Raw genomic sequence first — 481,488 nt, forward strand, 5'->3', positions numbered from 1 at the left:
TTTGCACCGTGGGTACTGCTTCCTTCTTATTAAGAGCTCAAAATGTCCTGGAGCTTGCGTTTGCATGAGAGTGCTGGTTGATAGCCTTACTTATACAGAACTTAACAAGGCAATGACTGCAGCATGGAACCTCTAAGACAGTGGTGGCCAAACTTGGCCATCCAGCTGTTTTGGGACTACAACTCCCATCATCCCTAGCTAACAGGACCTGTGGTCAGGGATGATGGGAATTGTAGTCCCAAAACAGCTGGAGGGCCAAGTTTGGCCACCACTGCTGTAAGACAACTTGGAGTGGTTGTGCTGCTGGAAGAGTGTCCAGCTTCTGGAAGGAGCCAGTTTCTGAAGTCACCCTTGTTTTTGTATAATCAGTGATTGCCAGCTTGACTTACATTTTCAATTTAAGAGAAAGCCCCTTAGTTTTGCTATTTATTATTTAGACATGATTCTATAAATATATTCATTAGCAGCATTAGAAAGATGCAGTTGACTAACAACCATGAACATCTAATCTTTACCCCAATCTACCTCCCATGAACCTTGGGCAGCATACATGATTCCCTTCCCTGCTTTATTCTCACAACAGCCATGTGGATTGGTGATGAGATAATAACTGACCCAAGGTGACCCAGTGAGCGTCATAACATAAACCTCTGCTGGAGTGAGGGTTGCAAGGGCTGAAAATTGTCCACATTGTTCTCAAAGTCTGCCACCAGGTGATGCCAATTGCTTTAGATTGGCGTGCAGTCCATATCAATGCACTATATCTGTTCTCCGTTGCTCAACACACACAGCTTTGGGCATTAAATGTTTGTAAATGAGACATACAGATCAACTAGTCTAATCCCCTCTGCATACAGATGCCATTGGGCCGCCACAGAGTTTGCAAGGGATCTGCTCATTTTATAGGGATTTCAGTTTTGCAGGTCCTATTCATATAATTCTGGCTTAATTCCAAGCCCTTTAACTATAATGCAGCTCAACCTGTGTGGCTGCAGTCCTAACACCAGTTGTGACTGGTGCCCATTGGGACTGGCAGGACAGAAGACAGGGGGATCAAAGTAGGACTGAAAGAGTGATCAATATTTTTATAAGAAATAATATTGGGAAGCACTATTTCTCTGACATTTCCCATCATGGTCTGAAAGCTGAATCTCATGTGTGGTGAAGGATGTATAAAACTCACAATGGATTAAGGGCTATCATGGGTTTGGTTTTAAGTGCTTTTGTATGGACACAGCTTTCTCCTGAGGTAACATGAAGTGTCTCTAAGAATCAGTTACTCTGTTCACTGGTGTGAGCTAGAATGTGACCTGTAGGCCAGTCAGGCTAGGGATTTCACTGAAATGATTCATCTGGGTTGCTGTTTTGCTTGCAGGAAGATGAAGGAGGGAACAGAGAGCTTCTGCATCATAAACACAGCTTGTAAGGCAGCATGCTATCAGTCAACCCACTTTTTGAAGGTTGATGTACTGACTCACAATATGGGCTTGTAGTGAAATACTTAAGCTACTGCTTCATCATGAACAAAATGAGCTTCAACCTACTTCCCAGAATGCAGAATTGTGGCAGATCCAACTTATCACATTCTACTGTTGAAGCAGTAAAAGAAGCTGAAATGTGCATCAGTTATATATTGTTGCTGGTTTGGGTCAGTCTGCATCATGCCCTGAGCCCCTTCTAATTATTGGGTTCCTGTATCTCTGGGGATGGGACACGGGTGGCTCTGTGGGGGGACACGGGTGGCGCTGTGGGTTAAACCACAGAGCCTAGGACTTGCCGATCAGAAGGTCGGCAGTTCGACTCCCTGCAACAGGATGAGCTCCCGTTGCTCGGTCCCTGCTCCTGCCAACCTAGCAATTCGAAAGCACGTCAAAGTGCAAGTAGATAAACAGGTACCGCTCCGGTGGGAAGGTAAACGGCATTTCCATGCACTGCCATGATTCGCCAGAAGCGGCTTAGTCATGCTGGCCACATGACCCGGAAGCTGTACGCTGGCTCCCTCGGCCAATAAAGCGAGATGAGCGCCACAACCCCAGAGTCGTCCGTGACTGGACCTAACGTTCAGGGGCCCTTTTACCTTTACTATCTCTGGGGATAGAGGTATGAGAGCAAGCTGTTGCAACTAGTCCCTTTAGACAGTTGCAATACAGTGGTCTTAGCTGGCCACTTAAACACCATGATTAGCATAACCAACAAAGTTGCTGTGTACCATAGGGCAAATGTGTGGGATTTTCCTTTTGCCTGGCTGGTGGCTAGAAAGACAGTGGTCAGAGTTGTGTGAGAGAGCTGAGCAGTAATAAAGCAGGCTGAGCAGCTGAATACAGACCCGTGCTTGATTTGCTCTGGAACCCAAGGCTGTGGCTAGTGGAGAAGCAAGATCTGTTGGGGTGTTAATGTGAGATGGGTTTTAATGAACAGGAGAGGATATAGTAATTCAGTTTATCTCTCCAGGCCCCCATGTGTGTAGGTAGAACAGAGTTTCAAAATCCCATCAGCAGCAGCCAATTTAAAAGCATAGGAATGAGGCTGTAAACCCCTGTTTTTGAGGAAGTCCAGCTGCAAAGTAAGCTGGCTTCCTCCTTCTTCCTCCACTTAACAAAGAATCAGGCAACAACTTTAAGATATACTTACTTTATTATCCAAAATGATTTATTTACAGTATAACCAGCTTCAGGCATGTGTCTAAAGTTTGAGCAAGCAGAGGCATGTCTGCACCCAACTCTGATCAACAGAAGAGAGAATAACAGGAGGTACTATGTGCTTCTTCCTCTCCAGGAGAGGAGGGGAATATGACATCACACAGAGCCCTCTCTACCAATTGTATTTCTATGGTATGAGTATTTGATTATCAGCAATACAGCTCCATGGCATTAGCTGCTTCTCATGTAAACTAGCAAGAATATGCATTTGTTAGGTTTGGCTGCTAATCTCCCACTATGAACCCCTCTGCCTTAGACTCAGGTTGTATATATGTATAAATAAACCATACATCCTAAAGAGACCACAGTCTCCACTGGCCCTCATTCCAAGGAAACTGAACCCTGGGTAAGTGCCTGGAATCTTTCACCTTTCAAAGACTGGGGTGGCATACTACCAAGAACTATCCAGCAGTCACAGAAGCTCTGTCATTTATTTGCTGAGGGGACACGGGTGGCGCTGTGGTCTAAATCACTGAGCCTCTTGGGTTTGCCAGTCATAAAGTCAGCAGTTTGAATCTAGGGTTGAATCAATGGTTGAATCCCATTGATTTGTCCCAGCTCCCGCCAACCTAGCAGTTTGAAAGCATACCAGTGCAAGTAGATAAATAGGTACCACTGTGGCAGGAAGGTAAATGATGTTTCTGTGCGCTCTAGCACTCATCGTGGTGTTCTGTGTGTCAGAAGCTGTTTAGTCATGCTAGCCACATGACCAGGAAAAGCTGCAAACACCTGCTCCCTTGGCCTGAAAGCGGAAATGAGCGCTGCACCCCATAGTCAGGGGTCCTTTACCTTTTAATAAGGACTGTGAGAGTTGTCTTGGGTGCCTGCGGTTTACAAATAAATAACCATACAGTAGCTTTCCCCCAGCTGGTAACCTCAGATGTTTTGGACTAATACACTCATCCCCCCTAACCACTGGCCATGCTGGGGCTGATGAAATTGTAGCCCATAACAGCTTGGAGAAGTTGGCCTACAACAGAGAGATAAACAAGGTCATTCTAAATGGATATTAGCTGACAATCCTCATTGGCTTGTATGCAAAACTCTCTTGGAATCATTATTCTTTCTGACATAATATTTGCTTTTATGGCTTTATTTCTGTAACAACAAAAAGAAATATTGCATAAGGTCAGTGTGTTCTCATATTTATATCTGGTCTTTATCTCCTCCCCACATGCTTTAAAAAAAAACAGTTCCTCATGTCCATTTATATTCTAGGGTTGCCTTCCACTGTAATTCTTTTCATCTGTCAAATGAACCGTTTTTTCCTGTTCTCATTGCTTGAAGAAATGTTACTTCGGGCTGTTCTGCCTTGTTGAATGTTATCACTATCTGTTTAGGATATTATACTGGTTCAGCTCCCTGGCATCTAGAAAATTTCTTTGGATGAGCTAAGAATCATTCTACAGATTCTTGCATTGCCTACTTTGGAGAATTTCACAACAGCATCATATGAGCATATGATGAGCATACGAGGTAAAGTTTGCTAACCAGAACACTAATTCTGGTTTTGCGGAGATCTTATACCGAATAGTTCGTAAACAGGCCTGTTTTTAAACCGAGGTACCATTGTATATGGTTTGATTGGTCCCAAAGAGTAAGTAGGCAATTATATTTATTATTGTTGTTGGAGTTTGGTACATACAGCAGTGGAGTGCAGAAATAAATAGTCTGGTGAGACTGCTAGTTGAAAGAACAAAGAAACTGAAGTTTTTTTTAAAAAAAAAACCAAACAAACCCCAAAACTAACACTGTAACACAAGACATTTCATGATGGTCACGATTCCACCCACCCCCCTTTTTAAAAAGAAACATGAATTTGGAGCATAATATTCACCTGTGAGTACCATACAGGTTGTGACTTCAAAATATTTAAGGGATAGAAGAGAACATGCAATTATACATACACACACAATGAGAAGACTGTAAACTGCCTCTTATGGTTAGCAGAGGTGACAACATGCATGGCTTCATCTCTTTCATTTCTTCTTTTACACTAAGCCATAATAAGCCAAAGGTGTGTGCTGCCGGATATCCTTTGGCTTTAGGCATGATGTGACTCACAGGCTGAAGTGTGAATTTCTGCAGTGTGTCCATTTAATGAAGTGTAGCCAGCGTGACAGCATTCACAGGAATACTTCAGGGGGTAGGTGCTGGTTTAGCTTTTAAAAAATAAAAAAATTAAATTACAGCTTTTAGTCACAAGAAGGTGCCATTTGTTTTGCTGTGTGCGTGTACAAAAGAGTCCCTGAATTTATAAGGGGTCTAGCAAAATACACTAGGGAGTGTTTTAAGGGATAGTTGCATATATAGGAATTTTGGCTCAAGGGGTTCAACCAGACGGTCTACATAATAGACAGTATGAGATGTTTTCCAAGTGCCTGGCTTTGGCTTATCTGTAGGTGTGGCTCACCCATATCTCACCCATTCCACAATTTTCATGCAGCTGCATGTCATAGCAAAGTGTTCTTCAAACTTGAGTGCCCAGATGTTGGATTACAACTCCTATAACCCCTGACCATTGCCTAAAATGGGGGTGATGGGAGTTGGAGCCCCAAGAGGTTTAAACTGTTTTTAAAAAGAAGTTTAAATTGTATGAGTATTGTTATGTTTGCCACCTTTGAAATAAGGTGTGGGGCAGAAATCGAATAAATAAAACAATAAATACTATACTACGCTAAAAAGTATCACATTGAATTTGGCTCGGCAATGAAATTTGCAGCCAAATCTTTGGGCAGAGGTGTAATATTTCATTCCTGTCAGCAACTGTGCTGCAACATTGTGTAGTGACAAAAAGCCTGGTGGATCAGGGCAATGGTCCATCCCGTCCGGCATCCCATTCCCACAGAAGCCAGTCAGATGCCTCTGGAAAACCCGCAAGCAGAATTCAAGCACAGGAACACTCTCCCCTCCTGTAGTTTCCAGCTACTGGTATTCAGTTGCTGCCTCCAACCGTGCCTCCTCCATGAATTTCTTTATTAATCCTCTTGCAAAGCCAGAATAAATTGGCAGCCATGACTACCTCAGGAGCAAGTTCCATAGTTTAAGTCGGCACTGTGCAAAGAAGTACCTGGAGGTCCTGCTTTCTGAACGCTGTGGGTTCCCGTGAAATTGTTTGGTAGCTGAGAGTTTGTATCACGAGCTGACAATTTCAATTATTTCCCATGGGAACATTTTAAATCTGTGAGTGGTCCAATCTCTCCCCTCTCTAGTGCTTCCTGACATGGCTACAGCCAACCAACGAAAGAGAGAAAGGAAAAACTGATTTGTCCAATCTCCTTCGCTCCCTGGTTTCTACCCCCAAATGGCTGCCACCTACCAGGAAAGCACAAGCAAATAAGGAAGCAGGCAAATTCCGGCTATTCGGATATCTGAATTTGTGGTGTGTATAGTAAGATTTGGGTACTAATTCCTTGTATTCAGAAAAATGTAGAGCAAGCATTTGAAAAGTGGGACGTGTGTACTTTCTCTTCATTTACCTTTTTTTATTTAGTTTCTGGACCAACCATAAGGAAAGGCCAAAATAGAGTACATTGCAGCAATCCAATATTAAACTTACCAAAGCCTGGACTCCTGTAGTTAAGCCATCCCAGTCTAAGGGAAAGCAACAGCTGTAATAGCAGCCAAAGTCGGTAAAAGGCATTCCTAGCTACTGTGGACACCTGGGCCTCTGGTGCCAAAGCACACAGGGGCAGCCATTTTCTTCTTCTATGAGGTGTTGGTGCATCATAACATACTGCACTCCCAGGGGCTTTTTAGTGATAACCTTTCAGGGAGTGTGGTAAGCACTGCAGTTTCTGACTGCTCTCCCTCTCTCTCCCACACCCACCATGTTTACTCAGAAGGAAGCCTCGCCAAGTTCAGTGGAACCTTCTTCCAAAAAAAGCCAGCGCTGGGATTAGAACCTTTGTCAGGCCTTGGCCTAAAGCATTAAAACGAACAAGCCAACCTGCACCCCTATCACAAACAAACTAACAGGTTCTGTTGATTACAAAGGTGTGGATCAGTATGTTCCCATCCTTTGTGAAGCTTTTCAGCCCCAGGCCTCACTTGGGAATTACCACTGTTTCTCCCCTGGGCTTCCAGGTGCATGTTCCCTTATCCAAGGACCCAACCCAGCTAGTTAGAAATAGGGGGATGAGTCATTGCCCTCTCTTCCCACCCATCCTTTGGGAGTAGCAATTAAAAGATAAAAGAGGCAGCCTGATCCTGGACAAAATTCAGAAGCCAAACTAACAGGCCCGGTCTATACAGCAATAGGTTTAAACAGTAAAGGGTGTCTATTCAGAAATATGTATTGCAGATTTCAGTGCATCTTGTTTGCAGGTAAAGGTAAAGGTACCCCTGACCGTTAGGTCCAGTTGCGGACAACTCTGGGGTTGTGGTGCTCATCTTGCTTTACTGGCTGAGGGAGCTGGCGTATAGCTTCCGGGTCATGTGGCCAGCATGACTAAGCCGCTTCTGGCAAACCAAAATAAGGTTGCAACCTGAGTCTGGTGGGTTATGGATATAATCAAAGTTCAGAGCCAAAACAAAACATCTGCTGTCTGACATAGAGCAGCAAATAATGCTCCAAGTCAAGGTGTGCATCACCTAAGGTTGGTCAAGGTTTTTTGGCACCTGAAGCAGAAAATTACAACATGTGCCTCTCTCATTCCTGGACACTAAAAATACAACTTATAATATAAGCAGTTTGCTGTTCTATGCCTAATGACAGGGCTGACCCTTTCAAGTTGACTAATGGGCAATTAGCTACAGAAGAGTCACATTAACCAGTCTGAATGGCCATCTGCCTGGAATGTATATGGTAATATTTACCTGGAAGTCATTGCTACCCAGAAACAGGAGTATAGAGGTGATGAATCAATGTCTGTATTTTGAAAATGTGAAATTGCCTTGAACCTAGGTCTTGTTTGAAGGGATGCTACAAAAAATGGTGTAATTAGATAAAAATGGAAATGCCTGCATTCTGTCCTGCATTTTTATCTTGTGAACAGCCCTGAGATCTTCAAAAGTAGGGCAGTATATAAATTTAATAAATAATAAAATAACAATACCACTGGAAAATCCAGCCAGGAGCCAGGCAAGCTTGGAAAAAAGGCCCCTGAGAGTTTAGAGCAGGCTTCCTCAACCTCGGCCCTCCAGATGTTTTTGGCCTACAGCTCCCATGATCCCTAGCTAGCAAGACCAGTGGTCAGAGATGCTGGGAATTGTAGTCTCAAAAAACATCTGGAGGGCCGAGGTTGAGAAAGCCTGGTTTAGACTAGCTAATGGCAATGCTATAGGTGTAGCAGTTCGGCCTGGGCAGGAGATGACCCCATAGTTCAGACCCCTTCTTCCCTGGGGTAACGGAAACGGTTCTCCTTCTGCATTCCAAGCAGCTGTTAAAGGCACAGGGGTCCTGCCGCGCGGGGGGGGGGGGGGCGTGCAAAAGATATGCCACCCGATTTAACGGTGTGCTCTTTAATAACCCACTAAGCAGAGCCTCCGGCTTAGCCCCCGGGGGCAAGTTAAAACGTGCCCGCTTGCGAAGGAAGCTGGCAGAGGAGCCAGGGCTGGGTCGGGCTTGGCCAAACCGGCTCCTTTTTTGCCTGCGAAGAGGTGACTTGGATGGGAGGGTGAAGCAAGGTCGGCCTGCCTCTGTTGGAAAGGAAGGTAACCGCCGCCTCTCCCTCCTCCTCCCTCTCCCTACAGGGGCGCTGAGGTCGAATCCTTAATCCCTCCTTCACCCGGTCTCGAGGTTCTCCTCTCCTCCGTCCTCCTTTTTCGTTTCGCGGTTTGGCCTGCTTAGGCCACCGTCGCCGCCGCCGCCGCGGAATCTGGCTGGCTGGGATCTGTCAGCGTGAGTCCTGCGCCAGAAGGGATACAACAAGCGCAGCGGGCGGAGGGGCTGGAGCGTGGAAGCGAGAAGAGCGGTCGCCAGCCCGGAACCTGGCGAGGGGGAAACAGCTGAGCGAGGAGGAGGAGGAGGAGGAGGAGAGCCGTGACACGGCAGGCAGCCCTCTGGGAGGGTCCGGCTGAGGGAGAGCCTGGCAGCCTCCCCTGCACGGGCGCCCCGGCCACTTCCAGCCTCTCGGCTGTCAACTAGCAGGCGGTGGGGAAGCTGAGCAGGGCAGAGCCCGGCCCCCTTTCCCAGTCTCTCCTCCCCGCTAGCAATTTTTTTCCTCCCTCCCCCCCCCCCTTTAAAATAAAAATCTGCAAGAGGAACTCCCGACCTTCCTCGTAGTTTTTGAATCCGCTGGCTGCCTCCCGCTCCCCCGCCTGCGTGCGGTCTGGATCCCTGCGAAGCGAGAGGCGAGAGAAGGAGTTCAGGGGAGGAGGAGGAGGAGGAGGAGGGCGCTTCGCGTGCGTTTTAAATCCCACCGTGGCTTTTTCTAAAAAGGAAAAATCGGCTGCATGGACGGGCAGCGGGCAGAGAAATCCCATTTAATCTCCTCTCGTTGCTCCGCAAAGCGCCGCTGCCTCTTCGCCAAGGTAACAAAGGTTGAGCCATGTAGTGGTTTTCTTAAAAAACAACAACCAAAAAACCAACAAAACGGTTTGTGTCGTTGGCTTATTGTTAAGAAGGAAAAAAAATTGTCCTGAAGGTTTGAATTTGCCCCCTGAATAACGGTGGTTCAGAATGCGCTGGGAAAGGCTTTATGCGATGGTCGGGTATTTTTCGTCTTCGCGCATTTGCGGGCAGGAAGGTGGGGAGGAACAAAATTACCGCAAACTTCTGCCGAAAAATCTGGGTAGATTTGCCTCCCCGTCCCGAGGCTGTCATCAACCTGAGGTGCGGAAGGTTTTTTGGGCCTGACAATCTTGGCTGGTCGAGATTTTCTTCTTGATAAGTAAGGGGGCGGGGGGTGTACGAAACAGTCGGCTATTTTAGACTTGGAAGATATCCGTTATGTTTAAAATCTAGGCTAAAAATGTTTGATCTAATGGCAGCAAGTTTCTTATTTGCCCAATGCATATGCAGCATCTGATGCCCATTCCTCAACATTATTTCAAAATCGTGAATACTGCAACAACGGGCAGTGCAAGGGGGCGGGGAGAGAAGGAGCCTCGCTTGGAGATGTGGTCCTGATCCTGCTATGCTATTCCCTCGCATGGATCTCTTCAAGGACTGCTTCAATTGTGGGGGACTAACTATGAAGATTGCTTTGGGGGTGGGGCGGGGGGGGGGAGGACTGGGTCAATGCTCTAACTTTAAATCCTGACATCTGTAGTGAACTGGTTATTACAGTGGTCTCCCCCACCCCTTTAAAGCTGTCTGGATCTTTAAAGTGTGCTTCCTTACATATGGCGATGCTGGTGGGGAAAGGATTTTCCACAAATCCTGATGAAATTCAGTGACCTTTGATGCATGGCTTCTGCCATTCAGCCTCTATTAGAAAAAGCCGAGATGCACTTGAAGATGTGTTACTGGCTTATGTTAGCTTTGCTGTCTCTTCCCCTCTTTTCTTCCCCCAAAGGTCCATATTGATCCGAGTCTTTTGAACTGACAAAGGAAGTATCTGGAATAGTAGTAATACAAAAGCTGTCAGCAATTGTGCCCTGAAGCAGGAGCCTTATGATGAAGTGAAAAAGGGGAGTGCCCGCAATCCAGAGTCTCTGGACAGAAATGGCCCCCTTAACTCCTCTGGCGTGTTAACCCCGGACTGGGTGGTGGAGGAGGAAAGTGCTTGAGAAAGGGGGCAGGGCTACCTCCCCACGAAGGCTATGATGTCGGTTGAAGGCTCCACAATAACAAGCCGCATCAAGAACTTGCTTCGATCTCCTTCTATCAAGCTGCGAAGGAGCAAGCCAGGGAGTAAGCGGGAAGACATCAGTACAAAGGTGAGTGTTCAAACTGTTTTGCATCCTCCTGAAAGCCTCACCTTTGGCTAAATGCTCAGTTGTGTTGGGGGATGTATAAGGTGGCCCTTAAATATTATGGAATAGTGCTGGTGCTTTCACCTGTTTTCCTGACCTGTGCGTAGCACAGCCAGCAAGACAATGATGGTCTTTGTCTGGGTGTGCCTAAAGGTTGCTTTCCCAAGCTGTATGTGCAAGAAGGTACTTTATGATGTGCTGCACATGGATAGGTATTGTAAGGCCCCCAGGCAATTGGAAGGGAAGAGAGGATGTAACACCTTCTCACACAAGGAAGTGTGGAACAAGTGATTGTTTGGTTAAAACAACCATTTCTTATGCCTTTTGGGGGCACCTCTCAAAAGCAACAAGTGTGTATGCTACCCTAATGTTTTTCAAGTATAGAGATGTAGCCTTTGTTATTGAAGCTTATGGTGTTACTTGACACATGACTGATTAAGTTTAATGAACAGGATTAAAAGTGTCAAGGAACTAAGCCTGTGTTAAGGCAGTGCATCCTTGAGATACAGCTGCCATAGTGGTACGTGTGCTCTCGGTCTCTCTCTCTCTCTTTCCTACTTGCTCTTTCTAGCAAAGGTTTTATGGCACATTCTTCAGTTTGCTGTCCTGAGATTAATGTATGGCAGAAAGAGCCGTGGACTCTGTTCTCCTTCAGAGGATAAGCGTGTTTTAATTTGTGTGGACAGTAAAATAGGAACAACCAGCTTGGCCACATAGTGAATAATAATTAAAACTGGGGACTGGGATCCCAAATTCCTGGATGCTTTGTCATTGACTAATTGTATTGCATTAAGGAAAAATGTGCACACGAAACAGTGCCTCAGTTTTCCCATCTGTAAAATGAATGTAATTGCTCCTAATTATAACTAATTAGTGATGAATGCTTGCTTAAAGCACCTTGTACTTCTTGGACAGTTTTTGGCATGTCATGTAAGGTACTTTCTGTATTTAATAATTTTGCAGCTGACACTGCATGTTTTCTCAGAATAATAAATCCCAATAGGTGGATTTGTGCATGGGTTTGTTGCTGTATTATAAGAAGCTTTCCCAGTACCCATGGGAGAATATAAAATGAAAGCTGAAGTAAGCATACTCTTATTTCAGAGGTACAGCTTAAAATTGTTATGAAAGCTACGTTTCCTCTTCCAATGTCGTTACTTGAATACTGTAGTGATTTCATGATAAGGCTTGCTTTCCCACCCCCTGCTCCATATACATAAATGGGGTTTATTTCTCAACGTTTTGTGGAAGGGCCTCCTTTTGTAGCCAACTGACCTTTGGTCTACTTGGTGCAAAAAATCCATTCTTCAAGCCCTCCTCCCTACTCAAGAGGTGTAAGCTCCACAGTACAATCTTCTGCATGTCTGCTCAAAAGATAAGCATATAGGATTTCAACTGAAAGTAGCTTCCAGACAACCTGTTTTTTGAACAATCGTTCTGATTTGTTTGTGGGGAGGTTGATGTGATGTTACATAATCAACTGCTGTCCCACACTTTCCAGTGCATTATCTTGTCACTTTCCTTATCGCAAAAAGTATGGCTTGCTTTTATTTGTTTTGGAAGTGGGTATGTTGCATAGGTCCATTTTCATTGTGCCACCTGAATTTGCTGGAATGCGATTAAATTCCATCCTCAAAAAAACAGCCTGGAAACACCTACAGTCATCAAAATCCAGTTTTGCAAAATTTAAAAGTATCCAGACTCTGCTTACTGTGCCCATGTGCTTTCAAGACATGCAGGGTTTCGAGAACGCTCTTTAGTGAGACATACACCTTTCTAATATACTGTATTAGTGTTACTGTTTTTGCTAATGGGAGTTCCCTGGTCCTTAAGGGGAAACCATCTGTTTGTTCTCTTCTTCCTTTTTTTCCTGATTATGTGGAAGTGCGGTAACTTCTTGGCTCTTTCTTTCTTACCCTGCAGTTGTCTGTGAGATGTGGATGCATCTGAAGTTAGTTTACAGTTCTCCTCCCTGTGAAGGAAACCAAGAAATGCATGCAAATTGCCTATGCAAACTCATTTTGTTTGCTTGATTTATTGAATGCATGATTAGAAGTGGTATTTGCAATGCTATCAGTTTTGATTATTGTTCTGTGAACCTCCCTGAGACCTCTGGGTATAGGGCGGTATAGAAATTCAAATAATAATAATAATAATAAATAATGATGAGAACTTGAGATGGGCTAGCAACAAGATAATTGTATACAGAAGCACACAGCACATGAGGGCTATGAATTGATCCCCCCCTCCACATAGTCCCTTCTGAGCAACACATATACCACCTGTGATTATTGTAAAAGACAGGTATGATGGGATACCATAGGAATGGAGCTATCTTGTAGATGGGACAAAATGAGGAAAGCTATGAAATATAGCATCCCCCGGTTGCTAGAGTCCTGGCCACCTCTTATCTCTGTAACCATGATGGTAAAATATGTGCTCTTTCTAAAAAAAGAAGAGGTTAGGATACTCAGATTTTATGGGATGAATGCCTCCTGTTTTATCAAGACGTAATTTAACAAGAGGAGCGTGGGAAACTTCTTGAATGGCCGTGTCAAATGATGAGAAAGGCATTTAGAAATGTATATCCCGCCCTTTGCTGTTTCCGCTCCCATGACTTGTTGCAATAGTAAATTTTACCTGTCCCCTGCTTCCCAGATGTCTAAGTGCAAAAGTGTGGTAACATTCTCCTCACTAGCTGGCTGGACAGTGCAACCAAGTTGTGATAGGTGCACTATTAGGGATGGGGGTGGCGCTGTGGTCTAAACCACTGAGCCTCTTGGGCTTGCCGATCAGAAGGTTGGTGGTTCAAATCTGCACAATGGGGTGAGCTCCCATTGCTCTGTCCCAACGTCTGCCAGCCTAGCATTTCGAAAGCATACCAATGCAAGTAGATAAATAGGTATCACTGTGGCGGGAAGGTAAACGGTGTTTCTGTGCACTCTGGCTTCTGTCACAGTTTCCCATTGTGCCAGAATCTGTTTATTCATGGTGGCCACATGACCTGGAAGCTGTCTGTGGACAAATGCTGGCTCCCTCGACCTGAAGCGAGATGAGCGCTGCACCTCATAGTCCCCTTTGACTGGACTGAACCATCCAGGGATACCTTTTTACCTTTAGGTGCACTATTGTAAATTACTACTTGGTAACTGATTACTACAGAATTCCATTCCCACAGCTGAATCCTGTAGAATAATGGGCAAATGCTGGCAATCTGTAACCTCTACTTTGTGAAAATGATTTGCTCGAGGAAGGTGATGGGACAGGACCATCTTGTACAAATGTAACCTTGGAATTCCTTCCAGTTTTGCCTCTCTGAAGCGCAGTGTCATAATTCAGTGGGAGTAACAGGTATATTAATCATTGCTATTGGTTCCACCTGGAAAACTGCTGTTTGAAAAGCCTAATTCTCACTGAGGTGGAAAACTTGTGTCTTGGCTATACTTCAGACTACAGGAAACGGCTGAGGTATTGACTGCTCCTCCAAACAAAAATAGATAATAATTACATAAAAAATAATAAACACAACTGTGTACATGTAGTAAAACAGATGTAAGGACATTTCTCCCCAATATCCTAGTTTTTTAAAAATATGCGGCATTTTATGTTTTTTTACAGCCTGGTTTACTTCCTTGAAGAACAGTAATGTTAAGAGATTATCAGTTCATGAAACAGGATCCTCAGCATGCCTGATAATTCAAGTGATTTTCCTTAACACACTGCCTTTTCTTGCATATTGGTTAACGCTGCGGATGCTGTCAGCTGGGCAAACATGAAAACCATTTGAAAAGGAGAGTTGCAAGGTCCCAAGTTGGATATCTTAGCTTGAACAGAACTGATTTGACATAGTGAAGTTACCACTCCTGAACTGCTTCTTCCTGGGTCTTGCTGTTTGTCCTTCTCCATAGCCTGATGAGGGGAAAAGAGGCATCTCACTTGCTTCAGTCAGTGGTGGAGGCAATTAGACCCAGAGGAACATCTGCTCCTCCAGATGTTGCTGGACTCCAACTCCTGCCTGCTCCTGCTGGTGTTACCAATGTTGTAGTTGTAGTCCAGGAACATCTGGAGAGCCACAAGTTCCCCAACTCTTTTGTGGGAAATAAGAGCCAAAGGCCTATCTAAGCCAGCATCCTGTTTCGACAGTGGCTAAGGGCATTTATTTATTTATTTAGGGTTGTATTCAGCACTAGCCCTACTTGAATAGACCTAATGAAATTAATGAACCTAAGTTCGTCATGCCCATTAATGTCAGTGAGTCTACTTGGAGCAAAACTAGTATTTAATACCACTTCATTTAACAAAATGTATATCCTTCCTTATTGTCAGAAAAAAAACCCTACGTGGTAAGTAATATAAAGGTAATAGCCCTCTCCTGCTGCTGTTACCAATCTTCAGAGGCACATTGCCTCTGATCATGTAGGTAGTATACAGTCATCATGACTAGCAGCCATTGATAGGCTTATTCTCCACAAATTTATCTTAATCTTAATGCTAACAAAGGTCCAGACTGTGTCCTGGTCTGGCAAACCATTTGAAAAAGGTCTTCTCTTTAATCACAATAATTTCTCAGATTGTCTTAGTTCAGTAAAACGGGGCAGCTTTGAGCAGATTGTGACTGGGTGCCGGTGACTATCTGAATTAGTGTACTGGCTAAGTCAGCTTTCAAAGATCAAGAATGTGGCATGTTTCTTTCAGGCCTGAAGGATGCCCTTCAGGCTTGATTGATCTTGATTTACTCAGTTTTTGACCTGGTAACTGAGTTTGTGTGTGTTTCATCTCCCGGTGTCCAAGCGCTGCGGCTTGTTTAGAGAAGGATGCTTCCTAATTAATGACTGGGTCTGCGGTGGCGAACTTCCCAGTCAGTGTGGTACCTTCTTTGTCTTCAAGAGGTTTTTTGGAAGATGATTAGAGAAACCTGTTTGTGGGTCTGAGGGAGACAGGGAAGGAAGATGAAGAGCTGTATTTTGGCCAACTGGCTCCCTTCCACAGTATCTTTAGAAGAGAAGCGGATGGGTTAAGCTTAAGCAGGACTCTCATGATTTAGGTGAAAACAATAATTTTGCAGGCGGTGTATATAAATAACATATGTGTCTCCTACTCGGACAAATGTAAGAAACGGGTGTTGGTTGCATTGACCTCTAGGCATATGTACAAAAGCCTGCAAAAGTATTTCCCTCGCAAAGCCAGGTCTTGGACCTTAATGTTTCTTAAACTACCACAGAATTACTGGATGGACCCAGCAGAGACAAATTGTTTGAAGTCATAGCTTACACTGCTGTATGATTTCAAACTTTAGTGTGAGTTGGGTAGGAAGGTGCCAAGGCCTACTCTTGACTATGTCAAAATATCACAGCAAAAAAGTAGTGGGTATTGAGAACTTTTGTTAGGTTATTTTTCTTTATGCCCCAGGATAACTAATGTTGGCACCTGTCTGTCTCTAGAGACAATGGAGTGCACCTTTGGGGATGAATTCAGACCGCTGCATTAGCAGCACTGAAGTGATCTCCCCGGGCACAAGACTAGGCAGTGCGTGTGGAGGTCCTGGGCTGCCCAAATGACAAGACCACGCCCCCCTCACTGATGTGGTCCAAAGTGAAGCAGAGCAATATGTTTGACACCAGCTTGGCTGCAGGAGTTGCTGGAAGGAGGTGTACATGGCACCGTTTGGTCATTTAAGGGACTCTACTCCGGATTTGCATCAGCTTTACTCCTTATCCTTTTCTTCTCCCATAGATATCCTGCAAGGCAGTGGAGGTTTAGGATCAGAGTTTTCTTTCTCCTACATAGCAATGTTATCAATGCAGATCAAGCAGTTGCCATGCCCCTTTGACTTCTTTGAAGTTGTTAATGAATTTGTGCTGTTGGACATAGGCCCATTCTGTACACAATATATTTGGTGATGCTAGTTGCTAATGGAAGGCCCATGACTTCTCCCAGCAGTGAAGTCTGAATAGTTGAAAGAGAAAACGGAGTGCAATTCAGTGATTTAAGAATTAAGATTATAGGTGGCAGGCTGATTTGTGTTCAAGCAATTCCTTGAAGGTTCCAGTTAAGAAGCCCAACTCCTCAAAGTGCAGCTTCAGTAAGTTTTGACTTAATGTGATTAAAATGAAATCTCTTGGACAGAGCCAAATGTTATAATGTCAGCTAGAAAGCTTTGAGTTCAGCCTTCCTAAGCCCTACAGTGGAAATGATTAGGACAGTAGAATGTTCTTAAAAGTCCCAGCCTTGATTATTCTGATTCTCTTAACTCAGGTTGTTTGTGACCTGGTCTGTGCATGCAGCTGAATGAGGTGGGAGCAATATGAAGTGGGAGAATGGACCCTGACACTGAGGTGGCAAGTGGATTGTGCAATTTTTGAATGATTTGCTTTAAGTGAAAAAATAGTGAAACAGAGAGGGTCTAGCCTGTGCCATTCTTTTCCTGGATGCTACTGAGTAGACATGAATAGGATTGTGCTTACAGTTATCCCATGAGGGGATGTGGCATTTAGCAGAAGAAAGGATGCCCACCAGAGGCGGTTTTAGGGCAGTGCCACCAGTTCGCCAGCATTGGGCACTCAGCCTTCTCATAGCCAGATAATTGCTTACCCAACTGACAGGGTCCTAGAGCCCTCCTCACTCCTTCCCAAAGCCTGATGCCTCTTACTTGGCTTTGGGAAGGGAAGGCCAGGGCTGGAGAGGGCATCAAATTTTGGCTTCACACAGGGCATCACATCACCAAGATCCACCCCTGTGCCCATCCCAATGGCTCATTCATTGGCTGCATAGCCAGTAATCTTGTGTATGTAGATGAGGAGGACAAGTTCAGAATTCTCCAGGTGTGTAATGACTTATGGACTATGTGAAGATGTTGGGCTGAGGTGATGGTTCTTCCCAGACCAAGGAGTCAGAACAGAGGAGGGGCGGTTATAAGTGAGTGTAGTGCCGTGGCCTCTCCATATGAGGCACAGTGGTACCTCGGGTTAAGAACTTAATTTGTTCTGGAGGTCCATTCTTAACCTGAAACTGTTCTTAACCTGAGGTACCACTTTAGCTAATGGGGCCTCCTGCTGCTGCTGCACCGCTGCTGTGCAATTTCTGTTCTCGTCCTGAAGCAAAGTTCTTAACCCGAGGTACTATTTCTGGGTTAGCAGAGTCTGTAACCAAAAGCGTCTAACCTGAAGCATCTAACCTAAAGCGTCTAACCTAATTCGTCTGTAACCCGAGGTACCACTGTACAGTTTAGATCATGGACTGTTAGTGCAGGGATCTGTCACTAGGCTGTTTCAAAAAGTCATAGTAGGGTAAGGGATGGGGAGGAAATTCTGTTCACTTTGCATTTAAAGACAAGCCTACCAAATCCACACTTTCTGTAACAATACATGAACCAAACCAAAGACATCCTTTGTAATATGCCATTTTCTGAATTTTGCAATTTGGTTCTCCAGCCAAGTGATGTGTACTAACATGCATATACAAAGCTTAATAATAATAATATACTTGGGTAAAGTGTCCGTAGAATGCATACATTTATGAAAGCAGCATACAAAATGTGTTATGTTAGTGAAGGGCGCTTGGGAAAATGTATAGATTAGGCATATTTGCATATAGAAATGTGTGTGATGATGAATTATCTGTTGAATTTACATGAGAAATTCATAAAATAAATCATAAACTGTTGTGGAAATGTGGAGAACTGAATTTAAGATTGGAAAACTGAAAAACTGAAAGAAACCAAGGGATAGCTTAGTTGGTTAGAGCACAGGGCTGATGACGCCAAAGCTGCATATTTCTGCATAGCAGGGGGTTGGACTATATGATACTCAGGATTCCTTCCAACTCTATGATTCTATGATTCTATGATCTATGATCTGACAGATTCACCTTACTCTAAAATAGGCTGGGCTAAGCCAGCCACATATATATGTAAGTACCTTGAAAAGCTTTGCTATTCCATCCAGCATCCTTGTCAGAGATTAATGGGTTAATCTTTTAAAGAACAGAAAAGTGGGGTGAGATAAATTGGCTACCCTGTGGAGCAGACAACCTGTTAGTGGAAAGGAGGAAGAAACAGTCCTGGATTGAAGACAATTCTTGAATGAGGACCTGGAGGAAGTAAATTCACAAAAGATCTCTTGAATGTGCATATAATAGAGTGCTTTCCAAAACTAAATGACTGTAATAACAATGTGTCTGTACACCCCTTGTATCCAAAACCTGAATTTTGTTTATGCTTTTTGATATCAAAAGGCCTTCCTCATTGTCTTTGCTTTACTTGAGTCATCAGGAAATATTTATAGTAGAGGAATACTGCTTTTGTTCCTAAACCTGTATACCTGCGCTCTCTCAAAAGTTAGAGTCCTTCCTATGATCAAAAGTTCATTTGAATTCGCTGGGGGAAGGATCTAACATTCTCTCTGAGCTTTCTGTGCAGGATGAGTCGGGGGTGTCTCCAAGTAAATATCCACCCTGTGAAAACTGAGCTTGCATAGCCATGTGAGAGTAGTCAAAAACTTTAATCTGCCATAGGAAAGTTAAAAAGACATGCAGCCATCATCTCAAGACTCTACAATGATTACGGTTTATCTTCATGTATAGGAGGTATTGGGGTTTAGTGCCTTAAATCCATGTACAGAATGTTATTTGACTGATGCTTTCCACAAAGGTCTATCAGCTATTACGGGGAGGGGAAAATCAGTCAAACCCACAAAATCTTCATGCCAAGCAAGGAGGACGGTGATGTTCACTAACAGCTTGGATGCAGAGACCATGAATAATGCACCCAGACTGGGTCATCTGCCATGGGAGTTTTAGTGATTGTTATTGGCTAGGGGTGACTATGTGCTTGGATTGCATATTTGGGTATTCACTTTAGTCTTATACTTTAGTCACTTTAGTCTTATACGATATGGTGTTTACTTTTGTCCACACACATACTGTTCTCAGAAGTTCATGGCAGTAGAAGTAATGAACATGCCCCTGGTGCTTGTTGGTACGTTATGCTGCTTGTGCTTTGTTTATGGTTTCACTGCCCTCCCAGTGGTCTTCAATGTGTTGGGTTGTGGGGTTTGTAACAATAAACCTGGCACCCTGTCTTTACTAAGGCTTAGAAGTGATGCAATTGCAGTATTAAAATTAAAATTACTTTGCTTCCATTTTTTGTAGGCCTTGGTTGCATGCACACACCATACATTTGAAGCACGCCCTCCTTACACCTCAAAGAATCCCCTGAACTGTAGTTTGCCTCCTAAAGAGGTACAATTCCTAGCACACTTATCAAACTACAGTTCCCAGGTTTACTTTAGATGGGGAGTGTACTTTAAGTATATGGTATGTACCTCAGTGACCTAGACTGGCTTGATATAATTCTCCTTTTCTGGCTGCTATCATGTGCAATTTGGGCTGCCTGGTAGAAATGGCATAACTACTGTTTTTCCTTCCAAAGCCCAGTGATGGGTGTGAGAGAATAAAAAAGCATGATGGGTACAAGTTGTTTTCTTGATTTCCTTGATCCAGTAGAGAGGAGGCTGCAGCTCAGTAGTGGAGTTTGAGAAGCATGTCTCTAAAAACTTTTGAGACCAACAATAAAAAATCTTTGATGGCACCAGAAGCAAGAAACCAGCTAGGGAAGTGGCTAGACCATTAGATAAGAAAGGAATTAAAAGTGTGCTAAAGAGGATAAAGAAAATGCCAAAAAGCTGAAAGATGATGGGGATGCCCACCAATTTGAATAGCTTCCAAGGTGGACAGATGTATCAGTGGCTCCAAGTCATGATTATGACTACATTATTGACAGGATCAGAAATGCCATGTTGCTGATTACCACTTGTTGGGGATTGCAAATGGGAGAGTGCTATTGAGTTCATGGCCTGCTTATGGACTTCCCACACACACACCCCTTCCTGTTTCCATTGTGGGAAGCAGGATGTTCAACCAGATGATCCAGCAGGACTCTTATGAAGAGCACATGCCTGCAAGCATAAAGTACACTCCCTAGCATCATTATTTTAAAAAGAGATCTTGGGTAGCAGAGCTATGAGAGGCATCTACAGAAGACCTTGTGGATTCACTGCTGGTTTGGATAGACAGTTCTGGGTTTTATGAAATACAGGTAGTGGTCACCATCTCATGTTATAAGGCAGCTGTTTATGTAATGTAGCTGAATTCTAATAGAAGAGGTGTCCTAATGACTGAAACAGATAAAGTATGAAAATATTAATACTGGTTTAAGGTTCAAGGATTTGTGGGTGCAAAGGTACCCATAATTTATAGGATTAGAAAATGTTAGAGATTACTAAATGCTGTGAGTCTTCACCTGTGTTGCAGACCAAGCAGTGTGAAAATGCAGGCTGGACTGAAGAAGAGGGGTTGTAAAAGTAACAGTGTACTAACAAATAATTCCTGCACCACATTGCCATTAATATTATGAGCCAGACAGGAAGCTGAAAAAAGAGATCAAATATCTCGCCAACGGTAATGTTAAAACTATGTTTTTTAAGTTTACAAGACAGTTCCTCAAGTCACTAAGCCACAAATCATGTCCACTGTCACTGACTAAACTAGTGGTCACTTGGGGGGGGGGGGTTGGATTATTAGTGTTACCTCCTTGTCTTCAATGTTAGGGGGTGGGATTTATCTGTGAAAGGGAATCATAAAATCAGTACCTAGAGGTGCTGTGAAAGATGGAGTCGCTGCACTTTGATGGTGTTAGCGCTCAGGTGTGGAAAAAATTGGCATCTTATGAAGATGAATGGCACCCTGTGGGATTTCCTGCCTTTCAAACCTGATACAGTATATGGTTATGAATTTGTGGTGGAAGGCAGACTCCCCATAATCCTAAATTTAGTAAAGAGGTAGAATTTTGCCGATTTTCAGAATATGAAGGGAAGTTGTGCCAGGCCAGTGAAAAATACTGACTGAACCTGTTCTCCTGTTCAGGAGATTGCTAATAGTGATGCTGTTAAGAACCCAAGGAGAACTAAGTACAGGGCCATTAAGAACAATTGACCTTGAAGATGCTGTCCTTTACTCAGCTGAGAAGTGGAGAGAAACAGAAGAACTGAGAGAGGGGAGGTTGCCTGGGTAATAGGGGTGTGTGATGTCACCACAGGAAAGGAGGGTGTTCTTTTACAACCGAGGTTTTGGGAGCAGGGGGTTCTGGGAAGAAGGAGCAGGAAGTGGGCAGAAATCCATGCGCACTGGATGGAAGAGGCTGCACTGAGAGACCAGGGGCCATGACGTGCTACTGCTTTGAACCCAAGCTTGCTGAAGCTATGAAAGGAGCCATATGGAACACTTGTGGGACACTCGTCTACATTGTGCCTCCTTTCTAAGGAACATAAACCCTTGTTAACTGTCAAGATCCCTGGACACTTGCTACTGCTCAGCAGAGATGGGGGTTGCCTGTAACCCTATGTTCTCAATGTGTTTCTTTTTCTAAAAGCTTTATCTTTGTATATAGTTAGTCCAGTTCCCATTATCTGGAACACTGAGCAGGGGCATTCCACACTGCAAACTTTTGCTGCAGGTGCGAGTTGTGCACATAAAATACTAGGCCTTCCTTAACTGGCAACTAGTTTTGATGACCCCCAAATTACAATAGTTGTAGTGGTCACAGAGTTGCGCTGCAGCCCAAATATAAAATGATGACAACGACTAGGTTTTCTCACGTTTTGCGTCTTTGAGGGAATCTTGTGGGTTTTTTTGTGGTGTATAGGTCTGTTTGGCGCTAAGATTTTTTGCCTGTGGTATTAGGGAAATGGAAATACTGGTATATATTATTCCAGAGGTTTTCAACCTTTCTGAGTCCACAGCTCCCTTGACCAACTACATTCTTTTTGTGGCACCCCTGACGGCCTCAGGAGCCCAGTTAGGTCACCTCTTGGCTGCAAAGTTATCAGTTTCTCACCCTTTTTTGAACCCCCTCCCTTGTGGAGTGTTCCCTCGGTTTCCTCTCCTCTCCTCTCCCCTCTCCTTGGGAGTCCTCTGAGCAGCTCTCTGGGGTGAGAAAGACTCCTGCCTGAAACCCTGTAGTGCCTTCCAGTCAGTGTAGATGTTGCTGAGCTATATGGACCTTTCTTGGTATAACTGTCTGCTCCTATAAACTCTAATCAACGAAAGCCTACCAGGCCATCGTATTACAAAGTAATCCATTACAATTGCAAGTATTCTGCTGCTTTATAATTCTTATAAGCAACTCTAAATTGCCACAAGACAAGACATTTCCTAAAACCCTGAGCTGCTTCTCAGCCTGGATCTCAGCTTCCATCTTCTTCCAGCACTGGGAGGCGGGGATAATCTCTCACCGATAATCCCTTTACTGTGCTGTTTGTCCCTGTTGGCGGTAAGCCGTAGAGATGCACTTTGTAGACGGCCTTTGGGAGGGTGAAGGAAAGGGCTGGAGGCAGCTGGCAGGGGTGAAGCATAAAGGCAGGAGGAAGGCTTTCCACTTCGGAAAAGGGCCTTCTACTCTGGTTCTATTCCAGATCTCCGGCCCATTAAAAAACCCTCAAAGAATCCCATAAAAATTGAGGGTTCAGTGAGTGAAGTTTTGGCATCCTGTTGTGTTCTCTCCCTTCCTGACTGCTGTCTGCAAATGCAGCATTCAAACATTTTACTGAATTAACTGTCCATTCTAGGTAGGCAGCATTGCAAAGCATTAGGTGATTTTTTATTAATCTACTGCTGGAGACCGTTTTTTTCATGCTAGATACTTCAAAACTAATCTGAGCTATGCTTTGTTGGGAATACTTTGGGATCTTTATTAATTTAGTGAAGCAGAATATTAGTTGTTAAGTGTATTTTTTAAAAAAAGTATTGTTTGAATACTGTTCTCCCACCCCTCTCTCTCTGTGTGTACCAACTAATCTCAAAGGCACAGTCTTTGGCTGCAGTCACTTTTTTTATAAAAGCAAAATGTGTGATGATCTGCTTCAGTGTTCCATGCCCCCCCACCCCCCCACCCCAATATTGGTGTCTTGATGTGATGTATTCTGTGAAGCAAGAACTTATGCAAGAGCATGATCTTGTTGTATCCCTTCTGAAAACGTCCTGTTTGCCAGGGTGTGTCTTTTTTACTATTTGACATTTGCTCTGGGCTGCTTTCCACAAATGGCTTGCCAGTTGTTTGTTTTTTTCAAAGGGGAGGGAACTACCTAAAAATTCTAGTTTAGATTATGAAACACCTAACTTGCTCCAAGACATTGTCCCACAACTATTCTATTAATTGCTTTTTAAGTATTGTTTCTCTGATGTTTTATTTTTGTTGATTCATATTTGCAAAGTTTTAATAATTGTGATAACAACACACCTTTGAGACTCGTTGTTGTTGTTGTTGTTGTGGAAAGTGGGCTAGAAATAGTTCAACCACCTTCCAAGAAAATGAGGTTGAAATCTACCCTGGAGGTTACTACTGTTCATTGCAGAATTTACACAGAAGCGGACCTATTGTCACTTACACAGTATTAAGCAATATCCTCCTATTTCAGCCACTTACCATTTACAATTTGCCTATTGGGGTAAAAAAAATTAGTCCCATCCCATCCATGTAGTTTTCAAGCAAAAACCAACTCAAGGAAGCAGACTGACAGTAGGCACGTGGTGTTATTTTGGGATGTTTTGCCAGCCTGAGACACATTTAAATTGGTTTAGGGGTAGAAAAATGCCCCATAAAACTGGCCATATATTTCAGTTTCATATTTTATTGGTAGACACTTGGGGCAGAAAACTACCCTGCAAAACTATCTGCACCCAATCTTTTAGTTTTATTGGAATATATATTTAGGGTTAAACCACAGAGCCTAGGACTTGTTGATCTGAAGGTTGGCGGTTCGAATCCCCGTGACAGGGTGAGCCCCCGTTGCTCGGTCCCTGCTCCTGCCAACCGAGCAGTTTGAAAGCACATCAAAGTGCAAGTAGATAAATAGGTACCGCTCCGGCGGGAAGGTAAATGACATTACCGTGCGCTGCTCTGGTTCGCCAGAAGCGGCTTAGTCATGCTGGCCACATGACCCGGAAGCTGTACGCCGGCTCCCTTGGCCAATAAAGCGAGATGAGCGCTGCAACCCCAGAGTCAGCCATGACTGGAACTAATGGTCAGGGGTCCCTTTACCTAAATGCATTTATATTGTAGTCCAACACTCACCGTACTTAAATTATGCAAAAAGGAAAGAAAGAAAGAAAGAAAGAAAGAAAGAGAAAGAGAGAAAGAGAGAAAGAGAGAAAGAGAGAAAGAAAGAAAGAAAGAAAGAAAGAAAGAAAGAAAGGAAAGTTTCAGCTATCATTCCAGCCACTATATCTCTCAGAAGGGTCTAGTCAATGCTATGGGTTTGTTAGTCAGTTTCTGAACCCATAGCCTCTACAAGCATTGTGAGGCAATGGCTCCATACAGTGGTACCTTGGTTCTCAAACTTAATCCATTCCAGAGCTCCATTCCAAAACCAAGGTGTGCTTTCTTATAGAAAGTAAAGCAAAATGGAATAATCCGTTCCAGACTTTTAAAGACAACCCCTAAAACAGCAATTTAACATGAATTTTACTATCTAACGAGACCATTGATCCATAAAATGAAAGCAATAATGAATGTACTGTACTATAAAATAAATAAGACAGTATTGTAGATGATAAAAATTAAAATTAATTTTTTTATTACCTGCACTGATGATAGTCATTGTTTGGATTGAGAGTTTTTATCCATTTCCGCAGTCACACAATCAATCAATCAGTAGCTGAACTGGGTTTCACACAGTCACAAAAACGAATTAACCGAAAAAGCCTCAAAAACAAAAATGCAAAATAAATAGCAAAAACAAAAGTGCCAAACTTATTCTGTTCCGGAAGTCCATTTGACTTCCGAAATGTTCAGAAACCAAGGCGCAGCTTCCGATTGGTGCAGGTGCCCCGGAAACAATAGCCGACAACTGTTTCCGAAAAACGATTGAAAACCGGAACACTTACATCCGGGTTTTCGGAGTTTGGGAACCAAGGCGTTGGAATACCAAGGCGTTTGAGAACCAAGGTACCACTGTACTTTAAAGTGACATGAGTTCTCTGATTGGAATACTTGGGGTCTTTTTTCTTTTATTAGTGAGGTTGTGGACTGAGCCATGTGTGCTATTAAGTTTTACTCCTAGGAGAAAATATCAGCTGTGAGCAGGGCTGACTTATAGCATGGAGGGAAAGCTCCCAGTCAAGATCTGGTTTGACTGTCAGAATGAATGTAATTTATTATAATGTTTGTGGTAGTCCTGCATGCCTTTGGCTGTTCGAACAAGCGCTTGCTTTTAAGAGACGATGCAATCTACTAAAAAATAAACCCTGTTAAATCAATCAATGAGAATTACTCCCAGGTAAACATGTATTAGGTTGTTACCTGAATCATGTCACTTATTTCTGTTGTCCCAGTTACTTGATAAATTTTGTGATTCTCTGTTTGACGTTTTTTAATGTACTTTGCTTTGAGAATGTTTGTTGAAAGGTGGTTTATACAGTCTTCTTGTGCATCATAACTATTGAAGTGAGGCTGCCAGATGCAATACTATACAGTACTGATCCTTGTGCCTTAAATAGCTGTGAAGCAGGGAACATTTTGTTAAATGCAACACTACACACCATTGCAAAAAGGATGAGAGAAGTTGCCCCCAATAAAACTATCTCTTCTGAACGAGTAGTAAAATGACCGCAGTCCTCCCATGTAGAGTCTAATAGCTACTGAATATCATCAAATATGTAATTTTTAAGAAAAGTTGGGATAGGTTTCTTTCCTGTGTTTGCATGTGGGATCTAAAACAATAGACAAGTGTAGACTTGAAAGTGGCATGCCTCATAATCTCAGATTAGTTCAAACAGACAATCTTTAGGGATTGCTCTTCTAGTTAATTGCCTTTTTAATTAAAGATCTTATTTTTACTAAAAGTTCCTCTCTAAAACATATATAATTAGAATGTCCCCAGCCTGCTCGTAATGTTTTTGTAGATTGTTAGACACTTTGTGCACTTTCAGACTGTAACTATTTTCAGGTGGGATTCAAATGAAGGTTATGTAAGTATAGTTGATTGTGAAGGCTTTCGCAACAGACCCACTTTCACAAAAGCTCAGACTTTGGTAAGTGAAGGGGAAATGCACTTGAAAGTTTGGGATAGCACTTCCTTTGATGCAACATCATCTCTAACCACCACTCAAACAAATTGGACTGAATGTTCAGTAAATAGCCAACATTGTCTAATCTTCTTGCAAACAAATCAGGATGAATGCTCAATAAACAGTTGCCTGAAAGCACCCTTGGTGCTTCCAAAAGTAACTATTGTTTATTCATTTCATTTCTATACCGCTTTCTATTTTTAAGAAAAATATTATAACCTACATTAAAACATCAAATAACACAATCCAGAATAAAACATTGCTGAAGAAAGTCAAATATAAAGTATACATTCAGAGCAACATAATTAACAAGAAACCAAAATATTATCTTAAAGTTTTCAAAATAAAACGTTACAAAAGGAGGTCAACTACAAAATGCATATTTAATACAACAAAGTTAACAAAAGGTTCCTTATGCATTTCATAAGAAAACTTTAATAAAGGAAGTCAAATATAAAATGCACATTTAAAACAGCATAATTAGCAAGGGAATAAAATATTATCATAAGCATAGAAGGTATCTGCTGCCATTGCTGCCAGTCCTGTCAATGGTGGTTCATGCTGGAAGCTTAGGCTCAGTGAACGTGGCCTGACTAAGAAACAGCCAAGATCGTGATGTTTCTTATAATAAGGTTTGTTGCCAAATTACTTTAAACCTGGAATTAATTGTGATCCTTCTTGATTTGCCGTTGTTGAGTTCTGCTCCCAAATATTTTGCCGATGAGCCACTATTGTTGTGATAACTTGTCTGTATCACACTTCAAAAAAGAAATCACACTACCATGTACCTTGTAATATTTGCATTCTCATACTATTTTAACCTTGTTTGTTTGTAAAACTACCTTCAGAAATCCTGCTTCAAACACTTGTGAGAATAATGAGGCGTATACGGTATGTGTGCAGGAATGAAGATAAAAAACAACAACTCTGAATCTTGTGGTGTGCAAAAGTACATGCACTGAAATATCTGAGGCCTTGGATTCAGGTGAACAATTCAAAAGTAAATGAAGCTATGATTATTCATAAATTTTGTTCAGATCTTGTTTCAGAGCAGTGGGTTGTTTTTGCAAAAAATCATTGCAAGAAGTGCGTAGAGTAAGTTTCAACATGGAAAAGTAAGGCAGAGGAACAGGGTTGTCCCTCAGAGGTCTGTGCTTTGCACATAGAGGAGGTCCCAGGTTCAGACCCTGGCAGAACGTGGAGGTAGTCCTGGAAAAGACTCCTGTCTGGTCACTGTGGACCAGAGGGGCTAACCTCTGATGATGATGGACTACATCTCTGATCTTGCCCAAGTACTAGCTGGGCCTAATGGGAATTAAGACTTCAACAATATCCGGAAGACCTTCGGAGACTCTGAGGTAGACAGTTCTGAGCTTGTCTTACTTTATTTGAAGTAGTTTTATATGCTGTTCCCCCCCTGCCCCAACCTTCATGGCAAGGCTGACAAGTAACTTGTATATTACTGTGAAGTGTGGAAAGACACACAAGTGACTCTTGTCTTTGGCATCATCTCCAAAAGTAAGACTTGGGTGGTCACCGTCAGCCACAAAAGAGATATGTGAGCTCCACAGGTTTGGCTTCAAAATTTCTTCTGGGACAATAGTCCATTTGAGCTTAGTGAGGTTCTTCTATGAAGAAATACCACATGGAAAAATCCAGTACATATTCTTCCATGTGTTTCCTCTGGATGAAAAACACTTTGGAGCTGCAGGCCCAGAGGCTTCTGGGTTTGCTTGCTTTACTGGTTACTGTTTCTAGGAGGTTTAAAAGAACGAGGGAAACTCCCTGGTGTGTGCCATCACCTGTTGTTGCCTTAAGGTTTGTTGGCAACCGTTGGGTGTGCTTCTCTTTTGAGCTGGCTTTATTTTGGCTCCCAGGGCCTTGGTTTGTTGAGAGGAGCAACCTGATGCTCCTTGGTGCAGGCAAGTGAAGTGTAAACACTGTTGTAAATTTCCAGACTTCCTAGGACAGAGCTGCATGGGGTTTGGGGGCGGGGGGGGGGGAGGGAGAGCCCAGAGGGCTGGAGCATGTTATTTTTGAAGTGCTTAGCTCTGGGGGAGGGGGGATATTTTGCGCCTGGGCACTTTTGCCCTGGGAGAAGAGCAGATCCCATTACTCTGGTGTTCAGTGTTCAGAAGCAGTTAGGAGAGGAGGAAAGATTTATGAATGGAATCTGTTTATAAAATGTCAAGGAGGTGGATGGGTTTCTTTTGCCTAGGCAGTACCTATTCTCTGGAAATCAGAATATGCAAGGAGACCTTGCAGAATGAGTACTGGAAAATGCATGCACAACAAAATGCAGCCCTCTCCTTTCCCCTGTGCTGTGCTATGTATTTCCAGGCCTGGTTTGTGTATGTTCCCTCTTACTGCCACGCTCTCTTCTTTAACTTAAGATGGCTTTAGCAGCTTTCCCCCAAAGGAAAGAGCTGAAAAGTGCAAGCAGCGGCCCTAGATCAGATAAACTGTAAACAGAACCCTTGTGTTTTGAGTTGAAGGTGATCAAGTGAAACTTGAGCCTAATTTTTTATGTTAAGTCAGGGTAGCCAATGTGGCAGCCTCCAGATGTTACTGGACTGCAACTGTCACCATTCCTAACCATTAGCCATGCTGGCTGTGGCCAATGGAAACTGTAGGTGAACAGAATCTGGAGGGCACCATATTGGCTAGGCTGTGGTTGCTGGTCTCTTGGATCATGCACAGCTCTAGTAATGTTTGCGTAGCTGGATCACTTGGGTGAGGGGAGCATGATGTTAATGTGACTGACCACATGATGCCGAACATCCTGCAGAGTCCAGATAATTGGACTTTTTTAAAGTGGCAAGGGATCAAACCACGAGGACACAGACCTTTAATCTTATTTCGCAATTACTGATGATTGACACCTGGTTTGGGCAGGCTGTGTGTCATCTCTCTTTCAATAAAGTGTAGCAGAGCTGTTGACAAATAACCCAAAGCATGAAATACTTCAGACTGTAACCTCTATTTCCATTTCAAGCCTTCCTGTGCTTGAACAAATTTAGGTGAAATAGCCCAAGAAAGATGTATCAGCAGATTCAAGAACAACCCCAAGGTTGGCCATGATACTAATAACTTTAGGGGGAATTTACCAAAGAGGAGCTCCCCCAACCCAAACCAACATGGCCTTGGAATGTTGACTGACTTGGATAAAAAATTCTGACATCCAGATGGGAGGGAGGGAGAATGCAATGGGTGGCTGAAAAAAGGAGAAGGTGACTTCTTAGATTGTTGCCATTTTTGGGTAGGATTCAGTCACACTCTGGTGAATTCAGGTTGCATAACAAACCTGCTTCGCCCAAATATGTGTATTTTTACAGTAAAGAAAGTGATGGGACAATACAATGGAAAGTGTGGAATAATTTGCTTTGAGGCAACATCGTCCTATCTCGCCACAAACAAATCATGACAAATGCTCAAGAAACAGGTCATCTGGAAGCACCTGCATTGCTATAAAAAGGTTAGACTATGTATGGATTTTCACACTCAAAAGCTGTTTTGACATGTCCCCAAGGAGGAAGGTGAATTTTGTCTGGAGAAATCCATGGAGAAATCCAAGGTTCTCATACAGTGTGTCTACATCATCTCACCAGACCCCAAAATGGGATGCCTCCTCTTCCTAGATCAAGCAGTTCTCTGGCTGTAAGGGTTATATAATAGTTTTATTGCATTTTATGAGAACCCTATAAGCTGAGATTCATGACCTATATAAAGAATAGGCTGGTGGAGCTCATTTCCTCCTGTGTAACTTTTGATATCTTAGTAAAAGGAGGGTGTGCTTGTCTATAAGATCCAACTTCAAAATAATGAAACCAGCTCAAGCTCTGCCTTAGCTTTTGTTCTGTATGTGTGTTTTTCTTTTGGAAAGCCGTTGGCCTTTTGACATTCCATCTGGGGGCAATGGCAGCATGGGGTTCCTTCAGGAAACGGCTGCCACCGTTGTTTCATTCCATGCTGGTTTCCTTCCCATCTGCATAGCAGATGGAAGCAAAAGTGGAGCCAGAGTGCTCTTCTAGGAATGTAGGAAGCTGCTTTATACAGAGTCAGATCAACGGTCCCTCTTGCTCAGTATTATCAACACTGGCAGCGGCTCTCCAGGGGATCTCTCCCAGACCCAGGGCTGGGACCTGTGACCTTCTGCATTCAAGTCAGTTTCTCTATCACTGAGCTGCCCAATTCAAGGTTCCATATCAGTGTTAAGTTCCTCCCACATCAGGCATGTACTTTCTATTCACCCCAGCCAACAAACCTCAAGACTTCTTCTAGTCTTCTGGTTTGGGTGCAGCTTTGCAGTCATGCTCCAAAGCTTTGGACTGTGTGTGTGTGTGTGTGTGTGTGTGTGTTGGAGGAAGCAGTGGGGAATCCTTCCCATACAGTGGCAGATTTTTTCCTTCTGTGTGTCTGGATTGGCCATCTGCGGCACAGCATCAGGAGTCTGTGGGAGCCAGATTACAACATGATTTCTTTTTAGGAATGGCTGTGGGTTTTATTTGGGGGAGGTGCCAAATACCTGCACTTCCAAGCAAATAAAAGATCAACAGCTCTGTACACACTCCAGTTTACTCTGCATACAGTGTGTGCTCCCATCGCTAGTTTGGGATGCATGCACATAGCATTAGCCACAGTCCATATCTATCTTGTCAGTTCTTATGAAATACTAGGTTTTGATGTATTTCCCCCCAAGCTACCTTGATCCAAATTGAGAAAAGAATGACCTAGTTGTGTTGTAAGCCTGCAATGTGTATGCAGTCAATGACTAAGAGTCCTGATAGCTAGATGCTACCTCCAAGATCAGAGGCACCATACTGAATACCGAAAACAGTTACTGGAGAACAACAACAGAAAAGGTGGGCTTCCCACATGTATCTGGTTGGCTACTTTAGGAAATGGGATGCTAGACTAGATGGGCCTTTGGTCTGATCCAGCAGGGACACTCCTGTTCTTTTGAACTGGAATGAAGGAGGTCTGTTGGCTTTGTTTGAAAAAGAATCTGAAAAATGTCACCCTGATGCACAGTTTCTCTTTGGTGTGGAAATATGTATCTGTTGACCCAGATCACTTCCTATCTTCGTGGAGATTAGCGTGAGAACTGTCATTAAATCCAGCTGAACCACGGCTTCAGGAGCTAACTGGTTTCAGCTTGCATATGTTTTTTACATTTTCAGAAGTTAATTCAAAACTTACGATGGCCACATTCTCTCTCTCTCTCTCCCCCCCCCCATGTCTCATGGATTCTTCCAATGTTGTGTGTGTGTTTGATCAAAGCTTCCTCAGCGATATTTTGCAAATGGCAAAAAGCTGACTGTTAGGAAAATGAATGTGTGTAAAGCTGTTTTGGGATCAGAGCAGAGATCTGTCAGGGACGTGCAGCTGCCAAGCAACTTGTTTAGCTCCTTGGTGCCTTGCTCCTATGAAGGGAGGCAGTGAAGCCGTTTTCTAGCTGAGCCGCAGAAGTAAGGGCATTTACATGAAGCTATTTCCAACCACTGTGGTCTGAATGTATGTGCTCCAGTGTTGGATTACATCTGTCTGGAAATAAACTCTGGGGCCTCTTTGTTTCTTTAACCATTAACAATAGCTGTGTTTCAGCAGTGTATGTACCAATAATATGGGCCCCTTTGCTCTCTCTGAAGTGTAAAGGAGGCAGGGCTGTTCACTTCCCTAGTTGTCTTTTATGAAGTAACCTCTATTTTTTCAACAGGATATAATCAAACCCCAAGGAGGTGTCCTTTTTAAAAAGTAAACCTAGAAATGGTATGGTTCCCTGGAAAGAGCACCTCCATTTGAACTTTATAGGCAGCATTGCTCCATTACTGAGCTGGGAGGGTTTTATCTATACAGTCAGAATAAATTTCAGACACAAAAAAGTTGTATTGAAAAATACAACTGCAAGCTGTCTGGCTCCCAAATGGCAGCTAGGCATTCCATTTTGGTGACTGTAACCCTGGTTTAAGGAGCCATTTGGCGCCTAGCTTATATATCTTGAGTTTCTAACACTGACTGGAAAGCACTTTCGTACCATTTCCCACCATTATGGTTATGGTTCTTCTTCCTCAATAAGTACCATGCATTGTGGGCCTAATGAACTGCCCCACCATAACACCTTCTCATTCCTGTTCTTGAAATGACAAGCCACTCTCATGAATTCCTGGTTATCTTTGTGGCAGAAGAAATGTGAGGCCAGAGTGCTAGTGGCACATGCGTTGTGCATGCAGTATTGAAACCCCTTTCATTAAGAATAGTGTCACCAGACCATGTAGACAATGGGAGATGAGCAGCTTCTGGCTCTGCAGTTGGATTAGCAAAACCTCATTCCGCACAAGTATCTCTCATTTGTGTGTGCACACATGCGCCATTTGGTTCACCACAAAGCCAGAGGGCAGAAATGAAACAGCTGCCTCTCCATGTGTCCAGAGCTGTTATTGAGTGTGTGCTTTCTTACATTTTAAGCTGATGCTACTCTGCAACTTATGGGACACCAAATCAAAGCACAGACTTGCAGTAGAATATTGTGATCTGCTAGATACCTTGGTTGACAAACGCCTTGCGACTCGAATGTTTTGGCTCCTGAACACCTGGAAGTGAGTGTTCTGGTTTTCGAACATTCTTTGGAACCCGAACATCTGTCACGGTTTCTGTGGCTTCCGATTAGCTGCAGGAGCTTCCTGCAGCCAATTGGAAGCCGCACCTTGGTTTCCGAACGTTTTGGAAGTCGAACGGACTTCTGGAATGGATTCCGTTCGACTTCCGAGCTACAACTGTACTTTTCAGCCTCCTTCTTTGTTTTGTTTTGCAGTTGCATCAAGTTAAAAGAAACGAGAGGTTATCGCTCTCAGGGAAGGGGTATACCTTAGTGCTAAAGCCAGAGCTGGTTGAAGTGCCCTCCTCAGGCGGTGGAAGTGCAAGAGGCAGCACTCCGCTTGCCCCACCACTTCTGCTGATGAGAGGGAGGCCTTTCAATGTGCCGTGTTGCCAGTCATCTTCCCTCACCCCAGGTGGAGAAGCCGAAAGAGCAGCAACACTCTGAGATATGCCCTGGCTTCCTCCATGTTTGGCAAGAGCCAGGGGGTTCCTGTGCACTGCTTGCTGGAGGGTGGGGGGAGCCAATTTGCAACACTGTGGAGCACCCTGGCTCTTGCTGAGTGTGGTGAGAGCCTTGGCGTTCCTGCGTGCTGGTTGCTGCTCAGCTCCCTCCCAAGCCTTCTCTGGGTAGAGGTGCTGCTTTGTATGCAGAAATCTGCTCACCCCCTTGGTACAGCAGTGTTGCGTGACAGCAGAGGCTTCACTGGTGCCCCGACAAGGGAGCTTGAACTTCAGTGCCCTTCACTGCCTATCAAGAACTGGATCCTAGTGTAGCACCCTGCTTGTGGTTAACGCTTAGCTGGAATGAAATATTCAACGCAGCAATAGAGAAATTAAAATAGTAATTTATTTGTCAGACAAATAAATAAGAGGCTCAGTGGTACGTGGTTACCAAGCTCTGGCCTGGCCTCCTGCCATTCTGGCCAGCACTTATATTCCCTTAATCCAGCCCCCTTTGCTCCTCCTGTGGCTGCCTCTGTCCAATCAGCCTGGTTGAAATTCCTATTGGCTGTTTGCTAGAGCCAATCACAAAAGATACACCCACAAAAGATACACCCACTTCCTTGCCCTTATATGGGAGACAAAGAGCTATATATAAATGACAAATAAGTAATAATATATCTTACATGGAATCTTAATTACCAGCTCACCTCTTGCCCTTCTTGCCCTATTGCCTTCTAAAACAAATGGTTTAATCTTACATTTTTATGTTCAACAGATGTCAAGGATCTTGAGTTTCACATCAACATTGAAAGATTTCCTTCATTTAATGTTTCTAAACAAAATGCCTGACAACTATATATCAAGACTGCTTGGATGGCGTCTTCTGTCTGGCAGGGGGGGGGCTGGTGGCTGACTTAATTTCAGGATAAATACAACTCTTACAACCATATGAAATAAGAATCTAGCATTCCTTAAATCCTTTGCATAATTACATTTAAGCCAATATATTTAAGCTAATATATTTCATACATTTATCATAGGTAGCCTCTTAAAAGAATAAAGCTTCTCAAAGTGAAAAGGAAGGAACTCAATAAAACACAGCTTTTAAAAGAAGCCTCTTCAGTTTGCACCTCCCCCTTTCCCCCTCCTCTCCAGCCTCAAAATAAAATAGGAAGAAGCTGCTTCTTCTGCCAAGCCAGTTGCCTTTCCAACATTTAACACATTTTAACCTTTTTAACTCTCTCAGTTTAAGAAACAGCTTTAGAAGAGACTTCCCCAAAAATGCTCTCTTTCTTTCTAGCTAAATGTTTCTCCCCATTGCTCCTGGCCTTTTAACCTTAGAAAGAAGATCTGGCTCATTTTACTGGGAGGCACATTAGTATTATCTTTCCCCATTCCTAATGGTGTTTTCTCAGCCTTGGGGCAGCATATGTAATTCTCCCTTTTTATGACTTTGAGAATTGTTTTTCTACTATAAATCAATGGGGCCCTTCTTGTCTTAGGAGGAAAAACATCTTGCCAAGGTTCTTTTAGGCAGCTGGTCTTTTGCCTGGCATGAAACATTTGAAAATCCTTTTTTTAAGCTCATTTTTAAATACAAGCCTTGATTGAAATATATAGAAGCTTTGATAAAAATGCAGGCTTATGATTAGATGCCTCATTCCCCCCTTTCAAGCTCAAGGACCTTCATCCCAAGTGTCCTTGATAGCTTGACCTTCATCATATTCCTGAGGTAAAGCTCTGTATAGGGCCATGATATGAGGTAGAGTTTCATTTGAAACCATCTTGCTAATTGTACTTCTAAAACATGAAATGATACATGGCATCATACATAAAACCAATACTACTACTGTCAAGAAAAACAAACAAGACAATAGTATCCCTTTGAGTCCTGTGACATTAGGTAACCAATTGGTGAGCCATCCCATATCCCATCCTTCCCATGTTTGTACTGGGACATGTGCTATATTCTCCATCTTTGTGGCCAACACACGGATTGCCTCACCATTATCAGAAATGTTAAAGCAACAGGCATTCCCTGTCAAATTCAAGACTCCACATAGGCCTCCCTGCCTGGCAAGTACATAATCCATTCCCATTTTCAGCTGCAAAATGGCGGCCCTACTTTCATCCAACTGTTGTGCAATAAGTCTCAAACTCTGGGCCGTTGCATTGGTTACAAGTTCCACTACTGCTTGCAATCAAATTATTCTGTTTAGATTATAAATAGGATCCCGTGCCCCTTGTATGAGCTCACCAGGATTCCAGGAGGCAGGATCATAATAGGCTATAATGCGCTCTGGCGGCCAATCATCAGTACCGCTCCAACTTTGGGTACTTCCTCCTGCTATATGAGAAATATCAGCATTCCTTCGTGTTCGCCTGGCCGAACTAGTGGGCATAATCCACATTGGTGGTAATACCCAACCCAAGAAACAAGTCCCACTCCATTTGGAAGGGAGTTTCTTGTATGCCCATTCTCCACATATCCACCACAACCATCGGGTCTGAGGTTTTTGGTACGGGGAATACAGAAGGCGAAATACCAAAAGGGGTAGAGAGTTCACAGTGCAGTATGTTAGATTGCCTTCTTCTGTCACAGTTATGTTCCACACCACTTTCCATGCATGAATAAAAGGAGGTGCACAGGGCAAGGCATTCCGAGTTCGATAGGTAGTACCGTGTGCCCAGGTATGACTATTCTTCTTATAATCCCAAGTATAGTGACAATGAGAAGAGCCTATCATGGGAGAATCAGCTGCATCTGATGATTTATGTACACAGAATTCCCCTTGTACAGGTATAACTCGTAATGGTTTAGTTGAGTTCCATCCGGGGAAATTCTGTATTTCAGTTTGGTGTGGCATTTCGCTTACCATACCAATAGCATCTAATGGTATCGGTAATAACGGCATACCTCCCTCTGAATCATCTGGCCCAAGAGAGCAAACAAGGCAATTGGTCCTATTTGCAACATTAGCTACCATTTCAGCTAAACCTACCCACATATTGTGGTCATGGCTGAATCCATATTTAGCCAATTTGGTCAGATTCAAGGACCCTTCCCCTTCCCAAGGGATCAGGATTAATAAAATCATGTTGATGTCTAGTATATGCATTCCTTCCACAAAAGATTACCTTATTGTGATAGCAAATAATTATTAGCCCCAATATAATTCCCCCAGTGACAGAAATGGGGAACCACCAAGACCAAAACATATATCCCGAGGATCCCCAATGAGTAATATCTCTGATAATTGTTCCACAAGGGGGGCAGTCAATCAATTGTATTAGAGAATCTTTCCGTTCACAGTCGCTGGTTCAGACGCTCCTCAAGCTTCAGGCGTGCGCAGGTCAGCCAGCTTCCAGGTTGTGGCTGCAGCAGGCCGGTCGTCAAATGTTGCCCGTGACCTAGCCCGTTCCCGGTAGGGCTAGATACAGGGGTTTTTGGAGAGAGTTAGTTTTAAAGGATTAGAGGGGTCACCTTTGCACGTCCAACTGCCTTCAGACTTCTTCAAACGAGAGTGATGAATCCAGGGGGTCACCTCAGCTACCTTCACCGCTGTTGGAGTAGAGAGCAAGACGGTGTAAGGTCCACGCCACTTAGGTGCAAGTGGATCACATTTCCACTCTTTCACCCATACGCTATCGCCAGCCTGGAACTGATGAATCGGCTCGGCAATGCTGCACGGCGTGCGCTCGAGGGCCCACCTGTTAAGAGAAACAAAAACACGGGAGAGAGATTGCACTTGTTCCTGTGTCACATGATCTCCTATTTGTTTAAGGTCAGCTGGAATATCCTGAACAAAGGAGGGCGGTCTCCCATACAGGAGCTCAAAAGGTGACAACTTAAGTCTTTTTGTGGGTGCACACCGAACACGAAACAGTGTTATGGGTAACACATCTACCCATCCCAATCCCGTTTCCTGGGTTAATTTTGCCAATTGGGTTTTCAGAGTCCGATTCATTCTTTCAGTTTTCCCTGAACTCTGAGGCCTATATGCTGTATGCAGTCTCCATTTTACTTGTAGGACTCGACATACATCTTGTACTACTTGATCAATGAACGCTGGCCCATTATCACTTCCAATGCATCTAGGTAATCCAAACCTTGGGATCAATTCAGTGAGGAGTCTTTTAGTTACCTCTCGTGCCTTTTCAGTTCGGGTGGGAAAAGCTTCAACCCATCCGGTAAGAGTATCTACAAACACAAGGAGATACTTGAATCCCTTAGAAGGGACCAGCTCTGTGAAGTCCACAATTAGGCTTTCCATGGGGACGTATCCCACATGCTGAATTCCAGGAGGTTGTACCGGTCCCTGCCTGGGATTGTTTTTAGCACAAAGAACACATTTCTGTGAAATGCAAGTTGCTAATTGTGATAGATTAATAATATACAACTTCCGACTGAGACTCTCTCTAGTTGCAGTACCGCCAAGGTGAGTAGATTCATGATAATTTCTTACAATTGTGCCTGCTAGATGATGAGGTACATAAATCCTATTGTCCGGCAGGATCATCCAACCGTCCTTCACAACTGCTCCTTCCTGTTCAGCCCACTTCCTCTCTTCTGGGGTATAGTGAGGTTTAACTTCTTCTGGAACTACCTCTGGTATGAGGGCTGCTATAAATCCTCCCACAGGCTTTTGGGCTGCCTCTCGGGCTGCTTTGTCAGCAGCATGATTTCCTCTGGTTATTGGATCCCTCCCTCGTCCATGACCTTTGCAGTGCATTACAGCAATCTGTTCTGGAGCCCATACTGCTTCTAACAGGATTTCTACTTCAGGTCCATATTTCAAAGCCTTCCCGTGGGCTCCGATTAGACCTCTTTCTTTCCATAGAGCTCCATGTGCATGCAGGGTTAAGAAGGCATATTTTGAATCAGTATAGATGTTTGCCTTACATCCGGCTGCCAATTGCAGAGCTCTAGTTAAACCTATAAGTTCAGCCTTTTGTGCTGAGGTGCCAGCAGGCAAAGCTTCAGCTTCCACAACTTCCTCATTGGTGACCACAGCATATCCTGCCCGTCTGGCACCTTCATGCAGGTAACTGCTACCATCAGTATAATATACAACATCTGGATTTTTTAATGGTTCATCTTTCAGATCAGGTCTACTGGAATAAACTTCATCCATTATTTGGAGACAATCATGTGATTCCTCATCATCTACCTCTGGTAGGGGCAGCAAAGTCGCTGGATTGAGCATATTCACTACTCGTAGATGAATCCTGGGATTTTCACACAATAGGCCTTGGTATCTAGCCATCCTTGGGTTCGTTAGCCAATAACTACCCTTATATTCCATGAGTGTCAGAACAGCATGAGGTACATTCACATACATCGTCTGGCCAAAGGTAAATTTATCAGCTTCTTTGACAAGGCTCGCAGTGGCCGCTACTGCCCTTAGGCATGGAGGCCATCCTTTTGCTACTGAGTCCAATTGTTTAGACAAATAAGCTACTGGACGGTTCCAACTTCCTAATCTCTGGGTCAGGACTGCCGCTGCAATCCCATTCTGTTCATGTACATACAGCTGAAAGGGTTTTTCCGAATTAGGCAATCCAAGGGCTGGTGCCTCCATAAGTCGCTGTTTGATAACTAAAAAGGCTTGTTTCTGCTCAGGTCCCCATACGAATGGGTCCTTTTCTGCACCTCGAGTGCTTTCATGTAAGGGCTTGGCCAGACTGCTGAAATCAGGTATCCATAGTCTACAAAACCCTGCTGTTCCCAGGAATCCCCTAAGTTGTTTTCTTGTGGTAGGTTCCTTGATAAGGCAAATAGCTTCTTTCCTCTCTGGTCTCAATGCTCGTTGTTGGTGTGAGATGTCAAAGCCCAAATATTTGACCTTTTCTAAACATAACTGTGCCTTTTTCTGGGAAACTCGGTAGCCAGCTTCCCAGAGCAAGTGGAGCAGTTCCTCTGTCCCTTCTTTACAGGTATCAAAATCCTTTGCAGCTAGTATAAGATCATCCACATATTGCAGAACCACCTTTTCTCCCGGTATTGAGGGGTAACTTGTTAGATCCCTCGCCAAGGCAGTGCCAAATAAAGTTGGGGAATTTTTGAATCCTTGGGGCAATCTTGTCCAGGTTAGCTGGCCTTTTGTTCCTGTCAAAGGGTCTTCCCACTGGAAGGCAAATATAGGTTGGCTCTGTGGTGCCAGCCGGCAACAGAAGAATGCATCTTTCAAGTCCAATACAGTAAAAAATGTTGCTTCTGGTGGGATCAAACTCAGCAAGGTATATGGGTTTGGTACATTTGGGTGCAAGGTCTCGATAGCCTGGTTTACGAGCCTCAAGTCCTGCACTGGCCTGTATTCATCTGTCCCAGGTTTTCGAACAGGCAAAAGGGGTGTGTTCCATTCTGATTGGCAAGGCTTAAGCAGACCATATTTTAATAGGCGGTCCAAATGTTTCTGGATGCCCTCCGCTGCTCGCCGGGGTAAGGGATATTGCTTTACAGATACAGGGGTAGCCATAGGTTTTAGGGTTACTACAATTGGAGCTATATTCTTAGCCATTCCTGGTGGGCTATTTTCGGCCCATACTCCTGGTGGCACCTGTAGAGTTCGGAGGAGCTTGTTTAATTCTGTATCCAATGTGGGTTGGACTTGCAAGGCTGACATTAGGCGCCATGATTGTTCCTTAGGTACTGAGAGGGTAATTATTCCTGCTGCTTTTGATGGCAGTTTCATTTCTGGACCTCGAGGAGTGAAAGTGATTTGGGCCTGCAATTTGGACAGCATATCTCTGCCTAAGAGAGGTATTGGACACTCAGGTATATACAAAAACTGATGGGTTAAACGATGTCCCCCAATCTGGCATTCCAAAGGTTGGAGGAAAGACCTCTTAGCTGACTGTCCAGTGGCACTTTTAATGATTACACTTTTGGATGCCTTTTTCTGCAATAGTTCTGGGAGTACTGAGTATTCAGCCCCAGTATCAATCATAAAGTCTATTAAATGGCTCCCTAATTGAATCGTGACCGTGGGCTCCTGGAAGCCTAACTTTATGGAGTCCGGTCGTTCCTAGTCTTGGGTAAAATCCTCTTCTGCCAGTCCAATGAAATTGTCTCTACTCCGTCCCTGTCCTGGTCTCTGATATCTTCCATCTCGGATCATTCCCCGTCCCCGTCCCTGGTTTCTTGGGCCGGAGCCGGAGCCTGGGCCTGGGCCTGGGCGTACTTCTTCCAACCTCAGGGGTTCAGGACACTCCCGCTTCCAATGACCCTCCTTCTTGCAATTTGCACATTGATTCCTTCCCAGTGGTGGATTCCTTCCTCGCCCTCGCCCTCCATTTAAGGGGCGGTGGTCTTGCTTCACTGCTGTGGCTAGCATTACCATCTTTTCCTTCTGCCACTTCTTCTTCTCTTGCTTCTCAGCCTCATCCCTATTCCGATAAACTCGGCGTGCAATGGCCATAATTTGGCTCATCAGCATCCCTTCCCATCCTTCTGATTTCTGAATTTTCTTACGAATGTCAGAAGCGCACTGGGCCACAAATGTAGCAGTAATCATTCTACTGTTTTCAGGGGCTTCAGGGTCAAAAGGAGTCCATATACGATAGGCTTCTTGCAGCCTCTCTAAAAAGTCTCCCGGACTCTCATTTGGTTTTTGTTCTACTTCTGAGACTTTAGACATATTAGTGGGCTTCTGGCATGCCCTGCGGATACCTTGCACAAGTGTCTGGCGGTAGGTGGTGAGTCTGGCCAGGTGAATTGCATTGTTTGGATCCCAATTAGGATCTTCCAAGGGAAAGTTATCTTGGAGATGACGGTCAATATTATAAATATTTCCCGCTCTGGCCTGCTCACGCAAATATATCTGTGCCTTTTCAATTATGTCTCTCCTTTCCTCAGTGGTGAACAGAGTATTTAGGAGCTGGCGACAATCTGTCCAAGTAGGGCTATGAGTATTTACTATTGAAGTCACCAAGTCCATCATAGCCTGAGGTTTTTCTGCAAAAGATGGGGTGTGTGTTTTCCAATTCATCAGATCTGTAGTTGTGAATGGAATATATTGCAGGGTCGAAGTTCGAGGTGGCCGTGGTCCGGGTTGCCCATTAACCAGCGCAGGCTCCTCAAGTGCATCAAATACTCTTCTAAGAGGGGCTACTACGTGATCTTTCTCTTCACTTTGCTCTAGGGGCCTCAAATCATAGGGGATGGTATCTGTCGCAAGGCGTTCTTTTAGCAGCTTTATACGCCTGGCTGTATTGCTTGCTGACCGAGCAAGGTCTCCCTGTAACTTCTGTAACATTTCTCTGGGACTTGGATGTACAGGGGTTTGGGGTGGGCAATCAGTTGTTCCACTAAAGGAGACTGTAGATGGAGGTCTATTAGGAGTCACAGGTGGAATAACCACTTCTGCTTGGGCTTTATTATAGAACTCCAATGCCTCCTGAAGATATTTATCATAATCTATCAAGGAATCAAGCTCTGTGACTCCACTCCCATTATTCATTCCAGTTTCTTGCCTTGGGGTTACAACTGGTGGAGTGTTTGGATTAAGCTCCCTTCGATGTGGAGCATAGGGTGGAGGTGGAAGCACCTCTTCCTCTGGCCCCTCAAAAATGGGTTTGAGTTTATTTGGCAAGATTCCTTTCCTAGCTTCGGCTTTTACAGCCAATAATTTGCATCGTTTGACTTTGCATTCCCTTATCCATGGAGGATTTTTATTTAATGTGCTCAGCCAGGAATCTATATATGGAAATTGTTCTGGGCACCCTCCAGTTTCTTTGGCGATATCAGTCCAAAGTTTGCTTACTAAATTTATATCAAAGGTTCCCTGAGATGGCCATCCAGTAATTTGTTTTGGCCATTCTAGTTCACATAACGTTCTCAAGCGCTCTGGCGTCATTTTGACTCCATATGCCCCTGAGAAGGCTTTCTTAAAATTATTTAACATACACTCAAGAGGTGTATTTTCCCCCTTTGAACCCCCAACTCCCATTGTATGGCCCTGTGAAGTATCCACTCAGTCACTCACAGACGCGCTTCGTGGGTTTCCTTGCCTAGTGAAGTCGCCTTACTAGGAACCGAAGTACTGCCCACTCCACACTCGGGTCAGCTACAGATTGCTCTGTACTTTCTCACACATACAATGCGCTGGATACTTCACCACACTCTACCTCCCAATCCTTCCCTTTCCCTACACCAGATCACCATCTGATGTACCCAACCACCTAGCGTACTCAGTTTCCCCTTACTGAGACGCAGAAGTTTGATCAAGACTTCTCTTCCTCCCAATTAATTGGAGGGCCAAAAATCCCTTTGTGCACTTACCCTTGGTTGGTTCCCTGTTTCCCCCGGTCCGTCGCCGCCAGTGAGCAGGGTATCAGACAGACGAGTCTTCTGCGTTCCCCCTGGAAAAAATTACCAGTGCGCGCTTTGGGTAAGCAGTTGTCCTCTCTCTTGTACCCTGCCCAGTAGGGCGAAGGGGCTGCGTTCCAGCAGACCACTTATCCGAGTCACAGGGCACCATAAAATGTAGCACCCTGCTTGTGGTTAACGCTTAGCTGGAATGAAATATTCAACGCAGCAATAGAGAAATTAAAATAGTAATTTATTTGTCAGACAAATAAATAAGAGGCTCAGTGGTACGTGGTTACCAAGCTCTGGCCTGGCCTCCTGCCATTCTGGCCAGCACTTATATTCCCTTAATCCAGCCCCCTTTGCTCCTCCTGTGGCTGCCTCTGTCCAATCAGCCTGGTTGAAATTCCTATTGGCTGTTTGCTAGAGCCAATCACAAAAGATACACCCACAAAAGATACACCCACTTCCTTGCCCTTATATGGGAGACAAAGAGCTATATATAAATGACAAATAAGTAATAATATATCTTACATGGAATCTTAATTACCAGCTCACCTCTTGCCCTTCTTGCCCTATTGCCTTCTAAAACAAATGGTTTAATCTTACATTTTTATGTTCAACAGATGTCAAGGATCTTGAGTTTCACATCAACATTGAAAGATTTCCTTCATTTAATGTTTCTAAACAAAATGCCTGACAACTATATATCAAGACTGCTTGGATGGCGTCTTCTGTCTGGCAGGGGGGGGGCTGGTGGCTGACTTAATTTCAGGATAAATACAACTCTTACAACCATATGAAATAAGAATCTAGCATTCCTTAAATCCTTTGCATAATTACATTTAAGCCAATATATTTAAGCTAATATATTTCATACATTTATCATAGGTAGCCTCTTAAAAGAATAAAGCTTCTCAAAGTGAAAAGGAAGGAACTCAATAAAACACAGCTTTTAAAAGAAGCCTCTTCAGTTTGCACCTCCCCCTTTCCCCCTCCTCTCCAGCCTCAAAATAAAATAGGAAGAAGCTGCTTCTTCTGCCAAGCCAGTTGCCTTTCCAACATTTAACACATTTTAACCTTTTTAACTCTCTCAGTTTAAGAAACAGCTTTAGAAGAGACTTCCCCAAAAATGCTCTCTTTCTTTCTAGCTAAATGTTTCTCCCCATTGCTCCTGGCCTTTTAACCTTAGAAAGAAGATCTGGCTCATTTTACTGGGAGGCACATTAGTATTATCTTTCCCCATTCCTAATGGTGTTTTCTCAGCCTTGGGGCAGCATATGTAATTCTCCCTTTTTATGACTTTGAGAATTGTTTTTCTACTATAAATCAATGGGGCCCTTCTTGTCTTAGGAGGAAAAACATCTTGCCAAGGTTCTTTTAGGCAGCTGGTCTTTTGCCTGGCATGAAACATTTGAAAATCCTTTTTTTAAGCTCATTTTTAAATACAAGCCTTGATTGAAATATATAGAAGCTTTGATAAAAATGCAGGCTTATGATTAGATGCCTCACTAGCTTGCACTCTGCTTTGGCAAATGGGGATGCAGGCTGGGATTTGGGCTGTGCCAAGGGCCGCAGCTGATGGTGGGCTTCCCTTGGATCCGACCCTTGCCCATTTGAGCAGCCAGCACCTGGAGTACTGCCTGTTCATTCCAGGTAGGCCTGGAATAGAACCCTTCCTGAAACTCAGGACAGCCACTGTCAGTCAGTGTAGGTAATATTGGACTAGAGGGACTAACCACCCAATGATCTGACAATGTACCTATGTTCCTATGCTTGATGGATCCTCTCCCCTGATGGTTTTACTGTCCATTGCTGTTGGGCTGCATTGCAAAAAGTCCCCATCATCTCCAGGTGATAAACTGGGAGAGACTCCTGCCTGGAGAGCACTTGCAACCAGAAAAGGCTGAGGTACATAGTCCAGTGGTCTGGCTTGGTACATGCCAGCTTCAAATCTTACTGAAAGTAGTGGAAATAGTTGGATCTTGCTGCCTTTACCCCCACTCCAGGCCTCTGCTGCCCCTTCAAACATAAGTTACACCGAGCAGGCCTGTTTCCTATTCCCTTCACCTCCCATCTTTCCAATTGCAGCTGCAAAGGGTTTCGTCTTGGTGGCTGTCCCTCGCCTTCACTTGAACCAGATGTACAAATTCAGGGTGTGTAGCTTGTTATATTTGTTTGCTTAAATGTGCAAACAGAGTTTACTTCGCAGCTTATGTGGTGGTTCCTGCTGCTGTGCTCCAGATTGAACTAATGACCTTGAGAGCTAAATTAAGTAGGAGCCTTTTCAAGCTGACCTATAAAGCCTCTGGTGGCATGGCTGTGCTGTAACGGGCTCTATTATGTTCTGCTTGGAACTTGGGAAGAGGACCAGAAACCCCTGTGTTAAAAAAAAAGAGAGGGCGGGGGGCAAACATGAAGAGTAACCATTTTTACATACTGTGCTAAATTGGTACAAGCCAGTGCTGGTCTTGGATTTTTGAGGCCTATGCTCCGTTTTTATCTCGGTCTGTGGCCTTCAACTAGTCACTATTTTTCTCAGCCACTAGTCTCCATGTTAATGTGGAAATAACCATCATCTACTTCATAGGGCCCTTATGAAAAGGTGGAAACATAGGTCCAGTTGCATGCCACAAAGTTTGGCTTGACATGACATCTGAATCGGGGCTTGTGGTTTGTTCGTTTCCAACATTCATCCCTCACTGCAAGTCAGACTCTGGCTTGGTTCCATATAGTGCAGGACCAGGAGAGGAGTGCTGTGGCAACTCTTGAGCAGTGTCCGCTAGCTCGCTGCTTGTTCATTGTTCAATGAAACCATTGTTTGTTTTTAACTATGGTTTAATGCAACATACAAACTGGGCCATGCAAAATCATTCCACTGTTCTTGCAATCCTTAACAGGGTGAACCAGTTTTTTTGTTTAATGAATGGAAGTGATTGTGTCCACTTTAGATGCAAAACGTGTGTGGGCTTGATAGCGCAGAACAAGTAACTATTCAAGTAGTTAGGAATGGTTATTCAGGTTGCAAAGTTAACTTCCTCATTTCTACAGTGTGAGTCCATTGATTCAAAGTTGCTCATTGTTAAAGACACAGAGGGCGTGCTTTTGCTTAGTTAGGAGAAAGCAAACTGTATTCTTCTATGATCATGCAAATTCTTCCTTGCAGTACCTGAACTGCATAGGGCCAAGCAGGTTACAGTGCTCTCAGTGTACCTGTTCAGTACACATTCATCCTTTACATTTTTTTTAGTGTGTACCTTAAAACATAGGGTGTGAGATGACTGTAAACTTTCAAATTGAACCTGAAGTTGGTGCTCTGGGGGCTTCATATCCATTTGTATAAAGGGTGAGGAGGGTAAGCTGACATCCTTATTTTTAAAGCCAAAGCCTTTAACATTGCTGAATCTTTTGATACTAAGTTTCTGACGACTTCAAATTCTGAGCACTTGCATGGTACCATCCATCTACAGGAATTAAGTCATTCTTGATTCTTCTCTCTCATTGCCTTCTTCCCCTCTGCATGAAATGCATGCAAATTGCCTATGCAAACTCATTTTGTTTGCTTGATTTATTGAATGCATGATTCATAGTGGCACCAGCTTATTTGCAATGCTATCAGTTTTGATGATTGATCTGTGAACCTGAGACCTCTGGGTATAGGGCGGTATAGAAATTCTAATAAGAAGAAGAAGAAGAAGAAGAAGAAGAAGAAGAAGAAGGAAAGCTACTCCACACACTATAGTGGAATCTTTGCCTCCAATATCGCAAGCAAATGAACGTTTTTATTCACTAATGAGCATCCAGGTGGTCAGTGCTAATGCACTACTGAAAGATGATTCGTGCTGGTTGCTTAGCACAGGAACTCTCTGCGGGGAAGCCACCTGTTGCTGAGCATATCCCATGATGCTTTAGAATGATTTTGGCATGCATTTAGAGTTGAATTTTGTGCAAACTCTCCAAGGTGAGGACCCCCCCCGCCCTTTTCGTTTTCTTACAAGAGACAGAAAGCTCCTTGTAGACGTTGCTGAAATACCGACCAGGAGGAGATTTGTGTGGTGTATGTAAGTAAAACAATCTATCCATTGTTCAGTATTACTTGCCTGTGGGGCCTTCTGTTTAGCAGTGACATGACAAGTAAAATTGTGTACAATATTAAAATGGGTGCAGCCTGGAAATCAAAATGACAGATGCTAAGGTGGGGATGTGACACACATCTACGGGAAATTTTATTGTTTTGGACAGAACATCCAAACCCTGCCATACCCCAAAGTCAATTTTAGAGATCCATACCATACTTGCTTGCATTTAACTGTGGCACAACTTATGCTGACTGGAGTGAGAGAAGCAGCATGATAATAATACCTTAAGGCCCTGTGGGTCCTTTGTATATTAACTTCAGTTTTCGCATCAAAAATGGTTCTTAAATGTCAGAGATGATTTATCAAAGCATATTTTTTAACAAAACTGTGTCTGTTCTAAGTGAACTTCTTAATTCCAGCATGTAGATATTCCCAGATTCAGTTAGGAAGTGGAGTGATGGTGGTGGTGGTTTGGATTTAAGCCTGGGCTTGGGAATTTCTCATCCGATGATGGGTCAGTGGTAGAGCATCTGCTTTGCATGCAGAAGGTTTCAGGTTCAATCCCGGCTAGGAAGGACTAGGAGAGACCTGTCTGTGAAAACCTGGGCAGCACTTGCCAGTCAGAGATGACACTGAGTTAGATGGTGCAATGGACTGACTTGGTATAATATAGCTTCCATGTTAAGAGGAAAACCAGTAGTACGTAAGTACGTAATTTCTGTAACATGTGAAGCGGTGCTGAAATGGCAAGGAACCCATTTTATTTTCAAAGTGTGTGCTCTACTGCTGTGATTATATCCCCTTCCCTGTGTTACTGCATGGAGCTGGATGGCAGTAAATACAATGACTCTCTTAAGCATTTCACTGCTAAGCTGCTAAGCTGTACACTAAGCAAAAGCGAAGAGGCTGGTTGTGATGTGCCACTAGTCTTTGGCTCCCGTTTCCCCCCCTGTTTTAAAAGGGATTCGGTATCTTCGAGGATTGTGCATTCTCTCCTCGCCCCCCACCCCCTCCAACCAGCTGTACATGTAGCACGGTCAGCATTTATGCTGAACAACAGATGTGGGGAGGGGCTTAAGTCTCAGATGTTGGAAGGGCACTTGGCGATAATGTCCCCTCCTTTATAAGAAGCTTTATTCAACAGGGAGGAAAGACGGGAGGAAATTGCTTGCAGCTGAGAGGGAGATTGATGCAGGGCTTGTGCGAGGGTGATTAAAGGAAGTACATTGAAAGAGATCTAAAAGGATCAGTGTTAAAAAGGCAGGATTGGTTGAGCTAACAAGGTGAGCCGCAGCACCTTTTGAGATCAATATTAGCTGATTCTACCCATTCATCCACCTTTCTCAGATTCTTTAAAAAAAAAATTATATTATAGCATTGCAAACCCTCGGGAATCTGATGTATTCACCACCACACCCTTCTTCAGTCAACACACTGTGTCAAATGTCTTCTTTAAAGGCCACTTCAGGCAAGATATTTTCTCTCTGTGGATAAATAATTCCAGGTTGGAAGAAAGGGTGCACAGACTGTTGTATAAAAATTATTACCTAACTTAGTGCTGTTCTGAAATGGGGTGTGTTGTGTTCTCTCAGCAAAACAACTGTATCCCTGAGCATCACACAAGGGCAGGTCTGTATATATTTAAAGCCATAGAGACCATCTATGGTCCAATAAACTAAGGTATAAGCCCCCTACGCTCAACAGACAGTACCACACTTATGTGCACAAAGCATGGGCTCTACTAGTGTTGGTCATACAGCTGCCAAAGATAACTGTCTTTAATGTAGTGATGCTGAGTTCCAATGAACTGGAAACATCAGCTGAAAATAGCCATAGTTAAAGGGAAATACTGTAGCTTTCAAAAGTCCCTTTTAGGACTGAACAGGATAATGGTGCTATTACTCACTCTTTTATATAGTCTTTTCATTGAAGAGCTTCTACTTAAGGAATTACGGTAGAATCACACTATTATATTTGTTTTTGTGAAATGAGGGAGTTTGATACTACAGCTGTCCCCCCCCCCCCAACCACATAACACTTCAATTCGCAATGCTGTGATGTAAATTTGAGTTGCTGTTGTTGTGGGTTGAGTTTTCAGTATGTTTTGTTGTATTAAGTATTAGATATTTTTATGCTGTATCTTCCTCTGGAAGTTTTTACTAAAGAGAAGCTATAAATTTATCTAAATAAACAAACTGAAGACAGTGTTTATTTATTAATGTAACAAAGCAGCCAGCTGGACAATCTGCTTGGCAGGTGAAATTCCCTTCCATAGGAAAGCTGCATTAACCTAGCACAGTTCCCATTTTCTATTTAGATGTTCCTTGACTGTTCATTTCTAGTTATGAGCACTGATATTCTGGTATGAAACAGAAATAATCAGCAGAGGGAAAGGCAGCTTTCATAATCAAGGGGTGACTAACAGTCATAAATCGTAGCCTCTTCATTGCTCTTGCAGAAATGACTCCAACAGTCTTTTAAAACTACTGAACATTACTTATAGGAACTGTGCTTTAGACTTTTTTTCTAACTCCACCAGATGCTTCATTTTTCTTGATTTTTATTCCAAAGCTTTGATTTGTGGCTGCTTTGCTGCATGTAAATTTTCCTTTCTTGTTCATAGATTCATATTTTATTTTTGTCGTGGTGGATAAATAGAAATTTGGTTGATCTGCAGGAAGGCCAGGTACTTTTGACATAGAAACATACGTGCAGAGCGGGAATGGGGAGACTTTGGTCCTCTAGATCAGGGGTCAGCGAACTTTTTTAGCAGGAGGCCAGTCCACTGTCCCTCAGACCTTGTGGCGGGGGGCAGACTATATTTTGGAAAAAAGAACGAATTTCTATGTCCCACAAATAACCCAGAGATGCATTTTAAATAAAAGCACACATTCCACTCCTGAAAAACACCAGGCAGGCCCGACAAATAACCCAGAGATGCATTTTAAATAAAAGCACACATTCTACTCATGAAAAACACCAGGCAGGCCCCATAAATAACCCAGAGATGCATTTTAAATAAAAGGACACATTCTACTCATGTAAAAACACGCTAATTCCCAGACAGTCCGTGGGCTGGATTTAGAAGGCAATTGGGCCAGCTCCGGCTCCTGGGCCTTAGTTTGCCTACCCATGCTCTAGATGTTGTGGGATTAGATCTCCCATAGTCAATGGAAAATGATCATGGGAGTTGTAGTTCAGCAACATCTGGAAGTCCAGGGAACCCAGCCCAAGCTGTTTCTGTTTGCTCTGGATATTTTTAATTTGAAAACCTGGGTGTATTTCTGTTACTGCATCTAGAGCTGAGATTCAAGTGCTGCAGTGGGTCTTGAATATGTGGACTAAATATATGGAAAGTATGGGGAGAGGTGTGGCTTCTGGGCATATCTGGCTGGGGCTTGTCTATAGAGGGTTATATGAAACCCTCTCTATCTTAATCACTTTCCCTATGTCAGGCTTTTGCAGGCCAGGCTTATTTGCTAGTCTGATAATTGAGAACCTTCCCCAAACAAGTACCCTCTAACGTTCCCCAAACAAGCCTTCCCCAAACAAGTACCCCCTAACGTTCTTCCTGACCACTGGCTGTGGCAGATGGGAGCTTTAGTCCGAAGTGGAAAGCCCCTTCCATGAATGTGATGTTCCACCATCAAGTAGAAGTTGTCATTGGCACCATGAGTGGGCAGGGAATGTTTGGGTCAGATAACATGTGGACAATGATGTATAAGCTAATCAGGGGATGAGGAAACCGGGTGGGTTGATAGGTAATGAGGCCTTTTCCCTGATGTCACTTTGCTCCTAGCTGGTCTCTGATATCTAGAGGTGAACTTTTGGAGGAGAAGTGCTTTGTAGGTCAATGGGGCAGGGGAGGAGGATGCCACAGGGGGATAAGTTGTGAGTGTGGTCAGGCTTCAGTTGCTATCACCCATTTGCCTTTTTGTTCTTCAGCATCAGTGCTTTGCTTTCCCACCTCTGCTTTCATGGGCGTAGTAGCCAGGATTTGGGGGGGGGGCAGGACTTTTGTTGGATAAGAACGGAAGTGATTGGTCAGTAAGTTAAGTATTTCTATTGTTTTACTTGATCGGGGGGGGCAGCTGCCCCCCCACACCCATGTCTGCTTTTGTTTCTCTGTGGGTTTTATACCCCAGGTATACAGATTCAGCACACAGAATTTGTGCAATTGGAGGAGGAGCCTGTTCCCTTGACATTGCTGGATGTTGCCCACCATCTCTGACCCATTGGCCATGCCTGCATGGGCTGATGGGAGTGGGAGGCCCAGCAATGCCACAAGGACCACAGGCTCCCTCATCCCTTGGCTAATTGATCTGCAATGTAGTATAATGGGAATGAGAGGTGGAGAACAACCATGCTCTGTGAGACTGGAGTGATGAGAGTCGAGGTTAAACATTGTGAGGGCACAGCGGAAAAAGGTGGGCCAAGGAACAGATTTTCTCTCAGATGTGTCCTTCTCTGCTCTCCATTCTTTAGGCAAACTTTTGCAATGTTTTAGCTGCCTCAAATTGGTGATAAATTGGCAGGCACACCCACGCACACATTACAGTGTCAGCTGGCAGAGTGATTGGAATAGAAGCTGTCAGCATTTTGTATTAACCCCCCCCCCTTTCACTGCCACCCCTGCTTTTCGTGTGTGCAAGAGATTCATAATACATAAGGGCCTATTGGCTTTATGCAACATAAATGATTGATATCCTCCAGCAACTTCACAGCACACTCTACTGCAGTGGGTTGGTTGTGTGGACTTTTGATGTGGGAGAGCTGCGCCTTGAAATGTAAAAGGAAAGGAGCTGTTATAACTACTTGTGTCTGCGTGACAGAGAAAGAAAAGGCGGGGGGGGGGGAGAGAAAGAAAAACCCATTGTGATGCAAAGCATAATAGTCAGCTAAGAATTTGCACTTGAAATGCTTTGAACCTGGTCTGAGATATTGATTTAGTCCATGGTTGATTGGGTTCCATGCATGAAATAATGTAAAAAATCAAAAGCCTGGATTACTTTTTAGACAAGCTGGCTGCTAAATCCCATCTTCTTGAGGGTTGCTTGAGAAACATAGAATTTTCAGATATTATTATCTGAAGAAGGGTTATCCGCAGGCTTCGGTTGAGGAAATTTGCTTATTTGCATTGTAATCCTCTATATGTTTACTCCAAAGTCTTTCCTTCTGAGGATGCCTTCACAAGGCAGTTTATTGTGGAAACGATGTTCTCATGTATGCAGTGTTTGAGCAGTGTCTACAAGGCACCATCTTCTTCAAAATACCATATTCTTCAACCCACTCCCCAATTTAATCCAGTGTTAAGGTTTCCTTGTCTCCCTGCCCTAATTTATTGGATTTTCCATGAAAACGTTAAGCCCGTATTAAATGGGAAAATAATAATAATAATGCAGCACACAGAGAATGGGACTTCCTCTCCTCTCTCCATGCCGCCTTCAAATTCTGTTCCTGAGGGTCCCTCCTACATGGGGGGGGGCACTGAAGGGGAGCGAAGACAAGGAAGAAGTTCAATTGGACAAGCAGATGCTTGCTGCATAAGCGGGATGGCAGCATTGTATACGGCCCCATGTTTTTTCTCCTTCTTTTCTTTACCACAGGTGTTGTTGGGGGATGAGTATAAAAACCCTCTTTCTAATTAACACGTTTAACACTGGTTTCCGCACTAGCTTAGGCACCCTTTGCCTTGACATGCACGGGGGTTCCTACTTTGCCACCCTCCAAATTATAGCAGATTTATCTTAAGTAGCTGTGATCCAATCAAGTTCGATTGAAAAGAGCAGCAAGATGTGCATTGTGAAGGAAACACCACCTGTCTTCTGTTGGAGGAGAATGGTGTCGAAGTACCAGCCACAGTAGGCAGTACTGACCTAGACGAATCAATTGTGGAAAAAAAGGCAAATTGCATACCTAGGGTTCATTAGGAGAGGAATTGGAAATAAAACTGCCAATATCATGAGGACACTATACAAATCTGTTGTATGACTGCATTTGGAATACTGTGTGCAGATCTGGTCACCTTGGCTTAAAAAGGATATTGTCAAGTTGGCAAAGATTCAGAAAGGAGCAGCCAAAATGATCAAGGGGGTGGAGCAACTCATCTATGGGCAAAGGTTGCGGTAGCTGAGCCTTTTTAGTTTTGAGAAAATATAAGTAAGAGGAGACATCATAGAGGTTAAAACAATTATGCATGGCATGGTGAAAGTGGATAGAGAAGTTTTTATTCTGCTCTCATAACACTAGAACTTGTGGACACCCAATGAAGCAGAATGTTGGAAAATTCTGGAGAAATAAAGGACAGTACTTATTCACACAGTAGTGCATAGTGAAACTATGGAATGTGCTTCCACAGAAGGCAGTAATGGTCACCAACTTGGATGGCTTTGTTACAAAAGAGGATGAGACCATTCATGGAGGTAAGGCTATCAGTAGATACTAGCCATGATGGCTATACTCTGCCTCTATGCTTGGATGCAATAATGCTTTTGAATACTAGTTGTTTGCACCTCTGGGGCAGAGAGTGCTGTTGCACTCAGGTCCTGTTTGCAGGCTTCTCATGGGCATCTGGTTGGCCACTGAGAGAGCAGGTTGCTGGGCTAGATGGGTCATTGGCTCAGTCCAGCAGGGCTCTTCTTATGTTCAGTGGTCTAATAATGTATTATTTTATGTTTCCCCCTACAGAGGATTTCAATCACTGGTAGTCTAAAAGTTATTGGGTAGCAGGTGATGTGAGAGACCTCTGCCTGAGAGATGGTTCCTTTCAGACTAGACAATACTGGGCTAGAGGGGCAAATGTTCTGTCCTTAAGGCACCTTCTTAGGTGACAGAGGCAATTTTTGTCCGTGTTGTCTCTGTCTTTAGTTGTGCTTCAAAGGCCTGCAAAACTTGATCAGAAGTGATAGCAGCATCAAAAGAAATGTGTTCATGCCACGGGCAACAATGGCTTTGATAAGACTTCTGGCTTTTCCAGCCTGTCTCCAGCCTTGCTATAGGCTTGCTTTGTTCCTCTTTTAATTATAGTCTCGTCCAAGTCTTATAGAAGGGTGGTTGGAATATGTCTGCCCAACTCCTGAGAGAGCAAATGGGACTGCAGATGGGAAAGAGGAAAAATCAAAAGATCCTCTTACGATGTTGCAAAAACAGAACAAAACACCAAGCTATTTTGAATTGGAAAATATCAAACAGAAGGGTGTGCATGTTTGGATGTGCATTCAGGATGGAAGTTGAAGCTGCTTATTTTCTTCTTCTTCCCTAACTTGAGTAACGTATAACTTAGTCTCCACGTTTCATTTCCTTCTCAGATCTTTGTGATGAAAATGGAAAACACCAAACCCTATAAAACAAACACACACGCACACATCCTAAACAAGCAGAGAAACCTGGTTGAGTGCCAGCCCTTTTAGCATCCAGCTTTAGCTCCAAGTGAATACATTACAGATGTGTTATAAGATCCCAAAATGAAGGCTTTACAGTGGAAATGCTGACAGCCCCCCTAAGCGGAACAGCACACTGTAATTAGCGTTCTTCGGTGAATGTGCCAAATGAAGCCCAGCAGTGCTAAATGTAACAGCGCAAGCTTTTTGTTGTACAGCTGTATTAGGATGTGCATTCTGACAGTAAATCGCACTCTGTGGAACATTGCGTATGCTGCTGTTCTTCCACAGATCTAACTGTTACCACTTGCAATGGAGGAAGGGTGAGCAAGCGCACACCTTTTTCTGTCCAATTCATCTGTAAGGTAAAGGTAAAGGGACCCCTGACCATTAGGTCCAGTCGTGGCGGACTCTGGGGTTGTGGTGCTCATCTCGCTTTATTGGCCGAGGGAGCCAGCGTACAGCTTCCGGGTCATGTGGCCAGCATGACTAAGCTGCTTCTGGCGAACCAGAGCAGCACACGGAAACGCCGTTTACCTTCGCGCTGGAGTGGTACCTATTTATCTACTTGCACTTTGACGTGCTTTTGAACTGCTAGGTTGGCAGGAGCAGGGACCGAGCAACAGGAGCTCACCTCGTCGCGGGGATTCGAACTGCCAACCTTCTGATCAGCAAGTCCTAGGCTCTGTGGTTTAACTCACAGTGCCACCCACGTCCCTAATTCATCTGTAGCAGCTTGTAATTGAAACTATAGGGCAGCCTGACAGGTCTTGTTTCTAGAGCAGGGCAGTCCAGCATGCAGCCTGGGGGCCACATGTGCCCCTCAAGGCCCTTTTTGACAGCCCTCTGCAGCATTTGACACACATACCCCAGCCCTCAAGCTGCCTTCTCAAAGCTGGATAAGCAAAGTCTGTCCTTTGGGAGGGAGGTGTGCAGGCTCTGACAAGGTCTTCAAGTCCTCTGGCTTCCTCCCCAAAGTCTAGTTACGACTTGCTCTGAACCAGCTTTGGGAAGAAGGTAGGAGGGCTCTAGGACCTAGCTGGCTTTTGGAAGGCAGCACGAGGGCTTTAGGGCATGGGGCTTTCACATTTTGGTCTTGTGCTGCCTTGCACCCGTGCAACAAGGCAGTGTATTACCCGCAGGTTCCATGTCAAAGTATTCTTTCAGCCCACTTGGTATGAAAGGTTGGGCCGCCCTGGTCTAGAGTGTGTTTGAGGGACTGCTTGTACTGTGTCTGCAGCATGGCTGATTCCTATAAACTGCCAAGTGCCTGTGCTTCTTCTCTGCTCCCTTTTCACCCATCCTGCAGGGCATGGCAATTCCACAGGTATTTCAGGCTGTGCAGTCAGGGCCGTTAATTGACCAAACCACTACTTTGTGTAAGTCTGTGCACAGCTCATCAAAGATTGGAAGGGAATATGACAGAGTAGCCTGTGGGAGTACATGTTCATTTTTTGTATCCCAGTGTAGTCTCTGGTCAAATAGATTTTGTGGGGTTTTGAGGGTCCAGAGGTAGTTGAGTGACCTGTCATTTTGAGTGAAATGACAGAAATGCCTGACTGCTAGAAAGATGTCTCCTAATGTCTCACAGACCTTGTTAAAATCAAGCATTGAAAATGAAGTAATCACATTCCCTTCCAGGATGGCTAAGCACTTCATGAGTTGCACATGCAAAAAGTAATTTGCCCATATGTTACTGATGTATGCATAACTTATTTGGTGCATTTGAGAGGCATATCTGTTGATTACAGTGAACACGGTCTTTTCTTACTGAGTTAAGGAATGAAATTATTGATTGCATTAAATTCTTTGACCTGGAGGCATGTGTGTTACGGCTACAAATCTTGGTGTATGGTTGGGATTTGCAGGAATATTTGTGTGTTGTAAAGCCTGCTGGATATTGCCTGTCTCTGGAGTAGGTGGTGAAGGGAGGGGAGTGACTATGGGCTAGTTTAATGAAAATGCAAAAACAGTTCTGAAAATGGCAGCTGGTTCCCCCATGCGAGAACAGCCTGGTTCATCTAACATCTTTTTCATATGCCCATGTATCTCATTGCATGAAATAATTTGATGGTGCAGGGTGCCTGCGAGAGTTTGTGATTTTCTGCTTTTACCTAGTATGTGGGAGGCCAGCAGTATTACTAGCTTCGGATTTCTCAGGGAGAAGGCGGCCATTCATTTCAAGTGAGCTGTCTCTGTAGCATTATATAAAATAAGGAACTCTTGAGGTGATTTCTCAACCTTTTCCTATTTGAGAATATATATGTTGAGGTGAGTTGAGCAGAGCTATACACAGCATTCCAAATGCAGTGGTGCCATACATTTACATAATGACATTCTGACACTGGCAGTTTTATTTTCAGTTCCTTTCCTAATGATTGCTAGCATGGAATTTACCTTTTTCACAGCTGCCTCATACTGTGACAACATCTTCCCCAAGCTCCACTATGACTCCCAAGATCGCAGTCCTGCTCAGTTAGTAGAAGTTCAGACCCCATGAACGTATATGTGAAATTAAGATTATTATTTTTTTGTTCCAACATGCATCACTTTACACTTGCCTACATTAAAATTGCATTTGCCATTTTCCTGCCCATTCATAGTTTGCAGAGGTCCTTTTGGAACTCTTCACAATCTCTTTTTGTTTTAATAACTCTGAACAATTTAGTATCATTAGCAAACTTGGCCACCTCACTGTTCACCTGTGATTGTTTAATCAAGAATAAGTTTAATGAAGAAGTTTAACGAAGAAGTTAAAATGCACAGATCTCAATACTGATCCTTGGAGGATTCTCAATCAATCAAATCTTTATTACGGCCATAGATCAGCATAAGGGTACAATCATTTAAAATCTGAAAAAATGATTTGTAAAACTAAAAAGAATTAAAAGTCTACAAAAATTTAAAGGAAGCTAGGAAAGTCTAAAAGAAGGGTTAGGAACATTAGACGGGAGTGGCAAATCATAAGAGGTTAGTATATATAAGACTATAGCTATCAATCTACAGAGCACTCTGATATGAGTGCTCATTAAATCTAGTTTGTGGCACAGGTCATTGTCTGACGAATTTTGAGCGCAGCTGTGCAGAATCTGGCAACACTGTGTGTTGTGGCAGGGTTGGTATCTGAAAGCAACAAGAAGGTATAGAATTGTCCTGTGCACACCTTGCAGCAGTGTTGGAGGACTCTAATTTCTACACCCTTCCATTTGAAGAACTATCCCTTTATTCGTACCTAACCACAAGAGGATCCACAGTTACCTCTTAGCTCTTGCTTGCATGGCTGTATGAATACATCCTTCAGAAATACATACTGGCAGAAAGAAAAATGCTTGTGTTTAATTTTCTGAAAATCTCATTTCAAAAGATATGCTCATTTTGCAACAGGGTGGGATCTTTATCTTCTTCTTGGCTTTTTCTTTCTTGCTGCAAGGCATCCGGCACAAGAGAATATGAACCCTATGACACAGGGGTAGAGAGAAGGAAAAGATTGGCAGCAGGTTTTGACACCCTTTTCCCTTTAGGCCACTAGTTTGAATCCAAGCTATCTATGCTATTAACATATGAAGAATGGACTTAGGAAATTCTATTGGAATGGGAAATGATCTTGCGAAAAGAAATGCTGTTGTAACCAGGCACCTTCTTGGGTAAATCTGGGCAATCGGCTCCCATGGGCATCTTTAGGTGTTCCTTGAAGCTGGTTAGCAAGGCTAAGTGTGGGAGACTTTCCTTGTTTTGGAAGGCTGGAGTCCCTAGAGGACAGCTTTTAATAACCACGAAGATTAATAACTGTGTCACCCATCCCCTACAGACTTTTTGGAAATGTGACAAAAGATATAACCCAACTATTGTAACTAAAAACAGAAGAATCAACATTCAGTCTAGTAAAATCTTGCAAATAATGTTGTTGGAGGAATAATGTATGTGCACCATAAATAAAAGCCAAACACCACTTTGCTAAAGCACAGGGGAAAGGAGCATTGAATTTGCAGTGGAATTTGCTGCCAAGGAGTGTGGTGGAGTCTCCTTCTTTGGAGGTCTTTAAGCAGAGGCTTGACAACCATATGTCAGGAGTGCTCTGATGGTGTTTCCTGCTTGGCAGGGGGTTGGACTCGATGGCCCTTGTGGTCTCTTCCAACTCTATGATTCTATGATTCTAACATCGTGGCGCAACTCTATAGGAAGCCTTTTGCTAGCATTTATTAATATATTTTCTGCCATTCGCTGTTCTTCTGACCCAAGCCTACATGAATTGCTCCCTCATGTATTTGGCTACTTTGCCACTGTTTGGCAGGCAGGATTCAAGACCCAGATTGGCAGTACATGAATGTGTGTGATGCAATGGGCAGGTTATTAGGTCTGGGTGTACAAGTCTCGGGTTCATATTTTTGCTCTTCATGTATAAAGCTAATTGGCTGGGCTTGGTTAAGCTATTTTATCCAGTCTCTAATTGCAATTGTGTGATTGCAATGAAGTGATTTTTTAAAAATCTGCTGGTAATATGTTTAGAAATAACTCTTTACCTGGCTGGGAATATTGGATTCAGAGGCTTCAGGCAAAGGAAGTATGAGTCCTATAACCTTAAAGGAGGGATGCAGGTTGCGCTGTGGTCTAAACCACTGAGCCTCTTGGGCTTGCTGATCAGAAGGTTGGTGGTTCAAATCCCCACGATGAAGTGAGCTCCCGTTGCTCTGTCCCAGCTCCTGCCAACCTAGCAGTTCGAAAGCATGCCAGTGCAAGTAGATAAATAGGTACTCTTGTGGTGGGAAGGTAAACAGCATTTCCATATGTTCTGGTTTCCGTCACGGTGTTCCGTTGTGCCAGAAGCAGTTTAGTCATGCTGGCCACATGACCCGGAAAGCTGTCTGTGGACAAATGCTGGCTCCCTTGGCCTGAAAGCGAGATGACCCATAGTCGCCTTTGAATCTGAATGTTTTTACATATCTCTTGGGGAAGCTACATCAGACACGCAAAAGGGATTTGGGTGGGACCAACACGGTTCATTGCTTGGTAGTTTTCTTTTTTATCTAACCTCCCTCCCAGTATTTCCCATGCTTTTCTGTTGGTTCCAGTTACTGTGATAGTTCTATAAATCTCCTTCTCAAAACACTGGCTATGAACCAGCTTCTTCTTGTTGTTGTTGTTGTTGTTGTTGTTGTTGTTGTTGTTGTTGTTGTTTTGTTCTACACAGAACCTACTAAATATGTCTGTCATCTGCATCAAGAGAACAGCTCTTGACACTTGATGGCATCTTTGCTGATTATGTGCATCTTCCAGTCTCCACCGAAACAATATATATTCACACACATGCACACAAATTGAAGCTTGTGGTTACATGAAGTTGAATTCAATCTGCATGAATCTCATTTCTCTCTCTCTCTCTCTCTCTCTCTCTCTTTTTGACTAGGTGACCTTGGAGAAAGTGCTGGGAATCACCGTCTCTGGAGGCAGAGGATTGGCCTGTGATCCAAAGAGTGGTCTCGTTGCTTATCCAGCTGGGTGAGTCATTGAGGGTGTTACACAATGAATGCACGTTGTCAGCCTAAAGGTACAGCTTATGCCAAATCTGTCATGTAGCAGAGTGATGCATTTTATAAGAGCCTCATAAAACTCCCTCCAATTATGAGGAACATCAGCAGGGTAGGTTTAAATTGCTGCAAGGAAGACTCTTTACCTATCATAACTAATTAAATTATTCTCTAGGGTTCCTCCTCTAGCTCTTAGCTAAGTGTTAATTTTTTAAATATAATAATAATTGGATTTGGTACTATGCTGAACATGGACATGATGAAAATGTGAAAATTGGATGGATTCTGGCCTCCTGTTCAATCTGAAGATGCTCCATAAGGCTGCTGGGTAGTTTTGTGATATGTGAAGTTTCACAGGAAGTGGTTCCTTTGTTCATGCAGAGAGAGAGAACCTGGCCACTCTTTTGATTCTGGAGCTTCCACTGTTCTTTCCAGCTTTTATTTAAGTGGGTCCAAACGATTCTCATTATCTCAATAATAATGTAGAGATAAGCACTAGTATGTATCTTGGGTTGGCTTGTTCTCAGTAAGGGTTCGATGCAGTGGCAAAAGCTTCCAGTGGTGACTGTGCAGTGCTGCTTTTGTTTGCCCTTTCTGAGTGAATCTTCTGTTAAGATTTATGTACATGAGAGGGAACTGGAATAGCCCTGGGTCCCACAGGCCTCTGAAGCAGAGGCAAGGCTCTTCCCACCTGCCTTTTCCCTTCCAAGCTCCTAAAGACAACAAGCTCCCTCACCCCTTTGAGGGAATTCAAACTGGCTGTGCCCTTCTTATAAGGAACTGTATCTTTGCCTGCTCCCTGTTTTGGCAAATGGGGATGCAGGCCAGGGCTTGGGCTGTGCTGGTGGCGAAGCCGATGGAGCCGACGGTGGGCTTCCCTCGGATCCGCCCCTTGCCCATTTAAGCAGCCAGCACCTGGGGCTCAGCCTGTTTGTTCCTGCACCGGGGTTCCCTGCCCAGCCACCCTTGGTTTAAGCTTATAGCTGTGGCTATGGTGGTCGCCATCCTTTAAGGTGCTGGGTAGGAATTTGCCCATTGGGCTAATTGGCACCGACCTGGTGGTTCTGCCTACCACATAGTAATTGTCACAACTGGTTGGGCATTGGGGCAATCCTTTGCTTTGGATGGAGGGGGAGTTGTAGACTCTGCCTGCCCCTCCAAACGCTGGGGTATCCCCTTAAAGGGATCTGGTGGTAGTGGTCATGTCCGCACGCTCAGGTGGGGCCAGGGCTGAAGGCACTCCCCCAAGCAGTGGTCCCTGCGGGGGTCACCCTATTTGATATAAGTCTTAAGACTTATATCTGGATTGACCACGCGTCACTTCCATGGGCGAGCCAGAAGTATTTAGATTGCCCCATGCCCAAACCTCTTTCAACTATTCAATAAAGTTGGGGCCTGTTCTGACCGAAAACCAGTCTCCTTTATCTCTTATTATTTGGGTTGGGGTATGGGAAGTCTGATGCCTGGTCCTGCAGACATGCTGGGGTATAACCATGGAACTGAACAACTGTCTCTGGTGCTGTTGAACCTTGTCATGCTCGGCAGAGTGATGCTTTGGACAGTCAGACACAAATGAGGACAGGTGGCAAACTCCCTCTTCCCGTGAGAGACCTGATGCTTTTTGCTCCATAAGTGGGGAATCGAGAGTTTAAGAGGGGTGAAGTATGTAAGTCCATGTTGGAGGCAGATCTCTGGGATCTTCAGGAATGCCTGAATACAGCTTCCTTGTATTTTTATCATGTGCATAAGGGAACAGGAGCTGGAAAAGCTGACAAAGGTGATGCTGAGTGCCGAACAGTGATTCTAGAGCTTGATAGATATTTAGTTTGTTTTGGCATTTAGTTTTGCTAATGCATCTGGGTGCCTATAATTAGTTTGGAGTGGGAAGAGAAGAAATCGAGGCCAATCTTAGAAAGCTGCCGGTTTGGCAACAATATGTCTATTAATGCGGGTAGCACAGCAATCATTTTTGTCATAGCTAGGCTTGCCATGTGACTGCCGTTGAGAGGAGCTTTTGTCACCCTGTGTGGTTTTTAAGCTTACAGTCAGTGCTTAGCGATATTTAATTTGCATACATTTAAACGAGTTACTGTACATTTTGCTCACATGCTGCCCCCCCCCAAAAAAAACCTGGTTCCTAGGATGCGGCTGTGGAATCTGAGGTATGGGTGTAAGAAAAGGGCTTGGTACGAGTACTACTGTCGTCTACAAGTGCTTAAAAATTAAAAGCCACCAAGATATTGCAGGTCCAAGCCAAAACATCTACCCATGGCATTTCTCTCCTCTTCTTTTAAAGTTCTGTAAACCCTTTACACGAGAGTTGCCATCTAAATGCTGAAAACGTTAAATTTGAGGTGGAACTGGAGGTGTCCTCACTTTGGATGTTTGAGGGAAGCTAGAGGAATACTGATAAGATCACAAGATAAAAACAGCCCACTGTTAGAGCATGGAGGAGATGAAAGAGAGCCCTGTAGCAAATCTAAATGAGGCAAGGCCAAGCGTACTGGAATCTTCCATCTCCCCACCCCAAAGGAAGTGTGCAGGAATCAAATTTTTGTGCTTGCTTTGAAGCCATGTCTGATATCCCTTGTTCTTGCCTTTTGGAGAGATGATGGCTCTGGCATGTATTGCTTCTGCTGCAAACATGGGTTTTTTTATTTAGGTGGATTGTCCATAGCAATAAGGTGGAGTATTCCCTGCCATCATTATTGCAGTCATCCAGAATGCCTTGCTGTTTTCTCAATTATTTATGAATGGCTTTTGACTACGTGTTTTTGAAGGCATAGAAAGAGCACTGCTGGATCAGGCCAAAGGCTCATCTAGTCCAGCATTTTGTGCTTCTCACAATGGCCAACCAGATGCCTATGGAAAGCCTGCAAGTAGCATCTGAGCATAACAGCACTCTTTTCATTCCCAGAAACTGGTTTCGCTTAGAATATTATGCATTTGCTGTTATAAAAGTGTGATGATTCTTAGCCTTACTAACTGAGTATCTGCTCACAGTAGATTTTTGAAATATGGAAGTTTTAAATGCTGGAGAGGTGGTTGCTTTACTGCTTTGAGCTGTGGCGCAGTTTTGCTTCAAGTCAATGTTTCTTTTTGATTCTCTCTCAGTGCGCATGGATGCAGTTTCCTTCTCCTACACAGTAATATTTAGGTTGCAGTAGAATGGCAGGAATTCTTTGTTTTCCATTTGATAAGCAAGCATGTGTTGCAGGTGTGTGTCCTTCCTTTGTATTGTCTTAAAAATTCAAGCTAATGGCATTTTAACAAAGTGTGGGGATACTGCAAAATTCTGCTGCAGCTTTTGGCTTTTTCAGAAGTGTGAAACTGGTAAGAGGAATTTCCTGTGAAGTTTCTCTGAGGCATTTCCTGTGAAGTTGCACATCTATTAAACAAAAACTAATTTGCTGGCAATTTCCATCATCAAGAAGAACGTATGCCAAGTCTGAGCCTAATAAGTAGTGCCAAAACATTATTTTGACTTTGTTTGAAATGATTTGGGGAAGTTATGTGGTTAAATGATCCTGCTTAATGGAATCAAGGTGGTATCTTTCCCCCATGGCCCATTACATAGGATTCCTGTCTGAAGCCTAGCCCTTCTGTGCCTTGGCTGAACAGCCGGCTGCTTCCATGCTATGCCTAGCTGCTTTGTGATGCTGATAAAGCTTGCCACTGTCAAGACAACGCTTTGTGTTCAGTTTATCCTCTGCAGTTGTATTGGCCCAAAACACACAAGAGAAACAGTTTGCAGACCTAATTGGGTTGCAAGGTCAGTTTGTTTTATTATCTTGTTCTCAAAGGATTTATACCTTCTTGGCAGTATGCAGGGGGGAAAGAAAAGGGGGGGGATGGCATTGGCTTCTGTCACTGGCTTCTCTTGAGTGTTCATTCTGAGGCTTCCTTTAAACTCTCTCTCTCTCTCTCTCTCTCTCTCTCTCTCTCTCTCTCGCTCACTCTCTCTCTGGCAATGGGAAGCAGAACACTCATTCTTCTTGATGTGCATTTTGCTGTCCTGAGCCAGAGTACAGTGTCCTTGCCCTGCATGGGTGCCTGCATGGGTGCCTGCTCTTAGCATATGCTTCAGTTCTGATCTGTTCGTCTCCAGATGCCCTGCTAGTTGACTCAACATTAATTTAAATCACAGGGCAGTCTCCAGATTCAACTCCCTTGCTGCTCTAGCCAGAGGGCTAAATTATGTAACAGTGCTTTATTTTTTGCTGTGTTTGAAAGCACCAATTTTTATTTAACTGTTAACATGGATCGATCCTTCAAAAGTCTCAAATATCATGAAATTACCACCAAAATAACGCTATTTTGCTGTTAGATTTATTTCTGTTTTCTTGTTTTCTTTAAATGTATGTGAGCTGCATTACACTTGAATACTGTACTGGCTTCTGCTGAATAAAAGCGCAAATCCTAACAAAACTAGATTTGCAAGCTATATTTGTTTTACACACAGCTGTTAAATGTCAGGTGGGCAATATTGAGGTTTCTGGGTTCAGTAGCAGCATCTGCTGGGAAAACTGCAGCCTATTTGACTTGAACTTGAGCCACAGGGTGTTCATGTGCGTTACTTACAAAAGACAGTCCTCTATTTGAAGGATTGTCCCATTCAATCCCATATTAAAAATACAGACTCCTTAAGAAGGGAGATCATGATCCTTGAATTTGCCCATCAGCAGGACAGTGGACAGAGGAGGCACAGAGGTCACTTTATCACAGTCTTCCCCTCTATATTGATGTATTTCTATTCCAAATTACAGTAAATATTTCCAAATGTGCAACTATACATATAAATTAGCATATACAGACTTTTATGCAAATCTGCCCTCTCATCTCTCTCTCTCTCTCTCTCTCTCTCTCTCTCTCTCTCTCGTGTGTGTGTGTGTGTGTGTGTGTGTGTTGCATTTCTTCTCTTTTGGTGATGTGTGAGTTAGGGTTGCCAAATTTCAAACAGTGAAAATCCGGACAGAAAAGTTGCTGAGCTGGCATGTACCTGGATTTTCCCAGACATTTGCCTGATTACTGCCCAGGCACTGCTGCCGACTGCAGTGTTTTGGATACGTCTGGGAAAATCCGGTTGTATGGCAGCCCTAGTGAGTGGCCTCTTATTGAGCCCTACTTCAGAGTCTCCAGGTAAAGGACTAAATTCTGAGGGTGAGGAGGCGGCATCGAGAATCCTGGTGCCAGAAGCTGACCCACCATGCACCACACCTTTTGGTTCCCAGATTTTGCTGTGCAAGTGTTTGGTTCAGAGCCTCTGGGGAATTCTCTGCAGTCCTATAAGTGCTTTTCTCTCAGCCCCCGGAAAGCATTAAGTTATTTCTCAAGATCTGTAGGCAGGCTTAATTCTTCTGTGCCCAACACACAGTTTTCTCTTCTCTTTTCCTCTCCTCTTTTATGTGCCTGTTTTGAAAAATTAGAGAAGTGATTGGCTTCCCATGACTTCTGTTAGTTCCCTGTGCTTAAGCTCTTTGCATTCTTGTGGTTGGGTTTGTATTAATAATGAGGCACATCAGTATGGCATGTGTGTGTCTTAATTATACACAAGTGACAAATGCCTTTTAGACAGTTCCCCATCCCTGGAATATTGTGTCAGTTCTTCTGTGGACTCTGGAGGATGCCAAAGGCTGAACTCATTTACTCACATATGTTTTGGAGCCTGTAAATCCTTTCAGCACCTCTGGCACCTGCTGTCTCTGGGATCTTAATAGCCCAAATTATTACGATCCTAGGTCCCTCCTCCTCTGGTGCCAATGTGATGCCCACACCCTTCTGGCTCCACCTTCCTGTGCATAGGAAATGCCAGTGGGATCTCAGGAATGCTGAGACCAGTAGGTTTTAAGAGCAATCCCCTTTTAAAAACACAACTGTTAAAAAAATGTATCCAAGAACAGGCCTTTAAAACTTGTTGTGAATCTTATTCCTTCCCCCTCTATAACAGGCATAGGCAAACTCGGCCCTTGAGATGTTTTGGGACTATAACTCCCATCACCCCTAGCTAACAGGACCAGTGGTCATGGTTGATGGGAATTGTAGTCTCAGAACATCTGGAGGGCCGAGTTTGCCTATGCCTGCTCTATAAAATCTCTTAACCCTAAAATATCTTATTTATAGTACCTCCTAGCTATACGCTGCCAAAAATATTTTGAACTTCAAAATATTATTCCTAGTATCACTGAAGCTGCATTTGCTAATTTTTGTGCAGCAATTCAGGACACATATATTGCCATATACAAAATTTTACTTCCAAATGCTAATGTCTTCAGATTTTTTAAATCCAGAACAAGGTGCAAGCAAGCCTGCCTGATCTGGTGTGCTACCAAAAGTTGATACTGGTGAAAGGTTAGTACCAGTGCTGAGTGAAACTTGGAAAAGTAGGAACTGTCTTTGGTTGCCTATTTTATTAAACAGTGCAGTTGGTGCTCTCCATATGTTGGAATACTGCTTCCATGTGAGGGCTTCCAAAACGTGAGGGCTAGCCGGCGAAAAGAGGGCGAGCCCCCTCTGCGCCGGCCCTAAATAGGGCAGACCCGGCCGGGATTCCCCTGTTCTCGCGGGGGCTGAAACCAGCCCCCGCTCACGTGGGGGTGGGCATGAAGCCCGCAACCCCACCTCCTGGGCAGGCCGGAAGTGGCTTTATCCAATTATCCCATGGTGGCTGGGACTGCTGGGAGTTGGAGACCAAGGCCATCTTGAAGCCAGCATGCTGGCTCCCCCTGAGATGGAGGATGACCCAGCAGGGCTCTTGTTATGTTCCTAAGTTGCTTCTCTTTTTTAAAATAATAATTTTAGCTTGCTTGCAGTTCTCTAATTCTTCTCCCCCTGCACCCCTGTTCTGCCTCATGCATGCACTTGTGTTGTGTGTGTGTTTTGTTGACATCGCTGCTGAGATTCTGTATCCTAGAAACAAGAAGTAAAACAAAACTAAGAAACCCTCTGAGATTGCTGCAGAAAAATACAAAAAAGAAAAAGTGTAGCAGGAATGCCAAGCCAGATTGGGGGGGGGGTTTCATACACCATGGTTTTATTTGACTCTTTTCTTTTTATTATGGAAACAAATCCTCTCATTCCATTGACCCCAACCCTCTTTTCCTACACTGATCATTAGCCAGCATGGTGTAGTATTTAAGTGTGGCAGACTAGGGTCTGGGAAACTGGGGTTCAGATCCCCACTCAGCCATGATGCAGGACTAGTTAACCATCTCTCAGTCTGATCTATCGTATACGGAGGTTGGAAAAATAATTTTTGAGGGGGGAGCATGGAGGCAAAGGAGGATATATATGTAATAGGTCTCTTTTCCATTTATGTGATGTTTTACTTGCTTTATCTGGCAATTTGTAAGTTACCCACATAGGCCTGAGTTGTATTCCAACAGCTGGGACCTTTCCACACTTTTGCTTGTCCCATGCCCAGAAACCATGGGTCCGAGCTCTGCTCCTTTCCCATGGAAAACCTGCTCTTTAGTGCTAGATTGGAGCAAATGTCAATCCAAAGAAAACCTGAATTGCCATTTGCTCCAATTGAATGGAAAAGAGTTGTTTGCCCATGGGGGAAAGGAGCAGGGCAAGAGGAAGTGCGGATGAGCCCTAGGAGAACATAATGCTGCTTTGTATACTGTTTAAACAGGGCATTTGCAACATGTCTTCTGTGGGCAGACATGCAGCCACAGAAGATTCCCTTGGTCCCTGAAATTAGGCTTGGAAGAATCATTCTATTGTAGGCAATACAGTAGGCTGCTGTGTGTACTTGGTTGTGCTGTGTGTGTTGCGCCTGTGTTTCTCCAGCTTGCAAATGTACCCATGGATCCCAAATGATTGTGTCTCTTAAATACTACATGGAAGGTAACTTCCATGGCCTCTTCCTATAAGTGGGTGTTGCTAACACATTAACCCTACTCTGATGTTCTTTGATCCCATGTCACTCAACATGGGAGCAAGGTGTGGGGCCCCACAGAGAAGCCATGACCTTGAGGTTGCATGTTCCTCTGCTCCAAGTGTGCTGTGCGAGCTTTGTGCGAGCTGTGCCTTTGTGCATATAGCTGTACACACAAAGACTTCAATAATATCTGTAAGATGACAGCATAGGAGCAGGTGAGGGGAGACTGGAATGAAATGATCCAGGACAGACTTTCATTGAAGACTTTTGAGAAGATACTTCTTAAGAGATAGAGGTAGCTTGGTGGATAGTGGTGGAACAGCTGGTACAGAAGGCACGTTTTTAGGGTGCTTGCTCAGCTTTGGCCAAAAACAAAACAGAACTGTGTCATGAAGGATTATGTCATAGAGCAGGAGTCCCCAACCTTCTTGGGCGGAGGACATACCTGGAAATTTAAGAAACTGTCATGGGCACCACAAAAATAACCATTTGACATAAGAAAGAACTGGTGATGCTATCCCCACCGACTCACACCAAGTAGCAGGCAGCAATATCTACACCCCCTCCCCAAGAAAACCCCCCACAGACAATGAAAAGCAGGCAATGCACCCCCAAAGAAGCAGGCAACCAAAAATACCACCACAAATCATTCTTTACGTGTGTGACATCACCCCACTCAAACTAGACTTCACCTGTTTCCATGAGTAGGCAGGTCAGTATTGAAATTTTCTACCGTTGTTTCTAGCTTGGATCTTTAGACAGAGCTGCAGGAGAAATCTAGCCCTTGAAGATGGGTCATGTCAGGGCACAAATCATGTGCAATGCTGGAACAAATGTCTGCAGTGTGCACATTGGACTTGGAAGGGGCAAGATCTTCCTCTTCTTGATAAGTTCTGATACCAGCACGAGCTGCAGAATCACGGAGCAGAGTGCAAAGTGTCAAGTGATCTCTTCCTCCCACTTTTTTCTCTCTCTCCCCCATCCCTCACCCAACCTTCACTTCTATAATAACTTAGTTTTGTGCTGCTTAGCATAAACCTCCTGAACTTGGGCAGCTCTTTTCTCCTGAGTCATGGACTTCCAGGACCTGCAGCTTCTGAGCTTGGGAGGTGCATAGTAGGTCAGACATAACCCAAGTCAGCTGGAAAATGACAGCCATCTGTGTCACAGTCAAGGCAGGGGGTGGGGTGGAGAAGTGGATACCACTCACTGTTTCTCCAGCCAGAAATCTGCTTAGCACATGTAGAGATGAAGTCTTAGTAGACTGAGCAGTAAATCTCATTGTAAGCTGAATGGTGGAGAGTTGTGTGTTGTTTTTTTCTTCCTCCCAGCTGTGGCCATTGGTTTGTTTACAAATCCTTTTCAGTTGCATGTGTGTATATATATATATATATATTTCCATGGTCCTCCTTTTAAAAGAACCCCTCTGTTGTCAGCTTTCCTGGTATGTAGGTAATTGCATAATGGGCAAGACACGAAGGATTACATAAATGGAAAATCAACTTCTTGGACAAGTTGTAAGATGCACACATCACGTTCTTAGATAAGAATAGTCTGAAAAGGCTTGTGAGGATTTTGTGTCACTGCTAATACTGCAGGAAAGAAATACTTTGCTTGGCTGAAACACAAGTAGCCATAGCCTTTTTTGCCTGTGTGAGGGTCCCGTGTCACAAACTGGGAGATAACTGATTGCACTTAGTTTTATTTCAGCACACATCATTTCTAATGTTTAAAAACAAGGGTCTTCAAAACACTTGTTTTAAAATCTGGATGTGTTCTCATGAATAAAAAAGAACACAACTTGTGATCCCTCATGTTGAATGAATTCCTCACGTTGAATTGTGGTTACTGTGGGTTGATATGTGGTTACGTATCAACCCATGATGGGGTGGATGGCAAAAGTGGGGCAACTCTGGATTGGTCTGTCAGACAACAATCTTTATCATTGTCTAAAGTAATTGGAGGCTTAGGGTACACTCATATGTGGGGATTATTGCAGTAGTTTTCCTTATTATAATGCTAGCAATCCTATCTCAGATTCTACACTGCATTACTTGTTGCGTTATGCAACTGCAGCTTTTTGATCGATATACTGCCATGCCATGCTAAATTTTAAATGGTGGCAAAGAACTGTATGCCAAGATGCCACTCGAAATTTGGTCATGTGAAACTGCAGTGGAAAATTATTGGGATTTTCTGGGTTAATGGTGTTGCAATCAGATTTTTTTTCCCTGGGAGCAAATAACACAGAAATTAGCACCAAACTTCCACTGGATTTTGCTTTTACATCTTGTGAAAGACCATACATAATGTGGAAATTATCAGGTAAAGAAACATAATGAAAATGAAATGAAGTGCTGTCTGGATGCAGCCACAGTCGGATACAACCCAGTGTCTGATGAAGGCTGTCCCTTTGGCCATGCTCTCCCTATGGACTCCCTTCATTGCCATTTACTAATCAAGTTTTAATTTTCTTCTTGTGATGGCTATGTACTGCTTCTGAATTCTGAGGAGAGTGCTTTTGTGCTCAGATTCTGCTTACAGGCTTCCCATAGGCAATTGGTTGGCCAGGCCAGAATGTTGGACTGGGTAGGCCTTTGCCCTGAACCAGCAGATCTTGTTCCCAGTGGCATTCCAGTACTCCAGTATTTACACTGGACTACAGTGTTGATGATGTGGGAATATCCAAGTAGAGCCAGAGACAGGCAGGATTTCTCTTCTCTAAAAGGTGGCAATAGCAGCCCTTTCATTCATCACATGAATGCGGTGATTGGAATAACTTTTCCTGCAGCTGGGCTCGGTTTTGCCCTGTGCCAAAGAGAAGCCACACAAGCTACACAGTGTTCTAATTTGGACCACAGCAGGGAGAGACAGTAGCCACCAACTAACTGCAAATAAAAAGGGCCCATTGGCAGTGAGGTGGAGTCTTATTTCCTTCTGCCTCTGCTAAATTTGAATGTAGAAAGAAAACTTCCTATAAAGGTTGCGGGTGGCTTCATAAAAGAAAATACCCTTCATTTTCCTAAAGTAATTGGGTAAACATCATGATTATCAGGCAGACCTTCATGGAAAACTTCCTGTTACTATAACGCTAATTGATCCTTGCATGCCTTGATACAAATGAAATTGCATCTGATAAAGTGATACATCAGTGGCCATAAACTAGATCCTAAACTAATAATCCCAGGGCTTTAATAATAACTTCTAACCTCTCACTTGAAATAGTTGCTTAGAACTCTCTGCAGACACCAGTGTCTTGGTACTGCTTTTCTTTAAGCTTGCATTTCAAATATTGCTAAGTGACTTCATGGTGGTGGTTTGGGTGTTTTAATTTTATTTTAATATTAGAATAAAAATAAGATTTTATTTTAATCTGTCATGGATGCTTTAGCTGAGATTCCTGCATTACAGGGGGTCTAAGATTCTATGATTCTATTTATTATTCATGCCCCGCCCAGCTGACTGGGTTGCCCCAGTCACTCTGGGCGGCTTAAAGACGACTTATCAATCCAGGTATGATTTTTACCCTTTGAAGAATCATCTGGTTTACTATGCTTGATTCCAGACTATTGGAAATAGTAGCATAGTGGATCTCATAGGCGGCAACTATGCGGGCCCCTTTTTACAATTGTAAAAAAGGAGGGAGCTACCCCCCCCCCCCGATTCCACTTGGTGTCATGTCAGCAGGCCCTGTAGCATGTGTGTGTGGCGTCAGCATCCCCCCTGCCACGTGTTCAAGTGACGCCTGCACACCGCAGTGATGTCAGCACACTCCCGGGCACCCACTATTGTGTCTCAGGCTCTGAGGAAGGGGGCACCTGGTGTTGTGTGTTCCCGGGAGGTCCGGTAACATCCTGAAGTAGTTCTTGGAAAATGTTTACATTAAAAACAATGTATGAAGCTGTCATTGATCCACCTGACCCAGTATTGTGTTTTCTAACTGACAATGGCTTTCTAAGCCTGCTGGTTCAAGTTGGGGGTCTTTTTGCAGCACTAGCTACCTGAGATTCTTTTGACTGGAGATACCAGGGACCAAGCCTTGCCAGTAAGTAGGCTACTGCACTTTATGTAACAACAAAGACCTGAGTGGGTTGAGTACCCCTTGATTTACCCCTTACTTACGTCAACATGCTTTGGGCGGAAAGATGCTAAGAAAGAGCTAGTGCTTTGTTCTTATATTTTGTAAATCTTGGTGGTGAGGTGGGAGAGAGCTCTTGTTCAAATGCTGCTGTTGGGGTTAGTTCCTTGCACACAATTTTGCACACAAGCCGTGGTTCCCTGCACACAATACGGTACAGCACTGTGTGCTGCTGAAGAAACTCCGAAAGTCTTTCTGCAAAAGCCGCTAAGAGCAAAGCTTATACTGGGCCATCTATGAAAACAATGCCTTCACTCCATGACCTTATTGTTTGATGAGAGAGCTGGTCAAATTTTGTCAATAATAATAATAATAATAATAATAATAATAATAATAATAATTTATTTATACCCCACCCATCTGGCTGGGTTTCACAGGGCAGGTGCCACTACCAAGAAGGCCCTCTGCCTGGTTCCCTGTAACTTGGCTTCTCGCAGTGAGGGAACCACCAGAAGGCCCTTGGCGCTGGACCTCAGTGTCCAGGCAGAACGATGGGGGTGGAGAGGCTTCTTCAGGTATACTGGACTGAGGCCGTTTAGGGCTTTAAAGGTCAGCACCAACACTTTGAATTGTGTTTGGAAATGTACTGGGAGCCAGAATCCGAGACCAGAGGAAGGAGGCAGTGGAGGAGGATTGGAAAAAATTTAAAGTATATCTTAAGAACTGTTGTAAAATTTCGAACTGTTAATAATAATAATAATAATAATAAATTTTATTTATATCCCGCCCTCCCCAGCCGAAGCCGGGCTCAGGGCGGCTAACAACAATCAACAATCAAACCATCAGATATTCACACATTCTAAAAATATTACATTATAAAAATCAATTAAAATCAAATTAATGGCAACTAATTAAGCAAGATTCTAAGCAGGTTGCCAGAGGAGGGAGTCAGGCTGCGCCCTGACCAAAGGCCTGGTGGAACAACTCTGTCTTGCAGGCCCTGCGGAAGGATGTCAGGTCCCGCAGGGCCCTAGTCTCTTGTGACAGAGCGTTCCACCAGATTGGAGCCGCAGCCGAGAAGGCCCTGGCTCTAGTTGAGGCCAGCCTAACCTCTCTGAGGCCTGGGACCTTGAGGATGTTATTATTTGCAGACCGTAGGTTTCTCTGTGGGGCATACCAGGAGAGGCGGTCCCGTAGGTACGAGGGTCCTAGGCCGTGTAGGGCTTTAAAGGTTAAAACCAGCACCTTAAACCTGATCCTGTACTCCACCGGGAGCCAGTGCAGCTGGTATAGTACCGGTTGAATGTGATCTCGCAGCGAAGACCCCATAAGGAGTCTCGCCGCGGCATTCTGCACCCGCTGGAGTTTCTGGGTCAGTCTTAAGGGCAGCCCCACGTAGAGCGAGTTACAATAATCCAGTCTGGAGGTGACCGTCGCATGGATCACAGTGGCTAGGTCAGGGCGAGAGAGATAAGGGGCCAACTGCTTAGCTTGGCGGAGATGAAAAAATGCCGCCTTTGTTATAGCTGTAATCTGCGCCTCCATAGAGAGGGAGGTATCGAAGATTACACCCAAACTCTTAACGGACGGTGCTGGCACTAATTGCACCCCCGCAAGAGATGGGAGTTGCCCCCTCAATCCCATATCATCCCGCCCCAGCCAGAGGACCTCTGTCTTCGAAGGATTTAACTTCAACCGGCTCCCACGTAACCATCCAGCCACAGCTTCCAGGCATCTCGCCAGTGTATCGGGGGCCGAGTCAGGATGGCCATCCATCAACAGATAGAGTTGGGTGTCATCGGCATACTGATGGCAACCCAGCCCAAAACTCCGGACAAGCTGGGCAAGGGGGCGCATAAAGATGTTAAAAAGCATCGGGGAGAGAATCGCACCCTGAGGCACTCCACACACCAAGGAGTGGCGCGATGACAATTCCCCCCCGAGCGCCACCCTCTGTCCCCGACCAGAGAGAAACGAGCGCAGCCATTGAAGGACTGTGCCCTGGATTCCCACGTCATGTCAAGGGGTAAGAAACAGAGAATTACAGCTGTAATCGTTTAAGTTGAGAAAATCCAAAAAAGTTAAATGAAAAAATTGACTGAAGGGTTGCTAAAAAATTGCAAAACAAGGATGCAGTGAAGGGGAGGTATGGGGAAGTCACATTTTATTTATTTCTCTGTGTTTTTCTTTTCTTTTCTTGTTTTCTGTCTTCTGTTTTGGAAATTAATAAAAATTATCTTAAAAAAAAAAAAAGAAATGTACTGGGAGCCATTGTAGATCTTTCAACACCAGTGTTATGTGGTCTCGGTGGCCACTCCCAGTCACCAGTCTAGCTGCTACATTCTGGATTAGTTGTAGTTTCCGGGTCACCTTTAAAGGTAGCCCCACATAGAGCGCATTGCAATAATCCAAGTGAGAGATAACGAGAGCATATGGTTCTCAAATGTTTTGTTACATCTTCACACTTTTCTCTGAAGCAGGTGACAGTTGTCTGCCACAGACAGCTGGAAGTGAGCCCATCAAAGTACACTTTCTAGGTGGGGGGAAATAACCAGCCTGCTTCTTCTGTTTTGCAGAATTTTCTGAATCTGGAGTGCATTACAGCATGGTATGTTAGGACCGGTCATGTTTATGATGCTCTAGAATAAGGGGTAGTTTAAGGTTTCCCTGCTGCTTGTGAAACAAGGGGGGAACAGTCAGAATATCCTATGAAAGCTGGAAGCACTGTGCTTGTACAGGCAATAATAAAGACCTGTTCTCTCCTCTCCCCTTACCTGAGAAGAACTTGGCATCCTTAGGAACAGTTATGCCATGTAGCAATGTGATTTGTTTTTAGAGCCAAGTTTTGAGCTTGCATAAGACCAAGGAGAGGAAAAATACTGGCTGGAATTGGGAGAGAACCTGAATTCGCTGTTTCTAAGTCACTTTTCTTCTGGTTGACTTTGATGTGGTTGCTAATATTGAAAGGTTTACATGTTTGCAGTAGGTATGTGTGTTAAACAGGGTGTTTTCAGAAATTTAGGCGAAGCAGGAAAAAAGGGGAAGACTGATTTGCATCATTTCAGGGGCATGTTCAATGTGGAATTTCCCACATTTCAAATCCGATGCAGGCACACATACAGACGTCTTCCAAGGATTTTGTGTGAATATATCTGTATGTGAAGGAATCTGTCCTAATAGCTTAGAATGAAATTTAATTTGTACAGTGCTGATAGACCTGCATTTGTGATCTCTCTTTCCCATTCTGGCAGAGCAGGATTTTTGGTTCTTGGTTTTGTGGCCCTTTTCTTAGTCAGAAGGCAGCCTTCCCCACTTTATAGGAGCAGATTTCTGTGGTCTCTCTCTTTTTAATCTTAATTTAAAAAAATAATAATTGTCAAGAATTTCATAATATGTCTGAATGCACTGATTATTGATATGATTCTTGGTATTAGAAACACAGTTTGTTTGTTTAGAGCATATTTCTCTGTCAATATATTATAAAGTGAGACCATATTTCTACAAATATATTCTCCTCATACCCTGTTTCCCCATATTGTAAATAATATGTTAACTTGGCATTAGAGCTAATTCCCAGAGCTTATTAATTCAGTCACTGCACAAAGGTAGCTTCTGGGTTCTCCAGGTTTGACTATATATCATTCTTTCTGCCACAATCATATAGGGGGTTAATTCAATATGTGAAGTTTAGCAACAGAAATAATGGATCCAGCGCCATGTTCGTACTGTTATATTTAAGATATTCATTTTGTAATCTTTTCCCAATATTTTTATGCTGAGAGACATGACCACCACATATGAAAGTAACGGCTCTTGTTTTCTGCAATGGCAGCACATTTTTGAATAACCAGTTCCAGTGTTTAGACAGGGCAGGGGGTCAAAAGAAAGCAAAGCACCAAACCAATCATAGTGGGAGAATTAGAGTAACCCCACAAACCTGCATGGGGGTCTATGTTCCAGGGATCATGCCTAAAGCCAAAGTCACATATAGTCAAAACACTTTGGGTGCAATGGTGAGTGGGATTGCCAAAGTCTTTTTTCCCCAGATGCCTGCCCCCTTTCCACTCACCTTTTTAATTATATGTATATATATTTGCCAAGCCTGTAAAGCTGAATGCACACAAGTTAAATGCATGTAAGTTGTGGGCTTACTGTACTCATATATGCTACAGGTGATAGATAAACTTCTCAGAGTGACTGTGTATGTGTGCAAGTGCTTACTGTAGGCTGAAAGGGACGGAAAAGCGGGCAGGGCACACGCTCCGTACTGCACCGTTTACTTGCTCTGTACGATTTCCCATGTGGGTTAATTAATTGAATAAAAGCCTAGAGAGTTAAATCATTTAATGTATTGCCTGTCTCGATAGATATTCTGTGCTGCTTTCTTGTGATAAGCTATTATTGATGAGATGGCTGTTTCTTCTTAGCCTAAGCAGTTCATCAAGAAAGAAAGAAAGAAAGAAAGAAAGAAAGAAAGAAAGAAAGAAAACATGGAACCATTCCTGTTTATGCAATGACTTTGGGATGAGTTGTGGATCTGTCTATTTGATACTTGAAAAAAGAAGAGTTATGCTGGTTGTTTTTAGGCAGGTGTTGTTGTTCATGCTGAGGCTGTGCCAAATTCTCCCAAGTAAATTCAGGGTGTAAAATGCCCCCTTTTCTGGGAGAGGTTTTCTAAAAAATGCATTCCTTCATTTTTTTTTGCACCTGTTACCACCTGCCATTTCCCCAGACTAGTTCCATAACTGGATAGAGATTTTCTCTCTCTCTCTCTCTCTCTCTCTCTCTCTCTCTCTCTCTCTCTCTCCCTCCCTCCCTCCCTCCCTCCCTCCCTCCCTCCCTCCCTCCCTCTCCCCTCTATGACATGATCTCAGTCAATCAGAGATCATTGTGTGTTGTTGTTATTATTTATTAAATTTTATGCTACCCTTCATCCGAGGATCATAGGGTGGTTTACAGTATAAAAACACAAAGGTTTAAAAGGCCTTAGCTTGTTGAATTAGACAAAGGCACCAGTTACTCAAAGGAGAAGAGGAATGTTTCTGCCTGGCACCAAATGTAATGAAGGCGCCAGGTAAACCTCCCTGGGAAGAACATTCCCCAGGTGGGGAGCTACCACAGAATAAGCCCATTCTTGTACAGTATTGTCACCCTCCAGACTGCTTGCGGAGAAGGCACACGAAGAAGGGCCTCAGATTATGATTGCAGGGTCTGAGTTGGTTCATAAGGGGAAAGGTGGTCTTTAAAGTATTCCTGAGCCATTAAAGGTTTTATAAGTCAAAACCAGCACTTTGAGTTGGGCCCTCTTCTCGGCCTTTTGGCTAAGATGATGTGTAGTGTAGAAAGTATTTGGCAGCCAGTGCAGTTGGGCCAGGATTGGCATTTCAGTGGTACCTCGGGTTACATACGCTTCAGGTTACATACACTTCAGGTTACAGACTCCTCTAACCCAGAAATATTACCTCGGGTTAAGAACTTTGCTTCAGGATGAGAACAGAAATCGTGCGGTGGCGGCACAGCGGCAGCAGGAGGCCCCATTAGCTAAAGTGGTGCTTCAGGTTAAGAACAGTTTCAGGTTAAGAATGGACCTCCGGAACAAATTAAGTTCTTAACCCGAGGTACCACTGTATATGCTCAAACTGTCTTGCTCCAGTGAGCAACCTGGCTGCTGAATCCTCTGCTACTGGCTAATGTTATATAACACATTGCAGTAATCTAACCTAAAGGTTACCAAAGCATAGACAACAGAAGTTAGGCTATCCCTGTCCCAGATAGGGGTGCAGCCAAACCACCAACCAAAACTGATGGAAGGCACTCTACACCACTGAGGTCACCTGAGCCTCAAGCGACAGTAAAGGATTCAGGAGTACCTGCTCCTTAAGAGGGAGTATAATCCCATCAAGAGCAGCTAACCTCCCATCCATCTTGACTAGGGAACCACCCACTAACATCCTTATCTGGATTAAGCTTCAATTTATTGGCTCTCATCCAGTCCATTATTGAGGCAAGACTATAGTCTGGCACATCCACGGCCTCACCTGCAGATGTAAAGGAGAAACAGAGCTGTGAGTCATCAGCATATTGCACCGGATGACTCCACTCAGTTGTTTGATGTAGATGTTAAACAGCATGGTGGATAAAATTGTACCTGAGGAACCCCACACTGAAAGTTCCATGGGGCCAAAGAACACTCCCCAAGCATCACCCTCTGGAAACCTCCATCCAAGTAGGACCAGAACCACCATAAAGCGGTGCCACCCACCCTTAACTCGAACAGCCACTTCAGAAGAATTACCATGGTTTCTGTGTGAAAACTGGGCCTATAAATCCTGGCTGAAATGGATCTAGATAATTTTGCTCAACCCTTTTGCCCTCACTCTGCAGTGGGAGATGTTTCCATTTCCACAGCAACTGAACCATTGCCTTCTTTTTGTGGAGATGGCAACTGATTTTATTTCATGGAAGACTTTTGCAGGCATTCCAATAAAACACAGTCATTGTTTCACTAGTATTTATCACATTTTCAGTAACTCTTAAGTTGCAAGACAGAATTAGAGTAATATACTAAATATTACTAAATAAATGTTATTTACCCTTTCAACAACAGCATGAATCTGATGGGTTTGCGTGGACTGTAATTTTTCTCATACCTTGAGTGCAAGTGAGGGAGCATGCATTCTTATTGTCAGCCACAAACTGCCTCTATGCTGGAAATTTGAACAAGGACTTGTTGAGAGTCGTTGTTTGTTTCTCTCCCTCCTCCTCTTGCTTCTCCAGAGATCTGATAAAATATTTGGAGCCTTTTACCCATAGTGATAAGGAATCTCATAAGTAAGAAAAACATTTGAATATGAATAAGCAGGGTTTTTCTAAGGCGTTTTTTACAACCATGCTTTGTGTTTTTTATTGTTTTACTAATGGATTTTAATATAGTTGCCTCCTCCGAGACTCTGGAATGCAGGACAGATTAAAAAATAAATCCATAGTCATCAATCTCATATCTCTTGTAATATCATCAGTTACAATGTGGCATCATAATGTCCACAATAAGCGCCTTTAATTTCTTTCTAGCTTTCCAAACACACAATTTGTGCTGATTCTTGTATTTTGTTGCCTCAGCCTCTACTTCTGTTGGTCGATTGCTAGAGGTCCTGTGTGTGTATTTGGTACAGATGCTACCATAAGACCGTTTTAAAAACAAACAAGCCACTTGTGGGAAAATTGTTATTGCTAAAACATGTTTTCATAAGCTAGTGCGTGCTTTATCAGTGAAATCCCTGCCTCCTGCTCCAGAGATTAATGGGTGTGGGTTTATCTCATGATCTGGGTAATGTAATGAAGCTACAAAATTTATGTCCTCTTCTCAGGTATCACCTGTTTTTCTCTGTGCATGTTAATTCCACTATTTTGTTGGTACAGGTAGGTGGCTGTGTTGGTCTGCGGTAGTTGAAACAAAATAAAAAAACAGCACCTTGGAGACCAACTAAGTTTGTTATTGATATGAGCTTTTGTGTGCATGCACACGAAAGCTCATACCAATAACAAACTTAGTTGGTCTCTAAGGTGCTACTGGAAGGATTTTTATTTTTTTATTTTTTTGGTGTTGCTACTTCTCGTAAGTTCTCAAATGTTTTCCTGTGGACTGCTTGAAAAATGCTAGGGGTTTCTTGGTGGACCACTTGAGAAACTAAGTGTTTCCCCCCTACAAATCAAAGTGCATACATTTGTAGAAGGCATCAGGGTCATAATAAGGATAGTCAAAACAAAACAAATTCCTTCCAGTAGCACCTTAAAGACCAACTAAGTCAGTTCTTGGTATGAGCTTTCGTGTGCATGCACACTTCTTCAGATACCAGCGTCAAATCGTGTGCATGCACACTTCTTCAGATACGTATCTGAAGAAGTGTGCATGCACACGAAAGCTCATACCAAGAACTGACTTAGTTGGTCTTTAAGGTGCTACTGGAAGGAATTTGTTTTGTTTTGACTATGGCAGACCAACACGGCTACCTATCTGTAACTGGAACTATAATAAGGATAGGACATTATTAGTCTATTTGACAATCTAGCCATGGGCAAAAATGGCCTCTGTCTCAACTGTCAAAAAAGGAAAGCAAGTGCATAGCTAGGTACAGATAGTCTTGACTGTTCTGCAGCTTTTTCACAGACCCTGATGAATGGAGCTTATGCACTACAGTTCAATAACTTCTGATAGTGCATTAGATAGGGCCAGATGCCGGTTTTGCTGAGGTGGTTCAGCTGGAGCAGAAGATAGATTCTTTCAACAGTCTGGGAAATCTGCAGAAAATGAGTATTATGGAATTAAGAAAACTTTAGGGTTCGAAATGATTTGACAATCTGGTTCTCTGAAACAGCATATATTTTGATAGGTTCAGAAGCGTCTTCAGCATTATTACATACTCGCCAATATTTTTCTGGCTTTCCATATTGAGGTCATAGCAAATGTTGGAACATCACATCTGTTTTAGATATGCATCTTCAGCAGATGAAACCCCGAAGCTGTGCTTGACAGGTACCTCCTCACAAAGTCCTGTGGGGTTTCTTACAGATTTGACGCTGTAGTGATGAGCTGAAGTTTTTGTGCAAGCTGTCATTAAGGGAAAGCAAATAAAAGCTGTTGCGGAAAACGTTGGGGCTACACAGACGTGTTCTACAGCAGATGCACAATGTAGTGCATGTACTTGCATGCTTACAACACCCTATGCATGTGCTGTTTGGGAGTCCCTGACCAGTCAGGTTTTCCAGAGGCATGGATATGGATGCTTAACCATACGTATTTTAATTCCCACCTGATGTGATGGCTGCAGATAATGGCACAGTCCCAATGTTTGTTTCCTGCAACAGGAGTAATATGTAGTTCTGCCATAAGCAGAGATGCAGCAGCAGAGCTGCTATTGGAACATCAGAGGGGGGCTGGTGTAGAATGTTCACCACTTTGAGGGCTGCTTCGCATGTGTAAGGCTGTGTACCCACCTGCAAAGCACATGATGATTCATATGTGCCTGTTTGGTTGAGACACAGAAGCAGCAAAATGGATGCAATCCTAGTTGCACATGGTGACTTATCTGCATTTTGCATACTCATTATCCTACACAAAATATCTGAAGCGGTCCTGTGGATAAATGAGCTCCATGATGTAGTAGCTATCTCCTTTTCCCTGCAACTGCCCCTGGTTTCATTGCTGCTGCATTGTGTTGCTCTGAAGGGAAAGCCCTTTTCAACTGGGTAATTTTGGACAGGGCCAAGAAAGTAAATGAGAGGTGTATGGAGAGGGTGGTAAGTGAGATGACTAGCCACTTTTTGCAAGCTTGTTAAAGTAGCATCTTAAATCCCCTTAGTTGGGTAACTTGTCTCCTGCCTTTACAAGTTTTGATTATACCCTTTGGTCTTTGGGGGAAAAAATCTGCATGCTCTATCCTTGCTTGACTGTGGCTGAAAAACTGGTGAATATAGGTATGAAATGCACATCCACACACCACAAGGAGGCTGGTGATTAGGGATTTTAGCACAGCATTTTAACTGAGCAGAGTTTTGCTTTATTGTGGGGGGTGGCGGCGGGGCAGGAATCTCAATTCTTTACGAGGTTTTTCAGAAAATTGTGGCAGATGCTGTTTTTATTTGATAAATACATGTCCTTGTGTACATATGGGGGATTTTTAAGGTTAATGAAGCATGGGTCATCACACTTACAGTGGTGCCCCGCAAGACGAATGCCTCGCAAGACGAAAAACTCGCTAGACGAAAGGGTTTTCCGTTTTTCCGAGGTGCTTCGCAAGACGAATTTCCCTATGGGCTTGCTTCGCAAGACGAAAACGTCTTGCGAGTTTGCTTTCTTTTTCGTAAAACTGTTAATACCCGGGGAATCCGCGCTCCGCAAGACAAAAAAATCACAAGACGAAGCGACTCGCGGAACGAATTATTTTCGTCTTGTGAGGCACCACTGTATTTCTGTCTGTTTGCTTTATTGGCTGTAGGCAAGTGTCTTGAATGTCCTTCATATAGAATTGTCTCATACAAGTCAGGCTATTGGTTCATCTAGCACAGTACTGTCTGCTCCATGGCTGTGCCTCCTCAAAGTCTTAGACAAGAACTTTCTCAGCCCCTTCTGACATCCTTTTAACTGGAGACACCAGTCATAGCAGCTGAAAAATCCCCCCAGGCCATCTGGAAACCCATTGGATCCATCAGCCTCCAAGGGAGGACCATCCTAACACAGTGGTACCTCGGGTTAAGAACTTACAGTGGTGCCCCGCAAGACGAATGCCTCGCAAGACGGAAAACCCGCTAGACGAAAGGGTTTTCCGTTTTTTGAGGCGCTTCGCAAGACGAATTTCCCTATGGGTTTGCTTCGCAAGAAGAAAGCCCATAGGGAAATCTCCGGGGACCTCTTTTAAATGCTGGCGGTGGGGAGCAAAGCCTTTCGTCCCCCTCCGGCCTTCAGAAGAGGTCCAAGAAGGCTGGCGGGGGCCGAAAGGCTTTGCTCCCCACCGCCAGCATTTTAAAAGCGGTCCGGGATAGCAGGGAAGCGCTTCCCGCTATCCCCAACGGCTTTTGAAGGCAGGCGGGGGGGAGCAAAGACTTTCGCCCCCCGCCGGCCTTCAGAAGAGGTCCTGGACCTCTTCTGAAGGCTGGCGGGGGGGCGAAAGTCTTTGCTCCCCCCCGCCTGCCTTCCCGGGGGCTTTAAAATCACCCCGGGACAGCGGAGAAGTCCGCTGTCCGGGGCGATCTTAAAATGCTGGCGGGCGGCAGCGAAGCCTTCACTGCCGCCCGCCAGCATTTTAAAAAACCCCGGGACAGCGGAGAAGTCCTCTGCTGTCCCGGGGTTTTTTAAAATGCTGGGGGTGGGAAGAAAAGCCCTTGTCCCCCCCCCAGCCTTCAGAAGAGGTCGGGGGACAGACTGTCCCTGGACCTGTTCTGAAGGCGGTTTCCATAGGAATGGATTTATTGATTTTCAATGCATTCCTATGGGAAACCGTGCTTCGCAAGCCGAAAAACTCGCAAGACAAAAAAACTTGCGGAACGAATTAATTTCGTCTTGCGAGGCACCACTGTATTTCGTTCTGGAGGTCCATTCTTCACCTGAAACTGTTCTTAACCTGAAGCACCACTTTAGCTAATGGGGCCTCCTGCTGCCACTGCGCTGCCACTGCATAATTTCTGTTCTCATCCTGAAGCAAAGTTCTTAACCTGAGGTACTATTTCTGGGTTAGCAGAGTCTGTAACCTGAAGCGTATGCAACCCGAGGTACCACTGTAGGTGTATTTTTTTGTTCCCTCATTATATATCTTAAGGGGCCAGGCAAAAACTTTCCTCCCTAACCAGGACTTTGACCTTTAATTGTCTGTGGCCTTCAAGAAGTGGTGTTGGGATGTTTTTTATGTACTTCCCCTCTCTTGGTTTTAATGTATCTATGTGTGGTTTTTGTTTGTCTGTTTGGTGGTAAGTCACTTTGGGTTGCCCTGGACAAGATAAAGCGATCAACACATTCAACACTAATAATAATAATAATAATAATAATAATAATAATAATAATAATACAGAGCCTTATCCATAGTGCATGTGCTGATGTTGTATTATCTGTGATTAATTAATAGACACAGATGCTTTAAAAAATAACAGAAGACTGTATGATCCTTTGGTATTGTGCTATGCTTGTGTTGTGCTGGCCTCATTTGCACAGAATGCTAAGCTGCCCCTGGCTTAGGGTTACGAGAATGAGCTGCAGCCTTGGGTATTGGATATCAACCCATATCCCTTTTCAAGTGTTCCTAGGCTCCAGCTGCGGGTGATGTGTGACATGCTTGCAGTGAATGAAATGCTCAGTATCAGCATGGGCAATTTAATGCATTTTGAAAACTTTATGTATAGTTCAATATTTGCAGTGCCTTTCACATGTGATGTGATTGTTGTGAGATTTTGCAGCGCTTTCATGAGATCTTGACGGAAGCCGCTGACACTTGACTTCTCTGTCATGGGGGGAGGTGGGGCACACATGGAGACACCATGCCTCAGTCCACCTCATGGGTGAGCCAGCCATGTCCATGCTTCTAAGCATGTGAGACGGGCCCATTTCTCACCATGCCCAGTCGGAGACCGGGTGGGAAGTCCACAAGAAGGACTCTCTTCTACTGTCATTCCCCCTTGATGGCTAGTAGTCATTGATAGTCTTATCTCCCTTGGATTTGTCAAATCCTCTTTTAATGCAATCAAAGTTGATAGTCACCACTACCCCTGGTGGTAGTGGATTCCATCGTTCAGCTTTGTGCTGTGAGAAGAAGGGCTTCCTTTTGCCTGTCCTGCACCTTCCTTCAGTTTCATTGGGTGACCCCTGGGGTCTGGTATAAAAAGTTCTCCCTCTCAACATCATGCATGATGTTACGGGGCACCCCAGTCTCAGAGCGTGTGCAATTCAGGGGTCTTGGCACTTAACCAGGGTTTGCATTCCCTTTGGAATGAGACACACAGCGGAGGCCATGCTGTCTTTATGATATATGGTTTTATTGACATATAAATACAGCCTGAGTTGGGTGGAGCCGGGATTTCCAGCATTCACATCTCAAGAGGTGCTTGCTTCCTACGGAAGCGCAGCATTGGATTCAAAGGCAGCCAGGCAGCCATCTCTTGCCCCAGCCTGAATGGCTTCTGCCCCATTGCTGCTTCTTTTTCTCACAAACCCTTGCCAAATGTGACTTCCCTTTCCGCTTATATCATTGCCCACTATAATCCTGGCAACCTTCCCCTCTGTCCCCGGTATGGTGCCCCCCCATCAAGTAAATCAATAAAAATACTTAACTGACGTTCTGGCCCCTAACACGAAGCCTGCCCCCCAACATAAATCCTGGCTACACCATGGTCCCTGGCAGCGTCTTCTGCCTTGTGAATGGCTTCTTTTGGTGGGTTAATTACTGGCCATTTCAGTCTTTGTTTCTGCATGGCTTATCCCCAGCCAGCTATGTTGAACCCGGCTGGCTTGTTATTCCTAAACTTATCCCCGCAGTGTGGAGCACAGTTTTACTCAAACCTTGATTGATTCCAAATTTTACTAATTCCAGGAATTATGGGTGCCCCTGCACCCACAAACTCTGGGGCCCGAACACATATAGCAATAATTTTTTTAAAGCTGCCGAGCGATAAGTTCTACAGGTGAAGCATTTCCTAGGACAAAAATGCAATGGGGAAAACTTCACCAATAATATTTCTGCTTGCCCCACTTGGGAACATAGCAAGGAAAAAAGAGAGAGGTGTCAGCAGAGTGGGAGAGAAGAAACTTGGCCGCAGTAGTAAGCTGTTGAGGGAGAACTTGGGGGGAAGGAGGTTTATAGGGAGAGATGACTTGAACCAAGACAGAGAAGCAGGCCTAGCAAGGGAGAGAGCAAATCTGAAAGTAGGGCTAAAACCTAGAAAACCACATGATTTGCAGAAAGTGAGAGAAGGAGAAAGTGTGGTGGGGAGAGGTGCAAAGAGCTGCTATTATTGAATGAGTCACATCCCATGTAACTGTGATTCTGACGTCTGATTCCTTACCGTTCCGTTCCTATATTTAACTTTAATGAGAAAACACAACCTTCCCCTCCTTTCATTCTTTCCAGAGCTGATGTTTTGGCTTTGTGTTATTTGGGGGAGCTCCCATATCCCAACTTTATCTTCCTCCCCCTCCCCCTCCACCCCCCCCTCTCATATACAGTAGGTTGTGTACAGGCATACATTATTTCAGATGGGAACCCATGATGGAAGTACACTCACTTCCTTTCAAGCAAATATACCATAACTGTACTCACTGGGTGTAAAGGAAACGTGTCCCTCTACCCCCACCCCCACCCCAATTTTGTGACAGAAGCATAATTTGTGCAATTCTGGTTGGCTGGCCTTTGTGTCAGTCACAGAGCCAAGCCACTCCTGCCCTTCCTCAGAGCATGTTAAATGGATATTTAATTATTTTTCTTTATTTTTCTATCTAGCTGTTTTATTTTACCTGTAAGCAGCTTTGAGTCCCTGATGGGAAAACGGGTGGGGTACGGACCAACTAACCAACCAACCAACCATAATAAACTGGGGGGAAATGTATAAAATAATCAGGGGTTTCCACATTTTATTGGGGTCTTGGGGCTGCACATGCAGCCACACAGAGTTGTCCTCATAAAAAAGCCATCCCGTATTATTTCCCCATTTGATCCACACTTGCTAGGCAGTGTCCAATGTCCTTGTTCCATTAGCACAAGGATTAACATTTGCACAACAGAACTCTGTGTGCACCCCACACCCTTCCCAAATCTGCTCTGGAGGGTTGGTGAAATCCCCAGAACAGATTTGGCAGGTGGGTGTGGGGAGGTGGGGGAGCCCCATTGCACAAGAGTAAATCTTCACACTGACAGACTTAGTGCCTCTTTGGATACAAGCCACCTTTTCTGTGGAAAATTGGATAAGTAGAAACAACATGAGAATCAGAGGGTGTGTGTGTAACATTTTGATGTGGTGGATGCTTTGTGGGTGCTAAGAAAAATCTGCATCTATTGGAAAGCAACAAGCCCCCAATAAACTGCACCGTGGGGGCTCCCTTGAACAAATGCTTCAGCAGGGAACCATGTATGCCCTCCTTGGAAGAAAGGACCTAGAATGCATGCACCTGCTGCTGTTTCTGTTGGTGTCTTTGTACAGCCACAGTGGCTAATCTAGAACATTCCTTGGCAGAGAATTCTGAGGTGTCCCCATTTCTTTGCTTTCTGAGAGCTTCTGGGAATTGCTGTGCGACTGGTGATTGAAGAATATATTGGGGGATCTCACATCTGCTTTCTTTCCCTTAAAAAGTAATCCTATAGCTGGCTTTGCAATCATGGACGTACCCAGAATTTTTTTGGGGGGGGGGGCAGAACCTCAGTTTGCTATATCTTTTTATTGAATTTTATTGACTGGGGGGGGGCAGCTGCAGTCACAAAGCTACTGTGTACATTTTCTCAATTTTGAAAATTCTTATTTTCTAGGTGTGTTGTTGTGCTGTTCAACCCCAGGAAAAATAAGCAACATCATATTCTGAATAGTTCCAGGTGAGTGAAACCCAGAACTCTGAGTGGTGGTTTGTCCATTTTTTCGGAAGGAAAAGGCAAGAGCCCCTTGGACAATAAAAATAATAATCAATAATTTTAGTATTTATATGCTACCCATCTGACTGGGTTGCCCCAGACACTCAGGTAGACTTCCAACAAAGTAATAAAACACAAAAAACCTCAAACATTAAAAACTTCCCTGAGCTTCAGATGTCTTTTAAAAGTCAGGTAACTGTTTATTTCCTTGACATCTGATGGAAGGGCATTCTACAGGGCAGGCATGACTGCAGGGAAGGCCTTATGCCTGCTTCCCTGTAACTTCACTTCTCACAGTGAGGGAACCGCCAGAAGGCCCTCGGCGCTGGATCTCAGTATCTGGGCTGAATGCTGGGGGTGGAGAAACTTCTTAAGGTATACAGAGCCAAAGCCATTTAGGGCTTTAAAGGTCAGCACCAGCACTTCTGGATTAGTTGTAGTTTTTGAGCCCCCTTCAAAGGCAGCCCCATGCAGAGCACATTGCAGTAGTCCAAGAGGAAGATAACCAGCGCATGTGCCACTCTGGTGAGACAGTGCGCAGGCAGGTAAGGTCTTGGCCGGCGTAACAGATGGAGCTGGTAGACAGCTGCCCTGGATACAGAACTGACCTGTGCCTCCACAAACAGTTGTGAGTCCAAAATGACTGTGCACCTGGTCCTTCAGGTGCACAGTTACCCCATTCAGGACCAGGGAGTTCCCTACACCTACCTACTCCCTATCCCCCAAAACAGTACAGAGAAATTTAAATGACTTCTTACCTGATACCAATAGTTTTAAATTGTTCAAGGTTCCTCAGCAGGTATAGGTGTTAAGAACAGCACCAAAAAACCCGTTAACAGAATACCATATTTTTCGCTCTATAAGACGCACCAGACCACAAGACGCACCTAGTTTTTGGAGGAGGAAAACAAGAAAAAAATATTCTGAATCTCAGAAGCCAGAACAGCAAGAGGGATCGCTGCACAGTGAAAGCAGCAATCCCTCTTGCTGTTCTGGCTTCTGGGATAGCTGCACAGCCTGCATTCGCTCCATAAGACGCACACAAATTTCCCCTTACTTTATAGGAGGGAAAAAGTGAGTCTTATAGAGCAAAAAATACGGTATGTTCTTACGTGTCCAGGCTATGCTGCTGTTTCTGTCATAATGTGTTATGAAATTATGCAGACTGTTGTTCTGGATAGAACCCCTCTTTCCTCTGGGCATGGCTCCTTATCAGATTAACGGCTCAAATAAAGTTAGTTGGCAAAGTATCCGGGAGAGAGAGAGACCATCGGCTTCACATGGATGCATAAGGAATTCTTCCATGTTTATTTTGCACACCCATACCTGCAGCCAAACCTAAAAGCATGAAAAGCTTTAAAAGCCACAATTTGTTCTAGTATGTCGTATCTCTTCAGCATCTCACTGATTCAGAGCGCAACGTTTGGAATTACTTAACACTGTTAAGCTCACCTGGCAATGACTGTCTTGGCTATGTTTTCATTCACACAAACCCGCTTACATGTTTGTGTGGGAGTTGAAAATTCATCAACTCTTCACCCAGTCAGTGGCGTAGCGTGGGTTGTCAGCACCCGGGGCAAGGCAAGTAATTTGCGCCCCCTAACCCATGGATTTGCGCCCCCAAACCCGTGGATTTGCGCCCCCTAACTCTAACCCCCAGATGTTGCGCCCGGTGCGGCTGGCCCCCCCTGCACCCCCCACGCTACGCCACTGCACCCAGTGTCAGTACTGTTTCACAATAAGCTCTCCTCTCTTTACACAGAAAAACTATTACAGCCCTTGCTTTTTCTCCTGATGGAAAATACCTGGTTACTGGAGAGGTAAGTGATGGCAACTGACGGCCTGAATGCTCATATAGGAAGCTGATAGGCCTCATGGTCCAGAGATACAAATGCCTCCTTCTCACAACTATCCCAACAGACTAAAAAGGCTGGATTTGAGTGAGGCATTTTCCTGTCCTCCCAGAATGAAGAAGAGGGCCCTGGCTCCATTAAAGAGTTGCCTGATGGGAGTGAGGGTTGCGTGGGGAATAGCTAGTATGGATGGGTGCTTTCTAAATCTTTCAGAACAGGGAAGATTTGCATTTTGAGAGCAAACTGCTTCTCTCCCAGTAAATGCTGGAAGATTCTAGAGTTGGAGGAGCTGTGTGAGCATCCATAATGTGTGGCTGGGATCTAGGAAGAGCCATTGTTTAGTGGCAGATCATATTTTTCACCTATAGGAGGTTCTGTCTTACAGAATATGATTATAGGATCTTAGATGGAAACCCTGGAAAAGACCTCTCCAATGCTGGAGATCTACTGTTCCCTAGAATTGTATTTTGACCCAGATGTCCTGTTAGTTTGACTCAGTATAAGGCGGCTCCTTATCTTATTAGGAAAATATGTCCATGTGTTTAGATAAAAAAGGGATAAGTATCCCCCTCTCTCCCAAGAGTGGGGAATAGGAGGGGTGTTTCACATTGAGAATGTATGATTATCTGATTAAAAGATCCATAAGGGAACTCTTAATTTGCCAGCGTGTTACGATTTGGCCAAAGCATTTAAAGAGGAAACCTGCATGAGCTCAGTTGCTTATCTGGTCTCAGTAGGTTTGCTTTTAAAACTATTTTCTAGGGAGCGAGGATCAGACATTTGGACAAACGAAAGCACAGATTGGATTTGCAGGGTGGGAGTTAGCTGAGGGCCCTAAACATGCCTCTCCCCACCCCTTATTCGTTCAAGGGAGAAAGTAGAGGAAGTCGACCAAAGGTCCCTGTTGCTGCTTTCCTCCTTGGATTTCACCCCTCAGGATACAAAGAGAACAACGTTAACAGTCTTACTTAATTTTTTTAAGAGAGGAAAGGAAAGCACATTTGGAAGGAAGCCTTGAGAATAGTGACAAAGATCCTGGTGCCTGTGGCTTTGGCTGGGTTTAGTTGCTGGCAGAAAGTTTTTCCCTTTGAGAGATGCATAAAAGGAGGACAAAGATGACTGCATTCAGTTTCTAATGCAGACCAGATACACAATGCTCATACTGTAAGTGTAATGAAGCCTGAATTGATGAATGCTGGAAGCCCACAAAAATGTTGACTGTCCTCTTCTTGTCCATGTTGGACGGCTGCCAGAGATGTCTTCTGAGGCGGATTCCTATTGGGCCCTGCACACAAACATTTCTTTTTTTTATTACCCCAGATGCCTTGGACTTTAAATATCAAATTTAAGAGATGATTACCTCCCCACACTGCAAAAAGACGCGTAATAATTAATGAAATAATTAGTGAAATGTCCTTTCTCCCTCTTCTTCTACTGAACCTCTCCAGAGCAGGAACCATCCCTACCAACTTTCTCCATTGATGTTCATAATGTTAGAAACCTCCTGTGTCATAATAACTATAGGTGGAAATCAGTGCTTCAGTAATACAAAAGTTCTGTCAGAGCAAGCATTTCTGCTCTCCAGATGGAACAATCTCAGCCCTCCTCCCCCAATGCACTGTTCTGCTGGTGGTAGTCTGGCCTGTCTGCACCTGTACGTGAAAATAAAATGTGAGACATGAGAGATAATTCCTACATCTGGTGGGAAGAATGTGTGTGTGTGTGTAGAAATCTCAGCTTTATTTTACTATATATAAATATTTATAAACCACAATTTCCTAAAAATGCAAGAAGGCGGTCTACCCCATGCAAAAATTACAACAATAAATCATCAACAAAACACCAATAAAAATCTCCATTAATACTAGTAGGCTAAAAGAAAATTCACATTTCAAAGGCCTGTCTGAATAACACTGTTTTTTGGTGATATCTAAAAGAAGGCAGGAATAATTCGTGCCAGAGCTCTGCTGGCAGGGAGTTTCACAGGCCAGGGCCTGCCGCACTGAAGAATCGGTCCCATGTAAATTATGACCGAACCTCAGGGTCATGGGGAACCACAGTAAGTGTCCCATCAAAGAATTTCAATGATCAAGATGGAGCATAAGATATCAGGTTGTCCTTAAGGTACTTGGGCCCCAAGTTGTTTAGAGTACAAGAACCTTGAAGCTGACCCAGTAGCAACTGGCAAACAGTGCAGCTCTCTTGGCAGAGGAATGACGCGTTGCCAGTATGCGTGAAGATAGCTTGAAATGTGATAGGTAGGTTGTTATTTAATGGAGAAACTAGGCCATTTAGCCAGGTACATGTTTGTTTGGTTTTTTAATATATGTATATATAAAGATACAGGCATTTTATTCTTCGACCGCTCTCTGCACCTGAGACTTCCCCTTACCTGCACATTATCAAGAGGCTCAGTTAACCCTGGCTTGAAAAAGGCTCCTCTTTGGTTGCCATGGTGATGTCACCTAGAAGACCACCTTTTTGCAGGCTTTTGTGAAATCACGAGGAAGCTGTTGAGTAGGAGTTGCCTGTCGGGCTTGTACTTCTCTATATTTTACTTTAAAATAAAGTGCTTCATTTTGGTCGCAGTACTAGAGAAAGGTGTTAATGGAACAAAAGGAAGGGTTCTTTTAAAAAACAACAACAGCAAAGCCCATTCCTGTTCACCATGGTCACTTATGGGGCTAATTTAACTATGTTCTTCATATTATTTCTTAGTTTTCTTTACAGACTGCTGCAGTTAGCATAAATTTCTCCCTCATTTGGGAGTTTTCAGAAGTGTCCCCTCTCCTAAAGGGTTGTGAAAGAATAAAAGTCTCTATCTATATTTTCTTATCTATATTCTTGCCAACAGTCTCAAATAACTCAAAAAGGTTAGTGTTACAGGACTTAACCTTGCAGAAGCTATGCTGACTCTTCTTCTATATGCTTGGGAATTATACTCTTAATAATACTTTCTGCTAGTTTTCCCAGAACAGATGTTAAGCTAACCACACTGTAATTTCCAGGATCCCCTCTGTATTCCTTCATAAGAATTGGTGTTTTTAGCGCTGCAAATCATCCTTTATAGAGTAAAAAATAAATAAACCATATTTTTAGCTGAAGATTTTTGTGCAGAAATACACATTTGACTTGTCATGCACACTGCAAAGTGTATTTAATTTATATGTAGGTGGATGCATTGCCACTGGCTTTAAGGTTTGTATTAAGTGCCTCTGTTCATTGCCATTGTTGTTTCTCGTTTCCAGAGTGGGCACATGCCTGCTGTTCGAGTATGGGATGTTGCTGAACGGACCCAGGTGGCCGAACTTCACGAACATAAATATGGTGTGGCGTGTGTGGCGTTCTCCCCGAGCTCCAAGTACATTGTGTCTGTGGGTTACCAACATGACATGATAGTCAATGTATGGTCATGGAAGGTAAAACTATAAGAAGATTCTTTTTAGTATTCACATTAGCAGAAGTGGAATCTGTGGGTAGTAGTGGTGGTGGTGGGGTTTAAATTAAATTTTGGAATAAGCATGCTAAAATCTGGTAGCAGCCTCATTGGAAAGAAAATGGCCCACCTATCTTCACTACTTCCTCTCCTTTTTATCTAATCTGCACACAATGGAATATCACAGCAGGCAATTCTTCCTTTTCCATACTTTAGACTGGAACATAGATGGACCAGTGATCTGGCTTATACCAAGTCACAGAATTCTTCCATTTGACTAGCAGCAGCTCCCCAGAGTTTCAGACAGGGACATTCTCAGCTCTATTTGGGCATATCAAGGATGGAATTTAGGACTGTCTTCACACAAAGCAGATGCTCTACCATTGAGCCAGGGTACTTCTTTCATAAGATGAAAGAGCATGTTTACTATGTTTTAGATAACTATTTTATTTCCTTTGTTTTCAAATAGTTTTATTGAATTTTGCGCGCTCTCTCTCGCTCTCTCTCTCTCTGGCAAACAAGAACCAATGCATTAATATCTTTGTCAGATACCTATTTTATTTTTCAAAAGGTGATATTCATTCTGGGTTCTTTGGTAGCAAAGGGGTGTGTGGGTGTGTGGGTGTGGGTGTGTGTCTCCTCCCAAGGTCTTTAATTTTTTTTTGCGCCCTGTGATATCCAGAAACGCTTTTTTACAATTGTTATTGCTGATAGCAAAAGTTGCTTCTCCAGGGAGAGAGAATCCTTTGATCGGATGAACAAATAAACTGGCATTTTTTGTTTAAACAAGAGTGTATTTTATTTCCTGCAAAAGTTGAGATGTATTCAGCTTTCTTGTTTACATGTGGGAATTCATGCACAAGATGTTTAACACAAGGAAGACGAGAATGCCTTTTTTGTGCCAAGCTAATACAAACTAGACTGTTTGAGAGGCGAGGGGCAATGACCTGCTTATTTAGTTTTTATGTGTATAGCCTGCTGTTCAGCATGTTATGTTAGCCATGTTCAAGGATTTGACTTTGGGCTATTTTGCCAGGTAAGATGTTTCACTATGTCTTACCTATCCACGTTAATCCACTTGTTTCAAAATATTTTATTCTGATAGGTCTGACTTAGTCATAAGCAAATCCCCCCGCCATGAATTTTGATAACCAGGCATGTGAATACATCTCCTGGCTATATCTATTTAAGGTCCTAATCAGATTTTTTTCCCCTGGGCTAGTGAGAGTTTATGTTTGTGTGTGGTGATAGACTAGGCAAAACCCTTCCCTTGGTAACTTAGTTACCTGCAGATGCTCCATGAAGATACCAAATCAAATGGGAGTCTAATTCGCACATTTCTTCGCCTTCCAGAAAAGGGGAGATTGAGAATGCTGTCAGCTTTATCATCTTGAAATTAGTTTCTGTAAAATCCTTCTATCTACGTTTATCATGGTATGAAGGAAAGTGTGCCCAGACAGAGTGCATACTGAGCTTAAAACACATATTACTACAGTTTTATTATGTGAAAGCTGAAGTAGTAGTGTTATAAGCAAGGCTTGGAGCCAACCAAAGATGCTATAAATTTTATGTCTTAGAATCATAGAACCATAGAGGCTTTGTCAGTTACTAGATGTTGCAGCGACCTGGACGTTTTCTATCGTGTGTGTCTGGAAGATACTATTTGTTATTGTGATGGGATAATGAGCTGCTTGTGCGTAAAAGCTTGATCCCTCTGGGGTTTGGCTGGTCATCCAAACCGATGCACTAACGGAGCCCCCAAAGCATGACTCCGTCAGTCGCTGGTAGAATCTGACAGTGGGCCTCTACGGAATTTACGCCAACATAAAAGCTGTTTGACGGACATGCGCCTTCGTGACTCTCTGCGTGACAGTTTCCGGCGAAGGGTGGAAGTTCCCAACGGGGGTCCCGTTACCTCTCCACTACTCTCACTGGAAGCATCCCAGAGCCTCCCCTCCGCTGTGACTCCTGCACTCCCCCTGCTGGTTCCCTCTTCTGCTGCAGATTCTCTCCTATTCTCCTGGAGCCTGTCCACCACCTGTCTCTCCGATGGCAGTTCCCTGACATCCACCTCCCCCCCAGGGCCCCCTTCACCCCCTCCCGCCTCCTCTCCCACTGGCGGTGAGGGCGGAAAGCCCCTGAAGGAACTCTCCTCGTCATCCGAGGATTCTAACACTTCTAGCCACGGCGTACCGTCTCTCTCCCCGTCTTCCTCTTCTTCGTCGGAGTCGGCTTCTTCACCCACCCCTGACTCTGGGAACCCTTCAAACTCTCCTTCCTCATCGGTGGTCCCAAAGTGTTCCCTTCTAAATCGTGCCACGGGTTGCGGTTTTCTTGGGAAACGCTGATGAAATGTTTCTATTAAAACCTCGTCATTGACTACCTCTGCTGGTACCCAAGTGTTTTCCGACTCTACTTCCCCCTCCCATTCTACCAGATATTCCACTTGATTCCCCTTCCACCTGGAATCAATGATTCCTGCCACGTTCATGTCGCGCTCTCTCTCTTCTATCACGGGCGTTTGGGTGGCCTCTCTCTCACGCTCCCCCCACTCACGTCCCTCTCGGTACGGCGACAGTAATGACCTGTGAAATACTGGGTGTAATTTCATGTGACTGGGCAGCCTGAGTTTGAATGCCACTGGGTTGACCTGCTGTATGACCTCAAAGGGTCCCAATCTTTTGGGCCTCAATTTCTTACTCCCGCCCTTGAACGGTAGCCCTTGGGTGGACAACCACACCCGGTCCCCCACCCTTATAGTTTCACCTTCCCTCCTATTTCTGTCTGCTTGCTTCTTATATTCTTCCTTGGCTTTCTCTAAGTTAAGTTGAAGCTGACGGTGGATCGCCTCCATCTCTTCAAAAAAATATTCCGCCGCCGGCACGCTCCACCTCTCCCCTCCCTCTCCTGGGAATGCTCGGGGGTGACACCCATAATTTGCCAGGAAGGGACTCATCCCTGTGGACACGTTCTCCGCGTTGTTGTAGGCAAATTCTGCTAGAGGTAACTTATCCACCCAATCATTTTCTCTGTCTTTTACATAACACCTCAGGTATTGTTGTAAAATCCCATTTGCCCTTTCCGCTTGCCCATTGGTTTCTGGGTGCCGGGCAGTTGAGAAATTGAGTTCTACGTGCAGTAAGCTCATAAGTTTCCTCCAGAACCTGGAAGTAAATTGTTTCCCTCTGTCGCTCAAAACCCTCAAGGGGGCGCCATGCAACTTAAAAATATGTTCTACAAACAACTTGGCGGTTTCCTCCGCTGTGACTGCATGTGAACAAGCTATAAAATGACACATCTTGGTTAATTGATCTACCACCACCATGACAGCTGTTTTGCCTTTGGATTTTGGCAGGTCCGTCATAAAATCTATGGATACTGCCTCCCATGGCCTTTCGGGCGTGGGTAAGGGTTGTAATAGCCCCGCTGGCGCCACCCTCTCTCCTTTCGCTCGCTGGCACCTGTCGCAACCCCTGACATATTCCCGTACGTCCTCCCTCACCTTGGGCCACCAAAACTCCCTGGTAACCAACCACATGGTTTTGTGCTGTCCAAAATGTCCCGCTGTGGGGCTGTCATGCAACTGCTTGAGTACTCTGCCCCTCAGTTCCCCGTCGGGTATGTACAGTGCCCCTTTGTAATACAACGCCCCGTTCTTTTCTTCGAACCCCCCTGTGTTCTCCTCTGTCCTCCGGAGCTCTCTGAGTTTCTCTTGGGCGTATTCATCGTTCTCCGTACCCTCTATCAGTTCCCTCTGCCCCACCAATGCCACCCCACAGACCGAGCGGTCTTCAGGGATTACATGCCTTGCCTCAGGCGCTCCCTCCCCCTCTAAGTACTCAGGTTTCCTGGAAAGAGCGTCCGCCCTCACGTTCTCGGAGCCGGGCACGTAACGAATCTCAAAGTGGAATTTGGAGAACTCCTGGGCCCATCTCACTTGTCTCTGGTTCAGCACTCGGGCTGTTCTCCAGTATTCCAGATTTTTGTGGTCAGTTCGGACTTGAACCTTGTGCTGCGCCCCAATCAGCAAGTGCCGCCATTTCCGGAATGCTTCATGAATGGCGAGCAGTTCTCGGTCGTACACTGTGTAGTTCCTCTCGGATTTGTTCAACTTCCGCGAGAAGAATGCACACGGTCTCCATTCAGACGTATCTTTTCCCGGCTGGAGAAGAACGGCCCCCACCGCTCGGTCTGACGCGTCAGTCTCCACTCTCATTGGTTGTTGTAGATCCACGTGCAAAAGTTGCTCTTCCGACGCAAACGCCTGCTTTAAGCGTTCGAACGCCCTCTGCGCTTCTCCCGTCCAAACAAATTTCTTTTTGCTACTAAGACAATCCGTGATGGGCGCTGTTAAATGGGCAAAGTTTTTGATGAACTTCCTATAGAAGTTTCCGAAGCCCAGGAACCTTTGCACGTCCTTCTTGGTCTTTGGTGTTTTCCATTCCAGTACCGCTTGAACCTTGCTGGGATCCATGGCCAATCCCTTGTCAGACAACCGGTACCCCAGGAATTCCACCTCCTTGGTATGAAACTGACACTTCTCCAGTTTCACCCACAGCCGGTTTTCTCGCAGCTTGCTCAGTACCTCTCTTACATCTCGCACATGCTGCTCCTCATTGTCTGAGTACACCAGGACGTCATCTAAGAACGCTACGCAGTTCTTGTAGAGCAGTGGCCCCAGGACGTGATTCATGAATGATTGAAAGCAGGCGGAGCCCGCTTGTAATCCGAAAGGCATAACGAGGTACTCAAAGGCCCCCAAGGGGGTGAACATAGTGGTCTTCCACTCATCCCCCTTTCTCACACGTATCAAGTTATATGCCCCCCTAAGGTCCAGCTTGGTAAAAATTTTCCCTTTTCTCACCTGTGTTAGAATGTCATCAATTCTAGGCATAGGGAAAGTCACTGGTTCTGACACTGCATTTAGGGCCCTGAAATCACATACAAGCCTGGGCTTGCTCGTGTTTTTTTTGTCCACAAAGAACACTGGGCTGCCCCCCACCGCTCGTGACTCTCTGATGAAACCTCGCTTGAGATTCTTGTCAATGAACTCCCTTAACTCCTGCATCTCACTGTCTGACATTGCATACAGCTTGCCCACTGGCAATTGTGCTCCTGGGAGTAAGGTAATTTGACAATCAAAGGGTCTGTGTGGGGGCAGTTTATCTGCTTCTTTTTCGCTGAATACGTCAATCAAGTCAGCGTATTGTGGTGGCACCCTCCCCTTGTCCATCACTTCCATCCCTGCTAGAGTGGCCCTGGCGCCTGCCTGAGCCTCTCCCTCCTTGCAGTGTTCTAGGCAATGTGCTGATCCAAAGGAAACCACTCTCTGATGCCAGCCTACTAGCGGATCGTGTAGCGCCAGCCAGCTCATACCCAAGATAATAGGAGCTCCTCCCAAGGTGGCTACGTTAAACGCTATCAGTTCGGTGTGTCGTGCCACCCTCATTATCGTTGGTACAGTCTGTTGGCTCACTTCTCCTCCCAACAGCTCCCTCCCATCAATCGTGGTAACCTGCAAAGGCTTACTCAATGGGATAGTCTGTATCTGGTGTTCAGCTGCAAACTCTTTGCTCATGAAATTACATGAGCTACCTGAATCCAATAGCGCTTTTATCTTCAGTGGGTGTCCGTTTGCCAGTTCCAGCAACACCTCTATCACAAGCGCTGGTCTTGGAGGTTCCGGCGTGGGCACATTCATTACTCCCTGGCCTGGCTGCTGTGCCCTGATGTTGGCAACCAGGCGTTGGCTTTTACTTGCTCCGTGATTTCTTCTTCCTCCTTCCCCCCAACAGTTCCCGCCATCCCTTGCCATTCCTTCCTTTGCGGACAGACTCTGGCAAAGTGACCTGGCTGTTGGCAGAGATAGCATCTCTTGCCGCTCTTTCCCTCCTTCTTCCGCCCTTCACTGGTGTTTGAAACTGCGCGCGCGCGCGCTGTTCCAAGTTCCATCGGCTCTGCTGGCGGGAAAGGCTGCTCCGGAATCTCTGGAATGCGGAAGTCCTTCCAACGTTCCCCCTTTCCTTCCCGCTTTTCCATAGCTCTAGCTTCCTGGCGTGCCCCTATGGACAGCGCTGATTTAGTCAGCTGATCCATAGACTCCGCCCTAGGCGCCCGGGAAAGTTCATCTTTCACTGCCGGAGAGAGACCTTCTTCAAACAGCATTTGAATAGGTTCACTAGCAAGGTCCCACCCAAGTCTATGAATCAGCATGGTGAACTCAGTCCAGTACTCACGTACAGATCGGCTCCCCTGTTTACACGCCATTAGCTGCCTGCGCACCACTCCCTGCTCGATCTCGCTGGAAAACATCAAGTCCATGGCGCGGAAAAACTTCATTGTGTCCTTTAAGATTTCATTATTGGCTGCCATCAGGGGCCGAATCCAGTCCCTCGCCCCTCCCTCTAGATGGCCAATCACGTACGCCACTCTAGAGTTCTCGTCGGGGAAGTCATCAAACAGTAGATTGAGAGCATATTGCATCTCTGTCCTAAAGGCTTGATAGTTCCGGGGATCCCCCCCAAATTTCTGCACCAGTCCAGGCACCCGTCTGGCAAGTGGGGTGGTCTTCCCCTTATCTGCATCTTGAGCCCTCCTCTCCTCGAGCCTCGCCGTTTGCAGCGCCAGCTGGACCTCCAACGCCCTGTACCTTTCTTCCAGGCTTGGACCTGCTCCAGCTCCAGCTCCTGCTCCTCCGGTTCCGGCTGGTTCGCTCATGATGCCTTCTGCTTGCACAAGCTGCTTTCAAAGACTGTCAGATTGCTGTGATGGGATAATGAGCTGCTTGTGCGTAAAAGCTTGATCCCTCTGGGGTTCGGCTGGTCATCCAAACCGATGCACTGACGGAGCCCCCAAAGCATGACTCCGTCAGTCGCTGGTAGAATCTGACAGTGGGCGTCTACGGAATTTACGCCAACATAAAAGCTGTTTGACGGACATGCGCCTTCGTGACTCTCTGCGTGACAGTTTCCGGCGAAGGGTGGGCGTTCCCAACGGGGGTCCCGTTACCTCTCCACTACTTTCACTGGAAGCATCCCAGAGCCTCTCCTCCGCTGTGACTCCTGCACTCCCCCTGCTGGTTCCCTCTTCTGCTGCAGATTCTCTCCTATTCTCCTGGAGCCTGTCCACCACCTGTCTCTCCGATGGCAGTTCCCTGACAGTTATATTTGTGTTAAAATACACACCTGGGTACTTTTAAATGTAGCCATGTGCAGCAGTATCTTAGAAAGGAAGAATGGTAGTGTCCCTTAGTCTAAATGTATGGTATCCCAAGGTAGGGATGAGTATGTACTGATAATTCAGGCTACAGAACTCTTGCTGTTTAAATGTGTCATTTTATGCTTAGGGATGAGGTGGGGGTGGAAGGGCACAACCTATGTCTGCCTGCATACCTTATAGACACATAAATGTGCATATTAGGGATGTAGCCAACTAAGTCGTACTCATGTGTAGAACCACTGAAATCAATGGATTTTTCTTAGCCATCTCTGTTGATTTCAGTGGGTTTACTTTTGATTATAATTCAGTCAGATGCAGCCCTATGTGTCCAAAGGGGAACTCTGCAACAAAAAGGAGGTCCCCAGTTGCTTGTGGGCTCTTTGCTGGCAGTACACTGAGCACATGAAGGGGAATGGGAAGATGGTTGTTTCTGCCCCTCTGTCCTTCTGTCTTCGCACCCCATTTCTGCAAGTGAAGTACAAATCTGTGATTTGTCACTCATGACTTACATTTGCAAGTGGATCCTCTTTGGTCAGCAAGAGATTTGATTTGCTTGAACATTTTCTTTCCAGAAAAACATTGTTGTAGCAGCCAATAAGGTCTCAAGCAAAGTGACAGCAGTGTCATTCTCTGAGGATTGCAGCTACTTTGTCACAGCTGGAAACCGGCACATCAAATTTTGGTACCTGGATGACAGCAAAACCTCAAAGGTAAGAGGCACAAATGAGAAACTGCATATATGCAGGTGATGGGAAGGAACTGTTGAGACGGGGAGAGAGAATGCATTTTCTGCAGAAGATTTTGCTTTGCTTTATGCCAGTGGCTGATGGCTTGCCATGCCCCAAACAATTTTGGAAATGCAGATAATCTGTTGTGCATTTTATTGATGATATTGGCCATGGAAAAATAAAATGCTTTATCCTATAATATTCACTGAGTACATCTGAGAAGTTCTCTTCAGAACATTTTTAATTATTTCTTTTTTATGAGAAGCAACATAGTAGATTTACAAAAGCAGTGTTCAGCTATTTTGTAAATATGTTCATTTTAAAAACAGAGGCTACCTTCATGCTTTCAATTTTCTCAATAAAACATGTTGTTCAACATTTTCTTGCATTTTATTACACCAGTTCATAACCAGTGGGACCCTCTTCTCTATAAATTGATAGTCAATCTGCCTTCCTTCTCTTACTCTTACTATGTTTTTGTTAGTTTTATCATTTGGACAGTGTCCCATATTCTCAATATTCAGTCTTGTAATGTTGGGGTGTTGATTTCCTCCTGACTTGGAACTGGTTGCCACTTTCGACTTGGAACTCCTCCTCCTGACTTGGAACTGATTGGAACTTTCTGCTATCAGAAAGTGTGTTATCATTGTCCTGTCTTCTAGCAAAACATGATTTTAGAATATATATAATCCATATATATATGGATTGATTTGTAGCACATGCCCTGTTCGAAGCATTTATGCTCACCAATGTACAACAATCTTCTAACATATTTTTCTCTTTTGTACTAGGTGAATGCTACAGTTCCCTTGCTCGGACGTTCCGGTTTGCTTGGGGAACTAAGGAACAACTTCTTCACAGATGTGGCATGCGGCAGGGGCAAAAAAGCAGACAGCACTTTCTGTATCACTTCCTCAGGTCTCCTGTGTGAATTCAACGAGAAGAGGCTGCTGGACAAGTGGGTGGAGCTGAGAGTAAGTTCAGAACCTGGAACTCTTGGTTGATGATGATGGGAATGCACTAAGCCCACAAGCTGTTGTCCTGGGAGCTGGGGCACGCTTGGTCTGAAGGCATGCTATGCAGCAACCTTGATGAAGTTAACCAGGTCTAGGTTTGGCCTGGAAGTGTTGGCTATTTGCAGTATGGTAGCGCCGCAGAGAGCTTGCTGGGGAGACCATGCATTAAAAAGAAAGGGACTCAAAAATAACTTAAACAAGGTTTTAATTACAAAAAACAAAAACTCCTTATACACTAAATACATTAACAACAAACCAGACCCAACCACCAACCCAACCCCCAGGGTAATGGGAGAGCTAGGTGCTGCTCCTTATATACTACATGCAAATGCTGACACACCTTTAATCAATGCAACTCAGCAGCACCTGCTATGTTTCACAGCTGTAAAGCTGGGTCTCGTTATCTTGCTCTGGCCCTTGCTCTGGCCCCTTAAAGACATACACATTAGGTGGAACAATGATGAACCTTTACATTTAAAGAAACCATTCAACATTTCCCCTGCGGTTCATCATTGTGGAACAAAAACATAAAGCATACTTTGTACATGTTTTTCACGTGTAACCTTTGGAAGTGCTTTTGTAAAAATGTCCGCAATTTGATTATCACCTGGGACATATTCAAATACAATCATTTCGTCAGCAATTAATTTCTTTACAAACTCCAAACGTAATCTTAAGACTCTGGTGCGCTGCGTATTGGTTTCTGAACATAGGATAGCAAGTCCACTCTGGGAATCAAGGTAAACTTTTACTGGTAGTGTTACTTGCATCTGTAGGTCTGCGAATACTTGCAGATACCATTCTACATCACGAGTGGCCTGAACGCATGCACATAATTCACTCTCTGTTGTGGAGAGACAAATAATGGTTTGTGTCTGGGACTTCCATTCAAACGGACAACCATTATAACAAAACACCATACCAGACACACCCCTGCAATTATTTTGTTCCACTGCATGAGATGCATCGCAGAAAATTTCAAAACCTTTGTCAATACTTGATGTAAACTGCAACCTATAATGTTTGGTATGTTTAAGGTACATTACCACTCTCTTAAGAGCAGAGAAACATTGTGTAGTAGGTTTTTCCACAAATTTTGCCAGAAAGTGAAAAGCATAAGTTATATCTGGTCTTGAGATTCTTTGAATGAAATTTAGCTTGCCTATAGCAGAACGATACAAAGTTTTGTTAGGAAATGGCTTATCTTCACCTGTAAAGGTGAAACCACACACCATAGGCGTTTCCTTCCCATTTGCATTTTCTAAACGTAGCATTTCAACAAGGTCATCAATTTTTGCAGTTTGATGAACCAGAAAAGATCCATTTTTGCCTTTCTCAATTTGCATGGATAAGTAATTTTTAGCTATGCCTAATTCCACCACATCAAATTTCTTCTGTAACTGTGAAACTACCTCTTCATATTCCTGTTTAGTTTTTGTAGAAATTAACACATCATCTACATACACACATATTTTTGTCACAGAGTTTGCCCTTTCCTTTATAAATACACAATTGTCTGCCTTTCCTTGTGAAAAACCAATATCCAGCAATTCTTTTGCTAAAGTTTGGTGCCAATTCCTTCCACTTTGGTGCAGACCATAAAGGGATTTATTTAATTTGCATACCAAACCTTCAGCAGCGTCTATGCCTTCAGGAACACGCATAAAAAATTTGTTCTTTTAAATCTGCAAACAAATATGCAGTCTTTATATCTAGGTGATAAACAGAATGTCCAGGTTGTGATGCATCTTTTAACAAAAGCTTAACTGTTTCATATTTTACACTTGGCGAATAACACAAATCATAATCTTCGCCTGGGATTTGTTGAAAACCCTTAGCAACTAATCTTGCTTTGTACCTTACAACTTCATTTTTGTCATTCATTTTAACTCTATAAACCCATTTTGAATCAATAAGTCTCATATCTGGGGTTTGTGGTACAAGAGACCAAGTGTTATGCTCTTTTAAAGAAGCTATCTCAGAGTTCATAGCTTTATACCAATTTGCAGCTTGGTGCTTAGGTAAATTCTGAACGTCACTGTAGCTGTTTGGCTCAAAAACCACCTTATTGGCATACACAGTATTAAAATGTTCATCTGCAAATCGTTGTGGCTTCTGCCTCTTTCTATCTGAACGTCTTAGTCCAGAAGGAGAGTCAGACTCCTCAGACTTAATGGGACTAAGTAAATTACTAGTTTCAGGTTGTAAATCATCATTGTCAGACTGAAGAGGTGCCTGTAGGCTAAGCTCACGGTCAGAAAAATCAAGAGAATCTAACCTCCCCTCGGGTGCCTGTGACTTTAAATCATCAAACAAATTATCAGATTCAACAGGCTTTTTGTCTTTTTCCATTAATTCAGAAGCACCATTTCCTGCTGCTGCTGCTTCTTCCTCTTCTTCCTCAGTACTATCTATACCATCAGTATCTTGGAAAACAGCAACTCCATTCCAATTTACAGTTTGTATCATGCTTCTGGTAATATGAAATTTGCCAGTTGCTGGTATGTAAATTCTGTACGCCCCCTGCTGGTAGCCCATTAATTTTCCCTGAACACTACGCTCACCCAATTTCTGCTTAGCGGGATAATGCATAATTACATCTGAACCCCAAATGCGTAGGTATTTCAGATTAGGGCGTTTTTTAAACAGCTTCTCATAGGGGGTGACATCTAAACCAGAATGATAACTGCGATTTCTGACATAACAAAACGCATTAAGCGCTTCAGCCCAAAAGTCTTTGGGCAGATTAGCATCGTGCAGATACGTTTTAACCCCTGCCTGCAGGTCACGCTGCACAACTTCAACAAGCCCATTTTGCCAGGGACTTCGGGGGCAAGATAACTCATGAGTAGTCCCCTGCGCTTCCAGGAATTTCTCAAAATCCTCAGAAACAAATTCCCCGCCCCGGTCAGAAAACAGGTTCTTAATTGGTTTGTTAAAGTGCGTTTTTACCCAGTTGTAAAAAACTTTGTACTTCTCAAATGCTTGGGACTTGTCAGCTATTGCATAAGTCCAACAATATCTACTATACTGGTCTATGAGGGTAAGCCAGTACTTAGAACCTCCTAATGATGGTGGGAGTGGCCCAACTAAATCACAATGTACACGCTCAAATGGCTCAGTTACTTTCCTATCTGAGCACCTACCCTTGCGTGCAACCTTAATCTTATTCCTGCAACAGGATAAACATTGCATAAAGAATTTACATGGCTTTAAGTTGAGGCCATTAACAATATTCTTCGTCCTAATTACATCAGCAAAATTCAAGTGTCCCAGAATTCTGTGCGCCTCGTGGAGACACCCGGAATGAGGCCTTTCATTCCTCAACCCCTGGCTTGACTGTGCTGCTCTGCAATTTATAGGCAATTGGGAGTAGGTGCGAAAATACAGTCTATATAAACCATCAGAGTCCTGGGCATACAATAGACGTTTGTTCCCCTCAAAAAACTCACACATTGAATTTAAGAAACGCACACTTATGCCTTGACGAGCAAAACACCTTACTGATAATAAGTTGTCCACTGATGGGCAGTAAATGCAGTTCGCTATTGTAATGTTTAAAGAGTCAAGTTTAACAGTACCTCTGCCAAGTGACTGCAAGACTTGTGAATTGGCTAAATGTACATTACCAATTTCCTCTTCGAAAGAAATAAACAAGCTTCGATTGTTGCAAACGTGGTGAGAAGCTCCTGAGTCCACAATAAAAGAATTCCACTTGGCACCTTTAATTCTTTTATGATCTGCAGTCCGAGCGTGAAAAGCTCGCGGCTCGTTTCTGTCTTTACGGTGCGATGTTGGCTGCTGAGATGACACCCGTGACTGACGAGCAGAAACAGGCTTGGGAGTACTTTGCTTTCTTTTGGCTCTGCAGTCCTTTGCAAAATGTCCTTGCTTATTGCAGAACCAACAACGCTTTGCAGCTTTAAATGCAGTTGCATCACCACAAGTTTGCATATGGCGTTCCTCATTACTTCTGGAAATAGGAGTGCTTATGGCACAAGCCTCCCTTCTATCCAACTCGCCCATTAATCTTGCCGTTACCCCTTCCACAGTTAATTGTGCTGGTGGGACGGCAGATATCTGGCTAGCTATACCATCAAAGTCCTCATTAAGGGAACAAAGAATGATAAAAACATACTGAATATCAGGTATGTCCATGTCCCTTCGAATTAATTCGCCGCGTATTGCCTCCAGACGTCTCAAGTGTGCTGCCAAATCACCACCAGGCTGCAACTTCGTCTGGTACAGCTGCTTGAAAAATGTCAATGCAGACGCTGACTCTTTTCTAACATGCACTGCTGCAAGACTGTCCCACATTTCTTTGGCAGTTTTCTTATTCCTTATATAGACTACTTGCTGGTCGCTGACTGCCAAATTAATTATCGCCCTGGCTTTCGCATCTCCTTTCGACCAAGCATTAGTTACAGGGTCAGGAGGGTCTTCAGTTACATAGGTCCATACTTCCCTAGAGGTCAAAAGCGCCTCCACCCGAAAAGACCATAAACTATAGTTCTCATCTGTTAGCTGTGGGAAGACCAGAGCCTTCTCAGCTTCAGGAACCCGGTCAACCATTCTGGAAATCTTCCAGACCCACAAAAACTACACTAACAGGAGAAGGAGTTTTCAAACCTTTCTCAGAGTCCAAAAATATGCAGTCATCCACTCAGCAGCTGGGCCCATAACCAAAGATGTTGGCTATTTGCAGTATGGTAGCGCCGCAGAGAGCTTGCTGGGGAGACCATGCATTAAAAAGAAAGGGACTCAAAAATAACTTAAACAAGGTTTTAATTACAAAAAACAAAAACTCCTTATACACTAAATACATTAACAACAAACCAGACCCAACCACCAACCCAACCCCCAGGGTAATGGGAGAGCTAGGTGCTGCTCCTTATATACTACATGCAAATGCTGACACACCTTTAATCAATGCAACTCAGCAGCACCTGCTATGTTTCACAGCTGTAAAGCTGGGTCTCGTTATCTTGCTCTGGCCCTTGCTCTGGCCCCTTAAAGACATACACATTAGGTGGAACAATGATGAACCTTTACATTTAAAGAAACCATTCAACAGGAAGGAGTCTGCCTGGGAGCCTTATATATGGAAGAAAGGATGTTTTTATTATGTTTCTAGATATGTTATAGCCACCCAGAATGGCTGGAGAAACCCAGCCAGATGGACGGGATACAAATAATAAAATTATTATTATTAGTAGTAGTATGTAAAACAAAAAAACAAACCCTGCAAATGACCAATGGGGTCCAAAATGACACTTGCCCTATTTGCATGGAAAGGGGATAGGTGCTGTTGAAAGGGGTATGTGGGCATGGGTGCGGAAACTCCCTTTCTCCTTGCCTCCCATACTACTGCAGCCCACCTTTCCCAGATTTCTCCTACCTGGGCTCAGATAGGAGTGAGCCTAGCTGGGAGAAAAAAAACACACTTGGGGGAAAGCAAATACTTAGGGGAGGGTTCAGTGTCTCTTCTCCACGCACCTGCCCTTTGGCCCTTTTAGGGATTTTTTGTACCTCTACCTTCTATGTTACAAACAAATAGGGCACCACCAGGATTTCAAGTTTGTTGTCAGAGGGTTCATTTACACCTCCCAGTAAAGTGCACTTTTTATCGGTCCATTTTGAAAGTCGTCTGTAGTTTGGGACTGAGATATATTCATGAAGTGTTTGGATATATCTATATATTTAGCATTTGGACAATTGTTTTCTGCAGAGAGCCACATGAAATCCTCTGTCACCCAGGCATGGTGGTGTCCTAAAATAAGACCCCAACTGTGCCGTCTGGGGAGACTCTGTGAATATTGCATGAAAATTGTCTTGAACAGCATTTTTAGCAGCTCATTACTGCATTTCCTTCTCTAGCAAAAGCTACACATTTAAGGACTTTAAGTAAAAGTGATTTTAGAATATTTATTCCATGCAGCCTCACATTAGTGCTACAGTTCAGATGGGTAACTGAATCTGAAAAATGCTGATTTGCAGAAGCCCTATTAGTTATGACTGATCTGCATTACAAACTGAATTAGAATAACAGAATCATAGAATTGTATGGTTGTAATTGTGCAAGATGCCTTTTCTTCTTACAAAGAGGTAATAGCTAGATCTGTGATTAATAGACACCTAGTGTAGCGTTGTTGCTGAACCGCACTGAAAACTTGCTCTCCCTTTTAATTTGGTAAAACACAAAGGTTTGCATGTGTGTGTGATTACTTTTTTTGAACAGGAGCCTCACTCTCCAAGTTGAATGTCTCTCTTTCTCTCTCCTCCTTTCCTTCCTTTCTGCACTGAAATCACCTTTTCTCTTTTACTTAGAACACAGACAGCTTCACAGTAAGTCAGAATGGCATCGTTGCCTCCAGCACCCCACTTCCACATCATGCCTCCCATTTGTTGTCATATTTTGCGATGGTGCAAATCGTAATAGCGGGGGGAATATTTAGTGGGATAGGACAAAGTCTAAGACAGAAAGTGTGTTTTGGCAGGGTTCGTTTCCTCTCCTGATGCAGGGGAATATTGCCCCAGTATGGTGCGTAAATAATTGTTGTGTGACTTGCAGGAGGGAAAGGAACTGCTAGGAAAGGACATTCGCTTTCAAGAACCTTTCTTTTCATTTGGTGGCTTCATCTCATCTTACTCACTTTCTTCACTTTTGTCCCTCTTTGTCCCCACCACCCTGATTTCCTTGTCATGCTTTTAATGTGGTGCTTTTTTAAGGAATGTGCTGCTCAGGTGGGTGTCTTCTGTCCTCAGACCACTGTGGCAAACTGCATCTCTGTGAACCACGATTACATCTTCTGTGGCTGTGCGGATGGCACTGTGCGGATTTTTAACCCTTTGAACCTTCACTTTGTGACTACGCTCCCCAAGCCACACTTCCTGGGGACGGATATTGCCAGCGTCACGGAAGCCAGGTAGGAAAAGGGAGAGGCCCATGAGCCTCTTTTGACATAACAAAATCTGTGATCTTCTACGATGTCTCAGTCATGGCAAGAGCGCCAGCTTGGTGTTTCAGCTTTTCAGTTTGTAATGAAAGTGAAGGTGGGCCCATAGCTCAGCAGTAGGACACATGCATTGCATGTAGAAGGATCCAGGTTTGATATGTGGCATCTGCAGAGTTCCCTGCTTTAGAAAGGTGCTGCTCAAGTGCATTCATAGTCCTGGGATAGGCAGGCAAATAGTCTGACCAGGTACAAGGTAGTTTTGTGCATTAATGTGACTAAGAAGCTGTACATGTTTCCTGTGACCTACAAATTTGACTTCTCCCATCTTCCTTCTAAAGCAGTTCCTTCTGTGCCTTTACACCCAAATCTTGTCTTGTAGTATTCTCTCCCTTCCTCCTCCCCAGTCTCAATCTGCCATCGTCCTAGTAGGCTTTGGGGAGTTTAAGTAGGCAGAATGCGCTTGTCTTGGACTCTTTATCATTGGATACTTGGAGCTATGCATTGGTATGCACACACAACAAAGCATTCTTTTGTTGCCCTTCCAAGTATTTTAATTAAATATGCATTTCTCTAGAAAACAAACTTGATGCAAAGAAGCACTCCTTGTTCAGCCTCTCCATGCCTGTGTGCAGCATCTTTTAATATCTTGCTAGCTGGAATTGCTAGATCATTAGCATGTTGCTGCCCTGTTAGCCAGAGGGTCCCTTGATTGTCTGCATTTTGCAGGAGAGATTCAAGCACATACCAGGAAATCTGGGTTTGCACAGTTCAAATGAATTAAAGTGTTCTGTCACCCTAGCACAACAAATCCAAACTAAAAAAAACCCCTGACTTTTTGCAGTTAGGAGACTAATAGTGAAATGCATTGAAAAGTGTAGGATGAATGAATTATTAACAGGGAAATGTGTAAACATTCCACAAGGAAATTGGGATGAATGCAGGAAGACTGTTGATTTGTAGTAAAATGAATGAGAACAAATTCTCAATGAAGACCAGATACGATCTAACATCTGTGTAAGCTCTGGGCAAGCAAATCAGGTTGAGTGCTCAATAAACTGGTTCTCTAGAATAGCCCAGAAAGACAGAAAAAAATACAAATGCACAAGGCAAGTGCCTTTTCAATGCACTGGCTCTTGGGTCTGAAAAGACCAACTACTCTGCAGATTAAAAATTGATACGCCCTGTCCAGCTGTAGCCGAGAAAGCCATGACTGTGCACACTCCCATCCCTTGGCCACAATAATAGTTCACGTGTTTGGATTACAGTTTTGCCTTGCTGAGCCAAACTTCTGCTCAGAATGCAGCCTTGAGCAGCTAATGAGAGCTGCATCCTAAAACTGCAATGATTTGAAATGGGAAGCTGGGCATCAGACGCGGAGTCTGTTTTTTCTGTTTCTGAAAGCTTTGTGTTGTTGGAGCACTCGGCCAGCGATACACTGTGCTGGCTCTTTTTCCCTCCAGAAGCAATTTCTGCCAGTCCCATGCCTATAATTTCTCTCCGAGCAGCCAAAATTACGTGGCTCCTAAAAGTATGGAGCTTGGGAACTGATCACAAACATAGCTGCATGCATTTTTTTTTTTCATTTGAAAGGAAGGTGAAAGCCACAGACATCATTAAAACCATTTCATGCAATAGGTTCTTTGTGGGATGCTTGTCTTGAGCCCTTCTGACAGCCCACGCTTCATTAATTACTTGGCTTTCAGTACAATCTCTGTTACATTCTTTGGTCTGCTAGTTCTCAAAATCTGACCCTTTCAGTTGCCCTAGCGCCGTTTATCTTTTTTTAAAAAACCAACATCATATTATTTATTTGATATTCTCTGCATTTCAGTTGCTGTTCTAGATGTGTGAATGCTGCTATAAGGGTCTGTTGCTGCTCTATCCCCACCCCCTAGGAAAATGTACATGCAGCAGTTTCTTCAAAATCTGATGAGATTCTGAGATAGGGACCATATAATGAATAATAGCACTAAGCAATCAGTGTAGATTGGTAACTTATTTAGAGCTTGAAGGTTTCTACCCCTCAGTTTTCCTGGTCTGCTATTTTTCCTGTTTTTCCACTCAACCTGCTTGCATATAGGGGCATCACCAGGGTAACTTAAGCCAAGTCCCTGCCCTGAGGAACTTACAAACTAAATGTTGCTAATGGACTGTTGGTAGAGGGAGGAGAAAAAGGGAAGAGGCAAGAGTCATAGGAGAATATATTCAAATGTGGACACCTTGTAAGCAGCCATGTCCATGGAGTAAGAATGGTGGTGGCAGATTCCAGATGATTAGCTGGAGAGGTTTCTGTGACCTAGCAAGAGATGGTTCTGGGTTTTTTTAAAGGGTGTTTGTTGTGTCACAAATGACTGATGTAGGCGACTTTTCGGGCTGGGCAAATGCCGAAATTGAACAAGAGATGCCTGATGGGCTAGAAACAAGGACTGATGTAGGTATGTGTGGGCTAGTAAACATTTTTGTAATTATATCATAAAGTGTAACTATACGAATGTAGAATTAACTGGGTCAGCCTTTCCCAACCTTGATCCGTCCTGGCTATGCTGGCTCAGGCTGATGGGACTTGTAATCCCAAAACCCATGGAGCACACCAGGTTGGGAAAGGCCGAAATAGGGGGTGGTGGCCAGCAAAACAAGCAACCACCTTGCCCAAGCTTCATTATACTTTGTCACTTCTCTTTCCACCCTCCGTGTTCTTCCAACAATTCACCATTGTCCTCTTTTTGTTCACAGCCGGCTCTTCTCTAACGTGACCGATGCCAAGTATCCAGACACCATTGCCTTGACCTTTGACCCCAATAACCAGTGGCTCTCCTGCGTTTACAACGATCACAGCCTGTATGTGTGGGATGTCAAGGATCCCAAGAAAGTGGGCAAGGTTTATTCGGCATTGTACCACTCCTCTTGTGTTTGGAACGTTGAGGTAACCAAGGATTAAGATGGTTGCCATGCGGTGGGGGGAGATGAGGGGAGCAGTTGTTTGTGCAGTGGCAATAAGAGGGTTTCTCTCTCTCCTTGTTGGCTGGTTGCAAAACTGAAGTGAGATTAAAATTAAGATGGTAATTCTCATTGTGGCAAGAATCCCGAAACAATCTTCCCTCCGCTTTTGTTAATGGGTTTTCCCTGCTTGCTTGGATTCAGGTGGTAGGTAGAAGCAATACAGTCGTACCTTGCTTTTTGAACAGTTTAGTTCTCGAACATTTCGGTTCCCAAACGCTGCAAACCCAGAAGTGACTGTTCTGGTTTGCGAACTATTTTTGGAAGCCGAACATCTGATGCGGCTTCCAATTGGCTGCAGGAACATCCAATCAGAATCTGCGCTTTGGTTTCCGAACGTTTTGGAAGTCGAACGGACTTTCAGAACAGATTCTGTTCAACTTCCAAGGTACAACTGTATTTTGCAACTGCAGGAATGAACTGCCTGAATCCATAGGGATGGAGACTAATTGTACAGGGGGGAGGAGGAGGAAGAAGAAGAAGAAGAAGAAGAAGAAGAAGAAGAAGAGGAGGAGGAGGAGGAGGAGGAGGAGGAGGAGGAGGAGGAGAATTACCCTTCCTACTCATGCAACTGAAAATTTAATGCACACATTGAGGACAGGGCCCAGGCTGAGGCATTTTCTATTGATTTAAAATATTCCACCTTAAAGTGAAGGTGTCCTTGGAAAGATATGAACCTGATGTTTCCCTGATGCAGGGATGGCCAGCATGGTGCCCTCCAGCTGTAGATAAAGTAAGGCTTGCATCGAGCCAGCATGGCCAGTGGTCTCATCCAGCTACCCCTGCCCTGGTCTTTGGCCTCTAAGAACAGCCCATGTAGTTACAAAGACTTGGTTTCTTTTGCTCTTCCATTTTCTATACATAAAGGTGCAGGAAGAAAATGTGCTATGACCACAGCCTGCAACTCGAGAACATTTGGCTTCCTTGCTTCTAACTTTAGGAAAGGATATGTTGCAGATCTCTCTGATCAGTGCTTTCTTTTTCTGTCACCATCTTCTGAAATCAGCCTTTAACTCAAAAACTCCATTGTGTAGATGTGTACTGAGCACCTATCCCAACAGGGCTGCTGCTTTGTGTGTCTAGAAACTTTCTCTTAGGGGGTTAGTCAGAAAAGGAACAAAGGGAACTAAGTAGGCATTTCTGATCACCTCCTTTTCTCAGTACAGTACTGGTTTCAGTTATGCCAGAGTGTCAAAGGATCATAGCAGTAGCAGAGTGCTGCTCCCTGGTGGTGTGCGCAAGAGTGTTTAAAGATATTTGCTCCTTTCTACTTGCATTGGTAATGAGGATTTGGAGTGTTATCATGTAACAGCAGGGCTCCTATTTAAAGGACAAATTGCCATCATGTTCTGGCCAGGTTATTTTATATAAATGGAAATGAAGGTTTAATTTGCCTAGGAAGACCACTTTCAAATGTGGACAGGGCAGGCCTCATGCTCTTTAATAATTATGTAGAACAAGGAATTTTGGCAGAAGTGGCTTGGTTTGCAGGGTGTAAAAAGGCTGTACCTATCAAAATCACCTCTCCAACACATCTGTTTAGCAGCAAGGAGCCCTGTTCTCTCCTGAATTTCGCCATCTTCAGTTTGGTGCAAATGCATTTCCTCTTTTTTCGTTTTTATTGTCAAATACAGGTGATACCTTTCTTACTTTGCTTTGTTTGCCTGTCTTCAGGTGTACCCTGAGGTGAAGGATAGCAACCAGTCTTGCTTGCCCCCCAACTCTTTCATCACCTGCTCTTCTGATAACACCATCCGCCTCTGGAACACAGAGAGCTCAAACATCCATGGGGCGGCTCTGCATCGGAACATTCTGAGCAATGTAAGAACATATTTTGGTCTGGAACTCATCACATGGGATTGTTCTTAATGCAGGACAAAAGGAGCTGAGCAGCCAGCTTTATACCAAATATGCAATCTAGGCAATGTTGCTCTGAAATGCAGCAACCAAGTTAAGTTTTGCTTGTGAGAGCAGCCTTGGATTTTGTTTGCAAGTTGTAGCCTGTACGGATCCTTTTTCTGTTCCACGTTTTTACTGTGTTATGTAAGAACCAGTGCACAAAGTGCCTTAACCAGTATAATCAAACACTCCTGCTGTTCACCACTTTGGGGTAGCTTTTGGGCTGTGTAGCAGGTTATAGATAAAGCCATAACATAAGGAACGTCTTGTTCTTTTTCTCATCAGGACTTGATGAAAATTATATATGTAGATGAAAACACTCAGACCCTCCTGGACACAGAATATAACACTGGTGGGGGTGCCGACAAGGCTGACACGCAGGCCCTAGATGCAAAAGTGGGGATTCGTACAGTGTGTGTGAGCCCTACTGGGGAGCACCTGGCATCAGGTGACAGGATAGGTACTCTCAGGTAAGGTTTTGTTTTTTTAAAAGAAGGCTAAACTTCTGTAACGATACTGAAAGGTCCTTTCTGACCCTCTGACTGTGCTCTTCTCAGGATCTATGAGCTGAAATCCCTGAGAGAAATGCTGAAGGTGGAAGCTCATGATTCTGAAATCCTCTGCCTTGAGTACTCCAGACCTGAGACAGGTAAGATTAGCTCAACCCCAACTCTGGCTTATTTGTTGGCATTCTGAGTTTAACTGATCACTCTATTTTATCAAAATTAGGCTCTTTAGCTCTGTCAGCAGAGATCATACAATTCCAGATACAAAATTTGAAGGAGACAAAATATTCTATTACTAAAGCCACAGGCACATATAGGCCATTGGTCCTTTTAAAAATTAATCACAGAATGAAACGTTGTTGTTGTTGTTGTTGTTGTTGTTGCTCTTGTTGTATGCTGCCCTTCTGACTGGGTTGCCCCAGCCACTCTGGATGGCTCCAAACAAACACATTAAACTTCCCTATACAGGGTTGCCTTCAGATGTCTTCTAAAATCTCATAGTTATTTATTTCCTTGACATCTGATGGGAGGGCATTCCATAGGGTGGTTGCCACTAACAGAAGGCCCTCTGCTTAGTTCTCTGTAACTTCACTTCTCACATTGAGGGAACCTCCAAAAGGCCCCTGGACCTCAGTCAGGGATGGAGACAGTACTTCTGGTATACGGGGCCAAGGCCATTTAGGGCTTTTAAAGTCAGCACCAAAACTTTGAATTGGGCTGGGAAATGTACCGGGAGCCAATGCAGATCTTTTAGGACTAGTGTTATATGGTCCCGGCTGCCACTCCCAGTCACCAGTCTAGCTGCTGCATTCTGGATTAGTTGTACTTTCCGAGTCACCTTCAAAGGTAACCCCACGTAGAGCGCATTGCAGTAGGAGTGGGAGATAACTAGACAGTCTGCAGGCAGGTAGGGTTTCAGCTGGCGTGCCAGATGGAGCTGGTAGAGAGTTGCCCTGGACACAGAATTAACCTGTGTCTCCATGGACAGCTGTGAGTCCAAAATGACTCCCAGTCTGTGCACCTGGTCCTTCAGGGGCACAGTTACCCCATTCAGGAGCATGGAGTCCCCCACATATGTCCAACCCCCTGTCCCCCAGAAGCAGTACTTCCATCTTGTTGGGATTCAACCTCAGTCCATTAACCACCAACCATCCTCCAACATGAGGAAAGCACCATTGTATCACAACATACTGCAGTCCTTTTGAAGTCCAGCTTGAGGAAATGCATTAGCAACTAAAGGATTTTCTCATTTCATATCTTTATGACAGGGTTGAAGCTTCTAGCATCAGCCAGTCGAGACAGACTGATTCATATTTTGGATGCAGGGAAGGATTATAGCCTGCAGCAGACACTGGATGAGCATTCGTCCTCCATCACAGCCGTGAAGTTTGCAGGTAACAGGGTCAAGTGCAACTGCCTTTGTTAACTCGACAAATGTTCCTCATTGCAGTTACAAGTAGCTGATAGACATTTGACAGTTTTCCTAGCTGATTGATGCATCTGGGTACCCACTTCCCATAACATCTGGGTTCCTTTCCTTTCTGCCTCTGGAATACTGCAAACTTTCCAAGTAGAGGAAAGACAACTGGTTAGTGCAGCAGACATCATGCAACAAAACATTCATTTGCTCATATTCAGTGTTCAGTTGGGGAAGGGCCACTGCTCAGTGGGAGAGCATCTGCTTTCCCCCCGGGGAAAGCAGATTCCCCCCGGGGAAAGTCCCAGATTTCATCAGTGGCATCTCGAGGTAGGAGTGGGGAGGCCCTTGTCTGAAACTCTGGAGAGCCCCTACCAGTCATCGTACACAGTGCTAGGCTAGATGCGCCAATGGTCTGAATTGGTATAAGGCTGCTATGTTCACACATTATCAGAAAGTTATCTTCACCCCTTTCCCCTGCCAAATTGACCTGGGTTTGTGTTCTCCTATCATATGTGGTTTGGCTCCTTTGCACGGGTGATGTGGAGCTATTTGCAGATGTGGTACACTTACTCTCTATTCACGGTTCAGACTTTTCGTTAGCAAAATTTGTATATCGCCTAATTGTAAATACTGTAAAACCTCTAAAGTGGTTTGTTGGGGGTGTGTGGAGATTGTATGGGTTAATTAAGTGTGGTGTAGCAAAACATAACTTGGATTTGAAACCTCTGTGCAGATGCTTACTGAGCCAAGAAGCTCACTGGGTAAACTTTGGCCAGCCATGCTTTCTCAGCCTGGCCTACCTCACAGGATGGTTGTGAGAATCAAACAGAAATGGGCCTGTTTGCTATTTTTCAGCCTTGTGCTCCTTCAAATGGAACAGAGCCTGGTTTGCTAGGGTGGAAAAGTGCATTGCTTTTTTAAAAAAAACACAACAACCTTAAAATATCATCTCCAAACCCTGGTGCTCTCCAGATGTTCTGGCCTGCAAGTCCAATCAACCCAAGCCATGGTGATGGAGCCTGTACTCTAAAACACAATGTTTGAGAAGGCTGCTTTAAAACACAGACTGGCAGGAATAGTAATATGCCATATACAGGAAGGACTGTAAGGCACAAATAAACTGAAGAAATTTAAGTTTTGTATTGCATGTCTGCTTGCTCATGGGCCTACCTGTTTCTCTCCTTCTCTAGCCAATGATGGAAAGGTGAAAATGATCAGCTGTGGAGCAGATAAGAGTATCTATTTCCGCACTGCACAGAAGGTAATTCCATTAGAGTATTCTATCTTTGTGTAACTTCTGGAGTAGAGCTATTTTAAGAGCGAAGATGAGAGGAAAGGCTTTGGATGGTGGTCAAGGCCTTTTTTCTTTCCCATCTTATTTTTAAAAAAAAAAATATGTAAGGAACTATGTTGCAGGAGGCCTGCTAGTAATGGAGCCATTCAGCCACTGTATAATTTCAGCCTCTTTGTGTAACGGTTTCGAAGGAGGGCGCTTTTATCTCTTGCTTGGAAAGAATACCCTGGTCTTCATTGAAGCGCCCCAGTCTTCATTGCTGCTGTTTTTTTCTTGCACTTAGACAGCTGATGGGGTTCTCTTTACTCGTACGCACCATGTTGTTAGGAAGACCACTCTGTACGACATGGATGTGGACCCTAACTGGAAGTATGCTGCTATTGGATGCCAGGACCGTAATATCAGGTTGGTTCACTAGTTGGGATCTAAACATTGTATTCCTTAGCTTAGACTTGAGAACAAGTTCCATTGAACTCAGTGTGTCATATCTTAATGAACATGACCAATGGAGTCAAATCAAGCTTTAAAATTTCCTTCCCAACCTTCCCTACCCTGGTGCCTTCTAGATTTTTGGACTGCAGCTTGCATCAGCCCCAGCCATCAAGGTCAATGATCAGGGATGGTGGGAGGTTTTTTTTAATTATTATCAATCAATCAATCAATCAATCAATCAATCAATTAGATTTCCTCCCTTGCCTTGTACTGTAAGATCCTAGGGTTGGTTACATAGAGTTGTAGTCCAACAGCATATGGAGAGCACCAGGTTGGGGGAGGTGGGTGAAGGCACTACTAATCAGAAAACCATCCTGTGAGTGCCTGACTTGTTCCAACTTCACTATTCAAAGAACCAATGCCTGGGACTAGCTTCTTCTCACTATTCAGTCACACCTAATGCAAAGACAGTATGCAGAAATCTATTGACAGAGGATTTCTTGCACTGGCCAGGGGTTAGGGTAGGTGTCATTTGGAGGCCCCTTCTGATGCTATGATCCCAAGAGAAGAGTGGCAGGAGCACTCATGTGTCGGATGGGTAGGTGGAGTGGCCACTAGGTTAGATATCTCTTTTGAAAGGGAGGTGGATCTTTACAGCTAATAACTATGCAGGGCTAAATGAAACTGTCACATGTTCAAGACCCACCAGACAAGAGGCCCCGAATGCTAGAAGTCTGTCTGGTGAGCTTCCCAGAGATATTTGGCTGGCCACTCACTGTTTGAACTAGATTTTATTTATTTTATATTTTATTAGCTTTCTCAGGGCGGTTCAAAAGATAAAAATACAAGATGGAGCAACAAAGCAATAATGCCCCTCCCACAAACACATTTAAAAGGTCGTAGGATATTAATCAGCCAAATGGTTGAAGAGGAACATTTTTGCCTGGCTCCTAAAAATATGTAATGAAGGTACCAGCTGAACCTCCCTTGGGAGAGCATTCGGCAGATGGGGAGCCACTGCAGAAAAGGCTTGTTCTCATGTTGCCACCCTTTGGACCACATGTGGAGGAGGCCCATAAAGAAGGGCCTCAGAGGATGAATGCAGAGTCTGGGTCGGTTTATATGAGAGGCAGTGCTTTGACGTATTACAGTCCTGAGATCCAATTCTTGTTCTGCTATAGCAGGGCCTTATTAATGATAATGTCTTGTTTCCCTCTCAGGATTTTCAACATTAGCAGTGGGAAGCAAAAAAAGCTATACAAGGGATCCCAAAGTGAAGATGGCACCCTCATTAAAGTAAGGCTGTAGTAAAGTTAGAATTATTTAGAAATTATTCTTTGGTCAAGTAAAAGGAGTGAAGCCTTGTGGGAGTTTCATCAGCCACAGGGACCCTGGGGAAAGAAGTTGTGTATCTTTAACCCCTAGACTAGTTGGCTCCTCAGCTGAAAGTTTTATTGAACCCAAGGAAGTCTTGATTTAATGAAAGAACTAACACCTGAGTTCGCTGGTGTAAACATCCCCCCCCCAATGATGCTATCTGTCCTTGAATTGCTTGGGAATGTGTCTCTGGTTAATTTCCACGGAAGGGAGGAACCCTTTGATTTAAAGTTTAGATGCCAAATTGGCCCAGCTGTCAAGAAGTAAAATAATTGACTAGCAAACCAGTCATTGGTGTATTCAAAAATAATTTGAGTCCTATGATTGGTTTGAAAGTTACGACGCCTTGTGCAAATTGTGAATAAAGGATCAGGGAATTATCCTGATCTGTGCTCTTTGCCTTTGCTCTGCAATCCGCAAGGATGCCGGCTCTATTGTTCCATCCTAATGGCCGTCGTTTCGTCTTTTGAAATGGAGATCTTCAAAAGCTTTCAACTTGCAGAGTCCTAAAGACCTCAGCTATCCTATCTTGTGTTAGACCTTGTGAGTATGTATAGTTAGCTATACTATGTAACTTTGTTATTTTTCTTATCTGTAACGCCCAAAAGAGTGCCTGCTATTCTAGCATGTTTTCTTATGTTATTTTAAAATAAACCTTTTAAGAATGAAACTGTTTTAGTTTGTGTGCCTTTCCGAAGGGAATAGCTAAGTCCTAGCCTTACGCTTTGTTACGCTCTACCATAGAACTTCTGCCTGCAAGTCTGTGGATGCAGCTTGTGGAGTAGGGGGGACAGCCAGGTTAAATGGGTCGCAACCTGCTCCCTGGGTTGTGATTCGGAGTCCCCTGGACAAGAGGGAGTGGTGGCAGCCCTACCGGGTCTTACTTGTTCTGTTATGAAAAAAAGGTAATTTCACCCGCCAACCTTGCCCTGGGCGTCCTGGCCTGGCCGGAGAGCAGAGGCAGGAGCAGGGAGGGGCAAGCGGTTGGGGGTGAGCATTACTACATGTTGGCAGCTTGGTGGGATTGAACTTCCCGCGGAAAGGCACTTTGATCTTTTAAACTTGGCACGAATCTTTTGTGGGTTACAGGTGGTTTATTTTTTTTTTTGGATAGTGATAGTTAGGAGAATGGAGGACAGTTTGGCAACTTCGCAACAGCAATCATTACAGACTGTAGATCAATGGGGAGGAGAGGGAGAAGATAGTTCCCTCCAGGTGGAAGCCGACCCCCCTAGAACTGTGAGCCCTGGAGGAAAATCCGCTTCCTGGTTTTCGGATGGCTCAGAGGAGGAACTGGTGGATGCCAGCAAAATAAGCACGGTCCGGAGGGGCCAGAGAGAGTCCTGCATTGTGGACAGAGGGAGGGGCACGCCAACTAACCAAACCCTATCCCCTCGTGAGGAGGCAGATGCTGTGGTGGACTCCACGCGTTCTAGGAGGAATTATTCTGTCCATACAGAGTCTAAAGAAATGGACTACGCAGAAGAGCATGATGTGGAGTGGGTACGTGATCCGGTGAACGGTGGATTCCGCTGCCGAGATAAGTATCCTCGAGTGGCCCAGTCTCTTTTAATGGGACCAAGAGGCAGCCGGATGGCGTCCAATTATCGAGATTTGTCACATCAGCTACAGGAGGTGACTGTAGGAGACTGTCGCCGAGAGGCCCCTGCGCCTGACGTCCGCCGGAGGGTGAGACAGCGTCCAATCAGCCCAGGCAGGATCTACTCGCCGGTGAGGGCTCGAGAGGTGCGCGTGCCGGTGCGAAGGTATGAGGCAGAGGAGGAGGAGGAGGAGGAAGAGTACTTCCAGAGACCCCTGCGTGGATACGCAACAACGGCAGCGGAACAGCTACGTGCCGAGGGGCAATTGCCTCCTAACCCTGCGCCAAGGTATGAACTTGTCCCGAGGAGGGGGGGAGATCGAAACCAACGGTCCCCTCCAGGACTGACTTTAAGTAATCTTAACTGGAAGGTGTTCCAGAAATACCGCCCCCCCACTGATGTCCTTAGTTATCTAAACCTTTTTGAGGTGACTTGCCAGGACATGGGGGTTGCGCCAGAACTGTATATGGCGGTGCTACGTCCCCTAGTTTGTGGTGACTTGTCAGAGCTTATGGGACACCTTCCCTCAGAAGAGATGAATGACTATGAAAGCTTTAAAAGGCTAGTCATGCAGCGGCACGGCTTACATCCTGAACACTATCGAAAAGCCTTTCGGAAGGTAGAGAAAGGGGGGCTCGGTGACGGCATTGCAGTCTTCTCTGCCAAGATGGCCCAAAACTTTGAACTGTGGCTTGCAGCCGAGGGGGTGGAGGATTTAAAAGGGATCAAGCAGTTGCTGTTGATTGAACAACTGATGCGCTCCCTGCCCCCAGAAATTGTTAGCTTGGTTGCAGATAAAAAGCCAAGGACGCTAGCAGAAGCCACCGCCCTTGCTGAATCTTTTTGGCTGAACCGCACCCATCTTGTCAATAAAGGACAGAGTAATATGTATAAATCTACAGCGTCGTCGGGAAGGTCCGCCCCCTCCATCAAAGAATCCAGCAAAGGATTGCCTACACCTGCTAAAGACTCTGTTGCAACAGGGGGAGAGCGTGCTAAAGTGCTCCCGAGTTCTGGACTGTGTTTCTTTTGCAAAAAACCGGGGCACATCAAGGCAGCCTGCCCCCAGCTGGGTGGGAAGAAACCCCCCGTCCTGACCTCCACCCCTGCTGTTCGTATGATACAGCGGCAGGAGGATTGGGAGGAGGAACCGACAAAATCTGGAGCCGGGGAGAGTTTGGCTCTGGAGGAGGAGGGTGGAGCGACACCTGTTGTGAGTAAACCTGAAACACCTGCGGTCACTGTGGGTCCGGTCTGCACTCAAGGGATTCAAAAAACACCCCATGTGAATTGGGCGAATTTGGAGTTTTCCGCTCCTATAGAAATCAATAAAACTGTTGTGAACTCGTACCGGGACACTGGGTCTGACATTACTAGCGTTTCAAAAGATCTGGTTTTACCCAGCCAGATGCAGGCTAAACCCTTAAAGATTAGCCCTTACGGAGTGGAGGAAATCTTTCAGCCAACAGCAATAGTTCCCCTTAGGTACAAAGGTTATAGTGGGGACCACCTGGTAATTGTTCATGATCCAGAGGTTTGCAAAAGCCCAGTTTTGGTTGGGAATGATCTTGGGTTCCAAGTTTATTTGCAACAACAGCTAACTGTGAATCCGGTATCCGTGGTAACTCCCCCCACCCCCTCCCCGGCAGGGAAGGATGCGGTGGAGCTTGAGACTGGGTTGGATGGAAAACCTGGAGGGGAGGGAGAGATACCTGTCTTGGATGAGGATGCCAAAAAGGACCTTAATGGTTCTGTGGAACTGGGAGACCTGGGAGAGTTTGCTGCTGAACAAAGGGCTGACCCCTCCTTGCAGGATTGTCGGGAGGCGGTTGGAACTCCTCTCCGAGGAACGAAGAGGGCCCAATTTGTGTATAAAAAGGGACTTTTGTATCGACAATTTGTACCAAAAAAGGTGAAAGATAAAGATTTTGTCTTACAACTAGTGGTTCCCGAGAAGAAGCGATCTACTGTTCTTAGCTTAGCCCATGAAGACGGCTTGGCGGGTCATATGGGACTACAAAAGACCTTAGAGAGACTGACTCGTTACTTTTACTGGCCTGATGTGTATCAAACCACTAAAGCATATGTGCGTTCTTGTGTAATTTGCCAGAAGGTGGGAAATGACCGTGATAACCTGCCCAATGAGTTACAGAGTGTCCCCTTGGAAGCAAATGTTTTGGAAAAGTGGGGAATTGATTTAGTGGGTCCCTTACCAAAAACTCGCTCAGGGAAGCAACATCTATGCGTGATCATTGATTATGCGTCTCGTTATGTTTATGCCACAAGTTTGACTAATACCTCTGCTAATAGTCTGGTTAAGGCTTTAATTTCTGCTTTCTGTTCCCTAGGAATTCCTAAGGTTTTGGTAAGCGATCTGGGAACTAATTTTATGGCCAAAGTGACCCAGGAGGTCTTGCGTTTGTCTGAGGTTCGCCACCATACATCCATTGCTTACCAGCATCAGGGAAATGGGTTGGTGGAAAGAGTGCAAAAGACCTTGGTTCAGATGCTGCGCAAGTATGCCCTGGCTCATGGTTCCAGCTGGGACCAAGATTTGCCTTTGGTGGTGGCTGCTTATAATGATGCCCATCAAAGAAGCCTCGGGTTTGCACCCAATCAGTTAATTTTTGGAAGGCTTCTGAATACCCCCCTCTCAATGCTCCGAAAAGAGTGGGAAGGTTCTGAGGAGGAGATAAAACTGCCTTCTGTTAGTGAGTATTTTGCCCAATTAAAAGGAACTCTGGCAGACATTTGGCAATTGGCCAGAGAGAATTTAGAGAACGCCCGATTAGATCAAAAAAGAGTACATGATGCCAGAGCTGTGTGCAAACAGTTTGAGGTGGGAGATCAGGTGTGGATTTTAAGACCATCTCGCCCCCACAAGTTAGATGTGAAATGGCAAGGTCCTGGTGTTGTGGAAGCGAGGCTGAGCCCTGTGCGTTACCTTGTAAATTGCAAGGAATTGCACCCCACCGCTCGTGAGTATCATGTTAATTCTTTGAAAGAGTGTGTTGAACACAAGATTTCTGTGCTGGCCATTACGCGGAGTCAGGAGGAGGTGCCTGCTTCCCCTGTGGATCTTTTAACTGAATATAAACAGGCTGGAAGTATTTCTGATGTATTGCAGCTGCCGACTTTAAGTGAGACTCAGGCTAAAGAGCTCTATGAGGCACTGCAACCTTATAGCAACACATTTAGCACCAAGCCTGGTAAGACTCACTTGGCTCAGCATCACTTTGTCACGGGGGACACCCTCCCTATTTCCTCACGTCCTTATCGAGTTGGTGAGACACATGCGCAGAACATTGAGACTGAATTGAAAGAAATGCTGGAGTTGGGAGTTATAGAACCTAGTAAGAGTGCTTGGGCTTCTCCCATAGTACTGGTTCCAAAACCCGACGGATCCATTCGTTTTTGCATAGATTATAGAAAAATTAACCTAGTCACTGTTCCTGATGTGTTTCCCTTACCTAGAATTGACACATTAATTGAGAAACTGGGACGGGCTAAATTCATCACAGTCATGGATTTGACAAAAGGGTATTGGCAAATCCCGCTGTCCCCAGAAGCTTCTGAAAAGTCTGCTTTCGTCACTCATGTAGGCTTGTATCAGTTTAAAGTGTTACCGTTTGGATTGCGAAATGCTCCTGCAGCTTTCCAACGGTTAATTAACTCCTTGATTCATGACATGAATGAGTTTTGCTGTGCTTATTTGGATGATCTAGCAATTTTTTCTGAATCGTGGCCAGAACACCTTAAGCATGTGCAGAGAGTTTTGGCCCGGTTGCAAGAGGCAAACCTGACTGTTAAGATATCAAAATGTCAGTTTGCCCAAGGAGAGGTGGTGTACCTGGGATTTAGAGTGGGGTCAGGAAACATCAAGACCCTAGAGGCCAAGGTGCAGTGCATTCAAGAATGGCCTCAACCCATTGTGAAGAAGGATGTGCAGTCTTTTATAGGGTTGGTAAATTATTACAGGCGCTTCGTCAACCATTTTGCAACTCTAGCTGCTCCGCTTACCAACCTTTGTAAGAAGTCTCTGCCAGTCAAAGTAAATTGGACCGAGGAGTGCCAGAGGGCTTTTGATTTGTTAAAACATGCCCTTATGAGCTCCCAAGTCATGCTGGCCCCTGATCAGAGACGTCCGTTTATAGTGCAAACCGATGCTAGTCAGACTGGACTAGGAGCAGTTTTGCTCCAAGAAGATGAAGAAGGAAATTGGCGTCCCGTGGTTTATTTGAGTAAAAAGTTAATCCCTTCTGAACAGAATTATTCAACCATAGAGAAGGAGTGTTTTGCTTTGGTCTGGGCTTTGACCAAACTGCGTCCTTATCTGTGGGGTAATACCTTTGAGGTTCAAACTGACCACTCTCCACTGTGTTGGTTGGAAAGGGTGAAATCATCCAACCAGAAATTGCTTAGGTGGAGTATGGCCCTTCAAGATTTTCAGTTTAAAGTCACTCACATTGCAGGGAAGAGTAACGTTGTTGCTGATACCTTGTCTAGAATGTACCAATCTGTTCCATAAGATGTTTTGTTGAGTACTGTCGGAAAACTGTGTAAATATCGGATTAAGGGGGTGCTGCTAATGATGTATGTTTAAAAGCTGCTGGAGCCCCCTGGACCGGATGATCTACCTCAGTATGTAAATAATTTCTTTTGATGAAATTATGGGACTTCACCCTTTAATTTCATCTTAGAGGGGAAGGTGTAGTAAAGTTAGAATTATTTAGAAATTATTCTTTGGTCAAGTAAAAGGAGTGAAGCCTTGTGGGAGTTTCATCAGCCACAGGGACCCTGGGGAAAGAAGTTGTGTATCTTTAACCCCTAGACTAGTTGGCTCCTCAGCTGAAAGTTTTATTGAACCCAAGGAAGTCTTGATTTAATGAAAGAACTAACACCTGAGTTCGCTGGTGTAAACATCCCCCCCCCAATGATGCTATCTGTCCTTGAATTGCTTGGGAATGTGTCTCTGGTTAATTTCCACGGAAGGGAGGAACCCTTTGATTTAAAGTTTAGATGCCAAATTGGCCCAGCTGTCAAGAAGTAAAATAATTGACTAGCAAACCAGTCATTGGTGTATTCAAAAATAATTTGAGTCCTATGATTGGTTTGAAAGTTACGACGCCTTGTGCAAATTGTGAATAAAGGATCAGGGAATTATCCTGATCTGTGCTCTTTGCCTTTGCTCTGCAATCCGCAAGGATGCCGGCTCTATTGTTCCATCCTAATGGCCGTCGTTTCGTCTTTTGAAATGGAGATCTTCAAAAGCTTTCAACTTGCAGAGTCCTAAAGACCTCAGCTATCCTATCTTGTGTTAGACCTTGTGAGTATGTATAGTTAGCTATACTATGTAACTTTGTTATTTTTCTTATCTGTAACGCCCAAAAGAGTGCCTGCTATTCTAGCATGTTTTCTTATGTTATTTTAAAATAAACCTTTTAAGAATGAAACTGTTTTAGTTTGTGTGCCTTTCCGAAGGGAATAGCTAAGTCCTAGCCTTACGCTTTGTTACGCTCTACCATAGAACTTCTGCCTGCAAGTCTGTGGATGCAGCTTGTGGAGTAGGGGGGACAGCCAGGTTAAATGGGTCGCAACCTGCTCCCTGGGTTGTGATTCGGAGTCCCCTGGACAAGAGGGAGTGGTGGCAGCCCTACCGGGTCTTACTTGTTCTGTTATGAAAAAAAGGTAATTTCACCCGCCAACCTTGCCCTGGGCGTCCTGGCCTGGCCGGAGAGCAGAGGCAGGAGCAGGGAGGGGCAAGCGGTTGGGGGTGAGCATTACTACAAAGGCCTTTATCGGTTTTGCCTCCCATGGCTCCATTTTTCCTTGTGTGTGCTTTTTATTATGTGCAGCTTGATTTGGTGCTCTGATTGAGGGGCTAGATTTCAACTTAATTCCATGTAATGTGAAGACCTTACGTTTGGGAATATGTCATTTGTTGCTGGTGTATGTTTGTGCAAATTGCAGAATGGATGATCTCTCCTCAATACATTCTGGGTATAAATGAAAGATAACATTATAAAGATGTGGATAAAATTACTACCATTACTCCAGAAAGTAAGTAGTTAAAATCCATAAGAATCACTCTGCTCTAAAAACGGGGATGAATAAATAAGTATTGGCTTCGGGTTTCTCAATAAAAGTGCTGTGTTTTAAAGTGGCATCTGTGGATAATTTTATCTGCTGCTACTCTAAACTGATCCATATGGACAAGAAATCCGGTGGTGCTGAATAAGCACATTTGAATATGGTACATTCTCCCCATTGTGCACGTCATGCATTATCCTGGGGCACTTCCTCTATTCCCTTTTGATGATTCTTGCTTGCTGTGTTGTGGAAACATATACAATAACTTTGCATTCAGTCTCCAAAACAGTTTTGTTTATTGTTTCTCAGCTCTCTTAGCCTTGATTCAGGAAGAGCCTCTCCTAGCCAGATCAGTTTGTTTGCTTTCCAGATTTTTTCAGCAAAGCAGATTGCTAGAAATCTGTGACACAGAAGATGACAATATTGCCAGGGTGGAGAGAGCTGAGAATCTAGAACAATGCTAACATTAGATAAATCCTATTCTTCTGAGGGGATCCTAACCTCTAATGTCTAATATGTATATACCAGTTACATGGCTGGTGAACTCTACCCCCCTTCAAGGTTTTTTGGGGGGGAGAATAGGAGAGTTTGGATCCAAAGCCTCACCTGCTTTTTAGTTAACTTCATTAGCATGTGATTACAAAATATGCATTATTATCCTCTGGCCTGAATAATGCTCATACCCAGAAGCATACCAACCTGGTTGTGTGCACTTAGCAAAATCCTGCAAACTAGACTTTCTAAAGCCAAGAGACCCATAGCACAGATATATTTTATTGTTATTCTTTTTTTCTGTGTCATTTGTTTCAGGTGCAAACAGATCCCTCTGGTCTCTATATTGCTACAAGCTGCTCTGACAAGAACCTTTCTATCTTTGATTTCTACTCAGGCGAGTGCGTGGCCACAATGTATGGGCATTCAGGTAAATCGCTGAGCCTTTGTTGATGGTGAATGTTGCTTGAAAATTCTTAGTGAGTAACATTCCATAGTTGTTGTTTTTTTAAATGAAGGGAGCATGTTATAGTACCACATTTGGTAGTACCACATTTGATAAAACATATTTTCATAGAAATAATACTTTTCTCTATGTTGAGTACTTAGGTGAGCTGGTGCAATTGCAAATGAGGTGCCCTTTAGGTGTTTCAGCAGTGGTATGGTTTATTTTAATTAATCCATATAGTGGGTTTGTTGAATAGTTTCATATGATTTTTGACTGGTGGCCTCGGAAGTGGCTCATAATTTTTTTAAAACACAATTGATACATTAAAAACCACGTACTTAGAAAAGAACTAGCCTGGCTTCATCAGGAGTTGGTACCTGGCATTGTCTTTGCCTACCTGCCCTCTTCCCTTCCACACAGGACAGTTGGTAGTAGTGGGTCCTCTGGTGAAGGAAGGATCAGTCCACCTGCTGCTTTGTCTTTGCCTCCTGCCCCTCTGTAATCCTTCAGGTTTGTTTTGGTATTACATGTGAACCTGATGCAATCGGTAAGGGTTAGGCAACGGATCCTGCAGGGCTTATGGTCATAGAACTCCAGGCTGTTCATTTGAAGTCATTGCACATGACAGTACTTCAAGATCTGTTCTCCTTGTCCTTCTGACATTTACAGAGATTGTAACTGGGATGATGTTCAGCAATGACTGCAAACACTTGATCTCGGTCTCTGGTGACAGGTAAGCAAAGGGATATTTCTGCCTTAGATCTTCCTTTCATCAGTGGGTATGGATGCTTAAAAGTTACTTTAAAAAAAAATGGGGTGGATGGGCAAATGGCCTTGACTCTGTGCATTGAAAGAGTATTAACATAGGCCTCCCACTGTGAGGTGTGATAATATTCGAAGAATTATGAGGAAAGAGGTGCATCCTGGGCTTTCTGAAGTGTCGGTATGAAGGTGGGAAGCAGTGGGCACCAGGCAAGTACACTGAGGAGACGGCACTGAGCTTCTAGCCACAGGTATTGAGGAGGATATAGAAACTTGCAGGAGAACGAATCTTCTACAGGAACGTGTATCTGGGTAGAATTGGGGTTCTTGAGTAAGACAAGACTTGTTTCTGTGTTTCCTGCTTACAGCTGCATTTTCATCTGGCGTCTGAGTTCGGAGATGACCATCAACATGCGGCAGCGCCTGGCAGACATGAAGCAGAGAGGGAAGCAAGCAGAGAAAGCACAGCCAGGCAAACCAGCTGGGCTTGCCAGGTAGGAGAAAGCCATTGTGGACAGTTTTCAGTAATAAGAGGTGTTTACTGGCTGCATAATCAAGTGGAAATTCAGATGTGGAGGGACGCAGGTGGTGCTGTGGTCTAAACCAGTGAGCCTCTTGGGCTTGCCGATCAGAAGGTCGGCAGTTCGAATTCCCGTGACAGGGTGAGCTCCTGTTGCTCTGTACCAGCTCCTGCCAACCTAGCAGTTTGAAAGCACGCCAATGCAAGTAGATAAATAGGTACCACTGCGGTGGGAAGGTAAACGGTGTTTCTGTGCGCTCTGGCTTCCGTCACGGTGTTCTGTTGCGCCAGAAGTGGTTTAGTCATGCTGGCCACATGACCTGGAAAGCTGTCTGTGGACAAACGCCGGCTCCCTCAGCCTGAAAGCGAGATGAGCACTGCAACCCCATAGTCGCCTTTGACTGGACTTAACCGTCCAGGGGTCCTTTACGTTTTTTCCCCAGATGTGGCCATCTTCTAATGCAGGGTTGGAGAACTGTGGCCCTTCGGATGTTGTTGGACTTCAACACCCATGAGCCCCAGCCATCTTGGCCAGTGGTTAGGGATGATGGGTGCTGTAGTACAGCAACTTCCAGAGGGCCACAGATTCCTCATTCCTTTGTTAATGGAAAGAGTCCATCAGCAGAATAGTGAGGGGGTGAGCTATGTTCAATGATTTCCCCCCTAAGTCTGCTCCAGAGGGTCCCCCAACCCACTGGAGTAGATTTTTGGAGGGTGTGGGGTAATACTGGGGAAATTGCTGAGCATTTCAATGGCTAACTTCTTCCATTATCTGAAGATCACTATTCCACCCCATGTTTTACTTTCCATTTGTTGATGACAGGAGACTACAAACTTGTGTGATAGTTCTGCATCTGTACGAAGGGGTTTTCATTAAACAACTATGGGCTCTCTAATCTATATCACTGTCATACCTTATGTTCTTCTGGTGACATTATGGGAGATTGCCTGCTTTTCATGTGGTTACACTACCTCTGAAGGAGCTGGTACATAACTTGGGGTACTTCTGCATCCTTCCATCAGCTTTGGCTGGTGGTTCAGCTGCACCCCTATCAGATTACTGCAATGTGTTGTATGTAGGGCTGCCTCTGAAGACTGTTCAGAAACTTCAGCTGGCGTAGAATTCAGCAGCCAGGTTGCTCACTGGAGCAAGATGGTTTGAGCATTTTACACAGATCCTGGCCTGACTGCATTGCCTGCCAGTTATTTTCTGGGTCCAAATAAAAGTGCTGGTTTTTATCTATAAAGCCTTGAAAGGCTCAGGACTACAATACCTCAAGAACCGTCTTTCCTCATATGAACTGACCTGGTTCATCGTCTGAGGCCCTTCTTCAGATGCCTCCTCAACATGAGGTCTGGAAGGTGGCAACATAAGAACAGGCCTTTTCTGTGGTGGCACCCTGCTTGTGGAATGCTCGCCTCAGAGAGGCTTTCTTGGAGCCTTCGTTACGTATCTGTAGGCGCTGGGCAAAAACATTCCTCTTCTCCCAGGCCTTTAAAACCGTGGCATTTTAAACTGTGTGTGGGAGGGCTATTGTTTTTGTTTGTTATTATGCTATATAGTTTTGTGTTTTTATATTGTAAACTGCTCTGTGATCTTTGGATGAAGGGTGTGGTAAATAATAATAATAATAATAATAATAATAATAATAATAATAATAATAATATAGAAGGGGCACAGAGCAGAGCCTCACCAGAATGGCCTGAGGGTAAGGCCTGAGGAGGGTTGTGCGGGCTTCGTTTTACTTTCTTTTCTCGTCCACGCTGTCCCTTAGGTATGTGCTTTATTTAGTTTAGGCTAAAAATATCTACCATTATCCAGCATGTTTCTCAGAAAGCCTTTGCTCAAGCATAGAATTCTATTCTGAGCAAAGGAAGATCACGTGAGTGGTGTTAGCCAGATGTCTGTACAAAGGAACATACAGTACAGTCAAACCTTGGTCCCCGAATGCCTTCGTTTTGGAACGTTTTGGCTCCCGAATGCCAAAAAAACAGAAGTAAATGCTCCGGTTTTCAAACGTTTTTTGGAAGCTGAACGTTCGACGCAGCTTCCGCTTGACTGCAGGAAGCTCCTGCAGCCAGTCAGAAGCTGCTCCTTGGTTGTTGAACATTTCGGAAGCTGAACAGGCTTCTGGAACAGATTACGTTTGACAACCGAGGTTTGACTGTATGTGGTAGCAATAGTCAGATTGTATAGCTATGAACAAACTTGTCTAGCTGGGATGGGATGGGGAAGCAGGTAACACTCGAGATGTTGCTGAACTACAACTCCCATTCCTGCCCATTGGCTATGCCTTCTGGGGCTGGAGTTGGAGTCCAACAGTATATAGTATTTTGTTGTCAGAAAAGAGGAGGTAGATGAGGAGGAAAGCATTTTGCATGTGCTCAAAAGTGCTCTCTTCTATTTGCTCTGGTATTGCAAAGTTCTAATCCCTGCTGAGTCATTGCTGACATTAAATCCTGCTGGTGCCTCAGTAATATCCTTCCCTGCTATGCCTCAGCCGTTTGCTGTGGAGAAGCCTTTTCAAGCCAAAAATGCTGGAGCTGTGGAGCAGTGTTCTTTTTATAGCAAACTCTTTGCCATTCCAGCAGCTGCACACACAGACTTTGCCTTTTTTGAGGGGCAGCCTGTGTGTCAGGCACTGCCGGTTTCAGTCAATATTATAAAGCTTGCTTGTCACATGCTCTTGCTGGGAAAGGTTGAGTCTGCCACATACCAAGCCCTGCAGCTTGTTGGAAAACACGTTTGGTGACCTCTTTGATTAAGCTGGGTGCTGTCTGTCTGGTCAGCATTTAAAAGGATTGTTTCTTGCACTGGCCCTAGTTGTTGGATATGAGTAGAGAGACCTGAGGAGCACTGCTTGATGAATGTCGGAAGGATGTAAGCTTCACTGTAAGGAGCTTAAAAGCTGGGGAAGTTGTGTAAGAAACTTTTTAAAAAATGGGTATTCATTTATTTTAGATTGGATTGAGGTTACATTGATTTTGTTGCTGCTTGATGTTTGTAAGGATGTTGGTTCATGTGTAGCTAGGGAAAAGTTCTGCAGAAATCTTTTAATTGCTCTGTGATATTTTTAGCTCACCTTTCTAGCTGCATTGTTTAAACTTGGTATAAGAAAGGAGGTGATGGATGTAAGATGCATTTGGAAGCCAGCTAGTGCCTTTGGTAGTGTTACTGAGAGCACCACAAAATGAATGAGCAGAAACCTTGTGGAATGTTCTGAGAATTATGTTCTGCTGATGTGGCAAGCGGGAGAATGGAAATGCTTCAGTTTGAAATGTCATGTTCTCTGTCCTCTTAGCAGATATAATATGGACCTGTTCTTACAAAGCACAGTTTGGAGGTTTAGGAATGTGCCATTGGCCACATGTGCTCCCTCCTCTGCTTCCGATGTATTTCAAATCATGGTTTGCCGTGACTCAGAAAATTGTGGACAGTACTTTCCCTCCAAATCGCGATTTGAAAGCCTGGTTTGGTCTGAAGTTGGTTGCAAACCATACATTGGAAGTGGCACTAATTGTGGTTACAGATTTGGATGTTGCAGCAAACTATAGTTAGAGCATACTAAGAAAATGAGAAAATGAAACGCAACAGGGTGGGGGGAGTGTGAGGAGGAGAGAAGATGGGAGCCCACTGCACATTTTCTCAGCCATGGTGGTTGTTTTGGTTTTTTTGAAGACTGTGTTCCTGATATATGTCCCACTGTGATGGAATGTGCATCTGATAATCACTGAGACTCACATGGATCCCTTCATCTATTTACATAATAATAAATTAATTTGTGGTACATCTTAAAAATTTCTTTTGTTTATGCTTTATTCAAGTTTCAGATTCTAAGGACAGGGATTTTTTTCCTGGATTCCTTTTTTCCTGATGGTGATTTCCTGTTACTGTATTCTGTTATAACTGTTTTTAATTTTAATTTTAAATTGTTTCAGTCTGCCTGCCCTGGGACCTGCTGGCAAATAATGCTGTGTTGTTGTTTTACTTGTAGAGAGGGGTGGGAGAAGATTTTCACGCCACTGTTTATACCAGGGGTAGGGAATGTATAGCCCTCCAGATGTTGTTGGACTCCCCAACTCCCAGCATGGCCTATGGTCAGGGATGATGAGATATGTAGCTCAATAACATGTGGAGGACCACAGGTTGATTTATACAGTTTAAAAACACATTTTGCTTTCTTGTTGTTGTTCTCCCCCCTTGTCCAATTATCCTTTTGTGGAAGCGGTAAAGCAAACCGATACACATTGAGTAGTGCATGGCACTGAATCAAGGCAGTGCTGACCATAGCCTGGATAAAGAGGATAAATATCATTGTAACAAGGCATGTCATTTAATTTCTTTAAATATACGTACGCATGCCATCTAAAAAGCTTTAAAAAATAAGCTAGCATTCTTAGTGCCTAAGAAAACAAGTTACACCCTATGTTTATATGCTATGTTTATAAGTTTCCCCCCTCTTTTATGGAAAATTCTCCAGTCATATTGGTGATGCACATGCAACCAGCAACAACTGTGGAAATGTTATTGCAGTTGATGCATGTGGAAGCACACCTAACAACTGCATGGGAGGCATCTCCTTCAAGGCACGGCCTGCTGTTGTTTTCCTCACTTCTTTTCAAGTGCAGGCCTGTACCCAAAGCACTTTATAAAAGCCTCGCCTGTATTGCTTACTACTGCTGGTATTTTCCTGCTCTCAGGGGCTGCTGCCATTTGAAAGAGATCACCACAGCCCCAGATAGGTGGGTGCATACTCCCTTTCACCACAGACAGCCATGATCTCTGCCTTGCCTCCATAGATTATTTGTCTAATCCTCTTTAAAAGCTTTGGGGGGTAGAGAGAGAGATTCATAGAGGAGCAAGCTATTGATAGCTACTAGCCATGATGGCTGTGCTCTGCTTCTGCAGTTCCTGTGCTGGAAATCACAGGAAAAGGTGTTATTGTGCTCAGATCTTGCTTGATGCCTGTGGGCTTCTGGTTGTCCACTGGGAGAACAGGCTACTGAACTAGATGGACCATTGGCCTGATCCAGCAGACTATTCTGGATGTTTTTAGATCTGGGGCAGTTGAAGTCTTGAGTGGGTGGTTCATAGTAGATTGTCAGGGATTTCTGACTATTGACACTCGACCAGCCCATTACTGTCTCTTGGCACTGGTGTAACACCTGCTCTGCTTTTGCTTATTCAGATGGAGTGGATTGATGTGACTGTGATGTCATCAGAGCATGGGTGACACCTTGCCCCCAATCCCTAAGATATTTTGGAAGTGCAGCACTGAGGGGAGACCAAAGGCAATTGGAACAGGCCATCTGCTCAAAGGCAGGCTCAGCAAGCCACCCCCTGCAGTCATTCTAGATGACTCAGGACAGTGTTTTAAGAGCGTACTAATTTGAAAAATAAGGATTCTCTATTTGCAGAAAGGATGTTGGTTCCCCTTAGCCCTATTTCTGTACTGCTGGCAATTTACACATTGCAAGGAAAGTTCTTCCCTCTCCAGGCTCCCCTGTATTTGGTAGATTAAGTTATTTTTGTCTCCAGAATAATGCCTAGCTCGAAATACCTACCCGCAGAACTCATAGCAGTTGCTAATGGCTTTCCTTGTGTAGAGTCATGGAACAGGTGTGATGTCAAGGGGTTTAAATGTGACATTTCTTGGAAATGGGCAGTTTTGGCTGCTTTGGTTCAGTTCTTGCTTTGCCTGAAAGGGGAAAATGTGAGTCTCTCTGGGGAAGGTTTATGCTCAGAGCTCATACCAGGAATGCCTGCCTTATCCATTTTGATTAAGGATCCATCCCAGGTATTCTAAGCACTCTTTTATTGTGTAGCAGTGCAACATAACACTGAGTTATGGTGCGCTGGTCTTACATTGCCAACTGTCTTTTCTCATAACAGCATTCTTTGACCTTCCTTCCTTTCCCTGCAGGGATCAAATTTGCCTCTGTGCAGCACAACAAAATTCATATTGCGCTTTATAAAATTAAAGCATGTAAGGACGAGAAGAAATATCTAAAGGCACAAATAAATAACTTTCAAGTGCCTTAGATTATTAGTGGGAGAGATTTATATGTGCAGACAACTCTCCCACTAAAACCGATGGGACTTGAAAATTGCTTAATGTTGCCTCAGAGTGCTATGTTAAGGATTTGTGGTGATGTGTGTTTCTAGCCTGTTTAATATGCTTTCACCATATCTGTGGACCAGTAGCACTTTTAAGGTAAGTTTTCTGGAAGTCAGAAAGACTTACATCTAATTTCCATCTTCATCCCTCCTGTTTAAAGTTGCTGTGGCTTAATGGTGCACAAGAGTGTTTTGAATAAATAATGTTGATGCACACCGTATACCTTATGCCAATGTTTCTCTTCATTCTGCCTTTCTAGGCACGAGTCAGTCTCTGTCCTCTCATCTGCGCCAGTGCTGTCATCGGACAGTGACAAAGATGGTGAAGACGAAGGGAATGAGGAAGATGAGCTACATGGGCTGCAGTCCTTCCAAGTGCAGACTAATGGCAACACTGAAAGGGATTCAGGTATATGGGAAGAGGAGCATATGGTATTCTGGAAGGAAATTTAACCAAAGATAGGAAATAAAGAAAGAACCAGGGGAGAAGCTGACAGCTGGCTCGCACAGTTCCTTGCTGTTTTCTTCACACAGCCCTCATGGTCCTTGCAAGGAGAAAGTTCTGTGTACCAGCAGTGCACAAGCATACTTGGCAACCATTCCTCACAATTGTGCCAGCATGCGCTTCCAATTCTTAGAGTGTTTCTCCAAACAATTGTGGCCCTGGAGTAATTCATGTAGAGAGAGTATGGCAGAAAATGACTCAGAACAAGCCCTGCACGAAAATCTGGGACAATGGCTGTATGAGATTGTCCAACTGAATATCTGTGCCAACAGCTGACAATGCAGGAGTTTGCTAAGCTGAGACGGGAAGTTGGTGCTGTTATTTCCACTAGGGAATCATAAGAATTCTAAGCAGATTACTACTTAATTAACCTACTAAAACAAGTGATATGTGCATGCATATATTCATAGAGCTTAAAATAATCAAAGATGTTGCACACAGATTGTGTGTGAAAGAGCTTTGTGATGGTGGGAAGAAAATCAGCTTCGTTGACTTGTGTATTTTTCTCCTCCTAGATCCAGATCTTTCTCTTTCAAGAAGCTTTTCCCACTGGGAAATGAGGAGGGTGAGTTTTCAATACATTAAAAAAACCAACACCTCTGAAATGTAAGAACAACAGCTGAAGAGCAGATGGATATTCACAGAGTCAGTCTACCCTAAGATGCATGATACATTGATGTAGCCTTCACACCACCCCTTTTCTATAGCCTGCCAGTTTCTAAATGCCCAGGCATACACATTCAATTACCAGTATATCTAGCAGCTTCGGCTTCTCCAGTGCACCGACTGTGTGGAGGTTGTTACCTGCTAGGTACAAGATGTACCTCTTTGTTGTGTTAGGCTTTCCATTGCAGATCTCCTTAAACAGGCTGGGGACTGCTGAGAAGATGTCATTTATTCTTCGAAAGCTGGTTAGCATTGAGAGGCATATATTCTGAGAGTGCCATGGATGCTTCAAATAGGAAGGTGTTCCCAAAATGGAATGGATCATGTATGAATTGGTAATAACACCTTGCCACCTGTTTCAAGACAAGCTTGTTCATCAGCTTGTCAGCTATGCAGGTAGCAGAACTTACATCCTGCGTGCTAGCAGGGAGAACCAAAGTGAACACAACTGACTTGTTTTCTGCAAACCAATAATTATGATTTGTCATGACATGTGAATGCAACCAGTGCCTCTTGAGGCTTAATGCCATCAGAAGTGGTATAAGATGCCCATCCCTCCCCCCCCCAGCCTGGTTTATATCAAGCTAAACTCTTAGTCCTCTGACACCGATTAAATATTTTACTCGAAAGTGCACTAGGAGCACCCTATCTTCTCAGCTGATCAGAGGTCATTGTGCTCAGCCAAACCCTTTTTGGAGACAGGGACACATTTGGAAATCTACAGCTATCACAAGCATCACAAAATGCCCATTTGACCGAAGAAAAATTGGTGATGTGCATAACTCCACCCCTAAATCAGGCAAAACAGATAAAACATAATTTTTAAAAATTGACCAGGAGTCTTGTGTGGATAGAGGGATGCCTGAGCACTGTGGTGCCTGTGCTTTTCTAGGAAAAACATGGAGAAGCTTCCTAGGATCAATCAAGCAGCAGTTGTCTGTTTTCTTGAAATCCAAAGTCTTTCAGATAGCCCAAGGTTTTGCACTGGTGGGTGAAACTAGATACTACTGAAAATATGTGTAATGTTTAAATAACTGCACCACAACATAGTGAGGACATGTCCTTTCTTGTTGCCTTATCTCTCTGATTTTGATCTGACTGTTCTCTAAGAGATCTTATTCTGGCCTTGCCTTTTCATCTACTTTTTTTTTTTTTTTTTTGCTATGATAACTCTGTGGCATTCTGCTCCTCTGAGCAGATTCATTAACAGTTAAGTCCTGCTCCTTTGGCATTGCTTTTTACAAGCTACTTCATTTTCCTTTAGGCAAAAGAGATGGCAATGATTCAGTGTTCGGAGGCCACCATGAGCAAGGCGCCTCGGCAGCGTGGTCGTTGGTCGCAACCCACAGGCAGCCTAGAGATGACGGTTAAATCCATGCTTGACTTGCGGCAGCTGGAGTCTTTCTCCGTCTCCCGCTCTGCCAGCCGAGATTCTCTTTCCCAGGTCAGCAATGGGGATGACCAAGAAGAGCGTCCTGATCTCCCTCTGTGTGTCAATAATGTAAGAGCTTCCCTTCTTAATGCAAGAGATGAGAAACTACCACATGGGAGGGATGGCGTTCTGCAACGAAGTCTCTGACCTTTTTGAATTCTGACCAGGGGATACTATAATACAATAATATTACGTGGGTAGTAAAACAGTGCATTGTGGGTTAGCACATTGGATCCTGCTCTGGGCTTTCGATGGAGCAGCCATCAAGACCAATCAGCTGCCAGACCAATGTTTGCTGGGAATTGTAGGAATATAAAAACCATGAATAAAAGATATTCTGCTTCTTTGCTCCTTAGAACAGAATCAGTAGCCTGACTGGCAGGCAGGTGGATGTGGCTAATGAGCTGGCTCTGAAGTGGCCATGTTAACTCCAGTTTTTCTGCATGTTGCTTTACCAAAGCTAAACTAGCTTTGTTTCTGCATTGATATTCTAGGCTGGAGGTTCTGCAGCTCCTCAGGAAAACCAGCCTTGCGTTCGACCCCAAGTTATCCGCCTTGTGTCCTGTGAAGGGGGGATTTTCCCCCAGGAACTGGAACCTTCAGAGAGTGAGGAATGTGTCATCTACCCAGAACAAGATGAGATTCACCCTGCAGACGTTAGCAGGTAAAAAAAATAAAATTCATTTTTTTGCGCCTTTTAGCTAATTAAGGTTGTATGCCCGCCCCCCCTTCCCCAAAGGAAAAATAATAATGATGATTTGATGATCTGGGTGAGGCACCATGCTGTCCACCACATTCCAAAGTTACTGATGGGTTTTAGAAATGTCGGCCTGACTGTAGCATTCAGGCCGCAATGAGATGAGGCCCGTTAACATAATCTTTGCTTGTGAGCAAGTCATACATATGAACTACTGCTGCCAGATTTCTCCTTGGATGACTGTCTTGTGAGCTTCTTGTCCTCTCCTGCTCTCCGTCCTCTTCTTTCACGCTTGCCTGGTTTTGAATTTAGTAAGAGAATTCCCGAGCTTGTTCTTGAAACAACTAAAACAGTGGTTGTTTGGAGATGCCACTAACATGACTTGGAGGAGTCATGCGGTATAATAAAAATATTGGAAGAAACCGGAGAGACTTCGGCCTGCTTCCAGCTATCTCTCCCATAATTATAACATTTAACTCTCCCTTCCCTCTGTAGCTGTTTCATTTCCTCGGCTTCCAACGTACAGTGTTACGATTGTGGGCTGTGGATGTGCCTCCACAAGCTGTTACACTCTGAAGGGTGCTTTTTATATATATAAAAAGGCTGACTATTAGTGCTCTTCCCACCTCACCTCACCCCCCACTCCGCCACTTCTGCTTTATGTTTCTAATGTTATAGTTCTAAGATTTAAACAGAGCAGATTGTGGACTCCTGGAGCTGTCAGGCAGTGGGGGGAGGTCATTCTGGGCAGCGTTTGGAAGCCTGATGGACACGGCACTCACAGAACTTGCAAGCTGCGGTACAGTTAGTGTAAATAATATTCTCAGCATTAGTGACCTTCATGCTTGAGTTCAATCGCAGTGACTAGGAGGATTTAAACATAAAAGAACTCCCAAGTATTCCATAAACAGAAAGCCTTTTCTTTCTGCCACGGAGCTAAGAGAAGCTGCGTTAAGCTAAACACACACTGCTGGAGTTAGGACCAAGAGCTGTTGTCATGGTGATGTGTGGAGTCTCTTAAAATGCCATATGCAAACTGGTTTTTCCTCTCATTGGCTCGGTTATCCGTAAGGATTTTCACATATGGCGTAGACACAGATGGTAGCTTAGGCCTCAATTTTTCTGTGAATGTGGCTCTTGAGTGTCTTTTAGTTGATGAGGAAAATACGAGAGAGAGAGAGAGAGAGAGAGAGAGAGGGAGAGAGAGAATATGGAAATGGAAGGGGAAAGTCGAAATGTCACTGTCCAAGCTCTATGAAGTGCAAAATAATTGTGCATAAATGGTGAAAAGGTTAGGCTTTACAAAATTTATTTTTCGCAATGGTGGGAAGTTAGTAGCACAGGTAAGGTCTTTAAGAGTGTAATAGTTTAAAAGTTGTCAATGCTGGTTCTCACACTTGATTCTTCCCCTCTCTCTCAGCGAGTTCCAGGTAAAAGCACTTCCCCATGGGAAACTAGGTAGAGGCTACCACAGCAACGGGTGCCCAGATAAACACAGCCCTGACAGTGCCTGCTCCGTGGATTACAGCAGTAGCCGCCTCTCGAGCCCTAATGAAGGTGAGATATTTTTAACTATTTGGACTTGTGCCCCATCCCCATTCTGAAACTTCAGCAAGAATGCTACCTACAGTTAGCAGGGACAAGAAGGAGCTAAAATGAAATATATAAAACCAAAACAAGTACCACACCAGGCCAGCTTAATCTTGGCCACCAGAAAGCATTCCAGATGAAAAGGTCTTGCATGCTTCTGATACTTGTTTGAAATACTGGCAGACATTTGACTTTCTCTCATATTCTCATTGCACCTTTGTGGGTGAATGAATGTCTTTCTTCTGTGGTACCTCCAGGTTTGCCCTACTGGGGGAACTGATATACAGAGCTACATCTTGCAGCTGGTGCATGGCCACTGCTGCAAACAACCATCTCCTAAGTTTCTTTCCCCACCCCACCCCAAAATTATGTATATGCAAAATCCCTAACCAGGATTTGCCCCTTTCTCTCAGGAACCCCACCCACCTCAGAAAAAACATTTAGAGCTAAACAACACCATTCACACAAAAAACTCTCGACCACATTCCCAAATGGGCAAAGGGAGCTTGCTGTTTGGCATTGGGGAAGGAAAGGGGAAAGACCACCTTTTCCCTGTTCTACTTTCCTGAACTCCCACCATTCCTACAAAGGAATAAAATGCTCCAAGTTCAGGGCCAGCCACAAACCTGAACCCTTTCCCTGCAGTACTATAGAGCAGTAAAGGCCTCAGGAGTAGGAAAGGGGTAAAAGAAAAGTTCTGCCCTCTCCCCCCACCCCCTGCCATGTATGAACACTTGCAAAATTATTCTTCTTATGGGATAACAGATACACTCCCAACATTTTGTTGCAGATCCCCCTGTGCAATCTACATTGTTGTGCAAGTTATGTTTGTGTCATGTTTTCCACTTTAGATTCTGAGAGTACAGAACCTCTCAGTGTGGATGGTACGTCCGATCTGGATGAACAGGTGGGAGAAGAGGATGAGGAGGATGTCAGCGCTGGTCTGTTGGAAGGAGATGTCCCCAGGACTCCAGATCAGGAGAAGTTCCTCAAGCAGCATTTTGAGACCCTGGCCAGTAACGGTGAAAAGGGTATATTTTCAAAACCAGTGGAAACTCTTGACCTTTTTGTGATTCTCCCAAATGTATTCCTACTAAATCTACTTTAGACTATCAGTGTCCCCACCTGTTGTGACTCTCCTGTGACAACTGTGGAAGCAAATGCCATTGGTAGAATAGAGAAAATAATGAGAAGTGGGGCACATAAAACCTGTAGCACCTCCTGCAATTTTGGTGGCGCAATGAATGGAGCCTTGTCAAAATGGCAACTTCCTCTTTTTTTGCTGACCTATGGGGAAAGTAATACAGTACTGGCTTGACTCATCTGTTTGTGCTGGGAATTGAGTAGAAATGCAGTGGCTCCTAGTGGTAGATGTTGGCATGTTAAACATTGTGATGAAGAGTAGAATTGTAAGAACAAGAGTATCTGGCGCCTTAATAATAATAATAATAATAATAATAATAATAATAATTTATTACTTATACCCCGCCCATCTGGCTGGGCCTCCCCAGGCACTCTGGGCGGCTTCCATAGAAAGCAAAAATACAGTAAAATATCACACGTTAAAAACTTCCCTGAACAGGGCTGCCTTAAGATGTCTTCTGAATGTCAGGTAGTTGTTTATCGCTTTGACATCTGCTGGAAGGGCGTTCCACAGGGTGGGCGCCACTACCAAGAAGGCCCTCTGCCTGGTTCCCTGTAGCTTTGCTTCTCGCAATGAGGGAACCGCCAGAAGGCCCTCGGTGCTGGACCTCAGCGTCCGGGCAGAATGATGGGGGTGGAGACGCTCCTTCAGGTATACTGGACCGAGGCCGTTTAGGGCTTTAAAGGTCAGCACCAACACTTTGAATTGTGCTCGGAAACGTACTGGGAGCCAATGTAGGTCTTTCAAGACCAGTGTTATATGGTCTCGGCGGCCGCCCCCAGTCACCAGTCTAGCTGCCGCATTCTGGATTAGTTGTAGTTTCCGAGTCACCTTCAAAGGTAGCCCCACGTAGAGTGCATTGCAGTAGTCCAAGATAACCAGAGATAACCAGAGCATGCACCACTCTGGCGAGACAGTCCGCAGGCAGATAGGGTCTCAGCCTACGTACCAGATGGAGCTGGTAAACAGCTGCCCTGGACACAGATTTGACCTGTGCCTCCATGGACAGCTGTGAGTCCAAAATGACTCCCAGGCTGCGCACCTGGTCCTTCAGGGGCACAGTTACCCCATTCAGGACCAGGGAATCCTCCACACCTGCCCGCCTCCTGTCCCCCAAAAACAGTACTTCTGTCTTGTCAGGATTCAACCTCAATCTGTTAGCTGCCATCCATCCTCCAACCGCCTCCAGACACTCACACAGGACCTTCACCGCCTTCACTTGTTCTGATTTAAAAGAGAGGTAGAGCTGGGAATCATCCGCATACTGATGAACACCCAGCCCAAACCTCCTGATGATCTCTCCCAGCGGCTGCATGTAAATGTTGAAAAGCATGGGGGAGAGGACAGAACCCTGAGGCACCCCACAAGTGAGAGCCCAGGGGTCTGAACACTCATCCCCCACCACCACTTTCTGAACACGGCCCAGGAGGAAGGAGTGGAACCACTGTATGACAGTGCCCCCAGCTCCCAGCCCCTCAAGACGGTCCAGAAGGATGTTATGGTCGCTGAGAGATCCAGCAGAACTAGGAAACAGCTCTCACCTTTGTCCCTAGCCCGCTGAAGATCATCAACCAGTGCGACCAAGGCAGTCTCAGTCCCATGATGAGGCCTGAATCCCGACTGGAAGGGATCCAAATGGTCCGCTTCTTCCAGGCGTGCCTGGAGTTGTTCGGCCACCGCTCGCTCAATCACCTTGCCCAAGAATGGAAGATTTGAGACTGGGCGATAGTTGGCCATCATGGCCGCATCTAAAGATGGTTTTTTAAGAAGCGCTTTAATAACCGCCTCTTTCAGCGGGTCTGGGAAAGCTCCCTCACGGAGGGAAGCTTTCACCACCCCACGAAGCCCATCGCCCAGTCCTTCCCGGCTAGCTTTTATAAGCCAGGATGGGCAAGGATCCAGGAGACAGGTGGTTGGCTTCACTCGTCCAAGCAGCCTGTCCACATCCTCGGACTAAAAGACTAACTAGTTGATTGTGGCATAAGCTTTGATGGACTAGAATCCATTGCAATTCATTCATTCATTCATTCATTCATTCATTCATTCATTCATAAAATACGTATATGCCACTATGTCAGAAAAACATGTATCAAAGCAGTCTACAGCAACAAAACTGTACAATGAAAACCTCCTAATTTGTATACATTTCCCCCTTTTTAATTTGTAGGTGGATCATGTAGGACCCTGGAGAGAACGGAAAACAGTATTTCTTCTCGCTTTCTGTCCCAGTCTCCTGCTCTCAGGTACAGTCACAGTTTTCCTTACTGCTGGATAGTCCGGCCTTGCTTTGGCTCAGACATGACAACCTCATCTCTTGAATGTTCTGCTCCTAGTGCACCTTAGCAAAAAAGGCTTGCTCTTATGAAGAGCCAGGTCTTCTTTTTCTATAAAAAGACTGCATCTGTTTTGGGAGGGTGATTTGGAAAGGCCCAGGTACCCCAATGTTCGATCATAGTGGTTGTCTTTGCTTCTCTTTCTTCAGTCTTCCAATGAACTTCACAGCTGTGTCAATGAATCCATTTTAGCTGATATAAGAACTAAATTTTGCCATGTGGTTTACTCTTCACCATTTATGCGCTATAAAATGATTTTGCATTTCATTCAGCTTGGACAGTGAAAAAATCTTATTCAGTCTTGCTTTACCAATGAGCTTTAATGTAGTTTTCTTCCATTAGCAAACTCCTTGCTTTGCTGACTCAGCTCCAGACACTGCATTAGTTTTTTAAAAAATGATTATTTCAGGAAGCCTGTTAAATTGCGATTTTGTGTATTAGAAAAGGGCGTCTATGAATGTTAGGGTTTACTGAACACGTGGTTCTGTTTTTTTGCTAAAGTAGCAAACAGAAGAGCCGTCTATCCTGATTGCCTACAACTGTATGCTGAGGCCTTTAGGTTAGTGCTAACATCCTGCTTTTCAGGTAGAAGAGGAGATGGAAAAGCAGGCACAGATATCCCACGAGTACAGGTCTCTTTCCCTAGAGAGTTTAAGTGGACTAAAGTGAGGGCCTGAATCCAGTAGCATGCTGAGCTGAGAAAACCTTAACCCTGATTATAACTATGGCTTATCTTCCCTTGCTGAAACCTCTCCATTTCCCCCCTTTCACTTAACCCTCCTATATAGTAGTCTTGTCTATGATTAGTCTATGTTCACCATACATCCAAGGGGAAAATGTGTTTGTATGAGGATTTTGGCAGTAAGAGCTTGTCTTGTTGCCATGTAGAATCATAGAAATGTAGGGTTGGAAGGGACCCCTAGGGTCATCTAGTCCAACCCCCTTAAATGCAGGAACCACAGCCCCAAATTAGCTACATAATACTGTTTTATTTTTATTTCAAATGGTGATGGTGTTGTGACTTTATATATCCTGCCCTGTCTTTGTCTCTATAGGCAACTGTCACTTTCTTCATCAAATCTGGTATTGGATCGGAAGCCCACTGAGTTGCCTGACTTTCAGAAGCAAGTTTCTGCTGATCCGCTGAAAAATGGGCTTGACCACCAGAACATGGCCCTGGAGAATGGCATCTTCCAAAATGATGTTAATTCATTTAGATCACTCTATATGCAGAGAAAGAGGAAACCTGTGTTAGAGATCAACAGGGGTCCTGGAAGACCACCTGGGCCTTTCCCCGATAGTGATGGGGCAGTGGTGATGAGGAAATCCCAGTCAGTTCATGACCTTGTTCATAATGGTAAGGAAGTGGCTGGGTATTGTGGAAATCGTTAAAAGCAAAAGGCCTCCAAAATAGAAACCTGCCCAGCATTGGAGATGAGAGCCAATTATCTACCAGCTTTGGAGGTGGGCGGGGGAGATAGTCCCTGTCAACACCACAGGTACCTCCTCTATGCCTTGCGGATGGCCTGAGCTGGAGAAATGCAGAAAGAATTTCTGTCACTGGTGATGGCAAGAGGAGGACTTAACCTGCGTCCTCTGGTAGATACTCTTAGAGATACTAGGAGCAATCCACCTGAAAATTCTTTTATGGGAACTCAAGCAAAAGTCATGGAATCACCGTTTATTTTAGTGCAGCTTGTGCAGATAACACTCCTAGTGAAACTCTCCCACTTACAGCCTTAGAGTGGTTTTGCATCTATAATTGGGGCTGCTTTTACGTTGTGTGATGCTCTGCATCAATCAAAGAAGCATTCCACACCTACTTTTATTAATACTCCTATGATTCCCAAGCCATCGTTCGTAGCCCTCTGACTGCTTTTAGCTGTAAAGGAAACACATTTTTTTGCAAATACGAGGTGGTGTTTGCAGTAATCCCCATCACACAGAACAAAGGTTAAAACAGTACATGCAGTGCTATCTCTGATCACATATTGAGTCAGAAATTGAGACAACAGGGTGTCTGGAACATGGGGCAGTTGCTCAAAATGATTCTCTGAACATAGTTGTTTTGTCTAGTGCTTCATCCAGGAGCTGAAATGAAATAGTAATGATATTAAAAAGCTGGAGCTATTTTGATTGTCTCCAGACCAGTTTTGTGCACTTATTTCTTCCATTTCCACAGATAAGGTTCCAGGAGGGATGCCTTCTGCTAGGCAACGTCCTCAGACCCTAATGGTAGGTGAGAAAGATCCAAGGTCCAATAGCTGTCGGGTTCTGTCTGCAACTCTATTGAAGACAGATGGTTCCAGCTCTCTGCAAGCCAAAGACAGCAAAGCTGCAAAACCAAAGTCCTACATGAGCCCCACCACTAGCTTCATGGCCAAGATGTCCCGCAGCGTATCTGTGGGAGAGAATCTATGCCTTGGTGACTCTGCAGAACACCTGGCTGAGGTGAAGGTCAGCCCACAAGTACCAGAGAAGACACAGTTGAATCCTTTAGGGGACACTGAGAAGAACAAGCCGCTTGTGAAGGAGAATGGCCTTGTGAAACCTCCTCTTCAGCAAGCTACAAGTTCTTCATCACCCAAATCCTTTCACAGCAAGCTAGCTTCCAACCGGGCCCATTTGATCCTTGACATCCCCAAATCTCTGCCTGACAGACCGACTTTGGCTTCTTTCTCACCGACTGCCAAATCAAAACCACTCCTGGAATCTCTCCAGTCACCTGCTGACACTGGTATAAAGAAACACTCGTTTCCTGAAGGGTGGGCCTCCAAGCTGGAAAACCAGGCAGCTGTGCCACTAGGCCTTGGTAAAAGTAGCCCAGCAAGTCCCTTTACAGAGACTCTAAAAGAGAACCGTACGTTGTTGAGGACCCAAGTCCAAGTCCAGCTTGAACCGGGGGCTACTAACCCCAAACTGAAAGAGTTTTCAGATGGTCTGCACCCAAAATCTCCAGAATACAGGCCACTGAGATGCAAAGAGATAATTGCCAGCACTGGTTGTGTGCCGGAGAATCAGCTTGAGCTTTGCTCACATGAAGCAAGCAGGCCAAGGTCTCCCACAACTGTGGCAGCCCTGGCAGAGGACTCAGGTGTGCACGGATACCCATCACTAATCTTCCCCCTTCTCTCTCCTGTCTTTGTGAATCGCTTCACACTTCCATCACATTTCTTTACGTCCAGCTTCTGGCCTGTCTCGTCCTGTCTGCACCTGTCTCGTTCCATAAGCCATCCTTTCAATGGTGAGACATTTCAATCTGGCATTCATTTTTTCCCCCTTTCTGTCCTCAGTTTCTGCTTCCAGTTTGTCTTGTGTTCTGTGTTAGTTCTAGCAAATGTTGTGGCTCAAGCGACGATCCACTTGGTAGGACTAGCACAAGAGTGAATATATAGTTTTAAAGTAAAGCTGTACACTCGGTGAAAGAAAACCTTTGCCTGACTTTCAGTGGTAAGGTTACTTATCATTTGTTTCATAATCTTCCATTGATCATTGCCAACAGTGTCTTCCTGTGCTCACTTGTAAAAAGGGAAATCCTGGACTGACACTAATGACAGAAGGAACTCATTTATTATATATAGAGAACATGGCTGGCAAACAAAGCTGACCAATGTGTAGTTGCTTTGCTACCCTTAATATCCTATGTGGGTATATTAGTTGAGTTAAAAATGGCAACTTTTATTCAAGGTACCCTTGCTTATTTTAAATGTGCAGCCATTGCTGCTGAGGTGTGGGGAAAACCATGTCTGGAGCTTGTGGAAGTAAATTCCCACTGTTCTCAGGTTTACCAAGCTGCTCCAGAGTGAAGTTTTGGAGTCTAGTTCTCTCTTGGAAAGATGTGCCTGCAGCATGTTTGGTAACAGCAGCACAGGCCTTTTCTCAGTTGCATTTGATGGTTGTATGCCATACAATGCATGGTCATGTACCACAAGCCACTCCGAATGTTTTTTGACTTGGTTTATATTGAAGATCGGGGACGCGGGTGGCGCTGTGGGTTAAACCACAGAGCCTAGGACTTGCCGATCAGAAGGTCGGCGGTTTGAATCCCCGTGACAGGGTGAGCTCCCGTTGCTCGGTCCCTGCTCCTGCCCACCTAGCAGTTCGAAAGCATGTCAGAGTGCAAGTAGATAAATAGGTACCGCTCCAGCGGGAAGGTAAACGGCGTTTCTGTACGCTGCTCTGGTTAGTCATACTGGCCACATGACCCGGAAGCTGTACACTGGCTCCTTCGGCCAATAAAGCGAGATGACTGCCGCAACCCCAGAGTCCGCCACGACTGGACCTAATGGTCAGGGGTCCCTTTACCTTTACCTATATTGAAGATCACCTGAAATGGAATCACTTTAACAGGAAGAGGCAATTAACGTTTTCCTAAGATGTAGCATGTTTCTTTACTGGCACACCCCTGCAAATGGGTGAGATGTGAAACATGAAAAGAGAGACGCTCACTAGAGTATGTTAAAAGGAAGTTTGATTTTTGTTAATATTCTGCCATCTCTGAGCAATGAAAGCAGCTAACAACCAATAAATCTACAAGACATCATAAAAGGCATCAAGTAATTAATAAAACATCACAACATCCCTAAAGAAGAAAAATGTAAGCTCAGTGTAAAAAACAACCCCAAACCCCTTCCCATAAAGTATCATCAACATAAAGCAGCATTTAATAAGTCCACCTGAGTGACTGTTTTTCCTGTGTCAGGCTGTGCAGTTAATGCTGTGCAATTCCATAAATTTTGTATTGTGGCTAATATAAAAAGTGCTGCAACCAGATGAATAAAGCACAGGGCTCTGGGCAATAGGAGGGATGGATGGGAAACTGAGTTCTAATATTCTGTTCTGCTATTAACTTGCATGTAACTTTGGTACAAAGTTACCTAAACATCTGCTCTCAGTCTTTCCCCATCTGCTGGATGTGCACATACTTCTCACTGATAGCAGTACGTTGAGATCTATGGAGGAAAATGCTGTGGGATTTGAAGTATGGTTACATAAAACAGCCATATGAAATTTATGTCTGAAGGTTCATTCTCACTGCTTCAGAAGTTTTATAGCTCTCATTCATCTATTTAAATAATTTTACCAACCTGCCTGTGTGTGTTTGTGCACACGTGCTGGCATTCTTTGATTTCAACAGAATATAAATGCATAATAATCAATGGGAGAAATCCGCAGACAATAAGAAGAGAACAATTCGTGTTCTGATTTAGCAAGAGTAATAGACAAGATAATGGAAGACAATGCATTCACACTGTAAATTAACAAGAAGATGAAGACCATGTGGATCTGAGGCGTTAGCTGGCATCATTAACCTTTAATGAACCAACCCCTCTCCTTGTGTGTTTCCCCCCAATTCAGAAACCCTTTTGTTTTAACTTGTTATTTACTAGGAGAATTTTTAAGTGGCTCTCATGTGAGTTATGATGTGGGAGGACAGAATAAAGGTCGAATCATGCCTGTGTGTGTGTGTGTGTATCCCACTTGTATGTCTATCATCTTTGTCTCACTACATGCCTTCAGATGTCTGACCCTGCTTGGTTAATGAGTTGGCAACCAAGCAGACAAAGTTGCCTGCCTTTTAAATAAGGGCAGGACAGCAATGTATTGCTGAAATGTGCTTCCCTCAACCATCCCTCTACCCCATGTTGTTTCTCACCCTTAGAATGCTTATAAAAGAAATATGCTTCTTTGTTGCCTGTTTGAATTATGTTTCCTAATGTATAGTTAAGTTCTTTGTTTAGGCAAGTATTTCTCAGACTTCTAATAACACTGGCACGCTGCTTTCTTAATTAAATTTGGAGGTAGACTTTTACACTTGCACTTCACTTTAATTTTGGAGAGTAAGTATTTCTGTCCTCAGAGGAATCTACTTTGTGTTTCCTGCTTGTATCATGCTTGGGATCTGCCTCCTGATTGGAAAGAGGCAAGTCAGGAGTGATGGTTGGCAGCAGAAATGCGATGTGCAGCCTCTCATGATGGCAGGAAATCATCTGTATCTCTAAATACGGAATGGTTTGAATGATTTAATCACATATGAGTTGTGGCAGAAATTCCTGTTACCATTGGAGGATTATTTGGAAGGAGGCTAGGCCAACAGCAGAGTGAATGGTGGAGTGAGCAGCCTCCCTTTGGGATGGCTGATTTGGCTTCACAGGAACTTTAAAACTATGAAGCTAATTTCTCACAGCGCATGTTTTTAAAAGCCAGAGAAAATGTGCCACTGAAATGCTCATTATATCTCTGGGGGAAGAGATATTCAGGTGCAGCTATAGAGAACGCCCTCTTCCTGGTTGCCACTAGGTGCAGCAATGCAGGCCATAGCACCACTAAGACTTGCTCCCTTGAAAGGCTTAACAACTTCTCCTATGAGAGAAGTTGCTCTAGTCTATTCATGTAAGTGCATGGTATATAATGAACAGTCTTATGCAAGGATTTAAAGAATTATTGAGATGGGTGGGGGAGGCCAATGTATGAAATGGCTAGATTCTCTGCAGGGTTTCCCACCGTCTCAGGACAGTGGGCAGGGCTGGAATGGTACTTGTGTCCTACTTAGCGCCTTTGTATTCTGTCTCTCCGTCCGCCCCCCCAACAGGAGGCTCTTCAGTCAGCATTGAGCAATGCAAGCACATTGTGTCTGAGCTCCAAGACAGTATGCGCAAGGCCATCCATCTATACCATATGGTAAGTCACACTTCCATTCCAGCTGGTCACTTGGATCTTAATACTTTTATGTGATTATCTATATTAGACAAATTGGAAACATATGGTTAAGACTGCAAGCAAAGGTCCTCTAAATTTTCGTTCTGGAGCAGATACCTGTGTACTTACAAGCCCTTTGAGTTGTTGTGTGGATCACCATTCTGTGGCAAGGAATGCTTCCAGATGGGAGTTTATTGTAGAATAGTGTTTCTTATGCACACGGGTATTTTTTGCAGTGGTTACACAACGTTGTTGCCAAAATGCCAGGCCCCGTCCCCCCAGCCCTTTATACATTTTAATCCATATTTTCATTTCTGTAGAAAATCTGATAAGTAAAAACAACCCATTGTACACCTGCAGAACCTTTGTCTTGCCAGGGTTTAAACTCAGTGCAAAACTTAAGTGAGATGCTGACCCAGCATGGCCATTCACAGTTCAGATGTTACAGAGAGACAGAGATTTCAATGGTTGGCTTTCAATAGCTGAGTCATCACAAAAGCGTGATGATGATGATTGAATGTTACTGTTTTAAATTGATTTTGATTGGGGTTGCCAGACAAGAAGGTATTCTCATGCATGTATGAGAATCCCTGTGAGGTACAAGACCCTTGAACACTTCATACACAAATATATGATAATTCAGACTCACTTGGTGCACAGCATTAATTCAACATGGTAGGGCCTTCTCAGTAGTGGTTCCTCATTTGTGGAATGCCCTCTCGGGTGAGGTGTCTCTGCCTCTTTTATTTTTAACATTCAGGGGAAATATAAAATCATTTACCCAGGTGCTTGATGCCTGGAAGGTTCCTGGCAGCCCTTAAATTATCTGCCGGGAGGCCATGTGATTGCAGTTAAATATGTATTTAATATGTATTGTTTTATCACACCTTTTATCGCTTTGGTGTTTGCTGCCCAGGTAGGAAGTGTAGGATATAAATCTAACAGAGAAACAAGCAGACAACATGTTTAGCAATTTCCTTACTTGAGACTGATTGGGAGAATGCGCTTGAAAGGCTGAAAGTTTTGTGTTGATATTTTTAGGTTTTTTGCAGGAGAGTAGGTGGAATGGGAGGAAGAAAAGCAACAGGAGGGGCAATGGGTCAGGTGTGAGGAGTAGCTGATATGACTGTGGTCACTGCTGCTTGAAGTGAGAAGTCCATGCTTCTCCCAGGTACTTTCCCATACGAGAAAGAGGAGGGATTACAGAGATTGAAGTTAGGAACCCTCAAACTCTACACTGATGATCTCACAGCACTGGACTTTGTTGTTTTCATTGCTACCAACCAGAAACATTCAACACAGAGCAGGCTGTGTTTCAAAAATAAAGAAAAAAATATTGCTCACCTCCACCCCCACTTTTTTTGCAGGTGTCTGCTGACATGGAGTCTTCAGCCGATAAAAATGAGATTGCTGGCCTCTTGACTGATACCTTCTCTGTGATGAAAAAAGAACTAGATTCCCTGAAGGATGGGAAAGAACTTCAAAGGGAGAAAGAAGTGTTGGCGAAGCCACACGACCCAACTGTAATGCCAGTCAGTGAGGGAAGTGGTTCCACCTTATCCAGTCCTCGGCATTTTGGAGATGAGCAAACTCTTGCTTTATTGGAACAATATTCAGAGCTGTTGCTGCAAGCTGTCGAACGACGTATGGATAAAAAACTGTAAAGAAGAGTAGATCTAAGGGGCATAAACATCTAATGAAGAAACTGACAGCAACACAGGGAAAACTAACATAGTGAAAACCTGGAATGACTGCTATTGTTGACTTTTATCCAATGGTGAAATATGTTTTTTCTCAAGCAGTTCTGTTAAGAGGGGGTCATTTTATGGCTTCCAGAAATGTGCTGGTCACAGTACTAATCTTTCTGTGCCCACTTCTCTCTCTTTTCCTTTTCTTTTTTGGTGGTGTTAAAAAAAACTTATTGGAAACTTTATTCCAGCCAAAACATTTAAAACAAAAATTCCTACAGACTCAGTTGACTGTGGCTCAGCCTGAAATTGCTGACTTGGTGGAAAGATACTGAGATGGCACCAGTCACTCCTTCTGCAGGGCTGTCTCGATCTATGTACAGTGTTAAAATTTTATTTATTAATTTATTTTTGTGACTATTGCTCTAAACTTTTCACATGCATTTTGTAGCTGTGACTGTTTCCATGTCTTTCCCACACGTTTTGTTGCAGTAAACGTAACTATACTAGTAGATTGGCAGGCGGAATTTCTGAACTACTTTTTGCTGCAGCCTGCCTTGCTGAATTTTACTCATAGGTTTTTTCTTTTCTTTTCTATAAAAATACAGTCTTGTTCTCCCTGTTTTGCCTTCTGTTTTAAAGAAAAACCTATGCTATATACCTACACCTGCACTTGCTTCCAGAGGACAGCACACCCTTTGGACCAAGCTACGGAGATTTGTTACAAGACTGTTGCAAACATGAATGCTTTTGCAAGAACTGTACAACATTTTATATAAAACTTGACCTCTACACTAAGGAGTTTTTTTAAACTGAAGAATTGTTAAATTCTATTTATAAAGTTATAATTAGAAGTGGTGTTCAACTGGTGTTGTATACTGGGCTCTTCAGATGATGTTTTTGGGCAGTGGGAGGGGGGGGAGAGACACAGGGTTGCTATAACATTTATTAGATAAAAAGTTTTAGTTTAATTCTAGCATAAATTTAAAGAAATTTGTCAGTGAAGAGAGCCTGACACCCGTTTTTAAGTACTGCTCAAGTGAAGCATGAGATGTACCTAGCATCCCAAGAGGGAGACCCATTTTATGTCTCCATTGCTAAAACCAGAAAACTACCAATTAAATGTGACTGGACAGAACATTTAGACAGTTGTGATGTAGCTATTTTCATTTCCTTTTTTTGTGATTAAAAACAAAGCAGGTCAGTGGGGTGGGAATGAGACTGCATGGAGTTTTATTGTGTTCAATGAAAACTTGTCATATTTTCCCAAACTCATTAGTCCACGGCTTTGGCTCTCAACTTGCTTATCCTAGAAGGTTCTTCTTTCATTTACCGTGCTCTCAGATTAAAAATCCCTCCTCCTGTTTACTGAATTATCAAACCATATCCCCAGAGTACTAGTTGATAAAAGTATTTCAGAAATGGCTATCCTACCATTTTTTTTGAGCTATTTTCTCTGGTCAAAAAGCAGTTCTGCATCCACAATTGTCCATCTGATCATCTGACTAAATTGCTTTGGTGACCTGGGTCTTTTTCATCGGCTTTCCCCCTTGCACTTCTCATGTGGGATTTTTTCATTCACTGCGCTGTAGGACTGGGAACCTTGCAGCGTAGCTTCTTTTCTGGGACTGGTTGGCTCTCATAATATATTATATAGCAGCCCTCTTTTTGGCTGGCTGGACAGCCAACCATCCATAAATTAACTGCAAGATTAGGGACCTGGAATGTTGTTTGTGCTTTTTAGTATGTCCCTCCCAGAACTTCCTGGCAGTCTTGCTCTCTCATACACTTTTCTGAATGGTAGTTAAGATACATTCATCAGAACTGATATTCTGCTACTGTTTTCCGTCCACGAGCGAGCATGAAATAGAGCAATGTCTGTGGCAAAGGAATAGGATGGGTCACATGAAAGATACTCCTTGGACATCTATTAATTGAAAATTGAGATGGCTTTTTTGGTTTCTGAGTGTACATGCCAGGAAAAGTCTTAGGCAAAATAACTTTAATTTTCCTGTTCACATTAGGCTGTGAAAAATGTTCAATGCTCAGGAAATTTTCCTGTTCTGAGACATAAATATACTCAGGGTAGAAGAGCCATACTTCCAACACAGACATCTTGTATGAGAAAGGGAGATATTGAAGTTCTTTGTGTTGATTTAACCTCCAAAGTTGTCAAATGCATTAGTGTGACAGCGGAATCAAGATGTTGATAGACAAATACCTCAGTGCTTATTGATACAGTTACCCAGTAGGTGATTCCTCTGGGTTTCTCTTGGGAGAAAGGCAATATCAAACAAAGTTCAATGTTACTGTCAAAACGTTTCTGCAAAATAATTTTCTTCAAATTACTTGAGCACTGTCTGTATTCATGGATCAAGGTGGAAAATGGGTGTAGAAACAAACTAGCACTGTGGTCTTGAGTAAGTAGGTATGCAAGAATGTATGGGCAGGCCTGTTGTTTTTAATATTACATGGAATAGAACGGCCAAGATTTCTAGAAAAGTAGTAGTAGGGAAAGGAATCTTTTTGGTTCAAAGCGGAGAGTATGGTTCCTTTGAAATGGTGCTTTTACAGGAAAGAGGGAGAACATAGTTAAGTAGAACTGAGAATGAAATTTAGGTAAATTAAAAGATGATAATTGTTAGGTGTTTCCTTTTTTTTTAAAAAAAGAAAGGAAGTAGTTTAATGGGCCCTTCATTTCCACTATTATATCCATGAATTGGGGAGGTTTTAGGAGTGACTATCCTAAGCCAGCCAGTTGTCTGAAACCATTTGGTGCGTGTTAGCTTCTTAGCTGTCTTGTTTTCTGTCCCAAGGATTTGTTGCTGAGAAGAAATGGGAGGAAAGACTGTTTCCTCTTAAGGAAAACATTTGATAGTTAAATGTCAGCCTGCTTTACTTTCAGTTTTGAACTGCATGTAAATTATTTGGCTTTATTATAGATGTTCGCTGGCCCTATTAGGAAACTTCAACAGATAATCTAAGGGTTGTGGAAACAGAAATGCATGTAGTATCTGAAGCTGGCCCACTTCTACTGATTTTTAATGTTTGCATGCAAATTAATGTATTAAGGTAAATGGAGAAAGTATGTACCATGAACTCATCACTGATGCCATGCTGACATATTATATCCATGCTTTCTGAAATGTTTCTGTACAGTGTAATTTGCATTTTATTCTTTGTGTATGCTGTTTCCTTTTTTCAAGGAGAATCCTTAGAAAAGAGAACAAATACCTGTACACTTGAATGGGACAAAATGGCCTCTCGTTGTTTCTACAGAAACACAGGAGACATTTGAAAGCCAAAATTGTGTTTACACCAGCTATTGGTATATGCAACTGGTGCTACAATATATGGCCATTTTGTTATTAACCCCTCCCCCCTTTTTAATCCAATCCTTTTCAGTGACACCTCTAATAGTTGGGCCTGTTAGAAAGGATTAGCGTCCTCTTTTGCTCAACTGATCCAGAATACATTTCTTTCTGCAAAAAGAGTTACTGTTATGGCCAGTGTACGCATCTGAGCATTTTAAACAATGTTGTCGCATATCATCACAGAAGTTAAGCCACTGGACCTCCAGTAGCATCCAGTATTTTTAATTTTTTTAAAAAAAAATAGATAAATAAATCAGTTGGAGGGGTGAATCTGCCTTGTGGACCTTCAGGCAGGTACTGTTGTGACTAGATTGCTCTTTCTATAGATAATAACTAGAGTATCCAGAATCCTGTATTGTTTGTATATTATATTCTGGAGCTGGGCTGCTTACATATTGAGTTAATCTGCTGTAGATCACAGACTGTGATGCATGGAGCAGCAATTTAAGGAATAAGCCATGTCTACTCAGCATGTCTAAGTTAAGTCTAGGCACCAGATAAACATCCCTTTTACCTGTGTTATTTCAACACTCCCTTCCTATTCTCCGCTTGTTTAAAAGGAGATAACAACCCTGAAACTTTTTATTTATAAATGTGTGTTTTCTACCTTGGCTTTAAGAGGGGAGAAAAAACTTTTAAAATGTCTTCTTTTTTAATTATTTGAAACAATTGTTTTATGTTTGTGGGGGTTTTGCACTGTGAGCCACCTTTCTGGGGCTATTTTTAATTCTGTATTCATTTGTACTCTGCGTCTTAAGTAGTTTCAATAAAAAAAGGTGTGAACCTTTGTTACTAAGCTGTCTTCATGCTGTTGCTCAGTGGCTATAGCCTTGTTTCATTTTTATAGTTTATTAGGGTTTTCACATTCTTATAGCAAAACAATTCTGTCCCTTCCTCCTCCTGACCTTCCCTCCTCCCTTGCCCTTTGTAGTAATAGCATTTTCATTTCTTTTAATACATTGCATTGTTCAGATTCATGTTGCAGTGTTCAAGTAAGATGCTGCATTCAGGATCCAGCTAAGCAAACACTGTGTTGGAGGAGTTTTTGCTAACATGGGGTTGTTGTTTTTTGCAGGGGGCGGGATCATGCTGGATTGGCCAGATTCTATATTTCCAAAACAAACCTTTCAGCATTCACTACCAACTAGTTTATAAGAGCCTTTAGAGCAAAAATTACTTGCCTTTCTATAGAACAAATGCTGAACCACAACCAACTTCCATGGGCAGGAGTATGCATAGGCACAAATACCATTTTCTCCAGTTTTCATTGCTTTGTTTACACAAATTCTAGTCACACAGTGGCCAGTAGTAATAGGTGCTCTATTATTTAACAAAAACTTGTTTCCATTAGCCTGCTCCTCCTTGATCAGTGATTGAGGATTGAGGGGGCTATTGGGTTATTTTAATTTTTATTAGGTATTTTGGTGTTTTATATCTTGATTTTATTCTGTGAACCACCCCGAGTATAGGGCAGTATATAAATTCAATAAATAATAATTGACTGGGTGTTTCAGCACCAAAATGTCCCAAGGTTCATGCCAAATTTGAAAATAAAAAAACTTTGGCCTCAATCCTGACTGGCCAAGTTTGGACCACCACCCCACAAGAAACAACTAAATCTCCTCATGCATCAATGAAGATTTTTTTTTTTTGTTATAGTAGAATTTAGATGAGAAAAGAGAGCCAGAACCGCCACTGACAGCAGCGAATTGACATAAACCCGAACCAGGAGAGCTTATTATCTTGACATGGCAGGCGGAGCTCTCCTCTCGCTCGCCCGTAGGGAGGCGGGCCTCGTTTCTCCCGCGCCCGGCGAGGCCGGCCCTCTCCTTGGGCAGCCGGAGAAGGGCGGAGCGCGAGCCGGACCCAAACGCGGCTCAGGCGGCCCGAGACGCAGCCGCTGCTGCTGAAGGAGCAGCAGCCCCCGCCATGGCGCAGGGCGAAGCGGAAGGGGAGGCGCTGCGGGCGGTGAGGCGCTGCCTGGAGGCTTTCCCGGCCGAGGCAAGGGGTGAGCCAGGCGGAAGGGAGGACCTTTGCATGGCCCTTCGCAGGGGAAGAGAGCGGGGAGGGCCAAATGGGCGGGCGAGGTTAATCGCCCTCCTCGCGGGCAGCAGTAATGTTGCTTCCCTGACAGGATTTCTATCTCGGAGTGCAATTGGGTTATCCGCGGCCGTTTAGGTGTTTGCCCGGGCGGGGGGGGGGGGGAGAGCGCGTTGATTTACCATACCTCGCATTTTCCTACCCCAGCTCTCAAAAGTGAAATATTCTGGACCCGGAAAAATGCACCCACTCGACCACCCTTCTTCTTCCCGTTTTTGGGATTGTGAGGAAAGCGGGAGCTTATCCCGGGCATCCCCTTCCCGTTGCAGGGGCAAGCCTTCAGTAGTCTGGAAAGAGCCATAAGTGGTCGAGCACATGTTTTGCACGTGTGTTAGAGCACATACAGGGCCGGATTTAGGTTTGATGAGACCCTAAGCTACTGAAGGTAATAGGGGCCCATGATAAGGATAATAACAAGAGATTAATAATACATTAAAACATTATACGTCCAGCTGTCCTTTGTCAACAACAAATTGTCGCTATTTTTGTGTGTTGAATATATGCTATATGGACCTAATTTATGGACCTAATAGGTATCTAAAGCCATTTGCACATAACAAAATATGTATTTTATTAAAGTAATTGTTGAATGAAATACAATTAAGGAGAAGTATATTAATAGTGAAATAATTATTAAGCTCTAACTTAAAATGATTGAGGGCCCATTACTTACATCATAGGAGCCTACACAACACAAAACACTGTTGCTGTATGTAGGTTTTATTTTATTTGCTTTTTATCTTCTGTTTTGGAAATGTACATCCAGGGTTTTATTTTCCTTTTAATTTTTGGGGGCCCTAAACTATAGCTTGTTTAGCTTATACATAAATCCGGCACTGAGCACATATGTCAACTTGAAGTTCCTCTCCCAACACCCAGCCCCTTGGATAATTTCAAATAACTAGCCACAGGTCCCTGCCGAATGCACACATGTCAGAATGGGGCAAGATGCCCTCAGTGGGGCTTTGTGGCTGAGCATGCTGCTATTCCTACTGCTTGCCTCTTCCTCAGATCTGCACAAGCCATCCAGAGAAAGGAGACTGCTAGGTATTCTTGCTCCTTCCACTTCTTCCTCAGACAGCAGGCATCAGAGATTGGCAGTAGGTCCCCTACTGGGGCACACACCTCAGCAAGCGCCCAGTGATGCCAGTATTTGATGCCGGCCTTGTGTGCACAGTACATTAAACCACAGGATATGTTGTGTGTATCTGTATGGAATTTGTATATTGTGTATCATGTGCAGCAGCCTTTAAGTTTGTGGCTAAGCCTGTCCACGGATTCTTGTATCTGTTCTTTGAATGTCTGTACCAATATTTTAAGTAAGTCCTAGATGCCAGGTTCCTAATTGTTGTATATATCATATAAACACATGCTACCTCTAATTGCCAAAACAAATAAACTAAAACTAAGCTGAACAGGTATCTGCATGGACATAATCAACAAACCTTGCCCAACCCAACATTTTGAAAAGTGAAGCTTGTTGAGAAAGTCTCATTTTTGTGACTTAAAATAAGCTGCAGGCTAAGAGAGCTTAAGAGCCCAGGATCTTCGCTCCAAGCAAATAATAAGTTCTAACCCAGAACTTATTGTTATTATTGTTGTTGTTATTGTTTTCGGCTTATGACTCATGGTTTGTTTGTAGGAAACAAAACCATGAGTCTGGATTCAGATGTAACTCTTAAGCCAAACCCATGGCTTAGCTGTCAACAGCACGGCAGCAACAGTAGGGTAGGAGTGAAGTGTCCACAATTTTAGCCCTATGCACCAACTTGTTGTACGTTCACCTTTAAACCATAGTTAAGATTAACTGTGACGTGAATGAGGCCAGTCCTTGAAATGGTAGCACGATCATTCACAGAAGCGTTTTTTCTTTTGCCTGAACAGAGTTGAGTTTCACAGATTCTCTGCCATATCTTGATAGCCTTCCATCCCCCTTGGAGTTCTATCGGGAATGGGTTTGCCCAAACAAGCCATGTATAATTCGGAATGCAGTCAACCATTGGCCAGCTCTGAAGAAGTGGACATTAGCTTACCTGAGGTAGGAATCTGCCTGGCAGTCCCTAGCTTCAAATATAAAGTACACAGCATGGAAATACTGGAAATAAATTTATTGGTGATGTTTTTTAATAAGAGAGTTGCCAGCAAAAACAAATCCCTCCATGAAGTCATCAGCTTCATAGGAGAAAATTTAGTCAGAACAGTTGGGGCTGTTTTACTATTTATGATTTTTATTTATTTGTTGAATTAGTATCCTAGTCTTCCTCCTGAAGGAGCTCGAGGAGGCTGTTGTATCTGAGAGAGCTGGGACCAGGGGTGGGAAAGTATTTCTAATTTCTGGGCACCAATATTAAGTCATTAGACACCAGAATTACCATTAAAAGGCAAAGGTGGCTTGTAGACCTGTAAGAAAATAATCCAAAACCCACAGCTGGACAGTGTGTTCATTAGGACCAACCAAAATATCACAAAATAGTGAGCAAGCTTTCAAGTTCTACATAGCTCTTCGTTAGACTTGATGTTACACAAAGCAAGGGGTTTGAAGGCGGGATGTGAGGGGCAAAAAATGGAAGTCCAAAAATTAGGCTGCATGTTGTAGCCATGAGGTCTGCATTTAGATTGCAATTTATTGCATAGTGGTAAACGTCTGATGTATTTTGGTGCAGGGAAATAATGAACTCCAAGCTGGTGAGTGTGGCAGTAACTCCAAATGGTTATGCTGATGCAGTTTATCAGGACTGGTTTGTTATGCCAGAGGAACGACACATGCCTTTCAGTGCTTTCTTGGACATTGTAGAGAAAAAAGTAACTTCTCCAGGGGTGTTCTATGTGCAAAAGCAGTGCTCGAACTTAACAGAAGAATTCCCTGAACTTATGGGAGATGTGGAGCCTGACATACCATGGATGAGTGAGGCCGTTGGTAAATATCAAAAGCTTAATTTTATCTATGTGTTGCACAGTCCATTTAAATGCAGTGCTTACAACTGATCCAGCAGGTTCAAGTTATGTACTTTTCTGCTGTTATTGGCCGCCTGCCCACCCGAAAAATGATGAATGCTGCAGCAAAAATTCACGTTCTGGCTTGAAATACTCTGAAACATTGCATAATTCATGAATTTGTAGAGAGAGATATATTGATGGCTTTGTAATTGTGCATGCAATTTCCATTCAAATGCTAAGCTGTACAAATTGTGATGTACAGTACTTGTAGATTAATAGACTTGGAGGTCTCTGATCATTTGTGTTGGATGGAGGAAGGACGAGGCAAAGGGAAGAATACTTTCCATTCCCCACCAGCAGTTGTCACCACAGCAACAGCAAGCCTCCTTAAGATAAGAAGATTTTTCTGGGAGCAGTGGGTCCTTTTTGAGACAAGACTAGAGGGTTTCTGCTTATGTAGATACCAGATTCTTGGATAGGGTACCCCACTCATACAGGGATATTCATATGGCAAGGAAGTGCAAAATCAGGATAGAAACACAAATATCTCAAAATTTTCAGGCCTGTGCTTTACTGATAAAAGTAAATGAGCATTTAAATTACTTTTTAAAAAATAAATGTCTGCTCTTTAAGGGTGATCGCTATATACATGGGAACTTTGCTTCAGACTAAGCTTCCTATCCAGGATGGAAAAACTGAAGCCAGAGTTGAATTCATATAATTGTCCCCTGCTGCTTTCATTGTCATTATAAACTTGTTCTTTATTGTGTAGGTGGGCCTTTAGTAGCCTGTCCTTCCATGTTTCTTAATAAAGGATGATAATAAACTGATCTAGCAGAAAGGTCTTTATCTGGGGATCTTTCAGCACAAGACAACAGAAATTATTTTTCTCAGATTTATTACTTCTTTCTTTTTCATATAGGAAAGAAGCCTGACGCTGTTAATTTCTGGCTGGGAGAATCTGCTGCAGTGACATCTTGTATGTACCATGAAATAATGTATTATTATTACTATTGGCTTTGAGGTCAAGGATGGGGAAAGATATTCCTTTAGAAAACTTGCATGTGTCTTCTGAACATTTAGCTATACTCATCTTAGTTGAATTTGGCTTTCCTTGAAGTTAGTGTAGACTGAGGTCTAGGGCTTTTTGCACTCTATAATCACTGCATATCACATGTTTCCTCCCCACATGGAGCTTCATACCACTAGCTTCAGTGCCAGTCTGTCAATTTGAGAGATTTTAAGCAGAGTTTGGAAAATCGAATGCCTAAAATTTGGTGCTTGGTGTGTAGAGAAAAGCAATCACACCTAGTGCTGGTATAAATGCAGATTCTTACAGCTTTCATACTTCTGTGAGTATTTTTAGCACTGACTATATTAAGGATAAAGAAACTATCCTTCTTTCCCCCCAACCTTTCATTTCTCCCCTCCAATCTTAGTACATAAAGACCATTATGAAAACTTGTACTGTGTTATCTCTGGAGAGAAACATTTTCTGCTGCATCCGCCAAGTGATCGTCCCTTCATCCCATATGGTACGTATTCTGAGAAGCAGAGGGTGGTGAAGTAAGATGCATACTGTTGCTATTTTGGGAGAAAATAGAATTAGGAGGATGAATTTAGGCAACATTTTAATATGCAGCAGGGGGTCAGATTTACTTTATAACTGGAGAGGACTGCATCCCCTTCCAGCAGCTCATGACGGTGGGTGGAGGATGGGGTCAGAAACAAAAGTGGGCAGAGCAATGAATATAAATTTTCACTTTGTACAGTAGGCTAGTTTCTTCACACACCAGTCTCTATCCACTATCCCGGCAAGCAAGAGGCATGATCAGAGTTCAAGGACACATTCCAGCCAGGAAAAAAGCTGGGTGTGAAGCAAGACCAGTAAAAGAAGTGGCCTGAGGAGAGAGAGTTTGACTGGGGAAGGGGCATGGCCTAAAGAGTACCAGTGGCCCGATAGAGAGCTCTGAGGGCCACATTTGGCCCCTGGGTCTGAGGATTCCATGCCTTTGCCCCTTTCTTGAAAAGTAGCTAAGGTGGGGGGGGGGGGTAACAATTTAAATCACTGTCATCCAGGATGAAGTGGTTCTAATATTTTGCACTCAGGTTAGTTCACCATTTAAACCCCCTGCCCATGACGTTGCTACTAACCACGGGAGGAATTTTTTTAAAATGCTTGTTTAATTTTTCTACATTGTAGCTAGTAGCAGCAACAAATATGTGGGTATTTTTTAGGAAAGTAAAAACGTAAGGAGGTCTAGTCATGTTAACATCTGGATTGTCTTCAGGTTTTATAACAGATACTATGCTCAAAGCCAGTTCCCAACAAGTGCCTGGCTAAACTAAATTCTACCCCTATAATTTTAGTCTATATTTAATGCTTAACATTGACATTCTCTTTGCCTCTATTCTATGCCCTCTTCCAACAGTTTTCATGCTTCACATTTCAGAATTGTATCCATCAGCAACCTACCACATAGCAGAAAACGGGTCATTTGAAGTTGTGGATGACAAAGCTGCAGAGAAGGTAATGGTTTTTGTGTTAAGTACTGTCTGAGGGCAGCTGCTAAGAGGGAATGAATGAATGAATGAATGAACGAATGAATGAATGAATGAATGAAGTGTTGAGGCCTGCTTTGTTTTTTGGGTTGGGCTTCTTCACAGCACACCTCTATTTGATTTTTTTGAATATTTATTTACCCCCTTTATTAAATCTGGTTAAAAGGGGTAAGAATGCTGTTGGCAAATATGGGTAGGCACTCATGTTCAAATAATTGTTTATTTTATTTTTCTATTTTTCATATGCATCCCTTGTCAAAAGGCCCACAGGGTGGTTTACAGGACAGCACAGAATACACAATATATAAAAATATATAACATAATATCCATGCAATACAAAACATTAAATGTTATATAAACAGAATTCATAACAATAAGCAATATATAGCAGTCTTGTTGTCAATCATCTGTTTTGATAGACAATGGAGGGCTCCTCCAGGGGTGAAGTCAAACTGCTGTGTTTGCAGCATCAAAGTGACCTCCCCAAGGCACAAGCCTGTCTGGGCTGCCCAGACAACAAGACACCCCCCCCCAGCCTTGCTGATGTGGTCCAAAGGAAAGCAGAACAATACGTTTCGCACCAGCTTGTCTGCAGGAATTGCTGGGAGGAGGTGTACAAGGCACCATCCAACCATCTTAGGGACTCCACTCTAGATTGGTGTAGGGTTTACTCCTTAGCCTTTTCTTCTAAGCAGAGGCTTAGGATCAGAGTTTTCCTTTTCCTAGATGGGCTACCTTCCCAGGTTGACGAACCTGGGAAGATCACAGGGTTTATTATCATAGGGGAGGTGGTTTTAATGCATAGTGAATGTGTGTGTCAATAGTCAGCCAAAATTTCCTCACCCAAATAAAAAGGGGGAAAAAATGTAATTTAAACATATGTAGTACATATGCAAATCTAGGTTTGTCATATTTCAAACAGTGAAAATCTGGACAGAGCCCCCCTTTTCTTTTTGAGCCAAAAAATATTATGTTTCTGAATTTTTAAAATGGAAAATCAGCAAAAACTGCACTGTCTACATGGGCTGCCATATGCCCAGATTTTCCTGGACATGTGAGGGATTCCTGCCTGGACGCTGCTGCCAACTGCAGTATTCCAGATATGTCTGGGAAATTCCGGATGTATGGCAACCCTAGCAAATCCATTTTTACATGCCAGTATTTCTGTCACTAACCCACCACCACCACCACCCAATCTTTAGATTTTGCTTTAGGCAACAGATGGGTGCTCTCCAGGGAGATGGAAAAAATGGAATGTTGGGTTACCTAATAGTTAGAAGCATAGCTGTCAACTTTCCCCCTTTTTTAAGGGAAATTCCCTTATTCCGAATAGGATTCCTCACAAGAAAAGGGAAAAGTTGACAGCTATGGTTAGAAGGGAATACACTGCTAGATGTTTTTCAACTATTTGTCACCAAATAAGGAAATTTCTGAAGGAATACAGCATTTCTTTTGTTAAATAGAGCATTTCTCTTGTTCCATAACTTTTCATCCTCATAGGTGCCCTGGATTCCATTGGATCCTTTAAATCCAGATCTAGAACGATTTCCAGAATATGCCCAGGCAAAGCCTTTGCAGTGCACTGTGAAGTCTGGAGAGATGTTGTATCTTCCTTCTCTCTGGTTCCATCATGTTCAGCAGTCACACGGCTGCATAGCAGGTGAGAGGAGTGAGGCATGCGCAAGCACACCAAATTTCACACGTCATGTTTCTCCTTCAAGATAGGTTTTGTGGTTCCCTCAGTCTACTATCAGTTGGATTTCTTTATCCCATTTCCAGCCAGAATTAGCTATCTTTACATATAGGCTTGGATCTGGAGATCTTGTGGGCAAAATTCTGCTTAGAGGACACTTCTGCTAGTGGATGGGTGGGGGAGGTGTTGAGCGGGAGATAATGCAGGAAGGTGCAAGGGGAAAGGAGAGTCAGCCAAAATTGCCTCCCATCAGAAAGAACTTCCTCTGGATCAAAGACTGTTCTGCAAATGGAATGAGTCTTTGCATTTGTGGAACAGCAAATTGGGACCCAAGCTGTAGTGTTTGATTACATGAAGCTTAAAGGGTGTCAAGATAATTTGGGACCTCAGTTGGAAAATTCAAATCTCTCCCTCCTTTTTCTTTTTACTAATCAACATGGGCCACAATTCAACAACTTTTGTGTGAACTCAGGTAGAAGTTGCACAAGGGCATATTCATTTCAAATGGGGCTTGTGCAGATTCTGTACTGTGGATCAAATATGTGCCTTTGTTTTACTTTCTGTTTCCTTACAAAATTGTTACTATAAAAAGCATCAGCACCACCTTGTGGTGTTGAGCTGAGAAGAGCATCCCGGCAATAATTAATTGTACTAATAGGGCCAGTTGTTGATGTAGAAAAAAAAGATTATTATCCTGCTTTTTAATTTATTAACAGAGCCATAACATAAATATGCACTTCACCAAAACCTCCATAGGTATATTTTTTAGGATATTGAATAAATAAAATAAAATAAATAAAATCAAAGTGACTGTTAAATATGTTCTGTCTTACCCTGATCAACTGAAGGTAACTGTCACTAATTAATAGACCAGGACTACTAAACAAAATTCAAATACATGAGAATAAAGTGGATTACTTATTCATTTATTACCATAAAGGGGTTTTAAATGCAAAAGCATTTAAAGTGTCTGTTATATAAACCTGACATGTTAGGTCAGAGGCTTTTAAAATGTCCTATCCTTTGCAGATTTTTACATATTAATCTGCTTATTAATAACTCCAGCACATTTACAGAAGATTTCAGGATACATTGATATACTCAGTTCATTTGAGGTAGCCAACACTCCACCTTGGCTCCAGGACAACCAGGAATGCAATTGAACACTAAAGTGGAAGGTCATCAGATGGTAAACTGAGGCTAAAATAATAGCCCAAGGCCACCCAGCAACAGCATAGCTGATCAGTGATTTGAATCCATGTCTACTACCAAGCCCCTTGGATGTCTTAAAATCTTTTCGGTTGTATTTTGTAGACGTGTTGAAATGAATAAACCTAAGTCATGTCCATTAACTTCAATGGGCCTACTGTGAGTAGGACTAATCCTGAATAACACCCTTTATGAGGATAAATTTCTATGTTATACAGTGGTACCTCGGGTTAAGTACTTAATTCGTTCCAGAGGTCCGTTCTTAACCTGAAACTGTTCTTAACCTGAAGCACCCCCTTATCTAATGGGGCCTCCTGCTGCTGCTGCTGCACCGCCGGAGAACAATTTCTGTTCTCATCCTGAAACAGAGTTCATAACCCAAGGTACTATTTCTGGGTTAGCGGAGTCTGTAACCTGAAGCATCTGTAACCTGAAGTGTATGTAACCCGAGGTACCACTGTACTAGCAGTGCAGTAGCCATTGAGGTGATTTCAGCCATGCCAGAAAAATTCCCGTTTTTCAGCTGGTCACAATAACATAGTTAAAATTGGCTGAATAGTTTCATTTTCCAATGGCTATCATATTGCTACTGTGTAATGTATTAATCAGGTCTGAAGTTCTATTTCTTATTGAGATTGGGGCAAACAATGGAAAGATTTGTAGCTTTTGTGTTGAGCTGAAAACTACCAAAATGAGTTTTTCCAAAGACAGATGATAAGTTATGTCATTTTCTTTTTTCTCCCCCTCAGTGAATTATTGGTATGACATGGAATATGATCTAAAATACTCTTATTATCAGCTGCTGGATTCTCTCACAAAAGCTATGGCACGGAAATCTTAAGGTCTTGGAACAGCTAACCTACTGATGTGGAACTACGGCTGAAATGTGAACAATTTAATTATGGCCTATTAAATCAAGACAAAAGGCAACTGTTTTGCTGCTGACAATTGTTTTGCTGTCACTGAAGCTTAACATCATGTGGATGTTCATGGCATTGTGGACAAAATGGCACCTTATATGGTGGTTTACCTTAAGTAACCGTTGAGATCAAGCACATGAGATGAATGGATGAAGCACATTTTCTGGATCTGTTTCAGTCAGGCTTCACAATAATGTAGTTCCTATGGTGGAAAGTCCATTTCTGGAGATCGACAGGGCCCTAACTTGTCCTCAGTACATTAGATCATCTGTATGAATATTCTGAAGGAATATTACAGGGAACCAGGCAGAGGGCCTTCTTGGTAGTGGCTCCCACCCTGTGGAAACCCTCCCATCAGATGTCAAGCAGAAAAGTAACTATACAACCTTTAGAAGACATCTGAAGGCAGCCCTGTATAGGGAAGTTTTTGATGTTTTATTACGTTTCTGTATATGCTATATGGGCAGGGTACAAATAAAATCATTATTATTATTAGTGGTCTGGTTGGGGGTTAATAACCTGAAGTTGAATCAATACAAGAGCGAAATTATGATAGCAGGCTTCTATTTAATAGGGTTTTTTTGCCTGTTAAGGATGTGGTCAACTCCTGTGGTCACAATTGTTTGCAGCAGCCACCAGGAGTGCTTTTATCATCTCATCACTTACATAACCAAGATTCTGTTGGCTATACTCTTTCCCGGAAAGAAATACTGGTGACCTCATGGATTGACGACTGCCATGTTTTCAGTGTAAAACTGTCCTTTACAACTGTTTGAAAGCTTCAACTAAAATAGAATGCGGCTGCTCACCCTCTCATGAATGCAGACCAAAGAAAGCATTTCATAGAATTATCGAGCTGGAAGGGACCCTGAGGGTCATCTAGTCCAACCCCCTGCAATGCAGGAATCTCAGCTCAAGCATCCATGACAGATGGCCATCCAACCTCTGCTTAAAAACCTCCAAGGAAGGAGAGTCCACCACCTTCTGAAGTCTGCTCCACTGTTGAATAGCTCTTACCACCAGAAAGTTATTCCTGATATTTAGTCCTTGTATCTTGAAGTGAGCGAAGGGTGTGAAAAGCAAACCTTAGCTTTAATTAACAAGGCATATAAAGCTTTGGGCTAAGGAATCACCTATTCGGCCAACTTCTGACAGCTGCAGAGCTCACTACAGTGGTACGTTGGGTTAAGAACTCCATTCGTTCTGGAGGTCCGTTCTTAACCTGAGGTACCACTTTAGCTAATGGGGCCTCCTGCCGCCGGGGCACGATTTCTGTTCTCATCCTGAAGCAAAGTTCTTAACCTGAGGTACTATTTCTGGGTCAGCAGAGTCTGTAACCTGAGGTAGGACTATTGTGTCCATCGAACTCAAGAAGACAAATTATTACGTTACAATTTGGAAGGGCAAACAGGTTCAAGCACCTCGCAAGCAAACAAGGGCTAATCCCCTGGCCAAACTCGTTTTCTTTCACATGGAGCTGGCAGGCAGTATCGCTTCTCGGGAGACGGGCAGCTCCCTCTCAAAGTGGGTCCCCGCCAGCGAGTTAGGAAATACATTTCCCAGAAGCCCTAGCGACACCGCTTCCTTTCGTGGGCAGCTTGCAAAGACCCGCTTGACTTTAGCCTGGGAGCAAAAGTTACCGGGCGCGCGCGTTTTTCCTTTTTCTAAAAGCATTGCTCGAAGGACAACTGCCGGCGCGTTGGGGAAGAGGCTGCTCCCTCCGGCAAGGCAGACCCGATGGCGGCGGCGGCGGCGGCGGCGAGGATCCTGGTCTTGCCCTCTCCCCGCTGCCTGTGGGACGAGCCGGTCCAAGTGAAAGTCGAGGGTCTGGGGCCGCTGCAGGAGGTGACGCTGCGAGCATCCTTGGTGGACGAGAGCGGCGAGCTTTTCCAGTCGTTCGCCTACTACCGGGCTGGCAGCAGCGGCGAGCTGGACCTCAGCCGCTCGGCGTCGCAGGGCGGCAGCTACTCCGGCGTGGAGCCCATGGGGTTGCTGTGGTCGCTGGCATCCCAGACGCCCTTCAAGCGCCTGGCTAAGAGGGACGTCCTCAGCCCTTTCCGCGTCACCTACGAGGTGCTCGACGGGCGCGGAGTCTCCGGGCGGCTCCTCGGCGAGTGCTGCAGCGAGAGGAGCTTTCTGGCCGACGGCGTGGAGAGGATCCCGGTGCGAGAAGGCAGGCTCCGAGCCACGCTCTTCCTGCCACCCGGTGAGCTTCATTCATCCCCCCCCCCCCGAGGGTCACGAGGTTGCCACGCTCCTCGGATGAGCATTGAATGGCTCACCTCGGAAGCGTGGGCACTGCCCTTCCTGCAGTGAGAGAGAGAGCATCGACCAGCTTCGGGAGTTCATAGGATGCTTGAGTTGGATCCCAAGGGTCATGCAGTCCAACCCCCTGCAATACACTAATTCTGCCCACAGCCGCCTCTGGGTGGGCTCGAACCAACAACCTTCTGGTTAACAGTCAGATGCACTAACCCACTGTGCCACCCTATCTTGTGGCTTTGAACTTCTTCCCCAGATGTTGCAAGGGTGGTGGGGAGGGCTTTTTCTCCTTCCGGGTGACTCCCATCAGACCCAGTCTCATTGGCCAATGGAAAAGGGGTGATGGGAGCTGGCTGACTGCCAAGTTCCAGGGTTCCTAATCTCTGCTCTACCCAATAGATTTATTAAATTTTATTTGGCCATTTATAGCCCACAGCTCTATGATAAGTTCAAGGCAGCTTATAAAGAAGAAGAACTCACAGCAGAAAAATAAAATGGAGCTGAACAAACCAATAGTGCCGTAAACACATCACCATGAAAAGGGAAGAGGGGATTCTTGAGATACACAATACCATACTCTGATCATAAGCCCATTTCTAATGATTAAATTCTTTTTTTTAGGCCCTGGACCGTTCCCAGGACTCATTGATTTGTATGGAAGTGGAGGAGGTCTTGTGGAATACAGAGCCAGTCTTCTGGCAAGCCGAGGTTTTGCTACACTGGCTGTTGCTTACATGCACTTTGAGGATTTGCCAACTTTCCCAGAGTTCTTTGAAGTGGACTATTTTGGTGAGGCTGTAGAGTTCTTGCGGAAACAGCAGCAGGTAAGAGGCTCGCTAGAATCGCAGTTCTTTGGTGTTGTGTGCTGCCTGTTTTATTTAATTTAATGCATTTATGCCAAAAGGCTCCCAGAGAGGCTTAAAAGAGATCAAGTACTAAGAGGGCTCCAATTTCACCATTTAAAAAGACAAGACATGTGAAGAAAAGGAAGCAGGAAGGAAGAGGTAAAATCCAGCTCAAGCAGAAGTTCTCGCAAGTTATAGTTCTTATGATACATTTATTTCAACACTTAATATACTGTCTATAGTAGATGCCTGCCTATGCAGAATATGGTTGGCTAGAAGAACAGCAACTCCTTGCCACAATTTCAGTGGTGATTCTGACTGCCTTGAAAAGCGCAGCTCCTCCCAGGAAGCGTTCTTCTGCCCAGTTCAGATTCAGGAGCTGGTGACAGTGTCCAGGGCCAAGGCTAGAAAACCGGGGCAGCTCCTACACTCAGTTCTTCCATCAGACACTGACTGTGGCAGTTATATGCCCCTTTCAGTTTCCAATTCTCTTAAGAGCAGGGGGAGTGCTTTTTTCTTCATTACCGCGTAGCGCTAAATCCTTCTAACCAGCAGGCTTTTAAAAAGGGGGATAAAACTGACAAACATGGAGCTGACGGCAGTCCTTATCCAACTGTTGTTTCAGGTGAGAGCTACAGCGATTGGAGTCCTAGGACTTTCCAAAGGAGCAGATCTTGCCCTTGCTCTAGCTACGTTTTGGCCAGGTATCAGAGCGGCAGTCAGCATTTCTGGCTCAGGTGTTAATGCTTTTACCCCCCTGCGAGTGAAGGGGCTCACTATTCCTGCCTTTCCATGGGACCTGGAGAAGATTAAGGTCACCGGTGATCCCGGAGGTGTGGATTTCTCAGAAATCATGGCCGACCCCAAAGACCCAGCTACCTGGCACTGCCGCATCCCTGTGGAGAAGTCCTTAGCCAACTTCCTTTTTCTGTCAGGGCAGGATGACAGAAACTGGCCAAGTGAGTCGTTTTGTCGAGAAGCCGTTGGACACCTCAGGCGGAGTGGGCGCCGTGTGGAGTTCTATTGCTACCCCGGGGCAGGGCACCTCTTAGAGCCCCCCTATCTGCCTCTGTGCTATTCCTCATTTCAGAGGGCATGGGGATTTTTCGTGGTCTGGGGAGGAAAATGGAGAGAACATGCAAAAGCACAGGAAGATGCCTGGCAGAGGATACTCGCTTTTTTCAGACAACACCTGCTGGATTCCACCGTTAAAAGTAATCTGTAGATTGTGGTTTTGTACATGTGTGAAGGAGCTGGTTCGCATCCCACTTGATTCGATCCCACTTGATGTGTGCATCCCACTTGAGATGTCGAGAACAGGTGCGACGCCTACCTGTTCAGCCACGACCAGGTACGCTAGTAATGCGCTACAGACCTCAGCCAAGGCAATTGGTGAAAGCACATTTCCCTCAATGGCTCTTCCGGAAACTGACTGTGGCAGTTATAAGCCCCTTTCAGTTTCCGATTCTCTTAAGAGCAGGGTGAGTGCTTTTTTCTTCAGTACCACGTAGCGATACTATGAGCACTTTGTCAGGATATAAGTGTAATGAGTGTTCTCTATTCGGCTTCATCTTAAAACTCAGATTTGAAATAACTTGTCATTTTGCAGCCAAACAAAGGCATGACAAGTTTACCAGCGCACTAGTGCCCCGGTCATGTGGCAGAGAAAGGTCATACCTAGCACACCTGCAGGGGTGTATCCTCCCTTCACCTGGCCACTTCATTTCCTCCTGTCTCATGCCATCCAAAAGGTCTTTTAAAGGAATCAATCTCGTTACTCATATCAAGCCAGACCTTCTTGTGAACTCTACCACTTAGCAAAATTTTGAGAAAGCCTGTTAAATTTACACACCTGTTGCTTTCCTTACATCTTAATACATTTATTATATTTCAGATCAACCTTAATTAAGTAATCAGTACATCAGTATGCATTTAGCATCCATACACCTTGTTGGTACCTGGTAAGAGAATGGCTTGACAGAGAGATCTGTTCAGCAAAAGGGAGTGGTGATAATGCAATGCATTATTGCTGGCTGAGGCTCAATGAGAAAATTTACCTGATATGACAGTAAAAAAGTCAATAGAATAAATAGTGCAGAGGATGGCATTTGGTAGGGCACGTTAATAGTGCAATCCTATACCTTTTTTCTCAGAAGTAAGCCCTATGGAGTTCAATTAGGTGTATTCCCAGGTAAGTATGTATTTGATTGGAGTCTAGCAATACAAAACAGTAGCAAATCTAGAAAATCATTTTAGGAGAAAAGTGAACAACACCAATAAACAGAGAAGTCATCAAACTATGGTACAAATTGCCAACAATAAACATGATTTCCTCTTGTTTCAGTGTAGTCGTTTGTTTTAGAAATAAATAAAGAGTAACTACACTGCTGAGACTATTTATAAAACTAACAGAAGGCTAGTGTGGTGTAATGGCTGGTTTGGGATTATGGACTTTATGGCGCCCTGTTTTAGCCACTGCTGCATCTGGAGAATAATACAGTGGTGCCTCGCAAGACGAAATTAATTCGTTCCGCAAGTTTTTTCTTCTTGCGAGTTTTTCGTCTTGCGAAGCACGGTTTCCCATAGGAATGCATTGAAAATCAATTAATGCGTTCCTAGGGAGACCGCCTTCAGACCAGGTCCGGGGACAGTCTGTCCCCGGACCTCTTCTGAGGGCTGGCGGGGGGAGAAGGACTTTTCTCCCCACCACCAGCCTTCAGAACAGCCTTCTGAAGGCTGGCGGTGGGAAGAAAAGCCCTTCTCCCGCCGCCAGCCTTCAGAAGAGTTCCTGCAGGGCTGCCTAGGCTGCGGATAGCAGCCTGCTGCCCGGCGCGAGGGGCGCTCTGCTTCAGAGCACCCCTCACGCGGGGCAGACATTCGCAGCTTGGGGAGCCCTGCAGGACTTCCCCGCAGGGCTCTCCAAGCTGCGGATAGGGGCAGCAGGCTGCTATCCGCAGCTTGGAGAGCCCTGCGGGGAACTCTTCTGAAGGCTGGCGGGGGAGAAGGGCTTTTCTTCCCACCGCCAGCCTTCAGAACAGCCTTCTGAATGTTGGCGGTGGGGAGAAAAACCTTCCTCCAACCGCAAGTCTTCAAGACAGGTCCGGGAACAGAGGAGAAGCGCTGCCGCCTTCCCCTCTGTTCCCGGACCTGTCCTGAAGGCTTGCGGTGGGAGGAGGGCTTTCCACCCCACCGCCAACATTCAGAATGCTGTTCTGAATGTTGGCGGTGGGGAGGAAAAACCCTCCTCCCACCGCAAGCCCCGGGAACAGAGGAGAAGCGCTGCGCGCCTTCTCCTCTGTTCCCGGACCTCCCACCACAAGCCTTCAGGACAGGTCCAGGAACAGAGGAGAAGGCGCGCTGCGCTTCCCCGCTGTCCCCGGAGATTTCCCTATGGGCTTTCGTCTTGCGAAGCAAGCCCATAGGGAAATTCGTCTTGCGAAGCCGCTAAAAATCGGAAAACCCTTTCGTCTTGCGGGTTTTTCGTTTAGCGAGGCATTCGTCTTGCGGGGCACCACTGTATTCCTCTTAACTTTTAGTGAAATCCTATGCATATCAACTCAGATGTAAGTCTTGGAGGGGAGGAGTCTCTAGGGATGAGGAACCTGCACTCCTCCAGATGTTGCTGAACTCCAGCCAGGGGTAATGGGAGCAGGAGTGTAACACCTGGAGGCCACAGCCAGGTTCCCCACTTCTGGTTTAGCCTGTACTTTGATTTTTTGGCAGAGAAAATATAATCATGTTTACCATCCACATTTACCAATCCATTTATATGTAGTGCATGAAAATTGCCACACTCTTTAATTATGTCACTGTTCTTCCTTTGCTTTGTATAGCTCTATTCATTAAGCAATTTGTAATGATAACGTTTCTTTATATGTAATTAAAAGTGGAAAGAGCTGTCTCCACAGGGATTTTGTGAAGTTTAATGTGATATCGCTGCTTCTGAAAGATTTTTGTAAATCCCCTTGAGTTGGGAGGTGTGTATAATGAGAGAGTATAAATAAAGAATCTAAAACTATGTTCAGAGAGCTTTTTTTTATATATAGCATGCATTACCCCTGTGGATGTTTTTAACACTGTATCAATGTTTAACCCTTCTTTTCTGATTCTTCTGAAGCGTATGGGAAATTGCAGATTAAACATTAACATGAAATTGAGTTCCGCCAAGAAGTTTGCTTGTTTAAAACAAAACCATCAGGATCAGTTATTAAACTAACCCCCCCTTCTTCTTCCAGTTATATGTAGGAGTATTAAAGTGCATTATGCACATTATTCTCTTTAATCTCACACATTTTATATGTCAAAAGCTGACATAGCCCCTGCTTTTGACATGAGTACAACATCCTTAGAGGATCCTGCTATGGATTTTAACCAGATCTGGGCCATTCATTCCACTCAAAGTTTTAAACTGATCATCAGCTTGGCCGCTCAAGGAAGTGGCAATGTATGAAATGGCCACTTTATGCCATTTCCCCTTTCCCCTTAAGTGAATGAACTAAAAACACTTCCGCTTGCAAAGTGATGTTCTCTCATGTATTTTAAGCTAAAATCTAGGTTTGCCCCAAACACACAGTAAGAATGAGTTTGTTAAATTGCTGGATGTTCACAGGGTGTATGTGTTTAAAATCTGTTCAAGTATAAAACTAGCACAGCAGGGAATGGACTTTTCTCCATAGTGTGCTACATTTTGTATACAGTGGTACCCCGGGTTAAGTACTTAACTAGTTCCGGAGGCCCGTTCTTAACCTGAATCTGTTCTTAACCTGAAGCACCACTTTAGCTCATGGGGCCTCCCGCTGCTGCTGCGCCACCAGAGCACAATTTTTGTTCTCATCCTGAAGCAAAGTTCTTAATCCGAGGTACTATTTCTGGATTAGCGGAGTCTGTAACCTGAAACGTATGTAACCCACCTGAGGTACCACTGTATTCATAAAGACATTTGTGGGAAAAGATTGAAGAACTGAAGTGGTACAGTCCAGTCTCCCAGCATAGGACTCTGCTTGTGTCAACCACACCTTAATGTGTCTTGGGTGTATTTAAGGGAAATGAGCACCCATTCAAAAAAATAAGATGTGAGAAAAAGAATGGCATTTCTTACTCTGAAGAGTCACAAATAAGGTGGAGCTTGGGATGTGTATATAATATCTCACTAGCTCTTTGGCACCAGTCATTTTCTTTAATCAAAAAAGAAGTACGGTAAGTTAGGAGGGTACCTAACACAGCAGAATACTTGGATTCCTGCCCATCGCTACTGCCTGTCATCTATGCAATGGACATTACAATGGCTAAGGTAAGATTAATCAAATATTTTAACTCTTTACTAGTGCTGGACATGATTTTCCTTACTTGCAGAGGAAGCACAATTCTTGACAAGCTGAATTTCCACAACACATAAGTGGCCACATAAGCTTTTAAGTGTAGCAGATAGAGGGGTGTGTATAAACCCCCTCAAAAAAAAACCTCCCAGAAGCTTTTCTTTTGGGAATTATAGGGACAGAACTACCTAAATTGTATAGAAATTTATTTATGTATGCTACTACAGCAGCAAGAATGTTACTTGTCCCAAAATGGAAAGAAGCAGAAGTCCCAGCAAATGAAGAATGGATACAAAAACTAATGGAATATGCAGAAATGGCGAAACCTACCGGAAGAAGTAAGAAATCAAGATAACAAACTTTTTATAAAGGAATGGAAATGGTTTATTGAATATTTACAGATAAATTGTAAATAGATGAAAGCATTAGCAGGATTATTGTAATAACCTGCAGTTTTATAAGAGTATATATTTACAGTAGATAATTAAATGAGAAAGTTAAATGAATTTGGATATGCAGAAGATATTAAAAATACATTTAAGGAACCACAGAAAGAGGGGGAAGGAAGTCAAGTTTTGAAATTTTAAATGGATTGTAAAACTGATAATAATAAAATAAAAAAACTAAAGAAATAAAAAACTAAAGAAAAAGAAGATTTAGAAACAAGTAAGGGCATCTGACTTTAGAAGAGATGAATTAATTTAAATATATTTTCAAGAGAGTGCTATTAGAATATATAATTGTTGATCTAAATGCCATCAAACACTACCCAGTATTAATGAAGTCACAAAATATTTCTCATGATCAAAAGTCCAACTTTAGTGAAATGTAGAACAGCAAGACCATATGGACGACAATCTTCTTACCAATGCTCTTCACAAAGGCCAAACTAATGCAATGATGGAAGCTACAAATCAATTCAGCCTCAGAGATGCTGTCCTGTTGCTGCCTTTGGTCGCAGTACTATCCTGAGTCACGTATATGTCTTCAGACCATGAGCAAACTTGGAGAAACACGTTCAGGTGCCTACAAATCATTTGCAAATGGATCGCATGTCATCTGATAAACCTTGAGCTGGGCGCTCCTTCGAGAAAATCAAAAGAATAAGAACGGATGAAGAATTTGAAATCAGTGACGAGAAAGTGACCAGGTGTAGTGGCATGACAGAAATGTGGTACTTGTTATGGGTCACATGGGTGCTTGTTTTGAAATTAATATTTCAATGGAGAATATAACAAAAGATATACTATATAATTAGTGACCAACACAAGAAAGCCACTGATAGAAGGAATCGGTGTGACTTAAAGAACTCAATGCTAATTAGATTAAGTGCTTTTGAAGAGAATTCTCAATTAAGGAACATGGTCAATAGCAGCTAATATTGAAACAACAAAGGAAATGGAAATGGAAGCTATGAGAGAGAAGTGTGTAATTAATTTTTTTTATAGGTGATTTTAATAATCACAGCTTTTTGTATGTGGGGGGGGTATCCAAATATTTTTACAATAGTAATGTTTCCGGGCCAGTGTAAGGAAGCCTCAGTCATAGCTCTATATTTTTTTCTGTACATAGGGAAGTAAAAAAAGAGAGAGAGAGAGAGAGAGAGAGAGAGAGAGATCAGCATAGGTACAATGATAGGAATTTCAGATATCTTTATTTTTAACTAGGGGGAATGGTCAATCAATCTTTCCATCGAAAAGACTAATATTTTGTTTTTTGATGTAAGTACCCAAGTTGCACAATTAATTCAGCAACATTTGTTTTCTGTAAAGGTTGAAACCTTTCCATTCTACCTGCTCTCTGTGAAGGTCATCCAGGCTCGACACATACCTTCAAGAGACCTATGTGAGTGAGTTGTTAAATCCGTTGCATTACATTTATCTTGAGTTTTTTGGGGGGAGTCCAGAACCGGTTTAACAAGAATGTACACTGTCCTGCATGTCTTTCAGTATGTTGTTTTTTGAAGGTTCTTCAAAATGTTGGATGGAAGACTGGGAAACCTGTATTTTCCCCTCTGCAGAAAAGCCTACAAAACCCTATTGTTACCTAATGATAATAAAGCACCAAATAATGATTATTGATGCGGTTTTGTTTTGCTCTAGGGACTTCTTCTGATTGTTACGTGAGCCTTCGGCTGCCATCAGCTTCAAATAAACAAATGATGACGAAAGTCATCTCAAACGCCTGTAATCCTGTTTGGAATGAAAGCTTCCATTTCTTTATCCAGGCTGAGGTCAAGGTAGGCAGCTATTAAACTAGAATACTTTTGGTGATTGGTTTCTGTGAATTTGAAGTGTGTGGTAAATGGAAAGCAAGCATTCAGTGCTGAGGCCTCACACATTTAAGGTTTCAAGGGCAGAATTTCAAAAGCAGAGAACATTCTGGAGATGTGCTTTCTGGCTTAAGAGATATCCATTACGTTCTGTGGGACTGGCATGTTCTGGAAGAAATGGCCACTCCTTAAAATAGCATACAATCAGAAAGTCCACCCTATCTTCAACAGCATGCTGTGAAATGGAGTTATATGCCTTCTCTCATGCCTTTCCTATTTGTGCTCAGAATGTGCTGGAACTGAAGCTCTACGATGAAGATGTGGTCACCAAAGATGATCTCATCTTCATGGCTGCCTACGATATTGCTAAATTGAGACCTGGGGAAACTATTTGTGAAGACTTACTTTTGAACCGTCAGGTGAGAATTGACACAACATATCCTTTATTTATGTATTTGGGGCCTTTATCACCAAAAGGTCCCAGAGCCAGTTACACAATAGTAAAATAATAATAATAGTGCAACGTATGAATAATATTAATTAGGAAGACAGCTGAAATTGCATCATCTTTATCCTTCCGTTCATTTTAATTTACCTGATTCGTTTTCTGGGTGACCTGCAGTGAGGGAGATTAATCTGAATTGATTGCTTATTCTAGGCAATAGGAAGCTGCCTTATACAGAGTCAGACCATTGGTCCATCTAGCTCAGTATTATCTTCACTTTTGCATGCAAAAAAAAAAATAAAAAAGAAAAAGAAAAAGAAAAAGAGTTACAACCCTTCCTTTCTTAATTAGAGGGCAGTAATTAGGAAAACTGTACAGTTTTATGACACTGCTATGACACATGCAGCTAGTGTCAATCATGATAATTTTCTTCCCTTTCCAAAAATGCATTTCATAGGCTGCTTTGTTTTGAGTTGCTGAAAAGCAGTCTTTGGCTACTCTTCCACCTTAGTTATGGGAACAGTTGTTCAAGTGGAGTTTTCTGTGAGGGTTTGCCTTGGAGGGTTGTATCACTTGGCCTATTTGACAGACAGAAGCATCTCGTGGAAAAAAGGGGCTGATGCAGTGAGCAAGTATAATTTATTCAGGCTAGTGTACAATTAAAACAGTTGTTCCCTCAGGTAACAAGTGGTAAACTCTGTGTGGGCTGGGCTCAGAGCTAACAATGCCATAATTTCTTTTTTGATCTTTCCCCTATAGGGACCAGAGAGCCTTGAAGTAGAATTCAAGATGGAGAGCATGTGAGTAAATTGTTCTGATTATAAAATGGACTTAATAGACATCATCTCAATTGGAATCAATCAATCAATCAATCAATCAGTCAATCAAGAGCTGGCCTCATCCACCCTTCTAATATAAATTTGTTATTTCTATGTGTTTGCAGTTTGACATACTATTAGAAAGCAGAAACACCTAATACCAAGTCCAGTTAGATCAGTGGCTCTCCAGGACTGATACCGATTCCACCTGCCAACACACACATGCAGCTTGTCTACACAGTATTTTTTTCTTCAGCTTCTGTCACAGTGTCAAAACCATTCACAAAGTATAATTTTTAGGTTCTTGCTGAGGTGTTGTGTACGCCTGGTTGGATCGCAAGTTATGAAGGCCTAGTCTATTACATTAAACAGCAAATGCTGATTCTCCCGAGGGACGAATAAAACTCAACGGATGAATGTATTGGAAGGATGACTCAAAATTAGGTTTCAGGATATTTCACTATGTGTTAAAAATGTAACATGCATTTTGTTGCTGAATGTTTTTATATTTTCCCCAGATGTGGTGGCTTTGAGAGCATTGCTACTAATGGCATCCTTACGGTAAGACCCATTGCCTATTAACTACAATCAGCATCTTTCTTATATTCTTCTTCTTAATATTGTAATTTAATACCCGCCCTTCACTCCAAGGTCCCAGGGCAGGTTGCAATAATTAAATTAACTGAAGCATGAAACCATTGAGGGGGGTTTGGATTACAGTGGTACCTCTGTTTACAAACTTAATTCATTCCGGAGGTCTGTTCTTAACCTGAAACCGTTCTTAACCTGAGGTATCACTTTAGCTAATGGGGCCTCCTGCCGCCGTGCGATATCTGTTCTCATCCTGAGGTAAAGTTCTTAACCCGAGGTACTACTTCCGGGTGAGCGGAGTCTGTAACCTGAAGTGTCTGTAACCTGTGGTACCACTGTACTTTGTCAGCAGTATGCTGATGACACACAGCTCCACTTTTCCTTTACATCTTTCATTTGCTCCTGAAAGGGCAGGTAATGGGGGGGGGGGAGGTACTTTGGATCCATTGCTGTCACTAGAGTCTCAGGTTGCTTCAGTGGCATGGGCTGCGGAAGCCTTACTGTATATACCTCAACTGTAGGGGGATATTGTTTTTATTTGCCATTATGGTATGTATTTTTGTGTTTTGTAACTTCCCTGTAATATTCAGATGAAGGGTGGTATAGAAACAACAACAACAAAAACAACAACCAACAACCACAGCTTAAACTTACAGGAATAAGGAGCGTCCTATATGAGCAACGTAGTTGCAAAAGAGAAACAATCTGTATGATATACTGGTCTTTGTCAAATGTCTGAGGGTGAATCTAAACACAGTGGAAAAACCCCGCTATAAGTAAGTCAGAAATTAGATCGTTTTAACAAAAGTAAAAAAAAATACTATGGAAAGCCGTGTTTTAAAATTTCCTGCTCTCTGGCGCCATCTGGTGTTGCATGTTTATTGCGCATTCAAATCGTTTATTTACTAATGTAGCTGAGTCCTGAGATGGTCATTCCAAGCAAATAATTAATTGTGAAATGGTCCTGCACTGTGGAATAAATGGAAATACTTTAGCAGAGCAACAAAGCCTTTGAAGATCAGGAAAAAATAGTCCTGGGCAGATCACAGTCTTTTCAACCTCCATTACATGTCTTTATAAAGTGGGAATTATGTATGACACAGACTTTTCCCAAGTTCAGTGATGAAAAGGAATTTTGCACATAAAAAATGCTGTGATTATATAAAGTCTTATGATTATTTTTTAATGAAAGAACACCTTAAAGAAAATGTGGGAGGGCAGGTTTTGGAGCAGACTGCAGGTGCTGGTGGAAGTTTTGAACAAGAGCAGGAAGATTTGCAGGCATAGCTATGGAGTAGAGTCAGCCTGAATTCTAGGGTTGCCATAAAAATCAGGACAACCAGAAACTTGTTGAGTTGTTTTTTTTTTTTTTAAGGAAGACCTGAAACTTTGGACTTTGTTTTGCTAAGTGCGCCTCACATTGTAAGCCAAGCAGAAAGAGCATGGAAATTATTAATGAACAGTGCCACACAGAATAGAGCCAACAGAAATAATACGGAAAACATTAACCAATGTAGTTGCTTATAACGTGTCATGTTTGATTCCAGGTTAAAATTTAAAAGAAAAATACTGGAATCTTCCAGGATCAGAATAGGCAAAAGGAACATTATAGGTTACGTTTGGATGGCAAACTCCACATTTTGAGGTTTTGTTTTGTTTTTTACTAGAACATTAAGGTCTACTAACAAGATGTAATTGCAAGACAGTGGTGATTGTGTGGGTGCATGGGGGCGGGACAACATGGAATTAAGGAACAAACTGTCCCTGAGCATAGGTTCAGCCCAGGAATTTGTTTTCAGTACCAGAACTGAGCGCAAACATCCGATTCACACAATAATCAACTCCTTGTTTCATCCTCCCCGAACATTATTAATCTTGGCAACCTAATTTAGAAGTGGAGAAAAGCCTTTTCGTTGCTGTAATTGTTAAATGATTGGGGATCAGAAACCCTTGGTTATGTGCTGCAAACCATTTAGAGATATACCTTTTTACCTTTTACCTACCTTCCATCCGCCACCTACTCCTTAAGACTCCCCTTAAAAGGAGTTACTGTTGTTATTTAGATCATTTGTATACCACTTCACATATAAAGTATGTTTAAGCAGTATGCAACCAATTAAAAGAACCCATGCATATTACAAAGATATGCAATAAAATAACCAATGGAATGCACCAATAAATATATACTGATGTTAGTACTGAAACTAAGTACTAATGGTAACCCCTTCTCCTTCTTACATGCCTCCTGAACACCTCTTAGCTCTCACCCAGAATTCCACCTTGGCTCTGACTCAGGGACCAAAAAAAAGGAACCCTGAAATCTCTCAGAACAAAGCAGGTCCACTGAATACTCTTGTGTTTATGGTCAGGCACCAAAATTTGATGGAGTTTCCTCAGGTTGCCCACAGCTGTGTCCTCTTCAGAAATAACTCTGCACACCCCACACACCCAGGACTCAGCTACACAGCTGCAAATAAAACGTTTTAAATAATAATTTATTATTTATACCCTGCCCATCTGGCTGGGTTTCCCCAGCCACTCCAGGTGGCTTCCAACAAAAGATGTGTTGTAAAGTGCAATATACACATGTGACACTAGATGACAACAGTGAGCTATGCAAAATTCAATGTAATTTTCAAAATGTTTGAAAACAAAGCATTTTCACATCGTTTTTTAAAATATGTGTGTAGATTCCACCCCTCAGTTTCAGACTACTGCAGGCTTAGTGAATTCAACCTTCTTTGATTGTTATGTTTTCTTCCCAGGCCCGTGAGATTTCACGTTTAGACATTAAGATGGACAAGTGGAAGAACGAGGAGTGTTTGAAAAGTGAGTCCCATTCTTGTGACTTTGTTAAGTAGGCAACCAAAGAGCCATTGAAGCCTCTTTTCAATTGCAGGACTGTATTGGTAGTTTTTGTAAATGCAATTGCTGCTGTATCTCTCTTGCTTATAATGCCATGACATGCTGAACGCAACTGCAAAGTGCAGTAAAAGTGGGATGGTCAACTGGCTGTGTGTGTGTGTGTGTGTGTGTGTGTGGAGGGAGGGAGGACAGAGGGTATCAGTTTGTCTGTCTGTAAAGCAGGAACACTTGTTCAAAAACAAAATTACTAGAAGAGCATGACAGTGAATTCCACCATTTGTTTTCAGCCTGTCTTGTACCTTTTTGTTACATTATTTAAAATTATTTTCATATGAAAGCCGGTATGGTATAGCAGTTAAGAGTGTTGAACTAGGACCTGGGAGACCAGGGTTCAAATCTGCACTGAGCCAAGAAGCTCACTGAGTGAACTTGGGCCATTCATTATCTCTCAGTCTTGTTGTGAGGACAAATTGGGGTTGCAGGCAGGGGCAAATCATGTACACTGCTTTGAGCTCCATGGGGGAAAGGATATACAGTAAAGTAGTACTGTATATTCTTCAGTACACCTTTGTACTGAAGAAGGGAGGTAAAGAAATATTTTAACTAAAATAATTCTTTCTCCTAGACAATAAAAATATTGAACTTGTGGTGAAGGAATCCTTTGAAGAAGCACAGGCGATCACCCAGGAGTCAGGAAGCTTCATATTTCACTGTGTGAAGAACTGGGAGCCAAAACTGGAGGCCAGTACGAAGGTAACACTTTGCTTACCATTGACAGCTTTCCTCAGTGTACCTGCGGGGGCCAGATTAACTAATGCACTAAAGGACCATTACAGAGTAGCTTGCTGAGAAATTGGACCCTTGGTGTGCTTTAATAAATAAAGAATCTATCCACATAATGCTGACAAAAAAACTCTGCATACACTATGCAAAAGAATTAAATATCATTATCCCCCCCCTCTCTCTTCCTCCTCTCTCTCCCCACAACCTCACAATGCTCATGACAGCAGTGTTTCACACAGAATGTAATTGACCTGTAGAAAGGACCCTATGAATTGAAATAGAGATGTTATATGTACCTTTGTTATACATGAATATCTTTTAATAAAAACATTTTTTTAATGTCCTTGCTGGCAGAGTGTGCTTTTCCTGTTCTCCTATATAGTAAGGGCCAAACAGAGAGGGATTCATATGTAGAACAGGCAGCTGTGTTGAAAGCAGTCAGTATCTAGAGCCTCAAATGTGTCTCATTTTGCTTCCTTTGCGATGTGTTCTAGAGTGTGTCTACATTCTTGTGATTCGTTTTAGAGTAATTCCTTTGTGGGGAAATGGCTTGGAGACGCTGCTACTGAATGTCCAAGTGTGTTGCTGAAATCCCTCCCTGCAGGAGAGGAAACAAAAGTAGCCTTGTCTTTATCAAAGGTATGTGGCTTCATCTTTATCATAGAATCATTTAATTGTAGAGTTGGAAGAGACCAAAGTAGTCCTCTAATACAACCCTCTGCAATGCAGAAATCTTTTGCCCAACCCACGACCTTGAGTTTAAGAGTTTCATAATCTACCAACTGAGCTGTCCTGTCAAGTTTCAAGTGTGATAGAAGTAATTTTTTGGCACAGAAGAGAAGAAGGAAGTAGTTCTTTGCCAATAAAACCACACATTAGTTCTGAAATTTAACAGGGGATTTGTAAATTCATTGTTCCTTTCAAAGAATGTTATCCTTGTGTCCATATCAGGATTTAATTGTTTGTTTTTTTAGATTACTAAGTTTGAATATTTTCTCCCTTGTCAAAGCTCTACTTTGTGTTCCATATCCAGAACTTTAATAAACAGAAAACAGTCTAGTGGCTAAGAAATAATCTATCAGTTACCTAGATTTTGGGATGGTGTATGCCTCTTCCACTGCTCTTAAGAGACCCACAAGTGCCATGCTTGGAAATGTTTATGAAAATGAAACCCTGGGATTGGTAATAAACAGTCTATTGTGTTATATTTATGAACATTACACAGTGCATTTGCTTAGCACCTTAACATAGGTAAACTCAACATCTTCATTTTCAGGATGCAGAATTGGAGCTGCAGCTCCAGGTCAATGACTGGTGAGAAATTATTATTTATTATTATATTAAAATCAAATCAAATAAGAAATTCTTGTCTGTTCAGCTTGGCTCTGTCCAGCTCAGTCCAGCAAATCACATACTCATGCACTTCACTTTAAGAAAGCCCTGTATTTAGTTGGAAAAAATACTATTCGTATCATCTCCTTCTACATCTGTCAGAGACTATCCAGTGTTATAGCCTAGCAATGATGGTGATGAGAGATGCAGAGTCTGTTCCTTTCTTACCTTCATTTTTGGCACATTTTAGTCCTTGTCTGAGTACCAGGCCACCTTCATGTTTTAAAATCTCACAACAATGACAAAACACACACAAAAAATCTACCACACTAAGTTCTCAGTTTCAAATTACATAGCTGCACAACACTGCTTTCTACCTCCGTATATCAGGTGACAAAGGGAGGTGCATTTCTTTCTTTTTATTCCAGTTTAGGAGATTTAGATGTGCGTTTGGGATGTGATCTCTGTGGGGCTGAGCAGGACTTCCTGTCTAAGCGCAAGAATGTGGTTGCCAGTGCTCTAAAAAAGGTTCTTCTGCTGGAGCAGGAGCTGCAAGGACATGAGGTACATGTGCTTCATTTTGTGACCCAAAGCTACTCATGTTAGTGCAAAAATATATAAATAGAACTAAAGCAGTTTATTTAGTGTGGGTATTGCAGAGAAGCTGCTTTGTTGAGAGAAATCAACTGCAGCAACGCATTGTTGAAGGAAAATAGAGTCAACAGACAAAGAGGACGCACAAAAAAATCAGATGCTCTTAAATGCATTTTCTCTGATAGACATCCCCTGAGGAGAAAAAAAAAGAGTATGCTTCAAATATGTACTTTTTGTAATAAATATCCTTTTATTCTTCGAACTGGTATTCTCTCTCCCCCTCCACCCCCGGAAAGAAAGTATTACAGCCTACTGACATTGGATACAGGTTATGTGGGCTTATTGAGGGCTAAGAAAGAAAATATTAATTACAATTTATCTCTCCAGTTTCCCACGCATGTGGGTTAAGCAGAGCATTAAAATCACATCCTTCATAACGAAAATAGAAGCTTTGGAACAAGGTTAAGGAGCCTTTCCTTTTCTGAGCAATTCCCCTTCGTTTCCCTCTCTATAGAAGAGACAGGCAACAAACAGCTTACAAAGTAAGCTTAAAATATACTGTTTACTTAACATTCTTTCACTGGATCACGGCAACGATAGTAGGAAAACTATGCAGGACAAAATTCTTCTAGGTTTCAAAATATATGTTTGATTAGTGCACACAGACATGCATCTGCATCGAAGGTGAGGAAGGGAGTGAGAGAGAGGCGGTAGGAAGGAGAAAGAATTAAAAATCTATTGTTTCATCCCATCACAGGAAACAGGGGAAATGACATCACACAGAGCTCTCTCTGCACCATTTACAGTGGACGCTGGGGTTGCGAATGTGATCTGTGTGGGAGGCACGTTTGCAACCCGCAGCATCTGCAGCCTGCAGCGCCATGTCTGCACACACGCAGGTTGCAATTCGGTGCTTCTGCACATGTGCAAAGCGCCGAAACCCGGAAGTAACCTGTTCCGGTACTTCCGGGTTTCGGTGCTTCTGTATCCCAAAAACGCTCAACCTGAAGCATCTATAACCCGAGGTATGACTGTATATTCCTATGATATGGACCTGCCTATCTAGCAATACAGCTCTGTGGTCGCTTACCCCTAGACTTACTAATATTTAGATATTTGACTGGTAATCCCGAACAAGTTAGGCACAGTTATTTCCTGTTTACTCCATCCTGTTTGTGCCACAGGTCCCAGTGATCGCTGTCATGGCAACAGGAGGAGGAGCCAGAGCAATGTCAGCTTTTTATGGACACCTCTCTGCCCTTCAGAAGCTGAATCTTCTAGACTGTGTGACATACCTCTCTGGAGCATCTGGCGCAACATGGTAATGTGAATTAGCATTGTGAAAAATAGCAGCTGCTGGAGAGGCCCGGTCAGATTTGAGGTTGCTGCACATGTGGAAGGGTTTTTTAAAAAATATTTATCGCCAACAGTAGCTTCAATAACAACTTCTGTCTGAGGGCAAATGTCAGCTTCAGGGAGAGAAACAATTGTACAGTACAGTGGTACCTTGGTTCTCGAACTTAATCCATTCTGGGAGTCTGTTTGACTCCTGAAACAGTTCAAAAACCAAGCTGTGGCTTCCGATTGGCTGCAGAAGCTTCCTGCACTCAATCAGAAGCCGCAGAAGCCACATCAGATGTTCGGCTTCCGAAAAAGTTTGCAAAGTGGAACACTCACTTCCAGGTTTGCGGCATTTGGGAGCCAAAACATCTGAGTACCAAGGCGTTCGAGAACCAAGGTACGACTGTATTAGGCATCAAGGTGCAGGGTTGAGGAAAGCGTTCATCCCTCTCCCTGTGTGCCATAGTCCTGAACCTGACTAGGCCCTCCCCCGGTTGCTTTTTAAAGCATCCCTTCCAAATTGAACATGTAATCTACATTCATGTAATCTACAATGTGCTTTTGGGCCCTAAGGATATGAGGGTAGATTTTGTGAGTGTAATTTACAAGGCAGTTTAAATTATAGCGTTGCCTTGTTCTGAAGATGTTATTTTTTCTGTAGGACAATGAGAAGTTTGTATGAAGATGCTGACTGGTCTCAAAAGGACCTGATGGGTCCAATCCACAGAGCACAGGAATATATTGCTAGGAGCAAGTCAAGTGCTTTCTCCTTGGAGGCCCTACAGCGCTATGACGTGGAGCTAAGGCAGAGAGCTCGAGAGGGGCACTCGGTTTATTTTACTGATGTGTGGTCCCTTATAATCGACCGCATGTTCCATGACGAGGTATGTGTTCCAAAGACCCTCTTACCCTAAGGATGTTAAGTGTCTTCATCTTTCCTTGCAGACATTGCTTGGACAGGCGGAGACCCCCCCCCCAACCCCAGGCGACCCCTGGGAGGTATAATGACACCTGACAACGTGTTATGGGATTAAAATTGGCCACAACTTTATTAAATTACCAGAGGTAGGAAGACCTTGGCTTAGGCTTTGGGTGTTTATCCCTCCCAGTGCCCAGCCGGGGATCTGGGGAACACCAGGGTTATCCAAAGTATGGGGGGATTGGGCTGACTCTGGAGAACGTCTGTTCAAGCATAGAGCCCCCCCCCATTTTGCTGCATCATAGGGGAGAGCACTGACAACTCATTGGCGTATGGCCAGTGCCTCCCCTCAAAATAACCCCTTTAATGGGGAACCCTGGGATCGCCACTGCAGGGGGGGGGTGTCACTGCTTCACCCCCCCCAATTGAGGGAAGATAGATTAAAGGATTCCACCCAAGGCCTACAAACCGCCAAAGTTGTGACGTTTTGCTATGGCGAAGGTGAAACCTGCCAATGCAGGGAAATTCCTTCCTGGTCCCTCAATGACGACCATCTAGGACTGCAAAAGAACTGCGAAAGAAGACATAAATTGAGGGAGGGCAGGGTGGGGAAGTTCAGGAGCCAACAAAACCAACAGGTAAGTTACACCCTCTATTGTGAGTGTGGGCGGTCCTAACTCTACCTGGCCAATTCCCTTGGCAATGCCCCCCCCCAGCCAGGATTGGCTGATTGATGAAGCTAGGTGGGAACCTCCAGGTATCCAGCTTGGGGGGCGGTGGCGAAGCCAACTACCTTGTCAGGAGTCTAGTAGTCCCGGGGGGGGGGGGCTGCGCGTGACCACGCAAAAGCCGTCCCCCAGTTAATGGGAGCGGTCATTCTAGCTCTTGGGCAGTAGCAGATGGCATGGTGAGGTGGCAGCACTCACCTGACCTCCAGTCAATTGCGTTGTTGTTTCTTACTGGGAACTAGAGGGTGAGGAGGCTGTGCTCCCAGTCAGAGGCAGTATGCTTTTGAATACCAGATGCTAGAAACCAGAGGAGCGGAGAGTGCGCTTGTGCTTGGGTCCTGCTTGTGGGTTTCTCAGAGGCATCTGGTTAACCACTGTGAGAACAGGATGCTGGACTAGATGGGCCATTGACCCGATCCAGCGGGGCTGTTGTTATGTTGGTTGCTGAGGTGCAAATGCACCAGTGGAGCCAATCCACCACTCCTGCCGGTGTATTTGCACTATGTTGACCTTGCCACCACCTGGCCGCTCCCTCTTTACCGCTCGGTAAGCAGCCGCAACATGACTCAACAGAGGTCAGGTGAGAGCCACAACCCAACCATGCCGTCTGCTGCTTGGTTTGGAAGCATCTGTTGCTTCATAATTTATTTTCTGCCTTTGAATTTCTTCTTGTTTTCTTTGTGTTTCATTGCATCATTTCCTCTTAGCAAAGTGATAGCAAACTTTCTAGTCAGCAACAGGCTGTGACTCAGGGGCAGAATCCATTGCCTATCTACCTGGCCCTCAATGTCAAGAAGGACACCCAGAGCACTTGTGAATTTAAAGGTAAGCAACTCAGCAATCTTGAAACCATGTCAGGGGGCTTCCGTGTGTAAGTAGTTCAGAACTGCAGCCAAAAAGGTCCGTATAGTTAAAGCCATGGTTTTCCCAGTAGTGATGTATGGAAGTGAGAGCTGGACCATAAAGAAGGCTGATCGCCGAAGAATTGATACTTTTGAATTATGGTGCTGGAGGAGACTCTTGAGAGTCCCATGGACTGCACGAAGATCAAACCTATCCATTCTTAAGGAAATCAGCCCTGAGTGCTCACTGGAAGGACAGATCCTGAAGCTGAGACTCCAATACTTTGGCCACCTCATGAGAAGAGAAGACTCCCTGGAAAAGACCCTGATGTTGGGAAAGATGGAGGGCACAAGGAGAAGGGTACAACAGAAGATGAGATGGTTGGACAGTGTTCTCAAAGCAACCAGCATGAGTTTGACCAAACTGCCGGATGCAGTGGAAGACAGGAGTGCCTGGCATGCTCTGGTCCATGGGGTCACGAAGAGTCGGACACGACTAAACAACAACAACTCGACAATGGTATGGTGTCTTTTAGTAGAACCACCTGCAATCTTGAAACCATATCAGGGGGCTTCAGTGTGTAAGTAGTTCAGAACTGCAGCCAAAATCAAGACTTACTCAAAGTAGGCCCACTGAAATGAATGAATGTGACTAAGTTAGGTCCATTCATTTCAGTGGTTCTGCTCTATGCAAACCATTCCTGAATTTCACCCAAAGAGAGCAATTCTGTCTTCATCAGTCTCCTCTCAATCTTCCTCCTGATTTTAGGCTTTGGGGTGTATTTTTCCCCACTTCTCTTCTCTCATTCTGCTTATAGAATGGTGTGAATTCTCCCCATATGAGGTTGGATTTTCTAAGTACGGCGCCTTCATTTGTCCAGAGGATTTTGGAAGTGATTTCTTCATGGGACGACTAATAAACAAGAGACCAGAGTCTCGGATCTGCTATTTGGAAGGTGACTTAATTTTGATTTGAGGAAAGTTATCTTTTGGTGAGAAAAATTGCCAAATTCAATATTAGTATTACCATAGTAAGTGTAGCTTGTTATCAAAAATCTGTAACTCTCTCTTGAGCATTGAGCTGATACAGTGCCATAGATGTGGGAAATTCTAAAACATGCAAGAAGAAAAAACAGCTCAGACCCTCCCCTGTATTCTCCATGTCTATCTAACTATGTTGGACAATCTCTCTCTCTCTCTCTCTCTCTCTCTCTCTCTCTCTCTCTCTCTCTCTCACACACACACACACACACACACACACAGCACACACAGAGAGAGCCCTGCTTCCTCCTGCTCACCATCCTCCACAGGGTCTATATCCGACAGTAGATGTTTCTTCATTTTTTTCCTGCTAGTTAATGGGCTGCCTCTGCAAGACAGCTGCCTGCCTGAACCATCCTCTAAATCAGAGCTTTCCAAACTGTGTGTTGCAACATGTTTGTGTGTTGGTTGCAGTGTGTAGGTGTGTTGCACGAATGCTCCCCATGCTCTTCCCAGAGCTGGAAGGGGATTAGTTTAGCCTCTGGTTTTCTAGTAAAATTGAATGTGTCATGAAATGATGCATGTCTAAAAAGTGTGTCACCAATATGAAAAGTTTGGAAAGCTCTGCTCTAAATGAAGCAGGAGACCTCCAGATTAGCTGCTGCAAAGTTCCACAGAATCATAGCATTGTAAGAGTTCTCAAAACCCATCTAGTCCAACTTACAATTGATGCAGAAAACCCTTTAAGTCAGCCTTTCAAAAACTGATCCTTTGGAAGTTCAGTCCCTTAATTTCTCAGCTAAATGCTGCTTCCAGCCGATTGCAGAGTAGCAAAGCCTTAGTTGCACCAAAAAGGACAAGTGTGGAAAGAACATGTAGGAAGTAGTGGCCTGTTGAAATTGTAGCAAAAACCTTCCACCAAATAATCCTGCACATTGCAGGCCTGTTTGCTTTTTATTAGACTTATAACTCCTATCTTGAAAGCACAAAGTAGGTAACAGCTGAAGGCAAACGTCCGCCAAGATACTATCACCTAACTAGTCCAAATCTCCCATTTCCTATCAGCTCAGCACTATCTAAGTCAGAGGTTTCCAAATGTTTGGGGGTTGCAAACCCCTTGGTTCCATAAATACATCCCCAGTGCCCCCTATGCTTTAAAAAGCATTATTCAAAATAGCAGTTTGCATGACCCACTAAGGAAGATTACCAAACAACAAAATTCAAAACAGTAACAAAAAATTACACATTTATTCAAAATCCAACTAAAACTACTTAGCTTAATTAATTCAACAAAATTGATGAAACTCATCCAGTGATACCAACTTTTCAAAGTCTGATAGTCATGTACACCTCTGCCACTCCCTTGCCTCTTATTGACACCCTAGGTAACCCCACTGCCCCCCAGTGGGTGGTACTGCCTATTTTGGCAATCACTTATCTAAGAAATAGTGCCAGTAAAAGGATGGGGAATGGGGAGAGAACAGGGCTGCCAGATCTGCTCTCATTTTCATGTCCAAAGCTCACACAGATGTAGGGATTTCTGGGGCTGTAGTAAGATTCGAATTTAAATACATCAACCTACTTCACAGAAACTGAGAAACAAGCAGGGCTGATCCATGCTTCTTTAATTAGCATCCAGATAACCAGGTGAGTTCTTAGGGATTGAGAATGACAAAGAGAGGTGCTGAAAGTCTTCATTTTGAATATGTTTACATTTACAGGCATTTGGAGTAACATATTTTCCTTGAATTTGAAGGATGTTCACCACTTATACAAATCCTGGCAGTGGCCTTTCCCAGACCAAGAAAAGGATGAAGGTAAGAAGTGGCCTGGGTAATTTCTGTTAGTTCAGTGGCATTTTTTTCAACAGAGAAGGAACTAAAGAATAAAATGCATCACTGTGCAGATACAGGAGAGAATCTGCAAAGCAGATGATCATAATCTGAACATTGTAGCTAATTTGTGGGTTTTACCCATCCATCTCTGTGGGGTTGTTTTTCACACATATACCTGATTTCTCTCCCTGACTTACTAGGAAAGCACATGCTACTTTAAATGGTTTTGATTACATTTGAAGTCTTTGGCTGCAATCCGTAGAAATGTGCGTGTTAGTGTGATTGTGCAGATGTGCATGTCACATCTAATGCACAAAGCATTGCTGCAAGTGTGAAATACATTGAGTGCAAACAAATGGACTCTCTGGATTGGATGTAAGAGTAGATCAGAACCATGAAGGCATGCAGAGGTCATAATTTCTATTCTAACCATTTATTTATTTTAAAGCTCAGAATCTGTCTTCTTCAGAAGCTATGCCATCTGCCCAGGTTCTGTGTGGCAGCATAAAGAAGGGAGGTGTGATTGCACATAAAAGATGTCCAAACCTCACAAATGACTACTTTGACCAGTAAACAGCCAGTGCACATAGTGTTGTTGTTAGTTTTTGAGCATCAGAGTTTAGAATTTTTCATAGTACAGTGGTACCTCGGGTTACAGACGCTTCAGGTTACAGACACTGCTAACCCAGAAATAGTACCTCGGGTTAAGAACTTTGCTTCAGGATGAGAACAGAAATCGTGCTCTGGTGGCACAGTGGCAGCGGGAGACCCCATTAGCTAAAGTGGTACCTCAGGTTAAGAACAGTTTCAGGTTAAGAACGGACCTCCGGAATGAATTAAGTTCTTAACCCAATGTGATGAGATATGGGGCTACTTGTGTGTGAGCGCTTACACTCTCAGAGTCTTGTAATCAGTTTCAAAACTGTCCCTCTCCGCGCAGCCATCGGTGCATGGCTGCCTTAATCGCTGGCAGAATCCGTCAGTGGGCGTTTCCGGAATTTCCTCCAACATAAGAGTTCTTTGACAGAAACTCTACGCCTTGATTCTCTGCGCGACAGCTTCCTGCGCAAAGTGGGCGTCCCAAGGGGAGGTCCTGAGCTCTCCCCGCTGTTCTCACTGGAAGCGTCTCGGAGCCGTTCCTCCGACTCTGTTTCCGCTGAAACTCTCCCTCTCCCCCTGCTGGTTCCCTCCTCAGCATCCGAGGGTCTCCTAGCATCCTGGAGCCCCTCCACCACTTGGAGCTCCGATGGCAGTTCCCTGACATCCACCTCCCCTCCAGGACCCCCCTCACCCCCCGTTCTCCCCCTTTCTCTGGGTGGTGAAGCTGGGAACCCCCGGAAAGAATCTCCCCCATCTTTGGATGACTCGAAAACTGCTCTCCACCTACTACTATCCCTTCTTCCCGAATAATCTTCCCCATCTGATTCTTCTTCCTCTTCCTGTCTGAGGAGATTTCACCCCTCCCATACCCAAGAATCTCCTGATGATCTCCTGAGGTCTCTGCTGACTCTACAGAGAGGAGGAGCAATGTACTGCTCTCTACTTAATTAGTCAAGTGAGTGAGTCAGAGTGTGTGTGTGAGAGAGTCAGTCAGTGTGTCGGAGAGTGAGTGCAAGAGATCGTGTTTAGAGATAAGATTGCTGCTAAGAGCAGCTGCAGGCACTCAGAGTATAGCATTGATTTATGCTCAGAATATTTAGCTCCGTATATAGTTTTGTATTATAGCTGTAGTTATAGAATAAAAGGAGGATATTTTACAGAGCTGCTCTCCGAGTGGTTTATACTCTGCAAGACTCTGCAAAACGTTGCTGCGCAACGACTGTATTATTGAGACAGTGAATCCGGTGCTCTCAGCTCCAAGCTGTGAGTCCACAGCACTGTGACCTGTTCCTGTGGGAAAGGAGGTCTCTGGCAGTGCTACCCAGCTCGCCTAGCCCAGTCGGGGCTGTAGTGCATGAGTCCAGTTGGTACACTGGCTCAAGGGCGATGCTGACACTGTCCTGATTCCGGGAACCACTCAAACTCCTCTTCCTCGTCGGTGGTGCCGAATTGCTCCTCCCAGAACCTAGCTACGGGCTGGGGCCTCCTTGGGAACCCGCGGTGAAACTCTCCTACAATAACCTCATCCTGGACGGTTTCTGCGGGTACCCAAGCATTCTCGGACTCCGGTTCCCCTTCCCATGCCACTAAGTACTCCACCTGTTTACCCTTCCACCGAGAGTCGAGTATTTCTGCTACATGACTGCTGCGCTCCCTCTCTTCTACTTGTGGTGCCGCGGGAACTTCCCCTTCTCTTCCCTGAAATTCCCGCCCTTCCCTGTGTGGTGACAGTAATGACCTATGAAATACTGGATGTAGTTTCATGTTGTCTGGCAGCCTGAGCCTGAAGGCCACCGGATTGACCTGTTGTGTAACTTCGAAGGGTCCCAATCACCTTGGCCTTAATTTCTTGCAACCTCCCTTGAATGGTAATCCTTGTGTTGACAACCACACCCGGTCCCCCACCCTTATAGTCTCTCCTTCCCTTCTGCTCCTATCTGCCTGCCTCTTGTATTCTTCCTTAGCCCTATCTAAATTCAATTTCAGCTGTTGATGTATTGCTTCCATTTCTTCCACAAAATGTTCTGCCGCCGGTACGCTCCATCTGTCCTCCCCTTCCCCTGGAAAGGCCCTAGGGTGACACCCATAATTGGCCATGAATGGACTCATGCCCGTGGACACATTTTCTGCATTATTGTAGGCGAACTCGGCCAGGGCTAGTTTCTCTACCCAGTCATTCTCTCGGTCATTTACATAACACCTCAGATATTGTTGCAAAATACTGTTTGCCCTTTCCGCCTGCCCATTGGTTTCTGGATGCCTGGCGGTCGAGAAATTGACCTCCACGTGCAGTAGGCTCATGAGCTTCCTCCAGAACCGGGACGTAAATTGTTTTCCTCTGCCAGAGACTACCCTCAAGGGGGCGCCATGCAACCTAAAAATGTGTTTTACAAACAACCTGGCGGTTTCTTCCGCCGTTACCGCATGTGAGCAAGCTATAAAGTGGCACATCTTGGTTAACAAGTCCACTACTACCATGACCGCCATCTTACCCTTGGATTTGGGCAAATCCGTCATAAAATCGATGGACACTGCCTGCCATGGCCGTTCTGGTGTGGGTAATGGTTCCAGCAACCCCGCTGGTGCCGCCCTCTCCCCTTTGGCTCTCTGGCAGCGGTCGCACCCCCTTATATATTCTCGTACATCTTCCCTCACCTTTGGCCACCAGAACTGCCTGGTGACTAACAACATTGTCTTGTGTTGCCCAAAGTGCCCAGCGGTGGGGCTGTCGTGCAGTTGTTTGAGTACCCTACTCCTCAATTCCCCCTCTGGTATGTACAAAGCCCCCTTGTAGTACAGTGCCCCATTTCTTTCCTCAATCCCCCCGGGGTTCTCCCCTGCTCTCCGGAGCTCTCTGAGCTTATTTTGGGCGTATTCATCGCTCTCAGTCCCCTCTACCAGTTCTCGTTGTCCCACCAGTGCTGCCCCACACACCCAGTGGTCCTCGGGTATCACATGTCTTTCTTCCGGTGCTCCCTCCCCAGATGCCAACTTTGCTGCCACATACACCCGGACAACACCATTACTGGCCCCAACAACATCACACATACCATCTCGGGACTATTTAATTGCTCATCGTCTAACATTGTGTATGCCATCAAATGCCAACAGTGTCCTTCAGCTCTCTATATTGGACAAACAGGCCAAACCTTACGCCAAAGGATAAACGGACATAAATCTGACATCAGGAATCACAAGACAGAGAAACCAGTAGGAGAACACTTCAATCTCCCAGGACATTCTATACAAGATCTCAAAGTAGCTGTTCTATTACAAAGGAATTTCAGAAATAGACTGGAAAGAGAAGCTGCTGAATTGCAACTTATTACCAAACTTAAAACCATGGAGAGACCTGGTCTGAACAAAGACATTGGATTCTTTTCTCATTATACATGACAAAGCCATTTTTCACCTTCTCACCCCTTGCTTTTTCCTGTAAGACCTATTGCAGTCGTTAAGAGTCGTCAACAGGCTCATCACAGCTATCTGCCAATCACCCATTCCCACCACCCTTCTGAGTAATACCCCTCCCCACCTTCTCACTATATAGAAGCGTCTGGTGACTTCTGTTTCAGTGTATCTGAAGAAGTGTGCATGCACACGAAAGCTCATACCTAGAACTAACTTAGTTGGTCTTTAAGGTGCTACTGGAAGGAATTTTTTGTTTTGACTATGGCAGACCAACACGGCTACCTATCTGTAACTCGTCCTCTGAGTAGACCAGCACGTCGTCTAAGAAGGCTACACAGTTCTTGTACAGCAAGGGTCCTAGAACGTGGTGCATGAAGGATTGAAAGCATGCTGAGCCCCCTTGTAATCCAAAGGGCATAACGAGATACTCGAAGGCCCCCAGTGGGGTGAACATGGTGGTTTTCCATTCGTCCCCTTCCCTCATTCGTATCAGGTTGTACGCCCCCCCTTAGGTCCAGCTTGGTAAAAATCTTTCCCTTCCTAACCCTGGTCAAAATGTCGTCAATTCTGGGCATGGGAAAGGCTACTGGTTCCGACACTGAGTTGACGGCCCTAAAGTCCACTACAAGCCTGGGCTTATTAGTGTCTTTTTTGTCCACAAAAAACACTGGACTGCCCCCCACCGCTCTCGACTCCCTTATGAAACCTCTCTTTAGGTTTTTGTCTATGAATTCCCTTAACTCCTGCAGCTCTCTGTCCGACATGGCGTACAGTTTGCCCACTGGTAGCTGGGCCCCCGGGAGTAGGTTGATTTGACAGTCAAAGTGTCTATGAGGGGGTAGTCTATCTGCTTCCTTCTCACTGAAGACGTCACTCAGGTCGGCGTATTGCCGTGGTATTTCTCCCTTTTCCCCCACCTCCATCCCTGCCAGACTTGCCATGTCCAACCCAGGGTTTCCTCTTCCCTTGCAGTGCTCCAAGCAATGAGCTGACCCAAAAGAGACCGTCCGCTGGTGCCATCCCACTAGCGGGTCATGTAGCGCCAGCCAGCTCATTCCCAAGATGATGGGAGGTCCCGCTAGTGTGGCTACATGAAATGCAATGACTTCCACGTGCCTCGCCACCCTCATTGTCATAGGCACCGTCTGTTGGGTTACTTCTTCTCCCAGAAGTTCCCTCCCATCAATCGTCGTGACCTGCAAAGGACGACTTAAGGGCAGCGTCTGTATCTGGTGCTCTGATGCAAATTCCTTACTCATGAAATTGCATGAGCTGCCTGAGTCTAACAAGGCTTTGATCATGAGTGGATGTCCGTTGGGTAGCTCTAGCACCACCTCTATGGCGAGGGATGCTCGGGGGGGTTCAGGCTTGGGCACATTCACTGTTCCTTGGCCTGGCTGCTGTGCCCTGTCGCTGGCAGCCAGGCGTTGGCTTTTACCTGCTCCTTCGCCCCCTCCTCCTCACTCCCAACAGCCCCCACCATTCCTTGCCATGCCTTTCTTTGAGGGCAGACCCTGGCAAAATGTCCTGGCTGTTGGCAGAGGAAGCACTTTTTGGCGCCCTTCCCCTCCTTCTTCCGCCCTTCGTTGAAATTTGAAGTTCCCCTCGCACGCGCGCCTCCAATTTCCATCGGTTCCACTGGCTGAGAAAGTTGCTCTGGCATCTCAGGAATGCGGAAATCATTCCAACGCTCTCCTCTCCCTTCCCGCTTCTCCAGAGCCCTCACCTCTTGGCGCGCACCAATCGTAAGCGCCGCTTTGGTCAGCTGATCCATGGACTCCGGACGGGGCGCGCGGGAAAGTTCATCTTTCACCGCTGGGGCTAGGCCTTCTTCAAACAACATTTGTATCGGGTCCGAAGCCAGGTCCCAACCCAGTTTGTGTATGAGCATGGTAAATTGCGCCCAATACTCTCGGACTGATTGATTTCCCTGTTTGCACGCCATCAACTGCCTGCGTACCACGCCCTGTTCAATCTGGCTGGAAAACATCAAGTCCATCGCGACAAAGAATTTCCTCAAGTCTTTCAAGGCGTCATTATTTGATGCCATCAGGGGTCGAACCCAGTCTCTAGCCCCTCCCTCGAGGTGTCCAATCACAAAAGCCACTCTCGCCTCCTCATCGGCAAAGTCATCATACTGCAGGTTCAGGGCATACTGCATCTCTGTCTTAAAGGCTTGGTAATTCCTTGGGTCCCCCCCAAATTTCTGCACCAACCCCGGTACCTTCCTTGCAATGGGGGTGGGTTTCCCCTGTGCATCCTGAGCTCTCCTTTCATCAAGCCGCGCCGTTAGCAGAGCCAGCTGGCGTTCCAAATCTCTGTTTCTCTCCTGCAGAGTTGGTCCTCCTCCAGCTCCTCCCGCTCCTCCGGCTCCTGTTGGATTGCTCATGATGCCTTCCTTCGCACAAGTAGCGTCAGGGTCTGACGGATTGCTGTGATGAAATATGGGGCTACTTGTGTGTGAGCGCTTACACTCTCAGAGTCTTGTAATCAGTTTCAAAACTGTCCCTCTCCGCGCAGCCATCGGTGCATGGCTGCCTTAATCGCTGGCAGAATCCGTCAGTGGGCGTTTCCGGAATTTCTTCCAACATAAGAGTTCTTTGATAGAAACTCTACGCCTTGATTCTCTACGTGACAGCTTCCTGCGCAAAGTGGGCGTCCCAAGGGGAGGTCCTGAGCTCTCCCCGCTGTTCTCACTGGAAGTGTCTCGGAGCCGTTCCTCCGACTCTGTTTCCGCTGAAACTCTCCCTCTCCCCCTGCTGGTTCCCTCCTCAGCATCCGAGGGTCTCCTAGCATCCTGGAGCCCCTCCACCACTTGGAGCTCCGATGGCAGTTCCCTGACACCCAAGGTACCACTGTATGTGCTTTTTGCTGTTCTTCCAGATAAAGGCAACAGGGCTTCTATAAATCAGCTCTCTCTATGTCACACAGCTTGTTTCATTCCACCAATGAACAGATCCAGCATCTTCAATGGAATTCTGACCAGTCGGCCAATAGGAGAAAAGAAACCTAACTTTCTGAGAGGTCTCCAGCTACACAAGGACTATTACCAACATAAAACATTCTCTATGTGGCAAGGTAAATAAATCAGCACATGAAATTGGGAGGAACCCAGCCAAACCCTTCCTGCACTATAAATGTTCACCAAATTTTGTCATGCAAGTCACCACCTTGCTACAATACCCTTGTAGGAAACGTATGTATGTATGTATGTATGTATTATACTTATTAAATTTCTTAGTCTCTTTATCTTGCCCAAGGGAACCCAAAGTAACTTACAACCAAATTATGTACAAATACGGTCATGCTAGATGAAATACTGGTTTTCTCAGCATTAGTACTAGTGATTAATCAGTCAAATAAAGCCTTGACACAGTACGCAGTAGTTTGGTTTGGATAGACCGCTGAAGGTGCTTGTTTTCTGATTAATGCTAAGACTAACAAGACATAAAGCAGCCCATCAAAAACGATCATAAGTTTTGTTTTTTCAGTATTCATTGGTGTATATTAGATAAGCATGTCCTGTATGATCACAATAGCAAGAAATACTTGCCTTGCAGACAGTAAATTGGACCAGTGCCCCAACTCTCTTACACCTCAGGAAAAAGAGCTATTCTTGGTTGATGCTGGATATTTCATCAATACCAGTTGCCCTCCATTGATAAGAAAGGAAAGGAATGTGGATGTTATCTTATCACTTGACTACAACCTGTTGGAGACCAGGTTTAATGTAAGATTATTCTTATTTTATCTTTGGACTAGAGAATAACTTTGCCATTTATTGCAATGTTTTGGGGCATACAAATTGTTTATAAAGAAATCCTTATTCCTGTATGCTAGCCTAAGAGGGTTAGATTAAATATTAAGCTAAGCATGCTGTAGAGTAGAGCCCAAGTTAAACGTGGAAGTCTTCCTGTGATCCAATTATAAAGTGAGTTTCATGCTTTATATGGTGATGCGAGTTGCATGAAACCAGTTTCTGCGTTTAAACATAGGAAGCTGCCTTATACTGAGCCAGGCCATTGGTTCATCTAGCTCATGGGTAGGCAAACTAAGACCCGGGGGCTGGATCCGTCCCAATCGCCTTATAAATCCGGCCTGTGGACGGACCGGGAATCAGCATGTTTTTACATGAGTAGAATGTGTGCTTTTATTTAAAATGTATCTCTGGGTTATTTGTGGGGCATAGGAATTCATTCTTTTCCCCCCAAAATATAGTCTGGCCCCCCACAAGGTCTGAGGGACAGTGGACTGGCCCCCTGCTGAAAAAGTTTGTTGACCCCTGATCTAGCTCAATATTGTCTTCACTGACTTTCAGACTGGGATCTCCCCCAGCCCTACCCAGGGATGTCAAGGATGGAATCTGGGACTTTATGCATGCAAAGCAGATCCTCTGCCAATGACCTACAACATCTAAGCACCTATATAAAGTGCATCCATTCATAGGGAGTTCATGTCAGCACCATGGATTCCTAGATGTACCTGACTGAGAAGGGGGGAAATTGTCTATTTTCCTTCCTGCATTTTGTTCTCTCTAAATGACTAAACTTACCTGAACAGCAAAGCAGTCTCTTTCTCCTCTATAGCTTTAGTTAGGTTTGACAATAGTAGATGAGGACTGTTGGGGGGTGGGGTGGATGGCCTTAGTTTTGCTATTTAAACTCTAGTTTTCCTCTTTGTTCTGCAGTCTATAGAACAGATGGGCAAATACTGTTTGGACCAGGATATTCCTTTTCCTGAAATTGCACTGACTGAAGAAGACAGGGAGAATCCAAAGGAATGCTACATTTTTGAGGACAAAGAGAACCCAGAAGCTCCAATCATACTTCACTTCCCACTAGTGAACAACTCTTTTAGGGAGTATAAAAAACCGGGTTAGTATTGAACTTTTCAGTCACGTTCTATGAGACTGGGGACCAAGTAGCAAAGAAGCCACTGCCTAACCATAAAATTGTAGAGTTGGAAGGGACCCTGAGGATCATCTAGTCCAACCCCCCACAATGCAGGGATTAATATGCAGCTGTCTCGTATGGGGATCAAACCTGCAACCTTGTCATTGTTAGCACCATGCTCCAACCAAATGAGCTATCCAGCCCCTCTTGGTATGTGGTGTAGGAATAGTATTTCCAAAGGACAGGACATTCATCACCGCCTTCCACAACAACAACAACAACAACAACAACAACAACAACAACAACAACAATATTATTTTATTTATATCCCGCCCTCCCCAGCCGAAGCCGGGCTCAGGGCGGCTAACAACAATAAAATAATACAACATTCTAAAATCATTTCATTATAAAATTAATTCAAATCAAATTGATGGCAACCATTGGGCTAGAGTTCTGTGAAGATTGCCAAAGGAGGGAGTCAGGCTGTGCCCTGGCCAAAGGCTTGGTAGAACAGCTCTGTCTTGCAGGCCCTGCGGAAAGATGTCAAGTCCCGCAGAGAAGATCGTAAGTAATAATAAATACCTGTCAATACCACACAAGAGCTTCAAGCAATGCTTTCCTTCTCTGATGTTCCCCCAGCTTTTCATTGAGGATTCTTGCCACAATAACTGTTTTCAAGTCAGAGTGTTAGCAGCTTGTCTCCATTGTTATATTACAAACAGGGAAAAGAGAAGGACAAATATACTGGTCTTTAAATGGAAGAATTTGATAGCCCAAACAGAGAATTGGAGTATACTTAAGGCTACAGAAATCCATGGGGTTCAGCATGCTAAAAACATTCTGTTAAATTGCAGCTGGTGCCTTTTCACATAAGTCAGACTTAAACGATAGCTCTACAAGTGGGAACGTTCTACAGTCCCTTTTTTTGCTTGGCACATGGTCCTTTTCAAATCTACCTTCAGGTAGCATATATAAGAAACAGGTCTGTCAGTTTTGAACTGTGTGATCAGACAGTCAATAAAATAACAAGCCGGGCTCTCACATGTAAAAAAGAGAATACATTAGGCTATGTGCCACAATGTGCAAACATGTAACAATTAGTCCTGTAAGACGTGCAGCAAGCTTTGCATCACAATCCTATGCATGTCTACTCAGAAGTAAGTCCCACTGAGTTCAATAGGGCTTACTCTGTGGTAGGTGTGTAGAATGTTACAGCCTGGGTGAGTATGTACAGGATTATAGGGAGACTTAATTCCAAGTAAACATGCATAGATTGCACTGCTGTTGTTATAAATAATGTCACTGACAACCCAAAAGCACATATAGCCCATTAAACTATTTTATCCTTCACCCCACCCCTCTGATGAAATATCAATCAAGATAGAAAAACAGGTTTTTGTGTGCATCCATAAGAGAGAGTCCATGTTTGGTCATGCATTTGGAATGTCCAAAATATGGCCAACTTGTGCTCTGTGACTGCAAAGTTTTTATTGCTAGATTGTGCTGAATATATTATATGTAATAGCCTCCAGGTTGTGTTCTATTATAGACAGCTATCTGGAGAATAGAGTGACTCTCAACAATACAGAATTTGGGCATCCTCGTCACAGAGGTATACTATTTTACAGACACAGTGTTAACCCAATCTCTTCCTCTCCCCCCCGCCCCCATACTATCCATTTTTGGCAACCTTTGTGCAGGAATTAGGCGAACTTCTGCAGACACGGCTAAGGGAGAGGTGGATTTTACTAGTTTAAACTCACCATACAGAATGACAAATTTGACTTACACCGAGGAGGAATTCAACAAACTTATAAACCTGAGTGACTATAACATTCAAAATAACAGGGAACTGATTTTGCAAGCTCTGCAGACAGCAGTGGAAAGGAGAAAAGCCAGCAGGAAACAAAAACAACTACAATCAACATGAATCAAATCAGGTGGGATTTTTCAATTCAGTCCCCATTTTCAGTGAATGGTGAACCTTCATTGCTTTACCATGGCATTTCACACTTTGAGATGTATATTATTAGGCCCGCCCTAATACTGTGATTGTAAGCAGTTTTAAACTGCTTTTAATATTGTATTACAAATTGTTGTAATCTACCCTGGCGATCTCAGGGTGAAGGGTGGGCAAGAAATTAAAATATCAACAGCAACAAAATTAAAATTGCATCATTATTCTTATTCTGAACTTCGGGACATGGGGCACCCACACATATGTGCTTGTCTTTGGATGAAGTGTCTGCTTCTCCTTAAGTGAAGGGCATGGGGAAGTCGGTTCCTCCAGCACAGAAAGAGGGATTGTCAGCTTGACCAGCCAATGTAATTTCCTGCAATGACAACATTTTCTGTGTCATTGCACTGTTTTTGCTTAACATATTGTATTCCAGTTACAGTGGTACCTCGGGTTACATACGCTTCAGGTTACAGACGCTTCAGGTTACAGACTCCGCTAACCCAGAAATAGTACCTTGGGTTAAGAACTTTGCTTCAGGATGAGAACAGAAATTGTGCTCCGGCGGTGCGGCGGCAGCAGGAGGCCCCATTAGCTAAAGTGGTGCTTCAGGTTAAGAACAGTTTCAGGTTAAGAGCAGACCTCCGGAATGAATTAAGTACTTAACCCGAGGTACCACTGTACTTACATCAAGCATGGAAAACTTTAGACCATTGAGGCTTTGATGTACTACAACTCCCATCACCTCTGACTATTGCCTTTGCTGGTTGTGGCTGGTGGGATTTGGAGTCCAATGATGTTTGGAGGGCCGCAGGTTCTCCACCCCTGGCTCAGGGTTCATCCAGACTTCCTTTTGTGCCGTGTTTCTAGGAACGTGCTTTAAAGTGCCCTGTAAAATTGCTCTTTACCTATGAACAGGCGCAAACAGCAATCCATGGAAAATCCGAATTATCATTTGTTCCAATACAGTGTTAAATAGTGGGATTTTGCTGGGGCAAATAAAAAGTGCTTGGACGCAGTGCTTTAAAGTGTAGACCTGTGCCTGGAAAGCGCAGGGCAAAAGGTAAGTGTGGATGAAGCCATACATGGAACTGCAAGTCTTGCAACTGGGCTTTCATTTGGTGAACACAAGATGGCAGTATAAATTAAGGAATTAAATCATAATTATTTAAAAATATTTGGTACTGGAGAGCTTTCACGTTTGTAGCAATAACAGCTTGCAATGTTAGATGAAGACTCTGCACCTGTAATGTTTTTGTTACATATCCACCCTCTTGTGATCTGCCTATCACCCCTTCTACCTGTCATTTATCCATCCTTCCATCCTGATAGTAAAGGCAGATTGATCACCAGGAGAGACTGGAGTGAAACCACCCATCATCATCATCATCATCATCATCATCAACACCATCATCTTTTATTTATATTCAGCCCTCCCTGGCCGAAGTCGGGCTCAGGGCGGCTAACATCAGACATATAACATTAGTATAAAATCAAACAATAATTAAATTACCTCCTAAAACAGGTCCAAATTAAAGTATAATTAGATGGCTTTCTGCAGGGTTAGGAACAGTAAGTGCTCATCGGCCCAACTATTTATGCTGATCTTATATGGGCCTGTGAGAATGCTGGGAGGCCTCTTTCATATAAGTTTTAATATAAAAAGAAAAGGGGAGTCAGGGTGAGCCCTGACCAAAGGCCTGGCGGAACAACTCCGTCTTGCAGGCAGTTATTTTCCAGAGGAATTCTGGGGCAGAAATAGCTCAGAAATGAAAGAGCATCCAGTTTAGATTGTACCATGGTACCTGCATATCTTTCTCCACCAGGCAAATAGCAGTTTTGAGGAGGGATTAGACTGGGAAAATGGCTAAACACTTCCTCCCATGGCACTGCTTTGCTGACCTGATTTCCTTTGACGTGCAGCTGCTTAGAACCTCATTTTAACCATTGAAGGACAGCTGGGTAATTATCTTGTTAAACCCTAAGACACTTGATGAGATGTTATTGTTGCTGTTATTTTATAATGCAGTTAGAGATTTAAAGTTCTTGCAATAATGGGTCAGCCATACGCCTCTTGGACCCTTGTTCCTCTTGGCTTACTCTGCGGGGTATGACTGAGTGGATCTGGGGATGATCAACCACCCTGAAAGAGGTAGTGGTCCAATTACTCCTGAAAAACTCCATCATGGACCTGGACCTCTTTAGGGAAGGTGATTGAGAGGGTTGTGGCACAACTGCAAATACTCTTGGATGAAACAGATTACCTTGACCCATTTCAGTCTGGGTTCAGGCACTCAGTATGGCAAAAATACTGTTGAACACCCCCACTGACTGTTGGCATCATGCAGTAACTACTGGATGAGCAACTGAAAGAGCTGAGAGCTGAGATGTATAAAATGGTGAATAAAAATGAACTAGACATAGAGCCTTTGGAAGACAGCATTGATGAAGGATTGCCAGAACAGGAGAGTGGAATGGTAAAGTTGGAGACAGTAGATGATGAAATGGAGAGGACCTCCATACAGGTACCTGGAGGAATGAAGCCAAATGGTGGAGTTATGGTGATGGAGGAGTGGAATGAAATCACAGACCAAGAGATTAAGAAATATTCTGAGTTGGCAGAGACAGAGTTGAGAAAGAAAGGACTGTGTACAATTTGGAATGAATTTAGAGGAAATAGCTACCACGGAGACATTAAGGTCCATAAATAGCAACATCCTAGAGGTCCCGGGCCCTAAGGAAGTTAGATTAGCCTCAACCAGAGCCAGGGCCTTTTCAACACTGGTGGAACGCTCTGCCTCATGAGACCAGGGCCCTGCGGGATCTGATTTCTTTCCGCAGGGCCTGTAAGACAGAGTTATTCCGCCTGGCCTTTGGCTTAGAATCAGTTTGATTCCCTCCCCCTCTTTCTTTTTCCTTTTTCCTCCTGTGGAGAGGCTGCATCTTAATGTTTTAATGTTGTATTTTAATGTTGTTTTTTAAATTGTATTTTAATCAACTTGTTTTTATTGTTGGATGTTAGCTGCCCTGAGCCTGGTCGTGGCTGGGGAGGGCGGAGTATAAATAAAATTTATTATTATTATTTCTAAGTCAGGCCATCAGGAAATGGGAAGATATGGGTCTGGGTGTGAATGAATGAATATAAAATACGTATTAGAAATGTTTTGAAAATGTTTTTTATTATTTTATCATTGCTCATTGCCCTGGGATTCTTTGGGAGAAAGAACAGGATATAAACGTACTAAATAAATAAAAGGTATATGTGTAATTTACTGTCATCAGTGCTGGGTGTAATCATTGTGTATGCAACCCTGGACTGTCAAAAGGAACTGAGGAAATCGATACTGCTTCCAGAACCTATTAATGCATGCTTCAGGTGTGAAGGTGCATGAGTTAAGCAAAGTTAGTGCTTCAAATGTAATTTTGCTGGAGTTCCTTTAAGGGCACCATACCCCACATTAAGAAATGACTAGCTAACTTGGCTTGGTGAGGCAATACAGGGTCATAAATAATATCTGAATGGCAGAGGCCCACAGGGATGCAAGAGGACAGGTTTTACTAGCATATACTGTGCCAGGTGGTTTTTCTCTTGCTTAGCAGCACTGACAAGTATAGATAGTTTGTAAGTGGATGGGTGTGACTTGTGCAAGCAAAGGTATGATTTACTGCCACTAATGCGTGGCACAATAGATGCATATGCAGATGGTGCCACACTAATTATTATTATTATTAATAATTATTATTATTTATACTCTGCCCATCTGGCTGCGTTTCACCAGCCACTCTGGGTGGCGCCAAACAGAATATTAAAAACACGATAAAACATCAAACATTAAAAACTTCCCTAAACAGGGTTGCCTGTTGGTAACGAAGCAGAAATTTGTGGTGGAAGGGCTCTGTCCATCCTCTCAATGGAAGTGTTGTACCTCATCATGTTTTGCACCCTTGAAATTCAGTGTAATAATATCTTGCTTATCTCTCAAGCTTGGAAGTATGGTGAGGCTGGGGACATTGTACAGTGGACCCTCCGGATATGAATTAAATTCGTTCTGGGGGTCCGTCCGCAACCCAAAGAGTCTGTAGGCAGAGTGCTTCTGTGCATGTGCGCATGGCAAAAATGCCACGTTCATAACCCGGAAGTTACGTATCCAGAGTGGTACATAACTAGAGGGTCCACTGTACATGGGGGTGCCTTGGAAGTGCAGCAGGAAGTGGTCCTCTTGATTTTGGAGCTGGGGGAAGAGAGTGAGAGAGTGGCACTGTCATTCTGAGGCCCTCTGAAACTCTTCTGATATGCAAAGAAGTGTTTGGAGCCGTCTCCAGCCCCTCTCCAGCTCCATGTTCAAAAGGAGGGCCCGTGTTTGTTGAACTGTGCTTCCAAGGGACTAGGAGTAGCTCAGATGGGCAGTGGGGATAATATAGGGACTCCAAGGTCAGAAGGAATGCAGGGGTTTTTCCAGAGGTTGAGGAGGAAATAGGTCACCTGTATAAACAGTGGATACTGATGCTGCATCCAGAACCTATTCATGCACAGGATGGGGCTAATCTTGGTGTGGGGTGTTGCAAAAATGGGAGGGAGGAAAAATAATAATGTGCAATAACAGGGTGCTGAAAATGGCATTGGATCATCAGCACCTATGACACTAGTACAAAGTCCTATCTCAACAGTCTTTCTGGGAAATGAATCAGCTTCTCAGCAACTGGATTTATCAGTTTGCGTGATGGGTAAACCTCCCATGATAGAAACTCTCAGTGTGGCAACAATGGTTGCCTCATGCAGTTACAGTGCCAGGCAAGAATCACAGCATCTGCAGATGCCTTTAGGCGGGTAAGAAGAAACATGAAGGAAAAGCTTTGAAGCAAAAAGCTTCACTTACACCCCAGCCTAAAAATACACCCACACTGGACTCAGAATTTGGCTTTCCCTCTCTGGCTTGAGCACCTCTGTCCCTCCCTGAAGTTGCTCCATTGCTCTTGAGGTTGAGAGTAAATGGTTTCCTATAGGTTCAGAGTTTAGCTTCTTGGATGCCCACTTCCCCCTCAGGCATCAGGTCGGGAATACTTTGTAGGTAGTGCTACATCCTGGCTTGCCCTGTTCTATCTGCTCCTTGCAGTCTCTGTAGCCCTTATTGACTGACCAATAGGAAGTGTGACATGTGATCACTAGCAATGATGACCTCTGACGTGGCCATGTCCAAGAGTCATGGAGATGAACAGGAGGCTTTAGTTACTGGCGGGCTTTTTTGCTGGTGTGTGGTCTTGATCAGGAGTCCCACTCCCAACCATTTCAGCCCAGCTGCTTAGAATCTTATTGGAAAGGTGCACCCCCTAGGCTCTAGCCCTGTGGATTGGCCATTTGTTCATCTGAGAGTGGAGGGCATTCTACAAGGAACGCTTCCTCTCATTATTATTTCACTGTTATGTTCTGGGGCTGAGTCCTGGCACTGAACATAGTTTTCAGAACCAATCCATGGCTCCAATTAAGCTCTGATGAATTAAATAAGTCTTCAAGCAGACCTGTGAACTTAGGGAGACCCTGTTTCAGAGCCTGATCAAATGGGATAAAAGCATTATAGAGAGTGACCACAGGAGCTTGTAAGCAGGCACTCAAGTAGAAAATATGTCCAACACTGGCAATTAAGGAGACTTCCGGGTTAGCGCCATCGACTAATGGCGGATTCCCTCCGAGCTCCGGAGAGAATCGGCTCTGCAGGATCGGGTCTTGCCGCGGCGACGCGGGGACCCTTAAAAAATCACAGGCGCGGATGCCTGTGAGCTTGGTGACTCGGCGGGCACCATTTGCGCCCCCCCAATCTGCGAAGGAGCCTTTTTAAAGGCTCCGGAACGGGGACGGGGTGCGGCGCGGTGCGGTGCTGAGAGTAGACTGCTTCTTCTGTGGAGTGAAGCCGCAAGCCATTGTCGGAGAGCGCTGACTTTTTCCTTTGAACAATTGGACTTAAAAGCAACAACCCGTGAGTAGTACGGAAATTGGAACTTTAAAGAAAATTTTTGATGAATTAGGAACCAGCGGGGAAGGTTTAAAAAGGAAGTCTGCCCCCCCTCTTTGTAAATAATCTAAAGCAAAGGACCTGCTAACTAAGGTCGAGAGAATGTCTTCTTCCTTTTTTGTAAAAAGATTTTAACTTCACGGTTTGACATTATAAGAAATTTTACTGGAGGATAAAAAACTAATTTTGGGAGCTGAAGTTTCACCCCCCCCCCCGGATCCGGGAGCGTCCCGCGAGAGAGCCAGTTGATGAAGCTCTGAAGAGTTTGACAGCTGTCAAGTTAGCTGTCAAGACGGAAAAAGAGAACCTGGTTTGTTGCTTCTGCTGGTTATATTTGTTACAATTTGTTGAAAATAAGGAAGGGCTGATACAAACTAACTTGATTTTTGGACTTGAGCTGAAAGGAATAGTAAGGAACTAAAATCCCTCTAGAGGGGGTTTAGGGACACTACAAGAATGGCTGGAGGAGGGAAAATCCAGGTTGAATTGGACAGAGCTTTCGTTCTCCTGGGAAAGTTACAAGGCCAAATCGATGTTTTGGCTACAAATGTTACAACTCTGGACTTAACAGTAAACAACCTTGTTGAAACTGATAAGGATTTGAAACAGGAAGCCTATTCAATTGGACCAATAGAGAAACTTGAGAGCTTTGAGATTATGGAGAAGGAGACATATGTTGCCCCTGAAGAAAAGGAAGGAGGAGCTGTAATTTTGCAGATGTTAAAGGAGAGCTGTAACTTGAGGCCTGACATGATGGTAACAAAGCAAATCAAAAACCTGATGTGGAAAGTCTGGCCTGAATTGGAGAGTGGAAAATTGAGAGATCTTCTTATGTGGAGATCTGAAGACCGAAGGATTAGAAATTTGGTCAAGGAAGTTGGAGCTTTGGGGACATTTGGATTTGAAAGGAGTATGAAACAAGATTTGGAGTACCCCATAGGCCTTACTTTTAAACATGGAGGACTGGCTGGAAGAAACATGGATCCTGTTGGGCCGGAGCCTCTCTGAGATTTGGGGTTCAACATTAAGGACTATCAAAAAGACCGGCAGAGAGGAACTGAGAGAGAATTAAGAGCCTCGGATGTGAGATCTCCAGGCTAAACAGTATATTGGGACTGATGGACACTTGTTGGGGACTGAAACCGGGAAGGGGGTGGGTGGAGTTTGGGAATCCAAAGGGTATATAATTATAATTTGTTCTGTTTTTATTTTTGTTTCGCTATTTGTATGAAAATGGGGAAAGCTGTGGAAGGGAAATTTTGGTCGACTTTAGGAAAAATGTTTTAGAATGAGTGATGATGTATAAATATTGATGTTTAAGTTTGGATAACCTAAAATTGGTTTCTAAAATGGTTTAAATGAAATGAAATGAAATGAAATGAAATTAAATTAAAATAAGGTTTGTAAAAATAAATTGAGAATATGGAAGAAAAGAGGAAAAGTGAAATAACAACATGCTAAAATAAATTATTAAGTTAAAGTTGAGAAATAAGCAATAAGGACTTGCTGAGCTAATAACTTAAATTGGAATACAAGAAGGGGAGGTGTGAGGAGGTCTGAGAAACAAGTTAAATGAAAATAAGTAATTGAAATTTTATGTGTTTTTAATGTTTGTAAGTTTTGGATTTTTGTATTTTTGTTACCTTTTGTTTATTTTTGTTTTTGTCTTGTTTTTAAAAAATGCTAATAAATATTCATTAAAAAAAAAAAAGTCCAACACTAATATTACACAGAGGAGGCAACAGTGGCCACGGACATAAATGGGAAGAGTGATGTCCATCTCTCCTCCCGGCCCCAATTAGCAAAGTTACCATATAAAGTTATGGAGAAGAGCCAGTTCTTTTTTAGAACAGGGAAATGGATATAGACAAAGAGTCAGAGGCTGGTTGCTGCCATCAGAGATGGTTTCCCCATTATATACCGTACAGGGCAAACTTTAAAACTTTGGGATAAATTGGAAGTGTGACACTTACGTATTATTAAAGGAAATCTGTCTGACATTTATTAAATATGTATTGCTTCTTATGCCACTTAACACAGGGTTCCCCCCAGTAGGCTGCAAATATTAATAAACATTTAAATAATGATTATCCTAATCGTACATTAATCAGTTGTGGCTTTTGAGGTGGGGCATTGCCTTCCTGGCTGCTGCTTGACAGCCTCTTGGTGGGTCAGAGCAGGATGGCAGTAGAATGTGGGTGGGAGAAAGAAGCATTGGGTTTGGGTGGTTTAGTAAGTAAAGGCGTGTCAGTATGAAAAACTAGGTATGCAATTGGAGATTCCCTATTATCTGACTTTGGCTGCTTCATCGCTCTGTCCTGGACTTCTGATCTTTGCATGCCTTCTTAACCTTCACTCAGGAGGGATTTTGGAATTATTATGAATGCTTTGGAGTGTAGTGGAAAACTAAATAAATTAGGGCAGGGTTGCTATGCTTCTAGGGTTACTTTGTCTGCAGGAAGGATGGGAATGGCCAGTGTAACAGTCTAGGTTCTATAAGTGCTATAAAGGTGTTGTTTCCTCCCCTCCTCTTTTAACTTGCAATGTAGTATATGTATTCTGAAATGTGGCATACACCTCTGAAGTCTGAAGTGGTATAGTCTATTCCCCTTCCTCAGAAATTCTACCAGCTTATTCATTCTCAGCCTCTGAATTCCATGCTTGTTGGATATAGATTTTTCTTTGCTAAACGGAGCAGCCATTGACGCTTCTGACTGAAATCTGAACAGCATGGCTGGGCTGCCTTTCAGTTAGTGGCGGCTGTCCCTTCAGAGTAAGTTTTAAGTGAAACTGGTTCAGGCCTTAAGTTATTTTGAGAGCTAATGAGCCAAAGCCCTGGGTGCAGTTAAGATATTATTAGCTGTGCATCTGTGGAAGGGAGAGGAATCCATATAAGTTCCCTTTAACCTCAGTTCATCCAGGGATGACATCATCACTGACATATATGAATGCTGCATCATGTAGAGATGTGTTTGATGAAAAAGGACAGCTGCTTATGCCTCTGTCTTCCACCAGCATATAACCTTTGCTGCATGTCTGGGAACAGGAACATAATGCTGACTATGCCAAATCAGGGCTCACAGCAAAAAAGAGGCAGCTGTGTTTATGGTGCAATTTTGGGATGGGCCTCTGTTTCAGGGAGTGTAAGGGCAGCCTCCTTCCTTTCAGTTTGGCATTGCATGCGCAACAGTACTCCATAGTTACAGAGGACTGTCTCTGCCCCTCTGCTCTGATAAATCTCTATTTAACCTTTGGCGGAGATCTTAGGGATACATGTGGGCACCATTTCAGATGAGGTGAGCAAAGGGATTTCAGGAAAAGCAACATTCTCAACAAGGTTTAAAAGCCTGCTCTTGGATATGTTCAATGTTAAAATTATATAACCCCTCCCAGACAACCCCTCAGTATATTTTAAGACTGGACTGGAAACTGTGGTCCTCCAGATCTTGTTAGACTACAATTCCCATCATCCATGACCATTGGTTGCTGGAGTTTGGAGTCCAACAACGTTTGGAGAGCCACAGGTTCCCCATCCCCATTTTAAGAGCATTTTTTTGTGATTGGTTTTTGATGCCTCATAATTACAATGTGATATATCTACATGGCTCAAATCATATTTATGGTTTCGTTAAGTACAGAGGTTTGGTGCCTTGGGCATATATTTAGTTGCATATATACTTAGTTCAGCTATTTCTAACAATAATCAGTATGTGGAAAGAACTAAACATATTGGCATTTATTACAAGTAAATTCCAGGGATGCCTTTGAAGAAATTAGCATGTGCTTACACATGACATTTATTTATTTACAGTATTGTTACACACCACCCCAGTCTCTGAGTGGTGCAAGATTCCAGGGGTCCCAGCTGCTTTGATTCCCTTGGAATGAAGGAAGGTAGAAACTGGTGTCTTTATAATATATGGTTTATTTGCAACCTGAGCGTATGATGGAGGAGCTCACAGCATTAACAGCCCACTAAGTTATTGCTTAGGGACGCGGGTGGCGCTGTGGGTTAAACCACAGAGCCTAGGACTTGCCTTGTTGGTTGAGAGCCAGTGTGGTGTAGTGGTTAAGAGCGGTAGTCTCGTAATCTGCGGAACCGGGTTCGCGTCTCCGCTCCTCCACATGCAGCTGCTGGGTGACCTTGGGCCAGTCACACTTCTTTGAAGTCTCTCAGCCCCACTCACCTCACAGAGTGTTTGTTGTGGGGGAGGAAGGGAAAGGAGATTGTTAGCCGCTTTGAGACTCCTTAAAGGGAGTGAAAGGCGGGATATCAAATCCAAACTCTTCTTCTTCTTGTTGGTGGTTTGAATCCCCGTGACGGGGTGAGCTCCTTTTGCTCGGTCCCTGCTCCTGCCAACCTAGCAGTTTGAAAGCACATCAAAGTGCAAGTAGATAAATAGGTACCGCTCCGGCGGGAAGGTAAACGGCGTTTCCGTGCGCTGCTCTGGTTTGCCAGAAGCAGCTTAGTCATGCTGACCACATGACCCAGAAGCTGTACGCTGGCTCCCTCGGCCAATAAAGCAAGATGAGCGCCGCAACCCCAGAGTCGGTCATGACTGGACCTAATGGTCAGGGGTCCCTTTACCTTTAAGTTATTGCTTCTCTCATGGCCCACAGCCTTGAATCCCAGCAGAAATCAGGCATGACTCTGTCTGTCAGCTGCCCAGCCTGCTTCTAGCTTCTAGCTCATACACCTCAACTTATAGCTCTCACACACTACTACCAGCCAGTGGAGGGAGGGGGCCCACACATTTGCCCTCTGGTGCAGAACTACTTCCTTTGTTATCCTAACAACCCACTAGCAAGAAGTTGGCCTGGCTATTCCAACAATTGAATCCTTGCTGGATCAAGGAATTCAGAGGAACTCAGGCATCTAGCACACCCGCCAACTCATCCTATTGTTCTATGTGAATGACCTCAAAGTAACTTATATTAACCAGCCAGTCAACAACAAGCACCATTTCTCATTTCTAGTCATCAGCTTGCTAATTGTCATGGGAGTGTATCCGAAGTTCTGCGAGTGGAAGACTCGCAACTGCACACTGAAGTATCCCTCTCCACTGTTGCCCTCATACCTCCCTGAAAAGCATCTCCAGAGGGTCAGGGGGACTCACTGAACACTGCAGGCTGTCTCTTACAGGGTTTCTGTGGGAGGAGAGGAGTCATCCCAAACTGGGTGAAGAAGAAGAAGAAGAAGAGTTTGGATTTGATATCCCGCTTTATCACTACCCTAGGGAGTCTCAAAGCGGCTAACATTCTCCTTTCCCTTCCTCCCCCACAACAAACACTCTGTGAGGTGAGTGGGGCTGAGAGACTTCAGAGAAGTGCGACTAGCCAAGGTCACCCAGCAGCTGCATGTGGAGGAGTGGAGACGCGAACCCGGTTCCCCAGATTACGAGTCTATCGCTCTTAACCACTACACCACACTGGATCTTGTGCTGCTTGTGCAGAGTTCCTAATTCCTGCTCTCCTACATATGACACTGGCCACTCATCTCTGCCAGAGCAATTCCATCACTGAATCTAGAAATGTGTATAATTTCCAGTTGTGTTTCTCAAATCCAGCATGATACTTCCTCCTTGCCAAGACAATTATATTTAGTAATAATCCCTTTGACCCTTTTTTTTTTAATACAGTACTGTTGATATGCCAGATGCTTCCAGTTCCAATAATTAGTGAAAGGAATACTAGGCTGTCTTGCCTGTAATTGCATCAACAGCTTCCATGCATTCATAAATATTTGCCAATCCCTTCTGGCTATAAGCTGACAACTCTAATACAGGAGATATTTCCATACTAGTTGAGCCATCAAATAGGGAGCTATAAGTCATTAGTACGTCTGTCATACGTGTTTGAACACTTACTCTTCTCAAAACATGACTAGGGTTGCTATATCTCGAAAAGTAAAAACCAGGACACCCAGAAAGTTGTTGAGCTTTTTTAGGAAGACCCATAAAATGTACAGTTTTTTTATTGACTTGCCTAAGATCCAGGACAAAGCGTCACCTTTCAGAAATTCCCCCTGGATGCCAATTCCGCCTTTGAAATCCCAGTAATGTCAGGGAAAATCCGGATGTATGGCAGCCCTATGACTGGCTGAACTGCTTTTGAAGATTATGGTTATTTGTTTTTCTTGTCCCAGTAATGTGTTTTCTTTTCTGTTTGTTTCTGACATCATCTTGTCCTGGTTTTGATGATTTTTCACAGTGGTAAGATGAAGCGCGAGATTTCATTTGAAAGCAGATGAAGGAGAAAGGCAGTTGGCATAAAAAACGCCAGCCAGTTAGTTTCATAATGAATAAACAAAGTCAGATAAAAGTGATAGCTTTAGGAGTCTGTGGAGAAAACAAGTGTATGTCTCCAGGAATGACAATTTTAAAATTAGTACAGGAACTGCTGGCAGGGTCAGGCATCCCCTATGTTAAAATAAACTCAGATTCTGCCACATAATAACACAAATTCTGCAAAGACGAAATCCCAATACGGTGATCTGATTCAAGTTAATACTCATACTTAACCTGAAACTGTTCTTAACCTGAAGCACCACTTTAGCTAATGGGGCCTCCCGCTGCCGCCGTGCCGCCAGAGCACGATTTCTGTTCTCATCCTGAAGCAAAGTTCTTTACCTGAAGCACTATTTCTGGGTTAGCAGAGTCTGTAACCTGAAGCGTATGCAACCCGAGGTACCACTGTAGTATAGTATTGCTCTGACAGGCATTTATGTCTTCATTCTCAAAGCAGTCTGAGAAAATTGAGCCCCCTCTCCCATTTCTTTGAACAGTGTTTAGAATCAGCGTGTCTGTATAATATCTAAGATAATCCTGGCTTTTTCCTGGTGATAATTAAGGTTAACAATCTTTTGACAGCATAATAGGATAATTGCTGGATTACAGTATGTTCTTAAGGAACCTGTTGTATCATATTCCATAATCCAAGAAACATGAATAAAGATTGAGCATTCCCGCTACAACAGCTGACTAAATGTCTTGTGTATTTTTGCTGCTGTTTTATCGGGTTTACCGGTAGTTTATAGGTAATTCATTGTAAACCACGCTATGCTGCTGATGCCAGTAACCTCATGTATTATTATCACAATTATTATTCATTTTATTTCTATGCCGCTTTATATTTTTAAGAAAAAAAAATCTCAAAGCGGATTACAACCTACATTAAAACATCAAACAAAACAATCCAGAATAAAATGTTGCTGAAGAAAGTCAAATACATTCAAAGCATCATAATTAACAGGAAATGAAAATATTATCTTAAAGACTTCAAAATAGGACATTACAAAGGAGGTCAAGTACAGAAGGCACATTTAACATAGCTAATATTAACATTTCAAAAGAAAGCATTAAATGCACCTTTAAAACAGCAGTTCCTAGGATCTTCTTCAGGAGTCATTTCATTTGGTTTTATTTTTTACGTAATCATCACCATATGTTTTATATCCTGCTGAGATGCAACCTAGATTTCTATTTTTGATACTAAATATTCAAAAGGGGATCCTAACAAATCCTTAGGGATCTAGATAGTTCTGCTCCAGCACAGGCCCTTGGAATCCTCTTTGCACACTGTACTTTGAAGGTCAGCACTTCCTACAAGAATCTGGGAAAAGAACATGGAGGGAGAACATTTTTGGAGGAAAAGAGGAGGATGAATCTCCACAAAAAACAAGGTTTGATATGCAAAGATGCCACATATTCTGTGCTGTGAGCCGTTCTGTATGTTCACAACCTTCTTGCTCAAATTACAAGAGTGAAATTGGTAAGGCTGGGCAACAGCCCTGGCAACAGACAAGATATGGAACAGCCCTGTGGGGAGAATGGGGAATCCTCCCTTTCTGCAGGAAACCCTTTTCACACCCATCTTGGGTGAGATTTCAGCAGACATTGTTGGCATGCTTTCAGACCTTTCTTGAAACCCACATGACAAGTGCTTGAGTGTAGTAAACCATAACAATCCAACTAAAGTCCTTAGCTGGAGATAGTGAGGCATGTGCTTAACTCCTTGTTTGAAATCAGTGGGACTTGGAAGTATTTAAATTTTCTGAGGGGGGAAAGCTATGATTCTTAGGAAACCAAATTTTGTGCCAAAGTTCAGACTCCATGCAGTAACATTCACTCTCATTTCCTTTTTCCATCTGCAGTTATGAAACTGAAAAATAAAGCTGAGATTTTGAAGGAGGCTATTTGTGTGATAGGATTTGGAGTCCAAACAGCAGAATCAAATGAATACTGAACACCTGGTTGCCTCCCTATGGCCAAGGTAGGGCAATGAGGAGCAAGTAGATTAGGAACTTCCGGAGGCGGCGCCATCGGCAATGGCGGACTCCTTCTGAGTAAGAAGGGGAAGCTCCGCAGAAATCGGGTCTACCCGCTACAGCGAAGCGGGGACCCTTCCAAAAACCGCAGGCGGGTGAAGCCTGCGACCGTGGGACTCAGCGGACACCTTTGCGCTCCCCCCGTTTTGGAAAGGGGCTTGGAAAAGAGCTCCGGAACAGGACGGGGTGCGCGGCGCGGTGCTGAGAGTTGATCGCTACTTCTGCGGAGTGAAGCTGCTCAGCTGATGCCGGAGAGCGCTGACCTTTTTCCTTTGAAAATTCGGCTTTTAAACTACAACCCGTGAGTAAGAACTTGATAAAAATGGGAGATCAAAGGATTCGCCTCCTTTGATCGGCACAATGAACTTGAATTTGGCTCTGAAGCGGGAAGGCGCAAAAAGGAAGTCCATCTTCTGATTTTGTAAATAGGATTAAAGCAAAGACTTTTGAAGCTAAGAACTGGGAAAAGTTGAGATACAAGGAGTTTAATTTCAACGCCTATTGAAAGAACCCCCCCTAAAGTTGGGGGGAGAGAAAGAAACTTGTTGCTTGAGGGGAAAAAAGGGAGGAAATTAAGACCACCGCTTAACCCCTGCTATTGGGCTGCCAGAGACAGTAAGGAAAGCCCTGCACCACTTATTGCTACAATATATGGTTACTCTGTATATGAACTGTATATGAACTGAAAAATTTTGAGAGACTCTTTCTGCAACTGTTGCCTCTGACTGAAGAATATTATTGTACACAGAAACAAGCCATTTTAAAAGGAACATTGTTGCCAAGGTGCTCCCCTAGAGGAGGTCTGTGCTATAACTGGGGATTTTCCATTGCAGCTGGCTAGGAAATTTTTCCCATTACAAAAGAATCTGACTGTGAGAATGACCTTGAGGAAGATAAAGTAATGGATCAACTCCAACCTCAGGAAAAACCCCAGGAAAAAGCTCCAAGAGTAAAAACCAGGCTGCAGCAGCGAAGACAATCAATTGTAGCCCCTCCAGTTATAGAAAAGGAAGAAACTGGTCAATCTGGGACAAAAGGTGGGGGCTCTGAAGATACACTTAATGCATCATTAGATAAAATTTTTGGAGCATTGGAAAAACTGTCAGCTAAAATTGACTTAAACACTACAACTATCAGTTCTAATACACAGGCCATTGGCAGGCTGCTGCAGGAATCTAAATTGACAAGAAGGATTGCAGAGGACGCAAAAGAGAAGGTATTGGCAGTAGAGGAAAAGATTCAGCCAATTAATAGACAACTAGAAGACCACAAGACGCAATTGTCCTTATTTGAACTCAGAGATAAACAGGCCAATCTAAGGATCAGAGCGGTCCCAGAAGTGGAAGAAAATGATTTGAGTGAATTCCTGACACAGGAATTTGAAGAATTTTGGGGCCTTGACCAAGACAAAGATTTCAAGATAGTGACTGCCTTTAGATTTGGTAAAGGTGGCAAAGGAAAAAAGAACAGAGCAAGAGACTGTCTGATCACACTCAGATCTAAGGAAGAGAGAGATAAAATATTGGGCCTGCATTACAAGAAATCATTGGAGATAGAGGATTCTAGGATTGAGATTTTTAAAGACATCCCAAAACACCTATTGGACCTTAGGGCTAAATACGGAGACCTAGTGTACTTGCTAAGAAGAAACAGCATCATCTTTAGGTGGGAGTTTCCACAGGGTTTGTCTTATACCTACAAAGAGAAAAAGGTGAGAATAAGATCAGAAGAAGATAAAGTGAGATTTCTGAAAGACCACGAGGAACATCTACAAAAAGAGTCAGAGGAAGGAGAACCGAAGATACCAAAGCCAGGAGCTTTGGACACAGGAAAGTTACCACTGGGACTGGATAAACCAGAGAAAGTGAAACCACCAACAGACCAAGAACAACTACTGGGAGCAGTAGGAGGAACAGAATAACTACACAATGTCTTTGCAGGTACTAAGTTGGAATATCCGAGGGCTGAATTCCCCTGACAAGAGGAAGAGAATTTTTCATTTGTTGAAAAAGGAGAAATTGGACTTGATTTGTTTGCAAGAAACCCACGTGACCAGAACACACAGGAAAGTTTTAATCAATAAAAGATTAGGCCAAGAATTTATTTCATCAGACAAAGTTAAAAAGAGAGGAGTCGTGATTTATGCAAAAGAAAGCCTATCACTCAAATTTATTTTCAAAGATGAACAAGGAAGATTTGTGGCAATTGAGATACAATTTCAAGGAGAAAAACTTCTGATTGTAGGGATATATGCACCAAATGAGGGGAAATCAGAATTTTTAAAAAAACTGCATGAGACACTGTTGGACTTTATGGACTGCAATATTATCATGCTTGGAGATATGAATGGTGTGGTTTTGACAAATATGGATGTCAGAAAGACAAGTGGTGACTAAAGATGGAAGACTACCGAAAACTTTTTTTGAAATGACAGACAATATGGATTTAATTGATACTTGGAGAACTAAGAACCCCCTAGGTAGAGAGGGAACTTTCTTTTCTGAAGCCCAAAAGACTTGGACTAGAATTGACCAAATCTGGATAACCAGAGGACCAGCTCCAAAGATTCGAAAAGTGGAAATTCGCCCAAAAACTTGCTTTGACCATAACCCTGTGAAAATGGAAATGAAAGTAATATAGACTGGCTCCTTCAGATGGAGGATGAATGACACCCTGTTTAGAGACCAGGAAATTATTAAGAAGGCCCAAAAAATTATGAGAGACTATTTTGAGATAAATTTGAAGACTGCTGTGGAAAAAAGAGTAATTTGGGACGCTAGTAAAGCCGTAATGAGAGGATTTTTGATTCAGCAGAATGTAATAAAAAAGAGAATTCAAGAGGAGAAAAAAGAAAAGATCTTGGGAAAAATAAGAGAAGGAGAGAGGAAACTTAGATCTAAACCAAAGTCACAAGAGATCTTAAGAGAAATTAAGCTTTATCAGGTACAATATATGAAAATGATAAACCAAGAGATAGAATGGAAAATTAAACAGATGAGACAAAAGACTTTTGATTCAGCGAATAAATGTGGGAAGTTGTTAGTGTGGCAGTTGAAGAAGAGACAAAAATTAAACACCGTTACTAATCTTGAAGTTGATGGCAAGAATATACAGAATCCACAGGAGATAAGAAACTGTTTTCAGAGATATTTTAAACAACTTTATACACAAGGGCCACAGAATGAGACCGAAATTGACCAATTTTTGAAAATTAATGGATTACAAAAAATTTCCCAAGAAAATAAACTACTTTTGAATTACAAAATAACAGAACAAGAGGTGGAAGGTGCCATTCAGAATATGCAATTGGGCAAATCTCCAGGGCCTGATGGATTAACCTTTGAAAGACTATTTAATTCAACCACTAAGGGAGGTTTGCAATGAAATTATGGAGGGGGAAAAAGCGCCAGAGTCGTGGCAAGAAGCCTACATGACACTTATACCGAAAACTGAGACTGAGAAGACACAACTTAAGAACTACCGTCCCATATCCCTGCTTAATGTGGATTACAAAATTTTTGCAGATATTTTGGCTAAAAGATTGAAAAAAGTATTAGCTGAAACGATACATAAAGATCAGGCTGGCTTTCTCCCTGGTAGACACTTATCTGACAACATGAGGACTGTAATTAACATTTTGGAAAAGTTACAAGTGAATATTAATACAGAAGCTGTTTTGATATTTGTTGATGCGGAGAAAGCCTTTGACAATATTTCTTGGAGCTTTATGATGAAAAACCTTCAGGGGATGGGGGTAGGGCAAAATTTTGAAAACGGTATAGGTGCGATTTATTCTGAACAAAAGGCCAAACTGATAGTCAACAATTTGGTGACAGAAGAGCTTAGGATTGAGAAAGGGACACGGCAAGGCTACCCAATTTCCCCATTGCTTTTTATTTCGGTCCTGGAAGTTTTGCTAAACATGATAAGAAGGGACCACTTGATACAGGGTATCCAGGTCGGAGTTAAACATTATAAACTTAAAGCCTTTGCAGATGACCTTATATTGACATTACAGGAGCCAATAGCTAGTACTAAGAGGGCCCTAGAATTAATCCAGGAATTTGGTCAAGTGGCAGGATTTAAATTAAATAAGTCAAAAACTAAGGTTTTGGAGAAAAATTTGACACCGATTGAGAGAGAAAGGTTTCAGAAGGAGACAGATTTAACATTGGTAAAGAAGGTAAAATACCTGGGGGTGAACTTGACTTCTAAGAATGTTAATTTATTTAAAGATAACTATGAGAAATGTTGGTCAGAAGTGAAAAAAGATCTAGAAATTTGGTCGAATTTGAAGCTTTCCTTGCTAGGTCGAATTGCTGTTATTAAGATGAATGTATTGCTGAGAATGCTGTTTTTGTTTCAATCTTTGCAAATTATTGACAAGATGGATTGTTTCAAGAGGTGGCAAAGAGATATCTCTAGATTTGTCTGGCAGGGCAAAAAGCCCAGAATAAAATTTAAGATATTTACGGATGCTAAAGATAGAGGGGGGTTTGCCCTGCCAGATTTGAAACTTTACTATGAATCAGCAGCCTTTTGCTGGTTGAAGGAATGGCTACTTCTTGAGAACACAGATATCTTAGATCTTGAAGGTTATGATAATGTATTCGGGTGGCATGCATATTTGTGGTATGGCAAGGTTAAAGTACACAAAGCCTTTAAAAACCATATTGTCAGGAAAGCATTGTTTAATGTATGGTCGAGATATAAAGATTTTTTGGAAAGTAAAACCCCAAGGTGGCTCTCACCCATGGAAGCGAAAGCTTTGAAAAAACTTAATATGGAGACTAAATGGCCAAAATATTGGGAAATTTTGGAACAGGAAGGTGACAAATTGAATTTGCAGAGTTATGAGAAGCTTAAAGATAAGGTGCGAGACTGGTTACATTATTTTCAAATAAGAGAGGTTTATAACCAGGATAAAAAAGTGGGTTTCCAGGTGGAAAAATCAAAGTTAGAGACAGAATTGTTAGAACCCAATGCCAAGATATTATCAAGAATGTATAATTTGCTGTTGAAATGGAATACTGAGGATGAAACGGTAAAATCTGCTATGATAAAATGGGCACAAGATATAGGACATAATATTATGTTTGCTGACTGGGAGAAGTTGTGGACCACCGGGATTAAATTTACGGCATGTAATGCCCTAAGAGAGAACATTATGAAAATGATGTACAGGTGGTACATGACCCCAGTCAAGCTTGCAAAAATATATCACTTGCCCGATAATAAATGTTGGAAATGTAAAGAAACAGAAGGTACATTCTTTCACCTTTGGTGGACGTGCCCAAGGATTAAAGCTTTCTGGGAGACGATATATAATGAACTAAAAAAGGTACTTAAGTACACTTTCCCCAAGAAACCAGAGGCCTTTCTCCTGGGCATAGTCGGCCAATTGGTGTTAAAGAAGGATAGGAATTTTTTTATGTATGCAACAGCAGCAGCAAGAATACTCATCGCAAAGCATTGGAAGACACAAGACCTACCCACTCTGGAAGAATGGCAGATGCAAGTAATAGAATATATGGAGATGGCGGAAATGACTGGCAGGATCCGAGACCAGGGAGAAGAGTTGGTGGAAGAAGATTGGAAGACATTTAAAATTTACTCACAGAAATATTGTAGTTACAAATAGATAGCCGTGTTGGTCTGCCATAGTCAAAACAAAATAAAAAAATTCCTTCCAGTAGTATCTGAAGAAGTGTGCATGCACACGAAAGCTCATACCTAGAACTAACTTAGTTGGTCTTTAAGGTGCTACTGGAAGAAATATTGTAAAATTTTTGAAAGTTAAAGGCATTGAAATGAACTGAAGGGGTTTTAGCAACGAGGTAAAAAATAAGATTGGATGGATATTTAGACAAATAAATTGGATATGAATTTGCTGAATTAATTTGTAACAGGGATACAAAAGAGGGGGATGTGAGGAAGTCAAGAAAATAAGTGAATCAAAGATGAGAGGCAAAAAGAGGGATTTTTGTGTTATTTCTTTTTCTTTGAAATGTGTTTTTTCTTTTCTTTTTTGAAACTATTTTTTCTTTATTTTTTATGTACTTTATAATTTTGTATTTTTGTGTACTTGTTTCTGTTTTTTCTTTATGTTTGTTGTCTTTTCTAAAACTTAATAAAATATTTATATATATATAAAAAAAGAGGAGCAAGTAGATTAGGCAAAGTGAAGTGGTTACCTCAACGAGCTGATGTGGAGTTTATTGAGAAGGCAGCAAATTGTTAGATGTTTAGGTTGTTGCTTTTTATTGTATTTTGACGGTCAAGAATGCAGGGAAGATCTGCTCATGAGATTTTCTGCTCCAGGCCCCAAATAAATTAGCTGGCCTTGGGTAATTGACATATCCTGCAAAAAATTACTTGGTTGGTCCTGGGAACAGAAACGCAGCAGCTCTCTCTCCTCCTCCTCTCTGTGTTTAACTTGTTGACTTCTCTGCTCCAAATTTCCCTCCTCCACCCTGTTTCACTCATGAGTTTCCCTCCCAAATACATACTGTACTGAGTAGGAAGCCAACTAGGGGAAAGGGTGTATAAATAGTAAGCCATTTGGAGTGTACAACAGAATTTTTTTTGGGGGGGGGGCGGGGGGGAGTTAAGCACTTTCACTCCAAGTATCCTCTCCTTTTCTGGATTGGTGTGAGGACAGTTAAAGTTCAGTTACATAGGATTGTGTATAATTTGCAGTTAGTATAGGAATAAACGCACAGCACTACACATACTGAGTTGTATCTGACTAAATCATACCCAGGTAGACCTGTTGAAATCAGTGCATATAGTTGACTTAAGTCCATCGAGTTCAGTGCGTCCACACTGAGCATGACTATATTTCCGTTGATGTCAATTGTTATAAAGATATAATGGTGCTTTTTATGTTTGGCATTTTCTGCGGAGGAACATTCCTTAATGAGCACATGATGACAATTCTCACCTAGATTGCAGTATGAAATATACATCTTAACTGCAGACCTAAGAGCTTTACTAATTAGAATTCAGGTTGTTATAAAAGTTGGTGCTATTCCAGGAAGGAAACTTGTGACAGATATGGCTAGGAACCTGTATTACCACTGCACCCTCCCCTATCTTCATCTTGAGCAATACCCTCAGAGGCACATAGGAAGCTGCCTTCTACTGAGTCAGACCATTGCTTCATCTAGCTCAGTACTGTCCATACTGGGTTGTAGCATCTCTCCAGGGTTTCAGACAGGGCTCTGCTTTCTCAGCTGAAGATGCCTGGAGTTGAACCAAGAACCTTTCATGGGCAGAGCAGGTGCTCTACCTCTGAGCTATGGCTCTTCCTTCATGACTCAGTCACAAACAGAGTTCATATATTAGAAAGCAGACTCTGTGGAACCTCTTTCCATTCACCTGTGTTGCTTGTTTTGGGTGGCTTTTAGTCAGCCAATTTGGATATACTTGTATGGTGAATGAGGACTGGAAATGCTGTTTACAGCTTGTTTGGAATAATCCTTCTGGAATGTTCCCTGCAGAGTAGCCAGGCTTGCTTGCTTGGTTCAGCTTTTCTATAGCACTGGACCTGCAATTAAAGTCCTGCTCTATTTCTGCATTTTACTTCCTGATTTCCTGTCCTCCTTGTCACATGATTCCCTGTCTCATAGCCTCTCTCTTCCATCCTGGTCTTTGCTTTTTCCTTGTGTTCCTAATGCCTGCCTTCCTTTGCCTTCCTTGCTCATGCAGCCCCTCCATAGGAGCCAGCTCCTAGGGGCTGAGGTTCCTCTGGCCCCTCCAATAAAATATTAGAGGGGGCCGCCCCTAGTTGATAGGCATTGCCATTCAAATGGTGCGCCCAGGAAAGTTTGGCAGGGGAACTGAGCGTACATAGAAACATTGATGGAGGTGCCTGGGGACCAGAAAAATGTCCACTTTGCTCCAAGAAGATGGAGCAAAAGGAAGCACTGAAGGCAGAGAAAGCTTGTCTTCTTCACAAAAGAATTACCTATGTCTAATAATGACAGCAAATTGGCACAACTACAGAGGAAAACTAGCTCATCTCTATGGAAATCCAGGTGCAAAGTCCAAATACCAAAATTACTACAATACATGCTGCACAACAGTGAATATTTGAAGAAGAAAAGGGTTCCCCATCATTTTTTTTAAAAAAGTCTAACGAGGAAAAATAATTGTGGGTGTTTCCATGCTAGCGCTTCCAGTGGGATCATTGCACCTTGTGCATGGAAGGTTTCCTGCAGCATCCACATAAAATGGTTGTTGTCAGAATGGCAACTCACACCACTCCCCCTAATAATAATAATGATAATAATAATAATAATCTGAATTTACCCTTTCCAGGAAAAATCTAATAAATTAAGAAAATAAAAAAACTTGTTGCGAGCGACCCACTTATGGGACCTCAGGACTGCTTAATGTGTCTTCTGCAAACACCCTGGATAATGTGAGGATTTTGGAAGTGAGCAATGGCAACTGAGAGCGGTGTGGGATATGGAAATGGAACAGGGAAATGGAACATGGCCTATGGGGAAGGAGGTTACACTGAATGGAATGCAGGCATTGCTCAGTCTCAGGTGTTATCAGGGATAAGAGAGAGAAAGAGGGCCTGAGAAGAATGCAAGCAAAAGGAGCTTTTTTTTGCCCAGCTTCAGCTACTCAGCTATGCAAATCATGTAGCCCATGCAAATCGGATGTCATGTGACCCATGTGTGTATGTGCATATGGAACACATAGATCGAGGTTGGGACAGATCTCTACGCTTGCTCTCCCCTCCCCAATATGTGCTCACTAATACACATCAGGAAAAGGCTTGAGGTAATTGGCAGCTAAGATACATAAAGGTGGAGATATACAAAATGTGAAGACAAAAAAGCCTCCAAGAGCGATACATGTGCATGTTATTAATAGAGTAGACCAGGGGAATCATTGTAAAATAATCCGATTTACTGTGTTACTGAGAATAACACAGAAATGTATTCTAAACAGTTATGTTTCTGTTGAGCAGAGATGCCAAAGGAAAATGTGAAACAACCCAGCCACGTGACAGAGTTCACTGGGAGTTTTGCTGGAGCATATACATATCACGCCTTTATCTGTTACATTGCCAAGAACACTTCAGCATGCGAAAAACACCATACAGCTTGCTATAGAGAATTTGAAAATGAATGCACATTTTGCAATATTGCTTAGCAAAATATTTCTGGTAGCTTAATTGTTATGAAAGATTACGTATCTTTTGTATTTTGTGATATTTCAATTATTTTGTTACTATTGGTGTATATATTTTATGTAAACATTGTTGAGGCTTGCATGACATAAAGCAGTGTATATGAACGAAGAACATTCAATGCTTCATTTATTTAATTGCCTCCAATGAGGCACCTTTATTTCTATATTTATACCACACCTCTCCTGTTCAAGCTAGTGAACATTATTTATGCTCTTCCCATTTTATCCTCACAACAGTTTAACTTTGAGGAAGGTTAGACTGAGTGACAGTGACTGGCCAAAGGACACCAGCGAGCTTCATGGCCGGGTGGAGCCATGAACTGATTTAAAATACAATCAAAACATGTACAGAACAATTATATATGAAAACCATTTAAAAAACCACACACCCACACACATACATAATCTAAAGCAACAATAACAACACATGTATGAAACCAATTCAAATCCAATAGAGATGTGCCTACTGGATTACTGGGCCACATGCAACATGCAAACTCCATTTTTTTCGGCAGTCCCAAGGAGGCTAGGAAACAGGAAATGGCTCCTGGGTCCCTCATGCCTCCTTCACACATGTCCCTCAGCATGTCCAGTGTGGGGAAACTAGTCACGCTGCCCTAAATCTGGCACTGCCTCGCAACCATCAGTGCCAGGGAGCAGAGGGCTAGGCAAGAGCTGCCCTCAGGTCCCCGGGGCAGTAGAGACCCAGCAGTGATGCTGCCACTGCTTTTGAGTTGGGGGCACTCCTCATTGTCTCTGTTGTGCATGGGTCAAGGGGTTTGCTGGAGAACGGGGAGCAGTGAGGTAGGGAGCAGCAGCAGAGGTTTGAGGTGATCAGGGTAGGTAGATCTTGGCTGTGCAGAAAAACCTGCCTGGTGGGGGCAAACTTGGGCTTCTGATTTTAGATTTTTTTGGGGGGGGATTTTTAAGATCCCCACCTCTAATGCCTCTCATATCAAAAGCACACATAAACACATACAGTGGTACCTCAGGTTACATAAGCTTCAGATTACATACGCTTCAGGTTACAGACTCCCCTAACCCAGAAATATTACCTCAGGTTAAGTACTTTGCTTCAGGATGAGAACAGAAATCGTGCTCCAGCGGCGCGGCAGCAGCAGGAGGCCCCATTAGCTAAAGTGGTGCTTCAGGTTAAGAACAGTTTCAGGTTAAGTACAGACCTCCGGAACGAATTAAGTACTTAACCTGAGGTACCACTGTATAGGTAAGGAAAAGGGAACTCATGGTGGACAGGGAAGGGTATATTCCAAACTGCAACAGTGTGGGGAGAGATGGGATGTGGTGACCATGGATTTGGGGTCACTTTGTCTGCATTCGGATCTCCCTGGTTGGGATTTCAGGGGTTGGATTCTCTCACACACCCCAATCTTGGGTTCTCCTGCATTTTCATGTAGTGCATCTATATCTATCATCTATCTATCTATCTATCTATCTATCTATCTATCTATCTATCTATCTATCTATCTCTATCTATCTATCTATCTATCTATCTATCTATCTATCAATCATCTATCTATCTATCTATCTATCTATCATCTATCTATCTATCTATCTATCTATCTATCTATCTATCTATCTATCATCTATCTATATCTATCTATCTATCTATCTATCTATCTATCTATCTATCTATCTATCATCATCATCATCTATCAATCTATCATCTATCTATCATCTATCTATCATCTATCTATCATCTATCTATCTATCTATCTATCTATCTATCTATCTATCATCTATCTATCATCTATCTATCTATCTATCTATCTATCTATCTATCTATCTATCATCATCTATCTATCTATCTATCTATCTATCTATCTATCTATCTATCTATCTATCTAGGAACCACCCTGAGTTTGTGTATTCCATTTGTTTAATGAATAAATATATTGAATCTATTATTTGTTTAATTATATATATTTAAACATCTTGTGTATATTAAATAATATTAACTACATTGCAAAACACTTTCACGAACAATATGGAAATTTAAGTCAGCGTGTGGCCTGTGGGTTCTGCCTTGAAGGACTTTTGCAGCCCACTTGGTCTGAGGGGGTTGGACTGCCCTGACTTAGAGGGCTTGTTGAAAGAGGAAGGACTTGTGTTTCAGGAAATGTAAATTACTTCATCTGGCTTTATGGCACTGAAGTCTGTGTGTTTCAAGTATTCCGCATGCTGGCAGCATACACTCTTCCTTCCTGCCCAAGGGCCATAGTAGGCGGAGTTCAGAGGCTACATATATGGAGCAGCAGCAACACCTTTGAATGTGGTTTGCCTGTTAATCTGTTGTTAAGCATTGCTGATGACAGTGGCGCTACGACTTCCCAAGAATGGGGACCGCAGCCGAGAAGGTAAGGAAAATAACTTCTCACAATTTGTTTTATCTTTATATTTTGTTTTATCTGGGGAGTGGGGTGGGGTGGGGGGTGCATCCAACTCCTCCCTGGATCTGAATAGTCTGAAAATGCCCATGTTCAAACAACTTTTGGAATGTATGTCTGATGTAGTAGCAGGCATGGTTTTGCTTCGGGGAGAGTTTTAATGAAGCAACTGGTTCCTGCTCTGTGAGATAAAGGTGTGCCTCTGCACCATTTGATTCTGAAAGGTACAAGCATGGGATTTGGTTTGAAATGAAAGGAACTGTTTAAAACTAATACACATTTATTAGATTTATTAATAATGGCAGCAGGGGGTTTATTAACAACATGTTGTTTTTAAAAAGTATATGAAAAGGAAGACAATTTGACAGTTCAGGAGCTACAGGAAAAAAATAACAAAAAGTCTCGTGGCACCTTAAAGACAACCAAATTTTATGTCATAAGTTTTTGTCACTGGCTGTACTTTTGCTTTTCAAGGCCATTTAGCTTTGACATTTTTCTCTCTCTGTCTGTCTTTCTCTACCCATTTAGAGAAGATATACAACTGGGGATCACATGTGCTCATGTTAGGGATGTGCAGAACCTACTTGCGGAATTCTGTTGGCAGTTTAGTTTCTCAATTCTAGCAGAAATTATGGTTGCCAGTTTGACACATTTTGGATGCACACCAATTCATTCACTATCAAGACGAAAGATCTATCTAGTCCAGCATCTTGTAATCGCAGTGGCAAGTCATACCCTAGATCTAAGGTCATATATTTTTATTTATTTTATTTATTAAATTTGTATAGTGCCTTAGACCCACAGGTCTCAGAGTGGCCACAACATAAAATCACAATATAAAAAACACAAAATACATAATGAAAACAAAAAGAACCCAATTAACGCCCCCATCCTATCCATCCAGCCATCATACTATCATTTTATTTGTATGCTGTCTTTCTGTAGTTAAAACCACGCTGAAGGTGGCTGTTAACATGAAAAAGTTACAAACATAGCAAAAGTAGTCAAACAGAAAATCAGGAAATGAATTCAAAAGTAATACGGTTCCATCTTAATTAGTCTAAAAGCAAATTATTTTAATGCTAGCACTAAGTGCACCAGGATGCTAATAAAATGGAAAATGGTGTAACTACCAGCAGCAATGTGGGGCATAGAACTCACACATTTCGAGAGCAAGACATGTCGGAAGCAGTCTGGGTGTTGATTGCTTTTTTGCAGATCAGAGATTAGGTACAGAAGATAACACTTGGGGAAGAGGTCAGGGAGGACACTGACAACGAAGAATGCGGATGAGATAGGAAGTATTTTTGAATTTTCTTTGAATCCATATTGATGCATACCTGCCCCATGCTCTGAAACCTCATGTGCGCATGTGTACTGCAAGCCATCACCACATAGAAAGACTTCCAAGAACATATGTGCTGAACAGAGAATACTGGCAGTACTGAGCACCCTTCTGGTTGGTGTGGGTATCTCTTGGATTCCAAACCCCCCTCCCATCCAGTTACTGGAATGTCAGGTCTGATCATTGTCAATGCTCTGAATGAGGGGACAGACATAATATAACAGGGATTGCCATGCACACAAGCCTGGATGCTGGGAACACTGTCTGTGTGTCGCAAGGTGTTTGTGTTGGAAGGAGGCTTCCTTACATAAGTCACCCTCGCTGGATCAGGCAAATGTGGATTAAAGGTGCTTATCAGAGTTACCTTGGCATCCTCAGTTGGGAGTCCTTTATGGAACTAAAGAAAGGGACATGCCATTGCAGCTATAATAACAGCAACAGCAACAACTCTTTAAAGCCCTAAAATGCCTGGCCCAGTATACTAGTTTCCACCCCCATTGTTCAGCCCAGACACTGAGGTCCAGCTCCAAGGGCCTTCTGGCGGTTCCCTCACTGCAAGAAGTGAGGTAACAGGGAACCAGGCAAAGGGCCTTCTCGGTAGTGGTGCCCACCCTGTGGAACGCCCTCCCGTCAGATATGAAGGAATCATAGAATCATTGAATCATAGAGTTGGAAGAGACCACAAGGGCCATTGAGTCCAACCCCCTGCCAAGCAGGAAACACCACCAGAGCACTCCTGACATATGGTTGTCAAGCCTCTGCTTAAAGACCTCCAAAGAAGGAGACTCCACCACACTCCTTGGCAGCAAATTCCACTGTCGAACAGCTCTTACTGTCAGGAAGTTCTTCCTAATGTTTAGGTGGAATCTTCTTTCTTGAAGTTTGGAACCATTGCTCCGTGTCCGCTTCTCTGGAGCAGCAGAAAACAACCTTTCTCCCTCCTCTACGTGACATCCTTTTATATATTTGAACAGGGCTATCATATCACCCCTTAACCTCCTCTTCTCCAGGCTAAACATGCCCAGCTCCCTTAGCCATTCCTCATAAGGCATCGTTTCCAGGCCTTTGACCATTTTGGTTGCCCTCCTCTGGACACGTTCCAGTTTGTCAGTGTCCTTCTTGAACTGTGGTGCCCAGAACTGGACACAGTACTCCAGGTGAGGTCTGACCAGAGCAGAATACAGTGGCACTATTACTTCCCTTGATCTAGTTGCTATACTCCTATTGATGCAGCCCAGAATTGCATTGGCTTTTTTAGCTGCCGCATCACACTGTTGGCTCATGTCAAGTTTGTGGTCAACCAAGACTCCTAGATCCTTTTCACATGTACTGCTCTCAAGCCAGGTGTCACCCATCTTGTATTTTTTTCTCTCATTTTTTTTGCCCAAATGCAATACTTTACATTTCTCCCTGTTAAAATTCATCTTGTTTGTTTTGGCCCAGTTCTCTAATCTGTCAAGGTCGTTTTGAAGTGTGATCCTGTAATAAACAACTATCTGAAGACATCTGAAGGCAGACCAGTTTAGGGAAAATTTTAATATTTGGTATTATATTGTTTTTTTAGTATTCTGTTGGGAGCCGCCTAGAGTGGCTGGGGAAACCCAGCCAGATGGGTGGGGTATAAATAAATTATTATTATTATTATTATTATTATTATTATTATTATTATTATTTACTATTATTATTAGCAGTGTCAGCATTTGAGTCCCTGTTCTCTTCTTTTGAGACACAGCAGCTGGGTTTATAGCGTTGGAGCTACAGCACACTAATGAGTAGTTACCTAGAAAAAACTTCATGATCTATTTGGGTGTGTACAGATGTTCCTTTAAACACCTCCCCCCCTTTCAGGTGAGCCCAACAGCTCTCTCCTTCGCACTGAATCCCACAAATAGACCCACCAGCAATTCAAAAACCCCACCCTACCCCTAATGCTTCAGGCAAACTGTTTCATGTTAATGCACTGCATGGATACTTTATAATGTTCATTTGTTGCTTGCTCATTTCTTGCAACCACGTTGCAAAACGGATTTGGGTGGGCAGAAGTGGGAAAAGCAGGCTTGGGATGCTGCAGTCACATGTGGACCAGCACTGCTGCTGTAAAGCTATCGGAAGTGATGTCCACAGAGCCTGGCCCTGCAGGAGGTGAGGTCCCAGAAGCATATTTCCTGATCAAACGCACACACATTTGGATGCCCTTAATATCTGTGAATATCCCAGACAGAGTTGTTGTCCAAAGAGACATGGATTGCATTCAGACCAAGCCCTCCCCCCGCATTAGTCATTTTCAGTAGGAACAGAGCCTTAATATATATTTTAAATATACGATTCAAGCCCTTGGAGACATGGACGGAGTTAATTACATGCTTGCTTGCGCCAAAGGGTTTATTAGCAACGCTTTCCTCCGCTGCTCCTTGACCCAACACACATCACGTTCAGCATTATGCTTTGTCACAAAGAAACGAGTGCCCAGTAGTCAGGGACACTTAAGCTTGCGTTTGCCAGTAACTGAAAGAAGTGTGGTTTTGTTGTTGAGAAAGTCGGTTACTAAAGCAGGCTTCCCTCTTTGCAAAGGAAGTGGGCACTTCGCCCTCTGTTTCCTGAAGCATCTCTGCAAGAGGATCAACCCTGTACCTTTATGAGCAGAGGGTGCAGGATGCTGTGGCTCAGCAGCCATTCAGAGTATGTACTAGGGAGGGAATAGTGTCAGGAGAAGCTATGTAGGAGCAGATTGGATAGCAGGGGGAGACAGGAAGAACTGGGAAGCAAATGCATCCACAGGCCACACTCTCCCCTCTCTTAGGCATGGAAAGGACATGAAAAAAAACAACAACACATTAAGGAAAGAAACGTATTTTTGTGTTTTGATTTTGTTGTTGCAAACACATAGCTTAAGAGTTACATAACTGGGGTGACTAGAGCTTACTGCAAAACGCATTTGCATTGTGCTGTTATTACCAAAGCTTAATTGTATACCAAGAACACATGCAGACGGATGATGCCTCTAGACGTCTTTGCTGGCACAGTTTTCTGGCTTTTCAGAAAACACAGCTAATTTAAAACACGGCGACTCACTTTGTGCCTCAGCAAACTTGGCAGTATGGTATTCCTGCTGCCAAGACCAGCCTGCCCTTGGGCAGAGCTCAGGCAGTTGTGTTTGGGTGGCATGGAAGGGCAGCAAATAGTTCCTTATATAATTAATTATTGTTTCATTTTTACTCACGAGAGATGCACCTGTAGGATTTTCTGCCTCGGGTCCCAAAAGAACTTGGGTGCTGTGCACCTTGGCTTGTGTGTGTAGAGGGGAGGGGCAGACAGGGAGCCAGTTGACCCTTCGATTTGGGCTGCAAAATGTTTTGCCAGCCCCGGCTACTGTTCAGGGTGCCAGCTAGCCAACCAGCCTCTTCCAGGGATATTTCTTTCCAACCACCCCCTGCTTCTTTCCGTTTTCTCTGCCAAAATCAGCCAGCATTTCCGGCCACCTAACATGCTCAGTCTTCCTGGCCTGTTTTTGAGTGCCCCATTTTATTTTATTTTATTTTTCTCCCCCAAGGCTGCCAGTTCCTCTCTCTTGTGCATGGATAGTGGCATCTGGAACAGCTTGCTCAGTGGTGCTGGAGCTGCAGCAATATAAGCTCCTAATTCCCGTGTGTGTGTGTGTGTCTGTATTGAGGGTGGCAGTGACAGGGAGGTTGGGATTGTGTTGGTACACTAACAGGACTACTGTGCAGTGTTTGCACCCCCCCAACCTCACTGCTGCTTTGATCTTTCTTCATGTAATGTTATGGACCATGTTGAGGGCTTGTAGAATATTCATTTCATGATGATAATGAAAATTGTTGTTAGCAGTAAGCCCAAGCTTGCTCAGAAAGCTCCTGGATTGGTTGAAATTGCTTATTCCTGATCAATTGCTAAATAATAGCTATGGTGTAGTGCAGGCATCCCCAAACTCGGCCCTCCAGCTGTTTGGGGACTACAATTCCATCATCCCTGACCACTGGTCCTGTTAGCTAGGGATGATGGGAGTTGTAGTCCCAAAACAGCTGGAGGGCTGAGTTTGGGGATGCCTGGTGTAGAGTGCCAGATTAGGACCTGGGAGACCAGGGTTCAACCCCCACTTGGCCATGAAGCTGCCTGGGTGAGCTTGGGCTGGTTATTGGCTCCCAGACTAACCCATCTCACAGGGGTGTTGTGTGGATTAAAAGAGGACAGAGGGGTGTAAAGAAGCATGTGCACCACCCCTAGCTTTTTGGAGAAAAAGGTGGGATATAAATGCAGTTAACAAAAAAATGGCTATTCCACAAAACAGTCTATAACAAAATTATACTCCTCAATTTACTATGTATTCAAACTAGCCCCCAGTTATCAGAAGCAGAATAAAATGTGTTTATTAGACAATGGCAATCCTCTCTTGCATCACCAGCGTAGCTGCTCTTTTAGTATAGATATATGTGTATCTGGAACCTGACTTTTTCAGTTTTAGAATTTTAGTCATTCAAAAAGAATTTGCTCATTCATGAATATTAGAGAAAGTACCTGCAGCCAGAAGAAAGGATTAGTAATTTGGGGTTTTTTTAAACTGCCAAGTTGTCTCATTTCCTGTTTCAGAGATCTGTGCCAGAGACTAAAAAAATACATTGGTAAATGGGAACAACCTGAAGCTTCAAAAAGTAGCCTTCCATAGTGAAAAAACTTCTACAGCATATTGGATGTGGGGGAGGAAGGGTGTCCATGTTTAAAAATGAACTTGGACCCCTTCTATACCAGTACTTATTGCCCCTGCTGGTTCAACTCCTCCAGAACCCTAAAATTAAGCACAATTACAGATAGGTAGCCGTGTTGGTCTGCCATAGTCAAAACAAAACAAATTCCTTCCAGTAGCACCTTAAAGACCAACTAAGTCAGTTCTTGGTATGAGCTTTTGTGTGCATGCACACTTCTTCAGATACTATCTGAAGAAGTGTGCATGCACACGAAAGCTCATACCAAGAACTGACTTAGTTGGTCTTTAAGGTGCTACTGGAAGGAATTTGTTTTGTTTTGATTAAGCACAATAATCTAGTTGTGCTGACTGTCATTCAAGTTTAGAAAAACAGTCATAATGAATAAAGAGCACTGCTTAGCTGAGGCACTGAATATTTTTAAGGTATATTGATGCAAATGGTAGACATTTTAAAAATGAGGTTGGTTTTAAACATTAAAATCAATGGGCATTAATAGCCTTTAACTTTGCCAAAAGAGACTCAACATTTTTAATTGGATTCTGCACATCCTACTGGTTCTTAGTGCTGTTTACAGTATTAAAATGCAACTTTACCTTTTTAGTGTGTAAGGAAGGGCAGTTGCCCAGTGGTGGGATGCATGATTTGTATGTAAAAGGTCCCAGGTTCAGTTACTGGCATTGCCAATTAAATGGTTAGGTAGCAGGTGATGTGAACGTCTTCTGCAGGAGGCTCTGAAGAATTGCTGATAGACAGAGTGGACAAGGCTGGGGTCAAAAGACCAATGATCAGACATAGGAAATCAGACAGCAGCTGTAATATTACCAATAGTAATAAGAGTAAAGTCCAATAACCAGAATTCTGGATGAAGAAGGCGGTGAAGTAGACTAGAGATCAGTTAATAATCAGCTCATAAGAACTCGCCAGTATGCTATTAATTATTGGAGGCAAGAAATAAGACACAAGTCTGGGAAGAGAAATCTTGAGAGCTTCAGAATGTGGAAAGATGTGCCATGCTTGCTAAGAGGGAACTTGAAACAAGGTTTCCTAAGATTGCTCAGCAGGCAGCATGTATAAGGAAGTGAGGGTAGCAGCAGAGTATATGTAAATGAAAATATGCAAGAAATAGAAGCGTGTAGATGACTGTGCAAAGTAATAACATAATTGCCTTGAGCAGCTCATTAGAGTTATAAATGGTGATTAAATGAGGGCAAGTAACTAGTGTGGTGTGATCAACTGAAATTCTTCAGACTAAGAACCAGACCCTGCCTTATATAAGCACTATGTATATATCTGTCTAACTTCAAGACGTCACAAGTAAGCCTCTTTCCCATCAGATCGAGCCTTTTTGTGCTTTGTGTTTCCAAGAACTCTGCCTTTGTCTGAATTTTGGAACTGACATCAAAATCTTGACTTTGAAATGCTGAAGGGCTCTTAAAATGTAACTCAACTTTTGGATAAGTTTCAAAACAATAAGATGAAGACTCAAATGTTGCCATTTTGACTCCAGCATTCATAATTTGAATAGCTGGGAACCATTTCAAATAAAAGAATGGAATGCTGATTATTTTTTTTTAATGAACCAGAACTATTTTTTGGGGCAGCAGATTCCATAGCCTAAATGTGTGCTGTTGGAAGAAGTGCTTCCCTTTGACTCCCATTGGATTGTCTTGGGGCTCTGAAACAGGATACTGTCATAGAAAAGTTAGAGAAATTTCTGTATGAAGAAAAATTGGGAGGTCAAAGGGTATTTCAGTTAAAGACAATGTGAACTATTCCATTCAATTGTTTAGGTGTTTGCAAGGAATCAACTCAAGATCTAAAGCTAGGCATTCAGGCCCTGCCAACCCAGCACCAACATAATACCCATAGAGTGAGGGATCTACTTTGTGTTTCTTTCTACCAACCAGAGAGTCAGATTCATAAGAGATACAATTAGAATCAGAGTACAGGGTGCCTCTGAGTAGATTCTGAGCCTATCAATGTGAATCGAGTTCACGTTCCTTCCACCCCTCAAAAATCCACTCCGGATTAGCTTTCTTCATTGCAGCAGCAAAATTTAGGTGGGAAATGTTTTATTGTTGCTGTTGTAAAAGAATTGGGAGTCAAAAACCATTGTCAAACTACTATAAACCACCAAGAGACCGCCCAGTAGATCTTGGCCTACCTTCTTCCTATCCCTGCTCAAGAAACTAGGACTGGCTAAATTCCACTTCGGCTAAATTCTGGATCCTGAACTGAATTAGACTGATTCAGGGCTTGTCTTACACTTCTGTTTGTCCTGTGTCTAGAAAGCATGTGTCTGAGCAGTTGTCCCTTTGCCCCACTCCTTTCCCAGGGAAAACCCACTCTTTAGTGCTAAATCAGAGCAAAAGTCAATCCAGAGAATCTGAATTGCAATTTTGCTCTAACTGAGCGCTAGTGAGTGGTTTTCCCTGGGCGAAAGCAGCTGGACAAGAGGAAGTGTGGAGGAGACTTCAGTTCAACCCATGATTTTGCTGTAAATGGCCACTGATATGGCTTTGGTCATCTCAGTTCTGGATTGTCTCAAGTTGGATCAGGGCCACTCCAAAGTTCCTGAATTGTATCAGGAAGGGACACCCCCCACTAGAAACCCTGTCCCAAGCCAGCAAACCTAGTTGCCTATTTGTACTGAAACTCACCACAAACACCTCCATCGTTCTCTTAGAGTGACAATGATGCCCACCTGAGAGGTGTTGGAACTAAGTCCTGGCGAGTTCCTGCTGAAAAAATAGCTCTGCCTAGATCCAATATCTGAGTTTCACCATTATGAATGCCAATGAAATCTAGGAATTTCTTGCATAACTCCAACTCTCTTTCAACTTTATCCTGAAGAAGATATTGCAGCACTTTTTGCCCATGGACATGATTGAACTTAAAGAGGGAACACAAACAGATTGTTCTTAGAGTATGCTTTTCTCTCGCCCACCCACCACCTCTTAAAGTAATGTGTTTGTAATTACACAACTTCAAATACATGTAAATGAAGCCACGCAGCAGAGCCAAAATTCATAATTTCTTTTTAATGAAATCTCATCCAGAAACACTGGTCAGACTGTCTGTCATCTTTGTATTGCACAAACTGTTTATTTGGAAGATATGTGTGGGCAGGTTGAGGTCAGAAGGTATGAAGGTCACAGACAGCCTGGAACCAGGCTGTCTGGATAAGAACATAAGAATAATCCTGTTGGATCTGGCCAGTAGCCCATCTAGTCTAGCATCCTGTAGGCTTTAGATACCTATTAGGTCCGTAAACTACCATATAGCATATATTCAACACAAAAAACAGCAACAATTTGTTGTTGACAAAAGACAGCTGGACATATAAAGGGCCCCATTACCTTCAGTAGCTTAGAGCCTCATCAAATCTAAATCCGGCCCTGGAAGGGACTCTTGCCCAGACTGAGAAATGGTTCCTCACTCAAGGTCACACCATACGCTTCATGGCTGAGGGCAACCTGAGTCTCCCAGGTCCTAGTCTGACATGTTAACCCGCACACCACATGGGCTCTCAACTCTGGCAGTCTTTATTCTTCTCTGTTGGTACCACATTAGTCCACTAGCCTCTCTTACCATCCTAGGTCAAGATGATTATGAGGCCAGCTGTAATGGCCTCTAGTCCCCTCCTCTGATTAGCAGCTCCAGTGGAACCCATGTCACATTCACAGGGCTCCCAGTCAGTGATTGCTTGCTGCAGGTTCTTTTGGTGTTGGGGAAGCTTGGCCAAGACACCTCAGTACTCCCTTCTCTCTGTGAGTCTATCTCCTCACTCTCATTGTTGCCAGCTGCTGTTCCTCATCACTGTTACCACCTGCTTGGCCTTTTCAGATGAGGAAGCAGGCAGTAGCCGCTACGTTTCCTCCTCACCATCAATACTGTTCTTTGTTTGTCAGAGTGAGAGGCATGGTTGCCATGGTGAAGAGTAGGTCCCGGTCCAGGCGGTCCCCTTGTCAGTGGGCCCCCTGCTGGGGTGTTCCCCCCCTTAGTGGGTGCCTTACTATGCCAGCCACTGACAATGGCCCTGAGCCCACTCTCATCTCAAGCCTTGAAGCCATTGACAGGCAAACTCGCTCTCTGTTCATGCAGAGACAACATGGAGGCATTCATAAGGGACATAATGAGATAAACTATTTCACTTTGACTTGTCTGCTGAGACATTGGTGTTACATACAAAGGATTTTGGCTAATATTCTAGAGAGCACATTTTTTTCAAGCAAGGTATGTGTCCTAGGCTCACCCTTGTCATGTTTCTGCCTTAATCAAGTAGGGCTATTCGTTTTTTTTGGGAGGGAACTCCAGTCAGAGCCAACTGGGACACTCTAACAGCCCAGAACACTCTTGGTCAGGTGGCACCACAGGACCCACCCAATATCCCAAACGTTTCTAATATACTTCCTTCTCTCTGTCTGAGTCACATATCACTGAGACTGATCAGCAGAGTGGACCTCTGTGCTTCCAGACTACTGATCTAGCCTTCTCATCTACGGCCTGCATTCTCTTGGGCCTGAACACTTAACAACATCCAGCACTTCCTTGTGGCTCTGCATTGCAGTGGTTGGCAAGATCACATCTGCCTTTAAGGGAAGTTTGTTCACCATTACTCATCATCTGCTCACTAAGCAGAAGTTTCTAAGGTTTCCAAGGGAAGTGCCCAGCAGTGTTAGGGAAATGGGAATGGGATGAGAAAGGGAGAAGCAGATGCTTTGGCGGGGCACGATGGGCAATGTTTGTGGCTTTGGGTGATCTCTGTCATGTGGGAATAAATTCAGAATTCTTACTAATTTTTTATTCATGTGAAGTTCACTGGCTTTTCTTCCATTGCAGAAACAACTGTTTCCAGTTTCCATGGTGTCTGTCAGAATTATAAAAGCCAATATCATCCCCTCAGGAATTTCATGTAAGTTTTGTGCATCCTTCATTGCACCACTGGGCTCAACTGTGCAGCAAGATTATTGGATAAAATAGCAATAGAGAATAAGGAATCTTGGACTGGATTAAATAATAAAAGATCTGAAAGAGTTTTCATGGTGACTAAGAGAATTGGTATCCAGTTCTTAAACATTACTGAACATGTCCCCAGTGTTTTAGGTGGAACAGAATTCACATCCATGCATATATCCAATCTTGTAAGAGCCTCTTTCCCATGGTATGATCCTGCACCCCTATAAACTTTCATAGGCACTGCCAGTGGGACGCTTTTCCCAAGAAATAGTCTCTCACCCCTAAATGCTGGATTCCTGTAACCACTGGAGGTAAGGGAATTTTTCACACACTCAGCTCACTTTTCTTAATTATCATGATTCAGTTTATCCCCTTAAGTAATTCTAGGTATGCTTACTTGAAAATTTACCATCAAAGTAAATAGGACTTACTTTTTCAAGGGTTATTCAGGATGGTATCATGAATGGTATCATGAGTGAGAAATATATAGTTCTGTTTCAGAAATGTAACATTTCCCGTTCCCTGAAATGCACTCTGCTGTTCTATGCCTCTCTCTCAATATATTTTCTGCTGCTGATGGCACAGTGGTCTTTTCCCCCCTCATTGTTGCACTTGCTTGGAACTGGTGATGGTTCAGTCAAAAGGACCCAGTTTTTTGGTCTTGTTCATTAGTTTGCACAGTGCAGCCTGTGCATTTTGCACAATGCTGCAGGTGTGAGAAAGAGGCCTCCTAACACTAGACATTGCTTTCAGCTGCAACAATTTGAACAGCGATATTATGTAATGCAAAGGTAAAGGACCCCTGGCGACTATGGGGTGTGGCACTCATCTCACTTTCAGGCTGAGGGAGCCGGTGTTTGTCCACAGACAGCTTTCCAGGTCATGTGGCCAGCATGACTAAACCGCTTCTGGTGCAAGGGAACACTGTGACGGAAACCAGAGCGCATGGAAACACCGTTTACCTTCCTGCCACAGAAATACCTATTTATCTACTTGCACTGACGTGCTTTTCAACTGTTAGGATGGCAGGAGCTGGGACAGAGCAACAGGAGCTCACCACGTCATGCAGATTCAAACCGCCAACCTTCTGATTGGCAAGCCCAAGAGGCGCAGTGGTTTAGACCACAGCGCCACCCACATTATGTACCAATATCGATAAGAGTAGTACTAGGTGTTATAACTGCAAGAATATTGATTTATGTTCTAAAACGTCACATTAGGTCATCTAGTTGGTGCCAGAGGCTTCACCACCACCACCAAATTTCTCTGTTCCTTATATCACATATATATTCCAGCTCAGACCACCACTGCAAAAATATATTCAGAAATAGATGCCCCTCCCACAGTTTGTCATATACAAAGTGATGTGGCATCCCCATATTTGCCCCTAAGGCTTAAGACACAGTTGAATATACAATCACAACTGTTAAAAAGCTTTTTCCATTCTTTGCTGCAGTGTTTCCATCTAATTGCTACGTGACCTTGCATCTGCCGACAGCGTCGCCTGAGAAATTTAGAACCCGAACTATGAAGAACTCTGATAAACCAGTCTGGAATGAGACATTCTATTTTAGAATCCAAACTGAGATCAAGGTAAGGTAAGCTATTCAACATGCCATCGCTTGTTTGGAAAACCTGCTGGGCAGATAAAGACATAAAACATTATTGCAATAAGATAAAATAAATGGCTTTTCCAAACAAGTCTGATTTAGGAACATTCAGGAAAAATGAAGTTGTTGCCTCTAATGCAGGGGTGCTTCTGTGACAAAAATGCCTGTATGCAGGTAGTTTTGTGCTTAGTTTGTGCTTAGGGCCAAGCAAGGTAAATCACATTTCATATGCAGGGCTTAAAGGTACTATTAGCATCGGCTGAGGGCAGGCCTGATAATTACTGGGATCCAAGCAGGAATGGTGGTCAAGTGGTTCCCATGTGCTCTACTTTTACAGAGGACTATTTTGAAGGGGTCCTTTCTTTTAAGGAAGAAAAAGATAAAGGACACCAAGAAAAGGGAGACCAGGGGCCTTGAAGTTGCAAACACCTGGTCAGCAGACTAAGTAGCCACACAGCTCACCTGCTGTCAAGTCTTTCATGTACTGTTTTTTAAATTTAAATTATAGTAATTATATATAAATTTGCAATTATACATATGAATCACCACATGCAAAATTTATGGAAGTCAGTGTCCTCTTTTGCCTTCTTTTTTGGCGGTATTATTATTATTTATTGAATTTATATACCACCCTATACCTGGAGGTCTCAGGGTGGTTCACAGAATAAAATCAAAATATAAAACCACAAAGTAAATAATCAAAATAACAACAGCAACCCATTACCCCCCACAAATCAACCAAAGGCCTGGTGAAAAAGCAATGTTTTTGCCTGACGCCTAAAGGTGTATAATGAAGGTGCCAGGCAAATTTCCCTGGGGAGAGCATTCTACAGATGGGGAGCCACTGCAGAGAAGGCCCGTTCTCGTGTTGCCACCCTCTGGACCTCTTGAGGAAGAGGCACACAAAGATGATCTCAGGGTCTTGGTAGGTTTATATGGAAAGAGGCCGTTCTTGAGGTATTGCAGTCCAGAGTCGTTTAAGGCTTTATAGGTCAAAAACAGCACTTTGAATTGGGCCCACAAACTAACCAGTAGCCAGTCCAATCACACCAGGATCAGTGTAATATGCTCAAACTGTCTTGCTCCAGTGAGCAACCTGGCCGCTGAATTCTGCACTAGCTGAAGTTTCCGAACCATCTTCAGAAGCAGCCCTACATATAATGCATTGCAGTAATCTAACCTTGAGGTTACCAGAGCATAGACAGCAGTAGTTAGGCTATCCCTGTCCAGACAGAGGCATATGTGGGCTACCAGCCAAAGCTGATAAAAGGCACTCCGAGTCACTGAGGTCACATGAGCCTCGAGAGACATCAAAGGATCCAGGAATACCCCCAAGCTTCAAGCCTGTTCCTTCAGAGGAAGTGTAACTGCATCAAGAGCAGGCAATCTCCCACTCATCTGGTCTAGGGAACTAACAGTGTCTCAGTCTTATCTGGATTGAGTACATTTTGGACAATGCATAAGTGGCCACCCTAAATGGAGGAAGGGGGGATTAAATCGCCCCCCCGGGAGTATTAGCTTTCCTGAAACAAAATTAAATCCGCCCTCCCTAGTCATTAGACACTTTGGTCCCAAGTGTCATAATAATAATAATAATAATTTATTATTTATACCCCGCCCATCTGGCTGAGTTTCCCCAGCCACTCTGGGAGGCTCCCAATCAAGTGTTAAAAACAGTACAGTGTTACATATTAAAAACTTCCCTGAACAACAATACTAATTATTGTTAATAATTATATAAGAATGCCCTTAGCTGGTATGTGCAAGTCAAAATACATACCAACTAGTATTGAATCTACCAATAGAGCAGTTTACTTCAACCCTCATTTAATGGGAAGGCGGAGATTAGTTTTGTCATCAACAAAGATGCTAAATTTACAGCACTCTCTCACCAGCTAATCATGCTGGTCCCATAACTTTCAATTCATATGGGAGCTTTCCCACTAAAGCTATCCTCCAGGCTTGCCTATACCTGTAATCCAACCCTTTAAATCCTCCCAGAATCTGGTAACAGTTAGGTGTGGCAGCCTTTTGTACACATTCAGAGATTCTGCAGTGGATACGCTTCTTCTGTCTCTCTGTTGCTCAGTGGTGGAGCATCTCTCTTTCATGCTCAGTGTCCCAGGTTGAGTCCCCAGGTTGAGGGATTGGAAACTTCAGTTGCTGCTGCTGGTTTTGACTGCAGCCAGTTTTTCAGATTACAGTGGTACCTCGGGTTACACACACTTCAGGCTACAGACTCTACTAACCCAGAAATAATACCTCGGGTTAAGAACTTTGCTTCAGGATGAGAACAGAAATCGCATAGTGGCAGCGCGGTGGCAGCAGCAGGCCCCATTAGCTAAAGTGGTGCTTCAGGTTAAGAACAGTTTCAGGTTAAGAACGGACCTCCAGAATGAATTAAGTTCTTAACCCGAAGTATCACTGTAATGCTGTTCCAGTAGTTCCCTGTCTGTGTCCAAGACCAAATCAAAGTCCTGATTACTTATGCTTTTTGAAGTCTTAAATGGTTTAGGGCCAGGAATTCACCACCTACTGTGATGCTACCTGATCTCTCAGGCCTTTGATGCAGGCTCTTCTCAGGGTTCCACAACCAGAAGAGTCTGATTGGTGAGCATAGAATCATAGAATCATAGAGTTGGAAGAGACCACAAGGGCCATTGAGTCCAACCCCCTGCCAAGCAGGAAACACCATCAGAGCACTCCTGACATATGGTTGTCAAGCCTCTGCTTAAAGACCTCCAAAGAAGGAGACTCCACCACACTCCTTGGCAGCAAATTCCACTGTCAAACAGCTCTTACTGTCAGGAAGTTCTTCCTAATGTTTAGGTGGAATCTTCTTTCTTGTAGTTTGGATCCATTGCTCCGTGTCCGCTTCTCTGGAGCAGCAGAAAACAACCTTTCTCCCTCCTCTATGTGACATCCTTTTATATATTTGAACAGGGCTATCATATCACCCCTTAACCTCCTCTTCTCCAGGCTAAACATGCCCAGCTCCCTTAGCCATTCCTCATAAGGCATCGTTTCCAGCCTTTGACCATTTTGGTTGCCCTCCTCTGGACACGTTCCAGTTTGTCAGTGTCCTTCTTGAACTGTGGTGCCCAGAACTGGACACAGTACTCCAGGTGAGGTCTGACCAGAGCAGAATACAGTGGCACTATTACTTCCCTTGATCTAGATGCTATACTCCTATTGATGCAGCCCAGAATTGCATTGGCTTTTTTAGCTGCCGCGTCACACTGTTGGCTCATTTCAAGTTTGTGGTCAACCAAGACTCCTAGATCCCATAATGCATATGGCATTACAGGTATTTTTGACCACAACTCCTTTCAGCCCCAGCAAGCACAGCCATATAATGTTCAAGCTGATGGGAGCTGTAGTCCAAAACATTTGGAGAGTACCAGGTTTGGCTTTCCTGCCAAGACTGTGGAGCTCTCTAGCATGGGGAATGAATTTTCTGACTTCCCTAATGGTGTTTAGATTTCCAATGAAAACTGGTGTTCTGTATATCTTTGGCATTAATGATGATTGAATTTCTCCCTCCTTTTTAATGCTGGTTCTGTTCTTATTGTTATATCTACACTTGTATTTCTTACCGAATTCAGATGATTATTATTTAAATTTTTGCTTTTTAAACAACATACTAGCTGCCTTAGAGGTCCCTAAGTGATGGGATAGTAAGGTGGAATTATAAAGATGTAAATATATGAAATATGTAAGTACTTTCAGATGTTGCTTGATGTATGGATGTTGGGGGTCAGCGTCGCCATGTGTGATTTGGGATGGAAGGGTGCATCAATTTTGGTTCTCTCACTTTGGAAAAATGATAATCTAAAATTCAGTTGTCCACATTTTGCAGCAATTTGCAAACTTTCTTTAAAAAAAAATGCTCATGAAAATTCACCAGCATTTTAGTGCTAATTTCTTCCATTAAATACAGCTATATATGCTGTTTTTACTAACGTACATATTTTTTGCAAGCAATTTCCTCTAATATAATGCATTCTTGTCAGTTATCTTCACCAGATATTCATTTTCACGCAGACATCCCCCTAATATATGCATTTTTGCAAACATTTATTGGTTGGCAAACTGTATGGTAAAATTCAGGTGAGTGCAAATTTCAAAGGATAGCTGTGTTTGGGTTTGAATATTGTTTCGAAATGTGCTAATTTGATAGATTCTGTTTTAAAGGACACCTGAACGGAATTTCTACTCTATCCCTATACAATTCTAACTTTCCTTCTCTTCTGTTCCTAGAATATATTACAGCTGGAAGTCTGTAGTGCCAATCTAACCGACAAAGATGATGTACTTTTTGTTATCTTTTTCGATTTGGAAAAAGTCCGGCCTGGCATAACAGCTCTTGAGCTATTTTCCTTAAAACCAGAGGTAAGGACAAAAAGTTAATGTATTGTCTACACATTTACGAAACTAACTAACTAACTAACTAACTAACTAACTAACTAAACATGCAGAGAGCTGAAAAACCATGGAATAGCTAGCAAGCAGCGCAGACAGGTGAGGATGTCTTGGGTGTCCCATGGCCCACTCCTAGGTCTTGGCTGACTGCTTGAGAATCACTTCCTTAGAGAATTACTTAACTGGGTTTTGTCCAAGTAAAAACAGAAGTGAATTTGGAGGTTCTTTCTCAGGCAGTTGCAGAAATGTTGAGGGAACCCAAACAACTTTTGGTAACACTAGCAGTAATAAATAATATGATGTGGATGTTCTTTCCCCTTGCTTCAGAACAGCTGTGCAGAGCTACTAATTTCACTAGGGAGTGACACCTCATCCCTTCCATCTGCCCTACTTCCCCAGTCTAAATTCTTCCCCCACCTCCATTGCCTGGATTCCAGGTGTGCTTAGTTAGATTTTGCCAGATTGAAGGGTTTGGGAGTTCAGTGACAAGTGTCAATTATGTCCTTAATGACTGAGACTACTGCACTGAGTAGATAAATGAGCATTAGTAATTGTTTTTTGTGTTATCAGAAAGAAGATTGTCCTCATGCTTATGAATCTCTGGAAGTGGAATTCAAGTTGGCAGAAACGTAAGTGGTTTGTTAGATGCAAGAAAAGGATTCTAAAAATAGTATATTTTTGGAAATTCCTACTTTTCTTTTGTTATCTAGTGTGTTTCTGCTAATCTCGTGGTTTTAATATGTCTCCACCACTATTCCTTCTTTCTGTTTTGTCTACATTTGAATCTTAATATTCTGGTCTTGTTTATGCTGCCATATTTGGGTAGTAGTTCTATATTATATTGAGAATAATGAACTACCTTTCTTTCTTTATCATTCATGACAATACATCAAAAATAGGAAAGGTATATCCTTGCATTTTTGTGTAATTGGTCACATATAGTGTCAAGATACCACCTCTGATGAACCAATATTCTCCTTTGCTATAGCAGCATCTTTAACCAATATGGCCTTTTCAGTACTCCACCTGATTTGTGGAATGCCTCTCCCCATTGCTCTTTTTTATGTATTGCATTAAATCAACTACTTTGAATTTGCCACATAAAAAAATAGAATGCAAGTTACTAAATAAATAGCAATTCTCCCCAACTTCTCCATATTATAGTACAAGAGCACTTTGTGATTTGCCTATTTCATTTCTGGTTTGTAGGGTAGGATTCCAGCAGCTATGTGGTCAGACTTCCATGTACAGTGGTACCTCAGTTTTCAAATGTCTCCGTTGACGAACATTTCGGTTTTTGAATGCCATAAACCCAGAAGTAAATGCTTTGGTTTTCAAACACACCTTGGAAGTTGAACATGCCACACAGCTTCTGCTGAGTGCAAGATCCTGAGGCCTAGCTGTTCACTATTGAGTTTTTGGTTTTCAGATTATGTTTGAAAACGGAGGTACCGCTGTATTAAGTACCTTGAAAACTATTGCTCTTTGTCAGTCATTTCCAAAATGTTACTTTATTAAATATCAACGACTTTACCAGGCTCAGATTTAATCACCCTTTCCCCTCCTCTCTACCTTCCAGTTCAGGACCTCTCGAGCAACTGACTTCCAATGGTGTTTTAGTGGTAAGATTTCTTTGTATTGAAAGTTATCTTGATTCATAATTATTTATTCCATCTTGTTGGAGATGCTAACTCTTTAGGAAAGATGACACTCTTGGTAGTATCTAATTCCTTCAGGATTATGCAAGCAATTGAGAGTACATCTTTCCATAATAGTAAGCTGATCTCTGATTTTAAAATATTTATATGGCTTTTATTGTGTGGTTTTATGTACAACTGTTGTAAACTGCTCTGATACTTTTTATAAGTATTTTTAGCAGTATAGAAATATTTTTATTAAAGGGATGGGTGGATGAATAAATGAAGTCATATTCAGGGTAGACACACTGAAGGCTCCTCCAGGTGACCTTTTTACTGAGCATTCATTGCGATTTCCTTGCACAAGGCTTACATAAAGATTAGACTATGCCTGGTCATTATTGAGCTCTTGCTTTGATTTGTTTATGTGGAGATTAAATGATAAAGAGCATTTGTCCTTATTTGCTGCATAGTGTTCATATGTCAAGAGGGATGCGGGTGGCACTGCGGGTTAAACCATAGAGCTAGGACTTGCCGATCAGAAGGTCGGTGGTTCGAATCCCCGTGACGGAGTGAGCTCCCGTTGCTCGGTCCCTGCTCCTGCCAACCTAGCAGTTCGAAAGCATATCAAAGTGCAAGTAGATAAATAGGTGGGAAGGTAAACGGAGTTTCCATGCGCTGCTCTGGTTCGCCAGAAACAGCTTAGTCATGCTGGCCACATGACCCAGAAGTTGTACACCAGCTCCCTCAGCCAATAAAGCGAGATGAGCGCCGCAACCCCAGAGTTGGCCATGACTGGACCTAATGGTCAGGGCTCCCTTTACCTTTACCCTTACGTTCATATGTCTCCCTGTTAATCATTTCCCCCCTGTCACTTTCCTAACCACAAAAAGCATTTTCTTTTTAAATAAAAAAGTGGATTTGTCATGCTAGGGCAATAGAGTGCTTCAGCATACATTTCCAGCGTGTGTTGGAACCCCTCCTGGAAAATACTGAAAGTCTAGGGGGGTCAAGCAGTGGACATAAATTACTTGTCCATTGATTTCAGTGGATCTTTTCTGAATATGACAAACACTGAATATCACCTTTTGGGATTCTATGAAGTGCTAGCAAATAGAGAGAGAGAAATCAGAGAATGGCAAGAATGGTGCAATTAAATAACTGGCAATCATATTACTTAAACAAATTGCTTGGATGAAATAAACAGATGGCTTTGATTGTAGAAATACTTTGCATTTTCCTCCAAGCACTCAGGCATCAACATTATTACTCTGTGCCCTTGTTTTCATAGGCTCGTGAACTTTCCATCTTGGAAGTAAAGGTGAAGAAAGAAGAGAATGAGAAGCTTTTGAAAGGTTGGCCTCTCTCTCTTAGGCACGTAGCCAGCTAGTGTTTTACCACTAATATATGTTATTAAATATATATTGTTTACTAGGGCTGCAACATTTAATTGACTGTATTATTTTTTTAACTGATGTTGAGATTGTAATTTTAAGTGATGTAAGCTGTAAGTTTATTTAGAAGATAAATACGGCAGAAGGCAGATGCTATCTTAGAAGAGTAGTAGCTATAAATATTCAACTACTTTAAAGTATTTCTAAGTACTTATATTAAAAAATAATAAACCTGCTGCCTAATTGGCGACTGTCTAATGACTGTTGCCTTTTAGTCAGTTAAATAGCTTCTTAATCCATTAATCACACTGGAGGGAATTCCTCTTCTAAGACTGCAGCTTTGACTCATTAAATTTGCCATATGTATGCTTTTCTCTTCAAAATTATTGTTTTAGTTTTATGCAAACTCATGTAACTGATGAAATCTAAATTTATGAATTCGCTGAGATCTCTTTAACTAAGTTTAGGGTACCAACTTGCTTCTCTCGAAGTTGAGGGCTCCAGCTCCCATCAGCATCAGCCATCATGGGCAAAGGTCAGGGATGATCACTGTAGTCCAGCAATCCCTGAATTAACTGACAGGCCTACTTTTTAAATCTACTTTACATAATTTTCACGAGAGAAATAGCAAAAAAACACACAAAAACCACCCCTAACTAGGTCAAGTTTAGAGATGCAATGAATTGTCTCCTCAATATCCTCCTCTATCTGCAAATTTTGATGTTGAATGCTTGCCTCATATTTTCTGAAGGTTCAGATATCTGCATAAAAGGTGGAGCTAAAATATGGGTTTCTAAACTCATGTTTCTTGAGGGGGAGGATTTGTAAGAGAGAACGGACAAGAGGTGGATGCTTAGTAAGCAATTATTTCCAGAGGGGTAGCCATATTAGTATCTTACAAAAGAAAAAAGAGAGAGAAAAGAAACAAAGAGTATTATGATACCCTAAAAACCAACAAATGTGTTATGGCATCATAAATTGCATATAATACAATAGGATGATAAATGTATCAAGATTTTCACTTCTCCAAATTTTGCAGTGTGGTTCTCTACCCATTTAATATGTAAAGAAATGTATATGCGGGGGTGTAGTGTGAATAAAAATGCATATATTCCTGGGAATAACATACAAAATGCATTTTATTAGGGAAAATTGCTCTTCAGAAATGTGTATATTAGGCAAAATTGCACAAAACACATATATATTAGGAGAAATTTGCACTACTTCATAGCTGATTTGAAATGCTAACAAAGAGCTAAAGTTGTGAGGTAAAAGTGAGATTTTAAATTTAATATTCAGATCATGAGTGGTGACTGTTACATTTTTGGTGGATTTTGAATATTTGCTTGAATTTTAACCCAGGCCAATTTAATTTTCTTAATAGGCAAAGTATGAAGTTTAGCAGACCAAAATAAAATAAAATAAAATAAAATAAAGATAACCCGTTATTTGTGGATGTTACTCATATTGAGTATGTATAGTTTATGTATAATGTATGTGGAATATAGCAAGGCTTTTGACGTAGCCTCACTAAGCTTAAATGAAAGTTTCATACAAATATGCAGTTAGCTGCTCTCACACATGCAAAGGAACAGTAAAATATACATAGAGAGAGAGAGCGCTGCAGATCAGGATTGTATAGAACTATGCTAAACAGAGTTTAACTGGTTAATTAAAAACTGTCTGTGAACAAAAATGTGTAACTTATGATTAAAGTATTAATTTTTTTAGCCAAGAAAAATGTTGTGCTTACCATGCGAGAGTCTTATGAAGGGACACAGAAGACGTCCGAAGATGTAGATTCCTTCTGCTTTCATTGCATAAAGAGCTGGGGGCCAGTGCTGAAAGCCAACATTCAGGTAAAAGCCACTGACTTTTATCCTGTACCCACAGGTAGTATTAGAAAAGTACAAGGAGTACTCAGCAATTACAGGAGCATATGCCTGAGGCTAAAGAATCCTGAAATGTTGTACAGTGGTACCTCCGGTTATGAACTTAATCCATTCCAGAGGTCTGTTTGTAACCGGAAACCACTCGTAACATGAGGCACGCTTTTGCTAATGGCACCCCACCCCTCGCTGCTGCCACATCACCCGTATGCGACTTCCGCTCGCATCCCAGGGCAAAGTTCGCAACAAGGGGCATCTACTTCCGGGTTAGCGGAGCTCATAACCCGAAGGATTTGTAAGGAGGGTGGTATGTAACAAGGTTCTACTGTACTGAAAATAAATATTTCTGCCAGCACAAGAATTTCTACTCGTGCAATGGGACATTTCCTCCCTCCCCTCCCCGCCATGTGCCCCCTAAATCTGTTTTGGGCGTTCCCCGAACCCTCTGGAGCAGATTTTAGGTGTGTGTGTCATGCATGGATAGGAGATGAGGGGGAAGTTCCATTGCCCTAGCAATTATTCTTGTGCTGGTGGTACAGTTGGATACTATCCATAGTTCCTGAAAATCCAAAATGTATTGATGTTGAGATCTCCAGTTATTCTACTTGTTGCATGTCTAACTAGCAAACCTGTCCTAATTAGCACAGTAGCCAAAGAATGATAAAGTGCTCTGCCTTGATCTAGTAATTCAACCCATTATGAAAGTCAAATAGGATAGTTAAATCAAATAAATACATTTGTAATAGTTGTGTGCTATATTGAAAAGCACTTCATCATGATCCAGCAATGGTCTTACTTTTGACTTTGTCAAAACCATTGTTGAGGATATTTTAGTGAACAATAAGAGGACAGTACGAAGGGAAATCTGGGACAATGCCTCTGGTTCAAAGAGATGGCTGCTCAGCTCTCTTTAGGCTGGATGCTAACCCTAAGGTGGTCCCTGCATTAACACATAGCTTCCCTTCACTCATTCTAAGGCCCATTTTATGGCTGAGAGGCAGGTTAAACATAACGTGACATGAAATCAGTGACTGCTTCTTAACTGAGACCTTCATTTTTCAATGTAGTTTCTACGTCTTGTACCTTTGGGTAAAAACTATACAGTATGTTTTCCTTTCTTCCCCAGAGTATTTCATGTGAGGAGAAGAACGATTCAGGCCATGCTTTAATTCTGCCTTTGAAATTGCTTCCAGTGGGACAACAAGTCAAAGTAACTCTACCTGTGCTAGAGGCAAGTGTTGCTTCTGTTTTATAAGAGCTCTTCGAAACAACCTTTCTATTCCTTTTCCAATGTGTTTCCACATCACTTTCCAAACTGTAAGAAGACATCTTCATTTTTTTAAAAAAGGGTGATATGTTGCAGTAGGGTGACACTCTCATTTAGACAAGGGCAGGGCAAATGTCAGAGTGGTTGTATCTACTTTTGCTCATTTAGAATTAAACAATAAGCTGCCTTTGGGAACATGCTGAGCCTAGGAGTTTGTTTTCAGTACCAGAAGTGGGTGGAACCAGGGGTGGCTTAGCTGAACGCTTTCCATCCCTGTTTTCTGGCAGGTGGCAGCATGTCTATCTCCCTCTAGATTAGGTGTCAGTAACCTTTTTCAGCCATGGTCTGGTCCACCGTCCCTCAGACCATGTGGTGGGCCGGACTATATTTTGGAAAAAAATATGAATGAATTCCTATGCCTCACAAATAACCCAGAGATGCATTTTAAATAAAAGCACTCATTCTACTCATGTAAAAACACCAGGCAGGCCCTACAAATAACCCAGAGATGCATTTTAATTAAAAGGACACATTCTACTCATGTAAAAACACGCTGATTCCCAGACCATCCGCGGGCCGGATTTAGAAGGCGATTGGGCCACATCTGGCCTCCAGGCCTTAGGTTGCCTACCCCTGCTCTAGATAGAGAGTAGCATAATGGAAGCTTTATTCTGGCTTCTAGACATGACTCATGAGAAGAATTACTCCTAGTAGGAAGAAGGGACTAAGGAGACTCAACTTCTTGAATGGTAGGCAGAGCAGTGTATTTTGGCCTGCTCTTTTCTATGCATCAGTCTGATGACAGTATGGAGACAGAAGAGTTAAGTTACAAAAATGAAGTAAGAAACAAAAAAGATTCCACATTCCAGTGTTTTGACTCTTTGAAGACAGCCCTAGCATGTGAGTTTATTGGCTTCACATTCCTGCCAAAACAATCTCAAGAAAGACCAGCAATGCAGAAAATCATTTTCTGTGGTTGGTATCGGACTTTGAGAATAGGAAAAAAGGGCTGCTTCATAAGTTTGCATTCCCTGCCTCCTCCAAGGAAGTCACTGCCATGTAGTTTCAAGAAAACACAGAATTCAGAGCAAAGAAGAATCTGTCCATTTCAATTTCTCATTTTTCCAATCTTAAATTCAGTTCTCCACATTCCTGCAGCATGAAAATTGATCAGCTACGTAGTGCAATTTTCTCTTTTAAGATACACAATTTTGTATGTTGTTTTGACCTATGCACACTTTTTTTGCAAGCATATCTCTTTACTATAATGCATTTTTGTATGCTGTATTTGCAAATGTGTGCATACTTTCCCCTGAAACATACATTATTTTGTATTGGTTCTTGTATTGGTCTGGGAAGTGTAAACTAGGTAGTTTCTCATTAAAATGCAAACGAACTTTGATTTCTCTCCCATCTTTAATTGTTTTTTATAATTGCTTTCATAAACTGACATAGGGCAATCGCAGCTCCTTAGCACAGATAGCTGCAGTGATTCATTTGTGATCCGTTATCATGCACGATCAGGGCTTTTCCATTTTATTTGTCAGGTTGTGTTCTTTTCATACATATATTGTTTCGTTTCAGGGTGAAGCTTTGGAGTTGTACCTCAAGGTAATTGACTGGTAAGATATTTGCTTTTTCTCCAAAGTGCTCTGTCCTGGCTACCTTGAGGACATGAGGAAGGGACGGGAGGCGCCTCTACAATTGTAGAACTGCTGTGGTTCAGCTAAAGTCATGTCGTGCCATGTCATGTGAACTTGCTTGGGTTGATGTGGCATTTCTTAATTGCACTGCATCATTTGAGTGTGATGTGCATTTGCATCTTCCCAGTTGCTCCTTGTATTAAAGCCGATGCCTTGCATTTGCATGCTGAATATCTCCCCCATCTTGCCACAAAACGATATTTGCTCAGGAGCACCAATATTTCTGATATTTATTTTAAAAACTAAACAGAAGTAAAGCTCTTAAAAGAAATAAAAAGCACTACTTCTTTGTTGTTGCTATTTTAAAAATGGAGTATGTCACACGGGAGTCCTTGCTGGGAATCTTCCCTCCTTCCCTCTGCTAATGCTGCCCCTGCTTCCTTGAGGGTGGCTGGTCTGCTTCCCAAGAAGTCCTCCTCTGTGTAATGATGTATGTGGTTGTATTTTAGTTTACATTATGGTGGTGTTTGGGTGAATTTGCGCAAGAAGATAAAAATAAATAAAGCCCCACTTTTGTACCTCACAGTTAATTGCTTTATTATAAAGTTCATAAGACTTGCTTCTACCCACACTATATGTAGCTTTCTTAGCTGAAGCAGGGAGAAGTGCAGACCTGTGTCTGTACAAGTACACAATGGTTGTCAATACATCTGGTTTAGTACAGACATAAAGATTGAAAACATGGGGCTGAGTGAGTGAGTGGGATCACATCTGCTGGCCTCATTTCTGTGTAACTTATAGAGCACAGCTGGATTTTATATTTTATATTTTTAAAAAATGGGGCATCAACCATTATATACTCCCTTCTTCCCGGACCAGCAGCCCTACAAAGCACCGAATAGAACTTCATTTGAATGTCTGTGAATCCCTCTCATATCTTCCCTTCAGTGACTAAGCACAGACTTCATCCACGATTCAGCCAACCTTCTTCTCCTTCTCCTTCTCCCTCCTCCCTTCTCCCTCCTCTTGCCCACTGCCATTTTGTTTACCACAAAGCCTAATGTTCTGGAGGACCTGAAAGCTTGCACAGTATTTTGTAACAAACATGATTTGTTGACCCACTAAAATTATTCCCATAATTTGGACTTTGGAATTGTATTTAAAATTGTGTATATCTATGTAATATTCTGCCCAATTTATCGGTTCATCTTTTTTTAAACAAATTAAACACTTCAGGCCTACAAATAATATGTGAAAAGTAGGTGGAGTTCCCATTTAAAGGTTATATTTATACCTGATGTGTGAAAAGAGGAGGCCACCAAGGCAACACAGCAATTCCATATAAATAATAACATGCCTTGAATGGGAATCTTGTTTTTCTGGTTCAGAATTTGACTGATGAGTCTTAGTTGTTGATAGAAACTTGTGTAATTGCAGCTACTGTAAAAAATGACCTGTCATCTGCTCCACAGTGACATGGCTCTGTAACTCTGTTCCAGTCCACAGAATCTTGATGTGCGTTTGGGATATGAGCTTTGTGCTGATGAGCAGGACTTCCTTCGCAAAAGGAAGAAGATCGTTGCTGATGCCTTGAATAAGCTTGTTAATATGAGACGAGGACTGTTTGAGGACGAGGTGCGTCTTAGCATCCCATGATCTGTTTGGAAGATATCTGTTGACTCACATGTTTCAGATTGTTGTTTGCATGGATTTGTATTTGACATAGGACTACCTGTGAAGGTTCATGTACTGTAAGGGAGGTCCTGAAAACTACAATTCTGATGTCACGCAAACTTCTTGTCTTGTGTGAATTCCCGTTAACTGTCTACTTCACAGCTTAAATAAATCCATAAATTCAGTGGGGGCCCTGTTCCATAACCTCTGCACTCGTATAGGATAGCACAGTTTTGCACATGCAAAGTGAGACCCTAAAAGAGAGATTTGAGACTGAATCCCACCTTAGCTGTGACCAGCCTTGTTCTTGGCCAATGTTCCACATTCCATCCTCTATAAGGTCAGGATTTGCCTCACAGGACAAATGAGATTAAGAGAGCAGGACATTCTATAACTTATTCTAGGGATCAAACAAAATAACCTTTAATTCACAGATCACTACCTTACTGCATTTCATTGCTTTCCAAGCAGTATTTTGTTCTGTATGGATCTTGGAAAGCCAAGATTTTGAAATTCTAATCTAATTATCGGTCACATTAAGCAGAGTCTTATAATGCAATCTTTCGGGTTTCTGAGGTCATCACTTATATTTTTGGTGATGCCATTGCTTATATATTTTTAACAGGTCCCCGTGATAGCTGTTATGGCAACAGGAGGCGGAGTCAGAGCCATGTCAGGATTCTATGGTCATCTCCTAGCACTCCAGAAACTCAACCTTTTGGATTGCATTTCATATATCACCACTGCTTCTGGGTCAACATGGTAAGGAGTTAGGAAAGTGTGTCATATTTAATTAGAATCCCAGCTGTACTGGGCATAATCCATTTAACATTCTACAAGCTGAAGGTCAGTGGAACAAATATACACCTCAGTGGGATTTTCCATGACTAGTGTATTTTGGTTCACACTCCAATAAAATTTTGCGATGTGGGCCAATAGATACAAAATTAAGGAACCTGAGTTTCAATTCTGCTTCAGCCATAGTGGCACCTACAGCTGAGGGAGAGCCGGTGGGCGAACAGTTTCGGCAGCGGGAAGCCTGCATGTACCAAAGCCACAGCGTCTCTCACAGATGTTGAGTTCCACAAAGCATTTTGTCACCCCCCTCGGAGGTGACACCCGGGGTGGACCACACCCACCGCACCCACCTTACCCCTCTGGGGTAAGGTGAGGTGCCCCTTTGCTGGACTTCATCAGCCTCTGCCACTATGGAAGTCCCCATGGCTTCCACCCCAGGGTGGTAGGAAGTTCCTGTTAGTGCCAGTGCCCTGAAATGAAGACATTTTGAGGCCGCAGAAAAATCCCTGTCAGGAGGGAAAAAGCTGGGGTATACCGTATTTGGTCTGAATGTAAGCAGCACCCAAATATAAGCCGCACCTTTAAAATTGGAGCGGGGGGAAGAAAAAAAAGAAAAAATTCCCAAATATAAGCCACTCCATTCCTTGCTCCTCCTGGCTGCATACTGGGGGGGCGGGGGTGGGGGCGTGGAGCCATGCTCCGTTGCTAGCAGCCTTTCCCCTCTCTCCCTTCCTGGCCTTGGGGGGAGAGGATGCGTGGGGCAGACGGCGCTTTGCCATGCTCCTGGCGCTGTTTGCTCCTGGCTGCATACCGTAAGGTCGTGAATATAAGCTAAACTCTAACTTTTCACAGTCGGAATTTGGGGGCAAAGTGAGGCCAATACGGTAAATAAAATCATCATCCTTGTTCTGTAAATGCTGTTTTTTCTCCTCCCTATCTTAGGACTATGACAGACTTGTACAGAAATACTGATTGGTCACATGAAAATTTGGAAGAAGCTATCAAAGTAGCTAAAAGCAGCATGTTGAAGAGCAAAATAGATATTATTTCCATCGATCGATTGAAGTATTATCACAAGGAGCTGGTTGAGAGGGTTAAAAGGGGGCACCTTCGATCTTTTACAGCTCTCTGGGCCCTTGTTCAAGAAGCTTTCTTACATGATAAAGTATGTATATTAAATGTTTTGTTATTCCTACACTAGGGGCTCTGATGGATCTCTGTAGTCACAAGGGCTTACCTGTTGACAAATCCCTGCGCATGGAGGCAGTTTTTTCCCAGTCAAAGAAAACCATGAAAGGCTCTCACACAACTTTAGGTTACACTGTTTGCAAGAGTCATCTTTTCCCCTTTGACAATATTTTAGGTTTTGCAAGTGCTATTAACTTTGCACACCACAGAGCACTCCCTGAGTAGTGGTTTGAGCACTTTAATAATTTTTACCCAAGTATAAAATGTTCAGATAAAAAAAGAGCATTGAAAGCATCATTTGAAAGGTAGTGCTTATATTTATGCTAACTTAATCAGCACGGGATTGAACCACAGATAAACTCAGAAGTAGGTGTCATTAAGTTCAATGGGACTTACTCCCAGTAAATGTGCATTGGATTGCTGCCTCCCATCATATCTTAAGAACTGTGCACAAGGAAAACCATTCTGAAACTAGTAACATCCCCTTCCCCTAAAACATTTCTACAAGAAAAGAACGGAGTGAAACTGATAGAAAGATTGGCGGACTGGGGGTTGATCGTTTCTCTATTCATCTTAAACATGAAAATCATGTTCTTGGTTGGAGTGGGGAGGGAAATTTTAAGCTAAGCCAATTCCCATGCTACCCTAAACTCATCTGCTAAAGGCTGGCACCAAACAAGGACCATCTAATTGTTGTGAAATGCCCTTGGCTCAATTTTTGTTGAACCTGCAAGAGGCCAAGACTTACATAACGACAACTAAGCATCTGTACTGTCATGTGCTGTGAAGTAAATGTGGAGAGAAAGTTGTATTCCTTGGGGCATTTGAGCTTTCCCTATCTTATCAGTGAAGAAGTGATGGTGATGGTGTGTGTGTGTGTGTGTAGAAGACCTATAGTTCAGGGGTAGATCACATTATTTCCATGCAGTAACTGCTATACTCAGTCTTTGGCCTATCCAGTGAAAGGTGATAGTTAGGTGATTGGAAAATCCCTGGAGAGCTGCTGCAAGTTCGGATAGAGAATACTTGTACCAATGGTATTCCAGATTCATATATGGTAGGAAGGGAATGGGACCTGCTATTTCTAGATCAGATTTTTCTTTTCCCGGGGGGGGGGGGGGCAGTGGGAAGCTCATTTTCCTATTCCAGCATTAACCTTTCACTCAGAAAAAATGGCCAAACAATAGGCAAGGGATCCAATAGAGGTGTTGCTGTGAGATTTAATAACTATCTAGACCTATTCATACCCCGTCCATCTGGCTGGGTTTCCCCTGCCACTCAGGGCAGCTTACAGCACATATACTTGCAGAGAGTAAAGTCAGTATTAGATTGCAGGGAGTGGGGTGGGGCGGGAATCAATATGGTTTCATAATCATCCCTTTGATACTGGATGCTCATGAGATATTGGCTTCAATGTTGTTTTTTTCATTTACTTTGATATTAGTTTAATGACAGTAAACTCTCAGAACAGCGCCAGGCTTTGGATCAAGGCCAGAACCCTTTGCCTATCTACACAGCTGTAAATGTCAAAGACAAAGTCAGCACCTTTGATTTCAGAGGTAGGTGTTGTCATGCTAACCTTACTGTTGTTGAATGGAATCCTTGATGCTGCTGCTGAATGCTCTGAGCATTTAAAGACAGAGAGAAATGTCATTTGGCTTTGCAGTTGAGTTGCTTCTATTTTGTAGGGGAATCCATTTCTTAGAGTAGACCTTCAGAAGGTCAAATTAAACAAGAGTCTCCTTAATTTGTAATTGGGAGTTTGGATTGCATTTTTCTTTCAGTTTAAAGCTTACAGTCATATCAAACTGGTATTTAGAGTCCTAATGTGAATAATATTTATACTTCTCTTTGTATTGGCTTCTAGGGGATTCCTTTTCAATGGCTTTAACCCTGATTTGGAATAATCTGCTTTCTTTCCCTGAAAACCTGAGCCTGTTTCCATGTTAACTGCTTTAAAAATTGTAATGAAAACCAATGGTTCAAAATTTCAAATGGTGATATGTGAAATAAGAAAAAATTACCTTGTATCCCATGTTGACTTTTTTGTAGGTGGTGTTTTCTGTACCCATATTCCAGATGTTGCATAAAATTGTCAGTGTTTTGCCATCCAAAATCTTGCTTGAGTGAGCTTAGGTGATTCCTTTGCACACCTTTTATTGCTCTCTGCTAGTTGGCCTTTTGTTCTTTAAATACAGAGCAGGGCAAATTATTCTGTTTTTAATTTAGACCATCATTTACTACCCTGGTCAGACTTTACATCAAGATACAAAAATGGGACTCAATGGTTTGCTGTCTGATGATGCTAGTTCTTCCACCAAGAATGTCCACTGAGAATGTTTGCTTACTTCTTTTCTGCTTCTTTTTATGTTAGTGACCTAGCTATAAGGTTTAGAGGCATTTAACCTTCTGTACACCATTTTGTTTGCAGAATGGGTAGACTTCTCTCCTTATGAAGTAGGGTTCCAGAAATATGGTGTCAACATTCGTGCAGAAGATTTTGATAGTGAATTCTTCATGGGAAAACTAGTGAAGAAGATCCCAGAATCCCGGATTTGTTATCTGGAAGGTGATCTGTTTACTCATAAGCTAAACTAGAAAACCTATCAGCCTTTTGACATCCTTGCACGTCTCCTTTCTTCAATGTTATCAGTGCTTCATGACAACCAAATGATGCCAGTGTACAAGCATATCTCTCATATTATTTTTAATAATGTTATACCTCATTGTTGACATATGATGTAGCTTATACAAGATTCTATCTCTGTGTAAAGAACAAACTCAGTTTCCCAAGACACCACACTCCCGCAATTGAGTGTGTCATGGTGTGATTATGTTCTTACTGCATTCCTTCCAGCTGTTTAAATGTATTGTTAGCAGTGCAAATGGATGCAAATAATGTATGGAAGAAAGAACAACCAATTCCTTTCATGCTTTCATTGCAAACCAAAAATGCACAGTGTTAATTTTCCTTTGCCACTCACAAATTACTTTCAAGAGCAGCAGACTGACAAAATGGTTGAAAAAGTAATAATCTGAATCTACTTCCTGTGTTTCAGTGATATAGCAACATTTGGCCTCTCTTGTGGTAGTGTGACTAATAGCTTGGTGCTAAAACAAATAATTTGCTTGTTCATATATGCTAGACACTGATTCTGGTGGTTGGGCTAGTACAATGATTTTTCTGTGTGTTTGGACTTACAGGTATCTGGACTAACATCTTCTGTGTGAATCTTATGGATGGGCTGTATACTGCTTCAACGACAGAAGAATTTTGGGATCGATGGGTCAAAGACCTGGCCAAGAGTAAGCGCTTCAGTACTGACTACTTTATTCTTGCTTGCACAGTTGTGGGTTGCATGCAGCTCCCCCAACATGCTTATTCCCTCCTCAAATTTGCCACATATATAATTAACCTTAAAATTAATGTTTAAAAACGTTTTTGACTGTTTCTATGGGCCACCCTCTGTGATGCCACAAGCCAGGCTGGTTCATAGGACAGAGGACACAAAACTTTGAAGTCTCAATTTGGCAGTCTTGCATCACATCCCAATTCCTCAATTCTTTCCCCTTCCCTTCCAGGGCAAAAACAGTGGCATCCAGGAGCCATGTTGACCATGGCTTCTGTCAGGGGACTGCCATCGGAACAGGGGAGGGAGGCAGGGGGGCTGTTGGAATACAGAGAGCCTCCAAAACTCCTGAGGAGCAGTTTCTCTTCCGGGGTGGGAAAAGCCACACCTCCAGTGGAGAAGAGAGGGAAGGGGCCAGTCAAACAAGGAAAGGGCTCGAGGATGCTGCTGAGAGCCCCAGCGCCTCACCTCGCCAGGCTGGCCAGGAGGGATGCACACCACTTCCATAGCGCAGCTTGCGCAGAGGGGTGAAACGCAAGGAGGGGAGGAGGAGGCTTGGGGTGCTGAAGTTCTTATGTTGGGGGAGAAGCCGGAAGGGGCCACTCCTGGATTCTGCAAGTGACTAAGACGGACATGAACTTTGTAGATCTGCACTGTAAATAGTTTGCACAATGAAACCTGTAAAAGACAGGTTGGAGTCCTGCCTGGTTACTCACGAGCAAGCACCATCAGCATCTGACAGCTTCCATTCAACATAGCTCAAAGGCTAAGGTTCTGTCAGAACAAGGATTATCTGCTGGCTTCTGCTAGCACAACAATTTAATTGAGTAAGGCTCTGCGAGTTTAAAGAGAAAATCATGAAACTGAGAACGGGGGTTATAGTATAGCCTTGCTGGCAGGAACCCTAAACAGCTGCAACTTTTGGTTGTGGATCCCAGTGATTTGCTTCAGTGATTTGCTTTTGTTTTCATTTTCCAAGAGTGTGCCAGTTGGATGATGCCTTTATCAATGGAACATGGTTGTGTGAAAAAATACCTGAAGTGTTATGTTCTGGAAAGGTAAGGGAAAGCTTCCAGAAATTAACTTCCTCAATACTTTATTTCAGGTGAAGAACATGAAGGATATTTCTCGATCTATAAGCCTCCAACTTGTGGGCCTGGAAAACTTGGTGAAATCTTTAATGATATTCTAACTGATCGTCCTTTAAAAGGGGAAACTCACAACTTCCTACAAAGTCTTGACTTTCATAAAGACTATTTGCAACAGAAAGAATTTATTGAATGGCGAGGTAACTAATAACTACGGTTCCCTAAAAGGTTTTGGCCCTTCACAACTAGCTCAGTTTTCTACAGCCAGCAGAAAATTCATCAAGACCCTCAGCAATTTTCAACTGGTCCATGAGTTTGGGAACCACGGTCCTATGTAATTTTCATTTTATAGCAAGGGGAGTGCTCTTGTGCAACTCCTGCTCAGTTTGCTGGGTTTACCCAGTAGAAGCAAGGTGAATTATTATGAAAAGACAATGTAAATCTTACCAGTGATGGATGTTAATACCTGCTGCCATGTTACTTTGACATAATCATCTTTCTCACGGTAATGCTGATAAGAAACCTTAAACCTTGTTTTTTTCAGATACTGTGTTTGATGCTTCTCCTAACAAGCTGACACCAGTGGACAAATCACTGTGCTTAATAGATATCGGCTTTTTTGTTAACACCAGTATTCCACCACTCCTTAAGCCAGAGAGGAATGTGGATGTCATCATCATAGTGAATTATGACGTTAGTTCACCCTTCCAGGTAAGAAGAAATGAATTCTATATGGCTTTTCCATCCCAGTGTCTGTAGCAAGGTGGCATCCCAGGAAGCTTTGAGACTGTTGTGGAGAGGAACAATAGTTCAGCAGGTTCCATCCTTGGCGTTTCTGGTTAAGTATCAGGTTAAACCCCAGAGCCTAGGACTTGCCGATCAGAAGGTTGGCGGTTCAAATCCCTGCGACGGGGTGAGCTCCCGTTGCTCAGTCCCTGCTCCTGCCAACCTAGCAGTTCGAAAGCACGTCAAAGTGCAAGTAGATAAATAGGTGGGAAGGTAAACGGCGTTTCCATGCACTGCTCTGGTTCGCCAGAAGTGGCTCAGTCATGCTGGCCACATGACCCGGAAGCTGCCTGCAGACAAATGCCGGCTCCCTTGGCCAATAAAGCGACATGAATGCCGCAACCCCAGAGTCGGTCACGACTGGACCTAATGGTCAGGGGTCCCTTTACCTTTACCTAAGGGGGTAATGGGAACCCCAGGGAACTGTTGTCAGAGTATTAGGCAGGGTAGACAAATTATCGGATCTACTTTAAAGCAGTTTCAGTGCTTATAAGGGAAGTTGCCATGCTGACTCTGGATCTGAATATCCCACATACAAACCGGGGGGGGGGGGGGGCTTGCTGAAGCAGACATGACACCTAAGAGAGGTGGAAGTAGATTTAATGAGAGTCATAAAATCAGCTTTTGGAACATGATGCAGGTATGTATGTAAGCGGTTTATAAGGACAAGTTAGTGGAGTCCCTTCCTTGCTAATGCAGGGAGTTATAGTGGTGTGGGTTTGGTATACTCACTCCATCTCTGAATCCACCTTGCTATTCAAGAATCAAGCGCCACAGTGGTGGTGCCTTTCCCACTGGCTCTGAAAAGAATTGTGTGGTCCCTGTAAAAAAGTCACCGGGCTGGGATTTAAAAGGCTGTTGTTATTGGGTGTTCTCTTTCTCGTTAACAGAAGTAATATACACACATAAAGCCTATTGGACACATTTGGTAATAATAATAATAATAATAATAATAATAATAATAATAATATTTGTACCCCACCCATCTGGCTGGGTTTCCCCAGGCACTCTGGGTGGCTTCCAACAGAACACTAAAAACAGAATAAAACTTCAAACATTAAAAACTTATTTTCACTTTTAATTTTAAATTTATGAGATGGGTGTGATATAAATAAAGTAATCATAATAATATCATTTTTCTATAACAATTGCTGTCAAAGCATCTTAGAGAATAGAACAGTAGCCTGTATTTTGTATCACAGGTATGTGTTTTGTATTCACGCCCCACATTTCAGCCCCCTCTAGGTGGCCAGTCATGGGTTAATTCAGTGTGCTGTACTATTGACTTAAATTCTGATAAACAGAAAGTGTTGATTTGTGTCTTCTCCAGCAAATACGTTTGACAGCCAAATACTGTGAAGAGCAAAGTATTCCTTTTCCAAAAGTTGACCTAACCGAAGAAGACTGGAAGAATCCCAGAGAGTGCTATGTGTTCTCAGATGACGATAACCCACAAGCGCCAATTCTGATTTATTTCCCTCTAGTATGTGCCTCCTTCAAGGAGTACACGGCACCAGGTAAATTCAGCGTCCATTGCCTAATGCGTTTTTAATAGCAATCTCTAGTCTGAACTTCTCAGTCTCCCCCCCCCCCATTTAATTTTTTTGTTTAATTCATTTGATGCTTCTATCACTAGGAACCCTCGCTGGTGCCTGCCATTCCCCCCCCCCCGAAATGTTGGTGCATGTTGACGTAGCATCACTTGGAGGGAGTTCTGGGGAAAACTGGCACCCACCAGGATTTTTTTCCATACACCCACTTTCCCCTGCCAGCAACACAGAGAGAAAGGAGAGAGGTTTGCTGATTTATACACCCACCCACCCACTCACTGAACGCAGGTCTCTGAAATAACTAAAAACCTGTCCCCACCCCACCCCATCCAGATGAGAGGTGGAAGGGGAGGGTGTACACCCTGGGTGAGAAGTAGAAATGGCTTGATTGGTTTTTTTGTATCTTGCTGTGTAGTAAATTGGCATTCCCAATATATATCTGGCATAATTTATATGCATCTTACTATGTTCTATGCGAATATGTCCCAGAATTGGGAGCAGTGGTGGCATTTAGTTAGTTGGGTTGTGGAATAGCTGAAAGGGTGGGGAAGAGTCAAACTTTGACCCCTGAGTTATCCAATAGGTTTTGTGGCAGGAGGTTTATTACAGAAGTGCTAGGCCAGCTATTGTTTACACGTAATAGACTCTGGCTGTGTCTTCCAACTTTCCCAAGCAGCTAAATAACACAAGAAGCAAGTAAGCAATCTATTTTTAAATAGCCATAATTTGGAATTTGTGTGTAGTGAATCCATCACTCCAAATTGTAAATGTGGGAATGGGTTGGACCTAACATAAGATTCCACTTTCCTTCCAATAAAAGGCCAATGAGAGTATATGGAAAGAATGCCGGAGCCAAGATTTGCAGTCTTCCACCTTGGCCCCAAACTGTTAATTGGAGACAAGCAAACATGAATCCCAGACAGTAACACATTTCTGAGCTACAGGCTCACATGGCAGCTGTAAAACTGTACAAGCAGGAGGCTTGCCAATAGCAAAATATAGTAGGGCTTCATACTGCATAAGATTGGACGAAATTCAAAAAGGGAGGGAATGCTCTGCAATTATCTCCAAAGCTTGCCCCAGCCATGGTGAGATTCTATAGGTGTCATTTCCAAAATTGTTTGCAGAAACCACACACTATTTATTCACTATGGACATTTTCACCCTTTTCAGAGGCCTGGGAAAAGAATGCCCCTGGCTTCTACCTCTGCCCCTATGGCTGGGGTGGGGAGTTGATTCAGTGTGCTCCTAAAGGCCAATTTATGTAATCTGCATTTTCTGAAACAATATGCGAACCCAAACACAGTCACCCTTCAAGATTCCATTCTCTGAATTTTGCACAGCAGTTCCCCAGCCAAGCAGTATGTAAAAAAATGTGTGTGCTAGGGTAAATTGTGCATATGAATGCATGCTTGGAAGAGCACACAGATGCAAACAACAACAACAAAAGAATTTGCAAAGATGCATTGTTGCTATCACAGGAGAAACTTTTCTTGGGACTTTTAGCTGGCTGAATGAAAGTTTCAAGGGGATGCTGCTTGGATTTGCAGAAATGAGTATTGGAAAAATCACCCTAAAAGTGCAATGTTGTCTTGCCCAAAAGAAAAGAAAACCCTATAGTACTTTTGGAATTTCTTACTGCTCAGCAAATTGGGTCGTGCATAACAAGGAGAGCATGGAATAGGTAGAGTAATGTGGAATCATTTTGTTGCTGTTGGTTGTTTCCAGTTTAGCAAACGTTGACACTTCCAACCAAAATGCAGTACAGAACTCTGAATGAAGTAAGGTTTGCTTACCAGTGGTATTATTTTGTTTCTTTCTTTCAGGAGTGAAACGCACTCCTTCTGAAATGAGTGGATGTGAAGTAAACTTGGGTAAAGACTCGCCTTACAAAACAATCCATTTAACCTACAGTGAGGAGGACTTCGACAGACTACTAAACCTGTGCACCTATAACATCCTCTGTAGCAAAGACCTCATCCTCCAGGCCATCCAGCATGCTATACAGAAGAAGAAAAAAAATTGGTCTCAGGCTAGAAAGAAATTCTGTCACCCTGAGCAGGCCACCAATTAGCCCCCAACACTTACATTGTTGGAGGTTATGCTAAGGCAGTTTGCAGTTTGCAGTGAACACTAATGAGTGTAGTTCCCACCCTGCCTAGTTTGAACAGATGGCTTCTTTATTTATTAATATTCCTATTTTTTGAGCCATCCATGTTCAAGGTCACATACCTGGGATGTAGCTTGTGAACAATGCGAGGAACATAGCAGGAAGAGCTTCAGGAGGTGATTCTGATGGGCCTGGACGACACTCAGTTAAAGTTACCAAGTCAGTAAGTAGCTGAGATTGTATTGCAAGGAGTGACATTGTTGATACGTTAATTTGAGAGGTCACAGGGATTTGTTTATAATACTTTGAATGGTGACCCTCTGCAACTCTAATGGAAATGAAGGAGATGTGTTGGACTTCAGTACCAATGGAAACTGTGAAGAGTGGAGCTTTCTTGCATCAATTCCACTATGAGCAATTACATACCATACAGATATTCTTGCTGTTCCTTTGCTGATCACTATTCTTTCCATTTCCTATTCTAAAGAGGGCTGATGCGTTTCAGCTGTGAATAAAAACCACCATTGCTAAAATAAGTTAGTATTATAACTTAATGAAACCCATTATAATTATTTGCAATATTGCCTTGTTTGCTTGTATTGCCTCCGTGTTTAGTCAGATCTGCTAGTTAAATTCAACAAACTCAGTCCACAACATGACGGCTTTTGCTTGTATTTGATCCTTTTAAACCTGAATCTATAGCTAAATTTGCCACAATAGAAGTGATTCAGAAGGGAGTTAAGTATCCTCTGCAAACACTTAATTGGAGATTTATTGAGGGTAAGGTTACCAGATTTTTTTCAATGAATCTGGGGACACTTTTCAACTTCAGTGGATTTTGTATGGGGACTGATGTGTAAATCCGGGGACGTCTGGTATCCTTACTCTAGGGCTGGGAATAGCACCTACCTGATACGCTCAAAAAATGGGTCTGAGACATGCTGTGGTCAGCATTCACCGTGATAGGCTAGATAGATGAACTGCTAACCTGACTCAATAAATAAATGTTGCTCTTTTGGTGCTTCAAGGCAGCTGATTCTACCAATGGTAGTATTTTTTAAAATAGATTGGCACTATAATATTGCTATTTGGACTGGCAGAGATCAGCAAAGCCTCTATATGAATTGTGATGTCAGGTGCCCTGATTCCACATGGTTCTTTGATGAGGCAACCTCTTACACACAAGCAGTGCACAGTTGGTGATTATATCTTTGCATGCAAAACCTGCTGGGGAATGCAATGGCAAACAGTTATGTTGTATAGTTAAAAAGGAGGCCTTCAACTTGTTTGCTGTAAATTGAACATACCCTGTAATAAGCTGGTTTCCATTGCTTATGAATGCTCTGGAAGATGTTACCATAAACCTGAGGGTAGGCATGTCAGAGCCTTAAATAGTGTCAGAAGAATTTTGTCTCCACAGAACATTAAGTATTAAAAACCAGATCTTCAGCTGGAGCAAATTATATCCACTCTTCAGAAATTATTTGGTTCAAAAGTATTTGCATCTCTCATATAAAAGCAAGACCACCCAGAAATGGTATATTTTCATCATCTTGTCAAGAAATTTGAAATATAAAGAACAGGGACTTGAGAGACAAAGTATGACCAATTTTGTTCTAAAGCAGTCAAGGTTAAACATTTTTGGTGTGTTTTAAATAAAGCATTGCCACATTTAATAAAGGCAAAATGAATAGAAGTAGATGTAGTGTACTAGGAAGGAACTCAGGAATTTTTTATTTTTGCTTTAAGAGTATCTCAGGAAGAACAAAAAATATATGCAGTTACTATGTGGTGACTGTAACTTCATAATAAAACAGTTGCAACAGTAAATCTTTGTGTGGGGTCAGTTTTATTTAAAGAGGTACAGTATATGAAAAAATGGTTTCCATTAGTTTAAACTAGAGAAATATCAGTATAAAATTTGGTCTCCATTCTAGGTATTATCTAAAACATAGTTCTCTCTGGAAAACAGTTTCTAAACATTAAAATGAAGGAACACAAACAGTTTCATACTTTTCTCTTACTATGTGCATTTTTAATGCACAACCCATTGATGGCAACAGCCTAATGTAAGGGGATGGGGCAGCAGTGAGGAGAGGCTCTTTGTAGTCGGCAAAGACCCTTTCACATGCTTAATATGTGAAGGAGGCTTAAGTCATCCTTTCTAGCCGTACTTCCCTCTAAAAAAATAAGTATGCTGAGAGCAGCCAGTCTACAGTCACTTTTATGGCTTTTCAATCCATATGGTTTACAGTCTAAAATATATTGGTGCTGAATTATTGACAGTGGCACTGTTTTGTTGTTTTATTTACTTAGTGAAGGCAACAGGGTGTAGTCAAAAGAAGAACCCAGCACATCCACAGAACTGCAGCACTCTCTTCCTTTTGCTGCTCTTATTTCTTGCTAAAAAGCTTTTTGAAGACATTCTTCTCTTTCTTTTTCTTCTGCTTTGTGACATCAATCTCTGGCTCTGTTCTCCCCAGGTTCTGCAGAGTGTCTAGGCTCTTGGTTACTTCAGTTTTTGGTTCAGCTTTGGCTCCTGAAAAACTAACCATTGTCAGCACCTGCCTAATCTCAGGAGGAAGCATATTTCACAACCAGGGTGCAACTGCAGAGATGGCCTTATTATATATTGCTGGGGAACTACCCTTTATTAGGCAATGGTGCAACCAAAAAGGCCTCCTAATGGAAAAGGGAAATTCTTCTACCTGAGATCTTAAAAATCTCATGCTAGTCAGGATCCTTGTATTCTAACTGAGCCAATAGCCAGCTCCATGTTGCCTATAGAGACTGACAGTAGCTCTCCATGGTTTCAAACAAGGGATTTTTTTCTCAGCCTTACCTGACTATGCTAGGGACCGAACCTGGGCTCCTTTCATGCAAAAATATCACTGAGCTATTACCTTTCCCCATCACACTAAAAAGCTGTCATAATGCACTCCTGGAAAAATAACCATCCATCAATGTGACACCCTGCGCCAAATTCTATGTCTGATCTCCCTGGGTTGCCACTACTCAAGGAGCAGAAGCAGAATTTATAATGGTAAAAAAAACAAAGGGCTATCAGGCCTTATACTACAGCATCTGCTAAATCAACTTGGCTCCTATTCTGGTGATTTAGGAGTGGTTGTTTTGGAATTGACACAGCATTTTACAGAGCTGCTTTACTGAATGCCTTGCAGGCTGTTGGCGGGTGATTTGTCTGTGTTTGACATACATCCCCAATGTAGGAATTTAAGTTTTGGGGAAAGGCCAAATATGTAATGAGAACAAGGAGGAATTTCATACAGAGGCGTGTAATTGGAGCAGATTACTCAGTTCATTATTCCAACCCCCTAAGAATTTGATATATTTCCTAGCCAACCCTGTTTTTCCACTTGATTCCTCGTAATTTATAATCTCACATTTTAACCAACAATTCCCATGGACTATATCATTTTCTTAGTTGATACATTCCACACCTCCCTCAGGGATAAAACAGAGATGGAGAGTGGATGTGTGTTTAAATGTAAAAGTGGTGTTAAATTGAAAATTAACATATGCACAAAATGAGTGCAACCACCCCTTCAGGCTGATGTTTATGAATTATATAATTGTATCTCAAGTTACCCAGAAAATTGCCCCCTTCTGCCTAACTGCAGTTAAACTTTACCTTGGACTCCTTGATCCAGAGTTCCTGTCTTTCCTCCATTAGGATAAGGCTGTGCTTTATGATAGCTTTGAGGGTGATTTGATAGAGTGGACATCAACAGTGTTACTGGATCGGACTCCACGGAGTGCACAGAAGAAGCATCTGAAATGAGTTATTAGCACATCTTTAATGGTCCTGTGGGATGCAGGTGGCGCTGTGGTCTAAACCACTGAGCCTAGGGCTTGCCGATCAGAAGGTCAGTGGTTCGAATCCCCGTGACGGGGTGAGCTCCTGTTGCTTGGTCCCAGCTCCTGCCACCTAGCAATTTGAAAGCAAGTCAAAGTGCAAGTAGATAAATAGGTACTGCTCTGGCGGGAAGATAAACGGCATTTCCGTGCACTGCTCTGGTTTCGCCAGAAGCGTCTTAGTCATGCTGGCCACATGACATGGAAAAACTGTGGGCAAATGTCGGCTCCCTTGGCCAGTAAAGTGAGATAAGCGCGCAACCTCAGACCATCAAAACTCTAGAAATATTTATAGGTCACTATTGATTTATTCAAGTCACAAATAAGGACTTGAAAAAATCTGTTGACTTGGGACTGCTGGAAGGTTATCAAGCCTCTAGCACAGAGCTTTCCAAACTTTTCATGTTGATGACACACTTTTCAAACATGAATCATTTCACAAGACAGTAATTCAGTTTTACTAGCAAACCAGAGGTTAAACTAACCCTTTTCCAGTCCCGCAAGGAGCATGGGGAGCGTTCATACAACACACTTATACACTGCAGGTGACACACGAATGTTGCGACACACTGTTTGGAAAAGTCTGCTCTAGCAGGCTACAGTATGAGTCTGATGAGCTCTGTTCACCAAAGTGGGTTATAAATTGGGGAGGCTTGACCTAGATAAAGTACAGTTCACATCTCCTAATTGAATGAATAATTTATCCCACACTTCTCTATTACTCTCCACCACCTTTTCAATGTTTTCATAATGAGAGAAGATATGAGAACTGATAATAGATTAATAATAATGCTTTTTATTCTGTTTATGGAATCCAGAGGAGGTCTGTATCTCAAATTTACGTATGTACCATGAAGAAAGCAATTAATCTGTGCACTTGACTGGTAAGAATTTTGCATATTGCTATGGTCAATGGTCAAAATATCATCAAAATACTAGATCAGTAAACTGAATTAGTAAACATATTCTATATGGCAGAAGAATATGGTGTATTAAAAATATGTAAGCTGCCCTGAGTTCCTGACAGGGAAGAATATATAAACAAACAAACAAACAAACATACAACAACAACAACATTACACAGCATGTTTTCATTTCTAAATTATGTAATTTCCCCCTCTTAGGTGTATTTTTATATTTTTAATAAAAGAAAAAAATGTTCCAGTATTACCAGAATCTTCAGAATCCTGAGCAAAGATTATACTAAAATCCTGTGTCAATTCTCCCGATTCCTGGGGATTTCCAACGGGCTTTTTTTCTTTTGCAACTTTGAAGGAAGGTGTTCTCCTGTCAACAAACAGTATTAAACAGATATTAGCTTTCCTTGGCTGAAAACTTAGATGACAAATACCAGTTTAAATTAGTTACAGTATATCACACCCTTAATTGTAAATATATTAAGGGCAAAAAACAAAACAAAGAACCATCAATTATTTTGTCACAAGTCCTGTGGAGGTGTCATGCAGGGGATGGCCTGATCCAGAGAAAGAATGGGCAGAGATTTCAGTGAGGTATTTTGCAGAAGTAAGTGCTGGTTTTAAGACACTGGCATTCCTGATCCTAATAATTTCCACCAGCATGATTTTCAGCAACATGCCTGTCCATGCTTACCTTTTGCCCAGCGTTTTCTAGGCACAGGCCTGCGCTTTAAAATGCTGTCTGTTTTGTTTTGTTTTGTTTCTGCCCCAGTGCTTTCCCTGTGAAAACATACCTTTTAACAAGAATCGGAACAAACAGCAATTCAGATTTTCAGCAGATTGCCGTTTGCTCTGATTCAGTGGAAGAGAGTGGGCTTTTGTAGTGAAAGTACAGTACTGCAGGGGGAGTGCCGAAATGTGGCACTTTAAAGCATGGACCTGCGCCCAGAAATATGGCACAAAATGAAGTCTGGATAACCCCTACGTATTGTCATCATTTCTTAACGGAGTGTTTATAAGATGCAGAGGCATATCTATGCCGTAAAAGACAATCTATGTTACTTAGGTTCCTGCAGTCTTTACTAAGATGACGGGTAAGTAACATTTGACCTGACATATAAAAAATCAGTGTGTACCTGAGAAGCAGACTTTTGGTAATCTCCTTGTGGGCAGAACTCCCAGCTGCAGAGATCCAAGGTTTTATCTGAGGCCTCGTTGCATTTGTAGTGGCTAGAAGTTCATTCCGCAGAGAACGCAGGCTGTTATGGCGGCCTTGTAGAACCCAAGTAAAAAATACATAATATGGATGAAAGACAATTAATAAGAAGGATTAGTTTTTAAACACAATATTGCTCCTGAGCTACAGCCCTTATCCAGTGTGGTGTAGTGATTAAGAGTGGTAGTCTCATAATCTGGTGAACCGGGTTCGCGTCTCCGCTCCTCCACATGCAGCTGCTGGGTGACCTTGGGCCAGTCGCACTTCTCTGAAGTTTCTCAGCCTCACTCACCTCACAGAGTGTTTATTGTGGCGGAGGAAGGGAAAGGAGAATGTTAGTGTCAGAGCCACTTTGAGACTCCTTAGGGTAGTGATAAAAGCAGGATATCAAATCCAAACTGTTGTTCTTCTTATCTTCAGTCAGTAAAGCTTCTGCTCTTTGAGCTGGATAGACCAATGGTTTGATTTGGTATAAGGCAGCTTTCTATGTTGTATCTGGGGTGCTTCAGTATGTGTGTCTTTTGCTTGTCCAATTATGCACCTCTGTTGAGGCATCTTGTGGGAATGTCACAGGGGCAGAAATAGGGAAATGCTGCATAAAATGAATCAAACAGCCTTACCTAATGTAGTCCATAATGCTTGCACCCAGTCTTCCATTAGCTTCTGAGAAGGTGCTGTGAAGTAGTATTCTGATCCATCACTCAACCTGTAAGTCACAGATTGAAGAAGGACTGAGTTCTGGGGTAGCCTTTCCCAATAAGTTATGTATAGGAAAACCCAGAATTCTCTTCTTTTGTTTTCAGTTGGGTTTTCCTTTTGAGATAAAGTTAAGGATACAGACAACAAAAAGGACGACTAATATGTAATGATACAAAAAGATCACTAATTTCTGCAGTTTCGTTGGGATACAGGAAACGACATTCAAATGAGTCTAGACACAGAGATGCATGTTTTAGATTGGGTGTGTGATGTGTGGGATAACCAACCTCATTTAACAAACATGAAGGAGCTTAGCGAGGTCCTGTCAGGCTTAGCGAGGTCACTCCCTCTCACCTTGAGAGAAGAGGAATCAATAACTTAGTTACAGTGATGAAAGTTCCTAAGTCAAGTTTTACTGCCTGTGCAACTTTTCCTGAATGCTGTATGGAAAAGCTAATGAATTTGACTTTTGGAGAATTTGTAAGTAAACAATTTTTAACGTACCAAACACGTGGTCTTTTTCTTTGCTAGGGGAAATTGGGAACTTTGGGAGGAACTTAGAAGGGGAGATTTTAAAGGTCTAACAGCCTATATTTCCTTGCTTTACTTTGCCACATGTTTTGTGATTTTCTGGGGTTCTCTCACCAAAGAGTACTTGCCCCAAACTTGGATCTTTGCATCACCGACTTGATGTACCTTAGGCTGAAGGCGTGTTCTTTCCTAGAATAATCCGTCAACTTCTCACACTTGGCTCCAGCAATATTAAGTGATGAAATTGGAGTTGTATTCTGGCAAGGCAGAAGAAAAGATGATAACCAAAGACTTTCAATCCTATTTTTTCTGGTTTAAACACTTACTCATCCTGTATAGCTGGGGTGTCAATAATGCAGGAAAAGTTTCCTTGAAAAACTGCTCATCATTCACTATGAGGGTTTATCCACACTTCCCCTTGTCCTGTACCTAGAAAGCATGGTCCAAGTGATTTCCTGCTTGACCCATGCTTTCTTGGCATGGGTCTGAGTGTGTTTCCCCTTGTTCTGTTCCTTTCCTAGGAAAACCTGCTCTTTAACTCTAAATAGGGGCAAACGTAAATATGGAGAAACCCACATTGACATTAGGTCCTATGGAGCACTAAAGAGCAGTTTTCCCTGGGGGAAAGCAGAGGGGCAAGAGGAAGTGTCAAAAAGCCTTCAGTGTTCCTTTGTGATGTGCAGGGGAGCATCTGGTACCTCCCAGGGCTTGTTCTCCATATATGTGGAGTGACAGTGAGACATGGCTAAAGCTTCAGGTGGGCTAATCCTGAATATGCCACAGAACCTACTTTAGCAGAAAGGAGTGTATGGAACTGATATGGAAGGGAACATTAAAAGCAGAAAGTATGAAAGCCACTACTGTAGGGTTATATGCCAATATCACGTTTCTCTGCACTAACAAATGACCAAGTATCATAACCTTACTGGCTCTGTCTGTCTGTCTGTCTGTACCATGTATCATCACTTACAATACTGAACATTGTTAGTCACGACCCAGCTCCTATTTTTAAAGGGACAGATTTCTGAATCTTGCTACCCTGGGATATAGTCATCTACAACTTGTGTCCAGCTAATATACCAAAGATGAAGACTACCTCACCTTCAAGGTAGATTTCTATTGCTCAATATTTCTTTGCCAGGAATGTGGGTTTTCAGCATTTGTGTGTGTCTGTGTGTGAATTAGAAGACATTTTGACATGTATGTAGCGCATAAAATACCAAATACTATTAATAATAACACAGTCTTTAATAAGAACTGAAATATGGAAACACAAATTACCTGGAATGCTTCCTTTTCATCCCTGTAGATGTCAAGTTTTTGTCTTCCAAGTTTAACATAATATCTGTTCCAAGCTCTTGACATTGGCTACAAAAGTCATAAAACTAAGTCAACCACCTATTACCTCTAAACATCAACTGTGCTGCTTATTACTGAATCACTGGGGGTTATACATTCATCTAATGTATTGTACAGTGTTTTGTTTTTAGCCTCAGCCATGCAGCTGGATAGTAGGATATGCTTTGCAATAGCTGAGCTATACAGGGAGAGAGTCTTGAAAGGCAGGGATGGAGGAACCTGTGGCCTTCCAGATTTTGTTGGGCTCCATCGTTCTTAACTATTTGACGTGCTGACTAGGCCTGATGGAAGTTGGAATCCAACATCTGGAAGGCTGCAGATTCCCTTTCCTGGTTGTAAGGGCCAAGCTTCTCCACTAATTATTAAACATATAGTAATTAATGGGCAAAGGTGAGATTTCCAAATGTGTTAAAAATCTGAAGTATTTTAATCCTCTCTGAGCTTTAAAATGCATCAGTGTGAAAAGGGTAAATAAGAGAATGAAACAAAATCAAGGGGATTTTTTGGAACTAGCTGTATCGAAGTCATGTGAACCAATCAATGTGATGTTAACCTAATGTGATGAGGCTACTTAGGATGTAGGCAAAGGGGGGGGGAATGGGACGTGGAAAGGTTGGGTAAAAGTTGGGTGGAGCAGTATTCAACTAAACAACTGCACCAGCAGAATGACTTCTGCTTGCACAATTGGACTTCCCTCCCCGCTCTGCGTGCCCCCAACATCTGTTCTGGGGTTTCTCCCAACCTTCTGGAGAAGATTTAGGGACTGTTGGGGAGGAGAGGAAAAGTCCTGATGCAAAATCCTTCTGCCCATGGAATAAGAAAAAATGAGCAAGGAGGGGAAATCTCAGGAAAGGATGGGTGTGTGGGGATTAGCAAGGGTAATTCCACAAGCATTATACCAAAAGTTCTCTTGATTCCCCCCACAAGAATCCTTGTTACAATCACCTCAAAATGGGAACGAAGATTAGGCTAACATGCTTTGCCTTTAGTGAGCCTGTTCTGTTTATATATTATCTCATCTTTCCCTTGGCAGTTTAACTTGTGGTTACCTGTCTTCTTCCTGGAAGAATCTGATCCCTCTTTTCTAGGAAACCCTCCATGCTCTGGTGATTTGCAGGAACCTGGAATCCGCAAGGCAATTTCAGAGATCTTAAATTGGTTTGAAGAATGCTTGATTATAGCACTAATTAATATCCCATAGTTAAGGGCCACTTCACGTATTACAGAGTTATCAGCTGCCAGTGAGTATTTGGTGTGTCCAGTATCCCTCCTAACCCTTTAGTTTCTAACATAGAAAAAACAAATTATAGATTTATGTAGCTTTCATTTAGTGTAGGGGTTGCTGTGGGCACAGATAAATGGCAACCTACCTGAAAAGCAGTTTCTGATCTCTGAGGAGGTAAATCCAAGGATGGCAAAGTTGGATAAATGTCAAATGATTCACTCGTGGGCACAGTCCTCACTTTTTTGGTTTCTACATCAGAGAGAGTGCCATCGTTTGCGTTTTTCATATTTGATGATTTGAAATCACTAGCATGTGGTACCACCAAATCACTGTCTGTTGGCTGGATTTTTAGGTTAGAGGGTAACGAGGACACCAAAGAAGTCTGAGTCCCTAGATCTGAATTTTGTAGGCTAAGCGACACTGGTGAAGGAGGAGAACTGACATTGCTGGAGTCAGTCAACATTAGGTCTTCTCCAAGGCCACATTTGTGCAAATTCTCTTTGGACTTTTGTGTAGGAGAGACACCACATTCTAGGGGAATCCTCAGTGTGTCCGTCGAAGAAATAGATGGCAATGGTTGAGTTCGCTTCGAATCAAGATGTTTCGTGTGAGATGTTCTCCTGTCTGAGTGTCTTCTTCTTAGAGAGGGAACCTTGATCACTTTCCCTTTCTCTTGTTGCCCACTCTCCTTAGCATCAATTTGTTTCAGTAGTTTCAGTTCCCTCTGAAAGAAACAAAAAGTGTACCTGAATGAAAATGAAGTCAAAAAGCAAGTAGTTGTGAGCCATGGACATACATGCCATGGATACTACTAAATATGAGGTGAAACCTGCAAGATCAGGCTATAATTTTGTCTCTGGGCAGGTATACGGGTGTGTTGGATAAACCTGACAATTTTGGTTTCTCATTTGCTCCGTTACCACATTAGTTTGCACCTTTTAAAAATAATGTTCACAATACAATTTGTCTGCATGCCCTTCTCCTAATATATTATCACGTTTGTAAGCAATTTCCCCTTCATATAACACCTTTTGGTATGCTTTCACTAAACATATTTTTAAATACACTTTCCCCCAATATACACTTTTGTGTACCTATATTTTATTTGGGAAACTACAAAGGAGAAAGCAGGAAAAGCCCAGCAAGGTGTCTGGCAGCAGCTGCATTTCCTCACCATGTTTGCTCTTTCAATTCACCCTTTTCTGCCTTGACCTTCCTTGGCTGGGGAGAGGCAGAGGATACCTGAGGCCTATCCATCTTAACAAGAAACTCAGCTGCGAAACCACAGGGTCCCACTCTTTATTGGGAAAGATAATGAGAGGTATTGATATCCTTTGCCTTTGTGCAACATGGCCTGCCCCAGGAAGCATTCACTAGTTTCTGTTACATTACCTTTGTCTTTCTGTTCAGCTGTGCAAATTTCTCCTCTTGGGCCTTTAGAATTTTTTCAAAATCTTGATGTTTCTTCAAGAGGTTCTCCACATCAGAGACTGAATGCTGGGGATAGAAGCAAATCAACAGAGGCGACCATTTAATAAAGAAATACCATGAGAGAAGTGTTGGCAATGATGGGAAATGGAAGAGGCTGAGATTGTTCAAAGTTGGTTGAGGGAATGAAGCTTCATTTGAAACTGACGAGGCTCGTGTGACATTTTAAGTAAAAGAGGGAGATCCCCGGCTGCGCTGATGTTAAATAGCGCAAACCATACCTCCTCCCAGACCAGCCGATTGGCTGGCTAGGGAGGTGACGCGGCTGAGGATTCCCTCAATGGCGCAGGGGCTGGGAGCCAAACACTGAAGGAGGAAGAGGAGTGCAGGGGGAGCACACCGGCAGCGCGATCCCTGTGGGGTGCCATCATGGCTGCTCCCCTGCCCACGCTGGGCACCATGCCCCGGGACGCGCACCAGCCCCTCCCCCACCTGTTCTCCGCCCCCCCCCCGGTACCGGAGCATGAAGCTCCGCCACTGATTCCAAAGGTGTTTTTTCATGCTGTAGGACAGGGGTGGCTAACAGTTTGTGGTCTATGGGTCACATTCAGCCTTGACCATGGACCACTGTGTCTACTTTAACATTCTTCTTTTTAGCATTTGTGGGGAGCAGAAACATTTGCACAGGGAGCTGGAGTAGACCCCCCTGTGCTGGGAATTAGCCTAGCAATTGCCTTGTGTTATGCTAAGCAGGCTGTGTATCCAGAAAAGCATGTCAGCATTTAAATTTATGTTAACCTAACTCACCCCATAGCTAGGATCTGATAGAAAACCCTCCTTGGTTGTCATCCAAGCTTCAGCTAGGTCCAGCTCTCTTCTCAGTAACTGGATCTCCCAGTTTTCCTCGTACAAATCCTTCTTCATGTCCCAGCATTCCCGCACCATTCGCATTAGCTCCAGCAGTTCTGAGAGCTTCTCTTCAATCTGCAGTAATAGTAATAATAATAATAATAATAATAATAATAATAATAATAATATATTACTTATACTCTGCCCATCTGGCTAGCCCCCCCCAGCCATTCTGCATGGCTTCTAACAGGATATTAAAAACACAGTAAAATATCAAACATTAAAAACTTCCCTAAACAGTGAAGAATTCATAATTCCCAAGATTTAAATTGAAGGAAGTGTGGGGAAAGATAAAGGAACTGAACATTTTTATTTGGCATTCACAAGGTAGACTGAATATATTACCTCCCCTTGTGTCCATTTGGAAAGTTTGGTTTTGTATTTTGCAAAACCACAGAATGTTCTTTACTGTCAAAAGGCACGCAAAGTAATGTGCAATAAAAAATGATAGATTTAAACAAATGAATCAACCAAATATCAGTAGATATTGGAAAGATAAAACATCTGTATTGTCAAAAAACACCACCGCAAAGGTTCCAGTTAAAACGTTTGCTTGAATTAAAAGGTCTAAACAGCATGCCCCAAAGTAAGTTGTACAGTGGTCTAGCCTCTTTAGGGAAGCTGCCGCTAAGAAAGGCCTGCATGTTTACTATTTACATGTGGCACTCTTTAAATTGCTATTGTTCTTATTAGCAGGATTACTCTATTAAAAATGAAAATGGATTCAAGAAGAGCAAGAATGATGGGAGTTATATCCCTACAACACCTGGAGAGCCACCCTTGCTTTACAAAGTCTGTAAAACAGACTTTGGGCCCCTTTACTCATCCAGACAAATTTCAAACATAGCAAATTTTTCATTGAAACTGCATGTACCTGGAACACACATTACTGAATGCAGTAAAAAAAACCTCAGGCACACAAGCTGCCCAAGCTATCCTATTTATAAAGAATGCTTTCTCCTAAGCCTGCCATGCACCTTCATGTTTTCTGGTTGGATAAGACAAGCCCATCTGTTCTCCTGCTCTGCGAGTAGCATTTATTTTTATTTTCAAAACAGAAACAGAAACACAGTGGGGTTTCTCAAAGTATGTAAAGTGACGTCCATAACAGCAACAGGATCTTTTAACAAATTCTGGAGATGTTCTTACCCCCATGATCTGCAGATCTCCTTACAAATTATACACAAGGCAAGTCGGGTATCATTGTAAAGGTCAGTGTATGAAGTTACATAGATATCAAGACCGTGGGGTGCTTTTCAAATGAAGCTCTCTCCTCTCCCCCCTTTCCTAAGAGTCTGCAAAGGACCAAATGTCTGAGGAAGCCCCCAAGGCCCTTAAACCCGACCTGTTTGCTCCGTATCAGGTTGCACTTCTGCCCTGCTCAACACAGCTTATGCTTTTAGATGACAAGATCAGAGATTTACTAATTTAGTTTTTATTTCTTTTCAAAGTCACGCCTAAGTCAAGAGAACCTTACCCACCATATCCATATTTTATCCTCCTTGCAATAACCCCAAACAGAAGTGAAGGCTTGCAGATAGTGATATGTGTTCAAGTTCACTCTGGGAGCTGTTGTTGCTGAGAATAAACTTGAAGTTGGCTCTTCCATGTTGTGTGGCTGAGGCTGCCAACTCCAAAGTACATACATCCACATCATGTAGAAAGCACAAGAGTGAGATTTGCTGTAGTAATTTTAGATTTCATTGGCAAACTAGGTTTAAAAAATCGATTTGAGGTAGTGCTGAAGCAAATTAGTGCTAAAGAGAGTCCCCTCCTAGGTTAATTGCAGCATGGAGGGTATTTTAAATCAAACTTGTGGTTGAGGATGGAAGTCCTGAGGTCCTGATGAAAATCAGTATTCCTGCACTTAGTAAAGGTAAAGGGACCCCTGACCATTAGGTCCAGTTGTGACCGACTCTGGGGTTGCGGTGCTCATCTCGCTTTATTGGCCGAGGGAGCTGGTGTACAGCTTCCAGGTCATGTGGCCAGCATGACTAAGCTGCTTCTGGCGAACCAGAGCAGCGCACGGAAACGCCGTTTACCTTCCCGCCGGAGCGGTACCTATTTATCTACTTGCACTTTGACATGCTTTCGAACTGCTAGGTTGGCAGGAGCAGGGACTGAGCAACGGGAGCTCACCCCGTTGCGGGGATTCGAACCGCCGATCTTCTGATCGGCAAGTCCTAGGCTCAGTGGTTTAACCCACAGCACCACCCACTCCTGCACTTAGTACTGCATTTGTAAAAAAAAAACCTGGACACAGTTGTTAGCTATGCTGTTTAAAACATCTAGTTATGTCTCAGCTGTGTTTTGGAGGCACAGCAGGAGGTTGAGGACAAAATATTTCCCCTTGATGGAAGGGTTGGTTTGAAGCTACCTGGCATTGCAACTTTGCTGGTCTGGGTAACATGGGCTCCTGGATGAGAGGGAGAATTCATTCCGGAGACAAGACTATGGGATAGGGTTTTTGATCATGCAGCCTGCTCAAACCATTTGAGAGATGGGCCACATTATGTGTTACTTGGCCCTTTTCAGTATCCCGAGTTGCTGTTCCTAACTAATTTCTTCTCAATCTTCTCAATCAATAATATCTCGCCCATGAAGAAGAAGAAGAAGAGGAGGAGGAGGAGTTTGGATTTGATATCCCGCTTTATCACTACCCTAAGGAGTCTCAGAGTGGCTAAGATTCTCCTTTCCCTTCCTCCCCCACAACAAATACTCTGTGAGATGAGTGGGGCTGAGAGACTTCAGAGAAGTGTGACTGGCCCAAGGTCACCCAGCAGCTGCATGTGGAGGAGCAGAGATGTGAACCCGGTTCACCAGATTACGAGACTACCGCTCTTAACCACTACACCACACTGGCTTACCTCTAGGGACATAAAGTGCCCAGCCTTCAATAGGTTGTTTCCGGCTTGTTCCAAGTCTTCGTATTTCAGCCATCGCATCTCTATATCACGCTTGTGTTCCTCATGGCGTTTAATAAGCAGCTCAGCACCAAGAAGATCATTGGCCAGTTCCTCGGATATAATCAGGGCTTGCATTTCCTTGGCCCAAGCCCTAAATGAGTTAAGCAAAAGGGAGGCTCTGAGCACCAATATTTTTGCCCTGAATAAAAATGGAAGGGCAGGTGGAAGTTTTTTCATCCACAACATTAGTGCACACATTCAAAGGGCAGGTGGAAGTTTTTTCATTCACAACATTAGCGCACACACAATAGCTTTCTATTGTACTTAAAGTGCATCCAAACAATTCTCAGAGGGATTATGGCAGCTCGGAATGGTGCTAAAATGTTCTAGCACCTTCTGGTATCAGTGTCAAGCTGATTGTCTGGTAGTTACCTGGGTCTTCTTTCTCCCCCTTTTTAAAGATGGGGACAGCATTTTGCCTGCCTCCAGGCTGCAGGGACCTCACATGTTATTTATTTATTTGTTTGTCTTTGTTTTTCTGATGGATTACATTTTTTATTGTTGAAATGGTTATCTATGTTGTTTCTAACGATTTGATATGGGAAGGTCTGGAAAAAACCCCAGAAAAATTGGGGGGGGGGGAGAACCCAGTCCCCCCCATTCCCCCCCTGTTTTTCCCCAAAGCTGTTTAAAAAGAAATTGAAAAAACAAGTTTGATATAGTTTGAATATTCCACACACTTTTTCCCCATTTCCCCCCTGGAAAAAAACACAGCTTTGTTAAAACCCTGAAAAACCTGCCCCCATTTTTCCGCCCCCCCCCTCAGGCCTTCCCATCCGCTCTATTTTGTTGCTGGAAAAACAGCATGTATATTTTAGATTAAGTACAGTGGTACCTCAGGTTACATACACTTCAGGTTACATACGCTTCAGGTTACAGAGTCCACTAACCTAGAAATAGTGCTTCAGGTTAAGAACTTTGCTTCAGGATGAGAACAGAAATCGTGCTCTGGCGGCACGGCGGCAGCAGGAGGCCTCATTAGCTAAAGTGGTGCTTCAGGTTAAGAACAGTTTCAGGTTAAGAACGGACCTCTGGAACGAATTAAGTTCTTAACCCGAGGTACCACTGTACACACACAAACTGCTCTGTTACAATCGCATATTGGTCCCATTGACATAAACTGATTTTACGGTGCCAACGTTCCACCTTTATTGCTTTAACACATCTAAGGATCTTCATACTGTGTATTTGTTCACCTTGTACGTACATTAGTTCTCTGCAGTCATTGAAGTAGATCTGAACATGTTCTGCCTGCTGCAGCTTCTGCTTTCTCTCCAGACACTTCTTCTCCAGTAGCTCCCAGCACTCATCTGCTTCTGCTAGTCTTTTCATCATGTTGCTCCTGGGCTGAGGGTATAGGCGGCCAAGACGCCAGGCCTCCCCCCTGATCCTTTCCAGCTCTTTTGCAATGACGGCTAATTCCCTCTGGAACACAGCAAGGGAAGTTAACTGAAGTCTGCAGGATATTGTTTCTCTTATTTATTTCATAACTGCATATGAATTCTTTACAAAGTGGAGTGAACCTAGAGAAGTTCTGAACTCTAAAAATAAAAAAAAGTTGGTGGAAATGTGCAAATTTGTCTCACAAATATCACCCTCAATTAACTTGGCTTAAGGGGATTGCATGAATTCTAGGCAGATGTGGGCCTGCAACTCTAAATTTAGGTGGTCCGTAAGCTCAGAGACCAGCCTGAACGTGTAGTTAATGTGCTCAAGGATTTTTTTCAGTCCACATTTTTGAAACTAACTAGCCTGATTTGCAGTTCTCATACTAATTTACAGATCAAAGAGCAGTTCTCGTTTGCTTTTTTCTACTTCTTCAAATTTTGAAAAACAGCTCTCAGCCCAAAAAAGCTACAGAGTATCAGGTTGTTGATTAAGAGGAGAGAAGGGAAGTGAGGCTATTCAATCACCTCTGTAGTGAGACCATCTTCCTGCGGCCTTCCCTTTGGTGTCTCCCAGCAGCCCATTCCATTAGGCTATCCGAACAGTTTCCATCCCAGCTAGTCATTAAAAACAACTTTAGGAGTGGGGTTAAAATGATTTTTTATTTTTAAAAAATCCAGATTGCACACAAAAATGTGTACTTCAAACTAAAACATGCACACAAAGTCCAAATCTTCATGCAGTTTAACAACCACCCCCCACTGAATAATGCAGAAATGGGACAGAACAAACTTATGAACCAACAAAGAAAACTGACATGGACCAAATATAAACTGCTTTTGACCATCCATAGTAGTGAAGTGTTTTCTGTAAAAGAGAAATAAGGACTTATTTCTGGAAGGGAACAAACAACAAGAGTACAAGAGCTGGAACCTCTGCAAAGGAAAATGCAGGATCTTTTGATTTCATTCATCATGCAGCTCAGGGGTAGCCAATGTGGTGCTCTCCAGATGTTGTCCCACCGTGCCTGAGCACTGGCCACACTGGCTGGGATTTGAGAGAGCTGATGGGACTCCAACAACATCTGGAGGCCACCATATTGGCTAACCTTGATGTAGTTTTTTCAAGGTGGTCCATTCCACTTACCTCAAGTCCCTCATGTTGGCTGAGGAGGGTCTGCACACCTGGCAGGTCATAGCCATAATCATCTCTATCCATAACCGCCTCTTTCTCCTGCATCCAACCCTTTAGGTCACCCACATCACGATCATATTGGTGAACCTCATGAGCAGCTCTGAGATTCTGGTGAAGGGAAAGATGTGTTAGCAATGCCAACCTTACTGTCACAGTATTGCAGCAGACATGAAAACAGGAAAACTGACTTGTGCAGCTAGAATGCTATGCATGGTAAATCTTAAATGTCACTCTAGATATTAGGTAAAGGTAAAGGGACCCCTGACCATTAGGTGCAGTTGTGACGACTCTGGGGTTGTGGCGCTCATCTTGCTTTATTAGCTGAGGGAGCCGGCGTACAGCTTCCAGGTCATGTGGCCAGCATGACTAAGTCGCTTTTGGCAAACCAGAGTGGTGCACAGAAATGCCGTTTACCTTCCCGCCGGAGCGGTACCTATTTATCTACTTGCACTTTGAAGTGCTTTCGAACTGCTAGGTTGGCAGGAGCAGGGACCAAGCAACGGGAGCTCACCCCGTTGCAGGGATTCAAACCGCCAACCTTCTGATAGGCAAGTCCTAGGCTTTGTGGTTTAACCCACAGCACCACCTATGTCCCTTACTCTAGATATTAGATCCTATGTAAAACCATGCCCTTGCATTGGGTTTTTTTTTTTTTAAAAGAAATTAAAGGTCATGGAACTGGCTCAGAGATTCAGAAGTTAGGTTGGTTTGCCAAGCAGATCCATCTTGTTGTAGAGGACCACATGGAGGAATCAGTTGTATCTACTGTTCAGTGATATGCATTATCGATTGAAACTGGCAGCCCTATTGGTAGCTGAAATGACTACAGGAATTGTAAACACGCACAGTGGGCGTCTCCATGTGATTCATGGGTATTGGCAGTGCTTTTCTTTTTTAAGCTTCTGAATAAAAAAGGAGGTGCTGGTACTCATTGGTGCCAGCACAAAATGGCTGACATGGGCAGCAAAGAAGAAGAAGAAGAAGAAGAAGAAGAAGAAGAAGAAGAAGAAGAAGAAGAAGAAGAAGTGGTGACGGTACTCCATATTGGCAAGTACTGTCACAAAAAGCCCTGGTTATTGGATTATGATGATTAACTCATCACAACAAATTGTGTGTCTGAATAGGCTCATAGAGTATGAATGCACTTCAATAACAGCACTGCCGTAACGAATCAGTCAAGACACCAGAAAGTTTAGGACCTCACCTCCGCCCTTATCTGGATGGCCTGCTGCAATCTCTCCCATGTGTCATTGACCTGTTGAGTCTTTTTCTGGATATCACTTATTTGGCTGTGACACGCTCCTTTGAGCTGAGATGCTAAGTCATTTATCAGAAGAACCTTGGCACGTCCTAGAGATCTTACTTCCTTTATAAAATCTTCAAACTTTTTCTCCAGAATCTGTAGGATAGGGAGATAAATTACATCTCTAGATTTTTCAGAAGTTCTAATACCTACAAAAGCACAATACTATTGGTATAATATCGAAGAAGTGGTAAACTGGAGTTTGGAAAGTCAGTTGATTTAAGAACAAGCAAACTTTAAACCTACGGGACCGCCTCTCCTGGTATGTCCCACAGAGGACCTTACGGTCTTCAAATAAAAACATCTTGGAGATCCCAGGCTACAGGGAGGTTAGGCTGGCCTCAACCAGAGCCAGGGCTTTTTCGGCCGTGGCCCCGATCTGGTGGAACGCTCTGACACAAGAGACTAGGGCCCTGCGGGACTTGATATCTTTCCGCAGGGCCTGCAAGACAGAGCTGTTCCACCAGGCCTTTGGCCAAGGCACAGTCTGACCCCCTCCTTTGGTAATCCTCACAGAACTCTAGCCCAATGGTTGCCGTTAATTTGATTTTGAATTGATTTTAGAATGAATTGGTTTTAGAATGCATTTCAATCAATTGATTGTGATTTTATGTAAACTCTTTTACTTTTATTGCTGTTAGCCGCTCTGAGCCTGCCTTTGGCTAGGGAGGGCAGAATATAAATAATTTATTATTATTATTATTTATTAAACAAATGTTTCTGGTCCAGCTGCATGGAGGGAAGGGGGATTTCTTTTTGGCACCTACATAAGAGTTTGAAGACAGCAGAAAGCTTGGCTATTCCATTACTTTTCATAAATGTTAAATGTTACTGCTCACAGGCTGCAACCTAACCCCACTTACCAAGGAACAAGTCCCACTGCAGTCAATAGGACTTACTTCTGAAAAGACATGGCTAGGGCAGTTTTTGAGAGTGACCAGCATATGCCATCCAGAGCTCTCTATGGAGCTATGTCAATCTCTAAAATGTATTTCAATGACACAGTGATGTCTGCAGCTATAAAATGACTAAGGTCTTCCTGCTTGGCAAGAGATAAAATCTGTTTTACCTCAACATCCTCCAAATCCTGACCGTAGTTATCTGATTCAGCCGTGCTCTGCTTTTTCGAAAGCCAGGCATCCACCAACTGCGTCTCCCTCTCAAACTGATGCAGTTGATATTGCTCCTGCAGAGCTTTTATTTGGCTTTCTGCTCTCTGCAGGAGAGAGAGATACTCTTCAAGAACACCCTGAAGCTTGGGAAGGATAGTGGAGCTGTTAGGGGGGGAAAGTTAACAGCCTTAGAGGGGGAAAAAACTGTACTGATTCACGTCACAATTACTGTATCCTGCACCTTTCACCAGCACAGCCCCTGTCACTACTAGTGAAAGTATCAGTCTTGATCTGAAGCTTATTAATACATCAAAGTGAAACATGCATTGTCTGTATCAGTAGCATAAATGCCTAGCTCCCAGGCAGATTATTGATTTGCAGAATGAGTGCAGGTGCATTCATTTTGGTTGAAATCCTTTGTATTTTATGTATGCTGAAAGACCATTGTATACAAAAGAAAAAAAGCCACCTTTTCTGTTTCTGTGATGGCATCCTGCTCATGGAAAATGGGCCATCTAACTCATTCAACACAGGTCAAAAGGAGTATTTTGCAAATCAAAATAAATTTATTGGTGAGTTCAGGCAATCTGATATCAGGGATGCGCCCCAACCTCCCTTAAAAGGTTGCTAGAGTATGATCATTAACACGGCATATTGAAAAAAACAACTTATTGAAGAATAAAAAGTCCCCAAAGAACTGTTTGGAAAGCAATGATACAGGAGAGACAGCATGGACTGTATTGCATGAATTAATAATCTACAAAAGATGGTCATATGCCATAAAATTTATTATTGTTTGTTTGTTTGTTTGTTTGTTTATTTTAAAAGCCATTGTCTGTGCATTTTAAGACAACTGAGATAGAACAATTGTCTGATGCAGTGTGGCTCATAATTGCTGCGTTTTATAGGGGGGGGGGAGAGAAAAAAACAATTAAGTTATGGGTCTTTCAAAAGGAATACAGGGAACACAGGCACTATAATAATAGTCATAAAACCAGTATAAAAAGATTCATGTACTGTGATTCAAAGCTGCTTGTGTGTGCATTCTGATTTATGCACAGAAATGCTCTCCGCACATCGGCTTCCATTCAGTTAAATAGGAACAGCTGACCAGCACATGCAAACAAATGTGCGTATCTGTTGTGGGAGGGAGAACTCCATGGCTCATTTGAGATCTACCACCCAGAACAAAGAGCCGGCTCAGCCTAATGAGCTACTAGCCCGCTTCTATAGTTTTGCAATTTGCAAAGAGAGACAGCCTTACACGTCATTCACGTAGTCAGTATGCATTTACGTGTGTGTTAACTCTCTGAAGTCATGTCTGAAGAAGATCGGTAACCAGTTTGACTCGCCTACCTCTCTGGGTTGTCGCTTGTTGAGAGGTGCATTCCTGTTTCCCTCAGCTTCTCCATTCTGGGCTTGAATCCTTCCAGGTCCAGCTTGGCAGCCTCCACTTTTCGGAGCAGTGCCTGAGTCGTTTCTTCATTCCTCCCATAATCGGGGGTTTCCAGGAGTAGTCCTCTCTCTGCCACCCAGGATTCCACTTCTAAAAGCTTAAAAGAAATGCAATGGTGATCAAACTTGAATGAGAAACAGGCCCTGGCCTACAACCCACTGAAACAAATCTATATTTAACAGTGACATAAGTCACTAAGGGCTAAATGAGATGTGGCATTAAATGCATCGTTAGAAACTATGGGCTTGTGCACACCTCCGCTTGTTCCGTCACTTTCCCACGGGAAAACTGTTCTTTACTGCTGAATCGCAGCAAAGGTTGAAAGGTTTTTCCATGGAAAGATGTTTGCTCCAATTCAGTGGTAAAGAGCAGTTTTCTCAGGGAAAGCAGCAGGGCAAATAGAAAACCCATGCATTTAAAGCACAGGACTAGCAGAAAACCTCTTGGTTTCTAGGGCAAGGGACTAGCTGTGGACGAGCCCTGTGTTACTTGCTTCTTTACTAATAATTCCAGACATGGGGAAATTTTCAGCAGAATCATAGCACTTTGGGAAATATGATTTAACTGTTTGCTCCCTGTTGCACCACTGACAAAAACCCACCCCCGCCCCACAGCACTTTTATCAACTTTAGGGAAAAAGTTCCCATCAGTGCCATTTGCAGAACACGGACAATTTTCATTGCGACTGCAGCTGGGGAGGAAAAGTTTAAACTGCTTCTCCCTGTGCACTAAAGTCCTGATAAAAATCTCGCCCGTGGCCTATTTAAGCATTTTAAAAACCCTGATGCAGTTTCTAATGACACATTTAGGCATGCCTAGTTTGATGTCAAGGCTATAGCCTGAAGAGGCAGAGGGGTATCTGATAAATACTAAATTATATTAGATTTATTCCACATAAATAATCATGGCATTCCCCAAAGAATCCTTGGGATTATAGTCTGGTTAGGGTGCTGAGAATTCTGTTAGAAATCTCTGTTCTCTGAAATGAGAGATCCATGACTGGCTCTCCCAATGTCTTTTTCTTTCATTAAAGGCCGTGGAGTGTCAGTAGGCTGATTGATTGATTGACTGATAAAAGAATTTATATACAGTGGCACATCGGTTTAAGAACAGTCCTGTTTACGAACGATTCGTTTTACAAACTCTGCAAAACCGGAAGTAGTGTCCCGGTTTGCGAACTTTACCTTGGTCTAAGAACTAAATCCGAATAGTGGAAGGGCACTGGCGGTGGGAGGCCTCATTAGGGAAAGTACGCCTTGGTTTAAGAATGGTTTTGGTTTAAGATAAGGTTACCAGATGTCCCCGTTTCCTGGAGACAGTCCCCAGATTTAGTTTTCTCAGCATTCACATGTACATAGCAAACAATGTGTCCCCGGATTCATTGAAAAAAATCTGGTAACCTTAGTTTAAGAACAGACTTCCGGAATGGATTAAGGTCATAAACCGAGGTACCACTGTACTACCCTCTCGAAAAAAATCAGGGCGGTGTACAGCAACATAAAAAAATTGAAAAGCAATATAAAGCAACTATGAAAACGATGGATTTGGATTAAATCTGCCGTTGGGAGATAGGAGGATACATTGACTCTCATCCCAGGCCGCAGCCCCGATTTAAATTGCTTGTCTGAAACTTGCAGGGGAGGAGAAAGGACAGGTATGATATTGGGACACATATCCCATCTATCCAATGACTAATAGAAACATGGAGTTGATTTAAGTCAGGGAAATGGCAAACGGGCATTTCTTTACAAGAATTTCATATCGACTCACCCTGTTTCAAGCAACCAACCAACAATAAAATAAAATACAAATTATTAGAACAGGCAGAACATTAAAATCTAGGAAGGTAATGGCTTCCATGTTTTAATTATGCTTCAAGCTCTAATAATTTATCAACCAAGCTATCAGAAAACTTTCAATCCTTTAAAAGGTATCAAACCGGAACATGAGATCCCAGTCCTATCTTACCTCAGTGAGGAAATGCTGAGCTTCGTAAGATTGCATGAGTCTCTTTCTTCTCTCCTGAGCCTCACCCTTCAGGTTGTCCAAGGAAACTTCCAGTTCTTTCACCTGTTCCATAATATCCCGTGAGGCAGCGTGGCCTCCCTTCACCAGCTTCTGCCCAGTGCTGATCACCGCTTTAGTTAAGGCGTTGTGGCTGCTAATCTCATTTTCTAAATTCTGATAGGTACAACAAAATAAAGCATATTTTGAAAATGAAGACGTTTTCTCTTTTACATAAGGTAAGGTCAAAACCATGCATCCACCAACACTCTTAAAGAGATTCCAAAGTGCTCAAAGAATGAAGTAGAAGAATTTTGTCAAAGGCCCTCCCTCCATAAGAAGGAGCTATTCGTTTCTTGTCTCTTTTAAAGTGAAATAGAAGTGTTCATAACAAATGCACCTCGCTGAAGTACAAGAGGGGGGGGGCGGGAGGCGGCAAACATGCTTGGCAGTGATACTTTAGCAAAAAGATACGGTTAAGGAACAGTGACAGAGAAACTCCATTCTCTCTATTTCCAATATTCCCTTCCCTTACTATAGAACCTTACCTGGTGCTTCTCTTGTAAGCTCTGAACAGTTGTAAGGGATTGGCCGTAGTCTCTGGAGGATGCCAGGGAAAGTTTCTCATGAATCCAGGTCAACTCCTCACTGACTTCCTGGATGAATTGGTACTGAAGTCTGCTGGCCTCCAAAACCCCCCGCCTCTCTTGGAGTGGCTCCCTAAGGCTTTTGTACCTGGAGAGTCAAAATGAAGCCTCAACTTCAGTGTTAAGGAAGGCTGTTGGCATCCGTCTATCTCAAGAGACAATGGAGTGTGCCTCCAGGGGTGAAGTCAAGCCACTGTGTTAGCAGCAGTGAAGTGACCTCCCTGGGGGACAAGCCTGGGCAGTGTGTGTGGAGGTCCTGGGCTGCCCAGGTGACAAGACTACCCCAGCTTTGCTGATGTGGTGCAAAAGAAAGCTGAGCAATATGTTTGGCACCAACTTGGCTGCAGGAGTTGCCAGAAGGTCTGAGACGTACAAGGAAGATTATGGGATAATAAACTTAAGTGCCAAGACGAGGATTGCAATAATAATAAAGAGATGGAAAGCGGAGGGTGACAACAGAAAAAAGTGACAATAGAAAGGAGAAAGAACACAGAGAGAAGGAAAGGAAAAATGAAAAACTATTCAGGCACCTGTGCACCACATGGTCAACCCTCTCTTCTATCTCATCTGCCAGAAAATGCTTCTCTTGTTGAAATTCTTGCACTGCATTGATAAGGCCTTGCACCTGGTCTCTATAGCTGACAAAGCTTTCTTCCAATTCCTCCTGCTTCTTTAGGAGATCATTCAGAACCAGTAAATTATTGCTGCCTTCTGGGGCTTTCATCTCATTTTCTAGATCTTCCAGCCATTTCTCCACATCATCCACAGTGCGTAGGAAACGTAAGGCCTGAATCCAGAGGAAAGAACCCAGATGTAAACAGACATTTAGAAGCGCGGGGGGAAGAGACCAAACGAGGATTGGTCAGAGCCCTTTTACGAGTGCAAGCATAGACACCACACATTTGTTAAGTAATTCTTTCATCTCTCCTCCTGGCAAATAAAGAAAATCAAAGCCGTCTTCTGTTGGCTCATCCTTCTGAACTTGGGAACACCTTTCTGAACCAAATTCTTCAATATCAGCACGTTCAAGAGACCCTATCTTCCTTGTGACTGAATTATGTTCAGATTATCTATACTGATGGCAAATCCTTCCTCTGGCTAACCTTGACTTTTAAATTGGCAACCTGTCAACCAAGCAAAGGTGAGGAATGTGTGGTCCTCCAGGTGGCAATGAACTGCACCTCCCATCAGCCTTGTCAACATGGCCAAGGGTTAGAGATGTTGGGTGTTGTAGTCCAGGAATACCTGGAAGTCCACAGCTACACCACCCTTCCTCTATTGTCACTTCCCTCTCAGTGTTTTGCTTCACCTTGTAGGCATCCTGCATCTTCCTTCTCTTTTCATGGCAGTTTTGCAGCAACTCATCCCAAAGCTCATCTATTTCCTGCAGCCTGGACTGGATGGCATCAGAGGCACAATGACCCTCCTGGATCATTTTCTCTCCTTCCTGCAAATAAAAAAAATCAAAGTCTTTTCTCTTGTTGGCTCATCTTTCTGAATTGGGCAACATCTTTCTGAACTACATCCTTAAGTATCAACAGTTTCAAGACAAAAAAATTCCTTCCAGTAGCACCTTAAAGACCAACTAAGTCAGTTCTTGGTATGAGCTTTCGTGTGCATGCACACTTCTTCAGATACACTGAAACAGAAGTTTCCAGACCTTCTGTTTCAGTGTATCTGAAGAAGTGTGCATGCACACGAAAGCTCATACCAAGAACTGACTTAGTTGGTCTTTAAGGTGCTACTGGAAGGAATTTTTTTGTTTTGACTATGGCAGACCAACACGGCTACCTATCTGTAACTGGAACAGTTTCAAGCAATCTCATCTTCCTTGGGACTCATAATTAAGCTCAAGTGATTTTATTTCTGATGGCCAAGCATTCCTTTGGTGAACCAGACTTCTCTGGCAGCCCCTCTTCACACTTACAGCTTTGATACTATCTAGGTGGCTTCTGTTGGCCACAATCTCCGCCTGGAAAGTCTGCTGCTTTTGCAATTTGGCTTGAAGGTTGCTTGGATCTCTCCAGCTCTCATCCAGAGCAATGCTGTTTTTTTCATTCATCCAGGCAGCCACCTTGGGGGAGAAACAACAAGGAAGTGAAACAAGCAAACAAGGCTGGCAGTGTCTTCTGTTCCTCCATCACACTTCCCACTTTGGGCACTTCCAGGCTGACGGTATTTACTGGGTGGGGCTCAGTCACAGACCAGCAAATTCAGGTTGCACAGCAGAAGCTGATTTGGAGCTCTTGCATAACAAGTGAGCTTCCTCCAAACAGCAGATTTTTTTGCGATAAGGGAGAATGCAGTAGAGGGGAAGATGTGGGATGACACTGGCTTTGGACACAATGTCATCTGGCTTCCTTGCAAACCAATGAGAGTGACTGCTCAATAACAAGTTGCCTGGAAGCACCCTTAGGAAAAGGAGACTCACAAAGAAAATGTTGTAGGTCACACTCCAGCATTAATACCCAGGATGACATACAGTTAAGAGATCCCCCAGAGTTCTTTCAGAACTATTCCTCTATCTGCTTTCCTCCAGGTATTGTAACTGATTAATGTGTGGAAATGTTTGATGGCAGGCTCCAGCCTTCTCCGTCTACATATACACCAAATGCCTGGAAGGAGTTCCCAGAGTTACAACTGTCAGAGAAAGGGCTCTGTCCACACAAGCGGGTTCCCAATCAGTAACAAGGCCCCTACTCTCATGGACAGATCTCCATTCAGGCATTCATTCTGGTAGTGGCTCTCTGGAGTTTCAGACAGTGGTCTCTCCAGGATCAAACCCTCTGGAGATGCAAGGGATTGATCCTGGCATCATTTGTATGCAATGCATTTGTAAGTTTCCATAAGGGGTGAATTATCTCACTTGTTATCTACACTTCACAGAGTATCACCGACACCTGCAGGAAGGCTTTAAATCCAGTTCATATTTGCAGAGCCCATGAGGTGCCATTCTCACTCCAAGGTGTTCCATGACTTGCTCCATTTTCTTTCTCCCAGCATCTACACACATTGCTTCATATCAAACAATGCTAATTGGATCTCACATCATGGCTTAAGTTAGTCTCGGCAAATAAAATAGATTATACCTCAAAGGAATCCCGTAGAAATTTTTGTAGTAGCCATGACTGCTCCAGCAGACGTCTGCGAGCTAAAGCAACTTCCAGAAGCCTCTCCTTTCTAAGAAGAAGAAGAAACATTGTTGGTGATAAGATGGCACGGGTGGTTAACTGAACTTTCTCATGATCTACTTCCAAAACGAGTTCAAAATATATGCTTAACTTTTGGAACAGATAATCTCACTAGAATCAAAGAACCATAGAACTGAACAGGGCTGGCAACGAGGCAGGAAGGTCACTAACAGAGTAGCATCCAAAAATGAGCACATCTGAAGCACATATTCCCAGACATTCCTAGCGCTATGAACATCTGTAAATATTATGTACATTTCCCAAAGTGGGGCACTGGTAGCTGAGTAAGTGCACTTTTATCTGAAAGAACTTCTGAAGAACTGGAATACCATAGGATGAGTGGTAGGTAATCAAGATATGGTTTAAAAGATGGGTCTCTGTTTGGGGCGTACAGCCGTTTTCAGACAGACAGTCATATTCCCCCATGGGGAACCTTCCAGGGGACACGTGCAAATAGCAGGGGGCACTAGAGGCAAACATGAGCAGAGCAACAGATGTAACACACTTTCCATCATCCATTCTGGTAGGCAAGAAGCATCAGCACAATTCAAGGCCACACTCCCACTGAGAAGAAGCACTCAAAGGGGCTGGTGAGTGCAGTCCGGGGCCAGAGAGAGAAGGCTGGAGGGCCACAGTGGTTCCTCTGAGCCTGAGATTCTCTACTCTTGCTAGGAGAGATTTTACAGACACCACGGGAAGAAATGGTTAGGTGCTACCTCCTGAGAACTGCTTGGCACTTGTTCATGATGTTCTCGGAGTCATAATGCTGGCTGTCCCTCAGTTGCTGGGCACGTGAGGCCATCATGTCAATCTTCTCCAGCTGGGTTTCCAGGGCCTTTTCAAACTGCATGTGTTTTTGATGCAGGCTCTCCACACTGGATACCGAATCCTGAAGAGGATGGCAAAAATTATCTAAGTAACATAGGAAACAACCTTGTATCAGTCCAGCCATTGGACATGCTTGGTGAAGTTGACGGGAGTTGTAGTTCAGCAACTTCTGGAGGACCAAGGGTTCACCTCACCTCATCTAGTCAGTGTCAGTAGATTTAACTGGATATACCCGGGGTGGGACTTGGCACCTTCTGCATACAAAGCAATTGTTCTTCCACTGAGCTTAGGGTCCACTGTCTAAACTGGGGGATGCTTTTATTTCAGGATTCAAATGTCCATTGATCTAAACTTTCCAGTGGGTCAGGATAGTTTTGCTTGTTGAATGCAAGACCACAGAATATGGGGGTATCATCAAAAGCTCTGGTTGACTATGTGGCTTTGAAATTCATCAGTGTTTTCAGAGGCTGCCCTAATACATGTGCATTAGAAAGAAAAGGCAGACTGGAGGACGGTGTTAAAGAGGAGAGAGTGAGGAATAGGAAACTACTAAATAAAGCCAATGGTAGCAGGAGACAATAGGTAAGGAATCCCGTGTGCATTTGGCACAAAAAAGCTAAAAGTAAGATTTCCTAAGGGTGATTTTATTTAAAGGAGGGTTTTTACACTTTCTACTCTGTGCCAACGTCTTCTCCCTCTAGTTGAAAATAGAAAACATACAGCTCATTTTTCTTACCCCCAAGTCTTTGTTTGCTAAGAAGGCCTCTTTGCTGCTAAGCCAGCTTTCATTCTGCTCCACACAACCTAAGAATGTCTGTGCGAGAGAGAGAGAAAGATGGTGAGGTCTTTCCCAATAAAATCAAGACAGCACAAAATACAATGGGGCTTACTTGCAAGAAAATATGCTTAGGATAGGTACCGGTGGAAGATCTAACATTACTTATAAGCATCCAAGTCATTGCTAATATTAAAAAGCAGCACAGCAGACAGTTCTAGGATTCAGAGTCATTACTATATCCAGTGGTGACTGGATTTCCACCCCACCCCTTGCACCAAGAATTAGGAAGTAGTCTTATGCCAGAGGATACATCTGCTGAATCCAGTAATGTCTACTCTGACTGGCAGCTGCTCTCCAGGATCTTAGGAAGAGGTCTCTCACATCTCCTGATACCTTATCATTTAGCTGGAGATGCCAGGGACTTTCTACATGCAATTCAAGTTCTCTGTCAATTATCTAAGTAAGCCACTAATGAATGAAAGAGTGCTCCTCAATGGATGCTTTGTGCTATGGTTTCCTCAGTGAGAAACAGAAGCCATTTTCTACCTATCTATGAATAGAGAAAATAGCTTCCATGTGAAAGGGCATAAACACGACTATTAGACCAAGATGAGTTCCAGCTATGCTCATTTATAAATCAAGCCATATAAATAATAAATATAAATATAAATATAAATATAAATATAAATAATATAAATATAAATCAAGCCTGGCAAAATATCTTTGTTTTATGCATTTTAGGGAAACACACAGACACACACTGCCCAAAATTGAAACAGGAGGATTTATCAAAGTTAACTGATGGTTTCAGTTTGAGCTGAAGAGAAGTTTAGTGTAGGGATGTGGGAGAATTGCACCCATTCACATTTTAATGCAAACCTACTTAATTTGCTTGCACTTTGGATAATAAACGAATCAAAAAACAATTTTGCACTTTTCTGGATTTTGCAACACCATTCTCCAACAACAACAACATGTGCACATGTATACATTTGGAGAAAATGTACACAAAAATATGTGCATTGGTGAAAATTGTATGCAAAAGTGAATTATATTTGAGAGGAAAGGCATTCAAAAATGTGTATATTAAGAGAAGCCTAAACAAAAATGTATATGAATTTTCATGTGGACTTTAAAACAACAACCATGCAGAAATGGGGGAAACTAAGATTAGAAAAAGAAGACTCTAACTGACATTCATTCATTTTTCGTTCACTGAACCAAGACAAAAGCAGCAACATATTGCAGTTCTTTAAGTGCATTCTTTCCTTCTTCCCCTTTGAGCCCATAATTCTAAGGCTACCACTTTCTCCATCTATCAACCAGAAACAGCTACTGACAGATGTTTCCTCACAGCGCTTGCTCTGGTCTTGGTTGGCTGTCTCAGACCATTTGTCCACCTACCTGCAAATCCATGGCTTGAAGCAGTTTCAGATTCTTTTCTTGCCAGATCTGGATCATTTCAGTCAAGGCCTGTTGAAGTCCAGTGAGGGAATGGTGGATCTCAGGGGTTGCATAATGACCGGAGTTGGCAAGGGTTTGACCGTAGCTGCTGAGCGCCCCAAACCTTTCCCCTCGTGCTTCAATTTCTTCCTAAAAAGATGTTGGGTAGATTGATGTCAAATGTTCATGCAGAAATACAGCTATCCAGAATTATAGGTCCTTGGGGACAAAAACAGGCTCTGCAGAGTACCTTCCAATACTAATATTTATATGGAAAGTCATTAGTCTTTGAGTTGTCACTGAAACTGCACAGGAAACTGTGAGAGCTAATAAATATAGAGAACAAATGATCCATTCTCTAGCCCGAGCATAGAGTTGGTCCCTCTCCAAGTCAATATATTGTTGTTGTCGTTGAAAAGTTTGCAGTAAATGACAGAAGTTTTAATACTGTTGCTGGCATTCATCTGTCTCAAGAGACAGTGTGCCTCTGAGGGTGAAGTCAAACTGCTGTGTTATAAGTACCTAAGTGATCTCCCCTCCCCACAGTACCTATTCAGAATGGTTCCTTGTGCTTGCTTCTGAGTAAGAAAAAGGCACAATATGTAGATGCTATGTGCTAAATATACTATGTAGCTTGATCCTGAATGAGGCAATGGAATCCATGATCAGGATGCCTATAGCCAGCTGATGTGATTCATACTTGCCTTTCTTTCCTGATGTTCTTCGATCATACTTTCTGCTTCAGCTAGACTTCTAGGAAGACCACCAGCCTCCATTCGACCTTTGACCTCTTGAATCCAGTCCAGGAGTTCCTTCGTTTCAGAATTAAACTTCTGCAACTGGTAAGAGGCTGCCAATTTCTCACCCCTGTCACACAAAGAACAATCTAATAGCAGTTCTGATTGGACCTACCTGTAGCATTTCCCAGCAGTACTTCTTGCATGGAAACAATTCCTAAGCATATCTTTGCTGGAATAGAGTCAGGTTCAGTGAAAATAGAAGGCTTGCAAACTGAACTCAAGGCAGCAAGGAAAACATATATTTTGCCATGTGTGAAGAGCCTTGCATATCCGTTACCTATAAAATTACACTTTCTCCTTTAGCGACATTCACACACACAAACAAGGAAATATGAAAGCACATTACACATACCTAAATGCAACTCAACTCGTGTACATTCCATCCAAGTTCTGCCCCTAACATCATTTGTGGTGTAGACATATTATGGTACTCATGGTAGCAGGGCTAGAGTGGTACTCAATTTTTTCCTGAATCTGGAACCTGGATACCACCCTAAGTGGAGGCTATATGCCAGCAGTGGGATGGAGCAGAATTCTATCTTTGTACAGTAGGCAAGTTTCTATATTGGTTTATTGCTTTTATTTTAGATATTGTGGTATATTAAACAAACAAACAAACAAACAAACAAACAAACAAACAAACAAACAAACAATACCACCACCAGACAAAGAAGCAGCATTATGAAAAGTCCAAGGACACATTCTAGACAGGGGAAAAAAAACATTTAAGAGTACAACTCAAACTGGTAAGAAGTATGGCCTAGGGAGAGTCCCAAGGGCCAGACAGAGTTCTAGAGGGCCACATTTGGCCCCTGGACTGGAGGTTCTCCATTCTTGGGATAACAATGTATACAGGATGGAGGTGGCCATGTTCTAAGTATTTTTACCTTTGCTTGGTCTGGCCTTGAAGTCGTAGCCAATTGTCTTTCATTTCCTTTTGCTTCATAGTCAGTTTGTCGGTTATGGAAGATGGATTCCTCTTGCAAAGTGGAAAGGATTCTAGCTCCAGAGCCTGAAAGAACCATAAGCACACTGTATAATGGTCCCTTCTAAAAAAAACAAACAACTTTTGATTTAGGACATTTATGCCCTACTTTTCTGTTCACAAAATATAATACACAAAGAAAGACAAGAAAAATAATCTTAGTAATGAAACCATCCATGTAAGACCACAAAGTAAACTATTGGGAACATAATATGGCAAAACTAGCCCCCCCCCCCCCCGATCCTCTTTACAACACCATGATCCATTGTAAACTGATGCGACATGATTACTGCATTAGCTCAAAATTGTCTGCAGGACAAATGTCAATGGATGTGTCCATACAGTATTTACCATTCGCATTTCAGGATATTAACTTTATTTTTTACCTCTATCTTGGATTGAATGACACCAGTTTCCCTCTCCATTTCTTCATGTTTTCGAATTAAGTTTTCTACACTTTCCAAATCTTTCCCATAGTCCAGTGTTTGTATCAGTGCACTCTTAAGGAAACAAGACATTTGTGGGGTGGGGGTAGGGGAAGGAAAGGAAAGGAAAGAAAAGATCACAGCTCAGTTCTTTTAAGCACCTTCAACTTCTTTCATTTCTAAACCATTTTCATTCAGAATCTCAAACTGGTTTAAAGAAAAAGCAGCAAAACAAAAAGTATTATAAGACGTCATGGAATATGCACTTCATAGCATGGGCGTCCATAAAAAGCTAGCATCAATGGTTTGCAAACACCAGTGTAAAAAAGGCCGGTTATTCATAAACAATGGAAATAAACCATCATTGGTGCCTACCATATTGCAGGAAGAAGTTGACACTTTTTACCTGCCTTGAGTTCTCTCGGGGAAAAAGGCAGGGTACAAATAAACATATAATAACAACAATAATAATAATTTTGGATCATTTTATATACACTGTAAAGTTTACGGAACAAGTTCAGCTTATACTGAACCTACTTATGACAACATCTCTCTAGAGAATAGGCTATTTTGCTACTTTGTGGGTAACCCTAATCACAAAGCAGAGAAATACTGCAATAGCTGGGACTGCTTGATGACATACCAGCTCTCTTTTTTGCACGTATTCCTATAAGCATAGGCGCCGACTCCATGGGGCCTGAGGGGAGAAGCGGGGATTCCCCCTAGCTCATTCACCGCCCACGGCGGCAGCCAATCGGCTGCCGCAAAGGGCGGGCCCTCACAGGTTCACTTAAGGTCGGGGCAGCCCGGGGCTCGCCCCTTTCGTTCCCCCAGCAGCAGCGGTTTGGAGGTCTTGGGCCCCCCCAATATTTTTTATAAGTCGGTATGGGCCCCCGCCCCCCCCAATATTTTTTATAAGTCGGCGCCCCTGCCTATAAGAAAATGCCACCCCTGCATTTCTAAGTTTATTTGGGTCACTGGAATTTCAATCACTTTAGGGAACTCACTAAGGGGATTAATAGGAATGGAAACTTGATAACAAACAAATCACCTTTTCACTTATTCTTTCAGTGATATCGTCCATTTCTCTGATCAAGCTATGGACCTCCAGAGCTGCTTCCAACTTCCTTCTATATGATTTGAGATCACCATGGAAACTGTTCCACCTATTATTCAAAAAATTCATTTTATTGGAGCAGATCACACTGTTCAAAGATGGGAGTCAGAAGCTGCTTTCAAAACCTGCACTTTGGTTTATGAGACCTCTCAGCCACTGCCCTGCTTTGCTTAGGTAGATGTTTAAACAATTGGAAATGAAGATATGTAAAAAGTGGTTAAGAGAAAAGTTGAAGAATACATGTGGAGTTATTAATTAAATGAAAGTTGTCATGATTATAACTTTTCTTGGTACGGGTGGCCTGGTGGCCTAAGTTTAGTTGTTCTAAGACAGAAGTTTCTAATTTTAGCCATAAGAAAATACATTTTAATAGCTTTATTCTGCAAAGTTATAGCCTGTTAGAACTTCTCTATGGGATTTTTTTTTGTTTCTCCAAGCTGCAAGGTAAACTTAAGTTGCATTCATGAATCCCAAGTTGCTCTGTGGGTTATCTTAGGTCATGGCTGGAAACCTGCCAGATGCAGAAAGGAGCTGTCTTAGAAACAGCTTGAAAAAGTACAGTACATGGCTAGGAAGATAAAACAAAAAAATAAAAAATTCCTTCCAGTAGCACCTTAGAGACCAACTAAGTTTGTTATTGGTATGAGCTTTCGTGTGCATGCACACGAAAGCTGATACCAATAACAAACTTAGTTGGTCTCTAAGGTACTACTGGAAGGATTTTTAAAAAATTATTTTGTTTTGACTATGGCAGACCAACATGGCTACCTACCTGTAACTGGCTAGGAAGATATCATGCTCATTGATATCCACTCATAATTTTATTGGCCTTTTGTTGTTCACCACATATCTCTCTGTCAAGCTTGGAGGTACTGGCCTAGAGACTAGTCTGACCTAGTACTGACACCACTGGCACCAGCATGCTAATTGGCTGCCAAGGTCAATTAGCAAGACATTATGGGTTGTGCTCAAAGCATAGCATAGACAGCTTTGGAAATGTTGTCATAAAGGAAGCCTCACCACTTGGGAGTTAATAGGTATGACAGTGGGCACTGATGACAACTGAAGATCGTTTATCCTATGGAATAAACCTGGGTTTAAGAATGATGGTTGACTTTTCCTTTGGCATACATCTTGTAGTTCGCGCCACAGCTTTATTTTCTTGCATTCCCCCTTCCCTTTGCTAAAAGCTGAAAACTCAATACAATTCCTGTGGAAAAAATGAAATCTTTGGACAGAGGAACTTGCCCAATTGAACATCACATTTGTTCTAACACCACCTGTCCATGATTCTATGAGAGTATGGTTAGGATAGTGAGAAATGGTGAAAATACATGTATGCTAAGATCAGTCTTATCTCTTTTTAAATCATTGCAGGTGGCACTACCAATTCCTCTTGGGCCCTAAAGCTGTTCAGTTTTGATAGTCCTGTTCATCCCCCATGTGGACATCATTATAGATTCACACACACACACCTCTCATTCAGCTGCTTTCGGCGCTGGTATATTGTTTTCATCTCTTCCTTATTCTCCCTCTCCAGCCTCACAGCAAGGACATTGATGGCTTTGATGTGGGCATCATCCACTGTCACTCCCTACATGACCAACACCGAAGAGAAACAGCCAGCTTATGTATAAACAGTTATTAAGTAAAAGTTATGTAATTCTGCCAGAGTATCTCAGTAATACAACCTCTGCTGTTCTGCTCACATTGCTGAATGAATGTGACCCTTGACAAAAGGGACAAACTAGACATAACATCATTAGTCACTGTATGAATGGTGTCTGGTTCGTTTTAGCATAAACAGCAGATGGGGGCACTGGCAATCAAGATCGCAGCAGAGGGCTGGGAGGCCTTAACCCTTTGAGTCCTGCTATAATCCTATTTTGATGCCCCCCCCCCACATTACTGCCATTTATTTTGTAATGGAAATTCCCATTGGGACCATTGCAAACAGCAAGCACAGGAAGAAGTAGAGAATGGTCATCCAGATAAGGATCACAGCGAGGGGTTGACGTCTCCTACGGGAGCCCTGATCTCAATTGGCCCCCAATGCCTGCAATTTGCTCTAAACAAAACATGTATGTGGTTGCTAAATATGTGAATGGTGTTATGTCTTCTTTGGCCCAAAGGTGCAAAGGAGGGACCTAGCAGCATTGCCATAACATGGAAGAAACCAACTCAATTCAAATTGCACAGCAGACAGGCAACATTTTTTTTTCCTATTTTAGATTAGGCCGTGTAGTTTTGAGCCCTGTAAAACCACTTCAAGAGGAGGGCTGTAGGACTAGTTAGTGCCCACTCTTTTCTACATAGCTATTATCGCTTCACAGTGAAAAACAAATCAGATCATCTCCATGAATAACATTCTTCAGAAACCACCACCTCCTGTCTGTTTCAATGCACACTGGAAATGAAAATATTTGCTTACAACACATCAAACACAGATTACATTGTGACGAACCTTTTCCTGGATCATGATCAATAACCAGTTCTGAAAAGTACATAGTTTCGAAGGCCAAACTGTTCCGTTGCGGTACTCAAATTTTCAACTTTGCAGTAAGTACAGTAAACTCACACAAGGAGCAAGGAAACATTAATCATGGGTTTAGCAGAGCCTTGGGGGTGGGTAGGGATCAGTTAAAGAAGTATTGATTCCTTGTGCACTGCAATACATACATACCACTATTCACTATTCATTCTAGGGTAGGCTCACATTTTAGACTCCACAGCTAAGCAAGTATCAAATGAGCAAAATAATAATATCTATTGTAGGATAAGTGCTAACAAGTAGCAGCTGGAGATTGGAAAGGGTGGTGATGGCAGCCAACAGTGCAGGAGGTGGGAAAGATGGTGTAGAGGGATGGCAGCCACATTTGACCTTGCAGACATCACTTGTATTGTGTTTCAGGAAGATGTCTTATATGTCCATTAATACTCTGCATCTACACATATAGAAAAACTCTGATATGTTAAGTGGACATCAGCAACAGAATCCAAGCTGAGAACCACCTTACTATGCAGAACCTACTACTGTACTTTCCGGAAGCTATTGGGAGCCATTTTTGTTTTGACAAGCTTTTCCAGCTGGAATGAAAGGTCTTTGCCTTAAGTGTTAATTTTGTATAGTTTTAAAAGTTATATTTAGTTGTTTTCCCCTTGTACTGTATTGAACATTTTTTTTAACTCTGGCAAGTCACTATGAGATGCATGTAAAAGGTGAGCCATGAATGAATGAACGAATGAATAAATAAATAAATAAATAAATAAATAAATAAATAAATAAATAATAAAAGTCGGGTTGCCTTGTTCTAATTATGACATAAAGCAAAAATGATCTCCATCCTCATCCCTGCATTATTTTATCACTGAGTGTCATGGATTTTATTGTTCTGCTATAGCCAACAGGTTTCTGTCGAAGGCATAAGGGACCAAGAAATGTTTAGCCTTGCCTGGTCTAGCTCTGCTGATTTCCTGCAGTTGAAATGGGACAGTTCTGGCATACTGCCCAGAACTGCCAGATGTATTTTCACGCCAATATTTTTGGGGAAGAGGGAAGCACTGTAGAAGGAAACTTAAGTTTGTCAAGATCCCAGCTTTCTAAGGGTTGTTATAGACACAATACAGATTTTCCTTCTGCCATTAGGTGAGAGAGGCCCATAGTACAAAGATGCTTGGAAAACAGGAAGAACTCTGAGTGAAGATGAAAAGAAGGGAAGCCCCACCAAACATAATCCAGCTTCATATTGTTCCGTTCGTTTCCAAACCCCGCTTGCTAGCAAACTGAGGCTCTTCCCAAACTTTCTGTTTCTGTCAAAATTGATGCCATGCACTGGGGTTGTGAACTCTGTTTATGACTGAAAGATGGCCACACATAGAAAACTGAAAGTGGCAGCTAACGGGCCACTATCACCACACAGCAACTGGCCACAAGTGCTCAACTTAGTTCAGTGCCAAAGTTAGCAAAGCCTCGGGGAGCTATAAGTCAACTCGGTCATGATGACTCAGCACCAGAGTTGAAGAAACTGAGAGGTCACGGCAGAGAAAGATGAAACAAGCAGCTGTCATGTCATGCTGCCTTTGCTCAAAGTGTTACTATATTTTCCTAATGGCTTGCATTGTTTTGAAAGCTGATCTTGCCAGGCTCACATTATATTACATTAATTATATTATATTCAAGCAATTAAATGTATAAAGGAACGGTATACAATATTTAGAAATAAGAAAGAGTTTTGCCATGGTGAACTTGATTGCTAAACCTGATGTGTATAACACATAACCTGGTATTGGCTCATCAGTTACAAGACATCTCTAACTTTGTTATGACCAGCGTTTCTCTTGGCAAACGTGAAGTGTGGGTGATATCCTGACATCTGTAAGCATTCAGACTGCATGCATCTTGGAAGCCTGATCTGGCCAGGGCCCCCAGATTCATGTATGTGATTATTTTTAAAAATGCAATGCATGTACATGGTTGTAATGTCATACATACTTTATGCCTTTGCTGTGAGAAATACTGTTGTAATGTTGGTGCAACAAGTAGTTTTGCTGCACAAATGGTAGGACTTCCCATAAGTATCAAACATAGCTAGGAAGTCCATATTTGCCTGGTTTGGGCATATATCTCACTTTGAACTCTTGCTGGTCATACAGTTTCTTGCAGAGCAGGAAAGGATTTAATTCCTTGTTAGCCCCAAATACTGAATGTAACGGGACTGCAACTTAATGCCAAAATTCCAGCCAAATGCTCAGTGTTCCACCATACAACTAAACATGAGTGTCTGGCTGGATACTTAGAATCACATTTTCATTTTCTTGTAGAAAATGTGCAGTCGGATTTTCACATATAGTTTACATTCAGTTTAAAATTTTAGCAAACATATGCTAGGCCCATAACTTTGGAGATTGCTTCTCATTACAGGATAGCTGACTTATGTTGTAAGAGAAACTGACCTATGCCTAATGGTCTTTTTGGCAAATAAGGTGGATGCAACCTAAAACAGGTAGACATAAGAGCTAGGCCGACCAATCTAGGATTGTATTAACTCACACTTGCAGCAGCCAAATAGGTCTGAATAGCTCACTGAAAAGTTAGATGTTATCCAGCTGTGGAAGGTGAATCTGGAAATGTATCTCTTACCCCTGATGCTCCTCGGAACTCATTCAGCTTTTTCATCAGCTGCAGACAGTGTTCATAGTCATTTCCCACATCACCAATATTAATCATGACTTCCTGGGAAAAGAAAAAGAGTAAAATGGGCATTCCATTAATATCTCATGCACAATGCAGGTCCAGAGTATCAAAATCCATCACCTGTCACCTGGGTGTTTTCCCACTCTGTCCCCTATAAGTCATTCCCATTCTGAGAGTGGCAATATGCTTTTTACAGTATCAGGTAACATCTGCTGTGTTACATTCTGCTCTGGTAAAGGTATTAACAGAACCTGGTGTTTGATACAGATGCTAATACAAAGGAGGACAACTGAATCCCCACTGTCTCAAAAAGGCATTGGGTTTATGAAGCCAAAACAATAGAAGTCTAAGTCACAGTTATCTGTGATTAAAGCTTTGTGCCTAAGGATTTCCATGCATGCGCTGTACTTATAAGAAGAGGTGCCATTTCCCATAACACAAATGAATTTCCAGCATGCTCCTGTAAGTAGCTGGCAAAAAGCTCCATATCCATCAGAAAATTCACATGACAGCTCTTTAGAGAAGGAAAATGGAAACCACCTCAAAACGGATACTTTTTGATTTGTTAAAGAGATTTCCCATATCTTCATGATGACCATCATTCTGAATGTTCAAATGTGTGCATTTTGCACTTTTGAAATATAGCAAACATAGTTTTATGTTGCAGGAAAGGCCAAATTCCTGGGAGAAGAGGTCTGTCATAAAACACTGTATAGACACACAACACTAAACCCATGGTCTGTTTAGCAAATCACGAGTTGTTTAATGCATGAGCAAAGAAGCCATGGCTTGTTCTTCCAAAGTCTGGCTTGTTTTCCATTTTCTCTTGACTCATGCCTTGATGATGATCTACTGTGAGGTAGCCAAAGAAACCATGATTAAGCAAGGTTGTTGGGTTCAGATGCAACACCAAACCATGGTTAAAACAGGCCAAGAACAAACAATGGCTTCAATCATGGTTTGTTGGCAGAAAACAAACCATTAGTCTGCTGGGTTGGACAGTTAGGTTACATAAACCATGGTTTAGGTTATGTGTGAAACAGGCCAGAATGTGTTTAAAAATGCATGTGCATGTTTGATCTGGATGCTAAACATACTTTATGCATTTGCTGTGGGAACACTGCAGAGAAATGTTCAAAAATAAATGAAACTATGTGACTCTTCTGTAGGCTTTGCAACTACAGAAAACTTGTTGCGTGGACAGGCGGAGTCCCCCAGATCCCAAGCGCCCCCCCGTCATGTGGAATAACGACTCAAGACAACGTGCTATGGGATTAAATTGGCCACAACTTTATTAAATTTCAAATGTGGGTAGACCTTGGTTCAGGCATTGGGCGTTCTCCCTCCCCAGTCCCCAGCCGGGGACCTAGGGAGCATCAGGGTTATCCAGTGTGTGTGGGTGGGGATGGGCCGGCTCTGGAGAACATATGTTCAAGCAGAGATAGCCGCCACCGTTACGCCGCCGCCGCAGGGAAGAGCAATGACGACTTCTCGGCGTACGGTCAAAGCCTCCCTTCAGAAACCCCTTTAACGGGGAACCCTGGTATCGCCGCCGCAAAGAGGAAGATGGACTAAAGGATTCTGCCCAAGGCCTAATACCGCCAAAGTTGTGACGTTTTGCTATGGGAAAGGCAAAACCTGCCAATGCAGGGGAATTCCTTTCCGGCCCTTTAACAGCGACCTTGACGTAGCAGCACCTGCATACCTGTGAAGAAAAGTTAACCTGCAAAACCTGTGAAGAAAAGTTAACCTGGAAAATAAGACATTAACTGAGGGTGGGTAGGGTAGGTAGGGTAGGGAGAAGCTCTGGAACCAAGTGAGGATTCCCAGGTAAGATCCTCCCTCTATTGTGTGGGCAGGTTGTCCCTCCCCTACCTGGCCTGGTCTCCTTGGCAATGCTTCCCCCAGGCAACTGACTGAGGTAGGCGGAAACCTGCAGGTATCCCACGTGAGCGAAGGCGAAGCCAAGCCTGTGTTGATGGAGCCGCTCAAGATCCAGGGGCTGTGCGCGTCCATGCAAAGGGTGCCCCCCGTTTTATGCGGGGAGCGGTCATTAGCTATAAACATATGAAAATGGTAATAATAGTCTACAGAAGAGTCACATAATGACTAGTTTGCAACTAGCCAGTAAAATTCATTGACCTTGTCTCTGATCCAAGCCTCTACATGGTCCACTTTCTGCAGAAATTCCAGGAAATCTCTAATGTCTTCGAGCATCTTTCCACGAGCAGCAACAGCACATTTCAGTGTCTCCCACCGTTCTTGAAGCAAACGAGTCTTACGACGGATTTCCCCTGATTTCGGGTGATTCTGGCACAATAAGGCTTCTCCTTGCTTCATGTAATTAGGAAATAATTAAATAAGAAGAAAAAGATGAAACACAATATTTCCATATGTTTCTAAGAAAAGCTCAATGCCAGGGAGACACAGGGCCAAACTATCAGGGATGTGGGCCTGTAATAGCAGGTTTCCTGCAGCAACAGGAAACAGGTTGGACGACACAACCATTGCAGTTCCATATAGATTTATGACTCTGTGAAAGTGGATAAGGTTAAAAATGTGTGACCACATTTTTTAAAAAACAAACTGCTGTTGAGAGAGCCATTATTATTTATGAATAATTTCCAGAGGCTTCCTTATAGCTGCTGCTTCTTGTCAAGGACAAGGTAGAACCAGGAATTTGTACTTATTTGTATATTATTTTTTGCAGATGGGGAGAGAACTGGCCTCTCTCAACAGCAATTACCCTAACTACTGTTTATTCATACAGGCTGTAACCAAGCATTTTCAGTACATGGAGACAAGCAAACTCCAGAGACCTGAAGAGATCTACACATTGGGGGATAACAATAACTTTCACTTCAGGGCTCTTCAATCTTTTTCTTCTTCAGTAAAAGGTTTTAAGGCTATTCCATCTTTTGATCTGACAGTTGCAGAAGGCCCCTACGGGACCTAAAGATCACAGCACCTCCATTCAATACTCACCGTGTTAACAGTAGAAATTAGATCCTTGTGAGCCAGAATCTCAGCCTCAAATACTTGATGTTTCTGCAGAAGCTTCATTTTGTCACTCAGGTTGCTAAGATTTTGGAAAGATGGATCCTCCAGCTTTTGCATGCGCTCATCAATCCAGCTCTCTGCCTGTCACCAAAGAATCAGTGTGGTTAGTATTTCACACATATTGCTGTTGCTTTCTATGTAACACTGACATCCTTGTGTCTTAAGTCACATGAATTTAACACAGTGGTTTCCCTATCAATCTAACTAACAAAGACAAAGATCACCCTAGTCATGTTCTGATAATCCAAGGGCATATTCAAAACAGGCTAAATTTAATGAAAAAGTAAAGTGAGAGTTGATCCTTGGTTGTGCTAACAAAAGTACAGATTCTTTCAGAATGGCAAATTTTAACTTCTTCATATCTCCATGGCAAGAATGGGGAACCTGTGACACACACACACACGCACCACGACATATTATTGGACTTAGAGATGTCAGAGAACTCTGATAAAAATAGAAACAGGGGCAGATATTGCTCTTGTTTGCTTATTTGTCTCATGTCCAGAACAGAAATCAATCTAGCAAACACAAGAGGTATTTGTTGTCTTTTTGCTTTCACATTTGCATTGTGTTTCCTTTACAGTGAATGAACAGGGTAGAACAACACATTGACAGTGTAACTTACCTAATTAATAATATAAACTACCTAAGTTACATAATTTTGCCACACTAGTCACTGAGACAAATAACCCAGCTTCTTGTGTTAGATGAATGGCAGATGGACAGAAATAGTGCTGCATGAAGGCAATACAGGGTGGAACAGAAAACAATGTCTTATTACGTCCCTAGTTGGACTACTGTTCCCATCATCCCTGACCATTGGCCATGGGGGCTGGAGGAGATGTGCACAGCTTTTCCATACCTGCTCTATGGAGTTCTCAGACTACTGATACAGCTGGTCCACATAGCAAGCCATTCTATCAGAAAAGACAGTAGCCATTGGGTGATTGCTGCGAAATTATGTTCAGCCTCCTGCTTTTCATCCAAAGGGCCATAACCATCTGGGTAAGGCCAATGATGTGGATCCAATTAATGGAATAAAGGTAAAAGGTAAAGGGACCCCTGACCATTAGGTCCAGTCGTGACCAACTCTGGGGTTGCGGCGCTCATCTTGCTTTATTGCCCGAGGGCCTCCGGGTCATGTGGCCAGCATGACTAAGCCTCCGGGTCATGTGGCCAGCATGACTAAGCCGCTTCTGGCGAACCAGAGCAGCACACGGAAACGCCGTTTATCTTCCCGCTGGAGCGGTACCTATTTATCTACTTGCACTTTGATGTGCTTTCAAACTGCTAGGTTGGCAGGAGCTGGGACCGAGCAATGGGAGCTCAACCCGCCGCAGGGATTCAAACCGCCAACCTTCTGATCGGCAAGTCCTAGGCTCTGTGGTTTAACCCACAGCGCCACCCGCGTCCCTAATTAATGGAATAGACACTCCCAAACCTAGCTGGGTGGTCATTCTGTGTGATTGGCCCTCCCTAGACGGTTATCACTCTTGAAATGTTACAGGAGCATCATGGGATGACCGCCCCTACCCCCCAAATGTGGCTCTCATAATGTAATACTCTTTATTATGTACCACATTTTTGCACTACCATGGGTACATGCTTAATAGAATTGGGCTTTACGGTATTTGGGAATTACAAAATGTAATCTTGGCAATAGCATCATTCTCACCTCTGACAGATTTTGGTAGAAGAGAGCCAGCAGAAGGGCTATCTGCAGTTTTTCTTGCCTACTTTGAGAGAGATCTTTGATGCATCTTCTTCTCTCTAACACGGCATTCAGCTTGAGATCAATCTGTTTTCTATCCAGTTCACTGTCCTGCTGCAGTCTTCTTGACTGTTCCTGAAGAGACAATTCCTGAGAAGGAAACAAGCCTAAAATCAAAGCTGTGCGTTCATGTGATATACATAATCAATCAAGGGTTCCTGTTCTGTTCACAAAGTATTATTTTTTTTCTACTGGAAGAAAATATAGAGGCAAATGAGATCCTTAGAACTGCAAGTCTGAAGTTCAACCTAATGAAATTGGAGGGAATCAGAAATGTTGGCTGCTGTGCCAGTAAAAATAATGTATTATACCAGTGCTATTTTTCAAGAAAAATAGGTACTGGAGCTCGCCATTAACTTCTCCCTTGTTCTCTTAGAATAGCAATGGTGCCTACCCGAGAGGTGTCAGAGCTGAGCTCCGGCTGAAAAATGGCCTTATTACCAATCCTAGGGCTATACCTGTTGAAATTATTTTGTCTTCCCTCTAAATTTAGCAGATGTTTTGTCTCAAGAAGAACTTCTAAAGACACTGAAAAAAACGGATCCCCCAAATGGTGGCATGAATCAGCTCTTGTAGCCATGATTCTGATTGTTTTCACTTAGCACAGAAATTATTCCAATTATCTTAACCAGTTCTTAACCAACTCTTAAGAACCAAACTGGGCATTTGCCTATAACCTAAATACACCTTCCTTTAAGGTCAGGATTGTATAAGTGTTTACCTTTTCAACGTGAGAGGCCAGAAGCTTCTCAAAAGCCTCGTGTTTCTTGATCTGCTGCTCCACCTCATCTACTGTGCTCCCAAAGGCACTGCTTTTCAAATATGTCTGTGAATAATGAAAATCACTTTTGGTTAAGATTGTTATATTTCGGACATATCTTGTTACTTCCCTGAATGTGTGTCACCAAAGGCTAGGTGTTCAAAAGATTCCAGTAACCTCAGATTATATATTTTCTAAAGAACATACGTACATAGTTTGTCCGATCCATTGAAAGAGTAGGGACCTCTGGGTACTCCTTGGAAAACCCCCACAACCTATCTTTTCTGAGACTATTTAAAATGAGGAACAAGAAATGTCTCTCATCACTCAGTGGAATGCTGGCATGGAGATGCATATTAATGTAAAGGCATAATTCTTCAAATAACACCTGCAGTGGAATAGCAGTAGGCGGTAAAAGGGTTGTAAGATGGTAAGGTGTCACTGTACTACATTTTGTCTTTTGGCTAAAATGTCTTCAAGGAATAAGGAATGTTGAGGAATGAGAAGCTGTCGGGTTGTATTCATTAACAAACCTGAAAGCATAATTTTAAAATAAAATGAAGATTGCGGATGGTTATTGCACTATTCGTCAAATCAATCACTCAGTGAGGCCATTTTAGCTGCATTGCTTGCTCAGGGAAATTTGGATGCCTGGAAGTTACAGTAGCAGATTTGTTGTTTGAAAATGTTATTTAGCTGCTGCTATTTTTCAAAGTCTACCTACTTTCTTTTCTGATAGGACATGAAGTTGCACTTGTATGACTCAAAGGATGTATAACAGCATCTGTCTGAAGGTATATGAGTGATAGACACAAAAGTATGGCAGTATGAAAGTGCCCTTTGGAGCCTGGTGTTTTGTAGTTTTACATCTAAAACTCCAGTTGTATGTAGAAAAGTCAATTGCAGATGGACTGCTGGTCTAGTTAAGCAAAACTTAACCGCTACCAGCTTTATACGTCTGTGGAATTTTAAATGTCACACTGAATGCTGTCAAATCTCTGTTGTTACTAAACATTGCATGGCTTCTGCTTGACCACAATTGCGTCAAAACAAGATGAGCTACATTAGCAGTAGCTCAGTTTTATACAGCTTGTGGCCTGGCAAGTTGAACGCAGTCCATCAGCAATATATTATGCTCCTCTTGATATCGTCTGCTTTTTGCACTCCCTAACAGCATGCTATGTAAACAAGGGATCTATTGAATCCTTGGCAGCCAGCCATACCTGGTTGGTGGGCTGCATTTGGCTTGATACAGACCACAGGTTGTGCAAGTCTGCAGTAATAAATCTAGCTAGTGTTGATGACATGTAGAAAAATGTATTTACTAAGTTGTACTCAATAACAGGAACGGATTCAGCTAGATCCTGTGCATGCTCACTTGGAATCCAGTCCTGCTGACTTCACTGAGATTCAGGAGCTGTACACCAGATCTAGTATTATATCAGATTGAGGGTGGAATAAGGCACATATTGATATTGTAATATGCAGTTTTAAAATGTAAATATGTGTGATTTTATTACTATTATTATACAGCTTAGCCCCCAAATAGGCTTCTAAGCAGTTTGCTGACATAAAAACCAGTTACATAAGCTTTAAAATATAAGCATTAGAACATAAAATAAAATTAAACTACAGAATAAAGCATTTCCATAAAACACTAAAATTTACTTCCACAACATATCCACATCAGCATGTACCTATGATTAAAGACTGCATAACATGTTGCCATTTTCCTATATGGAAATAATATTTGCACCATATCTATCCAGCTGATGTGAAATGCAACAAATATTCACAGAGCAGCACTTTACACATTATTATAAATGGGATTTCCTACTTGTCCCCCTGCCCCCCACTTTCATGGTCTTCAGATGCCACTTTATCTCAAGCTGAGTAAGATTATAATGTGCTTGTCTGGAATAAACATGTGCGCTTTCCAAATAACGATGAGTGGTGACTCAACACATGTATTGGTCCTGTGTGTCAGCCCTGTCCTAACACTCCAGACACAGTGCCTGCAAGTGTATAAACTGTATGCACATATGCTGTGGGCATGGGGTTTATGCCCTTCTATTTTTTCAGGGTACAGACCATACACTGAAAGCCTACCTGCATAAAAGCTTGCATGCCTTTAGGGTCTCTGTGCAGAAAGCCATATGAATATGTAGAGCATTGGGACGGGGTAGTGAATGAGATTCCGCTTCCTTCCCGCTTTCCCTGCATCCATTCATATAGCACAGCTGTTTGCATCTGGCTTTGGGGCAGGGCTTTCCCTGCTCCATTCCAGGGACCACAACAACAGAATTAGGTTTCAATAAACACGCCGAGTCACACTTTTCTGTCATCATAAAAACATTTATTTCTGAAACATTTTTCCCAGGAAAATGAAATATTATGCAAGGTATGTCATGATGGCAATGTCAAGATGCTTGCATCTTGAGCCTATGTATAGAGATGTAGAATGCAGAGCCCCAGAATCATGACCTAAGATTAAATTCTACCTTTTGCCTCTCTGCTAGTCTCACTATGAAAACATTATGGAAGAAGACATAAGAAAAATCAGGTGATCCTTCCCCCCCAAAACACACACACACACACATGAAACAACCTTTTTCATAAGCAATGACAAACATAATGAGATTACACAATGGACTATGGATGAGTAGAAATGTCTTTTGATTTGGGGCTTTTCAACAGGTTTTAGCTGAATCCTGAACCCTTTTGGCAGCCACTCTGAGTCCAATGGTATAGGTGGGTTGTTATTTTTAAATTCCAGCTCCCAACATGCTAGCTTATATGCAAGGAGTCAGGATACAGCAGGCAAAAGAAAATGGTGGTGTTCTTTTTAAATTTTCATAACGACCCCCATCAACCAGGCTAGTAATTATATTAGCGTGATATAGATTACCCACCACCACCAATGATATAATGACCGGTTTTCAGGTCACACACCCCTTTCTTCAGCTGGCTGACAGGCTAATATAGCATGTACAGAAAGAAAATTTCCCAAGCACTTTAGCTTTTAAAGCATCCAGACTTCTTTTCAATTATACCATTTAATGGGTATCTGGCAGAACCAGAAATTGATGGGATGAGAGACCCTTTTAGTAGCCAGCCAGCTTTCAAGCCACATTTTAGTCAGGGGAAATTCAGCCATATGAGCTGAGTTTTGACATAAGCAAACACACACAAATATTTTTCACTTAAAACTCATATTTTTGGGTCGTTCTTACAACCCACATTTGTTTTGTTCCTGGTGAAAGCTAGAAGAAGTAAAATTCAAGCAGCAATTGACAAGTTAGCATCTAAAATTAGGAACACAGACAAACCTATCTAAAGAAAGGAGTGAATCTGCCCCCACAGTCTCACTGTTCATAGGAAGAAACTCCACTTTAGGAAAACAAAACAGAATTACATTGGGTCGCCTTCTTCACCACTACCAGAAAAAAGCAACAGCAACAAAGAACAACAGTTGAACAGATACTAAATTCAATCTAAACATAAAAAAATCATGGTTATGCTTGTTTTCATAGGTTTCTAAAATGGAATGGAAATCTTCACCACTCTCCGCCCAGCTCCAAAGGAAGCAATTTTTACAGAGATAGATGGACACCATGCACTCTCACCAGTTCTGTGGGATGCTGTATGCACCTGCATGTTTGTCACAAGTGTATCTTGATCCGCATTCCTTATAGCGTTTGGCTCCTTAGAAGGTTTTGACTGTGAATTCGCATCATATTGTTGCAAAGGTTGGAATTCAGGATAGCAAACAGGGTTTATTGAGAGTGAGAAGCCAGAGCCAATATAATCTGTCTGGAACGCTGGAACACCTGTGTTTGAACCTGATGCTCTGATGAAGACCGAAGGAGCTGGGCTTTTCCTGAATTCCTTTATCACTTGAATAGGGAAGGATGTCCAAGGGGTGGCAAGTATAAGGGTTATTTTGGAAACCTTATGGCAATCTGGAATTATCCTAGCACTGGAGGTCCTCCCAAACTCTTTGCCGGTTGAATGACGGTTCTGAAAGACAACCAAATCAGGCTCTAAATGTGCATTTGCAACAGTCCTTTTGCCAACAGGATTATCTCCTTTAGACACTGTAGTTGGAGATAACCATATCTTTCTGGAAACTGTTTGCTGGGGAAGACCAGGGCATTTAGCCGTGGAGGTGACATGAAGCTGTGTAATCTGAAGATCTGCAGAGCTTCTTGAGGGGATGGCTTGATGGGTCATCTGAGGACCTGTTGCAAGACTGGAAGATGCTGACGACATGTTTTTTTGACGAGGTAAAAAAAGACTGGAATAACCATGACTGCTCACTTGAGAAGCAGTCCTAAATGGCTTTACTGCTATACTGCAAGTTGAAATATAAAGCTTTACTGAAGCATGGAGATCTGGAAGCTGACCTTTGCAGGGGCTGTAACCATGCTGTACTGGCGGCTCTGAACTACAAGGTGTCAGAGCTGTATGTAGCTTTTTGCTCTGAGATGGAATTGCACATAGAGAAACATCCAGACGTGAAGTCCAACATGGCAGAGCTCTGGAAGCAGCAGCAGGTGGGAAAGGTACTGCAAACTGCATGGAACCAGTGTGATCAGGAGAAGAATGACAAGCACTCCAGTCGCATCCTGAGCACTGCTTGCTGGAGATGAGCGATGACTGGGCACTAGCACTGCTGTAACCATTGTACTGAGGATCTCTGTGAAGTGCAGGGCACGCCGATTTGATGCCAGGAGGATTAACACAACTGTTGTCTTTCCCGAAACCATTCCCCTTATCTGTATGTGCCAAGACTATATCCAGCCTTGAGCTGTAAACCTCAGAAGATAGTGAGTGAGACGGTGAGATGTCATTTCTTGGCAAGGTATCTGCGGGTGATGAATGAGTTGGAAAATACCAGGCTGAGTCTGATAAAATTGCTGCTGGTGGCATCCTCTGGAAAGAGCTGCCCCAGACAGCTGATTTGGGGGCCAGCGATGGGGTCACTTGACTGGAAGACAACATAACTTCCACAGTTGAAATATAGATGGGTGTGGTTGAAGTCTTGCTGCGATGGTCCAGGCATGACATCCTGCAGTTTTAATCCTAAATTCGGAAGACCAAAGCTGGAGACGCTTCTGTGCTCTGTATTTTAAAACACACTTTTCATCCGCTTTCTGTTGGCACTGGAAATTTCCATTCTCTCTTGAGTGTGAAGGAGAGGTGAAGAGCAAATAAATATTTCTCCAAAAAAAGAAGTGATACAGAATGAAGAAGGAGAAGCAGTATTCCTTCAGCACAACTGGCAGTATTTATCCTTTCTGCAGCATGTCAAGAGAGTGCAGGAAGCAGACAGAGAGATGAACGAGAATGAGTCTCTAAACTAGTAGCGATGAGGCAGAAGTCAAACCAGAAATGCTATCCAAAGATGGATGCTGACCTTATTACAATTTCTGCAGATAAACGGATTAAGCGCCTAGCTCACCAGCACTTCCATTGCCTTGAGAACAGCAGATCGTAATGTGCTCTGCTGTTGTTAAAAGCAAGAGAGCTGTATTCCTCTCCCTCTCTCAGTCACTGCCTATCTGCACTCAGAATAGCAAGATCTCTGTTTAACAGGTCGTAGAAGAATTTCCTACAACCGTTCCAAGTAATGGCACACCAGAAAGTCAGTAATAAAAAAGATAGATGTTTGCCTAATTTCCTCCATATGTGCTCTTATTTACTTTAGAACTAAGCAATCCTAGGCTAAACCTTGCTGAAATCCTTCGAAGGCTTAAGTAACTTGGATGTAACCTAAGATGCTGGCACATAGTCAATGCCGTCACACTGGCACAGGGAACGAATGGGGAAAAGTTCTCTTTCAGAATACTGCTGAATGCTTTTCACTATACACCACAGCAGGGGTAGCCTCTGTATCAAGGTATGCACAGCACGGCCCACGTGCAAAATGATGAACAGCTTGGGCTCTGCTTGTATCTACAGTGATTATTAAAAAAAACAAAAACCCTATTCACATTCATGTGACTGTGTTTGTGACACCATCAACACCCCCCTACCAAAAATACAGAGAATGAGACATTGCACGCTGCCGAGTCAGAATGTTTTTCAAAAAGAGGATCGCTTGAGCCAACCAAAACTATCAACCTTTCTGCTAAAAGTAACTAGGAAGTTCCACCTGAAGCCTTTGTGGATGCAGTGAGAAAATGCAAATATTTAAATGCAACTTGGTCCTTCTAATGTGGGGTGGGGGCAGGGTGGGGCGGGAGGAGTCAAGGTCATATAACCAGGACTGGTTCCCCTTCCCCCAATTTCAGTTGTGCAAGAACATATTTTTTTACTTGGCAAATGTCTAGCATCCTGAGAATGCAGTCCTAGTGAAGTCTCAAAGGAGAGCAGTGTGAGAGCAAGGCTAGGGCCTCATACCTTCTCATTACTCCTCATCAGTTCCTTTCACCAGTCTTAGAGCATGTTATGTAGCTAACCGCTGCTATCAGTTTGAATAGCTGCTTCCTTCCCAAAGTAAGTAGCAGTTTGGGGGGATTCTTGTCAGGAAGGAAAAGGTTAATCCTCCTCTAACTGGGTGGTTATCCTAACCCAGACAGAGGGCCCCGAGGCTCTATAAAACAATAATCTCAGGGTGGCAAGGTCCCCACAAGAGAGACGGGAAGCACAACTCAGCAAGTCTAATGTCTAGCATAGGGTTCTTTACACAATGTAGCAAATAAAATAGCATTAGTATCATGGGGGGTTCCAATCCAATTCAAAAGTTCAGGTTTGTAAAATGAAAATAAAATAATAAACCTGACAGAGGCAGTGTTGCAGCTATCAAACCATCTTGTGATGAGATCCTCACGATAAGACTAGACTGAGCAGACCGATCTGGGTCATGATCCAAACTGAATTTGGTGAGTCCTCTTTAGCATCCAAGTTCTATAAACTCCTCATCATTCCCTAGGCAGAGGTAGAGCTAATGGAAAAGTAGGGTTTTAAGTGATACACCATGTGTTCATTGCATTTTGCAGCAAAGGTCCAACATGGTGAGTTGTATTAACATGGCATCAATGGCATGAGTATGTTAAATACATTAGCAACAGAATAAATAGATGAGAATGCGGAAAAAACATGGCATCGATGAGCAAATGCCCTATTACATCCTTAGTACGTAACTGTTTAGGAACTTTCCACAAAACGTTCCACACTTATAAGTCTGGAATGTGCAAAAGCTTCTCTAAGAAATGTTTCTCGCTTTATCAAAACTGTTTTGGCTTCCTCTGAAATTCCTCAGATGTTTCGCCTGAGGGGAAAACTTCACTTTGAACCTAGTGAAAACTTTTACGTACAGATGTAGTAGGTTTCAAAGTCACCACCCACTGTGAATCATAAAAAGGTACATTTTATCTAATAAACACTCTGCATTTGAAGGTAAGTCCTTGGCTAAGCCTGATCAGTAAATGCCGATTAGTGTGACACCATTAATATATCTATTTTTATGCACACCTTCTCTTAATATATGTATTTTTGTAAACATTGTTTGGTTGGAGAACTTCATTGAAACATTTGGATAAGTGCAAATTTCAAAGGACAGCTGTGTTTTGGTTCTCATATTGTTTGGGAAAGTCTGAATTTGATACATTTGCCTCTAAATGCAATCTGAATTAATTTTCTCTCCCCCATTCCCTAGAGACAGTCTGCCCTTAACCATCACTGGGATGCTGTTTCTGCTAAGGCAGGGTTTGGGAAAATCTGGTCCTCCAGAAGTTGCTGGACTACAAGGTGTATTATCTCTGACCATGCTGGTTGGGGTTGATGGAACTGCACTCCAGAAACATTTGGAGGGCTGCAGGCTCCGTATAAGCGTCTGGTGAAACATGGGTGGTTTCCTATTCTTTCCCTGGCAGAGCCCTGCAGCCACTGCTAGGCCACTTCCACTACAGATGATGTGAGCTGGAATCAACAGGATTCCCTAGGCAGCTTCATCGGAAGCTTAGTCCTCTGAGGTTCCAGTGGCTCCTCTGTTTCAGGGACAAGGACTTGATTTCAGTTGTATGCATAGGCACAACATAAGGTATTATGCTTAGGAATTGGAGCCTTGACCCATTCCTTCTAGGGATGGTGCTACTGGGTGAGGCAACTGCTGCCTGTCAGATTCAACTTTTCCAGAGTTGTAGTTGTGTTAAGTTTCCTGAGGCATAAATGCCCCAAGCTTTATGCTAAAGGCAAAGGGGCCCTCAAGACCCCTGCTGCCCAGGAGGACTGCCTGCTGAGGGCCTGAAGGGCCCTGCCCTTGCCTCTCTCCACCTGGCTTGGGGTGGGGCTTGCCAGGCTTCACAAGGACTGTGGTTGCTGCTCAACAGAGAGGGCTCCTCTTTTAAATTGTTTTTAATTTTTATCTGTGTTGTTTTAAATGAGACTATCTTGGCTGTGAGCCCTGGAAGACCTGCACCCTGCCTTGCTGGCCCTTTCCCATCTGGCCTGGGAGAGTGGAGTGCTGACTGACTCCAGCTACAAAAGCTGAGGCTGTTGAACAGATTCTTGGGCTGGAGTATTGTTTACGGGGAGTTGAGAGAGCTTGTTGCTGTTACTGATATTGTATCTTTAGTTTTAGATCTTATGATTTACGTGGAAATTGTTTCCATTTGGTTGTGTACTTTTGGATGTGTTTTATTTATTGTTTATGACTTCTGTTATGTTTGTAATTATGTAAATATTGTCATGAGCATAGTTTCAGCTATGGAAAGTTGGCATACAAATAAAATGATGATGATGACTAGGCATTGTTATTGGTGCTCATGGTGCCTTGGTCAGTGGAGGTGCACTAGGGATGGGGAACTTCTGGTCTGTGGGCCAAGCTTGGTCCACCAGGCCTCCCTTTTGGCCCACTAGGCTATTTGGGGCAAGTGATGATTGAAAGATGAGCAGCCCTGTCCACCTGTCAGGGGTGTGGAGATCTGACCCTCTGGCCAGAAGAGGTTCCTCACCTCTGAGGTAAGCCATAGCCATTGTGGATAGCCATTGATAGCCTTATCTTCTTTTAGAGTCATCCAAGTTAGTGACCATCCCTACTTCTCAATGGAGCGGATTCCATAGTTTAATTATGCACTGTGTGACTGATTTGTTAAGTCTTTCAGATACCACGAGATTCTGCTGTTTTATGTCCAACATTGCCACCACAAGCATGTTTGTGTGTGCATGTATATACAAGGGAGATGACAAGGCTTGCCTCATCCAGCTCTTCTTTGCATCCCATCATACTGCCACCGTTTACCTACCTCTTGTGAGTTTGAGATATTTTCTAGGTGCTCACAGTCCCTGTAAAACATCTGCAGAAGGTGGATCTTCTCCAGCCATTCCTTCTTCTCTGCCCACTTGTGGTACACGTTGTCCTTTTCTTCCAACAGTGCCTGCAATGTGCCTTGGATCTGATATAAGAAAACAACAGAAAATGTCCATGATAATCTACAAAACAGTGTGAGTGATGCTTGTTATGTGTCAGACTTGGCTATGCTACTAGGGCTCAAGATTTTTATAAAAAGGAAACAACTCTCTGTTTTGGATATGTTTCAGTAACCCATTTTCCCTCTGAGGAACATTCAGTCATTATGATTATATCTTCATTGATGGTTTAATTGCAGCACATACACAAAAGGGATAACTGGTCAGGAAGGCAACCTCTAGAAACACTGGTGAGCAATGTGCATTGATGATGAGTCCACATTATGCCTACGTACGTCTTTCGTTGGCATTTTCTGTTCCAGCAGCAGTTCTTGTCCCAGCTGTAGCACACGTTCATACATGTCATCACGGGCCTCAATCTCTGCCAACAGCTGCTGGTGCTGAGTCAGCTTCAGGTCACTAGTAGATAAGTCTCGAATTTTGTCCTCCATCATCATTTCTCTCATCATTTCTGATGCCCAGGAGGAATAGTCTCGTGCCTGAAAGCCAAGACAAAAATAAAAGATGAAGGCCAAGGATTATGGATTGTATCCACCTGTGCCATGCTCAGACCCACTGAAAACAATGGGAGTATCTGAAGTCCATTGATTTCAATGGGTCTACTCCCAAGTAGTAACCACTATAGCTTGGATTGGCAATGTTGAATAAATGGATGGGAAATGAAAATGACAGCTAGAATAAGCCACCTGTGGCTGCTTGTGGCACTGATGAGTTTCATAGCCTGCTGCTGGGAACAGACATCCCATTCTTTACATGGAACTTTTGTGGTCACTCTGTTTTGCTCAAAGTATGCTCTTGCAGTTTCTCTGAAGCCAGAACTAGGAAGGGGTGTCCCTAGACTTTTTACAGATAAACACCAATGTTAATGTCATGACGTTCTTAACCTGGAACTGTTCTTAACACTTTAGCTAATGGGGCCTCCTGCTGTTGCCACTGTTCTCATCCTGAAGCAAAGTTCTGAACCTGAGGTACTATTTCTGGATTAGCGGAGTCTGTAACCTGAAGCGTCTGTAACCCGAGGTACCACTGTACTGCATTAGATATATTAATACACCCACCTATTAACTCTGGTTTTTTGTGTGTAATTGAAAAGTGTGGAAAGAGTCTGATGAAAGATTGACTTCAATTTCTACCACACTGAAATGCTCACCTGTGTTTGAAAGTGGTACAGTCTGCAGGCTTGTTCCAACTGCTCCCTGCATTGCACCACTTTGCACCTCAAGGACTCCCAGTTCTCTACCACTGCCTGCTGCTTTTCTTGTATCTCCTGCATTTGACTTTCGGAGCACTGGCAAAGCACGCCATCTGCAGCATCAATCAGTTCTTGCAGCTGCAAAAAAAGAATAAGGAGGATGCCTTAGCACATGCACAGGAAGGGAGGGCACCAGAGAGTCTCATACTCAGCCTTCTTGAAAAACCTAACCTAATAACACAATATGAAATCATATTGTGGAGAAGTGGGTAACCTCCCCCCCCCAAAGTGTTTTTATTCTAGTTTCACAACAAGAAATTCAATAAACTCAATGGTGGCATTGATCTGATGAAAATAAAAAAGCAGTAGTTTTGTCATGCAAAAGGGAAGATAGACAATCAGATTTTTTTATTTTTTTTACAAATGTCTAGTTATTGTTTTGGAATGAACCATCTTACAAGATAATGAGCAAATTATGAGATGCCAGAAGGGGCTTTGGCTTCCAAATGCCATCTGTGAACTGCTATGTATCTTACCTGTTGCTCATTCCCAGACAGTTCATGCTCGAGGGTTGCAAGTTTGCGTAGCTGGGACTGTACACCACCCAGGTCTCTAGCAATGTCATCAGGGATGGCCTTGGACTTCTCCTAGTAAATAATATGGGGAAGCTTGCCGTTAATGGGTTGATTATTTGAAACAAAGTGTAAATATATTATTGTTATTTCATTCACAAATCACTTCCTATGAAGCATCTTGAAGCAATTTCAGAATGCACTAGACACACATATAAAACAATTATATAGATAAAATAAATTCCAAATAGAATAGAGATAAAAATCTGCACAGGTGCCGAAAAGAGAATGGGAGGGAGTTTCAAAGGGGAAGGGCCATCAAACTAATTCATCATCCCTGCATTGTACAGATTGGGTCTCCTGATGAGATGGTGTCCAAAGGAGGCCCCCCTCACAGTGGCATCACAACAGGGGGGCGTGGGGGGCAGTACAACCCGGGTTCCATGTCTGTGGGGGTGACAAGAAGTCACCCGTAGGGGCTTGCGGTGGTGCGAGCAGCCATCGCGCCGCCACAGCTGCATGTGGAGGATCCTATGTTTGCAACTGCAGCCGTGAGCAGAGGATCGTGGCGCCAGCGGCAAACCGCTAAGTACAGCACATGTGCGCCTTGCACGCATGCACTGTACATAGCAACGCCACACATGTGTTGTATAGCAGTTTGCCGCTGGCGCTGCTCCAGCACTGTACAGACAGTGCCAGGATCCTCTGCTTGCAGCTGTAGCCGCAAATGGAGGATCCTCCACATGCGGCTGTGGTGGCAATGGAGGGATCCTGGCACTGTCTGTACGGCGCTGGAATGGCGCCGGCGGCAAACCGCTATACAGCACATGTGTGGCATCACTACGTACGGCGCATGCGTCATATATAGAGCGATGCCGCACATGCGTCCTATGTAGCCATGCCCGCCCCAGGTGTCACAACACCTCCCTTTGCCCCTGCTGCCTCATGCAGTGTACATCAACCAGTTTGGTATGTAAGGGATGAGACAATCTTATTGGTCCCAAATAGTATAGGGAAATGCAAGCCACAGTATATGTGTCAGAACAGTCAGGTGTACTTATGCACATATGGTTCCCATTCACATCTAGTATGGAGGCTGGAGGCTGGGTTGTGTGCCTGTTTTTTTCCCCATAAAGGGAAGCACACTGATGAGGAGAGCTAAACTCTTCCCACCTTGCCTCACAGCACCCCATTGCATAAAACACTTTGTTCCCCAGCCCAGCCCTATTGCTGGAATTGAGCCAGTCTGAACGAGGTTAGGGAGGCAAACCAATTACCAAGCTTGGGATGTGCATGGAGCAAGTGTGTGAGTAAATAGCTTATTTATATTTAGTTTATCGACTGCTGTTTTTCTGTTTTGCTTTTACATGTTTATGGCCTATCTAGCTATCTATCATCATCATCTGTCATCATCTATCATCTATCTATCTATATCATACTGTAATTTTACTGTCTATCTATCTATAACATCTATCTATCTATATCATACTGTTGCTGTTACTGTCATGGCCTGGTTGGACGCAGAGGGAGGAACCAGCTGGGGAACCATCAAGGGAAGAAACCTTAGAGCCCAGGACAACAATGCGTGGTCAGAGGGAGAAGACTGGGAAGAGGAGGTGTCAGAAGCTGAAGAGGTAACAGGGCTTAGTGAGCTGGGAGAGTCTGTGGCAGAGAGTAGCTCAGAATCAGAGGCAGAAGCTGAAGCAGCAGGAGGGTGGGATGAGGGAGGCAAAGAGGCAAAGATGAGACAGGCTGCTTAAGAGTCAGAGGTGCCTCTCCCTCCTGCTGTGACAAGCTCCCCTCCTTGCTTGTTTCCCAGAACAAGGAGGCATGAAAAGGGTAGAAAGGTTGGCTGCATGCAGGCACAGTCTCCAATTGCTTGGAAAAAGCCCTGGAGAAGAGGGGACTTAGACGCCCATGAAGAGATGGGGACTTTCAGTCTTGACTGATTTTCCTGGAGGAAGACCACCAGGCATGATCTGCTCTGCTCACTAGGCCTGACACTCATCCATGTCTGCGGAGATTGTGTTTTTGCTAATAAAGAGTTAACTCCATTTTTGAACTGTGTGATTTCTGACCAGCACACTCCTGTGACAGTTACCCATATAGAGTGCCAAGTATGGGAAAGCCAGGATAGATTATGCTAATGCATATGCATAACACTCTTTTCTTCACACCTAATGTGGCCCTCATAGGACACAGTAGATGGGCAGAAACAAAATACCCAATCCATATATTTTCCAGCATGATTATAACCTCAGTGTGGACAAGGGCTTCCATCAGGTCTTGCAGACACTTGTGTATTGACTCAGCATCTTGTAGTCGTTTGCCTTGAAACTTTATCATCTCCAGCAATTCATCCCAATTGTTCCTGATGAGGGAAACAGGTTGAAAAACATGAAATGGAACCAGTGCTGGTTCTAGTTGTTTATGCATGCTGAAAGCATCTTTAGACAACTTAAAATATTGTCGATCCCGGGCTCATGGCTTAGCAGTTCCACAACAAACACATGTTATAATCCAGCAATGGGGATCTGTCAATGGGCCAGCTCCTTATCTCCTCTCCTCATAACTATATCAGATGATATAAATACACCTTGCATCATAATTATATCAGGTGATGGTCACTGAGACTTCACAGCAGCATGCAGGATTGCAAACAGACCTGCGTGGTGCTTTGAAGTGCCACTGATTAGTAGGCTTGAAGTCATCACCTATCACCGATGGGCAGTGACTTCAAGCCTGCTTTTTGCAAGGAATGGCTATGTGATTGGGTTCCTCATGGGGAACTGCACTGCACAGCTGATCCAGCCACATCTCTGCTTGCCCCACACCTGACATCACATATGATGTCAGGTGTGGGATAAATGGGTGTGGTTTGGGGGTCTGGAGGTTCTCGACTTCTACTATGAACCATAAGACAAGCCTTGGTTGGTTACAGTTCATGGTTTGTCTGGAGATATTTAAACCATGAGCCTGAGTTTGAACAACGTGTTAAGTTAAACTATGGCTTAGTGCAGCAGCAGAAAGGCTAGAGGAAGAAAGCAGCCATGGTTTCTGTGATGGGATAGTGAGCTGCTTGTGCGTAAAAGCTTGATCCCTCTGGGGTTTGGCTGGTCATCCAAACCGATGCACTAACGGAGCCCCCAAAGCATGACTCCGTCAGTCGCTGGTAGAATCTGACAGTGGGCGTCTACGGAATTTACGCCAACATAAAAGCTCTTTGACAGACATGCGCTTTCGAGACTCTCTGCGTGACAGTTTCCGGCGAAGGGTGGGCGTTCCCAACGGGGGTCCCGTTACCTCTCCACTACTCTCACTGGAAGCATCCCAGAGCCTCCCCTCCGCTGTGACTCCTGCACTCCCCCTGCTGGTTCCCTCTTCTACTGCAGATTCTCTCCTATTCTCCTGTAGCCTGTCCACCACCTGTCTCTCCGATGGCAGTTCCCTGACATCCACCTCCCCCCCAGGGCCCCCTTCACCCCCTCCCGCCTCCTCTCCCACTGGCGGTGAGGGCGGAAAGCCCCTGAAGGAACTCTCCTCGTCGTCCGAGGATTCTAACACTTCCAGCCACGGCGTACCGTCTCTCTCCCCGTCTTCCTCTTCTTCGTCGGAGTCGGCTTCTTCACCCACCCCTGACTCTGGGAACCCTTCAAACTCTCCTTCCTCATCGGTGGTCCCAAAGTGTTCCCTTCTAAATCGAGCCACGGGTTGCGGTTTTCTTGGGAAACGCTGATGAAATGTTTCTATTAAAACCTCGTCATTGACTACCTCTGCTGGTACCCAAGTGTTTTCCGACTCTGCTTCCCCCTCCCATTCTACCAGATATTCCACCTGATTCCCCTTCCACCTGGAATCAATGATTCCTGCCACGTTCATGTCGCGCTCTCTCTCTTCTATCACAGGCGTTTGGGTGGCCTCTCTCTCACGCTCCCCCCACTCGCGTCCCTCTCGGTACGGCGACAGTAATGACCTGTGAAATACTGGGTGTAATTTCATGTGACTGGGCAGCCTGAGTTTGAATGCCACTGGGTTGACCTGCTGTATGACCTCAAAGGGTCCCAATCTTTTGGGCCTCAATTTCTTACTCCCCCCCTTGAACGGTAGCCCTTGGGTGGACAACCACACCCGGTCCCCCACCCTTATAGTTTCACCTTCCCTCCTATTTCTGTCTGCTTGCTTCTTATATTCTTCCTTGGCTTTCTCTAAATTAAGTTGAAGCTGACGGTGGATCGCCTCCATCTCTTCAAAAAAATATTCCGCCGCCGGCACGCTCCACCTCTCCCCTCCCTCTCCTGGGAATGCCCGGGGGTGACACCCATAATTTGCCAGGAAGGGACTCATCCCTGTGGACACGTTCTCCGCGTTGTTGTAGGCAAATTCTGCTAGAGGTAACTTATCCACCCAATCATTTTCTCTGTCTTTTACATAACACCTCAGGTATTGTTGTAAAACCCCATTTGCCCTTTCCGCTTGCCCATTGGTTTCTGGGTGCCGGGCAGTTGAGAAATTGAGTTCTACGTGCAGTAAGCTCATAAGTTTCCTCCAGAACCTGGAAGTAAATTGTTTCCCTCTGTCGCTGACCACCCTCAAGGGGGCGCCATGCAACTTGAAAATATGTTCTACAAACAACTTGGCGGTTTCCTCCGCTGTGACTGCATGTGAACAAGCTATAAAATGACACATCTTGGTTAATTGATCTACCACCACCATGACAGCTGTTTTGCCTTTGGATTTTGGCAGGTCCGTCATAAAATCTATGGATACTGCCTCCCATGGCCTTTCGGGCGTGGGTAAGGGTTGTAATAGCCCCGCTGGCGCCACCCTCTCTCCTTTCGCTCGCTGGCACCTGTCGCAACCCCTGACATATTCCCGTACGTCCTCCCTCACCTTGGGCCACCAAAACTCCCTGGTAACCAACCACATGGTTTTGTGCTGTCCAAAATGTCCCGCTGTGGGGCTGTCATGCAACTGCTTGAGTACTCTGCCCCTCAGTTCCCCGTCGGGTATGTACAGTGCCCCTTTGTAATACAACGCCCCGTTCTTTTCTTCGAACCCCCCTGTGTTCTCCTCTGTCCTCCGGAGCTCTCTGAGTTTCTCTTGGGCGTATTCATCTTTCTCCGTACCCTCTATCAGTTCCCTCTGCCCCACCAATGCCGCCCCACACACCCAGCGGTCTTCAGAGATTACATGCCTTGCCTCAGGCGCTCCCTCCCCCTCTAAGTACTCAGGTTTCCTGGAAAGAGCGTCCGCCCTCACGTTCTCGGAGCCGGGCACGTAACGAATCTCAAAGTGGAATTTGGAGAACTCCTGGGCCCATCTCACTTGTCTCTGGTTCAGCACTCGGGCTGTTCTCCAGTATTCCAGATTTTTGTGGTCAGTTCGGACTTGAACCTTGTGCTGCGCCCCAATCAGCAAGTGCCGCCATTTCCGGAATGCTTCATGAATGGCGAGCAGTTCTCGGTCGTACACTGTGTAGTTCCTCTCTGATTTGTTCAACTTCCGCGAGAAGAATGCACACGGTCTCCATTCAGACGTATCTTTTCCCGGCTGGAGAAGAACGGCCCCCACCGCTCGGTCTGACGCGTCAGTCTCCACTCTCATTGGTTGTTGTAGATCCACGTGCAAGAGTTGCTCTTCCGACGCAAACGCCTGCTTTAAGCGTTCGAACGCTTGTTGCGCTTCTCCCGTCCAAACAAATTTCTTTTTGCTACTAAGACAATCCGTGATGGGCGCTGTTAAATGGGCAAAGTTTTTGATGAACTTCCTATAGAAGTTTCCGAAGCCCAGGAACCTTTGCACGTCCTTCTTGGTCTTTGGTGTTTTCCATTCCAGTACCGCTTGAACCTTGCTGGGATCCATGGCCAATCCCTTGTCAGACAACCGGTACCCCAGGAATTCCACCTCCTTGGTATGAAACTGACACTTCTCCAGTTTCACCCACAGCCGGTTTTCTCGCAGCTTGCTCAGTACCTCTCTTACATCTCGCACATGCTGCTCCTCATTGTCTGAGTACACCAGAACGTCATCTAAGAACGCTACGCAGTTCTTGTAGAGCAGTGGCCCCAGGACGTGATTCATGAATGATTGAAAACAGGCGGAGCCCCCTTGTAATCCGAAAGGCATAACGGTGTACTCAAAGGCCCCCAAGGGGGTGAACATAGTGGTCTTCCACTCATCCCCCTTTCTCACACGTATCAAGTTATATGCCCCCCTAAGGTCCAGCTTGGTAAAAATTTTCCCTTTTCTCACCCGTGTTAGAATGTCATCAATTCTGGGCATAGGGAAAGTCACTGGTTCTGACACTGCATTTAGGGCCCTGAAATCACATACAAGCCTGGGCTTGCCTGTGTTTTTTTTGTCCACAAAGAACACTGGGCTGCCCCCCACCGCTCGTGACTCTCTGATGAAACCTCGCTTGAGATTCTTGTCAATGAACTCCCTTAACTCCTGCATCTCACTGTCTGACATTGCATACAGCTTGCCCACTGGCAATTGTGCTCCTGGGAGTAAGGTAATTTGACAATCAAAGGGTCTGTGCGGGGGCAGTTTATCTGCTTCTTTTTCGCTGAATACGTCAAGCAAGTCAGCGTATTGTGGTGGCACCCTCCCTTTGTCCATCACTTCCATCACTGCTAGAGTGCCCCTGGCGCCTGCCTGAGCCTCTCCCTCCTTGCAGTGTTCTAGGCAATGTGCTGATCCAAAGGAAACCACTCTCTGATGCCAGCCTACTAGCGGATCGTGTAGCGCCAGCCAGCTCATACCCAAGATAATAGGAGCTCCTCCCAAGGTGGCTACGTTAAACGCTATCAGTTCGGTGTGTCGTGCCACCCTCATTATCATTGGTACAGTCTGTTGGCTCACTTCTCCTCCCAACAGCTCCCTCCCATCAATCGTGGTAACCTGCAAAGGCTTACTCAATGGGATAGTCTGTATTTGGTGTGCAGCTGCAAACTCTTTGCTCATGAAATTACATGAGCTACCTGAATCCAATAGCGCCTTTATCTTCAGTGGGTGTCCGTTTGCCAGTTCCAGCAACACCTCTATCACAAGCGCTGGTCTTGGAGGTTCCGGCGTGGGCACATTCATTACTCCCTGGCCTGGCTGCTGTGCCCTGATGTTGGCAACCAGGCGTTGGCTTTTACTGGCTCCGTGATTTCTTCTTCCTCCTTCCCCCCAACAGTTCCCGCCATCCCTTGCCATTCCTTCCTTTGCGGACAGACTCTGGCAAAGTGACCTGGCTGTTGGCAGAGATAGCATCTCTTGCCGCTCTTTCCCTCCTTCTTCCGCCCTTGACTGGTGTTTGAAACTGCGCGCGCGCGCGCTGTTCCAAGTTCCATCGGCTCTGCTGGCGGGAAAGGCTGCTCCGGAATCTCTGGAATGCGGAAGTCCTTCCAACGTTCCCCCTTTCCTTCCCGCTTTTCCATAGCTCTAGCTTCCTGGCGTGCCCCAATGGACAGCGCTGATTTAGTCAGCTGATCCATAGACTCCGCCCTAGGCGCCCGGGAAAGTTCATCTTTCACTGCCGGAGAGAGACCTTCTTCAAACAGCATTTGAATAGGTTCACTAGCAAGGTCCCACCCAAGTCTATGAATCAGCATGGTGAACTCAGTCCAGTACTCACGTACAGATCGGCTCCCCTGTTTACACGCCATTAACTGCCTGCGCACCACTCCCTGCTCGATCTCGCTGGAAAACATCAAGTCCATGGCGCGGAAAAACTTCATTGTGTCCTTTAAGATTTCATTATTGGCTGCCATCAGGGGCCGAACCCAGTCCCTCGCCCCTCCCTCTAGATGGCCAATCACGTACGCCACTCTAGAGTTCTCGTCAGGGAAGTCATCAAACAGTAGATTGAGAGCATATTGCATCTCTGTCCTAAAGGCTTGATAGTTCCGGGGATCCCCCCCAAATTTCTGCACCAGTCCAGGCACCCGTCTGGCAAGTGGGGTGGTCTTCCCCTTATCTGCATCTTGAGCCCTCCTCTCCTCGAGCCTCGCCGTTTGCAGTGCCAGCTGGACCTCCAACGCCCTGTACCTTTGTTCCAGGCTTGGATCTGCGCCAGCTCCCGCTCCTGCTCCTCCGGTTCCGGATGGTTCGCTCATGATGCCTTCTGCTTGCACAAGCTGCTTTCAAAGACTGTCAGATTGCTGTGATGGGATAGTGAGCTGCTTGTGCGTAAAAGCTTGATCCCTCTGGGGTTTGGCTGGTCATCCAAACCGATGCACTAACGGAGCCCCCAAAGCATGACTCCGTCAGTCGCTGGTAGAATCTGACAGTGGGCGTCTACGGAATTTACGCCAACATAAAAGCTCTTTGACAGACATGCGCTTTCGAGACTCTCTGCGTGACAGTTTCCGGCGAAGGGTGGGCGTTCCCAACGGGGGTCCCGTTACCTCTCCACTACTCTCACTGGAAGCATCCCAGAGCCTCCCCTCCGCTGTGACTCCTGCACTCCCCCTGCTGGTTCCCTCTTCTACTGCAGATTCTCTCCTATTCTCCTGTAGCCTGTCCACCACCTGTCTCTCCGATGGCAGTTCCCTGACAGTTTCCTCTCATCCATACCCATGTCCCGAGTGTTTCCATTTTTCCTTGTTTGTGCTAAGCCATTGCTTGGCTTAGTGTTACATGAAAACTGGGCTGGTATGCATAGTTTTGTACAGTATCTATTGCTTGCTTTTCCTCTAAAGAAGAAGTCCCAAACAATGGAACCTTTCTTCAAGGTAACACAGTTAGCTAGGAAAGGTCCAGCCTCCAACAGCTGTAGCTAGTTCTGTCCTTCTTTACCGCTTCCTGTTCCTAGGCATAAAGTGGTGTTGGGAAGAAGACTCCCTTCCACTGTTGTCTTAGAGGACAAGGCCAGTCTAAAGGGTCAATGAAACACTTCTTTGGAATGGTCAACTGTCAGCTGATCAGTATTTCACAAGTTAGTGATAAAACAGAAGGACCAGCTTTGTGTGTCAAAGAAACCATGATGAAGATCATTTCAGAAAGCTTTTGGTCTTTGAGATCTTTCTTATATATTATTTAATTAGCAAGGATCTGGCTGTGGTCATTCCCTATTTCCCTGCCAGAAGAGAAAGCCAAGATGACAGAAGATCTCCTCTTACCGCAACTGTTTCTGTTTCTTCCGAATCTCCCGGGATTCAAAATGGCCACGATCCACCATATCCTCTGCTAGCTGATAGGATGCAACAACTCTCTTGGCAGCAACTTCCATCTGGTGCTGGAGCGTTTCATATTTGGCACAAAGATGCTTTCAGAGAAAACAATGAGTGAGCAGGCAGAAGAAACACACATAGTTCTGGGACACACACTCTTAGCTATCAGCATTGTTCCAAACATTCTGTGTTGCTCTGACTTTTCATTCAGTTAAATCTAGCAATAGCTCAGCCTTGCTCTCTCCCAATATATCCTTGCCCAAGTGCTGACATCTTCAGGTGGGTTAGTAGTCTCCTATGGCTCAGATGCATGACTTCTACCCAGCAGGACCTGTGTGTTTAGTATTGTGGCCGCAATTTTATGGAAATCCCTCCCAGTTTAGGTCAGACTGGCCCCAATTAGGTCAGACTACTACTACTATTACTACTACTACTACTACTGCTGCTGCTACTACTTATTCTTCTTCCAGCAGATGGGAAGTTTCATTGTACTGAGTCTCCTGTGCACTGCTTAGAGACTGCTCTGCTGCGATTAATGAGCATGCCAATGGTTGAAAATAAACAAAATAAGTCAATAAATAAAGTTAGTTGCTGATCTCACAATGCAAGTTCAATGGGAGTTCAACAGGCTAGTTCAGACATGTTCAACCGGTCGACCACAATCAACAGGTAGATCCCCGGGTGATCCTTGGATTGCAGTCGATCGTGGGATCCTTATCAATCACGGGATCAAAAAAACTGGGGAATGAATGTCTCCGCTCTCCGCCCCCTCACTCTGTCTCTCTGTCACATCACGTGGGCAGTTGTTTGGCATCTGCTTTTGCGCTGCATGCATTGGTTAGTGGCGGATTTTTTGTTGAGTGATTTATGGCATTCCCCCTTTAAAAAAGTTCAACAACTCTGGGTACACCCTCCTAAAAAAAGCTCAATAACTCTGGGCAACCCTCCCCTTCCACCCACCCACCCCACGCATGCTAATCCTCCCTCCATTGACAATGGGTAGATAACTGCCAGTTTTTTTTTATACTGGGAGTAGATTGCAGTCTCTTGGGAGCCGAATGTGCCTGGGCTAGTCTATCATGACTAGAACACTGACTTTGACTTTTAAAGCCCTTCAGAAATTGGGAATGGGATACCTGAAGGACCACTTGTCTCCACAGGTCACTGTCTATCAACAAAGGCACTTCGTCAGGTGCCTCCATGATCTAAGGTGTGACAAGGGGTGGCTAAAGGGGGAAAGAACTCACTTGCAGAACCCTGATTATGGAATACTATCCCCAGGGATGTTCTCCTAGTGCCTTCCTTGATGTCATTTTTGTGCCAGGAAAAAGATCACTTTTATTTTCCCATTAAAAAAACCCTCTCTACATTGCTTTTATGCTGCTGTTGTCTTTTTTATTTAGGTAGATTGTTTTTATACTGCTACTTTAAAGGCAGAGGTAAAGGTAGCCCTGACCATTAGGTCCAGTCACAGACGACTCTGGGGTTGCACGCTCATCTTGCTTTATAGGCCGAGGGAGCTGGCGTTTGTCCGCAGACAGTTTTTCCAGGTCATGTGGCCAGCATGACTAAGCCGCTTCTGGTGAACCAGAGCAGCGCACGGAAACGCCATTTACCTTACCGCCGGAGCGGTACCTATTTATCTACTTGCACTTAGACATGCTTTCAAACTGCTAGGTGGGCAGGAGCTGGGACTGAACAACGGGAGCTCACCCCGTCGTAGGGATTCGAACCGCGACCTTCCAATCGGCAAGCCCTAGGCTCAGTGGTTTAGACCACAGCACCACCCACGTCCTTTAGATTATGCTACTTTAGCGCTACTTTAGATTATGCTTATTTAATATTCCTGTTTTAATGTTTTTTTAAAAAAATTTAGTTATCCTGTGGAACTTTTCAAAGGTGAAACATAATACAAACACAGCAGTTGCTGCTTTTCAACTTTGGTTAAACCACCCATCCGCAAATTACAAACGTTTGTTGGGAAACAAAAACCGAGAGTGTTTCAGAAAGGATTATCAACCAGGTTAATTATAACCCTTCAAACTTATTTCACTCAAGCATACTGTTTGTACTTTTCTGCATGGCTTATTCAGTCATTTGAAAAACATCCCTGAAATTATTGTATCATTTCTTCATTGACATCTTACAAAGGATTTGGCATAATGATTAACCACAAGTCAGCCACAATGGTTTCACCACTTGCACAATCCATCTTAAGTCTGCTAGATTCCTAAATTGTCAGCTTGCGCAAGCTAACAAAACTAATTCACTTCTTGATATTACACCTAATCCTCTTTATGAAGGCTCATCAGAGCTTGGTAGTTGTTTCCATCAAAATATTTTGGTGTAACAAAGCTTTGTTAAGCAGGGTGCATTTTAATATATCTTGCTGTCTTTATAATATAACTTACAAGGACGTGTTCATAACTGGTCCCATAGCCATCGGAACTGGCTGCCTGCTTCTGCTGACTTATCCAGTCTTCCAGATCCTCATATTGCCTCAGAAAGTCATGCATTGTAAGAGTCTCCTCCAGCCTTTTGCCCCTTTTTTGGAGAGAGAAATAGATAATAGCAACAGTGCTGTCAAGGCAGGACTTTTGCAGCAGATGTCCAAGGCTGCACTCAACAGAATGACCAGTTGGGCTGGCTGATCACATTTTGAAGTAAGTGAAATAAATGAACCATCTAAAGGGGCTGGAGGGAAATCATAAGACCATTAAATCCAGTGTCTAAAATTACCTGGGAACTATACAAATGCAGTTGAGATAAGTACGTTCCCCAAAGTCTGTTGGGGATCTTGCATGATAGCTAGAGAATGTACTAAATTCAGTTGAGATATACACTTTCTCCTAGGCCTGTTGGATTGTGCATATTGACTGGGAAATGTGCACAATTCTCTCTTCATGGGTGTATTATGTATACATTCTCCATGAGGTCTGGTGAATATGTGCAGTGGTCACTTGATATGCTCTTTAACCTCAACTTGCACTGCATATATATCAATATCATAGGTATACTTAAGGAAATTGATTCCTTTGAATTTTCAAGAGAACTGATTTGACCTGTATATCCAAGACTAAAGTATGAATCACAATGCAATGATATTGGTATTTCTTATATTGTACCTTTTTTTTACTTTTTCTGTAAGCTACTTTTGAGATATGTAGTGAAAAATGGGGTATAATTTCCTGAAATAAACAAACACTGCAACCTCTGTCCAACAAAGTCCTAGTTACAGATAGGTAGCCGTGTTGGTCTGCCATGGTCAAAACAAAATAAAAAAAATCCTTCCAGTAGCACCTTAAAGACCAACTGAGTTAGTTCTAGGTATGAGCTTTCGTGTGCATGCACACTTCTTCAGATACACACAACAAAGTCCTGTTAGCACTTTGTACAGTGGGACTTCCGCTCCCTGCACACACACCCCACCAATATTTTCTGGGAGTTTTGACTGGAACAATGCCTCTTTCTGGAGATTTGATGGCAGTACATCTGCTGCCTTCTAAGAGTGCTTGCTATTTGTCTCCACTTGGTAAACAAAACAAAACAAAACATTATAGGTTTCCAATACTTTCTCATTCACAGGAAACCAACTTTAAGTAGTACTAATGATTCAGGGATTGTCCAATGTTCTGAGAAGTAGGAAGTGTGCAACAATATGTACTGTATATGCATTCATCAACATTATATTGTGAAGCACCCTGTGATCCTTAGATGAAGGGTAGTATAGAAATTTAAGAAATAATAATAATAAGCATGATCGAAAGCCAGGGCCAGCTCAAGATACTTGTGGCCCATGATAAATTGTGAGGTGTCCCCCACTCCCATTCCATTTCTAGAAGCTGTCTGGACTGCCAGCTGGATCTTACTTCAACACTTGATGTCAATGGGATGACATCTTCCAGCATACCCGAAGGCAGCAGTCTAGTTTAGGGGTATCTGATAGGCCTGTGGCACACATAGCTCTGGTCTCCAATAGAGGGCAACAGCTGAGTTGGCAGGGCTCGGGAGGCATCTGCTGCCTGAGGCAGGCATCTGCTGCCTGAGGCAATGGCTTCACTCTGCCTAATGGTAGGGCCATCCCTGCCTAAAAAAGCCTCTTGAAGGGATCAGAAGCTTTGCTATTGATTTTCATATGGTTTGGCAGAAGATCAAAGCCCAACAAAATACCATACAAAGAAACTGGGACTGTTATTTTCTTACCTTGCTATGGCCATATTTTGCAACTCCTGAATCTGTGATTGAACTTGTTCCTGAGGTGCGTCAACTTCATCATAGTGGATGGAGCCAGAGAGGGGCAGCGTTTTGGCAGTTTCGCCTAGTTCCATTACTAAATTCTGATAGATGTTGATTTCATGCTCCAGGGCCTGACAGAAAGCAAAGTTCTAGCTGAAGTAAGAACTTAGGTGAGGTCAAACATACAAAGTTGAGAAGCAACAGCTGAGGTGCCAATGTGAGGCTAGAACTTTTATTGATAATATTATATTCATCATCATACATGTTATATATTATGTATTTCTATACAGTTCATATTTGATTTGACAAATGTTTCAACAAACATCAAATAGATTGAGACTAAAACAAGGGTATTGAGGCCAGACATTTTCCAGCAGATTTATTCCTGGCAAAAGCAAACAGTCTGCGTATTTAATTTTTGCCACCTTCAGGCAAACTGCAGGAGCCAATTAGTATACCGAATACATGGATGACTCATTATTGGAAAGGCTAAGCTATTGCCTGAAGAATTAGCTGTTTTCCAACTAAGGAAAGGGCATTATCACTTCATGATTAAATCTTACAGGACTGGTTCTGGGGGCAGAAGTCTTACATATGGCAGTCCAGCAGGGTTCTATAACACAGGCCTGCAGCAAGGGTTCTCCCAGGACAAGGGGAGAGAGGGTGGGGGAGATTCTGGGGACTGGGGTGCACTTTGAAGAACCACATACAGTTGATTCACTGTGCTGGAATATTATAAAACATTGACCTGCTATATGCTTTTAGTGAAATTTCCCCACTTTGATCAAGACACAGCCATTTTAAGTTTAGCCTCCACAATGTGTGTGGCCATTGGGCAGGCATCCTTAAGGGTAACCTCAGGCTAGGAAAGAAACTATTCAGCCTCTTCAATAATACCTGCTACATTCATTGGGGCAGGGGTAGTGGGGGAGGAAGACTGTGCACAGAATTACCTTATGTTTCTTAATGAGTTTTTGAGTTGCAGCGCCATCTTTGCCACACTCTTTGCTGGTTACCAGTGGGAATTTCTCTGCTACCCAACTCTCCAAGTCCAAGATATCTATTAAGTACTTTGTAATTTAAAATAAAATAAAATAAAATGGTTATTGTTATTTTTCTCCTTAGGGAAACTTTTCCTGCAAAATACTATTGTTACAAGTTAAAAAGCAATAGATTCCGTAGGCAAAATGAGAAGCTTGTTGAAATACGCAAAATAGAGGGTGGAATTCAACGTAGTGCTAAGGAGATCATTCTGTAATCTCTCCTTTCATCCAGCATGTGCAGTTTTGGGGGTTCTGACAACCGTCTGGAGAAAATCTGAGGGAAGGATGTGGAATGGGAAGAAGCAGGGAAATCGCTCTGGCAGAACCCCTTCATCTCCATTCCAAATTGTATCTAAGCCTAAGAATATGTGATTGTAATAACACAGATTCTGTTCTGTTTACCCCTGCCTCCACTTCCCTTTTCTGTCACTGTCTCCCTTTTGTTAATTTTCCCCCCCGATTATAGGCTCATTTGAACAGGAATATGTCCTCTTCAATTTTATAAAGACAACAGCGGTAACCCCACATTTGCAAACTGTTACTCAGTTGCAGCAGACACACAGAGTTCATTCAAATCCTATAGACCTTTGGCACCTTGTGCACTTAAGGTACATGGCTTGCAAACTGAGTGAAATCAATATATAGTGAAATATACCTGATGGAAGGCAACAGATTGCTGTAGCTGCTTGATTCTTTCCTCACATGCTTCCTCCAGCTCCTGCCAGCTTTTGCTCAGTTCCTGGCACTTTTCTTTTACTCTCTGAGACGGGACAGGCTTGCTATCTGTCATGGCTCTTCCCATCTCCAAAACCCTAGAGACCTGCTGCTTGTGAGCATTCACTTCTACCTGCAATTCCTAGTAGAAGAAAAACATGCAGAAATGCCATGGAAAGGTGAGAGGTAAGGGCTGAAAGTAGTAAAAAAAGGCATTTATAACAACTTAGAAGGTGCTTTCCATTTTTCAGAGCCACCAGGTTATTTCTGGAGTAAAACCCCCCAAAGTCTAAAAGGTTAAATACTATTTTAAAAATAATAATGCAGGTGTTGATCATCCAAATGCCTGGAAATTCATTTTTGGAAGGCGAATCTCCTTGCAAATTAATTTTGGAAAAGGAACTTATTGTAGGGAGATATATGGAAGGAAAAACACACATTTTGTGGGGCTGGAGTTCTGTTGGGTCTAAATATTATAGGAGTGCAGAAGTGAAATAAATTTGTAAACAGAAAGATCTTTTCAGCATGTGTGGAAAGAGGAGTGAAAATCATTTGCCATGTAAGATATAAGAAAAGCTCCGGTGGATCAGACCGAAGCCCTATCTACTTGAGTATCCTGTTTCCTGCATTGGCCAATTGGGGTATGAGAGCAATAGCACTTTCTTTCTCTTGATCCCCAGCAACTAGCAATTGAGAACATACTGTCTCTGATCAGCTTTCTGACTAGTAGCCACTGATAGCTAGAAACAGACAGGCAACATTTAGTAGGATAAATTATTCTGGAAAGCTGAATGCTTGGTGGATTAAAGTTACTACCCTATTTCTTAACTCCTAACAAAGAATTGGTGGTTTTCTATTTGCTACACATTGGCTTTAGCACAGGGTGCTAAATATGGCCTTTATCCAGCAAAAATGAAATCAGGAAATATGTCTTTTGGTTTCTGAAATTTTAGAGAGGGATTGCCATCCTGCATTGCCTTTTTCAACCATATGTGGTTTTTTAAATTGCTGTCATGTTGAAGCATAAACTTTTAAAAAGCTTCCTGTCACTCATAACACCAGAGCTAAGTTTAAACATGTGTCTTATGTTCTGAATATTGTCAAGCTGAGGTGTTTCATTCTGACATTAATTTTCGAGAGAAGAAAGTAAAAACAGATTATTTACGTAACTTCTAAAATATGTTGGCAATGCAAAGTCGCGCCGGTCTCCCAAGGGTTGCGCAGAGCTGCCTGCATTCCGAAGCCAGGGGAGCGCTGAAGAGCGCGCCCGGGCTTCGCGCAGCTCTCCGCAATCCTGGGGAGACCGGGGTGACTTCCTGCCAGGCTCCCTAGGCTTGCGGATAGCAGGCTGTTCTCGGGGCTGGGGTCGGGGGAAGCTTGGGCTTCCCCCATGCCACCCCCCCAAAAAAACTAGGTGTGTCCTATGGGGCGGTGTGTCCTATGGGGCGAAAAATATGGTCGATTTCTTGGGCATTTTGGAAGCACCAAATGTTTGGATGTTTTTATTCTATGCTTTTAAAATACTATATATTTTCATTACTGCATTTTGTTCCTGTTGTAAATTGTTTCTGAAGTTTTTGTTGCGGAAAGTAATAAAGTCAACAAACCTACCCTAAGGAAATTTGGTTTCTTTTTTCTCCATTTCCACTGTGAATTCTATGCTTGCTAATCTCTGTGCAGTGCAACTAGTAAATGATCCAACTTTTCACTAAGCACATATTTGCAATATTTTCTTCATCCCCTGGAGCCATTTAAAATGAGTGTCTATAACAGGGTTATAAATGCCTGTAGCCCTTGAGATTTTGTTGGACTCCATCAGCTCCAGGCCACATAACCAAATGTCACTGGTGATGAAAGTTGTAGTCCAGCAACATCTGGGACGCCACAGGCTCCCTAGTTCTGCGCTCTCTCTCTCTCTCTCTCTCTCTCTCTCTCTCTGGCTGGGCTGATTTGCCAAGAGATCCTGCTGTGAGGAAGTAAATCCTCAGATGATTCTATGCGTTGGCATAGTACATTTGCTGTTGATCTGTTTACAAAACACTGCTGTGGGAACACGGTCGTCCAATCCAAAACCCAAATGTAAGCTCCTTTCAAAGGCATTCATCTGCACACAAAATTTCTTATGCTTTCAAGAGCAGTAACTTGCAACAAATGCATAAAATACCAATTAATGTAGCAATATCCCATTACCCCCTCCAGTTACTGAAAACCAAACAATTAAAAACAATACTAAACATGCATACCGTAGCACTTCTGTAAGAACTTATGGCTCATATTTTGTTGAGTCTGCAGGAAAAGGGAATTCCAGAAACATAGGGAAACAGCCATTTTATATTCCAGTGCAATGTGATTCTGGCAAGCACAGCTGGTATATTCAGGGTGGCACTCTCTTTTTTCACTATTAACAATTTTGATTATTCAAAAAATATATATGAGGTGATACAGTTATGGAATAGTTCCTATATGCCATCAGATAAGCTTGAGGATATCCCTCTTTTGGAATGTGGTGGGCAGCAAAAATAATTCATTAAAGCCATATTTCTAGGTTGGAAGGTACCTTGTTCCTCTCTCTGCTAAGCACCAGGCTCTCTGCATCTAGAGTTGCCCAGTGGTCTCCAGCTTCACTATGCTTTTGGAGGTCACATACAGTGGTACCTCAGGTTAAGAACTTAATACGTTCTGGAGGTCTGTTCTTAACCTGAAACTGTTCTTAACCTGAGGTACCACTTTAGCTAATGGGGCCTCCTGCTGCTGCCACCGCGCAATTTCTGTTCTCATTCTGAAGCAAGGTTCTTAACCTGAGGTACTATTTCTGGGTTAGCGGAGTCTGTAACCTGAAGCGTCTGTAACTCGAGGTACCACTGTTCTGCTAAAGTACAGAACAATCAAGCAGTAGCAGCAGCAGCAGCAGCAGCAGAAGAAGAAGAAGAAGAAGAAGAAGAAGAAGAAGAAGAAGAAGAAGAAGAGTTTGGACTTGATATCCCGCCTTTCACTCCCCTTAAGGAGTCTCAAAGCGGCTAACAATCTCCTTTCCCTTCCTCCCCCACAACAAACACTCTGTGAGGTGAGTGGGGCTGAGAGACTTCAAAGAAATGTGACTAGCCCAAGGTCACCCAGCAGCTGCATGTGGAGGAGCGGAGACGCGAACCCGGTTCCCCAGATTATGAGACTACCGCTCTTAACCACTGCACCACACTGGCTCTCGAGCAAGCATGTTGCCATGGCATTAGGAGGGTGCCACATGTTTACCATTACAGATCTCAACCCTACAGCTAGGGAAAGAAACAAACTCTCCTGAAACATCTTCCAGCTGGTTGGAGAATCAGCTATAAATCTCACCCTGAAATAGAACACATGCTGTAAACTTGTGACAGCAGCTATCAGAACTGAGGAGTTACCTTGTGCTTATGTAGAAAGCTTTGAGCCACATTCAAGGACTGGCCTCGGTTTGTGGAGCTGGCCACTGACATCCGCTCACTAATCCACTTCATTTCCATGTCATGGTAATGGTAGAACTGGAACAATTCCACTCTGGCCTGAAGCAGCTGGCCTCTCTCAGCAAGAGGTTCCTGGAGAGAGGCAAACCTGTGAACCAGATGTTGAAACAACGAAGTTCACACACTCAGCCCAAGAAAATGCAGGATCCCCTCAATAAGCAAACATTCTTATTAGTCAACATAATTGATGGGTCACAAAGAAAAGGTCAGTGATCCAGCTGTTAGTGAAATATCTTCCCCTCTACAATAATGTATAATTCTGAAATGTTGATTTTAATCTTGTGCACCCAGCTTGCTTTCTACACCCACATTGCCAAAACTAATTAGAAGAACCAGTGTAAAATTGCATGTTGGGAATGTTATGAATTATAGAAGCCAGCAGAGTCACTTCTCCAATCATACTTCGATGAAAATGATTTTTATGTGTTTGTGTCCTGAAGGAAGCAAGAAAGAATAGTGGCAAGCTAATAATACCAGGGAAGCTGATCAGCACTTTACCGTTGCTAAAAAGCCTGTGAGATACTTTAGGCTGAGATAATGATTTGGTCATCCCTTCATAGCAAAGTGGGGATTTGACTCTCAAGTTTTCCACCACACCCAAGCCCAGTACTCTTTTCATTGCACCATACTAGCTCTCTCTGCATTACCTGCTTATGTTATGTTAGGCTTTATTCCAGTGTTATATTTCTAGAAAAAGAGGTGCCAAAACTCACTATGAATACCTCTCTCATTCTCTTAGAATGACAATGGCGCCCACCTGAGAGGTGCCCGAACTGAGTTCTGGCAAATTCCAGCTGGAAAAAAAGGTCATACTTTATTCTATTGTTAAAGTAGTCTTCTGAGTTCTGTGGAACAAGCAGTATCAAACTGTGCTTGGCTGAGATATAAAAGTAAATCCTTATGGACAGGAGAATAAGGAAGCCTTGTACAATGCACTATGTTTACAGAAAGAGCAACCCACCATTCCAAATACTTCTGTGTCTCATCCAGAATCCTTTCGCTGTCAAAATGATTTGTCGCCATTTTCTTGGCATGCAACACAATCGAGCTCATTTTCTCAGCCAATCCCTGCATCTCATTTTCCAGCTGACTGTGTTCTTTGAGCAAATTGCGACTAGAACGCATGTCATGGCCCATCTCTGCATCTCGAAGACTCTTCTCAATCTTCTCTATCTTCTCTTCAGCATCCTAAAGGGGAAATATTGACATGTGGATGATTCCCTGCTTTGTTCTCTTTCCTCTGGCATAAATTCTCTGCAGTACTGATGGAATGGTACAACCATTCAGGAAGCTCTGCACCTTGGTTTTTATACCTTGGTGCCGAATCTGCTATGAGCACTGCGAATGCTCACTTTTTGCTGTCATAGGAGGTAGAATCATATAGAATCATAGAGTTGGAAGAGACCACAAGGGCCATCGAGTCCAACCCCCTGCCAAGCAGGTACATAGGAAGCTACATTATATAGAGTCAGATCATTGATTCATTTAGCTCATGACTGTTGACACTGACTGGAAGAGGCTCTTCAGAGCTTCAAACAAGGGACAATCTCAGCTGTGCCTGTGGACTGAAACTTGGACCTTCTGCATGCAAAGCAGATGCTCAAGTATTCCGCTACTTTACATTTTCTTTACTAGTTTGAGAACCTAAAACTATTCACTGGTTAAATACTTTAAAACAGGATGAGGAAACTGTAGCCCTCCAGATGTTGGGTTTCAACTCCCATCAGCCCCAACCAGCATGGCCAACGATCTTTTAAAATTTATGAACCGTGGCAATGGCACTCAGTTCAGCCCTAGCCTTCCTGACAGCAGAAAGGCACTTGCCCCTGACCTCAAGAAGTTCCATAAGTTGTTCTTGCTGTCCGGCCTGCCTCAGTTTGTCTCCTCGCTCTATCATCTTGCTGTACAGCTTCTCCCATTTCTTCTTCAGCTCTGACATTTTGTCTTGAATGGAATCTGCAGCATAGTGGTCATCCTGAACCAGCTGTTTTCCAGCCTGGAGAGAGACAGTGCATTTGGTCAAGAGAAAACTCCTGTAGCTCTGGTTACTCCTACCTGCCTCTGTTATGTCAAAGTCATTGTATGTAGAAGAAGCCAGTATCCTAAAAACTGCAAAGTGATGCTCACCAACCAGTCACTGAACAAACCAACAATGCTGTACAACAACACTGGTGGCCCTGATTCCAGAAGGCTGAAATTCAAGCTGAACTTAAGGGCAGTGTGTTGTTTTCATCTGTTTTGCTGTAGGAAAACTCTGCTTCCCATCAGTCTTTTGCATGAACTTTGACATCTCTTAACACCATATGATGGGAAAGTGCATGCATGCATGCATACATACATACAAACACTTGCTTAGAACATTCTTCCTAATACATAGCTGTAACTGTTGTGCTACTAGACTTCTATTCTTAAAATTCAATTTCTGCTTTTTAGTGTTAGATGCAGGCATCCTAAGTGATATTACAAACAGCAAAGTAAGCAATATACTTGATAGGCACAGTTCTTTGAGGCTCTGTACTTTGCTTCCCCTGAAAGCCTAGTTTTAGGCTTCTGCAGAAAGCGCCAACACGTTTTCAGTTTTAATACTAGAAATTTAATTTAAAAACAAAAATTTAATACTAGCTTTTCAGAAACACAGAATTCCAGATCCAGTGCTGTGTGCTGTGCATGTGAGCACAGGCCTGGTTGTTTGCTATTAGAATCCAGAAATATGCACGGAACTGTTGTACTTAAATTTGAAATGTTCTACTCAAACAAGGAATTGTTGGCTATTCTGCCAGTCATCAATATATCTCCATGAGACCAGCCTTACCACCATCAGCTCCACATAATGCTTCTTATTGGCCATCATTTCTTGTTCGGCAGCTTCATGCTTTTTGAGCTTCCGTAGTATGTTTGTTGGCTCACGGTAGGACTCATCTGATGCTATCTTGTATTTCTCCTCCATCCACATCAAGAGCTCAGCAGTGTCGTGAGTGAACTCCTACAATTGCATTAAATCTCTTTTTCCCCCAAGTATATATTGATACATTAAAACATATATTTACAGATAACACAATAAAAACAAAAATGCATTAAACATAGTGTGTATTCAATGACAACGTTTAATGTCACATTATGGGATGTTCCTGTGATCCCGACCCTTCTCAGTCACAGCACAGAAAAACATTATGGTTGATTCTTATTTTGAAATTTCTCCTACAGCTGCATACTGGTCAAAATACTCTGTTTAGAGCAGGGTAGGTGAGCCCTCTCTTATCAGAAAGTTGGAATATATGATGCAGTGGGCATTAAAGGCAAACTTGGGCCAATACCTCAAGAACTTGGTGTGATAATATGTCCCTGCTGATCCACAAGGCCTCTTATCCCTTACATATTAAAGTCTGCTATAAACATCACCAGCATTTATTTCATGCCAATGCAGAATACACTCCCTGCAAAGAAAGCTTAAGAACAATATACCCATCCTTTAAAACAGGCCCCAGGTCAACTCTTCAGGTTACACTTTAGAACACCAGTGAAAGGTCACAATACCTAATGTTCCCCTGCGTCAAAAAGTGATATGTTGTGGAAAGCAAACATGTCAAAGAGCAGTATCCAGGCCTAACCTTCTCCCTGATATGCTAGTGTCTATATGCAGGTCATTTTTTTGTGTGGGGGAAACTTTTGTGTGGGGAAGCTGTTATTCCATCCACATTCTAGGATAAACTATATGCTCTTTCTTAATATTGTAATCCAGAGGTTTTTCAACCTTTTTGAGTCCATGGCTCCCTTGACCAGCTACATTCTTTCTGTGGCACCCATGTGGGGCTCGGGAGCCCAGTTATATCACCCCCTTGCCTCCAGAGCTTTTTGAAACACCCTCCCTTGTGGAGTGTTCCCTCAGCCTCCTTCCCTCTCCCCTCTCATTGGGAGCCCTCCGGGCAGCTGCTGTCACCACACCTGGTCTTTGAACTGGTACCCCTGTCCCAAAGAGAGGTGCCTCCTCACACTGCTCCACAGGGCCAGGCCCAGAAGCACCCTTCACCTGGGGAGCTTGTAGCCAGTGCTGCTGCAACAAACAGATGTGCAAGCCTTGGGGAGGCAGAGACGCAAGAGGGCATCAGAGGAGGGAGGGAAGGAAAGAGGAACAGAGGCCAGTGTTGCCCGCAGCATCAACTGACCATCATTCAAGGCACCCCAGGGTGCCACAACACACTGGTTGAAAACCACTGTATAATCTGATGTTATGAACTACAGCTGCCATCACCCCTGGCCATGACAGCTGGAGATTATGAGAGTTGTAGTCCAAAACAAAAGGAAGCCACTATGTTAGGTACCCCTGAACTGGAGAATACTCAACCTAGGTAAGCAAGTAAGCAAGTAAGCAAACAAACCCCATCCAACCTCTCTACATATGGTTTCTGATACACTGCCCTCTAACCTGTAATAGAAGAGAAGCTAGTAGCCTCTTCTTCCTCTGTTCATTATTATTAATTAGCAATTTCCATCTCTCTCGTATGGCAGCCATTCTCTCCTCAATCCTGTAAATGAAATAAGAGGAGATTGAATTTATCCAAAAGGGATTACATGGGTTGTAGGTGAGGAGTTCTATCAGAAATAATTTACAAAGTTGGTAAAACATTTCATTTGTTTGAACCTTAGTAGACTGATCTACAGGGTGTTGTGGCAGTTTAGGATAGCTGAATATCTAACTCAAATTAATCCACAGTTTACTCTGCTATTCAGTATAAGACATTTGGATTTTTCTGGCTAAAGGAAGGCAGGCTAATGCTGTTTTACAAAGGAATAAAAGCTAACAGCATTAATACATGACACAAAAAATGTAAAGGGCACTCTAATGTGTTTCTTAATATCATGCATGAATAGGCCTTGGTCTTTCCTGTGTTCCAGATCTAAATAAATGAAAAATGAAAATCAAACACATACGTGTCAGAAGCAAAATGGCCCCTTTCCACCAGCTGATATCCATGCTCATTGACTGCATTTATTCGCTTTTTCAGCACTAGTAGCACTCGTTCAAAATCCTCATGCCGCTTCAAGAGGCTCTGAATAGAACCAATGTGGTCCTGAAGATATGGAAAACAAGCATGACCACACCCCACGTTGGCTGAGCACGACCCCACCTCCCACATTCACTGGACCTTCAACCTTCAAATGAAGGTGTGATGAGAACTTCTGTGAACTTGGCAGATTCCCACAAAAGTCAAAGCACTTTTGAGTGGGTGGAGTATTTACAGATGGATGAGGTGGTCAGGTGATTTAGCATTCAGCAGTAAGTTTGCAAATGGTGCTGAGAACGTTGATATGTGAGGATGCAAGACTGTCAATGGAGATGGTCATCTTGTCCCATGTAAGATGTTCCCAGGAACTATGCTCCAGCATCACAACATTCCCAGCACCGTTCGGTAGGCAGCAGGTTGTTGAATGCAGCCGTTTGCCTTTCCTTAATGTTAAGGAGGCAGGGGGAATTGAAAGATTGTCCTCAGCCTTCTCTTCAAATAGTAAACATCCTCTCATTCTGAATTTTCACTTTCTCCTTCCCCTGCACTGCATGTCCATTGAATTCTCCTGATCTTTGGGTCGATTTCCAACCTCCCTAGAATCCATCCAAAGTCCAGGAGGTGGGGTATGGATGTTCAGATTAGCCCTAATCCCACATCATGGTGCAAGCATATTTATTCCTTCATTTATCATTTTTATTTATTTCATAATATTTATACACTGTTTGATCATGGAAAAAACCTCAGAACAGTTTATCAGAAGTTAAATTACTAAAACAGATTAAAATTCACAACTTCATTATTCTTACAGCAGTTTCGGAGATGGCATCAGCTATGTTTTAAGTCATAATAAACTACAGCTTATTTTGATGGCAACAAACCAAGGCAAGTCTATGACTGAGGCACTCCATAGACCCCTCTCTTCCTCTGGCGCAGCCGTAAGCAGGAGACTAGAAGATTTCATTTTCTTTCTGATTAACCTAAGTTCAGCATTATATTAAAAGCCTAAACTGTGGTTAATGTAAACCTTAGTTAATTGAAACAAGGTAACATCATAAACCATGGTTTAAAGTTTCAAATAAACCATAATTAAGGTTAACCACATTTTGTTGGGTTCAGAGCACATGACAAACTGTGGTGAATCAAAAACAGAAGAAAAAATTTCTGATCTCCTACTTTCAGTTGTGTCAGGAAGGGGAAGGGGAAGAGGGGTATAAAGACCCAGTGCTGACCTAAGTTCATTCTCACCACAATAAACCATTGCTTACATGATGTTCAAACACAGCCACTATCTCTGGCATATCTTCTATCTCTGCCTTCTTCATTGTGCAAACAAGCAGCCTTCACAATAAACTTGTCAGTGAACATGCCTAGGTTTTTCCAGTTAGAATAACCTAGGCTTTGCTAATGTCTCACTACAAGGTTTTCCATGATATCAGAACACGTCATCCTTGAAACCAATGAATATTCTCGACTCATACAATTCATACATGTATAAAAGACGTATATAAAAATACATATATAAATGCTGTCTCAGTTTTCTGCAGAGGAGAACATTGAGATTTTTTTTAGTGGGAGAGGGTTAATAGCATGGCTTAAAGACTCCATTCTCAGATAGATGCAAGATTAAACTAAGCGTGTTTTGTATTTGTTGTGGTATTTTTATATCTCATCCTAACTCTAAATATTGGATGAGATCCAACGTAGCATGAAAGGTTTTTAAAAATATTTTTATACGAATAATTTATTACCTCAGATACAAATTACTAACTTCTACTCTGAATTTGAATATGGCCAGTTTTGTAGCCATAAGTATTTACCTCAAGATTATCAGTTTGCAGAAAGGCCTCATGGCTCGAGAGAGCAGCATGGATGCCATTGATTTCTCTGTTGAATTTCTGAAGTTCAACATCTTCCTGGAGCTTCTTCCGCCGCTTTACCCACAATTCATCTAGCTCATTCCTTTGCTGAGCAAGCTTTTGCACAGACTCACAGATTTCCAAAGCCTTGGTGTTGAATGGGCCATCCATTATCTTCTCACCCAACTCTTGCAGCTGCTTAAACCTGTGAAAGTTCCATGTATTATTGTCATAAGTGAAAACCACATTTTCATCAAGAAAATGCATATTTCCTTAAGAATAAATTATTTTAATGACCAGTACTTTATTAATGGAAACCTGTCACTTTTTCAGTCTTCAATTTTCTTTTTTGGAAACTTGCAGAAATGTGATCAATAAATAGCTATATTAAGGACAAAGCAATAAAAAGATGTTTTCTGAGGAAAGACCATGGGTGGTATCCAATTAAATCATATTCATAGTAGACCCATTAAAATAAGTGGACTAAAGTTAGTCTGGTCCATTAATTTCAGTGCATCTACTCTGAGTTTAGCTTAGTTGGAAACAACTCTGTTTTTAAAGTTCCTGAAATTTGAATTAAATACAATGCTTGCACTGATGATGTAAATAAAGTATGCATTTGGTTATGATATTCAGTGTCATTTTGCTGATGAGTCTAACTTCTTTTCATACAATGAACTCTTGAAATATCATTCAATTCAAACATGCACATAGCAACATACACATACAGTACCAGAAGTTTTGTAAGGACACCCATCATAGGTATCTCATGATCTTCCCTCCCAAGTAGAACAGTATTTGGTACCATGTAAGAGTGCTAAACATGTTATGGGACAAAGGTTAACTAACATGGTGCCCTGCATATATTGTTGGACTAAAACTTCCATCTGTTGCAGCCAGCATGGTGAACAATTGGTGAGGCTGTGGGATAAATCAGCCTCATATAACCAACATGGTTAACACTGAGGGGGTTAAGACCATAGAGTAAGCTGTCTTGCCAGGTTTAGCTAGGTCACACCATATCACCTTGGGAGGAAGGGTTACCAAACTCTTTGTTCTCTGATTTCCACCCTACCACTAATGAGGTCTAAGCTGGCTGTTCCAGGTTTAGACCCCATGCCTTAAGCAAGCCATCTTTGTGTTTCTATGCAAATCAGTGATAGAAACTGAGATATAAAAGCTAGGAGGTAAATGGCACCTTAAACCTAGGTTATGGGCACAACAATAGAACATCTAGGCGTGTATTTTTAATAACAAGGATACAAAGCTGAAAATGAATGAACTGCAGCTAAAATATTATGTTCTTTTTTCACATGGTCTAGTCCTTACCCTGCCCATCCCCCTAATATTCTTAAGGGGGTAGCTGGAAGTGAGGAGGCAGAAAAAGGTCCTCCTTTCCTTCCATTCTGCAGTTTTAATCTGAAATCTTAGACACACTACTGAGCCCAGAGCTCAGAAACTGCTTGCACTAATAAAATTCCCTGTTGAAACAATGGGAACCTAGAACAATGGGAGTTTTGAACACTGATGCAAATCAATCAGTCTTTATTGTGGTCAAAGACCAGACAGCAAAGTTAACAACAGCAGCATATGCCACATCTGCATCAAGAAGCAGATGTAATTAAAAACTCTATAAACTTATTTACATTAAAAATAACACTCCTTCTGCTAACGTCTGTATTCCAGAGATTAAAATCACTACTCATTCGTCAGCCAAATAATTTTTAATAATAATGATAATAATGATGATGATAATAATAATAATAATAATAATAATAATAATAATAATAATAATAATAATAATAATTTTATTATTTATACCCCACCCATCTGGTTGGGTTTCCCCAGCCACTCTGGGTAGCTCACAGCACATATTAGAACATACTAAAACATCAAACATTAAAAACTTCCTGATACAGAGCAGATGCAGAAACATTTACCACTTATTGGAACCTAAGTTATTCTGCCTGTCTTTTCTTGCTGCTGCATGGAAAAGCACGCAAATCTGACCTTTGAAGACTTTGAAGCAAACCTTTGAAGTAAACCATTTTTAACTTATGCAGTGTGTGGTCTCTTTCTATTCTAAGGGAAGTGGGGGGACTTTGAAAGCAACTTTGAAGGGTTTTTTTTAAAGGTTTAACAGACTATATTTCCACACTTTACTTTGCTGCACGTTCTGTGATTTTAAATCTCTCCTGGGCTCTTTCACCAAAGAGTACTTGCCCTAAACCTGGATCTAGGCATCCAGGGAATTCTCCTTTTTCATTATACCCATATCTAGTATTTTTCCCTTTTACCAAACCAACACAGACATGATGGGAATTGTAGTCCAACAATGTATGAAGGTCACCATATAGGCTACCCTAATTCAGGGTCTTCTCCTTTGCAGACTTCTTTTATGCCTCTCTTGCAAAATATTCAACACATGTAATTATTATTAATATTCATTATTTCCAGTTGTTATCTCTGAGAAACGTAGAAAACAACAGGATATATTTACACAAATTCTTCAAACTTACACGACCCCTTAAAAGGTAAGGAACCAAATGTTGTATAATACTGTTTTATAATTTATGATAATTTAGAATTTAAATGCATTTTCAGTTTGATACTTCCAACTAATGAAGGTGAATACATCGAAACAGGGCCCTGTCCTGGTTTCTGATCCATAATTGACTTCTGACTTCTGCTCAATGATTGAAACTAAGATCTTCATGTCAAATCTTACTATGGACTAACATGAATTTATCTCTACTCATAAACTCTTATCTTTAATACTGTAACAAATTATTGTGTTATATATATCCTTATGAGTTTGAGTTTGTAATCTCTGAGTTTGTAATCTCTATTTAAGTTTGTAATCCTTGTCAGAATACATACTTTCGAATGGATTAATTTTTTTTTTACAATTGAATATTGATTTGCGAGTAGGGACCACTCCCACTATTGAAACTTATATTGGCCAGAGTTCTTGGTGTGCTTTTATCGCTTGCAAAATATGGCATTGGTACACACTCATACACCTTTGAAGAAGATCTTTACCTGTGGTTTTGACTGTGAATCTCTTTCAGCAAATCCTGGTGTTCCTTTAGCAGCAACTCTGCAGAGGCCACATCTACCCCCATTTCCTCGCTGGCCATTTTCTCTCTCATGGCATCTGCCCACCACAGAAGTCGACAGCTGTCTTGCAGGAAGGCCTGTTGGTCCTGTGCTACTTGCAAAGCCTTCCCCTTCTCATCTGCCTTTGACTTTAGCAATAACAGGAGCTCCTCCATATCTTTAACCTGTTCTGTTATGGCCCTGCTCTCTGCAGGATTGGTATCCTTGATCCTGCATAATGAAGCCAAGACACGTTTTTGAATTAGTGCTAGGGTTCGGATCAAGTTCATTATGACCCATTATGATCCATCAAGGAATGTCAGCTGGGAGATTTGGTTGGATGTGCTGGAGAAAAGCAAAAACATTTCCTTCTCTTAAGTGCTACCCTCAGCTCCTTGGATGAAAGGTGGGACAGAACAATGTAAGAGGAAAAGGAGGGAACCCTATTCTGCATGCTATGGGGCTTTGAACGTGGGCAGCAATAAAATAATAAATAAATAAATAAATAAATAAATAAATAAATAAATAAATAAATAAATTTATACTCTGCCCATCTGGCTGGGCTTCCCCAGCCACACTTTGGGTGGCTTCCAACAAAATATTAAAAATAAAATAAAAATTCAGACATTAAAAACTTCCCTAAAATGTACCATGATTCTCTACAAATTCCCATGTACATAGTTAGTGTGTGTGTGTTTTGAGGGATGCCTATGGGTTGTTGAATTGTATAATACGTCCTAAATCCTATCAATGGCCGCAAGTGCTGTGGATTATCCATTCTCCACAACCAAACTAGATCCAAGTTCCTAATAATTCAATAAGGTAGAAGACCTGTTTGAAAAAGGAAAGGAAGCCATTACTGCACCCAGAGACAGCAATTCTTGCTGCTACCCAGCAAGAACATAACACATGCCTACTGTTATGTAGTGAAGTTTCACCCTGGGCCAGCAGGGGGATACTGTATATAGTTTTCACTCAGGTCTGTAAATAGTTTTCACTCAGGTCCACATCAGTTATTTTAGGCAGGAACTCTGGGCTATTGTTGTTACAATGTTGACAGCCGGCTGCCTATAAAAGCAGGCCGGCTGAGCTGTTTGCAGTCAGTTCTATTCCAGCTTACGAAATAAAGAGCTACTCGGAGAAACCGCTGTGTCGTCTGCTATGTCAACCCACAAGTTAACACTGGCGACGAGGATGGGATTGATGGACATCAGAGCACAGCCAGATGCGGCCAGCCTCTGAACTGAGCTGAATCACTGAGCTGAATCACAGAGCGAAATCATTGAGCGAAATCACTGGACAGAACCAATTCAGAGCTGACTGTTCTGGCTAAGAGCACGGTGTTCCATCCATCGCCCTTCACGCCGCATCGGAATCATGGCTTCACTTGTGCCTCTACCGCCGTTTGCGCCAGCCTCTGAATCATGGGACTCCTACCTCGCTCGGTTCGACTGCTACCTCCAAGCCAACGAGCTGACAGCAGTATCAAAGGATCGGAAGCGGGGCCTATTCCTCAGCCTTTGTGGGCCTGAGGTGTTTGAGACGGCCCGAGCATTGGTTGCGCCTGAAGCAGTCCAGGCAACACCATGGGACACGATCCAAGAGAAGCTCCGCAACCACTACGCACCAAAGCCGTCCAAGATTGCTGCCCGCCATGCGTTCTACCACCGGAACCAGGCAGAGGGGGAGTCAATCAACAACTACACCACCGCCCTGCGACAGGCTGCAATGCACTGTGAGTTCCGAGACTTAGACGATGCCCTGATGGATTGAATCGTCTGCGGGGTCCGGGACATCCATCTGCAATGGCGTCTCCTCGCCAAGCCAGACCTCACGCTACAGAAAGCCATTGAGGAGGCTGTGGCCTCAGAAGCTGCTGAACGCTCCGCCCAGGAGATCCGCAAGTGCAGCAGCCCGCGTCTTGCTAGGAAGCCAGTTCCAGTGCATCACGAAGAGGCCAGCAGTGATGAGGCATCCTCCAGTGAAAACTATATACAGTATCCCCCTGCTGGCCCAGGGTGAAACTTCACTTCATAACACCTACCTAAGTAGCCTCCAGAATCTCCCTATTCTTACTTTAAATCCCCCTGAAATCAGGGCCCCCAGGACCGACTACAATGCACCAAAGGGCTGGTTTCTTACGATTTGGCGACACTCTTCAGGTATTCAATTTTCCTCTCCAGCACTAAGACCTCTCGCTCAAAGTTTGTCAGCTTGCGCGCCTCAGCCGACAGAACAGTAGGCATGTTCCCATGTCCTAAGTCCTCAAGGCGGGTCATCTTGTCTTGTAGCAGCCCTTGAGTATCCTGGCAATCCTGAAGGAACGTCTTCACGTCAGCCACGCCAATCAGCATTGAGCCTTTCTCGTCTTTCAGTGCTTCCAAGCGCTCCCACCTAAGAGGAGAAAAGTAAAGAAGGTTGCTGCAGTGGTGACTATGCTGTTGGACTATGATGAGAGAAAGGAATTCTGCACATGCTCAGGGACATTTTACTCTAAAGTTAATGCGTCTCAACATGTGGATCACATTCTTATGAAGAATACAATGGTGGTTTCAGTTTGTAGCCTGCTCTCGTTTGCGTGAGCAAACAGGCACCTCAGTGTCTAAAGCAGGGATAGGGAATGTGTGGCCATTCAGAAGCTGCTGGACACAAACCTTCGTAAGCCCCGGATAGTAATTTATGCTTGTATATTTCAATTGATTTCTTTTATTGTATTTTTGTGCTGCTTTTCACTCACACGAGTCACAATGTGGCATGCATACAAAAAGAACAAGAGTAGAACATCACAATTGCAACTTAAATTATATAAAATTAACAAATTATCAATAAAACAACCACCTTCTAGAAAACACTATGTCTAAACCAGAAGTTACATTTAAAGTAAAGCTCATCCTTTAGACATCACGGGGTTAACTCTATATATGAACCACCATTTACCTCGCATTTATCTCTGTCTGATGGACATGAATCTCATTCTGTTTTCCAGGACTGCTCTTTGAAAACATATCTGCTAAGCAACTGATCTCATCAAGTTGCCTTTTCCCAGTAGCCAATTCCGTTAGAAAACTCTGAACAACAGAAACCAACAAAGACAGCAGTAGTAATTTATTGTTTAGCTCTTTGACGTTATAGAATTTAACTAACAAAAAGAATCTTTGGTAACCTGCTTTACACATTAGTATCTAGAGTCCCCCCCCCCTTAAATTCTAGCATGAAACTGCTGAATTAGAATTGAATAGGGTGTTTACTTCTCAGGAATCAGGCGTGAACTGAGATCACCAACTGCTGCTTTTGTGAATGGTCACTTTGCTTATGTAATGGTTTACAAAGAATGGTCACAGACTTTTTTTATAATTCACTGCTGTTTGATGCACTGATTACAACATTTGTGTGTGTAAGCACCCACCAGGGGCACTGACTTGTCCCCCCACACTTTGAGGGGGCGTAGCCACATGACGCATCACATGACACCATCCGGCAGGATGCGCAGAGGACAAAAGCAAAGATCTTTATTGTCCCAGCTGCCGCCTGGCTCCTGGCAGCCCCCTCAACTTTCGGGGAGGGGGGGAGACCCTGCCCCTTGCCCAAAAATATTAGGGAAGCCCTTCTGCCCCCTATACCTGGCACCCCCACATCCCTGCCAGCTGAGCGTATAATGAAGTGAATTGAAGCCCGTGCTATAATAAATTTCCTCGTCTTTCAGAAGCCACAACTCCTGTTTTTGCTACTACAGACTGAGACATCTCTGGAAGTTTTCTCAAGGTTATTATCTTCAGGTTACTTTCCCAAACAGATTTAATTTACTTCCCACATTAACTTCAGTGGTGTGATGCTTCACTTTTACCTAGTTAGTCCTGTTAACACTCTGAGAAGCAAACAAGTGGATAATCCACATTCTTTTTTTAGCGAGCAAGAGATGTGAAATAATGTTTCCTTTGAAAATCCACACTTTGACAAACAACATTTTTATATCAACAGGAAATTTCAGAGTGATTCAAAAATGTGTATATTAAGAGAAATCCACACTAAAACACTGGGGGGGGGGGGAATCATTTATGCAGAAATGTGGAGAACTGGATTTAAGATTGGAAAAATGAGAAGTTCAGCCCAGTTTGAAAACAATTCAAGACCTCTTGATCTTCTCAGAGCTTGTTGATACTGTTTTAATGCACTTCAACTTCTCCATCCAAGTGTCTTTGGCATGGGTCAGGGGTAGCAGCAAAATACCACCCTCCTGGGATTTTGGCCCACATGTGATTATTTTCCAAAGTGCCTATATTTATAGCAATTGGCTACCGAGCAACTATTGTTATCAACAATAAAATGGATTCGAATCCCCATGACGGGGTGAGTTCCCATTGCTCGGTCCCTGCTCCTGCCAACCTAGCAGTTCGAAAGCAGGTCAAAGTGCAAGTAGATAAATAGGTACCACTCTGGCGAGAAGGTAAACGGTGTTTCTGTGCACTGCTCTGGTTCCCCAGAAGCAGCTTAGTCATGCTGGCCACATGACCCACAAGCTGTACGCCGGCTCCCTCAGCCAATAAAACGAGATGAGCGCTGCAACCCCAGAGTTGGCCACGACTGGATCTAATGGTCAGGGGTCCCTTTATGTACTATGTAGGTTTGCAAGTCAAAGGCACAACTCCATTTCTAGGGCTAATTGTTTAGCCTGTGCTCCTAACACTGCCTTGTTTATGAGGTATTAGAACTGCAACAAAATGAAGTTGAAATAAATAGGGTTGTTTTGACAGTTGCTGGGAGTCTCTCCCCCCCCCCAATAACATATCTCTTTCGCTTTTTACTAAAATCAGAAATGGTTCCTCTAAATTCAACCCTGGCTGACAGACTGAGGTAAATTATGACTGAGTAAGAATGCCAGGGAAAATGTAGGTGGAAACAGCACCTGGTATTTATGCTGCATAATCTCCACATTATCTGCTGTTGGCTGAATAGTCTGAACAATTTTCTCTTTGTCATCCATCCAAGACTGAAATTCTTCACAGGAACTGTAGAACTGGTAGAGTCGGATCCTTTCTTCTAACTCTTTTCTCCTGTGCTGTAGGAATAAGTATCCAAACACTGTATGAGAATAAATATGCTATGATACAAATATACAAACATATCAGCACAAAGGCAGTATATGAGGGTAACAGATTAAAAACAAATTCAGAGCTGAGGCACCAACAAATCACCAAGAGTTAGCTATTTGTGTAATCCTATGCCATGATTTGTGCATTAGTACTGTCAAATGTGAAACATGTGAAAGATGGGAAGAAGAAGAAGGAGAGTTTGGATTTGATATCCCACTTTATCACTACCCGAAGGAGTCTCAAAGAGGCTAACATTCTCCTTTCCCTTCCTCCCCCACAACAAACACACTGTGAGGTGAGTGGGGCTGAGAGACTTCAGAGAAGTGTGACTAGCCCAAGGAGTCATGATATATATGAAATTCTGCTACTGTCCATAGATTTCAGATTAAATTCTTCTCTCAGGGGAAACTGAGAGAGGATTCTCAGGATATAATGGCTTGGGCCAGCATACCGAAACATTTGTCTTCACTCATGGATGAATTTAAGAATGACATGAAATGTTTTGTTAATAGCACCATTTGTTGTAGAGAGCTATTCTTGGTGGTTGCCCTAAAACAGTTCCCTGCTATAAGTCTGAGCATTTTTTTAAAAAGTCAGCCTTTTCCATTTGAGCTGGTTTTCTTCATGACTGGAGGAAACTGGCAGGGATGGTGTTTTTTAGAATTTGTCAGGTTTCTCACATATTGCCCACCTGGAGATTTTGCAATAGGGCAATTAGCACATTCAGCTATATAAAAACCAGTCTTCAGCAACACATTTCAGGATTCTTGGTATCTTCTCTGCAGAGTAAACTCTAAAAGCTACATTAAGTTTTCATATCTGGAGCCAGGATAGCAAAAAAACCACAAAGGCTGCAATGCAACTCTATAAACAATTACTCTATGTCTTTAAAAAAGAGAGGGAGAACTCAAAATATTATGAGAAAAACTTGATACCTCAGCCATGGTCTGCAGTTTTTCATATAATAAATTAATCTTATTCTGGGCTTTCCAGATGTTTTCTGTAACAAAATGAGGATCAGAGCCAAATGGGCTTGTTGGCATAGTTTGGGCAGACATGCACGACACAGAAAGACTTGCTGGCGCTTTCGTTACCCGCTGGACTGTGCTGCCATGGATCTTTGTGTTTGCTGTTGGCACCGGTACCATCTGTCAAAAGAAATATACAAAAAAACCTGAATTCTGTGTTTTTGAGACTGGCATTGCTCACAAGTTCACATTAAATTTACTTTCAGTTTTATTTCAATAGGTAGCCTTAGCTTAAGATGCTTATTTCTGTCTATGTACACATTAGACATTTGCACACTGCTGTGTGCACCAGAGAGGGGGTGGGGATTTCTCCACCCAGTGTGCATGACCTGCTTGCACCACCACCACCCCTGAACTCCTGTTCATGAAGCTCTCATCTGTGTATGCACGATGGTTGTCTCAAATGTACATACCTCAGCTCATGTTTTCAAATCAGATGGAAGTTAGTTTGAAGGGAAACACTTCAAACTACAGGTTAACATATGGATTGTGGCCAATGCCATGTGTTCTTGGCTTCAAACATCAACAGTAGGAGTGCAGTGGAGCCACAGTAAAAGCTAATGTGAACATAGCCTAAGTTGCATCTAGGATAGCAAGGTCTGAAGATAGCAAAGACCTTTTACAACTATAGGAATGTTGTATCTTACTTTGCTATTCCCAGAATCTTTAAATAGCCTGTGAACAATCAAAAGTGTTTCTGAGTTTTAAAATTGAATTTGCCACCAGGTGTTGCAGTAGAAACAAAATGGCTATTCTCTAAAATGGCTGCCGTTAAGATGTGACAAGGCCACTTTTGTGTGTGCATTTGAAAGAATATTTTTCAAACAGCAACAGATATGAGAACAATAGCTGAGAATGTTACAAAATTGCTCTCACAGTTTTAGAGCAAATAGTTGCGTTATCAGAGTTAAAAATTTAAATCTGAACTTTACATCTTCCAATTAGCTCCCCAAACTGGGCCATGGCTCCTATCATTTTCACCCAAAGACATTTTCCAGCACTTCCAGGCTGGCTGGTGAGGACAGTTCTCACAAAATATTCAAGATGACTTTACCTCAGCTGAGTTACTAGTTTGAGGACAGGGCTTTCAGGTGGTTTAAAATACAAATACTTCACGTTCTACAAAGTCAGTATGAGATATTATGGGACAACAGTAGGCTGATTCGCATACAATTCTAGGACATTGAGTAAACATAAAAATAAGAAGATTGAAGGCACAATTCTACAGAAAGAAAAAAAAATGGTGTTTTGAGGGAAATATCACAACACAGAAACTGAAGATGAAGTGGAGAAATTTTTTTAATTCAGTCTAACAGACCAAATTGTGTCTGCCTCTGCTCTGGTTTTATTTGGGTTCATCGGCAATAGCAACCATATTGGGCCAAACTGATCTGTAACTTAATAGAAATGAGATAAAAAGATAGGATGAGTGCTACCTACCACTGATGCAGCCTGCTTTGCTACAGAATGAGCCTGCTCATCCAAGTGGCTTATTTCGGAAGAATACGCAGCTATCTCTTTCTCCAAACGGAAGTGGCGATGCAACAAAGCTTCTGCACTGGATTCATCCTTCCCGTAATCCTTGCTAGCTAGCAGGGTTTGTTGCTCCTGCATCCAAGACTCCACCTCATCAATATCAGCAAAGTACTGAGGGGGGAAATAGGACAATTGTGTTGTTATATCTTGCCTGCTTGTGACATACTAGCAATATCACATTAGGAGAGTAACAAATCTGAACGAAATCAACAATTTATTCAAGACACAAAGAGAAGAAAGACTGATTCTCCTTGAGCATTACTGTTATTGCAACCTTGTAAATAAGTGACTTGCCTGAGAAAAAATTAGCTAGGTTTCTGGGAGATGAAAGAGGAGGGGCAGAGAGAACCCTCCCTCCATCAAAGACTTGCTGGTGGTGGCCTTCCTGGTTTTTATGCCAGCTGCAAATGAGAGACCAAGAATTCCACCTCTCTTTTCTTAGCCATCTCACTCACCTGTGTGCAATTCCTTGTCTCCAGTGGCAATCAGACAAGTGCTTAAATGCAAGGCTGTGCTATTGTTGTTGATGTCTTAACATAACAAGACCTTCCAAGCTTAATGGACAGGCTAAGATCTTGTTTAGACTTCTTAATAATAATCAATTCAGTTCAATCTGAACAGAGCTGCAGACCAATGTACCTGTTTGATGAGAGAAGCTGCCTCCAAACTGGTTTTACGTCTGGGCACCTCATCTTGGAGCTGCTGCCACAATTTCTGGATATTGTCAGTCTCCTTCTGGATGCTCCTCTGATTTGAAGGGTTTTTCTGACCTAGCTCCCGTCCCTTGCATATGATCTTAGAACAAATCAGTTGGTGGGAGTCACACTCAGCTTGCAAAGCCTGCCAGGTGGAAGTTGGAGGATCATAAATACTCGATGTCACCATGAAGCCAAATCCAGTCATGCTAGTTTGAATGCTGTTTTCACTTCTTTTGACCACTTTATTTTTCCAGGAATGATAACTATGAGGAATAATATCTCACCATTCCACTCCATGAGTCAAGTGATCTTCTCTGGCAAAATCATTTATGCAAATTGTATTATACCTACCACCAACATTTACTGTACAATCAAATATAGCTGAGCACCATTGTTTTCAACCATACAATACTTTGATTGGAGGAAGCAAGAGGAATTAACTGTCACAATATCTGGCTTATGACTGGGTCGTCATAACTGGCAAAGCAACTGTCACAGAAAATAAGAAGATAAATGATGGAGCTATGACACTAATCCCTAATGTAACATCAGCAAGTCCGCTTCACCACTTTTAGGGTGCGGCGGCCTTGCAGGGCAGGTAGCAATTGCCCCCCCCCCATGCAGAACTGGGATGCTGGGAATGTGAACTCTCCCAGCTTGAAATCTCGCTCCATGCCAGCCTGCCAAATTGGCCAATGGCCGGCTGGTGTGGAGGGCAGGGCTCTTCGGAGGCAGGCCTGAGGAAAAAATCAGGCTTCCTTCAGGTCAGCTTCCAGGAGGGATTTAAACAGTTTGCGCCGGCCCCCGACACCCGCTCTTTTTCATCAGTTCTGCTACCATATTGGGAAAACGCTCCAGGCTATCAGCAGCGCCTCCCCCCCCCCCCGATCTCCGAGCGTCCTCCGGTGAGCATAGCTCTGGAAAAGGCACCCTGTTCTTCTCCAGGGTTCTTCAGTGACATAAACCAACTTGATTTATGCACACTAGCCGCCTCTCTTGACACAGTAAAAGAAAGAGGCATCGTAGTTCTGAACTACTACAGTGGTACCTCAGGTTACATACGCTTCAGGTTACATACGCTTCAGGTTACAGACTCCGCTAACCCAGAAATAGTGCTTCAGGTTAAGAACTTTGCTTCAGGTTGAGAACAGAAATTGTGCTCCGGCGGTGCGGCAGCAGCAGGAAGCCCCATTACCTAAAGTGGTGCTTCAGGTTAAGAACAGTTTAAGGTTAAGTACGGACCTCCAGAACGAATTAAGTACTTAACCCGAGGTACCACTATATTTATTGACACTGTATTACACAGACAAGGAATCATGGTGCTCTTTCTCATCCAGCTCTGAGAGAGAACAGGCAAAAGTGAAAGTACATCATACAATACATACAGATAAGACTATATCTGGTTCTCATGTTTCCTCTCAGACAGACCGTGTGATTTCCACTAATCACAAAATGCAGCCTTGGAGGCGTGAAATTGCTAACACAACCCACCCACCCACTCCATTAATTTTGCATTTTACTTATTGATTTGACCTTGCTATGGCTGTGGTGGTTGCCGTATTAGCGGGGCCGGGTAGGAATTTGGCTATCAGGCAAATTGGCTATGGCCTGGGGGGTTTTTTTAACCAATTTGCATATCACAAATGCAACAACAGGGGTATACTGTTCCACATAAGCAAATTAAAGTGTTTCTAACAAATCCAACCCTTAAGGAGGCAAACAAATAAAATAACATTTCAGAAATAGAAAAGAAGAAAGAAATAAACAAGTCACTTTTAGAATTTGATTGCTCAACTCAAGGCTTCTTTGTTCTTGTCACATCAAACTAGCTAAACCAATCAAGAGGCAAATAGGGTGATACCATTGTCTGCCTAGACCTATTGAAACACCACAGAATAATCAGTCGATTTCACTGGCTCTGGGCTGATTATGTCTGCACATTTCAAGCAATATTGGTAAATTTGTAAGTTACTTTGACCTCATATCTCTAACAGTTTTCCATTCCATCGGTGAAGAGTTTTATAATATTAAGGTATTACATATTCCTGCACCACCAGTTCTCACCCCACCCCTTTTTAGAACTGTTATAAATCTTTTGGACGTGTACATTAGTATCTATGCTACTAGAAACAGAAAGCTAGTGTTATGTACTGAGCTTGGATCCTAGAACAATAGGCAGGTAGAATCCTAGAATGCAACAACTGATTGGCCTGCAGTAGCAGCCGAACCAGGTTCCAGGAGGGAAGCAGAATCAGCCAATCAGGCGGAACCCCATTGTGTAAATAATGTATATAAAGTCTGAGGTCTGGAGGGAAATTCATTCAGTGTTTTACGAGCTGCAATAAAGAGCATGAAATCACTACATGACTCTGAGTATATTTCAGCTAGAAAATTCTGAAAGAAGAAGAAGAAGAAGAAGAAGAAGAAGAAGAAGAAGAAGAAGAAGAAGAAGAGGAGGAGTTTGGATTTGATATCCCGCTTTATCACTACCCAAAGGAGTCTCAAAGCGGCTAACATTCTCCTTTCCCTTCCTCCCCCACAACAAACACTCTGTGAGGTGAGTGGGACTGAGAGACTTCAGAGAAGTGTGACTAGCCCAAGGTCACCCAGCAGCTGCATGTGGAGGAGCGGAGACGCGAACCTGGTTCCCCAGATTACGAATCCACCGCTCTTAACCACTACACCACACTGGCTCTCTAAAAAAGCCCTCGAAAACCTGCACAAGCAATCAAGAATTGACACATCACTAACCTTATGGCTTTGAAGAGAGGCTGCAATGTGACTGAGATCACGCCCTAAGTGTCCCGCCGTCACCAGCTTCAATTTGTCAGACAGCCAAAGCTCCTCTTCTTTGCACTCATGGAAAAACTCAAAAAGCTTTAAAGCACTTTCCAGCTGATATTGTCTATTCCAAAAGGGGGGAGAGATGCATTTGGTAATGTTTATAAAGCCACATCATGTTTTTTTCTAGTACTTCCAGCATATTGGAATCTGGATTAATCAGGCTTCCTTTTCCTAAGCTGGACCAGCCACCAATGTAGGCCACATTTGAAATATTTATTTATACTTAAGTTGTGCCCTAGACACTTCTCTGTATTCTCCTTGGTTTCAGGTAAAATCCATACAGTGGTACCTCAGGTTACATATGCTTCAGGTTACATACGCTTCAGGTTACAGACTCCGCTAACCCAGAAATAGTACCTTGGGTTAAGAACTTTGCTTCAGGGTGAGAACAGAAATCGTGCTTCAGTGGCGTGGCGGCAGCAGGAGGCCCCATTAGCTAAAGTGGTGCTTCAGGTTAAGAACAGTTTCAGGTTAAGAACGGACCTCCGGAACAAATTAAGTACCGTATTTTTTGCACCATAACACTCACTTTTTTCCTCCTAGAAAGTAAGGGGAAATGTCTGTGCGTGTTATGGAGCGAATGCCTGCGGGTGGCGGGGGGGATCTGCTGCGGTCGTGAGCAGAGGATCCATGGTTCCCCTTCCTTCCCTCCTCCGTGGTTACAAAGCATGGATCCACATGGATCCTCAGGATTTTTGCATTGGGCTACTCCAAACTCACTGTCAGATCACATGTCTGTGGCCACAGCATGAACCACAAAAAGCATATATCCACTATTTCGTTTAGAATATTTTTTTTCTTGTTTTCTTCCTCTAAAAACTAGGTGCGTGTTATAGAGCGAAAAATACGGTACTTAACCCGAGGTACCACTGTACTTGGTTTTAAGGAAGTAGCTTTCAATTCTGCTTCAGAGCAACTATCTTTACCTAATGAATTTGAACAACATGAAGGAAGTAGTGAATTAATTCCTTTGTAACTTTAAGATAAGAATCTGAATCCAATCCAAACAGAAGGCAGAGAAACCCCAAATTGTGAGCTCAGGGTTGTCAGCTGTGGAGTCTGATAGACTTTCTGCTGAACATGCATGGGGTACTTTTCTTGCTAATGCTGAATGTCAGTGGGTGTGCGGGCCCCCTTCTCACTAACACCAAGTGTTCACAGCTGTGGGAATGGGGACAGTATCCATGCTGGCATGAGAGGGGCATGACCAGCTGTCCACTTCACAGTATACCTGAAGGAGCGTCTCCACCCCCATCATCCAGCCCGGACACTGATGTCCAGCACCAAGGGCCTTCTGGCAGTTCCCTCACTGTGAGAAGTGAGGTTACAGGGAACCAGGCAGAGGGCCTTCTCAGTAGTGGCACCTGCCCTGTGGAATGCCCTCCCAGCAGATGTCAAGGCAATAAACAACTATTTTACTTTTAAAAGACAACTGAAGGTGGCCCTGTTTAAGGAAGTTTTAAATGTCTGACGCTGTATTGTTTTTAATATTCAGTTGGAAGCCGCCCAGAGTGACTGGTGAAACCCAGCCAGATGAGTGGGGTATAAATAAAAAAATGTTGTTGTTATATGTTCATTGTGGGGGTTCATACAAACACCCCTGACATCCCACAATTAGGATATTCTACTCCTGAATTTCTTAAATAAAAGAATTGGCCAGCCTTCTCAGGAAGAACTGAGTCACAAAAACAAGAAATTTACCGTGTTTTGCAGAGATCCACAAGGTTTTGATACAGCTGCTGGAGCATCTGATGCTTAGCTCGAAGCACATCTGGCTTGAACGATTTACCTTTGACAATCGCTTCTGTTCTTTCAGTGATATGCCTGACCCTCTCCCCAAGGGAAGAGATCTGAGAGGCAACCAGTTTATGTTTCTGAAGTAAATCTACTGCTTCCAGGAGTTGTTTACCACAATCCTGGGAACTCACTAAACTCTGGAAATTAAATGAAATAGAAATGATGTTTATCGTCCTCAAGAACTTGCGCAAAGACTATTTATCAGATGGTAAATTGACTATTTATCAGATGGTAAATTTACCATAATGTGCATGTAGCCACTTATAAAACTAATAATCCTTTCAACTTCTGAGAGGAGTTTTTACAATCAGAAGAATAAGGGAATGGTGACTTGCACTAAAGTGCAGGAGTCTACACTATTGGCAGAATATTACTGATGCCCATTTTATCAAGTTGTTATATTCATGCAGTGGTAAATTAACACCCAATGTCAGCTAGGAATCAACAGATAGTATCCAAGGCCCACTAATGTCAAAGGAAAGATGCAAGTTCCATCTACATACAGTACATATTACAAACGGGTATAGCGATAATAAACACAGTGCTTAGTTTCCGACATGTATTGTGCCTGGTTGCTAGACTGCCTAGAAGTCATGTCCTTTGATATGAATTCTCCTAATCCCATAAGTGTGGGACCAAATAGGTTATGATAAAGGAAGGCAGTTATATGGTACTCCTGGCTTTGGAAGCCATGCTAAACTTAAGCTCAAATTAAGCCTGTATGCACTGCCTCTGTATGGATGATTCAGTTTTATAATCTATATGTAAATCCACTTCCGAGCTAGGGAGGAGGTGGGGTTGCGGGCTTCACGCCCCTCCCCCACACTTGTGGGGGCTGGCTCCAGCCCCACGCGATAGCAGGGAATCCTCGGACGCGTCATACCCCGAGCCAGCCAATCGGCTGGTGCAGGGGCCGTGGCCTCGCCTACTTAGGTCTGGCGCGGCCAAGGGTCTCCCTCTTTCCCGCACCACAGCTGACCTGGTTTTCCCTCCCCTCCCATCCGTTAGGCTAGGTTCTCGGACATTGCTGTGAACCTCAGTTGGTCACCGTCAAGGGGCCTGGTAGGAATTTTTCCAACTGGCAGATTGGCAACAGCCATTTGGTTTTCGCCTACCTCGTAGCAAACTGTCACAACTCCATGGTATTGGCGGTTAGGCATTGGTGGGGGTACTGTTTTATTGTTATGCAGATGAAGGGGGGAAGGAGCGCCATCACCTTCCCCCAAATAAAGGGTAGTCCAGTAAAGGATTCCGGGGGGCGTGGCCTCGTCCTAAGCCTATGGAGGTGTGGGCCCACGGCACGCCCCCACGCGGTGGCCCCCGGGGGAGGTCCTAGTTGACGTGCCTCAGCAGGACTCCTCCCACTGGTGGTTAACCCTCACCAGCCAGGCCGGTTAGTTGTAGGACCAATGCATAAGCCAATACCATTCAATGTAATCAATAAAGTTGTGGCCTAATTTGACCCATTAACTCGAATTCTTGTGTCTGTGTCTTTATTTCTATGTGGGGAGGTGGGAACTCGCAACGTAACTGGCTTTCACTGCAAGAAACAGGCCTTTTGACCTAATGCAAAGGAAAATGAACAGATTTTTGTGCATGCCGATAATCTATAGCTCTTAGCCTCAAGTCCGTATTCTATTATTCTGGCAAATGGAATATTTTCCATTTAGTTGTCCCTAGAAAATGAAGTTTGTACTGACAATCGTATGCCTAAATCTATCTTATTTATTTATTTCCATTATTATTATTATTATTATTATTATTATTATTATTATTATTATTAAATAAAGAAGCCTGGGGTGTCAATGACTATGTGCCTATTTTCAGACCTGAAGACACGATGTTCTTTCACAACATGACATCAATTGCAGTCTTTAGTTGTCACTAAAACAATGTGCTTGTTAACATGCAAAATGTATAACACGAGATACCTTCAGCCCTCTTAGTTCTTCTGTAATGGTATCGATGTCCCTCAAAAGGACCAGGCCTTCCTGCATCACCCCCAAGGAGTGTTTTTGTCTCTGGAGCTGGGTCATAAGGTCTTGCCATTGATGCGCAATGTCATTTTGCCTGGATGGGAGGGAAAGCAACAACATGGTATATCAAAAGATTCTGAGCAGAACTACGTATTTCAAGGAAACACAGGGAGAACAATGAAAATGTAGGCCCTTGTCAAGTTCCCTCATGATTCCCATGTGGCTAGTTTATTTAACTAAACCACTGAAAATGTCTGGGGAAACCAAAAGGTCTTTCTTAGCTTGGCACTGAAATGATCGAAGTGTTGGATCTAACCAGTGCTTTTCTTCTAGAAAAAAAGGAGCTGGTGCTGTGTACCCTTGAATAACCCCAGAAGAAAGCACTGGCTTTAACCACAATTCTAATAGGATTGTATTCTGCCAATGGGAAGACACTGCACAGAAGGCCCTTATGTCACCCCTAACATGCCTCACCCAGTGCTGAAACATGGAGAAGGGTTTTCTCCCAAGATTTTATTTGAAAAATCTTCTTATTTGAAAAAAAAAGAATGTTTCTCTTTTTTAAAAAAATCAGTCCACTGTCTATTCAAAAGCACGAATGTGAAGCATGGTGGTGAAATCCATCGCCATTGTTAATCTCTATCATTGCTCCCTTTCTGAAAAGGGGAGCTACATTATTCATGCTACCAACACAACTGTTTTCTATGTGTCCTTCTAATTCTCCTTAAAGCTATTCCTGCTTCTCCCACCTCCCAAAACCACACACCGCCACTTTTCAGCTCACTTCTTTTCAATCTGGATCTTGCCATGGTAGTTCTCCTGCTTGATTTCTGAAGCCATCTTAGACAGTGCTTTGAAGCGTAGGTCTCGGGAAAGCATATCTGCCTCAATGGCTTCAAGCTTCCTTGTGGCTGCCTGGTGTTCTTCCACACTCTTGGGCTGCCAGTCGTTCTGCTTCTTTATTATCCCTCTCATGTCCTCCAAGTAGGCCTCACGAACAGCTGCTTTCTTCAGAAATCTCTGGACTAGTTGCTCAACTCTTTCCAGCCTCAAGAGCTCCTCCTGGATTGCTTTTCCTCGGTTGTGTTCCGCCTTCTCCAAAACAACCCATTCCTTCTCCAAATCTCTCAGTGTCTTTCCTTCAGGAGGCAGGTAGGCACGTTGGTTGTGGGCTCGCTGTTTGGTTCTGATGTGAAAGAAATTGGCTTCAATGATTCCCTTCTCCCGGTACTTGGGAGGCTTCTCCACGACGCGGAAGGTCTTAAAGTTGCCCATGAGAAGACGCATCTCCTTGAGGGAGTTGGGAAAGAAGCGATCGTCCAGTTCCACCACTTTGAGCTTTATCCATTTCAAGAGCTCTGAGACCATTTGTTCATACTGGAACTTCAAGTCATCCGTCTCCTTCAGGAAGAACACAATCTGTGCGGGGGGGGGGGAGCAAAAGAATAATCATATAACCTAGCATAGTTTTATGACTGACTCCAGTCAATCCAGGCTTTGGGCGAGACTAGGCTGACAGATTTGTTCCTTAGCCACAGATAATAACCACATCTAAATCTGAATTTGTGTTTGTGTGGGTGGTATGAGGTGTTTATTGGGGTGGGTAGAGGTTAGATCTGGTGTTAAATGTTGCCAAGTGTGGTAGTGCAGTCTTTTTCTGTATATACCCAGAAGATTATTGAGACCAGTAATTGTTAAGAGTGTGTGTGTGTGTGTGTGTGTGTGTGTGTGTGTGTGTTTGCCTGTAAGTTTGTGTGCAAGTGTAGGTGTCATGCAGACTGAGGTAGCAGCGCATTAGTGGGTGTGGAATTTGTGTGGGTGTTGAGTGGGTAGAATCCTATTTTGTGGAGTTCAGTGTTTTGTCTGTTTTATTGTTTTATACACTGTGTTATTTAATTTTTGTCAATAACCTGAGAATATTTTCTAAAGAACAGAAGTATATAAGTATATAAATATTTGAAATAAATACATCTGGAAAACAAAAGCAGTCCTAGAAGCCTCCTACTTTGCTTCAAGGCCATGGCACAACTAGGAGAGGCCTAGAAGAAGAAGAGTTTGGATTTGATATCCCGCTTTATCACTACCCGAAGGAGTCTCAAAGCGGCTAACATTCTCCTTTCCCTTCCTCCACCACAAAAAACACTCTGTGAGGTGAGGGGGGCTGAGAGACTTCAAAGAAGTGTGACTGGGCCAAGGTCACCCAGCAGCTGCATGTGGAGGAGCAGAGACACGAACCCGGTTCACCAGATTACGAGTCTATCGCTCTTAACCACTACACCACACTGGCCTACTCTTTCATCACTACCACAGCCCTTCAGATCTCCTTTCCTCAAACTGCTGGGGGATCGTTTCCCCAAACTGCTGCTAGGATCAGGCCCCTCTTGAAGCCTAGAATTGAAGACCTGCTGCCAACTGGGACTCTACTTAGGATCGTCCAGCACCCACTCTCAGAGCACCTTCTACAGTGGTGCCACGCAAGACGAAATTAATCCGTTCCGTGAGGCTCTTCGTATAGCGGTTTTTTCGTCTTGCGAAGCAAGCCCATTGACAGCTTAGCGGATTAGCGCTATTAGCGGTTTAGCGGCTTTTAGCGGATCAGCTGATAAGTGGCTTAGCGGCTTAAGAAAAGGGGGGGAAAAGGGGGGAAAAACCTGCAGGAACTCGCAAGACATTTTCGTCTTGCGAAGCAAGCCCATAGGGAAATTTGTTTTGCGAAGCGCCTCCAAAACGGAAAACCCTTTCATCTAGTGGGTTTTCCGTCTTGTGAGGCGTTCGTCTTGCGGGGCACCACTGTATGTCTTTTCTGGATCCACTCACCCCCTCCACAATACTTCCATGGGACTCACGACATATTTTAATACCAGAGAAAGAGGCAAGTATTTCACTAAATAGTGCTGCTGGTATTTTAAGGTGCAGGGTTCAAAGTTATCACCACATGTTTTACCATAAATAACCAAACTCTGATATCCACACTCTGCAATTCAGCTACTGAATCTTGTTGTTGTTACTACTACTGCTACTATTTAAACAAAGATCTGGAAATACACCCCCTCCACCAGTCTGCAATTTTCTGTTTTTGACTGTAGGTTAGGAATCCACAACCTTACTGAAGACTCTTGGATTCATTCATTTCAATTTAAACATGAGACCCAGCTACACTGGCAAAGAAAAAACCGCTATATATGCGTTGTTTGTGCATTCTAACTCTGTGACACCAGATGGTGCTGTGGAGTTCCCTCTTTGCTAACCTGATTTCTCATGCAAAGTTTGTAACGCGTTTAATTGCAACACTTGTTTGATGTGCGTGGATCCAGTTTTACAGCAGAGCATTTGTTGTCAAAACTCTCTGATAGTGGCCTGCAAGTAGTTGCTTCCCGTAACTAATATCAGAAGCACCCATCAGAATATGATGAGAGGGGACTCTGCAACATGGTACCATCCAGCGCAAGGTTTGGCATTACCAGAGAAAGCCTTAATTCTGTTAGTCAATTTGAACTATCAGCATTAAGCATAAAATACCTGCACCTTCCCTGTGTGGACTGATGGACAGTCATGTTCATTCAGCACCAGACACAAACCCTATGGAAGCATTGCCAGAGTGCAAAAAGTAACCATCTTTCTCACATTGCCCTCCCCTTTCATTTGCTATTTTTGGTTTCCACTTCTTAATCCTAGCTTCGAAAGAGCTCAAAGCGAAATGCCCCAAACTAAAGCAAACTACAACAGACAACGCAGGACAACGCTCCATGTCACTCTTGAAGAGGCCTCGGCCGGCCCCCAGTTGTTTCCTTGCGTTAATGAGGAAGGTGCTGACACCGAACAAAAAAACCAATGAGCTGGAAGTGCTAATCTGCTTGCATCCATTTCAGAGCACACAAATAACAAAGCAAGCCCAGCTACGGGCAGGAGAAGGAGCAAAACAGCAGCACCAACCTTGAGTGCAGGAAAAGCTGCCTGGGGCATTAGGGCTCCGTTCTGTATGTTCTGCCATCGCACCCAGTTCTCGCTGAAGGATCCTAACAAATGCATGGTCACTGGAGAGGGGTGGGGGAAGGGAGATTTACCTCACCGCATGGATTCCCTCTGCACTCCCTGGTCACCCACTAGTCTTAGCGCATACTGAGGCTGCTTTGACACAAGGGAGGCTTCCCTGCCACAATCCTATTAGGGAACTCAGAGCTGCCTTATTGAGGGTGACTGAGGTCAGCTAGAGATTATCATGTCTCCCTGTGTTTGTTTAGGAAGGGAGGAGAAGGAGAAGGGCTCTGCATGAAAGAACCCCGAGAGAGAATCGGAGTGGGAAGGAAAACCATTAAAGCAAGAAGCACACAAAGGGCAGAACTCTGCCACGTTCTGCCACTGTCAGAGGCAGTATGCTTCTGAACTGCAGTTGCACTCAGGTCTTGCTAGAAGTCTCCCAATAGGCACCTGGTTGGCCACTGTGAGTACAGGAGGCCAGACTGCATGGGCAAGTGGTCCAACCCAGCAGAGCTAGTCTTAGGTTCTTATAAAACTTGCAATGGGAATATCATGGAAGCATAGAATTGTACAGTTGGAAGCGACGCAAAGGTCCAACCACCTGCAATGTAGGAATATATGGGGATATGTAGAAGAGCATGTGTACTAAGTTTGTGTGTGTGTGTGTGTGTGTGTGTGTGTGTGTGTGTGTTTGTGTCCCTTTACATAGTCACTGTATCTGTGACAGCCTTCCAAAGAGGGGTCTGTGCAATACTCAAGCTAGCTTTGGCTCCACAGAATGGTACAAAACAATTACAAAACTTTGGCATCAGATTGAAGGATGTCCCAAATTTTGGGGTTCCTCTTTAATAAAGCTTCTGGCTGTCTCCTTTGGCACTGGAAAAGATCTACCTAGTTCTTCAGCCAGAACTTATCCTCTTGGACTTGCCTGCTTGTCCATGGTGCCCTTGAATTTTTTTTCATATGAAGGTGAGCCAAGAATGGTGAAAACCTGCTGAGATTTGCTCTACTCAAAGGAAACAAACTGCAGTGAATTTTCCTACTGCATAAGCATTTGCCTTTTGACCATGGAGGGCTTTTCCTTAAGCTGAATGTAGAGGAGTATATTGACTTTTATTCTTCCTGTGAAAAGCCCTTGGCATTATCCACAGATTACATACGTTAGAACTGATCCACCATCTGATTTAGCCTGTGGAGAGAATTTACTTGAGAGACAGGGTATGCTAATTTATGTGACCGCAGTGCACTGACTTTGGTGAGCCTTTTCTGGACAGTCTGGTCCTGTTTCAGCCGGGAAAAGTAATGGTAGTAGAATGACACGTAAGTCATGATGGATCTCTCATCTGGAAATGGCACGGCCACATCCTCAGCATCCAGCAACTTTGTGATTCCCAGCTGCTTCTCTGCCACAGTGAAGGCATTATTTAGGTTACTGATGGGCTGGTCATGCCTCAGGGAGCTGTACTGGATGAGATCAGGCCTGGGGAGATGAAAGAAGGGGTGATGGGGAAACATACAAGGAAGGTCATGTTTCGAAAATGAAATGAGGTGCATGTAAAGTCGAGCATGCCTGAGAAATACTACCTAAAGTGCATTTCAATCTTCCATTCACCATTTTTATTTATTCAATCAATTCTTTTGCTTTGCTTTTCAGTCAAAGGGGCTTACATCAGATCAAATGAAAACAAGGCAACCCTGGTCCATGGGTTTGCAATCTGAAAGACATGGCCCATAAGGAAAACGGAATGGGTGGAAAAGGGAAAACAAGCAGATTCAGGCATCTGTTCTCAGATGGCCATCTGAAATGGAAGTGGTTCAGAAAGAGGAAGACTCCATTGAAGCTGGTCTCTCAGCAGAGCCCAAAGAATGGTGTTGGTTGGCCATTTCTAATCTCTCCCTCTGGTTCAGCTGATGGAATTTCTAGTACGTGTAGTTAAAAGAGGCAAGTGAGGTTGGGAAGAACATAGAGCAGCCACAACTGGATTTAGAAGACTTGAGTTCAATCTCCAGTTAGCTAGGAAGCTGCTGGTGTGTCTTGGGTCAGACCACATTGTGGGGGGTGCTGCTAGGGTGAGACTACGGCAAGCAGATCTAGGGACCAGCTCCTCCCAGTAGGTGAGGAGGTGAGCATACAATGACACTATTTCAATGACAGTCATCACAACATCCTTCCTGTAAAAAATGACTTTATTCTTTAACACGGGGTGCTGTTGTGGAGCAGAGCTCCAGACAATCTCCTTCACCACCTTCATTGCTCTGGACAACTGAGGCTGATCAGGAAATCTGATCAGGCATTAGCAAGGGAATAAATGGGCCCCTTTTCTTTCTCTTTTGTTTTGAAAGCATAAGGGTTCCATCTGTTCCCTTCTTGCTGCCTGGGAGGTGGTGGCAAGAGAGAGGAAGAACAAAGGACACCATGGGAGGTGGAAGAGAAACTGAAATCTGAACTTTAGAAACAAGCCCTATTGCCCAGTTCAAGCCCCTAACAGCTTATTGCAACAAGGAAGGTGGGTTTTGGTGTCAGGGCATGAACTTGGCTTCTGATGTTAAGGGCTAGGTGAGAGAGAAACCTATTTTTGGGAGCTCAGAAGTCCTGCACCAAAGGGTGTGGAAATTCCCAATTCTTTATCCCAGCCCATCCTAATCCTTGTGGAATCCAATTTACATTTTTTGAAAAGCACCCTTTTATCTCTAGTAACTTTTCTGAGCTCATTAACATATAATTTCCATTTGTCTAAGATGATATTGTCTGCAAAAAATTATACAACTTGTCAGATTTGATCACCTTCTCCATTAAAGAATTACAGGAAAGTCTGAGCTACTGCTGCAGGATCTCCTAGTTCTCCTTTACCTGTGAGCATGAATGAGTGCATTGAAGGCTAACCCGTCACTCCAGCTTTTGGAGAAGTCTTTCACATTGACATTGGGGTAGCTGGCAGTCTTATACTGGCACCAGACCAGCAGGGCATCATTGGCAGAAAGGACATTGGCTTTAGCTCCAAACTCTTCCTAGAAACACACCAAGGAGAAAAACCTCAAAGGACAACTGCATATATAACTGAAAATCTGCCATGCAACAACATATCCAACATATCACAAGTTTGCTCTAGGATGAAACCTTTTTTTTTTTTTTTTTACACAAACTGAAATGTAAGTGTCAGGGTTTCTGGGAGAAGTGAGGAGATGGCAGAGGAGACGGAAAGCGAGTGGGAGGAGGGAGAGAGAGACGAGGAAGAAGATGACGGAATTCGAAGGGAATCTATGAGCCTAAGCAGTGAGTCAGAGGATTCCCAAAAGGGAGCTAGCATGATCAGGCGAAAAGCAGGAGAAGAGAGAAGCTGTGAAAAGTCAGGAAAGGAGGGGAGAAAGCCCAGTGAAGCACAGACGCTGTCAGAGGGGTCTCAGCCGGAACGGAGTAAAGGGGGTGGAGTTGTCAGCCTCTCGGAGGGAGGAGGAACAGGAGAAAACAGAGAGAGGGGGTTGGAGCAAGGTGTTCAGCCGGAAAGGGTAGAGAGTGGAACAGGGGGCAGTATAGAGGACGAAGGAAAGGTCAAAAGCAACGTACGCGCGCCAAGTTCAAGCATAGAGGCGCGCGGAAGTGGGGAAAGCTCAGAGGAGGAGCCCGGCCCCAAAGCCAGAAGGAGGGGGCAGGAGGCGGCAGAGGATTCAGCCTCAGGCGAATCCCGGAAGGAGAGAACCCAGGGGGGCAGAAAGACCCTGCGGAAAAGAAAGGAGAGGAAGAGGTGGTCTAGAGCCAGGCTATTAAGTTGGTGTGGAGGAGGGGAGGAGTCAGAGGGGGACTTCAGCGGTCTAACGTGACAGACGTACAGCCACAATGCTGAACTGTGAAAGAAGCAACTATCATCAATAAACTTTTCCTGTAAGTAAACTATAATGGAGTAAGGTCTCTCGTGAGCTGGGACCCACCTGGGTGGCTGTGACAGAAAGTCCCCCTCCCTCTGAAAGCAAAAATTTTTTTTTGCGAAGCTCACGAACGGAGCAGCCATGAGTGCTGAGGAACAGCTGGCTGCACTCCGGGATCAGATTACCACTCTCACAACGGCAGTCATTGCTTCGCAGAAGAAGAATGCTGACTTGGAGAAAGCGTGCCAGGATTTGCAAGCAAGGTGGGAAAATGCGGACAAGGCGGGGACCCCGGGCTCCAGAGCGGAGGGCATTGCGCTTGGAAGGAGGGGGGGTGCCCTAGTTTCGCATTTTAATGGCAACTTGCAAGACTATCCCAACTTCAGGGCAGATGTCGTGTATGCACTGCATTTACTCCGTCATGATTTTAGAGATGAGGAGGAGAGAGTGGGATTTATTGTTTCGCACCTGCATGGGGAAGCCAGGGCTTGGCTACGCAATCTGTGGCGCGAAGATGGACCAGCCCGTCGCAATGCAGATGCGTTTATCAAAGCGATGGATGCTTGTTTTCAATCCTCTGTGGATAAGGACATTGCGCGCCGGCAGATGCACGGGCTGAGGCAGGGGAAAGCCACTGTACGCCAATATCATTCTAAATTTTTTGCATTGCTCACCGCCTTAGATTGGCCAAAGGACAGTCTACCGGTCAGGGATCTTTTTTGGGAGGGATTGAGCCCCTCCGTCAAGGATGAGATCGCAAGGGGGGACAGACCCCAGACCCTGGAAGACGTGGTGCAACGGGCTTTGGCTATAGGAATTCGACATGAGGGACGTCCGTGGCACGAGGAGGGGGGGCCCCAAGCGCGCGCGCAAGCAAAAACTCTCCCTTTTGTGCACAGGGATTTCAGCCGTGCGCACCCCTCACCAATGGGGACGGAAGCCGAAGAGCCAATGGAGATTGGTGGTGCTAGGGCTCAAAAGCCATCCCAGAGCCCCATCCCTGCTGCAGCCAAAGCGAAGCCTCCTAGAGGGACCAGGAAGTGTTACATCTGCGACAGTGCACACCATATGGCGAAAGAGTGCCCCCAGAGGCTCCAGAAGCACACTGCAGCACTGGCAACTGTGACAGCAGAGGTGCAATCAGAGGAGCAGCTTCAGGGAAACTGCAGTGCCTGGCTGGAAGCAGAGCTACTGGGGCTCAGCCAGGCGGATCTGTAGAGAAGTCCCCAGCATCCTTGCAGCGCATGGACCCTTTACCTCCCAAACCAGCAGTTTTACTCACAGCAACACTCCAGCTGCCTGATGGGCGACTTCTCGAGGTTCCAACAACCATCGATTCGGGAAGCAACGCCGATTTCGTGGGATTACAGTTCGTCAAGCAGCATAACATAGCGCTCCTGCCTGCAACGACGCCTCTGAACGTGGTCACGGTAGACGGCAGGAAGTTGCTGGGGGGGCAAGTGGTGCAGCAAACACCTCCCATGATGATGCAAATTGGAGACCATCGAGAGCTTATTAGTTTCAATGTCACCCACTTATCGGACACGCCCATCGTGTTGGGCATGAGTTGGCTGGACAGGCACAGTCCCGCGGTTGCTTGGTACCAGAGGCAGATCACCTTTTGTTCATCGTATTGCGCCCAGAATTGCATCCAAACCGATCAAGGAGGAGAAGCCGAACAGCAGCTGCATCTGCGTATGGTGCAAGCGGTTCCTCACAAGTACGCGGAGTTCTTGGAGGTTTTCTGCGAAAAGGAAGCTGACAAATTGCCGCCTCACAGACCTTACGACTGCGCGATTGACTTAGTGCCTGGCGCGCAGTTGCCAACTGCCAAGCTGTACTCCATGTCGGAAGACGAGCTGCAAGAGCTTCGGGAGTTCATAGAACACAACCTCAAGCGCGGATTCATCCAGGAATCTAAAGCAGCGGGAGGCAGTCCTGTTTTCTTTGTGAAAAAGAAAGACACGCCCCAGAAGAGGCTCATTGTGGACTACCGGTTCATAAACAGACTAACTAAGCCCAAGGCCTTCCCCATGCCCAAAATTGACGACCTTTTGGCTACAGTCAGGAGGGGGAAGATTTTTACCAAGCTGGATTTACGTGGCGCTTACAACCTCATCCGCATCAGGAAGGGCGACGAGTGGAAGACGGCCATGTTCACTCCTTTGGGCACGTACGAATACAGAGTTATGCCCTTCGGTCTACAAAATGGCAGCCATGTTTTCCAAGCATTCATGCATCACGTCCTGGCAGGTCTCCTCTACAAGAAGTGTGTCTGTTTTCTCGACGATATCCTAATTTTCTCGGAATCGCCAGGGGATCACGATAAGGACGTGAAGGAAGTTCTGCAGAGGCTGAAGGAACACAGGCTGTACGCCAAGTTGGAGAAGTGCCAGTTTGATGTGAGAGAGGTAGATTTCCTTGGCTACAAGCTGTCCGACGAGGGACTGGCCATGGACAAGACTAAAGTCCAAGCGCTGTTGGACTGGAAAAGCCCTCGAAATCGGAAGGAGGTCCAGAAGTTCATCGGCTTTGCCAATTTTTATCGCAAGTTTATTAAAGGTTTTGCAAATGCGACGGCGGCAATCACTGACACCCTCAGTTCCAAGAAGAAGAAGTTCGTCTGGACCGAACAAGCAGAGCGATCCTTTCGGAAGCTTAAAAGCCTTTTCGCCTCCGAGGAGCAGCTGCTGCACGTGAATCCTGGCAGGCCCATGCGGGTAGAGACAGATGCATCAGACAGAGCAGTTGGGGCCGTCCTCTTGCAAGAGGATTCGCAAGGCAACTGGAGACCGGGTGCATTCTACTCCCGGAAGCTCAGCAAGACGGAGCGCAACTACACCATATGGGACAGGGAGTTGTTGGCCATTCATGCAGCTTTCAAAGCGTGGCGACACTTCCTGATAGGAGCCAAGCACACGGTGCAGGTCCGCACGGATCACAAGAACTTAGAGTATTGGCGGACGGCTAAATTGCAAACCCAACGACACATGCGCTGGGCGGAATTCTTTGCGGATTTCGATTTTAAAATAGAATACATCCCTGGAGACTCCAATGTTATAGCAGACGCGCTGTCCCGAAAGCCTCAATACCTGGAGGAAGTAGCTCCAATCGCAGCAAAGTACATCTTCGCACCGCAGGCGTGGACGTGCGCTACCATCGCAGTCGACCTGGACGCGGTGCGACGCGCGCTGCAAGAGGATCAGTTTGCACAATCCAAGATGGAGGAGCTCCGCAGAGGGTCGCCTGACAACAATGAGTTTCAGTTGCAGGACGGACTTTTGACTCGCAAGGGCGCCCTTTACGTGCCCACCGACGAGCTTCGCGCCACGGTTTTGCAACAATTGCACGATGCCCCGAGTGCGGGCCATTTCGGCAAAGAGAAGACGATGGAGTTGGTGGCAAGGGACTTTTGGTGGCCCCAGATGAGAGGAGAGGTGGCGGACTACGTAGCCAGGTGCGATATCTGCCAGAGGTCCAAACCAGTGCATCAGAAACAGGCGGGATTGTTAGAACCGCTGGAGACACCGCAGCAACCGTGGGAGAGGGTAGCGTTGGACTTTGTTACAGACCTGCCCAGCTCCAGAGGTAAGACGGCGGTGTTAGTGGTTGTGGACTTGTTCACCAAGATGGCGCACTTCATTCCTTGTGCCAAGGTGGCGACGGCAGAACAGACCGCAAAGCTCTTCATCGATCACGTCTTCAGAGTGCATGGACTACCGCAGTCCGTCTTGTCCGACAGGGGGCGCCAATTTGTTTCCACTTTCTGGCGGAAGCTTCTGGGTATCTTGCACGTCAAGATCAACCTGACGTCGGCGAGGCATCCACAGACCAACGGTCAAGCGGAGAGGGTCAACGCGATCATGCAGCAGTACCTACGGTGTTACGCCAACCAGCGACCCGCGGCGTGGGTGGACCACCTGCCGATGGCTGAGTTCGCCTACAACAACACGAAGCACGCATCCACCGGGGTGACGCCTTTCTTCGCGAACTATGGACGTCATCCCAGAACCTTCCCGAGCTTTACAGCACCTGAAGGGGGGGGACCTCAAAATGCCGACCAGTTTGCAGCAGAGTTGCAAGAGGTGCACGAGGAGCTGCGGAGACATTTGGAGCTGGCAAAGCAGGCGTATAAGGTGCAAGCCGATAAACACAGAAGGGCGGGGGAAGACATTCAGGTTGGGGACTGGGTATGGTTAGCAGCCCACGCGATGCCGGCCAGGTCGTTGGCCAAAAAGAAGTTAGAACACAGGCAGCTAGGACCATATCAAGTTGAGGCTAAGGTCAATCCGGTGGCTTTTCGCCTAGCCCTTCCGGAGGGCTCCAGGGTGCACCCGGTCTTTCATAGGTCGGTGCTCACTCCCTACAAAGCCCCACACAGGTTTCAAGAGTCAGGAGCACCTCCAGAGCCACGTAGAAGGGCGCCTGAGAGAGGGGAGTCGCCAAGACCAGAACCTCTTAATGAGGTCACAGAGATACTGGATTCACGATGGGGGGAGGAGGGAGTTGAATATTTTCTCGCCAGGGAAGGCACTCCAGTCTCTGCAAATAGCTGGGTGCCGGGTTACGCTTTGGACGAACCCCTGTTGAAGGAGGAGTTTCATGCAATTTTTCCGCACAAACCCATGCCCGAGGAGTATTTTGATGATTGGCTTTTCACGCCCACTTTGTCGGGCAGCACGTTCGGGGGTTTCTCCTCGCCCGAGGGCTCTACGCCCAAAACAAGCCCGACCAGGGATCCCCGCCTGGGGGGGGAAGAGACAAACCCTTATTGGTGGGTGGATCAGCCAAGGGAGGTATGGAGTCAGAGGTGGATGATAGGTCCTTGGCGGGCAGCGCCAGGAGAAGCAGTGAGGGAGGAAGAGACTGTGATGCCTTCAGGTGGAGAACCCGAGTTCGAACACACGTATACGGAGCTGCCAGAGGAGAAGATTGACATGGACACCCGGTATCCTGAACCGACCCAGGAAGAACCACATTTCCCTCAACCTGCACCCAGCGACCGGGAGGGGGGAAGGGGGGGTTTCGAGGGGGGGATGGATGTCAGGGTTTCTGGGAGAAGTGAGGAGATGGCAGAGGAGACGGAAAGCGAGTGGGAGGAGGGAGAGAGAGACGAGGAAGAAGATGACGGAATTCGAAGGGAATCTATGAGCCTAAGCAGTGAGTCAGAGGATTCCCAAAAGGGAGCTAGCATGATCAGGCGAAAAGCAGGAGAAGAGAGAAGCTGTGAAAAGTCAGGAAAGGAGGGGAGAAAGCCCAGTGAAGCACAGACGCTGTCAGAGGGGTCTCAGCCGGAACGGAGTAAAGGGGGTGGAGTTGTCAGCCTCTCGGAGGGAGGAGGAACAGGAGAAAACAGAGAGAGGGGGTTGGAGCAAGGTGTTCAGCCGGAAAGGGTAGAGAGTGGAACAGGGGGCAGTATAGAGGACGAAGGAAAGGTCAAAAGCAACGTACGCGCGCCAAGTTCAAGCATAGAGGCGCGCGGAAGTGGGGAAAGCTCAGAGGAGGAGCCCGGCCCCAAAGCCAGAAGGAGGGGGCAGGAGGCGGCAGAGGATTCAGCCTCAGGCGAATCCCGGAAGGAGAGAACCCAGGGGGGCAGAAAGACCCTGCGGAAAAGAAAGGAGAGGAAGAGGTGGTCTAGAGCCAGGCTATTAAGTTGGTGTGGAGGAGGGGAGGAGTCAGAGGGGGACTTCAGCGGTCTAACGTGACAGACGTACAGCCACAATGCTGAACTGTGAAAGAAGCAACTATCATCAATAAACTTTTCCTGTAAGTAAACTATAATGGAGTAAGGTCTCTCGTGAGCTGGGACCCACCTGGGTGGCTGTGACAGAAAGCATTTATAATTATAAATTTAGTGAGGCATTTTCTATCTACAGTTTATTAACCACTTATTATTAGATGCATGTTACAGTTGGTGGTGGTGGGGTGTTACTGTGGTAGCTAAAGTTAAATTACCCTCAAGTAAAGAGGCTCTTTCTCTGCCACTTCCCCTATTCACATGCAAACACTTGAATCCTTTACTTAGACTAGACTTTCAATCTAATTAGAAACCTAAGAGTCAAATTTCAGTTTGCCTGGGATCAAGGACATTTTGGAACAACAGAAGAGCTGATCATTCTCACAAAGCAAAGAGGACAAAGGCTTTCAAAGAACAGTTTTACCTTATCAAGTCTGATGGATGCAATTTGAAATCTGAGGATAATTATCCACATTAAACCCAGAATAAGAGTTCGGTCCCCATCTACAATGTTCTCAGGTCCGATTACTTTCACCTGTACCTGTTAAATGCACAAATGTAGCTTTTCAGCAATTATTACCATTGTCAGTTTGTTTCTATAAACCCCATGAGTTTCCAGGGCAGGTTACAACAATGTAAAAACACAACTTTCTACAACTTGAGGCTTTAAACTTGTTTTAACTAGTTTCAATGTTGTATTTTTACATTGTTGTAACCTGCCCTGGAAACTCATGGGTAAATTTTTTGAAGAATGAACGGATGGAGGGATGGGTGGATAAAGCAGAAGTGGTCAGCCTATGGCCCTTTAGATGTTGTTCAACTGCAACTCCCATCAGTTCCAGTCAATTTTGCCAATCTGTGGTTGAAGGATGGATGGCGTCTAACAAATTGAGGTTGAATCCTGATAAGACAGAAGTACTGTTTTGGGGGGACAGGCGACAGGCAGGTGTGGAGGACTCCCTGGTCCTGAATGGGGTAACTGTGCCTCTGAAGGACCAGGTGAGCAGCCTGGGAGTCATTTTGGACTCACAGCTGTCCATGGAGGCACAGGTCAATTCTGTGTCTGGGGCAGCTGTTTACCAGCTCCATCTGGTATGCAGGCTGAGACCCTTCCTTCCTGCAGACTGTCTTGCCAGAGTGGTGCATGCTCTGGTTATCTCCTGCTTGGACTACTGCAATGCGCTCTACATGGGGCTACCTTTGAAGGTGACTCGGAAACTACAACTAATCCAGAATGTGGCAGCTAGACTGGTGACTGGGAGTGGCCGCCAGGACCATATAACACCGGTCCTAAAGGAAATTCACTGGCTCCCAGTATGTTTCTGAGCACAATTCAAAGTGTTGGTGCTGACCTTTAAAGCCCTAAACGGCCTCGACCCAGTATTCCTAAAGGAGCGTCTCCACCCCCATCATTCAGCCTGGACACTGAGGTCCAGCTCTGAGGGCCTTCTGGTGGCTCCTTCACTGTGAGAAGTGAAGTTACAGGGAACTCGGCAGAGGGCCTTCTCGGCAGTGGCGTCCTTCCTGTGGAATGCCCTCCCTTCAGATGTCAAGGAGATAAATAAAGAATTATACATCTTTTAGAAGACATCTGAAGGCAGCCCTGTATCAGGAGATTTTTAATGCTTGATGTTTTATGTTTTTAGATATGCTATAAGCTGCCAAGAGTGGCTGAGGAAAAGTACCTGATTCACACAGAACACACACAATTATCAAAATATATCAACTATCTCCAACATTAAAAAAGAAATAGGGGGAAGACTTTAACCTTTCTATGGGACTGAAACAATGGTTTCAAGCTATTCCATTACTGTTAATTAACATTACTCTTAAAGAGAATTTCTTTAAATTTGTGTACCAATGACACTTGACGGCATATAAACTAAACATATATTCATAAATATGCAACCTCACACTGTCGTGCAACCTAACAAGTCTGCATTGTACCTTCACATTCTCACCTTGGTTTTGAGGAATTGGATAGCTTTGCTGTTGTTCTCCAGAAAATGAACCCTCATTTTACCCTTATTTGGTCTGGGCAGTTGCTCAGCAGACAGCAGCTCTAACAACTGCAGGAGATAAATGCCATCTTTCAGTTCAGTATAGAGATCATGTATCCTAATGTCCACCTGCAAAATGAAGCATCAAAGAATTCAGCCAAAATTTCACAGCTAATGACATGGACGGATGTCACACAAGGATAAATAATGGCAAGCAAGTGCTGTAATTGCTGTTTGACTGGCATGAAGAGAAGAGAAGAGAAGAGAAGAGAAGAGAAGAGAAGAGAAGAGAAGAGAAGAGAAGAGAAGAGAAGAGAGAAATTATTTGCTTCTGAGCAAATTCACATCATTTAATATTCTGAACAGGATGGCACATGGAAAGAAACTATAGGTAGGTCTGAACAACTTCTCCATACTCCTTTACCTACAGGTGTCCTCCATGGATTCTTGACAAATATCCCCTATTCTAGTCAGCTAAAAGAGTGACTGGAATATTTGCAGCCTTCAATCCATTGGCTGATACGCTGCCAGAATCTTCATTTAAAACACATTTTTAGCAACAGTTTGGAGCTTCTGACTGCAACTTTAAAAGGTCAATCTTTGTTCCAGAAGCTGCAACAAAAAGCAGTAGCTCTGGTTGCTGATTCACTACCAGGCTTAGTTCAAGCAGAAGCAGAAGAAGAAGAGTTTGGATTTGATATCCCGCTTTATCACTACCCGAAGGAGTCTCAAAGCGGCTAACATTCTCCTTTCCCTTCCTCCCCCACAACAAACACTCTGTGAGGTGAGTGGGGCTGAGAGACTTCAAAGAAGTGTGACTGGCCCAAGGTCACTCAGCAGCTGCATGTGGAGGAGCAGAGACGCGAACCCGGTTCCCCAGATTATGAGTCTATCGCTCTTAACCACTACACCACACTGGCAGCTAGCACATGTATGCAAAACCTTGATACCAGACTTGATACCTGGATATCTGATCTCGCCCTTTATAATTCACAACCACTCACTGTGCTTTTACTGGAGAGGGCCTCCTGCAGATACCATCTCATCCAAAAGTCTGTTCCCTACAACTAGGAATCAGGCCTTTAGTGTGGAGGCACCAACTGTGAACCTCCCTCTCGCATATCAGACAGGTGCCACCTCTAGCATCTTTTTGGTACACGTCAAAGCCTTTTAAGTGGAGATTTTATTGTCACTGCAGTCTTTATCTGTACTGGATTTGAATTGGTTTTTAAAATACTTTTACTGCTTTCATTATTGGTGTGGTCACTGTTAATCACTCTTAGGGAGCAATTCATAAATGGAATTACTGTAAATGAATGAATGATTAAAATGTCTTGGTCCAGCTCTGACAGCTGAAATATATTCTGGGCTGATGTTAAAACATTATCTGCCTAGTCATAAATATTATATTAGCTTGTAATTGGTGTAAACTAAAGCATTAAGGATGACACATACATCTTGACAAGTACAACCTGATGACTCACAGCTGAATGGGTAAAAGGCCTTGACTGAAACCCTACAGAGTTTGAGAAGCTGTGGAAATTCTACCTGTACCAAGAAATTGCAGTTGTCAAGTCACTAAAATGTTTAAGTAATAGCAAATTATGCTAAGGCACAATGCTGCACTAATGCTTTGCCCATGCTGGTGTTTGTTTTGCAGCCATCTTGAATGAGGTAACTTTAGATGTCAATGGAAGTTCAAAATGCATTGTTTACACTGATGCTGCTTGCAATTAATGATATTGTATGGATAAAGTTTGCCAGGGGCTTTCCATGAGTTGTTTGTCACTTCACCAAGGAAGTGTTTAAGCTGATCACATCTGAAGGAGCTTGAGGAAAGAACCTACACCATGTTTGTAGAACACATTGTTGATCCAGTTGGTGAACGTTTTCTTCTGCATGGTCATACGCTGCTCCTGCAGCTTTTTGAACTGCCCTTGTACATATTCTTCCTCCATGGTGCCCTAAAAACAGAAACATCACAACATGACTCCTCCAAAAATAACCATGCATCACCCACCCCTGCTTGCTGCCAGTTCTCTTGCATTCTTGAGCTTTCTTGTTCTCCTTGAAGCCAAGGAATGTGCACCAGATTATGCATTCAACAGAAAACTACCAGCCAAATCTGAGAGCCCACGTTCTTCCGTTTCACTTCCTCTCTGGTCAGAGCCAATTTCACACCTCCTGCAATGCATTTCTTGCCAAAAGGAAGTGGGTGCCTCTACCCATCAACTAATAAGCTGAGAACAACCAAGGAAGATCTCTATTAAGCTGAATACATTTTGGAAAGATATCGGATTAAAGTGTTAACAAAACTGTAACGAGAAAAACTTAAATACTAGTTTTGGCTTTTCAACATTGAAAATAAAAGAAATAGTGGGTGTAGGCATGCCTTTCTTCTATTCTCTTTTCTGGTTTTATTGAAAGACAAAGAACGTCAGATTGCATCCAAAGAATGCAGTGTTAGCAGTTTTGGGGCATGGCCAATCTCAGTGGTAGTGTGCTTTGCATGCAGAAAGTTCCAGTTTCAATCCCTGACATCTCCTGGTAGGAATGATAAAAACTACTTACCTGAAACCCTGAATAATAATAATAATAATAATAATAATAATAATAATAATAATAATTTATTATTATTTGTACCCCGCCCATCTGGCTGGGTTTCCCCAGCCACTCTGGGCGGCTTCCACAAAGACCAAAAATACACTAATATGTCATACATTAAAAACTTCCCTGAAGATGTCTTCTGAATGTCAGGTAGTTGTTTATCTCTTTGACATCTGATGGGAGGGCGTTCCACAGGGCGGGCGCCACTACCGAGAAGGCCCTCTGCCTGGTTCCCTGTAGCTTTCCTTCTCGCAATGAGGGAACCGCCAGAAGGCCCTTGGCGCTGGACCTCATCGTCCAGGCAGAACGATGGGGGTGGAGACGCTCCTTCAGGTAAAGTGGGCCAAGGCCGTTTAGTGCTTTAAAGGTCAGCACCAACACTTTGAATTGTGCTCGGAAACGTACTGGGAGCCAATGTAGGTCTTTCAAGACCGGTGTTATGTGGTCTCGGCGGCCACCCCCAGTCACCAGTCTAGCTGAAGAGATGCTGCCAGCCCGTCTAGACCAGAGGTTTCCAAGCTGCCCCTGCCCCCATGGACCACTTGAATATTTCTGAGGGTCTTGGTTGAACACTTCATGGTTTGCCTGCTTGTTGTATGTAACAGGCCGTACTAGAAGCTGCATGGTTTATAATTTTATTTTTACAGATATGCCAGGGACCACCTGAATGTGGTTCACAAACCATACTTTGGGAACCCTTGAAATAGACAATACTGGACCAAATGTCTGACTCAATATAAGCTTCTTGTTACTAACAAAGAGATCTTGGAAGCAGTTCCAGAGACTGAGTTGAGGGCAAGGGCTCCCCAAACAAGTAGCTGCCTCCTATTCATGGGCCCCTGTGGTTACTTGAGGAGAGGCATCTTTGGCATATGCAAGAGTGCTGGACTCCTTGGTAAACCTCATATATTCTTAACTCAGTTTGCTCTTAATGACGGCCTGCTTTTCTGGTTCCACTTGCACTAGTTTCTAAGTGCTTTCTGAAGAAAGACACCAGCATTCTGCCTGCCTAATTTGTACACCAAGGAGATGCTCCTTGTTTTAAAGCCATTTTCCTTATTTCCCCCCATTTGTAATATGAACTTGGTTAGGTTAGTTAATATTTGCTATATAAAAAATAATTTCTTTGATGATTAGCTTCATCAAAACTTCAGAAAAATTAGCATTCGTGTGCGATGCCATCATTTCTTACTTAACAAATCCAACACACAGGACACAATTGGTTCACCCAAAAATGTACTTGGGCTCCCCACAACCAACTTTTATGGTGCAGTGACTGAATAGTGGTGCTTGAAAGATCTTTGTGGTCAGATCTGGTCTTAGGGGATGTGGTAGATGAACCACAACCAAAGCCGCCTCAGACCTGATTCACTGTTTATGAAGTGTGCTCAAATATTGTTTAAATGATGACAGTCACTATTTGCTGGTGACATGTACTTCTGGGAAGACAAAATGCTGGGACCCTACTTTTCAGTTCATACAAAGGACTCCACAACAAGTTCAGTGGTCCTCCTGCACAATGGGAGAATTAACTGTTTTCAAAAAGCTACAGAAATCTAATTTTCTGAAGCAGCCCTTTCACCCTTCAAGGCAACTCCCAGAAGGAGGGATTTTTTGCCCACAATTCACCAGCTCCCACACATTTCGGGAAGTCCTCAGTACTTGTTTTCTTCCTGAAGAAGATACATTATCCTCCTTGCCTTTCTCTTGCTTAACCTCTGGTCCCGGCAAAATGGCTGGATCATTTGTCAACCAAAATCAGCTAAAAATGCTTTCTGTTCAGTTGTCATTTCTTCACTTACTTTTTTTTTTTGCACATTCAGTACCATACAATAGGACTGTCAGTTCTTTTTAGAACATCTTGCCTGTCACTTGTAAGAACATACCTTCTCGCAAGGATAACATTTGTCTTCAAGCAATTCTGAGATGACTCAAACGCCTATACCCTCATTTGCCCCATCCATAGAAAGCAAAGGAATTCCTTGAAGTCTAAACTTACCCAGCTTTGTGAAGATGTCCCTTTGAAAGCCAGCAAGACACCATTCAATAGAATAAACACTTTTACTCCAGAACTGCTGGTTTATTCTGGCATTCAAAGTGACCTTTGAATACTGTGACAGTGAGAAAGTATTTATAATCTATATGAAACCTGGCGGGGGAGGGGAAAGGTCATTAGAATATTGGGGGTAAAGGTTCTCAGCAGAATGGTTATGATATATCTGCAGCAGTTCAGATGCTGACATAATGTACTAGAACAGGAAGTTGGGCTCTGATGCTGGCAGGTAATCATGATAAAGAAAATATGTACCTCCCACGCTAAGTTGGAGTAGATGATTCCAGTCACTACCTGGCCCATAGTACAAGGCTGTAAATGACAAAGGTAATTCCAATATAAGTATAAAAATAAATGCCAAGTGTTGGAATTAGAAAGCCTTCATTTCATAAATTAATTTACAATATTGGGCCATTGGCTGCAGCTAGCCTGCCATGTGGGCTGATGTGAATAAAATAAGACTATACACATACACATTATTCCATGTGGGCTGATGTGAATAAAATAAGACTATACACATACACACACACCCTGCTTTTTCCCTGACAAAGACTCAAGGCAGCTTACAGATAAATATAAGAACTGTTTTTCTATATAAAAACACAGAAAAATCAATCATATTAAAAGAACCAAAGAAATTTGAGCATTCATCAAACTTTATGCTAAGGCAGCTGATTTTCAGTAGTTAATGGAGCACAGCAGGACCTGAGAGTAATGATCAAAAGAAAACAAGCTACCCAAATAATCCCGGGGACCCCTAATTTTCACTACTTGTGCAACAGGTTTACATTCTTCAAAGAAATGGCTGCCCTTCCAGTTTCCAATAAGTGGAGTGATGTTCAGCTCTTTTGTACCTGAACTATGTTAGGAAATCTGTTTACAGTTCCATAATTAAAGCAATAATTGTGACTCAGTACTTCAGGCAAAGGGTGGCGCTGTGGGTTAAACCACAGAGCCTAGGACTTGCCAATCAGAAGGTTGGCGGTTCGAATCCCCGAGATGGGGTGAGCTCCCATTGCTCAGTCCCTGCTCCTGCCAACCTAGCACTTTGAAAGCATTCCAAAGTGCAAGTAGATAAATAGGTACCGCTCCAGTGGGAAGGTAAACGGCGTTTCCATGCACTGCTCTGGTTCGCCAGAAGCGGCTTAGTCATGCTGGCCACATGACCTGAAAGAACTGTCTGCAGACTAACGGCGGTTCCCTCGGCCAATAAAGCGAGATGAGCGCCACAACCCCAGAGTCGGTCACGACTGGACCTAATGGTCAGGGGTCCCAGGCCTCAAGATTTGACACGTTTATTGCCTCCTGTGAAATACCAGTTGGTAACCTTGCATTGTGAATCAGGCAGCCATGTGTTATAGTTTCCATAATACATCTGATTTAATCATTTTCTGAATGGCTTGCTCACATAACTTATTATCTCATTAGCTCCTTTCTGCTCTTATAAGGCAGAGAGTATACTTCTCCACCCCCACAAAGATTGTACAATAAGTGAATGGAAGCGGGCCTAACTGGGATGAGATAGCCTTTCACTTTCCTTTCTGGTTTCTTGCATGCAGCCACAAGCAAAACGTGATGATGCTAGCAAGGGCGTTGCAAGGGGGTGCAGTAGGTGCGGCTCGCCCCGGGTGTCCCCACTGAGGGGGGGTGACAAAATGGCGAGCAGCACTCACCCTGGGGCCTACGTGTCTCAGGCGCCCACAGGCTCTACACTGTCAGCCCGCTGCCTCCCCTCCAGCTGTAGGGCGGCTGAGGCCTTACGGCATGCCCCGTCCCTGAGGGTGCCACACGCCCTGGTCTGCTCCAGGGCGCACCGCCCCAGGTGCCCAAGAGACTTCCTCCACCGCTGGATGCTAGAATAAGTGATCTTTCCTTTTGAGGCATAGCTTTGCAAACTGGGTGCTAAATTCTAGGTAACCCTCTGGTTCCTCAATGGGAAGCAACTATCATGGGCTGGAAATGGCGCATGAGATGGAAGTTGCTGGTGGAGGAGGAGAGTCTAGCATTTTGAATTTATGGTGCCCTTCAAGGCCACCTTGAGTGTGAGGCTGATGTTTGTGGCTGCTACCAATCACAACGCGGTTGTGCAGTACCATTGCATGTTTATTATGCAGCTGGGAGTAAGTGGACAGAAGTAGTTCCATACCCATATGAAAATGATGTACTGTTGGTATTTGACACCTAGTAAAATTGTGAAAATGTTTAGAACCAGTTCAAATGTGTGCTGGGAATGTAAAAGGAAGGAGGGTACGTTGTATCATATGTGGGGGTCATGTGGGGTGGTAAAAGCTTTATGAGAAATGATATATAATGAGCTGAAAAAAAATGTTTAAGATAACTTTTGTTTAAAAACTAGAGGCATTTTTTTGTTAGGCATTACAGGTGCGGAACTATCAAAAGAAAATAAAAGACTGTTTATGTATGCAACGACAGCAGCAAGGATGCTTCTTGCCCAGAGATGGAAAGAAGTAGTACTGACCAGAGAAGAGTGGCAGACCAAGCTGATGGAATATGCAGAAATGGCTAGACTGATGGGAAAGATCAGAAATCAGGAAGACCAGTCTTCTTAAAAGACTGGAATAATTTTCTAACATATCTGAGAGACCACTGTAAACAGTTGAAATCATTGGCAGGAATACAATGACACTTGTAATGTAACATGGATTTTGGATACTTACGATTATATAATAGATTACAGGAAAAGATGCAGGAAAAAAAAAATAGAATTGGAACCCATGGAGGGGAGGGGAGGAGGTCTCAAGGTTTGAAAGAACCACTTTTTAAAGGTTTGAAAATGTTATGTTTATGGTGTAAAATTTTGAAATCTTCCAATTTCCTGTCTATAATTTGGCAATAATATTTTTGAAACTTAAATCCAGAAAAGGTACAATGCAATAATACCAAATTACCAAGTTCAGTACTGAGTTTGTATCAGCTCTAGAACTTTTATATAGGAAGTCCAGCTCCTGCAATACTACCTTCTAACCACTGGAGAGCAGCCCTCCACAGGAATAGACAAATGAATAAACCAACCACAAGCATGCAAGTAACTTTATTAAACAGCGAATTTTATTTCCCAGAACTGTTACACACAAAAAGGAGAAATCTTAAAAACATGTACAAAAATATATTATAGTGTCTGTAATGATTCGTGCAGATAATCAAAGTGCAACACCAATGAATTTAAGCTCTTGGGGAGAAAATTAATATTTCTACCAAGAGTTTTGTTATTTGAACCTTAGCAAACAAAAAGCAATAATATATATTCTCTTGATGACACTTGAAATATTTCACAGTAATATAAGGATTGGTCAATCATTGTTATTTATTTTTTAAGTGACCTGATCTTGGATCTATAAATACGTAACAATAATGGTATAGAAACTCTGATTAAATAAAGTGGTTCATATCCTTGAGGATGTTTAGAACTATTAGACTATGGAAAGAAAACTAATTATAAACAGGTATAATGAAGATGACAATATTTGAGTGATAATGAAAAGGAGTTGAAGTGTGTATCATCAATGTAGGATGCAGCTCAACACAAGGGAGATATGCATAAGGGCAACTCACAAAAGACTCTAGAAGCATGAAAAACGATGTCCAAATCAGTCATGTTTCATATTCCACTGATTCTTACACCAAGTATGAAGCCACATGAAGAGGCTCATAGATCAAAACTTCGGGTTCTTGAAATAATAAGGATCAAAACAAGCAAACAAGTTTCATTATTTGTGTGACTTTACCTAAAACCGCAACTCTACCATGTTTAAAAGTCATTCAAAAATTCTGACACTGTAGTTGACAAAAAGATGGTTGTTTCGACTTAGCCGACTGAAATTGTAGCACATTTCAGTTACAAAACCTCTAAAATCACTGTAGGATAATAAATAACAGGAAAAATGATTTCATTGTGGGGAGAAAAAAAGATTTGAGGAAATTGCACAAGAAAAGCAGATGCTTAGATAAATACTAACTACTGTTCTAGAGAAAGATAGTGCAGGAAGAGAGAGACACTTTTCTCCAGAACATGAGGTCAATTAAATATGAGTGAAATTGGATAACTTAGCTGTAAGAGAAATAATATATTCTGCCTACACGTGATGTAACAGATAAAATCTGATCTTGCAGTCTCTTATCTGCTAGCATTCAGTGAGTGACTTCAGTTTTCTTCTGAAAAGGTAATAAAGCATTGTCAAAGAGTGGTCTCGAAATAAACACACAGGAGCAGGTAAAGACTCAAGGTGCAACAAGAACATGAACAAACTTCTTTCTGAAGTCTGGCCTCTTGACTCATTTGTCGTCTTTCCTTTCTCCCCTCCCCCCATCACCCTCCCCATTCTTTCTCCTATCCAATCACAATCCTGGCCAAAAAAAAATCAACTATTTTGAAAACCATAAGCCCCAGAAAGCAAGAAGAACCCAAAGTTAGCCTATGCTACTTATCCCGAGTGATGTCTGTGCCTGTAAACAAAGAACACACACAAACCTAGTAGAAACAGAGCTGTTAGTTTGTTAATTGATTTCTCACTGAACTATAGCATTAACAGGATGCACTAAGATGATGATTACATCAGTCTTAATTTTCTCAGCTACTGTATAGGGATAGGCTGATCTCCACATAACACATGGAGGGGCCTTCTGCTTTTCAAGCAGGTCCAAAGTTTAATCCCTGACAACTCAGTTTAGACAGATCTGAAGTTACTAGTTTGGGAAAGACCCTGCCCCAGACCCTGGAGTGCCAGAATAGATAGCAGTAGATAATAGTAAGACAGATGGACCAGTAATGTGTATAAGGCAGTTTCATATAAAGTGGGGAGATTTCTGGGTGACATCATTTGTTGCTCAGACTGAGTCCACAGGTATAAGTGATTAAGTCAACTAATAGTACTTTGCTGATGCAACAGGAGAAACTGACTCATTTGCTCTGTCTTTCATGAAAGGAAACCTACAGGCCTTTTGGCTAGACTGCTGTAGCCCTCCCTTGATGCAGGTTTCATGCCACAAGGCAGTCATAATCTAGTGGTGGTCCATAAATGAAAGAAGTGAAAATAACACTTTGTAGGTTAGAATATACAGGAAGGTTTCCTGTGCATGTTAAAAATAAAGCCTTAGAATTAGTAGATCAAACTACTTTAACCTGTGCAAACTATAATCAGCTAATTTAAGTCACCTCACCCTCCACTGACACAAAGCATATATATATATATATATATATATATATATATATATATATATATATTCTGCAAAGTAGCTCTGTCACGTATGTAGGTGTGTTTTCAGCAAAGTCGTACTTTGGGCTTAAGCCCTCCAAATGGACTTTTGCAAATCATCATTGCAGTGAACAGAGGTGTCAATATTTGTATATAATGCACATTATTCTTTTTCTTAAAAAAAAACAACCAACCAACTACCAGGGGCTTCACAGTATTACAACAAAAATAAACTTATGGAATTCACTTCCACAAGATGTGGCAAAGGCCTCTGTATTTGATAGCTTGAAAAATGCCTAAGATAAATAGAGACTAGTTCTATCTAGTAGGCATGATGCTAAAAAAGAATCTCCATGTTTAGGAACAGCACACCTCCATCTAGCAGATGTGAAGGTAAACAATGCCGAGACTATTGCCTTCATGTCCTGACACTGGGTTCCACTGTTGGACCCTTGGCCTGATCCAGCAGGGCTCTTCATATATATATTCTACTTATACAGAGACAACAGTGATAACCTCTACAGTAGCTAAAGAGCTGTAAAATTTTAAAAATGTCAATTTAAATATATGTAACTTTCAAATATAGTAATTTGTTGATTTTCTAAATACAATTACATATTTTTAATGAAAGCTCTTTCCATGCATACATTCCCCTTTTCTCCTTCCCCAAACAAATACGAAGTCTAGTCCAAGACAGGCCTTTAATTTTTGGCTAAAAAAACAAAACAACCTGAAGTGAACTGAAGCGCATTCTTACAATCTCTAAATGGAATTGCAGAAGGTGGATTTTCTTTTCAAGTATCATTAGTGAACAAATTCCTGCCTCCTTGGAAGTGTAAAATGTTAGATTTCCTTTTGAAGAATAAAGGTAGTTTTGCATTGTGTTATCAAAGTATTGTTTAGTATATAGTTGCAACTATTTTTACATCTGCTCAATCCCAGTTTAGTATTTTGATTGTAAACACAGTGGAAAAAAATGTCAAAAACCTTACCCACAAAAACCAGAAGGTAATTTTCAAAGGCACTTGTAAGAAACACTCCCCCTGCTGTCCTTTTACTGAGGTGCCTTCAGATCTATTAACATAGGTTTATCCCTGTGCTCTGTTGCTAGTTCCCGTAATGTGCACGGAATGCAGCATCTAAGTGAGGGCCACTTCAAATGACAGAAAGCATATGGAGCCTGTCATGACACATGCCATGACTATACATGTGTTTATTTTACAAGATATACATGTTGCACAAATGCACATATCAGAAAACTGCCACTAAGCATCACTCCCCAGTGCATGAGGTACATGATAGCTTCTGTGCTTTTTCGTGTGCATATAGGACAGATTCAGTGTTTGAAGTGGCCCTAAAATGCTTGACAAGAACCCTACCTTCAAGTGTGTTATACAATCTTTAACTGTAACAGGTACTGAACTTTTAACATTTTTAGAATGCGTTTATCACTGTGCTCCACGCAAAGGTTTTCTATGCGATGGAGGTACCAGATGGACAGGCAAGCTACTGGGGAGTTCATATCCCTCCAGTTTTATCTTGATAAGATGCTTTGCTAATGCAAATTCTTCCTCATCCAACATGCCATCATTATCACAGTCAGCAAGCTTCCAGATTTTCCCCAGGACACTGTTGGGCAGTTTGGAGGTCAACATTTCCTTCTTTGCATTGGCCCCAGAGACTCTACCATTGACTGGTGAGAGAGTGTAAAAGATTTCATCATATATAGGTTTATCTTTGGCAACAATCCACTCCTCCTCGTCGGCTCCTTCCTTGGCACCTTCCCCATAGCCCTGGTCAAATGGTCCTACTGTGGTGCCATCAAATGCCCCACCTTGAACCTTCTGCGCAGGCGTGTTACGCTCTTCCTGGCTCACCAGAGTCATGAGGTAGGCAACTTTGTTTGCCAGCATATTATCTACAGCTTCAATCAGCTTTGGCTTCAGAGAATGGAATTTGGTGAAGTCGTATTTCTCCAACTGCTCCTGTGAAATGGAAAAACAGTGATTGCAAGTAAGAACACTGTTCAACAATTCCTTGATAAAATTCTTGGCATCTGCCAAGTGTGAATAAGGATAATTCCAGAATGAATGTTGTATGAAAGAAGCCTTCAATTTAGGAAGCCGTGTTCATGTTTATAGTTACCCAGGCTGCACCACAGAAAAACAACACAAAAATATAGTTCTGTGAAATGCTTTAGATAGGAGGAAGGCAAGGTACTTGAAGAGAAACAACGGAGTGTTGACAGTAAGACTGTGTACTTACAAACCTTTACCCTGTGCCAGCAAAGACACAGATATAATACTTCTTCACATAGTGCACATTTAAACTATGGAATTTGCTTGTGCAAGATGTGGAGATGGCAACAAACTTGGGAAGCTTTAAAAGGGGACTAGATAAATTCACAAAGGCTCAGGTTATCATTGGCTACTAGTCATGATGGCCATCCATGGACTACTCGCAGAACCAAGACAAGATGCCTCTAAATTGTCCTGGGGATCATAAGCAGATAGTGCTATTATACTCATGCCTTCCTTGTAGGCTTCCCATAGGCAGTTGCTTGATCACTGTGAGCACAGGAAATTGGGGCTAGATGGACCTTTGGTCTGATCCAGCAGGGCTGCTCTTATATTGCACCCCTACTTATCTATTTACTTTACAAAAGTGGCTCTCTTAGGGCTGTTCTTGCATAACAAAATCACCCTAAATTGATGTTTCCAGGCAGTTCTGGCACAGTGGAATAATCTAGTGTAAGTCACAGCTTGTCATGACACACATTTCAAATGGTTTCCAGTTTGTGGCCAAATTATGATCTGAAGAGGTGCCTGCATGTGAATCCAGAGAGAATCTTGCCACTCTGGGATAGCCTGCAAAAAATTCAGCTTACCACAATACAGCCACAACAATGGCTGTGTAGTCAGCCTTAATTACTGGATGATATTCTTAAAGATACACCTTTTTGTGCTTGTTCATGGAGTGACAGTTTCAGTTAGCAACTCATTTCTCAATTGTCTCAGCTGTTCTCTGTTTCAGAAGGGTATTGAGCAACTTGAAAAGAAACAGAGACATGACTAACTTTCTGGTGACATTCTCATAATCTACATACCTTTCAACGCCAAACTTGGAAGTTCTGCCATAAGCCCCAACACCACCAAATGCAGCTGCAGAGGCTACAATATCAAGTAGAAGACCAGTATGGAGAATGGGGCTTTTGACCCCTTACCCTTTCAGTAGCTCTCTCTTCCAAAGTCCCCCAGGGAGGGGGTACTGGTATCTGCAGCTACAGGGTTTTGATTTCCCCCGCTACCTCTTGAAATCCCGGGGGGGGGGGGGAACACTGGAGATGGGAGCTTTTAAAGCCTTCCTCCTCTTCCCTCTGCACAGAACTTCTGTTTCACATAAAGATACCACCACCCCAAGATCGATTTGTAAAGTAAAAAAATCCCACTTCAAGGCAAAAAACTATATGCAATGCAGCATCATGTGTAGCTTGGCTCATGTGTAGTCCAGGCTTATGAAACCTGAAACAACAGCCATTTTTGAGCAATGCCTTATTAGTAATCCCACTGACGTGCCTTCTACATGGTCCTAATTTCGAGCCAGATTCAACTACGAGGTTACCTATTATCTGTGAGGATTAAAAAAAGGAGTGGGGGATAACTATGCATGACACCTTGAAAGGCAGGAAATAAATGTACTGAATAAACAAATTAAGTGCCTGATTTTCTTATACAATAGATAAAGCTGTTGTTGTTTTTTGGGTAGAGTTTTTTATGATAAAGCTGTGATTGAAATAATTAGAGGTAAACAAACTATCCATCTGTTGAGGTACAGTACCTGCATTTTCTTGACATCAGGGAAGTCCCCTGGTGAGATCTGGTACTGTTGCTGCAACTGAATATAAATCTCAGGTAGCTTGTTGATAAGTTCTTTCTTCTTATTTTCTTTTCCAAATACCGAAGGCATTTCCTTCTTCAGGTGACTAATGATATAAGCATGTACCTAAAACAGAACAGCAGGCGATTCAAGTTAGCAGTGATTTTCATGCCTCCTACCTCACAACAGATGTGAACAAGAAAAACCCTCAACAGACACCAGTTTAATGTTTCTTGTACTGTACAAAATACACAAATACTAAACATTCCATATAACTGACACACTCATTTTAGCTTTGCAAAAACTGCTAACCATCTCCAAAAGAAGAAAAAAAAGGGATTATAACATTCTGTCTCTTGAAGAAAGAGAGAAAAAAGTGGTAGCCAGGAAAACTACTGAGCATTTGCAGCTTAGTGCAAATACAGGTGGCTGAGATGGCAGATAATGACTACGTTAAAGAAAGCTAGGGCCTCCTTAAGGGAAAACATATTATTTGCTCATAAACTTTTATGAATTTAACCTATGTGGTCGTCATTCCCGCCCTCCATATATATATATATATATATATATATATATATATATATATATATATATACAAATCTATCAGTTAAAATGTCTGGTTTTGACATCAAGTTTTAAACCATAGTTAAACTTAGCTGTGCATGGGGCTAAAGCCACGCGCCTTTCACTCCTCCCCTGCTGCTGCTAGACTGCTAGGAAACAAGCCATGGTCAGGTTTAGTGTTACACCCAAAGCTGGGCTTGTGATTTGTCTTTTTCCAAACAAACCACAAGCTGTAACCAAGGTTTGTTCCTAGCTTTCTGCTTATGGTTTGTTTGCCCAGGTTCAGCTGTACTGCTAAGCCAGACCATAGCTTACTTAAGTTTAACTATGGTTTAAAGTGGCATGTGAGCAAGGCCAATGATATGCATTGAATGTAACCAAAATAGAAGTGTGTGTTATATATTTGCTGCCTCTGTATTTAAAGACAACCACAAAGAGATGACATGAGGAAAGCAGAGCAGTTCCTGTCTATGAAAAATTAAGCTACTATTTATGTATCATACAGTAAACTGTATGAACAGTAAACTGATTGAAATGAATCACTTTAAAAGTTTATTGAATATTCACTTTAGCAAGAACAAACCCTACAACCCTTCTTCCTATCCATCACTTAATCACCCATCTAATACAATGTGAAGCAGAAACATCAAGCACTTAACTACATAGACAGACAAATACAGACATAAGGAACATAGAGAAGAACCAAGCAAAGATTAGAGAAAGCAAGTAAGCAAGAGTGAGCGAGCTACTGTAACAGAATGAAGGTGAGGATTCAGTTAAGATGTATTGATCAAGTGTGTGCAAATGAGCTTAAAACATGGTATCTGTGTATTATTTTTATGCAAATTATGACACTGATCCAGCAAGTTTCTACATTCTTACTGAATGTGATCCATGATAGAATGACAAGATTTTGATGCAAGGAGTATGGGAAGTCAAATGCTGAATGCCTTCAGTAGTATTTCCCCCTGTCTCATTTAACCAATTACATTTCTTCAAAGCCCCCATTGTGCTTTTACAGATGAAGTTTTCAGCCTTCAAAGCATTTAAATATGACCTATCACACCGCGCACAAGGAATACCAGAGCGGCTGATAAGACTCTAAAGTTGATAGGGAGCTGACAACTGACTTACTCAATTATTCTAACATGATAGGAATTTCAAGAGTATGCTTAGGAGGCAAAGGCAACATCAAAATGAGAAGCTACATAATGCTTTTGCTTTTCTATAAAAGAAAACAGACACCAACAAAAAGAAAGCGCTCTAAAAGAACCGCTGTATTGACTGGAATCCATTTAAAGTCATTTCAAACTTCCTTTTCAACTCTGTTTGTCACTTAGTTTGTCACTAACAGTTTGGCTTAGATTCTATGTTAAGCTAAGGAAGTTCAAGGAAGCAAAGTTTCACCTAGTTTCAGCTACAACACCCCCTCAAGCCCCACGAGACTGGGTGGGGAGCATTGTCCAAAACTGGACTTTGATCCTAAGATAAGGATGTTTATAAAAGGAATGTTTCCCATGCCCTCACCACCACCCCATCCCAGATAGTTCAGGAGGGCCCCAGACTCTCTGGATAAGCTTTTGAGGGGCTGATGGTGATTGAAGGAAGGAGGATGGGTTGAGAAACTGTCCTTTCCTTTCACAGTTGTTGCACACTAGGTCAGAAGTTTCACTGGGTGTCCTGCTAAACCACTACCAGTTCAGACTCCACATATGGTTAGGATTTTTTGCCCCAATGTGCATAACTTTATAGCTGCTTACACTGAAACGGCATTTGCCATTTTAATGTTCATTCACCCAATTTGGAGAGATCTTTTGGAGTTCCCTTTTTGAATCCCAACCGGAAAAAATTGTTGTCGTCAGCAATCTTTTTCTGTCCATCCCTAACTCCAAGTCATTTATGAACAAGTTAAGGACCACAGGTCCCTCTTGGTCTGGAAAGTTTCCTTTCCTCCCATAAAAGTTAAACAATAATCACCTTGATTTAATACTGTCAGCTCAACTCACTTTACAGAGACTGTCCACTGCTGCACAGAAAGCAGAGAAGATAACAAAAAAGGCACTTTACCAAGAAGTGCTCAAGGAAAGCCAAGCTTTATCCCACAATTCTACCTTTGCAAGTCGTGATCTCTTGATAAGGTCATTCAGTTTTCTCACTGTTGCCTTTTGTGGTAGGTTCTGGATGTCCTGGAACAGATCTTGTGCTTCCACCTCAAACAGCTTTCGGTTCTCTGAGTTTTGCAGGGGCTGAGACCAAAAAGAGCCAATGTAGACACGCAACACCTCTGGAGTGTTAATCACTTTCCCCAAAGACCACATGAGTGCTCCATAGACTCTCATTAACTGCTGGGTGTCTACTTGGTCAGCCTTATTCAACACAACCCGGATCTTGTCATCCTGACCCCGGAACGCTTTGATTGCTTCTGAGAACTCGTCAGAAATATCAAGTTTGTGGGCATCAAATAAGAGGATGATACGATCAACACGCTCAGAAAACCACTGCAGAACCTGACAGAAGTCATAGCCTGAAAGAGAAAGGGGGGAAAAAGAGGGGGGGGTATAAAATTGCTTAGACATTGCTTAGAATTATTTAGAAGTAATTTTAATTTTCTAACACAGGTACTTTGAGAAGAGTCTGGACATAATTTTAAAATGCTTGGGAAAACAGCAAGTTCAGCTGTTGCATTGGGGGCAAACTCAAGATACCTTAGATACATTCAGTGAGACTGCTTGCAGGTTCATGCTAGCTTTGATGGTTCAAAGGGTATTTTAAATAAAAAAATGTAGAACTTTTATCTGACAGAAATTCTCTCATCAGTTATTACAGAATTTCAAAGTAATATTTAATCATGCACCTAGTTCTCCTATTGAATTTTTTTTAAAAAATTGTCATTAATTTTGGCTGGATCACTTCCAACGTAGTCACTGTTTTGAAATTAAATAAGAAACAGACCTTCTAAAACACACACACACACACAGAGAGAGAGAGAGAGAGAGAGAGAGAGAGAGAGAGAGAGAAAGAGAAAGAGAAAGAAAGAAAGAACCCTAGATTAGGAGATTTCCTGACAGATGGAGAGGTTATATGATATCACTGGCAAATCAGCTATCAGCCAAGAAGAGGAAATGGTAGGAAGATGATAACTATGTAAGTGCTTAAGGAAAGCAGCTGGGTGGTCCTTAAAATAAACATTTTCATTTTGGAAAGCAAAGGCCTCTCTCTCTCTCCTCTCTCTCTCTCTCGACTGATCCAACAAGTAAAATAGTGAAACTTCCACACACAGTTGACATCTAAGAGCTCCCTTGCATTTAACAATCCAACAGATTCTGCTTGAGTTTTGAAATTAATATTATCCTCCAGCCTGGCATTGGACAAAAATGCAAGGGGAACAGAAACTTCAAGTTTTATCTTGTGCTTCTCCAAAATAGAATAAACCATGGGCCTGGTTTGTTGGGTCAGGATGAGAAAAATGAACCATGAGCTCACATTCAGACATCACAACAAGCCAGAGTCTGGCTTGATTCCCAGCAGCTGTAGGAGTTGGGGAAGAGTAGCACTGCACATTAAACGACAGCTTGTTTTGAACTGTGGTTTAATATGACATGTGAACTGGATCACTGAATAAGCCTCCATGAGGAGGAACTATGATAACTGGGAGGTCAAGCATTGAAACAGACCTTTATTCTGCTACCAGTATATATTCTGTTGTCTCTTTGAAAAAATGAACTCTAGTTGTATAAAGATGAGGGCTGTGAGTTTTCACCTTATAGAAACAATACCAACTCATGTTCAACAGAATGCAAAACATGGATTTAATAAAACCTGGTCCCTATCAGTTCAGCAGGCGTTAGTTTAAAACAAGGCACCAGAGACTTCCAGGAATGTTAATGGACCATGCTGTCGCCAAGCTGATAGAGCAAGCACTCAAGAGATTAGCTGGATTAGCCTGTACAGCAAAACAGGTCACTAGTCCCTGCAATTATTTTTCTGCACTACTTATTTAATTAAGAACCTGATGTTGTTTTGTTTGTTGTAAGCGCTCTGGGACGGGGAAAGGGTGGGACATACATTTTACTATAGATAAAACAAAGCAACAAGCTCACCTCTGCGTATTCGCTGTTTCTCTCCTGAAAGAATGCCGGGGCTGTCTATGATGCTAATGCTCTTCAGAACCTGATTGGGCAACTGAGCACACATGAACCTACAGAGAAAAACAAAAGGGCCCAGTTATTTTAATATTAGTTTTCAGACCTCTAGGAAAAGCAAGCAAATCCTTTTCTGTATCTTAACAACAAATGAGGGACCCCCTAAGTATATCAGATAACATTTCTGTTAGACCTGCTTCTTGGGATAAAAGCAATGACAAACCTAGACAGCATCTTAACAAGCAGAGACATCATCTTGCCAACAAAGGTCTGTATAGTTAAAGCCATGGTTTTCCCAGTAGTGATGTATGGAAGTGAGAGCTGGACCATAAAGAAGATTGAGCGCCGAAGAACTGATGCTTTTGAATTATGGTGCTGGAGGAGACTCTTGAGAGTCCCATGGACTGCAAGAAAATCAAACACATCCATTCTTAAGGAAATCAGCCCTGAGTGCTCACTGGAAGGACAGATCCTGAAGCTGAGGCTCCAATATTTTGGCCACCTCATGAGAAGAAAAGACTCCCTGGAAAAGACCCTGATGTTGGGAAAGATTGAGAGCACAAGGAGAAGAGGACGACAGAGGATGAGATGGTTGGACAGTGTTCTTGAAGCTACCAGCATGAGTCTGACCAAATTGCAGGAGGCAGTGGAAGACAGGAGTGCCTGGCGTGGTCTGGTCCATGGGGTCATGAAGAGTTGGACATGACTAAACAACAAGAAGTTATATATGTTTATGGATATATGCAGAGAAAGAAACCACTCTGAAAGTTAAAGGAATGCAAGAGGAGGTTGTGGAGTCATGTGGACTAGCACCTCCCCTTCAGCTATACATGTGAGAAAGGGCTCTTTCATGTAGGGTTGCCATATTTCCAAGAGCGAATATCCTGAGATCCCCCCCTCACATGGAAATACTGTACCATGCATACATTGCATACATTGGGAAATGCAGGGGGCACTTCTCATGCTCATTGAATGCATGGCTGGGTGTAACCCTTCTTACCATCCCACTACCTTGCAATATGTGAGGGGTGTTATTCTAAACTACCTTCCTGCCATACAAAAAGAAGAAAAGCCTTGCTGTATTATAGACATTCTCTTCTCTGTGATCAAGTAATGTCAGTACAAATGATCAGTTATCAAGAAGGTCTTGGTTCTTTCCTGAGAACATTATCTCAATACATACAGGATTTCCTATCAAAGCATCCTTGTACAAAAACAAAACCTATGTTTTAGGAAGAGCCATGCCACATAGAGAATAATCATTGGTTACGGTTATGACTTGGATGTGCTGAATTAATGTTACAATACATATGAGATGGGCTAAGGGAAAGGGGGGGGGGGGAATGACAGATCAGTTCATGATGGAGTGGGCATCTGGAGCCCAATTTCTCACATACCAACCACAGCAAGTAGTGAAGGAGAAGCAAGAGTAAGATTTCTTCCTCATTCTTGAAAGGGAAAAAAGTGACCAAAAACTATGAAAACACACATGAATATTGACAAATTCTAACCCATATCCTAGTTAAGAGAGTCTTTTTACACTGGTGCACAAGTTAAGGAAACACAGCAAGCAAAACATACCAGGTGGAGTAACGTATGCTGTTTAGTTTCATCCACTTTTAATACTGCTTTCCCCATTTTAAAAAATAATTCCTAGGGTGCAATCCTATTGGTTGTCCTTGTGCTGTTGCTCAAACAGAGATATTTGCTAACAGAAGAGAAGGGAAGAGGCAGCAGTTTTTGCAAATCCTTCTCCTCCTTGCAGCTCTCAATGATACTCACCCCACAAATCTGTTTTGGGGGATTGGCTGACCCTTAAGAACAGATTTTGCAGCATGCTCCAGGCTGCAGCAGGAGGAAGACATGGCAAAAATCTCTCACCCTCCTGTTAGCATGCACCTCTCACTGCATCTAAAGTTGGATGCAATCACTGATGTTTTGTATGGTGTTGGTTGCAGATTTTTAAAAAGCAGAATGTTTAAAAAAGAGTTTTAAACCAGATTTAAGATTGAACTGCGAAAAAAAATGTTTTACAACGTATTCTAGAGAATGTGATTTTCCTCCTCCTGAGCTATCATATTTTCTGCAAAATCCTTTTGACTTCAGCTGAGTATTACTGGAAGCTAAAGAAGCCAGTATTAGGAGAAGACTGAGCTCTTTTATTCCAGCTAAACAATGACACAATGTTTAAAATTTTCCGGAAGCCAAGCAATGAAGAAGTAGGAGCAAGTTTTACAAGAAAAACAAGAACTGCAGTGATATAAGGAGATAGCACTGTGCAATACAGCTAAGCTATTTATAGGAAAGGGGATAAGGGCAGCAAAAAAGTAAAAAGTGGGAAAGACATTATACGGCAGTATAAATGCAAGGTGTCTGAAGTTTTAATATAGACTTATTAAAATTAGCATTCTACAAACCTTTTGCAAGTGAGAAGCAGCCCTGTGTGACAATATGTTTAACAGCATCTATCTGATTGGAAAGGGCTAGGCAAGTTTGTTTCTATGTGCATTGGGAGAGAGGAAGAAACCCCACAGAGAATGACTGAAAACAACCAAAACCGAAGAGGGGTGTGAGTACACTTGGAGAACAGGATGCACCCCACCCTTGTCTTCCCTTTCCCATTGCTCATGCCACAAAAGCAGAACCAGAGTTTAGAAACTGGTTGCACATATTGGGGGTGGGGGTGCAATGGCGTGGGCCTGGGGAGGGGGTGAAGCAAAGCTAACAAAACTTAGCAGCGTTGCTTTGCTCCTGCCAGGGTAGCAGAATTGGAGCTTGTAGCTCTAACTCTGTTTCCATGTCAAGAGTGAGAGAGGTATGGAAAACATCTGCCTCACAATAATACTTCATCATAAAGCTCTCCCAGTCTCTTACTTATGCTGCCAGAAACAAACACACACAATGGTGACCAATGAACCCCTTTAGGGCTCTCCTTGATCAATGGGTGGTGGTGGAAACCTGAAGAACATTATGAACTCATTGGCATGCTGTACCTGCTGATAACTACAGGCAAAACAGAGTACCATGGTACTAAAAATGTAGCTTATCAGTCAAAACATCAATGCCCGCAGAGAGCAGCCAACATTTAGCAGATTAATGGCAGTAAAGTGAGATTGTTGTTGTTTAGTCGTGTCCGACTCTTCGTGACCCCATGGACCAGAGCACGCCAGGCACTCTTGTTTTCCACTGCCTCCCTCAGTTTGGTCACTGCCTTGCCGTGGCGAAGGGGCTTGAACAACTCAGAGAAGCTATGAACTATGCCGTGCAGGGTACCCAAGATGGACAGGTTATAGTGGAGAGTTTTGACCAAACGTGATCCACCTGGAACAGAAACTGGCAAGCCACTCCAGTATCCCTGCCAAGAAAACTCCATGGACAAAGTGAGATACAGAGCTTAAATTTATGTATTTAGGCATTCAAACTTCCAGGGTGTCTTATCTGGAGCAGCTCTGGAATTTGGCAAGCTAGAAAGCAAATACCTACAAACCATGCGAAGCCTGAGTCATTGCTATGGGAGTTGGTCTAATATTTTTGCGGCTCTTTCCATAGTGTGAGGCTCACCCACAGCCAAGAGAGAAGTAGTTTATGGCTCCCACCCCCAAATAATATTCTTCTTGGCTCATTTATTCATTTTTCAAAGCTTTTCATTTACTATTTGGAAAGTTTTGAGTCATCATCCTTGAAGGTTTTCCAAACTCTTCCAGAAATCACTACTCAGAAGCTGTTTCAACCACTTAAATGGGTGCATTCAGAACTTACAAGGGGTACTGCGAATACAGCAGAGTAACAACAGAATGACAACTACTAATACGGTACAGATATAATGTGGAGCAGTCTTGCCCCAGTTACATCCGAGGAGTGCCCATTAAAGAAACCTAAGCACTAATATAGTTTGCATTTGGTCCCCCTTAAATACTGTACTTGAAAGTACTACATGGGGCTAGATAAAACTTCAATTCTTATTTACACTCAGAAGTCTCATTGTTTTCTGAAAAACCCACACATTAATTTCAGCATGCACCCAAACTTTGTGTTGGTCTTTACTCAGGGCTCTAAGGCAGTGCTGGATAACCCCCAGCTAGCAGGCCTAATCAGGTCTGAGATGGGTCCCAATCTGGCCTTGTGAAGCCTTTTGCCACAGCTATGTCTGCCTGCCCCACCCCTGACATCATATGCTGGTCCCACCCACCTGTCAAAAGCTGGCCCATAGGTGGACAGGAAGGCACTAGGCATTCAGGCTGTCATATGGATCCAATTCTCCACCCCTGCTCTACAAGGACATTCATTTTGTGAGCTTTTGCTTTAAAAGAATTAATATTAGATGTGCATCATAGGAATTCTAATAATGTAATTTAGTCTAACAGAAAGAAGTTTTCTTTTTAAAAAACACACAACTATTTTGAGCACTTATTTTTCCACATTTCCCATGGGGGTAGGAGACAAATGAAAAGAAAAATGGTGAAGGAATAAATAAATAAATATACAATATGCAGCTGCCTCTCCACCATTGACACACACCTGCCATTATTTTAATCAAAACTAAGGAATGTAGACATATTCTACTCCCAAGATAGCAAACAGCAGGGACAATCTGATCAATGGAAGAGGGCTGGGCACATATTTAAGATCATACCCAATAATTTGTAATTTCTGGATTTTCTTGTTTTTAAAAACATTGAATTCAATACTTTGAGGGAGAAGAAAGCTTCATAGCTGCAGCCAACAAGCAACTCATACAATGAATACTTACAGTACTCTAGCACTCCATCTTGGGAGTACTCATTGAGTGCAATTCAACCCCAAGAACAAAACAAGTCTGCACACAGCATCAAGAAATGTTCTCCCACCCACCATTACTTACCTATTCAAGAATGCATTTCCAAAACGGCTGAGTTTGCGAAACGGCTTTTTAGGGTCTACTACAAGAGCATTCCCTGGAACACTCCCTTCAGTGTCTCCATACATGACAGCAATGAAGGAATCTGTAGTTGGTTCTGGACCAATCCTCATTCCTGGAAAATCCTGCTCCAACAGATACCTGTGGAATGGGAAATAAGAATACTAAAATTGAAACAAGCAACAAACTGAGACACAAAATATGAAGGGCAACCTTTCTAACAGTAAGTAGGGAGATCAGTAGCCAACTCTCCCTGAATGGGGATTTCTACAACTGTCACCATCACTGAGTCACCCACTATATTTCCACTTCTGTCTGCTGCAGGCTTGTAAGTTCACCATTATCTGCAAATAAAATCTAAGGAAGTGTACAGAAGTAAAAAAAAGGATGGGCCCTACGGCTAGATGAAAGAGATTTGGTTAGTTAGCTGGTTGATCAAATTTTTGTAAAAGAATGGTTATGTATAAGAACAAAAGAGCCAACAACCCTTTAATCAATCAGGTTTGAAAGTTAGGCTGATTACAGAAACAAGTTACCATATTTTTCGCCCTATAGGACGCACCGTCCCATAAGGCGCACCTAGTTTTTTGGGGGGGAAATAAAGGGGGAAAAATTATTTCCCCCCCCCAGGTGCGGGGCTGGGGCGGGGGAGGCCCGAGCTTCCCCCGCCCCAGCCCCCAAACAGGCAGCTCTCTGCAAGCCGTGGGAGCCCAGCGCTGGCTCCCGCTGCTTGCAGAGAGGTCCGCGAAGCATGGACGCGCTGAGCTCAGCGCATGCAGGCTTCTGCATGCAAGCAACTCTCCGCAAACAGCGGGAACGCTCCCGCTGCTTGCGGAGAGGTCCACGAAGCCTGGACGCGCTGAGCTCAGCGCACGCAGGCTTCGGCATGCAGGCAACTCTCCGCAAGCAGCGGGAGCGCTCCCGCTGCTTGCGGAGAGGTCCGCGAAGCCTGCAGAGCGAGAGGGGTCGGTGCGCACCGAACCCTCTCGCTCTCCAGGCTTCAGCGAAAGCCTGCATTCGCCCCATAGGACGCACACACATTTCCCCTTCATTTTTGGAGGGGAAAAAGTGCGTCCTATAGGGCGAAAAATACAGTAATTAACTATTACTATTATGAACTATTCATTCATTGTGTGAATGAAACTTACAATCATGTAATAGAACTTCCTTTCCTACCCTCACATGCCATGCACAAACCCCATCTGTTCTGGGGGCAGCCACAACCCTCTGGAGAAGATTTGGAGTGACATTTGGAGGGGGGGAATTCCTTTGCTCAAGTAAAAGTTTGTTTTTCCTTTTATCCCAAAGTTGTTCCACCTGCACAATAACTAAATTGGATTCAACTCAATGATATTCTGCTATCTCATATAAATGCTATGCAATATTTCTGTAAATGTCAGCAATTTACTGAGCAAGTTCTTCTCTTGGATTTTATCCTGAAACAGCAGAATCAGGCAATTGTATCCAACCAGGTTGCGGATCAAATCTTCAAACACTAGCTGATTAAACTGATTTTTAACCTCCATGCAAGTCAATCAATATACCCTTCTTCCTGTTCACCTGATTACCAGACCAAGTCTTAATCTCCTTTGGTCTTTTCTAATCTTAAATTGTGCAATATGTAATAACAAACTTTTTTTTAAGAAGTGGAGATATTTATTTTCTATTCAGCTATGTTTGCTCTTAAGTGCTGCACAGTTAGGGGACAAACCACTCTTTCTTCTGCCTTTGCTAAGAAGTGACACTATAGTGAAATGTTTAAAATTCGGCTGTCACCTGCATAGCAACATTTTTGCCTTATGGAGCATTTGATCATGGCCAACTAATAGGCAGACAAATAGCAATATTGGACTAGTCAGTTGCCTAGGTTGCCAGGCCTAAAGAGAAAACATGTAAAAATCACTATGTTTGTTCAGTGTTTCCCTGAATGATATAATTCACTTATTTTAGTAACATAAATGAAAAATTAACAGACTTTGACCGCCACAATAAAAGCTAGATGAATTCAATTATAGCTGGCATGCCAAGTAGCATTATTTCCAATCTGCTCTCAAATAAACCATGTGACAATTATTTTTCCACTACCCACATCCATAAACAATTACCTAGAAACATTTTATTGGGTTATCCATTTCCTGCTTTACACAAGGGGGAAATAAAGGCAGGATAGAAGATACGAGGAATTCTTTATTGTTGCAGGACAGAAATTCTGTATTTCTGTTGCACACTGTCAATAAAAGAAAAGCTTCAGCTCCTTGTAATTGTGCTCTATTAACTTTGTTCTTGATTTTAAAAAGCAGTCCACCCTCCCTGCTACATTTAGGCAACCATACTGCAACCAGTTTCACATGCTATCTGTGCTAATAGGCAATTCACCAAGACGTCAGCTCTGGGTGCTATAGCAACAAGCCAAATTCAAATATTGGGAAAGGGAATGAATATTTAATTTCATGTATCATGGCGCATCATAGTGCAGCCATATTTAAAACACTGTGAAGAGTTCTGATCAACAAATTTCTAAGAGACACGGTACAGAAAAAGGCAACTAAAATGATTTAGGGGTTGGAGCCTGTGTTGTGTAGTGCTCAGTGTTCTATTCTACAATATGTCAGGCTAGGTAGGGCCTGGGAGACCAGGGTTCAAATCCTCATTCAGCCATGAACGTCACTGGGTGACCTTGGGTCAGTCACTGTCTCTTAGCCTACCTCACAGGTTTGCTGTGAGAATAATATGGGGTGGGAGGGAGAACTATTTATGCCATTTTGAGGTCCTTGGAAGAAAGGTGGGATATAATAAATACGAAAAAATAAGAAGAAGAAAAAATAATCTTCCCTGTGGAAGAAGACTGAGCAAGACAGGTCTTTTTTCATTTAGAAAAATATATAAATATAGATAAAATATAGATAAATATGTACATGGTTAGGAATGATATATTTGGAATGGATACAGAATATGAAACATTTCCTTCATTACACCTCATGTAAGTACTTTATGGGATTAATTAACCACCACATGGCATGATAAACATTAGTCTCCCCCCCCCCATTTTTTTAAATTAAAAGTTTTAGGATAAACCAAGGGATACTGAACAAAAACATCATGTACTTGAAACAGTTGGTCTCTCACTCGTAATGTGTGAACAGTTCTGCCACCTGTGTACTTCCCAAGGTATATGGCTAACCAATGTTGGAGAGAGAATGCTAGACAAGATAGACCTGTGCTCTGATACAGCATTTCAGGCTGCAATCCTAAACACATTTAATAGCATTTAACTCAGCAGGACTTACTTCCAAGTAAATATGCACAGGACTGCACTGTTACTAACTTGAACTAAATTGCTTCATGTCAGAGGTTTGCGATCCTAGTGCCTTAAGAAGTACACACACACACACACACACACACACACACACACACACATTACCATCTTCCTTCTCAACTTTCAAATTGCTCATAAAAAATAGAGGCAGAGTACAATAAAAGCGGACAAAAGTGAATTTTCCCTACTCCACTCTGTTATATTATTAACACAGGAAAAGAAAGGATTTATGTGGCCAGTAGGTATCAGCGGAGCAAAAGTTCAAAGGCATAGAGTGATATACAGGAAGGCTATTTTAAGATAGTCTGCAAAATGTAGAGTAGTTCACACAACAGACATCCTGAGGATATTTGAAGGTTGATTCTTTGTCTTCTGCTCACATTTCATTCCCACCCCCATCCTCTTTCAGCTCAATGGAGTCAATTTTTTCCTGAAGCCCAGTTCAATTTGAGCTTCAAACTAGAGCAGTGCTAAGTGTTATCCTTGAGTCCCTGCTGTGGTAATCACAGAAGTCCTTTTCAAACTCCACTCTGGGGAATGTTGGGGTAAGTTCATCAGGGAATCCACAGTGGGAAGAGTCTGTAATGCTAGACAAGCCTTCCTGCACTTGCTCAGTCGCAGCAGAAGGTATGGTGTGTCCCAGGTGGAATGTTAGTTCACACAGGACAATGATGAGGCCCAGTTAAGCCCAACCAGTGCTCCACCTAAGTCAACCATGGAATGCCTACTCCTAGGAAGTCATAAAAGGGCAAGTGAAAGGAAGCACATAGACTGCTGTAAAAGAGGAAGGGAGGGAAGGGGGGAAAGATGTGGGGATGGGGGGGGTAACTTGGGTGACAATTAGGAGGGGAAAGAGAAACTGAAGACAGAACCTTAGGAATAAAAAAAGACAGCTGAAAAGGCATCAGGAAGCAGAGGAAGAGCTGATTCAAGCTATCATATTTTGTGTCATAAGCTTGTTTGAATGTGGTCAACATGGGCAAGAGAGCCAATAGACTGAAATGAACTTATGGCTAGTTAAAAACAACTTAATGTAATAAAAGGGCTTGAGGCTAACTTCATTTGTACTTTGGTTTATTCTAATTGTTAAATTATTGTTTGTACTAACTCTTTTAAGCTATAAGAAATACTGCTCATATCCGTTACACTCTAGAGAGGTTGCCAACCAGCCATCCTCCTATTCATAACTAAAAGCTGCACAATGAAAACACTTCTAATACACAGAGGTTCCATCACAGACAGGCAGGCAGGCAGAGGTTCACAGCCCACTATGGAAAGGTTATCCTGAAGGGGAAATATTTGAAAACAACCAGTCTGAAGCATACTTGCTTCAGCAATATGGAAATGCTTCACTTGCACTGCTGGGCTTCTAGGATGAGATGAATCCATAAATTGTTCTGATGGGCAATGCAGAGCAACAGGGCCGATCTCTTTCCTCTGTTATGAGCACTCCACCCTGAATTACCAGGCTAAAAACTATTTTTGACTTACAAGCAAAAAAGAAAAAAGGGGGGGAAAGCAAATCCTGTAGTACTAGATTTGCTGAAGAGTAGAAATCCTGTTTGAAATAAAATGCATGACATTTGAAGCCAGTAAGGAAGAATAGAAAGTGAGGAGGTTAAGGAGCGCATGAAATCTCAGCAGAAGTACAGCAAAATGTGTGCACTCTCCGTTCTGCCTCACAATCAGACTAAAAAGGTCAAATAGAGAAAACTGTTTCATACTCCTTTCTCCACATTTTACATACATGAAATCACAGAGGAGAAATACCATAAACTGGAAAGTGCATGCAACAAACCAGGAAATATTTATGTGATTATGCCTTCTGGTAGAAGCATAGCCACAATCAACCCACACATGTACTGTCTGGTTCACAAACTAACCTTTCTCTGTACAATCAGGGAGTGAGGAAAGAAGAGGTGAGCAACTACAAGGGATATGGTATTTCTGGTGGTGGCATATCAGATTCTTAATCTCAGTTACCTGGCGCATAACCCAATGACCTTCAGGTGCCAGGTTAGAACAATTTTATTTCTCCAGGCTTCTAATTGGCCATTAAATAGTTTGCTGCTTCTGAACAATGCTTTTTTGGTTTTTGTTTTGAAGGCTGACTGGTTATTCAATGCCCCACCTACATACAAATCATCGAAGTCATTTTCAGAAACAACAGATGCTCCATGCTCCGTGTATCATTCCCCTGAGCTGACCGTGAAAAAGTGAGCAAATAAGAATGGTCAAAATACCCCAAAAGCATTTTTAGAAGAGAATAGAGTGGAGTGTCTAGATTTTCCAGATATTCACATATATCCTGTGGCACTAGATAGCTGAACAACTGTTACTTGCATAGCTTTACAATAAAGACAAATTACATTGCACTTTTGTTTGATGTGAATATCTGTTAAAAAGAAAACACTTTATGAAAGAAATGTCTATTTGTTTGCAAACTAGTAAGGCAAACTGGAATTCTATATAATTCAAAAATGTCTTACAAGCAAATTGATATTAAAACTAATTGGTCAAAATCTTATTCCATTAATGCCTACAGTTACCTTTGCAATAATTTAAAGTGAACATTTCAGACAAGTTACAAGTCTGAGCAGTGTGTTGATAAATGAAAGAAGAATGCAACTAAGTAATGTACAGTATAATGCATATATAATGTAATGTGTAACATATACAAATTGGTCAGTTGTGTTTTTCCTGTACAAGGAAAAGTAAAAAGGAAGGAAGGGAATTTCCCAGAAATAAAATTATTTGTTCTACATTAATTTTAAGTTCTGTCTGTAAAATAACCTAGTTATTAGGGTTTTGAATTAAAATTTGATATTCGTTTCAAAGCTGTCTAAGCAAACACTAAGGAAGAAAACACAGCTATAGTAGAAAAACACAATGGCAGAATCATCTTTGTGGTCTGAAGTCAGGAAAGCTGTTACTGCAAGTGTACTGTACAGCTTTGGAATGTAAAGAAATTCAAATATGTGGTTTAAAGGACACTTTAAAAAAAATCCTGTGTTACATAATTTCAGTCATCAATATTGTACACTCTTCTGCACAGCAGTAGGCATTCCTTATTGTATCCATCACAACAGCACCTAAAACCTCAAGGTCACTATTTTCCTTAACCACCTCCCTTTCCTTCAACATCTTTACATCTAATTGCCCTTAGGTGTTGAAAGCAAAATTGGAAAGTTTTTGTGGTACCTTAAAGCCTAACTAATTTATAATGGCATGACTAAAGTCCATGTCATTTGTTAGTAATGCATGTGCTATTGTCACAAGACAAAATACTAACACATCTTCTCCTCTAGAAGACATTTGCAAGTGGAATTTTTTTTTTTGCAAGTTAAGGCCTATTAAGAAAAACTTCCTGGGATATTTACCTATGGGGTGTAGCACTGACTTTGTGAAGGTAAATATTAAAGCTCAGGATAACTGGACAAAGAGATGTCAGAAAGGTAAAATGCTGAAAGGACTACACTCTGATCTACCAACCAACAGATAAGAAGCCTCAAGCATGGGAACCAAATGTGACCTTCTAGGTCTCTTTCTCTGGCCTCTGAGATTCTCCCTCACTGACCCTGTTTCACACCTTCTTGAGTGTATTTACCTGGCTAGAATATGTCCTTGAACTATGACAATGTATCTAGCATTGGTTAGTACACACATAGGGGCTCTTTTTCAGCCAATGGGGCACAATCCCTTCTGTGCAACCTTCCAGAGCTTGTAAGCTGTTGGTGGGCAGGGCCAGAAGCAAAGCTGGAAGAGAAAATATATCTGAAATTTACTTTTATGCAGTAGACTAGTTTCCATGCACGTGTGTACTAACCAATGAGCTATGTGGGACTAAAGAAGAGGGAATGTCTGCAGTGAATATTCACCACAGCAAGGGAGAGCACTAACAGGATTAATATCTAGGAAAATTAGAGATTACACGGCATCAGCTGTTATGGAATATTTGGTATGCAAGCATCTGTGAAGCGGGACTAGTTTGGTTCCAGAATCCCTACATGTCATGACAAAAAGAAAGGTATAGCCCTGCTATGCAAACTGAATCAAAGTAGATATCCAGTTAAGCGTAATACTGAAAAAAGCACCACAATACTTAATAGATGGTGAGGGAAGATGCCCAATTTGTGAGGAGGCACAGATTGGATTAAGTACTGCCACTGTTTAACAATAAGAGCTAGTACAGCCCATATACTCTCAACCCGAACTCTAATTAGTCTGCAGAATGGGAACCTTATTTTACAGGTTATTTGGAAAGATGAATTATACTTGGATTACCAAGCATTAAAAATATTAGTGGGCTGGCCTGTGCTGTTCACTCAGACAGATAGAATATGGTAGTTACCCAGCAAGACCCTAACAATAGAACAGACAGTACACTGAAGCTTATCCTAGTTCAACACACTGCCCAAAAAGGGAGGCATATCCACACAGATACAATCATCAACACATTCACAACACGGCAGTGATGACGGGAGCGGAATGCCTCTCAAGTTCACCTATGTGCCCAGTTAGGCTGGCTGAGATAAACAAGAGAACCCATCACCATTCGCTACTACAGACCCTTCTTTTGAAATTCACCAAACCTCCACATCTTATGGCCAGTTACAGATAGGTAGCCGTGTTGGTCTGCCATAGTCAAAACAAAACAAATTCCTTCCAGTAGCACCTTAAAGACCAACTAAGTCAGTTCTTGGTATGAGCTTTCGTGTGCATCTGAAGAAGTGTGCATGCACACGAAAGCTCATACCAAGAACTGACTTAGTTGGTCTTTAAGGTGCTACTGGAAGGAATATCTTATGGCCAGTTCAAGTATTTGCTATCATAGTTAATAGCATACATACATTGGGGTTTATAACCCCATGCCTTCCAAATCATGACTGATCCAAGGAGGTTATCATTGTTTACTGAATTTTCATCCTGCCCTTCCTTCCAAAGGAGCTCAGCAACCACTGAAGAGATTAAAAATACTGCTATAAAACAAAAACATATCTAAACATTTCAAAAATGTGGCAATATACATACAAGCACAATTCACAGGGTGCTTATTTATTTCTCCCCACTTTTATGACAGCGGCGGATAACAGTAATCAAGTGGACCCCACAGCAAGGGAACAAACAAACAAACCCCTACAACCCAAACTTGCTAATCATTTTTGGAACTAATAGGCAAGGTGCAATGGTTCAACTAGGCCCAGGTTTCAATTCCCACTTGACCACAAAATCCTCTCGAGTTTCCTTGGGCGAGTCACCTCCTTTCGCCATAACCTACTTTACAGGGTTGTTGTGAGGACAGATGGCGAAGGCCACCTTGAGCTCTCTGGAGGAAAGAGAGGCTATAAATATAAAGGACAATATAACAAACTTGGGCAGGTGTCACTTTTTCAAATGACTGTGGGGCAATGACCTGGAAGTTAGTCATATTTGAGTTACTTGCTCAGAAATGACAAGAGGGTTCCAAAGGCAGGTCAAGGAGACACCGAGCAGCTGAAAGATTTCCCACTTGTGGTTGCAGGCACAGGAGCCCAGCCAAGGCAGGTGGCGGACCTTATAAGAAGACCTCCATGTACACACACACACACACATATATATATCTCACCTTTAGACTAATAACAAGAAGGAGGAGGAGGAGGAGGAGAAGAAGAAGAAGCAGGAAGCGCCTGGGGCTTCACAGAGGGAGATGGGCCAGTTTGGGCCAGAAGGGAGACGTGCGTGCCTGAGCTGACGCGCCCTTGGCCGCCTGGCGAGGCCGGGAGGCGTTTCCGCCAGGCGGCGAGGGCGCCGGACCTACCGGATGAACGTGGTCTTGCCGGTGCTGTACTGGCCCACGAGGAGCACCATGGGCTTGTTCTCGAAGTCGGCGGGCTCCAGCGCGGGCGAGTGGAACTCGTGGAAGTGGTAGTGCTCCTCCAGCGGCAGCAGCTTCTTCGCGTAAAGCTCCTTCAGGCCGCCCGTCACCGTCTCCACCACGTCCTCGCCTTCCCCGGGCCGGTGGCGCCCGCCTTGCTTCAGCCAGCTGAACATCTCGACCGCCTCTCGCAGCAGCAGTAGCAATAGTAATAATGGGACGCAGCCGCCGTCCACCCGCCTCGCTCGCCTCGCCGCTGCCCGCACTGGAAGGCCGAGCCGGCAGACGGCGAGCCCCGCCCATCCTCCCCGCTTCCGTGCCTTCCGCCCTCGCTCTGCGCCGGCCTCTCTCGGGCGGCGGGGCGGAGGCTGGAAGCACCGCAGACTCAGTTTTTTCTCGCTCACCCAACCGAGCTGCTTTCGAGGGGCGGGGCCTGGCTCCACGTTATGGTGAGGTTACTATAGGGATCTTGCTCTCCTCCATGAGCCCGGCTCCCCCTTGTGCTGACTGGAAAGGAGAGGCGAGCAAGCCAAGGGGCTCCCGGTCCGTTTCCGAGCACAATTCAAAGTGGTGGTGTTGACCTTTAAAGCCCTAAATGGCCTCGGTCCAGTATACCTGAAGGAGCGTCTCCACCCCCATCATTCTGCCTGGACACTGAGGTCCAGCGCCAAGGGCCTTCTGGCGGTTCCCTTGTTGCGAGAAGCCAAGCTACAGGGAACCAGGCAGAGGGCCTTCTCGGTAGTGGCGCCCTCCCTATCATCAGATGTCAAAGAGAGAAACAACTACCAGACTTTTAGAAGACATCTGAAGGCAGCCCTCTTTAGGGAAGCTTTTAATGTTTAATAGATTGTTGTATTTTAATATTCTGTTGGAAGCCGCCCAGAGTGGCTGGGGAAACCCTGCCAGATGGGCAGGGTATAAATAATTAATAATAATAATTGTTGTTGCTGCTACAGGGAGCAGGCTCCTCCGGCACTCGCTCTCTGGATGGCATAGCAATTGGGGAGGGGATCAAGGTGCCGTGCATGGCTCTGCCCCCTCCTTATTTAATCTCCACAACAACCCTGTGAGGTAGGTTAAGCTGAGAGGCAGTGACTGGCCCCCAAGGTCAACCAGTGAGCTTCATGATTGACTAGGGATTTCAACCTTGGTCTCTGGCAATTCTCAGTGATGGCGACAAGGGGCAACTACTACTGCTTGCCTGTCTTCTCTGTACAGTACTTTCCTGTGCTGGAAGGCTTTACTTCCTCGCTGTCTGCTTCTCAAGGTGGAGGGGACAATTGGGCTCCCTACGCTCAGCTCCCACCATTATGCCACCCAAAGGGGAAGTGCACAGGTGAGTGAGAGGTGGCAGCAGCTGCAGTTTGCATGAGCAGCTGTAAAGACTGGATGCCTGTGTGCAGTGCCAGATTTACGTATAAGCTAAACAAGGTATAGCTTAGGGTCCCACTCTCTTGGGGCCCCCCCAATAAATAAAAGGGAAAAAACCGATGTACATTTCCAAAAAATAAGATAAAAAACAAATAAAACAAAACCTACACACAGCAACAGTGTTTTGTGTTGTGTAGGCTCCTGTGATGTAAGTAATGGGCCCTGCCTGCTAGCCTGCTCCCTAAAATATCATTGGTCTGCTCATTTCTATATATAGGGTGCCTACATTCTGCACGGACTGGTTGCATGGCTTTAGATACCTATTAGGTTCATAAATTAGTATATAGCATATATTCAACACAAAAAAGTGACAATTTGTTGTTGACAAAGGACAGCTGGACATATAAAGGGCCCCATTAACTTCAGTAACTTACAGCTTCATCAAACTTAAATCCGGCCCTGTCTGTGTGCTCCCTCTAGGCTATGAAAATCAGGGGGTGAGAAGTCTGTTTACAGTCCCATTAAGGAGCAGGGCCTTCTTCGTGGCTACATCTGTGGAACATACTCTGTGGTCGAAATTGGTGGTTCTCCCAGATGGACATAATTAAAAATGTAATTTGTTTTACCAGGATAGGGCAAATTGGACAGGAGCCTAGCAGTTTGATTTTTCATTGTGTTACGTTTTAATTATTCATAATATATTTTACTGATAGCGTAACTATTGTTTTTATTGTGTTTGTATTTTGCAGTGGTTATCCATCCTGGAGCCCTGTGGAGGGAAGAGAGGAATACAGGAATGAACAATAAATAATTATCTCGACTGAGCTACCAAGAGAGAAAAGTAAACACATAGGGCTACTTTCGATAAGGAGCCATTGCTGCCTCCTCTGTTTTTGCCCGTTTTTTTGGACAGGTTTACTAGTCCCAATCCAGAAGCCTTTTTCTTGTTCTCCTTTTTCTTGTGCATTCATATCTGTCACCAAGCAAGATGGTAGAACAGAGTGGTTATCCTTGATCCCACTCTCAGTACTGTTTGCACCTGCAAAGATTTTGGTGCAGACCTACTGCTTCATTCTGGAGCATGCACTACAGCTTTCTGCTGATGTTCTGTAACTTTTCATACCACAAATGCTGCTGGTTTTGTTTTCCCAGACTTTGTTGCGCCATAGAGGATGGTCAACTATAAATCTGCTAATGGCTTATTATTGCATCAGTAACATGTTGCAGAATCCACCTGGACAGGGGAACACCACCAGTCTGGAGATGCCCCAGGTATCCAGAAAAATATTTGTTTTTAATTTAAAACAAAACAATCTCCTGAGGACTGTTGAGGGTTCAGGGAGATGGGGAGTGGAGGGAGAGGGAAAAACAGCATGGGCTGGAACATAATCAGCCTGATCAAGTGAGTGGCCATTTATCGGGCCCTGGAAAAGGGTATTAGGTTAGCAAATGTATACCATAAGGGTTTCACCCCTTCTCTTAGTTCAAAATAGGCATTGGCCACATTGAAGTAAAAAAGAATTCTGGGTGAGAGAAATTAATTGGCATTGGAAGAAAAGCAATTCCTAGTTGGTTAATTAATAACTCCTCCAAGGGTTCCAAAGACCCTAGTAGCTTCTTGAATTATCCTGGAAGGCTTGGTGAACTTACGGTAAGTTTGGGGATGCACACCAAAGCTTCCTGCTCAGTTTACCCCAAATCTCTGCAGTCAGTGCTTTACAGTAATTGGATTGCAATGCTGAGATTCTCAGGTTTGGTGTTGGGTCCTATCTAGACCCTAGAACTTAGCAGAATCTCATACTATTGCACAATGGGCAACTTAAATCATGCCCTTCCCTGCAATTCCTGTTAAGTCCGCAGCTTGTCATAGTACATTCATCAACTGCAACCATTCAGTGATAGGAATTGGTGACTAAGAGACTGAGCTACACACAAGGATGTTCCTAGTTTAAATCTTCCCTCTACCCTGAATTAACTAGGTGGCCTTTTCAAGTCAATCTCAATCTCAAACCTCCCCCCTTATTTATTCATGTTATTAAAATATTTTTATATACCACTATTCATAAAAAACACCCCATCAGGGTGATTTAAAACAGTTATAAAGAAAACCATATGAAAAATTTTGTGTTGTTAATTGCCTGCATAAGCCTGACAGAATAGAAAAGTTTTCAGCAAAGTTGAAATAGAGGGCCCCTGCTGAATCCCTGTTGGCAAAGGGTTCCACAAGACACAGCTGATGGTGCTAAAGGATCTTTTTAATAATGGTGTCACGTGTCAGGTGCCTTCTGCAGCCCCACACTGAGCACCTTGCAGTAATCCAGCCTCAAGGTTTCCAGTGCCTGGACTACACTGGAAAAGAACACCTGTAGCTGGTAAACCAGACAAAGCTGGTAAAAGGCACTCCTGGCCTCAGAGAGCATGGGTCTCTAATGAAGTACCCAAGCTACACACCTTCAATGTGGGATAACAATAATAATTGACCTTACAGCAGGGGCAACTGTAGTTGTTGAGATGCTGGACTGTAATTTTCATTATCCCTGACCATTGATTATGCTGGCTGGCCGTTGTAGTCCAATAACAGCTGGAAGGCCACTAAGTTCCCCTTCCCTGCATTGTAGGGTTCTTGCAAGGCTTGTAGCTAGATGCATTAGCACTGAATATGAAAGTTTCCCACAACAGCTTGCAATTATGGTGGCATCTCAGAATCTGTATTCATTTTGAATACCAGTTCCTTACATCTCATAAATGTAACACTGCAGCATATCCCCAAAATTATTGATTTGGCAGGTGAAATGTTAGGCATCTTGCTCTGGTACTGAATCTAAAAATGTTAATATTAATGCTTAATAATTTGATAGTGTAAAAGAGATCCTTGTTACCTAAGATTTTTATGCCCTGCCATCCTATCTTAGATCTATTACTTGCAAGAACCCAGACATCTTCCCACAATGGAAGAGCTGATGTATCTTCCTGCAACAAAAACCATAAAAGTTTGTTGTTGGTACAGTACAATTCCCATCCCTATCCAGTATGGACTGGCAATATGAATGCTGAATAATAGTAGAAGAAGAAGAGGAGTTTGGATTTGATATCCCGCCTTTCACTCCCTTTAAGGAGTCTCAAAGTGGCTAACAATCTCCTTTCCCTTCCTCCCCCACAACAAACACTCTGTGAGGTGAGTGGGGCTGAGAGACTTCACAGAAGTGTGATTGGCCCAAGGTCACCCAGCAGCTGCATGTGGAGGAGCGGAGACGCGAACCCGGTTCCCCAGATTACAAGACTACCGCTCTCAACCACTACACCACACTGGCTCTCTGAATAGTGATTCAGTCTGTTTCTGAAGATGGGCACAAGGCATCCCATGTAGAATTAAATCTACTTTTCTTTTATTTGAAATCTTGTGCATTCTGAAAACTACTAGTTCACCAGCTGGTAAGATCTTCAGTTAATGAAATGTGCTTGCAGCTTTTGTACATGCAGAAAATGATTTCCTGAAGGCGCAAAACCAAACCCTTTATGTTATAAATTTTAGCCATGCAATTTTTGCATTAAACCCGGGACTAGTTCTCTTAAATAAAAATCATTCATCTTTCTTTTTTCTCAGTCTCTGTGTGTAGATACAGACTTTTTGTGGGGGTTTTCTGTTGCGCTGGGTGCTATATAAAGAATGAGGATGGGATAGGGATGCAGGTGGCGCTGTGGTCTAAACCACTGAGACTTGGGCTTGCTGATCAGAAGGTTGGCAGTTCAAATCCCCGTGATGGAGTAAGCTCCAGTTGCTCTGTCCCAGTACCTGCCAAGCTAGCAGTTCAAAAGCACACCGGTGCAAGTAGATAAATAGGTATCGCTGTGGCGGGAAGGTAAATGGTGTTTCCATGTGCTCTGGTTTCCATCATGGTGTCCTGTTGCACCAGAAGCGGTTTAGTCCTGCTGGCCACATGACCCGGAAAGCTGTCTGCTGACAAATGCTGGCTCCCTCGGCCTGAAAGCCAGATGAGTGCTGTAACCCCATAGTCTCCTTTGACAGGACTTAACCATCCAGGGGTCCTTTACCTTTACCTTTATATGAAGAAATCACCCTTATTCCAGTAGCCAGGAATTTTTGCCCCATCATCCTGTTGTGTAAGGATTCACCACCACCACCCCAGCATCAAAACATGATCAGCACCATGTTCTTCGACAGTTTTGAACAGCTTTCCCTCCTTCCCTATCAAATCATAGGACCAATCTGATTCATCCAATGAAGATTCTTACATAGAACAGTATGAGTACTGCCTGTTCCTGCACATGGAGACTTTTCCAGAGTGATACTGTTGCATAGGTACCAGAAACTGGTTTTATTTGTTTTAATAAAAATCATTTAGCACTACTCATATTTGAGCAAAACAATTTTATGCAAAACACTTCTTCTTACATAATTTGTACAGAAACCATGAAACAATACATAAAACACCTCAAATGCATTGGGAAAGGGAGTGATATGTAGAGCATAAATAGCACTGTAAGAAAGAAGTTTTACAGTGTATTTCTACAATAATTTGTTCAGAGCACTTAAAAGTAGCTTCCAAGATGATAATGTAATGTACGGCCACAGAACTGTCTATGAAGAACAAAAGTAGAATGACTTACAGTATTCATTAACAATTTCTAATATCCAGTATTTCCTCCTGAAGGGGTTATACAGCGACTTTAATATTTGTTTGATTGAGTTCTTTGTTTTTCCTTCTGGAATGAAATGCCGATTACTCCCTAGTACTACTGAACAATGTCAGAGGTTTGAGGCTCTCTTTCCGCTAAAAGGCTCGCCATGGATTTTGAAATTGTTAACTCTTCTTCTTCTGCTTCTTCCGATCCACAGCTATACGCAAAGTTTTGAGAATCAAATCTATGTTATTTTGGATGTTGTACTCACAAAGTTTTACTAGCTTTTGGAAGTCCTTTTCTGAATACCGCAAAGAATATATATTATATGGGCCAGTGGAACTGGTAAGATCATCAATTTCACCATCTTCCATCTCCTCAGGGCTTCGTTTCACACCTAAGATTTAAAAACAATATATAAGTAGGTAGTTTTATTTCAGATAGATAGCCTGGTTTTTGTTGCAGCAAACACCACAGAGAGTGTTGTGGTATCGTAAAGACTAACAGATTTAATTCAGCATAAACTTTTGTGGGCAGAAGTCCACTTCTTCAGATATATAAATTGTTAATTCTCATGCATGAGGTATATGTACATGGGAAATAACCCGGATAGAAATAAAGATATCATCTTGGTAAGGAAAATAAGGAAGGCTTATTATTGTCTTCAATAATTTGTACAGCAAAATGCATTACAGACTTTAAAGCGTCTCTTTAGGAAAATCATTCTGTTGGAGTGTAATTATTCTTCCCTTTATTTCAGTTTCTCCTCAGTACAGAAGCAGTGTGCCCGAATCTTCTTTCGGAATGTGTGGCTGAGACTGGACTCAATTAAAACTGGGTCTTTAGGTTTGAGTGAAATACTTCATCCAGCTGACTGTGCCATCTCAAAAATCAATGTTTTGGTCCAAATGCTGGCATAGAAGACCTATGACATCTCCCAAGTACAACTGCAGAAAAAAACTCAATAGCTTTTTGGGGTGGCAGTATTTTTAGAAGAGCACATGAAGCCACATGTAATCTGGGACATGCACAGCCCAGTGTCACCTCCGATGTTGCAAAGAATATGACTAGTGGGGAAAGGGGGGGTGGTATCCTGAATTGTGTACTGCTTCTGTTTAGTAGTAAGCATGTCTTACCCCTGCTTCTTCATTTTCCTTTTGAAACAACTCTCTTAGATTTCCAACTTAGTCAAAGAACAGAATTGATCATAATGTAATGAAAAGCAAAAATTATCAGACTTGTACAGACTTACCAGGTGCTTTATACTCTTTGAATGTGTCACACACTAAGGGGAAAAGAAGCACTATTGGAATTTCAGGGCCCTCTTGATCTCCCACCAAGTAGCATTCCTTCAGATCACCATCTTCCTTTGGTATAATTTGAGGGAATGGGACTCCTTGTTCTGATAAATACTTTGCGGCTTTTTCCAGAGGCTATGTAAGGGGGATAAAATCCAAGCATGATTTTAATAGTGGAGCCATTACTTGATAGACTGGAAGTGCATTCGCACACGCCTAATTCGTAGACTTTTTTTTTTTTAATCTCTGGTTTCCCCAATCCCAACAACATGGAACACTGCAGAGTTTGCACTTCACCTGTGACCAGAAGGTCATCTTAAATTCTCCATTAAAGGGCTTTGAGATTCTATCTCAGCTGTGTGGAAGGCAAATTATGCTGCAGAACGAACTAATTATATTGTTAACCATCTCTTTTTAGGGAGAAGGGTGCCCTTAGTTGCCCAAACTTAACTATGTGAACAGCTTGTAGGGTGATTGGAAACCTTAAAGAACCCCACCCATTAATATCAATTTTGTTCAACCTTGCTCAACTCCCAGAACTTCCATCTCTGTTCTGAGTAAATAAGAGGAAGAGTTGGAGAAAGGAGTGCTGAGGGCAAGAGAATAAACCCCCCCCCAAGCCCTTGAGAAAGTAAGTCTTCAAGGGGATTAATTGCTTTGGGACCTTTCATTTGGTAAAAAGTGCTATAAAAAATCTTAAAACATAAATCAATCCACAGTTGTCCCAGTGGTAGCAGCAGTATCAAAGCAAAAGGCCTTTTCTTTGCAACTGAAAGAAAGAAAGAATGGGAAAGAAGTTTTTCTCAGTGAAGTCTGGAAACTTGGCTGGAAACTGTTCTTGCAAACAGGACTGAGAACATGCATCCTGTGCATAGGCTTTTAACAGCTCACACACAAAAGTCACCTCCTTATTTGTGTATTCAGAACTGACCTCCAAATACATGTCTTGTGTACATGCAAACAAAAAGCAGCAGAACTTGTCTAGAAGAGAAAAAAACTGATTTGGTGGAAGACTGCTTTCACAGAAGCCCTGTTGCAATGTGAATAAAGCTAGCAGAATATTTATCTTATCTCTCTTCCATCTGACAGGGAAGATGTGTGAAAGACAGCATTTGTCAGTTTCCCCTTCTCACAGCCCTGGTATTGCTGGTGGCAGAGGAGGAAACAGCTGCAAGAAGATGATTTCAACAGAAGAGAAGGCACAGAGTACAGACCATCAACTTCCTCTTTGTATGATAGGGACAGAAATGAGTAACCAACTGTCAAAAGCAAATAAGTTATGCACACTCCCATTATTTGTGTTGGGGGGGGAAGCTGTGCTCAAGATTGCTTACCGTTATTTGTGATCCTTCGCTGTAATTTAAGTGTATTATGAGATCCACATTTCTTCCCTGCCTCATGAGTGGCGGGTAGCTGCTTTCAAGGGCAAATGCATTATCTACCAGATACAGGTAATCTTCAGCTCCTGTCAGCTGGTTCGGAAAGGTATCAAGATCACAGTCTGAAAGAAATGAATTTGTGGTCAGAAACGGGCAGTGCTGCTCCTACGGGGAACATAAAGAAACAGAAAATGCACTCAAAATATAGTTCTCCCCACTCATGACATTTCAAGAGACTGTCCATTTCCGGTCTCTGAACTTCTGTCTTTCAGTAACTGGGTAGAGCACACAATTTCTGTTGCCTACCCAGGAAGTCCTTCCCCTCTGGAAGAAGAGGAAATGCTCAGTCCTTAAAGACTCCCTGATTACCATATGAAGGCTTTAGGTATTGGCCAAGCAAGCTAACCCAAGGGAACTTTCATTTAAAAAAGAGCTCTTGCTATACCTTTCCACTTTGAAAATTCGCTCTTTAGGTATTCGTTGTGCATTTGGCAGCCTCTCAGAAAATTAGGGATCACCGAAACTGCTGGTCGCCACATAATAACATTTTGAAAAGCATTGGCAAGGCTGTCCAGAGGATACTGCATACGGGTAGGGAGTTTATCTGTTGACGGATACCAAGGACATTCCTCTGTAGAAGGAACAACATATTAAACACATTTTTTTCCATGTTAGAAAATAGTAACCATGCTATGAGATGCTTGAAATTTACAGTGCTTCATTTCCCCATACCATCTTGGCTTTCTACAAGTTTGTTTTTGTATCAAATCTACCTAAAACTCCAAATTACAGTTCCAAAGCTGGTCTGCTTATATATGGTCTGCTTCAATGTGATTATGTGCAACATTTCATCTGCCTGCATCATGTAGGTAGATAGCCGTTACACCAGCTCTGTTCTGCACCAATATATGTCATAGGTGTCATCTATTGTTGATATAACCTGCACTGCTGTGTAGGGCCAGCTTTTACTAGCCATTTGGACTAGCAGCGATAGTCATGAGATCCAGCCCAAACCCTATCTGATTTGCAGGAGTTAAGCTCAAAAGTGTTATCACTGCTGCAGGAAGCAAACATTGGGAAACACCTTTGTTGGTAGTATTCCACTCTAAGCTCATCCAGTCAGTATAATACTCACTTGTGCCCCCACCCTTGTGCTAATTGTCAGTGTTGGGTACCAATAGGGTAAACTGTTTTTTAAATGAGGTCCTTTTACTTAGAAAATCAAAGTCATACTTTACCAATATGTCCCTGTTACCACTGTCATACTTTATTTTAAAAAAGAAAAACTATTTTGTTTAAGGTGTACCTGATTAAAAAAAACATGTCTTTGCTAACACAGGCACCATACAGGGTTTACACTTTGTTGCAAACTTGTGTTTTGGAACCACCGCAATAAAAACAGAATAACACCACTAAAATATTTAAAATGCTATCATAACAACAAGCAGCAGCGATACAAGATGCAACAAAAAGCTGTGATCCCAGGGAACAGAGAATTAATCTAAATCAAACTGAATCATAAGCAGAATGCATACAAAAAGCTAAAAAGGAGGGAGCCAGATGAGCCTTTTGAGGAAGCCCATGGCCTGCATATCTCAGATGCTGGTGGCACACAGAACAAACGTTTCACAACAGATATTAAATCAAAAGCAGAATTCTGGGATTCCGGACCTGAAGCACTTGAACTTTTAAAGGTGGTCTGAACCAGTGGTCCGGAAACACACCAGGAGCCACTGCAGATCAAATAGCAATGGTTATATGCTTTGAATAGCAAGACTCTGGCAGCAGCATTCTGCACCAGCTTCCATTTCCTTAGTTTTCAAAAGCAACCTACTGTAGAGAGCTTTGCATTACAGTAGTTGATAACCAAAATGTGCCCAGGGAAGTGAAACTGGCCAGATCTGTCTTTTCTAGAAAATGTGTAAGTAGCACTCCAGCTGAAGCTATGCACTGACGTTCCTGGCCACAGACATCCATTGCTCCTCTAAGAGCATGGGTGGTCCAGTAGCATCTCCATGCAATGCACCTGATTGTTCAGACACAGTGCTATCCCATCAGAAACTTTGTGAATTACCAATCCCAGGCTAGCTCTCTTGTGGCCATTTGTATCTCCATTTTATCTGGATTAAGCCTCAGTTTCTTTGTCCAAATCAAGTCCAGAACAGATCCCAAACACTGGTTTAGAACCCCTATTACTTCTCTGGAATCTGCTAGAACAAAGAGATGGAGTTATGGGGGACAGTAAGTACTCCAAAACTCTGGATGGCTGCTCCCATTGGGTTAATGTAGGTGATGACCATTAACATTGGGTTAATGTAGGTGATGAACAGCACAAGGATAACAAGATGGACCCATGACAAGATGGAGTCCCTCAGAGGCACTTTCTGGATAGGGCTGGAATCATCACAATACAGTGCCATCTCAGCCCCAGCCTAGCTAGCCAATCCAGAGAGATCCTGTGGTCAATGATACTGGAAAATTCCCAGGACAGCAGAACAAACAGGCACACACCATCCTGTTTCTTTTCTGCTAAAGGTCACCTAGCAGGGCAACAAAGTCAGTCCCAGGGCCAAAACCAGGCCAAAGTAAGCTTGTGATTATTTTGTATATGGCACTAATAATTACCGGTGTGTTTTGTAGCATTGCTTAAAGAATTGTAAAATACATCACTGAAATACAAAAGGCCCACTGATGTGTTGTGCACATGTAGGGCATAGTCATGTTCATACTTTTTGCCCTGTCCTGACATCAGGTCTCTCTCTTCTGATAACCACAGGTTGCCTACAGTTGTCTGTGAAGTCACCCCAAAAAGCAAGCTCCTGCTTGTGTGCATGATCTGAACACCTGTACAGGCAGAAGCCTGTGTGTTAAGAGCTGCTTTATGGGCAACTGTGATGGTTACTGAAAAGAAAGAGGCAAGGCTAAAAGCACTACTCCCAAGTAAACACAGCTATAACATACACACAAATAACACATAAATAGGACTACAGAAGGAAAGTACATAAATGTTCTGTCCCCATAAATAAACAGAGCAGAAACAAAATGGAACAGTAACTTACCAAGCTCAGTTATTCTATTTCGTGTCCACTTCTGCCAAAAATCTTCCGTACTAACACTCAGAAACCAGGCATCCATCAAATTTATAGAAAATACACTACTCCAGATTCCTGTGATAGGGAAGAAATTGGGAAATTGGGAATAATTTGTGTAGTTTTCATGTTTGAGATGCCCATGTTACATAGTGCCTAAAAGTGGGTGAGCTGTGAGTCTATTTCTTGGTTCAAATCTCACCTCAGTCATGAACCTTTAGGAAGAGCCTCTACTCAGCCTTCTGTTTATGCTAATATATTAATACTGGTATACATTACAAGACTGATAGGGTATACTGAGATAATATATATAAGAGACTTTGAACAAGAATTGAGCCAAAACATCTCAGAAGATCACCCAAGACTGCTAAGGAACAAAGCTAGGCTGGGGACATTGGCTAGGCTGCCAACACAGTTGCCACTGTAAGCAGAAGAATAAAAAAATAAAAAATAAAAATAAAAAAGGATATAAATGCTGGGAGTGGAGAGAGAGAAGAAGCAATGTTGATGCCACAGCTAATGGTGAGGCACACTTCCTAGAAACCGGATAATTTCTTATCCCTCCAGAGAATAATTGACAAAACGGCACCCATTTTTGCTGCCTATGGGTGAAAAATAGGGTGGAAAAATCCAGGAAGTTGTTTTTGCTCTGTTCTAGTTATGAACACATAACATGTTTTAAGATTGCTACGTCATTATAATTTATAGTTTCTTAGTATAAGCACACAGAGCCACCTACTGGTAAATTAGAATAGAGCACATGATGGGATTTGAAATTATTGGTTTTCAAGAACATCTAAGTAAGTAGCTCATTAGTAGCAACACTCCAAACGCTGCAATTATGGAACTATCATAATTTATTTTGCGTCTTTGGTGCAATCATCAAATGCATTCCCACCCTCTTGCTAATTGCATATAGGATGTGGAAGTGCCTATTTGCCAGCAACAAGGTATAGGAAATGTTTTGTGCATGCTCTTTTAATACATATTGGTCACAGTAGATGATAATTAAGCACACACTTAATTTAAATGTGCTTTATAATAAGATAGATATGTCCCAAATATGTTTAGTCTTTCAGTGTTTTATGCCAACATAGGAAAATTCTAAATAGAGTAGGTTTTATGTGCTCATAGCAGTGGCAAATAGATTGTTTATCAAAAGAACCTTACTGTACACAGAACTATTTATAATCTGCTAGAGCTCTGTGCTAAAGACTCAAATACTCCTAAAAATAAAAGTATTTTACTATTATTGGCTACAATCTTGTGCCAATTAATCTGAACTAGATGGGCCATTGGTCCGATTCAGCCAGATCTTCTTATGTTCTTAACTCAATGGGACTTACTGCTGAATAGGTGTCTATAGGACTGCCCTATTAATTACCTTCCAAGAAGCAGATCCGTGATTCTGGGATTTTCTTCATCAAATGACCCATAAAGAATTCACTGCCAAAATGTTCAGCACGAATGTAGGCTCCATATTTTTGAAATCCCACTTCATAAGGGGTGAACTCCAACCATTCTAAAAAGGAAGCCACAGAAGAGTATCTTTTAGTATTCCTAAATTACATGAATCAGCCTTTCTAGTCCTCAGTTCTACTGTTTGAGAATTAAATGCAAGCATATATTTATAAAATATTTGCAATTACCTCTAAATCCTCGATTACTTAGTTTTTCTTTTACACTGAGACAAAGATACACAGGCAGAGGGTTCTGGCCATTAGTCAACGCCCGCTGCTGATCTGTGAGTTTATTCTGATCTACCTGTTTGTGAAAGGCAGAAAGAAGCAGTTAATGTAGCTGAAAAGGGTGTAAGAGGCTGTTCTAGAATTTATACTCTAGTGATGGCATCTTACTCTAAACCGAAGCCCAAACTATTGTGCTAAGTTAGTGTGTTAGCCTACTTTGATTCAGTTGTTCTTTCTAAACAAAAAGGGATACGTGCAATTAAATTCTGCCCAACCCCATTCAAAATGAACATTAATGAAAGGTTTTTGAAAGTGCTTGAGGCTTCCTGCATTGAAAACTCTTTTCTTAATGAAAGGTACAGATACTCAAACAATAGACACAGTTGTGAAGAGCATATTGCTAAAATTTTCTGTACAAACAAATGTTTCTTTGAGAAGCCTCCCTAGGAAGCTGCCTTATAACAGGGTTGCCATGCGTTCGGGATCCAAACGGGAATTTCAAAAAATTGACAAAATGTCAGGGTTTTTGCCAGAACAGAACCAGGAAGTGTGTTTTTGTGTGCTTTTTACTTCTTGCAATATGGCCACCCTACCTTATAATGAGCCAGACAACTGGTCCATTTAGCTCAGTACTGATTACAGCCAATATCATTTGATGGGAGTGATTAGAGGAGGCTCATAAGCCCCCATTCACACTTCATTCCATGCAAAGGGACTCCACATAATTAAAGGGTAGCATGGCTGTCCCACAATCCTTATTCCTGAAGTTGTGCCTGATCCAGTTCCATCCTTGGCCTCTGTACATTTAAAGTGTGAACTGGCTAGACTTGTGATTGGGAGCAGTGTGGCCCCATGACCCTTGCACCATATGGAGTTTCTTCGTGCGGGATAACACGTGAAAGCTGAGGGATTCCTATATGCATCGAATGTATGATAAACACCCAGCTATTTGCAGTGCACGTATATCCTTTTCTGACTTCAGACACCAAACATCACAGTGTACAATGAGGATTTATATAGATGTGCCATCAACACCTCCACAATATGGCGCTCAGGCAGAATTTACAGTGCTCCCACCTCAGCATCTACCGGTAGGTGCCAACTCCCTGGGGCCCTGGGGGCTCAAGCACCCACAAAATTCCCCATGAAGGGGCTGGGCACCCACAAATTTTGGTGCCAGGGCCATGCATGCTGGATGGCACCCACAGCCCCAGGGCCAAGCTGACACTCCTATCTGACATTATATTTTGGTATGTTAAGAAGCATGGTTGGGATTGTGTTCAATGAAGCACTAAGCAGCTCATTCCATCAGCACAATGATCATCGCAATCCTTGCAAAACGTAATGTTCCCTCCTTTCCTCTGTCTGCCCACTCCCTAAATCTGTTGTAGTGTGTGTGTGTGTGTGTTCCCACAATCTCTAGAGCAGATTAAGGGATGGAGGGAAGTCCTATTCCACTACCAGTAATTCTTGCACTTCTGCGATCATTTAATTGAATACCATCCATTACCTAGCACTTTTCTGTGTGGAGAAAAAACAAAATGGATTTTACTAGTAATTTAGGATTGCTGTCTTTGGGTAATTTATTCTTATGGAATCAAGCACTTCTGTGATATATGCTACTATTTTGTAACTAAAAAAAAATTATCCTGCCCAGATGCCTCACTTCATCTTACTGGGATGCAGTGTTAGAAACTGAGATATGAAAGCTAGCAGCTAAATGGCACCTTAAACCTTGGTTGTGGGCACAACAACAGAATGTCTAGGCATGCTTTTTTATAATAAGAAGATATATTACAAAGCTGAAAACGAATGAACTACAGCTAAAATATTATGTTCATTTTTCACATGGTCTAGTCCTTCCCCTGCCCACCCCCCACCCCTCACTAATATTCTTAAGAGGGTCTCTTCTCCAGTCTTCAGGCAGTAGCTGGAAGTGGGAAGGCAGAAAAGGGTCCTCTTTTCCTTCCACTCTGCAAATCTTTTAATCTGAAATCTTAGGCGCAGTACTGAGCCCAGAGCTCAGAAATTGCTCATGCTAATGAAATTGCCTGTCACAAAATGTGCCTAGAACAATGAGAATTTTGAATACTGTTGGGATGTATTTGACTTAATCAGAGTAAAGCTGTTGAAACTATTAAGCTTGTCACAACTAATTTAAGTTCATTGATTTCAGTGGGTCTACTCTGAGTATGATGGAACTTGAAATGCTTCATTTTTGCTAGATTGTACCCCTAATCAAAACTAGGCATTAGCTGGTGTTTTTAGAGTAAAGTATATAATACCGTATCGTGTAGCATGGCTTCAATGATAAGTCCCCAAAGATCTGTAAAAGAGATATGATGCCCTTCTTGATAACGCTGCCACAGCTCCTTTGAATAGTATGCTAGACGTTCTGGGGAAAAACTGGCAAGGAACTTGTTTTTTTTCAGTTGTTTTTGGACTTCAACGAGTGGCTCTTCTAAATTTTTATGTGACCAATTAGGATCATCATACAATTTTGCCATTGTCCTGGAAAGAAACACAGTAAATACAGATTTGGGTTCAGAAGAGGAAAAACATGAAATGTAGGTGTTTGACACTTTGTGGCCATGTCTTTACTTGAGTTCTAGGTTTGGGGGATCCATGTGAACTGTATTGAGAGCAGCAATTATTGGAGCATTCCCAGTAAAAGATTGGCCATTTGTGCTAGCCAAAGATGATAACTCAGCTCTCACTACTTTGAGTGCCAGTGTGGTGTAGTGGTTAAGAATGGTGGACTCGTAATCTGGTGAACTGGGTTCGATTCCCTTCTCCTCCACATGCAGCTGCTGGGTGACTTTGGGCTAGTCACACTTCTCTGAAATCTCTCAGCCCCACTCACCTCACAGAGTGTTTGTTGTGGGGGAGGAAGGGAAAGGAGAATGTTAGCCGCTTTGAGACTCCTGAAGGGGAGTGATAAAGCAGGATATCAAATCCAAACTCTTCTTCACTAATGACCACAATCAAGATTTGGATATGGAATAATAGACAAAGCTTTACCAAATGATTTCTGCTTCTTATGCAGTTGTTAAAAGCCCAGCACTTCCATTTTTAAAAGTGGGATGGGTAACCAAAACTACATCAAAAAAGCTACAGAATTAATAGCATGAGATGATTCAAGCAACATTGACCATTCCACAGTAGGAAGGAAGGAAGTGGATTTCTGATCCCAAACTTGGTGATCAGTCAGATTTGAAAAAGAATCAAAATCCATCCACCTAGACTGCTGTAATTCACTCTCCCTGGAGCTGCGCCTGAACATAGCCCAGATGTTTCAGCTGGTTTTGGTTAGAACCAAATTAATTAGATAACATTACAGCGGTCTTGTACCATGTATACTGATTGCCAATTTGTTCAAAAGCTCAATTCCAGCTGCTAGTTTTGACCTTTAAAAGCCTACATATGGTATGGGAAACCTGTGGCCTTCCAGATATTATTGGAGCCCTTTCCACCAGCACCAGCTAGCTTAGCAAATGGATGGGGATGGTGGAAATTACAGTCCTTCAACATCTAGAGGGCCTCTGGTTCTCCATCTCTGCCTTAAAATTGTTTGTAACCAGAATATCATAAGCATTGGCATCTGCTTTTTCCTCCTACCTTCAGAGCTATGCCAGTGCATACTGACAAGTACTTTTTTCAGTTGTGACCAAGATTTGGAAAAACCCTCTTTAGAAGCATCCACTTAATCCCATTCTGGCATTCTTTTAAATGAGCAGCAATAACGTGTTGTTGTTGTTGTTTTTAAAAAAACAAATCAGTGAGATTTTGCAGAATTTGCTCTCAATTTTTTTTTATGTTGCCACTGTCTTTCAAGCTGCTTTTAATCCATTGTATTGAATGGGTTTAAATTGTTATTGTTTTTAATACTGTGTTTTATTTCTCTAGACTTGATTATACTACGGAAAGACAGGGTATTAGTTTCAAAAACAAACAAGTTTCTCCAAAGGAACCAATATTTACTGAAAGTTGACTGTAGCTACCACTTCCCCATCATGCGAAGGTTAATAATAATAATAATAATATTTTATTTGTATCCCGCCCTCCCCAGCCAAAGCCGGGCTCAGGGCGGCTAACAACAAGAAAACAATACAACAGTACAACACAACACAACACTCTAAAATCATTCCTTATAAAATTAATTCAAATTAAACCACTGGCAACCATTGGGCCAGAGCTCCGCGAAGCTTGCCGAGGGAGGGAGTCAGGCTGTGCCCTGGCCAAAGGCCTGGTGGAACAGCTCTGTCTTGCAGGCCCTGCAGAAGGATGTCAAGTCCTGCAGGACCCTTGTCTCTTGTGACAGAGTGTTCCACCAGATCGGAGCCACAGCCGAAAAAGCCCTGGCTCTAGTTGAGGCCAGCCTAACCTCTCTGTGGCCTGGGACCTTCAAGATGTTTTTATTTGAAGACCGTAAGTTTCTCTGTGGGACATACCAGGAGAGGCGGTCCCATAGGTACAAGGGTCCTAGGCCGTATAGGGCTTTAAAGGTTAAAACCAGCACCTTAAACCTGATCCTGTACTCCACCGGGAGCCAGTGCAGCTGGTATAGCACTGAATGTGAATGTGATCTCGCAGCGAAGACCCCGTAAGGAGTCTCGCTGCAGCATAAGGAACATCTTGTTATATTAATTCATTTCATTGCATCGTGGACATAAATATGGGTTACTTAACTCTTTTGCTCACATTTCCTTACCATGTTGTGCCAGATAAGCCAGTAAAATATGAAACACAGTCCAAAAGATCAAACTTTTGGAGAGTCAACAGGTGGGAATATGATGCTGTAAGTGCTCTCATCCCCCCTCCTGTCGTCATAATTGCCACCACTGGCACCTGTTTTGATATAGAAAAAAGCAGAACATTCATTAGGATGGCTTATAAAGGGAAGGGCTGCTACAAAATATAGATACAGCTGGTACTTCAATATCTGGAGAGCTACAGCCATAACATTTCAAAAAGAACTCTGTGCAAGTCACTGCTCCCTGGAGCCATTCCCAGGTTCTTGGCAGAGCCCTTACATGCAGGCAAGCCAGTAGGGCAGGTATAGAATAGATTTGTGGAGCTTCAAACAGCGTGTCAATGGGAGCAGCAGAAAGGAATGCAAACGTAAAAGCCTTCCAGGTGTTGTTCCTGGAATCCAGGTCACATGGAATTTAGCTGACTTGGGGAAACAGCACTAGCCCAGCTAATTTGCCCAGCAGTGACCTCAGGGGAAAGATGGGATATGAGAGTACACATTGAGGTAATATTCACTGCTGGCATAAATTGTAAACTTTGTTAGAAAAAGATTGATGACTTCTTTTTCTCCAAAGAACCAAAGCAGGTCATGGGATGAGTCCAGATTTTTAGGACTCCCGGAGGCGGCGCCATCGGCAATGGCGGTTTCCCTCTGAACTGGAGGGAGAAGCCCCACAGAAATCGGGTCCTACTGCTACAGCGAAGTGGGGACCCTTCCGAAAATCGCAGGCGGGTGAAGCCTGTGACCATGGGACTCGGCGGGCACCTTATGCGCCCCCCTGAACTTGCAAAGGAGCCCTGCAAAGGACTCCGGAGCGGGACGGGAGCGCAGCGTGGTGCTGAGAGTTGATCGCTACTTCTGCGGAGCAAAGCTGCACAGCTGTTGCCGGAGAGCACTGTCCTCTTTCCTGTGAAACTTCGATCTGAAACAACTACCCGTGAGTAGGAAATTGGAAAGACTGAAAGATCAAAGGAATAGTTCCTTTGATCGATACTATGAACTTGAATTTGGCACTGAAGCGGGAAGGCGCAAACAGGAAGTCTGCCTTTCCGGTCTTGTAAATAGATCTAAAGCAAAGACTACGGAACTATGAACTGTGAAAAATGGAAGTAGAAGGACTTAAATTTCACTGTCAGATAAAAGAACCCCCTTACCGAGCTGCGGGGGGTGGTGGTGAAGGAAAATATTTAATTTTCGGGAAAGAAAGGGAAAGGAAAAGACCATAGCTCAATCCCTGATATCGATCTGCCTAAAACAGTAGAAAGGCCGTTTTGGGCACGCACCGTATGTAGACATTGTAACTCTTTTGTGAACTCTGCAAGGAAAATTGAAACTTTGGAAGGAAGCTTTAACTCTGTTACTGTTTCTTTTATTATTGCAACAACTGGAAAGTTGGGGAAGAGACTTTTTGAAACAAGTATCGTTAAGACAAGTCGCCACTGTGCTCCCCTAGAGGAACTTTGTGTTATAACTGGGGATTTTCCACTGCAGCTGGCTACTCTCTTGCTACCTAAACAAGTCTGAATACTGAAAGTGACCTTGGTTCTCAGACACAAAGTAATGGATCAACTTCAACCTCAAGATAAGCCGCAGGAAAAATCAACAAGGATTAAAACTAGACAGCAGCAACGAAGACCATCATTGGTAGCCCCTACTGCCTCAGAAAAGGAAGATATTGTTCAGACGGGAGCAAAAGGAACAGGGTCTGAAGAGAATGTATCTGCAACACTAGATAAAATACTTGGGGCCCTGCAAAACTTGACAGTTAAAATTGACTTAAATACTACAAGTATCAATGATTTGGGGCAGAAGGTGAACTTAAATACTATAAGCATCAATGATTTGGGGCAAAAAGTGAACTCTAATACACAGGCCATTGACAGGTTGCTGCAGGAATCTAAAGAGACAAAAAAGATTGCTGAAGAAGCGAAAGAGAAGGTTTTAGCGGTAGAAGAAAAGATACCGCCAATTAACAAACAGCTAGAGGACCATAGGGCACAATTGTCTATGTTTGAACTTAAGGATAAACAGACTAATCTGAGGTCAGGGTGGTACCGGAATTAGAAGAAGGTGACCTGGGTGACTTTCTTACACAGGAATTTGAAGAATTCTGGAGCCTGGACCCGGACAAACAAGAATTCAAGATAGTGACTGCTTTCAGGCTTGGGAAAAACAGAAGGAAAAATAGGGTGAGAGATTGTTTGATTACTTTTAGATCAAAAGAAGAGAGGGACAAAATATCGAGTCTCCATTATCAGAAATCACTGGAAATAGAAGACTCAAGAATAGAAATTTTTAAAGATATCCCAAAATATTTACTGGATCTCAGAGCTAACTACGGAGACTTAGTGGCCCTGTTAAGAAGAAACAGCATTATATTCAGGTGGGAATTTCCTCAGGGCCTGTCTTTTACTTTTAGAGGGGAAAAGGTAAGGATAAGATCAGAGGAAGATAAAGTGAGATTCTTGAGAGACTACGAGGAAGCCCTACAAAAAGAGGCTGAAGAAAAAGAGCCTAAAGTGCCGAGGCCAGGATTATTAGACTCAGGACGGCATCCTTTGGGATTGGACGAACCAGAAAAAGCGACACCGCCGACGGAACACGAACAGTTACTGGGAGCATTTGGAGGAAAAGCTAAATAACTACAACATGTCTCTGCAGATATTAACTTGGAACATTAGGGGTCTTAATTCCGCTGACAAGAGGAAAAGAGTCTTTCACTTGTTGAAAAAAGAACAATTGGACTTGATTTGCCTGCAGGAAACTCATGTAACTAGATAACACAGGAAAGTATTAGTAAATAAAAGATTAGGCCAAGAATTCATCTCTTCAGACAAAGTTAAAAAGAGAGGAGTTGTGATCTATGGAAAAGAAAGTCTATCACCAAAATTTATTATCAAAGATGAACATGGAAGATTCGTGACCATTGAAATACAATTTCAAGGAGAGAGACTCTTGATAGTAGGAATATATGCGCCAAACGAGGGGAAATCTGAATTTTTTAAGAAACTGCATGAGACGTTGTTGGACTTTATGGACTGTAACATTATTTTGATGGGAGATATGAATGGTGTAGTATCGACAAATATGGACAAGTCTGAAAGACAGATAGTCACAAAAGATGGAAGACTACCGAAAACTTTCTTTGAAATGACAAACAATATGGACTTAATTGATACCTGGAAAACTAAGAACCCCCTAGGTAGAGAGGGAACCTTCTTTTCTGAAGCCAAAATGACCTGGACAAGAATTGACCAAATCTGGATAACCAGAGGAATGACTCCTAAGATTCGGAAAGTGGAAATTTGCCCAAAAACTTGCTCCGACCATAATCCTGTGAAGATGGAAATGAAAACAACATCGATTGGCCCCTTCAGATGGAGGATGAATGACACCTTGTTTAGAGATCCAGAAATTATTAAGAAGGCCCAAAAAAACTATGAAAGACTATTTTGAAACAAATTTGAAGACCACAGTGGAAAAAAGAGTAATCTGGGACGCAAGTAAAGCTGTAATGAGAGGGTTTCCAATTCAACAAAATGCAATAAAAAGGAGAATTCAAAAAGAAAAAAAAGTGTCCAGATTTTTAGAGCACACAGGTAGGTATGTGTGTGCAGAACTGCTACACCTGTTTGTTTGCCAGCTAATCTGCTTGTAAAATGTGCACCCCCCTTACCTCATCTTCACACAGATCTTCCTCAAGCTGTAGTGCCCTTTTAAAGGCATCAGCAGCAACCTTTTTCCTTTTCTGCAGGAATTCCAGTTCCTCTGGACAGAGATCAAACCCCAAGCGAACATCTAAGCCCGATGTGCTGTAACACAGGTGAAAATGTATCATACAACAGAACTTTCAGAATACACAAGAAGAGCCCTGATAGATCAGAACAAAGGTCCAACTGGTCCAGGGCATTTTGCTTTCTCAGTGGCCAACCAGATACTTGTGCGAAGCAGTATTGAAAATGGGCAGGTCTGCATCCAGTGCATTGATCCTCAAAAATGTAAACCACTTTGCATAATGTGTGATGCTGGGCTGTGGCCAAACTGATAGATGATGCTATGTTAATTTAACTCCAACCAGAAAACCTCAAATCCAATTCACGACAGTGCAGAAATTTTTAAAGTACATTTTTTAGTTGCAAAAAACTCTTCCTCCACTTCTATAATGGTGAGCAGAGCACATTGCGTGTTCAGACCCAGAGACCTCCCCCCTAAATAAACACACATTTGACTCAAATTTTAGTTTTGGTTTTGGGCAGAATTTAGGCCACAACTTTATTGGTTACAGAAGAGTGGTTGCATAGGCTCTGGTTTGACTAGCTCCCTGCACCCTTGCAGGCAGCGCTGACGCAGGGCACCAGAATAGGTCAGCCAAGGATGAACACCTGAGGTAGGTGAAAAGCTCAGGAACAGACTATGTTCACTCCCCAGATGCTCCCCTGGACTCAGGCATGGGCACAACCCCCTCTCAGGGGTTGACCAAACCAAGTTGAGTCCCTGGATTCCTTTAATGGAATACCCTTCACATAGGGATGGTGAGACCGTTCTCCCATCCCTATCACATGAACCAGAGCCTATCCGTAACCTTACAAGTTGTGACGATTTGCTACGTGGCAGGCGAAACCCAAATGGCAACAGCCAATCAGCCAAGTGGGGAAAATTCCTGCCATGCCCCTGTCCCAACGACAGATGGCACACGACAGCATAGGAAGGCCAATTGCAAAAATGCCCTAAAAGTAGGGAGAGGTGGGCGGGTGTTCCGATGCACAAGCCGAAAGAGGAAGCTCTGGGTCACGTGCATAGGTATATATAGGTCCCTTGATCTGTTTAGACTGCACCCCATTGGGCAGATTAAGCCCAGCAACAAGGGACCTACCAATTGGGTGTTGTGGCTATCCAATATATCCACCCACAACCAGGAGGTCAGGTCTCCAGGTCTCACCGCAACACGTGCCCTCTTTTAGGGAGGACACGCTTTATTGGAAGAGGATTATAATTCTGAATGTAATGACTCTCAAACAGTAGTAAAGGGGTTTGAGAAGTACAATTTCAAAGTCATAGTGTTAGTGATAAACATATTCATTATGATCCTAAATTTACTTTTGGCATATGTTAAGATTTTCCAGTTTTCAAGTCAAAACTATATACAAATATTTGAGAGGAGATTTCTCAACTTGAAATTGAAGGCCCAAAATTTGGTTCCTTGAATCTAAGCTTCACAAAGCTAAGTTGTTCTGTGAAGTAAATATGCGGGGTGGGGTGGGGTGGGGAATTGGTCACATCTTTTAAAAATGGATAAAGCGGAAGAGCCAAAAACCACATTATTTTATTTTGACTGAATCTTACCAGGTCTTTGCTTTGAAGTGTAAATTAACTTCTTTGTCCTAAAAGTTAAGAATTTAAATACAATCAATTATGTCACATCATAAAAGCCTTCCCAAATTCCAAAAATAGACAAAATATATTTCCTGTTCTGTGCCAGGTTTGCATATGCTGTTGTGAATGTCAAAAATCAGAGATGGTTTCTGTGTGTTGTTTTTACACTCTTTCTAATGATTGTCTCTAAAATTTGAAATTCACAACATCATGTACATAATTTTGGTTTCATTCTGCAGTCGGTGATTCTAGTACCTATACTGACTTATAAAGTGACTTTGACATAGTCTGGAAAATGCAACTGCAGTTTATATATTGTGCTAATACTTAGGAAGGATGTGGGCAGGGCATCTCCCATGTATTTCAGGTTGCAGTTATTCCACAGGACCATCCATTTCTCTAACTAGTCCCACACACTATAGTGGTTTTGTTTCATGCAGCCAATGAAGACAGCAGCCCCATGTCAAGCTTTCCTCCTGTTCCCATTGGGCAGTATTCAACTACTGCACCCCATCACCCCAAGGTTTGTGCAACCCAACTGTTTGTGCAACACTTCTCCTCCTGCATGCACCATGCTTCTCCCCAAATCTGCTCCAGAGCTTTGGGGGAACCCCTAGAACAGATTTATGGGGCACATGGGTTGTGGGGGAAAAGAGAAGGAGAAAATTCTGTGGTGCAATAATAAATCCTTGCTCTGACAGGAAAAAAAAAAAGCTAAACAGTCGTACCTTGGTTCTCGAACGGAATGCATTCTGGAAGTCCGTTCGACTTCCAAAAATGTTCAAAAACCAAAGTGCGGCTTCTGATTGGCTGCAGGAGCTTCCTGCACTCAACCAGAAGTCACGGAAGCCACAGAAGCCACGTCGGACGTTCAGCGTCCAAAAATAGTTTGCAAATCAGAAGTGTCACTTCTGGGTTTGCGGCATTTGGGAGCCAAAACGTCAGAGTAACAAGGCGTTCGAGAACCAAGGTACAACTGTATTGGATTCCACCCATTATGGTACCCTTGTGGTACTTTCAACGCTTGCTCCACTTGGGGGAAATGTAATGTGATGACATCACAACACTGGCCTGGGACCCAAGTATCTGAAAGAATATTTGGCCAGCGTGATATATAGCAATTCATTCAAATACAATATATCAATTAACATAAAAATCATAAAGCCAGTAAATAACATCAGCATCTTAAAACAATAAACACAGCAAGGTGGTAATGCCACAGCAAAGGAAGCAATCCTTAAATCAGCTATTTCTGTTGGCCTGAATAAGAAGCTACACCTTAAGTTGATGACTAGAAGCAATGAATGTGAGGGACAACCAGATCTCTAACAGAAGCGAGTTCTAAACATGGGTTGCCACAAGAGAAAAGGCCCTGTTCTGTGCTATCATACAACAAACTGTACCCACTGAGGGAACAACAGGCAGTGCCTCCCTAAATAACCTTAAGGAATGGGTAGTGTGAAAGGCATTCCTTCAAATATTTGTATCCCAGGGCATATAAAACTTTAAAGTGTTAACTCTGGAATACAAACTGGGACTAGGAGTGAATAGGCAGCCTATGTAACTCCTTGAGGATCCGTGAACATTTAGCACTGCTAGCTAATAACATGGTAGTCACATTCTGTACCAGCACAGTAAAAGGTAAAGGTACCCCTGCCTGTACGGGCCAGTCTTGACAGACTCTAGGGTTGTGCGCCCATCTCACTTAAGAGGCCGGGGGCCAGCGCTGTCCGGAGACACTTCCGGGTCACGTGGCCAGCGTGACAAAGCTGCATCTGGTGAGCCAGCGTAGCACAGGGAAACGCCGTTTACCTTCCCGCCAGTAAGCGGTCCCTAATTATCTACTTGCACCCGGGGGTGCTTTTGAACTGCTAGGTTGGCAGGCGCTGGGACCGAGCAACGGGAGCGCAGCCCGCCGCGGGGATTCGAACCGCCGACCTTTCGATCGGCAAGCCCTGGGCGCTGAGGCTTTTACCCAAGCGCCACCCGCGTCCCTTGTACCAGCACAGAGCACACTGCAATAGTTTAAAATGGGGGTGGGAACCTCAGGCCCAGAGGTCAGATCTCCCAAGGCTACACCTCCTCAACCACACCTCATCTTTCCAGACCACACACTTCACCAGCCCATATGGTATGCTGAGAGTTTGTTTGGACCTTGGGTGATGAGAGGGAGGGTGTGAAAGAAGGAAAATGAATGGATATTGATTTGTAGATATTAGTAACTTCGTATTAATGCAGTATTTTTATGTGTAACTGTGTATTTTATAATATGTTGTTTAAGCTGTCTGTGGTTGCTTCAGTTCTTTTGTACGTTTTGCTAAGATGGAGGACAGAGGTGTGGTGTGTGTGTGTGTGTGTGTGCCTGCTGCACAAAGGTTAAGCTTATATTCACTGATCTGTCAATCTTTGCCTCTGGTCCCCCCTACTTACCACTGGCATGTGGCTCTCAAAAAGATGTTCAGAAGGGAAATGTTTCCCATTCCTAGTCTAAATGTAATGCTATTTGAGCATGTACTTCTATAGTCAGCCTATGGTGGACCAAGAAGGGCCATAGCTGGACTAGGAATAGCCTCTCATAGCCACTGAGGCCAGTGACAATGATGGCTAAAGGTGCACCTTCAAGCTATGCCCCTGTTCTGTCAGGAGGAATGCAATTCCATCTGGAACAGGCCCTCTATACAGCTCCTGGATCCAGGAAAAGCCTCCATCTTCAGTCTCAATTTACTGGTCCTCATCCAGCCTGCTACTATCTCTAGACACAGTCCAGCATCCACACAGATGCTCCTGCTTCAGATGGAACGGAGACAGAGCTGGGTGCCATTCACATACTGATGAACACCTGACTTCAAATAATTGGATGATGGCTCTCAGCGGCTTCCTATAGATGTCCAAAAGCATGGGAGAATGAATAGAACCCTGTTGAACCCTGCAGAATAAGTACAGAGTGGCCGAGGAGGAGTACTTACTTCTTTGATTATATCTTGATCAGTGGGAAGTGCATTCAGAGGCAGAGTCAGGTTCCTGTTTTTGTAAGCGTTAGCTCCACATGAGTTGCAACAACAACACTGAAAATAAAGAGATTGCCTCTTTAAAAACAGAATTGCTTTTTTAAAACACCTCTCCCACTAAAAGGCGTGACTAACTAAAATTATCCGGGTTACTACCATGCTCAGCTATGACATACAAAGTTGGGAAGTGACCTCTTCTTTGGGAGTAGAACATCCAGTTCTGCTTGCTTAAACCTGGCATAGTGGAAAAGGGAAGGATCAGTGAAATGCAAGTTGGAGACACAGCCTAATGAAATGTCTTGAGTTCCTTCAAAGGATCCTTTCAATGTACATCTGACATCTTGTTCTAAAAAAAAAAAGAAAAAGAGGACAATGTTGAAAAAAGAAAGCAGAGCAGTTTTAAAAAGCAAACAAAAACCCCAAACATCAGAAATAATAAAAGGTAAGGTAAAGGACCCCTGGACGGTTAAGTCCAATCAAAGGCGACTATGGGGTTGCGGAGCTCATCTGGCTTTCAGGCCAAGGGAGCCGGCGTTTGTCCACAGACAGCTTTCCGGGTCATGTGGCCAGCAGGACTAAACCACTGCTGGTGCAATGGGACACAGTGACAGAAGCCAGAGCGCACAGAAATGCCATTTGGTGTGCTTTCGAACTGCAAAGTTGGCAGGAGCTGGGACAAAACAACAGGAGCTCACTCCATTGCAGGTATTCAAACTGCCAACCTTCCAATCAGCAAGCCCAAGAGGCTCAGTGGTTTAGACCACAGCACCACTTGCAACCATATCAGAAATAATATCAACCTCCATGCCACTGAGATCTCTTCATGTGGATTGAGACATGCATTTCATGAAAGTTTTTTATGCTGTTTTGTTCATTATAGTGAAAAATGTTACAGAGGTTTATGAATAAAGACAGTGCAAGCCTATACATATTTACTTACAAGTAAACTACACTGTGTTCAGTGGGTCTTAGCTCCAATTAACTCTGTTTAGCATTTTGTTCTACATCCTGATACTGGAAAAGTAGATGGAATGTATCTACAGCTAAGACTTTAATCTTATGCACACCTGCCTCTGGGTAAGGTCCATTTAACTCAATGGGGATTACTTTTGAGAAGCCACATGAGATCGCACTGTAAGTATGCTTAGAAACATAACCTTAAAAACCATTTCATGGAGCCTAACAGTTCATCTCTACATCCAAATCTGCCTTGTCCCAATCTGGGGAAATGGGCATTTCAAGAACAGGTGGCACTCTGGAGTTTAATAAATGTGACAGACTCTTACAAATGCTGCTATAGTCCAAAAAGTTTGGACTATAGCACTTTCAGAAAAATTGATCCAGGAAGTTAAAGCCTTAACAGGAAGGAGAGACAACAGTGATTTTACAGAGACATGGTACCAGAGCTGGCTCAGCCATTAAGGAGGGTGAGGCTGCTGCCTCAGGCGGCAGAAGTTCCTGAGGCACCACCACCATGGGCTCCCCCACCTGCCCTGCCACCTCAACCGCTTTCCCCATACAACCATCTGGTGGCAAGTCAAGAACAAACCTTGGTCACCACTTAATGGTTTTTGAGAGAGAAACACACCACAGGCTCAGGCTCAGATTTGTTTCATAGGTGTGCCATGGAAGCTGCTTACTCACATTAAACCATAGTTTGTTTTACACCATGGTGTAATGTGGTGTTCTCACCAGGACAGAGGTTGAAGACATTAAACTTGACTCTTTCAGTCTGGGCTGTTGACATTTCAGAGTATACTATAGTACCATCTAAGGTGGAAGCCACGTCAGCAAAATGCCTGAGTGTGTTTGCTAGCAATTTTACCCATTCCAGACTGGACCTAGCACCTGAACTCCAAACCTGAGGCCTCTATCATCTAGTCTAATGGGTGGTAGTGTGGAAAAGCATTTAATGAAGGAATAACCCTCACGTTTAAAATACGTATTCTTTTTTTTCTTCTGTTTCCTTTGATCCGCCTGAACCTCTAAACAGCAAAGTTCACGACACTGCAACAGAAGCAACCCACAAAGTAGTGAATAACATTTTTCATCTCACAGTTTGCGCCATGAATGTTATGCAACCACAAACTTAATTTATTTGGCCAAATGCCATATATTCAGTGCTTTTTTCTTAACAAAATGAAAAAAACGATTAGGGGTACTCTCATTTTGACTCAAGAAAATCACCATTTTTTAGTTTAAACCAGGGAAAATAAATACAGTAAATGGACAAAAGTACAAAGATTCACAAAATGTTTAGGGGTATGTGTACCCCTGCGTCCCCCCAGAAAGAAAGCACTATATATTCATGTTCTCACATGATGCTTTTAATTTATTGAATTAAACTTATGAGCTCTGGAGATTCATCAAGTTAATAAATGACTTAGCAACTGTTCTAGAAAATGTGAACCACGCCCCACCCCCAAGCAGATATTACTTGACAGCAGTAGTTGCATGATGCAGGGCCTGCTTTGTGAGGAGAAAGACATGGCTTTTTCCTAAACTAAATTCTCAGATGTGTGAAGGCCCACTTTCACAATTACCTAATTATAAGTGGGCTTTTTTGGGATGCAGCCACTATGAATATTGCCCAAAACCTGAAGGCAATTTTATTGCTAGATAGTATAATGTGATACCGTCCAGATGTTAGTGAACTCAGCTCTCATCAGGTCAAGCTAGCATGGCTAATTTTCAGACATATGATGGGAATTGTTGTCTAACAACACCTAGAGGGTCCCATGTTAATTACCTCTCCATAATTTACTGTATAAAGAAGAGTTAACAAATGTACACAGACAGATCCCAGAGTTCTTGTGCCTAGTCACTGACTGCTTTTCAAAGTGAGATCTCAAAGAGTACTTCTGGCATTTAGAAATGACACTTTTAAAAGTAGCTCTAAAAAACCCCTGGATGTGTGTATGTGTGTGTGTGTGTGTGTGTGTGTGTGTGTGTGTACTTCTTTGAAACCTAGTGATGGCATTGAAAGGAAAAGATGATGGGCAACATTTGCAATGACTTGTTCATCATATTTCATGTCATGAAGATTTTAGTCCATTGCAGCTACTTGGCTTTGCTGTCTCATGGTGTCCTAATACTGAGATTCATTCATTTCACTATTCCATACATCAAGGTTCCTTTGACACAGTTTGTGCATTTATCTGTATGGGCCAAAGCATACATTCCATTTCTGGTATATAACCTGATATGAGCACTTATCACATGATTGAGTCAACTCACATGGGAAGCCAATTCAAATATTACTGTAGCCAAGTTGAGTTCTGACCACCCAAAATTTATTTTTCTGATTTAGTAACATCTGATTTGGCCCCCATGGTATGCATATCATAAGAGTGGGAATGAAAAAAATACCCATACCACCATACCCATATCTAAGATTTCTCTTTCACACTTTCACTCAGGATCTTGTTCAGTTAATATTAAGTAGAGGTAGCTTACAGAGTTCCTGCAAGCCAGAGATATTGCACAGTAAATACATGAAGAAATGGAAATTACCACTATTGTTCCATTTGTAATGATGGTTTCAGCTGGACCACATCTAGGAAATAAATATTCATATATATACATTATGTTACAACTTGAATGATTTAAGACACAATTGTTCAACATAACTTAGAACTGAACAGTCAACTTATGTCTTAGAATTTAACTTTGCCCTTTTCCTTTTGCTGTTTACCAGCCCCAGGACTAGCCAGCCCTGCTGCTTTCCCAACAGAGACATTGCTTTTCCTCACCAGAATGGTGTGGAGGTGGGAGAGCAGTGAGGTCAAGATGCATGTGAGTGCAGATGGGATTAGCTCTTTCAGTCCTGACCCCCTCCACTGCCCTGCTCCCCCCTAGTTTTGTTAAGTAGCATCAACAACACTATCAGGAGTCTGGTGGCATGGCATTACTCCTAGGTGGAATCTACACACACATAAAAAAAATATATGTTGTGATAATGCTTTTTTAAAAAACGTTTTGAAAAATAAATTGAATTTGCCATAGCTCGCCATTGCCATCTAGTGTCACATTTGTATAATGCACTTTACAACACACTTAAAATGTTTCGTTTGCAGCTGTATAGCTGAGTCCCTGGTCACTCCGAGAAATGAGTTCCTAAATTCTGACTGCTTAGCAGGAAAGGTTTGGTTTCAGCCAGAGGGCAAGGCTGTGCAGCAACGATGGCAATCATCATATTAAGCAGATTTTAGGCATGCTCTACTGATGAGGATTTCAAAATACAAAAGCCAAGTGTTAATCAGGTCAGTGTTCTAATTCATAGATCCTTCAGATCATCCTACTGCCACATCACCACAATCTAGTCCATTTTGTCATCACTACGTTTCTTTGCCTGTGACTCTAGCGTGACACACGACTTATTCTTGCAAAATTCCCAGGACAAGGAAATTCAGAACCTTGTAGCAATATGACCCATCCCTAACTTTTGTCTTGCATCGACAGCTTAGTTCTTGTAGGAGACAACAGGCAATTATTTCAAAATAATACTGCTCTATATTTTTTTAATTGTTTCCAGTACAATCCTATGCATGCCTACTCAGATGTAATCGCCACTGAGTTCAATGAGACTTACTGTTAGGTTAAGTATGACGGCTTGAATACTCTTCTTAGTAGTAACCCAATAGTAACCCAAGGGGAAGAGTCTGATGAAATGGTACAAATCCCTGATGTCATTTTTATCCAGCAATCATAGTGCTTTTGAGCTAAAGCAATACATTATTGTATTTGTATGCCAGGCACCTGCAAACTAGACATCTGAGGGAATCAGTCCTGATGGAAGAAATTCTGGCCTCTGCTACTCCAAATGCACAGGAAGGATTAGTGCAAGGAGAAGAGGAAGCATTATGTTAATCAGAGTTCTTATGAGGAAGTCGTCTTTTGCTCTCCAGTTTATGGAAATCAGCACAGGCAAAGTTTGCATCTGAAGGCACGCTAAGGTGTGTTTTATTTGCTACGTAGGCACATGTGTTGAAAGAAAGGAAAACCTCTCCCCATTAACAAGTTCCTCACTTATACCAAGGAAGGGAGATGGATAGCTAATTTGAATTGCATCACCTTGAATTTTTATAAATAGCAAGTTTATACAATTGGGCTCATTCTATGGCCATTAGCTGCTGATGGTAACTTTTAGATTTAAAACATTTCTGTCCCACTCTCCAACATACAAGATGATCCCACGCTGGGCTACAAATGATTGCCGATGAAATACCCAACGAACATTCAAACACCAAGTAACACAAGAGACCTTATTCTTAATAAAATAAAATAAAAACAAGAGAATACAATTCATTACAGCAGACAGGTTTCTATAGTAATTGGTTTCTACAGTACTTGGGTTACTTACATATTCTCCAGTGCAAATTCAACCTCCAATTGTTCATGCGTCTGAAAATTAGAATGCAGCATAAATCGCACAAATTTTGCAAATAATTGTTCCATAGACATTGAGTTTGTAATTCCTTTAAGAATTTGCCTTTCCTGGCATGGAATGAGACGTATCAAAGATCAGTCCCCCCCAATCTTATTGCAGAAATTAAAACTGAATATTGAAAATTGAACTTGAGAAAGAAAAAGAACTTGGTGAAAAGCACTCCTCTCTCACACACCCTTTTTTCTTTCATAGAATCATAGAACTGTAGAATTGGAAGGCACCCAAGGGTCATCTAGTCCAAGCCCTTGCAGTGCAGGAATCCTGCCCCCAGCCTCCCTGGGTGGGCTCAAACCACCAACCTTCTGGTTAATAGCTGGATGCATTGCGCCACACCATAGGGCAGTTGAAAAAACATGCAGAACTGCTGTTTCAGGTCTGTTTTCACCTTTTTGTCTATGATGCCCAATCCCAATTTGCAAGGCTTAACAATCCCATGTTTGTTTAAATACAGAACTTTAAAATCCCATGTTTGTATGTTCAGATGTGCACAATAAGGTCAGGTTTGTTGCTGCTGTTAAACTATGAGTCCTATATATTAGTTTTACAGATTCCTCTTTTCATATTTGTTTGCTGTCTAGGTCATCAGCAACAGTGAATATCCCAAATTCTTCACACTCAGAGCAGCTAACCTGTGGTCCTCCATATGTTGCTGAACTACAACTCCCATCACCTCTGGCCATTGACCGTGCAGGCAAGGGATGATGGGAGTTGTAGTTCAGCAGTATCTGGTGGTCCACAGGTAACTCACCTCTGGTTTATGCAATTTTTTTCCCAGTGTGCACATTTTCTTTTTTTAAAAGATGGAATTTTCAAATAAAGTGTTTGGATTTAAGGATTCAGATGGATTTCAAAGCTGAAAGGCTAAGTATATGATAAAGGTTAGAAAAGGAAGCATATGTCACTATACATCTTCTCAGCATAGGACTGTATATAGCTACATAGAACTAAATTGCGGATGATGAGAATAACAGGGTCTCCTGATGTGAATTAAGTCCATGTGGTAATCTCACCTTGATATGTACTACCCCTCTCAGCAGCAAAGGAAGCTGCTCAGGCACCTGGGGCGGTGTGCCCAGGGGCGGGGTGAGCCACCCATAGGGGCAGGGCGCACCATGGAGCCTCCGAAGTCTGCCTGCCTCCTCCCACTCAGCCGCCCTACAGCTGGGGTGGAGGCAGAGGGCGGACTGTTTGGGTATCATGGATCCTGCACACGTCCAAGCCACCGCATCTCTGCAGCCTTGCAGTGAGTGCCGCCTGGCATTTTGTCACCCCCCTCAGTGGTGACATCTGTGGTGGCCCGCACCTACCCCACCCCCTTCCTCTGCCACTGACCACTCTTCACCACTATCAGCAGACTTAGTAGGGTGAATGGCCATTGAGCAAACATGTCCCACATATTGTGATACCTTGGTATCTCTTGTTGGGTTTTGTATCTAAGAACCATATTGAGTAGGAAGCTATAATTGTTAGAGGGTGCCAATTTCATGAGGGAGGCTAATCACATATGAGGGTGTTAGATTGCATGGCAAAGATGGTTTGGAGAAGAGAGCAGTTCTGGGAATATAGGTTCATCATCCTTGGTCTAGAAGAAGAAGAAGTGTGCCTGCACACAAAAGCTTATACCCAGAACAAACTTAGTTGGTCTCTAAGGTGCTACTGGATAATTTTTTAATTTTGACTATGTCAGACCAACATGGCTACCTACCTGTACAGTGGTACCTCGGGTTAAGAACTTAATTCGTTCTGGAGGTCTGTTCTTAACCTGAAACTGTTCTTAACCTGAGGTACCACTTTAGGTAATGGGGCCTCCCACTGCCCCGCCGCTGCCGCACGTGATTTCTGTTCTCATCCTGAAGCAAAGTTCTTAACCTGAGGTACTATTTCTGGGTTAGTGGAGTCTGTAACCTGAAGCATCTGTAACCTGAGGTACCACTGTACCGGAGCGTCTCTGATTGGCAACTTCTGCGTTCCTGTGGACTACTTTTGGCTGAAAAAACCTAATGAAAAATTTCCTGGAAACCTTGTCACTGAAGAAGCCCGATGGGCAAAACAATGGTTTATCCTGAGAATTGGTCTATCATCAGCTGCCTTGTTGTTACTAAGTACAGTGGTACCTCGGGTTACATACGCTTCAGGTTAAGAACTTTGCTTCAGGATGAGAACAGAAATCGTGCTCCGGCGGTGCAGCAGCAGCAGGAGGCCCCATTAGCTAAAGTGGTGCTTCAGGTTAAGAACAGTTTCAGGTTAAGTACGGACCTCCGGAATGAATTAAGTACTTAACCCGAGGTACCACTGTAGTTCCATTTGTTACACTCTCAAGACATAGGACAATGCAGAAGGAAGTTTCGTTTGTTACACTTTTAAGACATAGGACGATGCAGAAGGAAGATATCAGTATGAAATGGCATTGCCAACAGGAACTGAACGTTGTAATCATGGACTTGACAATCTTTGGACTTTACGACAATAATACATATAGAAGGTTAATAGTAATATGATATGTTATTGCCATCAGGAACTGTGCTTTGCAATTTTTTGATATGACGATTAAATTACAGTTTTATTACATATAATGTTATGTTACTTTACAGCCAGTTATGTGTGCTGTAGTGTTCTAAACCTACCTGTACCTGGTAGGACAATATGTGAGAAATGCAAAAAAAAGCTCAGTTAAGGATTGATCTCTATGCGTGCTCACCTGGGGATTCAATTCAAATTTCATAAAAACTGATTCTCCAAAGGGGACTTTAGCTATGTCAAATAAAATGACACGGTAGTCATCATCTCGAATAACATCTTCGTCCCATACAGTCAATTCTAAAACATTCTGTAATCAGAAATTAAAAAGTATTATGAATGAATAATGGAAACACAAAGCAGAGAGAGAGAGAGAGAGAGAGAGAGAGAGAGAGAGAGAGAGAGAGAGAAGGCTATTTTAGTCCAACTGTAGGCTACAAAGGAGAAACAGAAGTGTGCTACGTATACCTGTGAGAAGGCTCTATCAAACAGGAGTACTCACTTACATGAGAAAGGGCCCCAAATCATAGGGCACCTCTAGTTAAAATAATAATAATAATAAAAATCTCAGGTAGTAAAACTGAAAAGACCCCTAGAGAGTTACTTGCCGGACACTGTAGGTGATATTGTGTTAGATAGGCCACTGGTCTGACTCCTGTGTAGAACAACTAATAATGTGGAGATCTGTATTGCATTGCATTATATAATGACCGTACAGTATGTGTATCTGAATAGCAGATACTTTTCAAAATGGTGGCAGCAAAAGAAAGGAAGCTGCGATAAAGGAGAAGCCAAGATCCTAGCCTAGGTTTATTTAGAAGGGACTCTTTAGTACATAGTTTAAAGTCAGTGAAACAAAGAAGTGGTCACAGATACAGAAGATCAATAACTAGGGCAACATGGAGATGATTCTCCTAGAGGAACCTATGCATATACCATCTTTTATCCTACCTTAACTTGGCTCTGGATCCTGAAGTAGAATGTTTCATTCCATATTGGATCTTTGCAATTTGCCACTGTTTTGGTCCGAACTTTCTCACATGAAGCCGTAGGCAGCCACAAGGTCACATAACAATCTGTTTCACTTACTGTAGGGGAGAATATGGAATAATTCATAGTTTTAATTATGGCCAAAGTGAGATTAGCATACTGGATTAGACTGAAGATTTAGTTCAATCTTGTGGGGGTAGCAGATTCAATGTTTTCAAGGTGTACCACGTGTCTCTTAACTATTGCAAGAGGAGAGCTTGATCTTTGGGAGCAGTGTCCCAGTTCGTAAATAATGTTTAATGACTTACAACATGGCCTCAAACATTTCTGCAATGAAAATAGGGGTTTCCTATTCCATCATCATCATCATAATTTTACTGTTTATACCCCGCCCATCTGACTGGGTTGTCCCAGCCACCTATATAAAAACATAATAAAACATTAAACATTTCAAAACTTCCATGTACAGGGCTACCTTTAGATGTCTTCTAAAGGTTGTATAGTTACTTATCTCCTTGGCTCAGGGATTGCATAACTCCATACCCTTCAACATTTCTCTGATGAAAATAGGGCTGTCCTAAGGAAAAGCGGGACATTCCGGGACCAAAACAGAAACGGGGATGGCTTCTGTAAATCCAGGACTGACTCTAGTTGCTCTTGCTTACAATGCCTAGTTGCTCTTGCTTTGCTGTTTCCCAGTCATGAGCATGAGAAGTGTCAGGGAACTGACATTGGAGCAAGAGGTGGAGGCAAGGCTCCAGAGCGATGCAGGAGAGGGGACCAGCAGAGGGGAAGCAATTCAGCGCAACACCAGTAGAGAAGGGAGGGAGATGGAGGATTCGGAGAGGGGTCTCCAAGACTCTTCGCCCAAAACTAGTGGAGAGAGCACGGGCACACCTCTGCCCACTCCTTCCCTGCGCAGAAGGGTTCCGCGCAGGGAGAGTAGGTGGAGACTTGGCGTCAAACAGCTTCTTTGCTGGAAGAGGTTCAAGAAACGCCCACTGACGGATTCTGCAAGCGACTGAACGGCCACGGAGTGAAGGGCTGTCAGCCGAGGCATGGTTAGCCAAGCAATCTAGCCAACAGTAACGGCAAATTACGCACAAGTAACCCCTTATAACCATTACAAGAAGCAAGCTCTGAAAACGATGCAGACACATTTTAATTCTTGAAAATGTATGGCAAATTAAAAGAGAGAAAGGCTGGGCGGGGAGCAATGTTTATGTCTACAAATCTCATTAAATAAGTCATTATTTCTATTTTGTCCAGCAGGAGACCGACACTCATTCTATACTTACATAAAAGGCAAGTGAACAACTTACCCTCTCACGTCAAATATAAAATCAAACAGAGCAAATACTGTAATATCCTTAGAGCAACATTCCACTGCATGTTCCCATCTAATTAAACATGAACTTCAGTTTTATTTCCACTTAAAATCCTCTCCCACTCCACAAATATATGCACAAAAAGAAGGATATAGACTTTCTTCCATGTTAATAGTGGGGTCTGTCTGTCTGTCCCAATGGTGTAAAATTTGGAAACAAGGCTTTGGATCCAAAATTAAGAACCTAATTTCTTCAGCTGCATTTTTAAATGTATAGACAAGAGCCATACTCAAAGCACCAGCCCTCAAATTCCCATCTCAGTGGTTCTATATTGAGGGACAGCCATGATGAAAGGCAATGTGGACAAATTAAGAAGAGAGGAAGAAAGCCGGAGACACATCTATTGGAGATCCTGCTTTGAAAAAATGTATTCATTTTTCCTCATTGCTATAATTCTCTCACTTCCACAAGTCCTGCAGCCCTTGGCAAGATTTGACACTATCCTCAGCCCTCACACTGCCTTCCCAAAGCTGAGTAAGCCAGGCACTGGGCTTTGGTAAAGAGGCAGGAGGGCTCTGACAAGGTCCTAGAGTCCTCCCTGCTCCTTCCCAAAGCCTAGTTAGTGCTTTCCCAACTTTGGCCAGAGCCTCGTGGCTCCTTCCCAAACCTCAGTGCCTTGCTTAGCCAGCTTTGGGAAGGCAGCGCAAGAACTGAGGGGGGTGGGCATCAAATTTTGGCTTCTCTTTCCCCCCACATGCGCAACAAGGCAGCGTGTGGCCCACAGGTTCCGTGTGTGGGAGCCATGAAGCCATGGCAGAGGCTTGTAGTGCCGCTGGTGCCTCGCTGACCTCGGTGATGCGGCATGTCTGTGCTTTGCAGTGTATTGAGTGTATTGACCTTATATGGAGTTGTGTTCCCGCTGCGCAGTAATACCATATATGGTAATGAGTGTTGTATAGCCATGATCGGGCGATGTGACGTGGAACATTGGCAGATGGCCACGTAGGCTGTTAGAGAAAGGAGAGGATAATAAAAATACCAGAGAGGAGGAATGCTCAAGTGAGCTGCCCTCCACCCTGAAGATACTCGCTGTCTCTGTGTTTTTTCTATCCTGCGCACCATCCGTTGACGGCTGGTTTCCGTCAAGTGGTGCCCCGTGTGAGGCTTCCCGATCCACGCTACGGACATCATCGACTCTCCATGCCCGGCAAGGGTTACAGGCGCCACGCATCTTCGGATCCTGGTGAGTCGATCCCTTTCATCTTGATTTTGGAAAAATGGGCAGCTCTTGTCTATTCCACAACAGAAATTTTTTAAAGACTTAAAATTTCTCCTCTCCTCCAACAAATTGGAAGTTCCTGAGGGCGATTTGATACAGCTTATTCTGGCCATCAATGAACATTGTCCCTGGTATCCGCAAGATGGAACTTGGGAATTAAAAGACTGGGACAAAATCGGGATCCATTTTCATGGACACCCTAGCATCGGCGTTCGAGTTCTGAATGCATGGTGCAAGGTTCGTTACGCCATGGGCTCTTTATCGCCAAAAAATATCTCCATGGCCGCATTGCTAACATCACCTCCGGCCTCTTTAATCCAGCCTGCCGTGTTGCCGTCTGCTCCAGCACTCGCCCTGCCGGCACCACCGGACCCTAAGCCTGTGTTTTTTCTATGCTGCGCACCATCCATTGACAGCTGGTTTCCGTCATCCGTGTCAAATAATAATAATAGTAATAATAATAATTTATTATTTGTACCCCGCCCATCTGGCTGGGTTTCCCCAGCCACTCTGGGAGGCTTCCACAGAAACCAAAAATACAGTAAAATCACACATTAAAAACTTCCCTGAACGCCTTAAGATGTCTTCTGAATGTCAGGTAGTTTTTTAGTTACAGATAGGTAGCTGTGTTGGTCTGCCATAGTCAAAACAAAAAATTCCTTCCAGTAGCACCTTAAAGACCAACTAAGTTAGTTCTAGGTATGAGCTTTCGTGTGCATGCACACGAAAGCTCATACCTAGAACTAACTTAGTTGGTCTTTAAGGTGCTACTGGAAGGTAGTTTTTTATCGCTTTGACATCTGATGGGAGGGCGTTCCACAGGGCGGGCGCCACTACCGAGAAGGCCCTCTGCCTGGTTCCCTGTAGCTTTGCTTCTCGCAATGAGGGAACCGCCAGAAAGCCCTCGGCGCTGGATCTCAGCTGCTGGGCAGAATGATGGGGGTGGAAATGCTCCTTCAGGTATACTGGGCCGAGGCCGTTTAGGGCTTTAAAGGTCAACACCAGCACTTTGAATTGTGCTCGGAAACGTACCGGGAGCCAGTGTAGGTCTTTCAAGGCCAGTGTTATGTGGTCTTGGCGGCTGCCCCCAGTCACCAGTCTAGCTGCCACATTCTGGATTAGTTGTAGTTCCTGGGTCACTAGTTGTAGTTTCTGGGTCACTGGGGGCGGCTGCCCCGTCACCAGTCTAGCTGCCACATTCTGGATTAGTTGTAGTTTCTGGGTCACCTCCAAAGGTAGCCCCATGTAGAGCGCATTGCAATAGTCCAAGCGGGAGATAACTAGAGCATGCACCACTCTGGCGAGACAGTCCGCGGGCAGGTAGGGTCTCAGCCTGCGTACCAGGTGGAGTTGGTAGACAGCTGCCCTGGATACAGAATTGACCTGCGCCTCCATGGACAGCTGTGAGTCCAAAATGACTCCCAGGCTGCGCATCTGGTCCTTCAGGGGCACAATGGCGATTCAGGACCAGGGAGTCCTCCACACCAGCCCGCCCCCTCTCCCCCCAAAACAGTACTTCTGTCTTGTCAGGATTCAACCTCAATCCATTAGCCGCCATCCATCCTCCAACCGCCTCCAGGCACTCACACAGGACCTTCACTGCCTTCACTGGTTCTGATTTGAAAGAGAGGTAGAGCTGGGTATCATCTGCATATTGATGGACACCCAGTCCAAACCCCCTGATGATCTCTCCCAGCGGCTTCATATAGATGTTAAAAAGCATGTCAAAGTACACTTGTGGCCCACTTGGTATGAAGAGTTGGACCACCTTGTTCTAGGTTTACAACCTAAGTCATTCAAATGTGCTGTAGCCCAACACTGTCTGTGTTTACTTGCTTTTAATTTTAATTTGCTCTATTTATATGCTTCTGATTAAGCGAGCCCCCAAAAACTTACGCCATAGTATGTTTTCATGTTTTTAAGGTACCACAATACTCTTGGATTGTCCTATTTTGCCACAAGAGACAAACACAGCTACCCCACTGGAATTATAGGAGATGAGATTATCTCTTGGCTAACTAAAGAAACAGCTGTTGCTCTTTCTAAATTCCTGTGTGGGTTAAGAAGCAGCAGGTTCAATTAGGCGCTTTTCCTGCCTATTTGCATCCATCCTACTGAGGATTCTCTCCTCCTTTGAACAAAGGATTGTGGTTGCACATTTGGCATTGTCAGACATTGCCAACCAGGAAATGTGCTCTGTTTTGTGCCTCACCTGCATCTTATCAAGATCCAGCTGCAACTTTGCTGTGGTCACTTTTTTGACCTCCTTAGTGTCTTCCTGGCCAAATAAGCTTCTGAATGAATGACCTATTTGGTGCCCATTTATGACCTTTGTGAAAAGAAGTTGGGGACCATGCAGAGCCATAGCTATGTAGGGTGGGTTTAGCCAGGAATTTTGCCCCGGGGAAGCCACTAGAGGGGCACCATTGAGGCTCTCAGCCTGTGTGTGTACGCAAATGTGTGTAGAGAGGGACTGCCAAATTGGGTCTTTGACCCAGGTGAAATAAAGCCTAGTTTCATCCCTGGGTTTAGGGAGGCTTCCCTCTTTCTATGTTTGTGCACTAAACACACAGATTGGCTCCTTTCCAGCACATTATTAGGTGAAAATCAGAATCAGTTTAGAGTTTAACAAAGTTATACTCTGATGTGTAACAAAGAAGAGTCTTGTGGCACCTTAAAGCCTAACACATTTATCATGGCATAGGTTTTTGTGGACTATAGTCTACTTCATCAGATGAATGAAGTGTATGGTTTGGTGAGAGACCAGGGGTCAAATTCCCCACTCAGCCATGAAGGCCACAGGCTGAAATTGGGTCAATCACTGCATCTCAGCCTAACCTTTTGTGTTGTGAGGCTCAATGGACAGGGGGAGAAGTGTGAAAAACACCTTGAGTTCCTTGGAGAGAAAAAACCTGAGATATAGATATAATATAATAAGTTTGCAGACATTTTGTGTTTGCATGCATGCACATCCACACACAAAAGAACATATATCGCATACACACACAAACATACCTCCCAATTTAGCATAACACTCCATGCATCTGATAAAAGTGGGCTCTAGTTCTGGGTCCCTTCAGATTTTTGGACCACAACTCCCATCAGCCCCACCAGCATAGCCTGGAGCTGATGGGAAATGTAGTCCAAAAACATCCGGAGGTTACCAGGTTGACGAAAGCTGGATTGTGTCCTAATAAATTTGCATTTAAGAGGCATAAAGAATCTATATTCTTTATGCTGCAACAGAATAACATGGCTATCCCTCTGGAAGTTCTGAAGCAATAACAGGGATTAGGCAAGAGGTCGGTGTTTCTGGCACTCTGGAGCAGGGTGTGTGGGATGAAGAGAGGCCTCCAAATGACAGGGCAGCAGAGGAGGGGCGGCCATGTTTCAATAAGGGCAGGCAGTTGGGAGAGAATGTGTTCCCTGTTATTGCTTCAGAAGCTTTCAAAAGCCATTATTTAGGCCTCTACTCTCTGTTGCTGTGGGATGTTGTTCCCCATTCCTCCATTCCACCTTCTTATGTATCTTATAAACCTCAGCTTGCCTTCTTTCTTTCTAACTTGTTGACCTCAGGTGGGAGAGAGAGACAGAGAGAGAGTGAAGATTCTGGGTGCACTGAAATAATGTTGCTGAGCCCAACCTGTTTCAAAAAAGCATCTTCAGGGATGCAGATGTGTTTAATAATACGTTTTCCAACCCCCAACCTCTTTGCATCTGTAGGCATGATAAATTTGTGCCCTTGGCGTCTAACTTTGGCTTGCTGCTTTCTTTTGCAATTTCTACTCATTCTCTCAGGCTGCTAAATGAGGATAAAGGAAACCAAAAGGCTCACTTTACATTCATGCTGTCCTTCCTTCTCCTCTGTCATTTATGTGGCCAAACAACATTACACCACCCTGATCCACACCCCTGCTAACAATCCTCTGGAGCCTCTTCCTTATTTTTGCTGCTCCAGTAACACCTGCCTCTCCTGTGCCAGGAACTCATCACCTTCACTTATAAAACTGATACCATCTTCCACAATATTTCTACCCCTCTATTCAATGACCCTCCTCCATCTCCCTAACTTCTTTGCTATCCCCCCAGTAAAAAAGGTAAAGGTAAATGACCCTGGAAGTCAAAGGTGACTATGGGGTTGCATCACTCATCTTGCTTTTCAGGCCAAGGGAGCTGGCATTAGTCCCCAGACAGCTTTCCGGGTCATGTGGCCAGCATGACTACACCACTTCTGGTGCAACGGAACACTGTGACAAGTGCCAGAGTGCATGGAAATGCCGTTTACCTTCCTGCCTTAGTGGTACCTATTTATCTACTTGCGCTGGTGTGCTTTTGAACTGCTAGGCTGGCAGAAGCTGGGATGGAGCAATGGGAGCTAACCACCATCGCACGGATTCAAACCGCCAACCTTCTGATCGGCAAGCCCAAGAGGCTCAGTTGTTTAGACCATAGCGCCACCCACGTCCCCTATTACCCCAGTATCTCATGATGAGAGATTCACTCTGCTGTCCTCATCTGAACTGCCACCCGATCTTTATCTTATTATCTGCTGTCTCTTCCAGAGTATCACCCACCCACATCACCCACCCACATCACCCAACTGTTTCTCTTCTCTGACTCTTTCCCTACCTTGTTTATCTTTGTCACTGTTTCTTCAACACCCCTTTCCCCAAAAGCCTTACCCATCCTCATCATCTCACTGCCAGCTGACCTTCTTTCCCATTGCATCTTAATTCATTCCTGCTGTCTTGATTTTCTCTCTTCCAATCAGTCTTGAACCCTCTCCAATCTGGTTTACCCTCTGCACACTACTGAAGTTGTCCTTGCTAACCAGAGATCATCTCTTCACTGCCATTTCTAAAGGACCACTGAAATTACTACAGTTTTGGTGGCTCACTGCATGCAGTAACAACCTTACTAGCCAGCAGTGAGCTTGTGCTTATTATCTAATGCTAAAAAGAAGAGCAGTGCATCCTATACATGTCTACTAAAGATAAATCCCATTGAATTAAGTGGACCTTATTCTCAGGTAAGTGGATATACTGATTGCAGCCTGGTATCATATATCCGTTTACCTGAGATTAAGCCACACAGAACTCAACAGGACTTACCTTGGAGTAGTCTTGCTTCAAAGCTCTACAACAGAACTTGAACTGTTGTGACTTTTCAATCCTATCCTGTCCCATTTAACTCAATGGGGCTCACTTGTGAGGTGACATGCATAGGATTGCACTCTTAAATTAGTAGCCTTGTCCTGATTTAGATGAAGATGTGAGATGCAGAAAGTGTGCTTGGTGGCAGTTGTTTTTATTACCTGCATATATGGAAATCCAGTTGTGCAAGATGGGAATATCTAAAGCATCTGAAAACCCATACAGTTTTAAGTAAGAGGGCATATTTTGCAAGACTTGCTGCCTCACCCAGCTGGAAAGAACCATGAAACCACAAGAATATACTCTGTGAATGCAGTGGCACTTTTATAGAGATTTTGTCTTGCCTTAAATGATTGAACTACCAAGAATTATTTACCCTAGTTGATAGCATCCAGCTGATCTAGTCATAAGAGAAGCACTGCTTCCTTTATATTGTCAGATAGCTGTACTAGGGTGAATCTGTCATTTTGGGGTTTTCTCATTCTCTCATTTTTTCCATTCTTAAGTTCAATTCTCCACACTTCACATCAGTTTCTGGGTTGTTCTTTCTTTCTTTCTTTCTTTCTTGACAATTCATCAGCATTTTTGCAAAAATGTCTCCCAATATTTGGGCAAAGCAAATTTGCCTGCTAATTTACATATTACTGCGTGTTACTTTCACTGTTATACATTTTTATGCATACCTTGCCACACAGTAAGCATTTTTAAACACATTAGTTGGCTTGCAAACTGCAGTGCAGAATTTGGAAAAGTGAAAATGCTGAAGGATGGCTGGGCTTCGATTTACATATTGTTTCAGAAAGCCTAATTTGACTTGGCTCAACATCTATTCACCCAGGCTGGGACTATTGCACAATGAAGTAGCTCAGACTGGGAGTTTATATAGGATCCGTAGACTCCATCCCTCCTCAGTTCTCAGTCAGGCCCTGATCCAGGCAGGTGTTTCTGTGCACTTCCCCCTCCTCACATGCAGCTAGCCTTGCACTTTCGCAGTGGCTCTGAAACTTCTGCCTGGCTCACTGTCTTGCTCCTGTGGCCCTGGGGTGGATAAAGGAGGGCATGAGAAACAGCCAGGAATCTTAGCAGCTCGTATAGGAACTTCCAGTCCTGTGGCAGGGATCACTAAAGTGCAGGAGTTCTGTTTGGCAGGGAGTCCTCCTCCTGCTCCTCCACTGAGGAGATCTCAGGTCAGAGGTCTCGGCAAGGTTGAACCCAGACACTCAATCGAAAAGAAACTGTTCCAAATGAACTACAAGATAGTACCTTAACTGCTGAAGGACTGCCTCTTTCCATCTGAACCAACCCAGACCTTGCAATCACCATCTGAGGACCTTTAATTGTGTGCCTCCTGCGTGAAAGGTCCAGAGGATGGCAACATGAGAAGGGCCTTTTCTGTGGTGGCTCCCCATTTCTGGAATGCTCTTCCCAGGGAGGCCTTCATTACATATCTCTAGGTGCCAGACGAAAATGTTTCTCTTCAGCCAGGTGTTTGGTTGGTTAGCATTCCATGGCCTTTTAAATGTGTTTGTGGGAATGGAGTCATTGGTTTGTTTTCGTTTTGTATTCTGTAATCTCATTTTGTATTCTCATGTTGTGAGCCACCCTGTGATCTTCTGATGAAGGGTGACAAACAAATGTAATAGATAGATAAATAAATAAATAAATAAATAGGCCATCACTGCTTCTATGAGAGGAAATCACAGCAGCTGTCACAATTCTGCTGCTGTGAGTGCTGGAAGGAAGACCGCTCCCTGCTATAAGGCCCATTTCCACCTGGCCTAGGAGGCGGAGCCCAGACTCACCTTAAACAGCTAAAAGAGGCTCCCGGGAGGCCGCTGGGACATTGCTGGAACAACTCTTGGGTTGGAGCAACTGGCAAAAATGTTTTAAAATGTTTTAAATGGTTCTAATTTTGTTTCCTCTGGTTTGTTTTTGTCAGGTTGGTGTTAGTTAAATGCTTAGTTGGGGTTGTCCATTATTTTAATTTGAGTATACTGTTTATTATTGTTATTATTGTTATTGTTATTATTGGTTTCTACAGTGTTACCTTGGTTCTCGAACTTAATCCATTCTGGGAGTCATTTGACTTCTGAAACCGTTCGAAAACCAAGGTGCAACTTCTGATTGGCTGCAAGAGCTTCCATCACTCAAGTGGAAGCTGTGTCGTACGTTCGGCTTCCGAAAAACATTCACAAACTGAAACATTTACTTCTGGGTTTGCGGCATTCAGGAGCCGATTTGTTTGGCAACTAAGCCATTCAAGAACCAAGGGACGACTGTATAGATTTATTGGTTTGTTTGTTGCTTTTATATGATATTTCATTTTTTAATGTTTGATGTTTTGTTGTGTTTTTATATATGTTAAGAGTGGTAGTCTCATAATCTGGTGAACCGGGTTCGCGTCTCTGCTCCTCCACATGCATCTGCTGGGTGACCTTAGGCTAGTCACACTTCTCTGAAGTCTCTCAGCCCCACTCACCTCACAGAGTGTTTGTTGTGGGGGGAAAAGGGAAAGGAGTTTGTTAGCCACTTTGAGACTCCTTAGGGTAGTAATAAAGCGGGATATCAAATCCAAACTCCTCTTCTTCTTCCCAGAGTGGCTGGGGAAACCCAGCCAGATGGATGGGATATAAATTTGTAAAAATAGCATTTTATTATGTTCTTGTATTAAAAAAAATTCTCTAAGTTGGTTCCTTTCAGAAGGGAGACCAATTCAGCAGCAACCACAATGTTGGCTCAGTTCAGACATCATGCCAGTGAAGTTTACAATAGTTCAGTATGATGTCTGAATTAGCAAATTGTCTACGAAATCAGAATTAGAAACTGAGGGGGTTTGAAAGGGTTTTGCAAACTATCGTTCGAGACAATCATAGTTTGTCAGGATGACATGTGAACTGAGAGACCATAGTTATAGCCATGGCTCTGCCTCCCAGAGAAGGGGCTGTAGCTCAGTGGTAAACATCTCTGTTGAATGCAAAAGTTCCTAGAATCAATCCCTGACACTTTCAGGTAGGGCTAGAAAGGCCCCTGTCTATAACTTTGCACAGCCATTCAGCCAGCTGCCAGCTAGATGGACCAATTGACTCGGTAAAGGACAATTTCCTATGTTCCTTCACAGATATCAAGACAGAATACACTGCCTCAAAGGGCACTTAGAATATGAAAGCAGACAAGTAGTTTTAAGCCATGACTGTCTAAGGAAGCTCAAACCACAATTTGATGTTCATACTTGACTAGTTAAGCTAGAACTTTAGGCTATTGATAAAATAGATGCTAAACAGTAGTATTTATTTTGGGTACATCCACCACACATGAATTATAAATGCCTTTCTAAAGCTTTAGTTAGGGACACTTTTGTAGCTATGTCCCTATGTTGTCCTTTATTAGAGATGTAATTAACGTGGATGAGAAACATTCTTTGTCTCGTTTGTTGGGAAGATCAGATGCAATAATACTCCCACAGGTGAAAACTGAATTAATAGCTACATCTGATAGCTACAGCTTACTTTGTAGTTTTTCAAAGGCTATGTTCACATGTCAAAGTTTACCATAATTACTTCCCACATAGTATGTAAGCACATCCCATATGCACTTTTAAGTAGAAAAACAAAATCATTTTTACCCCTGGTTCATAAAAAGTTTCCCTGAAGTTATATATCCACTTTTCCCTTTTCATGTGTACAACAATGAGGTTAATGTCAGTTGAAGAACCTATTATTCCTGAGTTAACTTTTGCCATAACAATTCTTAGAATTAATATAGTGCTTTAGTATGATCAAAATATTTCCCACATATTACTCAAACGAAGAAGTCAACCCTGTGATTCAGCTGTCATTATTGTCCCCATAATATAGATTGGAAATTGAGGTTGAGAGATAGTGGCTTGTAAGGCCACCTAGGACTTGGCTAGATTGGTAAAGAAAAAGTGTTTTATATGTGTTGTATATGCAATATAACACTGTGATACCAGATGGTGCTGTGGAGTCCCAACTTTCCCAACCAAATTTCCCTGTATGAGTTTACAACACGTTTAAGTGAAATGCTTCTTTGATGTGTTGGGATATGAGTACTACGCAGCTGAGAACAAGCAGTTCGATGTTTACATCATATGATGGCCCTGACCGTGGGACAAGAAGTTCCAGGGATTTCTCAGGCATTTGTTCTTTGTGTAACATGAGACCTTCCTGTTGCTTGTGTGAAGGAAGTCTCAGTGAGTTGCTCGGAGAAGACTGAGCGAGCAGACATGTTTTTGTACAGTTGTACAGTCAGAAATAAACTAGAGATGTAATAGACTTTCTGACTATCTTCTTTATCCTGCTGGTATGCAAGAGCAAAGGGGGTGTGCACCTTTCACGCAGGGAGGTGTCGCCTATCAAGATCTTCCTGGACTGCCGGGATGCCAGCCGGGGTAGATCACCGGAAAACAAGCCCCTGGAGCCTGGGAGAGGGGCCAGCCTCTCCCGAGGGGGCTAGTTTTTCAACATGATGTGTCTATATCCAGCCCTAGTGGATTGCATAGGATGGGTGAGATTGGAAACACGGACACTTTAAATTTATGCTCCCCCCCCCTTGCTCTATATTTATTGCTGAATTGGCTTCATAAAATCTGGTATTAGCAGTCTGGAAGATATTTGAACAATATTTTGTTATCCACTACTGGTAATAATGATTCATTTCCTAAAAAATATCACCTATACACAGTGGCAGAGCTTCATGCTCCGGCACCGGAGGGCGGAGAGCAGGCGGGGCTGGGGCTGGCGCACATCCTGGGGGGGGGGGGGCAGCCACGATTGCACCCTGCTGGGATTGCGTTGCCAGGGGTGGTGCACTCCCCCCACACTCCTCTTCCTCCACCAGTGCCTATACAGTGGAACCTCGTGTTACATACCATCCCCCTTGTGAACGCTGCGGGTTACGAGCTCCGCTAACCTGGAAGTAGATGCTCCCGGTTGCAACCTTTGCCCCAGGATACGAGCGGAAGTCGCATGCCAGCAGCGTGGCAGCAGCGGGAGGTGCCATTAGAGAAAGCGCGCCTCATGTTACAAGCAGTTTTGGGTTGAGAACAGACCTCCGGGATGAATTAAGTTCATAACTGGAGGTACCACTGTATAGATTATTTTTTGAGAAAACCACATAAAAGTTCAGAAATACTAATTTCACCCATAAAATGGCACTAGCAAAGTTATGTAAAACTTTGGTTAACATTATTGCTCAAGCATGCTCAATATTTTTGGAATAACAAGGAGCCATAGTAAAAGAATGAAAATACTTACAATAATCTTCTCGGCGGACATTCCACATCCGTATGATTCTTACTGTGAGCAGATAGCATGGTGATTCTGTACTCTGCAGAACAAGACAAAATATACAAACGAACCTTTCAAGCGTTGAGTGTACTTCTTGTGATTCATAAGCTTTGTGGGCATACAACGCCCATCTCAAAGAAAGTGAACGTTATGAGGTTCCAATTTTCTCTCCATTTCAGATTAAAATCCACACTAGAGAAGAATTCCTAGTTTACCCTTCTATCCAGGCACCCAACAGACATACACACATTGCCCTTCCTTTTCCCGTTTAAACCATACTTATTCACAGTGGTATCAATAGCAGTGGCAACAATGTCTGTGGAGAGAGGGGAAGAAGCAAGGTCTCCCTCCCAACTCTGGTCACCACATCGAAATAGTACACTGAGTAGACCTTAAGAGCCTTTTAAAACTATTTCCAAATGGATCACAGAGTGCATGTGCTGAAAATCAACAACCGCAGGTTCAATTTGTAATTTATGAGTATTTGTATAAGTATTCTATGTGTACCACTTTCCAGGCCCAAATCCTCCTATAGCTCCTAAACAAGAATAAATGAATAAACATATAACAGAGAAGTAGAAAATCTAAATGCCAGATAAAATGAAAGACACTAAAAGGTCTGGGAAAATAAAAATAAATTCTTAACTTGGTGCCAAAAGGATATCAGACTCAGTGACTTTCCCTAGGAAGAGCATTCCAAAATTGGTAGTGCCACAACCAAGAAGGCCCAGTCATGGATTGTTGTGACCAACTGCCAATTGTCACTTTAAAACTGCTATATGAACTGAAAAAAATTCATTGTTCCTTGTTCCTGATGTAGATTGTTATTCCCTCCTTGTTCCTGATATAAATCCTCTCTCACCCCTTTCTCCCCTGGCAAGAGGGAAGAACCATTTTGTGATTCGCCTCAGGTTCCAAAATGTCTTGGACTCGATAGATAGCAAAAATGAAGAATGTGGAGAAAAACATTTGGAGATGGTTTGTTGTTTTTCTGCCTAAGTGTTCAATATTTGGTCAGAATTGTCACACACACCCAGTACAGTTGCAGCACTCCAAGCACCATGGGGACAGAGATGGAACAGAGGAGGAAAAGAAAGAAACCTCCCCCCTCTCTTCTGCTGCCACCAAAGCAGATGTCACCAGGTAAAGGAGGTGGAAGGGTCAGGAAACCTCTTCTCCTGTAATGTGCATCTTAGTATTGAAGGTGGATATTGTGTAACTGAGCTTCATATTCCAAGTCAAGGAATTACAAACATTGCTGACATCATAATTTGTGGAAATAAGCCGGACTGATTTCCAACGAAAGATGTATAGGCTGCGATCTTAAGCAGCCAGAAACTCCAGGAAGCAAATGAAACCTGTTTCCAAACAGATGCATTATGAAACCATTTAAAAAGAAAAGAAAATAATCAAGGTGTGAATGCTCAGGGAATTTGGCCAATAAAATTGCTCCACACTTCCAGCTGCAGAGGCCTTGCAGGTAGTGTGCTCAAATACCTCAAAATAAAAACAAACCCTCAATTAAGTCACACTCTTTTGTGTTCTTCTCCATGCAACAGTACCTTGCGTTCAGCATCCTGTTGGTCAGTATTCTGGTGCATCCACTGAACAGCTACAGTTCCCGAGGTTTTTGTTTTGCTATTTAGAATCTGTCCAAAAAGAAGAGAAAGAACAATGTTGGGTGGGAGGGGTGATAAAGTTTTCCTCCGTTTCTCATAATTCCCATTCTTGAAGGGTGTTTATTACAAATACCCAGTGCTTTTTTGGGGGGGGGTACGCATACGCCTAAACATTTTGTGAATCCAAGTTTGGCATCATTGAGGGGCAGTATTTCAATATGAGTAGGAAAAGGAGAACACCCCAAAACATTTTTTTTAAGGGAAAAAGGCACTGCAAATACCTATCTATTATAAAATGGTGTGAGGGCCCCACTGTGCCTGCTACATTTGAACACCTTCCTTATAAACGTCAGCTTTGTGTGGATACCTATCTGGCATTTGGAGGACTTATATCAATTCATATGTTTAAATTAAGGTGAATGTATTGGCGGTCACTGTATTTTTAGGGTGAGCTGATGGATTCCCCCCTTCCCATTCTTCTCTCTTTCTTTGTTACATTTGCATTTTTTTAAAAAAATACTTAGGGTGGCTACATATTCATCACTAAATAGATAACAAAAAAGGACACAGAGTTGCATAAAATGTAGACATATTGACGCAATTTTAGAAATTGTGGCTATAATTTAAATAGAAGTACAACACTGTCTATGTGCTAGGGGTTAGTGAGCAACTTTAGCTCCCCTGTTCTACCTTCTCAAGGTTATTTATCTTTAAAATGGACTTGGACTCAGCCACCCTTCAAATAGAGGACTGTCCTCTGTAAAGCAGGACTGAATCACAGAAGTCTCTGTGATGGAGAGTACAAGTGACTGCTTCTCCCAAGATCACATCAGTTGACTCATGAAAAACATTTGACCCCATTAGAAAACAAGCAGCCAGACATATGCCTAAAGAACCCTATTGACAAAGTTCAGTCAACTGCCATTATAAGATTCTTCAGAGACAAAGAAATAAAATAACGTATTTTTCCATCTATAAGACACCCCTGTGTATAAGACGCCCCCTATTTTGGGGGACTCAGATTCAAGAAAATGGGGGTAAGAGATGCATCCATGTATAAGACACCCCCTAATTTTTTACATTATTTTTAAAGGAAAAAACCTAGTCTTATACATGGAAAAAATACAGTAATAATAATTCTGCAGTTATGCATCAGTTGTATATTCAGTAATCTGGATGTTAAGTCTCACTGAACCTAATGATGATTGCATTCTATATTACAATGTTTAAAATGTGGCTTCTTTCCCCATCAGATCTGAAAACAATAATTTCGCTTAACATGCATGAGACAACAAAAAAATCTTAACCTGTCCCTTAAAAGCCAACAAGTTAGGTACCAGATCAACTTCCTAAGGGATGGAAACTGAATAATCAAAACACTAGTAATGAAAAAGCCCGACCTTGTTGTCTCCTGCTTAATTTCAGATGCTAATGGCATTCTGAGAGGGTGACCCTGAAGATATGTGCCCTGCTTGTTTTACTCGTTTCACCTCGCTGTATAAAGAACACAGTATTACATTTGAGTTTTGCATTTGCAAAAGCTCTCCTTTACACTCTGCCCTTTTTGTACCTCTCAGGCCACAGTTACTAATAATGTGGAAATAGCCAGTCTATTAATGAAAGGCTGCCCCCTTGCAAAGGCTTGTGTGATATGGAAGAAGCACCGGCTTTGTATCAACAATCCAGATAAGAAAAAAAGGAAATAGCATGCATACATGTAAGTGCAGCACATTCAGAGCCCCTATAGCAGCCACTTGGTTTTATTATGCCTACCTGAGGGAAAACAGCAGGCGATCCCATTGCAGAAACCACTGGATTCCTGCTACATGCTATTAAGAGTACTTCTGGCATGCAGCAGTAAAAGATATTTACAGACCTCGGAATGGGTAAAAGCTGTACAGCAGGTGCTATAAACACTGAGTCAGAGCCCCACCTCTTTTGGGATTTCAGAAGCAGAAAGAATCCCCACCCACTTAGCTTGCACCGTGCACATGTCTGTTGCAAGAAAGGGTGTGTGTGTGTGTGTGGTGTCAGCAGACCTAGAACAAGGGAAACCCATATTCCATAGATTCCACAACTGCAGGTCACTGGTTTTTGAAGGGCCCCCAAAGTCTGGTTGTTGTTGTTAATTAAATTTTATTCCACTATATACCCACAGGTCTTAGGGTGGTTACAACATAAAATCACAAACTACATAATAAAAACAAAACAACCCAATAACTTATGCATTACCAAGGAAGAGTAAACATAGAGGACACAGATTTGCATTTTTTAATTTTTCTCCATAGCGATAAAGGTAGAATTTGAATAGAAATAAAATACATCTCATGGACTGCAAGAAGATCAAACCTCTCCATTCTTAAGGAAATCAGCCCTGAGTGCTCACTGGAAGGACAGATCGTGAAGCTGAGGCTCCAATACTTTGGCCACCTCATGAGAAGAGAAGACTCCCTGGAAAAGACCCTGATGTTGGGAAAGATGGAGGGCACAAGGAGAAGGGGACGACAGAGGACGAAATGGTTGGACAGTGTTCTCGAAGCTACCAGCATGAGTTTGACCAAACTGCAGAAGGCAGTGGAAGACAGAAGTGCCTGGCCTGCTCTGGTCCATGGGGTCACGAAGAGTCGGACACGACTAAACGACTAAACAACAACAACAACTTTGTGGTGCTTGTTCTCCCTTCTTAAGGTTCTTGATCTATAAACAGGACTTGGGTAGACTAGCCTGCCAAATGGAGGACTCCTTCAAAGGAAGGGCTCTCCATTGCCAGCCTTTCAAATGGGGGAGTGTCCTCTGTAAAGTAGGACACACTCCCACCCTATCTCTTACAGTTCGGATCACTCCTTCCCATAAAGATGTGCTGACCACAGGACCCACTCAGTCTCACATACCCCCAGTTGGTTTCATTTGTGATAGAATTTCTTAAAAATTGTGTTTAATGTGCATTTGGCCTTCTTAAACCTACACAAATGATTAGGTGTGCCTATGTGGCCAGATTTTGCTTATAGTTTCACCAATTGGGTTTCTTTATAGTGGTGCAAACACAACGTTATTTCCCATAATCTTATTGTGGGGTTAAAGGCGATTACAATTATCGCCTTTATTTTGTATTTATTAGAAAATAAATAATATTTATTTATATCCCACTTTTCCCCCAGATGAAGCCTCAAGGTGGCTTACATGAATTAGAAGAACACAGATAAAATACAAAAAGCTAAAACCTATTAAAGAGAAAAGTTAAGAAGTAATTAAACACTGATAGAATTAAAACCATATTTTAAAAAACCTATTAACAAACAGATAGTTAACAACAACAACAACAACAACAACAACAACAACAACAATTTTATTATTTATACCATGCCCATCTGGCTGGGTTTTCCCAGCCACTCTGGGCAGTTCCCAACAGAGCACTACAAACAGAATAAAACTTCAGACATCAAAAACTTCCCTCAACAGAGCTGCCATCAGATGTCTTCTAAAAGTCTGATAGTTGTTTATTTCCTTGACATCTTATGGGAGGGCAGGCGCCACTACTGAAAAGGCCCTCTGCCTGGTTCCCTTGTAAACTCACTTCTCGCAGTGAGGGAACCACCAGAAGGCCCTTGGCGCTGGACCTCAGTGTCCGGGCTGAATGATGGTACAGCACTATTAAAAGCCCTTTCCTAAACAATCAGCTCTCAAATGCCTGTCAGAATAAAAATATTTTTTAAAAAATAATAATACTGTTTTTATTTTCATGCTACAGAAGATAAATTTCGAGAAAACAATTGTTACAACACTAAACAACTGATCTTCATCTGCTGATAGAAGGGCAACCAGAAGGGAGCCAGTTTAGATTACAAAAAATGATTTTAAATGAAATATTGTGGGAATAAAGTTCTTATGAGATGATAGGAGTTGGGGAGTCTGAGGCTTTTCAGATGCATCAGGGTCAGAAAACATCTGAAGGGCCTTGCTATAGAATGCTTGTTGCACTGACACTGAAATCAATAAAGGTCTTTCTGATTGGCTATTTCAAAACAGTTGGTAGATGTACTCAGCTTCACCGTTTGTAATTGAGCGACACCTGCCAACTCTTTTGAAACGCAATTCTGCTTTGAGGGAACTTCAAAATTTGAACCAAATTTCACTTTTTGCAAAAAATAATAAAATATTATTTTATTTTATCTTTATTTTATTATTATTATAAAATAAAATATTATTTTATTTTATAATTTTATTTTATTTTATAATTTTATTTACTTTAAAAATCTCAGCAGTCACAATATTCCATTATTCACCTCTAATTCCATTTCGTGATCCAAACCCATGTGTCATTTAATGGCCAGTTTGCTGGAATTGTGTTGATGTTCATACTGTTTGCTAACTTTTTCAAAAGAATAGTCATCCTGAAACCATTTTTTCCCAGGTTAATTTAATTGAGCAATTGGTTTCAGTAATTCAGCTGTGTTAATTACTCACTTGCCTTTAATATTTTGCTTACAGGGCTGAAGTAATAGTAAGAAAGAAAACACAAACACTTCCTTTACATTGTTTAAATGATTAGCTAATTGCTTTCAAAGGAGAAGCTCCAGTTGCTGCAATTCTCCACACCACTTCAAATGCCAGATGTGGCTGGTTACTCATAAATACGGTAACAATGCCTGGGTTAGTCACATGTAACAATCCCTTCAGGTCATAAACGGGGGAGGGGGGATATTTTAATACTACATATTCTGAAATTACCTGGCAAGCAAAGCCCCAGCATACCTCAGCTACCACACAATTATCTGTTATATTCTGTTTATGATCTTCAAGGGAGAATGCTGACACTTATCTTTGTAATGACAACAACAACAGCACTCAGGTACAAGAGGCAAGGGTGCCAGTTCCTGGGGACGTAGCTGTTTGGGACCCCCAGGAACCAGCACCCCTGCCTCTAGGAGCGGAGTGCTGTTGCAGGGGGAAATCCAAAAACCAGGGGGAGTGAAAATGGAATGGAATATCCTGGAAAGGGGCTCGCAGGCTCCATGAAAAGGAGCACTCTACACTGCAACATTTTCCTTTTTTACAGGTCCAACTTGTTACTCTGATTTTCAAAGCCACTCACAGGGCCCATAAGACAGTTGGCACTATTGTTAGCTATTGCAGTTCGTCATAAACTTTGATTGGCAATTCCTGGTGGCCAGGAAACAAAACGTATTCTTTTGCCATCACTCCCGTGTTATCACAGCCACGTTACAATAATGTTTATTATTTTAGCCTGCCACAGTATTGTGAAGCACATAAATGTGATTGGTTGTAACTTAGTAGTAGATCATATGTTAGATTTACCACTCCTCACCCAACTGACCCTTCTCAAACCCCCGCCCCCCATTTTGAGTCCTGTTCCCCCATCCCCCACTGAGCATTTCCTTTCAGAAGCTGGGCGAGTGTTGCCACCACCACGACAACAAGATACAGCACATATGCCTGAGAAAACCCCTTAAACCCTATTTTATTTTATTTATTTTATTTTCATTTTCTCCCTCGTGTGTGTGTAACCAATACAAATGCATGCAGAAATAGAAAAAAGAAAAAGAAAATAGAAACATTTTTATTCTTTGGGATTTACAGAAAGAACACATACCAATACAGTGGTACCTTGGGTTTAGAACTTAATTCATTCTGGAGGTCTGTTCTAAACCTGAAACTCTTCTTAACCTGAGGTACCACTTTAGCTAATGGGGCCTCCTGCTGCCGCCGCGCGATTTCTGTTCTCATCCTGAGGTAAAGTTCTTAACCTGAGGCACTATTTATGGGTTAGCGGAGTCTGTAACCTGAAGCGTCTGTAACCCGAGGTACCACTGTAAATAAATTTTAGAAAGGGGCAAGATTAGATGTGGACACACACAGTATTTTCTAAAGCAATCAAGATTCCTTGTGCTCCGCTCCCTCTTTCTTCCTGCCCTCAGCCTGCCCTTCAGAGACGGCGTGTCCTGCAGGGCTGAGCCTCGGTGGCAGCCCCTTCTCCTCCTTGTCTACTTTCCAGCAGCTGCCACAAGCTGCCCAAAGGAGGAGGCCAGCAGCAGCAGCAGCAGCAGCAGCAGCCATGGAGAGGCAACAGGATGCTCCCCCAGCTGCTGCCACTACCACCACTTGGGACAAATGCCAAGCTCATCCTCCTTCCTGAGCTCGGCGGTGGTGGCACTGTTGGGGTAAATAAAGTCATTCCAGGATCAAATCAGAAGCCAAAATGGCTTGCTGCAAGTCAGTGTAGACAATCCTGATCTAGATTGACCAATGATCTGGCATTAATATTAATACTAAAATATTAATGTTAATGTTAGGCAGGCACCTTCCCGGTTATGCATTGCTTTTGGTGCCTGGTAAACACGTTTTTGCTTAGGCAAATCTATCCAGACATGTAATTTTATGACAAATTGCCCTGAGTCCCATTGAGGTGTAGTGGAGGGGAGGGTTGGATCTCTTGAGGAGTGGGAGGGACTTGGGGAGCTGGAGCTGGACAGCCCTGGAGAGGGTCCTAGAAGGATGGTAGAGGCAAAGTCGGGATGCCAAGAAGTGTCTGAATCAGGTGAGGAAGCCAGCAGTCAAGGTGGCAGACAGATGGATCCAGGGGGAGCACTGAAAGGCTTGCTCTGTCCCTGTGACATTGGTAAAGGTACAGTGGTACCTCGGTTTACAGACGCTTCAGGTTACAGATGCTTCAGGTTACAGACTCCGCTAACCCAGGAATAGTACCTCGGGTTAAGAACTTTGCTTCAGGATGAGAACAGAAATTGCATGGCGGCGGCAGCAGGAGGCCCCATTAGCTAAAGTGGTACCTCAGGTTAAGAACAGTTTCAGGTTAAGAACGGACCTCCAGAATGAATTAAGTTCTTAACCTGAGGTACCACTGTAGTCTGTTCCAAGTCACATATTCTCTGCTGAATCTTAGAATTGTAGAGTTGGAAGGGATCCTGAAGGTTATCTAGTCTAATAATAATAATAATTGTATGCTGCCCATGTGACTGGGTTGTCCAAGCCACTCTGGGTGGCTCCCAAAAGACTATTAAAAACATGATAAAACATCAGACATTAAAAACGTCCTTAAACAGGGCTGCCTTCAGATGTTTTCTAAAAGTTAAATAGTTGCTTATTTCCTTGACATCTCATGAGAGGGCGTTCCACAGGGCAGGCGCATCTACCGATAAGGCCCTCTGCCTGTTTCCCTGTAACCTCACTTCTCACAGTGAGGGAACCGCCAGAACGCCCTCAGTGCTCGATCTCAGTGTCTGGGCTACAAGGCAGGAATCTTCCTGCCCAGAAGGAGCCTCCCCCTTCTGGCAAGGTGACTGAGAGTAAATTAGATGCTGAGCTGATGTCAACTCCACCTTAGTCTCCAAAAACACGGAGACACCAGTGCAGGCAGGTACAGACCTTGCAAATTCAAGCCACTCATATAAGTGCCCATTTCCTCTCCCAGTCCCATCACTCCAGTTACTTGCTGCACTAATATACTGTGCTTACTCTTCAAAAAGCATGTGCAGGGAGCATGTTTCTTGTTGCATCAGCATCTTAGCATGCACTTAGCCATGCATCTATACCTCTTATGAACTGGCTGCACCAATGTAACCCATGCCTGATTTACCTGTGATCTGATTTACACATAAAAAGCTTTTGGCAAAAAACAGCAACCAAGCTGCTGAATTATAAAGAACCTATTTGGTTTTTACTGAGCTTTCATGGGAATAGGCAAAAACAATAAAAAACAAAATAAATGATCAACATTAGTGCAACAAAGACAAATGGTTGTGTCTCCTCCAGTCCTCCACAATGTCTAGCAGACCTAAAGCACTCATTTCCATGAAAGGAAATTAGAAAAAGAGCAGGGTGGATCAAAACTCAATGAATATACAGTGGTACCTTGGGTTAAGAACTTAATTTGCTCCAGAGGTCCATTCTTAACCTGAAACTGTTCTTAACCTGAGGAACCACTTTAGCTAATGGGGCCTCCCGCTGCCGCCACACTGCTGGAGCACAATTTCTGTTCTTATCCTGAAGCAAAGTTCTTAACCTGAGGTAATATTTCTGGGTTACCAGAGTGTGTAACCTGAAGCGTATGTAACCTGAAGCATATGTAACCCGAGGTACCGCTGTACATGAAATTTAATCAGTCTATCTTTTCTAAGCACTTACTATCTGTTTGAGTTTCTGTTGCTTCTTCATATTTTAGGGTTGCCATACGACCGGAATTTCCAGATATATCTGGGAGAATCCAGATGCATGGCAACAACTTTGGGCAACCCCCCCCACAAAAAAACTAAAAAACTCAAGACTTTCTGTCTTGATTTTCACTGTTTGAAATACTGCAACCCTGTCATATTTGTCATCATCATGTTTATCACTGATTTCTAAGAACTGATGGTTTGCCTGGATTGAAACAAGTTTGTCTACCCTTTCACAAGCAAAGAAGGCACTTCACCTGATCTAGCAGGCCTCGTCTTGTATTCTTACATGAATGCTGGTTTCTTTCCTTTGCTAACCACTGCATATTCACAGCCATCCTTGCCTCAGGAAAAGAAGACAAAGTCAGCTGCCCCGGTCTCTGGTGAGGCAATATTTCTACCCTCCCATTTGCTAGGGGAGACTGGCTGTCCTTGAAACATAATAGCTGTTCTGACATGATACAGCGACAGAGCAAGCTGACCGGGCGCCTGTGGGGGCAGGAAACTCCACGAGGCTTCCGAGGCGTCTGCCTGCCTCCTCCCACTCAGCCGCCCTACAACTGAGGGGGAGGTGGCAGGCGGACTGTTTGAGGCAGCACAGAGGCGGCGGGTGCTCAAGCCACCGCCTCACTCCCAGGAGAGACATGTGGCTTGGGCGCTATGAAGGCCCAGCGGTGAGTGCCGCCCGGCATTTTGTCACACCTCTCAGTGGTGACACCCGGGGCGGCCCGTGCTGGGAATTTCATTCCTCCGTGCTGCAGATGTGTGATTGTTGTTGTCACACGTCTGTGTTTACATTCCGCAGTGTTGGGTGTCAGGGGAACGGAAGTTCAGATATGCTGTTCTGTGTTACAGCTTTTGCTTTTCCCTTCTCTCTGAGGAAGAAAGGGAGAGAGGAGCCATGTTATCTTTGTTTTGTTACGTTTGATTTTGTGCATAATAAATTAGGCTTAGATGTCACACCTCAAGGCTCAGCTTCTGTTTGGACTCTGCTAGCCGTGTGCTCATGTCCTTGGATATGGGTCACATCAGCATGACAGGACACAGGAGTGATGAATCATCCCGGGCGGTGCTGCGTTGGGGGAGAGGCCTTGGCCTCGGCGTTTCCCAACAGCCCGCCCCACCGCACCCCCCTTCCTCTGCCCCTGGCAGGATAAATACATCATAAGAACGCAGAAAAGGCCTGCTGGATCAGGCCAATGGAGCATCTAGTCAGGCATCCTGGTTTCACAGAGGCCAACCAGAGGAAATTGCACAAGTAGGACCTTTCTCCCTGCCCATTTATAAACATCTACCATGTCACCCCTTACTTAACTATTCTCTAAAACAAAAAGTCCCAACCATTCCACATCAGAGAGTTGCTCCATTCTCTAGATCAGTGGTTCCCAAACATTTTGAGTTGTGAAGCCAAAGGCAAGTATTTATTTTTATTTCCATTCTCTACACGGAGCACTTGGAGATGCTTTGTGGAGCACCAAGTGCTCTGTGGAGCACTGATTGGAAACTGCTGCTCAAGATCATTATGGTTGCCTTTTACTGAACTACAGTGTTACCTTGGTTGACAAACTTAATCTGTTCCAGGGGGTCTGTTCGACTCCTGGAACTCTTCAAAAAACAAGGCGCGGCTTCCGATTGGTTGCAGAAGCTTCCAAAAAACGTTCACAAACCGGAACACTTACTTCCGAGTTTGCAGCATTTGGGAGTCAATTTGTTCAGGAGCCAAGCCATTTGACATCCAAGGTACCTCTGTATTTCCAACTTTACAATATCCTTTTTGAGGTGAGGCTACCGGAACATGACACAGTATTTCAAATGTGGTTGCATAATATATTTCTATAACAGCTTTATGTTATCAGCAGTGCACTACAAAGGCTCACTCTTTCCCCAGGAATATTAGGGTAATTTTTTTGAAGAGCTTAGATTTATTAGTTTTATGAGGGGATGTGGGTGGCGCTGTGGTCTAAACCACTGAGCCTCTTGGGCTTGCCGATCAGAAGGTTGGCAGTTCAAATCTCTGTGATTGAGTGAGCTCCCATTGCTCTGTCCCAGCTCCTGCCAACCTAGCAGTTTGAAAGCACACCAGTGCAAGTCAATAAATAGGCACCGCTGCTACAGGAAGGTAAACGGCATTTCCATGCGCACTGGTTTCCATCAGGGTTTTCTGTTATGCCAGAAGCGGTTTAGTCATGCTGGCCACATGACCCGGAAAGCTGTCTGGACAAACACCGGCTCCCTCGGCCTGAAAGTGAGATGAATGCCACAAACTCATAGTCTCCTTTGACTAGACTTAACAGTCCAGGGATTCTTTACCTTTTACCTTTACCTATTAGATTTATATGTTGCTTTCCACTAAGAAAGCCCCAAAATGAGTTACGATCAATTAATTTTTTTAAAAAAATCACCTCAACATTATTAAAAGCGGATTTAAGAGTACAACCATATCATTGGTGCTGCCCAAATCCCCGTGAAAGCAAAAACAAACAAACAAACAAACAAACCAAAAAGGGTGGGGGGCTGGTGCCAAAACAATGACAAGGTTGGTGTCAGGGAAAATTCATTTTCATTCCCCCAAATAGTGTGATTTATCAAATGTTGACTGTGAACAAAGCCATCCAATATGCCACATAAAGGGAAATTCTATTCAGCTAATTTTACATACCACCCAATCTTGTACCCTTTGGTCATAACAGAGTTCCTCAGAGTACATGTGCATGCAATATTGAAGGGGGATCCTGCTCATTTCAGTGGGCTGCATTTAATGCCATGCCAATATATTGTGCTCCAAATGGCTGAACCACAACATTCAGATCTTTGAGATCTGAAATGCACTTCTCCAATAAAGCATAATTAAAAGCTTCGGTGAGAGAGACAGCTCTAGAACACCTGGTGACTATATTAAAAGAGAGAGAGTTTAATTTGTTCCTATGTCTCCACCCAGAAATAATTCTCCTAACTCAGCATCTTAGGCACAGCCTGTAGCATCTCCTCCCTTCTGTAAGTTACTTATCAAAGGCATCATCGGGCGAAGGAGGGAGAGAGATTTTATGTGTTACCTAGATAAAGTAAGGACATAGGGCCTCTCTTGCCCCACAACTCCCATCATCCTTGACCACTAGCCCTGCTGGGAGTTGGAGTCCAACAACATCTGGAGTTCCACAGGTTCCTCATCCCTGCATTAGAATACACTAGTGCAACTTTCTGTATTCTGTGGGGATTCTGGTGTTATTAAGTGCCTCTTGCCAGTGGGATCTCCTGTCCTCTAGTGGAACAACATTTATTCCACTTCCTTCAGCCATTTGTAGAGACATGAGGTGTCTTAAGGCAAGGGTAGGCACACCTTAGGCTTGCAGGATCAACTTTGTTTTTTACTCTAGATTGAAGTCTAGTGCAAAAGTAATACACTTTAAAACAAAACAATCCTGAGCCCAGGGGTTGGTTTTGAGTACCAAAACTGAATGGATCTCACAGTCCGTCTACATGAGAATCCACCCCTGGTCCCCCCCCCCCCCAGCTTTCTTAATTTCAGCATTATATTCTTTATTGTTGCTGCTGTTGCTAAATAAATAAGAGCCAGGAGCCCTTGCCAATCTATTGAAAACAACCCAGAGATCTACTCTGGTAGATTCCAATTTACCTTCTGGCTCTTCCAGCTAAATGGTTGTCTGTTCTTTCTTTTCATTGAGTTTCATTTATTGAGTTTCATTATTTATACAGTTAATCCATACGTTATTGAAGACATAATAAGCTACACACCATGAATCCAAAATAATTCAACATCAGATAATACTGCTACATTAAGTCTTAGTCTTTAGTATCGACTTCCCTCCACTTCATTGCTGCTCCATGCTTCTTCCTTATCTTTTTTTACTGAGTCCTTTTTTTTTCCAATACATTGGCTTTTCATAATATGCATTATCTATCTGTTATCTACTTTGTGTAAATTAGTCAAGGCATATTAAGGATTTCTCTTGGGAACAATGTTTTTTCCAAATACACTGTAACAATCCCATTCATTTTTGGATTTTTGGTTTGATTGTTCCTGATTGCCTCTGTCATTTTTGCTAGTTCTAGGTATTCACATAATTTAATTTGCCATTCTTCCTTTGTAGGGGTTTTCTCTCCTTTCCAATTTTTAGCAATTAGCATTCTCGCTGCTGTTGTTGCATATAAGAAAACCCTCCTCTTATCATTTGGTACGTCAGATGTCAAAATGCCTAGCTAGAAGAAAGGCTTCCTGCTTTTTCACAAATGTTTGTTTAAACATTTTTTCTAACTCATCATAAACAGTAAAGGTAAAGGTAAAGGGACCCCTGATGATTAGGTCCAGTCGTGACCAACTCTGGGGTCACGGCGCTCATCTTGCTTTATTGGCCGAGGGAGCCGGCATACAACTTCCGGGTCATATAGCCAGCATGACTAAGCCGCTTCTGGCGAAACCAGAGCAGCGCACGGAAACGCCGTTTACCTTCCCGCTGGAGTGGTACCTATTTATCTACTTGCACTTTGACGTGCTTTTGAACTGCTAGGTTGGCAGGAGCAGGGACCGAGCAATGGGAGCTCACCCCGTCGCAGGGATTCGAACTGCCAACCTTCTGATTGGCAAGTCCTAGGCTCTGTGGTTTAACCCACAGCGCCACCCATGTCCCATGTCATAAACAGTATCCCATTATTATTTTTTTAACAACCCCGTCACATGTGGTACATTGTTCCCTCCATTTGCTTATACCTCCTGCATATGTTTGAGTTTGTTTTATATATTTTGGCAATTTGCTGGGGGTCATGTACCATCTATAGGGAATTTTCATTAAAAAAAATCTTTAATGTGTACCAAGCCATAAATTTTAAATCTCTTTTCCATAAATTTTCCCAATCGTCCATCTGAATGGAGTATCCAAAATCCTTTGCCCTTTTAATCATTACATCCTTCACTTCCTCCTTAGTCTCCTAATCCAGTAGTAGTCTGTACATTTTTGATAGGATTTTCTTCTTGTTCTGTAATACAGTATATCTTTTTCCAACCTCGATACCTCTGTTGCAATGGTTGTCAGTTCTAATCACACTGACATTAGCACCATTGACAATTCTATCCCTTGTACTTTCTCTGCTGCTAAAGATCCCATGATCTTTGCAGTTATTTGCCTCCTTGATATAACTTCTTCACTTTTCACTTCTGATTTTAAAAAAAACAACAGGCTGCAGTTTGGAGGAGAAGGAACAGTAGCAAGATGATGAGAGGCATGCAGGCAGGAGAAAAATGAGGGGAAAGGCAGTACAGAAAGCTTTCTCCAACACAAAGTATAATTTTATGCACTCTTTCATGCCCCCGTTACTTGCATTTTTCTAAGCTAAGAAGTCCCAAATGTTGCGACTCTCAACTCCTTTGAGGCCAGACAATCAGAACTCTATGCAGTATTCCAAGTGTGTTTACGTCATAGAACTGTATTAGAAAATTGCAATGCTGCCGGTTTTAGTTTTGATTCGTTTCCTATTGTTCCCTAACATGGAATGTGCCTCCCATTCATTTTGCCTTTCTGAGAAAACATGTGCAGGATTAGGGTGTTCCATACCAAAACTGCCTGCAAAGTTATGAAATGTTTATTCAGGAGCAGTTTACACAACATATATAGCAATTGCAATATTGCAGATGAACAACTAAATAACCCTAAGGATGGTCTGACATTTGACCGATATTCATCATTGCCTGAACACCTCTGCCAACATATAAAACACTTTACTCCATGCTGATTAGTCGGGGGTGGGGGTCATGACAATAACTCAGAGAGATGACACATTTATAGGCATGCACAAGTCAGAGAAATGGCAGTGACTCTTCATATTTCAGACAACAAGCCAGAGCCAGTCATATATTTCAGGCAAAAGGGAAATTACTTGCTGAAAGAACTTGGGACCAATGAAACATTTCCTAGTGGGTGGGAGAGCTGTCTCCTCAGAGGAAGCATATTCTCCAACCATCTTGTTATTATCAACTGTGGCGTTTGCCCTCCTATGTGTGTGACATCATACTGGATTCATGGGGAAAGGGTTAACTAATTGTAAAATGACTAACCAATGGGAACCCAGGGGGCTGAGTTAACTGTGTATAAGGTTTAAGCACAGAGGTTTTTTTAGTTAGAGTTGTTGAGAAGACAGTCTGGAGTTAGAAGAGACAGAGATGATAAGTCTATGGGTTGGGCTAGTCTGGTGTGAGAGAGTGATAGAATTTGTTAAGAGGAGTCAGTCAAACAGTTGAGATAATCATACAGAAGGTATTAGCAAGGTATAGGCCCGTAAAGAAACTAAAGTTAAGATACTGACAGGAATATTATCTGAGAAACCATAAACTTGTTAATGTTTGTAAAATAAACTTGGTTTTTTTTGGTTCACTTTTAACAACTGACTGGACTCAGTGTTTTACCAGAGAGTAACTGATTGGTGGCAGAGGGGAAGCGAGCACAGTGGTGGCACAGGGATCAATAGACATCCGGGGGCCCTGTGTGATCGCCACACCAACACACTCTTTCGACAAAAATAAATAAATTTAAAGCATCATGGAAGCCAGTGGTGTGTGGTCATTGGACTAAGGGGACTAGGCTAGTCCCCTAAATGTTCCCCTGGTGTCTCCTTCAAAAAAGCCCAGGAAGCTTCTGCCCGGCTTAGGGAGGGACATGCGAGGCTCCGATGGGTCCAAGAACCATCCTGTCATCTTCTCAAAGCCTATCCGGTGTTGAAGCAATGATGTCGGTGTCAAAGATCATCAGTGTCGAAGCACTGATTCTTCAACATCAGCTTCGTTGGACTGGCCATGTTGTTTGGATGCCTGATTATCAATTACTCGGCTATGAGTGATTGCCAAAGAAGAAGAAGAAGATTCTCTGAGTCTAATTTCTTCCCCACAGGCAACTACTTAGACCAGTGTTTCCCAACCTTGGGTCTCCAGATGTTTTTGGCCTACAACTCCCATCATCCCTAGCTAGCAAGACCAGTGGTCAGGGATGATGGGAATTGTAGTTCAAAAACAGCTGGAGGCCCAAGGTTGGGAAACACTGACTTAGACCAAGACTAGCCAATGCCATGCCCACCAGCTGCTTTCCATACAACTCCCATAATCTTTGACCATCAGCTGTGAGCTGATGGGAGTTGTAGTCCTGAACACCTGGGTGCCATCATGCCTTTCTGCCCCCTTTCCAATTCCCCCCAATTTTGTTCTGAATGTGCGCAAGTTAAATGTGCTTAAGTAGCACGCTTACTCTATTAAGGGAAACATGTCCCAAAATTCATATGAATTTTCCTGCACCTTTTTTAAAAATAAAAAATAAAAATCCACAAACTGATGCAGATATGTGGCAAAGTGAACTTAAGGTTGGAAAAATGAGAAACTGAAATGGATGGATTTGCCCATTTTTAAAAAGGAATCACCGTAAAGCTGGGCCTGATGTCCTTCTACACCTTTCTTAAAGGATTCTGGAATGGGACTTGGAGGACAAGCGCCACATCACAGTCCACTTTAGGTCCCAGGCTGACAGGAAGCAATTGTTGGGTCAGTCCCTTCCCTTCAACCACCCACATGCCCAGCTTTGCTCAGCCAACGGCTCAAATCTACACTGCTCTTCTCTGCTGCAGAAAATTTTCCCTTGTGGGGAAGTGTCCTGCACAAAAGCAACCTATGGGCAGCACAAACTTGTTCTGGGACAATATGAGAGGTGCATTAATCTAACTAGCTTTTAAACTAGCTTTTATCCTCTCTTTCTCTTCCCCATCTTCACCCCCAGCACAGAGGATATCCAGCACACCATAATTCAAAGCAGTTATAACGAAAGCCACACTCCTCTCCTCTCGAACCAAGCTAGACCTGGTAGAAAACAATGGAAGATTCTCCATTTATTTGTTTTTGCAAAACATGGAAGTGGCACCTTTGGGGGGCATTCCCTACCCAAGGCATCTCAGGATGTCATAACACAATGAATACTTGTCAATGGTAAAGTTGTTTGAATAAAGGCATGCTCTGCCTTGAACATTTCCCTATGTTCCCTGAGTCTCTGAAGCATTTTACACATACCACTTTACTAACATGGGGAGTGAAAAGGTCACATATTCTTCTGCAGATAGCTGCTGGTTTATTCCTATGCTTGTGCGGGCAAATTTCCCCTTTGAAGTTTCTGCTGCGGAATAAATTGTCGTGACTAATATCCCCAGCATTCTCAACAGAAAGAAAAAGGTGCATCAAAGGGGAAAGAGGAGGGACTGATGTAGAAGGAGTATTGTAGGCAATAAACTGGCATTTGCATTGTCACTTGGTTTGCCCATATGCCTTGCTCAAAAAACAAATAGAACACACCAGTGACAAAATCAAGGGACCATACAGACACAGCAGTTAGACGTGATGGTGTTATGTTATGGTTTATTTATATACTTTTTTCAGCCCAGAGGCAAACAGCATATGAATACACAAGGAAAAGACAATGAAAGCACAGTAAATACAGTCAATCAATTAAATAAATGCAAAATATAAAGGTCACCAAATACTCACCAGTCACACTGGTCTGCATGAGTTTGCGAGCTGCATTCGTGTTCTCACCAGAGATGTAGCTCTAAGAGAGTCATGCTACCTTTTAGCAAATTCTATTAGTTTTCTGAATACAAATCTAAATGTTCATTTGAGTTTGGGCTTTTTTCTTGACCTTAAATTTCTCAGCTGTGATGGGCAGCTCTTGCGTTTTATCAGGGCCACTAAGCCAAATAGGCTTCTTAACAAGTTATGTCTCTCTGACGCCTTCCATATCATTGCATCAACATGATGTGTACATGTATTACTGCAGCAAAGTGAATCTAAGAGATCCATATGATAATGGATTCTGTATGTCAGTTGCTGTAGTTCCCTTTGACATTATTGCATTATTTGTAACCCACTCCACCCACTGTGGGCTGTGTAATCCCACATAAACACAACAACATGCAATTTTGCGCATGGAATGTTATCACTGACTTCAAGGAACAGCAATCTTAGGTTTTTTCAACACTTTCAAGCTGTGGCTAGAATCATATGATGGCTACAGCAGCTGCCAGAATTACTGGACAATAATCTAAAGTAAAATAACCATTTATGTTATTATGAGTTTGTGGGTGCCAGACACCTAATCAAATTCTGAAAGCCAAATAAGTCAGGCCAGCTTCCTCATGAGGTAATCACCTTGGATGATGAGCCATTCAGAAAACAAAAGGGAAGATGATGGCCTGTGAAGAAAGCTAAAGGGAGGCGTCTCTGGATGGGGCCACTCCTCCAGCTTAGAGTTAAAGCAGGGGTTTAGAGTTGGCTGAGATGTGACCTCGAGGAAAAAGGGACTCAGCTATACAGTTGCAAATAAAACGTTTTGTATTGTAAAGTGCATTATACAAATTTGACACCAGATGGCGATGGTGAGCTATGGCACATTCAATACATTTTTCAAAACATTTTTTTATAAAGCATTTTCACAATTATTATTTTTTTATGTGTCTAGATTCCACCAAGGTTGTAGTGTGGTAAAGATGGCAAGCTGGAGAGATGGTAAGAGCCATGGCTGATTTCTGCTGATATCCAAGGCTGTGGATATGGGAGAAACAAGACCCTATTGGGGTGTAAATCCTCTGTACCCCTCCATCCTAGTCTTAGGTTGTATATATGTGTAAATAAACCATATATCATAAAGACACCACAGTCTCCACTGTGCTTCACTTCCAAAAGGATACACGAACCCTGAGTGAGTGCCTGGAACCCCTGGAATCTCACACTGTTGGGGGATTGGGGTGGTATGAAATATAGATTAATTGGCTACAAAGACAATTAAATGGGAAACACCAGTTATTTCCAAAGTGAACATCAGTTCTTCACAATAGTCCTTTCTCTGGGCTATACCTCTCTGGTCCACATCTGCAGCCTCCTTGAGGCTGAAACAGGTCCTTGAACTTTGATGATGCCTCTTCCCTGGATGGAGGATGGAGAGTGTGTGCAGGTGGCTTTCTTGTGGCTGCAATGTCCCTTATTGTAGTCTCATAGGAAGCTCCCTTATACAAAATCAGACCACTGTTGCCTACACTGACTGGAAGTTTCAGACACAAGCCTCTCCCAGGAGAAGCCGGCAATTGAACCTGGGACTTTCTGCATGCAAAGTAGATGCTGTATCCTTGAGCTATTGTCCTCCCAAGTATTGGGTGAGTCAAGGTCAAAAATGTGCTGTTGCTCCACCCACCAAACACTGTTGCCCACCAACCACTTGCAGGATGCAGCCCTCAGAAGTTTGCACAAGCCCACTCACTCTTTGCGAGCGGAGGAGGCTGTGCCCTTCCTGATAGGGGAGGGGGCATGAGCCCTCTCTGCCTATCAGGAATCGGATCCTAGCCTGAACCCTGCTTTGGCAAATGGGGATGCAGGCTGGGACTTGGGCTGTGCTGGGGGTGGAGCCAATGGAGCTGATTGTGGGTGTCTCTCGGATTTGCCCCTTGCCCATTTAAGCAGGCAGCACCTGGAGCTCAGCCTGTTTGTTCCTCCCCCAGATGGCAGTCCCTACGGGGGTCATCCTGTTGGATGTAAGTCTTAGGAATAGCCTGAGCCAATGCCCATCCAAGCAGGGAAAAGAGGCATGTGGGGCTGCTGTCACGCCTGTGTGCCTCTTTCCCCAGCTCAGTCCGGCCGCAGCGTGTAGAGCAGCCCAAGCCCAATCTGCTTACACCTGAGCCAACCCCCCCTCCAAAATAAAAAGACCCCAAACCAGGACATTGCCTTTAAAATGTAAAGAAAAACCCTGTCAAGGGGTAAGAAGCAGAGAATTAC

At 43.2% G+C, this 481,488-nt stretch overlaps 8 protein-coding genes and 1 long non-coding RNA gene across 21 annotated transcripts; 5 read left to right on the top strand and 4 right to left on the bottom strand.

Moving 5' to 3' along the window:
* Positions 1 to 4,421: 4,421 nt before the first annotated feature.
* Positions 4,422 to 8,510, bottom strand: LOC309345335. The gene is made up of 2 exons (XR_014158194.1): positions 8,429 to 8,510; positions 4,422 to 4,861 (listed from the first exon to the last, which is right to left on the bottom strand). It is a non-coding gene; the product is annotated as an uncharacterized lncRNA (long non-coding RNA).
* Positions 8,511 to 8,588: 78 nt separating this feature from the next.
* Positions 8,589 to 155,157, top strand: MAPKBP1 (mitogen-activated protein kinase binding protein 1). 5 transcript variants are annotated; one of them, XM_081858228.1, is made up of 32 exons: positions 8,589 to 9,173; positions 10,160 to 10,523; positions 59,892 to 59,983; positions 86,972 to 87,034; positions 88,833 to 88,890; positions 92,172 to 92,342; positions 100,150 to 100,287; positions 101,097 to 101,279; positions 107,649 to 107,666; positions 108,087 to 108,247; positions 111,011 to 111,200; positions 112,949 to 113,095; positions 113,459 to 113,643; positions 113,731 to 113,822; positions 114,948 to 115,073; positions 116,290 to 116,360; positions 116,677 to 116,798; positions 118,046 to 118,121; positions 126,704 to 126,815; positions 127,503 to 127,566; positions 127,964 to 128,089; positions 134,494 to 134,642; positions 135,254 to 135,303; positions 136,669 to 136,905; positions 137,331 to 137,500; positions 138,954 to 139,090; positions 139,975 to 140,154; positions 142,435 to 142,510; positions 143,656 to 143,957; positions 144,783 to 145,844; positions 149,193 to 149,281; positions 150,667 to 155,157. In XM_081858228.1, exons 2-32 carry the CDS (start codon positions 10,407 to 10,409, stop codon positions 150,961 to 150,963), a joined length of 5,061 nt encoding a protein of 1,686 aa, XP_081714354.1. In that variant the 5' UTR covers positions 8,589 to 9,173; positions 10,160 to 10,406; the 3' UTR covers positions 150,964 to 155,157. The 5 variants fall into 5 exon arrangements, with proteins under 5 accessions (XP_081714354.1, XP_081714357.1, XP_081714355.1 ...); XM_081858231.1 differs by having other exon boundaries at positions 8,591 to 9,173; positions 136,669 to 136,848; positions 144,783 to 145,694; XM_081858230.1 differs by having other exon boundaries at positions 8,592 to 9,173; positions 144,783 to 145,694.
* A 741-nt stretch (positions 155,158 to 155,898) lies between these two features.
* Positions 155,899 to 166,508, top strand: JMJD7 (jumonji domain containing 7). Of its 4 annotated transcripts, none has more exons than XM_081865214.1 (8): positions 155,903 to 156,369; positions 158,346 to 158,499; positions 159,125 to 159,378; positions 160,321 to 160,377; positions 160,838 to 160,933; positions 161,831 to 161,928; positions 163,461 to 163,620; positions 165,612 to 166,508. In XM_081865214.1, exons 1-8 carry the CDS (start codon positions 156,291 to 156,293, stop codon positions 165,701 to 165,703), a joined length of 990 nt encoding a protein of 329 aa, XP_081721340.1. In that variant the 5' UTR covers positions 155,903 to 156,290; the 3' UTR covers positions 165,704 to 166,508. The 4 variants fall into 4 exon arrangements, with proteins under 4 accessions (XP_081721342.1, XP_081721340.1, XP_081721343.1 ...); XM_081865215.1 differs by having other exon boundaries at positions 155,910 to 156,369; positions 161,852 to 161,928; XM_081865216.1 differs by lacking the exon at positions 160,321 to 160,377 and having other exon boundaries at positions 155,899 to 156,369.
* Positions 166,509 to 167,136: 628 nt separating this feature from the next.
* Positions 167,137 to 171,079, top strand: LOC309342978 (acyl-coenzyme A thioesterase 1-like). The gene is made up of 3 exons (XM_081864013.1): positions 167,137 to 167,988; positions 168,666 to 168,868; positions 169,515 to 171,079. The coding sequence occupies exons 1-3, from the start codon at positions 167,520 to 167,522 to the stop codon at positions 170,112 to 170,114; spliced, it is 1,272 nt and encodes a 423-aa protein (XP_081720139.1). The 5' UTR covers positions 167,137 to 167,519; the 3' UTR covers positions 170,115 to 171,079.
* Positions 171,080 to 174,078: 2,999 nt separating this feature from the next.
* Positions 174,079 to 446,598, top strand: LOC309340994 (cytosolic phospholipase A2 delta-like). 4 transcript variants are annotated; one of them, XR_014156146.1, is made up of 21 exons: positions 174,080 to 174,179; positions 175,977 to 176,049; positions 176,307 to 176,443; positions 176,764 to 176,895; positions 177,681 to 177,721; positions 178,258 to 178,300; positions 181,096 to 181,159; positions 181,821 to 181,948; positions 182,504 to 182,617; positions 183,255 to 183,292; positions 183,739 to 183,874; positions 185,089 to 185,225; positions 185,907 to 186,129; positions 187,600 to 187,717; positions 188,553 to 188,690; positions 190,437 to 190,532; positions 197,493 to 197,639; positions 198,122 to 198,291; positions 199,249 to 199,435; positions 201,154 to 202,010; positions 446,516 to 446,598. XR_014156146.1 is itself a non-coding variant. In XM_081860360.1 (20 exons), exons 1-20 carry the CDS (start codon positions 174,159 to 174,161, stop codon positions 201,381 to 201,383), a joined length of 2,373 nt encoding a protein of 790 aa, XP_081716486.1. In that variant the 5' UTR covers positions 174,080 to 174,158; the 3' UTR covers positions 201,384 to 202,776. The 4 variants fall into 4 exon arrangements, 3 of the variants coding, with proteins under 3 accessions (XP_081716487.1, XP_081716486.1, XP_081716488.1); XM_081860360.1 differs by lacking the exon at positions 446,516 to 446,598 and having other exon boundaries at positions 201,154 to 202,776; XM_081860361.1 differs by lacking the exons at positions 188,553 to 188,690; positions 446,516 to 446,598 and having other exon boundaries at positions 174,079 to 174,179; positions 201,154 to 202,776.
* Positions 237,416 to 265,326, top strand: LOC309328731 (cytosolic phospholipase A2 beta-like). Its single transcript, XM_081839030.1, has 20 exons — positions 237,416 to 237,661; positions 238,268 to 238,340; positions 239,841 to 239,977; positions 244,255 to 244,386; positions 244,987 to 245,045; positions 245,996 to 246,038; positions 247,345 to 247,408; positions 249,179 to 249,306; positions 250,463 to 250,585; positions 252,128 to 252,225; positions 253,746 to 253,881; positions 254,546 to 254,682; positions 255,661 to 255,883; positions 257,351 to 257,465; positions 258,338 to 258,475; positions 259,111 to 259,212; positions 260,362 to 260,544; positions 260,889 to 261,055; positions 262,461 to 262,647; positions 264,507 to 265,326. The coding sequence occupies exons 1-20, from the start codon at positions 237,443 to 237,445 to the stop codon at positions 264,752 to 264,754; spliced, it is 2,712 nt and encodes a 903-aa protein (XP_081695156.1). The 5' UTR covers positions 237,416 to 237,442; the 3' UTR covers positions 264,755 to 265,326.
* Positions 266,279 to 384,437, bottom strand: SPTBN5 (spectrin beta, non-erythrocytic 5). 2 transcript variants are annotated; one of them, XM_081857311.1, is made up of 70 exons: positions 384,336 to 384,437; positions 381,577 to 381,693; positions 379,691 to 379,858; positions 378,154 to 378,270; positions 370,980 to 371,137; positions 369,380 to 369,608; positions 364,935 to 365,569; positions 364,106 to 364,244; positions 362,079 to 362,311; positions 360,285 to 360,438; positions 357,475 to 357,675; positions 356,740 to 356,946; positions 355,207 to 355,419; positions 354,085 to 354,237; positions 352,119 to 352,249; positions 351,324 to 351,575; positions 349,125 to 349,412; positions 346,044 to 346,287; positions 344,150 to 344,289; positions 343,644 to 343,743; positions 342,033 to 342,203; positions 341,052 to 341,216; positions 340,182 to 340,408; positions 339,122 to 339,308; positions 335,665 to 335,865; positions 334,920 to 335,036; positions 333,934 to 334,097; positions 332,142 to 332,274; positions 329,680 to 329,825; positions 322,826 to 322,940; positions 320,534 to 320,644; positions 319,956 to 320,135; positions 319,081 to 319,284; positions 318,622 to 318,771; positions 309,332 to 309,436; positions 308,515 to 308,700; positions 306,765 to 306,920; positions 305,922 to 306,113; positions 303,726 to 303,818; positions 300,061 to 300,179; positions 298,520 to 298,634; positions 297,430 to 297,543; positions 296,946 to 297,070; positions 295,963 to 296,125; positions 295,220 to 295,408; positions 293,774 to 293,851; positions 292,926 to 293,098; positions 292,108 to 292,198; positions 290,946 to 291,092; positions 290,328 to 290,465; positions 289,549 to 289,805; positions 288,920 to 289,106; positions 288,336 to 288,548; positions 286,268 to 286,464; positions 284,869 to 285,073; positions 283,701 to 283,895; positions 282,449 to 282,604; positions 281,124 to 281,341; positions 279,818 to 280,007; positions 276,849 to 277,025; positions 276,006 to 276,110; positions 274,759 to 275,337; positions 274,438 to 274,509; positions 273,311 to 273,397; positions 272,195 to 272,286; positions 271,420 to 271,505; positions 270,720 to 270,855; positions 269,838 to 269,953; positions 268,443 to 268,583; positions 266,279 to 267,329 (listed from the first exon to the last, which is right to left on the bottom strand). In XM_081857311.1, the coding sequence occupies exons 2-70, from the start codon at positions 381,685 to 381,687 to the stop codon at positions 267,184 to 267,186; spliced, it is 11,883 nt and encodes a 3,960-aa protein (XP_081713437.1). In that variant the 5' UTR covers positions 381,688 to 381,693; positions 384,336 to 384,437; the 3' UTR covers positions 266,279 to 267,183. The 2 variants fall into 2 exon arrangements, with proteins under 2 accessions (XP_081713437.1, XP_081713438.1); XM_081857312.1 differs by having other exon boundaries at positions 295,220 to 295,404; positions 295,959 to 296,125.
* Positions 387,441 to 412,880, bottom strand: EHD4 (EH domain containing 4). Its single transcript, XM_081862161.1, has 6 exons — positions 412,195 to 412,880; positions 403,046 to 403,222; positions 398,143 to 398,240; positions 396,154 to 396,566; positions 393,440 to 393,604; positions 387,441 to 391,587 (listed from the first exon to the last, which is right to left on the bottom strand). The coding sequence occupies exons 1-6, from the start codon at positions 412,425 to 412,427 to the stop codon at positions 391,051 to 391,053; spliced, it is 1,623 nt and encodes a 540-aa protein (XP_081718287.1). The 5' UTR covers positions 412,428 to 412,880; the 3' UTR covers positions 387,441 to 391,050.
* LOC309340772 (cytosolic phospholipase A2 epsilon-like) lies at positions 417,931 to 464,406 on the bottom strand. Of its 2 annotated transcripts, XM_081859848.1 has the most exons (21): positions 464,266 to 464,406; positions 462,436 to 462,522; positions 460,841 to 460,913; positions 447,769 to 447,905; positions 446,999 to 447,127; positions 444,214 to 444,254; positions 442,365 to 442,407; positions 440,783 to 440,858; positions 439,028 to 439,197; positions 438,810 to 438,908; positions 435,814 to 435,851; positions 434,147 to 434,282; positions 430,429 to 430,565; positions 428,003 to 428,228; positions 425,679 to 425,793; positions 425,414 to 425,551; positions 424,000 to 424,107; positions 421,386 to 421,571; positions 420,896 to 421,062; positions 419,516 to 419,696; positions 417,931 to 418,660 (listed from the first exon to the last, which is right to left on the bottom strand). In XM_081859848.1, the coding sequence occupies exons 1-21, from the start codon at positions 464,341 to 464,343 to the stop codon at positions 418,446 to 418,448; spliced, it is 2,580 nt and encodes an 859-aa protein (XP_081715974.1). In that variant the 5' UTR covers positions 464,344 to 464,406; the 3' UTR covers positions 417,931 to 418,445. The 2 variants fall into 2 exon arrangements, with proteins under 2 accessions (XP_081715974.1, XP_081715975.1); XM_081859849.1 differs by lacking the exons at positions 460,841 to 460,913; positions 462,436 to 462,522; positions 464,266 to 464,406 and adding an exon at positions 457,370 to 457,504.
* Positions 464,407 to 481,488: the final 17,082 nt, after the last annotated feature.

This window comes from Podarcis erhardii (assembly GCF_964252035.2).
Source record: "Podarcis erhardii genome assembly, chromosome: 1".
NCBI lineage: Eukaryota > Metazoa > Chordata > Lepidosauria > Squamata > Lacertidae > Podarcis > Podarcis erhardii.

Excerpts from the sequence above, each read along its gene's own strand:
- LOC309342978 (XM_081864013.1), top strand. The coding sequence starts at position 167,520 with ATGGCGGCGGCGGCGGCGGCGGCGAGGATCCTGGTCTTGCCCTCTCCC. Across the intron at positions 167,989-168,665 it reads CACGCTCTTCCTGCCACCCG|GCCCTGGACCGTTCCCAGGA; the intron begins GTGAGCTTCATT and ends TCTTTTTTTTAG. Across the intron at positions 168,869-169,514 it reads TCTTGCGGAAACAGCAGCAG|GTGAGAGCTACAGCGATTGG; the intron begins GTAAGAGGCTCG and ends CTGTTGTTTCAG.
- EHD4 (XM_081862161.1), bottom strand. The coding sequence starts at position 412,427 with ATGTTCAGCTGGCTGAAGCAAGGCGGGCGCCACCGGCCCGGGGAAGGC. Across the intron at positions 396,567-398,142 it reads GAAACAGCGAATACGCAGAG|GCTATGACTTCTGTCAGGTT; the intron begins GTGAGCTTGTTG and ends TTTCTCTTTCAG. Across the intron at positions 393,605-396,153 it reads AGAGATCACGACTTGCAAAG|GTACATGCTTATATCATTAG; the intron begins GTAGAATTGTGG and ends GTTCTGTTTTAG.
- LOC309340772 (XM_081859848.1), bottom strand. The coding sequence starts at position 464,343 with ATGCCAGAAGTACTCTTAATAGCATGTAGCAGGAATCCAGTGGTTTCT. Across the intron at positions 460,914-462,435 it reads AACAGGATGCTGAACGCAAG|AGTACAGAATCACCATGCTA; the intron begins GTACTGTTGCAT and ends CTTGTTCTGCAG. Across the intron at positions 425,552-425,678 it reads AAGTAATCGAGGATTTAGAG|AATGGTTGGAGTTCACCCCT; the intron begins GTAATTGCAAAT and ends CTTCCTTTTTAG.
- SPTBN5 (XM_081857311.1), bottom strand. The coding sequence starts at position 381,687 with ATGGAGGAAGAATATGTACAAGGGCAGTTCAAAAAGCTGCAGGAGCAG. Across the intron at positions 339,309-340,181 it reads ACACAGAAGTATTTGGAATG|GTTTGCCTCTCTCCAGGAAC; the intron begins GTGGGTTGCTCT and ends TCTGGTTCACAG. Across the intron at positions 288,549-288,919 it reads GCTTACAAGAGAAGCACCAG|AATTTAGAAAATGAGATTAG; the intron begins GTAAGGTTCTAT and ends TGTACCTATCAG.
- LOC309328731 (XM_081839030.1), top strand. The coding sequence starts at position 237,443 with ATGCCAGCCACTGACAATGGCCCTGAGCCCACTCTCATCTCAAGCCTT. Across the intron at positions 247,409-249,178 it reads GAATGAGAAGCTTTTGAAAG|CCAAGAAAAATGTTGTGCTT; the intron begins GTTGGCCTCTCT and ends TAATTTTTTTAG. Across the intron at positions 257,466-258,337 it reads CAGCACCTTTGATTTCAGAG|AATGGGTAGACTTCTCTCCT; the intron begins GTAGGTGTTGTC and ends TTTTGTTTGCAG.
- JMJD7 (XM_081865214.1), top strand. The coding sequence starts at position 156,291 with ATGGCGCAGGGCGAAGCGGAAGGGGAGGCGCTGCGGGCGGTGAGGCGC. Across the intron at positions 160,378-160,837 it reads ATCTGCTGCAGTGACATCTT|TACATAAAGACCATTATGAA; the intron begins GTATGTACCATG and ends CTCCAATCTTAG. Across the intron at positions 163,621-165,611 it reads GTCACACGGCTGCATAGCAG|TGAATTATTGGTATGACATG; the intron begins GTGAGAGGAGTG and ends TCTCCCCCTCAG.
- MAPKBP1 (XM_081858228.1), top strand. The coding sequence starts at position 10,407 with ATGATGTCGGTTGAAGGCTCCACAATAACAAGCCGCATCAAGAACTTG. Across the intron at positions 118,122-126,703 it reads AAGATGGCACCCTCATTAAA|GTGCAAACAGATCCCTCTGG; the intron begins GTAAGGCTGTAG and ends CATTTGTTTCAG. Across the intron at positions 149,282-150,666 it reads CCATCCATCTATACCATATG|GTGTCTGCTGACATGGAGTC; the intron begins GTAAGTCACACT and ends CTTTTTTTGCAG.
- LOC309340994 (XM_081860360.1), top strand. The coding sequence starts at position 174,159 with ATGGACATTACAATGGCTAAG. Across the intron at positions 188,691-190,436 it reads TCGGATCTGCTATTTGGAAG|GCATTTGGAGTAACATATTT; the intron begins GTGACTTAATTT and ends TTACATTTACAG. Across the intron at positions 199,436-201,153 it reads TAGGGAGTATAAAAAACCGG|GAATTAGGCGAACTTCTGCA; the intron begins GTTAGTATTGAA and ends ACCTTTGTGCAG.